The sequence below is a fragment of the Megascapheus bottae genome, chromosome 2 (assembly GCF_031878675.1).
Source record: "Megascapheus bottae isolate mThoBot1 chromosome 2, mThoBot2.hap1, whole genome shotgun sequence".
NCBI classification, from domain to species: domain Eukaryota; kingdom Metazoa; phylum Chordata; class Mammalia; order Rodentia; family Geomyidae; genus Megascapheus; species Megascapheus bottae.
The window spans coordinates 67363513-67867333 of record NC_143510.1 but is presented as its reverse complement, the minus strand read 5'-3'; the positions used below and the strand labels follow the sequence as shown (position 1 = coordinate 67867333).

The following is a 503821-nucleotide window of genomic DNA, read 5'->3' as shown; positions in this document are numbered from 1 at the left end:
TTTCTAAGTCTCCAGTCTCTGCTCTTGTATATTCCTGTGGCAAGTGGTGCTGGGAAGGTCGTCCATCCTGGTGACCTGCAGAGGAAAACTGAGTGTAGAGGGTCCTGGATTTAAAGTTTGGACCCAAGTCAGGAGGTGGAACTGCTGGGAAATGTGCAGGCAGGCTCAACCATCAGCGCCAGCTCCCGGTGACCCTCCATTGTCCTGGGCAAAGCCTAGGGCTGTTACAGTTGGCAGAGAACACCAGAAGCTTGGAAGACTTCCTCAACCTTCCAGGTCACTCAATGCCATCACCTCCTAACTGAATCTCCCAGTCTCTATTCTCACCTACGACCTATTTTCCACCCTGCCCTGAACAACACAGATGCTCTCTGGAACATGGTATTCTCCCACGTTCATCCATCAACTGTCTCATGGGCTTCCATCGGTTACTCTAGTAATAGCAAAACTCCTTGGCAAGAATCGTTACCTCCTTCTGTCTCTAGCCTCGTCTCAATCCACTGCTGGCTGCAGACAAAGCTCAGGAGAACTCAAATTACTGACAAATGTAACACATTTTCCCTGGCCAGCCCTAGATGTGTTCTACCTTCCTCTTCTGTGCCTCTTGCTTCTACTTACCTTTTGTATTCGGTGTAAAAGTCACTTCTTTTGATGATCCTCTCTGAGCTGCTTCTCTAGATGTCACCCCAAAAGTGTAGAATGACACTTCCTTCTAGCATGGCACTCCTTACATGGAATTGTAAGTACCTTCGTTCTATTGAGATACAGTTCAGCTACCATAAAAGAGCCTTTTAAAACATACAGCTTTGTAGCTTTCAGTGTTATCCGAAAGGTTGAACAAACACCACTGTATGGTATGATGACATGTTCATTAACGTCCCCCACAGGCTCAGGCATTGAGTACTTAAACCCTAGCTGATGATGCTGTTTGAATGTTAGGACCTGAGGGCCTATGTGGAGGAAGAAGGTCTCCGTGAGTGTACCTTGGAAGATTCTATCTGGTTTCCTATCCCTTTCAAAATGTGTCCTGCCTTTGTGAAATTGTTTTCTGAGGTGTTTTTGTGACACCTATGCAAATGTAACTAACAGTTACTCCCCTCTCCCCCCCAAAATCACATATCCTCTGACAGACATTCTTCATGATCATTTTCCACACTTCCTCGACAAAGACCAGTCTCCTTTCTAACTCTATGAATTTACCTTGTCTGAGAACTTTATAAATATATAGAATCAAACTGTCCTTTAAAATATATCTTTAACTTCTGCTTTTTTGTGGTTAATTGGAGATAAGAGTCTCATGAACTTTCCTGCTAGGCTGGCTTTGAACTGTGATCCTCAGATCTCAGCCTCCTGAGTCATTAGGATTACAGATGTGAGCCAGGGGCACTACTTAGGAGTACAGCCCCTCCCCCTTTCCTCTTCCTGCCTGAAACCAGTGATTTCCTGACTGTGAGTCAGCAGAGGACCCAGGCTCTGACCTCCTTTGAGGTCACACCTCCTCCCCGCCCTCTTCCTATAGAACCTTTCTCCCTGTCTTAAGTTGCTCTCTGCACACTTCCTCTGCTGCAGGCTGGCAGGTTTGATTTCTTCTAATAAATTCTACTCCACCGGAACTACAGGGAGGTCTCCTTTCTCTGAACCTCACAACGTCTTTGTTTGCATATACCACGTTTTTTTAAGTCTATGCATCAGATTGACTTTTGAGTTGTGTTCACTTTGTAATTTTTATGAATGAGGAACTGCCAGACTCTTTTCCACAGCAATTCTATTTTCTTCCTTCCTTCCTTCCTTCCTTCCTTCCTTCCTTCCTTCCTTCCTTCCTTCCTTCCTTCCTTCCTTTCTTCCTTTCTCCCTCCCTCCCTCCCTCTCTCCCTCCCTCCCTCTCTGTCTCTGTGTCTGTCTCTCTCTGTCTCTGTATCTTTCTACCAGTCCCAGGGCTTGAACTCAGGGGCCTGGGCACTGTCCTTGGGCTTTCTCAAAATTAGAGCTCTTCCACTTAGAGTCACAGCACCACTTGCGGCTTTTTCTGTGTATATGGTTTGGAGGAATCAAACCCAAGGCTTCATGCATGCTAGGCAAGCACTCTACCACTAGGCCATGCTCCCAGCCCCAATTGTATCATTTTCTATTCCTGCCAACAATGTATCAGGGGGTCTAATTGCTTCAACTCTTACTAACTCCCTCTTTTTTCTCCCTCCCCCTCCTTCCCTCCCTTCCTACTTTCCTTCCCTCCTTCCTTCCTTCTTTCCTCTTTTTGTGATGATAATCACTCTAGTGGGTACAGCATTAAAATTTCCTTTTTGCTGTTTGTTTCCTTTTAGACTCTAGACTCTGTAAAGATAAGGGCTATGCTAGATGTTAATCATTATTATCCTCTGGTAGCCACACGTTGTGCAGGTGTAAATAGCAGCAAGATATAGTAAATAGCTGCAGAATGGGAATTTCAGGAGGCCTGAAACTTACCCAGATACTTTGCTTCTATAACTCCTGGAGCAATAGGCACTTGGATGGGAAAGGATACGCTGGCTTCCTATCCACAGCACCATTCACGAGAGTGCCATGGAGAGTAGATGGTGCCATGGCTTTTACAGTCTTACCTGAGAAGTTTCCTGCATGGAGATCAGCACGACTTCTCATTTAACTAGCTCAGAATGGGAAGAACATGCTCAACTCTGCTGGCATTTTAATTGGTGATTCTGGAGAGTCTTTCTATTCCAAACACATTTTCTGAGAGCATGTGAACATTGCCTAATGAGAAAGCCATTCATCCCAATGAAAGTGGAAAAGGAAGAAGAAAAAAAGGCAAAACAAAACTTCCTTTACTGGAAACAGATGGGCCCCTCAATTATACATTCAGAATAATACAGATGGAAGCCAAGTTATCATGTACCGAAACAACTCTATTTAGCCAAGTTATAAGTAGGCTCTCATCTCCTGTGTTTACCCTGAGTTCCCTAGTTCTCTGCTTTTGCTTGTGCCAGTGTGTCAGATCTTGGATTTGTAAAGGTGATCAGAAAGAGAAGAGGTGCTTGGTCTCTTGTTTTCAGAGTCAGAGTCCTCTAAACAAGAGCCTGTCTAGACAAAGCCATGAAGATGCTTTGCTGACATTGCTCCTGAGAGGAATAAGGGCCAGGGTGGTGGCTGCAAACTCTTGGCTCTGCCTCCACCCTCTGTCATCATTCTACCTTGTCAGGTTGTGTCAGGTCAGGAGAAATCTTCCACCATGCTTTTTTTTTTTTTAAATTCACTGTGCAACCTGCTATACTATGCTTTCATCCATGTTTGTTTTTCTGTACTTTTTTTTTCTCTCTAGTCCTGCTGTGAAGCACAGTAGCATTCCTCAACCCTGGGAGTTTTCTGTTGAACTTCATCCTTTAAATGTAGCACTAGTTTTCTGCTTTATTTTCCTCCATGATAACACAGATTTACTGAGTTACAAGCCCTACTTGAATGATTTCCCAAGAAACTTTTTTTTCCTATGATTCTTCCCCCTCCAGCAATACACTGTAAGTTGATGACCCATTCAGGGGAGAAAATAGGTAAAGGAAAGAGGGACCTTTGGGAAAGCATTAGGAATAGTCCTGGCCTCAAATAATCAGTGTTAAATGTTATTATGTAGCAGTAAAAATATAAAAAACAGAGAAAAAAATAACATAGCTATCTTTGTTCAAATATGGCCCACTTGAACACTGGATGGTATTTCCACCTGGTAGGGAAATTCCAGAAATCTTTCAGCTTACAAATATTTCCCTCACCTTATCTGCCTTCGCGGAGTAACTGAGTATAAGCTTGAGCTTGGTATCTGTTGTTTGAAGACAGACATGGCAGGGGCAGAAAAATCCCCACCGTGAAAAGTCTGTCAGTCATTCACGTGTTTTCTTCACTATTTCCTAACTAGGGTTTCAGATAGGTCTTCAGGCAGTGGGCTAGTTTGCACAACTTCTGGAAATGCTGTTCCCACAGATGCCAGATGCTGATCTGCCCCTGTGCAGAGAGGAACAAGATCTATGCCAGGGAGCCCTAAATTGAACTTATAGGAACAGAATTTCTGCCCTCAAAGCCCCAGGCTTCTAGTAAATTCTTTTAGTGGACCAAATGAACTGGCCCAGTTTCTATTCCTTTTGTCTTCAGACAAGAAAAATATATGCCTCTTGCTCCCCATCTTCTTAACATGACAGCTTTTGCCAAGCAGGTCAAAGCCTACTGTGATCAGGTACTTATAACTTGAATACGGAAACAAAACAGAATCTTATACAGACTGTCTGTGCTGTATCCTTTGCCTCTTCAAGATTGCTTTGAAGCTTAAGGATAGCATTTGAGAGACTTGCTGAAGTTCAGGCAGAAATGTGGGTTTAAGCTCCAGACTGTGAATTAAAGCTGGATTTACCAGGAACTTTGACCTGGAGAATCAGACACACGATATGTGTCTGGGTGGGTCCACCCTGAGTTTGTTTATTGACGCTGAGAATTGAAGGAAGAGTTTAGAAATATCCTGTCACGGGATATGCGGCTGGTCCTGCCTGAGCACTGAAGTCAGAGATCAGCAAACAGTGCCGACAGTGCCCTCTAGTGGTTTGTCTGTGGCCTCAAATAAATGACGTGCAGGTACTGGGCGTTTCTCCAATCTATTCAAAACTAATCCCCAGATTGTGCTTGGGGAAGAGAAAGGGAGCAGGAGGATGGGAAGAAAAACAGGAGAGGAGGGGGGAGGGAGGTGGAGAAGAAGAAGGAGGAGGGAGAAGATTCTTAGTATGTAGCTCATTCGGGACTTAAGCTGTCCCTTCTGGACAGAACTAGTGAGGTTCAGTGAAAATGATCTCCCCTTAATGTTTGCAGCAAGTTATTCCAGCTACAAAATCTTCATTCAGGATTTGCCCTAAGGCCCAGCACTGTTTTGCCTCCTTAACTTTGATCAGCCTTCCTTCCCCTACCCTCGTTCCATTCCTGGTGAGTCACCTGTCTGAGTGGCCAAACCTGCAGAAGACTGTCTAATACACCAAGATCCTTCTCCCGTGTTTTCTACCCTTCTCTGAGTTTCCTGCAGGCCTCTCTTGTGCCCTTTGTACTTCACTTCCAGCTGGCTTCCCACAGAAGAGCATGTGGCCCAGATCCTCTGGTGCCCAAATAGCCCTCAGGCAAAGACAAGAATGCTGAGAATGTCCTGTACTGTTTTACAGACCCTTCAAAGAGACCATTTTCTTTTTAGCCTAGAAGTGGAAAGGGTGGGTGGTCTTGAAAAACACCTGCAGACACAATTACCTAAGGCTACAATGTTTGTGTCTGTCCTTGGGGTTTTCCCAGGTCCCACATGTCTGGGATCTCAGAGGAGAAGACTATGGGTTGTACAGCAAACTATAGCTGTGTGCAAGTAATTTGGTTCTGTCTGTGATAGGAGTTCTTTATTGTGACATTCTAGTTGTCATGCATTCTATAGTTATTTTAATCTATCTTTCAGTGTGAGAATATTGGTTACAAAGTCCTTGTACTCATTTTCTGATTTGGCAATGGCTTTTCCAGTGGTTTCCGATGCCCTGAAGTCATGACATGCCTCTGGCTATGTCATGTCGGTCTGTCCTTTCTTGATGCAGCCATGTCTAGTAAGCTTTCCCTAAACTCAAAGGATATCTAGAGGCTGCTATCACTGTCTTGTTTTCTAAAAGGCATTTGGAGTTGCAGTAAAACAGGTATTTGAATGTTTCCTGTGATTGTCTGTACCTTTTAGCAAGTGCAGAGCCATCCTTTGAACAAGTTTGTCAAGCATTGCTAGTATATCTGTGAGGGCAAACAAAAATATAATTACAAGGAGAAAGACCCTATTAGAATAAATAAGACATATGAGCCAGGGATGCTAAGAATGCCATGCAGTATAGAAGAGAACCTTTGTATGTAGTAATAGCCAGAAGAACACATATACATAATGTGTTTTGAAAATAAAAGATGTTGATTCTACCTAAAACGACACAGGTAGATATGTGTGATAACATATTTTAAGGGGTGATATGGTGAACTGGACTGCAGTGTGTGCTTCTTTCTTGGATGTACCCTAACTCCCTGCAACAAGGCTAAGTTTTCCACAGATTCTGCCAAGGATGTGGACCTTTGATTTAAGTAAATCTACTCACGTTTCCTTCTCAGTGTCCTAACGACATCAGAACAGGAGCCGGGTAGTGATGAGTTGGGATCAGTGCCCCAAATAGATATTAGCTAGAGTTAGGTTTGGCTGTGAGGGCCAGAAGGGAAAGTTACAATGCCTAATAAACAAGATGGAGATGATCCAAACTTGTCTGGGGAGCTATTTATGATTATCAGAGATATAGGCCCCTTCTGTCTGATTGCTCTGTTGTCTCCAAAGTATGGCTTTTGTTCAATGGTATGCTTTAAAAAAAAGCTGGAAGAAAAATAAACCCCTCAGTAGTGTTTAGTCCCATTTCTTCCATGGCCAATTTTAAGCTACCATGGTTACAAAACCAGCTTGCAAAATTTTTGACGATTATCAATCTGCTGTCTCAGGGACATAAGGCCATTTCTAATATGCCTCAGCTTCTCTCTCAGGTTCATAATGGTTGCCCAAATTCTAGCCATTAGAACATCATTTGAACCAGTGCAAAGAAAGAAATAGCAAGAGAAGATCAGACTCCTTCCCCTTTTACAGTGTTTCCTAGATATTATAGTCATTCCATTTAAATCTCGCTGGCCAGCACTTAAACTCTTGACCATATAGGTGAGGAATGAATTCTTTATTGCAGATTGCTATTTGCCAACCTAATATGTGGCTGTCTTATTACCTTGAGGAAGAAGGGGAAACTAAATCTGAGGGGAAAATGAGTAGTCCTCAAGTTGGTGAAGAGCCAGAAGTTGAAAGTCAAAGTAGTTTCAAAGCAGGGAGAATTTAAGTGGATTTATAAGGAAGGATCATAAATATGCAGCTTCAGATGATAAAAAAAATAGGGTAGTTGTCTATTATTTAAATTTCAGAGTGACCATTTCTATCCCTTTCATCTCTGAATATTAAACCAAGTGAGGGGAACAGATAATTAGGCCAGGCAGATAGAAATAAAAGTGTCAACTTACTGAGAAAGCTGTTTAGAGATCAACTTTACTCTTGTAGTAACAAGGGTCATAGGAACTTCTACCCCAGAATAAACTTACCAATCCGCTCAAAGACAGAGTTGAAAACTTACAGTATTGCTCAACTTGTTCCTCTTCTTCCCCCTCCCATTCCTGAAGGCCCCTAAAAAGAAGTGAGAAAGGACTGTACTATGCTTCTTTCAAATGCACTAATCAGATAAGTGATCAAGGCTGATTAAAGGTAAAGCAGAGAAGTTAAGATGTGTCCATATTGGAACATGAGAAATAAGTGTCTTTATTAAGACGAAAGACCTTTTAACACCTGCTGAGGTTTAGCTAATTATCTTGCCACTGGGTAAGGTGAAACAATTCCTCTGTGTTCTGACCGGCTGCCTCCACTTACTTAAACGAACACAGATATTTAAAAATAATGCTTCTGACTAAGACAGAAGTGTAATGATGGGGTAGATTGTAGGAGTCAGTTCTCAGATGTTGTAGGAGTTTGTAAGAACGTTAATACGAGAGAGTTGGAAGTGGGAGTTTTCATGGACATGTGGAATTCAGTTTGCTTTTGAGGTCTGGGAAGGAAGTTGATAGGCTGATGTGATGAGATGGGAGATTTCATGGATGACTTGAGAATGTGGGAAGTGGAAAAGGTGTGGCAAGCATGGGAGACCCTATTTGAGGTGCCCGTGGGTGATAATCAGGCAAGACAGAGGAACTGGGACCATGGTGAAGATGACTGAGAAGCCTTGTACCCATAACTTGACCTATGGAATTGCAGTATATAGGTAGAAGAGGAGGAAGTTTGGAGATATCAAAAAGAAAACTATGGTGATTTTTGCAGATTTTCCTGGGAGAAGTATTGCTTTCTGAGTTTTTCAGTTGTGCAGGCCCACAGATTCTACTTTCTGTGCAAGCTGTCAACTGAAGATCCGAACACATCCATTAATAGGGACGTGATCCTCAAACTTTCCAGTGTATTAGAATTACTTTGTAGGACTTGCTAAATTAAAGATGACTGAGCCCTATCTCCACTGTTTCTTCTTTCTTTTCTTTTCTAATTTAATTTTATTGTCAGGGTGATGTACAGAGGGGTTGCAGTTCCATATGTAAGGCAGTGGGTGTATTTCTTCCTCAACATTGCTGTCCCTCCCCCATGTTTTTCTCCCACTTTCCCTTCTCCCCCCCCCATCAAGTTGTAAAGTCCATTTTCAACCTAATGTCTTGTATCATTGGTGCATCGGTTCAGCTTTGTCCTTTGTCTCACCATTTTGTTGTTCCCCTTTCCTTCCCTGATTCAAATAAATATATGCATCATACATCAGGTACAAATCCAGATACAGTGACTACAAGGGATAAGCCATAGGGACTGAAATAACAAAAGTTTCCATTATTTCTGATTAGTAGACCTGGGATAGGACTCAAGAGTCCTCATTTTCAGAAGTTACCAGGTGGTGTCTACACTGCCGCACTCGGGACCATGCTTTGTCACTGGGTTGGTGTGGGTCTGGGATAAATCACGTCTGGTTTGGTTGAGTGCATAAAACGAGAGTGAATTCCTCATCTCATACAATAAGAAATTAGATGAAATGGTCTCTGAGACTGTGCTTCTTTGATTCTAAATTACGCACGTCAGGTTCATTTCTTTTCCCAGGAAACAAATAAGTCAGTGTTTACCGAGGCTGTTTTCATCCTTACGAATCCATTCATTTTTCCAGGGCAGACGTTGCTTCGCACCGCTAAGTTGGCAGTTTGGAACATGCGATCGCACATGCATATTTTCCTCTAAAGGCAAGACTTTCTTTACCATGATGGGCCATGCTTGAGCAAACCAAAGAGAATTTCAAAAGTAGCAAACGAATTCAAAGCTCGCCCATATGACTTTCAAAGGTAAAGGCAGAAGGGATGAGAGGCATTGAACTCTAAAAGCAAGTGTGGTTGCTTCAACCCCATGTCTTTGAAAGAGTATCTATCTCAATATTTTAACCTTAAGAACATGTTTACTCAATTTATACATTTTAAAAAGAATCAGCTAGAGGGATCACCAAAGGGGTCAAGACATAGGACCAGGCAGGGTGATGCAGCCCCAGATTAGATTGTTAACAGCAGCATTGACAGCAAAGCTCTCCATCACGAGCATGCTAGCAAAGGAGTGAAGGTAGGTCTGCGCAGGCCCAGTTGCTGGTAGTCCTATAGAGACCTTTTTCCAAACTTGGGAATTGCCTGGATTTCATTTGGAGTCACCTTTGATCCTTTATCCTCACTGCTATCCCAACCCATTGTACTGTAACTGGCTTGTGTGGTTGGACTATGTTCTATCTATCCTTTTATTCCACCAGTGGTCTTCGCCATATATATCTCTGTTTTAAAGCCGAGCACCAATACTTAGATGCAGAATTGACAATCCCCATGATAACTGTCTAGAGAGGAAATAGAGATGACTTAGGCTCCATACTGCTCCATACAGAAAGTTTTTTGCTTTACCTTGCTATGCTCACGTTGATTCCCATAGCACAAAATGGCCTTTTACCAAGTCTGCTGACAAATTATTATTCATTCTTAAAAATGATGGCCCCATCTGTACATTTTTCCCTGAAAAAAATCCAATCTGTCCTTTAAATATCCTTGTATTTATTTTCATCAATGGAAGATTGTTTACCTATCTATGAACTAGCTGAGAGAAGAGCCTGTTTTAGAAGACTTGAACTGAATTGATAACCACAGTGTAGGTTAAGCAGGCAGTTTCTGGGTTTGCAATTTTACAGGTACTTGGAAAATGCCCTCTTAGTCTCCCCTGCCTCTTCTCTAGAAAACCTAAGGCACTTTAAAGCTCTGATTCCACTCTTCTGCTGTAGGTCTTTGAGAAAGGTCATCCTGGAAGCTCCAGGCAGACATTTATTTTATGCTAAGGAATTCAGATCTCTTTCTTCTCCACTGTTTTGATAGAGAAAGAATGAGAGTTTGAAGAGGGACAGAAACTAGAGGGAGGGCAGAGATAAAGAGTTTATCTTGGGTCATCCAAGATAAACGTTGCTTAGTTTCTAGTTTCACTTGAGTTGAAGCCTCCCAAGGAATTACTTGAATGAAAAACTTTTTGCTTTAGTTATTTTTCAGATAGCATCTCTTAGTTTTGCTTGGGGCAGCTTCAGACTGAGATCTTCCTACCTATAGGCTCCCAAGAGCTAGCTGGACAGATGTGAACCATTAGGCTTGGCCTGGTTGTGGGAATAAAATCTCAATAACATTTGTCTGGGCTAGCCTCTGATTAGCCTGTATTGATCATAACTATTGAAAGCTTCATGATGGATCTTTTTTTCCTAGACAAGGGTCAAAGGAAGCTACTTAGTGAAAAAAAAAATATATATATATATATATATATATTGGCTTTGTAGGAAATGGAGTGCTGCCTGTGTTAGTTTTCATGGAAGAATCTCTGAACATCTAGAAATTGCAAATCATCTCATTGATTGTCTCATTTCTGGGTCTGACCAGAACGAACTTTGTGTGTTGTATTTGTGATGTTTATGCATATTGTGGTGTCTCCTGACAAAGCTGAAAATACCTAAAAAAGAAAATTGCTGAACAATTTACAAGACTGGTGTGGAAATAAGATATGGAATGATGGGAAAAAAGTCAAGAGAATGAGGAAATTGGCTCTCGGTTTGAATTTAATTTTTAAAGAGGATCATATCCTATCTAAATAAGAATAACAATTTCCATCATCCTGATATTTTGTGCATATCTTTATAGATAGCAATCTTGTAAGTAGTTTCCAGATTTTCCTCTTGATCACATACCTGTATGATACTGCCTGTCTTCCTAGATTTTCCACAGAGTGGAGCTGTAACTGCATTAGGATGGAGCAGACAGGTTTCTAAAGATGAAAGATTGAGCAAATGATAGTAGGAATTGACCAGAAGTTTCAGTTTTTCCACTCTCTGGTGAAAGGAAATAACTCATCAAGTCTAATTTGAACATCTCTGGGTGCTGAAAATCAGACTTTTAGATCTTAATCCAGTAGGGATGAAAGATGAATGAACTATAATATCTGGCCCTGACAACTCATTTCTTTACTTTGAGATGCAATCTTATCACACAGAAATTTGAATTATTCCTTTCAAAGAGGTGAGGGGCTGGGAATGTGACAGTGCTAGAGTGCTTGCCTAGTATGCATGAAGCCCTGGGTTTGATTCCTTAGTACCACATAAACAGAGAAAACCCAGAAGTGGCACTGTAGCTCAAGTGTAGAGTGCTAGCCTTGAGCAAAAGCAGCTCAGGGACAGTGTGCAGGCCCTGAGGTCAGGCCCCAGGACTGGCAAAAAAAAAATTAGATGTTTGGTTTGCAGAATTGGTGCCTTTGATGTGTGTTAATTTCCATGGACCACTATGTCCAGTGTTTGGAAAAGAAGGTGCTCTAGGGAGACAGTACTAAGTAAATGTTTGCTACAACATACTCTAGTCTAGGACCAAGTAGAGGATGACTCAAATGGCTTCATGCCCTGAAGGGGAGGTGCCTGATGCTCAAGTGCAACCCCAAAGGGATCAAGTAAGGTGATGTAGGATGACGTCACATCTGAGTTCTGGATGCTAGGAAGGAGATGTTGTTTGTTGAGTTTGATGGGTACAATTGAGTTCTGCATGTGTAATGGGAAGCAGGCCAGAAGCCTAGGATGTGCTGGGCAAAGTTGCACCTGGAGAGGAAGGCAGACGCTGGGTTCGTGGAGGCTTTCTTGGACACCCTGTGGAGGTTGCAGTTTCTCCATGTTGCTGGGAGAAACTGAGGAGCACTGTGTGTAGGAAAGAAACAAGGAGATATGATTTAATTAGAAAAGTTAATGTATCTGCTGTGAAGAAAGACAAATGAGGGCGAGAGTGGTGGAAGGGTGATTTTTTAGTTGGCATAAAATCAGGCTGTAACAGTGAGGGCTGTGAAGGTAAGATAGGATCAGTTTAGAGAAGTGTATTGTCACCAGAGCTCTCAGGACCTATACATGAACTGAATTGGATATTTCATATATTATATATATGTATATAAGTGTATACATATATAATACACATATATACACACATTTGCCAGTCCTAGGCCTTGAACTCAGGTCCTGGGCTGTCCTTGAGCTTTCTCAAGGCTAGCGCTCTACCACTTGAACCATAGCACTGCTTCTGGCATTTTCTATGTTTGTAGAATTGAAACTGGGGCTTCTTGAGTTCTAGGCAAGCACTCTACCACTAGGCCACACTCCAGGCCCTTCATATATTTGATATCTAAGTGTTTTTTGGTTTTTTGTTTCTGTGATTTTGCTGGTCCTGGACTTTGAACTTAGGGCTTTGGTACTATCCCTGACATTTTGCAGTCAGGGCTTGTGCTCTACCACTTGAGCCACAGCTCCACTTCCAGCATTTTCTTGTTAATTGGAGATGAGTGTCAATGACACTCCTATCCAATCTGGATTTGAACTCTCAGCCTCTTGAGTAGCTAGGATGACAGTGGGGGTTATCAGCATCCAGGGCCTTGAGCTTTTTTGCTCAAAGCTAGTGCTGTACTTTTGAGCCACTGATCCATTATTGGCTTTTGGTTGGTTATTTGGAAATAAAAGTCTCAGGACTTTTCAGCCTGACTTTGAAACACTATCCTCAGATTTTAGCCTCTTAAGTAACTAGGATTATAGGCATGAGCCACCAGTGCCTGGCTTGACATCTAAGATTTTTATCTGACCATGAGTAGGTGGTGGTTTGTATTGCTGATTAAGGATACTGGTGTTATTGAGACAAATGGAGATTTTTTTCCCCCAGATTTGTGTATGCGAATCAGTCACTGCTGAAATACAACACTAATGTAATTTGAAATTTTCATTAAGACTTTTATTTATGATACCTTTTAGCACATAGTGGTTTTTCAGGCTTCAGTGGTGGATAATTCATGACTTATACTTTAGCAATATATGATTCCTTTTTCAGTTTTCTTTCTGACAAAAATGGCATTTAAGTAAGTGAGTTGAGATTCTTCTTAATCAGTAGATGCTCACATTAAAATGTTATTGTCAACCAAATGGTTGGCTTAGTTCTTTTCAGGGGCTTATAGAATGCTGAGTGATAAAAATTGGCCATTAGGATAAAAAAGTAAATGTAATTATATCTTCACTTTCTTGGGCTCAACGAGTTCAACAAGTTCCACTGAAGACAGAGTCACAGATGGATATTGGACATACAGACAGACATATATACACATGTATATATTTTACTCCTATGAACATTAATTTTCATTCCTGTGTAATCTAAACTGGCAATCCATACAGGCCAAAGGCCAGTGTGCAGCCTATAAAAATATATGTGTCTACCCTGTCATGTATCAAATGATTGTGAGGGCTTTATAGAGCTCAGGGGCTGGACATGCCCCACCCCTGCATAAAATCTTTTCTTTAGAGTTAAGCAATGGCCACTATGAGGGCTCGGGGTTAAATTCAGTTGAGATGTCATCCCAGAGTTTAAAGAACACTGTCCAATCAACTGCATCTATGACTTAAAGAATATTGATTTTGATTTTGTTTCCTTTCCTCATATTGATATTGACTTGTTTTGTTTTCTTGAAATGTCTTGGAAATAATCTACTGAATTTTCTTCTTCTTCTTCGTCTTCTTCTTGTTCTTTTTTTTTTTTTTTTTGCCAGTCCTGGGCTTGAGCTCAGGGCCTGAGTACTGTCCTTAGACTTTCTCAAGGATAGAGCTCTATCATTTGAGCCTCAGCACCACTTCTGGGTTTTTTTTTGTATGTATGTGGTACTGAGGAATCAAATCCTGGTCTTCATGCATGCTAGGCAAGCACTCTACCACTAGGCCAAACTCCGGGCCCCTCTACTGAATTTTCTCTCTGATGGCTTTTATTTCCTCCTCCTCCTCCTCCTCCTCCTCCTCCTCCTCCTCCTCCTCCTCCTCCTCCTCCTCCTCCTCTTCCTCTCCCTCCTCCTCCCCCTCCTCCTCCTCCACCTTCTTTTCCTCCTGCTCTTTCTCCTCCACCTCCTCTTTCTCCTCCTCCTTCTTCTTGTAGCAAATATGATCACTGTGACTCACGAAACTGATTCTAGGCAGAAAAATCAAAGATAGGTGAAAAGGAGCAGATATAGTTTCCAAAGTCTACTCCATAGCACTTAGAGAACACTAACAGGGCAAATGTATTTTAGTAATATGGCTTGCTGATCACTTTCTGCTGATCACTGTCTTGGCTGCTGTTCACAGCAAATCACAGGCAATGGCAGATGTAGAGCTCCTACCCTCATGGCTATTCCAGTACAGGGCTGAAAGTGGTTTGGAATGCTTTTTTAGAAAACCATACCATTCCTTGCAACTTCAGCAATTTATCTCATTCTACCTATTTCTTAAAATATTTATTTACTTATTTTGATTACTTGTCATAGAAAAGATTCTTTAGGCTAAGTTTCAAAATCTATGAAAGAATCAAATAAGGATGCAGCTTTCAAAGTGCTATGGAGACCACTACATTTCCCCGGTTCCTGTGGTGTCAATAAATGCATCAGGAGAGTTAAATCCAATATAATAACCAGCAGTAGTTTGAAGCACTCATTTGAAATGTCCTGGGGCTGGAATAAATAATGAATCATTATTATGAAGTGCCATGTCCCTGGGGAGTATGATCTTTACATCAGCCAGAGATGGGATGAAAAGCATTTTTAGTCACTGAAGCCATGTATGAATAAAGCATTGGTAATAAATCTAGTCACAATAGGAGACAGAGCCACCTCCTCTTTGATGTCTATTGTATTTTCCATTTCTTATTTACTGTGCTTTGCATTTTCTAAACCCTACTGAGTTTACCTTGTTGGTTGTAATGAGCATTTCCCTCTAAAAACCATTGACCATTGTCCCTCCCACCGAGTTGCTGACAAATTGAAGGACATCTATGGACAATCAGAACTGAAAAATCTGTTAGAATCAAGTAACTGTGAGTTGGGCGTAGTTTTGTCTTGTTCGTATCTACAACACAGCTTCACACTTGTAGGATATCGGGATGTGTGACTAGGTTCTAGGTTTTAGAAAGTATCTGCTCACATGTAAACTCTAGAAAGATCTAGAGAACTTGGACAGTTCACTTGACAACTTGGCAAGAGTTGGGGGGAGGGAAAGTTGGAGAAAAACGTGGGAGCAGGTAAAAATGTTCTTGAGAAGAAATGTACTCAGTACTTTATGTTTTTAAGGTAATCCCCTCTGTACATCACTCTGAAAATAAAATTAAAAGGAAAAAGAATTTTGAAAAGTAAAATGAAGTCAAAGATGAGACTAGACAATTATGACTCTTTTTTTTTTTTTGCCACTCCTGGGGCTTGAACTCAGGGCCTGAGCACTGTCCTTGGGCTCTTCCACTTGAGCCACAGCACTATTTCTGGCTTTTTTCTATGTATGTGTTACTGAGGAATCAAACCTGGCTCTTCGTGCATGCTAGGCAAGCACTCTACCACAAGGCCAAACTCCTGGCCTGAAAATTATGACTTTTAATTCCCCAGAACTTGGCAGAGTCTGAGTGAGTTCTCTTTGGGTCAAGTATATGGAAGAAGAGGGATTTGTTGAGGTTTAAACACCTGTATCTCTTTGAAAAAATTCTGTCTCTAGCCAGCAGCTGGAGGCTCATGTCTGTAACCACTGGAGGCTGCGATCTGAAGATCAAGGTTCAAAGCCAGGTCAAAAAAGTCTCTGTGAGACTCTTATCTCCAATTAACCACCAGAAAACAGGAAGTGGCACTGTGGCTCAAGTGGTAGAGCATTAGCCTTAAGCTAAAGAGCTGAAGGACAGTTCTCAGGCCTAAAATTCAAGCCCCATGACCACCACCACCACCAACAACAAAATCAATCTCTATAATACAGGTTTTTATCTGTTTGTTTATTTTTAAAGATTCCTATAATATATATTATTTCCATTTATAAAAGTATTCGAGGGTAAGTGTATACCTCAGTGGTTAAGCACATGCTTGGCATATGCGGGTTATATCCTCATCAACACAATACATATACACATGTATGGTAAGAGTCATCACAATTATTGTCTTGGAAATGAAGCCTGCCACTTAACTTATTTTTGATTATTTTTCTGTGGGATATATTTCAAGAAAAACACATGGCTAGGTGAATAAATATTTAATAGGCTAGGTTTTAGACTTCACTAGATTCAGGTAAGAATTTATTTTAATTTCTTTTCAACACCTATGTATGGCTTGTTGTACTGGAAAATGACTCACAGGAAAAGGCCTAATTGGCCATTACTGCAATGAAACATTGTTACAAGCAAAGGCTGGAAACAGTGTTTATTTGTCTTGGATGCTAGGCATGGTAGGATTATTGTCTTTCTAGAATTTGTTGGGTGACTGTACCCCTAGGATCACAGATGCAGCCTGAAGGTTTGGGGATATGTAGAGGAATGTCCTCATTTGATTGACAGCACTGGTGTGGCACAAACTACATCATTTAAACCTTTTCATCTACAGTATCTAATAGGTGCCAGAGGTCCAGGTAGAAGACCATTTTGGTTCATATACCCAGGAAATAGTCACAAAAAAACAAGGGAGTTTTCTCTTGTATTTAATGAATGTATTTAGCTTGGAGAAAACTTATGCCTTACTTTACTAAAAGAAATTTAGCCTAGTTAGTTATCCAACTCATAGAGCTACTGTTTATACAAAATGGAACACAAAAATCTGTGTCATTTCCATGGTTTGGAGGGAGAGGAAAATTAATTGGACTGGCACTGGTGCATTTTTTTCTTTCTTTCCCCTCCAAATTCCTTTATCTCTTCTTGTTTTAATATTTCCGTGGCCAAAAGCCTAAGCCAAATGTGGGAAAAGAGAATGCTTACTGCAGTGACAATCAAAGGAAGGCACCCAGACTCTTCGAATGAATGTTTTTTGGTTAAAAGTGCTTCGGTTAGCACTCACTTTTCTCAGAGAAAAGTTCCTACTTTCTCTCTAGTGCCACCAGAGAAGCAAATTGATGTCTAGTTTTGAATTAAGCTTTTTTCTAACATAATTTTTTGAGCATTTCAAAATTAAACAGGGTTGTTTAAAAACAAAAAGTACAAAAATTTACAGTGAGAATCAGTATTCTCCCAGCTCTCCTTCTTCAACACTGGCCCCATGTGTTTTCCTTTTTGTTCTTTTGGTTGGTTGTGGGGTTTGAATTCAGATTCTGCGCAATGCCCTTGAGCTTTTCAGCTCTAGACTGGCACTTTACTGCTTTGCACCAAAGCACCATTTCTGGTTTTCTGATGGTTAATTGGAGATAAGTTTCTCATGGACTTTCCTGCCCAGGCTGGCTTCAAACTGTGATCCTCAGGTGTCAGTCTCTTGAGTAGCTAGGATTATAGACACAAGCCTCCAGCACCTATCTTCTTGCCCCATTTTTAGTCCCTGTATTTTCTGGTGACTAATTCGATCTCTTTCAATTGTATTTTCAGATTCTCCTTCCTCCTTTAAAAATCAGATAGGTGCATTATCTAATGACCTCCCTCCATCACACTTGAGAAATTCTCACTTACATTTTGTCTCTCTTCTTTTCTCCTTCAAGTACAGGGAAGTCATCATTTTCATTTCCTGAATGGGTTATAGTATATGTATATTCATTACTAGTTATAATAAATTTTAATGTTTAGAGTAAAGAAAATGCTTTTTATTCCACAATAAGATGTGCCAAGTAATGGGGGCTACAAAATCAATTCATTTGGCTGTATGAAGAATACATGAATTCTTATTTCTTTTCATAACCCAGTGTAGATTCATCCTGCTGGCTCTGACTAAAATCACTACCTATGACAAGGGTACTGAATGGCTACAATTTAGATCAATCAGGATTTATTCCTGATTGTTCCAAGCTCATAATTCTAAAAACCCATGAATAGAATCTAGGTTCTGCTAACCAGAGAAGGGAGGTGAAAAAAGATGTGGCAATGGGACAGGGACCAGCAATATCCATTATAATTAAACTCTGTAGCTCTAATATATTTATGCCTTTATTTAATCTTCTGACACTGGGAGATATCTCTTGATTCCACAACTTTTCTTGTGAGCAACCTTTTATCTTTCTTACTTTAGAGCACCATCTGCCACCTATCCTCTCATATTTTCCCTCTTGCTGACATTCACAAACTGCCCTATGCATTTTTCCCCTAATGCAAGCTTTGGGCCTAGATTGACCCTAAGAATCGAAAATCAGCGACCGGTATTTGTGTTACTGTCGTTCTCACTTGCTTTCCAAAACCAAGGTCATTTTTTGGTTCCATCCAATGTTTAGGATTTGCTTATTATTGTGCCTGGTACAAAACAAGTGTTCACATGTGTGCTGATGAAACCAATGAATGAATGTGCCTAAAGTTGTTTATAAAGGGACTCTCCTATAATGCAAGTCCAATACACTTGGAAAAGAAGAGGCAGTGATCATAGGAACTGCCTATATTGAGGAACTTAATGTTTCATGCTGGGTTATGACATTTCGTTCTACAGTAGAGCTAGTACAGGTATATAGGTATGGAGCTATTATAGCTCTTTGGGGAAGGAGATCTTAGGCTGTCTATACAAATTGCATACCATAAAGTGACTCCCAATAACTGAAAGACTTTCTTCCATAGATGTGATGGGGCCTGGGTTATTACCTGCTGCCAACACCATTTCTCATTTCTGTCCTGATGTACTTTGATGCAGAGTGGAAAATAATTTCCTTTGCTTAGTTGTGGCATCAGGTTATACACAGAAGGTTGCAGTGGGGATTTACCTCTGCAGGCCACCTTCTGGTGATAAATGACCCATGGGGAAAGACAAATGAAGCCTGGCACTAGGAAAGATGTTCTTGGAGAATAAATAACTGCTTTCCAGGGGTTGTCAGTGAGAATTCCTGGTGAGGAAAAATGGATTGTGTCCCAGGAAATTAAAAAACACATACAAGGGCTGGGAGTGTGGCCTAGTGATAGAGTGCTTGCCTAGCATGCACAAAGAGCCAAGTTTGATTCCTCAGTACCCATACATAGAAAAAAGCCAGAAATGGTGCTGTGGCTCAAGTGGTAGAGTGCTAACCTTGAGAAAGCCCAAGGGCAGTATTCAGGCCCTGAGTTCAAGCCCCAGGACTGGCAAAAAATAAAAATTAAAAAACATCTACAAGAGTAAGGGTATCTTTGAGCAGATGGTGGATGAGGTGGTTCCAAAGAAGATTCAATGCCATGTGGATGGAGAGTTCAAAGGGGAGGTTTGTTTGTTTGTTTGTTTCTATAGGAAATCTTTGTAGCTCTAATTAGAGGCAGAAAACAGATTCAGTTTAGAAAGCAGATCTGAAATACTTCTCTATTTCACTATTCATGTATTTCACATGATTTAGCTTATAAGTGGGCAGAAGCCCTGCTTACAATATTAATTAAAACATGGGCACCGCATGGGCCATTTCCCTGGCTTTGCATCCCAAGTAGTGAGGGGAAAAGGCACTTTTAATGATGCCCTATTAAGGCAACAAAATTGTGCCACACGTAGTCCCTGGTTCCTGGGCTGGCATTGTTAAGAAAATAATTTGCTCTAGTAGAATTCTAGTTCTTTAACAATTAAAGTTATTATTGACTCTCAATAGACCATGGATTCAGATCTCTTTGCATGGATGTAGGAAGAAGGTAGAATATTTTTTTTCTTTTTGTTTGCCTAGAGAAGTGGAAAATGATAATTATTTTTGAATTATTTGATTCAAATAAGGAGTAATTAGAAATTAGTTTATGGAAAAGTGATGAACCACAATCCCTGTATTAACAAATTTGGTGGAGACTGTTACTGAGTACCCATAGAAATAGCTTTGTTCTTTCAGTCTGAAAAAGCCAAGCCGAGTTTAGACTGACCCTTGAGATTTAAGATGTGTTGAATCCGAGAGAGTCTTAGAATGTCTCTAAAACAGACATGGATCAGCCTGGTTTATCAGTTTTCCAGTAAGTGCAAGTTAACTTTAGATTACTAGCTAGAAGCTTTTGACTCTGCGAGTGTGAGTGTGTGTGTGTGTGTGTGTGTGTGTGTGTGTGTGTGTGTGTGTTTGTCTTGGGGCTTGAATTCAGCCTGGTTTTTGTCCCTGAGCTCTTCAGCTCAACCTACAGCCCTAACCCTGAGCCTGGGCGTTGTCCCTGAGCTCTTCAGCTCAGGGTTACCACCCTACCTGTTTCTAGAGGTTAATTGGAGATAAGAGTCTCAGGTCCTTTTGTGCTTGGGTTGGCTTTGAACCTTGATCCTCATATCTCAGCCTCCTGAGTAGCTAGGATTACAGGCATGAGCCACGTGCCTGGCATTCTTGCCTTCTAGAACTCAGGGCTTGAGACTGTCAGCAAGGTGTAGGCTAAAACCAAGTTTGGTAGGGCATAGTGTGGAGAAGTAGGGAAGTATTGAAGACCATAATTCATCCCCATGCCTGGTATATTTTCAATATCTACCTTTTTTCCTTGTGGATTGCTCTTAATACTGGTTTTCTTACTTTTCCCTATTTGTTTTGTTTCCTATGTCCTTCAGTGTTAGGCCTTTCTAATTGATTTCCTTGTGGTATTCATCTGAAATGGCTGCATACCTGGTGACTTTTGCAAGGAAGGGCAGTACTCAGGCATTACATTTGGTAGCAGATACTCTACCACTTGAGCCTCGCTGTCTCCTTTGCTGGCGGTAATTTTCAAGAGAGATTTTTATTTTATGTCTGGCCTGCAGTCTTCCTATTTGTGTTTCTCTTTGTTGCTGAGATAACAGGGGTATACTGCTATGCCAAGCATTGTGCTTGTCCAGTAAATTGGGGTGGGAGATACCTGTCATTGCTCCTTCATTAGTTGAGAGGGAGGCTCCTGAACTTTTATCTTGGGTGTCTATACCCACAATTCCTATTTCTCTATTTACTTCCCAAGTAGGTAGAATTACAGGTTTGAGCTACTGGGTCACAGGTAGGTGATTTCTTAATGATACTTTGAAAGATAGTCATCACTCTCCCATCTCTCTTTTGATGTGTGCCAATTGTCTTAAGTGAAGTGTAACCATGGAAACTAAATTCTACTTTTATAAAGTATATCTCTGTATGCCTTTATTAGTACATTCATTATCTATCTCATTTATCTATTATCTATAGATCATAGTGTGTATAACAAAATGAAAAATTCCTTATGTCATGGAATTTCAAATTTAAAAGAAGTTTTTCTGGTATGGATTTTCTTGTTTATTACTTATTTTGGTGTTGGGGATTGAACCCAGGTGCACACTCATGCTAAACACGTGGTATACACATACTTTAACTGTGAGCTACACCCCATCCAATAATTACCCTTTAGTTGTCTAAATGATCTTTTTTCTTTATTCATTTGATAGCTTGAATTCTCACTACAGATCTTCTTAGCCCAGTAATAGTACAGTACATATATTTTAAAGAGAAATTAGAAAATAAAAGATGTGTATATACCAATCACATAAAATATTTACCAACAGTTTTTCAAGTAGATCTGTGTCCCTTCCTAATTATTTGTTATGATATTTCCTTGTATAGATGCACTACCTCTGTACTTATCTTTCAATAAGTTTACTTTTTTATTTATTTGCTTCCGGGGTTGAACTCAGATCCTGGATGCTGTCTCTGAGCTTTTTCACTCAAGGCTAGTACTCTTCCACTTTGAGACACAGAGCCACTTCCAGAGATAAGAGTCTCACAGACTTTTTTTTGCTGGGGATGACTTTGAACCATGATTCTGAGAGCTCAGCCTCCTGAGCAGCTAGAATTACAGGTCTGAGCCACTATTTTTAAGTTTTAAAAATGGAATAGCAAGCACAAATCCAGCTAGGAGGAAAAGGCAATTGCAGCACTCTTCAACGAAAAATTCCAAGAAAATCGAATGGATCTTCGATCATAAGGTCATAACTTGCCTAAGAGTTTTCAGTAGAGCGGAAATGGGGTGGATCATGAGAGAACAATGACTGAGAAACAGAGTTTATCACAGTTGGGGTGCTTGAGGGCAGTGTAGAGGGACCATGATGTTGATGCCCAGGAGGAACAGTGGAGAACGTTTTTTTGTGTGTGTGTCTTCTGTGCTCACAAGCTCGCTATTGCTCACCTCAAACTTCCAAGTGTGGATCAAACCAAGTGTCACACTGGGATATGAAGAATCCACACATGCTACAGTCAACCACGTGCCTATGGGAATTTAGGCTGGGCTTTATTTGGTCAGGCTCAGCCCTCCTCCGGTTCAGATGATGGCACCATGATGGGAGAATCTCCCTTATGATTGTCTTCTGCATTCAGCTTTATGAATAACGTTGTTCTTGGTGTGGTGTCCAGCTATCATGTCTGTACCTTCTTTTACTGTCTACTGGGCATTCCATGGACTTTTTTGTGTTGAATTTGATTTTCCTAAATCTCATGGTTTTCTCTTTCTTGGCTTATTTCCTTATTTTGCTTCAATAATAGTCATCAGTTTTACTTCATAATAGGTCAGAGGGAGACAGATGTTTTTTGAGATTGTGAATATCTTAGATTCCACATTCCCATTTGCTTGTTCAGCTATAACTGAAGCTATCTTTCAATTGTCTTCCAGGATCCAATGTGGCTATTGAGATGTCTAATAATTATGTATCATGGACAACATTGATTGTGTACTTACTCTAGCCATAGTTCATAATCAGTTATTTACATGCATTTCCATGTTTAATCCTTTTGACAACCTTGTACTCTTATTAAATCTACTTTACAAGTAACAAAAAAGAAACAAGCCTTTGTAACAAAGTAGCCTGAAGTCCCCATAGTAGAGCAGGATAGGCACCTTTTGACTGCTTACAAAATTCTTAACCATGATGCTCAATCTCTCCCTTTGAATTCCTCTAGTCATTCTGCTGGGTGCAGCATACTTAATCTACATATTACTCTTTCTGTATTTTCCATGTACTTGGCCTATATTTCCTATTTTATGGCAAACCTTTAAAAACTCCATATTTTGCTAGAGGTAGGGCTTAGTAGTCTAGCATCTGCCTTTTAAAAGGGTGAGGTTTTTGAATTCCAACCCCCAGTAAGGCTAAAAGCTACATACTTTTACCACTTTAATAATTTTTCAGTCTTCTCAACATGAATCTCAGAGCTAAGTACTAACAAGCACTCAATAAAGTCTGGCAAAGTTATTCATTGCTAGGAGATTCTTTTGCATGCAAAGCTCAGAGCTATCATGTTTGTGATTTATCTCATGTATCAGCCCTACTTTCTCTCTCTCTCCCTCTCTCCCCCCCTCTCTCTCCCCCCCCCCTCTCTCTCTGTCTCTCTCTCTCTCTCTCCCACACACACACACCCTGAAAGCAACACCATGATATTCAAGAGAATTCGGTTTGCAATACTGATATCCCTGACAATTTCCAGAATAGGGCCTGATTTCTTCAGCCTTTTTTAAATCAGGTGAAACTTTCTAAATGAGCCTGGATTCTGTCTGATTACTTTTCCACAGCTAGAACTTTAAAGTCTCCGGCAATCGTGGGAAATTGCAGGGTAATTTGCCATGTTAGCCTCTCAGCCTGTCTTCAATAGATCCTCCAGAGTGCTAGGGTTGGTGCCCTTCCATTCTACCTGGACTTAGAAAGTTCAATTTTATCTCTTCTCAGTCAGTAAATCTGTGTCCAAAAAAAGAGAAAATGATGCTGATGCTATTAGGAAGAGAATACTCAACAATCTGTATCTGCTTGGTTTCTCCATGGAGTTTAGAGCCAGCTGTTTCCCAGCCTTCCTGTGTTCTGAGATGCTGGCAATTGGGATGAAGTGAGATATTCCCCATTCAAAGGGCACAAAGGTGAAGATGTTTATCTGAATCCTAGCATTCTATCCAGCAATTATAATGTTTAACGTAGTTATAGGTTTCACAAAAAAGAGATAAGATTCTCACCATACAATTGCTTTTATTTGTTTAGATTCCATCAGGAATTTATTAAAAGAATTTATTAGGGCATTGTTACAAAATCAAATACAAATGTACTAACTGAAACACATGGAATCAAAGGAGAACTCAAATACTGAAATTCCTTAGAAAAGCAAGGCAAGTTCAACAAAATAAACATCAGGAAGAAGGTACTTGAAAAGGATAGGCTGAGGTCAAGGGAAAAGGGATAAATGAATGATAAGGGGGAGAATGCAGTCAAGAATTCAAGATACATTGTATTTATAAACTGCTTTGGTAAATGGTAACTCCTTTATATAGCTACGATAAGAAGATATTTTTATAAAGGAGTTTCTTTACAACATGACAATTCTGCAGTGTCACTCTGTGTGTGTGTGTGTGGTGTGTATGCGTGCGTGCGTGTGTGTGCCATTACTGGAGCTTGAACTCAAAACCTGGTTGCTGACCCTGAGCTGTTTTTTTTTTAATTTTTTTATTGTAATTAATAAAAGGGTTACCTAATATTTGCCAGATAGAAGGTGCATTAATTCACATACATTGATACCCTTTCACATGTCTTGGTGACCCTGAGCTTTTATGCACAAGGCTAGTGCTCTACCATTTAAGTCACAGCTCCAAGACTGGCTTTTGGTAGTTAATTGGTGATATGAGTCTCACAGACTTTTCTACCTGGGCTAGCTTCAGATTGTGATTCTCGGATCATAGCCTCCTGAGTAGCTAACATGAAGAGCATAAGCCACTAGTGCCCAGTTGCAATGTGATTTTTAAGCAAAATAAAGTAAAGGAAGTTTGTCCTTCAGTGTCTTAAATATCTAGTAGCTCTATGGTCCGAAATAGGAAAATAGCATTTAACAGTGGAGACTAATAGTCCCAAAAGAATTAGTGAGTAATGAAATCAAGTGGAACAGGAGTAATAAGCTATGAGGTTCCCCTTATGCATAAATGATAAACAACTTCTTTGCTTTCTGAGAGACTTGTGCTGGGAGCTGGAGGAAAGCTCATGCTTCACTTTACTAACTGGACTGTCAACTGGGAATAATGTTTTGCTTGATGGTTGATTAGGGGTTAAATGAACTGAAAAAATGGTAATGTTTGCTGCCTTTGCATTTATTGTAACAGTAATTATCTGTGTTTCTTCTTCTGTCAGTTCTAAAGACTAGACTTTTACAACCACCCACTAAAGAAAAACAGATTTTAAGTGACCAAAGGGGCCTTAGGATTTGGAACCACCAGCTCTTTGCAGGCTAAGATTTGGATGTGGAAATGAGTTGATAAGTCTTGAAAGATGCACTTCAATATCTGCCAATTCTAAACAAGGCAATTATGAAAAAAAGTGAAATACATTGTTACCTAGTAGATTAATAACTTATCATAATGTTGCCAGCCCTTTGTGAGTCAAACTGTTCATATATCTATATCTATATCTATATCTATATACATACATATATAAAGTGCCTACTATGAGACAGGTAGAGTTCTGGATATTGGGAAGCTAGCTATGAACAAAATGAAGGAGGGGCCGGGAGTTTGGCCTAGTGATAGAGTATTTGCCTAGCATGCAGGAAGACCCAGGTTCAATTCCTCGGTACCACACACATAGATAAAGCCAGAAGTGGTGCTGTGGTACAAGTAGCAGAGTGCCAGCTTTGAGGAAAAAGCCCAAGGACAGTACTCAGGTCCTGTGTACAAGCCCCAGAACTGGCAAAAATAAATAAATAAAACAGAAGGAGGGCTTAATCCCCATGTTTGTTTCTTTAGGAGAAAGCACACAATGAACTGGTAAATAAGAAGATGTTGAATATGTCTGATTGAGATGTTTTGTAAGGTATAAGAACATAATGGATTGAAGATGATGGAATGGGGAGGCTGATAATTTTATATTTAATACAGGACATAAAGTGAAGGGAGAAGTCTGATGAATAAAGCTCAACAGGTAGAGTAGATTCAAAGACCCAGAGGTAAGAGCATATTTTGTGTGGCCGAGAAACACAAGGTATTAAATATGACTAAAATGGACTAAGCCAATAATAATGTGGTAGATAATAAGTTCAAACCAGAAGGCAGAGGCCAAATGGAAAGGCCTTGTAGTATATGGTGAGGTCTTTGGCTTTTCCTATGGGTGAAATGGAAAAGCCACTGGACATTTTTTTTTCCAGTCTTGGGGCTTGAACTCAGGGTCTGGGCACTGTACCGGAGGCTCTTTTGCTCAAAGCTAGTACTATAGTACTTGAGCCAGAGTGCACAACCTCTGGGCTTTTCAGTTTATGTGGTACTGAGTAATCGAACCCAGGGCTTCAAGCATGTTAGGCACGCACTCTCCCACTCAGCTGCATTCCCAGCCCCCACTGGACAGTTTTAAAATATGGAACAGCATGATCTATGTGCATTAACACAGTGGTGTTGACTGCTGCATTAAAAATAAACACAAGGGGAGACTTTTGAGAGCAAAGAAGTGTGATAACAGGTTGTTGCATTAATTACGGTGAAGGGTAATGGTGGCTTGAACTAGATGCCAGGGGTGGTGTCTCTTTCATCTCCAACTTTTTCTTTTTTAAGGATACTTCGGAGACTGCTAGGACCCCCCTAATCGTGTGTGTGTGTGTGTGTGTGTGTGTGTGTGTGTGTGTGTGTGTATCCTAGGACTTGAACTTATGGCCTATGTGCTTCCCCTGAGATTTTTTAAAATATATTTTTATTGTAATTAATAAAAGGGTTACATGATATTTGCCAGATAGAAGGTGCATTAATTCACATACATTGATACCCTTTCACATGTCTTGGTACCCATTACCCTCCCTGAGATTTTTTTTTTTGCTGAAGGCTAGTCCTCTACTATTTGAGCCATAGCTCCACTTCTACCTTTTTAAAATTGGAGATAAAAAAAATCTTACAAACTTTCCTAGCTGGGTTGTCTTAAAACCATAATCCTTCTATATCAGTTTCTGGAGTAGCTGAGATTATAAGTGTGCGCTACCAATACCTGGATCTTATGGCTTCTCTTTCAGTTGGTAAATCCTACCTCCAAACATTGTCACACACAGGTTCTGAGGCTAATACTTCAATATAGAACCTAGGTGGAAGGAATGCTATCCAACCACGACAGGATATAAGTGACCTCACCTAAGTGCCTCCTGATCCTTAACTGAAGAAGTTGAGAGCAGAATATGGACTGATTAGGAGGAGACAGTAATCATCTTCAGCAAACAGGATGGTTTTTTTTTTTTTTTTTTTTTTTTTTCCCCAAAGCAAGAATGCAGGACTGGGTGCCTCAAGCCACAGTGCTGCCTGGGAATGGATGTGGAGGCAAAAGAAGCCAGTACTCTCTGCCTAGGCCGTGATCCATTTGGCTGTTGCTCATGAGCAGTGATTGTCCTGGTTAGAGGCAGAATAAAGGTTAACGAGTTGTTCAGCCCCTAAATTACTGTCTCCAGCTTGCCTAATTTGAGGCACCTGGGTCCTAGCTAGGAGCAGCCCAGCAGTGTATATTTTTAGGGAAATGGGAAAGAATGATGCAACTGTGACATTGGCAGGAAATATGGGAACTTAGCTTCCAATTCCTTTATAAATCCTCTGACTGACATTGATGCCCGTTTGCTGGAGGATGCATTGCTAACGTACTGGGAAAATGGGTTCATTTTCTCTTGAATTAAAAATATTTTTCACTGGATTTAAGGAAGTGGTAAGATTTCCAGGCATTGTTACTCTCAAGTGAATTACTACTTGTCTAAGGGCTGGTGGTGGATCACTTATGAGCTTGAGCAGGAGTAATAAGCTAAGGCCTTGGGTTGAGTTTCACAGAAGAATAACAGAAGTAAGCACATCTAGAAATACATGGGCATTACTCTCCCTTCCCAAAGTGTCTGGACATCTCCAACCTTCCTAGGCTAGAGTTAAAAATATAATATCTACCATTTACTGAAAGCTTATTTTATACCAAGTTTTAATGTCCATTGTCTTTAAATCCTAAAATGTAGTGACTTGTCCAGGGAAAGACTAAGACAGCTCAGTACTATCTACCCCACAGTGAGATCTGGGGTGACTCTGAACTCGGGGAAGTTGACATTTCTGGATATGGAAGAGCAGGTGTGCTGCAAGTCTAAGTGAGGATGCCATGGTGGAAATAGAGAGTGGGGAAAGAAGGATGAATTTATTTAAAATGTGTAGTGGATCATTGATTTTTCTGGCAATAAGTGAAACAATGAATGGATGCTTGGAACTTAAAAGGTGGTTCATATGTTTAAATTTGTCTTTCTACTAGTACTTTTAGTCACTAGTCCTCCTTTGAGGTCTGGAATATTCCAGAGACTGTGGAATAGATGCCTGCCTGTCTAATTCCTACTTTTCTTTGTTGTTACGAGTGTCTTATTTTCCTTAGATTAACTAGCTTCATGCTCCTTCTCATAGCTTTGGGTCTAGGGATAGGACCTAGATTTTGCAAAGCAGATTATGGCATCATCTGGCCACAGTGACTAGTTTAAAAACCAGAGTGATGTGCAATCCAAGCATGTAAAGCAGGTGTGGGAATTTCCATGATGTCACTTTACAAGAAGTGCTCTTTCCATGCACTAACCTGGGAAGGATATAGACTGGGTAGTGCAAGGGGTCATTGTAGAAGCTTGACAATGAAGTTAATGGTAAGAATAAAAGAGTTTGTGAAGTGGTGTGTGTGTGTGTGTGTGTGTGTGTGTGTGTGTGTGTGTGTGTGTGTGTGTATAGGGAGAGAGAGACTGAGAGAGAGTAAAAGAGAGGGCAGTAGAGAATGAGTGGTGACATTAGGTCCTTGACCAGCCGACCTTGAATGTCATTACTCCATGAACTTCCTGATTAGGTGAGCCAATTGTTTTTCTTTTCCTCTCTCCCTTCCTCTTCCTCTCCTTTTCATCTTAGTCCAGCTTTACTTGGTTTCTTCCTCTTGCAGCTCAAGCAATCTTACTCACCAGGAGTTTTCACACTTCACCATCCCCTCCCTCAGTCCAGAGAAAACAGGAAATTGACTAAGATACAGTGTTGAGTAGGGAAAAAGAAATGAGTCCTGACTTGCTTTGTGGAAAGATGGCTTCAACCTTGCACGTGTCCTGGCAGGGGCAAGTTACATTTTGCACAAGAGAAAGGCTAGGCTGCCAAGACAGTTGCTGTCAAAGAAGGATGAATGTAGGAACTTCGGGGATGTGAATAAGATGGAAGTGTAAATAGGTAAAAAATCAAAATAACTGAAATGTGAGGTTATTTTTATTTTTGTTTTTTTTTGTTTATTTATTTTTGCCAGTCCTGATGCTTGAACTCAGGCCCTGGGCACTGTCCTTGAACACTTTTTGTTCAAGGCTAGTGCTCTGCCACTTGAGCCACAGCACCACTTCCGGCTTTTTTCTGTGTATGTGGTACCAAGAAAGTGAACCCAGGGCTTTGTTGCATGCTAGGTGAGCACTGTACCACGAGGCTATGATCCTGGCCTGAAATGTGAGGTTTTAGCCTGCAGGTAATTTTCTGCCAGCCTCAAAACCTAGATCACACAAACCATCCGAAGGTTTGCATGGTATCTTTATTACTGATCTCTTTTGATGGCTCCACTTGCATAATTATCGCTTTGGAGGCTTTGGATCTTTTTTTGTACATTCCATACTAGGCTATTCTCATTTTTCCCCCCCTTTTTAAAAAAATCTGTTTTATTAACACTTTTGTATTCCAAAGACACTGTCTGGATTTTTGTGCAGCTTAAGTCAGTTGCTAAGCTTTAAAGAATCTGTGCATATGGAAATGAGACATGTTGCGAGGAGAAGAGATGCTATAACCATGGCTTAATGTTCAAACCTGGAAGAGTATACTCTCTGCATGAAGAGAATGAGGATGTGATTTCTGTTAGAAAGAGCTGAAGAGAGAAAGGTATGTATTGCTAGTCAAAGGTGTCCTCATAGGCTGGTCATTTGTTGTTGTTCTTGGCCCTCATTCCCTAATTTCTGTGCTCTGTATTAGACCAAGGGTGAAACCTTAACATCGAAAGACTTGTTTTCCTTGAATCCCTGATCAGTTGGTAGTTTGTGCCTATAGGAGACACTGATTAAGGTAGAATGTTGTAGGGGAGAAGGAATTTTCCTGTTTCTAGTTTCTGTCTGCTTTCTTCTAGCAACAGTTTGCTCATGGATGGCATTCTACCACTTGAGTTATACCTTCATCTAGAATTTTACTGGTTCAGACTTTTCTGCTTGGGCTAGCTTCAAAATCTGATCCTGTGTAGTTAGGATTACAGATGTGAGCCACTCCATGCTAAGGCCTTTCTCTTGAGTGCTCATCATAGGGTATTGTGCTAGCGTGTTTACCTATCAGTCTGAGATGGGGCTGCAGCATAAAGTCAAAATCTAATACAAGCAAGGTACACTCAATGTATATTGAAAAGAATGTAGGGAAGGTGTTTGCATTCTCTTAGCCTTTGTGGTAGGCATAGAATGCAGTGTTCTTGTTAGCTTTTGAAAATAGTTAAAGGGTGAAGCATCACAATTGGCCAGGTGAGTTGATGACAGGCAGGAGGAGGTAGTAAGAACACTCTCCAGGGACAATGGGCAGAAGTGACTAGATATTCTCTGGGCATGGTTTCTCCACAGCCTCTCTATCTTCATTATCGGAGTGACTCAAAGGCTCCCATTTAGCACAGCTTTTGGTTTTTCCTTACGATGCTTGAACTGCCCCCTAAAAGTCGACGCCTTCTTGATTGAACCACCACAGCCAGATAAGAAAAAGAGTTGAAAGGCGGCCACATCAACAGGAAATAAAACATTTTTATTGAATATTGTATAATATGTTAAGTCATTTTTAAACAACAATCAGAAAACTACTGTGGGATTCACTACACAAAGTGAAACAAAATTTAAACTACCTCATCAAAAAAAAAAAAGAAGGTAAAATACAGCTAAAGTAGGTAGCTCGTGGGCCACGAGCCATATGGCAGAAGAAAACACCCCAACATTTCTACAAGACACAGAAAACTCCACATAGAGAAAAACACTCAAGCAGGCAGTAAGAATATGCAAAGGCAGCTAGGATCTTTCTAGGGCGTCAGACTCTAACACTTTATACAGCTTTGTCAGAAAGGTACATGTGGAGTCTCTGAGGATGAATCTTGGTCATAAAACAGGTCCAGTCAACCGACTTGTGAAAGACGATACAGTACCGACTAATTCTACGGTGAAATCCCAGGTTGGCAGTGTTGGAAAAGAATATGATAGTAGTACTTTAATGTAGGACCTAATGTCTGTTCGGTAGCTGGACCCTGCTTATTTGAAAGTGCTGTTTCATTGAGAACAACTTAAAACTGATACCAGTGAGATCAGATGTCAGTTTTATGGTATTTAAGGAATTGTCAAAAGTCAACTTTCTCTCTTTGGTCAGGTTTGATCCTTTAACTTGGAAAGAATCTCTGTTTTCTGTCCAAGATGATACTTAATCTTACATTAGGCATTGTGTGCTTTCTATCATCTGTATCATTTAATAAAGAGAATCTCTCCCTTTAAGAAGGAGATACATTCTTCTTTCATCCTATGTGTTTCATTCAGGTGCCTAAGATGGAACCCAAAGCTGAAAGGGCTTGCCTCTTATTGGATGAAGAGAGGAAGATGACAGACATCCTGGTTTTCTTGAGAAACAGCTAACTCTATATTTAAAGTTTATCATCATCCCTTTAGGAATTTCCTTGAGTTTTGTCATAAATGCTAAAGATCAAATGTCTTAGATTTCTTCCACTTTAGGTTGTGAGGTCAACTCTCACTTTAGGACATCGCTGCTCTTTGTGGCCTGTGAGTTAAAACAGGGCACAGAAGTGAATGGAGGAAATGACAGAAACAGCGTGTCCACCTGGGAAGTGGCTGGCCATCTACCAGAGTGGGGACACAAATGGAAGAGTGCACAGTGCTTGACAAATGCTGTGGGTTGTACTCCATTCTGTATATCTTTCTTGTCCGATGCATAGCTTTCCAGTTCTGAATTGGTCCTTTGTAAATGAGAACTGTGCTACACACACACACACACACACACACACACACACACACACACACACACACATTGGGCAGTGCAGTAGAAGGGAATGGCAGTATTGTTACAATATCACTACGGAATAAGTTGATGCTATCCACTGAGGAAACTACGTGTCTAAGCACACACGGCAGTCACAGTGTCACATTGAGCAGTCCTGTAAGACTTATGGAATGACTAGTAGCTTGATAATAGTGCCATTTACTACATAATAACATTGAAAACATTGAAAAACTTCCTAAATCAAGCATCTAGTGTACATAAAAGGTTGCTTTTTTATCTAGAACTTGTTCTTGGTTTTGTTTCACCTTTGTTTAAAGGACAAATTAAAACATATTTAAGTAAAAAGAGCATATAAAAAAGATCACTAGCTGTCTGTTTTGGCTTAATTGAAGTGCATTCAGAACTATGGCTAATTCTTCTTTTTTATCTTTTGATGGGATGACAATACTGTCTGTTTGCCACAAAGTAACTTTGTGTAATAAGCACAGATTGCTGTGTTAAAAATATTCTGCATTCCTTCTAATCTGATTTTGTATAATAAAATATTTTGTTACAAAGTCTAGTTGTGCAAACCTTCTGGAATCATTATAGGTGTGAAATCTGGATCAGAATTCACGGAATGCACATTTTGTATAAATGTGATAACGGAGAGCTATTGTTTTCTTTTTTTAATATTCAGGCAATATTTCAGAAATGCTGACTTCTCAGCTTCTCTTCCCTCATCCTCTTCTCATACAAAGTCATATATTTCTCTCTCTCCCTTTCTCCTTCCTCTCTCTCTCTCTCTCTCTCTCTCTCTCTCTCTCTCTCTCTCTCTCTCTCTCTCTCACACACACACACACACACACACACACACCACCACCACTACCACCACCACCACCACCAACAACAACAACAGCCATTGCATTGTTACTTTATATGCAGTAGTATGAATTCTTTGACTCCTGTTCAGTCATCCTTCAAGTGTAAAAGTGCAGCCATGATTCTCGCTTTGTAGATAAGTACAGACGGGTGCAAATCTGCTCTGTGGCTATGCTTCCTTGATGTCAGCCTAGATGCTTCTCCGATCATGCTATTTTGCCTGTGAAGGAATTCTACAAATTGGATTCATCCATCAAATATGTGGTACAAGTGTATGTTGGTAGTCAAATGATTCAATAGAAAGCTCAGGTTTAAGTTGTCCTTTAAGATATCTGTAAGTTGAACTGTACTAGTGCCTTACAAGTTGATATTTTTGCTGGAATGCAGTCCATACTCTATTTACCATATAATATATTATCAGCTCTCCTATATCTCAGTCAATTTACATAGTTTAAAATAGAACATCTTATTAAAAACATCTAGATATACACAGATTAGGAAACACAACATACAAATACACAAACTAGAAATAAACCTTTAGCATACTGGTATATACAACGGTGTGATACAATAAATAATTTCAGTCATGCTCTATCTACACATCATATTGCTTAAAAGAAGAGTTGGTTTGGAGGGCAGTGGCAGGATGAAGGGTACAGGGGCTTTCTACACTTAAATTTGTGCAAATTAAATTTGAAGTACCACTGAATTGTATTAGGAATGCATGGCTGGAAAAATGAAAGGACCCATATTACTGAGGTATTTACAGATACTGGCTAAAGAGCACTATGTGGGCAAATGCAGAGGCTTCTTCTTCTCTCTACTTCTTCACCGCCAGCATGGCATCCACTTCCTCCTCTACCTGTAAAGTATGCCACTGGGCAATAGGTCGCCTGGGGTTAGCTAGCATGTCTGACCAGTGTCGCAGCTCTGCGCCGGTACTGTTGTAGCCCACAAAGACTTTGCCGATGGCATCGTTCTTGCCAATCTTGTCATAGTCCAAAACAGTTACCACCACTTGCACTTTCTGAAAGAGGACATAACATGAATATGAATTATGTTGCTTTAGATAAAGCCCCATGGCAGGCTTCTTTGGGATCTAAGGAGCTCAAATAAGAAACAAGAACCCCTAACTATCATGAGGAGGCTGAAAAGGACTTGTGTACAAAAGCTGGAGGTCCGATCCTTATTTTTTCTGCTACTACATTTTTATTAGCAGCACCATCTTTGTCATGGCCACTAACAATTTCAACACCAATGTTATTACACAGTGAGCATTTCTCTACTTTCTGTATGATGATCGTTATTTCTTATTCATCTTGCTAGTATATGCCTAAAGATGCTGGAAGCTGAGAGGCCTTACACCCCCTGTCTTAGATTGTGTGAGGAACGAGTGTGTTGTTTTCTGGAGTCTGCACATCACCATTCATGCTGCCTGGGGCAAAATCTGTGGCCTCCAAATCTACAGTTTCATTTGTCTCATCAGTGAAAGTTACACCATTGCTCAAGGTCTTTTTTATTTTATTGTAAAAATTCCCAAAGAATCCATGTGCTATTATAACTTCAAGATACAATCACCAACAGTTTACCTAAAACTAAAATGGGATTTCAGCTAATGATATGATGGTTTTGAGTATAAAATGTAACAATATAGTGAATGTCTTTAAAAAGTAGTCACTAAGAGCTGGGCACAGTGACTCAAACATATAATCCTAGCTAACCAGGAGGCTGAGATCTGAGGACCACAGTTCAAAGCCAGCCTGGGCACTGAAGTCTGTGAGACTTTTATCTCCAATTAACCACCAGAAAACTGGAATTGGTGTGTGGCTCAAGGGGTGGGGCGGTAGTCTTGACTTGAAGAGCTCAGGGACAACACCCAAGCCCCATAACCGACAAACAAACAAAAATAGTCACTAAGGATTTTTTTCCTCTCAAGTTCACATTTTCTCAATGAACATTTATTAACTACACCATGTATCCAGCATTGATATCAATTACATCTAACCTTTCACAAGATTTACCTCAATGACTTCAGCAGATTGTGTCATGTAATAATGTACTGTTTTTGATTGACTTGATCGACAAAAGTTGAATTCAAACCATTAAAAATACAAATCTAATGGAATTCTTTTCTGTCGTTACTTATCTCCTAATAAGGATTCAAGATGTTGCATATTTCATATCAACCTTAATATTTTTTCTTACTTTATTTTCTGTGCTAGAGATATGATAAAAATTGTGCTGACAGCATGGGAGGATGAGCACAGAAAATTTGTTTTTGCTTGGTTTTTAACTCCATAGATAAACTTTGTGAATTAATGTTGTTCCATTGATTTTCTTTTTCTTCCCCTTATTTCTGCTCCATAGAAGGCCAGAAGTTTTTTTTCCCTAATGAATCCGTATATTTTGTGCTTATGACATCCCTCTTTATCTAGCCCAGTCTTCAGATGAGCATGGGAATAAAAATGACAGCTCTAATGAAGGTCTTGGCACTGGTAATTTGTGAGGATTCAGTGTATAATTTATGTGACCTGAAGGAATAAAATTGAGAGGACAGATTTATATCTGACATTACCTGGATTTGCTCAAAAGGAACTTCAAAGCTGAATGACTCATTGTAGTAGGGGTTCAGAGTGTTCTTCTTAATTGTTGTCTTTTTCTTCTTCAGCCTCTTGCCATTTTGCATCAGATGAATCTTCACATAAGGATCTGAAAAACAGAAACCAAAATCTTTAGGAGCTCAAAGACACATAGTTTAGACTGATTTAGCTTATAAAGGACAGGCATAGTGAGCATGGGTAGGCCTGCCTGTAATCTCAGAATTTAGGTCAAAGCAGGCAGGAGGATTGCAAGTTCCAGGCCAGCCTGAGCTATATAATCAGTCCCTGTCTCAAAAACCAAAGCATAAATAAATGATTGAGACAAAATGAAGAGTGTAGATAAGGATTAAACCTTTCATGAAGTAAATAATTGTATAGCTATATAACAGGCATCAAGTGTTTTTTTTAAACGTGAGCATTTTTTAAAGGAAAGACTTGAAGTAACCCATACAGTATGCTTTTTTTTGGTAATGGAAAACGAATATTTTAGATTCATTTTAGAGCTGAGAGCAGTGGTGTGTTGGTAAACCAGGTCTTTGGGAAAATATCTCAACATGCAGCATGTGCAGATTTCTGTGGTCTAAGTGTGCTTGCCATGACTGATTTCAAGCCACAAACAATTTAATAACCAGCTTGTAAAGTCCTTGAAAATCCAACAATTGGCTTTTGTGAGTTGGCAGGGGGTTTGTCCATACCATGTGCATATACACGCACACTTACACACACACACACACACACACACACCACAGAGAGAAGACAAAGAGCCATTTATGTGTTCATTTTTTCATTTACTCAGCTAATATTGGTTGAGAACCCAAGATGTGACTGGAACTGGAAGATATGAGGAGAGTAGCTGTGAACACAGGGACTATTTTTGTCTTTGTAAATGGACATGAAAATTTTCATGGGGGAGTGGACAATATATAAGCTTATAAAGAAATGAAGTACACATGAAAGTGGAGGTCAACAAGTGTGCTGTGAAAAAGAGCAGAGTAGCGATCTGATGGAGAAGAGCAGGGGTACTCCAGTGGGCAAAAGGCAGGGAGGAAGCTGTTAAACTGCTCAGGGGAGGCTGCTCTAAGGAGGGAATGTGTCAGCTGAGAGGGGAGGGTGGAAAGGAGGTATGTGTATGTGTGTGCTCATGTGATAGACAAATGATGGGGAGTGGACAGACACAGAGAAAGACAGAGATAGACCTGTGCACACAGAGAGACAGAGGAAGGCAGAAACAGATGGAGAAAGAGACGTTTATATACACACATACAAACACAGACAGAGAAGCAGACACACACAGAGAGAGAGAGAGAGAGAGAGAGAGAGAGAGAGAGAGAGAGAGAGAGAGAGAGAGAGAGAGAGAGAGAGAGAGAGAGAGAAGAGAGGGAGAGAAACAGGAGACATGGGAAGACAGAGACAGGTCTGTACATACAGAGACAGAAAGGAGAACAGATAAATACAGAGACAGACAGACAGACAGAAACAGATGGGAGGAGAGATATAGAGAAATGCAGAAAAAATCAATATAGATCTAGACACACCGCCACCCCCCCCAAATGAGCTTCTGTCAAGTGTTCAAGGGGACAAAAAAGGCCTGTGTATACAGGGAAAAGGGGTAAAAAAAGAGCCTCAGCATATCCCTTGAAGCCTCACTTAGACAAAGGTAAAGTAAGAACCCAGTCACTGGGGAGGGGGGGTAGCTTGTATTACTAAGGGATGAATGGCATGTCTCTGGGCCCTAGGAACCCATGTGTAGGTCTGAAGAGGAAACCTCTCCATTGTTCTTAAGCATTTTCCCATTTCCCATGGAATGCATGGTCATTGTAGAATTACATCAGTAGGCTGTGATTAACAAAAAGACACAAAACCATCCAACGTAAGGAATGTAAACCTTTAAGATACTTATTCTTCTCTTAGTACACGAATACGGGAGAAATAGTAAAGATAATATAATGCCCACATAGTTTTAGAAAACTGCAGATAAAAAAGTTGTTTTGGCCTCCTTCTCCCTCAGAAGATCATAACTCTTCAAGGACAGAAATGTCATATTTACTGTCAGAATTCATTACAGTAGTGGTTGGCACATATTAACATTTTGGAAGGCACTGGGATTGAACTCAGGACTTCGCACATGCTAAGGATATATAGCCACCATACCCAGCTGTCGGGAGCAAGAGTGGAAACAAACTGTACTTTGATTTGCATCAGATAATTGCTTGATTGTCTCATTGTTTTTTGGCCTTCTCCTGTTCAATTGATCTGAGATTTACCATATGAATGTAACCCTCAACAGCTCCCTGATTAACGATCTGGATGTAACACCTGGGAGGGCCCTGGTCTCCGGAGGGGATAAAAACTTTGTGTGAAGAATAAACGAGGGGCAGTTTTTGCTTGGGCTGCAGACCTCCTGGACCCGATGTGTTTGTCTCTCTTCTAATTTTTCCAGTCCCTGCCCCTTATTTCAGGAACCCCAATTTGCTGCCGGGAGGCCCCGGCATCTGGCGCCTGAACAGGGACCCTGAAAATCTGGGACGAAGGTGAAGGACCCCTCCCTGTGGTAAGTAACACATCGTAGGACTATTAAGAGAGTATAGTCAGGAGTAATAATTATGGGTCAAGCTAATAGCCATGAGTTATTTCTACCGATCTTAACAGGCCTATTTGAAGCCCACGGAACGTGGGTGGAAGAGGGGGTGCTTCAGAGCTTCCTACAGTTTCTCGAGGAAGCATGCCCGAGGTCTGTAGAGGAGGCATTCCAAAAAGCCTGGCAGCGGATAGGAAAAAGAATTAAAGATTATTATGAGGTATATGGCCCCGAAAAGACCCCAATAGAGGCTACTACTGTATGGAATTTAGTAAGTAAATACATAGATCCTCTACATGAAGATGCTGAATTTAATCTTGAATTAAGGGAACTTTATGAGTTAAAGGACCCTTCTGAAGAACCTGAGGCTGAGCCATATGCCGCAGCCCAAGAGAGTCTAAGTGAGATCTTGAAAAGGGAACAACAACCAGTAGATATTGAGTATCAGAATTCAGGTTTGAATACCAAGGAGGAAAGTTATGATGAGTCAATGGAGGGCCGAATGGCTACGATGGAGAAGAAGTTAGAAGAAATCCTACATTTTCTATCGAAAATGGGGACAGAGCAGAGAGCCCCCTCAGAAGTAGGAAAGAAATATGACCCTCAGGCCACTATGGTGTCTGATTCTAAACCTTACCCCTCACACCCACCGCCTCCGGCTGCAGCCTTACGGCCTCAATCCCTTTCTCAACCTTTAGGCAAGCCTAAAGGCCCTAGCAACAAGTCCCTTTTAACAGGCACTACAACCAGGCACAGTGCATCGCAATTAAACCTGACTCAGGCTGCTAGAGAGAGGGAAGGTATTTCAGGGCCTCGATGCTTCCCTAGTTCAGTTGATCATGATGAACAAGTACACCATCAGCCTGTTCCTGTTAAACTATTACAGGATTTAAAAAATGCCTGCTCCCAATATGGGCCAACTGCCCCTTTTACTCAAGTAATATTGGAGGCCGCGTGTGCTGGTATTGCATGCCCAAATGACTGGAAGCGGCTTGCCAGAGCATGCCTTAGTGCAGGAGAGTACTTATTATGGGAGACAGAGTTCACTGCACAGTGTCGGGCTAAAATTGAAACAAATAGGTCTAAGAACCTGCCTTACACTGTTGATCAGTTGATAGGAGAGGGAACCTATAAAAACACCGAAGATCAATTGGGTTATGCAAAGGAGGCCTATTTACAAATAAATGCTGCGGCGAGAGAGGCTTGGAAAAAGTTACGCAATTCCAATCGTACAAAAAATCTAGTAGAAGTTAAACAGGGACCGAATGAACCTTATCTAGAATTTTTGTCTCGATTAATGGAGACTGCAGACTGCCTAGTACAAGATGAGAATGCAAGGGAGAATATAGTTAGACACATAGCCTATGAAAATGCCAACGCCGCCTGTCAGGCGGCTATCAGACCCCATAGGAATAAGGGAGGAATCACGGACTTTATTTCACTGTGTGCTGATATTGGACCCTCCCATGTACAAGGCCTTACTTTAGCCGCCGCTCCTCAAGGAAAGACTGTTACTGAGTCTCTAAAATATAGAGGTCAGCGGCATTCTCGGGATGCTAGACCCCCAGGGCGTTGCTTTTCTTGTGGACAAATAGGACATTGGATGACGCAATGCCCACGCCAGGCCAGGCAAAAGAGAGAAAAATCACCTGGCACATGTCCACGCTGTGGTAAAGGGAAGCACTGGGCTAAAGATTGCAGGTCAAGAACAGATCGCAATGGCCGCCCGCTTTCGGGAAACTGGAGGAGGGGCCAGCCCCTGGCCCCGCAAAACCATGGGGCAGTCCCTCCCTCTTCTCGGCCACAAGTGCATCTTCTAACAACCCCCCAAGATCAGTCTCCGGCCTCCTCCGTGCCACCCCAGGAAGTGCAGGATTGGACCTCTGTTCCTCCACCTGCTCAGTATTGACCCCAGAGATGGGGACACAAGCTCTCCCCACGGGGGTCTTCGGCCCCCTTCCCCCGGGAGTGGCTGGATTGCTGTTAGGGCGAAGTAGCTCAGCCCTTAAAGGGATACAGATTACACCTGGCAAAATTGACCAGGATTTTACTGGAGAAATCAAAGTTATGGCCTCTGCCCCGAAACACGTGGTATCGATCCCAGCCGGTCAAAAATTAGCACAATTAATACTTGTGCCTTTACCTCCCGGGGAGACTGCTAATCCCCCATGTGGACAGAGAGGATTTAGATCTTCTGATATCTATTGGGTACAAAGCATAAAACAAGAGAGGCCTGAGATGACTATATTTATACAAGAAAAGCCCTTTAAAGGAATATTAGACACTGGAGCAGATGTGTCTGTGATATCTAAAAAACATTGGCCAGCCCAATGGCCCCTGACAACCTCTATGACTTCCCTACAGGGGGTTGGGCAAGCAACTGACCCACAGCAGAGCAGTGCGATCCTTGTTTGGAGAGATGAGGAAGGGCACTCTGGTCATTTTCAGCCATTTGTCTTGGATCATCTGCCAATTAATTTATGGGGTCGTGATATCATGGAAAAAATGGGAGTGTATATGTTTAGTCCTAGTGCTGCGGTCACTAAGCAGTTACTTGATCAAGGCCTCCTCCCCTTTAGGGGACTAGGCCGAGCAGCACAGGGGGAGCTAGAGCCACTCCAACCCCAGTCTCACCCTACGAGACAAGGATTGGGGTATCCCTTGACGGGAGCTGTCGTTTGCCCTCCCCCTCATGCTGATCCCATAAATTGGCTCTCTGAACGACCGGTATGGGTTGAACAGTGGCCTCTTTCACTAGAAAAGATCATTGCAGTACAGCAGCTGGTACAGGAGCAGCTGGATTTGGGGCATGTGGCCCCTTCTAACTCTCCATGGAATTCTCCAATTTTTGTTATAAAGAAAAAGTCAGGTAAATGGAGGCTGTTACAGGATTTGAGAAAAATAAATGCCACAATGGAACTGATGGGGGCCCTACAGCCTGGCTTGCCTTCACCCATGGCAATCCCAAAGGATACTTATAAGATTATTATAGATTTGAAGGATTGTTTCTATACTATACCCCTGGCGCCTCAAGACTGTAAGCGCTTTGCCTTCAGTGTCCCCTCTGTTAATTTTAAAGAACCCATGAAGCGATATCACTGGCTTGTGCTCCCACAGGGCATGGCAAATAGCCCAACTTTATGTCAAAGTTTTGTGGCTAGAGCCATTTCTTCCACTCGTGAAAAATTTTCTTCTGTTTATATTGTTCATTATATGGATGACATCTTGTTGGCTTGTTCTGACCCTATCGTCGTACGACAAGCCTTTGGACAACTAAAGCAGGATCTGAGCCTCTTTGGCCTTGTAATAGCAGCTGAAAAGGTTCAGGAACACCCGCCTTTTACATATCTAGGCCATATATTAGGCCCACACTATTTTAAAAGCCAAAAAATACAATTAAAAACTTCACACTTAAGAACTCTTCATGATTTTCAGCAATTCTTAGGAGATATAAATTGGCTTCGGCCTTATCTAAAGCTCTCCACAGGAGAGTTAAAACCCCTCTTTGATCTCTTAAAAGGAGATACCAACCCTACATCCTTGCGCGAATTAAATCCTGACGCCAGGAGGGCCATCCAAATTGTAGAAAAGGCAATTTCCCAGCAACAAATGACCTATTGTGACTATTCTAAACCCTGGGGAGTTTACATTTTAGCTACTTCTCACTCCCCAACTGCTGTATTGTGGCAGGATGGCCCACTTTTATGGCTTTATCTACCATCAACACCCGGCAAAGTGCTGACCCCCTACTACGAATTGGTAGCTAATCTGATACACATGTGCCGAGTGGATTCCCGTAAATATTTAGGTCAGGAACCTCATTTTATCTGTGTCCCATATAATTTACAACAACAAGATTGGCTATTCGCCCATTGCGATCCTTGGGCCATTGCTTGGGCCAATTATACGGGAAAAATTTTGCATCACTACCCGTCTAACAAACTTCTCCAATTTGCTGCGTGTCATACGTTTCTATTTCCTTCCATAGTACAGGCCTCGCCTTTATCTTCTGCCGCTTTGGTATTTACAGATGGATCCTCAAATGGAACGGCTGCTTTGACCATTAATGGGAAAACTCAATCTTGGGTTACAGGTTTTTCCTCCGCCCAAGAGGTGGAGTTAGAGGCTGTTTTACAGGCACTCGTCCTGTTACAAGACGAGCCCTTTAACTTATACTCAGACAGTCAATATGTAATTCGTGCTCTTCAAGTCATAGAAACTGTTCCCTTTATTGGAACTACTAACTCCAATATTCAGACCCAATTTCGCCAAATACAAACTTTGCTTTGTTCTCGCAACCACCCCTGTTTTTTTGGCTTTGTTCGAGCTCACACTAATCTTCCTGGCCCTTTAAGTGAAGGCAATGCGGTCACTGACTCTGCCACCAGAGTTTACTTAACTCAGGTTGAACTTGCTAAGCAGTCACATGCCATCCACCATCAAAACAGTCGAGCCTTGCGCCAACAGTTCAAATTATCTAGGGAAACAGCAAGGCAAATAGTTAAGACTTGCTCCAACTGTGTCCCTTTTTCACCAGCCCCCCATTTAGGTATAAATCCACGAGGACTGCTTTCTAATCACATTTGGCAGATGGATGTCACGCATGTTCCATCATTTGGCCGATTAAAATATGTTCATGTTACTGTAGATACTTATTCTAATTTTATCTTGGCCACCCCCCTTGCTGGGGAAGCCACTAAACATTGTATTTCTCACTGCATTCGATGCTTTGCTGTGATGGGGATTCCCTCGCAAATAAAAACAGATAATGGCCCTGGCTATGCAAGCCGAGCATTTCAATCCTTCTGCCGTTCCTATAATATCACTCGTATTACAGGCATTCCTTACAATCCTCAAGGTCAAGGCATCGTGGAGAGAGCTAATGGATTATTAAAACACCAAATTGCTAAAATACAGAAAGGGGAGTCGTATCCCGCTACCCCTGTGAATATACTTAATCATGCTTTATTTGTTTTAAATTTTTTGAATTTGGATTCAAATAATTTATCTGCTGCTCAGCGATTCTGGGAAAAAAGAGAGCAGCGTCCTTTTGCCTTAGTGAAGTGGAAGGATCCCCTAACTGGTGCTTGGCATGGACCCGATCCTGTTCTAACCTGGGGTCGAGGGCATGTATGTGTTTTTTCACAAGGAGAAAATGACGCCCGCTGGCTGCCTGAACGCTGCGTTCGGATCGTGGAGAGTGACAGTGGCCATCCAAGCAGCGACTCACTGGGCCTACACCCCCAACCCTCCAGTGGTGCATCCTGCGACGTGGAAAGGACCTGAGTTATTCGTGCATGTCTATTGGGACTGCTACTGATCCACTTGTTCCACACATTCATATGAGCTGTGTTTCTCCTCCTTTTACTATTATGTAGGGACCTTTTAACATATTCATTGACTCTACACAATTTAATATGTGACATTATTTTGTCTTTACCATCCCTCTTCTTAATAACCTCTTTTGTAAAAGATGCCCAGGTGAAAAGCAAAGGCCTCCAGAGGTAAGTAGAAGTCGGCCGACCCCCTGTATGTCTGTGTTTTGTTTTATTTTTTCTTATTCCATTTTATTTTATTTTATTTAAAAAAAAAAAAAAAAAAAAAAAAAAAAGGGTGCACTGTGGGCCTAAAATAGAGGCCTGGGTGGTCAAGGGACGCCTTGACCCCCCTTCCCCTTCTGAGTTTCTTGTCAATATCAAGGCATACCAGAGAGTCCCACCTGCAAGACATGTCTAAATCTAAAATTAGCTGTTAAGTGTATCTGATTGAGTCCAATTTTCTTGTTATATGTCAATGTCTGATTATTTAAAAGTCTCCGCTTCTCTGTCTTGTTCATGTTACATATTTTTCTTTGTCCAGTTTTTGTCTTTAAAATTGGTACCATTTCTAAGTGTGGGTCCTTATGGTTTTTCTGTGCGTACTCAAGCACACATCCTTGTTATTTATTTGAACATTTCTGGGCCTAGCATGGCCGCTCCCCCATGTCTGCAGTTGTAACAAGCCCTGGAAAAATAAATTCCAGCTAAGCTGCCTTGCAAAAAGTTTTGTTTCGAACCTGGTTCTCACCTGTAAGAGTAAAATTGGCAAAACTCTCTTGACACAAACTTCCGGAAATTGAACGGCCGATATTAATTTTGCGCGCTTTATGATCTTTGAGTATGAATGTGTGTGAATGAGTGAGTGAACATGTTCAAGGTTAAATTGTCAGCATGCTGAAAAAAAAAAAAAAAAAAAAAAAAAGGATAAATTTATACTTAAACACAAAGACAATTGGGTAAATCTAAGCTTAAAACTTCAAGAAAAATATTAGGTTTGGATGTTTTACAATGTCTCAAAGAATTATTGTGTTGTCTTAAAGAAAAACTGGTAAATATTTTTCTAGATCCTGAAATCTGCATTTTATTGCAGGGCATACAGCTGTTTACATTGTAAACATTGTATCCTGTTCAGCTCAGAGGTGTTAGGGAATTTGGGATTTATTACTTTAAGTTAAAGTTTGGAAACATGTATTAGAGATTTAAATGTAAAATTGTTCATTAACGTCAGAAACTTTGCCTGTCCTTTCTTGCAAACTGACACTAGAAATCTGATGGTAAAATGTGGATAATGTGATTAGTATTTTAAAGGAATGTTAAAAAAAAAAAAAAAAAAAAAAAAAGGAAGAAAACTAAGTCCAGACTTGGACTTTTGGTGCACTGATGTCTATAGTTCTTGCATTAGGGAAAAACTGTTATTTGAGTTTAAACTGTCGTTGGAGTTTTAGACAGTAATCTAAACTGCATAAGAGCCCCTTTTTTCTAAAAGGCAAGAGGAGTGCCTTGGGCCCTAGGGGGCCTGAGGGCAGGAGCTCTTTGTGCCCTTAAAGGTTTTTCAATTGCATATAAAGGCTAAGGTGTTAATTGTTTAAGCCAGTATCAGTAAAAGTTATTAAGAACATTGGAAATGGGTTTCTAAACAATATTTGAAAGTGAAGTTGTCTTATATGTTTAAAGAAAGAGAGAAAAGGAAAATCAGGACTACCAAAGTAATTGCTTAATTGCTATTTCAGCTTGCTCTTGTAACTTCCAGCTAGCCCATTGGAGAAGAACAGCAATCCTTATTCAGATGTAACTTTGGCCTTTTCCAGGTTCTAGGTAAGCTCATGCTTAGAGACTATTTCTGTGTCTACCACCTTGTTGCTCTATTGGAGATACATGGCCGTTCGTAGGACTCACTGATCTGAAAACTGCAGTTTTGAGCCAACCCCGGGCAAAGCAAAGTCCCTGTGAGATTGTGGTGTCTAATCTGGCAGCAGAGTGCTATTAAGGCAGAGTTGCTTTGGAGCTTGAAGCCGCAGAGTGCTAGCTCTGAGCTGAACAGCTGGGGGACAGCACTCAAGCACCAAGCTCAGGACTCACAGTGGCAGGGTGCTAGCCTTGAGCTGGAGAGCTGAGGGACAGTGCCCAAGCCCTGAGTTCAAGTCCAGCAACTAAGCAAGTGAATTGCCAATGGGACATTTATCCCTGTGTGGGGAAACTCTACTGGGACACGACGCAGAAAGCCTCTGCTTGGATGGCAGAGATGGTGTCAGATCTTAGTCACTTGTGCTTGGCCGATCAAATTAATCAGAGCCGGGAGGTCATAGAATAGTTTGTAAGCATGCCTTACTAATGCCCGTGCCTTTCATAACTACACTATTGTAGCCAAAGATGGTTTGTGCAGTTGTTAAATGTCAAATATGATCTCTAGTTTGGAGTAAATTATTATTCCTGATATCTAATCCTTGCAATCCCTAATAAACAGGCTAGGCTTTTTAAGGTCCCTGGTCAAGCACAGAGACAACGCCCCTGAGTCAGCTTGAAGAAGTCACAGAAGCCGAATCTCCGCCCATCTATCCCCTTTAGATGAAGGGACCAGTCATTTTTGGAAAGTGAGACAGGATAATGAGATATTAGAGATAGTGAAAAGAATAGAAATTGCACTTGTGTTTCTTTTAAAATAAAGGCGGGGGATATGTCGGGAGCAAGAGTGGAAACAAACTGTACTTTGATTTGCATCAGATAATTGCTTGATTGTCTCATTGTTTTTTGGCCTTCTCCTGTTCAATTGATCTGAGATTTACCATATGAATGTAACCCTCAACAGCTCCCTGATTAACGATCTGGATGTAACACCTGGGAGGGCCCTGGTCTCCGGAGGGGATAAAAACTTTGTGTGAAGAATAAACGAGGGGCAGTTTTTGCTTGGGCTGCAGACCTCCTGGACCCGATGTGTTTGTCTCTCTTCTAATTTTTCCAGTCCCTGCCCCTTATTTCAGGAACCCCAATTTGCTGCCGGGAGGCCCCGGCACCCAGCTCCATATGAACTTTTTTGTTGAATAACTAAGTGGAATTTATTTAGTGCCTCATAATCAGGTCTTCTAAATCCCAGCCCAGTCTTCCTCCCTCAGTGTACACATTATTTAGATATATGTGCTTTGAAGATTTTTAAATTTCAGTGCCTTATCCCAAGTCTTCAAGTGCTTTTCTATTTTCTCAGTTCTTCATTTTCATCTGTTCTCTGACAGATTCCATTTCCCAAGCATCTTCTACTTTGTCCGTTGTGCTGAACTCTGGTCTCTTTGTAGAAGGCTCAAATTCCTTGACTTGCTCATTTTCTGAGATCATACTTCACTTTTGTCTTTCTAACCACTGCCTGAGTTGTCAAAATGGAAGTCTACCCAGCCCACCATGAGTCATACCTGTGTGGGGAGAACCACAGAGATTGTTTTAAACTAAAGATCATCTCTCCTGCCTTCGTTTTCAAATTTGTTCTTGTAGGGATGGTTGGTCAAAGCTAGTCCTTGTGGTAACTTAGAAGTCCTGATAAAATAGATTGTGATGAGACTGCTATTGTTTTACTCTTAGGTTTCTGGAAACATGTGACTATCTCAGCAAAATATCTAAACTCTAAAACTGGCCCACTATTCTCAGGCATCTGTGTCTCTGTGGCTTCTGGGTTCCTTCTGTTCCCCATAGCAAACCCTCATGGAAAGCTCTCTCCTCCAAATACTGACAACCTTCCTTAAAAACCATTTAGATAATTCCTGCTATCGTCAGAACAGACATGAGGTTTGTGATGCTTCACTTTCTTTATGTATTTAATCTTAAAAAATATAGTAGTCTAGTGTTTGAACTTTGGTAGATAGAAAGATCTCTCTGTTTTCCTGATGTCTTGATTGTGTCACCTTGCAGAAAAATCATAAAGTGGGATCGGAAAGAAGATTCTGCACTCTCAATAAAACAATGAATGGGCCTTCTTGGCTCATTTGGTTTTGTTATCCACGTGTCACACTGCTATCCTTCACCCACCATTTGTTAGGCTTTGTGCTTGAAATCAGGTTAGCTGGACTTCCCATTCTCTCATAATAGCTATTCTAACTTGGAGGTTTTTCAGAACACTGTAATGAGATCACTTTCAAACTTACATGTTGACAAGCCTTTTAACATTCCAGATTGGGATTTTTGCTCCTGTTATTCATAATCATGGTAGGCAGAAGAATAGCTCTTCCAAGGATGTCACATTTAATCCTTAGAACCTGCGAGTATTTAATATGGCAAAAGGGCTGTGCAAATGTGATTAAGGGTAAGGACTTTGAGATGGGATTATCCCAGAGTATTCACTTCCTAGTCACATTAGTTCTTGAAAATAGAACCTTTCCTGTCTACAGCCCAAAAGAGACATGACATTGCCCTCTTTGAGGGGTGAGGAAGGAGCCATGAGCCAAGGGGTTATGGAGGGCTTTTAAAAGACCAAGAAAAAAGAAAAAAGGCTTACCTAAAGTCTCTGATGGACATCTTGGTCTGATCCCAATGACAAATGTGTCAGATTTTTTTTGAAAAACCATTTAAAAGTTAGCTTCTTGTTTGACAAATAGAATTATAGATATCAGACTGGGAGTTTGGCCCAGTGGTAGAGTGCTTGCCTAGCACACACAATGTCCTGGTTTAATTCCTTGCTAACACATACACAGAGAAAGCCAGAGTGGTGCTGTGGCTCAAGTAGTAGAGCGCTAGCCTTGAGAAAGCCCAAGAACAGTGCTCAGGTCCTAAGTTCAAGCCCCAGGACTGGCAAAAAAAAAAGATGAAAGAAAAAAGAAGAAAACGTAGACATCTATCGTGAACAGTATAAGAATCTGTGTATGGACATGGAGTGGTTACAGTCAAGCTAAAGAGTAGAGACAGCATAATATGCTAATTCTTTTGTGGTAGAAGCACTTAGTGTCTATTAACAATTTTCAAAGGTACAAGACTTTGTTATTTAAACTATAGCTACTGGGTTTTACAATAGAGCGTTGGAATGTATTCTTTCTATCTAATTGAATGTGTCAGATTTTTCTCACCTATAGAGCTATGAGATAATAAGTATGTGTTGTTTTATCACTAAATTTGTGATAATTTGTCACAGCAGCAACAGAAAACTAATAAAACTCTCAAGTTTGAAGAGAGGATTCTAGTGTTTAATAATGTATAAGGAGGAGTCAAGTTTTAATTGATGTAGAACGTGATTGTGTTTGGTAAAAAAAATCCATACTCTTTCGACTCTTGTGAAAATGATTATTTTGATCTTGAAGATAAAACCCATCAAAGTTTGTCCTTTTAATAATAAAGAACAGACCACGCCATTGGAAGATAATAATAATATATTCATTTTGGGCAAACCATGAGAAAATTAGTAAAAGCAGATAAAATGCAATAAAATAAATCATCTGAAGCTGATTTATATAATATTTGAGACATAATATCCCCGTATATTCCTGTACTGCTTTATATGTTATATATGTGTAGATGCAGATGTGATATAGGTTTTCGATATTTTATATGTAAATACACTGAAATATTTTTAGTCCTACAACAATCCCAGGGAGGAAACTGAGTCTAAGAGACTGATTGCCCATCCCCCTCCCCCCCGCCACCGAAGAACTCAATTTCAGATTTCTTGTCACCAAACCTTAACCTTCTGTGGTCTGTTGAGGAGAAAGTCAATGTAGTGTTTACAAGTACAGATGTTATCTCACACTAACTTGTACCTTTGTTCTACTCACATCTGTATGGTCTTGAACAAGTTATTTAACCTCTTTGTACCATGGCTCCTTTCATTAGAAAACTACAGGAATGATACCAACTAGTTCAAAGAACAGTGATGATCAAATTGTGTTAGAGCCTGGGGGATGTGTGAAAGCATGCGTGCCTCGTATTATTGATTAATGTGGTAGTTTGGTGCAAGTGAGAGCATTCTAGGCAGTGCTTGTGGACCAGCCTTGCCTGCAGCTCACTTGACTGACCTGGTGCTCACTCTTAGCAAGTGGGAAAATGCTCCTCTTCTATAGAAGTCAGAGAAGTTCTCCTCATGCCAATTCATTTCCACAATATAGGTACATGCACCCTGAGCAATGGGTTTGTTCATGAAGAATGTAATTATATATGTGGTTGAAAATAAGGGAGAAACTTCCTTTTATCACTGACTTGTGAAGTTGCCTTCTAGGGTGAGATGAGAAATTAACTCAATATCTGATGCAGTTTTCTTGAAGTCAGTAGATTAAATTGTACATAGCTGAAACGCAAATCTCAGGGTTACGTATACAATCTTATTATCCAGTCTCTTGAACAATTGGAATCAAAGGTATGATTTGTTGTGTCTTCCTTTCAGATTCTGGAGCTAGCTGATGTTGACAGGTGGCCATATTATGTTTGAAATATCAACTTTCCTTACGTTGCTAAAAATTTGAGCTTTGATGTTTGTTTCTGTAAGGAATGACTTATTGTCTGGCTGTGGTCATATCTCTAGTCCTCCATTTCCTGAACTTTCTTATTGTATGAATTTTTTTTTGTCAGTTGTGGGCCTTGAACTCTGGGCCTGGGTATTGTCCCTGAGCTCATCACCTCAAGGCTTTTGCCCTACCCATTGAGCCATAGTGGCACTTCCAGTATGAAAATTTTATAATTTAGATTTTTCTTTTTAATTTTTTTATCCTCCTTCCCTTCCTTCCTTGCTCCTTCCCTTCCTTCCTTGCTCCTTCCCTTCCTTCCTTGCTCCTTCTCTTCCTTTCTTCTTTCCTTTCTCTCTCCTTTCCTTTCTCCTTCCCTACCTCTCTCTTTTCCTTCCTTCCTCCCTCCCTCCCTCCTCTCTCCCTTTCTTCCTTCCCTTCCTTCCCTTCCCCTTCCTTCCTTCCTTCCTTCCTTCCTTCCTTCCTTCCTTCCTTCCTTCCTTCCTCCCTCCCTCCCTCCCTCCCTCCCTCCCTCCCTCCTTCCTTCCTTCCTTCCTCCTTCCCTCCCTCCCTCCCTCCCTCCCTCCCTCCCTCCCTCCCTCCCTCCCTCCCTCCCTCCTTCCTTCTTTCCTTCCTTCCTTCCTTCCTTCCTTCCTTCCTTCCTTCCCTCCTTTCTTCCTTCCTCCTTCTCTCCCTTCCTGCCCCTTTCTCCTTCTTTCTTTCCTTTCTTACTTTTCAGGAGTTCTTACAGAGTGAGAGTCAGGTTTTCATTGTGTTAAATCTATACTACAGTATAGTTTGCCAAATCATTTATTGTACTTGACCATTAACGGGTGGTGGAGGATTGGAACATTGACTCTGTTATATAAGAAGGCAACAGAGGGTCTCAGAATGGTGATTAGATGAATATTTTTGGTCTCATTAGCTATTTTCTGAAGATGAAAAAGCAGTTAGTTATACTGCAGTCAGTTGAGAAACCCCTTCTGAATACAGATCCTGAGGTGAACAGACTATAGTCTAGTGGTATTATTTTTATTCATTGTATCTATATTCTTCATTGTGAAGGATTTCTCACATATATCTCTCATATTAATGTAGAAGTTTACATTCTGAAGGGCTTAACAACCGATTTCTATTTGATTGATCCAGTTTTGCTTCTTCCATCTTTAGCTCTTGGAATGAATGCTTATGTCCCTCCAGATACTGCATGTCATTCTTCCACTTGATAGAGTATATCACCCCCACCTAATCTTCCTAGATACACTAAGTTTGTCTTTCTCTTTTGGCCAGGGAGCAAGAAGACTGATGACAATTGTTTATTTCCTGTTGTTCTAATTTCTGTATTCCCCTACAACTCCACTGTGTTGGACAAAGGCTTGGCTGGTTTGATGAATTTGTCTTTGGAGGGAAATGGAAGCAGGGAGTTGGTATTGAGGATCAAAAGATACCCCAGAATTTTTGTCTTTTCCTCTTTTCCAGATAATTCTTGGATAACTCTTCCTTGTAACTTTTCTTTCTTTCTTTCTTTCTTTTTTGAACATGAGATCATAGGTCCTTAGTTTCTCCCTTTCTCTGACTGAAGACCCTCAAGGACATTTTTATTTTGTGAGTTTATTATATTTGATATTCTAAAATACATTCAATAAGACTTTTGTCTTTGTTCTACTTTTCTCAGATATTCTATTAACCAACCTTGGGCTTTGCTAAAGTTTCTGATTGCAGGATCAAGCAGTGGAATATCTCTTTACCAACACTAATGTCACTGGCAACAGTGTCAACAGGATCTAGCTTCCCAAAAGCAAATAGAGGGGAGGGAAACTGTAGACTCAGTACAAAATTTACTGAGTGGTTATTCTCAATTATAGGGATTCAATGGGAAACTCTGAGAGAACTACAAAGAAGTTAATGTGTTGGAATGCAACCTACAACCTCCCCAATTCTTCTCTGATCATTCACACACAAACTCCTGAGGTCATTCTCTCTCCTGTAAGCCTGGATTTGTAGGATTCCAGCTTCTGGGAATTAGAAAATCTGGGACTACCTTCGATTCCTTCTCTACCCCCCCATAAATATCAGACTGCCATTTTTTTCCCCCTCGTGTGTATGTTTTTAAATTTGCTTGTGTTGGTTACCATTTTCTTCCTTTCTCAAGATCATAAATCCAATCTCTCCCTCGTAATTCTCACCTCATTTTCAAAACACAGTTGGTATATGTGTCAAGAGTTATTTGATCATACCACCATCTTCATTAAACCTCTTTAGCAACTTCATATCCAAACTCCACTATTGTACTCACAGTCCCAGCCTTTTTTTTCCCTCTCCAAACCAGACAATGTACTTATGGTAGATTCTCTATTTTTCACAGAGAATTTTAAATGTGGTGTCTTGAACTGACTGTTCTTTATTCTGAAATACCCATTCTTTCCCTCCCCCCACCCATCTTAAGTTTGGCTTAAAAAGTCACCTCTTCCCTAAAGATTTTCCTAATGATGTTTTCCCAATCAGAACTTTCAGACAAATCTTTCTTTGCCCTGCAGCATTTTCTTTTGTACTATCTTGTTTTTCTGGTGTTGGAAGACTTCTGTGGTACTTGAAATAACAAAAACAACATTCCTATGGGGAAATATGTTTTTGAATTCAGAAGTAGGAGCTTCAAGATCAACTTTGGGACGGCTATTTACGTGTAAAATGGGAACTTCCTCCATTACTATTCTATACTATAATACCCTAGAACATTGTCACCCCCTTCTTCCCTTAGGCAATTCTAATGTCAAATTATGCTAAGTTCATAGAGATATAATTGCCAAACAGCTGCCTGTAAGCAATGATCCTTTTGTGTGAGATATAAAGGAGCCGCTAAAGGCTTTTTGTGTTTACAATGAGAACTAGAAAGCAGCAGTTTAATGCAGAATAAAGCGAGATGCCTGCCGTTTTCATTTTGACAATTTTGCATAATATTACTGTCTTCTTTCTTAACTACCATGGGGACTGTGGGCTCTGGTGACCATCGCCTTTCCATTTCATCCAAAGACTTCCCCTTGATCACAGAGACTCACAAATAAGTTGTTTTGTTCAATCCCTCAGGAGCCAATTCCCAGCTTCTGAGTAACTTCAGGTACTCCTTTATCCTTCTTCCTTGGATAATGATTCACTGAACGTCAGCTTACAGCAATGGATAGAGCTGAAGTGATAATTATATCATTTAGGGCTCTGAATTTCAGGTGACTGACAACCCATTTTTAGACAGTGTTAATTAGGAGATGTACATATTGGCTTACAAGATGGAAGTTTGTGATTGTGCCTGTGTGGCAGAGTTTATAGATGCCCATCAAATCTGTTTTCTCCTTTTTATTATTTTGTTTAACAATAGAACCTTTCCAGTTTTACTTGGGGTCCATTTTATCTAGCTAGATATTTCTCTCTCTCTCTCTCTCTCTCTCTCTCTCTCTCTCTCTCTCTCTCTCTCTCTGTGTCTCTCTCTCTCTCTCTGTCTCTCTCTGTCTCTCTGTCTCTGTCTCTCTCTCTCTCTGTCTCTGTCTCTCTCTCTCTCTCTCTCTCTCTCTTTCTCTCTCTCTCTCTCTCTCTCTCTCTCTCTCTCTCTCTCTCTCTCTCTCTCTCTCTCTCTCTCTCTCTCTCTCTCTCTCTGTCTCTCTCTCCTTTGGTCGGTTGTGGGGCTTGAACTCTGGGCCTTCGCACTGTCCCTGAGCTCTTCAGCTCAAGGCTACCACCCTACCCCTTGAGCCACAGCACCACTTCTGGTTTTCTAGTGGTTAATTGGAGAGAAGAATCTCATGGTCTTTAGTGCCCAGAGTGGCTTTGAACCATGATCCTCAGATTTTTTAACCTCCTGATTAGCTAGGATTACAGGCCACTGTGCCCAGCCAAGCTAGATATTTTTCTCTTAGATTGTCTATGACTCCTTATGAACTGTTCTTTTAGATGTGAGAGCAAATATTGTGGGTGACCTTCACAGCATGTCCTTCAAATGGTGATCTCAACAAGCAAGAGGATCTGGAAACAGCTGGAGACATTTTTATTGTGATAACATGGAGAAGGGGGATGGTATAGAAATCTAGGGATAGAGATCAAGGAATCTTCTAAAATATCCTGCAGTGTATAAAATAGACTTCAACAACAACAAAAAATACTGAAGAAGTCTGAGGTGTCAATAGAACTGAGATCCATAAGCCCTCTCCTAAAATAAGGACTTGCTGTTTACTCTTCCTTTCTGTTCTCCTTGTAATGGAAATATGGATGTGATGGTAGAGTGTCGGAACACCTTTTATGGGAAGATAATAACCTAGAGGATGGCAAAATACTGTAGGACAAGCCCTAGATGATCTCATAGCCTTAAACTTCCACCATCTTAGCTATTCCTATATTTGAATGCTTGAAGAGGATAAAGAATGAAATTCTTTCTGAGTTCCCTTTTATAGGTCACTTTATTATAGCAGTTCAGAATCTAATACAAATTCCATAATCATTACTCAATCTCAGGTTTGCCTGTGTTTTTGCTTTCTTTTCTATGGAATAGAATCTAAGTTTCCCTCAGATTATATGTGGAATGTTTAGATTTCAAACAATAGTACCAGCTCAGCTCACATCATCTCACAGTACTTTCCAAGAATAATCATACAGAATTCCCAGAGCAAGTCCCAAGTTTACTTTGATTGTACTAACATAGCTAGATTCTTGTTCTGTATGAATCCCTGTGTTAAAGAAAACAGGATGAACTTGGTTGGCTTACACCTGAGTTATATATAAATAGTCAAAATAATTAGGAGAGGCAAAATGATTTACTTGTGAAGCTAGAAGTAGTATCAACTCTATTCAAAGGCTCTCGCCTGTAATCCTAGCTACTCAGGAGGCTGAGATCCGAGTATAGCTTCAAAGCCAATCCATGGGTACTCAAGTCTAGGAGACTCTTATCTCCAATTAACCACCAGAAAACTGGATGTGGGAAGTGGAAAGTGGTGCTGTGGCTCAAGTGGTAGAGTGCTAGTACTGAACTGAAGAGCTCAGGGACAGTGCCCAGGCCCAGAATTTAAGCCCCACAGACTAGAAAAAAAAAATAAAAAGATGGGAGGATGGAAGATGGGAACAACCAATTGAAGGGTTACAGAGTTTTCAAATAGGATTCCATCTCTGCCTAAACTTGGAAATTGCCGAGACACTTCTCTCCCACATTCTATCAAATTCTTAGCAATGAACGGTCAAGTACTTGTATAAAGTACTCAAGTGAAGAGACAGGAGAATTAAAACATGATGCATTCAGAATTCAGAATTTCTTTGCCACACAGTTTTTCTTTTTTAACATCTGCACTTACCAAGAAAGCCTTATTTCATCAGTCAGCCATACATTTAACGGTGTACAGCAATTAAATAGTAATCAGATTCACAGAGCAAACAATTTCCATGCCAATCATTCTTGGTTTCATCATATTTACTTGAGAGAATCTTTATAAATAATTTACAAGTACTTAAAGAAACTACATTAAAGAGTTTGTGTTTTATAGTGAAAATATTTGTACAGATTAAATATCCCCTGACATTCTATAGCAAGGTTGAGGCATTAAAAATATATGCTGAGAAAATTTTCTACATGAGAGCACAACTTAAAGTGAATCTACATTAGTTAAGTGCACTGTTTGTTAGAAGAAAAAAGCATAACATAAGTGACTACCCCAGAGAAAAATCAACCTCATTTTAATGAGACAGATCATAAAACAGCAACGGCTGACTTAGTTCATTAATGGTGGCAGAATTCTTTGAAGAGACAAAAACCCATAAAGGCAAAATGCTATTATGAATTAAACGGAGGACATTTTTCATGGTGGTGGTAGAACCCACTGCATTCCAGCCATCGTTTCTCACACTGTCTAATGCTTTTTATGTGACTGCAGGCTTCTTAACTAGGAATGTGGAAATGCATACACAGAAGCTGGAGAATGAGGAGCTAGCAAGGAGAACTTCCACAGATGAGCATGTTTCCACTCCTTGGAGAGAAAAGAGTATATTAGGCTTTCATACTCTGATTTTTTTTCCCCCTTTGGGTTTTCAGGAGAAATGCTTCATCTATAATTCAAGTTTATTTTAGAAAAATCCTTCAGGAAGAGCAAATACATGAAAGTAGAAACTTGATATTTTCAGGATGACTACAGAAATCTCAGTAGAACAAGCAAGTATAAACTGTTTGTATGAGCTGAATAACAAAAACAAAAGCAAAAAAAGGTCAAATGATCTATATAAAGCAAACAAAATTACAAACAGCAACTTTTGTCTGATTCTTTTCCTTCCCCTAGGGATTAGGGCTTACTCTTTTTCTTATACTAGAGGAAAGATTATTGATATGATATTTCTTTTGGAAAAAAATTAAACACTTTCTATATGATTAAATAACATGGGTAACATGGTTATCTAGAAACATTGCTAGGATGCTTAAACATGTGTAAGATGAAAAATGGATTCTACCTATTTCTATTAAGACAGTTTTCAGGCAATTCAACCTAAGTAGAAAATAAATACAATTGAGATTAGAGTTACTTTCATGTCCATTTCATGTCTTTAAGTGACGGTACTGAGCCTGTGTCAGACCTGGAAGAGAATGATCAATGCACATTTTGTTTTCCTATTTTAAAAAAAGAGATGCTTTGTTTTTACAGTCTATAACATTGTGAGTAACTAATAGATTCTGCAGTATGAATAATGTTTGGCCTGTTGTTAAAAAAGACCCAAAATATTTTATGACATGGTTGGATTGTTATTAATGTTGATTTTCCTTATCCTTTTAGAGAGATGCTTCATTTCATTCATTGAGGGCCAAATATGGTTCACTTTCATAAGGATGCATAACTGGGAAATCAGCTAGCACACCACATGTCAAGAAGATAAGTCACTTTGCAGGAAAAACCAACTTCCACTTTAGTAATCTAGTTTCCTTACAATATTAGAAAAGCATAAAAATAAACTATGGCTTCAATATTATGCTGCATATAGGAAAATGACAGGGAGTAACATAATTTTGTAGTGATTTTACCGCATCTTATGGAGCAAATTTGTAATCAATGGCCACACATCGGTATTTCAAAGCTCAATCAAAACTACAATAATGCTGCCCTGTACTTAGATTTCTTATGAACTGAGACTATATAAAATGTTTCAATTCTTGAGAAGGGAGGGTAGGGATGTTAGTAAATTTCTTAAAATAGAATGTTTGCTTCTCATGATGGTTTAATTCTTTGCGAGTCTCACAATTGTACAATAAATGGGCAAAGAGATAGCCTGGAGAAGCAAATGGTAGGCTAGTGTCAAACTGCATTCAGACATCTTTCATTGCTTGTTAAGTGGTTCTTGAGGCTTTCAATTAACTTTGAGGTGAAGAATTCAGTTACTCTGTCATTCACTCACTCACTCACTCCTCTCTCTTATGTACTAGATATTTATATTTTTTCTCCCTTTCCCTCTTGCTCCCTCTTCCTCTCCTTCCCCCTTTCCCTCCTTCCTTCCTTCTTTCTTTCCTCCTTCCTTCCTTCCTTCCTTCCTTCCTTCCTTCCTTCCTTCCTTCCTTCCTTCCTTCCTTCCTTCCTTCCTTCCTTCCTTCCATTCGTCTGTCACAGTACGTGAACTCTGGGCCTGGGTGCTGTCCCTGAGTTCTTCAGCTCAAGGCTAGTGCTATACCACTTGAACTGTTTTCTGGTGTCTAATTGGAGATAAGAGTCTCATGGACTTCTTTTTAAACCAGTCCTTGGGCTTGAATTCAGGGCCTGAGCACTGTTCTTAGACTTTCTCAAGGCTAGAGCTCTACCACTTAAGCCACAGCACCACTTCAAGCTTTTTTCTATGTATGTGGTACCGAGGAACCAAACCCAGGTCTTGTGTAAACACCATTAGGCCAAATTCCCTGTCATCTCATGAACTTTTGTGCCCTGGCTGGCTTTGAACTTCAATTCTCAGATCTCAGCCTCCCGAGTAGCTAGGATTACAGATTTGAGCCACTGGCACTCAGCTTCTATCCTGATTTTTCATGGTTTATGCAGAGCTTGGTGCCTGGTGGGCATCAAGAAAATATTTGTTGCTAAACAACTGCACAAAGCAGTGAATTATGCATACGTATGAAGGAACTCTTAGGGACTCAAGTAAAGGAGGACAAATGGGGAACTAGAGAATTCAGTTCATTCTCAAAGGACTTATAATTTTGTTGGGAAGGGAAGACATGTATTTCTTTCTTTTGTGCTGGTACTGGGGCTAGAACTAAATGTTTCATGCTCTCCCTTGGATTTTTGGTTCAAAGCTGGTACCACTCAAGCCACACTCTTTTTACTTCTAGCTTTTTTGTTGGTTAGTTGGCAATAAGAATCTTATGCACGCCAGGAGTTTGGCCTAGTGGTTAAAGTGCTTGCCTAGCATGCATGAAGACCCGGGTTCGATTCCTTGGTACCACATACATAGAAAAAAGCCGGAAGTGGTGCTGAGGCTCAAGTGGTAGAGCTCTAGCCTTGAGAAAGTCCAAGGACAGTGCTCAGGCCCTGAGCTCAAGCCCAGGACTGGCAAAAAAAAAAAAAAAAGAATCTTATGCACTTAAATGAACTGGCAGACTCGGAACCTCAAATCCTCAGATCTTAGCCTTCTAAGTAGTTAAAATTACAAGTGTGAGCTAACAGAGTCCTTGTTTTCCATCTTTTTACCTGTAATGGAAAGTCTGATCACCTTAATGTCATTTTCATAAGTAAGAAATCTAAGATGGTTTCATGGAAATAGAATTTTATGTGATATGCAGATTTTTGGGTATTAAACAAAGGATGAGACTTGACTGTAACATTCACCCAGATCAAAACTAGACATGTGAGCTCTATATGTTATATAGATAAAAGTTATAAATTAAAGGCAAAAATGGTTAGAAAATATGCTTTTTTTCATCTTTTTATTTTAAAATAGTTTTAATGATGAGGAAGATCAGCTCTCCATTGAGAATTCCAAATGCATTGGAGCTTGCAGTGGAAGCTAGTATCTGGATGGAGTTTGGTCCTGGCCCTGCCACTGCCTGTTTCTCATCTCATAGTGTGATCTCTTCACAGACACATGTAGGAACACCCCAGCCTGCATGTCCACACTCCAGTATCTTCTTCTGAGTGATTCTGCAAACATGGGGTATACATCTCTCTGGGACCTCATATCCCTATCTCATGCCTCTACCTCATACCTCTTTAATTAATTAAGCTCAGATCTATTTTTACTTCTTCATATAATTTTTTTGACTGCTCATTGTAAAGAAGCTTGTTCTTTATCAAACTCATAAAAACTTACTTCATTTTTATAGTTCTATGATTTATAAATATCATTGTCCCACTGAACTAAGCCCAAGTAAAACTCAAAAGGATAGGGACCAGTTTTATTTTAACTTTCTCCCTATTATATCCTTGGATTTATCTGAGAACTCAGGTAGGTCACCAGTAGGAACTTTTTTTATTAAAGAATTGATTAACATTGATGTTTACATCATATTTCAAATGACGTGTTTAACAATAGGGACTTCTTGAATGAATGTGTTTTGTTTTTGCTTTAGTTTCTCTGTATGTTTGAACGGAGGCTCTAAACATTATGGGGACTCCCTGGGAACTGTCCCTAAAAAATCTCAGAGGCAGAATTTGTTCACTAGACATGGAAAAGCTGGTGAAAATAGCTCATTTATCCAACAGTCCATTCCCGGAGCTGCTAATTAGATATACTCTAATAATTACTGCTGCAGAGTGAATAGAAGTTGACAAAAAATTATCAGCTGGAATAACTGTAAGGAGCTAATATCTTTCACTAAAAACCTTTAGAAATTTTTTTGCCATAAGCACAAATATGATGTTATGTGATTGTGACTATCCACTGTTCACCTGCTCTCTTGTTTTCTAGATAGCTTCCCAGATTGATCATGCGTCTCCAGGCTAGCAATGTTACATGATCACCATTGCTAGCATTGCAAGACGGAAAAGTCATTAATAATGTGCCCTGAATGGCTACTACTTAAGGATATGAGTTTCCTTAAAGAAAGGGGAAGAAAGCTGTGGAATTTTTTTTTTTTCTGGAGAAAAGCAATCCTGCTTCATTCTTCAGAAGACTGTGTCCTATTTGAAAAGCAAATTTATCTAATGAAAGGCTGTGAAATGTGTTTTTCTCCTTGAATAACTGCCTGTGGTGTGGATGAGGTTAGAACACTGTGTGCACATTCTTCCCATTTTAGCTGCAGGGTGGGAAGGGTTGCTAAGGCTAAAGGCTGAGCACTGTCACCCCTGGGAGTGAAGACTAGACAAAGGGAATATTCTAATGCAGGCTCACATTTTGCCTTGAAAATGTGAGTACAGAGGGAATGAATTTAGTGCAATGGTTGGGCAGAAGCACAGCTCTGACTGAATCTTGTTTCAGATGATGATTAGATTCCAAGTCTTGTTTCAAAAGGGTTAATACTTACCAAGGAGTGCTGGGTGTGAATATACTTTCAATGACTCCTAACTTGTTACTTAATCTGAAGGCCACTGCAGTTAAAAAAACCTTTATTGCATAAATGAACAAGAAGGCAGGCATAAATGTTCTCAGAGAAACTACCTTTTATGGACTCTGAAGTACATGGAAAAGCTCTCTGTGTTTTTAAGGCCTCTTTTGGAAATAATATAAATGGGGCAAAGGTGTATGAAATAAGCAGTCTTCATGTACTTTGGATAAAACTACTCCTATTCAACTCTGATAGAAGGTGCGAAGTCAACATTTTATAGAAGCAACTTGACCCACTTTGGATAACACTTGGCTTAGATGATATTGTTATTTGTTGCTTCTTTGAACATAATAAGGGCTTGATTTTGTCAGTGGAATTTTGGTAAGTACATATTAAAGTAGTAACAAAGATTTTTAAAACAAAATAAAAATGCAGTAGTCAAAGCATGGGTCCCTATAAAAGACCAAGGCAACAATGAATGGAAAAGAATTAGAAATTCAAAAGGCCATCTCTACAAAATCACATAAACATCTTGCACAGAAAAATACCAAACTGAAGAGAGGTCAGAGTGTTGTGTTTGTGACACAGTGTTGAGGAAATCAAAACAGTAACTGAGTAGTCCTTGTTTGTTTCCATCCATAGCTAATCAGTTTGTAGGAGTCAGACTTCACCAACCACCTGTCAATCACCTTAGAATATCCTCAGAAATAAGAGTCTGGTACTTCTCGGTGTTCTCACAGAGAACACTGGCCCGGAGGAAACAAAGAAAACAAGGAAGCAAACAGAAGGTTGCCTGATGCTTGTTGCCTATCTACTGTGGGAAGGGGGCAGAAAATCACTGTCTGCAATGAGATGATGAAATTGTGAAGAATGCTCAGGGACAGACATTGCTTCACTGTGGAGCATGTCATATAAGACACAGTTTAATCCCACTCCGAATGTCACATGAAGGCATTTCCCTGAAAAACACAGAAGGAATAGCACTACTACTACAGGGGAAGAACCCAGAGAGAAGAGTCGGAGAAAGATTTCCATCGGCTGTGACTGGCCCACGTGATTTGATCGGAGGGCATAAACCAATTCTCTTAAAACTTGTGCCTCTACAGAAGTAAATACTTGTGTATTTACTCCCAGACCAGGGCTTCACAGGCAGCATCAACAAACAGGGAGGCAGCTAGAGAAGAAACTGTGCATCACAGACTGTGAACAACAACAACAAATCAAAGTTTGAGCAACAGACTATGCAAACAGAAGAAATGTTAACACTGCTGAGAAATCAACACAACTGTAGCCACCCACGCCAAATGTGAGGAAGATGAAAGACACCTCGATGCTGATGCTTGTTTTTCTGCTCCCTTCTTTTCTCCTGCAAGGCTTAAAGTTTGCTACAATTTCACAGAAAACTTTGCAAAGCTTATCTTAGAATAAGTTGTATGCACTCACACACACACACACACACGCATTCACACTACAGTATATCTATAGTATTTCATCTGTTGACACATATTCAGGGCAAGAGTATGATTCATTTGTAATGTTCTTTCTGTGGTTTTATTTGCTTTTATGGTGACGCAGAAATCCCCCTAAATGGGACATCATAACATTGAAAATCATTTCCACAGAAACCAGCTTTTAAGGCAACCGGCTGAGTATTACATTTCTGAAGGGAAAATTACATTAACTGCATGGTAGTGACCTAAGAAGCTACAAGCTCACGTCATTTGAGTGTCCTTATGAATATAGCACTTATCAAATATTCTCTTCATCATGTGAGTTAAGTGTTATTTACTTGGAGGGATATTTGTAGGTAATGGTCTGTCTCTTTACCGTATGATATAAAAGGCACAAGTGCTTCGAGGTTATGTGCTTCATTGCTTAGATTAAGCAAATGTCTTGTGGTCTCAATGGCACGGATAGTGCTTAAGTGTTTCATGGAATTTCTTTACTCTGTCTTTTTGCTCTGAACCAAAACAAAATGCCAACAGTAAGCAACTCTAGCTCCCTCCTTACAATATATCAGCAACCATGTAGGGAAGAGCACAGCCTAATAAAGTGCACAACAGCTCAAACTATGCAATCCCTCCCCTGTGACTAGCCAAGAGAAGAAAAAGTTCCTGCAGTGTCACAGTTCTTACTGTGTTACTGATGATTTGAACAGATATTAAGATCTCACTGTTGCCATCTGGAGAGATGCTTATTACATGACATTCTTATTCTCCCCCCTTTTGTCTGAAGGGTATTGGATTGGCTATTAGGCAGAAGTAGATCACTTTTTTTTCTGATATCATATGTACCAAGAAAGATCTGTATTACACATAAACTTATTAGAAAGGAGGTTTTTGTTTTATTTTTGGTCTAACTTATTCATGCAGCAGATTCCATTGTGCCTGGAGTAGAATAGTGCTTTGTAAAGGAAGGTCAAGAAACAAAACAACTTGTTAAACTGAACAACTACCACCCCCACCACAACTTCTAAAAGCTCTCCCTTGGGCTGGGAGTTTGGCCTAGTGGGAGAGTGCTTGCCTAGTATGCATGAAGACCTGGGTTCAATTCCTCGGTACCACAAACATAGAAAAAAGCCTTGAGGGAATCCATGGACAGTGCTCAGGCCCTGAATGCAAGCCTAGAACTGGCAAGAAAAAAATAAAAATAAAAAATAAATAAAAGAGCTCCCTTTTTGGAGGTATGAGTTCTGACTGAAAGGAGAGGTTAAATTTTAATTTGAAACCTTTAACAAAGGCTGGGAAGTGGTTCAGAGCTTGTCTAATATTTAGGAGACTCACAGTTTGATTCTTCAGCAATGGACAAGAAACAAAAACAAAGAAGGAAAACCCAACAACATAACCATCAAGTAAATCTCAGAGGAGAGAAGTGACCTAGCAGTTCCATCTTCCATAGAGGCCATGCTTCAGCAAAGCTTGTCCTTTCATTTCTACTACCTCCTCCATTTCCTTAGCAAACATCATGGTAGAGTGAATGATATCCAATGCTATATTCTCAATCCATACTATAGGGGGAAATAACCTAGAGTCAAGGGAGATGGAAGTCCAGAGAATAAAGTCCACAGAACTAAGAAGTCACTGGAACAGAGAAGGTTTAGACAGGACTGTGCAAGTATGAGCAAGAGTGGGTAAACAGTAGCACCTACCCAAATATACTAACCAGTGCTCCCCAATAGACATGAACAAAATCCACCCTTAAAAGAAATAGTGTGCAAAATATTGCTTAACCCTCCACTTTCCAAGAGATTACCATTCAAAGACAAAACCAAATTCCTCAGAAGTGCTTTGCACTGTGGAATCAAGCTAATGAGAAAATAAATTCAAAACAGCAACAACAACAACATGACGTCAGGACAGAACAACATCAAGGCTAGCGGAAACAATCCACTATGACAGAAAGAATTGATAAAGTTGATGTCGCCAGGAATAAAGCAAGCATGGCTACAAATACAATGACCTAAAAGAGGAGCCTGAAGTACCAGGGGAGTGAAGGAACTAGAAGATAATAGATTGGAGTTCAAAAGCACTTAGCATCCCCATGTTCCAGAAATTGACGTTCTGGAAGAGGATCTAATAATAATGTCATGCAAGGAGATTTCACTGAAGAAGGAAAAATAATCACATCCCCAGACTAAAGGAGCAGACCATACTTTAGGAAATATGGATAATAGAAAGCCCAACAGAAGATATCTCTGAGTGAAACTATTTCTCAGCATTTAATAAGAAAAAAAAAGAAGTTACATCTGAGGAAGCAAACATTAGCCTGGCTTCCATTGTCTCCACAGCACCCTGTGTGCAAACAAACTGGGTACCAAACATATCAGGGCAGATATTCCACTATGGAAGGATTTCAGCCAAAGATGACATATAATTGGCTCTCATGAATTTCTGGTGACAATGGTTAAGACTAATGTTTGAAGCAGTCTTAGAATCTCTATCATGGCATTTTCCAAAATGTATCCTGTGAAAGCTAACACTGTGAAATATTCTTAGGAAAGGGAAAATGTGGTCAAACAGCTTAGAAACACAGACTCTCTGAATCCTGCCTTGGACGTTTATAAGATGTATCAGCATAGAAAAGACTCTAAGATATTAAGGAATAAACCTAGTATTTTCCATTGAAATAAACTTTGTTCTGTAGAACACTTACTCATATTTTGTTGACAAAATTTTATGGATCCCATTTGGGGGATGTAGGAAAGATTTTTAACAATGCAAAGCAATAATCTAAAAGCAATCTAAATTTTTTTCACATGCCCCCACATGAAGCCAACAGTGAATATTATTTATTCACTCATTTTCTCTAAAGTAGTAACATCTGGTTTAAGGGAAGGAAGACTACTTTTGGCTGAGAGACTGTTAGGACAGGATGGAAAGTATTAGGAATAAATTACCCAGTCTGGAATGGAAGTATACACCTGTAACACCAGCTATGTGGAGGCAGATTTGAGGATTGCAGTCACAGCCACCCAGGGAAAAGTGTGAGATGCCATCTGAGAAGTATCTAAAGCTAACTGAGTTGGGGAATGTGGCGCAAGTGATAGAGAACTTGCCTAGAAGAAGTGTTGTACACACACCACCACCACCACCACCACCACCCCAAACTAAGTAGCCATTTGCAATTTTTAAGCATATCTACTTGTCTAAAGGAATCCATTTTTCAAGGCTGCCTTGCTACCTGGTCATGTCAGAACTTCGGCTTAGTGCAAAACGAGAGAAATTTTAGAAGCACATCAGAAACAGAGCTCTGTTTTTCTTCCTTAGGGAACCAGGAACAATGTAGCTAAGAAAGCAAAGGAGTAAATGCCATGGATTCCAGGAGCAAAACAAAGCCACCCCTACTTTGCATTACCTCCCTCTGCCTCAGTGCTTCTATTTCCATAGCATAGTTTATGGCGATGTGAGATGCCTTCTAATTAGACTCCAGACCACTGCTTCCAAAAGGAGAAGACTTGGCTGTCTGCTCACATTATGTCTCTTTTATGCTACTCTGAACTGGAAAAGGAATTTTAATTCAAGACTGACTTGTCTTTTTTCCCCTCCCTTCTGGTAAGAAGATAGTGTGTGTGTGTGTGTGTGTGTGTGTGTGTGTGTGTGTGTGTGTGTGTGTGTGTGTGTGCATGGAATGTGGGATGGAGCAGCAGGCAAAATCTTGCAGATAGTGTTACATTTATCTGTCCTGAGAGCACACTGCCAGGGAGGTGAACACAGTGTGTGACTCACACAGGGGTCATAAGATTTGAAGGGGCCTTGAAGTCCAGGACTCAGGAGCTGGGCTTGCAGCCTGACCAACAGCAATTGTCAGGGTATGCTGCCCTCTTCAGGAATTTTTGAGGAAAACCACTGCCAATGAAAACTGGCTAAACCACTTAAACAAACAAATGAACGCTAACAAATGTCAGCCTGGCAGTGGTTGGGGCAGTAGAAATGCTTTCTTGCTTCTGGGGAAATGATCTGGTTATGCCTGGAAATGCTGACGATGGCATCTGACAATACCACTGGTGTGGAAATATCCTCCCCGGACTTGCTCAAGGCCTTAGACAAGCACAGGCATGTCCTTCATTGCATTCTCCGGGGCAGCAAGAAACAGGAAACAAGTGAATTATCCATCCTCCGAGCAGCTGGAGTTAGCTACCACCACAAGACACTAAAGAGCAGGGAGAAGTAAAGCAGAGAGATCGTCAACAGTCTCCAGAACTGACTATGGAGAAGCACTTTATAGCTTCATGCATGAGGCTGTTTAATACTGAATGTGAAAACTCCTACACTATATACAGTACTGTATAGTTTGTACTTAAGAAGAAAATCCAGGCACATATGTGATAAAAACAGGCATGGGAGTGAGTGAAAAACAGAATGTGAAAACAAGCCTGATGAGTTATGTGTTTCTGCATTCTATTTTTCCAGTGTCATAGATTGGTGAATATTCATTGTACTATTTGCTATACTTATTGTTGTATGCAAGCATAAATTCTTTTTTTTTTGTGGGTCATGGGGCTTGAACTTGGCTTGGGTGCTGTTCCTGAGCTCTTCAGCTCAAGGCTACCCACCCTACCCTTGAGCCAAGCCCCATTTCCCATTTTCTAGGGGTTAATTGGAGATAAGAGTCTCAAGTCCTTTTGTACCTGGGCTGGCTTTGAACCTTGATCCTCAGATCTCAGCCTCATGAGTAGCTAGGATTACAGGTGTGCGCCACCACACACCTGGCTTGCGGGCAGCTGCTGTGAATTCCTCACTATAACAGTGGCTCATGGGAAAGGTACAGGGAGAGACCAGAACACCAGACAGATTATTAAGACTTAGCAAAAGGCAATTAAGGTAATTTGAAATTCTCTCTCAGATAAATTTAGCAACCTCATTACTGCTCCTCACCTTCCCTCTCCACTTACCCACTTCTCAGCATAAACTGCGTGAGGGTGATTTGTGTGCAAATAGAAAATTTTTAATCATTGTTAGTAGCACAGGGCTTTGGATTAGATTCTCAATATCCAAACAACCACTGCAACAAGTCATTCCTGCACGCTGCATCAGAGAAAAGACAAAGCTTTTTATTGGCTCTGTTTGGCCTAAAATGGATTAGCCTCAAAGCCCAGTGGTAAGTGAAGAGGGGACTTGAAGCATCCAGAAAAGGTGAGCCCTCCGTCAGTGGTTGTCTGCACTGGCTTCATAGAACCTGGGGCATTGGAAAACTGCAGACACCATGTTCTTATCCCAAGAATCTGAGTGGGTTCCCCCTGAGAAAAACTATGCCAGAAATGTCATCTCTGAAGTCCCGATTGTCATCAAGATTGGGACAGTCACTTCCGGCTTTTCTTGTCATGTTTGTGACATTGCTCTGAGGAGGAATGCACGGGCTTCAAGGACAAATTACAAAAGCAAGGTCAGCTAAATGAAAGTGCTTATTATTCCACTGATTTGGGCTGAGATGTTTTTGTCAGAGATGGTTTTGATGACTGATGATTGATACCTGTTTTACAATTTAGATTTGGATAAAAATATATCGCTGGTAGCTACCAGAGGAAATTTGAAGAACACAAAATCTGCATATGTACTTACACATTTGGATTTTGTTAGAATTTTGCTGTTTATTACTTGCAAGGGTTTTAAATGTTTTTTTTAAATTGACCAGTAAATAAGCTATATTTTTTGTATTCATTGTTGGTTAATCATATATAGGAGCATATTGCACCTGTTTTACCTCCTCTCCTAATCAATAACCTAGGTAATACAATTGGTTGGTTATTAGACTTTTCTTTAAGAGCAGAATGTTTTCTCCAAGTTTGCTGTTTGAAACCTTAATCTGCTGATTATTTTTTACTCATTTTTTTGGCAAAAATATTGAGTGTAAACTTTTTCTTTGCTAGATTTCAGTCGGTACCATAAGTTAGGAGAAACATAGTACAATATTAGTTTCATTTAAAAAAAAGATTTTGGCAAAAATCTGAAACTACCAATGACACTTTTTTGGAAAATAAAGTGATAATCTATTATTTTCCTATAAAATGATGACTATAAGCCAAATCTCTGTGAGAAGTTTTCTTATACATTAAAAATGAAGAAGAGGCCGGGAGATGGCCTAGTGGTTAAAGTGCTTGCCTAGCATGCCTGAAGACCTGGGTTTGATTCCTCAGTACCACATACAAAGAAAAAAGCCGGAAGTGGTGCTAAGGCTCAAGTGGTAGAGCTCTAGCCTTGCGAAAACCCAAGGACAATGCTTAGGCCCTGAGCTCAAGCCCAGGACTGGCAAAAAAAATGAAGAAGAATTGCATATTTCTAAGAAGCATTTGAACATGAGATAAAGATGAAGATAAGAAAGGAACTCAACTTCTTGTTTGTTTGCTCTCCAGACTTGTTGCCAGTCTCAACTCAAGGGATTTTTGGGCAAAGTTCCACACTAACTTTTGTCTCACCAGACCTAACTGGTCATGTGGCACACTGTTCCATATTTAATTTGCTTGACCTAGCTCTCTGTTTGGTTCTTTTTTTCTTTCTTTTTTTTTTTTATTGTTGGGTAATGTATAGAGGGGTTACAGTTACATTCGTTAGGTAATAAGTGCCTTACATCTCACACATTGATACCCCTTTCATGTTTTTGTCCCCATTTACCTCCGTCTACCCCTCCCAATCATCTAGTTTATCCCCTTCCCTTTCCTATTTCAAATAAACGAATAAATGTATATGCAATATATCAAGTAACAAAATTAGATACAGTAACAATATGCGGTTAACCATAAGAGCAAAAAAAAAAAAAAGAGAAGAGAAATAACACAGTACTTTAAGAACAACAATCACACAAGACTGTTTGGTTCTTTCAGCCTGCCTTCTTGACCATAGCAACTCAAAGTTGGCCTTCTCACCTCCTTCTCTTATTAGTTTGCTTTCTCCTTCTTTAGTTAGAGTTGTGGGTAGATTTGGAATGGGAATAGTCCTGAAAATGAACACCAAGATGCTTCTCCATGGAGATGGGACTATGCCATATTATAGTTCAGCTGCATGATCAATGCAAATAAATGGCTTTGAGCTATGGGAACTTGAGAGAAAGCTGAACTTGTGCCTAGGCTGGGGATCTCAGTTGCAAATGAAGATGTGGACCAGCAGACATGTGCTCCAAACTGATGCACTTCTTATAAGGAAGTACTAACGCTTGTCTCTTCCACTGAATTGTAAATCAGAGCCATGGTTTAGGAGAGCAATTTGGCACCACTGAAAAGGCATATTCCCTTCTACTTAGTAATTCTGTTTATAGGAGTTTATGCACTACATTTCTACACATGTGTCTAAAAGCATGTATCAAGAGATACAAAACAGTAGTAGTTATGAAGACAAGCTCCCATATTCCATCCATATGTCTACCATTGAGGAATGATGAAAACATTATAGACAGATATGTGTGCATTTATATATGTTATATATAAATGTCTAAGTGATGAAATCATGAGATTGTTTGATGGGACTTTTGTGACCTTTACTCTTCAATACCCTCTTGTTGTTGATATAGACAATTGCTATTCTCATCAGGACAATTGCTAATCTCTACAGAGATTTCAGACCGCTTATCCAACAAGAATTCCCTTAAGCCTCTGATGGCAATATCATAGTGTTAGCACCATGGCTTATCTTCATGAAAGAAGTAAAGTAGCATCATAATTATTTATAAATGGTATCAATGATGTATAAATTTGTATGGAATTTCAGAATGGATGTGCAGGAAACCCTTCAGCAGTGGTTATCTCTGGATGGAAGGTAAGTACGGAATGGAGAAAAAAACTTTATACTTTTCTATTTGTACTTTGTCAGGTACACATTATTTTGATAATTAAAAATAAATCTTACATAAATAAGTGAATAAAATGGAAAAATATAAAAAGATGATTATCTAAGTCCTTTAGTGGCAGATACCCTAATCAAACCCTAGGAAATAAATATATTGCCCCCTGGTAGGTCATGACAGTAATTAAGTATCTATTTAGACATGTATCTCACAGTCACTTAGTTCTAAGAATCCCAAAGGCTAGGGAATTTTCTCTTTATTTGTAATGTAAAACAATCCATTCCTTCAGAACTGGTACCTTTCTGTCCTATGTTTATACTTATTTCTGCAATTGCTTTTTATCTCCTTCAAATTCCACTACTCATATCAGCATTCCTTTTGTTACCCTGATCATAGGTTGATAGGAATAAGGGGTTTACTTCCAGCTGTGCAGAACTTTTTTGTGTGTGTGTATGTAGCTCAGGGGAGAAGATGATATTGTAAGCAAAAGTGCAAGCAGTAGTTGCAATTGTGTGGGGAGATTATCCAAGCATTTGACAAAGTCCTAATTTCTGATAGCAGGACATATGAAAATACATTCATTTCCAGCCTGCCAATGTGCGTGTATGCATGCGAGTATACATATACACACATACACATACTCACATACACTTTCTTTTGCTGCCACACTCATTCTCTAGCTTTACCAAATCACTTGTCTTGTCTTGCTGGTATGCACCATGCATTCTTATGCTACAATAATTTGTTCCAACTGTGCTTCAAAATGCAATTAGCCCATGTTCATTGTCTCCTTCCTTTGCATTTTGATTTAATGATGCTTTAGTCTAAATAGCTTCTCCCATAGAGGGAGAAAAAATAAACTCCAACAGGACAACTGGAGGAGGGGTAAGTCCTAGCGATGTTTTACAATCCTGTGAGATTACAGTGTACTATGTCCTTGCCAGTAAATTTTCACTGCGGTATGCTCCAAAATGAGTCACTGTAAAAGGCCCAACCTAAATTACAAACAAAAGTACACATGATATGAAGAATTATTTGACCTACAGAGAAACTGTGGTGGTTCAATATGTAATTTTTGTTTCTTTGCAGATAGGAGATGATGTTTATTTTATTCCTCCTAGACTCATTTGAACAGGAGCATTTAGTCCCGCCTGCAATTACCTGAAGCTTTGTCCTTAAAGTCTAATTGGGAATTATTCTGAAGTACTCCAACTGTCTCTTAGATTACCTCTTGATTTACTGCCTAGCTTTTGGGCATGAAGAAGGAATTAAAAAGCTCCAAAGAATTAAACAGCTCAAGAGTAATTTATACGGTGTAGAAGCAAGAAAATACATCATCCTGTTTACAGATTGCATGGACCTATATACTTGAAATTCTCCACTTAGCAAACATTAGGAAATAATACAAACAGCTGTTTGATTGGCATGTTGTGATCTGGCTACTTTAATATGCATCACCTAAGCTTCAAATATAGTAGAACATGACCTAGCATTAGATATTTAAAAAACAGAATTGTTTTTCAGTTGTCATACATTTAGGTAAGAAATATCTTATTTGGTATGAAAGTAGTCAAGCAGACAAATCTGGTAGTCTACTCACTGCTTGAATTAAATTTGAGTCTCTTGGAACATTTTCACTTGCTACTCTGCTGAGATATTTGACAAGTCAAATCAAGGGAATAATTGTGCTGAGAGAAAACCCAGAAATCAGGCACAAGGCACAATCTACATAGTTCAACTCAATACTACATGAGATAAGATATGCTGACTTCTTCTGGAGGTCTTCCTTGAAGTAGCCAGGTGGCATCTTCATTGGCTCAACTTGAGATGTGTGGATAACCTCTCCTTTTACATTGCCACTCATAAATTAGCATAAATGAGACTCATTTGTTTCTATCTGAAGTGAGTATTTCCAAGTGTGATCCCACAAGTCCATTTGTCTTCTGTCACATCCTTTGCTCAATAATAAAGAAGGCTAAATAAAGGTCGGAAAGAAATGCTTAGCTTCCTTAATATTGAAAGATATAATCATAAAAATGAGATCGATGTCTTGGTCTATCAGACTGGCAGGACAGAATATTAACAGATATAGCCTGGTATACACAATATCACCTGAAATCTTAGCTAGCAGAAGGCTTGCGACTGGGAGGACTGCAGTTCAAGGCCAGCCTGGGAGGAAAGTTTGTGACATCCAGTCTAAACCATTAAAAAAAAGCTGGATATAGTGATGTGCATCAGTCATCTTGGCTACATGGGAAGAGTGGACGAGGGGATAATGGTTCAGGCTGGTCTAGGAAAACAGTGGGACCCTATTCAAGAAACCACAAAAGCAAACTATGCTGAAGGATGACTGGGATCACTGGGGTGTATGGGTATTCTCTGAAGGGCTTTAGGAACTTCTGGTTCAGGGCACGGGTTCACCTTTTGCTCTTTCATGTGGATATCCTGACGTGCATATCTATGGCATTAAAGCTAGATGCTAAGGACGGTATAAAAGCTAAGTAGCAGCCAATGTGGCTGGTGATCAATGGAGACCCAGCTTTGGCTAACTTACTATCCCATTACTTCATGTTTCCAGAGAATATACTTGTTTTCCAATGATATTGCTGCTATGTTGGGCTTTTCACTGATTTTCAGACAATCATGAAATTAGCAGGTAAAAAACTGATGAATGGTTTCTGCTCCTTTTGTTAAAGGCTTCTTAAAATTAATTACTCCCTCTCCCACCAAATACAGTATTTGGAGAATCACATAAATTATTATGGTGAGCTTTCTCCCGCTTTCTTGCTGTCTTGCCAGTACTGGGGCCACAGCACCACTTCTGGCTTTTTTTATGTATGTGGTACCAAGGAAACAAACCCAGGCCTTCGTGCATGCTAGGCAAACACTTTACCACTAGGCCAAACTCCAGGCCCCAAAGCCAAATTTCTAAATGATCTACTATTTGTGTTTTTTGGATGTAGCATCAGATAATCTAGTTATACTCAACCTTGAATGTTCCCATAATCAATTTAGAAGTCATAAGTGCCAGATGTAAGTTTGTATGTTTCTGTGTGTGTGTGTGTGTGTGTGTGTGTGTGTGTGTGTGTGTGTGTGTGTGTGTGTGTGTGTGTGGTGCTGAGGATAAAATCCAGAGCTGTATACATGCTAGGTAAGTACTCTACCTCTGAGTTTCATGGCCAGTTTTGTAATTCTTAATCACATAAAGACATAAATAATGATGAAAATAGTGCCATTTATGAACAAATGCAAATATAGCTTAATGTAGAAAGGTCCTTAGTAGATACATTCAGGGAAAAGGAGTCCATTATTAATTGGGCTTCATTGTGATATATCTTCATCAGGGATGCTTTGTTTAAAGGATTTTTACCCAGTGAACTGATTTATGACCTTGAGAGGAAGATTGTATTGATCACAAAATAGTACACAGATTTTTTTTTTAGCATTGGCTCATATTGCTACAAAATTAAGACAAACAGTGTAATTTGTACTCTGTGAATAGACAGCATGATCTATTATTCTCTTCTAGAGGTATACAATTTAGTTGCTCAGATTTCATGATTATGTGGTTAATTTGCAGTGCAGGGTGAAAGAGGGCTTCAAAGATTTAAACCTGGATGATGATGAGAAATTTCTTTTGTTACAAATCCTTCTGTAAAACCACTCAGGCACTTCCAAATGCCTTCTCCCCCTCTCCTCCCACCCCTTCAATGGCCATAAAAGTACAGGCAATAAAAGAACACACTTATCAGTTCCTCTCATCCCAACATTAGACATTATTCCAGGCAAAAGTGGCCAGACCAGAGAAAGAAAAAGATGCTTTTAATAGACATATCCTCTTTCTTAGTTTTGTTTTAAAGAAAAAAAATTATCAATGCAAATATTCATGTTTTCATCTCTGTAGGATTCTTTCCTCTCTGCATTCCACAAGCCAGAGGAACGTGCTGGAACTCAAACAAAACCCTCTTCTGCTACCATATTAGGAATCAAAATGCGTAGCAGAAACCTATTGCCAAGTCTAGATAATCAACAGGGAATGTCTATGCCTTCAAGCCAAATGAGTGCAGAAAAATGATCAAGGCAGCAAAATAAATAATAAAACTGAGGACTGGCTTTAGATTGTGGTCTGTTATATATTTTACTCTAAATAAGGATGTTCTAGAAAATTCTAAAGCTTTTGGACATTCAGGTGTAAGAACCTAGTTAGGTCTAATTTTACAATGAATAAAATTCACTCTGGATGGTAATTAGAGTAAAGGGAAATAATCTATCTTTCCCTTATTAAGCACATCAGAATTTTTTTCTTGTTGGTTGCATACCTCATGTACTTTCTACTCTGACATCAAATTGATTTCTGCAATAACTCAATTTCAGATCCTCCAACAACTTTCTTTTTTTCCATATATATATATATATATTTTTTTTTTGCCAGTCCTGGGCTTGAGCTCAGGGTCTGAGCACTGTCCTTGGACTTTCTCAAGGCTAGAGCTCTACCACTTGAGCCTCAGCACCACTTCCAGCTTTTTTCTATGTATGTGGTACCGAGGAATCGAACCTGGGTCTTCATGCATGCTACGCAAGCACTTTAACCACTAGGCCAAACTCCTGGCCCTTCCATATATTTTTATTGTAATTAATAGAAGGGTTACATTACATTCACCAGATAGAGGGTGCATTACTTCACATACATTGATACCCTTTCTCATGTCTTGGTCCCCATTTCCCTCCTCTCACCCCCACCCCTCATCTTGTTTTCCCCTCTTCCCTATCCGATTTCAAATAACCAAATATGCATATTCCAATATATCAGATAACAAAGTGAAATACTGTAACAATAGGAGGGTCTGTACATACATATCAGTTACCAGGAAACTTTCTGGTTATATTGTTTTTTTGCTTCAAGCAAAATTGGTTAAGATTAATTATATTTCCCTTTTCCATGCAAGACTTTTGATCTGTCACTTACTTGGCTAAGAAACACAATTTAATTAATACATGAGCCAACTGAATAGACATTTCCAACCACAGTGTAGTGGTTCTGAAATAATAGCAAGGTGCAGGGTGGGGACTATATGGGGAAGGATGAGCAATTATCTAGTGGATTAAACAGACCACTGTGGAACCAACTGCCTGCCTTATTAAGAGAGCAATGATTACATCTGAGATTGTACTGCTGTAATGATGAGAAGTTTGACCTTCCAGCCACATTTTGTAAATTCTAAAGGACAGAGAGGTAAGAAATAAGATCAGAGAACAAGAGGTATCATAAATCAAGACAATATTTGACAGGGGCCTGGGTGTATAAATGCAGACTCGGGATGAAGCAAAGAACTCGAAGCTATAGCAAAAGTGATTTTGTGTGTCATAACTCTCTGGGGAATTATAATTATCCGAGAAATAATGGTCAAACTGCTTGTGGATGTATAACTTGTACACTAACTGAAAGTAATGAGTGATATAGCTAGTTTGGAGAAGCAGTGACATAGTCCATTGTGGGATGATCTAAAAAACATGCCTTCTTGATAGCATGTCATAATTTACAGAATTACTTTTACTGGTTGTGCTCTTTTTGGGGTCCTTGGCCAAGTCTGAAGAACGATTCTTTATCCTCTTAATCCACTTTGAAGGCATGGACTAAATCACCTTAGTAAAACACTTGCCCAACATCTCAATAAGGATATTGTTCTGAATTGCAAATCTTTGCTCTCTCCAAAAAACCCATTAGTGTTGATCCCAGTAGCATCTGTTTATTTTCTGGAGGGCTCTTCCTTTTCTTTGCTGTGATACTTAGCAATGCTCCCTACCTTGCTCATTTGGTTGGTCAGTCTTCAATTGGTGCAACTTATGGTTGTTCTTGTTGAGAAACACAGCAAGGATTGGTGCCTCTGGCAATTTTTTTTTTTAAATTGCAACATTGGCTTTGGGTAAGGCAAAGGTTTGGTCCAGAATTTGACACCAACCGATGGGCAATGCCTTCTGTCAGTACTCGGAAAGGGGTGCTTGGCTGCTACTGCCACCTTCTGTTCAGAATGCCTCAACCAGCTCTCCTTCTGTATGTGTGCTTTAAATTCCAGTGTTATAGGCCAGGAGAGAAATAAATCCATATGGGAAATATATTCTGTACTTCAGAGGCTCCGGATTCAACCTGCCCTGAAAGTAATGTGTATGGGTGATGGTTAGTGCTAGAAGGCAATCTGAACAGAATTAATAGACTGGAAAGTATTTGCAAGAGGAAGGACCTGAGAAGACACCACAATAAACTAGAGACATGATGAGACATGCAGGAACAGAAGACCGTAGGATTTTTCTTCTTGGAGTACAGGAAATGGAGGTAAAACATTGACACTGAAAACACCAATCTTCTCCTTGGCACTTGCAAGGACGATAGCGAATCCAATCCTATTTGAATTCTACTGTTTTAGGAATCAGACACTATGGATCTGCCCCACCTTATGTGAAATCTTAGCAGCGCACAGAGACTGGGTCTTCTCAGAGGTTAGCATTTCCAGTTCTGAGAATGTGACAGATGGAGCCATCACAAAATATGGCAAAAGGAGTAACTATTCCAGCATTCACACTGTTCTTGGCTCTTGAAGCTTCTCAGCATTCTGGGCTATGCATGCTGAGGTCCTGAGGGGGTGACAATGCCACCACATGGTGTATAGTGTCATGGCAAGTGACAGAATTCTATCTGCCCAGGTATATTTATTGGATGACATCATTTCTTCTCAAAACCATTAGGAATTACTCTTATGACCTTACTTTCTTTTCAAGATAGCTCGTGATACTAAATTAGTTTCACTCAAATATTATTAATGGGAGAAGTATAAAGAATATAATTAGTCACGAGTAACAAATCACCCTCAGGGGGAATTCAAGTGATAAATCTGGAGAAAAGAATGAGTCATGGAGGAGTGAATAAAAAAAATACAAATTACCTGACTATTTGTCAGGACTGTGCTAAGCACATCATATGTCATTTCATGTTGATGATAGCCCAACAAAGGAGATATTGTCATCCCTCTTTAATAGATGAAGACACTGAGGTTTAGGATGAGTAATTAATATGTCCAGAATCCTAGTGAAGGATGGTGATAATGTCAGAATTTGAATCAAGGTCTTCATGACTTCCAAAGTAATGCGATTAGCCTCTGCATAAAATGATAATGGCCGTAGTAATAAAAATAGCAGACTTCCATGAGGCCCATATGGGCCAGGCATTTTTCAAGAACTTTGATATGTTTGCTCTCTTTCAGACCACAGTTCTAAGAGGAAGTTAAATAATTTACAGAAGGGTATGGGGGGTTTAATCAATTAGCCACAGTGTAGAAAATGGAAGAAGTGGGATTCAAACCTGGATTCTATCGCTGAAGCCTGTGCTCATTCACAGAAATGATCAGAGGCCAGACTTAGCAATAGTTAACTGGTTAGTGATGATTTCTAATACTACTTTTCTGCTACTTTTATCATGTAGACAAGGCCTGAAGAAAGTAGCTTGAAAGTAATGGTAGTATCAGAAATGTTCTAGATTTATCTCACTTCAAACTCATGTGGCCCAAGTCCAGCCATATTTCTGCTGACACTAAACTGACTAGGAGGTTGAGTTAGGTAACATAATCTTTGGAAATTTCAGAGAGTGTATGGGATAAGGGAGGAGGAATCAGACTAGATGAGATAACATTGAAAAAAATTATTGTGTTCTGTGGGTAGATATGTGCTTGTGTCAGGACTACTACATTTTTATTCCAATTTTACTTCTTAGAATTATTTTTAAGGGTCAAGAGCCTTATATAATGTCACCAGTAAGAGCTAGGGGGCAAAATCTAACTTCAAAGACAAGCTTTGTGTTGAAGCATCCCTAACATATAACTATAGACATCCCAGTATAGATAGACATAACATCAAATTCATGTTTAGGTAGCATCTATTTAGAGTGCTTTTGTGTCTGTGAAAAGCATTCCAAAGTACTCCATTCTAAGAGAACCTTAATCCTAGACCTTAATGTTCTTATGCCAGAATGATATTCATGGTCCTGTAGACTTCGTCCTTTCCTCTTTCAGTGTTACCAAATTGTTCCAAACCATTACTCTATGCCATATAATACTGAAGAGCCTGTTGTGCTGGTCTTGATTCTTTGTCTCATTTAGCTTTTCAGATAAGAGTGGCTCTGTGACTCTCCAGCTAAGAAGATATAAGGGAGGTCTAAGTACAATTTCTGGGAAATGTCTTGCTGTTCTGATTAAGAAGGAAGACTATGGGAACAGCCACTGTTTCCAACTGAATCATGAGGTACAGACATGGACGTGATGAGCCTGAAGAGCAAGGGAAAGGAAAGGCTTAGGTTCCCCGGGGCATCGTAAGCAAACCAATGTCTTCACTCAGACTTCTTGATCTGTAAAACAATAATCTCCAAGTTGCTAGAGTTGCTGTTTAGAATCGCATTTTTCTGTTACTTGCTACTCAGTGCATTCTCAACTAAAATGTATGCATCTTATCCCGAACTGTTAGGCTTTGAAGGCAGGAGTCTGTGAATAACTGTAGTTAGGAAATCACTTGTCAAACTTCTGCATGGTGGCTGAGATATAGCAAGAGATCATAACATTTTTAATAAATCCACTCCTTATTCTCCACTGATGGGCCCATATTAGAAGGTTATATGTTTCTAGTTAAATTGACATTTAAATGATGGATCTGATTATGAAGGTGCCTGCTGTAAAACCAAGGGTCTTAGGGAACATGTATGCCTGTCTATTTGGAATTTTAGGAGTGAAAAAATTCTTCTGTTAATGAATAGTTCAGGTTCTGTGAATTTCTCTTCCTTAAAAAGTTGCCAGGATTGCAAAGTAGCTGGTGGGAGACTGAAAATGTCATTTGATCAGGAAGAAAAGAAAATTCAGCTCAAATACCTCCAATTCCTTAGCAAACCAATGACAAACATTCCCTTTATTTAATGATGATAGAGCACTGGCTTCCAGAAATGTGGCTGCTCTTGTTCATGTGGCAACAAACATCAACTTCTCAATTGATGGCCTGCTGGTATAATTGCTCAGTAAGAATGCTTTCTATTCCATCTGGACACAGTTAAATAATGCAACTGGCAAGTACTTCTGAAGCTTCATTCACATAGGGCCTGCCCAAATATATTAATCTCACAGTTGTCATCCTGTGATGGAATATCACAAAGAAGGAACATTTAGATTCAAGTCCAGTTGTAAGAGCTTGTTGACAATCTTTTCCCTTGCTAACTAATAGAGAAAAAATCGCGATGATAATAATCTCTTATCCTAAAGACTTTGGAAATTCGTGACACATAACCCCCATACATACATCATTACCAGTGTTAGTTCCAGTTGCATACCATTAATCTAGGATCTTCAGGGCTCAGGACTGGGGAAGGACAAGTAACACCAGGCATTTGAACAGAAGCTGTATCTGTAGTGGGATATAACTGGTCACTAGATAACATATATGCCTTAAACGAAGCTGACTTTTCTAGATAACTGGTCATATGTTTCCTGTTTACAGATCCGACCATCAACCAAGACTAGAACATGAGTCATGAGGGAATGGATATATTTTTATTCCTCATGCTCCAGTGCAGAGTCTCTCAGGACAATGGGGGTTGATGGGATCTTCCTTGGCCAATGAATATATATGGAAAGATTGATGTTTGGGACACAGGAGAAATCTGATGCTTGCTCACAAATGGCAACTCAATAATTCTGGGTCTAGTGTTTAATTTTCAAAAGAGTTGAATGAATTTTCCTAAGTTCAACCACTGTCATAGAGTCTGGCATTCATGAGAATTTCATAAGGTAATTAAGGCTTCCAACCAGACAGACAGCAATTAGGCTGCTTTATTACGTACCCATGGTTTGTCTTTCACCTTGTGAAATCTGTGTTCAGAGGCTAAATACCTTTGCAGTATTGTTATGATACTTGGACCTAAGGCTTAATTTCCAGTTTTACAAGAGTAAAAGACCCAAGGCCCATTTAGAAAACATGGTTCTGCATAATATGTTTAATGATAACATGCTTTAAGCAATATTCTCACCTATGTTGCTAGAAAATTTCCAGGGTGGCATTGTTCTTTCAATGAAAAAACTTTGCCATTTACGCTCAAAATTTTCCTTCCTAGAATCACCAATACTCGTGGAATACAAAGAACTTGCATCCCACCTACAGATTCATTACATCTGGCATGGTCTGAGAAATTGTATTTCTACCATTTCTTAGGTTCTTAGGTTGGTCTCATGCAATCAGTTCAAGGATTTAGGAGAAGAAAGACCAACTACTTTAAGGCAAGGGAACAATTTCCTGTTTATCCCGGAAGATTGCCCAGGTATTGAAAATCTACTTCTCTCAGTCTATAACTTGCCAAATCTATTTTGCAAATTGTAGAGTAGCTAGCTAGTTGCAAAGTTGCGTGATTTAGTTCTTAAAGATCCATCTTCTCTCCCCCAACTTTCTTTCTGTACACTATTGGTTCTTTTTCTCTAGAGTACCCTGACTGATACAAAATTTTATTCCCATTCATGTTCTGATTGTTTTCTTGTAAATATTTTCCAGGAAGTAAAAGCACTCAGAATACCCAACTTACATATCATCTAATGAGTTCATTGTTATTTATTCAGTTGTATAGGCTATTTATACTGAATGGGGGTCTTCTTCTTGAGGAAGATGACCTGATGAACTCTTCATCATGAAGACCATGCTTTGATTTATGTTCTTTTCTTTTCTTTCTTTTTTTAAATAGGCTTGTTTGTGGCCAAATTGTATTACAAGTAAATAGCTGTTGATGCACTTTAACTGGATGAGCTAATTCAGGCCCTTAATATGCTAGGAAATCATGTGAAATTTCCTCGGAGTATTTTGCTTGCAGAATGCTTTACAAATATGTCAGTATAGATGGATATGGTATCTTATTATCTTCATTTTGATTTTCCCTAAGCCCTGTTTTCACACAAGAGGATTTAATGAGCTTTCACAGAGATCTCTACATCAAAACAGCTCTTGGGGAGTCAGAGGTTTTATTGAGCTGTTCTCTTTTTATCTTTTGTTACAGATTTTCCCCTCTCTGGCACTGATGTGATTGAACTTAGGGGGATTTTTTTTTTTCTTAAAGATTTCCAGCACAGAGGAAACACCTGTTAGTGCTTCTTAGGCCATCTTGTGTTTGACTAGTTTGAAGAACAAAACCCCAACATTTCAGAATCAATTGACCCTAGATACATTCTGTGAAAAATAACTTGATCGAATTTGAAACTTAGATCTTTTTTTTTTTTCCTCCCCAAAGTGAAGGCCTTGCATTAGAGACTGGAAAATTGAACATGTATGTATGGCAGCACCTACTGGCCAAGCTTGGTATGGCAGCTGTATAGTGGCCTGTACTGAGGGCAAGAGAGGCACTGTCATGCCCAGGAGTATGTGTGTAGGCTGATGGAAACTTGTTCTGGGAGTCTGAAAGGAAGTGGAGGATCAACTCCACCGTCAAAATGTTCTAGCAAGAGCTGCAAACAATGCTACTGTTTTAGGAAACCCCAGAGTTAAGACTGCCTCCTCAATGGGTGGTTTCATTTTTTCCAAGAAGTTCGTTATTATTGTTTTAACGATTCTCATGGTAATCTCCTATTCTAATAAGTGAATTGAAGTAAAATATGTATACACATCTTCCTAGCCACTAAAAGTCCTCAGAAATATAAGAATAGGCAAACCTATATCACCAAGGCGGGTAGATTACAAACTTTGTGAATGCTAAGTGAATGCATTATGGGATTATTATGGTACAATTTTTTGCTATTTGATATATGTGAAAGCTGATTCCCAAATTCTAGTTAGTGTCCCATTTAACTCCATCGTCAATATTTCTTTGGTTCTTACTTAACATAGTCATTTTTCAAAGCATTTTAGACTATCATAATAATGAAAAGATTATCTAGGCAGCCTTGTATCTCTACAAAGGATCACATTAACATGAAATTTAGGATTATTATTGAGCATTGGTCTCTTGGAGATGGGTGGAAATGAAAAGTACAGTGGCCAGGTCATTATGCTTAATGCTCTATAGATATCTCATCAAAACCATCCAGTGTGGGAAGTATGTGATATCTTTGAGCTTTATTGATTAAATTTTGGCTAGCCTCAGTAATTTCATCTGGTAGGTCTCTCTACCTCCTTTTGTATTTACTTTCTACACAAATGGATAACTTAGGTATAGAAGATTAGGAGAGTGGAGATTAGCATTTGATGGAGAGACAGTGACAAATATATTCCTGGAGGAAGGAAATGGCGATCTTAGTGTAAGAGAAAAGTTCTAGCCATCCTGGCTATAAAGAGAGAGTAACCTTTTTGCTTTCACTCAAGTTTTTTTTTTTTTGTTAGTCTAGAAGCATTTCACATACAGGCTGTTAAAGATCTGTGAAAACTTATCTTAAATGGCATTATTCTTGTGGATGACACTGGCTTGTTTAACAACTTTCATTTCTCAAGCAAAGTAGAGGATGGCTAAGCATTCTCTTTTTCTGGTAGTTCCCTTAATCAGCAACCTCATCTGGGGATTTGTGTGACATGCATATGCTTGGGTACCAACCCAGACCTCTAGGGGTGGGACTGTCTCCATTTTAGCAAGACCACCAAATGATTCTGATGCTTCACAAACTTTTCATGCTACCCCTTCACTGTGCAATAGCTTTGACATGAACATTTTAATTTATTTTCTCACTTATCTAGGGAAAGTTAACTTGAAAAACAAATTAAATGTATTTGATGAACTGTTCTTGATAAGATACAGTCTGCTTTCTTTCTTTACTTATAATGGAATATGAGATAAATTTAATAATGTACACTATTCCTTGTGTAAATAAGCCCAATGGAGTTTTATTGTTCCTTTTAGGCAATATATTTGAACACACTGACATAGAAAATGGAATATAAAGTCTAAGGATTAGGAACAAAACATCTGAGTTTTTAATTTCTCTGTTCTCATAATACTATTTTCTTGGAGACTGTCTGTTGAAGACAATGGTTGGAAATTTAAAAGGCCAGAAAAATTCAAATGAGCATACAACTTGTTCCCATGCTATAGAACCATCAGTATTAAAGAATAACAATATCAAAAATCCTTTCAAAACTTGAAAAGAGCAAAAGAAAGATAAATATTCTTTTTCATCTCTGCCCTATCCAGTCTTCCAAGAAAGGAAATGTCATTGAAATAACAGAATTCTCAAACTGCAGGACTTCAAAGGAGACGAAACGGAGCAACACTGAATGTGTGCTGACGTCAGCACTGACTAATGAAGCAGGAAGAAATTCAGAGAAGACATTTTGAGACTGCATAATTTACTTTAAGCTGGGCCCTGGATATTTATATGGTCATGTTCAGTTGGACAGAGATTTAAATGAGAAGTTTACAGAGGAATCCCTGCAAGAGCTGTGACAAAGATATATTCTAAAGGACTGATGTTGAAGAAAATGAAGATTTTGCTCTGTAATGTAAAATTTTCTTTCTTCTATCTATATTTCCCTGTTTATAAAACATGCATATATATATACACACATACATATATTATTTATTTAAGAGCCAGTTGCCAGTGGCTCATGCATGTTATGCTAGCTACTAAGGGGACTAAGATCTGAGGATCTCAGTTAAAAGCTGGCGCAGGCAGAAATCTCTATGAGACTCCTATCTTCAGCCTGAAAATGTGTGAAAATAGAGCTTTGGCTCAAATGGTAGAGCTCTAGCCTTCAACAAAAAACTAAAGAAGAGTTTGATGATCCCCAAGTTTAAGTCCCAGTACTGGCACGCACACACACACACACACACACACACACACACACACACACACACACACACACGCACACCATAGTAATTTAAATGAATTTTCCCTGAAATCATTCTTCATGGTCACATTCTGCCCGCAATCTCTTCTCCTCTTCTTTCTCCTCCCTTCCCCTTCCTTCCTCTCCCCTCCTTTCCCCTCCCTTCCCCTCATCTCTGCTCTTCACCTCCCCATACCTTTTGTTCCATTTATCTCTACCCTATCCCTTCCCTTCCTTCCTCCTTTCTTCCTGAGTCAGGGTCTCATTCTATAGCTCAGTTTGGCCTCAAAGATCATTCTTCTGGTTGCAGTCTCCCAAGTGTAAGAATTACAGGTGTATAGAGTTCACCTGGATGCTTGCAAATGTCATCATGGTTATCAATTTGTATAGGTTAACATTAATTTAATAATACTTTAAATTGATTTTATTCTTGACTTTTAAAAATGATTATTGAAAACAATAATCATAGCTATAGTAACTAATTTAAGATACACAATATTATTGAGACTCTTGTAACCATGATATGTCTGTGGTCTATGCTCAGTGGTAAAGCACTTGCTTGGCATGAGTGAATTCCTAGACTGGATATCAGCATCATGCCCCAAAGGCCAATGCCTGTTTTGTAAATCTGAAGAGTAAGGGACCCTGAGTTTATTAAGGATTAACTTAGAAAATTTATATTTCATACACTGAAAAATATCTTTTAACCAAGTCACAAAAGCTATTTGAGTCATAATTTCCCCCACTGAGGAAAATCTAATTGGAGAAATTTGGATACTTCATTGACTGTTCTATGACATTGTAAAATTAATGTTATATTATTTTTGGTACATGTATCAGCTACATTGACTTTGTCTTCCTAATATTCTTTTTTTTTTTTGCCAGTCCTGGGCTTGAGCTCAGGGCCTGAGCACTGTCCTTGGACTTTCTCAAGGCTAGAGCTCTACCACTTGAGCCTCAGCACCATTTCCAGCTTTTTTCTATGTATGTGATACCGAGGAATCAAACCCGGGTCTTCATGCATGCTAGGCAAGCACTCTACCACTAGGCCAAACTCCTAGCCCATTTCCTAATATTCTTTATACATGTTTATTTTCCATTTTCTTATGCTCTTTGAGTAGTGTTTACTACACATAGGTAGGAAGGCAAAGTCTACAATAGGTGCCGAGGTATTTCACTAATGTACATCTGAGTCATTCCAAGAAATTTCTGAATTGCAACATGGCTGATTCACCTGGCTTCTGAAACTATTCTTCCTGACTACCTTTTTTTCTTTGTTCTTCCTCTCATATATTTGACATATCCTTTATTTGATGTGTCATGTATCAGTTATTTAAAAATCACATTAACAATAATAATAAAATTAATAAAGCTATGCTTGGTGTATGAAGGTTTATTTAATTCAGAGTGACATTTAGTGAAGTAACTGTAAGTGGACAAGTGTGTTTAATAGCAAAAAAAAATTCTTGTGTAGATGGTCACTAGTAAAATTAAAGTTATGGTTCTACATTTCAGCAACTGAAAAATTAATACAAATAAAACCATCCCACCTAGAGTCTGGAAATATTACAGTGGAATCCTATTCTGATGAATTCATTTTAGGTATTATGTATTTTTGATATGAGCTGCAACAAGTTTCAGTTGACATAAAGAGGAACAATTGTAAACAAAAAACATAGATTCCTATTCTGATAGTGACTGTATGATTTTTGCAGTGTATCAACCTTAGGATGAGATATGAGAATAAATGGCAGGTCTTATACCATCAATGTGTGATTGGTATTGATGTTTATGAATTGGACTGGGTTTATATCTAGATATGGAGTCAGCCTGTACTCCGTTGCATACACTATCCGAGCAATCTATCTTCATTAGTGTTTATCAATTGCCTGCACAGGTTGAACTCCTGCACTGGGCTTCTGCCTGTATTTTTTTTCTAGCTATATTTATACACTCTACAATTTTTTCCTTCCAGTCAAGGCAGTATTTTCATTTTAAAAACTGCTTCAAGGGTATCTCAAATCATGTTCATAGCTGTTGGTCCCTTGCAACTTACATTAATAGCCAGTTACAGAGCTTCGCATGTACCACCTGGTAAACTCTTATCTCCCAGCTATCTGAGCTACATGAACAGTTTATGAATTTGCCTGACTTTTAAATAAAACATATGACCAGGTGCTAAAGCATTAGAACAGATTGCTGCCAAACAAATGGTAGTGTATGATCTCTTCAATGCCTTCACTGTTATATAAGGCTTGTAGGTTAGTTAGAAACAAGGTGCACGCGGACATGGCAGCTGTTTCTGGTGTTTTCTCTCACCAAATGAAGTAGTACAGCAATGTCAGGGTTTGTCAGGGAAGCATATCAATGGATTTATTCAGTATTCATTTCTCCCCAAAGGCAGAAGAGAGAGAGAGAGAGAGAGAGAGAGAGAGAGAGAGAGAGAGAGAGAGAGAGAGAGAGAGAGAGAGAGAGAGGAAGAAGGAGGAGGAGGAGGGAGGGGTGGGGAGGGGAATGGGGAAGTCTAAAGACAAGCTTTCAAAATTGCCTGCTTAGAATAGATGCACTGCCTTTTTTCTTTTTGAATTTTAAACTTAATGGGGTAAGCTTAATCTGGACTAAGTCACTAAAATCATTAACTTCCTTCATGTACACAAGACAAAACACGCATCTTTTAAAAGTTTAACATCACCTTACATTGGTTGGTTTCCTTAACTTAATTTCCTGTACCCCTTTTCTTTTGTCCTACCTGATGTAAATTGTATTCCACATGTCCAATCCATCTATTTTTTTTCCCACCAGTCCTGGGGCTTGAACTCAGGACCTGGGCACTGTTCTTGGACACTGTTTTGCTCAAGGCTAACACTCTGCCAGTTGAACCACAGTGCCACTTCCAGCTTTTTTTTTTTTCTGAGCATGTGGTACCGAGGAATTGAACCCAGGGCTATCATGCATGCTAGGCGAGTACTCCATCACTAGGCCACACTTCCAGCCCTCCATCATCCCATGAGCTTGGAATTATTTCTTTGTTGTTTGGACTAGATACTGAAAGAAACGTCCTTATTTAGATAGGGAAGTTTTAAAAGTACCACACATGGCTTTCAAAAGACTGAAAGGTGACAGTTATTGAGCTGTTCTCATAAAAGAATATTTTAAGCTGTAGGTGTCTACTGTACCTACCATTTTCTTTAATGAGCACTTATTTTGCAGGGCTCTGTGCTGCTCATGTGATGTGAGGGTTGTACATTATTTAGTTAGACTATAAAATATCTAAAAAGAGCTTTCAACCATGGATCAATATTTTCTTTTTTCTTTTTTTTTGCCAGTCCTGGGCTTGAGCTCAGGGCCTGAGCACTGTTCTTGGACTTTCTCAAGGCTAGAGCTCTACCACTTGAGCCTCAGCACCACTTCTGGCTTTTTTTCTATGTATGTGGTACCGAGGAATCGAACCCGGGTCTTCATGCATGCTAGGCAAGCACTTTAACCACTAGGCCAAACTCCCGGCCCGGACCAATATTTTCTTTTCTTTTTTTTTTTAATTTTTTATTGTAATTAGTAAAAGGGTTACATGATATTTGCCAGATAGAAGGTGCGTTAATTCACATACATTGATACCCTTTCACATGTCTTGGTACCCGTTTCCCTCCCCCCCCCACACCCCCCACCCGTCTTGGTTTTCCCCCCTTCCCTATCAAATTTCAAATATCCAAATACAAATAAATTCAATATATTAGATAACAAAGTGAGATACTATACCAATATGAGATAACAAGGGACAGCAAAGGAGATGAGAGACAGCATAGTACATTAAGGACAACAATCATTCATTACCAGACCAATATTTTCTATATAATGTGCAGAATTGCTGTAGTGATTGCTCATTTTTAATTGTGACACCTAGAATTCTGCCCATTGTCTCCTAAACCTCAAATCTGGGTTTGTCCTCCTGGATTGTTTTAAAATTCCTTGGTTTCTGATCACAACAAATCAGCCACCTTGAATAAAAATAAATCCATTTCCTTCTTTCTATGGCTTTTCATAAGTGGTATAATCATGTGTAATTCTTACTGTCTTCTCAAAACTGTTGAGGGATCAACTAGAGATTCTATTTCAATGAACACAAAAGATAAATTCTCCTTTGCTTTGCTCTTGGCAAAATCTTTTCTCCATTCAGAGAATAATGAAAACAGGTCATGTTAGCTCTCAGTCATCTTTTGAATACAGGTTTTTGAGTTAAAGACATTTTGAGTGGTGCCATTCTTTATTAAAATTTTTTTCCATTGCTAGGAAGCTTTTCAAATATTTTAAACATTGTGATACTGACATCTAAAATGTATACATTTTGGAAAAGAGAAAGAAGTTATGAAAGCTTCTGCTATTGTTTGTTTTAAAAAAAGGAAACTGCACTGTTGGTCTTTGTGATTTTTCTTAAGCTAGTGTTTCTCATGACTCTCCAGGACATTGCATCAGAATCAATAGGCATTTTATATCATTTGATATCACAAAAATTTTCCAGACCTACTGAGCATTTAATGTTATTTAGCATATATTTTACTGTCTAAAAATGTAGTAGCGGAACTCATAGGCACAGGCAAAAGATTCCTGAACAGAATCCCAGGGTCACAACAGATTGGAGAGAGACTCGATAAATGGGACTACCTAAAAATAAAAGAAGTTTCTGTACAGATAAAAGCATAGTCGCAAAGGTAGAGAGACAACCAACCAACTGGGAAAAGATATTCACCAATAATACATCCAACAAATGCTTAATATCCAGTATCTACAGGGAACTCAAGAAATTAATCCCCCCAAACCCAACAAACCATTCACTAAATGAGCAAAGGAACTAAAGAGAGACTTATCAGAAGAAGAGATTAAAATGGCAGTAAAGCATATGAGAAAATGTTCATCATCCATGGTCATAAAGGAAATGCAAATCAAAACAACCCTAAGATACCACCTTACCCCAACAAGACTGGCCAAGATTTTGAACTCAGACAATGACAGTTGCTGGCAGGGTTGTGGAGAAAGAGGAACCCTACTGCACTGCTGGTGGGATTATAATCTAGTTCAGTCACTCTGGAAAACAGTGTGGAGGTTCCTTAAAGAACTGGAAATTGACATCTCCTACGATCCCGCCATACCACTTCTGGGCATCTATCCTGAGCATCATAACCCAAGATATGATAAGGACACCTGCTCAGCTATGTTTATCTCTGTGCTATTCACAATAACCAGGCGATGGAAACAATACAGATGCCCTACTGCAGATGAATGGATACAGAAAATGTGGTATATACACAATGGAATTCTACATAGCCAACAGACAAGATAAAATAATGGCATTTGCAGGGAAGTGGATGAGTCTAGAGTGAATGATGTTGAATGAGACAAGTCAAGGCCAAAAGAACAAAAGGCACATGGTATCCTTAATATGTGGCTATTAGATCCACACAGTACAAGAGCGAGTACTCAATAGTTGCATTACCCAACGCTCGCTACAGACATGGTATTGGAAATATAAACATAACTACAGACATAAAAACCTATGACTCTGGGGCTGGGAGTTTGGCCCAGTAGTTAAAGTGCTTGCCTAGCATGCACGAAGGCTTGGGTTCGATTCCTTGGTACCACATACATAGAAAAAAACTGGAAGTGGTGCTGAGGCTCAAGTGGTAGAGCTCTAATCTTGAGAAAATCCAAGGACAGTGCTCAGGCCCTGAGCTCAAGTCCAGGACTGGCAAAACAAAACAAAACAAAAACCTATGACTCTATAGATATAATGTTTTATTTCATAAATTAATATGTATCTATGATACACAAACCCTTAGCCTAATTTTGATTATGTTCTAAAAACTAAATGCCAGTGATTGTATATAGAGATTCCCTTCTTGAACACTTGTTTCTTATACATGTCATTTGAAATACGATGTAAAAATCAGTGTTAATAAATTCTTTACTAAAAAATTAGTAGCATGCATTGGTTGTACAGGGGCATTTAATTGTAATATTTCCACATGTGCTTACATTTGTCTCTGTTAGAATCACTCCTCCCATCACACTTCATCATATTCTCCTCTCCATTTGGGAATTTAATTATAGACAATTTCTAAAAGGAGCAAGGAAAGTGTAATTGTTATTCTAACAGAATGTATGTAATAAAGCCAGAATTTTGTAGGCTGACCTGAAACCACTATGTTTCCTAGCCTAGCCTTGAACTCATGATCATGTTGCTTCTGCTTCCCAAGTACTGTGTTTATAAGTTTGCAGCACCATTCTCCCTCAGAATTTAGTATGTCTCAAATGCTTTCAGAAAGAACATAAAGACTAAGAAAATAGTTATTATGGTTGGTGAGTATTCAAACTGTATCTGCACATCTGGCATTTAAGTCATCTTCTTTTTTGTTTTTTCCCTGCGCTCTTCAGCTCAATACTATCACCCTACCTCTGAGCCACAGCCTCACTTTTAAGTCATCTCTTGTTTGAAAAGTTATTTCATGAGATTTTTGATTAGTTCTCCTTTACAGTGTCTCTATTTGATAGGTCAGCATTAGTGCAAAAAATAGAATCATTGATTTACATAGGAAAATGATCTTATATGTTAAAAATATAATTTTCCATTGATAGTTTGATGCCAGAACAAGTGACTTGCCCCTGGCTATGGTTCTAATTTTGGTAGAGGTTAGAACTCTTTAGTTTCCTTTCTATTAAACTTACCTAACATACAGGAGCAGGAAGCCAGATCAGCTTGATTGTATTACTATCAAATTTCCAGTCTCTTGGAGACTGCTCTGTTTCCTAGCACTATTGTTTCTTCAAGCAAAATGTGAAAAATGATTCTTCTTATGAAGGATGCCAGTTAGATACAATATACAGACATTATAAGGTGGGTAAGAGAGGGCAGCTATAGCAGATGCGTTGAAAATGGAAGCAAATTAAGATCAATGTGGATAAAGACAGGTTGGATGTTACTCATGATCATGGTTTGCAAGGATGTCTGTGGCTCTGGTCTCAGACTCCTTTCCTTTATCACCTTCAGCACTAGGCGAGGCACATATTTTTATGAGAGAGATACTCAGGACAACTTCATTAAATGCTTGGGTAGATTATTACTAATGTCTTCAACACACCTGACATTAATGCTTGGAAAGAAAACAAGAAGGATGAGTAGAGTACAGTTAGAGAGATTGCAGGAGTGGGGTCGGGAGCCTGACCTAGTGGTAGAGTGCTTGGCTCACGTGCATGAAGACTCACTTTCAATTCCTCAGTACCACATACATAGAAAAAGCTGAAAGTGGTGCTGTGGTTCAAGTGGTAGAGCTCTAGTCTTGAGAAAACCCAAGGACAGTGCTCAGGCCCTGAGTTCAAGCCCAGGACTGGCAAAAAATAGATTGCATGAGTGTGAGGACCAAGGGGCAGTGATGGGAAAACGTGGCAGCTGTGATAATGCTGCAGGGAACCACTGACCATGGATTCGCCAGGCACAGGCAGGCCAGGCTGCAGGTATGGAGGAGGCCTGAAAACCATGAACTTCAAGAATAGTTATTGAGCAATTTTGTAAATCACTATTGTGTCACAGAGATTGAAGATCTAAATAAATACCAGAGAACACCATCAGTTCTTTTTCCCCCATAATAGCATCATACCATGGAAGATAAAAGAGCCAGGTGCTGGTGGTGTATGCCTGATAAGAATAGCTAGAGGTTGATGTCAGGAAGCTTGTGTTCCCAAGTCAGCTCAGAGAGAAAAGTCTGCAAGACTCTATCTCTGACTCGCTAGCCAAAAGCTGGCTGGAGTGATGGCTCAAGGGATAGAGTATCATTTGTAAAGACCAAAGTGAGCCCGAGTCTAAATCCCAGTTCAAAAAAAAACACAAAGAAAATAATTGAATATAAGGAAAGCTCTTGAAACCACTATTTGTAGAAAAGCATGGCTACTTCTAAAGAAGTCTTTTATCTATGATCTTTGTTGGAATTATCTACATGGATTTTGTTTGTCAAGAATTAAATGATGTTTTCTCCTGAGGTAATGTAGTTGGGAATGATTTTTATCCAATAGCGGGGTAATGGTTCATTCAACTATTAATAGATAACTCAGGGCCCGGAATTCGGCAATGTCAATTTGATATTGTACAGAGCATCTTCAGAGCTCACAGAGACTCTATCTTGGAGCAGACTGGAAGCTGTAACAAAGTTTGCTTTTTCACTGTGGGATTTGTCTAGCTTGCTCATGATAAAAGAATAGTATCCTAGCCTGACAAAAGCAGTATTTGGGAACTTAGAAATTTTCTTCTCTGTTTGCTTTTAAGATACCCATAACACATTTTATACTTGGCTTTATTTTCCTTATTTAGGATGCTCACATATAATGTATTTTCATGAAACAAACAAAAACAAAAATCCCAGGTAATTGAATTTATAGCCAGAGGTGATTCATGCTTCCCTAATTGGCCATTTTGGCTTAGTATATCAATTCATTCGAAAATTCTTAGCAGCTGGCATATATAAAACTGGTTGATTTTATAATTTTGCCCTGACACCATTTGAATTGGAAATGCTAGTGCTCTGTCACCAGTAATTTTGTTATCGTAACTGTAATTTTAATGTAGGTGACATTTTTTGGGGGGTGATGAGGATAAAGATTTATTATACTTTTAAAGCTAATCAGACTTCAAAAATCAATGAATATACATAAACCTTGATTGAGCATCCATAAATAGAAAATTATATAAACAATTCTGAGAATTCATTTTTAATAACTGGATCATATAGTCCTTATTTTTATGGAGTGAAGGGAAAACTTTTTGCTTCTGATGGTAGCTTATTCCACCCAATTGTGCTCCCTCTATCATCCCAGATTATCAATTTATCTTAAATTGCTTGGTGGGAATCATCATCACTAGAAAAATATAAACAGTAAAACAATAATTCAAAGATTGGAACATTAAATACTTACATGTAAACAGATCAGGCACATAATATGTATGCTATTCGGGAAAAAGTCAATTAGACCTATCATAAGTGTTGGTATTTTCTCACGTCGGCCAACACTACAGAATTAACTTCTATTCGTGTTTGTTGATACACTTATCTTCAACACTTGAAATGATGGCACTATAAATGAAAATCATTGCATTTATAGATATATGTCATTCTCGATCTCCCAGGATAGGTGTTAGTAATGTTTTTCAAGAGTATTCTTTTATCTCAGTGGTAAATCTTGTTTTCAACCCCATCAGTTAGGAAACACAAAGGTGTTAAAATTTGTGTCTGTGAGTGTGTATGTATTTCAAATACTTTTGTATATTTTATTTTTATTATAGAGGTGACATGCAGAGGGGTTACAGTTCATCTGGTAAAGAGTATAATTCTTTTTGAACCATGTCTTTCCTTCCCTGGCTTTCTCCCATTTTTTTCCCTCCCACCCCCACCTAGAAGTTCATTTTCTAAAGATTGTCTAGTGAATACTACTGTTAGATTTGTCCACTATTTGTTCTACCTTTTCTGTGCCTCTGTTACCCATCCACAGACAAGCAAACTAACAAACAAGATACATTTGAAATTTCTGAATTAAGTTAAATCTTGAGTACTCTTTACATCTAGTTCAGATAGAGGCCACTATGTTTATATGTCACTGTAGATTTTTTCTACTTATACTGTTTATTTAGTGTCATATAGTCAAGAGTTGGAGAATTAAAACATGGATTTTCCACATCTAAGAATTCTTTATAGCATACAAATGTAATTCTATCAAAGTTGGGATATAAACTGGTTATATAAAACCGAAACTTTCTATCAGCAATTGCAATGAACATAGGTTAGTGTAAATAATACTTAGAGCTGCTGGATGTTTTCAAAGGTAGAAACTTCCTTTCAGTTGCTGTTTATTGTACAGTATACATATGTTAGTTAGTGTCATATAAAATATGGTGCAATGGAGAATTTCCTCTAACTGCTAAACTTCAGTTTCCTTTACTTATAAAAAATCTTCCTGAATAAAATGATCACTTCACAGTCCATACTCAGTTTTGAATTTTCTAGAGGAGAGGAAACTCCCTAAAGTAAGAATGAGAACACACATGTTATGCTATAAGTCCCCAGTTGCCCCAGAAAATTTCCACCTAATGGTTACCATCAAGGGCAGATTATATGCTTGGGGTCCCCAATTCAGTATTTATAGAATCCAAGAAATCTCATTAATACACCAAGATAATACAATGAGAGATTTGCATCATTTTGAAAGGCACAGGTACTTTGTATGAGTGAGAACAAGGAAGTACAAAGTAAAATACCTTCAATATCTTCTCTCTGTTTTTTTTTAATATTGGTAATATACCTGGGTAATCCAGGGATTCATTTCTTCATAAGATGAAAGAATTTGAAGGTTCTGGCAATAACAAACAAATCTAATTAAATGCTGATTATTCTCCCATGTCTTTTGTATAACATTTTAAATTCTGAAAAGGTAAACATATCTATCTATCTATCTATCTATCTATCTATCTATCTATCTATCATCTATCTGCTAGTTGTAAAGAAACTCATTAAAAAAATAAGCCTAGCTCTTGAGTAGTCATCTTTATCACATGATTTTATTATATCATGTTAAGATGAAAGTAACTACAGTTAGGGAAGGAATGAAAGCATGCATTGGTCCTACAAAGCATTGCAAGGGCCTCCATTACCCCATCAAGAAAAAAATGTTTCAACAGTGATGTGTACTTATATAAGCATCCCTTACAGCACCCACAGGAGACACAGCAAGTATCTTATACTACTATCTGGGCACCTAAACACCTACATGCACTACTTAAGAGGAAATGGTACATTCAATTACTAGTGAAGAAATGCCTGCATTTTTATGTCTTCGGTGTTTGCTTACTAGGTTCATTATAATAGTTACATATGAATTATATATTTCATCAAATACCAAGAATCCCTACTTAGCCTTTGGAGTGCATGTAACTTGCCATTATTTTAAAGTTCTACTGAGAAGCAGGACTAAAAGGTTAGCATGAACACCATCTCCCTTGGGTTTATTTTACTTCTTTCCCATTCTGAACATTTCCATTTCTAATACTTTCCCTGTACTTTAGATATTTCTTGCTAACCAGCAAGTAACATGGGAGTGGGGGGAAACAATTTTTTTTTATTCTGAAAAATTGAATGAAGTTGTGGGGTCAAAGCAAAGAAGCACATTGTGTTCTTTTCTTCTAGCTTTTGTCCATAATTTACTGAGGTCAGTAAATCCCTTAGATATTATCCAGGTGAAAATAATCCCTCGAGGAATCTGAATATCTTAAAGAAACTAGCCCTTTCTTTTACACTCAGAATGAATTTGGGAACATTACAGATAACGGCTCTTATATTCAAAAACTGCCACTGACTTCCACCTGAGACATCACCATTTAGTCACTTTGCTGAACGAACAGACTCCCACGACTGAGAGTCATGGTGCCATTTTCATATTCAGGATTGCTTTTTACCAGAGATGGGTGCCTTGACAACTGATTGAAAAACACGTTGAGGAAAGTGGTCTTAATAAGCACACCTCATGACCTTCCTCCCCCGTGGTCTCATCAGCAGGCAAGGAAATAGGTTCATCATCCTCCATTCTCACGTGAAAACCTATCTGTCAGAGAAGTAATTACCTAGCCAGATGTACACCCCTCTGAGGCCAGTCCAAAAATCATTATAATATTCTGTAATTAGTGTTTATTATTTTATCTGTTCATGCCAGTAAAAGTACAAAAAAAAGTGCCCCTCAGCTGGACAATCCTATCATAACAAGATGTAGAAAGTATTCATGTAAAAGCTTTCCATTGTGTGCATTTCCTTTGCCATGGCAACTTAAAATCAGCTTGCTTCCAAGCAATTTGTAGCTCAGCCACGCTCCCTAAACCTTCACACAACAGACCTGGCATTTCATCCTGGAGTATCTAAATCTTTAGCCTGACAACAGGTGTAGGTATAATCTTGACAAAGACCTGCATGATAAGCTCCTCATTTTTTTTTCTAGTGGGAACAGTGAGAAGTAGTACATTCTGGGATTGTTCTTGGCAGATTGTATTCTAACAGAAATTCAGAATCCGAATCCTTCTACCCCCTGCCAGGTGGTGGGCTAAGATGGGGAGGAACTGTACGAGAGATAGTTCCTGCATTTCAGTGAAGGGCTGTCAATTGGACTGTGGTTTTGTGACTCCTTGCTTTGTAGCCCTGGCTTTTTTGTTTTAAATGTTTTTTTAGGGCTATCTGATAGAGATGATCTGATTCAATAGGAAATCAGGACAGTCTCAGCTACAGTTGTACAAAATTTAGGTTTATTTCTGAATAAAGGATAAATTCTTTTGGGATGAGCCAAAGAAATGCAGATATAAACTTTAGAAAACTGAAATTTTATGCTTTTTTAGACTCTTATTTTTTTATTATTACTATAAAGGTGATATACAGAGGGGGTACAGTTACATATGTCCTGTAAAGAGTAGGTTTGTTTTAGGACAATGTCACCCCTTCTCTCATTCTTTCTGAGTTTTTTTCCCTCCCATCACTGCTCACAAGTTGTACAGTTTGTTTTCAACATTATGTCTAGTGAGCACCGTGGCTGCATTTGTTTACTTTGTGTCCCTCCATTTCTGTGCCTGAAATTTTATGTTTTAAAGTAGGAATAAGAGATTTAGAAGAACACTGTTAGAGCTCACACAAGGTTGGTGATCATCATCCAGAAATTCAAAACAAAAAAACACCTATCAAGTGATAGGAAAAAGTATGGTGAAATAGATAAGAGCATGGACTTTAGATTCTTTCATTAGGTCTTGAAATCAGCTATCTTTTGGTGCAATCTGTTGATGATGACAATATTACATAGAACAATGGCAGGAATTAAATGAGGAATTAAAGGATCCTCAAGCATTTAGCCCAGGGTCTTCATACAAAAAAGGTAGCTTTTAGGTAGATAGGGATAAAAGGGGTGGACAAAATATGTAGCTGAAATCATGTGAGACAGCATGTCATCCCAGTTCTCATAGAGCCTCAGATTCCTCCCCAAATGCTTCTTTTCCTATAATGCTGTGAGTTTCTGTTCAAATACTTCTTCCCATAATTCCCTCAGTGCCTGCTTAGCCAATGAAAAGAGTCAGGGCAACACAAGCACAATCCATAAAGCAATCACTGCAAAGCTCATGGAAGGGGATATAAGAGGAAGTTTATATTACAATCACCACCCTTCCAAGAGGACTACATTGGACTCCTCTCTGAGTCCCTTCTGCTAACACAGAATCTCACTACTTTCAGTGCTTTCCTTTTTGCTTTGAAAAAAAAAAAACTGCTCTGTCTGCCTTAACCATTTTTCTACCTTTTGATTTTTTTTTTAATGGGCAGAGATAAAGAATCTGTGCCTTTGGTGGCATCATGGTTAGATCACAGAGTGTCCCAAGTGAGGGGCTGCTGTAAGCTTGGCATTTTGCCACATGCGACACTGGTGTAACTGTATCACAGTTTGAACCAACCTAGAAAACCTTCAATGGTTCCAGGAAGGAAGAGGAGGCATGTGTAGGCATTTCGGAGATAATAGGATTGAGGAAGCCTTTTCAAATTCCTCTTGTGAATCTATAAGTACATAGTCTTCCATTCCTCCTCAACAAGCCGTCTTCACTTTCAGGAAGGAACTTCTTGATACCAGGCATGGCAGAAGCACGATAGAAATTTAGTGATTGATTAGTCAAATAAAGTATAAATACGAATAAATGTGCTCAAAGAACACACTGCATTTTGCATCTTTGCCAAAGCATCTCTTTCAAATATGAGTCCTATCCATCTTTCAGAATATGTGGTAATTATTGCCTACTGATAATGTTGTTTGAAAAGACCTAAATGATAGGTTATGGTGTTATTTTCTCTCTTAGTGGGGGGGGGCAGGAAGTTGGGGCATGGTGCACCCACATATGTCGAAGGACTGTTTAATCTGAAGCCAAGCTTACAGTGAAAAGTTCTGGTGAATTTTAATAGCAAATGGAATCTTTTAAGATAAATTCTACAAGAAGCTTTCAAGAGATGTCAAATTATTTCTGTAAAGGGAGTATTAGATTCCAAGTTGGAAAATGGGAGCCAACTACAGTTACAAGGAATGGATTAGATCATTGACTCAACCATATGTCAAGCTTTGTGAAGTTCTAAGGCCAGTTTTCTCACTTTCTCAAGGTAAATAGTACCTAACTCTGGTGTGTTGTGAAAATTACTATATGATACCGCATGAAAAGTAGTAATTCTCAGACATAAAAGTAAACCTCATAAAAACTATTGTTATTTTTATTGGTATATTTCCTTTTGGATAATTTTATTATTCTTTTAGCGAACATTTATCAAAGTTAGTTCTATTAGATGATGTACACACACACACACACACACACACACACACACACACACACACACACACACCCCTACGGTTACTATTTTAAGAGGTAAATGACATAAACGAGAGGTTTGTATGCAATCACAGCTTCCCAGAGATTTGCTACTGAACTTGGAAATAAAAAATCAAACCAACTCCAAAAGCTGAGACTAGCTAGCACTTTTCCATAAAGCATGAGGAAAACTTGTGTGGATTTAGTGCATTTTTGTAGAGTATAGATAGTTCTTTGAAATTTTGAGATCATCAACAAGGCCCATAGGTATTTTCAGAGACTGCTCAAAGGACTGTTTGTACCTTTGCTAACTTTCAAAAAAAGTCCAGTTTTCCACATCTTTTGAAACTTTACTCAGAAATATTTTCAATTGTAGTTTTTGTTTTTCAAAAGTGAGTTTCATTTTGTGGTAGTCTTGCTAACCTAATTAAGCAATCAAGTGATTTGTCATTTCAAGCATATCCCATTGTCTTTCTTGCATTTTGATTAACACTTAAAATTCTCTGCTGATATGCTTTATTGGGTCTGAGGACCATTTATAAAAACCATAATATCAGGACTGAAAATGAGGATGAAAGTTGTCAGAAACATGACAGTTACAATGAAATTAAATGCATTTCTCATCTCCGGGGACAAACCAACATGGAATGCTTTAGAGAATAATAGATTCCCAGTTCTCTTTCTTATTTCAAAAGAAACTAATTCCTTGACTTAAGCCCAGTTTTCCAATACTAACTTCTTTTGGTATTGACTCAGCAAGTTAACTATTGTGGGTTCCATAAATTTTGTAGGCTTTGTTCGCAAGAAATTGATATCAGAACTTCTCCAAAGCTGGCTGTAAACTCAGCTATGGACCATTTTTAGTTCTAATGATTGGTGTTTCCCAACAGAGAGTCCTCAGTTGGGTGTGTGGATGGGCACTCAACATGTTCTTTGACATACTATTACTGATTCAGATCCCAATATTTATATGTTTGTTCTTGACACAAGTTATTGACTTCACACTAATGACTCACCAAAGGCGTTCACCCAGCTGGGGTCTGGCTTTGTTTTGCATCATAACCAATAAGGCTGGTAAATTGTGCTTTTGATCTTCACAATTGGTTCTTGGATTGGAATAGTGAGCAAATCACTGCCTAAATAGGATCCAAACTTGACTTACATATTACTTGATTCTTTAAAGAAGATTATTTTCTTTGCAAATCTGTTTCTGTCAATTTAAGTTAATATGCAATCTATTTTGTGTGGTAGTAAGAAGATCAAAAAGGATGTTTGCAACTGACTCTTTTCTTTGAATTTTTTTCCATATATTTTTTATTGTAATTAATAGAAGGGTTACATTATATTCACCTAATAGAAGGTGCATTACTTCACATACATTGATACCCTTTCTCATGTCTTGGTCCCTATTTTCCTCCTCCCATCCCCGCCCCTCATCTTGTTTCCCGCCCCCCCGTCCCTATCCTATTTCAAATAACTAAATACACATATGTACAATGTATTAGATAACTTCTCTGACATTTTGATTCAAAATGTACACTTCATAGATCATATAACAAAGTAGTGGGGATTTTCTTGGATATTGCTGAAGGATTTTAGATTTGTCTTAGTGAAGAGTATGTGTGTTAGGACTAGACTAGAAATATTTCATAAAAAAACAAGGGTTGGATGGATTCTAGTTTCTAGGGGATGAGAATTCAAATTTGGTCATCTGAGACACAAGAACTCTAGGGAAAGCATATGGTATAAAGACAGAATGCAAATCTAGGATGAGAAAGGCACACAGGAGGATGAAGGGGAATTCCATGTTTCTGGCCTGTGCTTTACAGAGCTAAGAGCTTTAAGAATTAGATAATATTAAGAATAAATGAGAAATATATCTTAACCAATAGCTTTCAAATTTAAACATTTGCTGTCAGATTTTTCTATTGAGCACTTATTATCTAAGGAACTTTATGTTTTCTATTTTTCTTTGTAATATTATTCTCATGATGGAAGTTTTTTTGTTTTATTTTGTTTTATGCACTGCTATGCTATTAGCTTCTAAATCTGCCCAGTGTACATAATAAGTAGCCAATCAATATTTTTTTAAATTAATGAGTGGCAACAGCTATTTAAGAAGAAAAGGCAATGAATACTATGTTATATTGACTGTTTATTGACTAATTCAATAGCTATTTTGTGTGTTATAAGCCTATTAAACCTTTAAAATTTTGTATATTTTGTATACATTTTATAGGACCACTAAGTTATCCTTGCCTTTTGGGCAAAATATTATTAGAGTACAGCATATATATATGTATATACCTACATATATGTATATATAGATCTTAAAATCTGTAAGCTTCCATGAATGTAATCCTGTGTGGACAAAGTTTTCTTCGAGATAAAATACATCGTTTGCAGATACATGTTTGGATGATCTGTTGTCTCACATTATCTATCTCCCATTTAATTTTCTTCAAGGTTGGAGTGGGACAAACTTTGTGTTCAATGAAACTACAGGAACTCCTTAAAAAACAAGGTTTTCCCAAATAACAGGGTGGAAAATGCTGTTATAGAATCCTTTACTGTAGAGCTTACTAACATCATGGGACCTTGAGATGTCTCTTTGTCTAACTTCTTTTCTTAGGGATTCCTCTGCCCTTCTCAACATGTGTCTTGCAACTATGCATGTATTCATACTGCTTCTGGGCCATTTGCTGTGACTTCCATAATTTCTCCATTCCATTTTTTCCCCCAGAAAGAATCCCTGACACGCACCCTTGGGGTTTAGTCCCCTTCCTTTATGCTCCTGTAAAGTATTCTTAGTCATCAAGTCATGGCCAGGGACTCATATCTATCTGATGAATGTCTATGTAGGTCATGAGCTAAGAAGGTTTTTGGATTTTTCTAAGGATGGCAGGAGGAGGGTGGTGGCTCCCAAAGACTGATATTTGGTGAGATGAAATTCACCTACCAGTGTCCATGTGTGAAATGTGAGATTCCACGCTGGTGCCCTGAGGGCAGTTCTCCAGGTCTGGTGACAGCCATCTTGCTTCTTACCCAATTTCTCCTCACAGTAAACCATCCCACCATTTTTAGTCCTTTCATGAGAGTGAGAGTTCTGAAACTAATATATTTTAATGCCTGTGTCTTAGTTCTCAAAATATGACATTGTTTCTGAGATTTATGAAGAGCTTACCACTGGTTAGACTGTGTTCCATTTATACAGAAAAATTAGTCATCACCTTGATAGATGCTCTGTTCTTACATTAATGACTAATTAATTTGAAAGGGAAAAGTGAAACAAGGTGGTACAATATGTGTCTCTGACAGAGACACTCATATTTCTCTCACAGTGGTTTTAGCTTCCAAATTGGAAACATTTAAATATGTATTATATCCAGTATGGAGTTATATGGTGTCTATCTGGTGCTAAAAGGAAATGTTATACTTTCTATTGTTTTTTAAAAGAAGGAAGAGTTGAAGTACCAGTTTGGACCTGTTCTCATGCAGTACGCAAGGCTTCCTCAAGAGGGCGGAGGACCATCACGCAGGGGTGAGTTGCCAGGAGGCCAAGTTTTTGATTTGGGCCTTTTTGCTTTGAACATCACTCTATGTGAGTCCAGTTGAATTGAATTATGTATTATAATCTTCACTAGTTAAATATTTAATTTTAATCAAACTGATCTTGCAATAGGAGCATGTTGCTTAAAATGATTCTTGAAAAGCAACTGAACTGAAGAAAACATAATTGTACAACTACAAGGGCAAGAGAAAAGAACAAGGTAACCCTTCATTCACTTGACAATAAAATACAAGTAGCTATGACATACAAAGACTCAGCTTAATTTTAATTATGTTCTAAAATCTATGTGCCAGTGATTATATATAGAGATTCCCTTCTTGAATACTTGATTGTTAAACATGCCATTTGAAACATGATGTAAAAGTCAATGTTAATAAAATCTTAAAAAAAGAACAAGGTAAGGGCAGAAAGGCAGAATGGTGATACACACTTGTAATCCCAACGTTGGGAAGTCTGAAACATAAGGATTTGGAGAAACGGTTCTCAAAAAAAGCCAAAATGAATAGCTAAAAATGAGAGCACAATTGATACCTCTTTCTTCTTTGATGGACTTTTGTAAATGGTGCAAAACAGTAATATAGGGTTTTTCTTTATTCTGTTTCTAATTTTTAAAATTTACAATGCCCCCTTTATATGCCTACATAGGGAGAATGTACTCTCAAAGAAAAAGAAAAATGATTTTTGTTTTTTGGAGCAAAGGAAGATGACTTTGCAAAAAAGGATATAAATTCAACAAATAGCCTACAAATCCTGTCAGAGCCCACATCTTTTGATCATTTCTTCTTTTATATCCTGTTAATTTTTCCCCAATAATATTCTGATCATTTATGTTCTTTTGTACTTGTTATTATATATATTGTAGGTTTCTATTTTGAGGCTCTAAATGAGAGGTACAATGACTTTTCTTCCTTTCTTCCTCCTCTTCATCTTTTCACTCCTCCCTTCCCTTCTTCTTCCCCCTCTCTATTTTTCCTTCCTTCCTTCCTTCCTTCCTTCCTTCCTTCCTTCCTTCCTTCCTTCCTTCCTTCCTTCCTTCTTTCCTCCTTCCATTCTGCCCTTCTCTCTCCCTCTTTTTTTTCTTTTGGAAAGAAAAGACTCCTACACAGGATCTTCTGTGTAGCCTAGGCTTGCGGGGAGACTCTCATTGTTCCCCCGACTTCTGCTTCAGTACTGGGGTTACAGGTGGGTGCAATCACACTCTGGCTATGTCTGTCTTGCTGACAGCATCCCAAGGTCCTAATGGAGAGCTTGGATTGGATGGACTGTGTAAGACATACTGATTTAGAAACTTCAGATAATGGGACAAGTGAAGGGGTAAGAAGGGTTACTGAGGATCTGCCACCTTTCCTTCTGGATCACAAAAAGCTTGGACTAAGAAGGTGAGTTAGCCATGGAACTGAAGATTTAGGTCTCTTTTGAAGAGGATTCCTTCTGTATAAATAACAGTGTCATTCCACCTTATTTTATACACTGTTTTTTTCTGAAGAAATATTGTCAACCTTGTAAAGTTTGTTTTGCCTTGCCCAGTTATTCCTCAGTGATTTCAAGTGTCAATATCATATGACTTGGACTGTAAAAACTCAGAATAGCACGTTAAAAGCTGCTTCTCTTTCTGGGGTTGCATAACAGGCAAGAGCATCAGCAATTAGAATAATACAACATCATGGCTGAGCTGTACTGGTCATCTGTCACTTAATAGACTTCTGGAGTCCAGATACTTTTACTTTAGGATAAGGTCTTTCACTATATTTATTTATTTGTGGTGCTGGGGATTGAACCAGGGATAATGTCTTAGTATATTTCATTTAGCTTATCTTGAATTTTATTGATTCTAATTCAATTCACTTTACTTCACTTCATATTATAGGTTCAAGACTGGGTGTAAAATGAACTGCTTACAATCAAATTAAATTTCCTATGGGGGCTACAGGTGCTAGGTATTACTGTCAGATTATGGTTGTGTCAGAGTGAATTAAGCAGAATCTCTGCAATGCAGATCAGGATATACAGATCCTCAATGGGTGAAGACAATGGTCAGATTTGACTCCAGCAGGCCACGGGAATGGAGAGAATGGAGGAACAGTGAGTGTGCCTGGCACCCCTAATAATTGCAGGCTTCAGTCTCCTGAGTGGGACCTCGTATCACATATAGTACAATTTCTACAGTCAGTAACCAGAGGGAAGCATGTGGATAGGACCAAGGCAAAGGAGAACAAAGATGAAACTCTTATCTTGGGAAGTTTCCTGAAGAAGTAAGTAGTTGAACCTTATCTCTCCCCTACTTTCTGTTCAAATGAAAAAGGAGGAGCAAAAAAAAATTAAGAAAGAAAGAGAGAAACAGAGAAGATAATATGAAACCTTTTAGTGCCTCCCTCTGAGGCCTGGTTTCAGAAATGATGATTAGAAGTCAATTAGAACTGCCCAGTCTGCATGTGATTTTTCTACGGGACAGTCACAGCTTGCTGTGGCATGCCTGCTCTTTCTTCTTTCTGAATCATGTAAACTTGTGAACACTCACCCTCTCTTTTTAAATTTTTCTTTGTCATTGAAAAGAACAACACAAGATTCTTCTGGATGACGTTTTCTGGAAGAAACAAGAACCATTCTGAAAACAAATGGGTAAAGAGCAGAGTATTTCTTTGCTCATCTGGGTATTTGCTGTTCATCTACAATGTGGTGGAGATTTGCAAGTGGTGGCATTTGCAGGCACAGTTGGAGACTGTTACTTTGTCAAAATAATCTATAGAGAGTATTAATTGTGAGTCAACTGATTATTATTTTGCAGCTCAAAAAGCATTCATTATCTTCGAGAGTGCAGGCTTCTGGATTTAGGGATTTGGGCCAGTGGAAATGACAGGGCTCGCTGTCTAGACAGAGGAGTACACTGGGTAAGCAAGAAGGCTTGGGAATAAGACACCTGGCTTGAGGATCTGGGGTCTGCCATGTCTCCACTCTGTGTACCAAAGCAAGCCAACCTTACTTTTCTCATTTGGATGTAGTAATAGTGATAGCTGCTTTATAGAATTATGATCATAAATAAAATAAATGAATAATTTTCATGAAATAAATCCAAATTAATACTTAGTGCTAGAAGCACTGGCTAGATTTTAGCTACTTTATTTTTTTCATATATTTTTATTGTAATTAACAGAAGGGTTATATTATATTTACCAGACAGAAGGTGCATTACTTCTCATGCCCTTTCTCGTGTCATGGTCCCCATTTCCCTCCCCCGACCCCGCAGCTCATGCTGCTTTCCCCTCTTCCCTATCCAATTTCAAATAACCAATCAAGCATATATATAATATGTCAGATAACAAGGTGAAATACTGTAAAAATATGAGATAACCAAGGGACAGCAAAAGCGATGAGAGATAACTTAGTACATTAAGGACAACAATCACTCATTATATGGCTTTTGTTTCTATATCCTGGAGGTCCTTTCATTTAGCGTCATTATATATGGCCTTAGGTATCTAGATTTTGTTCTATTGTAAATCTCTGCTAGGAGAACCCAAGGTTTCTACTGATTATGACAAATGAGAGAAACCATTGAGCCTATGTTCCTTTGAGTCTGGCTTACTTCACTTAATATGAATTTTTCTAAGACTTTCCATTTCCTTACAAATGGGATGATGTCGTTCTTTCTGATAGCAGCATAGAATTCCATTGTGTATAAATACCACCTCTTGTTGATCCACTCCTCAACTGAGGGACATCTGGGTTGGTTCCATATCTTTGCTATGGTAAATAGTGCTGCAATGAACATCGTTGTGCTAGTGGATTTAGTATGTCCTTATTTCTGGACGAATGGGTAAATGCCAAGTAGTGGAATTGCTGGGTCACAGGGGAGTTCTATGTTTAGTCTTTTGAGGAACTGCCATACTGTTTTCCATAGTGGTTGAACGAGTTTTCACTCCCATCAACAGTGCAGTAGTGATCCCTCCTGGCCACATCCCCTCCAGCATCCGTTGTTATTAGATTTCTTGATCTTGGCCATTCTAACTGGAGTGAGGTGGAATCTTAGGGTTGTTTGCTACTTTATTTTTTTTGCCAGTCCTAGGGCTTGAACTCAGGGCCTGAGCACTTTCTCAAAGCTAGAGTTCTACCACTATAGCCATAGCATCATTTCCAGCTTTGTCTATGTATGTGGTACAAAGGAATCAAACCCTGGTCTTTGTGCATGCTAGGCAAGTGCCCTACACTAGGCCAAACTCCTGGCCCACTACTTTTCTTTTCTTTTTAATCAGTACTTGTACCCTTTCACTTACTTTACTATATTATTTGCACCAGTCCTGGGGCTTAGACTCAGAGCATGGGCACTGTCCCTGAGCTTTTGTGCTCAAGGCTGGCACTCTAGTACCTCAGCCGAGCCATAGCTCCTCTTCTGAATTTTTGTTGGTTAATTCGAGATAAGAGCCTAACACACTTTCTTACCCAGACCCCAGCTTCCTGAGTAGCTAGGATTACCAGTGTGAGCCACCAGGGCTTGGCTTCTTTTATTCTTTTTAAAAAGGAAAAGCATCATTCCTGGTGGGGATAATTTTTTTCCCCCTAGACACATTCTTTCATGTGTTCACCTCAGCTTTAGGCCAAGTGTGATCTTTTAGAGCTTTAATACTCAGGTAGAATGAACGTGTACTAGGAGGCAGCGACATTTTACAGGTTGCCTCACTAACCCATTATAGTTGGGTAGGCTTGGACCTTAACTCAGATTTTCTCATGAGTTCACTTCTCTTTGACCTTTGCTTAGCAACGAAAATGGAAAGACCAAGTGTGAGCTCCATGACTTTCACCCACTGATTCCGGTTCAGATCCTTGTAGTTCTTCCACATAATGGACTAGACTAAGTTCAGGTCTCTTATATTTCCAGGCAGTGGTCATGTTTGCCAAGAATCTTTTACCACGTAAATATCTGCAATTCCAGGAACTGTTCCTTCACTGAAGATTGTCTACCCTTGGCATGACCCCTATTTCGTGGCATTGGCTGCAGAAGTTAACATACCTCTTTCTAAATGTGTTTGCAGAAATGAGTGCAATATTCCAGACAACTCAGTATAGGGTGCAGGAGTTCATCTTTTGTTTTTTTTTTTTTGCCAGTCCTGGGCTTGAGCTCAGGGCCTGAGCACTGTCCTTGGATTTTTCTCAAGGCTAGAGCTCTACCTCTTGAGCCTCAGCACCACTTCTGGCTTTTTCTAAGTATGTAGTACCGAGGAATCGAACCCGGGTCTTCGTGCATGCTAGGCAAGCCCTCTACTCCTGGGGCCAAACTCCTGGCCCCAGGAGTTCATCTTGGAAATGAATTATCATAGTCATTAATAAGATTTCTCTGTTGTTTTACAGTTCCTATTAAATCATTTTGATATTGAAATGAAAGGTTAAAGAGGCAGTGTCAAAAATTATAGAGATTGGAGGTGTGGCCTAGTGGTAGAGTGCTTGACTAGCATGCATGAAGCCCTGGGTTCGATTCCTTGATACAAGATACACAGAAAAAGCTGGAAGTGGTGCTGTGGCTCAAGTGGTAGAATGCTAGCCTTGAGAAAACTCAAAGACAATGCCCAGGTCCTGAGTTCATGTCCCAGGACTGGCAAAAATATTACCTATATCAAGAGCAAACAGAAAGCAAAGGAAACATTATTTCCCTCCTCTTTAAATCACTCCACATGAAAATATTCTGCTTTTGATATCCTGCTTGCAAGAAAATATTAAGTTCTAGAAGCTTCAAGATCTAGCATTAAGCATGGATGGACTGACTTAGATTAAAACAATCCAAACAAAAAGATTTTAATCTATATGTTTTAGTATGGGCGGGGAAGTTTTAAAAGACATCTCTCTCTCTTTCTCTCTCTGCAATTTGGCTTGGGGTTAGTTCTTAGTCTTAACTGTGGTAAACTTATAATATTTTAATTCCATTATAATGAAATCTACTGTATGACTATAAAGACATCTTCATTAGAGAGACAAAGCATCCTTGCTATCCTTGTATTTGTGAGATTTTCCTTTGAGGCTAAGGCTGAAATGTTCCTCATAATTTTCTGTTTACATTTGCCTTAGCATGCCACTTTCTTCCCATGAGTTTGAAATATAGTCTTTGTGTTTATAGCTGCTCAGAAAATGTTTTCATAGCAATTGGTTTAACCCTGGGTCAGACTGTATAGTTGTTCAAGAGAGGCACAGTTCAACATTACTGACATGGGCAAATTTAGCAATTAACTAAATAATAAATCAAAGAGGCAAAGGGGAATCATCTAGTTTTAGGACTAATATACAGTAATTTTTCATAGTTCTTAGCTAATATTTTAACCAAGTTGCAGTTTCTAAAGATGCATTGAACAATTAATTTAAGGCAAAGCTTAGAACAGATACAAAATCCAACAAGAGTTTCCTCCATTTGAATTGGTAGGGTCAGCAAAGCCTGAAGGCAAGTTTTCATAGAAAATGAAATTGCAGACAAAGAAAAACAAGCCAAAAAGAGTCAAAAGGTCTCACAAGAATGCGAGTGTATAGGGATGCTCTGTGTGTGTGTGTGTGTGTGTGTGTGTGTGTGTGTGTGTGTGTGTGTATGGTGATTTTGTTTATAGGGTTTACTTGGAAATTTGTAGAGATCAATAAAGTTGCGATCTTGACCACTCACTGAAGCAACAACAATGCACAAGGACTGCTAATTCATATTGTATCCAGTTAGCTATTTATTAGCTGGGGCATAAGTATTAAGTAAGACAATAGGGAGTTATTCTAGGACCAGGTTATGCAACTTTGGGTCAAATTAACATAGCCTCTAGCAGGTTCTATCTTACAGCGGTTCATTTTAGAGTGGAGAGTGGGTCTAGCAACCAGGTATAGACTTGATAATCAGGATCACAGAGTCTTTCTTCTTCCTTATTTGTTGGCTTAATTAGCTATGCTTGTCTGAGACCTGTTATTATAAGAAAAGCATTGGAAGAATTCTGATATTTTAAATAATTATTAGCTTAAAACTGAAGGTAGAAATTAATGAGTCTGCTCTCAATCCACGGATTCAATAAACCGCACCTTGAAACTTGAAAATTGTATCTGTACTGAATATTTACAACTTTTTCTTGTCAATATTCCCTCAACAACAGAAAATTACAACTAATTGTATAGAATTTACATTGTATTAGGTATTATAAATTACTTGGAGATTATGTAAGGTATACAGGAGCTTACATCCAAATACTAGACAATGCCATAAAAGGGAACTGGGTATCCTTTACATTTTGAAGGAAGGGAGAGATAGAACTAACTACCCATGAAAGAAATGAGGAGCAAGTGTAGTTAGGAAATTTCTCATTGCTCTCATTTTTTCTTTTTGTAAAATAAAGCAGACATTGTAACAGGAAATAAATAACAGGAGGTGGTAGGAAAATCCACTGGTTTAGTTTAAATGGAATTGCCAAACAATGACAGTGCAATCTTTAAAAACATAAGTAGTCATGTGACAGTGTGTAGGATGTAAGCATAAGCAAGGAGGTGGCTGGAATGAAAGCAGCCACCAATCTGGAAAGAAAAGCTAATATCAGAAGCTCTTAGTAGTTATCCAATGAATCAAAGAAAGATATTTCAAAAAGCAATTTCTGAGGAATTAGCTAATTAAAAATTGAGCTAATATTTCTTTTTTCAATCTTTATTAATGAGTAATTTTAATAAACATGTAATTATGTATTAAATGACAAATATATATTACCTCTCTGATCCAATTAAGATCGAGAAATTTCTTTCACTCCCAGAACTGCCCCAGAGCCTTTTTTGCAGGAAGTCCCTCCTACCTTGCAGCTCCAGGCAATCAGTGAGCTTTCTGTTTGTTATATATTCATCTTCATTGCCTCAGAACTTCCTATTGACAGGGTCACACATTAAAGATGGTGATTTTTGTGCTTGGCAAGTTTATGTTGGTAATTATGCCAACACTGTATCCCTTTTTATTACCAATCAGTATTTCTTTTTTGGGGTGGGGGTTTGGATGTGGGGTGCCTGGGTACTGTTGCTGAGCAATTCAACTCAAGGCTAGTGCTCTACCACTTGAGCCACAGCACTACTTCCTGTTTTCTGGGGTTAATTCAAGATAGGAGTCTCATGGAATTTCACACCAGGGCTGGTTTTGAACTGTAATCCTCAGATCTCAGCCTCCCGAGTAGCTAGGATTACAGGAGTGAGCCACTGATGGCAGGCTATGCTATTCCATTTTTCATGGATACACGATTCATTTATCCATTCAGTAAATTTGTTTTTAATATTTGCCTATTGTGAGGAAGACTGCTATAAACTGCAGAAGAAACCAGAATATACATACATGCCCACTTGTAGATTCCAAAGGAATCAGGTTATGGTGAGAAAAAAGAATTGATCAAGAATTGTCTTTTATTTGACATAACCAATATTTATGTAATACCCACTTCACCTGATATTGTTTGATTTGTTTACTCAGTGATGAAAGTGTGTTTAATATCCCAATTTTATGGATGAGCAGATTGAGGTTAAGGGCATGAGGTCAGGTTTTCCAATGCCAGTTGCTGTTTCCTTCTTGCTGCTCCCTGCTGTCCCTCAGGAGAGGGTCTGTTTATGGCTGAGTTACAACTCCACTGGAAGCCAAAGAGGCAAGGACAAATGCTGGCATTTTCTGATAGGTATTTATTATTAGGCTTTACTCTGTAATAACTGTTAAATCATGCCTTAGGCATGCCTCTTGGCAAGGTCAGAGCATATATAAAACATTCTATAAAGTTAAATTCCTGTTGGGAGGCTTTTAAGGTGTTTATATTTTAATGAAGTTATTAAAATGAAAGTTCAGACTTGCATAATTCATAAGCATTCCCTGCCTCTTGTAAAACCTCCACCACTAAACTAGCTTTGAATTTTTTTATTTCTGTGAAATTATTATAGAAAACATGAACACATATTTCAGTGAATAAAACTCTGGCAAAATCTAATTACTATAACTGGGTTTATAGTTATAGGAAACAGGCAGGTAATCTTTTTTCTATTTTCATTTCCAGTGCTTTCTCCATATTAAAGACAATGGTAGAAAATTCAAGATACTTTCTATGCAAACATATTGAATTGATAACCCTGAATAAATGCCACTTACAAGTGTGTAAATGGTTTGGTAAAAGCTGGACACTTCTCTGAAAAAATGCCAGGTTTCGCTTTTGTAAAGGTGTATATTTTTACTTTTACTTTCAGTGCCTGTCATCAGTGTCTTCAAGTTGCTTTCCTAACAATGCTACAGCATGAGTGTTCTTAATGGATTGATATTTTTGCAAACATCATCTATGAAAGTCTGGAAATCTACAAGTTAATGACCTAATTTACTTTTCTTTTCTTCTCTCTCTCTCTCTGTTTTTTTTTTTTTTTGGTGTACTGCAATCAATTTAGGTTGTCTTTTTAAGCAACACATTTTTAGGTTTTGAACTTAGGGTAATTGCATCTTACTTTAAAATCCCTTCTTATTTATGCATGATGAGGCTATATAAATGTAACACGTTACTTCTCAGCAACAGGAGCAGAAGCAGCAGAAAGAAAATTCTAGGAACATTAAAAGTAGAGACTTTCCCCATTAACTTTCTCTTTTTTATTGTTATGTTTTAACTCTTGTAATTGTAGGGGTATTAACATCATCTGGTTATGTTGTCTGCTACTTGTCTTTTACCTTTATTTATGAGTTTTGATATTTGGGAAGAGTAGACATTTATCTATATTATACAGAGTCCATTATTATTCATGTTTTATTTGAAGGTCTTGGTGAAATTAAATAGCTTTTTTCTTAGAGTTATAATTATAAGGGAATTCTTAAATATATGCTAATACATCCAAAAAGATATGTACTCAACGGATATAATCTACATAGATCTATCTACATTGGCCTGAAAGATTTCTATTATATATTGCAGTAAGTGAAAGAAACACAAAATGTATGGTATCATCCCATTAAAAAAATATGTGTATGTGTGTGTGTGTGTGTGTGTGTGTGTGTGTGTGTGTGTGTAATTAATGTGGGTGGAAAGACAATCTGAAATTGTTCCTTTGAATCAACTTGTTTGGAGGAATAGGAAGGGATTACAGGGGTCATTTTGAGTATTTAATTTCTTACTTTGCATATAGAAATAAGTGATAGGAATTATGTACATTATTTTAACTTTATTTCCTGAGTCTTTATCTAATAACTGAAAATTCTCCTGAAATATTGGAACAGTGCTTTTTGTGAAAACACACTTCTTTACTCAGTACACAATAGTCCATAATATGAACAAATGAAAGTTTATCCCTAGGTAAATATCTGATCTTACAGTTCCATATAAATTAATTTCAATGAACTATCACTGAATGAACATTTGACTCTTCATTAATTTCACTGTCACATTAATATCAGAAGTTTGAAATCTATGAATTTATTCCAGCAATTAATTCTGTTGTTTTACTGTTGGGTAAGGGAAATCTCAGTGTTTCAGAAGATAAGAAATGTGCTAATTTAATATTTTTAAGTTAAAAAGTCTATTCCCTAAGCAAACACTGAAAGTCATTTGTCTGTGGAAGAGAAATAATAAGAAACCTCCAAATTTCTCAAGAATCACTAGGAATAATGTACAAGGACGAAGCCATTAGTAATTTAAAAAGGCAGGCAGTTTAGGTGCTATGGAGTTTTGATCTCCTTTTACAAGGAGTTAGTCTATGAAGCACTGGACAAGTAAGATTCTGAATTATTGCCTTATTGGTTCATGCTGGGAAAAGATGTGATCAGGGGATCATTTTGTCTTTAATTCTTGGAAAATGTTTTTATGACTATCATTGAGGTATAACTATAGCAATATGTGCATTTCAGTGTCACTCTCTTCTTTTATATTTTAAAGATAGTCTGTTCCTTTTTTTTTCTTTTAAATACAAAGAAGGATGGGTATGGAGGAGGAGACTGAAGGAAGGCATGGTGTAAGACCTGAAAATCATAGCTAAAGTAAGCAATCAGTTTGAAGACTTGCATTTTCTGAGTTTCTTTCTTGGCTGCTGTTTTAATGAGAGTACTGCTATTGGATGCCAAAGGAATTTCATGAAGAGAAAAGTTAAGTTGGGAGTTGAAGACAAAACAAGGTAGATTGTAAAATGTTAATATCCCTGGCTAGGAATTCAGGTAGAGAGATTATGTTGATACCTGTTTGGAATGAAGAGGATCTGTGAGAATGCAGACAGAAGCATACACATAGCTGGTCTCACAATAGCTGGTATTGTGCACAGCTATGGGTAAAGGGAAGGAGTGCTCACTTAGAATGGAGATGTGATTAAAGGGATTAAGGGTAGCTACAAAGTGGGTCCTCCCAGAAGTGGAGATGACTATACAAAGTACACGTTTAAAAGAGGTCTTCTTTTGATCTCTATTTCTTTAAGTATTTGAGACTACAAACTGTGCATATTTTTGACACCTGTTTTAGAATTTACTATCGAAATCTCATAGCCTCATAAAGGCAAAAGAAGCACAGACTTTGGCTATCTATTTTAATATTTTTATTAGGAACAAAGCTCTTCAATCCAATTACCCAATAGAAATTCTGACTCTCCCTATTTCTTTTTTTGTGTACTGAATTATTAAGTCATGGGTGAAAATGCAGCCATGCTCAATTACATAGTGAGATGTCTTGTGGAGTGGATCTGAGAGATTTGGTTTGCAAAGGCATGTTGTGTATGTTGTCCTATAAGACACCACAGAAGTTTAGAGATGTCTTATTTTAAATGTGTAACATGGAATCACATTCAGACATTGATTTTTGATTTTTGTCATCTGGCACAGCTTCTGGAACATCACTCTTTTTTTTAACCACCCAACTATAAAGTAGCAAGGAAAGCTGACAAAGAAATATTGAGTAAGAAGGTACTTTTGAGATCATCCCCAATGACTTCCTCTTTTATCCTCTTCTGAACAGCAAGGTCATTTCCTAATTCTAGTTTGTAGCATGTGCTGACCAGATGGGTATTACTCTAGCTCCGCTGCCCTCTTCTAGTGATATTACAGATTCATGATCTGTCCTTGATCAAATGTAGTAGCAGATAAAGTCTTTTAGCTAAAAGATACTCAGATTCCTTAGACTTAGACTCTTTTATCATTCCAGTAACATCATTTGGCTTTCACTTCTGATACAGCTGTAATATCACTGACTTGAATCTCATTCTCTTTTATTTTGTATGTGTGTGGTAGCAAAGGAACAGTCAGTAAAGCACTTCAACTTCTACATAAGGTAAAAATGTAGGGAACTTTTTCAACCGGGAAATAATCTTTTCAGTGTATGGTCTTCAACCTTCAACCTCATTATTCCTATTTTTGTTATCTAGCCAAATGTCATTAAGTGATCACCCAACTAATTTATATTATTGATGTTCATGATAGAATTTTAGTTTGGACCAGAGGGCTATTTGAATCAGGTAAATTTTTAGACATTCAATGGAAGCACATAATTAGCTACTTGCTCTTCAGGTTGATCCTGGTGAGAATGGATAAAGATTTAGAAGTCATATTTTATTCATGAAGTCTGAAGGTACACTAGTTGATTTTACATCTAAGTTCTGCCAAATACAAATTCTGTGACCTTGGACAAGTTGTTTGGCTGTCCAAGATACAGTTGCATTGAAATAGTCTCTACCTCATAGGACTGTATGGAGAATTAAACCTGTTAGCATATATAGAGCATTAAGCACAGAATAGGCCTCTCAATGTGCTGAGCACACATCTCCTGTCTTGTTACTTGTACATCTGAGGACTGATTTTCAAATCTAGTCCCAGATACTATATCTGTGCTTCCCACTCTTCTTTCTTGAACATTATTTAGTCCCTCAGGCATAGCAATTCTGTCTGTTCTGTAATGCTAATAACAATGCAATCTCAGCTTATAGTATCTTGGATATATGCTTTTTTTAAAAAAATAACTTTGTAGAATTATCTAGTTTCAAAACCTTCCATTTTATTTTTAGATCCATCCGTTCACAGCTTAGATATTCAGATTATTAAGCATTTTGAAGTAGTGCAGAATTAATTTTATATTGTAATAGTCAAGCCTAAAATTATGAGGAAGCTTCTGATATCACTGCCAACTTCTTATACATATTCCTCTCCCATTAGCTCCATAAGATGCCAGTTTCTTTGCATATTATTGCTTGACCCTGATATCATGGCCAATTAATTTGCATATCCCTATCTAATTGGCTCAAATAAGCTTTAGCCATTTTATTTATTGGCCCCAGTCCCAGACTAGTGGCTTTTGGTTCAAATTGACTGAATTTGGAGTTGTTTTTTCTGTTTTGCTCTCAGCATCAATATTAGGATGCATATGGGTGCTAGTCAAGTCTGTTAGGAAAGGACTTCAGATAATGTGAAGGAGATGCCTGTTTTTATCTTCTTTTTCAGTGGAAGAGACTAAGGAAAAAAAGACAATGATTTACACAAGGGAGCAAGTATTTTTCAGAGATGAGGACACTAGACTTTTAAGAGAATTGCAACCTTTTACTTTAGAAAATTCCTCTAGTAAGGCAAAGGATACACTTACTTTGTTTGTATCACAACAAATTCTAGATTTAAATATGATTGACCTGGGCCTCAGTTAAAATCATGACATAGTATAAATCCATAAACAATGAAAAGGAAAACATCTTATAGGAGAGAGAGAGAAAGAGAGAGGGGGGGCAGGGACGGCGGGGGGAGGAGATTTTAGATCCTTTCAGAAAAATAAACCTTTTTTGCACATTCTGTGGTTTGAACTCAGGGCCTTGACACTGTCCCTGAACTTCTTTTGCTCAAGGTTAGTGCTTTGCTACTTGAGCCACAGAGAATCTTCCAGGCTTTTCTGAGTGGTTTATTGGAAATAAGAGTCTCATAGACTTTTCTGTTGGACTGGCTTCAAATTGTGATTCTCAGATCTTAGCCTCATGAGTAACTAGAATTACAGGGATGAGCCACCAGCACCCGCTAGAAAAATATCTTTAATAAATTAAGGCTGAGTAATTCTAATCTCCTATCTTGGAAGTGGAGACGTGGGGAAAATTGAATGGCGCTTTGAAAAGTGTTTTGTATTGTGAATTAAAGGACCTCAACTTGAGTCCTATAAATGACTTGGACTTTGCAAAGGTGCAAAGTTGAGAATAAAATTTGTCTAGTTGTTCAAAATGATGAGGTATACAATCTCACACCTTTGAGAAATCTCTACTTTTTCACTGCCTTCATTTCTTGTTTGTGTGCTTTTTTTGGTTCTCTTTCATCATTTACACACAAAGGAAACACATATTTTATCATTTATTTATCACAGTTATTTCTGATACACAAATGTGCAAAGGGCCACGAATATAAGAGTTGTTGCTTATTAGGTAGATGATTTGCTTTCCTCTAACTACTAGGCAGAAAATATCTCCTATCTTTCCACAGTACTGCTGTCCATAAAGAGTGATATTTATGTATTTTCTGGTTTCTCACAAGTAATTTGGACTTGGAGATTTAAGAATGTAAGAGCAAGAATCTACTGTACATATGTGAATAGGTCAAGTGAGCTCTTCATTGCAAAGTCTGAAGGGTTGAAATTTTAATCATTTGCTATATGGTATATGATACAGATAAAGTCCTTATGAAGTACACTTTAGATTAGCACAGTAGGAAGAAAATAATTCAGTCTGGCAGACAGTAGTAAGAAAAAAAATCACTTTTAAAATTAAAGTTTTAGTCTTCATCCTTTTGTTGTTGTTGTTGTTGTTGTTTTGTTCTTGTTGTAGGCTAGAACTCAGTGTCTGTGTACTGTCCCTGAGCTCTTTTGCTCAAGGCTAATGCTCTACCACTTTGATTTACTTCCGGTGGTTAATTGGACATAAGAGTCTCCTGGACTCTTATGATCCTCAGATCTCAGGCTCCCAAGTAGCTAGGAATATAGGCATGAGCCACCACTGCCCAGATTCCTTAGTTTGTCTTAATTTAATATTGGGTCAAGGCAAAACTTGAGCCTAATGATCAACAGAGCCTAATGAATTTTTGTTCCCATTGAATTAAGCAATTGGCTAAACCATCAAATTGGTTGTTTTTAAATTTTGCATGTTTATCCACCAAAGAGTTGATAGAGTTACTAGAAGTAATTATGTAATAATATTTACTGGGTGCTTTTTTATTCTAAACTCTGCTCTCATTTCTCACCATGAATCCCTTAACAATGACCAATTATTATTTCTGCTTTATAGATAAAGTAGAACTTTGATTGCAAGAGCTAAATAACTTGTCCAATGTCAAATTTCTGGTAGTGTCAGAGTGGAGTGAAAATCCTGGTAAAAGAGTGTACCTTGGTTCCAATTAGCTATCCATTTCCAGCAAAGCAGTCCTGGCATTTGAATCATTGAGAACGATCTTATATAATTCTGGCCTCTTCCTACATAGGTCAACTTACTTTGAGACACATCACCCAAGTGCTTAGAGTTATTTTAGTGGTAAGTAGGTTAAACAAATTTAAAATGCCAAACTTGTTTTTTCAGGCCATAGCTTCTTTGTAAATAATTCATTATTCAGTCAGCACTTCTGTTCAGTGCTACCAGTCAGTGCTAGCATTGTGAGAGACATAAATTCGAGACACAGTCTAGTGAGAGGGACGTGTGATGTTAGAGGGTGTAAACAAACTGTGGGTGGCATTTAAAAATGACAAAGATTTGTTCTGATGGTATGGGATTAGAAAGGGTGGCAGACTTCTACTACCTAAAACACTCTCTCTCCTCATATAGCCTCATAGCTCACTTCCTCATCTTTCCCATGTTGGTGCCTGTGATGTCACCTAGTCATGAGGACTACCTTGACAATCTTGTTAAAAATGACTTCCTAGTCTTCCTTATCCTACTTCCCTGCAGAGACATGATCTCTGATTATATAATATACTGTTGTTTGGAAAACCTGTCTTCTGGCCCAGCATGGTGGCTTATGCCTATAATCCTAGCTACTCAGGAGGCTGAGATCTGAGAATCAACCCAACACAAAAGGACCCGAGACTCCAATTAACCTCTAGAAAATAGGAAGTGGGGCTGAGGCTCAAGAGGTAGGGTGGTAGCCTTGAGCTGAAGAGCTCAAGGACAGTGCCCAGGCTGAGCTCTAGCCCCATTACCACCCCCCAAAACAAAACAAAACAAAACCAAAAAAACCTCTGCCATCCATATTAAAAAATATACACATTTCAGGATCTTGTGGCTACTTTGTTCATTAATGTCAAACTAGTACTTGGCACAATTCTTAATTCAACTGAGGGCCACAGTACAAGAAAATGTCAAAAGAACGGAGGAGTAGTGCTTCAGCTGGGCTGAACAATGGGTAGAATTTAACTAAACATTGTTGGAAGAAAATTCTACATGAAAGAAATTACCTACCAAAACCTAGCAAAATGCTCAACCAGGGTATGGCTCAGGTGAATAAGTTTGCTGGTGAGAGTGAGATCACGAGGCCTTCAGTTCAAGCCTCATTCCACTCCCACCACAGCCTCCACCAACCCAAATGGCAGCAGGCTCTTTTGAATAGTGAGGCAGTCTTTTGGTTAAAATGACATATGACATGACCTAACTTGAGGGTATCTACATTATGTGATTGGAATGATTTTGATCTAATGTCACAAGAAGCAGTAACCCTTTACAAGTAAGGCTAATACATTATTGAAGAAGAAAAACCAACCCAGGTAATTCAAGTGTGGGGGTGGACTTAAGGTGTTTGGGTTCTGTAGCTACTGAGAAATTTTCTACTTTTCCTTAGAAAAGGAACATAAAATTATAAGTTGTAATTAATGACTGCCTGGCCTCTGGCTATGTCCCTTTTGTGTCACAATGCTGAGTTAGTACCAGAAGTAGTGTGGGTCATCTGGGCTGTATTTCCTTTGGTAGCATGGCTAGCAGTTAGCTCATTGGGGGTGACTGTCAGGCACTCAAATATATACTGCCAGATCAAGACTGATAGTAAACAGTAGCAGCTGAAGTATCTGTTGATGAGCATGTGAACCCATGGCTGAGAATCTTGAACAAGTGAGAGCTGCTCTGGAACTCTGAAGAACTTTACTGAATGAACTAGAAGGAAGATGAAGGGAGTCCCGGATGGAAGTGATGAAGGCATGGCTAGCATGAGGTTAGAAACATAACAGATGAGAAAAGTTAGAAATGGACCACTAATTGCACATGACCACTGAACCAAAACCTTGCTTTTTGGCAAAGATATACTTTACTCAATATATTTGTTCATGCCTGGATTGTATAGAACATTTCAGTCAAAAGTTCTCCTTTCTCAAGCCTAGTTACAAGACACAGGTTTATTAGAGGATTCGCTCTCATCTAGAGTGATATATATATATATGAAATTTAAAGGTTAGAATCATAATTAATATGGGAGAATACCTGCTTAGCTAGAAGAAGATTGGAGTATAACACCTAGTACCAAGAAAATAAAATCAAATCCCTGAAATGCCTAATAAATATTAGATAAAATATACATTAAAATATCATATAATATATGCATTTTGATTTAAAAACCCTCAAAACTATAAATCTATCACACTGTCTTTCAGAAAAGAAGCAACATTTTCATCTTTGAATGGCATAGAAATGATGATACTTTGCCTGTGTAGAAGGAAAATGGATTTTGGCTCCTGTGCCAATTTCAATAAACTGAGAGTGGTTTCCTGGGGTGGTATGTTGAATGAATTCTGAAACTGCTTCCAGGCTTTGTAGGAAGAGAGAACTATTATCTATTAACGAGTGGAGAGCTGCAGTGTGTGAGTTCTGCATTTGGGATCCATGATAAAACAGCATTAAAAAATCAATAATCAGCATGGACTTACCAGATAAGCCACCCACATCCATCTTCTTCAGGTTCTTTGCCTCCAGAATCACCACAGTTAGTTTACCAGCAGTGGGAACATAGCGAAGGGAGAAGCAGATGTCACCGAGTTTCTCTTGCTAGGGAAAAAATAACCAATAAAAGGTATTAGTCATTTAAAAAATAAACTTGAATATGGTTTGTCCATAGGCATGTAAATTTATCATGAGGACAGCTGTGATGATTAGACCCAGGATTAAAAAAAAATCCATTGGCATCCATACAATACTCTTTTATTTGGATATCCAAAGTGATACCAGGTTTCCTTTTTTCTTTTAGTAAAGATAATCTACTTCTGTTTCAAAAAAGACCATTTATACCATAACATCCAACAGAATATACCTGTAATTCAGTGGCCCTGGAAATGAGACCAAGATGACTTTCTTTAACATTCTGAACTGAATAGCACTACAAAACTCTCAGGAAACTCTCCTAACTTTATTGAAGAACTTTGAAAAAGGTTGAACAGTTTTTTTTATTAGAATCAGCCTATTTATGTTTTTGCCTTTTTCCATTTCAAATTGGATCATGTCTAGTATTCTATATTTAGGGTTTGGCAAAAAGACTTTTTCTTTCCATGAACTCTATTTATTCACAAAAATTAAGAATTCCTATGGACTGAATTGCACCAAAAGACATGTTTTTGCATTCTATTTTTATTCACTTCAAACAAAATGTTAACTTTTTTCTTCTTTGTCCTGAAACTCATAAAAAATGGAAGCATCAGGCTAGAAAATGGAAATACGTAATAACACAATGCCAAGATCCTTATATTGTTTCAATGGTGCTACAGTTTAGGACCAAAGGTCATTCATCAATTCTGTGGGCAAGTATTTTTGAACAACTGCTCCAGAGTAGAAAATAACAATGGTACATAGAATTTCCCCCCAAAAGACTTTTTTCAACCCTCCCAGCTTACATGGGATTCTATAGATTACTTATTGTTCTCTAGTGCAACTAGTTAAAAATCATGCTATTGTTCAACACTATATGAAAGAGAGACAGATAGACAGAGATACAGAGAGAGACAGAGACAGAGACAGAGAAGAGAGACAGATAGGGAGGGAGAGAGGGAGGGAGGGAGGAAGTGAGAGGGAGAGAGGAGGGAAAAGGAGAAGGAGAATGAAGAAATTGAAAGGGAATTAGCCACCTGTCAAGTCAAAGAGTTCATTTCTTCCTGGTATGAATCCTGATTATAATGAATACAACATGGCAGGCTTCTGCAGATAGATGGATAGCACAAAAGTCAGTTAAGAAGTCCATATGCTATGGACTTATTTTGCTGTACTCTTATTATGACTATGTTTTCCCTTGTCTGTAACTTGACCTATGTTTGATATAAGTCCAATCTGCTGTGAAGAAATAATTACCTAGAGGAAATTTAACAATACGAGGAAATATAGCTCATTTTTTGGGGGGGCAATACTTACTGTATTTGTCTTTCTAAAACCAAGGCAAGGATATAATATGCAGGTGAGGTGTATTGAGAGAATGAGTAAGGCCTCTGAGGAATAACTATATGTGTTTATAGCCCCAGTTCTGAATCTGCATAGCACTACCACATGCCTCTGTTATGGGACTGTGACTTTTGACTTAAGGTGTACATGTCTTAATTTTCTTACATGATTGTACCCTCCTTGAAGGCAGAGTCCTCTCCTGGATATCCTTTTTGAGTGTTTCAAATAAAAGAGATGAAATAGAGTTACTTGTTATGTTCCAAGTTTCCTTAGCGGACCTATTCACCTCTACCAGTTAATTTACATATCAGGAGAGTTATTGGAATATATTACTCCTCATACCCGCTGATAATACAGATAGTCATCAGTATCATGGAAATGAATGCAAAATGTGGACAAATTCATCTGAACCTTATGAGAGAAGAGAAATGTAAATGAACAAAATTGCTGTTTAAAATGCTTATCGGGGGCGGGCTTTTTGTGGAGGAGTCTGTCTATTTTCCATGATCTCTTGCTCGGGAAGTTTGCTGTGCAGTGTGGCTATTCTGTCAAGCAGATCATGCACTCTCTCAATGACTCATGATCTGACTCCTCGAGAAACTTAAGACCATCTCAACTTTGTCTTTTCTTTTTTAAACAAATGATGAGGGTAATGGGGACCAAGACATGTGAAAAGGTATCAATGTATGTGAATTAATGCACCTTCTATCTGGCAAATATCACGTAACCCTTTTATTAATTACAATAAAAAATACCAAAAAAACCCACATGATGTCATAGCATTTTGAACTGTTAATATCTGGTAAAAGGTACATGCTTTCCTTAATGTTTTAAATCATAAGCTTTAATAATTTTCTAGAACTAGTAGTTTAATCCATGAAGATTTCAACCCTAATTAGTTGCAAATTTGATCACAGTGTAGTTTGCATGGACTCTAAGTCCTGTGGGAGTCAAGAAGATCCTGAATCAATGCCTGGAGAGGTCTTGAACCACTTGCCAGAAGGACATTCATGAATGATTCACCATGTCAAAGTCATGCTGTGAACATGCATACTATTCTGCCATACTCAAAACAAGGCAGTGGTAAACTGGTGCTGTTAACTCTTTTTTTTATTTGTTTGTTGTTAACTCTTAATCTTAGATTTAGGGAAATCATGAATTCCTGGGGAAACATTTTCTTGGTAAAGACTTCATGGAACTTCTATGATTAGGTAGAGCACCTCTTTGTGCTGTAGTGCTGTTCTAACACAGGAAGGTTTTATGGTAGCTTGTCATCCATATAGATGGATGACTGCTCAACACCAAGTCCTCTTCCTCCTGTCACTCTGCTGACACTAAAATGTCTAAAATCCCCTGACACTGTTTTCCTTTGTTCATTCAACCTATAAGGTCCAAGCTTTATTTTTTATTTTTTTGCAAAAGTGTCTAGTAGATTTCCTCTTTCCCTTTTTTCGTCATCAGTATGGCCTCCACTTTAACCAACTTATCAGCCTCTACCTTCAGTACAGCCTCTAACTCCATATCATATTTGCCATGGTTACCTTCACCACTGTGTGCTGTGAACCCAGCACCGCCATCACCCACTGCATCTGCCACCACCACCTCCCTTCTTACTACTAGCACCGTGGTGTGGAGATCAAGCCCTCCTAACTTCAGTCATATTGTTTTTTGATACAGTTGGATGAAAGACCTCTTTAGATTTAGTCTCTTCAAGGTCCAATGCAGGCTGCATACTAATGTCAAGGTAATGTTTGAAAAGTTCCCCCCTCTCCCGCTTCCTGACTTTTAAAGGAGCTCTGTACTATTCCTTGGCTTTAATAGCCCTAAAGTTTTGCTTCTGATTGAATGCTTCTGCAGCCTTCACAATGGATTTTGAACTGGTCTATGGCTCCAATTTTCTCAGTATTACCAGGAAGTCCATCAGTCTTAGTGAAAGCATGAATAGTGGTAATGGTCAGTTGTCAGCATACTTGCCTTACAGTTCTGTAGCTTGTAACATGTTCCTGGTATTTGCTCTGGTTACTTTCCATTCCCTCCCTCACATCCTTTTCAAAATGAGAGACTTCTCATGGGACTGTCATACTCAAAGCCTTACAATCCCTTCCCATTCCCCTGGGAATGGGTATTCCATACACTGAAAGATTTTACATGTTCTAACACCTTCATCTCCTAAAAATACTCTGATCTTTTGCATTGGCTGTTCATCCTGTCTGCAATATGTGGTTTTTCCAACTGCATTGTTAAGTCATATCTTTAATTTACTAAGCTTTGCCCTCATATGTTACATCTTCAGAGAGCTAGTCTATGGACAATTATCTAAACAAGTCTAAATACTCGTGGGTGGAGGGAAAGTCAGAGAAAAACATGGGAAAGGGAATCAATGTTCAAGAAGTAATGTACCCACTACCTGATGAATGTAGCTATAACCCCTCTATACATCACCTCAACAATAAAAATATGAGAAAAATGGCCCCCACACTCATACCACCTCTTCTCTTTTTCTACTTTAAATGTTTTCTTTTCTTTTTTTTTTGCCATTCCTGGGCTTGAGCTCAGGACCTGAGCACTGTCCTTGGACTTTTTCAAGGCTAGAGCTCTACCATTTGAGCCTCAGCACCATTTCTGGCTTTTTTTTTTAAAGGTATGTGGTACTGAGGAATTGAACCCAGGTCTTATGTGCATGCTAGGCAAGCACTTTACCACTAGGCCAAACTCCCAGCCCTACTTTAAATGTTTTCATAATGGCTAGCATAAGTTACCACTTGACATTCTATTGTGTGTCTTGTAGGTTTTGCTAGCTAGAAGAATTATAGAATATTGACTGGCATGGAGTGAGTAGGTCTCCATACGGGCCCATTGATTAGATAGGTGCAGTTTCTCTACAAATGAATTAAGAGAAGTTGTTCTCTTTAGTAGCAAGCTCTCTGGTGAAGGAGATTCTGAGAGGAAAGTGCAAGGGGAGGTTTTTCTGTGTGTGAGGAACTAGGGCTATGATACACTCTAGCTAGTTCCGCAGAGATGTTTTGAAGTGGGACAACAGGGATTTGACTTTGTATTCCAGAATGACCTAAGCACTGGTTGTGGATTCCACCCATAATTGGGTCTTGGCTTGAAGCTGAGGGTGCCAAGAAGAGTTAACCCATGTATGTGCTGATATGGCCAGGATCATAAATGCATTGGTTATAATGGTGCAATGCGGGGTTTCATCACAGCCATCACTAGGGCACTACTGTGGCTCTGTGAGCCATATTCCTTTCCACGCTTAGATTTTTCTCAGCTGAGAAATCTAGTTGCAATGCTTTACTTCCCTCTGCCCAGTGACATTACTCTTCCTAATCAAGTTCTAATCCAAATTCCGTAGTTCCAGTGAAGCATCTGCTTAAATAGAAATTTCTGCTGGAAATTTCTTTATACAGTTTCTTTATATAGTTTTATTTCTTTATATAATTTGGTGCCAACACATCCTTTAGTCCTGTTTCCTTTGCATATATGGAATTCAATTCACGTTAAAGAGCAGGAGTCTGTACTTTGTACTGCTTCCCTATGCTTAGCTCTGGAAACATAATAAGGGCTTCTAATAATTATGGACTGACTATATTGAAGTGAAAACTTCAGCAGTATAAACAGCATCAACACTAGTGTTCTATCAACAGCATCTCCAATTGAAACAAGTCAATTAAAGGGTTTATCTGGGGTTTCTACTTTGTGCCTAGTACTATGACCACTGCCAGATTAGTGCTGTTATAAAGCTAGAAAGAAAAAAAAAGCATTTCTGGAGGTGTAATTTTTATAAGATAATTTTTGGGATCCTGTCGAGTTGCAGCCGACAGATGAGTGCTTTTGCTGGTGTGATTATCTCATGAAGGGGCCTTATTACTATTAGGGATTTCAGCTTTATGTATAATTTATTTTAGTCAATTGCCTTGATCACTAGGTAGAAACTGCCAGTTAGTGTTAGAAAGTTCCAGCTGTGAGATTCAGGGAAATTAACCTGCTCTTTTAGAATACAGAGCTGACAATCCTGAGGTACTTTTGTTCTGAGCAGCTTGATAGATTCACTGTTTTTTTTTAAAGCAGCCACTGAATAGAATAGACATAAATGAATGATTTTATGGACAACTATAGAAATACCTTTAGTTTTTGAAACATAGATATGAGAACAAAGGTCATGTCCAATGGATTAAGAAAAGCTAGTTTAAAATGAATATTTATTTGGTGGTTTCTATGGTACCATCTATAATTTTCTGAGAAAAAAGGGTTCACTTTGTGGCCTTTGCAAATGGGGCTAGGTTTCTACATTTGTTGGAGACAAGTTTGCCTTTGAATGAGGTACCTGAATTGACTTGATGCTGTGAAATTTCAAAAGGACATAGTCTCTTTATGGTAAGTATAGAAGAAGATTTTGCTGTGTGTTAAATTGCCAATAGCATTTCTACTGAGATTTGCCCCCACCCTGCCCGCCCTTGGGAATCTATTTAGAGGTGACAAACACATGGAGGTTTAGTAATGTTTCAAAATGGAAATTCAGAAATATTTTCAAATTCTCCACTCAAAAAATATTAAAATGTTCTTGTAAAAAGGACAATATCATGCTTTTCATTTTAATGAAGGAGAATGAGTGGCTTTGAACACATCCTTTGGGTGGTAGTATTTTCAACTTCATGTTATCGCTGCAATTGTTCTCGTACTCCTGAGTACCTGCCAAATCGGTATTTACAACAAATGGACCATATGGTCACAGTGGGAAATGTTGCTAGGAACTCTATCCAGTTTCAAAAGACCAAGCCTTGCCTACTGCACAAACACCTGCTAAATTGTTCAGGTAAATGAATATATTACATCCTTCAACATTTATTCTGTGAAATAGTATAGAATTCATTAGCTTCATATATTGGAATTATTCATTTATTACTAAAAATGATTATTATTGTGTTCCACCATGGATTTTCAAGCTCTAGTTTAAGCTCTATAAATTCCCTTAGGTTCTGAAAATGCACAAATGTGCTATCATAAAATGTGTTAATGGTATCATACAGGAAGTAGAAATACTATGGGGGAAGAACTCTGGAACATTCTGGAATCTAGTACCAGAAATTAGGAGAAAGGAAATTTAATTGGAGATCTACTGTCATCTCATTTTGTATAGTTCTGGTAAAACAGTGTAGTTTACCAACTTTGTGGGTATATCTACTTATAGTGTATGCATATCTCAAAGTGACATGCATATTGTATACCATAAATATAGTTACTTACATGTAATGTTTGTTAATTATAGTGTAATAAAACTGGGAAAATGAACTTAAACAATTTAAAAACAATAACGTTGGAAGTAGGGCTGTGGCTTAAGGGGTAGGGCAGTAGCCTTGAGCTGAAGAGCTCAGGGATAGTGCCCAGGCCAGAGTTTAAGCCACATGACCAACAAAAAATAAACAAACAAGCCCATAAATCAAAACAAAAACATTTTTTAATGGTGTAGCATACTGGGGTATTTGAAAGTCTACCACTCATTTCCTCTAATTAAAGCTTTAGATGTTTGAAAGTTCTTTTATCATTTATTTTGGTGATTCTAGGGTTTGAACTCAGGAACTTGTCTAGAAAATACTCTGTATTTGGAGCTTCCTCCCCCAAACCAATTTTTGCTTTAGCTACTTTATCAGATACTTTTTCATGCTTCTGTCTCACTGGCTTTTGACTGCCATTCTCTGACCTTTGTCTTCCAGGTGGCTGGGATCACAGGTGAGCATCACCACACCTGGATTTGCTCTTTGACAGTGGATCTCACAAACTCCTCATTCCTGCCAGTACTAGCTTTGAATCTCAAATCTTCTGTCTCTGCTGGATTTACAGACAAAGACCACCATACCTGGCTTTCTAGGAGTGTTTTTTTCTTTTTCTTTTTTTAAAATATGAAGTATGGTTTTGTTCCCCAGTGAGTGATATAACATCTATAAAGGTACATGGTATTAATTCTAGTTGCCAGGTTCATAGATTATGGGAGATTTATCTGAGTGAATATGGGTAAAAATGGTGAGGATGATGGGTTTGCTTTTACAGCCTAGGGGGCTGTTTTCTATTAAAATGGTGAGGAGAAAGCCAGGTAGATGGCCAGTTGCCTGAGGATGTAAGAAACAGAAAGAAAGTAATGAAGAACCATGGAAGGTGGCCAATAAAAATCTTTTATCAAGTTTCATTGACCCTTTGCTATTCTTTTTCTGTCAACCACATGTCCTTGGTTTTCTAAGCCAAATTCAATTTGAATTCAATTCTAAATATTTTATTTTCTTGTTCTTACCTGACTTTAATGCTTCAGGGATAAAGCAGTGTCTTCTAGAAAGTGTTATGGATTATTGAAACCACTGTTATCTTTTATTTATATGTAAACATAAATGCATTTGAAATCTGAGAACATGGATTTGTAAGTAACACTGTTGATTTAACTATGAAGCTATAAAGGATGGATTTCAAAGAAGTATACCAGAAAATGAGCCATTGATCCTAGAGTGTTTGTGAAAAAAACAATGCCAGATAATCCTTGGGAGGTTTCATTTGGCACATTCACTCTGAGAAATATCACCTGTAGTGGCAGAAGTATGCATCAGAATGACTTATGTAAAGGCTTGCTCGACAGAGTAACATTGAGCTTTTATTAAACATGACAGGAATATGTATTTTATTTTTACTGCTTTAGAGCTATGTTATACTACATTTGCACCATGTGAACACGAGAGCTAGTGTGGGGAAACAGGATTTTAGTTTTGGGATGGTGATCATCAAGAGGATACGATATGAGAAATGGCAACTACCACACAATTCTGTGAGGCTATCCCACTTTCCTTGTCATGGCAGAGTAGTTATGGAGCCAGCAAAGACTCAGCAGATTGGAGTTCTGTCACTAAGCAGCTATTGGGGGCATACTGGGTAAGTGCTTCTTCCACCATTCAAACAGACACGCAATAGCTGTGCTGTCTCTTTATAAGAATTACAGGAGGTTTATCTGTGCACCAAGGGGATCCTAAAACTATGGACAAGAGAACTAAAAAAGATGAACAAAAAAGAATATAATATCTGGGAGAAAGATTTGCCCTTGGGCTTGGGAATAGCCATGAGGACTTATGGAGGTCAGAGAAGGCCAAATCTGTCTTTTCCTTTTCTGGCTTCAGTTGTCTATGGAGGTCCCTCTGTATCAAACAGGAGCCTGATCATTATAGAGAAGACAGGGGTGGGAGGATGGGAGAGAAAAGATAAAGAGCGGGGAAAATGGAAGCCGGGCAATAAAAGGAAATAAAGAAAGGAACAGAGGAGAGAGATGAGGCTTGGGAAAAAGTAATGGGCAAAAGGTGCTGGTTTGTCTGTTTTATCTTGCATTGAAAATACAGAAGAAAAGAGGATATAAGAAAGAAAAATTAAAACCCAGTAAATCAGGGATTCCGGGGAAGCAGAGAGAAGCATTTTTGAGTTTTTCCATGTGGATTTACTTGATGAGGGATCAGGGACATTGGCTGGTGAGGGCCTATGGGTACAGGGCTCAATCACTGCTTTAACTGGGAAGCACCCAGGAGACGTATTTGCAGTCATTCAAATACACAGAAAGGAGTTTGCTGTGAGCTTTGGTTGACAGAGAAAATGGATACATTTTGACATTGTACTTGGGGAAAGAAATCAAAGGGTGCTGTGGTTATTTCCCTAAGTAGTGAAAGCCAAAAAAATGGTTAGCTTTTTTAGGTATTAAAAATGGATACAGGTCATACAGACTTGCCATTTCATTAAAATTAGTCCAAAACTATGATATATTGAACACTGGTAGCAGCAGAGATATTTGGTAGGAGATTAGGGGGATGTAAGATTGAAAAGAATAGAAAGGTGTTGAGATGCACAGTGATTGCTTCTAGTTGCTTTTCATCCAGGACAGAGACAGGACAAACTGTGGCTGTCATGCTCTTTATAGATATGGCCACACATAACATAAACACAAAACATCTGCACAGGGGTTAGCAAGAAAGGAAGGCTTCTAATAAATGGTTGCCTTTGGGTACTGTTGAGTGGGGAGATAGATGAAGGAAACTATTGTCTGAGAAGAGGAAAATATTAGTAATGTTCTACAGTGTTTATGCTTCTTCCTAAATGTATTTGAAGGTACAGCAAGACTTTAGGTCCCTTCTTGAATACTTGTTCATTAAACACGACACTTGAAATATGATGTAAAAATCAGTTGATAAAATCTTTAAAAATAAAAAAAAAAGAATTTAGGTCCATTGTTTGAGTGTTGGTGGATAAGCCTGTAATCTCATCTAGTCGGAATGAGATCTAAGGATTGGGGTCAACATTAGCCTGGGAAGAAAGGTCTATGAGACTCATATCCCATTAAGCACCCAAAAGCTGAAAGTGGAGCTATAACTCAAGGGGTAGAGCATTAGCCTTGACTGGAAAAGCCAAAGGACAATCTGTGTATGTATGTATACATGTGCGCGAGCGCGCGCGAGCATGCGCGCGCGCACACACACACACACAAAGATAAATTAGAAAGAGTAGGAGTTAAGATGAAAAAAAACCTAGAAAGGTAGTGATTACAGAAGAAAACTACCACCCTTAAAGGCCAGTGTTTGTAGTTTACAGAGGAATGAGGAAAGAATTGGGAATAAAGAAAAGCCCATCGGAAAACGCAAGAAAAGACATACAAGAAACATAGAACAAGGCCAAAAAAGAACTAGACAGAAGGAATGGGTTTTTCTGCCATAAAACCAAAGTTCCTGAGAAAGGAAGGAAGGAGAATCTGAGACAAGAGGAAGGGTTAGATCACAGTATAGAAAGGAATAATCTAAAATGACTTGGAGATCTAAATCCAGCAGAGAAAATAATACAGCTAGTAGTAAGATTATGTAATATAGTAGAAAAAACCCTAGAGGCATGATACAATTTTATAATAAAGTACTTCACAATAGCACGAAGTAGACTAACCCTCCTGGGAGTGGCTTGGGGCTTCCTTATGTTCATTAATTTAAAAAGGGGGGGCAGGTTGGAAGGGGAACCCTGTGGATCAGGTGTGCGAGTATAAATATGTAGCCAGAGAGGAAAAAGGACCAGCTTTATGAATGTACTCTTTATGAGCAAGCAGAATTAGGACAGTAGACATGGGAGGATCCAGGTTAAATAATCATCCTTCCGACAGACTCTGTACTGTGGAAAATACAAAGGGAGAGAGTGATAAAAATATCATCAAAGCCGTAGCAAAGGATATGTACACTGATACAACAGGAATTATTACATGAAAGGTAATCTATATGGAGTTTGCAGGAAGTAGGACAAGAACTACCATGCCCAAGTTCTTGCTATACTGTGTTCTATTGCGCATTCTAAACCTTGGAACCTTCTGCCTCCTCTGCCTGATACAGCATCTTCCTTTTGTGTTCTGTCTGGACTTCTACATCTCAACTGTTCTTTGTCTAATGACTATTGTCCCTCTGAACACACCCAGCAGAGTTTGTTCCTTTTCTATGTGTGTTTCTAGAATGTCTTCCAAACTCTGCGTACAGCTCCTGTCATACAGTACTGAAATCCTTTTTACCTATCTGTTCCTTTCCTCTAATAAACTCTTTGTTTTAGTCAGTTTTGCTTAATATCACCTAGATGGCAAAAAGTCAATACTGACCTTTATATAGCCTGACGGAGACTGTGTTTTTTTTTTTCCTATTTTGGAATTGAGAAGGTAGGGGGAAGAAGGCAAGTATTTTTACGCTGTAGTGAAAAGGAAGTCTGGAGTTGGTTGATCAGGAATATAAAAAGCTCAGTTATATTCCGTAGTTGGATAGAAATGTAGAGCTGTTTGAGCACAATAACTATGAACAAATTTTCTTCAGAGTAAGGTTATATAAGTTTCTTATTAGAGCAAAGAAAAAAAATAATGAAAATAGGATTTTGGGGATTATACTTTCTAGGAGAGTAAAAATGCCAAGGACAATAAAACTGTAACTAGATTTATATATAATAATGAAATTGCTTTTATAATAATAGATCATAAGGATATAATGAAATCAAAGTATAAAAAAGCTTGGAAACAGTAAGCTTATTGTTTCAATGAAAGATGTTAGTATTTCCTTTCTGATTTAATTTAATGTCAATAGAATAACTTTTTTGGTAGCACTGGGGTTTGAATTCAGGGCCTTATGATCCACTGGCTGGTGATTCTTCTTACTCTGGGTAGTCTGGAGATGGACTCTTACAGATTTTTCTGCCTGGACTTGATTTGAACAAGACTTTGTCTCAACCTTCTGAGCAGCTAGGATTACAGGCCACTGTTGCTTAACTAGTATCCATTTTTAAGAAAGAGATCCTTCTAGTTTTTTCTTCATTATTGTGGTTTAGGCATTGAGCTGGATCATGTAAAGATGTAAATAATGCATCTTGTTTTGGGTCTAGGTTTGGCTGGATGTGGTAGAGAGGCAACAGAACTCTACTTGATGAGATAAAGAGATGAGGGAGAATAGACAAATGCCTCAATAGGGTGTGTGTGTGTGTGTGTGTGTGTGTGTGTGTGTGTGTGTGTTGGCCTGAATGTCTGTGTCTCTACTAAATTCCATCATTGAAGTACCAGCTTCCCAAGGAAATGGCTTTCTGTGTTGAGTTCTTTGGATATGATTAGATCATAAGTTATTCCTCATGAATAGAAGTAGTGAGTGCCTTGATCAATGAAGTCAGAGGAGGCACTATCTCATTTACGAAGACACAGAAAACCATTTCTGAGTGAGGAAGCAGATTCTCATCAGATATGCAGTTTGGCAGTACTTGATCCTGTACTTTCCAAACTTTAGAACTAAGAGAAATCGATTTCAGTTATTTGGAAGTCCGTCAGTTTATGGCAGTTGGTTTTGGTAGCCTGACGAGACAAGTCAAGATAGAAAACCTAATTCGACAATGCCCCATTTCAGTCACGTCTGAGAGGATTACAGTTCTCAACAAGGAATACTATGGGGATTTAAAGAATTTCTCATTCAAGACAAAGAAGAAAAGCATAATCCATTGTTGGCCACAGCCTGGCTGCATCTCCTTGATGATTTCAGTGTGGTCACTGTTGGAAAATAATGCAGTTCCAGAAGCAGCAGAACTAATATTCTTCTTAGGCACAGTCCATTTAGTTTAGTTTTTCATTATAGATGTTAGTATATGGAATAGTAATTATAGGCATACAGATTAGGAATATATATTCACATTTTCATGTTGGCTATAGATACCTCTTTCGTAGAAACAGGTTAAAGAGAACCATTTCCAAGTTGGTAAGTGAATACTTTGTCCAGCAATATCCATACTAATTTCATGTTACTTAAAATCTGCATGCTATTTCTCTTTCAGAGTGTTTGACTTTTATTCCTTCAGTGGTGATCTGTTCTCATTCACTTCTTCTTAAAGGTTATGCAACTAATTAGTGTATTTCCCATGTAGGCCTTAAAATCATTGCATATTGTAGCAGAGTTACACAGAAAGTCAAGATCATCTCAGAGTATATTTGGGATTCAATTTGCCCCGATCTCACAAATTGTTCATTTTTGCAGGAACAATTCAGCTTCCATCTGCTTTGCCTAGGGGAAAGTTCACTGGTGTTCATTGTTAAGAAAATGGGAACATCATTAGGGAATTCAATGGCTCTTTGCATAAAAACATGATGTCACTCAATCACATGGCGCAAAAAAATATAGTCAATTTGCGAATGAGAATGGTATGAGTTTGAATGACAGCCTTTCTCTTGAGACAAAGAAAGTATATAGGTATGTCTTATTTGTCTCTTTTTGTGCAAGATTCACACTGACAGCCAGAGGGACCCTGCTGGGACATCAGGGATTCTTTAGTTACATAAAGCATATCACAGATCTTTTTTTTTTTATGGGAAGTGACTATGGAAGATTTTTGTTTTAAATAGCATATGTCTTATGTAATTGTAACTTATTTTAAACTATGGTAATTTTTGTCTCTATTTGTAATGGCATTCAAATTTCGAACTTTTGAGCACCACATTCTGATGAAGGGAAATTAGTAAGTTCCTGGAAAATGCAAATGCAAATGCTAACTCATAAACTTTGCTCAGTATCATCAAATGAGTGTAGTCATGTTAGTAAGAATTTATCTCTTACCTATGGCTTATCTCTGATTTTATTACATTATACCTTTCTCAGTGAAGTACATTACTATTGCAATAATATAGAACTGTTGGGTATGATTATGTCTGACCCCCAAGAAAATAATAGTGATATATCTTATCTGTTGGAGATGATAGTTTGCTATTTTATGTCAAGGAATCTTAACAGGATTGGAGCATGTGAATAACAATCCACATTTTTGTGAGAAAGACTTTTAAATTGCTTTATTAGTGGACTTCTCATTTCTTTTTGTCCTCCAAATTGGCGATATCGGTACTTGTTTTTCAAAGTATACTTTTCCCTAAATTCTATCAACAGAAACTTGGCTCTGTTTAAAGAAATAAACTTCAGAATAACTAAAAAATTAAAAAATGTAAACAATCCCATTAAATAATTAAACTATTTAAAACATAGGCTATAGAGATGTGAGTACTTAATATTTGGTATTTCTTTTTGTGAAATGCATGTTTGTATTGTGTAATTTGTGGATAAGATGATATCTTTGTGCCAAGGAGTGAGAGAGAGAGAGAGAGAGAGAGAGAGAGAGAGAGAGAGAGAGAGAGGCTATTTTTTCCACGTGTAAAATCCCCTTCACTATAAGGCATGAAGCATACTGCATGAAAGCAATATTGTGTACTAAACATCCAAAGAATAAAATAATTCAGGATAGGAACATACTGTAAGCTTAAAGTAATGCTTATTTCTATTGCTTTACTATACAATTTTAGGCAAATAAATGAAGGAAAAAGAGCTAAAGATGACATAGCTTTAAATTATTGCTTAAGTTTCAGATAGCCTTAAGAAGTCTTTCAAGTAAGAGAAAGAATATAAGAAGTCTAAGAACATTTTGAATTTGAGAAAAGCCTTTAGGCAGTTAGAGTCCTTGAATATCTGGGAACGTGTGGTTAAAGGAGGTGAGTCATAGATACATATGTTGTCTGCTGTAAGAAGTTAAGACAAAAAAAAGTCAGGCAGGTGTAAGTTTCTGGGGGAAAATAAACAAAGAACACGTGTAATATGAGAAAAGGTAAAGGCTTAGAACTGAGCCAATGAATTTGCTTCTTAGGTTGAGTGGGAGACAGTCAGATGGGAAAGCATTTTTATAAAAGAAGTTCCTACTATAAATGAATAATTCTCTCTAAAGGCTTCAGAGGTAAACCAGGGCAACTTTCCATGGTTCTACTGAGGGAAAGCGCCCTAGATTAAGCTCCCTAGGTTAAAGCTTCTAGATTAATATGTAAAGTAGATAGAGAAAAAAAAAATGGACAGGAATCTGCTAAGTCTTAATTCCTAAAGCAGAGTAAATTCTCAACAATTAGATTACATTAGTATTATGGTTAAGACTGCAGTTGATGGATTAAGAGAGGGAGGGGACTAGATGCAGTCATAACATTCAATATATATCCAGTAACATTAGGAAAATTGAGAGGGGGTTCAGTTGGGAAGGATGGGAAGATTAATGAAAGAGTTGACATCAATCAGGTGGTATTCTTCAATGAATGTGCTGAATGTACCGTGATGTAAAAATAATTCCTAAATATCATGCATCTAAGTATATATAATGGAATCTGGTACACAGTAAGTACTCAAGAAATGTGAATCACTGTTAACCACAGGTTATCACATATGCAATAGCATATTAAATTACATTAATTTATCTTAGTTACCATTATGTGAATCAATGAACAGACCAACTCTGCATACTATGATGTAACTTTCTAAGGTATCATGGTCATTAGAACTCAGCCCTTTCATCTTTTAAGCACTAAATCCTATGTCCATTCTTTTGTTTTTCTTCTTTCTTGCCAGTCCTGGGCTTAAACTCAGGGACAGAAGTTTATACTGGATCATTACTGAGTAGAACTTAACACTGCCAGAATGACCTATCACATAATAGGTCAAACTCCCAGCCCTCTATGTCCATTCTTGGAAGTGAAAAATTTCTACAATTTCTATTTTCTTTCATACTGGATCATTACTGAATAGGACTTAATGCTGTCAGAACGCATAGAAAAGCTATCACACGATAGTATTTCCCTGGTGTAAGTTTTCACAGCCAGGCTCTTCAGCTCTAATAGTATGCATCATCTGTTGAGCAATTTGTAATTGCTTTCATGTCTTGCTGGATGCACAGGATTCAGCAGGGTACAATTCCTAAATGACCATCTCAAGGTCTTCCATAGAAATCTGCAGACTGTTGATGGAAAAGGGTTTCTCACAAGAGCAGAAATATGTTCAAATACAAAAGCTCCAGTTTTGAGGTTGCCTGAGTTATACTGATTTACTAAAAGGAGATGTATTACATTGCGTGGAATCACAGGGATCATAAAATGTATTCCTCTCACTCTCAGGGATTTGGGGAAGTCGAAGGAACATAGGCTCAGTGGTTTCCCTCTTTTGTCATAATCAGTAGAAACCTTGGGCTCTTCTAGCAGAGATTTACAATAGAGCAAAACCTAGATACATAAGGCCATATAGAATGATGTTAAATGAAAGGACCTCTAGGATATAGAAACAAAAGCCATATAATGAGTGATTGTTGTCCTTAATGTACTATGTTATCTCTCATCTCTTTTGCTGTCCCTTGGTTATCTCATATTGTTACAGTATTTCACCTGGTTATCTGATACTTCATATATATGCGTATTTGGTTATTTGAAGTCAAATAGGGAAGGGAGGAACACAAGATGAGGGGTGGGGGTGGGGGGAGGGAAATGGGGACCAAGGCATGAGAAAGGGTATCAATGTTTGTGAAGTAATGCACCTTCTATCTGGTGAATATAACGTAACCCTTCTATTAATTACAATGAAAATATATGAAAAAAGAAACCTGCTTTGCCACTTCCATGTTGTGTGGCCTTAGAGAGAATTGTTTCTTCACCCTCAGTATTCTGCTGCAGAAAATGTGTGATCAACTGGGTATAATGAGGAGTAAATGAGAGGAGATATGTAGGGTGCTTAGAACAATTCTCAGAATATGGTAAATGTGCATGATGCTAATTGCTTATTATTATTCTAAGCACACTAGAATTTTCATTCACTTGCTAATCAGATAAAATTAACATACAGTAACTAAAAATTAATGTTCTACCTTTGTACATCCCTAAGTACAATGTCTGGCATATAACAGACATATTTCTATTACATTACTTGATGGGCAGATAATATCCTCTATTTATATAAACATATCAACTTAAGTCATCCTTCTTGCTACATAAAGGTAGCCAGGGAGATAGCCAGGGGCTGGGGTTTGAGGAGAAATCCATGTGGAAATGTGTGTCTTCCCACACTTGGTCCTATCCAATTTCCCTTTGTCTGGAGGGATGTATTTACCAGGCCTCCAGAGTAGCCCTGAGACAAAGTCCATTGAATTCTGCACTTGGATAAAACTCAGTTTGGATTTCCTCCCTCACTTGACCTGAGTGTCCCAGAGTTTGGATCATCAGCGTAAAGAGCAGGTGTTGTTAAATGCCATGAATTGAAATGGAAATTACAAAGAACATGAAGGAACTTGAAAATATACCAAGTGAGACTGCAAGGATGAAAGGCTTGTTCTTCAGGGCATTTTATTATTTCTTTTAGAGACTTTTAAAAAAGAAGAATTTGGCTGAGAAATGTTGAAAAAAAATCCTAGACTAGTAAGGAGAAAAGGAGACTCAGAAAAAGGAAGCAATGCTAGGAGATTGAGGATGTGATACTATGTAGGAGAATATTAAATAGTGCATATAAGGCATTTCGATCAAACAAGTTGTGGTGTTGAAGAACCAGTGGCGATAAGACCTGAAATGATTAAATGGAAGTGATTATATGAAAATGAACTTTGTTACAATCAACAAAGCCAAGGCAGAACTTGTCCCTTAAGATTAGAATATGTTTTTGTAATTTTGCATATTGCAGTTTGCTCATTTCCCTATCAACGAAACTAAGATGCAAATCAATTGCAATAGTCTTCTCTCCACTCATTTTACCTGATCAGTAACAAAATTCTATCAATTTTTAGTTAAGGGATTTTTTTCCGTCAGGGTCAGGGTCAGGGTTTGAATGTGTATGTGATCATCTTGCTTAGACAGGTGCTCTAGTGCTCGAGCCACTCCTTCAGCCCGCTTTTCTTTAGTTACTATTATTTCAGGATAGCATCTCACACATTTTTTTATGCTTGAACTTTGGCTTCTAACTACGATTACAGATGTGCCACCATGCCCAGCCCCAAATTCTAGTGTTAATTTTTAAAAATTAAGTTCTAATTTTATTTTTTGCAAGTCTTGAGGCTTGAACTTGGAGCCTGTGTGTCCCTGAATCTTTATGCTCAAGGCCAGTACTCTACCACTTCAGGCAAAGCTTGTGTGTGTGTGTGTGTGTGTGTGTGTGTGTGTGTGTGTGTGTGTGTTGGTTGAGGGGCTTGAACTTTGCACCTGGGTGCTGTACCTGAGATCTTCAGTTCAAGGCTACCTCCCTACTACTTGAGCCACAGCACTACTTCTGATTTTCTGGTGGTTAATTGGAGATAAGAGTCTCATGGACTTTTGTGCCCCGGCTGGCTTTGAATCGTGATCCTCAGATCTCAGCTTATTGAGTAGGATTACAGGTGTGAGCCACCAGCTGCTGGCTTTGAACTTCTTGGTCTGGCTTTGAACTTCTCTTCTCAAATCTCAGTTTCCTGTGTAGCTAGGATTAGAGGCCTAAGCCACTGCTGCTCAGCTCTAATTCTTATTTTTAGCTACACCATCGTATAGTTTCACAATTGGAAACAATCTCATAATGGAACTATATTTTGCCCACTGACAAAGGATTAGCTTTTGGTCGAACTTATAATGCACAGGAAGCTTTAATTTCCTTCCTGTCTCCTTACTAATGTAAAATACTTTTTTCAAGACCTCAAAATACTTTTTTTCAAGACCCTTGTTTCTGTGGCATTCCCTCCCACACGCACCAGATCCCAGTCACATTTGTGCTTCTCCAAAGGTGATTCTCGAACTCACTCCAAATGTCACCCTGCCTGTTTCCCTTGGAAGTCTTGATTCCCAATCTGTTTTAATCAGCCTGTGGAACCTATTGCAAATTTACATTCCCACCATGACTTGTGAACTTCCAGTTCCAGCCAGTGCCATCTTTTCTGCACTGGCTGTGAACTGCTTGAGTAAAGAACCAGTATCCCATTTCCTCTTCATATCACCAGGCCCCGGCCTGGCATGATCTACGCATGGCTGATGTTGAATGCAATCATCCCTGAATGAAAATTCTTCCACAGAGGAGCCCCTTCTTCTATTGTTGCCTTTTTGACTGAGAGAGTTAATAGTGGAGGGTAAAGAATGTTAGTGTTTAACCCTAGGTAGTGTAGGGCATGGGGATTTTGCTGGTTATGTGTCACCTAGAGCTCAGGCTTTCAAGTGTGTTTGATGAGGACTGGAATTCAGACTCTGGCTTGAAAGCCATATATATGACTGAAGGAATGCCTTCCCATTTTCTTTATGACATGAGATTGATGACACTTTCCTAACATGCAGGAAGGTTGTGGATATGAATTAGGTCCATCTTAGCAAAGCAGTTCTTCTTTATTAACATGGAGGCACGTCTACATACTTATCCAAAAATTAGGTGGTATATCACTAGTCCTATTTCTGAACAATTTAAAAAAATAGTGCTGGTTAGTATCAAGCTTAGAATAAGAAGAGTGTCAAAACCTCCTCAGACTGTTATGTAGGTCTTGTGTAAAAGCACCACCTTGAAATGGCAATCTCCATTTTCCTCATAATTTGATGTCTGGCAATCACAGCTGGAATATTTAGCTCTCATTAGGAAAAAAAGGGAAGACATGATAACAGCTGTTTGAGTCAGCTAATTCCCAAGTTTCAATCTATTTTCGTTTGGGACTCTGTGAGTATGCGTGTGTGTGTGTGTGTGTGTGTGTGTGTGTGTGTGTGTGTGTGTGTGTGTGTGTATGTGTCTGTGTTGCTGGAGTTAACATTCAGGTTGTATAAATGGCAGGTAAAAGCTCTCACACTGAGCTATATCCTTAGCTCTTGGTTTTGTTAGTAGCTTGGGTTGTGCTGTGAAAGCACAGGCTAACCTTGAATTCTTGATTCTTCTGCCTCTTGCTTGCTTGTTTTGTTTCCAGACATCATGGTTATCTGTGTTATGGGTAGGAAATGTGTGGAAGGAAATCTGAAGTTTTTACAATAACTGAAACCATTAGGTCTCTAGAATGTCACTTTTCACTCGTCAATCTGAAAGTTATTACTAATTAATCAGCTTCCCAGTGCAGCCCAAGAAAACCAAACCTGAGGACTCAAAGATGCGTAAAATAAAGATAAGCAGGACAATAGATTTTCATTTCCAAACATGGAGTCAGGGTGCCAAATGGCTCTCATTTCTCTAAGGATGAAAATCTAGATTCTTCCTTGGGAAGGCAAAGCAATCCACAAGCAAATCCCTTCAAGTTTACTGTAAAAAATACCCTGCACCTCTTTGCATGTGCTCACTAATGCTTGCAGCTAGCTTCTTGGCTGTGATGACCACATCTTATTCTGCATTGCCACTTGGCTTCTTCCAGCCTCTGCCTGATCACATTTCAAAATGTCATTCACATGTATGCAGGCGAATGCACAAAACAAAATTAATTTAACTCACAACGGCATGTTAATATTATTACTTTTGACACCATGGAAAACTTATTAACTTGTCACAGGCTGCTCAGAATACACAACCCAACTACAACACAGAAAGGAAAGGGATATAATGGAAATGGTTTTTTGGATCACTAGATAGTGTAAAACGTCAGAGAAGCTGAATCTAAAAAAAACAATTATGCTAAAATTAACTGCCAATGTGTGAATGGCAAGAAAAATACATTCCATTCTGTGAGACTACCCTGTAAGAAAATATTTAATGGCACATGATTTCAGGTTTATATATTTTTTTTCCTCTATCATTAAATATCATGTTTTTACTTTAAAGGATAGGAGGAAATTTAAGTAGCACAAGCTATCAGTTATTGTCTAATATACAACAGCCCAAGAGCCTAAAGAAGAGGAAAAAAGAGAAAAGAAGGATAATATTCATTGCATGTCATATCTTTTTTTCATCCTTACAATAGCCAGTGAAGAAGTTTTTTATTCAGTGCCTTATACATAAAGCAGTCATGGGGAAATTAGCTGACAAGTTCAAGTTTGCACAGCTCAGAAATGGCAGAGGTAATTTGAACCTAGGTCTGTCTGACTATAAAGATGCTTTTTGTTCCATGAGTTTTGCTCTGTAATTACACTAAATTCAAATGTAAGTGAAGGAAAAAGAACCACAGAGGCCTTCAATGAAAGGCTCAGTCTTTCTGTGTTCTGTAAACTGTTAGGCTTCATGGACATGATTTTACAGAGCTTTTGAAATTATTCAAGTCTGTCATTTATAGAAAGACTTGAATTCAACATCTAAATAAGGCTTGGGAAGCTATGAAGAAATACATTTTATATATTTTTTGTATACACTTACATATGTAATAACATTTTTTGTTCACTGTCCAATGGTTTATGGCTCTCCATCCACTGAGACTAAGATTGTATACTTCATTTCAGCCACAGTAGGGCTGATAGGTATTTCCTAGGACTCTCCTAGAAAGGCGTAACGTGAAGCTGTGAGTTGAAAGGTAACATGGTATGTAGGGGGAGGCCTTGCTCTGAGTTTCTAGGAAGTCAGCCAGGAAGTTAACTCTCTTTCATTGTCAGAGGCAGGCCAAAGGTCCTGTAGAAATGAAATGGATGCTTTGGCTTCACCACAGCTCCCATTCCCTTGGCTGGGTGTCTTCACTTCAGTGGCACTTTGATAGTACAAAGGTTAGTAGATTTGACTGTAATACAGCAAACTTGCCAACCACCAAAGTTTCTTTTGATGGTTAGTGGTAGGTCAGCATTAAATATGCAAGCTTTTTTTTTTTAAATCTATGCTTCAAGAACGTATTTTAGATCAATAGGATCCTGTGCTATATCTCAATGTTGTTGAAAGCTCTTAACCATATATTTTCTTCTCATTAACCCAGGCTACCAATCTGCATTTGGCGCATTCCATGAAAGGGCATTGGAAATGCATCACAGAAAGCTTCCTTCATCAATCATGATTTTATTTCAGCCACACAGATATCCTAGGTTGTTCTCAATTTCTGTTCCCCCAGAAAAGAACAACGCTGCTTATTTCAGTCTCCATAGATGAATCAGAGGGGAGAATTAGGTCTTATTTTTAAACTGCTAATTTAGTTTGACCTGATTTTCCAATTTCTTGAAGGCATATAATAAATAATTTCTAAAATAATCTATTGAATAATCTGTGGTCAAAGTAATTTGGACAAGAGGAAAGAAAACTGGCTAGATGATTTTGAATTAAGATGGAAACTACTCCATGTGTGCACATAGCCATGGAAGGAAAGAAGAAAATGGAGAGGCTCATGTGGATCTATTCCTCTTTTATTATATCTCATATAGAAATCAAAATGTGCTGCCAGGTGCAGTGGCTCATGCCTGTAATCCTAGATACTCAGGAGGCTGAGGTCTGAGGATCAAGGTTCAAAATCAGCCTGGGCATAAAAGGACCTAAGACTCTTTTTTTAAGTATATTTTTAATTGTAATTAATAAAAGGGTTACATTATATTCGCCAGATAGAAGGTGCATTAATTCACATACTTTGATACCCTTTCTCATGTCTTGGTCCCCATTTCCCTCCCCCCTCCCTCACCCAGACCTAAGACTCTTATCTCCAATTAACCTCTAGAAAACTCGAAGTGGGGCTTGGCTTAAGGGTAGGGTGGTAGCCTTGAGCTGAAGAGCTCAGGGACAGCACGCACGCAGAGTTCAAGCCCACTGATCCACAACAAACAAACAAAAAAGAAATCAGAATGAATTGGAAAGAAATATAACAAAGTAAATGTGTGCACAGATTTGTTTATAGACACGTTAAAAATGAGACTCCAAATACCATAATCTTGACTTTTCGAAGGTAACTATTTTCATTGAACCTCAAATACTATTTATAGAGATGCAAAGACTTAAAAAAATCCAGTATACAAGTATATAATCCATATAATAATATATAGGTAATTTTATATTCTGCTGTATTATTCTTTTTTGCCCTTAACATTCTAAAGTATTTTTTCCATATAATTAAACCTAATGGCTACACTGAGCCCACTTTAAGGTATAAAATATTAGCACCCATGACATGAGTATTATAGTAGTTTAGAAATACCCAGCCAGAGGCTCAGTGTTTGTATTTTCATTTAATGTGAAATTTCACATCTCTTGACTGAATATTATGGTTGGTAATACTTCTGTTTTGTGCTTAAATATGTAGAGACAGGGTCTCCATAGGAACCCTAAGCTAGCCTGGAACTCATTCTGTATCCCTGGCCTTGAAATAATTATCTTTCTGCCTCAAATTCCCAAGTGCTGAGGTTATAGACATATACCACTACGCCCAGCAAGTGTTTTCTTTTTAACTTGCTAGCTTTTATTCAAGTAGTACCTGGTAGGAAAGTGAACATGATATGCTTTTGATTATATTCATCTATCTGTCCTCTGAGAATTTGTTGCCTGTGGGCACTTGCCCAACGAAGGTAGCCAGAGGCTGATCTATGTAAACCCACGCTGCTAAATTACCTCCCCAAATCTATCTCTGTAGTCCACAGCTTTGGGAATCAGTTTCCTCAATTTTTCACTGTCAAAAATGGATTACTTTAGAAGACACTAAAACCCAAGTCCTGTTGTCATTGTTTGTCAAAGTAATTGGAGAGGGTATGTCCTACTGTGATAGGTCTTATGAAAATTCAGGGAGAGATTAGAATTGGAGGGGGGAGATGGGGAGGAGAGGAAGTGCAAGCAGGCCTTGATTTAGATTGATGCTAGCACTCCTTCTCTCGTATGGCTCTGCTTTTTAAACAACTTCTTTGATGAATCATAGGGCTGCTAGATCCATGAGAGATCACCTTGTTTATTCCTTTACCTTGCAGAGGAACGACAAATCCATGGCCCAGTTCTTATTTTTAAAAACTCTCCACAGAGCTAGGCCTTTTCAGACTTATATTTCATTACTTAACACTTCTAGGAGGATCTTGGGTTTCATACTTTTTATTGAAGAATTTATTAACATTGAATTTTACATCATATTTCAAATGATGTGTTTAACAAACAAGTATTCAAGAAGGGAATCTCTATATACAATCACTGGCATTTAGGTTTTAGAACATAATTAAAATTAGGCTGAGGGTTTGTATGTCATAGATGCATATTAATCTATGTGATAAAACATTATGTCTATAGAGTCATATATATTTATGTCGATGTAGTTGTGTTTATATTTCCAATACCATGTCCATTTTTCCTTCCCATATTTGAAAGCTTTTCTTTCTATTTGAACTAAATATCTTGAAAAAGTCATTCCAGACTAACTTAAATGGATGTTTGAACTCTCATTAATTAAACTATCACTCTGTGTGTGTGTGTGTGTGTGTGTGTGTGTGTGTGTGTGTGTGTGTGTGTGTGTGTCTGTGTGTGTATTCTGGATCTTGAACTCAGGAACTAGGTGCTGTCCCTTAGCTTTTTCTTCCCAAGGCTCTGGCATTCTACCACCCAAGCCACAGCTCCACTCCTGGCTTTCTGGCATTTAAGCATCCACTGACTTTTCTTCCTGAGAGGACTATGAATTATGATCCTCAGATCTAAACTTACTGAACAGTTAGGATTACAGGTGTGAGTCATCTAGCACAGCTTCCTGTCATTCTTCAAATGATCACGATTTGAAGGACAAATATAAGTGAGGAAAGGTTGGAATGTTTGAGAATGAACAATAGTCCAAACAGATGCAGGCTTTTGAGAAAGAAACCTCTGAATTTTTTTTTTTTGATAGAGGACAAGGCATACAAGATGACGTTAATAGCAGAATGCATCTGTGCACAGATGAATCCTTCAGTCTCAGAATATGTTTGAATAACTAATGTCTTAAATTGAAATCTTTGGGAGATTTTAGCTCACCATTTACAAAATCTTTGTTGAGAGATGCCAGAGCTTACATTTAGGGAGAGCCATTTGTGTTCTTCGTTCTGAAATCAAGCCATATGTTGTTTTTCTGGAAAGGCACCAGGCTGAGGCATTTTCTTAGGGAACACTGGGAGTGTAGTGTACATGGGAGGGCAGAGGGAAACAGCAGGTCACCCATCAGGGACGGGGGAGAAAGGAGCAAGTACATGCTCCCTCTCCTGCTTCCAGCCTCTGCTCCCAGCCTTTCGCCAGGGCACTCTAACTAATGGCTAGGCAAGTGGCTCTGGGCTTCACTTAGAGGAGATCACACAATAGCTCAGGCGTTATCTGCCTGTGGAAATTACACATGATGAACCATTTTCTGCTTCCAGTTACTTATGTTCTAGCCCAGGGCACCGAATTTGTTATGTGCTGAACAGGAGGACCTGAAAGGAGGTTTGATCCTTCTAATTGGGGACTAGATTTTTCCATGAATGTGTCCCCTGGTGACTTGTATAACACATCCTGGGTAAATGCTGATTTCAGACTCCAAGCAAGCATGCCAAACAGCAGCTTGCCTCAATCTGCCTAGTTAAAATTCTGCTCTTTCCTGTTCCTATGCTGTCTTTGGGTTTGGGTTTGCTGTACATGGAGTTGCAGTCACTGGGAGAGAAAATTTCCTTTCCTATCATAACAAGAGAGGAAGAACCAGAATTCATACTTCATATAGTCATTTAAGGGGAAAGGAAGGTGTCTTGACTACTTCTTTGGGAAAGCAACAGTCTAATCATCGAAAAAAAAAAGAGGGGGAGGGCTGGAGTGTGGCCTAGTGATAGAATACTTGCCTAGCTGCATGAAGCCCTAGGTTTGTTTCCTTGGTACCACATACACAGGAAAAGCCAGAAGTGGTGCTGTTGCTCAAGTGGTAGAGTGCTAGCCTTGAGAAAACTCAAAGACAGTGTCCAGGCCCTGAGTTCAAGCCCTAAGGACTGGCAAAAAAAACAAAACAAAACAAAAAAAAACAAAAAAGAAAAAATAAGAAAAGAAAGAAAAAGAAAAAAAGATCACCATATTCCCTTGTGACATCTCTTTTTATTTTCTTTAATTTTATTGGGGTTGGGACTTCAACTATGGACCTCTCATTTGCTAAGCAATTGCTGTAAAATTCACATCCCACCCTTTTGCAACTTTGGTAATACAGAGGATTGAACTCAGAATTTCACACTTGTTAGGCAAGCACTTCACTACTGAGTCACACCACTGCTCTCTTTTTGAACTTTTTATTTTAAGCCAAGGTCTTGCTTTATTGCCCGAGAATGTATGTAAATTATAATCTTCCTCTTAGTTGTCTTTTCCTCCTGTAGCTGAGGGTGACAGGCATGTACTACCATACCTAGCTTCTTCAACTGAGATAGTGTTCTATGGGCTTGTTTCCCTCCCTCAGTCTCCCATTGTAGCTAGGATAAGTGTGTACCACTGTACCTATATATAGGACGAGAAGGTATGTATGCCTCAACTCACTTGAATGTATGATCCCTAGAATCTCAGCCTCACAAGGAGCTAGCATTAAAAGTGGACAGTAGTGTGTCCAGCATGCTCTGGTTATTTCTGAGATAGTTTTTTTTTTTTACCTTTAGCCCCAAATCAGCCTAGATGCCTTATTTGTATTTTTCACTGGGGTTTTTATGTTTTAGCTGGGGTGACAGGTATGCCCCATTACATCAGATATTGGTTGAGATGGAATCTTGTGAACTTTTTGCCCATGCTTACCATGAACCACAATTCTCTCTATTTCTACTTCCCAAGTAGCTAGGATTACAAGTGTGAGCGGCCATGCTCAGACTTGCTATGTTTCTTTCATGAGTTAATTCCCCACACTTATAAAAAAAAATGAGTTTCCTACACATATAAAAAAAATCCTAGACTTCCCAAACTAGGAATTTGAAGTTCCTGCCCTAAAGAAACTTAAAAAAAATAGATCAAGTAGTAATTAAAGTGGATTCTGGAAGTAGGAAAATCTTAATTCTGTTTTCTGGATATATGAGATCAAGCAAGTTTGTTACCTTGTGAATTAGTTTTCTCATTTTCAAATTTACCTTAATATCTATAACCATTCATGAGATTTTTAATGACTTCAGATTTAAATTAAATTTGTGTTTCTTGACAATCAATTACAGTGACAAAATTAGGAATTTTTTCTTTATGTTTTCAAGTCCGATCATAGGGCTTAAACTCAAGGCCTGGGCACTCTCCCTGAGCTGATTTTGCTCAAGGCTAACATCTGAATCACAACTCCATTTCTAGCTTTTGGGTTGGCTTTGAATCATGATTCTATGATCATCCTCTTGAGTAGCTAGACTTAGAGGCATGAGCTACCAGAAGCCAGCTAAAATTAGGAACTTATGAAGAGGGAATACAGGCTTTTATTAGGAAAGATGGATGGGCTTGGGGGACTTGTGGTATTAGGGAGAAGCCAGGTCCCTAGAGATTATCTGACCGAGAAGGTGCTGATGCAGGAAGCTAAAATCACAGCTAAGCATGCCAAACAACAGTCTTTGCTTAATGAAGGTTAACTACAATAAAACTGTCAGGTGATATAGAAAGTATTTTAAAATAAAGCTAAATTGGATTTAAAATTGGTCAAAATAATTCCTGTAACAGGGATAAAAAAATTCTAGGTAGTAATGCTACAATTGATTCTTCCAAATATTAAACTTTTGGGTTTGAAGACAGGATAAGCTGGAGACACATATGACATGCATTTAGTAATCATATAGCTTTGTGGAATACATGGTTTCTCTCTCCCTCTTTTTTTGAAGGGGTGGATTTTAAAGGACAAATCTAAGAGCGTGGCTAGTTGCACATTCAAAGTGTAATACTTAAAGGGAAACTATTGATTTTTGGCAGCTTGATTGCTCTTTAGAAATTCTTTTCATAATGACAAAAGTTGACAATTCTGCAGAGCTTGCCTCTGCTAGCTAGTGCTACTAAGGAACTTTCTATATAGCATTGTGAAATACTGGCTTAGAGAACTCTTCATGAAAGTATTTTGCTAGTCAAAGAAATGATTCCTATGTTCAAGTATACTCAGTAAACTCTATCTGGAGAATGTGGCTCTGGTTCATTGACCTACGATGTTTCAGGAATAATTGAAAAGTTGGATGTCCTACACTCTTGATTATTATACTGTGTATAAAGAACTGTGATGAAAGTGATGGATAGAAACAATTTGTTTCCCTTTCCAGGAACTCACCATACAATAGAATGGGATAAACTCAGGGATGGAGAAGACTGGGATCTTTCACATAGCTCTCTACTGTGGAAAGAGTCATTCAGAAAGCCTGGGTAGGGCTGAGACTTGGGAGTAGGGAGTGAGTGGGTGCAGAGCCAGGCTGTTGCCCTTTGCCTGGTATGCCTTTGTGTGGTGTTGGCCTTGGAATTGGGAAAATGGGGATAAAGAAAACTCTAGGGTGTTTCTAGTGGGCTTGTAGACATACTAAGACATTATCACCAGCACTAGCCTTTGTAGCTGCTTTCTCAGATAAGAGGTGAGTGAACATGATGGATAAAGGTCTTTTAGATGCTTTCATGTGATTCAGAACAAAATCTGTTTCTCAGCCTCATGCTATGGGCAACATGGCTGCATGCAATCCAACTTCTTTGTTTTTCAGCTGTGTGTGTGTGTGTGTGTGTGTGTGTGTGTGTGTGTGTGTGTGTGTGTGTGAGAGAGAGAGAGAGAGAGAGAGAGAGAGAGAGAGAGAGAGAGAGAGAGAGAGAGAGAGAGAGAGAGTGAGTGTTGGGGGCATAATCATGTTTCCTGCCTTCCTGTAGTACTATGAGGATCAAAGATGCTCAGTACATGTGAGTTTAAAATATGCTTTCAGATTAGTTTGCACTGTATCCGTTTTTTTTTTTTTCAGGTGACGGAGCTTTGAAAATGCTGTTTACAAAAAGGAAACAAAATGAGCCACTTTGTTATGAAAACAGATGGAAACTAAAACTTAGTCAAAATTAGGTAATCCTGCTGTGACCCTCCATGTTATTTCAGATGGCCTCCATATAAACAAAGCATCAGGATGATGTGCTTGAATATCTTGACCTTGAAGAAGAATATATCTCTCTTTTCCTCAGATTGTAAATTAAGCCCTGATGCTGATTTCACACAAGGCTTTGCATGCTTGATTTTGCAGGCATTTCAAAGGCTCCTTTCTGCACTCCCCATTTTGTGACCCAGGCATTGCTTAAAAACATAGAAACCTCCAGCCCTTCACTTATTTTGTATTCTAATCTCGCTCTATTTTTATTTTTCGACACTGAGATACAATTAGGAAGAGACTATTTCTGACACTCTGCTGGCTCCTGAGAGACACCATTTGTCTCCTTTCCTTAAACACTAGCAGAAAGTGAAAATTCCAGGAAGCACCTTGTCAGAATACTGATTCGTTCATGTAGAAATCACACCTGAAACTAAAGAGCAGTCAGCTAACTGCCTGTATTCCAGGCTGCTTGCAGTTTAGCAAGTGGGAAATGCTCAGTGCTCTGTTGTGTTTTCTAAGCCAGTTTTACAGCCTCTGAAGCCCAGTAGTTAGATGCCCTAGGGAGCATCCCACTGTATTATCTGTTTCACTGTCTTTGTCCACTGCCTTTCCTTCTATCTTAGAAGGAAAATAATGCACATTATTAGAACAGAGCAGAGAGTGGGTAAGGGTGGCAGGCTAAGAATGACTGAGTGCCAGATCTCCTCTCTCTCCTCTCTGTCTTTCTCTCTCTCTCTCACCGCCCCCCTCTCTCTCAGCTTGAACTCTAGCCCTAGGAAATGTCTCTGAGCTCAAGGTTACTGCCCTACCCCTTGAGCCTCAGCCCCACTTCCCATTTTCTAGTGATTAATTGGGGAAAAGAATCTCACAGACTCAAGTGCCTGGGCTGGCTTTGGACCAAGATCCTCAGCCTCCTGAGTAGCTAGGATTATAGGCTTGAGCCACTGCTCCTGGCTCCAGATTTCTTTTATATGCGAGTTCCTCTATTATCTCTACCAGAAAGCTCAGGATTGGTCCAGGTAACTCCCAGGTAATCTGGTGGGCAGATGGTGGGAAGGTGTGGTTTTAAAACACTGCCCACTCTCACTGGTCCTAAAGTGAGAGCAAAAATACTCCCAACACTTTCAAATGGCACTGGGAATAATAAACATTTTTTTTCCAGTAAAATAAAGTGAATATTGCTTAAGTGAATATTTAATACTCTTTCTCCACTTAGGAATTGATATGACATTAGACTTAAAAATAATTTTCAAATACATATTCTTTTTAAAAAAATTTGTATCTACTCTACACTTGATCCCAACAGCTACCTTAGTGTGATGTGCAAAGGCTTCTTCCTCCCCTCTAAAGACAGGAAAACAGGTATACAAGTCATCTTTTTAATGCTATAGCACTATGTGGCTTTTCAGACAGTGAGGATATGTAACAATACAGTACCATGATTATGTTAGGGGATTTGGCCATGATCAAGGACCAGGGTGAAGATGAGCTTAACTGGCAGGCCAATGAGAAAGAGAGGAAAACCTGATTGAATGCTATAAGGTAGATATCACAATTCATTCCTGCATAGAATATTAAGAGGCACTATAGTCATTTCAGTTTATATAGAGGCTACTTCCAAACTAACAATTATAATAGAAATTAAAAACTGTCCAATTATGTGATATGTGTATATATATATATATTTTTTTTTTTTTCTTCCTGAGGCTTGAACTCAGGGCCTGATGTTATCTGTGAGTTTGTTTGTTTTTTTCTCAAGGCTAGTGCTCTACCACTTGAACTACAGATCCATTTCCAGTTTTGTTTGTTTGTTTGTTTTTCCTTGTTAGTTGGAGGTAAGAGTGTTCTCAGTTTTCCTGCCTCAGCTGGCTTCAAACCACAATCATCAGATCTGATCCTTTGGAGTAGCTAAAATTACACAAGTGCCCTACTTAAAACATTTTTTTAAAATCATAATAATCCTAAACTAGAAACAATTGTGTCTTACCAATAAGGAAATGGCAAGACAGGATTTGACATATGCATGTAATAGAAGAACTACTCAGCAATAATATGAAGTGAAATACTACCTTATCTAAGTACAAGGAAGATTTAAAGACATCATACATACTAAAACCTAGATACAAAATAGTATAGTTCCAGTTATAGTTCCAGAACAGAGAAACTAATCTGTGGTGTTAAAAATCAAACAAAGCTGGGTGCCAACGGCTCACACCTGTAATCCTAGCTACTCAGGAGGCTGAGATCTGAGGATCAAGTTTCAAAGCCAGCCCAGGCACAAAAGGACTTGAGACTCTTATATCCAATTAAACCACTAGAAAACTGGAAGTGGCACTGTGGCTCAAGTGGTAGAGCACTAGTCATGAGCTGAAGAGCTCAAGGACAGCTCCCAGGTCCTGAGTTCAAGCCCCAAGACTGACCTGCCTCCCCCAATCAAAACAAAGGTTTTCTCTGTGGGTGAGACTTCTAGATCACAGAGTGAATTTATTTTTTCCTGCTTACTGTATATTTTTATTGTAATTAATAGAAGGGTTACATTATATTCACCAGATAGAAGGTGCATTACTTCACAAACATTGATACCCTTTCTCATGTCTTGGTCCCCATTTCCCTCCCCCCACCTCCACCCCTCATCTTGTTTTTCCCCCTTCCCTAACCTATTTCAAATAACCAGATAAGCATATATAAAATATATCAGATAACAAGGTGAAATACTGTAACAATATGAGATAACCAAGGGATAGCAAAAGAGATGAGAGATAACATAGTACATTAAGCACAACAATCACTCATTATATGGCTTTTGTTTCTATATCTTGGAGGTCCTTTCATTTAGTGTCATGTATCTAGGTTTCGTTGTATTGTAAATCTCTGCTAGGAGAGCCCAAGGTTTCTACTGATTATGACAAATGAGGGAAACCATTGAGCCTATGTTCCTTTGAGTCTGGCTTACTTCACTTAATATGATTTTTTTCTAAGTCTTTCCATTTCCTTACAAACGGGGTGATGTCATTCTTTCTGACAGCAGCATAGAATTCCATTGTGTATAAATACCACATCTTGTTGATCCACTTATCAACTGAGGGGCATCTGGGTTGGTTCCATATCTTTGCTATGGTCAGAGTGAATTACTTAACTTTGTCAACAAATAAAATACAGTTTTTTTAAGGAGTTTGATCTAGTGGTAGATTGCTTGCTTAGCATGCACAAAGACCTGGGTTTGATTCCTTGATACCATATACATAGAAAAGCCGGAAGTGGTAGGGCAGTTGTCTTGAGGAAAAGCCTAAGGACAGTGCTCAGGCCCTGAGTTCAGTCTCCAGGACTGGCAAAAAAAAAAAAATAGTTTTGTAAGGTAACTGTGTAATCATGTAAGATTAGCAATGTGTAAAAGTGCTAATTTCTGCACCTTTGTTGACATTTGTTATTCTCTGTGTCTCTTTCAGGCAGAGTCTCACTGTATAACTCAGGATAGCTTCAAAGTCATGATCTTCTGCCTCAGTCTCTCAAGGACTATGATTACAAGTGTGCCCTAATACAGTTGGCTTGTCTTTAAAAAAATTTCATTTGAACTTGAAATGTTGACCTTGTAAAGCTTATGAGCTTATTGATTCACAGTAAATGGGGCCTCAATGTGTTAGTGTCACCCTCCACTCACACCTCCTGAGATCTGAGCCCAGTCATCTGCTTTCATGATAATGGTTAATGTTGCTACTGAACCCTTCACTTTGTCTCAGTCTTACCACAAAAGGAAGGATACAAGCTAGTGGTCCGATTAACCCCCAAAACAAAAATATATAGGGAGAGTATATCCTTTGCCAAATATTATTCTAATTTCTTTACTTTATATGACTTTCTTATTTAGAGACTTACACAGCTTATGAAGATTTGAGATAATTTCATTTTACAGAAGAATTTAAGCACCAAATACAAGAGCTTTCCAATCATTTGTGGAGTCCATAGATCTAAATAGGTTGAGTTCTGGAACAAAACGTTGATCTCCCCTACAATTCTGTCTTTTTATTAGTTTATAATTGAACATGCTTAATTGGGTCTATTTATTCATGAATGGATTCCAAGAAATTAGTAAAATTCCTGCCCTACAAAAATAGCTCAATAAATATAGGCTGAATAAGTAAAAAAATCACAAAATTATTCATTTGCAGCTTTTCAAGTTAGTTTACAGTATTTCTTATTCATAAGTGAAAAGTTTTAGTCACATCTAAGACAACTAAGTGCAAGTGTGTGTGTGTGTGTGTGTGTGTGTGTGTGTGTGTGTATGTGTTCTTTCTCCTAATTTAGCTATTTAAACTCTTGTTTGTCCTCCTTTTCCTCCTCACTGACATTTTCTCTAATTTTGGAGTAACAGATTAAAGATTTTACAATACAAACATTTGGCCTGGTCTAACACAGAAGGTAAAAATACTTCATTTTCAGATTCATGAAAAAGATAATATAAGAAAGGGTTCCAAAACTTGTGATGTGTTCATGAGAGAGAATAACATTTCAAAAAGGCTGAAATGTGCGGAAGAGAGAATAAGATATTCCCCTGCATTGCTTCCCACTCAAAAAAATCTCTCTTGAAAATCAGACGTAGACAAGATCATGCTGTCTTTATTATTTCACTTGTTCTCTTTTCCTTTTCTGTTTGTTCCTTCTCAACTCCCACTCCTCACTTTCTGCTCTGTCATCCTACAGACATGCAATCTATGCTTCTAAATCACTTAGTTCTGATTTGTTTGAAATTCAACTGAAAGTTCTCTCTTTGCTTAAAAAATAATAAGAAAAAAACACCTACACTGGTTTCTATTTAAAAAATTAATTTCCTCGGCACTACATGTATCAGAATTTATGAAAAATTTATAAAATTCAATGAGAATCTTTCCCCATAGTAACCTTTTTGGGAGACTATGGAACAATGAAAATGTTCAGAACATTTTGGTCAAAGCAAACAAGCATCAAAAGAACACCCATCTCCTCTCTTTCTCACAGGAATTAAAATTATTTTACTCAGTTCAGTCCTCAACTCAACATCTCTGTACCATTGTAGATAGTTTATGGCAATTTTAGTAGAATTTACTCGACAAAGACAAAGATGTCACATTGTGGAGCAGGACAGACAAAAGGAGAGGCTGTAAACTAAGAAAGGTTCAGAAATTGGGGCTAGAATTCAAAGGTATTATGGACTACAGTGTATAAGCAGTGCACTTGAATAGCTGGATATCCTTCAAGGCTGATAGAATTGAATGATGCATGTTCGTAAAAGGAAATTTTTATTTCATTTTAATTTGCCTAGCCAATTTATTTTAAAACATTCCTTGTACATTCCAAGCTCAGTGTTACGGTCTGAGATTAGGAAGGTTAAAAAAAACCAGATAATTTTCTTGTATTCCTTGAGCACTGGTCAACTAAGTGGCAAAACAAATTTTGGAGTCAGACAGACTTGATCTAAATCTTACTCTGATGGTTATTTTCTGGGTAGCACTAGACCAATAGGGAAAAGGTAGATTTGAAGAGTAACCCCATCACAGCTTCGCTCAAAGATTTTCGAGCACGGAATACTCAAGGATGATGTATGAAAAGCAGTTGAAGTGTTTGGCTTAGAAATAAGCTTGGCTTTTATGCTCAAATTCTAGTCTTTGGGAGGAAAACAGGTTCTAAAGCCTTATTTAATTTCTGAAGTCAAGGTTTACTAATGTGTTATTAAAGGGAAAATTGCCATTACATTTATTCCATTAATTCCTCAAGACATCCATTTTAGACTTTCACTTGGGCCTGTTGTTAATAATGTCACTTGCTTTGGATAATCTCTTCCCTTTGACTGTGGAAACATTCTTTTGTGTTTACTCAGATTCTTCTAAGTATTAAAGATTAAGCTCATTTTTCTCCAGATTTTTTATGGAGCCATCCTATCTACAATTTTTATCACACACACACACACACATACACTATATATATATATATATATATATATATATATATATCTCCTGGATTAAAAGTGAGTGTCACCATGCCTGCATTCTGCATAGCTTCTTTAGTTATTATGTTGGGTTAAGAAAATTTACCACCGTTAACCATCATTTTCCATGTGTGTTAATCTTTTATGTGTTATGTACTATGTTGTTTTACAGGATAATTTCACAGATTTTCAACAAATGATTTGAGTGAATAGAAGGAAATTCATGTTCTATTTAATAATTTTTTAATGGAAAGAAAATTCCCCTCTGCCTTCATGAAAGCCTTTATATTCATGCATGAATAGTAACATATTCACGTTGATGATTATCTTTCATTTCTAAGGCTTTGTATCTTATATAGGAATTCATGCTGCTTATTTATGAATTAGTACCTTTGTGAACAAAAATAGTTATTTTCTGTGATTTTGCTGCCTGGTATATAATTGCAATGCATTCCAATCGTATTTTAAAGGGATATTATATACAGACCTTTGGACTTGACCAAATGTCAAACATCAAGCCAAAACCGAGGAAAAACCTAAGGTTAAGGATATTGCATTGAAATGAAGCTTCAAGATACACTTAGCAGTTGAAAGCATGAGAGATAATGGAAAGGAATGGAGAGAGTATAGGCTTTAGAACTCTGAATTTTACTAATAGCATTGCTTGTGACTTCCTCTGATTTAGTATGGGAACAGTATATATGGTTGAGCCTAGGTCGATCTTCCTTTCTAGCTGGTTTGTCAGAGAAAGAATATGGAAAAAATCAAATGAAGGTCTTTTTTGAACGTACTATGGTTGTGGTGAATGTCTTCATTGTACTGAATGTGATAGGCGGTGAGTGACAAAGACAGGTCTTATTGGTATCAAGTTGAGACAGTTGACCTTGTATAGATATTTCCAAACAAAGCAGTGATTTGCTGAGGGAAAGATTTCCTGAGACACATTGCTATCTAACTGCAAACCATACATAGAGCTAGGTATAGGTGGCTCACATCTGTAAGCCCAGCAATTCAGGAGGCTGAGACCTGAAGATTGTGGTTTAAAGCCAGCCTGAACAGAAATATTCATGAGAACCTCCTCTCCAATTAACTACCAAGAAAGCTGGAAGTGAGGCTATGAACCTGCGGCTAAAGTGGTAGAGGTCTAGCTTTGGTTACAAAAACTCAGGGATAGTGCCCAGGCCCTGAGTCCAAGTCCCAGAATACACACACACACACACACACACACACACACACACACACACACACACACACACACACAAATGCACACACGCACACACGCGCACACACACACACACACACAGAGAAAGAGAGAGAGAGAGAGAGAGAGAGAGAGAGAGAGAGAGAGAGAGAGAGAGAGAGAGAGAGAGAGAGAGACAATACATAGGAACAACATCAGTTCTTTCATACTCCTTGGCCACAAAAGTACCATAGGGAATAATAACTTTGACCCATTCCACAAAGTGTTCAGTAATTGACTAGTAGAAGCCAAAAACTTGTGTCCCATTTGATTGAATATGTGTTCTCCAAATGCTTTTCTGTGAAGTAAATGTTTTTCTAATTAAGCTTAAAAATGTGAAATTTTCTTGCAAAATTGATTTTCCATTAAGACACTAAAGTAGTTTCTCTTCCCTTCTGCTTGGGTACTAATTAAATTATGTCCCAACTTGTTTTAATTCAGCAATCAATTTTTTTCTTTCTTTCTTTCTTTCTTTCTTTTTTTCTATTTGAATCTCATTAAAAAATCACTCTTCAATGAATTCAGCACAAACCAGAGGTGATAGACTTATTTTTAAATGGAGGTAAAACAGTACTGGTCAAGACAAGGAGTTTGTAGCCATCAGGGCAGAGTCTCCGTATTTGCAAAAAAGGGCCCAGTGATTTTCTGATAACACTTATTTCATATATATGTATATATATATATATATATATATATATATATATATTTAGAGATACCCATACTGCAAAGCACAAGGGGATGGGACAATTAAAAAGGAACAAAACATAAAATAGTGAACTCTTTTGTTGATGTGATACAAGACCACACCATCTGATGTAGATGGACTGAGACTTTCTAAAATAGTCATAAATTCATAAGAAGAGAAAAAATAGAGTCATAGATCCTGATGTAATGTTTAAAGTAACTATGGGAACATATTAAATGAATGAATGATTCTAACACATGACAGTTGGCTTCAGATATAACCTATGAGTGATGTGAATAATTACTATCTGAATGATTCAAGGAAAAGAAAATCTCTACAAGTTATCATGCCCAGCTAAGGCTTTTGCTATTGGAAACCTTTCTGTAAATGAAAGAATGGTACCTACTGATTTCACAGGATGGTGTTGAGGTCATATACTAAGAGGACAATTGGATGAAATGAACAGTTTCATATGTAACCACCTCCTGAAAACTCAGAGGATATATATATTTCTGTTTTGAAGCAACAAAAGAAAGAATGTGGAGCCACGTCAAGGTCAAATTCCATCCACCATCTGTTAGAAGGTAGGGAGGTGGCAAGAGGGAACAGTCAATTGTGTAACATCAAACAAGGAGACAAAAAAATGGCAAGCTGGGCACATTGACTCACACCTGTCATCCTAACAATTTAGGAGGCTGTGATCTGAGGATCAAGGTTCACAGCCAGCCTGGGTACAAAAGGACCTGAGATTCCTATCTCCAATTAGCCTCTAGAAAATGGGAAGTGGGGCTGGGCTCAAGGGTAAGGCAGTTGCCTTGAGCTGAGGAGCTCAGGGACAGCGCCCCGGCTGAGTTCAAGCTCCATGACCCACAAAAAATGGCAAGAGGACCTAAACCATAAGGTGATTGGAACTGAGTTAAGCTAAGGAACACGATCCAGACAAATGGAAAGTTCACAGTGCTAATTTAACAGTGGGACCTGTGTTTGTGTTTCTTCCTGGTACTGTTTCTCTGATCTACAACTTGCCTTTTTGACATATGTACATATGAGAGCCAACCCAGGCTCTTGTGTGGGTAGTTATTTTATTTTATTTTTTTAAAAAAAACAACCCTCAAAACCACAGAAAACAAAAAAAAGAATTGGAGCTCTTTTAATTTTGACTACTTGCTACATACCAGACTTTATGCTAGGTATTTTACATTCTATTGCATTTAATCTATAGGTGAAGCACTGAAAAATGTTAGATCATTTGCTATATTAAGAACTGAATTTGAGAGAGCTTGAGTCATCAAGTAGCCTCCTGATAGTCTCAGTATTAGAAAACAGATCAGTGAAGAGAGTAACTCGGACATATTTGATGCTACAGTATTGCAGATCATTTTCTAGAAACAAATTCAATTAGCCATAAGCAAGATCATGAGAGTCAAAAGGGGACACAAGACTGAAACTACATGAAGTCAAAATGCTTATTGTTTTTACTTCAAAAAAAGGGTCACATTTCTAGGAATATAATAATATTCTGTAAATATTTTTATGTTGAATATTCTTGAATAATTCTGGTAACAAAAATTTTAGGGAGAGACGAAATGGTTATTATAGGCCAAAAAACATTAAATGAGACTCCATCTCAATCAATGTCACTGCACAGTATTCACATGTGCAATCCTCATATACTCAGGAAGTATAAATAAGTAGATCAGAGACCAAGGTTGATTTCTAGCAAAAATAAGAAGTAACTATAGCAAAAATACAAAACCTTAGCTTCAAAATCTACAGAAAAAGACTGTTATTATGATCCTATTTGGATAAGCTATAGAAAGATAGATACATATAATTCCAGGAAAGTAGAGCTTAACTTAAGACATTTTATACCACCTAACTATGATAGTAGAGAGAAAAACCAAAAAACCATTTTCAATATGGCAACCAGGAATCTTGGAAAACTTTCACTGTGTTAGAGGTATGAAGCTTGTAGCTGTAGATAGCTGATGGAAGGCACATGTCATCCATAGTCTTGAATTTCTGTGTTAGCCTAGCCTCTCTGATCTGTATAGCCCAGACATGACCACATCTTATTAAAATTCAGCGATAGATGGTTTCTAAGAGACTGAAGCTATTTGCAGCCCCTTAGACAATTCTAGTCATACATCAGTAGCTGAAACAAGGGATTGGAACAGAGTTGATTTAGGAATGTGGAAAGGCAAAAGTTTGGCTTTTCTGTATTGGCCTGCTGTGTTCACTAAGAAAAATAACCACTGTCAGGAGAACAGAGCTTCATCAAATAGACGTCATTACTACTGAGCAAAAAATGCACCAAGAATATTTAACTGTCCTTTTTAAATCACACAAAATACTAGGCTAAACTATTAAAACCGGGAAAACACAATAAGAAGAGGATTATTAAAAGGCAAGGAATGTAAAAAACATATTTGTGAGTTATAGCTGAAGTTTTAACCATTATGCAGAATAATCTTGGAAAAAGTGCCACTTTATTTCATTGTAATAGGTGTTGAACCCATGAAGAAAACAAAACCAAAATGGTTGTGAAAAACACAAAGAAATGAGATGTCTTTTCATTGTCTTTTTAATGGTGTGTGTGTGTGTGTGTGTGTGTGTGTATGTGAGTGTGTGTGTGTGTGTGTATGTGAGTGTGTGTGTGTGTGTGTGTGTGTGTGTCCAGTGTCCAGAGATGTCATTTATGGAATTAAAAACTCTCTCTTTCAATAACTCCTTGAATATTTTCCCATGAGATTATACAATTTCTCTGACCCTGTTTGGCTTGCTGTCAAAGCCCATGGCCCCTGTCACAGTCAGTAAAGTGAACAATGATCAACAACTGGCAAACACAGTTTGTTCTAGCAGTAACGTTGATGATTGTCTTACCTCTTCCTTCTCAGCACTTTGCAGGTCACGCCATTCCTCAGTTACGTGACCAAAATCCACTGTGTTCATGGGAACTTTGAATTCCCCAATGATGTCATGCTTGGAGAAACGATCAAAATCATACACGGCCATCACCAGAGTTTTGCCACCCAACTCCGAGTATGGGACCTACAGAAAAAAGAAAGGAAGATAAGATGTCTGGTCACCAAAACAAACACACAAAGAAAAAAAAACTACTTAAAACTGGCTGTTACATATTTTGGTTTTAGAAAGAGAACTTTCTTTCTTGGGGAGAAAATGAGAACTTGTCATGGTCACATGGTTTTATTGCGAAGTACTATAAGCTGTATTGTTGAGAACAGATCTTACTATTAATTATGCTGTAAATACTTCAGGATTCATAAACTAATAAACAAACCAGTTACATTTGACTGTATGAATTTCTTTTGCAGAATATTTTGTTATCATTGCCTTAACCTATATTATCAGGGTATGTCTCACCCATAGTTTTTTGAAATAATGTTTCAAAGGTTCTGTTAACTCTTTCAAAGCCACCTAGACCCCCAAAGTGTAATGCAACACAACTTATTAAGAGATATAGAGGAATATGAGAGTACTTAAATGAAATTCACAAGGTGCCTTGCCTACTCTTGGCAATGATTTCCTGATTGACAGGGACTGACTAGAAAAATGGATGTTTTGAATATCAGAGACTCATTATAACGTGGATCTCGCAGCTTATGCGTAGGTATGACACTTTAGCAGGAGTAGTGGCAAAAGGCGAAAAACTGGTGAATTCTCCAGCTGTTCAGATGTACCTGGGACATGCAATAGGTTGGAAAGTTTATTAGTGAAATTTTTAATATTCAGGGGAAAACTGTGTAATCCAAGTAAGCTATACCTCCGTAACTGGGTAGAAATCCCTAATTAAGAAATTGTTTAGATATGTATTAAAAGTTTGATCTGCTGGGCACTATTGGCTCATGCCTGTTATCCTAGCTACTCAGGAGGCTGAGTAGGATTGCTTTTCAAAGCCAGCCTAGACAGGAAATTCCTGAGACTTTTATCTTCAGTTAATCATAGAATAAGATTGACGTGGCTAGGTTGATCAAGAAGTAGAGTGCTAGCCTTTAGCAAAAGGAGCTCGGGGACAGGGCTTAGGCCCAGAGTTCAAGCCCCAGGATTTAGGGGTGGGGAGGGAAGTCTGATCAGTTTTCATACGCTTACTATTTTATTAGTGTAAATAGCCATCTTATACTTGAGTAGACATTTCCCAATTAAGTCAGTCCATTAAGAATGGAAGAACTGGAGCTGGGAGTTTGGCCAAGTAATAGAGTGCTTGCCTAGCATGCACGAAGACCTGGGTTCACTTCCTTGGTACCACATACATAGAAAAAGCTGAAAGTGGTGCTGTGGCTCAAGTGGTAGGGTACTAGCCTTGAAGCAGTGCTCAAGTCCTGAGTTTATGCCCCAGGACTGGCAAAAAATATAGGAAAGAAAGAAAGAAATCAAGAAAGAAAGAAAAGAGGAAGGAAGGAAGGATTACCTGATCTTATATACATTAAAAATGTTTACTCATATACATTAAAAATGTTTACTTTCCAAAGCGTTTATTTTTTTGTCATTTATTCATCATGTCTGTAATCTTAGTAAAAATAATGTAATTAAAAACTAGGCATATTTTTTTCCATTTTAAGGGGAATCTAGAATAAACCCAGAAGAGCTGAAATTCAAGGGAAGAAACAAATTTTATGCCAGTGATCAATGTTTCATTATAATTATAAAGTCTCTCTAAATGTTTTGATGATTGTAGTAACATCACAATAATCAAGAACCTGTGTCTGGAGTTAGAGAGACTTGAACCTAGATATGATAACTTTCTAGTTGGAGGACAAGCGAGCTAATTGTGACAGCTGACAGTTTCCTTGTTCATCAATTATGATAATCATAGTATTTATTTCCTGGAGCCTTTTAGACCTGCATCAATATAAAATACTTAGCACCTAGTAGGTACATAAGAAATATTTGTTATTGATTAATATTTCTTTTAGTTTGTTTGATAGAATAAAAGGATGAATTTGGTTTGGGGTATATTGAGCTCCTGTTATAAAGATTTTACTCAGTTTAACAGTCAATGATCTTTACATTGTCTCACATTTTCTTTCTACTATCTAGAAAAATCGACGTATTTCTTAAACATTTCTAATATACTGTACTTTGATTTATTTATGGCTTGTTCAAATATGAATGGAATAAAATAGAACTTATAAAAAATTTATAGCCAGTTACAAAATCTGAGGAATTGATATTTCTTTGTGCCATAGAAATTACTAGTAAAATTACTAGCAATATATTTTAAAAAATCATCTATAAGTAACTCAAAAGACCCATAGTGAGATTTCAAATAAGTATGAATCTGCTTACTAAATTCTAGTTAGAGACTACATCTAAATAAAAATTAACATATCAGATGCTGTTGATTATTGTTTGGAATGTTTTCGAAGTTTGTTTGCTCCATGTTTTCTGGGATATGGATTACAAAAACCGAGAATCTCCAGAATGATATTACTGCAACTTTAAATTACCTGGACACAGAAACATTATAGGCTTTTATTTTTGTCCCCATATTTTTATTATTATCATTATCAATTAGTTGTACAAGGGGTTTCATTTTTGACATATCCATATACCTGTCTATAATGGACCTTGATCAGTCTCATTCCTTTGATTATTCTCTCTAATCTTTTCCTTTTCTTTCCCAACCCAATTTGAACAAGCCTCATTGTTCTATTTTATCCATATACAAAAAGTATTTTGACTGTGTTCACCTCTCCTCGTCCACTTTAACAACCCATTCTGAAAAGACTTTGGTCCTGAAAAACTCAGATATTTCAGAATAAGTTAGGAAGATATTGCTTTATCACAAAACTGAAATGCAGGTTCAGAGATACAAGATTGGTCCCCAGCTTCATCAATTTTTATCTCCCTTGAGTGTGGCTGCTGGTGTGAGTCACATGCTATCACTCAGCATGGCTGATGGACAGAGTGATTTTGAATGTGCCTGCTGGCATGTTTCATTTTTCAGAAGTGCATTGTTCTAAGCAATGCATTTGAAAAATAATTTCCCATATTCCATCAAAAGAATGGTTTTTATGAATGCCTTCAAGCTGAGAGCTACAAAGATCCCTGAGGCCTATAGGGCATGTTTTTCTGACAAGTTATGAAATGGTCAAAATGTCTCTCGTTTATTGTTTGTCAACTGATGTGTCTTGACAAGATAAAGAACATCAGGGAAGATCCTACAGTAAAGGAAAAATGCTAGACAATGTGCACAATCTTTTTGTTGATAACAGAGGAAAAGATTTAGTGTGTTCAAATATTGCTTTTTACATACCCAGGATTTTTGCAACATGACTAGGGCCCATGGTACACCATGCAAGTACTGCAACATAGCTTACTTGGTTCAATAACTGGAACCAGCTTGATCTACTTTTCACAAAGTTTGAAATTCAGGAAAATAATTTATTCCTTAGGCTTTATTTTTGGCAAAAATAGGGATGGTGGATATTTGATTCTATTGGCACATTTGAAGCAGACTTATTTTGAAGATGTGTCTGTGACATTGTGAATATGAAAAAAAATCAATATTCCCTTCTGAAAAGATTGAGCTGAATCTGACCTTGACCCCATTTCAGTGCAATATAGAATCCTCACTAGACAGAGGACAAAGATTTTGAAGAGTCTGAATACAGTCATTGTATATCCCAGAATAACTATTCAATCCATGTGTGTCTATATGTCAGGATGAAACCAGTCTTATTATAAAAAAATCTAAAACAATAAAAGAAAGGTTGTAAGTAAACACAAGAAAAATATACCTTGAAAGTAAATTGTTCATTGAAGACAGGATTCAGGGTTTTCCGGTGGACCTTTGTCTCAAATTTCTTCTTTTTGTCAGGCAGCAGAAACACCTTCACATAGGGGTCAGAAGTGCCCCCCATGTCGAGGGCAGGCAGTTCAGCAGCCTGGATGATCCCCACGAGAAGCTGAAATGTGTGACAGAAAAGAACCACACACGTTGGTTGTTGTTGGACATCTGGGGAAAGATTGATTTGTTCACAGGGCTGCCTATTGTAATATCTCCCCTGTTCCTCTTTGGCTTTTAACAAACTTTCATTCTTTTACAAACCTGAACAAGGAAGGCAAATGAGATGAACTCTCTAGACTTCAGAGACCCAATTATGACAGATGCAAGCTCTGGGAAGCCTAGTTTTAAGCACAAAAGAGGCTTTAAAAGGTTGCTGATTACAGTTAAATATGGAATTCATACTTGCAAAAGGGTTGCAATCAAATAACTTTCCAGTTGCTAAAAGCTCTTGTGCATTGTTTTTCTTTCCAGGGCATGATTTCTGAGTGGAAATAAATCGTTAAACAATCACGAGTCTGTAATTACAAAGTAGGATTTATTTTTCTTCAGTAAAGTCTGAGAATAGCTAAATACAAATTTCTTACAAATTGGCTACCACTTTGTGATAAAAAGAAAATAAGCTCTCTAAGGTTTATCTTACTTGACCTTACTTGTATGCTGGCTACTTTTTCCTTTAAATTACAATAGCATTATTATTGTCTAGTACATTTTGCATTTAGATATAGGACATGGGGTTAAAGGAATATAATTTGAGCTTCCTAAAGAGGAAAGGGAGATTATAGATGTGTTTTGCAATGCTAGGTAATCAAGTATCTGATTTTTTTCTAAATACATCAGAAACTCAACTTAAAAAAAATAACGGGGGGGCTGGGAGTTTGGCCTAGTGGTAGAGTGCTTGCCTAGCATGCATGAAAACCTGGGTTCAATTCCTCGGTACCATATACATAGAAAATAGTCATAAGTGGTGCTGTGGCTCAAGTGGTAGAGCTCTAGCCTTGAGAAAATCCAGGGACAGTGCTCAGACCCTGAGCCCAAGCTCAGGCCTGGCAAAAAATAATTGGATAGATGCTTCATTTATTCAAGTCTGTTTTCTGACTTGCACAAACCTAAATCTCATTAAGAATATTAGATTATAACACTGTTAATATTTTTACAAAGGAAAGAAAAGGAGCGACTGGACAAGTTTAGATAGCCTGTAAATAGAGCTTTCATGTCAATAGACTGGTTTAAACCTTTATAGGAAAAAAGAGGTAGACCTACTATGTGGAGTATTTACTAGTTAGTAAATGCAGGCACTCCAAAAGTTTTCAATTCATAGTGTAAACTTAATCTGAGTAACTACTCAAATTATCACAGGAGTTTTTTTAGCTAACAGAGAAGAAAAATTACATGTAATTTCTGTAAAACCGACCCATCATATCTGTAAGTACATTTTGGACCATATTCTCAAGGAGTATTTTGTGTCCATTTAAAGGCTTATGTACCTATTGTGTAATGTCATCTTTCAACTATAGAATGTTAGTACACAAAACAGAGACAGATGGTCCAAGAATAACTACTGGAGGAAATGGTGTATAAAGACAGTCAAGCTAATAGCTGTCTCATGGTTTGCTAAATTTGTATTTAACAGTTATTTTTATGTGACAAGTTAAATAAGTCTGATCCTACTTCTTCATTCTCATTAAAAATTAATTTTATTTTGGATGGAGAAAATATCAAGAATATAGTAAAACTCTAAAAATAGCTCATTTTTTATTTTAGATATTTTGGGGAGTTACTTCTAAGCTCCCTTGACTTCAGCACAAAAGAAAAATATTATCTTTCTAATAAGCATGAAAATTTCTCAATTAGAGTATTTTAGAGGTTGTCTTTTAGCTTTGCTTAACAAGTATCTTCAATGTTTCTCAGACTTCATCTTTCCTAACTTACAGGAATCATTTTATATTTTAAATTAGTTAAGAATGTTACATTTATATATTGTTTTCTATTTCTGTAGGGCCTTCTAAATCCTGAAAAGAAAATGCCACTTTATAGATTTAATATTTGTTGAAAACAGTAATAAATGTTCTCTCATTACTTCTAACAAAGACAATCATTGCTATAAGTTATATTCTTAAAAACTTGTATGCTGAAAAAAATGATACTAATAGAACTCAATGCTCACTTAAAAGTCTTACAATTATGATTAACCAGGAGATAGCACTAGATTTTTTGCTAGTAAATAGGAATGGAAAATAAAATGGGAAAATACTGGTTATATAAAAGGACATTAAAGCCATGGAAAACATGGTATATGCCAAGGTAGCTTAAGATGACCCATGTCATATACATAAATAATATCTAAGTAATAGAATATTTTGCTCCTAACCAACTCCTGTATTTTGTAGAAGTGATAGAATGGATACAAAATGCCTTTTTCCATTAATTGTAAATGTTATCTTTGTAAACATACCAATAAGCCCATATGCAGTGTTCTAGAATTCAGGGTTCTAGAAGTAATTAGCTAGAGCTATAATGCAGCTGAACTAATTATTTTCTAAATATGATAGAATACATCCATACATACCCTTCTTAGGTAACCATTTGAAACCTTGGAAGTTGAGACATGATTCCAATTATTGATCCCTATATGTAGTACATAGTTTCTGCAACTGTAGATAGCACTTTCCTTGGACCTTAATCCGCAAAGCTGAGCATTTGGTTTCATTTGCCATTATCTGCTGATCAAACTGGCTATCAGTAGCACATATTTTAGTAGTAGTCATTGTACTTAAAGTTACTTATTCTTCCTCAAGCAAGGGGATGAGTGAAGCCAAATGAACTAGAAAGACTGGAACTTGTCTAGTTGGGCTATTGTCTTATAGATTCCTAACAACCCTGTCGTTTGCACTAATTCTTATCTAGCACTTTCACTTCTTCCATAATTTAGAAGTTAAAGGACATCTCCAGCAATATCTTAGGTCCTAGCAGGTCTTTATAGAGAGATTTTAACAATTACCTTTGAACCCTCGTGGTAATATTGTCAGTAAGATGTAGGTAACATTATCATTCATCAAATGTAACTGAGAAATTGATGTAGGAATATCATTTTCATCATTGTTTGTTCCTGGTCATTTTGAAGCAGGGTTCAAGGATATTAGAAAGGAAATATTTCTACTTTTCTAGAATGTTTGTCACATTACTACTGGGGACGTCACTTGGCAGCATGATATTGTTAACAGGTGTTTTTGGTTTTATAGTTTAGGAACCACTGGCAATATTTCATCTTTCTTCTTCCTTTTCTGGGGGGGGGGTTTGAACACTGGGCCTGGGCGCTGTCCCTGAGCTCTTCAGCTCAAGGCTACCACACTACCCCTTGAGCCATAAGAGTCTCATGGACTTTAGTGCCCAGGCTGGCTTTGAGCCTCAATCCTCAGATATTGGCTTCCTGAGTAGCTAGGATTACATGCGCAAGCCACCAGTGCGCTGTAAATCATTACTGATTCTTTATCACATAGTTTCATTAATTTTCCAAAACTTTTTCTCGAGTGTAATCCAATTCAAAGGGCACTGGCCCTGTTTGGATTCTAAGCTATATTTCTAATGTGCATCCCTGTTTGTCAATGTTCTCGGTTAAGTCAATGAAATCCATGGAAGGTGATGCCAGCTCAGGCTGAGGGAACCATGTGGGCAAAGCCTGGCAGGAAACCCTCAGGAACAGAGTGATTACTTCAGGTTAATTCGTATTCTGCCTGCCTACTCTAAGTGCCAGAGTAGATGTAATCTGTTGAATACTGTGAATTCTAATTATCAGAAGTTAAATTAGCAAGTAGGGAACTGCCTGTACTTAGAAATTATTTCATCAATAGCTTAGATAATTGCATTTTCCCCTCACAGCAAATGAAATATTTTAAGAAGTATCTTGCTTCAATTTCTACTTGATAATGTCAGAAAATGTAATGGAATTAGAAGACATTTTCCCTTATACCTGGTTATTCTGGAAGTCGTAATCCAGGGAATATTGAAGCTTTCCCAGTTTCTCCTCTTCTTTGGGTTCCTCTTTTTCTTCCCCGTCAGTCAATCCAGTCTCAGCATCATCATCCTTAAGGGCCTGTGATTAGGGAAAGGGATCAATATGAATTTCAAGGACTTTTCTTCAGAATCCAAGTGACACTGGCCCTGTAATTATACCTCTAGGCTATGAGAAGCAAGCACTAAAATGCTGGGAATATGTTGGTCTGACACACATTTACGTTTGCTTCTTATGTTTTTTTAAAAATTCCACTGGTGCAAGGAAATTTTCCCCCCAATCAGCAGGCAACATGGAAGCAATGGAAGAAGCCCCTCAGAGTATGGCAAGCAAAACTGTAAAATTGTGCAAAGAAAATGGGAAGTCAGTACTATATCTGGCTCTGAGAAGAATGGATTGATTTCTTGCTAGTGGGACACACATGCTATCAACCAGGCCAGGTTTCACATTCTTGTTGTTTAAAGAAGTCTTCAGCATCAGGTAAACCATCATTACTACATGCAGTGCAGTTATATGAATGAGCTGTGTAGCCTCTTGGTGCCTTATTTCCTCAAATGAAGGTGGTTGCATAAGGGATCCTCAAGGACTCTTAATTCCCTATATTTCACATATGCATGTGTGATGATTAAGGAAAAAGAAGAAAAATCCATGCCCCTAGCAAATGCATGTTGAGAGAAAGTTTGCTCCAATTCCAGCAGTCATTTATCATTGATGCTGATAACAGCTCCACAGAAAGCTAGGCTGAACTAAATTGATTTGAGTCTCTACTTGACATTACAAGATAAAAAGAATCATAACTGCAATTTTGTAAACAATTCAAGTTGGTATTAAATATTAGAGAACAAATACCATGCTGTTGAACTAGCAAAACTTAGTCTTGCCAATTAGTTGCTTTTTTAATATCTAGAAGTTACATATAATATAGATTAACAGACTAGAAAGCTCAACTCATAGAATATATCCAAAATGCTCCTCTCTTTTAAAAATCAAAATATATAACTTATTTTTCTATTGTGTAAAATTTTCTATAACTATCAATTATAAAGTTTATTAAGATCAAAGGTTATATTCTAGGAATGTAGCTATTGTTGCCTTAAAGAAGTTATAATAATTCATTAGAAATATTTATTTAAAATAAAAATCATGAAATATTGTTTTTGATCACTAGAAATGTTGAAACATTAAAATTCTTTGTATTAGCTATTTGCATTTTTCCCTGGTTAACTGATATACTCAGGAATCAATTCATACTTGCCTTTCTATTGTGTTGTTTGATGTGTTTTTATTGCTTTGTGAAGGCTCTTTGTATCTTCTGCTGTTGAGACCAGTGAGATACAAATATGAATATACAGTGAATCTGGTCTCCTGCATTTTGATTGTCAAATTTTCAGTGCTGTGCGTGCATGCGCGTGTGTGTGTGTGTGTGTGTGTGTGTGTGTGTGTGTGTGTGTGCTGGTTTTACTGCAATCTTTGATAGAAATTGAGTTAAAGCATATACCTGGTTTAATGGCTCTATATCTTTGGCAAAATTTAGAATCTCAACTACTGTCAGCTCTCAGACTGATTCTAAGAATTCTTACAGGATGCAAATGCGAGACGTGCAATCAAGCATTAGACAGGCATGGGAATGACCAGATGATGGTCCTGCCACTTTTGTACCTCCATCCTCTGTACCACATGGTCTTTTGTCTGCCTGTTTCTTTATTCTGAGAAAAGATCCTCTCCTTTCTAAAATTCTACTTACACAGAGACACTCAGTGGCACTAAAAACGACATCCTAGTCTTTCAATTTTACAATATTTTTTTTTTCCAGTTAGCTCCACCCAGCTCACTCCACTGTTATCCTATAATACTTGCGTGCATCTTAGGTGAGTGGAGCTCCTTCTCAGGTGAGAAGAACATAGAAACGGGGCTGAGCTGTGGTTACAGAGGCTTCCTTTAGTGCTGCTTGAAATTTCTCAGAGGATGAGAATTTCGAAAAATTGAAAACGACTACCACTATTACGGGCATCTGTGTAAAACCCTTTACAAAGTTAGTTAGGTCCCCACTATCTAATTTAGGAAATTTACTTTTATACATGGATGTTTCCTTGAAAATAAAAAAATGTTAATTTACTGGTAGCTAAAGATGAGAAATAACATCATTATTTAAAAATTTGCATTAATATTTGAAGTTGAGAGACAAAGGTGTCACTGAAGGGAACATGAGCTAGTGTTGTGATGCGAAAAGTCTACTGAGTTTAATTAGAAGACTTTAGGCTATGGAATCCCATCGATTTTTTAAAAACCTTGGCTAAGTATAAGACAATAACTCTGTCAGAGAGGGTGTGCTAAGAAAATTTACTTAGGTAGTTTGCCCTCTTGGAAGATTTTAACCTTAAAATAATAGCAAATTATTTAATGAATACTTCTGTCTGAAAAATCTACCTGAGACAATACAGTTATACAATAAACAATTATACATTAAAATACTTTTTCAGAACTCTTAGAAATAATCATGTATCATGTTTCACCCTAGTGCAGCTCGAAACAGATGACATATTAAATCTTTGTGCTTTTTATCCATGATAGATTTACAAGACCATCTCTGCAATTATTCTGCATAAAAGAGGCTGAAATTTATTATTATTTTTTAGTGCTACTGCTCATCCCAAAGCAAAGAAATGGATTATCGTAACAAATGCAAGGCTTAAACAAGATATTTTCTGTCCCATCACATAATTCAGATCTTTTAAATCAGTAGCTATTACAGCATCATAAGAGCAATTTTTTTCCTTATAGAAACATATTTAGAAGAAAAGCCTTGTAAAGTCAGCAATTTTAGCACTAGGTGTAGCCTTTTCATGGTTGCAAAAGCTTTGATGTAAACATCAGGCTTTCTTTTGAGTTTCTAGAGTTTGGGACCCATACGTCCAGTTTCACATTGAAAAGGTGTTTAGAAGGAGCACTTGTTCCTTCCCAGTCACACTATCTGGATTGGGATTTCATGAGACACACTGAAAAGGCGGTACAAAGGGACTTGCCTGTGTGTGTCTATCAGGGTGAGAGTTGAGCTTTCTAATGCTGGTACAACAGAAGTGATAAACACTTGCACTGTTATAAATTAGAATCTTACATCATACAGAACAAATTCCAGAAATAAAAATAAAAATTTCTGTGAATGTTTTAAAAATGGAAACATTTTATGGCTCCCTTCTCCCCACCACAAATCAGTTTAGTTCAGCCTCTTGATGTGTGTCAGAATGGTGTGCCCTCAGCTGTGGAGCCCCAGCTGCCAGGCCAATGAATGTATGTCAGCCTTGACTTAGGGATGTTTAGTAGGAGAGGAAACCTACCGCAAGGGACAGTCCAGAACAGTCATGAGACATAACACAGATAAGGAGGACATAGAAGGAAGAAATAAAAATTAAAGTATCCACACACATTAGTGAAAACCATGGAGAAACAACTTTCCAATCTAGCATTTCACAAGTTGTGAAGTTTCAAGGTATAAAACATAAAACCTTTCGATCTCAACCCTATGTAACACACATATCTAGCTGTAGTTAGTTTTGCAATCAATGCTGAAGGTTCCAGGGTTTTTTCTTAGTTATAAAAGCTTACTAAATAGGCACACAACCATGAGTACTGAAATTTGAATTTCTGTGAGTTTGGCATGGATTGAAATTAAATTTGCCCACCTCCACTCCATGCTTACTTCAATATCATGTTTGAAATATTTCAGAAATACAACTTTTAACAATGATTTTAATTTGCCTTCATGTTGTTCAGAACTCACCATTAATTACTCTTTCAGGCTTTAATGGTAGCATAAAGTACTATGATAGAACTGTTTATCATTTGGGCTTATTTTCATTTATTTCAATTATATTTCATTCTGTAGATCAAATTGCCATATACACTAGAAAAAAGACCTATTTATATGATATACTTAAAACCATAGAAAGTACTTTTTTTGGGTGGTTGGAATTCTAAGTATTTTACTATAACAAGGTTCCTATAAGTTATCATCTTAGTGTTTCCCTGTTGGTTTATTTTCTTCCCTTCTCCAGATGAATAGGTGACTGATGAAAGACATTAATCACCATCAATAGTCATTTATCCATGGTATAACAGAGGCAATATATACTTGCACTATGTTATAAATTAGAATCTTACATGATACAGAACAAATTCCAGAAATAAAAATAAAAATTTCTTATTCTACAAGGAAACACTACAGGTCTCAATTAACATTTTCTAGAGCATACAATTGTTAATTCCAGGACATAGCAAAATCACATTTGAATTCCACAGCAAATCATGAAAATGATAGTATTGTATATTCAAATTTATTGTGTTTAAAGTTACTGCTAAAATGGCATGCATATTTTTCAGTCCATGAAGGAGATCATTTCCACACTTGATCTCCCAATAAAATGTCTAATGAAATCTGTATCAAATCCTTCTTGTTATGGAAACTGTTGAAATGAAGCAAAGGCATGAATCAAAATTTCAGTTTCTACTTAAAAAATTTACCAAGGAGAAAGATCCTGATTAGCTATCTGTAGCTGAATGCATATGCATGCCTTTGATAAGTGATCCAAAACTGTTAGAGGTAATGAATTCTTTCTACTATAAACTCAGCCAAAGCTCTGTCGAGTCTAAAGATGAGTACTACATCCATTTTCTACCTCTGAAACCAAGCAAAAGGGAAGGGATAGGAAATGATTCTCTATGAAATGGTTGCAATTCGATTCGAAAGGGTCTTTGAGAAAAAAACTTTAACGCTGTAACTGGAAAGAGTTTAGTGTTCTGAATTTGTAGGTGACTAGGAAACTTCAAATATACCTAAAATGTCTCTTTCAAACTTGATTCACTTGTGCTTAAGGAGATCCATGTATTTTTTGAGCTTAATTACAACTAATACCAATAGGAAAAACTGATAAAATTATATATGTTCGTATTTGGGAATAAATAGAAGTTTTGAGCCATCTGAGAGGAAACAATGACAGCTATAAGTGTAGTTTCTATGAAAAATCTCTCATTTACACTTTAATACGAATTACATGTTCCTTAGAAATATTCAGTGTAAGGGTTATTTCAAATGTAAAGGACATTTCATAATTAGCATTAATAATGCTAATCCTGTGGCTTGAACTCAGGGCCAGAGCACTGTCCTTGGGCTTTCTCAATGCTAGAGCTCTACCACCGGAGCCACAGCTTCCAGCTTCCTCTTTGTATATGGTACCAAGAAATCGAACCTGGGTCTTTGTGCATGCTAGGCAAGCACTCTACCATTAGGCCAAACTCCTGGAGTTAAGTCATTATTCTTTACAACTGGTTACTGACCTGGAACAAAATGAAGCCATGCCACTCCATTGTTCACCATGGTAATAGAGCAGCTATAAAGCTGAGTTATTTAACAATAGCTACAGATAGTGAAAAAGTTAAAAACACGCACTTTTCAAAGTGCAACATGGTCAGGTTTTCTTTATTCTGCTTTTGTGATCATAAACACTGCTAGCCTGGTTGAAGAGATGAAATCAAAATCATCAGCATCATTGTTATGGTGGACCCAGGATGCTGTTTGGATAGTGGTGAATGGTGGCCTCCCACATACATGTCAAAGACACAGGAAAATCCCATTACTCCTTGGGATGTTGCCCAAGTCACTGAAAACATTAGCAGGGATCTCTTCCTCAATGACACAGAACCACAAGTTGTTTATTTCTATAAGTTCCTGGCACAGAAGGAGACTGCAACATAACTCATGAGTTAATGAGGGCTGTGTATTTTACCTGGTCTTTCATGGTCTTCCCTAAGTCTTTCACATCTTTCATGTTAATGGCATTCTTTCCTCCCTTTTCCTTCCCCTTCTTCTTGTTTTTCTTTTTGAACAAACACTTCTTGCAGATACAAAAGCAGCAGGTCAGGACTAAAAGGACCGCAACTATGGCTATGGCTATTAAGGCCCATGGTGGCACTGGAAGAGAAGAAAACACAAAAAACATCAGTAATAAATCCTAAATGCATAAAGATATCATTAGTAACACCTTAGATGCACAAAGAGGTTCTCATGCTTCAGTATATGGCCTCATTTGTGGTTTATCCGTTTTGTTTCCCTGCCTGAAGAGTTCTTTCTAGTCTTCTCACATAGACTTTCCTTTTATGTCACACATTTATATTTCCTAATATGCCAAACTAGATTTTTGTTACTGTATCCTTTCATTATTTTTCAGAGCACAGCTCTAGGATTTGATCTCGGATTTTTTTTTTCAATTCTGGCTTTCAATACTTAATGGCTGTATCATCTTGGGCAAGTCTACTAACCTATCACATACTTGAGTTTCCTCATCTGGAAAGCAGAGATAACAATGACAGATTCCTCAGAGAGGGATAAGGTGCAATGGTTAGCTCAGTGAAAGGTTAATAAAGGTTAACTTCTAATCTTCATCTATCAAATACTAGACATCATGTTCTGCATTATGGCACAGTAAGAGGAATAGACATTGATCATATACACAGAAAAACGCATGTAAGACCAGGCTTCTAGTGAAGTCTAGAAGTAGGTATTCTGAAAGTCAGTCATTGTGTGATGTAACAGAGTTGAGATAGGTTATTTGCTCAGTAGCTCTTAAACCTGGATGAGTTCAAGCTTGACATAGATGCTGTATGACTCTGGTGAGATCATTTAGCTATTCTGATATTCATCCTCTAGGAAGTAAAAATTATACAGTGTCTATTTATGTGGTTAATATATCGAGATGCTTAACATGGCATCTCACATGTAGCAAGAGCTTAATAACTGTTAGTTCTTATTTCTTCATATCCATGGAACAGGACTCAGCTATTGTGGGTAATGTTTATGGTACAGAAGCCACCATAAAACATACCTACTGGACAAATATATAAAAAGAGCCAGCCTGTGGTGGCTTAGGACTGTAGTCCTAGCTACTCAGCAGACTGAGATTTGAGAATCATGCTTTGAAACCATCTAGGGTAGAAGTGTCCATTAGCCTCTTACCTCCAACAAACTATTCAGAAGAAGCTGGAAGTGGTGCTGTGGCTCAGGTGGTGGAGTGCCAACCTTGAGCCAATGAAACTCAGGGACAGCAGCACCTCAGGCCTTGAGTTCAAGCTACTAGACAGGAATTTTAAAAAAAAAGTATAAAAGAAAGCCAAGCATGGTGGCTCACACTTGTAATCCTAGCTACTCAGGAGGCTGAGATCTGAGGATTGAGGTTTGAAGCCAGTCTGGGCACTAAAGTCTGTGAGACTCTCATCTCCAATTAACTGCCTGAAAACTGGAAGTAGGACTGTGATTCAAGGGGTAGGGTAGTAGCCTCGAGCTGAAGAGCTCAGGGACAACATCCAGGCCCCAGAGTTCAAGTTCCAAGACCGCCAAAGAGAAAAAAGAAGCAAAGAAAAGAAAAAAAAAGAAAATATGAAAACACAGAAAAATTCAGGGAAAATAGTTGAAAGAACAAGAGAAAGGGATGATTTTTTAAGAATACGAGAAGAGAAATCAAATTTATAAGCCCTTCTTAGGTTAATAAAATGTGTAAAATAAATATACTTAAATAAGCATTCAGTTTTCATTACAGTGGTCAATTTGGTAGAAGTTAATAACATTTCTTATTTGGTCTCCCTTGCACAATTTGCTTATCAAAACACAATTTCATGGAAACATTTAGGATTTAAATTTGACTAGAAAGGCATTACTCCTGATTCAAATCCTAGCTATTGAGATTAATCAAAAGTAAGTAGATTTGTCTGTTGTAATAAAAAGACGTTGGATGCTGAAATGATAAAGAAAACTTCAAGTTTCTCCAAGGCATAGAAACATCATTACTACCAATGATTGTTGAACACAAGTCAGGAATACTCTGATAAAGTAAAAGCACTTAAAATTAACCTCTCTTCAAGCCGGAGAAAACCCACTCTTGCTTTCCAGCTGGATTTTGCTTTGCAATGAAGAATATTCACTTGGCAAATGAAGCTGGCTAGTTGGTATTATACATAAGGATGTATGACATTGTAACTTTTTTCATCCACAGCAATACTTGTGGGGATATCACAGTTTCCAAGTTTCACTCAAGGGCAGTGTATTCTACTACTTGAGCCAAAAGACTCTTCTGGTTTTTTCCCCTGCTTTGGGTGGTTAATTAAGAGTCTCATGGACTTTTCTGCCCAGGCTGATTTTGAACTGTGATCCTCAGCTCTCAGGCTCTTTAGGAGCTAGGATTGCAGGTATGAGCTGTGGGTGCTTAGCATGTTTTCTTCATATCATTAAGCACCGGCTTGTTAAAAAGTTTAAATTAATGTAAGCCCATGTAACCAATGACAGTATTCATACGATTTCACTTAAAGCTTCTACCTCTTGCTCTAGTTGAAATACTGCCACGCGTGGGAGGTGACCATATGTTCATTGCAGGAAACATAGCATTAATAATGACCTTTCATTTGTGAATCTAGTGAATTATTTTCCCAGTTTGACTTTTCTGATAGACTCTCAAAGAGCTACATGAACGTCTCTTAAATTACATAAGATGAAATGGAAATGATTTGACAAGTTCACATACATAAGAGGAAAGAGAGGGAAAAAGCAAAGGTCCATGATTTAATCAAGAGACCTTAAAAAGATAGGCACATGGAATTATAGGAAGGAATTTGGAAAAGTGCAACTAGAAAGTAATCTCAAACCAAACACTGAAAATAATTTATTTCATGACCTTTATTTCTTAAAGAACTGCTGTAATTGAGATTTGCTGTTGGTTACTTCTCTGCATATCTTAACTTTGAATATGCTATATTGATTATAACTAACATTATTTTCCCTTTCAAGTTACTAGTACTTTTATAGAATTTTTGAAAAATGTTTAATGTAATTAAAATTATTAAAAAATTGATTTTAACTAAAATTAATTAAAATGATTTAATCCACCCATGTAAAAACTTGATCAGTCAACATAAAGTGAAGAAAGAGCTATTTAAAATAAATTTGGATTGAAAACTCATACTAAAGAAATTCATTTTGGGGGGAAGTCCTGGACTTAAACTCAGGGCTTGAGCACTGTCCTTGCGCTTTCTCAAGGCTAGAGCTCTACCCCTTTAGCCATAGTGCCGCCTCTGGCTTTTTCTGTATATGTAGTACTGAGGAATACAACATGCGTATTTGTGCATGCTAGGCAAGCATTCTACCATTAGGCCAAATTCCCAACCTCTAAAATAATTCATTTTACTGTATGGAGTAATCATATTTGAAATCCAACAGGTTTACAAAGAAGTAGCATCTGTTATAAATAAATAACACTATATATTTGAATTCGTTTATTTTTAACGTTCGTCAAGATTTTGGTTCATTATCACTTCAATTTTATGGATAAAATCCTAAAGACAGTAGCATGTGAATATGATTTTAGATAGTGAGGTAAAAAATGTGTTTATTGAAGATAAACTTATTGAAGGAAAAACTTCTGATGCTAGTTTCGAGGCCTCTTTAGCAGAACATTTTATATATAAAAAAAGTTCAGCTGGGTGCAGTGGCTCATGTCTATAATTCTAGCTACTCAGGAGACTGAGATCTGAGGATCAATGTTCAAAGCCAGCCCGGGAACAAAAGGACCTGAGACTCTTATCTTCAATTAACCTCCAGAAAATGGGAAGTGGGGTTTGGCTCAAAGGTAGAGTGGTAGCCTTGAGCTGAAAGGCTCAGGGACAGTGCCCAGGCTGAGTTCAAACCCCATGAGACACACACACACACACACACACACACACACACACACACACACACACACACACACACACACAGTTCAGTGAATCAAATGAAATGCTGCCAACAGTAATTTATTTCATCAAAATATTGCTACTGGCAGAAAGTTACTGTTACTTCAACCCAGGCATCATTAAATAGAAGTTTAAAAAAACTTCAGCATTTATCTTGAAAGCTTTCAGTAGAAAGCAACTCACTCCAATAAAAGTGGTACAAAGAAATACTATTTTCATTTTTCTAGGTCATGAATCAGTCTCACATTGATTATTATTTTTACAAAAATGTAAATTAATGCATGGGAAAAAGAAGAGTTGGTTCAACTGCCTCTGAGTTTTAAATGCATATCTCCTGGCAGTGAGAATGGAAGCTCAAAGATCTTTATGTCCTATTTCCTGTTATCTTAAATAACAAAAGACAATCCTCAAAGATGATTAAGGATCTGGAAATGGGAGAGTACTCAGGATTATCTGAGTAGTTCTAAAATAATCACTAAGTTTCTTACTAGAGAAAGAAAAAGACAGAAGTCTTGGAATCAAAGGAAAAGATTTTGAAGATTTTGTGATCCTTGTTTTGATGAAAAAGAGGATCCTAAGTGAAGGAATGCAGGCAGCCTGTAGAAGCCAAGAATGGGGAGGAGGTGAGATCTCCCCTGTGGCTTCAAGAAGAAATCAGCTTTGATTTTATCTCAGTGAAACCCACTGGTATTTCTGATTTCCAGAATTGGAAAAGTTTGTGTGATTTTAAACAGCAAAAAGAATGTAAGAGACACTCAAAAACTTGTCATCTATACTTCATAAAGATGTTTGGCTAACTTAGGCTCAATGGTTTCCCTCATTCGTCATAATCAGTAGAAACCTTGGGCTCTACTAGCAGAGATTTGCAATAGAGCAAAATCTTGATACATAAGGACATATAATGTGAAGCTAATTGAAAGGACCTCCAGGATAGTGAAACAAAAGCCATATAATGAATGATTGTTGTCCTTAATGTACTATGTTGTCTCTCATCTCCTTTGCTGTCCCTTGGTTATATCATATTGGTATAGTATCTCACTTTGTTATCTGATATATTGAACTTATTTGTATTTGGATATTTGAAATTTGATAGGGAAGGGGGGAAAACCAAGACGGGTGGGGGGTTTGGGGGGGGAGGGAAATGGGTACCAAGACATGTGAAAGGGTATCAATGTATGTGAATTAATGCACCTTCTATCTGGCAAATATCATGTAACCCTTTTACTAATTACAATAAAAAAATAAAATTTTAATAAAAAAAAAGATGTTTGGCTATCCAACTGGTTACGCTCATGCCCTCTTGTAACCTAAACTATTCTGAATTCAGAGATTGAAAGGGTTTCAATTTAAGGGTAGGCCAGGACCCCCCACCCCCCAAAAATGATAAGACAATTTCTGGAAAATAGCTGGAGGCACAGAGTCTCAGGGTGTGTGGCTCAGGTGGTCTGTTTTCTCAAAGAGAACCCTTTAAATAACCATGTCTGAGTGAAGACCCGGATTACATAATCCTTTGTAAAACTTGCTTTGTATTGTTTCTTTATTCTTTCTGCTTCTTTGTCTTTATATTTCCTCTCTATTTTCCTATTGATAAGTTTGGCATGGGGTTGTTATCCTTGGTGGTTCTTTGCAGCTTGTCATTCTCACATTGCTGAGGATATGCCTTCCCAGACCTTAAACTTTCTGTCCCCTCTCTTGGACTCAGTTCTATATCCCACTGTGCATTGAGTTCCTTATACAAGGTCTTTACTTTCTTCTGACACCAGTTCTGCAAACCAAGTAATTGGCTTCTGCCAGTATTTCTTGGACACTGAGATAGGTAAACATTTTCCTTCTCCAATCCATTCTTCAAGAAGAATGTGTCTTACATTTATTTTATGTCTACTTTTAATGTATAGGCCTGTTATTATTGGCCATATAATTGCTTTTTATATTAGTCATTCATTGTCATCAAAGCTTTCTAGAAAATAATTTCAGCAAAATTTCAAATTCTTCTGACACTTGGCTTATTCTACTTAGACATCTTTATTTCTCATGGCTTAGTTATGCGCAGTTTCATTTCAATAACTTGTTGGATTCATGATTCCCTACCTAATTCTACCCTTATATTTTTCTAAATGATGGTTTTGAAGTATTATTCTCTTTTATCTGCAGTTATTTCCAAAGGCTTACCACAGTCTAAGCACTGACAGATTTTACATGAAAAATTACATATATTAAAATAATTCTGCCCTTCTCACTGAGTGGAAATACCACCACATGTTATATTCACTGGATAGTTTTCATTGCACTTATATTAAAAAAAGGTGCATTATTTTAGACTTAAATAAATGTGCATAAGGTTTTATATTTCAAGCTTGATTTCTAATGCATTGCTTTGCATTAACTATCAGTTGCATTTTTAATCATCTAATAAAAAACTTTAATTCACATCTCTTTCACAGGATGGAAACTAGAAGCTTTAACACTGACATTGTGCTAGATGGTTTTGTAAAGAACCTCAACCCAGCATATGTAATACTGTTGCTAAGCTCACTACAAAAATTCAATAGTATCTTCAAGCATTTCCTATTCTTTGGTCAAATCCACACCTCTCTGTGGTACCAGTATATCTGTAATGAATTTTATGAGTATTCTGTCATTTCTACATTCTTATATTTACATAAGTTCTTTGCCAACTTCTAGTTTTACCCTAAGTAATATGTCATTTTTTCTAATTCATTATAATGATTCTGCAAGATGTGCAATACAAAATGGAAAATAATCATTTTGTGATTAACTACTGGGAAAATGGATCTGTTTTTCAAAGCCCTGCTTTTGAAGCTGTTTATGAATAATTTTAAAAAACACACAAGGATAATCACTTTTTAAAAATTTGCAAAAAACCAAACCAAACAAGCCTTCTATTTTAAAGTGCTTTCTAAATTACAGAATGCAAAAGGGGAGGGGGAAGAAATAGTAAATATAAGGATTAATGTACTTATGAATCACAACTGGAAACAGAATAGGAGCACAGAATATATGGGAATTTGAAATGTATATAAAGTCATGTAGAATATATAAATTCATAATAAGTCAGAATGAGGAATTTTTCACTATGGGTTTAAAATGATGCAACATCTATTTTAAGCTCTTGGAGTTAGACGAGCTTACCTCTCCTCATTCTTCAGAATGGGAGTATGAAACTTCTTTTCATACTACCCCCTTTAAAATACGATAAAAGCAGTACATCTTCATGGGGAGATACATACATTTGTGTACATTTGTGTGTGGATATGTATGTGTATGTGTGTAAATTTTCATGTAATGGCTAGTGCATAGTACCTAATCAAGGTTAGGGTTCCTTTGATCTTGGGGATCTAAGACCAAATGGCTCTGAATTAAAACCTCATTTCCCCTTAGTATCATCACGACTCTGCCAAGGAAGAGTGTGGTGCCTTCCTTCAACCTGTCATTTCAGTTTACATTTCGTGAAGGGATGTGGCAGAGAAACAGAAACTCCCCGAAAAATGGCGAGAAGAAACAAGAATCAATACAGAATTAACATTCAGTGGAAAGCGGTTATATGCATTTGGAAGGCTGATGTAGGAGACTAGTTTGGGTGTAGAGAGAGAGACCAGTGGAGTAGAAGAATTGTGTAGATGATCAAATTGTGGGGAAACACCATAAAAATGATTTAGAGTTTATGAGGGCTGTGTGGAGGAGGTGAGTTTAGGAGTGAACTCTGAAACCTTGCTTGCTGTGGTGAAAATAGGATTTTGGCATTCCACATTCCTTTCTTCCCCGCTTGTCTTGTTTGTTATGCTTTCCTCCCTGTCTGCCTTATATCTGTTATCTTTTCTCCATGTATTTTCTTTGATGTTTATTTCCTCTTATTGTCATTTATTAACTAGAGAAGTAATATACCCATTACTTGATGAATGTAACTGTAACCTCTCTATACAGTTTCCCGACAATAAAATACAAAAAAATAAAATTAAAAAAATACAATAAAACACAAAAAATAAAATTAAAATACAATAAAATAAAAAAGAGCTCTCAGACAAGATCGGGCGCGTTCAGGGTGGTATGGCCGTAGTACCTCACTTTGTTATCTGATATATTGAATTTATTTGTATTTGGTTATTTGAAATTTGATAGGGAAGGGGGGAAAACCAAGACAGGGGGGGCGGTGGGCGGAGGGTAAAGGGTACCAAGACATGTGAAAGGGTATCAATGTATGTGAATTAATGCACCTTCTATATGGCAAATATCATATAACCCTGTTATTAATTACAATAAAATAAAAAAGAGCTCTCAGTGGATTACAGATTTGAAATTTTTATTAGTGTTTTTTTTAAATCATAGTAAATACAAACCTGTTTTTTTGTAGGACACTTACGTTACCTTCTCCAAATAGCTTTCAGAATTGTGTGTTCACTTATTTTGTTTGTTTTTTTGAGACAATGTCTCTCTATAAAGCCTAGGCTGGCCTTGAACTCATGATCCTCCTGCCTCAACTTCCCTATGACTGAAATTGCAAGCATGCACTACACACCTGGCTCTGGACTACTCTCTTAAGAACACAATTTACATTATCCTCACAGATAGTTCTATTTCAGTTTTTCATTTGTGTGTCTGAGAAGAAGAAAATAGAAAGGGATTCTTATGCTGCAGAAGTAACTCAAGCCATTGATGGCTGAAGTTACCTGTGGCTTTTCAGGGCAGCTAGATTGTGGTAATTATACCCAAAGGAGACACTCCATCAAGCTCACTGGTAAGTCTATTTTATCTACTCACGTTTGCTGTATTAGAAGAATAGTAAAAAGGTTCACATAAAGAGTTTATGTAGTCTACATGGCTAGATTTGGCTAACATTCAGGAAACTGAACAATATTTCAGAGCATATTCTAACTTCAGTAGATTTTCTTGCCATATTTGGATTCTGCATAATCACAGTGATCTTATTCTCCATGTTTAGAATTACTCTGAAAAAAAATTAAGATTAAATTTCTCAGTTCAATGGGAAATCTTGCTCCCCTTTGTCCTTAAACTGTAAAAAGCAAAAAGTACCACAAAATTTCAACAAACTATATATTACTTAAATATGCACAAAGCTACAGACTATTCCTTTATATAACATATACATATATACATATATGTGCACACACATATGTAGGTATATGTATCTATATATGTATACATAGAGAGGTAGGCATGTAGGTAGGTATTTTACCAGAATTTACCTCCCATAATCTGATTTCAATATTAATGGTTCTGTTGAACAAACACATACCCTCGACTTAAATTCTATTAAAAGTTACTGACAGTTCTCACTGAATGCAGTGATTACTCCTGATAAAAATATTTGACTGAAGGCTATTTTATCCACACATGTAATAATCAAATAATTTCATAAAATGTCTGTAATAATAATGGTCTGCTTTAGACGATAAGGCAAAGTCATCATACGTTCACAGTACTGGAAGGTCTGAATTTGTCCTGGAAAATGAGGTTGGGTTTTCAGGCAGAGATAAGGCCCAGTACAACTTCCAGAGGATTTAGATAAAGATTCCAGTCACCAAGCGCTTGCTAGCTGATGGCTCTAGGGAGATATGTTTTCGTAAACAGGAAGGGATCCAGGTAAGTTGGCAGCAAAGGCGATTCAGTACCTAATCAGGTCTGAAGCCTTTGGAAGTTTGTCACAGGTTTCAATCATTCTGTGGACAGCACAATTTCGTGGGTAAAGGGAAATCCATTTATCCTGTGAAATTTGTAGCCTGGTTCCCTTGAGTTCTGGTTTTGAAGTTCAAAACTGAAAAACAAGTTATGACTCAGTTGTTTTCTCTAGAAACTTTCTTCCCAATTTTTACAGTAGAAATCCTGAAAATAAGCAGCTCTTGGCTTTATAGTTTGTTTTATTTTGCTGCTTTGAACTGGTTAAACACTTTTAATCTGTTTACTATCTCTGGGAAGGATGCCCAAAGGGGAACAAAAATACAGTCTAAGAATTGAATATGACTCTGGTTGCTAACACAGACAATTCAATAGTTAAGAATCTTTTTGCTTCTTTTCTAAGCAATTTAATATTAAGATTAAATTCAGTTATGATAAAGATATATTCTTGTCCATTTTACAATTTAAGGCCATGATTACAGGTAATAAATAAATGAAACTTGCCATCTATGCATATTATCTATATTTTGGAAAGATTCTTCCTTGTTACATATATTCTGTTCTACAAATAAATGGACACATTTTAAAAATTCCCTAGTACTTGGAGAGATTTTATTGTTCTGACAGGAGAATTGTATGGCTGCTGTGCCTGAGTAGAGAACAGGATGTTTGTGTCTTTTTAGTCATGAAAGGAAGAGTCAGGCTCATTAATTTCATTACTATGTGAAGTGACAGGTAGACAACAGTGAAAACAAAGCTCCTTGTTTGTCTAGCTATCCACGGGACATTTCCCCTTGATTTTTCAATGGAACCTTACACTAGAATGTTCCTTTCACACTGTTGTTTTCTGTTTCTCTCAACAGGTCTCTTTCCAAGGCAATTTTAGCTGTCCATTTCTCAACCAGAAGCATCATTTCTTCTTTGTGTTTTCTGACTCTCAGTTTTGAAGGTTCATCTTTCATCTTTATTCATCCACATTTCCCTTGGTTTATTTCTTAGCCTTTTTTTGTTAGTTTGACTTTTTTTTTTGCCAGTCCTGGGGATTAAACTCAGGGCCTATGTACTGTCCCTGAGCTTCTTTTGCTCAAGGAGAGCACTCGGAGAGCACTCTATCACTTGAGCCAAAGCACCACTTCTAGCCTTTCTAAGAATCGAATCCTGGGCTTCATGTGTGCTAGGCAAGCACTCTACCACTAAGCTACATTCCCAGCCCTTGGCCTTTGTTTTAGAAAGAGCTTACTATCAGTTAATCTTGTATGTAGTGCCATTTGTCCATATGTGTACATATATATAGAAATAGATATTTATATATATATATCATATATATGTATATATATATGTATATGATTTCTCCCTGCTTAGTCTTTACTTACAAGCACTCTTCTTGTGAGTCCATTATTCCTGTTTGTTTATATATGTTGTCTCTACTAAGAATGGAGCTGCTACCTTTTTGTGTGGTCCAAATCAGACATTGCCACTTTAGAATAACATTCATATTGTACCAAGGGAAGTAAATAATGATCATTATTGTGAAGTATTTTCAACAGTTAAGTTAAATAACATCTCCTGAGGTAAATGTTTTAACACAATAATAGGATGTTAGTTGCAAAGTTGTTCACTTTGTCTGTTATCAAAACAGCAGATTTGCTTGACCACTCACCCAATTCTGTAGTATGGATGTACCCACAACAACATGCATATAGATGCTGCTTTTTTCCCTCTTCAAAATTAGTCAGGTGCTTTCAGTTACTGAGGAACCTACCTTAAATTCAGCGCTTAACCAATAATTATTCACTAGACTTTTTAATTAAAAAAAGATTAAAGAACTAACTTTTGACTTAAATTGCACATTTTCATTCAATAACTTATAAAACTGCTTGGGCTTATCATTTCAATTAGTCTATATTATCTTCATTCATAAATGGCAAATTTGAGGTACAGTGAATGAGTTTTCAAGGGTCCTCGGGGAGAATAAACCACGGCTCAGTTGCAGGTTTACATCATTGAGCTGTGAAGGTCTTCGTGTTAGTCTAATCCCCAGCAGAATTTCTGCTTCAAATCAATAATGGTGAAATTTAGAAAACACGTAGTATCTCCCTGTTTGCTTCTTTATTATTTACATTGCTTCAATGGAGATGACTTACTTATTCCCAGAGCATTTTCACGTTACTCTTTGCTTCCAGTTTGCTACCACACAAGGTGAGGTGCTCATAATTTATTTTGTAATGTTGACTTGAATTGGAATATTATCTGAACATTAAAACAGTAAAATACCAAGAAGAATTTCTTTAAGAATTAAAAGCTGTGAAGGTTAATGTTAGAAATAGCTACTTCATTTTTAATGCATTTTCAGTACTTCATTTAACTAAAAATGGTCAAGAATGTGGTCACTATGCAAACAATATAATGTTTATATTCTTTATTTTATTTTTTATTGTTGGGGTAATGTATAGAGGGGTTACAGTTACATTTCCCAGGTAGAAGGTGCATTACTTCTCACACATTGCTACCCCTTCTCATGTTTTTGTCCCCATTTCACTTCTCCCACCCCTCCCAATCATGTTGTTTTTTCCCTTCCTTTCCCTATTTTAAATAAACAAATAAGCGTATATACAATATACCAGGTAACAACATCAGATGCAATAACAATATGAGATTATTCAAAGGGTAACAAAGAAGAGAAAAAAAATATTACATTAAGAATAGCAATCACTCAAGATAAAGCTCTTGTTTCCATATCCTAGAGATTCTTTCATTTACTCTCATCCTATGTGGCCTTATATATCTAGATTTTGCACTATTGTAATCCTCTGCTAGGAGAGTTCTTGATGTGTACTGCTTGAAAGGAAGATAATTATCACACTATTTCTCTCTGTCTTCTAAAAATTCTTTGAAAAACTCCATATTAATTCATTTAATCAAGTTCCCTTCAAGCAATGTAAAAGTCTGGATTTTATTCATCATAATGCCTTCCAATGAAAAAACATAAAATGGGGAATTCAGTGAGCTGATATGGGTAAATCGTTTGGCTAAAGGTGATAATTCTTTTCTCTAAAAAAATGTGTTTAATTTCAAATTAAGTAGTGTTGAGCAGAAAGGAGGAAATTAGCAGAGTAGTGCGAAGAACTTTAGAAAATTCATGAGGAAAAAAAACAGAAAAAAGTGGAAGGTGTTAGTTCCTACAAAAAAAAGCTAGCCACTCATTTAGAAGGTGAAGCTCACTGTATTGCAAGTGCTAATAGACTGCATGAGATAGTTTCTTTAAGTCTACATCTTCAAGTCTTATCACATGCTGGAGACAAATGGAAGCTAACTTCAGAATGCACTCCTAGCTACTCAGGGGGCTGAGATCTGAGGCTCACAGTTTGAAGCCATCTGGGCAGGAAAGTACATGAGACTTATCTCCAATTAACCACAAAACCTGGAAGTAGAGCTGTGATCTCAAGTGGTAAAGCACTAGCCTGGAACACAATATCTCAGCCACAGACCCCAGGCCTTGAGGTCAAGCTCCAGGAACAGCGCACATGCATGCACATGCACACATGCATAAGCACACGCACGTACACACACACACACACACACACACACACACACACACACACACACACATGCTTTCCTTGAACATTGTAAGTGTATATTATTAGCCTATGTTAGTTCCCTCCATTAGCCTTTATTCCAAACCTAATTCCTGGTTCTCTCTGAAGCATATAGGCTACCTCATGTCTTCTATTTATTCTTATTTTTATTGAACTCCCGTATGCATGTTTGATAAGTAAGGGAGACAACAGAGAGAAGAATATAATACAGAGAGCTATCTGGTACTATTTTGTTCTTGAGTACTTTTTCAGATTGTCTATGAATAGTTCAGCTTGTGAAGTGGGAAAGGAAGGGCTAAGTAGATTTGAGACTGTGGAGCTCCTTTCCAGGCAAATAGCTTTTAAGATATTTCAACTTGGACAGTGCTTAGAAGGTGTCAGAGAAAGGAGTTGGTGCTCCTATGTTCTTACATTGTGAGAAGGCTAGCTGTTTGTTTTAAAGGATGGTTTGGTTTGAGGGAGAGCTCAGTTTCACTCTGAAGAAGACAAACATGAAAATTATTAGGATGAACTTAAAGTTGTATGCTCTTACATACAGGCCCAGTAATGTGTGGAATTGGACATGTGGCACGATTGTATAATAATTGTTGGAAGACGAGATCTTGGCTCTGTTTCTTACCTTAGTCCCTACCAAGCAACACTGGAGAGATTTACAACAGCAGATGCTAACACCTACTGCTGGAAAAATATGAGAGAGGTTGGAGATAGAGAGGATAAAAAGTTAAGATTTCTATTTCTTCAGAAAAGTGATGATAAATACTACTTATTTTGAGATGTTTTGTAATTTTCTGGGCAAAGTTCCAATTATGCTATAAAATAAAAGGCTCTGTGGAAGAAAAAAAATGAAGCATAAAAAATTTGTTACCCACCACTGTTTAGAATTAGAATCAATATAAGATAGTGCAAAATAAGTTCCTGAAATGGCTGGAAAATAATGATTGAGTATCTCTATACTATTTAGTTATGAAGTGACACACAAGACTTAAATTTCTAGATCAGAGAAGATTTGAATAATTGGCCTCCCACAGAAGCTATTTTGGCCTTGTGTCAGTATAATTTGATTTTGGATTAAATGAATGTTTATGTGTGAACTTTAATAAGTGTGAAATTTAATAAGGAAAACAATATAAATCATGAAAATCAATTATCAGGTAAAATATTAGTTCAGTTCTTTAGGATATACTTGAAAGTATCAAAAATTTGAAGTCCAAGAATTCTGCAAATTCTGAGAACTCAGAGAATATTTTCTTCTTTGAGCTTTATTTATTCATGCAAAAAGTAGAATGATGAAACAAAAATAAGAACTGTGAGAATGACATGAAATGAAAAATGACCACTTGAACCACATAGAGAATTAAATAAACATTCACTCTCTAGTTTGAAATGGCGAAAATATGTTTTAAATTCTGTTCTAAAAAGGTATTCCTTGCTAATAGTCAAAATGGCCAGATCCAAACAATAAAATTACACAAACTCTGTGTGCTCCCAGTACAGATTTGGTTCTGTTTGCCTCTCCAAAACTTAAAGGAAAGGTGACGTAGACTATGATTTCCCTAACTTGGAAAATAGATAATTTGTAGTTAATCAAGAACGATGTGAAAGCATTTAAAACTTTGACAGTGGAATCTACTAGACTGGGAAGAAAATTTAGAATCTGTTCTCTCTTTTTCAAGGGAGAATGAGAGAACATAAACATAATATAGCAGAAAAGTTTAAAAGCTAGGAAAAAGAAATTGCTTAGCTTTAAGAACTGATTTCTCTCAGAGACTTTTAGAATGAGTATATTAGGCACCAATTAAATATTGTAAGCAATGTAAGTAGTTAATAAGTAGTCCTATTTTGTCTTGACATCAGTTAACACTGTCCAACTGGGTTTTGAGCCCATTGCTCTTAAGTATATACCTGATATTTCTGATCTACAAATCTGCATGCTCGTATGCCCTTTAATCCCTTAATGTCCTTTATCCCTATACCCTTGAAGGTCAATTAGAGGTTAACAGGCAATGATGGAATGCATTAGGGACTTTGTAGAATGGCTGAAGTTCCAACAGTGAGGAGATAGATGCCTGGTTATACCCAGCAGTCCACTGGGCAAGCAGAGTTTGAGGGGATTCATTAGATGATGTTCATGCATTTCTTCTTTGATCTCATCATGTGGCCAGATATTTTAACAAAATAAACTAATATAATCAGATCACACTTTTCCCATTTAACAGAATGACTAAAAATTCTACTCTGCTTTGAAAAAGTTTTCTTGGGGAAACATGATTTTAAATACATAGATGGATCGATTCTGAGCTTCAAGTTTTGAATGGATTTTGATCTTTGGATAAGGAATGTGGAGTGGGAAAAATATTATGAGGTTTATGAGGTACAAGTTACCTGAGAAAGATCACAGAAAGGTGATGCCTCAGTGCTCTGAATTAGCCAATACCCAAGGCATAGTTTCAGTTCAGAGTGGAAATATAGAAGACCACGAGGAAAACTGGTCTATGGCTCATGTTAACAGGCCCAGAGTTACTGAAGCTTGGGAAATAGAGAAGGTTTGAAAAATACTTATAGTCATATTGTACCCATAAATGTGAATTTCTTGGAAAATATTAGATCATCATTGAACTTTTATGGTATACGCATGCTTTGTTTTTCAGCTCTAATATCTGACTCTGATGACATTTTGGTATTGTGTGTGTGTGTGTGTGTGTGTGTGTGTGTGTGTGTGTGTGTGTGTGTATGTAAAATTAGCCACCAATAATAATATCTTCTCTAACAGAATTCTGTAATGCTATGATATGCTATCATTGCCGTAATTCTTCTCTTACCATTGTCTTATTTTATAAGCTCAATGTAATCTGTAAAACTAAAGATGTCAGACAATGTCCAATTCAGAATATACAATGAATAGGAGATTAATTTGAATGTCAGTTACTATGCTTGTAACATGACAAACAGAAAATCGCTTTCAAATGTAGGTTTCTGAATTACATTTTCTGCCGGGAACTACAAATATTCTGTTTGCATGAATCTCACACATTCATACAAAGGAAGTGTTCTCCTTTAACCAGAAAGATGTAAACTGATTTAATGACTTCAGAGGAGAAGTTGGCAAGGAAGTCCAGGTTCAAATGAATCAAAGTGATAGATGTTGACCATTCACTTAGCTTTATGAGACAAAAGCTTTCATGTTCCTCTGGTTATAGTTTCCCATTTTAAATCACTAAAGCCATGTTTTACTTCTCCAACCAATTTCCATCTCAATTTCCCATAATTCTACCTTCACAAGTCATTCCATTTCATTTTGCTCTTCTCTTGGTGTTTAGACCTTGATGCCAAGAGCTGCCTTCACAGCGCAACTAATTTTCTACTTAGTCTTGTTATGAATTTTTCATGTGACATTATAGACTTTTAAATTTCTTTCGCTGTTTTTTTTTTAAATTAGTTTTGGCAGTACTAGGATTTGAAGTAAAGGCCTCATGCTTGCTAGGCAGTACTCTACTACTTGAGCTAAGAAAGCTCTCAACTATTTTCTTCTTCAGTAACTTTCATGGTAAAGATTTCAGATTTCTCCTCCTTTGACTTACAGATTCCTCATAGCTTGGATTAAAGGTGTGTATCCCGAGAGTTAGCTTATTGCTTTTACCTGATATTGGCCTCAAACTCCTAATTTCCTAATCCTACTGACCTTCTCCTTGAGTAACAGTGGCTGGGTTTCTAAGCACAACCCTGTAATAATAAAACTCGAGTTAAAGCTGAGCGGGGTGTCGCAGGCCTCACGATAAGTTCTAGGAAGGCCCATTTAGGAGGACAAAAAGTTCAAAGCAATTCTGGGCCGCACAGGAAGAGTTTATCTCAAATTAAAAAAAATTACGATAAGTATAAAGGAAAACTATATGATATCTATTTACCTACAGTTAGCTGGAAAACACAGGGTATCTATGAACCCACTTAAAGATTATGAGTACTAGGGGTAAAGGCCAGATGAGTGTCACCACCTGAGTCGTATGCCTTTCTGTGTTCCCCTGAGATGAGCTGTGCACAGAACTTACTGTTATTCACTTTAAGACAAACACATGGGCAAAGTTTTAGATAGGATTCCAAAGGCACTGGAAATAAAAGTAAAATAGACAAATGGCATTCTATAAAGAAGTAGCAGGTTCTGCACAGCAAAGGAACGAATAGCCAGGAATAAGAGAAAACCTACAGTATGTAAAATCTGCTTATTTGACAAGATATTCCTATCCAGGATATATACAGAACACCAAAAGGCAAACATTCCAAGCCCCAACTAATTCCAGTTAAAGATAGGCTAAAGTTCAAAATTAACACTTTTTGAAAGAAGACATACAGTCAAGTGTAAGAAAACATACTCCATCCCACTAACCACCTAGGAAATGAATTTAAACCGTCTGAGTGATCATCTCAGTTAAAAGTGTCTGTCATCAAAAAGACAAAGTCAACAAAATTCTGCTTAGGGTGCTTAGAAACAGCAATTTTTCTATACCATTCGTGGAAATATCGATTATTGCACTCACAGAAAATCGCAGATTCCTTAGAAAAATTCTAACTAAAAATAGAATTAGCATGTGATTTGGCAATTCCACTACTGGTTATGAATCTGATGATGATGAAATAATTGCACCAAATATACACATTTACTTCTATGTCTATTGCAGCAGTATGCATGAAAGTAAAATATGGCCTCAACTTGCATCTCTAATGGTGGTTGGACTTGCAGTTGGGTAATATTGTCATAAAATAATGAAATTCTGTGGTTTGCTGCAACATGGATGAAACTGAAAGTTATTCTCTTAAAAGACATAAACTGGACCCAGAAAGACAAATGTCCTATGTTCTCTCAATTATGAAAAATAAATTCATGTGTAGAAGGTAGAATGGACTGGTGGTCCATTCTACTACAGATTGGGAAGTGTTGAGGGAAAAGGAATGGAAAATAAGCTGAATAAGGCATAAATAAAGAAGCGAAGAACTAGTTCTGGATTTTGCCTATTATGAAAGGGTAATTACTGTTGAAGGAATCTATGATAAATTTCAAAATGACAAGAAGAGCATAAAATTCCCAATATTTAAACTGATTGAGCCATAGACATGGATTTTGTTGTGATTTGATGATTGTATATTGTGTATATGCACTAAATAACTATAATGTTTCTCCATGTAAAGATGCACAAAATTATGTCTTAATAAAAACAAGAAATGGAACATTAGTATTAGCTTTCATTTTCTTCTTTTGATCCATTATGTATAAGCAAAGAATTTTCACCTCTAAAGGTGATAGAAGGGAGAGGGACAAAATCCACACATTTCTAAAAACACAAGTGGTTAGTATGAAATTCATTTAACTCTCTCCCTTTCTCCTTTTCTTCCTCCCTCCCTCCCTCACTTAACAATGATTTTACAGTAGAATAATGATGACTAATTTTTGGTTTTGGCTTGTTCTGCAAAAATGCAAAAACTATAACATGGCAAGATGATAAATAGATCTTGATAGTCTTAAGCAGGCAACAAACAAACCACTTAACCTGTGTATGACTGCTAATCATGAAAAGCAAGGTTTGAGTGCTCAAAATTGCTAATGTACTGAATTAGAAGAATATGAAAGGACCATATTTCTACATGTCAATTAGTGTCACATCTGCAAGTTTGGACGTGAATTACTCCCTTATTACAACATGCAATCTACCTTCCCTTCAATTTCATAATACTGAATTTTAATACCTGCTGCTACTTACTTGTTAAGGTAAAATTTGACAAGTTTGACTTTAGTTCTCTAAATTTTCAAGATCATTTATCATGGCTAGGACCAAGAGCACACAGAGATCCTCTTAGCAGGTTGCTAGAAGCAATTTGTCAAAAACACAACCTTAATTGCAAATAGGGCAAAAGTTTATATGTAGCAGGCTTTGATCTGACATTTTCTAAAGTTAATTTAAAAGTAAACTAAGGAATACCCAGAGAAAAGTTAAGTATTTATATACTTGTGAATTAATTTTGTAATATTACTACCCAGTTAGAAAACTGAGCCATGAGAGTAGTAAAGCAAAGAAAGAGCAGAAGAATAATCCCACGAAACATTGACAATCATGGAGAGCAGAAGAGGGATGCCATGGCAACCTGAGGAGAGTCAGCAGACAGGAGGCATGGCACAGAAAGGCACCTAAGCTGTTCCAGGGGCAGGGTCACAGGGAACTCAGGGAAAGATTATATAGTTAGGACATTTTTGGAATGTTAGTTGTAATAACATTATGTATCGCTCAATTAAAAATAGTTTGTTATACACCAAAACTATTTTAAAGACCTTGGAATAAATTTCTTTAAAAAATAAGTTTCCATCCTTGAATTTAATCATAATATTCAGTAGAATTTGTAATTTTGGCTTATATAACTCACATGGTTTGGCAGAATATATCCATTTAAAAAGTAATAGTCTGAGTATTTAAAATTCATTCTATAGAAAGCACAATAGCAAATAATTAAAAAATATTTTTGGGCTGGGAGTTTGGCCTAGTGGTAGAGTGCTTGCCTAGCATGCACCAAGACCCGGCGGGTTCGATTCCTCGGTACCACATAAGTAGAAAAAAAAAGCTGGAAGTGGTGCTGTGGCTCAAGTGGTAGAGCTCTAGCCTTGACAAAGTCCAAGGACAGTGCTCAGGCCTTGAGCTCAAGCCCAGGACTGGCAAAAAAATATTTCTTGATAAATATTAAAGTCAATTCGTAGCTACAAAATTTTGTAGGATGGCAAAGCCTCAGATTTCTTTCTGCATTCCTATTTTCAACATTGAATGAGCTGAGCTTGTATTGTCATATTTAGAAGCAATTAAATACACTTGACATTGTGCATATTAATAAGAAAAATATATTGCACAAGGCAGAACTAATTGTTTTGTTTGTTTGCTTGTTTCTCTCCCTGTCTACCTGATGGCCTTCTAGAAACTCATGGTCGTGATCAACTTTCAACTGGAATTATGTTCCAGTGCAAATTGATCCACTCTTAGTGCCCTGAAGCAAAGGAAGTCACTATACTAATTTGTATTCTAGGTATGTATGCTTAACTCAAGAACCCTTTAAAACTGTGGTAGTAAAAATCTAAGTAATTAATGATTATAAGCTCTCCCTTTGCAAATATTTCACAGTATATTCAGTTATTACATATTTATAAGAAATTTCCTTTTTTCCCCCAGAAATTTGCCTTATCCACTGTAATATATAGAAAGCAAAGAGATTTACCAGTATATTCCAGGCTTCTCTCAGTAGATGTAAAAAGCTTTACTGAGACAAAGTGCATATACCAAAGAAGAACCTCTTTTTTTTATAGAAGGCCCCTTTCAAATTGTCTTCTGAAAATGTTGCTCTTACAAAATATGCTTTTAGCCACTCAAACAGCCACTCTACATTACTGCCTGCCGAAGGAATGATAAATTTGTTCAGTTATCACCGAAGGGACTCTAAGACTTGAGCACACAAGTCCCTTCTCCAGATCTCAGGGTGAATTATGATCAAACTAAATCAGTTTCAGAATTCCTTTACTTTTGTTTAATCTGGGCTTGGGCATTCAGACCAAGTAATGCCTATGGCAGGTAATAAAAATATGCAGTGACTTTCTGGAAACTATTTTCTTCCCTAATAAAAGAAATGGGAGAATTCCGTTCCTGTTGGTGATCCATTCTTGATTGGATAGCTTTCTATTCTTGACTGGGTTGCTATGCATGTGTCAATAAGATGATATTGTATTCAATGTACATCGTAGTCAATGTACATTATGTAAAAATGAACTATGTAACTTGAGGGTAAGAACAGGAGGGAGAAAATGAAGAAGCACGATACTCATAATCCAACTTATGAAATTATAACCCCTTTGTTCAACTACTTAGTAATAACCAGAAAAGTGATTTTTGTTCTTGTTTTTGCTTGTTAGTAATTTAATGTACAAAATAGTCTTAGAGTTATCCTCTTTTTTAAATGAAAGGTGTCTCATTTTAGAGGTTTAATTATAACCATGGTTTTAACTTAGGAAGTTTAACAGCACAATTTACTTTTTTTTTTTGAGGGGAGAAGGTAGCCCTGGAATTTGAACTTAAGAACTTGGATGTCCTTGGCAGGTTCTCTATCACTGAGCCCATTTTTCTCTTTCAAATAGAGGCTTATGCATTTTCTAGGGCTGGCTTCAAACCTTGATTCTCCTATGTGATTAAAGGTGCAACCCACGGGTTTGATACAAATCTATATTCCTAACTACCATGACAGAAGTATCTAATAATGCTGTTTTTAATGACCCATAATAGAGCTATCTAAAATTACCTACAATTATATGTATATATGTATGAATCTATCTATCTATCTATCTATCTATCTATCTATCTATCTAGTGAAGAAAAATGGAACATTTGAAAACACTATGACAGTATCATGAGAAAAAATAAGATACAAGTTCATTGCAACATACTTATCAGTTATTATCCACTTAGTTGAAGACAGTGTATTAGACAAGTTAGAATCCCTTTTCCCAAACAGAGGCAGAATTTGCCCTAGCCCACAGAGGAGTAAAGGATATTTTATAAATGGCTCAGCCTGAGGCCTCAATTACAAATATCTCTGGCTGTACTCACTTGGGGGTGAGACAAGATTGAGCACACTATTCACTATGGAAGGAAAGAAGTAGGTATTGGTAGCCCAGAGCTATTTACTTTATGAGTACTCAAATTCCATACATAGACAAACCTCAGGCATCCCTTCCAGACAATGACTTCTATTATCCAAGCAAGTACCTGTGAGTACAGCCAGCACTCTTTAACAGAAGACTATTTTCCTGTCTATGCTTTTTGAGTAAATGAGGCAGCATATAGACTTGGTGATTTTGGAAGCTTATTGGATTCACATTTTTCTTGTCCCAGTGGGTTCCATTTGATTTCTGGGAGGGCGTTTGCATTCAACTCACATGAATTTGGATTTTTCTAGCTGTAAGTAAAAATTTATTTTCTGCAGGTTAGTAACTTTTGTTTTGTGAAAGCACTCCATTTCCTCTTTGGGAAACCACGGGTTGCTTGTTCCTAATAAACGTAATTTGAATAGTATTGATTTTTTCTTTCCTGTTTAAAAGATGGCTTTAAAGTCCTGGTTCGGTGAATCAGGACATTCAGTCTCTTCACCCTCTGAAAACCTCACCGGAGTCACTATTATATAGTACTTTTAACTTGGGACTATTGTAACAAATGTCTTGACTCCTGACTGCCTACATAGTACAGTAGAGAAGTACAGAGGTTTTCTTCTCATTTTTTGCTAGTCTCTTTTTACACTGAGCATGGTGGGAGGCGGGCACATGGTAAACACACAGTGTTTATTTGCTAAGTGGACGGGAAAAAGAAAGTAGTTAATGTTGAGACAGTAGGCTGAATGCATCTAGCCGTAAGCTACTAGGCAGCCACCATAATGTGGAAGACCCCTACCTGTGGGAGAAACCCAAAGTTGGGGGAAAAATAAGTTCTGATGCCATTATATGAGCCTTAGAATTCAGCTATGTAGACATTCAGGTAGGTGGGTACTTGTGTATTGTAAAAACCAGAATTTCCACTAAGCATTTACTCAAGATAAAATTGGTTTGACAACAGAATATGAAGTCACAGATGAATCATTTTTTTGTACTTGAACTCTTTTAGCTTTGAACTGTTAAAACAGAACGAACGAAATCATATCATCCTAAAGTCCTTGGCTTGAAGGTTTCATTCACAAATATTTTATTATTAAAGTATATAATCTATACTTCAACAGAGATATACATGAATTTTATATTATAATTAATTTCACATTTAACATATTTAAGATGTCCATTCTTTCTAAAGGCTTACATTTGATGGTAATTTAACTTCATGGACTGACCTAAGGAAGCCTTTGACAGGAAGATGAAGAATACATTTACTATTGGGATTTTCTGTTAATTAATAAGAGATTTTAAGAACAAGAGCTAAGAGCTATATCATATTGGAAGTTACATTATGATAGAAGGCAGACACATCCAACATTGATTCATTCTTTCTTGGAATGAATTCTAGGAATTTTCAGTTCTTGCCCTTCTCTTAAATCCATAAAGTGGTAGCTTTTGGGCACTCACAAATAGATTTTTAATCCTGATAACTATAGATGATTTGTTTAACTTCGGGCAAGTGCATTCCTCTAAAATGGAATTAATGGGAAAAATCCATTTTATGGCATCATTTGAGAATCAAGTAAGATGATTCAAGAAATGTATTTAAAAGATACTAAATTAATAGTAATTATCATTATTATTTCATTCTCTAGATTTCAACCTGTTTCTTTTTGAGGGTTTTAATGAGTTCCAGGCTTCTAAATTTGCCTTTTAATTTACAGATACTTATCTGTTATGTAGGCCTCAAGACCTTGACCTTTTACATCTAGCTTAATTTTAGAATTCAGCTCTATAAATTTCTGCTGGGTTGAAGAGTCTTAAACCTAGTTTCTCCTGAGTTACATACTTAAATTTCCCTTGCCGATCTAATCTATCATGTGGAGTAAATTTAACTGCATGCTTGGGCTCCTGTTGTTGCCTGCCATATTACCTGCCCGAATTTCTCTAAATTATCAGACTCTAGCTTCTACTTTCATCCTTAAGGTATTTCCTATTTACCTCTGGTTAAAATGTCTTGTTACTATTTATGTAGAAAATAAATCATAATGGTCTTTGTCCTAATAGAGAATTGGGCTACTAGTCTGTTTTTTATTTACTTATATTATGGATAAAATCTTTCATATTCTTTTGAAGAGATTATACCCTTTCAGGTCATCAGACAAAAGTCTTGGAAACAGGGAGGGAAGAGGGAGACATTTGTACAGTATTTACACTGCAGTAAATACCTTGAAACCTTAACAGTTACGTTTGGGGAAGAGGCAATGCTTGTGAAATGGAAGACAGGGAAAACACACAGAATAATAAAGTCTATTCCGTAAAGGAATATTCTACCTTAAAATAGAGAGAGCTGGTGAGTACAATGACATTTATGATTATCCGTTAGGCCAGTTGTGCAAAGGGATTTCAAGAATTGAAAGAATTGTTTGCTTGTGAGTATAATTATCTTAACCAGCATCATTCTGTCTGTCATTCTTTCTCAATCCCATATCATGATTTTTGAATGGGTCAATATTCCTGAGATTTTTCTATACAGTCTTCTCTTTGGCTTCACCCTATCATGGAATGAAGTTATTAATCATTTGTGGAGTTATTAACTATGATTTCCTATCTTCAGTATGCCCTGGTTCACTTCATTTTTTTTTTTTTTGCCAGTCATGGGGACTGAACTCAGGGCCTGAGCACTGTCCTTGGGTTTTCTCAAGGCTAGAGCTCTACCACTTGAGCCACAGCACCATTTCCAGCTTTTTTCTATGTATGTGGTACAAGAATCAAACCTAGGCAAGCACTTTTACCACTAGGCCAAATTCCTGGCCCTCACTTCGACTTTTGTGTTTGTTTTCAGTAGTATTTGAAACCTTATGCGTTCCAAATCAATCCTAACTTAGAGTTATCTCAACTAAACTCCTAGTATTTGTTAAACATATCATCAGCTTCTCACCTTTTTAGTTTTAATTGGGATTAACTTAATTCTTTTTCTGTGTTATGTATATTCATATATAACATATGTTAGTAACATATAACACATACATATAACATATATTGTATATATGTTAATATATTTGGCATTACTGGAGTTTGAATTGGAGTTTGGCCTTGTGCTTGCTAAGCAGGTGGTCTGCCACTTGAGCTAGTTCCCCGGTATCTCTCTGCATTAGTTATTTTTCGGATGGGTAGGGTCTCATATTTTGGCTTAGGCTCAGCCCCAGGGTATGACCCTTCTACTTACCACTCAACTCACATAATCAATTTGCCATTAAATCTTGTCTTTTGGATGCAAAATTAAGGCTCTTTATGAAAGACTTACTTTGTGTTTCTACAGAGATGTCATTGATTTGCATCAATCTTTTGTGACCAATTCACCTGGTCCAGTGTGGACTCCTCAGGGTTGGATTAAAATGAACTATGATATTAACTAGATAGAGTCGTCTTAGTTCTGCCTCACTGAGCTTTAAAAATTGGATTGAAGCACTGTGACTATCTTTTCCTTTTTTTAAATAATAAGAACTTCATTTTCTGCAAACCTAATTCAGATGAACTTTCTCAGGAGGAATATTTTTACCCTCGAAGATAGCATGTCTTACTTTTCCACTAGGTTCTTCTATATTGTGTATATTCTTAAGTTTTTACTATCACTTCCTGTGCTATTAAACTCTTGCTCTGGGAAGTATTCTTGAACTTGGTAAGCCTTTTGAGTGTCTATTCCTGTGTGCAATGAGCATCGATCATGTTGTAATTCCCCCTCATCCCTTTTCCGTTGGTGTATATTCTAGAAAATTGTTTAATACACAGTAAGCTCTCATTACAGGTTGAATGATCTACTGCCAATGTGTAGGTCATGACAAAATGTTCTATCACACGTAAAACGAATGCAGTTGCAGGCAGGATGTTAATATCCGTAGTGTCTTTAATAATCACTGTTAATTACTTCCTTCCATAAGAGTTATGAATTTCTGATTTCACCTGTGTTACTTTACATTATACTCCAACTATTCCAGCAGTAGTACATTAGTTCTAGGCCAAGAATGTTTAACACAGTATTATAAAGTCTAATTATGGGAAAAGTGGTTTCTGTTTCATAAGTTATACCTATTAGATGGCTTGTAACTTTTGGCATTAGTGAATCAGGTGCTGATAAATAGGCAAAATGAAAGTGAATTTTCCATATAGTTGTACAAAGATACCTTCTCACCCTTGACTTTTGAACACCTTCTTAAAGTCTTAAAACGTACCCCACGAAAACCATACATGGCAGATCAGAGGAGAGCAACTAGTCACTAAACTCAATTATCTCCCCTTTTCCTGACCTTTGCTGACACTTGGAACTAGAGATATATTTGAAGACTTCAGATACAAATAGAATCCTTCCTTCTTTAAAACTCTGATACTTTGAGTCCCTAGTAACTGTACATATATAAATGGACATACACACACACACACACACACACACACACACACACACACATACACATATGCCAGTCCTGAGGCTTGGACTCAGGGCTGAGCACTGTACTCCTTTAATTTAGTTCTGTCACTTTATCCTTCACCTCACCCACCCCCAAAATACCCAGTGATCCTTACGTAGAATCCTTATGTTTCAGCTATGAAGTTAGATAATTGTAATAAAAAACTCTTAGTTTTGTTGTCTCAATCTTTTAGGCACATATAGTAGCTGGCATAAGAGATACATGACTCTGATGCCACACTGAACTGACAAAAAATTGCCACAAAGACTACCAGTCTCTGGGTGTGTTCCCCAAATTCGCACTTTGGGCTTAATCATTTTAAGAATAGAGGCCTCTGGGAAGTGATTTAGTGATGGGATCAAGCCTAACAGAAGAGGAATGCCTTCAGATGGCAGTTACCATTTTAGCTTTTCAGCTCCCTGTCTTGACAGGACACCATGTAAGATATACAATCTTGGATGCAAAGACTGAGCCTAGATCAGTTGGTGCCTTAAATATGGACTTTCCAATTTCCACAATGGTAAGGGATAAGCAAAAGTTTTTAAAAACAAATTATCCCATCTGTTTTTTGTTGTTATAGCAACAGAAAGGGAATAAGACAGAGGTAATAATTTAAAAAAATGTCTGGACAAAAAGGGAATCGCCTCATGAAAGTGTTATCTTGAAGAAGGTGGAGAATTTATACAAGCAAAATTTATGGGAGAAAGCAGGATGTGAATAAAAGAAGGGGTAAAACTAGATATTAAATTGCGAAGGGAAACATTAACTTCTACCTAAACCTCCTTCCCTTTCGGAGTTGATTACAATCTGTCTTTTGATCTTTGAGAACCTATCTTCCATTGAGTATTTTGTAGATTTTCCATAGTTTACTTTTTCAACTTATGAGTCAAATCTAAGTAAAAATCTTCTTTAACTCCCTACTTCTTTTTTTAACTAGTATTAAAATACTTTTTATGCTTTGATATTAAATACATATTCTAATCACTGTGCCAGAACTGAGTTCCTACAAGAACACCGATCTTTCTCCATGTCTGAATCATGTTACTTTCAGGCAATATTTGTGCATCTGCTAGTGAGGTTTTCTGAAGAAAAGGTCCTATTCTTCAACATTCTTCCTTTTCATGAAATCTTCGCAAACTACTCTGGCAAACCCTTCCAGAACTAATGGAATCTGGCATCATATTTGTATGATATTTCTCCTATAGCTATTGTACCACTTAGTCAATAAAAATGTTGAATTTACTTGGACAATTATAGAAATTGGCCAATGGATTTTCTCTCCTATTATTTCTCAAGAAATTTGCTTTAATCTTACTGAGGATTGAAACAACTGCAAAAGATCCTTTTCTATGTTATTTTTCATAATTCTCTTTTTTCCTCATAACATTACTTCTCCTAAAATTCTACAAGAAACATAATATTCAGCCTAGGAAGTCAAATCAAGGTTAAACGTTATTTACTTTTATTTGAGTTTTCAAGTAAAGTACAAAGTGATTTTTTTTTGTTTTTTAGAATGACTTCTAAGGAGTAAGACAATCTCACAGTCATTTCTTTGGCAAGAAAACTAATCTCTCATACCAGGTCTTGCAGTTATAATAGCTGTCATTCCTCCTGTGGAAACAATTTCCAAGAATTGCATTTACTTGCTCTAACTGCCACCTACTTCATCAAAGTTTTGGAATAACTTTTAAAGTGCTCCTTCCATTCTTGACACAGAAGAAAAGAAGCTAAAGGGATAAATCAGTTTGGAAGAGAAGCTATTCAAGAGTGAAACTGGTGATGCTCAGTGCCACTGTCTCAAGGATCGTATTGAAATGTGTGGAGCTTCCTGGGAAAGGTTAATACAGTAGGGATCCTTTAGCTTTATGATCCAATATCACTGGTTTCTGCACAAGTAGAGAGAAAATGAAAGTTTATACAAAAGAGAAAAAGATGCAAAAGAACTATGAAGGTAATTGTGTGGAAAGTTCTTGAGGACAAGGTTACCAGAGAGAAAAATGCTTTCGCTAGTCATAAAGATAACTGCAATATGCTTAAAGCTAATGGCAGGATTGAAGGCAACCAATACAGGTATGAATAAAATATAAATACTAGCATTAAGGAACCTTAATTTTATAACAAGAGACCCAGAACCTGAAAATGAGCAGTATGCACTGTTTCACTACAGTACTTTAAAAGTGTCTGAAACAGAATTCAATTGAACTGATTAATTGAACACATCTGCAAATCTGACCTATGAGTATTTTGTGAAGTGTATAAAATAATCACTTTCACTTTACTGTACAGTAATATATTATTCTACTCTTTCATCATAAAATGTATGATATAGTCCAAGCATTTTTTTTTTTGCCATTCCTGGGCTTGGGCTCAGGGCATGAGCACTGTCCTTGGGTTTGCCCAAGGCTAGAGATCTACCACTTGAGTCACAGAACCACTTCTGGCTTTTTTCTATGTGGGACCTAGGAATTGAACCCGGATCTTCATGCCTGCTAGGCAAGCAATCTACAACTAGGACAAATTCCCAGCCCTGTATATATACTTTTACTACCCACATATTTCAGTTTGACTTGACATGTAGAATCCAGCCTAGAATTCTAGATTCATTATTTCTAAAGGATCCAGACAATTGTCATGCCATTGGGTATTGTATCTGTTTTCTAGGTCTGTTGTAAGAAATTACCACAAGTGGCTTATAAGCACAAAAACATAGTCTCTAGAAGGTTTGGAGACTAGAAATCTAAAATCAAGGCAATGTTGGGACTGCATTTTTTCTCTAAAGGTTGGAAGGGAGAATCAGTTCTGTGTTTTTCTCTTAGCCTCTGATGTTAGTTCGTTGGCTCATCCATGCAGCCTCCGATCTCGGTCCCATCACAACATGTCCCTCTCCAGGTTTGTCTTGGTCTCTCTGTCTCTACCCTTAAAGACACTGGATATTGGATTAAAAGTCCAGTGTAATTAAATCTCAAACTTAATTTGATCTTGAATCTACTTAATTAGATCTTCAAACACCCTATATTTCAAAGCTTACTCCCACACAGTTCTAAGACTTGTTTGCATCTTTCTCAGGACACAATTCAAACTGCACCACTACTTAACTAAGGAAAAAAAAAGAAAAAAGGAAAATTTGCCTAACTTCCAAGGCAGATGGTTTACATTTTCTTTTAAATATTATTTATTTGCTATGTAGTCAGACTCTGTTTCCAGAAACGATGAAATTTTGTGTTTTGAGAAACATTTATAAGTTGTCAAAAAAGCTGCTAAAATCCACATTAAGAAAATGATTTTTTTCTAACATATTTTTGTCTAGTTTTTCTTTTTTTCACAGTCAGTAGTTAGAATGTCCTTATAAATATGAGGATCATACAGTTTATATACGCTGTGGGAGATCAAGATAAATTGCAGTTATGTTTTATTACTTTTTTAGGTCTGTGTTCAGGACTGGAATTAACTACCTGATGCTTTTATTCATTGACTAGCTGTGCCTCCAACCTCTGAAAAGTTTTTCCCTTTTGGTGCAGATGACTTATTAAAAATTTTAATTATTATTATCTTTAAGTAGATGAACAAAGAAGTTGCCATTTAACAAAGCAGTTTATGAATACAGTATATCTTGATCAATGCCATCCCAGTTGAATATTTTCTTTTAACAAGTCATTTTCTTGTGAGATTTTCAAGTAAGGCTTCATTATTCCTCTCAGCATTTCTATTTCATAGGCAACTTCTTTATAATAGACAGTGAGTATCAAGAGCATATGAAAATCTGATCATTTTTAAATACTATAAAACTATAAAACATAAATTCTAATAAGCAAACTAATTCTAAACTCACTAGCGCCTAATTCCAATTCCTGTCTTTGAGATAAATCTAAGGATGTATTCATTATTTAAAGTACAAATCTGGAAGTGGAACAATGTCTTCAACCTGAGATCTATGATATTTTCTTAGTCTTAGAAACAGATCTTCGGGAATGTATGAATGTGAGCTAATTACCAGTACCGAATATAACCTTTGAAGGCGTTGCTAGATTGGGGAGTAATTAATAGTTAATTGACATGGCTTCCAGGCTCTTTTCAACATTTTCTGGACTTCAAAGTATCTTTACTGGAACATCTAACCTCCACAACCATGCTGCTGCTGGTACCAGGAACACCACCAAACAGAAAAGGACAAAATGATACTTTCCAGTTTAAACCCTGTTCATTTTGTAAAAAGTTAAAAGTACATTGTGCAAATTGACATTAATTAGAGCAAAGGAAGTCTATCACCTTTTCTTAAGTAAAATTCTTTTGATCTCTCTCACTTGTTCTCTCTCTCCCCCTCCCCCGCCCCCTCTCTCTCCATATATCTGTGTTAGGCACAATTCTAAGACAGCTTCCAAGATGCCATTTTTCCTTGGGAACTTACATAACATCCTCCCATTGTGTACTGGAAAGATCAGGAACGACAGTGGGCACCCTATGTGGCAAAGGGGAAGGAGATTTCCTGTATGGTGGCTTTGGGGTGGCTTGAGGTGAGAATGGCACAGTCGTGCTGGCCTTGGAGAAGCTAACTGTCACATTGTTGTGAACTGACTATAGAATACACTCCATTAGGATATGAAGGCTCAGTCCTGCAATTGCAAGGGACTGAATTTAGACAGGAGTCTGAAAGAATCTAGAAAAACTGATTTGTTCTTCTGAAGTCCAGTTGATACTTGATTACCTGGTGAGACACCTAGTAGATATTCCAGTTAAATTATGATGCCTAGATTCTTAACTGTGAATAATTAAATGTGTTTTGTGTTAATTTACTGCATTTATAGTATGGAACATGTTTCCATGTACTAAATTTAGGGCATAATTCATATAGCTACAACAATAGAAAACAAATACAACTCTCTCCACATACATACTTGTTTCCATAGGTTCATAACAGCAAAACAGCCTTTTAAGTTCAATAGTTTTTTTAGCGTTTACTCTGTAGGAGCAACATAAGAATTAATGTCCAGCTTTGCCTGCAAAGATTTAAGGATAATCAGAAAGAATTAAGACAAATAGCTAGATCTTAGAATGACTTTGGCAAGAGCCCTAAGAATAAGATTGATAGAGAATCAAGTACATGCAGTCTCTGATCAGGGAAGAAGAAAACAAGTATGTTGATATGTGGCAGCAATGCTTAGTAGTCAAAGCGATTTAGAAACCTGAATGTCTTAGAGGCAGTTTCTTCCATTTACATTAACATAAATTGTCATCGTCATTTATGGCATGCGTTCACAAGCAATGAGTGATTAGTGGTGGTTCCTGAGGGGTGGCTCTGTGGTAGCATTCAGGAGCATCCAGGAAGATGAGCTTTATGTATGTCAATGGTGATCTCCTTTCCTTCTGTCTCCTACTTAACCAGTTATCAGCTGTTCAGTGTATGGCTTCTGATTCTGTTCATCCCCTCATGTGGGAGTGTGGCTGGGCAATAGTTTCAACTGACTTACTTTGCATCCTGGCAGTTGACTTCTGACTCCAGCTTTTAATGAAGTAAAATTGGCAGGGTCACTAAAGAGTTCTAAATACTTTTTTCTGGCACAATCTCTGACTATCTGTTAGCAGCATTTTCCATGCTTGATTGCTTATATCACTAATTATTTGTTCTCATGGCCACAGAAGTACAAAAAAAATGTTGGATCACATTCTGTTCGTGAAAGCACAGAGGCTTATAGTTTGTAGAATAAAACATGCCCTGTTCAGTAAAGCATAAAAAATTAGGTGCTCCTTTATTTTTTCTCTGTCAACTGTATCGCTTAATGTATTTCTTCAATCCAATCACCCCAATAGCTTCAGTGTTCACTAGAATGTTCTGTATGGCACTCACATTCTTCCTCATGGAATGACTTCATATCAGTTAAAGTCTTTCCTGCTCAAGCCACAATGCACAGGGCATCTCTTTCCAAACTTCTTCTCATCCCCATTTCATTTGGTTTTCTTTCCTTTAGCTCTCTTTATTTGTTACCTTTCTTAAGCATATACTTGAGTTGTTCTATATTAAAATTTAACTTGTTTTATATATTTGAGCACTTTACCTCTTATGAAATTGATATCCTAAATCTATATTAACTGGGGTTGTTATAAGTAATAAGTAGTTAGATGATAATAGATTATGTAAATGAGGGCCCTGGGATAGTGTTGGCAGTGCTGACAATATCTGTTGCTTTTCCCCTGGTAGCCTGCATGTAATGCAAAGGTGGAATGCACGGTGTATTTTTTTCATGCAATATTAAAAAAATAAAAATGACATTGACTACTGTTTCTTGGAAACTCAACTTCTGGGGGAGCCCACTGTGCTTTGCCTTTACCCAGGGCTCTTACAGCTTTTCATTAGTCTCACAATTGATCCATAAGTTTGTGATATAAGATATTATTATTAAAACCCATTTCATCCTCTTTTGTGTTCTTACAATGACAGATATCCATCAATAAACCCAAACTCACATATTTGACTCCTAAATCTATTTGTCATTCCCCATTCTCTCCTGTGCTTCCCATGTTTGATACAAAATAATCCTGCAATGGTTAGTTACTTCACTTCTCTGGAATTACTTTCCACTTACTCTTTCCCTCACACCTTTAGACTAGGCTGCAATACCTGTCAGCAGCGCATTAACAGAGTCTGTCACATCTGTCCTTTCCTTTCCCTAGCAATTTAGGCTTTCATTATCTCTTCCAAGTGTTCCTTCAACGGACTTGTTCCTGCCTACCCCTCTCTCTAGATTCTCCCCTTGCAATCTTCTCAACCCACACACTGCTGCCAGACTCCTGTTCCCCAAACAGGCTATAATTATGTTACTTCTGTGTTTATCTTGAATGGTTCTGGCTCCTCTTTAGCTGTTAAATAAGTCTAAACTCCCAAGCTTGATATTGATGGTCCTTCCTTAGCTAATTCTCAATTAGCTTTTGCTGACCTTTCTACACATCTCTTAATTTTCAGCATGCATCACAGTTTTAATTGCTATTGTTTCCATGCAGATTCTACTTCTCTTATCACATCCTAAGTATCATGGATTCTGTTTTTTTAGCACCCAGTACCAAGACAGCCAGCCATGCCACTCATACTAACTGAATACTTTGAAAGGCACATAGCAAGCAGTCTAAAGTAGGAATGAATAGGTTAAACTTTAAAGTTATCTTCCAAGAATTTAAAGTCTAATAAGGAAGGAATGAGCACAATACTCGGTAAAGATAATTATATAAATGGTATGGTTTCTGTAGAGACATAGAAGAGCTAGTATTTTATGATAAGGAATCTTGGATATACAGAGATGGGGCAATGTCATTTCAGTTATGAACACACCCTGGACTAAGAAAAGAAAATAGGAAATCAAAGCCTGTGTAACAGTGACTCAGATTAGGCACATAAAAGAATACACAAAAACAGGTAAGAAAGTTAGGCTGAAATAAACTATGGAGAGGCTTGAGTACCAAATAAAGGAGTTGAAAATTTAGCTAACAATTATTATTATAGTTAATCATTATTTCATCAGTCCTGGGGCTTGATTCCTGAGCAGTGTCTCTGAGCTTCTTTTGCTCAAGGCTAGTACTCTATTACTTGAGCTACAGCACAACTTCTGGGTTTTTCTGTTTATGTGGTACTGAGGGATTGAACCCAGGGCTTTATGAGTGCTAGGCAAGCACCTTACCACTAAGCCATATTCCCAGACCATAATAGGGAATCATTAAAGGTTTCTGAAGAGACTTGTATTCGAAGTTGGGATCCATAAGGACTTTTAGATGATAGATTGCTCATGAGTGGAAATGGTTGTAGGTGAATGTGTTAGGAGAAGACTAGTAATTATAATATAGACAAAACTGAACAGGAAAGGTAGCATTAGAGAAATTCAGAGTAGAGAGAGAAGAGAGAATGGCGAATGGCACAATATGATTCATTAACTTGTTGACAAGACAGGAATGTAAGTTTAAGGTCAGTCTTCTGTCTTTTGTCAAGACCAAACTGTTGTCTTGCAAAGAAAAAAACCCCAAAACCCTAACTAAACAACTAAAAAGAATAAAGAGAAAATAATAAAGGAAAAAAGGAAATAAAAAAAAGGGAATAAGGAAAGAAGAAAAAGAAGTAAGGAACAGAAGGATGGAAGGCAAGGAAGAGAGTTTTACTAAGGGTACATGGCACAGACTGCCTGCACAAATAGATTGGGGCTAGCTGAATGGTCAAGTCAAGTAATCCACACAGAAACAAACTGCCTCAGTCTCTCCTGTGGAACAGCAGCAGAATGGACTGGGAAGCTGCTGATCTGATTTCCTGTAATTGAAGCACGAGTGGAATCATCATGCAGCATTCAACTTTTAGAAAGGTTATTAAACTCAAACCCTTGTGGCAGTAGCTGGCTTTCAATCAGCAGCAGTGGTGTTATAGCTTAAGACTACTTAATGCAAAATAGCAAAACAGATTCACCACTGATGAGGACTTGGAAGACAGCCAGTTAAATCACATTAGAGCCACATTAGCAGATCCCGAAAAGAAAGGTGGATGGATAAAAGCAATGCTGGAAAGGTGAGGTGACAGGGAACAGTTCCAATCAGCATGGGCAGGAGATGGCAAGCAAGGCCGTGTGAAAGTGCCACTTCAAATGACGTCCACCTCTCTGGTGTTATCTGCAGCAACAGTAGCTGAAAGACTCAAATGCTGTGTTTTGTGTGCCTGATAGGGTGAGGCAGAGAAACCCATGTCAGGAACAGCTAAAGCAAAACGACACAAGCATCCATTACTGGAAAAGCCATGGTTAACAGCATACCTGGCTGTCTCTTGAATTGTCTTATTGGAAGCACAGGAAACCAAGCTGTATTATAAAGCAGTTGTATAAAATGAGTTTATTGTGCTTCCTGGGTATTCCAATATATTCTTATTATTCTTATTCTTGTTATTGTTATTATTATTTAAAGACTAACAATAGTAGTGTGTCTCAAATGTCCACTTAAATAAAAATGCCAGGTTGGTGGCTGCCTGCATCTAGATTCTGAATCAGATGGGACTGCCACCAGGCTCAAGAGAATAAAGCAAATAAAGTATGTGATGAGGTAGCACAGGCAACAAAGGCAAGAAAACAGAATAGAAAGTAACAGCTCTGCAGGCTGAGGAAAGGGAAAAATAAAAGAAGAGGAGGAAAGGAAAAGGTGAGCTATAAAGGTTCAGGTGGTCAAGGGCAAAGCAAAGTACTTCTGGGCAGTTGTTTGTCTTTGCTCCAGCTTAAGATCAATTGTCTTCCTGATTACCATGTTTCTCTCAGCCTGTTCCAGTAAGCTTCTTCAGAAGTAATCTTCTGGGTAACTCAATATAATCATTAGGCTCTTTTGAGCTAAAGGAGAATCATAATTCTGTCTATAGCAAGCTAGATTTGTGCTGGAACTGGAGATGCAGAAATTAAGAAAAGACAGCTTTTGGATTCATGTACATTGTCTAACATGAAGAAACCAAAACAGAACTGATAAACAAAGTACAAAGTAAAACATTAGAACCATATGCATATGATCTTGAGGGGCAGTTGCTGACTAATAATAGATTAGGAGTTGGAAGCAAGGGATAGGAACAGGAGTGGAGTTCAGAAATACAATCTAGGAATCTGAGGCAGAGAGGATGGCAGGAAGACCTGGAAGCATGAAACAGCATGAGTAACGAAGTCTAATTCTTTTTTTTTTTTTTTTTTTTTTTTTGTCAGTCGTGGGCCTTGAGCTCTGGGCCTGGATGCTGTCCTTGAGCTCTTCAGCTCTACCACATTGAGCTACAGTGCCACTTCCGATTTTCTACTGGTTAATTGTAGATAAGAGTCTCACAGACATTTTGCCCAGGCTGGCTTTGAACCATGATCTTCAGATTTCAGTCTCTTGAGTAGCTAGGATTATAGGTGTGAGCCTTGGTGCTGCACATGAAAGTCTATAACTCTTAAGGTCTGTCCTGCTGGAGCAGGCTGTGAGCCTGTGTCTGTGGTGGAGGGAGGGCAGATGTAGACAAAGTTGGAGAATATGCAAATGCTACATCTTATCATCGCATAAAACGTCTGTAGATATTTTGGAAGATGTTCTAATTTAGAAGTCCTTCTAGCTGAGCACTTTTGAGAATATAATGCTGTAGAAGCCCGGATCCCATTAAGTTGGTATGTTCGGACTTAATCCCTTAGCCTGCCATATACAATGAGCCACATATGAACATGCCATGTAAGTAGGCAGTGGAAACTTGAATATAGATCATATTGTATTACACATACTGTTCTATCTGTCTGTCTGTCTACCTATCGTCTATCAATAATTCAATGCTCACACGTGGTCAGCAAAAAGTAATTTCATAATAATTATTTTACATGGAGATTGAATGGTTTGCCCAAGGCCACATATTAGTATTGATAGAGCTTGGATTCTGAACCCAGCCAGCCAACTGCCTTGCTCTCGCTATAAACCACCTTACGTTACACACTCACCTTCCCCTCACCTAGGCATTTCTTGGGGCAGACAGTCTCTGAGTGATTAGCATAGCATTCTAGACTAAGGACTACTGAATTTTCTGCCCCCAAAGTGTATCGAAGTTTATAGAAAGTAATGATTATGACAAATGTGTTTAATCCACTGTGATAGTTCATGCGTTTTAAGGAACTGGTCTAACTCTTTATGAAAAAGTTATTTTAATGGAGTTTTACTTTCAAGACATTAAATAATATGACTAATTAAGATCTGGTCTCTCTTTTTAGTTTCTGGACAGGTATATACTATTTTTAGATAATGGTATGTGCCACATATATTAGTCATACTTATCAACCAAGTATATTTCTTATTTTTGTAATCTATCATTGTCTCTTCCTTCACTCCCTCCGTTCCTGCCCCTCCTTCCCTCTTTCCTCCCTCCTATCCTCCTTCCACCCTCCTTTATTCCTCCCTTCTCCCTTTATCCTTTCTTATCTTCTTCCCTTCCTTCCTTGACCCCTCCTTCCTCCTCTTTCTCTTCTTTTTTCTTTCTTTTTTCTCTTCTCTCTCTCTCTCTCTTTTTCCCCTATTTTCTGTTATTTAAAATCTTGTACATGTGAAAACAATTTGAGGAAGAAGAAAGTTAAGAGAATTCCAATGGCTTCAAATTTCTTAGGGCAGGGGTTTCAATGGAAGTGTGGCTTGGTGAGAAGATCTTTAAAGGGACTCCTGTCTTCTTAATATTGACTTAAAAGTCACCTGAGTTCACTGAATGGAGGAGGCATGTGGACACAGAAGATAATGGAATTTAAATTCCTTTAACATAGCTCATTATTCCATTTTACTACATGGAAGTCAAAACAAATAAAAACAGTCAAATGACCAAATAATGGTCGATGGCATGATTTCCCTCTAGTGACTGCTCCTATGTTCCTTATCCAGTTTAATAGGAGCTGGTACAAAGCTGACAGGTCAGCAATACAAATTCACACAGTCATTAGAATGAGGAGAAAATGGCAGCTTCTTGGTTTCTCATTGAATAGTTTTCTCTCTGGATTTGCTTGGTAGTCAGGTTTTGCTTAGGAACAATGTAGACTGTGGCTTTGCATGTAATTGTTACATGGAGCTATTTCAAAGGTTACCTGTGAATTTGTAAAATATTCCAGCAAAGTAATCTCTGAGCTATTTTGTATATAGGCCTCAGGTATTTATGCATGTCTCTTATTTTCCTCCATTATGTCTCCTTAATAACCTTGAGAAGCTAATAGAGGGTTGCTAAATAAGGTTTGGAAATTTAGTTGCAATCTTAATTTACTTGGTAGCTTTACGTTCTTATGGTTTCTCCATAATACTCACGCTTGGAAGGTTTATGATGTTCCCCACACTAGTTCATTTTAAAGGAGTGAATTTCTTTGGGGGGATTTTTCTGCTTAATGAGATTCCTGGAGGAAACTGCAAAGGACATTTAGGAACAACTTTCTTGAAATTCAACATGAGTAGCAAGTACTTTTATTAAGTTTTATAATTCACTCCTAAGACATTGATAGGGTTTTATTGCATACTTGTGTACACTGCAGTATTTGATAGCAAATATTTTATTTTTATTTATTTATTTATTCATTTTTTGCCATTCCTGGGCTTTAGCTCAGGGCCTGAGCACTGTCCTTGGACTTTCTCAAGGCTAGAGCTCTACCACTTGAGCCTCAGCACCACTTCCGGCTTTTTTCTATGTATGTGGTACTGAGGAATCGAACCTGGGTCTTCATGCATGCTAGGCAAGCACTTTAACCACTAGGCCAAAGTCCTGGCCCGCAAATATTTTATATATTCATTTTTTTCCCAAGATGTCAATAATAAAATATCTAGATATGTTATTTTTTAAAGGTTAATCATGTGCGCTAGCCATAAAATAAAAGAAAGAGGGCTATTTTATAATACAATAATTTGTATTTCAGCACAAAAGTTCTTAGGAATGACAGGACTGGAAAGCACATAAAAGAATCAAAATGCAACTTCTGAAACAGATGCTTGCATTCAGAGACAAATTTAAGACCTTTTTTTAAACATCAGAAGAAAATCAAAGATGTGAGATTAGGGAGTCATTTTAAGTAAAAGTGTATATATGAGGGACATACAAAAATATTGTGTATTCATATGTAAAACAGTAGTTCTGTCTTCAAATAATTATAAACTTTTCTTTCTTTAAGTTTGTTTAGGATGTCCAACAATTCTTTCCTCTGGGAAATGTTCTCAAGTATTGGATAATAGATTCCTGTTGCGCCAAACCTTATATATGTCTGTTTTAATATTCTAAAAACAGCCCAACAAATATCCACTGTATCTAGTAGGGGGCAGTGTGCATTGCCAACTCTGTTAAGGAATTGTAAGGTAAGCCAAACAGACATCCTACCACAAAATTAAAAAAACGTAATGGTAATTATTAACATTTGACATGTGCGTGCGTGCGCGCGCACGTGCACACACACACACAGTGCTCCCATGTAAACATATATTTTCTACACTCTGAATCAAGATTACATGAAAATGAATAAATAAGCATAATGATGCATGACAATATGTTGGAAATGATCTGGGGGAGAGGAAAATGGGAAAGAAAGGAGGGAGGAGGCAACAATGTTCTACAAGAAATGTACTCATTGCCTACTTGTCTAATTGTCACCTCTCTATACATCAACCTGACAATACAATTAAATTAAAAAAGGAAAAACTAAATAAGATGGTAAGATAAACTTCAGTGAAATGTGTGCATTGAGTGGAAGCATGAATTACATCCCTTACCTTTCATTGTCTGCCCCAAATAGTTTTCCTCAGCCTTGTACTGATGGAATCACTCAATACCGCAAATACTTGTCAGATTAAAATTTGTTTTTATAGATAATTACAATTAGTAGAGGTTAACAATGATTAATTTAATTTACCAGTTCCCTAACATATAAAAATGTGGTCAGCAGATGCCAGCTGAATTGAACTCCTATAAAAAGAGGTACATTTATATAGTGCACCAACATTAATACATGGGTAGTAATAGTTATGAACATGAAATCTAACTGAGAAAGGGAGCGCAATAGAAGAAATGCAGAAACAAAATTAGATAATGCAATGAGAAGCTGAATTGTATAAAGTGGTATGTTTAGGTATTTAATCATTTTAAACAGAGATCAAAAGATGAATGCCAGTGATCATGGTCTCTGGAGAGACACACAGAACAGAGTAGCTTCTAGTATTGGTTAGGGAAAGCTGGTAGAAGTGATTTGTGTAACATTCCTTTAAGACTTAATCATAATACTGGGCATATTCTCTGACCACATCTTGCATCTAGAATCTGTATCACATGTAATTTATCAGGCAAATTAAGTTTATTTTTTTATCTGCCAAATGGGGATAATAATTACTGGTATCTAGTAGTTTTTTACAGTGGAGGTATATATATATATATATATATATATATATATATATATATATATATAACATATACAAGCATGCTAAGTGCTCAACAGACAATATATTCTTTCACATGCTATTGGTCATTGTAATTTCTTTTTTATATTTAGGTACAAATTCTTTTTATTGTAAAGGTGATGTCCAGAGGAGTTATAGTTACATAAGTATCATCATTGTAATTTCTAAGTATTCTCTTCATGTGTTTTTTGCAATTTATTGATATTAATGTTATATTCATGACATTGAAATGTCATAACCCTACCTTCCTTTTTCAACCAAACAAGTGGTAATGAAAATCTTCAACTGTGTTTATCATGTTGATAAATATTTGCTTGATTTATAGCTAAGAAACCACATAACTGCTAGCTATTTGCTGATATTTGCTTGTTTTTCTTAAAAAATAATTTCAGTAAAAAATGAAGGATATAGAATGTCAATTTGAGAGCTGAGATAAAGTCAAGGGAAGAAAGCTTTAGCGCATGAGGGAAGAACACTCACATTTCTTTAGCACTTACGATGGGTTTGATTCTGCCAAGAACTTTCTGATACATGAACTATGAGCACACGTGTCTGCTACAGAAAAGGAGGGGATAAGAAAGGGATAAAGGAGGGAAGAAGATGCAATGAAGGGAGACTGTTAGAGAATATTCATCTTCTCCACAGCAAGTACCACTGGGACTGGTTTGAAGAATGCAATGCATATGTCTTTGGCTCTAAAGTTTCTGGAATCTTCTCAGTTTAAGCGACTGACCTGAGCATAGTGACATGGCACCTTGAGTTTAACTACAGCTATGGTGTAAAGAACGCTTACTCTGTCAGATAGGTAGTAAGCCTTGTATGTCCATTTGGTGCTTTGATTTAATAATCCTATAATGAGAGAATTATTTAATCACTCATTTTAAAGGGAAAGAAATTGATTCAGGAAATGACTTAATTGATGTGCCCCAAATAACAGCTATTATGAAGTAGTGTTGGGGTCTGAGTTCAAACAGTTTGTCTCTAGAGTTTATGTTTTAAATTCCAGTATCAAACTCTGTACCTGAAAACCTTTCTGTATAACTTTTCCAATCATTCATAGCACTTTTGCTCTTCCAGTGGACTGAGTCAGGGTTTGGTTGTTTGGCTTTCTACTGTGCTTAAGGAAAGCCACACTCTACTTTAAGAAGGTTATGAATATCAAAATCTTCATCGCAGCTATTTGGATGACATGAGTTCATGCTTTACAAACCAGCCATGGCTCTAGTTTTATTCAAATCAAAGTTGCAAAATAAGAAACGTTCTGAAAAACCCTGCCTGCTTCATTTAGATAACAACGTGCTGCTTGCATGGGAAGATGACAATGCTCAGGCGTTGCCGTTTCCTTTTCCTTTCTTTAAAATTTTAATCCCTGTGATGTTGTGGATGATATCATCAGGCAATTTGGTTTGAGTATGTTCCAAGGCTGGACTGTGCAGATTTCCTCCCGAATGATATACACATTTCTTGCCATTGGGATACCTCTCTTCTTACAAGTGGGAATTTCAAGTGACAGACTAAAGCTGTTTGCTATCAATTTTGCAAAAAACACGCATCTGCTAGATAGCCAAGATTTAGTTCAGAGGCTGAAATCAATTAATATTCTAATTTGTTACCTGTCATCAGTGTCATACTGTATTATGCCAAGTCAAAAGTGGCAACCTTCCTATAACATATGCTCCTAAAATAACTTGGTTTTACATTTTAGTTTTTGCTAAGTGTTTCTTCCTGTGGGGAAAACAAATCCCATTAGAAATTTCAATTACACAGACAGTAAATACCGTGATAGACTAAAAGTGTGAAATGTGTACAGTTACATATCTTCATAAAACTGCATGGTTATATTTATGATATAATTTGTTCCTATACTCATTTATTATACCAGTTTTATGACTTTCACTGTTACTTTTTTCTATCAAAGTGAGGACTATCAATGTAATAGGTAGTACCAGGTCCTCTAGGACCCTTGTAATTTTAGATTTCTGCAGAAAAACAAACCATGAAGCAGAAAACTGATTATCTGGTCTGATTCCTGTACTTGATAAAGTAGTATAGGAATGGAGCAATGACTTGGCCACAGGAAACTAGAAAAAGTTTCATATGCAATTTTTTCCTAGCTGTTTGCTTTCCTATTGATGAACAGCAAGGGAATAAAGCAATAACTGACAGAGTGAGAAAGATTAAAAGAGATAAGAGTGGTAAAGATCGAAATGTTTTACTTTTTCAAATACGAATCACAGAGCTAATGATGCTTTCCTTTAGTGTTTGAAATTTAAAAGTTATGCTATAATAGTCTAATTTGTCAACAACTGAAGGCTTCAAAGTTGTTTTTGCTTTTGTTTTTATTTTGGCTGGTTCTGGGGCTTGAACTTAGCGTCTGGACTTTGTCCTTAAGCCTTTCTGTGCTCAAGGCTAGTGCTTTATCACTTAAGCCACAGTGCTACTTTGGCCTTTTTTGAGTAGTTTATTGGAGTTTATTGGAATCTCACAGACTTTCCTGCTTAATTTGAATCACAATTCTCAGATCTCAGCTTCCTCAGTAGCTAGGATTACAGGCATGCAGCACCAGCATCCAGCTAGACTTCCAAGTTTAAGAACAGTAGTTTACAATATACATTAACTAAACTTTCATACAATCATCTACTCATCAATTACTTATTGAATACCTTCTATGTACCAGACAGGTTCCAATAAGGATGGAACTGGCATAAAACACATCTACACTAGTACTCAATAGAAATCACATTATATTGGAGGCAAATAAAGCAATTTAAAGCCAAATAATCATACATATGGTATTGCAGATGGTACTCTGTAATATAATGAGAACTAAAGTATGGGTTGGGCACATAAAATGCTGGTAAAGAGGGGCTGAGAGTAAAGGAGTGGGATTTTAATTAGCCTGGCTGTCTTTGATAATCACCTAAAGGAGATGAGCGATGAGTTACACTCATAGTGATGAACATTTTTAGTCCTTGTCATTTGCCCTGTACAAATGACAGGGAAGGAGATAGCATTAAAAACAAGGCAGGATATGCATTTGATTTAGTTTTACTCATCGCCTTTTCATTTCACACTTCTTTTACCAAAACATTTTGATAAAATTGTTTTATAGACAGAGTGTATACTCATACACGAGGTGCTTGGTTTCTGCATGGTTGTTGTAATCTCCAAGCTATACTAAAAGTATTCAGGATTTATTATCAATCCATTTGATCAGCAATAGAACCAAGAAGTTGACTGAGATCTTGTGTTTCTTAGCCTAAGGCTTGATATATTGGACCACCTCCATTTCTTGTCTTTTATGGGTATTCATGCTGAGAATGGGAATTACTGACAACTGTGCTACGAGGACATCTCCGATGAATCTGATAATGGTAGACAGACAAATGAACAAATTTCTAACCACAGAGGCCTATGAAGTTGACTCCACATGTTCTTCATTTTAGATTCCCATTGTCATTATAGAATCATTCTCTTGTAGATTTTGTCAGTCTTTCATCTGGATTACTGAACCATCCTAATTCAATTTCTGCCCTTTCCCCCTACTAAATACCATTCAATTTGGTAGCAAGAATGATCTTTAAAATATTCAAGTAGATTAGGGGACATCTCTGTTCAAAAAAACTCCAAAGGTATTTTATTTCACTGGGTAAAAAAGTCCATGTTTAGAGCAACTCATTCATTAGACCCCATATGACAGGGCTTGTACTACATACAAATTCACCCTCTCTCATGACCCATCCTGTTCATCATGTTCATACCGCACTGGAGTTCTTGTTGTTCTAGAAGTTCCCCACTCCCCCACCTTAGGGCCTCGATCTTATTTGCCAGACTTTGCAAGAGAACTCCATTCACATTGTCTAGCTTCTAATGAAGAAAATCAGTGCTGGCATTGCATCTGTGCCATAGGATTTGCCAGTCTGTGAAGATGGAGATAAGAACCACCCTCAGGCACACAAGTTACAGATTCACTACCACAAGAATAGAGAATAACAAGGGAACCAGTTTCATGACAGCTACATTATATCACACACTTAGAAAAAAGGTCATACTTGTGATAAACCCCAAAGTACGATATTATATCCACAGGAAGAGTTGTGAATATTTCTTCTATGACTAGCAGGGAAGGATGTTCACTCTTGGCCAGTTTTATTCAATATAGTACCAGGGTCCAAGCTATAGTAATTTGACAGGTAAGAGAACTAAAAGGTATCTAGATTGAAAATGATGATAAATTATTATTTCTTTATACATTATATGATCACATCCACAGTCCCAAAGACTTCACTAATAAAACTTTTGTCCCTAACAAGCAAACTGATGAAATACTATTTGGCTATTAAAAACATGGAAAGACTTACAGGACACTGCCTTAAGCAAATAAACCAAGCACAGAAAGAAAATCCCTACACTATCTCACTTACATGTGAAATCCACAATTGTCAATCTCTTAGAAACAAGGGCCATGGAACTATTGATTCGTAAGATTAAGTTATAGTTAGACAAAAACAAGTTCTTTTCATTGTTGCATGATGTTAGATGAGAGTAATTGATTTCTTCAGAAAACTAGAAGTAAGGATTTAAAATGTTTTTACCAGAAATAAATGACAAATAGTTTAGGGGCTAGATATGTTCAACCTGGAGTTAAATATCACATAATGTATACATATGTCAACGTATTACCTGGCAGCTCCATTTACACGCATAGTTTTTATTTTAGGTGATGGTGAAAAAAGAAACTTGCTTTAATAAGCAAATAACGATGATCTCATAGAAAAGAATGTAAATTAGTGGTTACCTGCAGCTAGGACGTGGAGAGGTTATGTTCATAGGATATACAATTTCAGCTAGGAAGCAGAACCTAAGAGATCTATTGTACAACATGGTGGTACAGTTAATAATGTATTAGTGACTACATGTAGTCAAGAACATTATTATAGTAATGATAGTATTATAGTGATTCGTATGATAGTAGTGTATTGTAATCTTGAAAAAATGCTAAGGAGTGAATGGAAGATGTTTTCAGCATAAACATAAATAACTCTGTAAGGTGAAGTTTAGGATATTTAGTTACATTTAGTCATCATGCATTGTCTATACATATATACATACGTTTGTATATATATAAATGTATATATTTAAAAATACCATGTTGCATGCTTAAGACACTTTTCCCTGTCAATGTGAAAAATAAAAATGAAGAAAGTTAAAAGCCAATGGTTAGACTTCATTCACAAATAAATGTAAGTACAGTTTCTGTTTTGCTTTTCTTGATGACAACAGAAAATTTAAAAGTTGGGCCAAAGATTAAAAATAAAAAATATAAAAATAAAAGAAACCTGCAATAATGGGAAAGCAAACATGACCAGTAGTTTAGGAATAACCTTATGGTGGAAGAGTTTCATGCATCCAAATAAGAACACATGTACAATTCAACCTATAGGTACCCATGTTCCTGAGAGACGCAAATGTATACCTATAGTAAACACAAAATAGAGATATTTTATGAATTGCATTGCCATTTATAAAATATATTTAAAGACTGTAATAAGACTATTCCAACAATTGGCATTGATCCAAATGTATCATAGTCACAAACTGACATGTCAAATTGAAACTCCTTTGTACAACTACTTAAATATAATTTAAACCAATCAAAAGCAGGTTATTCAAATACTGAGATCATTCCATTTTATTAGTGGAATACTGTCATAAAGATAAACTGTTAAAGAGTTGTTTTTCCAGTGGATAAGGTAATTTTCGGCACTATATATTTCTTCACTCAAGTCAGAATAGAGAATACTCACGTGGAATTTTATGCAGCTCATTCATAAACTTCTCCTTCAGCTTAGAAAAAGCATCCTCTTTCCCTTCCCCAGGACTGGCTGGCTCGGTGGCATTATTCTGAAGAACAGTTGCAACAGTGGTGACTGGTGGGGCAGCCAGGGCTTCATGGTGACTTTCGCTTACCATCTTGGGTTCAGGTGAATCTGTGAGGGGAGGGAAACAGGGAACAATTCAAAATGGCTCATCTGACCCCATATCAAAGCTATTGCAGAGATGAGAAAACATCAGAGGTTACAACTGCTTGCTGGGTAAATAGTCTGTCCATTAGCATATTACTTTATGTTGGGTTCATGAAATATTTATGGACCACAGTGAGTGGAGAATACTTTCCCAGAAGGTAAGACCAGCTGTTGTTACTGAATAGCATATTCTTCTAACAATGCTATGTAAACTCTCACGTCTATTAGTTATTTATCCAGGCCAAGTTTTCTGTATAGATTTAACTTCTATGCCGTAGCTTACTGAAATATGTAGGGAACAATAGCAGACAAAATATATGCTCTGTACATAAGCACCTTTACTTTGTAAAAGAAAAAATAAACAGAGAAGATACTTATATTAGGAACTGTTGATAAATGATAAACTCACATGAAACATGTCTGTGGCTTTTTAAGTGGTCATAAATAATATTATAACTCTGATAGTCTATTATGAACATCATTCACAAAATGGTTCTTGAATTTCATTTATTGATGATATCTTTTTTGTCCTAGTCTTTATTTTTTTTGTTGACATTTACTGTAGACAATACTCGGATCAATAATTCACTTGTTTTGTCAGGTGATTGTTTTTTTAAGGTCACAGTAAATGTGATTGAATATATATATATATATAAGATAAAATAAAACTTGGCTGTACAATTACTTTTTCTATCATAATATCATTGACTTATTTTATTAAATTAATTTTATTAAATTATTTTAAGCATTTATCTCCAAACTGAAAAAGTACAGTAAATTCTAAGGTAGTTAATAGAAACATCTTTGCTTTGTGTTGAAGACATTCACTCTGGTCTCCTTTCCTGGATAAATGGACTTTGACTTCTTTAATTATTCACTTTCTGAAATGTGAAGGACAGACGACCATCCCCCTCCTAGATTTTTCTTAGTCTAGAACATGTGAAAGTGTTATGTAAATAGAAGCAAGGTATTCTGGATGAGTAGCAATACATTCATATGTACAGTCTACAATGATCTTTGACTTTATAATTTTGTCATGTGACTTAAGTATTCAGGCTGTTCTGATGAGAATTGCAGACACGATTCTGGGCAACAATAGAGAAATACAGGCAGCTCTGGACAGCGATAACTTCACAATCACTGGGAAACTTTGATGGACTTGCAAAGGAATGAAGATAGTCAGCAAACACAATAAGGATTTTTATAAAATGCTAACTTATTGTTAATTAATTACACATGATTATATATTTAGTGAAAGTAGAATAAGATTCTATTCATGGATCATTAAAATCTGAGTCAAAAAGTGAAACTTTTGGGTTTTCTGGAAGATCATGGTTGATTACATAAATAATTCATTATTGATTATATAAGTAATTAGTAATTGATTATATAAGTAATTAGTTCTCTCTTTTAACCCTTCAACTTTACATAAAATTTGCCATATCCATGTTTCTGTCTGCTAGTTAAATCTAAGGACACTATTTAAGTATAATTAAACAATTCACTACAGGGCAAGTATTTATGATTTTGACTCTATTTATTGTTTAGTAAATAAAAACCACAGTAACAGGAAACAGATTGCCTAAGTTTAGGTATAGTTACTGAGCTCATTACAGTAGAACTATAACATCTTGAGTTATATTACAAATATTACTGGGCCAGGCCAAGAGTTTTGCCTAGTGATAGAATGCTTGCCTACCATGCAAGAAGACCCAGGATCAATTTCTTGGTACCACATAGAAAAAGCCAGAAGTGGGGCTATGACCCAAGAGGTAGCGCTCTAGCCTTGAGAAAGTCCAAGGACAGTGCTCAGGCCCTGAATTCAAACCCCAGGACTGGCAAAAATATATTACTGGTGGCTCAAGCCTGTAATTCTAGCTACCCAGGAGGCTGAGATATGAGAATCGCAGTTCAAAGAGTCTGTGAGACTCTTATCTCAATTAACCACCAGAAAAAAACTAGGAGGTGGTGCTATGTCTCAAGAGATCCGGTGGTAGCCTTGAGCTCAAGAGCTCAGAGACAGAGCCCAAGCTGAATTCAAGTCCCATGACCAAAAAAAAAAATTTACTGGACAAAAAAAATAAGTTCCTAAAGTTCGTCTCATATGGCATGAACAGTCATTTCCAGAGAAAGAAATGAAAACCTCCCTCCTTGGTACCAAAAAAATTTCATGGAAGTTTAATTATCCTATCAAAAGCTAAAAATGGAAATAAGAATGAAGTAATGCATGTTTTATAAATTCTGGCAGTATATAGATAATGAAAGTGAGAGTATTACTATTCTAAGATTTCTAATAAAGAGTTTGTCTAATATATAATTGACTATAACATTTACAATTATTTATAACATTAGTAGTTTCAGAGATTGCCTAACATACAGATCCCTAATTATCATAGTCTATTATTAAAATTATAGATAAGTATCTCCAAATGTTAAAACATATGTGAGTAGTAGGTAAGAATGCACCTTATGAGAAATTATATATAGCCCAAGTCTTATAAAGAAAACTTTTGCATAAAAGAAAGTGGAGAGACATTTAGGAAATGTTTAACATTAGGTAGAATATTCATTTCTGCCATATGTTTATGCTCTAAACAGATTAAAAATTTAGATTACTTTAAAGTACAAAAAGGGAGAAAATAGACTTCCAAAACTCTTTTGCTAGTAACAAAGCAAAAATCTCTCAAAACAGGTTAATTTCCTAATGTCAGATTAAAGACAGACTTTGAAACATAACCAAGAAACAAATTCTCAAGCATAAATATTATGTATTTTAGCACATATATACACATAGCACCTGTAAAAATACAATATAGAAACCATACTATGATATCATAAAAGTTAATACTTTTGTGGTATCAATTGAGAATATTCAGGATTTTTGTTGCTAAGACAACTTGTCTCTGTCTCCTTATATTTATTCTTCTTAGTGGACTTTAATTATGTCCATCTCCAAATCTACAACTTGATATAGATTTCTCAGATTGTACAGTGAGATATTCTATAATACTGTACAAATATGATTATTTCTAGAGAAAGTACTATTTCTCCAGCTATTAACTATTGTACTTTTGTCATAATAGCATGTAAAATTAAAGAGCAAACAGGAGGTCAAAAATATTAGAAAATATTACTACAAAAAGGTATTCTAATACATAAAAGTTCCACATCGAATCTTGGAGTACTTAACAAAACATCTGGAAGACATTGTGGAATGTGTTAGGGCAGAATGTAGTAATGCCTTCTCTAGGTCAGGGCTCATTCCATGACTAGGTGCTATATGAATGCTCAGCTCAGGTCTCAGGTTAGTTAATCTCAGAAGGCTGCTGCACCATTAGCTAAAGTTCATTGCAACTGCATTTAAAAGTCAGGAAGCACCTGCCTTCGCCTAAAATGTCTTCCTTCAATCCTTCACATAGAAAGATTCCCTAGTAAACTAGCTTGGATTCAGAGAGGGTTCTATCATAACCACTCTGAAAAGAATTCTGGGAGAACATGAACCACTCTCAACACTTTGTTGTAAATCCTTCCTATGCCCAAATATCCCATAGGCAGTGTAAAAAAAGTCTATGAGCATATCCAAATCTCCGTTTTCAGATGTTTGAATGTCAGGCTCAAGGAGAACCTTCTCCGAGGTTCAAGCAGATACATTCTCCTGAGAGGAGTAACAAGGAAGCAAAAGCCTCCTCTGTGGTTCTCTTATGACACAGGAGGTCTGACTTTGGGAGGCAATTGCAATAAAGGGGCTACAGATGAAAAGTCTTTTTTTTTCTTTTGAGCACGGCAGGAAGTTTAACTTAAAATTCACTAGAATCTTGCCTCTCTCTTTAAAATCTATTCAAGACAGATTCTGGTAGCTCCATATTTTATCCTTTATTATCTCAAGAAAATCTTATCAGAGACAGGTACAATGAGAAATTTGCTTAAGAGTATGTGTTGTAGAAAGTGTTTATTATAATTCCTTTTATAAATTGGATGGAAGTTAAAGTTTAAGTTTAACCTATGGCTTTTTTCATATATTTTAATTGTAATTAATAGAAAGGTTAAATTATATTCACCAGATAGAAGGTACATTACTTCACATACATTGATACCCTTTCTCATGTCTTGGTCCCCAAATCCCTCCCCTTACCCTCACCCCTCATTTTGTTTTCCCCCTTCCCTATCCCATATCCCATTTGGTATATATACCAAATAAGTATATATACAATATATCAGATAAAAAGGTAAAATACTGTAACAGTATGAGATAACCATGGGACAGCAAAAGAGATGAGAGATCACTCAAATTGGCTTATGGTTGTTTTTTGTTTTTTGGGTTTTTTTTTGCCAGTCCTGGGCTTGAGCTCAGGGCCTGATCACCGTCCTTGGACTTTCTCAAGGCTAGAGCTCTACCACTTGAGCCTCAGCATCACCTCTGGTTTTTTTTGTATGTATGTGGTACCAAGGAATCAAACCCGGGTCTTTGTGCGTGCTAGGCAAGCACTTTAACCACTAGGCCAAACTCCCAGCCCTGGCTTATGGTTTTTTAAAGCATGATTCTTCAGTAGTTTTACAAAGGAGTTGCCATTTAGCAAACCAATTCATGAATACAATGCATCTTCATGTATGTCACCCTTTCAGCATTCTCACTCATCCCTCCCCTACTCATTTCTTTCCACACTCTTCTTAACTTTAGCATCACTCTGAGAACAGGATCAACACTCTTCCTCCACTGAATGCTGATAATCACGCTACCAGCACTGATGAGTTGCGGACATTATTCCATCCCCCTTTTTTTCTGGAACCGGGTTCTGTCTCTTAGGTTTTTTAGTCAAGGTTGGTTTTACCCCTTGAGCTACAGCTCTACTTTTTTTTGTGCTTTTGGTGCTTCATTGGAAATAAATGTCTTATGGGCTTTCCATCCCAGGCTGGCTTTAAACTATGATCCTCCTGAGTAGCTAAAGCAGCTCAGCCTAACATGTACACATTCCTACGCTTAAGGCATCTTGGGAAAAAATAGGTAGGAAGAAATACTGCACAAATGAGCTACATTCCCTAGGACTCTTCTGGAGCATCATCCTTCCTTCCCAGTTCCCACATCATATGGTAACCACTGTGTTGTGCTATGCCTGCAGTGGCTCAGCTTCCTGTGACTTCATTCTTCTGGAATGTCAGTACAAGGGGTTTTGCTTGTCTATGTATTTCTTGTAATCATGAAAGCATAATGAAAAATGAAACCAGTAGAATTTACTCAATTTCCATAAAGAAAATTTAGTCCACTCACAGAGATATGCCTTTCTCATCTTGCAAATAGAGGCAATTCTTGGTCTTCCTACTGTTACCTGCCTGATTGTCTAGAAAGACACTATGCTGATGCTATACCCACCAATCTCCAAGTCAACCCTTCCAAGTCAGAGAAGAAACAAAGTAGGGGAATTTAGCAGAAATCCATATCAACGTGGCTTAGCCCATTTCATGCTATCATTTTAGCTCCTTTTCTTACTCTTTTCCCTTCTTAGCACTTGTACATTGCAATTCCATAGAGCCTATAAAAAGCCTCATGATTTTCCAGTTAATGATCCTGGATGTAAGTCCAGGGTTATCTCCATGTGTGAAACTTGGAGCTAATAAACAGTTAAATACCTCTGAGGAATTTCATCTTGCTTTGCCAGATCCAATGGACCTTAAAGATGCTAGCCAGTTTCATACGGAATCTTGAAACATCTCCTTGGCAGCAGCTGCTACTTTCTGTAAAGTCAATGAATCTGAGAATATACTTAGATGCTTCCCATGGAGACAGAAAACAACCTTCATCAAGAAACTGACCAAAAATTTTCTTTTTTATATATTTTTATTGTAATTAATAGAAGCGTTACATTATATTCACCAGATAGAAGGTGCATTACTTCACAAACATTGATACTCTTTATCATGGTTTGTCCCCTATTTCCCTCCCTCATCCCCTCCCCTCATCTTGTTTTCCCCCCTTCCCTATCCGATTTCAAAGAACCACATACGCATATATACAATATATCAGATAACACTGTGAAATACTGTAACAATATGAGATAACCAAGGGACAATAAAAGAGATGAGAGATAACATAGTACATTATGAACAACAATCACTCATTATATGGCTTTTGTTTCTATATCCTGGAGGTCCTTTCATTTAGCATCATCCTATATGGCCTGATGTGTCTAGGTTTTCTCTATTGTAAATCTCTGCTAGGAGAGCCCAAGGTTTCTACTGATTATGACAAATGAGGAAAGCTATTGAGCCTATGTTCCTTTGAGTCTGGCTTACTTCATTTAATATGATTTTTTCTAAGTCTTTCCATTTCCTTACAAATGGGGTGATGTTATTCTTTCTGACAGCAGCATAGAATTCCATTCTGTATAAATACCACATCTTGTTGATCTACTCATCAACGGAGGGGTATCTGGGTGGGTTCCATATCTTTGCTATGGTAAATAGTGCTGCAATGAACATCGTTGTGCTAGTGGATTTGGTATGCCCTTGTTTCTGGACGATTGGGTAAATGCCAAGTAGTGGAATTGCTGGGTCATAGGGGAGCTCTATGTTTAGTCTTTTGAGGAACTGCCATACTGCTTTCCATAGTGGCTGAACGAGTTTAGACTCCCACCAACAGTGATCCCTCCTGGCCACATCTCCTTGAGCATCTGTTGTTATTAGATTTCTTGATCCTGGTCATTCTAACTGGGGTGAGGTGGAATCTTAGAGTTGTTTTGATTTGCATTTCTTTTATGACCAGAGATGTTGAGCATTTCTTCATGTGTCTACAGGCCATTCTTATTTCTTCTTCAGAGAAGACTCTCTTTAAGTCTTTGGCACATCTTTCAATGGGTTGGTTGTTTCTTTGGAGATTAGTTTTGGAGTGATTTTTTGATCTGTTGATATATTTTAGATATGAGGCCTTTGTCCGTTGTATGGTTAGTGAAGATCTTCTCCCACTCCATAGGCTTTCTAGTTAATTTTCTAGCTATGTCCTCTGTTCTACAGAAGCTCTACAGTTTAATGCAGTCCCACTTATCCAGCCTTTCTCAGATTTTTTGTTTCTTGGTCCTTATTAAGAAAGTTTGACTTGTGCCAAGGAGACCTAGTGTATCTCCTATTCCTTCTTGTAAAGTTTTCAATGTGTCTGCTTTTACCTCGAGGTCTTTGATCCATCTGGAGTTAATCCTGGTGCAGAGTGACAAAGTAGGATTCAACTTTAGTTTTCTGCAGATGCTTAACCAGTTCTGCCAGCAGCACTTGTAAGAGGTTGTCTTTCTTCCAAAGATTAGGTGGCCATATGTCTGTGGTTTAATATCTGGTTCTTCAGTTCTATTCCATTGATCTTCAGGCCTGTTCTTGTGCCAGTACCAAGCTGTTTTGGTCACTAAAGCTCTGTAATAGAGTCTAAAGTTTGGTATTGAAATTCCTCCTGCTCTGTTCTTTCTGCTAAGAATTGTTTTTGCTATATGGGGTCTTTTATTATTCCATATGAAATTTTGGATTGCCTCTTCTATTTCTTTAAAGAATGATATTGGGATATTGATGGGTATTGTGTTGAATTTGTAGATAGCCCTTGGCAAGATTGCCATTTTCACGATGTTAATTCTTCCAGTCCAGGAGCATGGGAGGTTTTTCCATTTCCTCAGTTCTACTTTAATTTCCTTTCTCAGGGTTTTAAAGTTTTCATCAAAATGACCAAAATATTTCTATCTCTCAGCTTCATCTTTCATCTCTTCTAAGTCCAATTCATGCTGTTATGGAACCAAAAGGTGGTGGTGTACAGAAGTTCATGGGAGAAGTTGGACATATTTCTCATCTTCAAAGTGATCAATTTAGAACCTTGTTTTGGAAATCATCATTTGGTATGACTCACACTAATAAATTCACAAGGGGCATTTTAATGTATAAAGCGGAATGCCCACCGTTTTTCAGATATTGAATGTAACACTTTCAGACCTGCTCATTCTCTTCTGGTAGACAAGTCTACATGATGATAAAGGCTAGGCTAATCTTCATGGAGTCAAGAGTACAATGTGTGATTTGTGGCTAGCTCTTCAATAGAGAGATGGACCAGACAAGATATTATTATTAACCTTACCTTAATGCAATTTCTATTAACCTTTACGTAACTGTCATGCGTTTATTCAGTTGTTTAATTTCACAATAAAATTATGAATTAGCTGCTTTCTAACAAAGAGAAAACACTGGATCAGAACACAAGTGAAATGTACATATTTCTTTCAGCCAAAGAAAAACAAGTGTCAGAAAGGAGAGCCATCTCAAGTTGGTCTGCCAGCTGCCAGTGTGCTCAGTAAGACACTTACTTCCACATACTTGTACAAGGTCCCTGCATTTGAGGATCTTCATTGCTTTTTTCATTACTCTAATTTCTGCATTTCCTAGTGAGTTATTCTTCCTTGAAAATTGGTGTTCTGTTCAATTTTAAGCTTTCTATAGAAATTATATTTTATAATTCTTTTTACTCGTAGCATTGAAAAATTGTCTAATTTCAAGTTGCCTTCCTAAAACTCTCATATATTTCAATTTGCTTTTATAATTTCACTGTAGCTATTATAGTGGTACCTTGCTAACCACTCCTCCCCTCCCCATCCCTTTCCTGTCTCCCTTGCTTTCTCTTTTATTATAACCCAACATTTTGTCTGAACATTTTATTTAATTTTTTTCTCCTCCTTGATTTTGTCTTTGACTGCAAAAACCCCTGAGTATTTTCTATAGGAAAAACCTCTGGTAAACAAGTACAATTTTATTAAGTCCTATATCTTTTATTCTATATCTCTCCTATGACTATACAGGGTCCCTTTTAGTTGATTAAAATTAACACTCATATTTTATTCATGCTATCAGCATATTTGTAGCATAATAAAAATGCTTCTTGATCTATAATATAAAGTCAGTTATGAATTTGTAACTGAATGCCCTCATTCAGAATTGTTTCCTTCCTGTACCAGTTAGATATAGTGGCCCATCTACTTTGACTTTTACAAGTGAAACTCATTATATATGAATGATGTGTGTGGGGGAGTATCTGCACATTTTTCTACTAAACACATACACATATGCCACTTAAGTGTGTGCCGTAGTTTACAGTCATTGGAGAAAGAGCTTCGAAGTTGTAGACATCATCAATCTTGAATAATCCAGTAGAAAATGCTACATAGCTCGTCTTTATCTGTTGCTTTCAGAGAGGAAGAGTTGATTTCTACCCAAGAATATTTAAGATTGGGATAACATGGCATCTTGAGAATAAAAGTCATCTTACTTAACTTTCAGAGTTAAGTGCTTGTCACACTGAGTACTTTGATAAAGTTTTAGTTTTCTATTAAATGACACATGATCAAATTGTTGGTAAATAAGTATGAGAAATTTGCCTAGAGAAATGAGCAAACTACCTAGAAAAGTACTTTACATTGATGAAATTATAGTGTTTATAATTGCTAAATATGAAATAAAAAGCAATTCAGCTCCGTATATCACTCATCAGTAAACCAGCATGCCTGTGCATGATGCAGATGAAAGTATTTACAGCTCATTCCTCCAACTAGAAACTTCATTTCTTGTAAATTCATGCTTTGACACTCTTGAATGTAAGCTGTAGCCCACATATCACTCTGATTATTGAACCACTCATACGGAAACTAAGTCCAACTATTGCTCTAATGAAAGTAATTTTAAAAACCACAGCTGCCTGGGTGCTGGTGGCTTACATCTGTAATCCTATTCAGGAGGCTGAGATTTGAGGTTCAATGTTTAAAGCCAGGCTGGGCAGAAAAACTCATAAGACTCTGTTCTCTACAACATTAATATTTCTTTTGGCATATGCAAAATCATCTGCATATAATTTTGTAATGAAGAATAAATTAATGCCTATTTCCTTTGCAAAAACAACATCAAAACACAACAAAAAGACAACCAAAATAGAGACAGAGCTGTGGCTTATATGGTGGAGCACTAGCTTTGAACATTAAATTTTAGGTACAGCACCCTGGCCATAATTCAAGCTCCAGGGTCAGCACCAAAAGCAAACAACAAGAAAAAGCTATTTCATTGTGTTGTTGTTTAGTTCTTTTCTTCAGAGTGATACTTCGATGTGAGCTTTCCCGCAGTCTTTCACCTCTCTTAACTCACTTGTTAAGTATACCTACCTAATGGGAAAAGATGAACTTGAACCTTATCTCCTCATGCACTTGGATGAATGGTGGGCACAATGAAAGAACGTTTAATTTGAATCCCCCAAAAGTAGCACTTTACCTTAACCTTTCAGATCTTTTAACTTAAAGGAAACAAATCACAAAACTATGAATTCATGCCACACTTTTCTAGCAGCGCAGTGAGCAAACTGCTGAGCTTCACCATCTTTTGTTAGATCCCTGTGTGTCCTCTCCATACAGTCTCCCATATTTATCTCTATCAGGAAAATACCACATACCACACTGGATTTTAAACACTGATGAATCATGGCAGAAAGGCTATACATTTAAATTTCAAAGAAGCTATGTGAAAGTCAAAGCAGCTGTTATCATGGTGGATACAATGTCAACATTTATTCTCTTTTTTTTCTTGGTGGGTCATGGGGCTTGAACTCTTGGCCTGGGTGCTATCCCTGAGCTCTTAGCTCAAGGCTACCACCCTACCCTTGATCTAAACCCTACTTCCCATTTTCTAGAGGTTAATTGGAGATAAGAGTCTCAGGTCCTTTTGTGCCCCAGCTGGCTTTGAACCTTGATCCTCAGATTTCAGCCTCCTGAGTAGCTATGATTACAGGTATGAGTCACCACATCCAGCTATTCTCATTTATTAAGGGGACAAGATTACATGACTTTGGAACATACTTATTTCATTCCAACTTTGTGCCAAGTTCTGCAGCCTTGGAGAGTTTTCTCATCCACCCATAATTGAGTAATACCAATTATTCCCTGACACATAGAATTATTTTGTGAGTATTAAATGCAGTATATATTTCAATTACTTACAGTAATGTACAGCTATCTGGGGTTTGTGTTAGATATTTTTATCGATTCATACAATATTTCTAACTGGAAGACTGCAGAATTTCCCATCACACTATTTACCACCATCTCAACTGTGTGTGGATCGATTTTAAAGCTTTGCCTCACTGTGGGACAAAACAATGACAGTTTGAACACAGTTTGATAAAAGAGGGCTTTGAGCTGCTACCTTAGATTTTCTCTCAAGTGCCTGCAGCTCAGAAACAGCAAGAGTTTAGATCTGAGTTTCAGCAGAACAGGGGAGAATAGAAATTCCAATTTATCTGTTCCTTCTAAAGAAGTTTTAAGAGTCAATTGGCTTGATCCAACAAAGCTGTATTTCTTCCATAACCACCAAAGCATCTAATTTCATCTTACTATACAAAAGATAAAGAGAAGTAGCTTTTACTATTGTACGTAAAAAGCATATTTCTGAAAATGATGCCAATTTGACTTACAGAAAATATTTTATTTCTATGTTTTGTGGCTAACTTTCCTATTAAAGGTTAGCTGGCTATGTTGGCTCACATTGTAATCCCAGCTATTCAAGAGCACAGGAAGAAGATCATGAATTGAAGTCCAGCCTAAGCAGTGTTTTGATTATAATTTTTTGCCAGTCCTGGGGCTCAAACTCAGGACCTGAGCACTGTCCTTGGGCTTTCTAAAGGCTAATGCTCTACCACTTGAGCCACAGCACCACTTCTGGCCTTTTTCTATGTATATGGTACCAAGGAATTGAACCCTGGTCATCATGCATGCTAAACAAACACAAGGCCAAACTCCCAGTCCCCAGCCCAAGCAGTGCTAAAGGAAACTTTATCTCTAAAACAAAATACAAACAAATGGACTAAGGGTATAGGCCAACTGGTAGAGTGTTTATAAGGATAGGCTCTGGATTCATTCCCTCATCCCACAATAGCAAAAAAGATGACAGACAGGAAAAGAAGGAAGGACAGTAAAGGAGAAAGGAAGGCAGAATGAAAGGAAGCAAGGAAGGAAAGAAAAAGAAGGAAGAGAGGAGAGGAAAGATCCTCATGTTTTAGAGATCTGAAAAAAAATAACAGAATGTATTGTGAAAGCCTGTATTCTCGTGAATTTCTAGACTGCTGCTTAATTATAAACCTCATAGGTTTTTGTAAGCCTCATCAATGGGTAGCCAGCATCACTCAATATTGTTGTTAGTATCCATCTTCTATGTACATCACTTAGGAAACATATAGGAACGCTTTCATAAGAGAATTTGCTATTTCTGACTGTCTCTTCAAGTGTGCCTAGGGAACCCACACACTAGGTTGCATTTTTTAATGATAATTTCATGATTACAAGATATACAGAGATAACCAGGAAGTATCGGTACTTGCACAACTCCATTTGCTGACATTCCAAAAGAGTAAAAAATAAGCCACAGGAAACCAAGTCACTCCAGGCATGGCATGACACAGACGTCACCATGTGAGGTGGAGACTGGACTGGAGTACTTTTATCGTGACTCTTGGTACCCCCATGTAAACTGGTACCAGTTGTTCAGCTGTGAAGAGGCAATTCTCGATTAATAAATTACTCTGTTTAATTTGTCTCCTAGTAAACCAACTTAGGTAATTTGTTAGAATACTAAGACATAGCTATGGGGAAAAACTGGCTCCTGTCTCTGGAGTACATTTTTCCCAAGTAATTTTGTGTTCATTTTCTTAGATCTAATATTTTCATCTATTATTACCTTATGCTTTTGATGTTTTAGAAGCAACTCAGAATTCCTAATTTGGTCAAGCACTTTCATGTGGTCCAGAGTTTTATGTCTTTTTACCTTTCCTTATCTTTTCTATCTTTTTGATAGCTTTTGAGAAGAAGCATAAATTATTACTTGTAGTTAATACACTAGAAGGAATAGAAGCCCTGCTTACAATTCTAATAAAAATATTTCATGCTCTCCTTACTTGAACATGAAGAAGTAACCTTTTTATATTGGAAAGAGGAAAATTCAGGACTGGAGTACATTATCATTGCATTTCTAGAATTATTGTGTATTATGATTTTTTTCCTCAGATACTATTATCTGCCAGCCTGTGAGCAGCCTGGGTTAGGATACGGTATTATTTCTATGTGTGTCTGCAAATTCTCTGCAGAATGTCTCAGTTTTTACTCTGATACAGTGAAAATAGTAATTATGATGCACATTTACATGTTCAGAAAGCAATGTTGTATTATTCTGTAATGGAGCAACACATAAACTTAGGTGAATATAGGTCATGATTGGCCATGATTCTTCATTTTAATTTGATGTCATGAGTAGGTTCTGGATACAAGTTAGATCCAATCAAGTTCAATTTTGGAGAGAACTGAGAAGATATTTCAACAGACAATGTAGCCTTGCTTCAGAACCCAAGTGGAACTAATAGCCTGAGGCCCATACCCTAGATTTCTAGCTACTCAGGAGATTGAGAGCTAAGAATCACAGTCCAATGCCTGCCTGTTCAGGAAAGTCTATGACACTGTCTTGTCTCCAACCAACCACCAGAAAGTTGGAGTAGAGCTACAGCTTAAGCAGTAGAATGCCAACCTTCAATAAACTACCACCACCACCATCACCATAAAAAACAACACCAATACCACACCCTGATTTCAAGCCAAAACATGGGCACAAGAAAAACAACAACACAAAGCCCAAGTGCCTAAAGAGCTCACACGATATTTGGCACACATCTCTGCAGCATCTTTCTTTTTCTTTTTCTTTTAATCTCAAAAGTGCTGCAGTCAGAAAAAGGAGGCAGCTGGGAGACAGAAAACTGATATAGAGCATTCAATGTTGAAAGAAGGGAAAAGCATAGCTGAAAAAAAATCATGCTGGTATTCATTACAAGCAAAGAATCCAGCATTTTCCAAGGGTGTTTGAGAGAAAAGTTTCTGTAGAAATCTGCTGATGAAGATGCATCTGTGGAAAAGCCCATCGCAGTGTGTGAATACAGATGTGGTTGGGGAGATGGCTTATGGGATGGAAGAGGCAAGAATGGTGTGGCCCTGCAGTGTATCAAAGAACTTAAGACTTCTCTCCTGGTCAGGCTGGTTAAAGCTTTGAGCCCCTTTCCAAGGTTAAGAGCCGAGAAGGCAATATTGGACAATGAACTGATCTCAGAATACCACTGGGATAGATTTAAAAATTCCTGTAGGCTTCCATTTCTCCTAGTGGCTTGTCGACATGATGTCTGGCCATTTTCCCTGTTACATATATAATTTAGTCCTGAGTCTTCTGCTATTATCAGCCAAATTGAAAGAAAATGACTCAAGTCCTTAAATTTAAGCAGTTTCCTTATGAATAGGAAGAAAGGAAAGACTCTATCAATTTCCACATGATCATGCTGTCATCTTTCACACTTATATCTTGTTTCTCGAAGCTTTTATCTACACTTCTAATCCCCTGACATCTCTAACCATAGACATTTATGCTTCAAAATAAGACAGAACACTCATAAAATTAATGTTTGACTTGATTTAGGCATGAAATTCTAATACCATCCACAGAGAGCTCATGCTGCCTCAAAATAATTTTTATGTAATTCTACAAATAAAGAAACCATTTATATCAATAAAATACTTGTTTTCTGTGTATCACATAAAATCAATTTATATTCAACTAGTTGGCTACCAACAAATCCAAGCCTTTGAGAGAGCTTAGGAACAAAGATACCATGGAGATTAACTGTGAAACATTTTGCTCTATAATGAACAATAACTCATTAATTAGAATGTTAAAAAATAAAACAAAGCTATCTTGACAGGCTCACGTGGGTAGCTGTGGGTTAGTTCTGAATTAAGGATTTTCTACCACTTTTAAAATTGATGGATTTCCTCCAACCCTTGGTCCTAATTTACTTATTCATTAACTAAAGGCTTTAGAAAAATTAATTAGAATGAAAGTTGATATGAGTGCTAAAATTCTAATGACACGGAGCTAAGAATATCCATTTGTTTTCCATTCTAATTAATGCCTGAACTATAAAGTATAATTTTACAGCAAATTTCTACAAGGTTTTTTTTTATTAGGAGGTTAGGAAAACTTACATGAGGTGCCCCATTTTGGTCTAGAATAGAGGTGATATTTAAAAATTAACTTTTTGGTACTATTACTTAGGTTTTTTTTTTTCCTCTGAGTGACAGTGAGCTTATATTTGCCTTCCATGTTTCTTAGAAGTCTTATCATCTAAGATAAGGGAGATTTTTGGAAAGAAACTTCTTTCTTATCGAAAGTATAGCATAACCTTTAAAAATATTAACTTTCTCAGAGGGATTAAATTTGAGTAACTCTAGGTCATTTTTACCCCAGAATGTATTGGAGCTTTAAGTATTACACATGCTTCATGGTTGTAACCTATTTATTCTTTTTACTGATCAGGGACTTAGAATCTGGGTGAGGCCCTTTCTAAGTAAGAAGAGGCTAATATTTAAATTCAAAGCTTCATGAACACATTACCCTATACCCTCCTGTGCCTTGCTATAAGACAAACAGAATTTATGTTAAAACTCTTCAGTATTGGGCTGGGAGTTTGGCCTAGTGGTAGAGTGCTTGCCTAGCATGCATGAAGACCTGGGTTTAATTCCTCAGTACCACATACATAGAAAAAAGCCAGAAGTGCTGAGGCTCAAGTGGTAGATCTCTAGCCTTGAGAAAGTCCAAGAACAGTGCTCAGGCCCTGAGCTCAAGTCCAGGACTGGCAAACAAAAACAAAAAACACTTCAGTACTTTCCTTTTGTTTCCACTATCTTAAATGAAGTGTTTCAGACATTTTTTTTTTTTATTCCTTTCTGCTTCTGCACTCTCTGGACCAGAAATCTCTCCAGGTCTTCTCAGGCTCAGACTCAAATCTGTGTGAGACATAACTTTGAGTTCACTTATGGCCATGCCATTAGCCTGAGGTGCCCTAAATTTCTGCTCTACCCTGAGCTTCCGACTCTGTGACAAAGCCTGTGAAATTATGTAACCCAAAGATGACTCATGCTTTCTTGATACGGGTTTATGAATCTCATAAATCTTAGAATGTTCTCACATATTGTATTTACTCCATACAAAGATCAATTAAATAGAAATCTCAAAGAAGACAACAGGATACATTGTAGATTTGGTACTACAAATTTCCAATCTAACAGCTAAAGAAGGAAAAGCAGAGAACTGAATCCCTGAGAGTTATCACATTGAATTTTCAACAATGCTTCAGCCAATCACATCAAAGATTAAAAGCTGTAGCTTTCCAAATCTATGCACACAACTTGGCTAGTTTTGACAATCTATGGATTAATTGCTGTCAAATCGTAATTGTTATGCCATTAACACCATTTATCTGTGGAAGGGTGACAGTCTCTAGACACTGGAATCTAAAATTTGAATCTAAATGTATTTCTTTAGGCTTCTCCATGGATTTTTGATGTTCTTATTATTTCTTGGGATACCCTCAAATAAACTGTAAACCCTGGAACTAATTGCTCCTTTAATGAATCGACTCTGTTACCTCCTGTTGTGTGTAGATGCATGCTACCTAGCTGCATGTAACAACAGGAGGGAACTATAAATCAATAGTTGAATGAATCAATCTGAAGTGTCATACCCTCCCTTGGAGAGGAAAACCGCCTGCCAAAGGTAGAAGGGACACATTTTTCCTTTATTGTAGTCAGTAAAGGAAAAGGCACACAGGTTAGATTGAAGTCCCTTGAATTATTAGCATGACTTGAAATTATGTTCTAAAGTAAAGTTGGTAAAGTTCAAGAGGAGTATCTAGGTAATATTGTGTCAAGATCTCATGATGTTCTGTCCTCATCCCTTCCACTATTTGTTGTTTCTCAGTAGGCCTTAATCATAGGCATGCAGGGATGTTTGTTTCCAAGTGTATTCTCTTCACTAATGCATAAAATATACAAATCGATAATCAATTTTAGTTGTCTGAATACATATAATTTATAGTGCTCAAACACAAGCAAGGCAGACAATTTAGAATTGGTCTAGGTGGGGAGCTACTTGTTTATAAGCCAAACAATGATAAGGTAATAACAGTGAAACATACAGTTTTAGCCAATTTACGTTATAAAATTTTATTAAAAGGGTAAAATAAGGTACTTGATATATATGGATATATCTATATCTATATCTATATCTATATCTGAACTTCATCCTCACATCCCCAGCCCCAGTTTTTCTGTAATGTATTCCCTTCCCTTCTCCTCCCTTCCCCTCCCTCCCCTCCCCTCCCTTCCCCTCCCTCCCCTCCCCTCCCTTCCCCTCCCTCCCCTCCCCTCCCTTCCCCTCCCCTTCCTCCTCCTCCTCCTCTTCCTCCTCCTCCTCCTCCTTCTCCTTCTTCTTCATCTCCTCTCTCTCTCTCTCTCTCTCTCTCTCTCTCTCTCTCTCTCTCTCTCTCTCTTCTTCTTTCTTTTAGGGTTTGAGGTATGTGACTGTACAAGGAATAACTTAATCCAAGTATTTGCTTGTCTGAATATAATATTTAACCCAAGAAAATACTGTGTTTCTTCTTAAAATAAATAGCTAAATAAATGTACTCATTGTTTTCACATTGGTGGAGTGAAAAAAAAACAAGCTAACGTTTTTGGAATCTGAAACTAGATTAATAAATAGAGGGAACATGGGGGTTAAGAAAAGATTGAAAATGGCAGAAACCATTTTCTCATTCTTTCTGCAAATACAGGGAGGCTACCAGAAAACTCACATTGGGTGTCTACATCCATCATAACAGAGAATAGGTAAAATGAAGGACCACAGGACGTGAATAGATTTCAGGCCCATAACAAATGAAAAAGATAGTAATAAATATGCAAAGATGGACTGAGTTAACAATAGGGATTTTCTTATTTTTGTCTTAATTGGGACTCCAAGGTTAACAGACTCTAGGATATTAAAGTTTGTCAAAAATAGTTTATAGAAACGCCAATTGCAAATATTGTTTTAATCCAAACTTTATTTGGTATATATCTGTGAGAAATTATATATTATAATTTTAGTTTGTATGACACTGACGGCTTTTATGAATTCTTATTTCCCCTAGTCTCTCTTTAATAAAATGAATATTCATTTCTAAAAAAAAGAAATGCCAATTGTTATCTTTCTGACTGGCATTAAATCACTTTGGGAGGATTCTATTGACAATATGACCTCGGCATTTATGGCCTTCATAGTAGCTGACAATTGGTCTTGGCACCTTTGTAAATCAGAACCACTCTATGGAAAAGAAGTGGTCATATTGACTACTGCATAATTAAGAATAAAACAGAGGGATTAACAGATGTAGTTAGTTGAAAAATGCACAATCCCTTGAGGATCTTTAAATGTCATGTCCTTCACCACTAATTACCTTTTAAGAGTAGGTATTTGTGTGTGTGTGTCTACATATTGATATGTATATAAATAGGGGCTCTCAATGTGGAGACTTGGCCCAGTTGTTTCAAATCAGTGAAATATGTTAAAAATAAAAATTCTTTGTCAACCTTCTACGTGAAGAACTTTACAGATTGAAAGTAAATCCTTGCAGGTAATTTGAATGTTGGTAATCTTTGATAATCACTGTTACATAACTAAACTGAGATAACACACTCCACACCCAATCAAGAAAAAACAAAAGAGCAACAACAATCCTACTATATATAATATATATATATATATATATATGATATAACTTCTAACTCAGGGCCATTCTTTTTTCATATATTTTTTATTGTAATTAATAGAAGGGTTACATTATATTCACCAGATAGAAGGTACATTACTTCACAAATATTGATACCCTTTCTCATGTCATGGTCCCCATTGCCCCCCCTCTCCCCGCTCATCCTGATTTCCCCCCCTTCCCTATCTGATTTCAAATAACCAATTAAGCATATATAAAATATATCAGATAACAAGGTGAAATATTGTAACAATATGAGATAACCAAGGGACAGCAAAAGAGATGAGAGATAACATAGTACATTAGGGACAACAATCACTCATTATATGGCTTTTGTTTCTATACCCTGGAGGTCCTTACATGGCTTAAGTATCTAGATTTTGTTCAATTGTAAATCTCTGCTAGGAGAGCCCAAGGTTTCTACTGATTATGACAAATGAGGAAAACTATTGAGCCTATGTTCCTTTGAGTCTGGCTTACTTCATTTAATTTGATTTTTTTCTAAGTCTTTCCATTTCCTTACAAATGGGTGATGTTATTCTTTCTGACAGCAGCATAGAATTCCATTGTGTACAAATGCCACATCTTGTTGATCACTCATCAATGGAGGAGCATCTGGGTTGGTTCCATATCTTTGCTATGGTAAATAGTGCTGCAATGAACATCGTTGTGCTAGTGGATTTGGTATGCCCTTGTTTCTGGACGATTGGGTAAATGCCAAGTAGTGGAACTGCTGGGTCATAGGGGGGCTCTATTTTTAGTCTTTTGAGGAACTGCCATACTGCTTTCCATAGTGGCTGAACGAGTTTAGACTCCCACCAACAGTGTAGCAGTGATTCCTCCTGGCCACATCCCCTTGAGCATCTGTTGTTATTAGATTCCTTGATCCTGGTCATTCTAACTGGAGTGAGGTGGAATCTTAGAGTTGTTTTGATTTGCATTTCTTTTATGACCAGAGATGTGGAGCATTTCTTCATGTGTCTACAGGCCATTCTTATTTCTTCTTCAGAGAAGACTCTCTTTAAGTCTTAAGGCCATTATTTTACTTATATTGCAAACTAAAAATGGAAATCTCTGTATTATTCTAGGTTGACTTTGAAATAGAAAAATAAATCAGCCTTCAGATTTATTTTCAAAACTTAGACTGTAATGTTTCCTTTGATGTTCCCTCTCTGCATAAGATACCGCTTTCTGAATAAATTTAAATACATTTCAGTGCTTACCAGAGACTTAAAACTTACAGCTTAACCAAAAGTTAGGTTCCTACAAAGAGAAGCCTATGAATTTTATAGCCAATTATTTTTTCCCTTAAAGTACAGGTTTCAGACTAACCAGGAGGTCTGCAAACTCCAGTAGATGTATGGAAGTTATTTATCAGATTACATTGTAAGTTAAAAGTACCCAGTAAATAAGGAAAAATAAGATAGAAACAAATGAATTTGTAAAACAGTAAAACACTGAATTTGATAGAATTTATAGAATAGAGGTATCTTCACTTGTTTTTCAGGTAGTAATAATAGGGAAAATGAAATTATAAAAACAATAAGAGACAGAAAATGGAAAGAATATTATTTAATATCTTTCTATCTATCTTTCTATCTATTCATCTAGGATCTTGTTGTATAGACCACACTGATCTTTGAATCCTGCTACTTTACCCCCCTGATTGGAAGGGATTCTGTGCATGAATTATTATACCTAGAGATAGTAAATTCTTGATACAAAATAACCTGATACAATTTCCTTATTAAATAATTTGCCATAATGATATCAGCCCAATTGTCTCCAGGCCTGAAACTTTCTAGTAACTGTCTGGCCTTAGTTACTTCTTTATTATCCTAACCTTCCTAATGCTTCCAGTTCTAAGTCCATTGCTTTCTTCTTCTCTGAGTCAAAATTCATTTATTTTACTCAAATAGTCCTTGGGTAGAGTACAAACACACACACACACACACACACACACACACACACACACACACGTATACTTGTGAAAACAAGTCTTACACCAGAACTTGTGATACATTCCTTGAAGCAATAGCACCTTCTCCCATTTAAGTCTAGCACAACTCTGGGTACAAAAAGAATATCTGAAAGATAATGCCTGTACTTCATTACCGATATCTCCTTCCAGAAGCTTGTTGGAAAGTTACAGGAATTTCTTCAGGCAATTCAAAAAATGTTTGGGGCTAGTACTGATTGAGTGGGATGGAATGCATGATGTATAGTTATTGAAGAAAATCATCTGTTTTTACAGAAACCATATTGAGAGACAAGAATATCAACTGGGAAAAGATGGAGGAAAAATGATTATTTAGTTTCTATTTGAAAAGTTAAAGGGTCTTAAAACCTGTTTTAAGTTATTACAAATGTATTAAACAATTAGCAATCAGCAAAACATAAATAATAATTCTTAATATTTATATATCAGTTGACATTTATCAAGTTTTAATTATATGCTAAATATTAAGTCCTTTATTTCTAAATTTCATTTAACCCTTGTACGAACACAGTGTAAAAAATGTATATATTTTTGTTTTATGTGTAAAAATACTACTTGAATAAATAAGCAGTGATACAAAATAGAAGTAATAGAGGTGGCATATAATATAAATTTTTCACTCAGAGGAGTTTTTCAGTAAGTTACTTGTTCTTCTCCAATCTAGAATCTCTACCTTCTGTCTACGTGACAGATACATAATTAAATGCATAACTAGACCCTAGTGAGAGCCAGTCTAGCCATCTTTCTTGAACCATTTTGACAGGTCATATCTGATTTTTCATTAGTCTCTTTGCAAACTTGCCAATGAACTTGGAGGAGGGTAATTAGTACACGTATTATTAGGACATACAAACTCATAACAAAAGTTCCAGATCACATTCTATTATTCTTCTAGTTCTAGTTTTATAAAAACACAACTATGAACTGTGAATTTGGTTCAAGTGGGTTCAAGTGGGTTCAAGTGGTGGAGCACCTGCTTAGCAAGCACAGATAGGGTTCTATTTTAACAAATAGTAACTACAACTGCAATAAAATTTTAGATGAAGTTTTTTGAGAAACTCAAATTTTAGTTACATTTATCCTGGTATTCACCTAAATTCAGGTAGAACACCATGTAAAAAACTACATTAAAGACCACACATTCACATACATCTTCACTTCAAATGTAAGAAGCCAGCGCTTTCACCTCATTGCTTTCCACAGCCTGTGAAAATTGCAATTTTTGAAATTGACCCATTTTAATTCTCATGCTATCATCAGAGTACAACACTTCCCAACACTGATAGAAAAATCAGAGTTGTATTCTCCACACCAATGCTTTTATTTTTTTTTCAGAGAAATGACTTTTGACTACTTTAAACCATAGTCTCTACATTTCAAAAGCAATTTATACTTGCTCATTTACAATCATTATTTGCTAATATCCTGGGTTGATGGACTTAAGAGGCCTAGCTTTTCATTAGTTTCATTTGCAAGGCTACTTTTTTAAAAATACATTATTGGATCATTTTACTTCCAGTGGACCCCTTTGTCCAAAAAAAAAATGTATGTCCCAGAGCCATTCTTTTTATAGGGTAATTGATCACATGGCTCTGTCTACAAAGATGCGATTATAACCTCTAATTATGAGAGCTGGTGCTTACAAAAGCAAAAAGGTTGATATTCCTTGTGCTAATTATGAACAGAAAGTTCTACCTCTCACTTCCCAATAAGATAATTAAATATGATCTTGAAGCAGGGCAAATCAGGAATTTAAATACTTAGATAACACATATATTTTAAGACAGTAATTTACACTGAATATATGCATCTCAATTCTTTGCTACAGTTCTCAAGTGCATTATTATTGTTTTACTTTTGTAGCTGTTATTGCTCAATTTCCATTAGTCACAGAAGCTCTCCATTTAGATCATTGTTCTCTTATTGTTAAAACCTGTCTGAATGAAAACAACGAATGCCCTGATGATAGGTAGATATGGATATATAGGGTATAGGTAGGCTTTCCTAACATTGATGTCTTATTTACCCCTTGGCCTATTCTAATCTTGGGAAAGAGTGATAAAAACACACTTACTTCCTCCATTAGGAGGCACCAGAGATAAAGAAAGCCAACAGAAGCAAAAGCAATCTAAGTCCTAGGCAAAGGGCTCACAATCCAAATTACACCCTTTCTTTGGCCTTAAAAAATCAATTTGGCATGGCCACTTTCACAAAAGAAGAAATTGCTTCTAAATCATAGATCTGAATTCTAAAATCCAATAAAAAAATCTTGCACTGGGCTGCTCCAGACACATTTTTTTTTATAACTTTTGAATCCACTTTTTCATGAGGCTTGAAATAGAAAAAATATCTTTCATTTGTAAAATGCCTCCATTAAAAAAATCCATTGTCTTATATTGGGCATTTCAATGTATAACATGCTATATCATCTTACAAAAATCTCTGGATTAATAAGATGAATGGAAAGGAAAAGGTTTTTTTTTTTAAAGCTATACTGTATATTAAATTGATGCCAATATTGAATCAATTTTGTTGGAATAAAAATGGAGTGAACTGTTCTGTGTTTGTACCTATGTGTACTTATGTTCTAAAGTCACATCTTTTCCAACTGTGTTAATATGTGAATGAAACAAATGTGAGAATAATAAAATTGGGTCTTTTTCTTTAGAAAAACAAAATTAGGGAAAAGAGTAAGGAGAAGGAGAAAAATAAGCAAAAGATTGGCCAGCATATATTATAATAACTTGAACGGGGTCATTTTGGGGGATATGTTTAGAAGAATCAAAATTAGTATCTAGAATAAATATTTGCCAACTATTCATTAACAAAGATTAATACCCAGAATACATGGAAAAAGAAAAACAAACTCAAGCAAGTCACCAGCTACAGTTACATAAGCTAATTACAATGGGCAAATAAATGATCTCAGCAGACATTTCTCAGAATAAAACACACAAAATAAGTATATGAAAAATATTCTCAAAATTGTTAATCATCAAGGAAGTGCAGAAAAAAATTGCAAGGAGATATCATTTTACTCCAATTAAAATGGCTACCATGAAAACAAAGTAAAAAGTAAACAACAACAATGGCAAAATCCAAACACTGGCAAGGATTAGAGAATGGAAGATTGTCAAATGTTATTAGTTGGGAATGAAAGTTAGTATAGATACTTTAGGAAAACCATGGAGCCTCTACAAAAGATTAGAACTGGATCTACTGTGCAATCAAGCAGTACTAATATGAGGGATACAACCACGCTAAAGGAAGTGAGTATGTTAAAGAGGCAATCCTATGATTATTGTAGACCTGGTTACATAAGCCAAGATATGGAATCAACCTACATGTTGGACAGAGAAATAGATAAAATATATAGTATATATGAATAGTGGAATATTAGGAATATAATATATATAATACAAAAGGAATTAAATCATGACACTTATGGAAACTGGGAAGGAATATGTGTGTATGTGTGTTAAAAATAAAAAGGTTATCCCCAAATAAGTTAGATATTCACATCTATCAGAAAGATTTTCAGTGCTCTTGTACACATTTTCTCTTCCTCCCTCCCTCCCTCCCTCCCTCCCTCCCTCCCTCCCTCCCTCCCTCCCTCCCTCTCTCTCTCTCTCTCTCTCTCTCTCTCTCTCTCTCTCTCTCTCTCTCTCTCTCTCTCCTCTCTCTTTCTTTCCTTCTTTCCTTCTTTCTGCCAGTTTTGGGGCTTGAATTCAGTACCCAGGTACTGTCCTTGAGCTTTCTCTAGCCCTCTACCACTTGAGCCACAGCACCAACTCTGTCTTTTTCTGTGTATGTGTTACCGAGGAATCGAACCCAGGGCTACATGCATGCTAGGCAAGCACCCTACCACTAGGCCTCATTCTTGGCCCCACATTTTCTTTTTCTTCCCTACCAAATATAACTTCTTTGAAGAAAATTATTTTTTTCTGCTTCTCAGGAAAAGAAAAAAAAACAATCTACTAGAATGGCAAGAAATCTATTTCTGGGGCTCCCAGTAATCTTTTATGAGGCCTCATCTGCTGTCTCCATTAGAAACTAAAAATAATGTGAGGTGATACATGAATATGCAATGAAATATTAAAGATGCTCGCTCAACTTTGTGGGAAGTTCTTTTTTGCTGGTACAGTTAGGAAGTTTCCAAAGCCAACATGAATTTATGAAATGCAGTAGGAAGTGAAGCCCAGGTGTCTGTCAGTGGCTGAGATGTGAAGTTTCAAATTTAAAGGAGAAGGCAGAGGCACTAAGAACATTGCGTGGACTCTACCTACAGCATGATGATGGGAGAATTATTCCAATAGTCCCCGAGCAGCTGCTGTTTATGACCTCTCTATTATTCCCACTGTTATGCTCAATGACTTTTAAGAAGCTATTTTGGGTACAGTTCTTGGGCTCCATCCAATATATACAGATATTTTATTCTTCACTGGTATACTTTCATGTGAATGGGTTTAGAAAGTTATGTAAAACAAGCCAGATGGCAGCTGCTTGGGGTTTCAGATACCTTGTGCTGTAAGGGGGGGGGGTACAGAAAAAATAAGGCAAGTGTAACTACAATAATGTTAATCTTGCATCTACTTAGTAAAACACTCTGGAAGTCATCTATGTAGAAAGCAAATGTTAAATAAAAATTTTAAACATACTGGATTAGATGATCTTTGAAAGAAGATAACAGTAATAATATTTACATTCATTGTCTCCAGGAATTGGCTTGTATCATGAGAACTAGAGTGCCCGTTAATTTTAACATGGCTATTTTCGTCATTTGCTTGGACCGAAACAACATCAAATTGACATTCACTAATTATTCATTTGCAAAAAAAAAATGAGTCACGGTCCTTAATTGTCTACTCCTTTAGAAGATGACCAATTATAATCTCAGGAGGAGGGAGGAGGAAGCAGACCCGCGGTGACCGACTGTGTAGAAAACCGGGGACCAAGAAAGCCCAAATCCAAGTTGAGTTCTGATAGGTAATTTTACTTTTGAGGAATCAGAGACTTGCAGAGTAACTTGCTGTTACTATTTAAGATGGGTATCACAAATAAAATGATTTCCTCTAAAAAAGAAAACTTCCAAATATTTAGTTATTTATTTTTTTAGACCTGACATTGGTGATGAGGTACACAGATGCACAGAGGACAATCAGTTCCTACCTTCTGATTCTACGCTTGAGGAAATAACACACGAAGCAATGAAGGACTAAGAACCCACGTCTCCTGTACTCTACTATACTGAATGAATGAAATGTTTTGGGTTTTTTTTGTCAGTCATGGGGCTTGAACTCTGGGTCTGAACCCTGTCCCAGAGCTCTTCAGCTCAAGACTACCACCCTATCCCTTGAGCCACAGCCCCACTTCCTATTTTCTGATGGTTAATTGGAGATAAAAGTCTCATATCCTTTAGTGCCTGGGCTGGCACTATGAAATATTTTTTGAGTAATAGCTCATGTGCAATAGAATAGAAATAAAGTTCAATTTCATTTTTATTATCATGCGTGGAAAGTGGAATCAGCAAAAGAAAAACTTGAATGTTAGACCGGACTAACAACACTGTATACTATCTTGTTTACAAAACAAGTAAAATGCTGAGGAGGTTGGAAAATTAACACATTAAAGAAGACAAGAAGAAAATAAGAGGACATGAATATGAGAAGAGCCATGTGTATAAAAAATCTGTGGTTACAGAGAGAAGGAGATGGGTGGAAGGAGCTTATTGAACAAAGATGATATAAAATGCTGTAACAGCTAAATAAAGTCTTGTGAGGATCAAAATTGTGTAAGATAAAACATATTCCTTGCTTATGTACATACAGTTTCATTGTCTGACAGGTCGAATACTTTTTAAACTAAGACCATCTCTCAGATTTTCTAATGAATGTCAACAGAACATAGCACTTAATAACTAACCAGCAACAGTATGTACACTTAATCTGGCTCTGAAAGTATCTATTAAGTAACAGATTACAGGGTTGATGGAGCTAGCATGCTTTTTTTCCCTTTTATTTATGTATTTATTATCCTTGCTATACTTTTTCTATTGAGTGACACATAAGTATACCTAGTTACAATGTACAGTACGAAAATTCAATACAAATACAAAATGTGCAATGATCACATAGAGGTAACTAGTATCTCCTTATGGACTCAGTATCTGTGTCTGGAGTCTGAACGCCTTTCTTCTAGCTCTTCACAAAAAATAATAAATTGAAGACTACAGTTACCCATTCTACTGTAAAACACAAAATGTGATTCAGAAACTAAGGACAGAGTGGAAGGCCTGGACCACAGACTTGGCCTACGCTTCTTTCTGCCTGAGTGCAGAGTATTGCATTTGATGTTTCTTAACCAGGTCCAGCTGGCCCAGACTTGCAGATAAATCAGTGAAGTATTCAATAAAATTCTTTTTTTTAAAATTTTTTTTTATTGTAACAGTTCTTCTGTATGTCAGTGTCTGGTGCCTTGCAAATAGCCTGGTACCATGCTTTGCTATAAATCATTACGTTTTTTCTTTTTTCTCTAATAAAGGTGTCAGCTTCCCTATTCTGTCCTCAGTAACTTAGTGTTGACCACTTATTACCTAGGTTCTTTAAAGAAACTGGACACTAAAGCAGATTGTGCCATAAAATAAAACCACGGAGTCATTCCTATTTACATTCAACCTTAAAAATGTTAGTATGATGTAGAGACCTTACATATGCAACAGGATTTCCTAAAAATAGCCTGGGTGAATTAAAATGCTAGTAGCTAAGTGAAGGGCAAATAAAAAGGTAATTACATTTAATATTCCTTGTGCATCTATTATTTGTCATGCAAATAAATGACTCCAAAAGAATTGGACATTTATTTCTTAGAAGCACCGGCAAGTCAAAATAATGTCTAGGCTCCACTCCTGAGGATCTGTATGACCAAGATGGCAGACCAAGAGAGACTGCTCTACTACCTTCTTTGTGGCAGGTTACACTTCTGTTAGCTAGCCAGTATATGTTTGTGTGAGGAGTGATAGAAAAATTCTTGAAGAAAATGCTTAATCTTGATCAGTTTAAAGAAACATATTCTCTTTCAAATTAGCCTATCTACATAATGAGAATTGTGTAAGCTAAGAGGAAATATAGGATCCATTGTTATATTTCCACTGTTCTACTCCTACATCTCCATGTACTTCTTTTACTTGAAAAAGGAGCTAATCAGATGTTTAAAACCAATTTGACCAATTTAAAATCTTGAATACTGGACACCATGCGTTATTAAGTTTAGGTGATTGACAGCTGTGACTTCGAAGACAATTTTGAGATGACTGGGGTGCTGACATCTAGGACAAAAGCCTTTGTGGTAGATAACTACATGAACCTCACCTGTGATAATCTCTCTGAGTGGTAGATGACACATGTCAGCTCAACTCATTAATGACTGAATTCAGCCTTTGAAAGCTTACATAGTTTACCTAATGTTACAAAAGTAAATCTCATTTGCTGTTCTGTTATTGTCATGTAATTCAGTTATGTATGGTCAGAGAGTCTCACAACTACAACAATGATATTACATTTTAAATTTCTTTTTAGTATTTTAATGAAAGAGAAACATGAATCAAATGTTGACTAAAACCAAGGTCCTTTTTCTTTTTGTACCATACAGAATAAAATAGTAATAATGGTTCACATGACTGATTTCCCCCAGAAAAATACTAATCCATGTGAGGGAAATGATGAGTATTTCCTCACCCTGGGACATTTGTTGCTTGTGGTATTTCTGGAAGCAACTAAAAAGCAAAACAACAACAACACATGGTGGAGACTGGATGTGGTCATGCTGTGAGCTACTGAGGGCACAAACATACTGGAAAGGAATTGTAATTTGTGGATTGTGCTTGTACTCCTTGTTATGAGATTTTAAAGTAAAGTTGTTTCCAATAATTATGCCCAGCAGGCATGGAACTTACTACCTTACTGCTTGCTCAGACACTTCAGTAAGCATTGATTGACCCTTGAGAACACCCCAGAAAACAGAGTACAGACCTCACCTGAGTAGCTTACTTATGGAACAACAACAAAAAAAAAAATTCAGAAGAAAGATTTTGAAAAGAGACGGTCAGAATTACAAGACTGTGAGAGAAGCATAGTTTGCATTTTCTTCTAAGAGCTAATTCAAAAATGAAGCCACATGTGGGTGTTTTTGAGCAAGACTTTTCTGCATGACCACTGTGGAACACTGCTAAGGACCAGCAGCACAATTTGTCTTGAGTTTTGGCAACTAAAAATGGCTACATTCCTTTCCAGGGTCCCTTAGGGGTGAGTATCACTCATTCTTGGTTGAGTATCAGTTGCTAGCATAGATCAGGTCCTCTTTCTATCTGTCCAATGTAATTAGTTCACTAAAGGTTGGTATACCCTGCTCAGCAGAAAGACGCAAATAAAAGCCACACATATTCTTACATCTTACCCAGTTTCTTTCAATAAAATGAAATTTCCATGCTTCATAGGGCAAAGGTTTTATCTGATTAGAATCTCTAATGCCCAGAAAGCACTCATAATTGGTGCACAATAAATGCGTACTGATGTGGACAATGGGTATATGATTAAATATCTCCTAAATTCTTCATGGAAAATAACCCAATAACAACATAAAGCCAGGTGCCAGTGGCTCATGCCTACAGGCCTAGCTACTCTGGAGGCTGGTATCGGTGAAGTATAGTTTGAAGCCAGCCCAGGCATATAAGTCCATGGGACTGTGATCTTCAATGAACCACCATAAAGGTCAGAAGTAAAGGTGTGGTACAAGCAATAGCGTGTTAACCTTCAGTACAAAATTTCAGGAACAGTGCCCGGCCCAGAATCCTAGTTCCAAGAATTATGAAACAAGCAAAAATACCATAATACCTTTGTTTTTCATTCTGAATTGTCACAACAAAGAAAAGATTTCATCAGAAAATAATACATCTCAAATGAAGCTGAATGACTATTATGTGAAATAAAAATTTCCTTTGAAGTTTTAGGCTTTTAAAATGGAGAACAGAAGTGATTCCAAACAGAAGTAACAGGATATTATTAACTTCATAGCTGAGGCAGTTTATTTATTCATTTTATTTTATGTTGGGATAATGTATAGAGTGGTTACAGTTACGTTTGTCAGGTAGTAGTTGCCTTACTTCTTGCACATTGATACCCTTTCTCATGTTTTGGTATCTGTTTCTCTCCCCTCACTCTCCTTGTTTTCCTCCTTCCCTTCTAATGTCAAATAAACAAATAAACATATATACAATATACCAGGTGACAAAGTCAGATACAGTTTATGAATAGTCATATGATACAATTTGCTTTGAGTTACTCAGTTCCAAGAAAACATGTTTTCACAGAAATGCTAAAGAATTAACATTTATATTTCAAGTATAATTGAAGTCTCTGCTTTTGGTCAGGTAAGCAATATTGCTCTAATAATTTCTGATATGTACTGTTCCAAGAAATAAAGTTTTAGAATTCTATGACATGGGATTTGAACCTACCTGCATTTGAAGTTTTCTCTCTTACAACTTGTACATTATAACTGGAACCTCCAAAACCTGTCATGCCATTTCACAATACAAGAGATACAGAGTCAAACATGGCTTTCTAACTTATCTATCCAGAGAACTATTCAAATAGTTCTTGTGAGAACATTTCAAGAAAGATCTTAATTTAAAGAGTTTGGTCACACAACTCTTCAAGAGAGAATAGAAACATACAGAATGACAATGCTGGTAATAAAATATCCTGACATTTAAGGAGAAAAAAGAAGCATAGAAAAACCAACCTAGTCTACCAAATATTGCAGAGTTTAAGGAGGATGGAGAGCAGGAACAGACTGCTGGAATTGAAGTGTAGAGGTTACCTAAAACTTGTAAGAGACCGTTGTAAAAAGTAGAAGGCGGATTACAAGGGTTGGACACATGAATAGAGCTGTGATTTTTAAAAGAGTTCCTTTCAAAATCTTGCACTTCAAAGGACAAGGACAAAAGTAATAGTTCAAAATCATCACCAAGAAGTGGTGTTGATGTGAGAGATTGACAAAAAGAAGTCACCCACTAAAAATTATAAAGGAAAAGACTATTTAAAGTACAGGAAATCATTTATGAACACAGTTAAGAGGAAGAGTTTGGAGAGTGGAATGAGAGCTGTGTGATTCTGAAGAAAGGAGAACAGAGAGTGGAAATAAAGATGTGAGGAGGAAAGGAAGATAGAACCGGCTGACTTGACACATGAAGTTATGCCCAGAGATTCGTTTTCACTTTATATTTTTATTGAATATTTTGAACTTGTCTTCTAGATCTGCAATTTTAAGTAGGAAAGTTTCAAAATACTTAACGTGTTCAGGCTTTGGAAATTTTATAATCCTGCTCTGTTTCCACAGTAGCATATATTACCAAATTTAAATTTGAGTTTGGAAGTTCAATACACAGAAGAGAAAAAAATAGATACAGAATCAGCTCAATTCATCCACTGAGGGCATCTGAGATGATTCTGTATTACCTTAATGTTAAACAAAAAATGGATGTGTGAAATTATCATGTCACATTATTAAGTAATAGGAGGTATTATTATATTTTTGTAACTTCTTTAGAAGTTACCCTCAAGAGGTAATAAGAATTGTAGGATTAGAAAAATCATCTTTCAAAGCAGCCAAAGAATGTTTCAAAAAGAAGACTGGAAGAGCTGAAGATCTGAGAAGAAATAATTTGTGGACAGATTATGAATTACAAAGGTTGAAATATACATTTAGGATAATTGCAAAAACTTAAACTTAAACATTATATTGGATTGCACTGATAAGCAATTTTGGTGTTTGTGATACTGGAATTGATATTATAGATGAAAGAGTTCTTAGGAGAACTCTGATGTAGATGTAATGGACCTACAATCTATTTCCATGTCATTTAGCCAAAAGGGTAAACAAACAGCAAAAGTGGCAAAAAAAGGTATCATTGTCATAAGGAAAGGTATTACATGTGCTCTTATAGCACTTAAATTATTCTGTCGAAGTTTTCCCAAATGTAAAGTTACATTAAATGTATTAATAACAAAAATAAAATGACAAAAGTATAGATTGTAGAGTGTCTACCAAGCATTAATTTAATGTTGGTAGATTTATATTGATAGGATAAATAGTGTGAAACAATTAAATGGGAAACATTTCCAGCATCTCCAAACATTTCCAAGTGAAATTAATTTAAATACTGCATTGGTTTAAAATTGTTAATTGATCTTGCTACCCTGCAGTAATGCTGCAGCAATATCAATGTATATTTTCCCTAGCATCCTTTTAAGTGTGTTAATGCCTGAAGTCTGAGGGTAAACCCAAGATCTTTATGGGTTCTGCATGGATCAAATGTTCAGTGATTCCACTTATAAACGATAGTAAAGTTGATGAAGCTATCTCTACTCTTATTTTTGCCTCCTAAAAATAATTCAAGTAGCTAACTCATAGAGCTAATTTGTCATGCATGGAAATTCAAATAACAATTTTTTGGGGGAATGGAGAATTTCATTACCAAATGTTTGAGTGCCACAAATACAATGTCTCTGAAATTACTTTTAATTTGTTGTTAAAGAGACCTGCAATAAACTTTCAAGCTGGGCTTTTGTAAGAATTTTAAGCAAGCTCCCTGCTAAAGGCAATTTATCTTACTCTGACAAGATCCAAATAAAAATCTCCCACTTGAGTTTGTCCATATGACCTTACTGACAAACTAAGACTAAATGTAAGTCAAGCTAAAAGTATTTATCATGTTACTACAGTACAGATGAACATACTATTAAAGCTAAAACCCAGAGCATCAATAAAATCACAGCAGCAAATATCCATTACTTTACTCTGATCAACCAGGCCTATGCCGCAGATGTTATTTCCATTGTGTTTCTATTAGAGCTAAAATTGAATACAGTGTAAGCCCCATTATTTCATGGTTCCTTATTGCATTAATTTCGATAGAAGACAGGCTAAATCATGTTTCTCAGAGCATAACATATATGGAAAACAAGCTGGATATAACTCCATTAGGTTAGATGTGAAGAGCAAATCAAATCCTTCTTATGTGCATTTTGAAGAGAAAATAGAGCACCTTCATGAAAGCTTGTAGAAACTTTGATGAATATTCACCATGAGTATATTCTTAAAGAGCAATGGAAAGCACCTATAATGAAGCCACTGGATGGCATGACTACAGAATGTGCTGGCATGTCCTTTGGTCTGCAAAATTCCCATATTCTTTATCAGTGGCAACTCCAAAAAGAGGATACCCATTCCTGCTCCTAGATACAAAGCATACTTTTTCATCATCCCACCATGAAGGACTAAATATAATTAAACAGGGTACTGTATGGTATTGTGATTAGCTATCAGTATTCTAACACCAATGCTTGAACTCAAAGTCTGGGAGATATCCCTTAGAGTTTACTTATTTACTTTAATTATTCATCTAGTTCAAGGATGATGTTCTACCACTTGGGGTATAGCTCCACTTCTAGCATTTTGTTAGTTAGTTGGAGATAAAGAGTTCAAAAATTTTTTGCTTGGATGGTTTTGAACTCTATCCTTACAGTATCTCAGCTTCCTGTGTAGCTAGGATTACAGGCATGAGCCACCAGTGGCTGGCTACTATTTCCTTCTTTTTTTTGCTTTTTTTTTGCCAGTCCTGGGCTTGATCTCAGGGCCTGAGCACTGTCCTTGGACTTTCTCAAGGCTAGAGCTCTACCACTTGAGCTTCAGCACCACTTCTTGCTTTTTTTTCTACGTATGTGGTGCCGAGGAATCGAACTTGGGTCTTCGTGCATGCTAGGCAAGCACTCTACCACTAGGCCAAACTCCCGGCCCTATTATTTCCTTCTTAATGATTGCTATTGATCTTTCCTTGTCCCTTTCTCCACTATCTAGGTTGGTCATTTTTCCCAGGTCAACTACATTCTGATCACTGTACGTTATTTGCCGCTTGCATTTTATGGCACATTGTAATAAATACTCAAGTCTTCCTTTGAAAATCCTTCTAGCTTTTACTGATTGAAACATGAGTTCCCCCTCTTAACATATTTCCTGATAAAGCCAGGAGAATAGCTTTACATATCACACAAAATGCTACTTCAGATGTGCAATCACCAACTATAACGGAAACCAGTTGCTTTTTCTGACTTTATGCTGTTTATTTCTTTATCACAGTTACCCACCTTCTTCTACAAGTTTATACTATATTCTAGCAATAGCCTTAAAGCTTCAGTACTGTTGATAACCTTTTACCATTTATTTGGCCCTTTTTCAGCTATTGCTTTCATTCTCATGGTTTTCATAATTTAGGTTTCAGCTCTGGGCTTTGCTCTACTTTCCCTATCATATATTCTGAAATTTCCCTCACCATAGCCTTCTGTCTTCTATATTTCCCTATTAATCTACTTACTGTTTTTCTCTTTCTCTCTTCATTGTGGTTATCAGATACTGAACCTGATACTAAACATTTATTGGATCTTGCCTCCATAGAACCCAGCTCCACTTCAATATACATGAAGAGTGTGTTTTCTTTATAATAATAAATATCTTATGATGTCTTGCCTCTTAAATATTAAGTTAATTAATAATTCACACCAATGTCAACTGGTCCTCCTTGATGCTTTGGAATGTTCTAGTTATTTCTTCAGGATTTTCTACCAGGCTCTATGATAGCCTTAATGGTCTGTCTTCACTCTTTTATATTGTATTCCTCTTTTAAGCTCTTAGATACTTTCGGAATTGTGTCCTGATCATTCTAACCATCTGGGATCTTTCTGTTTTGGAACAGAGTACATGTTGTCTATTTCTGTATTGAAATACTTATTTTCACTCCTCAACAAATTGGAGGGGGAATTTCTACTGCAATCCATAAAAGGAAAAAAAAGGATGCTACTTCCATCTTTTTGACTGCTTTTTCCCATCCATGATCTGCAATGGAAGAATGTCAGACCTGATGTATTTGGAAGAAAGAATGAATATACTTGCTCCAGGGTATTTGGGGTTCTTACTCTCCAGCCGCCTACTGGAAGAGAGGCTGCATTCTGCTTTATTGGGCATGCAGTGAAATTACAAGGGGTATGCTCTGTTCTGGCAGGCAACATTATAGGTTTGTACTATAAACTCAATTGAAAGAACCACATTGGGGCTACATTTAAGCCCATAAGATCATTGATATTCTCCAAATAACTGTTATTTTGATTTGCAACAGTGTCTTTACTTAGCCTATTTCTCAACTGGCTCTGATCTGTAGAGTCAAAAGATAAGAGATACTATTGACCCTTCCTCTGAAATCTCAAGAGTTTGAGTATCTTTTTGTTGTTGTTGATTGTAGGGCTTAAACTCAGGCCCTGGGCTTTGTCCCTGAGTTCTTTTACTCTAAGCTAGTGCTATACCACTTTGAAACACATCTCCACTTACCAGTTTTGAGTGATTGATTTGTACTATAATTTTCTTGGAGGACTTTTCTGGCTGGGCTACCTTTGACCAGTGATCCTCAGAACTTGGCCTCCTGAGTAGGTAGGATTATAGGTGCGAGCCTGTAATCACCAGCATAACAAATTTGTGCATCTTTCACGCCACATCCATTTGTTTCATGCAACCCTTTCTTACTTGATGGAAAGAATTTGTTTTGAAGGTATGTTTCTTACTTATCTGAATTACATGTAGTAGCATGGTGACACAAACTCACTGAAATGAATTATGCCAAGGTGAGAAAGGCCTCTAGAATTTCAAATTCTCAAATAATCACAGAATATTCAGGAGAAAATGCTTCTACCCTAGGCTTAATAGCAAATGTTCTCCTCTTGGAAAAAATAATAAAAAAGCAAGTTTCAGAATAATCAAAATTGATTACAAATTGAGAGCGTTAACTCACTAGAAAAGTGACAAATCTAAACAGTCTGAATATTGTTCAGCTCATAAATTTAATGCAGAGCATTATAACTACCTTCATATTAGACTGTCCCTTTATTACTAACCTATTCTCTAGCAAAATGTTCTCAGATTTTTCTTTTTAGCAAGGCAATAACATGAAAAGTAGTAAGAGCCAAAAGCCAACCAAAAGATCTAATCTTTTCCTATTACCAAGCCTACTTTTAAATAGATATTAAAATTACCTTAACATCATCTCCCAAACATTGTTACTGTATTTTCACCAACAATTTGTTCCTTATCTTGTTACTAAAAACTCGAATAATAATTTTATTCATCTTGCTAATTCAAAACTTTAAGCATTAAGAAGCACCAATATGTCTAAAGTTAGTTTATGCAGTATATACATTTTATATTTGAAAGAAAATTCAAATATAGGAAGTTTACACATTTAGTGCAAAGCAATTACTTATAAGTGATAGTTACTGCATTCTCATAAATTGCTACTGTGCTCTCAATGTGAAAACATTTGCATCTCTATTTAGAAATTAAGTTACTTGGATAACTCGTTCTGAAGTGTTCAATTTCTACATTGCTTTTACTATTATTCTAGAACTCAGGAAAAGAAGTACAAATTTGCATGATTGTAATAATAAAAAGCACAATTCTTTTTTTCATATATTTTTATTGTAATTATTAGAAGGGTTACATTATATTCACCAGATAGAAGGTGAAAAGCACAATTCTTTAAAAAAAGTATGATCTCTTCATTTAAACAGTCCAACCATAATTATTGCTTACTACATTGTATAAACTTTTCATTGAAACAATGGAGGGAACTCCTGTCTCTGTCTTCTAGATGAGGAAACTGAGGTTACAGAGATTAAGTACTTCTCACCTCTAGGAAGGAGTATAAAAACGTCCAGAGTTTTGCTGTAATCACTTACCTATCCATGTCCTTTGGAAAAATCATGAAATGATTCTGCCCTATTAAGCCTTTACTGAGTAAATCATTGAATTATAGTGGGAATATGTGAAAAAGATTGAATGGGAACTCGTTCAAATGACCTATTTTATATACAATAACGTGATTAATATGAAAGTCAAATGATTCCTACTATATTATGATTATTTAGTAGCAGCAAGAATCATCTTCCTTAAAAATTGTTCTGTTCATATGTCTTCCCAAAGTACATGTCACAAATCCCAAGATGCCCTTTCAAATCTAGCAGCAGCTAAATTTGGTCACAGAGGTCAAAACTTTACAGCTTTAGCAAGTGAATTTGTACCTTCATGGATCCTCTCTTCTTCCAGAAAAGGTTTGAAAGTTCTGTTTGCCTTACAAATTCCTATAACTGCTTTCAAAATTATTCTGCTCACAGGCCCGTGTGCAAGTAAGATTGCATCTATTTCTATCTTTTCCCGAAGTGAGTTCTTATATTCTCTTTTAATTTTTAAGACATTTTTCATACCATCTCACTTTAGACTTCTGGAAGTGAGGGGTGTATAGTTATATTTTTATAGGAATCCTCTGGTGCTTGGAAGGATATTGGATGTTCATTATTCAATTTGATAAATGCAGTCAATGCTTTGAAAAAGTTTAAGGAGGTGGACAAAAGGGTTTCTACTAAACATGCAAGATTATGACTACAATGTATCTGGATCGATGTTATGTCTTCAATTTTCTTCCCAAACCCTTCCCATCCCCTCAATTTTCCTACTTCTATTTTCATATTATGATGCCATTTACCCACCTTTCCTCTGTCTCTCTCCGTTTGTCTGCAACTTCCCCTCCCCAAGTGAATGCTGCTATAATGATTTTTCTTGGGTGTAATCTTGAAGCTAATAAAAAGAGAGGAAGAATTCTTTTTACAGGCATTGGCATCAAGGAGTTAATATCTGAGAAGTTCTAAAGGCATTTTTAAGAAAGACATTTACAAATGGAGAAAATCACAGACTTCCTGCTGTCCCTTGATTCATCCATAATTTCATTGGGACTCTCATTTAAAAGCATCTACATTGTTGAAAACCTATTTAATTTCCCATTCACAAAAGCATTCAACTAGTGATTGCTGCAAACAGGGAAAATTGCTGCTCAAGTATTCAAGTTGCCTTGAAAAGCATATTGAACACTTTGAAGATGAGGGAACTGATGGCCCCAAAGGATATGGGAAAGCTATTAAGACACTTGGCTATTGAGTATTATTGCTGGGACTTTCTTAAATTAGAAAGTGTTATCTGCTAATTAAAGCAAACCTATAGATAATTAGCTTTTCATTTTGTTTTGTCTAACACACATTTAGTACACAATACTTGGTTATGACTCAAGATCACATGTGTGATATTCTCAAGCAATATAACTATACCCACACTCAAATGTTTCTGAGGACTACGTGCCAGTTTAGAATACTTCTTCCAAAATGTTTTTTAAGATATTATTTTTCATCTATAATTCATACTGTTCCTTATGTTCCATGTAACTTTATTAGAAAAAATTAAACATGTAAATATAAAATTAAAATAAAAGATAGCTAGCTGGGAGTACTGGATCATGCCTGTAACCTTAGATTCTTCAGAGGCTGAGGTCTGAGAATTTTTCAAACCTGGTACAGGCAACAAATATCAGTAACACTCTTTATCACCAATTACCACCAAAAAAGCAGAAAGGGAAAGTGTGGTTTAAATGGTTGAGTGACAGACTTCAGTGATTAAGCAAAGCTGAGTTCAAGCCCCATACAAACCAGCAAACATGCATGCCTCAGCCCTTGTATTTCACTATCATGGACCAGTTTCATTACAGTTCTCAATTTGTTTGAAGTGATTTACAAAACAGAACTGAGATAGAAACTATGGACCACATATCACATGCTAAATAACAAATGAGATCCAGAAGATTGAAATGATTTCTGAAGAACAGAGTGAACAAATCTCAGCCCTTTAAAATTTCAAGTCCAAGGGTCTTTCTACTGTGAAAATCTATCTCGAGAGCCTTCCTGTGGACTCCAGCTATCATTGTATAGCACGGAATGTCTTTAGATTCATCTCCTCATTTGATCACCACAGGAACCAGAGAGACAGGCATTCTGATGTTTGTTTTGATGTCAATGCATTTCCAAAAATAAAAGAAGAACACATCACACAGGGGTTAGGGCTACTTTTGATATCACTGAACCATTACTGGGGCATCACATCACAAAACAAACTAAATAAAATTTTGGTTTAAAGAAATGACCTAGATAGCTTTTAGACTATCACCTGTGTAGTTTCTATAGTGTATCCCTCAGTAGAGAACTTTGTCTTCTCAACCTAGACTCTCTTAAAATTGTCAATTGAATTTTATTCTGTACATTTTACTAAATGTTTATGGTCATCACTGATGTATTCTATTGAAATTACTATGAATGTATTGCCTAGAATTGATTAAAAATTAATAAGCAGCAGAACTTGTTATAGACAGTGCTGGCTGTTTCAAAGTTCAACATTTATTTGAATGAAAATTGAGATTTCCAAAAAGAGGCTAAATGACTCCTAGATTTTGGAAGATATACAGAGGTAAAAATTATTGCCTATGGGCACTGTTTCAAATTTTGTGTAATCATATTTTAGAACTTCAAATTGTGAATTTGAAGCAACATCTATTTTAATGACTTATTTGCAAATCAATACTAGTGAGTTTTAAATACATAGAAATATTTTGTGGAAAAAAGGAGGCAATCAAAATGAGAAAAGGTAATAATTGCCTTTTAATTTATGCAGTCTAGAAAGTTTTATAGTGTTATTCTTGAAAATAAAATATACAGTAATGCTTATTGTATTGTATGTGATTACTATAAAGTTTATAAATATGACTTAGATCCCATCTAATATATACTCACAATATATATTCATACAGGACTAAATTGTGTTATATGGAAAACAACAGACTAATATTCACTTATTGAGATATGGGAGTCAGATCTTGAAATAGCAAGTGCTTGATGATAAAAGCTCTTGAGTTATTATAAGGATAAATAATTGTTTCAAATTGCCTCCTTCCACTGCAATCAAGATAAATTTCTTAGGCATCGACTAGAAAGATAAAATTTCAGTAAAATACATTCTAACAGAAGACTCTTGCTCGCATACTATCAAGAAAATCAGTACCTATATCTTCCTTTAGGACAGTGGAAATGTTGGAATAATTTTAGGGGACAAAATTCTTCCCAACACTGCTGTAAATCTAAAGTGAGGTGGTGCCCAGCCCAAAAAGCAGTTTGTATTTGCACTTCAAGTATGTAATATATCTGGTAATTTAAATACCAAGTAAGTCATATAATTAACCAACTTTTTGTCTAACCGTTCACTTACAACCTTCAGTCATAACTGACATAGAAAAACACAGAAAATTATTTCTAAAGATTAAGGAGCAAAGGAAAATTATACTTTGAAACTCCAATAGTTCATCTATCCTTGAGCTAAAAAATGGTGATGAGAAAAAATATTTAAAATATTTTTGTCTCCTTCACATAAGGGGAAGACATCCCTCTCTCTACCTCTTATCAACATTTGTGTCTAACTCCTTTACAAAGACGAATGATACCCCAAAGGTCACTTCTCTAGATATTTACCATTTTCTTTCTATCAAAGATTTAAAATAAATGGTAAATTTCCCTCAGCAGAAACTTTAGTATATATCGAGGACGTGTCTATATAATCATTTCTTTTTGTATATTTATCATTTGTTACTTATTAAATGTAAATGCAAATAATTCTTGACCTATTTGAAAAATATATTGAACTCTAACCTATTCTCTTTTCAAGGAAACAACATTTCCATCAATGTTATTACTTTAGTTCGTTTCTTAGAAGAAACAATTATTCTGACACAAGATCCCAAAGGAAAATGGAGCTCAACAGAGACTGCAGCCATTGAGAAAAAAAATTACTATGATTTCTTTTGTGTGTTTTTCTAGGTGTGTTCTAAGGTAGATAAAGACATGGTTATTCCCTTTATTCTCATCAATTTGTGACATATAAATCTTCTGAGGATGAGTAACTGGTGAGAGTGCTTATCTATCCATACATATGTTTTATTTAGTGAGACACCTATATAACCTCTTACAATGTTTTCTGTTTCTGTTTTTGGAAAAAAAACAAATAGAAAAAGGATGGAGAGAGGCTAGTTTCGATGGGTAGAGGCTAGTTTATACCTGTTTAACTAACAGGTATAAAAAAGACACATTTAAACTCTCCAACAATACTTCATAGAAGTATTCTTCTCATGTTGGTTCATGGAATAACAATTCACATCCATGTTCCTTCCTTATTTTATTTAGAAAGGCATAATTGATTTCATGTTGTTGTTAACTATGCTTTGTCTATTTTGTGCTAGTTGTCTAAGTTTTGTTTCTAATAACAAAGAAGCGGTGAAATTAGGAGGGACTGGGAATGTGTACAAATATGACTGCCATCATCATCTGCACAACAGAAGAAAAATGGCAGACAATGATGCCATCATGGCCCAGTTCATTTCTCATTCAACACTTGCTAATAATCTGAATAAAGAGAGGAATGTGTGCAGTGAGCACTAAAAATGCATTTCCAAATCTTTCAAAGACTGAAGAATATTTTAAAAATACTCCCTTTGATTTACAAAGACTTAAAATGGCTTAGTAGTAGAAAAATCTAAGTTATTGTTATTTATTTATTTATTGCCAGTCCTGGGCTTGAACTCAAAGCCTGAGCACTATCCTCGGGCTTTCCTCAAGGCTAGAGCTCTACCACTTGAGCAACAGCACCACTTCCTGCTTTTTCTATGTATGTGGTTCCAAAGAATCGAACCCAGGTGTTCCTGCATGCTAAGCAAGAACTCTACAACTAGGCTAAACTCCTGGCCCAATTATTTCATTGATACTGGAGTTTGAACTTAGAGCATTAATACTTGCTAGGCAAGCTCAGCAACAAATCACCTATGAACTCATCCCTACACTTTATATTTTACTTTAGGAGGATTTGCTATGTATTTTCCAAATACACCATCACACACAGAACACCAAGTTTTTTCTTCAGTAATTGTGAGTTGCCTCAGTCCAATTGGTAATTTACTTGTCAAATATCAAAGGAAGGACCAGCTGACCTACCTTGGAAAGAGAACAATAGCTAAAGCTATGTTTTTCAGTGTAGATAGGCTTGTGGGAAATTTGACCCTGATTATTACTGACTGGGTCAGGCTATGCAAGGTCTTTGTGTTTTTGCTCCTTGGCTGACCGAACATCATAGGTCTCTCTCTAAATCTTATTGCTAAGGAAGATAGGAGACAACTTAAGTATAAAGTACTTGGCATAGTACTTGGCGCACAGTATACTCTTATGAAATATAAGCCATCTTCATTATTGACACCATAGTTTTCACAATTCCCACAAAGAAAATCATGTGAAATAAAGGCCTCCATAAGTCACATGAATTGAGTTTAGTGGGTTAGTTCATTTAAGCAGAGGAATAGGAATAGAATACTCTTTAATTTATGAGCAAAGGTATATTTATAGTTATCAACAAGGACTTTTATAATCGAGATGAATATTGAAAAGGCCATAAAGGTTAGAGCTCTGGAAAATGGCAAAAGTGAAGTACTAAAATCACTTAAGTCAGAGCATAAATTGAATGTAGCAAATTGAGTGTGGCATATGTACGTACCCAGAGAACTAGTGCAGGCAAATGCAAATAGCCACGAGCATATTTGTACACAATAGAAGTAGAGCTTAATGGCTTATGTAATAGTCTGATGATGAGTTCATTCTTGTTTGGACTTTTTAAAACTGCTCATCGGCGGAGAAAAAGTGATCTGGAACATTCTCTGTGTTTGTGTGAATGGCAGACATTTATGCTTGGAGCATAAAGAGATAGACTAAAATTTAGCTTAGTATCTAGACTAAAAAAACAATTAGGAGCTGGGCACTGGTGTACCACATTTGCAACCCCAGCCATTAGGAGGCTGAAATATAGGGATTACAGTTCAATGGCATCCTACATAGGAAGATTGGTAGCTCAGATTTACCAACAAAGCCAGAATTGGAGCTGTGGCACAAGTGGTAGAATACAAAATTTGAGAGAAAAGCTTAGGGACAGTGCCCAGGTCCTGAGCTCAAGTCCCGGTACTGGCACAGAAAACAAAAACAAGTAACCAAACACACAAAAAAGGAAGTAAATAAGATAAAATGAGTACAATGTAATAGGAAAACATAAAACCACACATTTAACCTTAGGACAAATAACTGCAAGTCTACAAAATAGTAACCATGTAAGATATTTTTTGGCAGCAAATGTGGAAAAAGATAAAAATGTGAAAAAAGATTGTTTCATAATCAGACATTAACAAATGTCAACAAAATTATAGAAATGCCAAAAAGGAAAGGATAAGGTAAGACTAGGGTGTTGAGTATAAAGACAATAGCAGCCCCATTGAATTCTGGACATAATAGTGAAATTACATAGCTGTGCTTCCCTTCAGTGGTCATCAGAACATTGACTTTATTTAAATGAGAGTGCAGCTTTGCAAATCAAGCAATATAAACACCAGAAAAAAACAAAGAAAAAGAAATATGCAAGACCTAAGGCAGAAATATTGCTACTGAAGATTTCAGGGTGGACAAATTTTATGGCATAAACTGTTTTATTTATTGGCAGTTTTTCTTTAGCCTCTGATGGTGTTTAAAATGGGAGTTAAGCCTGAATAATGGGAGGTTTCACTTAACCTTGTATCTTTCCACCTTCCCTTACAAAAGACAGAGATTGGAAATCAGGACTTTGAGTGGTTGTTACACTTTGGGATGGGGGCTTATTCTCCTTTCTGCCATACTCCTTAAGAGTCCCTATCATTCTCTACCTTGAATAGAAGTTATCTTTGTATTAATTATTGCCTTGTTGGATTCTAATGGTTGAGATGTAACTTTTTCCTCCATTGTATAATCAGAAGTGCAAAAAGACACTCTATGAAGGCCACATGTTTGAGGTAAGAAAACCTATGCGCGCACACACACACACACACACACACAAACACATGTATGTTGATGTTTTGTATAGGCTTAGAATACACTGTGAAATCCACAAAAACATTCAAGCAAGAAACTTAAGTTCAAATCCTCAGATAGTAACTTGCTAGCTATTTGACCTAAAGACAATGCAAAATCTACCTCATTAATAAAACAGAGATTTGAATATCAAATTTTCTTGGTATATTGTCAGAACTTCCAACAGAGCACACTGCCAAGAATTGGAAAGTCTTACTCTTCTTTCAATTGAAATACTGAACACTTGTCTTAGTCACCTGTGAAGAACACACTCAAGAGCCACAAAGGATGCCTAAAACCATGGATTATATAGAATCCTAGAGCTACTATCCCTTATCTTATAATACATACCAATGATAAAGTATAACCTATAAATTAGGCATTAGTAAGAGATGATCAACAGTCTCTTATAGAAGAGTTACAAAATTTACTATGATAAAACTGAAGTGGTTGCAATATTTTTTTCAAAATACAATATTGCATCTCACCCCCTTTATCTTCATGTGATGATATGAGAGAATACAACACCTAATGACAGATGAAGAGTGGCTGATGATGTAGCATCTGGTCACTATTAAGCACCTACTAGAACTCAAGCACAGCAGTACCACAACAGCTGATCAGATAATTGAGAAGTTTCTGTTACTAATGGGTGGGATATATATACTTTTGTGGATATCCTGGACAGAGGAATGACAGAGAGAGAAAGAGAGAGAAAGAGAGAGAGAGAAAGAGAGAGAGAGAGAGAGAGAGAGAGAGAGAGAGAGAGAGAGAGAGGGAGAGAGGGAGAGAGGGAGGGAGAGCTGGTTTCATTTTGCCTCTGAGAACAACATACCATTTAAACCTCGAGAATTGTTTCCTTCTGGAATTTTTCATATAATATTTCTGAAGCACAGCTGACTGCAGCAATTTGTTTATGCTATTTGATTCATACAACCTGATTCTTTGTTTAAATAAAAGTCTACTCTATCGGTATTCTTTGGGTAATAACTACAGACTCAATATAATCCTGCAGATTCTTTCCAACTCTCCAACCCTTTCAGATGTCAGTGGAACTTCCAGTGGCTTTGTTCTACGCAGCAGATGTTAATACAACTTAGGTGCATTCATACTTATATGCATGTATATAAGTTTTAACTGAAAGATCATGGGTGACAGCCAACTGCTCTGCTCTTCAAATTCTCTCCAGATTTATTGGAACCATCTGTCTCTCCCACACCTAATAAAAATCAATAATCAAGACCTAGAAGTGTTCATCACTATACATATTGAACCCATCTTTGTCCCCTGATTCTTGATGTTTTCCATGGATTCAAGTCAACATCACTGCTTAGACAGATGTTTCCTTGGGGATGTTTTGTTTTGATCATCTCCCATGGTTTTGTTGACCATCTCATCTCTTGGATGCTTCCTGAAACAACATATTAAGCTGTGCCCTCTCTTAAGCAGAAGCCCAACTGCTTGCTGGATATCCTTACATAAAGTCTGATATTTACTTCAGCCACCTTATGTTCAAAGTCAAGCTCTTGATGTGATAGGAGCATATACTCTTCTTTTGGTGATATTGTTCTTAAAAGACATTATCTTGAAAGTCTGCTTAGACTACTTGGGGCTTTTTCATTTACCATTTGCAGTCAGTAGTGTGACTAAGTCAAACAATTTGATTTCCTAATTATCTTTATCTCTCACTGACTACCTTAGTATCTACATTGTATATATTTCACTTGATAGCCATTTTTTTCAATTAATGTTCGTGCTGATTTGTTTAGTGACTAGGTATAGTGATGAAACCTATCTTTACCTGAGGTAATGTTTTCTGATAAATTGTAATTCAATACGTATAAGTTGACAAATAGAACCACTGTTCTTTGTATTTCTAAAATCATATACCTTATAATTGAAGATATAGAATGATGAAAAATCCTTATTTTTAACTTTCCCATCATTTACAGGTGCTTGCATAATTGCTAATCACATGTAATTTCTTCATTTTAATTGTTTATTATTTGGACAAACCCCAACGTATTGTACTATTCCTTACTATTTACTCCCTTTTATTTATTTTTCCATCTCTAGTGACTTTTCTGAATCAAATAAAAATCTAAGCCCCCTAGAGTATGAAAAGCCCTTTGCTATCTAGTCCTAATGTAATTCCTCTTTTTGAAATTCCTCCTATGAACTGCCACTTTTTATTTTTTTACAAATGTTACTAAGGGTTTCTGAACAAACTATTATGCCTTAGCACATTCTTTGTGTTTTGCTATTAAAGACGGTTGACTAAATTCAGCTTATCTTTTAAGAGTTCAGTTCTAAGGTTGTCTCTCAGAAGTATTTCCTGGATTCCCCTGAGTGACTCTTCCTTTTAGGTGTTTTTATAGCATGGTAGATGAAAACGTGGACATCAAAGGTCCTTAGTGAGTCCTAGCTCCAGGGCTTAACTAGCATAATAAGTTAAAATGTCACTTAATCATTATGTGCCTTATTTTCCCAATCAGTAAAAGGCAGATAACAATGACATAAAATTATTGGGAGAATTATGAATTAATATATTTAAATCATATAGAGAGTTCTAGATACAGAATTGGATGAGTGTTTATCTTTCCAATGAAAATACACAAGTTTCTTTCTTCATGAGAACATACCTTTTTTTCTCTTTGTATCTTCAACACTCATTCTAGGTCCTGATACATGTCTGACAAATTATGTATATATATATATAATATATGGCATGAATATTGTCATTAAACCAATATTGAATAGAAGCAAATCATTTTTGTATGTGATCAAGCAGTTAACTTTTTTTCTTAGCTCTGTATATAGAAAGAGACATTTCAGCTGTCATTTATAGTGGGGGATATTTTTTTGTCACCTTCTAGTGCAAAAAGGACATCCTAAAATAGTGATGGAACTGAGGGTGATTCTTTGTAGCTATTTTGATTTTCTCACCTCATGTCAGTCTGTCTTTTGCAGTTCTTAATTGCCTAAGGAGCATAACCTGGCATCACAGCTTCAGCCAGCTGCATCAATGCAAGTGGTGAATGATAGTCATACATGTAGAATACTGTGCTTTAAATGGTCACTGCTAAAATGTCCCCCCGTAACAGGCTGCAAGCAGTACATATTGCCTTATGGAAGTGACTTGTTGACATTGAAATGGACAAGATCTTAAGCATTGTGGGGATAGAGGTGGCTGAAACCTATGGTCAGGTTAGCAGTCTTATCCATGGCTCAGTTATGGGCAGATCAGTGAGAAAATCAATGTCTTCCTCTTTTCTGTACCTTACTCTGACACTGCCAGCATTACCTCCTGTTCCTTTTTTTCTTCCTTCTCATCAGTGTGTGTCTCTGTCTCAGCTTAGCTAATCCTGAAGGTACAAATTGGGTACATTCTCCATCCTGTGTTGCTGAGGATCACGAGTCTGACAGTATTTGCTTATTGCTCTTGCAAGCATTTTTGCCAAATGGGACAAGGAATGTGTGAATTTACTGAGGACATCTAAGCATAACTTTAGGTTGTATTGAATTTGATAATTTTTTATTAACATATTTTAATATGTTGCTCCATTAGACAGATTATTTGGAGACGGAGTACAGCATTGAATAATTTGTATAATGTATTCAGCAATGGTTAGGTAAACTTTCAGTTATGCGACTATTAGAATATTTTTCATTCTGTTAGTTTAAAAGTACTCAAACTTTACTGGGTACTGGTGGCTCATGACTGCAATCCTAGCTACTAAGGGTCTAAGACTGTACTTTGAAACAAGCCCTCGCAGGAAAATATGATATTCTTATTCCCCTAAAAACAACAAGCTAGATATAGAACTGTGGCTCAAGGGTTGGTAAGTCTTGAGCAAAAAAGTGAATGGACAGAACCCAAGCCCTGAGTTCAAGCATCAATACAGGCACAAAGACAATACACACACACACACACACACACACACACACACACACACACACACACAGAACTGAAGCTCTATCTATGTTGTAAAGACAGAGTACTGAAAAAGGAGTGGAAGCCAATAGAAGAATTCCATTTGGTTTTTATCCTTCTGAAATGGAGTCACCATTATACAATTCTTCTATTTTAATGTACATTTTAAAAGCAAAACTAAGTATTTTTAGTGGTTCAAAAGCATACATTAATGGAGTCATTACCCTAATAAGGCTGTCTTTTCTGATGAAATAGATTAAGAAAAGTTCATTTTCAATATACTAGCCAGAAAATATAGGACACTATTCAATTATTCACAGATTTTTAAACAAAATACACACAATTGATTTAATATCTAGATCAAAAAGAAAAGTTAACTTCATTTCAAAAGAATAAAATGCCATTAGAAATGTTCAAGAATGTTTAGATTATTGATGTGGTTGGGTCAATGATTGCAACATTGTATGGCTCTATGGGATTCTCCAAGTTCTTATTCACACAGACATTTAAAATATGTTTCAATCTATAGAATTTAGCAAATCCATTGATGTAGCAATCTGCAAAATCTGTGAAAAAGATAATATTTAATGACAATGATTTACAGGTACATCTTTTATCTAAAACTGATATGTACCCATGCTGAATTTATTTCTGATTGTTTAATGTCTAATTGAATCTATGGACAGAGAGTGTAGAAGAAAAATAACATCACCATAATGAGTCATCTTTAGTAGAGACCTTTGACCTTTCAAATTTTCCAAGAACTTGTGACCACCTTTCATGCCAGAAAAGTGATCACCTGTAAAATTTAAGGAACTCAAAGCATTGAAAATAACTGTAAGATACTACAGCAAAGAAAGATTTACTTCTACTAAATCAATTTGATTCAATTTTCCCCTTTGGCAGGGTAATTTATATCTAAAATAAATGATTATTTCTTTGCTTACATTTATCTTTTCTAGTCATAATTTATGTGTTCCTATTACTCACCAATTGAGTATTTAATCATACGCAGTCTAAAAGAGATTGTGGTAGGGTAGTCTATAAACTATTAAAATTCTGACTCCATTTTTCTTTTAGAGAGTAAAACAGAGCAGATTTTTGTCTTCCTATGTTTAACGTATCTTCTCCTTCCCTATCATTTTGGTGAAAGTTTGAGAAAAGCATAGATTCATAGTCAGATTGGAAACCAGGTGAAGTGGCACTTATGAATTATAGGAAACATACTCTTATTCAGTTTAAAGGTTTTCAACTTCCAGGTAACACTGAAAAGAAAACCCACTATGAAAATAAGTAAAAATATCCAGATCCTGCTTATTTCTGAGTCCTCAATCTTTTGAACTCTGTCCTCACTCTCAGAAGCAAATTCCTGTCATGTGATGGATTCATCTGTTAGTCCTTACAGTCTAGGTAGAATAATTCAACATTTAGATTATCTGAGGTATATTGTGCAATTCATTACATAACCACACCTAATACACAATTCACATTTTGTGTGATTTTTTTTCGCAGAAAGTAGAGATAAATAGTTAATAATTCTCTTGATACTTGCTCTCTTTTATATATTTTTATTGTAATTAATAGAAGGGTTACAGTGTATTCACCAGATAGAAGGTGTATTACTTCACAAATATTGATACCCTTTCTCATGTCTTTCTCCCCATTTCCCTCTCCTGACCCCCTCCCCTCATCTTGTTTTCCCCCCTTCCCTATCCTATTTCAAATAACCAAATAAACACATATACAATATTGATATTTGCTCTTTAAAGCCACTTTTAACTTGGGAAGATGGTCAATGTTATTGAGACCGTAGGGATTCTGACTTTCTTTCTGTCATGCCAATAGAAGAGCTGTGTAACTCTATTTCAACGCTTTCTGCTACCAACTTCCTACATTCTAAACCATGATCAGAATCCCACATAGCTCTCTTTCTGGTCGAGTTCTATAATGTATCTCCATCATTCACTGGAATGAACTTCTTGATCCATTACACATCTTACACCGGTATCACAGTATTTTTTCCTCAGTTATTTATCCTATTGTTCAAGTTTCCAAAAATGTATTTTGCTTACATTCTCTTCTCTGTTATCTAACACAATTGACCTCCTACTCTTTCTTAGAAAATGTCTTCTCTAATTGCTCCTGGTTCATCAAACTGTACCTGCCTAGATTTGTGTTTAGTTTCAGTTGTCTACAAAACTCCTTTCTTTGGGTACTAAAGAAATCTTTTTTAAGATTTTGGACCTTTGTACATTTTTGATTGTCTTTTGTGCATGTCCTGACATTCAACTTTATTAACAATTCCTAATTCCTCTCTCTCTGGAGTTTCCTATCATTTTCTCCCTTCTCTCTGCAGAACCTGGCTCCTTTAGTACAAAAGATAATATTCTTTCTCCTAACTTTCTGCTCTCACCCCAGAGTGTAATCTCAGATTTCCATTTAATCAGTACACACACCAATTCAAATGATTCTATATCCAAAGGAAGTTGCAAGTCACAATATCTTTCCTACTCTCATAATCTTAGCTTCAGCTCAGTACCTTTGGTCTATATTACAGACCACATGCACTTACCTCACTTACTACCTTAAGAATATAAATGTAACCCCTCTATACAGCACTCATAATGAAGTAAAAAAAGTACAGTAATGGAAGTGACTATGGGTCTCATTCATCTACTCACCCTATCATCCTTGAGATGCCCAATTTCTTGGCTGGCATATCTCTTCAGTAGCTTTCTTAAGATGTGGGTCCTTTCTCTACATTCAATTCCTGGGGTAACTTAGTGAAGCCAGTAGGGTTTGAGGTACAGTTATTACTATTTGCTTTAGATACTGGCAAACCAGTTCCCTTTCCTATCTCAGGAATCTCCCTTTATCTTCTTGTCCTCAAAAGCACATGCTCCTTTTTCTCTTTTTTATTCTGGCTTTGACTATGTCTTCAATGTGTCTACAATCATCAAAAGAGCCACGGACTTCTTCCATATTTTTAAATTTTTTCCTTGGAAAGAAAGTTTCCTTTAGCAAGGAATGTATTACTTGAATCGGAAGGTGAGAGTGAGTGTTAAGATTCTGCATCACTAGTGCTTTTCAGATTTGCTGTATGCTCGAGTATTCCAGATGATTGGCAGTTGTTTTGAGTAGCTTTACATTCATCTTTTCCCCAAATTTTGCTTGTGCCCAATCTCATCTCTTGTGCCCTTCCTCACAGTGTTGAGCTACAACTTCCTTTATGACTTTTTATTTAAAACTGAGTCTAAAATATATCATCATTATTAAATATAAATGTCTATTGTACAAATGCATTTCTTCTATTTTCAAATGACTCTTTCTACTCTTTTATCAACAACTCTTCAGTTTATATTTGGTTCCTTTCTTCCGGCCTTGGTTACCACCCTACTTTTACATGTTTGATAATATTAAATTTCACATATAAGAGAATATCCAGCATATATATTTCTATGCTTAGAGTCCTTCTCTTTAGTATAATGTCTTCTTCTAGATTCATCAATATTGTCAAAAATGACAACAAATATCCTTTCTTTTAAAGTATGTATAGTATTCCCTTCTGTGTTGGTGTATCACACACTTATATAAATGCGCACACATATATGCATATATGTACATACATTCTCTTGGTTAATTTATCAATTGCTCTCTGTAGCTAATAATATACATTTTTATTGTCTGATCTATGATAAATAATAGGTATTTTATATCATTTGATAAAGATCATAGACTATGAAGTTACTATGCTAAATATAAGAAAAGCTACCAGACCTAATACAGTTTATAAATGTAATGAGAGATTTGGAAAAAGGTATTAGGATATGAAGTATACTAAATGGAAAGCTGAGTTGGCTAAGGTAATGTATTGCTAGATGATATAAATTTATGCAGCAGTGATGTCTAAACATCTTCCTTATAATCTTTCATCATTCTCGTGGCAAATTTGTGATTGAAATTTTGACAGGAGGCATGTGCTGGCGGCTCACACCTGTAATCCTAGCACTCAGGAGGAGGCTGAGATCTGAGGATGGCAGTTCAAAGAGAGCTCAGGCAGGAAGCCTGTGAGATTTATCTCCAATTAATCACTGAAAAAGACAGAAGTGGTGATGTGGCTCAAGTGGTATGGCACTATTCTTGAGCAAACAGGAGCTGAAGGACAGTAGCCAAGCCCAAAGTTGGTGCTCAAAGACAGGCAAAAACAAAACAAAGCAAACTTTCAAAAGAATAAAAAAAAACCCAAAACCATATTTGAGGCATTTCATTTTGAAATCTTGTACTCACATTTAAGTAATATTTTCAAATTGTAATGAAATAAATATTTCAAAGTTATAAAAAAACAAGGTTCCTCCATAATAATAGCATTTTGAGGAAGAAGGAGTTTCTAATTCAAAAGGTCAAATAGAAAATGCTCATGAAAACAATGTCACCAAATAAGATACACTAAGAAAATAAACCTACCTTTTGTTACAGGCATCCTAAATCAGATTGAAACAGTCCTCTCAGAAGAATAAATCTGTTTTTACTGAAATATAATGTTCCTATACTTATTTACCTATAAATCTTTTTTTTTTTGCCAGTCCTGGGCTCAGGGCTTAGATTTTCTCAAGGTTAGAGCTTTTCCACTTGAGCCTCAGCACCACTTCTGGCATTTTTTTCTATGTATGTGGGACCAAGGAATTGAACCCGGGTCTGCGTGCATGCTAGGCAAGCACTCTGCCACTAGGCCCAACTCCCGGTCCCCCAAAATCTTCTTTTGAACATTATGATATTCATCTTTCTTCCAATGATATTAACCCAAAATTATTTTATGTACAAGAGCTAATTTAAATGGATTAACAAGTAGATAACTTAAAAAAAAACCCTTCAGATTTAACAAAGTAGCTTAGCAAACCTTATGAAATGACTAATTACCAGTATTTATAAAGAGAGCCAGTGGGTAATTTCAAATATTAATGTTTTAGGATCAAATTACAGGCGTTTTAAATAGTGATTGAGCAAGTCTATGATCATTATTGTTGCAAAGCTGTAGGAATTAATTTAAGTTTCTACAAATACAGATCGAACACTGCATGTTTTTGGGAACTAGAGTGCATCCTTTATAATAGCCAAAGATCTGTTTCCAACAGCAGCTGGAAATGGCCCAGTTTTGTTCTAAGAAATGCATCACTATTCATAGAGTGATTCTTGGATCTATAGGACTGTCAGCAATATGCAACCAGGAACATTAGACTGATCTTTGTTTTTGTGAAATTGTGTTATTAGTTACTGTGAAACCTATGCCGACTAACTGATGTTTAGGGACAAGTAAAGGATGATTCAGGAAGGACTTTCTCCAAAAATATCAATTTCAAAATCAGATAGCATTTGAAAAGTGGAATTAATTTTGCATAATTTTATGGGGAAAAGAAGATCATCACTGAGAAATGCTTTCATTGTCTGTACCAAATTGATTCTTTGTAGCTCATGGATTGCAGGCTTTCAAAAGGTTTTAACAGGAGACTGGAAAGAGTTTGCTGCCCACTCATGATGAGGCTTCAGAGAAAGGTTCTTCAGAACGGATCAAAGGCTGTAATTTCTATGCCATTTCTGTCCAATTTTCTTTTCTCCTAATGTTTTCATTTTTTTGAAATGGCTATGATTGCAATCCAATTTTGCCCACACAAGCGCTGCATGCCTAAATGAACCATTTATCACAAACTTTTTTGTCTTTTTGATGTTTGAGATTTTTTTATTTGCTTATAAATCTTTTTTTCCCTCATTAATGTTTACCACGCAGGCTGCATTACAATTACCTACAGTAATTACTACCTGTTGTGGCCTATGTTATTCTATTCTCTAGATGTGGCATCAAAAGTTGCTATTTCAAACCAATTATATGGTAGTGCTGGAACTCAAGGCTACTTTACTCAATAAGAATCTCCTGATGCATCCTCAAAAATGGTTATATTTCATCTCCATTCTGACATATACATCTTAAAACTTCAAAGGTCCCAGGACCGATATTTCAAAATTTCTTCCTATGAATTATGCCAAAGCTTATATGAACTCATTTGTTCTAACTTGTGAAGCTTTGTGTCATTGATATGTTCTTGAATCATTGAGATGAATTTGTTTAAATTAATTATTGGTTATAGGAATTTTAATTCCATATTTTAATAAATGCAGTTAGTCAGCCAACTTCTGAATTTAAGATTTGTGAACAGGGCTTAGGATCACAAATTGTACTTACAAGTTTTTAAACCTATGTTATAATCATTTCAATGAGCACTACAATAAATCCCTTTACAAATCAAAAGTACATTTACCAAATCATTGTAGGTCTAGTAAAAACCTATTGTCTTGAAATTTTCATGGAATGTTTTTTGAATTCTAAAAATCTATAGAGTGGGCAAGCCAAAAATGATTTGTATACTACACTGGAAGGTGGGCACAAAATCAGTTTAACTCTTGTATTCATTCATTATAATATATGTATGTTATCAGTAGAACAAAGACTGGGACTTCATGTATGCTAGGCAAGCACTATACCACTAGGCCAAACTCCTGGCCCCACTGCAATGATTTTTAACTGAAATGAGTTATTCAGAAATTCATTAACTTACCTTTGATATTAAAGTGAGAGTTTGATTTTCTCTTAATGCCATACTTATATTCTTCCATTCTGAGGTAAAATTTAACTCTTTCTAGCAGCTTCAATTTCCCTACTGTGTACTTCTATATTAGAAGAACAGAGTTCACTGACAAGAAATAATCAGTGGGAAATCCAATAGATGCTGTCCAACCAATAGATTTGTTAAGGCTAATATGAGAAGTACCACTAGTGAACTAAAAGTAAATTTATCTTTATATTTGTAAGAGACTCACAGTCTTTACTAAAAGTAATCTTTACTTTAAAAAAGTAATCCTTACTTAAAAGTAAAAATGTACATGAACTAAGGAATTACTTGCGTAAGTGAGTGAATGATTTATTTATTGCTTTATTAATTCAATGTATAATAAGTATTTATCATACACATGTAAATGGTATAATTTAAATACCAAGGCTATGCTAGGCATATCAAACTGAGTAGAGGCCCATTATATATATACATATATACACACATAACATATATGTGTGTATATGTGTGTGATATGTGTATGTATATATGTACATACACACATGCACACACATATATAAAGTGAATACAGGGATTTATTTACATATTTACTCCATAAAGACAGGCTTTTTTTTGTCAGTTGTGGGGCTTGAACTCTGGGCCTGGGTACTGTCCCTGAGCTCTTCAGCTCAAGGTTACGGACCTATCCCTTGAGCCATAGCACCATTTCTGGTTTTCTAGTGGTAAATTGGAGATAAAAGTTTCACAGACTTTAGTGCCTGGGCTGGCTTTGAACTGTAATACTCAGATCTCGGCCTCCTGAGTAGGCATGAGCCACGGCACACAGATATTAAATGAATAAATAATTGCATATTTTTCTTCCTAATGGATCGCATGGATGAGAAGAATTAAGGTATGATATCCTTGTAAAATAATTTATGACATTATTCATTAAGTAAGCTTATTTGAAAGTCTAAAATGTTCATGCCTAGAAGTAGATATGGGAAGTTTACTAAAGAAGTATGAAGCTGACATTGTAATTCAATGGTAGGGCACATGTAAAAATGGACAGGTCAATTAAATCTATCATAAGAAAGAGTTGTGTGGGGAGAGTAATAGTAAAGAATTAAACACTTCAAAAGAATCATTTTTGAAACAAAAGCCATATAACAAATGATTGTTGTCCTTAATGTACTATGGTATCCCTCATCTCCTTTGCTGTCCCTTGGGTATCTCATATTGTTACAGTATCTCACTTTGTTATCTGATATATTGAATTTATTTGTATTTGGTTATCTGAAACTTGATAGGGAAGGGGGGAAAACCAGTACGGGGAGTGGGTGGTGGGTGGGGGAGGGTAATGGGTACCAAGACACGTGAAAGGATATCAATGTATGTGAATAAATGCACCTTCTATCTGGCAAATATCATGTAACCCTTTTATTAATTACAATAAAAAATATATATATAAAAACTAAAGCACTGGAAAAAAAAGAATCATTTTTGGGGCTGGGAGTTTGGCCTAGTGGTAAGAGTGCTTGTCTAGCATGCACGAACACCTGGGTTCAATTCTTCGATAGCACACACATAGCAAAAAGCCGAAAGTGGTGCTGTGGCTCAAGTAGTAGAGCTCTAGCCTTGAGAAAAAAATCCCAAGGACATGCTCAGGCCCTAAGTTCAAGCCCCAGGACAGGCAAAAAATAAATAAAAAGAATCACTTTTATATTATATCTCCATCTGATACAATTAGACTGTAGATAATTATAATTTCCATAGGTTCACTGCTTGTAATTTTGTGCCTAATTTTTATAGAGCCAACTTTTAGTTGAGTTTAATTGAATCTCACTTGTTCATTGTCTTACAGGCATTTTCAATTTAGAAAGTTACTCTAGATATCTTTGTATTTTCTTCTCACAAGTTCATTTGCAAGTATCAAGAAAGTTATTTTATTTCAACTTTCTATGTGGGAAGAAAACTCAATTAGAATGTTTATTGAGCCACAACTATATGAAAAACAGACTGCAATGTAATCTTACACAGAAAGAAGATACAGAAGAAATATTTTCTACTATAAAGGAACTTCGCTTTAATGATATGACATTTGTGTCCTGGAAGTTTTATTTTGTGTATAAGGAAAAAACTATGCAAAATAAAGTATTAGAAGTAGATGCCAACACAAAGAATAGAGATGCTAAACTGTTTTTTTAAGGCAATCTAGTGAAGAGTAGTATAAATCCTGACACCAATAAACAGGAGAGACTGCAAAATTATTGCAAATATAAATTATTCCCAGTATGTTGATAATGGAGAAAAGTAAAATAAGCATGAGAAAATTTTAAGAATTACTAAGTCTAAATATCCAGTATATAGAAGGCTGAAAGGAAAATTTATAAAGCTAAGTATATTAGGAACATAAAAATAAATGAGAATGGAAAGGGTATCAATGTATGTGAATTAATGCACCTTCTATATGGCAAATATCATGTAACCCTTTTATTAATTACAATAAAAATATAAAAAAAATAAAAAGACAAAATTTGGCCTGTCAGAACCCCCCCCCCCACCTGGGGTTCCTATCTTTATCTATATTTCTGCTTTCTTGGGGCTTGAACTCAAGGCTTGGGTGCTGTCCCTGAGCTGCTTTTGACTCAAGGCTAGTACTCTACCACTTGAGCCCAGAGCCACTTCCAGGTCTTTCTGTTTTTTTATTTTTTATTTTTTATTGGAGATAAGAATCTTATAGACTTTCCTGTCTTGCAGCCCAGGCTGGCTTTGAACCACTGTCTACAAATCTCAGCCTTCTGAGTAGCTAGGATTGTATGAGGAGCCAACAGCACCCAGGTAGGTAAGGTCTTTGATAGATTTACATGACTGATTTTGAATAAGATGGATGGAACTGTACCATTTGGGGCATTAGAAATAATGAGAATGGAAAAATCCTAAAAGGTCAAATAAGCAAAATTAATTATTTCCCTGTTAGATTTCTTTTTTCATATCTGATTTTTGTCTTCATAATTTCTCTATATTGCACACTGAATGTCTCGAATTATCACAAATTCTTCTCTTTCCTTACCACTCATATATCTATGTATATTTATCTGCATAACTATGTACATATGTATATACATATTCATCTACTGATATATGTATGAGCCTATATAAATCTCCATATATTTGCTATTTCACAGACAGACTCCTTCAAACAAATTTTGGGGAGAAAAGCCACCTGAATTAGAATTAATTTTGGATTCCAAACTAAAACCTCCATGAATGGCAGTGACACAGAAATAAATTTAAAAACAAATCATAGAAAAACCGATCACGGGCTGGGAATTTGGCCTAGAGGTTAAAGTGCTTGCCTAGCATGCATGAAGACCCGGGTTCGATTCCTCGGTACCACATACATAGAAAAAAGCCAGAAGTGGTGCTGAGGCTCAAGTGGTAGAGCTCTAGCCTTGAGAAAGTCCAAGGACAGTGCTCAGGCCCTGAGCTCAAGCCCAGGACTGGCAAAAAAAAAAAAAAAAAAGAAAGAAAAACCGATCACAATTAGGGTTTATTTAGTCCAATTGTTTCCTTAGCCAGTTCTATGGATAGTTTAATGCCTATTTTTAGAGTTACTTCATTCAGAGTATTGCATTACACACCACTATATGCATTATCTAGCCAATCTTTACTGACATTCCACCTCTATGCAGTAAAGTCATGTTTTTACTTCCTATATCTGGAAATGGAAGCTTAGAAAATGATTGATAACAAGGTTCTATGATGCTTGTAGCATACGTAGAGCCTAGGGTAAGGTCTGTCTCGGATACCCTTGATTACCGAAAGTATCAAGCCCTATAAATGAAGAAGGTCTCTGATGCAATACAGGATTTAGAACGTGCCTTAGGGCAAAGCTGAACAGCATGAAGAAATTGTTTGGATTCAGTGAAGTAGATGTGTCCAAGGCTATTTCTCTTCTGAAAGAGTAAAACAAAATTGTTGCTAATTTAAAACAAAAGCTTTTCCTACAAGCTAACTTTTTTGGAAATCAGATTCTCATAAGCAAAAGGAGTCAGGGTATGAAGAGGGTTAAGAGGTGTCTGGGTCTTGCTGATTGGGAGTTATCAGCAACCCACTGAGTGAAGGGACACCATCCAAGCACTGCTTTCTGGATTATCACTAGAACAAGTGATTGTGCTACTGGATGCCTAGGGGATAGGTATGCTCAGAAAGTTCCTCAGAGGAAATCAGAAGTTTCTTTCTTCTAGCCCATTGAAGGTTATGGAGACTGCTAATCCACGTTTTCCTGACTGGTGAGGAAAAAAAAAAAACAGAAGAGTCTTGCTGGAGGAATCTCATAGGATTGAAGTCTCCATCCCTTCACCAATTTTAATGCATATCCTAAAAAATCAAGAATATTGAGAGAAGGAGTGCAGTGGACAGGGATGGGTGAGAATGTCAAGATGCAATGTGGTCTTCAACACCCTTGTAGAACTTCTTAAAGATACTAAGGCTGAAATCAACTATACATGCACATTGCACACATACATACATACATACATACATACATACATACATACATACATAGTTGTCATTTTGTTTGGTAACTTGCCAAAATATTAAATAGCTACATTAAAGGATGGCTTACTTTATTGATAGAAATTAAAAAGTAATTTGATCTATAGTGAAATAAATGAGCTAATTCTGGAGGAAATGATAAGTCAGGGAGGTGATGACGGATGGGCCATTAACAGAAACCTGTGGTCAAGGGTAACGTGCTTTATCTTCCCCCAGACCTCTTCTCAACTCCCCATTTACAGTACTTTAAGAAAGTCACATGTGCAAATCTTCAAACCCAGTTGGGGTCCCTTTCTCTTAATTTGTTTTATGGATATATTAACAATCTTTACAGAAAGATCTGTGCCCTGAACCTAGCATATTCTTTGAACCATGTTCTCGTACCCAAGATATGTACAATATCATCTTACTAATTCTTTTAAAAGGGGAAGTCATTGAGCATTTCTATCCCCAAATAGACTGAACCAAATTATTTTCAGGCCCATCAGAAGAATGTGATTTTTTTTTATTGGAAACCCAGCAAAGCTTGTTTTAAAGAGATTGAAGATGGCTACTTGCTCTGATTTATGTTTTCAAAATAATACTCAAAATAAAATGACTGAGTGGTAAGAGGACAACTTAAACCTACAGCCGTGCTAATGTTCTCTTTGAATTTTTGTAAAGAATCTTATTACAGCAGCCCTATCAGGGCTCAGTGCCCACCACTGCTGTGACTCAGGGTTTATAAAAAAAATAATGAGTGAGCTCAGAATTGTAAGGTTTTTTTTTTCTTAAATGCCCCAGAATGACAAAACTTCAGTGGAACAAAGGTGAGGAGATAAACTAATGACAACTACCACCAGTGGGAAAATTCACATATGCTTGCCTAAAAGAGGGCTTACTAAGTTGTAACACAGACATATATACTGTGGCAAAAAAACCCCAAATCCAACTAATAGTCTGTAGTTTTAAAGACATTTTAATTAGATTAATTTGGGGGTTAGATGTTATGCATGTGTAAGCTACGCTAAGTGGTGACATTGTTCCTATGGTAACAATCGCTCATAGTAACATGAAAAGATCTTAACAGGATTTGCTCTTAAGAATTCATTTTTGGAGTATCATCAGCAGAAAATCTGCAATACTTTACGTACCTAATTATCCATTTTTTTTGAAGGCAAGATTTCCTCAAAATCATGGTTGGGTAAGTTTTATAAGAAGACAATATAGGATTAGAAGTTGTGTTCTTATGTCTGCTTCTCATTTGACCAAAGACAACTCAGATCTAATCTCCTGCCCTGATATGAATGAGTCATAAGAGAATAGTTCTACTCTTCTCATTTCAGTTTTCTTTAAGCAAAAATGACAGTGCCTTAAGCATTCAGCAGCTGGGACAAACCTATTTTTTTTTTTATTTCAGAATGTTGGATCCTGGGCTTATACTCAGTCTATTCAGCAATAAGTGTCAGGAATCTGAAAAAAAATATTTTTTAAGTGATTAAAAGCAGTGACAATCATTGTTTACTGCAGCTAAAAAGACGAATGAAAGTTCCTACAAAATTGTAGTTGATTACAGTCTCTTATTTCTTCATATTTTAGTAATGCTTGCATTCAATTGATTAACATTTTTCCAGCTCAAGCATTTTTGCCAAATGGAAAAATTCTATTATTGTAAAGGACTATTTTCTGGCGTGTAGGATTAGTAAGAAGTCATATTGTTAATAAGGATTTATATATATTGCTAAGTATCTCATGATTGGTCTACATAGGAGTTTGCTTTTTCTTTACAAATTTTATTTCCCCCAGCCGGCTTATATTCAGCTCTATTTTCAGTCATTTTTAGAAAATGCACCTATTAAGTCTCTCCCGAAGGTAAATAATGTAAAAATTTAACTGTAACAATAAAAAGCCATAGCTTAACTTCTCAATACCATCTTGACAGTAACTTTAGAGCATTAGTAGAGAACCGTGAGATGCTTACCTGGCACCAGGGACCTCTGTCTTGGATGTCTGCACAGGAGTGCTATAATGTGAGTCTCCAGGTGCAAACGCTGGCTTGCACTGTCGGCACCTTAATCATTCAGCAATGATCCTGACATTTCCTAAGGAGCGTTCCTGAGACAGCAAGCCGGGCACAGCCACACAATACTACAGCACATTGCCCGGAACCCCATTTCTTTGCTGGCACTCAGCAATTCTGTTCATGCCTCACACAAGGCAGCCACTCGAGCACATTCAAGGGCATTCCCGAAGAAACAAAATGCTAATTCTGCATCTCAAACTGCTGCTAGCTAGACTGGGTCCTGACGCACTTTAAGAGCACCCTGAAGAAAGCAAGCCAAGTCACTGACATACACTCCTTAACCTCATGAATTCTGCATCTTAATGCACTGCGTTCTTAGGGCCCTAGGATGCTTCTTAGAAAATATGGGTTCTATAAGCCACGAAGAAGACACATCAGAGCATTAGCAGAAATAGATACCATATCCACACCCAAGTTGCTTATGTCAGTTAGAATACTTATGATTAGCATATTGTATTTGTTTTTCTTTCTAAAATAGATAATATCAGGTCCTCTATATCCACATAATCTTTGCTAATTTAGCTACTTTTACTCTTTCTTCCAGTTTTTCAATGATATCTCCTTTTGTCCTTTATAATGTCAGAGCAGCTTCAGTTAGTTTTATTTGTTTGGGAATATAAAAATGCAACATAATCTCACTATATAATATATTCCTTATGTTCTCCAAATTCCCTGGATAACCACAGTGTAATCAATAGAAGAAAGCAAAGTAGACTGTTTTAGTTAAACTACCTACTCTTGAATATTTATTATCACATATAATATTGTATGCACTTACAAAGCTATAAACTTCACAAATAGAAGAGATACAAATTATGCTCACATTTCCCAAGGGAGCTTATTTTTATAGAAATAAGGAATTCACATAGTGTCAACATATAGTAACATGTAAAAATCCCTTAGATCCAACTTAGAAATAAGATGAGACAAAGACTTAATGGAGGGTCCAATATATAGAATCTGATTAGATAAAGCTGGGAGGAAGGGGAGATGAAGATGAGCAAACATCATATGGAAGGGTGAAATAAATATTTGTTTCTGAATAAAAACAAGAAAGCACTTTGATATCTGCGAGGAAACAGATGGCATACATGCTTATTTCTGCAGATAAAAATAGTGACTGTTTTAACCAAACTTAATATACAAAGGCACAGGAAAAAATGTTGGTCTACATTTTTCTTGGTAAACACTTTACTTTCTGACACTCTACAGCTGACTGCCAGTTCATTCCGAGGTAGACAGATAGAGCTCAAGTTGGAGCAGTGATTAGAGTCTAGGTGATGATGTAATTTTTTTATTTTCTTTTTCTGAGACTGTCAGAGAAACCATAACAGTGGTGCTGGTAACAGATTAATATATAGACTTCACCCCCAAAGAGGAATGGAACTTCAGATTGTGAGGGTTACATTGCAAACAAGATGTGAAGAGGGAAGACATGGAACTTTTATTTCTCTGGGTATATCTTAATTCACTTAATATATTTTTTTCCAAGTCTTTCCATTCCATTATAAATAGTACATGCTTCTTTCTGGTGGATAAGTAGAGTTACATTAGATATATCTAACACATTTTCTTGATCCATTCATCCACTGAGGTACATCCTGTCTTGCCAATGGTAAATAATGCTGCAATGAACATGGTTGTACTGGTAGCCTTACTGTAGCCTTGTTTGTGTTCTATTGGAAAAATATCTAGGAGTGGAATTGCTGGGTCACAGGGTAGTTCTATGTTTAGATTTTTGAGGAACCACCACATTGCTTTTCAGAGTGGTTAAACAAGCTTATACACTGGGTGTCACACGAGCAGTGGTACACAAGATGACACTCAAGGTTTAGGTTGGGAAGGGTGGGGATTAACATTAATCACAGAGTATTTTATGCATAAAATGCTTTGTTGAAAGCAACTCCTTCCTTCTAAGGATACTAAAATATTTTTTCATATATTTTTATTGTAACTATTAGAAGGGTTACATTATATTAACCAGATAGAAGGTGCATTAACTCATATACATTGATACCCTTTCTCATGTCTTGGTCCCCATTTCCCTCCCCCCACTCCCACCCCTCATTTTGTTTTCCCTCTTCCCTATCCAATTTCAAATATTTTTTGAAAAAGTAAAGAAAGATAATATTTAATCACTGGTCCTCAGATTAGCAAATGTAAGTGTCAACTAGAAACTTGAATTACCAGCAATTTCTGGGGCCTACCTTCAAAGATAATACTATCAAATGCTTCCAGGCTTGAAGCTATTTTTTATAGACACTGGAATTACAAGGCACACATATGGTAAATAACAATTAGCCTCTGCTTCCTCTCTCAGATGAGAATGTACACCTTCTGGCATAAAGTTTGTAGAACTGATAGAACATGAAAAATATGTGCACATTGCCTTAAAAGGAGTATACAGATTATTTACCTGAGCTGTCTTGGGATATATTGGGTGACTGTTTTGAAAGATTATGGCATAGCACAAACCTATGTTTTTCAACTTGCAGGGCCTTCTCTAGATGAGGGATCTCCAGCAGCTGTGTGCCCCTCAGGAAACCCAGGGTGAAGAGGAAAGCCATATGTTGCCTATCTGCTCCTTCTGCAGGAAGCCACCATGCTTCCATTAACTTTGGCACATTCACTAAATAAATAAGGGATTTCCTGTCGGTTCATATCTTCTTTATGTGTCAATCCATCATCCACCTGAAATGGGACATGTATGGCAGGGCCAATGGAGGCAATTTTGTTTGTGAAATGTGGTACTTCAGAAATACTGACATCTACTTATTGTGTTCCATGGGTTGGACACTGTTCACTGTGTTGACTAGTGGTGGCACATTTCTTTCCCCTGGATAATCTGAGGAGGACACTGCATTCTGTTTAAAGAAGAGAAACAACAGAAACCAAGTAGCGCCAAACACTAATCTGATCTGTGATTTGTGGTTAGTAGAGGCCATTTCCATATTTTATGCTAGGTACAACATGTACACAAAGTACCACGAACATGTGCATTATGGCCTATAGATGTAAGTGTTTACATAATTCTGACTCCTCAGTCTAGCTTTTGAAGTCTGATCGAAAAGAAAAGAATTTATGGAGTACTCTATCATATTCATAAGTTTAAGAGGAGCCACAAGTTCATTTTGTACCTTCCAAAGTAGTCATTACAGAAACATGAATATCTATGAAATGTCTTCATCCAGAGAAATCATCATAGATGAGGAAATTGAAGCTGAGTACGGAAAGAAGCAATGCTAATCCGTGTCATTTGAACTGTACCAAGTTTCAGAACACCCTCATCACTAGACCTTTGCAACTCTATAGGCCCCCTATAACTATTATCTCAAGTTCAGCTTTTCTTCCTATCCTCAGTTTATACTTTAAACCTTTGGACTTAGAGCAGGAGGAAGAATGAGTCTATGTGCCACCTTAACTGAGAGGCTGAGAACTAAGCATATAGACAAATTGAATAATGTTTCTGATCAGTGGTGGAAAAATCTATGAAATGTGCTTGGGTAAACCTAGTAAAAGCAGTGCTTGGCTGAGCTGTAGTAAGTCAAATTAATTCCTTAAAAAATGAAGGAACATCTAGTCATATTGATAGTGCCTTTATTAAAAAGTCAGAGGTTTTGTGTATTATGGAATTTTAGATGGCTACTGATATTTAAAGGGTATAACACCTATGAATTTTTCTATTACCTTAAAATTTTTGCCTTATTTTATGCTCGCTGTACCCCTAGATGAAAGACTAGAAAAATGTACCAGACTGAAGAATATACAAAAATTCAAAAGAAGGAACTCATACTTGTTGAGAGCCTATTTGCAAGTGTATCAGACATTGTTGATATGTACAAAACTTATTTGTGTATTTCTATTTACTACTGTGGATGAATCATATTTTACAGATGAATATTTTACAGTAGGTTAAGTAATTCTTCCAAAGCTGTAGAACAAGAAGAGGAAGAAAATGGGTGTGAGAATGATTTGTTCATAAATATCAAGTAGACTGCTGGTTACTGTGAGTTATAGTGTTGCTGCATTTGGGAAACGTAAGTGAAATAGATTCCACAGCTTTATTGAACAGTAGTAAGGTTCATAACTGTCTAATAGATAGTAAAAATATAAATTTGATGCCTAGAACGTTCATGTCTAGTGATATCTTTCTTAAATAGTATGTGAAATTCTATTGCTTTCAGTTGTTTTCTTAAGTTCATAATACGGATTACTGGTTTTTGCTTTGAGCACTTCTTTTAGTGTAACTCAATTTTTATTTTTTCTGAGCCATGGGATAAGTTAAATATTTAAGTGTCAGAAAGTATCAGGGGTAAAGTATTTATCAATCAGTACGAGTGAAAGCTGTTTGGGTTAGATGCAAGACCACGGAAATCAATATTAATTATTTATGTGGCTGTCCTTGTCATGGTGAAATAAATATCTGTGAATGACGTGATGCTTAAATCAGTATGTGCCAGGGCCTGATAAAGGACATTAATATCTATGATCATATTTTTATGCATGATTGCTTGCTAGAGTGGATTAAATATCTGCTAACAACATGGCTGTAAAGAGATTTGTGCTGGGAAATATTGAGACAGAGAGAAAGAGAGGTGTCCATGGTTAATACAAAAGCAGTATCACACATGAAAAAAATCAATGCTGGATGTGGTCACCAATGATAACAAAGGATCATTATTAAAGTAAAAATATAAGGAAACAATTATAGAGTTATAGCTAAATTGAAGTTTCACTTGCCTAAAATTGAAGACTGTGAATTAACTGTTTATGAAATACAACCCAAAAAGTCTTTGGTGTATTTTTTCTGCTTTCTTTAACTTTCAGCATTTATAAAGCTATCTGGGTGGCAAAAGGGTATTAGGGTAAACTAACAATAGTTTTAGGAGACATGCATATTTGGTCTTGTAGGCAAGTTTTTTCACTGATAATTTATGATTGAGTAGAATTCTTTAATTTCTCTTGGCCCACATGGCTGATGTTTAATTGCATATAATGGTAAGTATTTTATGGGATGGTTATATTAATGAAATAATTGGTTTATGTATTATTTCCAAGTATAATGCTTGGATTTTATCAGTTTAGGAAATAAGATATCTTAAACCTGTTTACTGTTGATGTTTGTGGAAGCAAAGAAATTATATTTTGGAACAAATACCTAACAAATGGCTACTTACAACTAACTAACATGAAATGATGGAAAAAGCTTATAATTTTGCTAGGTAAGTAATAGTTTCAGAATTAAAACTCAAGAGGAAAATCAATTTTAATATGTAGAGGCAGGAAATATTTAAAATTGATCGGCTGCCACTGTAATGAAAAATATATGAAAGATGATTTTTTCTAAGTATGAGAGATTTATGTTTGTATAAAACTTCATTTAATAGATTTTTATTTTAGTTTAATGAAAGCAATAAATTATTGCTGCAAAATATTTAATAAAAATGCCTTGGTGAACAGTTTAGAAATGAACTACAGTAGTGCAGAATCTATTGTTATCAGCAGTTAAAATGTTACTTGCACAACAATGTTCATTGCAGCACTATTTACCATAGCAAAGATATGGAACCAACCCAAATGCCCCTCAGTAGATGAATGGATCAAGAATATATAATGGAATTCTATGCTGACATCAGAAAGAATGACATCGCCCCATCTGGAACAAAATGGAAAGACTTGGGAAAAATCATATTAAGTGAAGTAAGCCAGACCCAAAAGAACATAGGCTCAATGTTTTCCCCCATTTGTAATACTTAGTACACATCTAGGATTCTCCTAGCAGAGGATTACAATAGTGCAAAACCTATATTCATAAGGTCATACAGGATGAGACTAAAAGAAAGGATCTCTAGAACATAGAAAAAAGAGCTGTACTTTGTGTGATTGTTGTTTTTAATGTACAATGTTATTTTTCTTCTCTTTTTACCCTTGGGTTAATCTCATACTGTTACTGTATGTGACTTTGTCGTTTGGTATATTGTATATACATTTTTTTTATTTGAAATAGGAAAGGGAAGGGTGGAAAAAAAGATGATTGGGGTGGGGGGAGGGAAATGGGGAAAAACATGAGAAGGGTATCAATTTGTGAGAAGTGATTCACCTACTCTCTGGTGAATATAACTGCAACCACTCTATACATTGCAATAAAAAATGTAAAAATGTTCATATTGTAGCATTATATTTAGCTAGAAAGTACAGAAACATGATTAATGCAAAGATTTAAAAGTCTAGGTCTCTTTGAGGTTGGATATTGCTATTTTTATTTTTAATGCCAGTATTAGGTTTGAACTCAGGGCCTTGCACTCTTGCTTGGTTGTTTCACACAAGACTGGCAGTCTACCATTTGAACCACAGTTACTAATCTTTATGCGTTGCCCACTTCTTTGTAAAAACAAGATGATATTAGAATATTTCTGTGAAGCTGAGCCAAGCTCATATATTTAAAAGCAGTTTCTGGCTGTTACCAAGAGCTTATTAGACAGCAGCTGAGAGGATGTGTACTCTTCTAAAAAGGATGGCATATTTATTTTTATTAGAATGAGAAATTGTTATTTTCTGTCAGAGTTCAATAGAAGAATTCACTATGTATTCTAAACACAGATTTTTTTTTAGTTCAAGCTAAACCCTACCTATCTCCTTCCTTTGAGATACTTATGAAAACTTTTAGACAATGTTAGGACTAATTATCCTTTAGGGCTTAGATATAATAACATGAATCAGGATAAAAGCTTGTCCCTTTAATTTTCCAACTTCAGATAGCAAGAGATTTTAATTACTTATTTTAATTTCTTTTGCTAGGATACTATTTGTTCAGTAACTCAACCACCTGAAGAGGCAATGGAATTTCTCATTTCTTTCCATTTATGCCAAGGTTATGAGGCATCTTAGCATCCTAAAATGAAGACATGTAATTGGATAGGCTGGTGTTCGTAGGTATATTTTTTCTATAAATGGAAGGATGCTCATATCACCAACTGAAACTTTACACCCAGCACTTAGCCTCTTTTCTTTTCTTATCACAGCAGTAAATGTTGAATGATGAGTTACGAATGTCCAAATTTACTTTCAACATAGCTTGCAATTTCTCCATAGACTTTTTACTTCAGTGCATGGCTATTTTGAGAAGTATTTCAATAATGAATAAGTGAACCAAATCTATAATGGGAACAAGGTAATTAAATAATATTTCATAAGTGTCCTATGGTATCCCAAATCCTAGCTGGTTCCCTTTTTATGTTCCCAGATTTACAGGAGTAAAACTAACAAGTAATTGTGAATTTTCAAGGTGTTTACTACTTGCTTTGATGCATATGTGCATTGTGAAATAGCTACCATGATCAAGCTACTTAACCTAGCTGTCAGTTCACATAACTACGCTTAGTTTTTATGTTGAAAACATTCAAGATCTACTCTCATGTATCCAGCCTTTCTCTGACCATCTAGTATGATGCTAAATGAAAGAACCTCTAGGATATAAAAACAAAAGCCATATAATGAGTGATTGTTGTCCTTAATGTACTATGTTATCTCTCATCTCTTTTGCTGTCCTTTGGTTATCTCATATTGTTACAGTATCTCACTTTGTTTTCTGATATATTGGGTATATTTGTATTTGGTTATTTGAAGTTGGATAGGGAAGGTGGAAAATAAGATGAGGGTGGGGGTGGGGGGAGGGAAATGGGGACCAAGACATGAGAAAGGGTATAAATGTATGTGAATCAATGCACCTTCTATCTGGCAAATATAATGTAACCCTTCTATTAATTACAATAAAATATATGAAAAAAAAGATCTACTCTCAGCACATTTTAAGTGTACAATAGAATATTAAGAACTTCACATACCATTCTGTACATTAGATTCTCATATCTTGGTCATATTATAAGGAACATTTTTGTTTTTTCACCAATACCTCCCCATTTCTTTACCTCCCCAGTACCTGTTCACCATGATTCCACTGTCTGTAATATACTGAAAAGTTCTCATAGCACATAGTTCAGTGCTAAGTATGTAGTCTACACTCATTGGCTCCTATTGTTGATAAATTAGTATTTGAGAAAACCTTAAAACAGTGCCATATCTATAAAGAACACATTTAGAAAACCTTAGATGGAAGGGATGAATGAAATATATGACACATGTATATTAAGCTTGCCTTATGCAATTAAAGCATGCACATGTAAGATTAGGAAGAATTCTAATACTAGTAATGTCTTTGAAAGTTCAGTTTCTTACTTTCTAGAAGTCACAATCAAATCTCACTATGTACCAATCATCAGATTGTACTAAGATGTAAAATCCTCATCGTTAACCTGACATTTTCATTTAGCTTCTGCTGAATACCCAAGTCAATTCTTCCAACATTCAGACAAATGCTCCTCAGCATTTACCTTGTCATTTTGATGATGCTATACATTCCACAATCAAATAGAAATTGTCAGTCTTCCTTTCCTTGCGTGGCAATTCAAAAATGCTTTTGTAGGTCTGAATTACTCAGATTGATTGAGGAAAATGATTTATTATTGTTTTATTCATGTTTCCAGATTTCTCAGGCAAGGGAAGCTATAATTATTCAGTTAGTATATACGGAATGTTGTTTTAAAACTTTCACTCTGAAAGTGGAGGTGGATTTGGGTCTGACACTATAATACAAGAGGAGCAGTGAATGAAATTTGAGATAATTTACTGAGTCACAATGAAATCAGAAAGTGGATTTTTATTGGGAAGAGTGCTAAAAAATTGCCAGCAAGACTGGCATTTCTAGATTCAAGAAATATAGATAATCTCAGATTTATGAATCTTTTAATATATAAGAGTAACTGATTACCAAATACATAATTCTAGTGGGGCTTCTCTCCTGAATCCTCACTGGCTTATTGGTGATTTATATCAACTATCCTGCTGTTTGTTCAAATTCTAATTTTAAAGAATTGTGCCAAGATATGGAAATAAGTTTTTCTTTGTGGTTGTTGTCTTTAATATAATATGTGAAGATATTTTTTCTTTCATTTTCCCCCTATAGTTTATCCCCTATTGTCACGGTATTTGATTTTGGTACTCTGTGTGTTGTATACACATTTATCTGAATTAGGGAAAGGAAGGGGAACAATAAAGTGGTGAGACAAAGGACAAAGGGAGAACCAATTCAACAGCAATATTTACAAGATAATATGTTGGAGGGAAGGGAAAGTGGGAGAAAAACCAGGGAGGGGTAATGTTTGACCACAAATGTACTCACTATCTTATGTATTTAACTGTAACTACTCTGTATATCACCTTGACAATAAAATTAAATTTAAAAAAGAAATAAATTTATCTTATTTGTCATAAGAATTATGCTCATAAATTTTCCTCCCAAATTTGCTACCATATCAGACTTTTACTATTTTATGATAATTAAGAAGTGAGTGTAGTTAAAAAGTGAGTGTAGTTACTTTGAACAAGCCATTGAGTTCAGTATTTCTATATGAATAGCGTTATATATATATCCAAATAATTTTCTATGATACTTGGTCCCACCCAAGTTTAGACCTTTCATCTCATTCTTGCTAGTAGCATAGACCACATAATGAAACCATAATTAACAATTTCTAATAGGAATAAGTTATTCAGATCAACCATACTCCAAATTATAGCAGTATTTTAATACAAGAATTAAAGGGAACAAAATAAGAAAAAAATATTATCTATGTACCTGTAGTACACACCTGTAATCCTAGCTATTCAGGAAGTTGAGATCTGAGGATCCTTCTGTGAAGCTATCTTATGAAACTCTTATCGTCAATTAATCCTCAAAAAGCCAGTAGTTGAGCTGTAGCTTAAGTGGGAGAATGCTAGCTTTGAGCACAGAAGTTCAGGGCCAGTGCCCAGATCCTGAGTTCTAACCCCAAGATTGGCACCAAAAATAAAGTTATTATAACTCTAGATATCTATACATATATTCTAACTGGTGTGTCACATTTCTGCTATATAAATTTGGTATTTCAAAGTGTTTTGTTGCTTTTTTTACTCTCCAGATTAAAAACAGTCCAAGGAATTATTTTACACTACTGGGTTTATTTTAGAAATTGAACTGTATGGCATTTGCAGCTTGTAAGGTCAATGAATACATAAGTCAAGTTACTGTAAGTCTTGTATGTGTGTTAGCATTTAGCCTATTACATTTGAATGTACATGCTCTTTCGCTACAGTTTATAGGCTAGTAACATTCAGATGAAAACTACTCAAGCATTTTGTATCTCCCCAATTTTGTTTGTAGAATGACACTATTGACTAGAACATACTTTGAATAAAAGGAAGGACTGAGAAGGAAGAATGGAAGGAAGGAAGGTCAGAGCTTTGGGACAAAATGAAAGAATATCCAGATAATTAAGGACTGAAAGATCCTAGAGAGTATATCCACTCCATAGATGTGAAAATTGAGGACCAGAGAGAAGATCAACAATTAAGTTTCCGAGATCTGCACAAGGTTGTAGTGTATGTACTTCATGGCAGCTGTGTACCACAGGCCATCCAAGGACTATGGTCTAGTGCCCTTTCTCAAACTCAACTGTATTGTTTATCATTTTTTGCAATGATTACTTGGTTTGTCTTTGACCTATAAATGCATTTTAAGTATAGTGAAGGATCTGGGATTTTGCACTGTAGGTCAACTAACAAATGAGCCTGCTATAAATTCCTGCATGCTAGTAGAATACCTGAGACTCCTGGGGCAAAAGCCAGAATTTATCTTTCATGACATACAAGCACATGAGCTTTGTATTTGTTCAAGACTATCTTGACACCTGAAGTCCTGTGTTAATACAGCATTGGCCACAACTGGAAAATCATAAGCTTAGAAAGACTGTTTTTTTTGTAATGAAATGCAAACAAATCAACCTAGCCTTTGTCACAGATCTCTAGCTTGCTAACTGCATGATATACACACATTCTTATGAAAACATAATCTGGAATCAAGGTAATTGGTTCCTGGATTCTCATTCAACCTAGGAAGGTACTGAGAAGTGATTTTTGGAAAGTTAAGACTATGAAAAAGAGTTTATTGCCCCTGGGAAGAATGTTCTAGTGAACATGAACAGGAGATGGGGAAGAGGCTCTTTTCTTTCCTTTGTTTTCCCTTTGGTTTATCCCATGTTGTTACCATATTTGATTTTGGTACCCTATGTCCTGTATATATGTTTATCTGATTTGGGGAACAGAAGAGGAACAACAAATGGTGAAACAAAGGACAAAGAGTGAACCAGTGCAGTGATGCTCACAAGACAATATGTTGGAAATGAACTATATAAATTGGAGGAAGTTGGGGGGCAAGAAAAGTGGGAGAAAAACAAAGGAGGGGGCAACAATGTTCTATAGCAAGTGTACACATTACTTTACCTATGTAACTGTAACCCCTCTGTATATCACCTTGACAATAGTTACATTTAAATTTTTTAAATTAAAAAAGAAATTACACAGATGTAACAAATGCTACTTGTCTATTTCTAGTAGAAAGTAAGCCCAGATTAATTACTGAGCTTTCATTATGTTGATTTAAATAAGAAACTTTAGGGTCACATGTACATTGTACAAGGCTATAAATACAGTGCTTAGAGATGTCATTGGTAGAACTACAACAGTGTTCTGGTGGGCGATGACAGGAAAGCACCAAAACAGAGCAGCGTAAAATTGTATTTAAATAGTGTGAGAGCCAATTCAAAAGTTAAAAGACAATTGTAATGGATTCGGTCAAAGATTCTTAGTGATGTGGTGAAAGAGTTGCTGCTTCTGTATTTCTCTCTTGAGTTTTTCTTTATATCTGCTCAGTCAGTAATCCATGCCACTTATCATATTGCAGATCTGAAAATAATTCTTACCTACACCATTTGAGGTGTTCAAGTAGACACCTTGCATGAGTTCATTTGACACTGAATATCAAATAGGCTCCTTTACAGGACTTGTATAAGTGAAAATTCTGTCATCTTATTAAAACATTTTCAATAGTATGTGTGTACAGAAATTACTCATATATTTTATGTAATATAGATGGTGTAATAAAGATGTTTATTTTTTTAGAAGATTTTTAGTTTTACTCCTCTGATATTTAATCAGGGCTTTATCCCTGTAGATAACAGTCATTAATATTCATCCATTTAATAATCACTGACTGGTCATTAAAATATCAGTCATAACCATCCTCTAAGCCATACAGCCATGAACATCCTTGGTTTAATGGTGCATACAATCTAATGAAGCGTGAGAATGATACTAAACAAACAGATGTTACATGATGACTTTGCTGTTAAAAAAAAAGAGAGAGAGAGAGAGAGTGCTGATGAGGAGGGGAGGGAGGCAGGCAGGAAAGGTCCTTTGAGTAAGGAAGGCTTTGTGCACACAGGAAGGAACTCAGAAACTGTGTCCTAGGAAGAGTACTATCCCTGCTTAGAAGCATGACCTATCTATTAACAAAGCACTTACTGCCATTGGTACAGTTGGAAGAACTTTTTAGTTTTGCATGAATAGTGAAGTCAATAGTTACTTTCCTTTCCCTGTAAATGTTGCATCGCCATGTTGATAGATTACATCTCATCAGAACGCACCTGAGCCAAGTATTCATATGGCAAGGCAAAAGTTTGTGTTTAAAAAAAAAATCACACAGGGGCGGTGAATCAAGAAAAATCTTTGAACATATCTATCACCTCATCTCTTAATTATTTTCTCCTCTCCCACCTTTTTTGGCCTGGCATAAGTTCCTTTTATTTATTTATTTATTTAGCCTTTGACTTCATTTAAAATGAAGCCTGTCCTTTACTTTTATTCAGATTATTCCATTGCTATGTTTATATCTTCTCAAACCATCATGGAGAACTATAACACACAAAGAAAGACAGAGAGGGCGGGGGGGGGGAGATAGCACGAATCTGTGTAATTATCGACTAGGAAATAACTTTTAAAAGCATCCCTGTTTATTTGTTTCAGATTTATCAGGAATCACTAATTTGAGCTCATAATGTTCTAACACCAAAAAATGGAAAATTAAACCTTTAGACACCTGCTGGTAATTAAGGAAATGTAAAATGCTTCTGTTTTATTTTAACCAGAGGGAGAGAAAATATAGTAAAATTAAATGCACAAAACTAGTGTTTTCATGCAGTAAAATTACTAAATTGTAGGTAAGGAAAATGTTGTTATTACAATAATGAACTTCTGTGAATAAGAATGTAGACATGAGGAAGGAATTCAATTTCTATTCAGTTTCTATGAACCTGTTTCCTATCTAGAGTGAAAATGATGTTAGTATCTATAGGACCAAATAAATTGAACAGTAGGTGTACGTTTTTTAAATATAGTTACCTATTAGATTTTCTCTAGAATTTCCTTCCTAGCATTCTGCAGTGGTAGCTAAACAACCCAGAAATCAATTCTACAAGAACTCACACTTGTTTAATATTCTCTAATACTATACTAAACACAAACAAATGCAAGAACTGTAAACTTAGATAGAGGCCTATAATAGAATGTGGTGGGGGGGTAGAGGCTAAAGGACTGACCTATAAATGAGGATGGCAAGGATGAGATTCACACTATGACATGTTTTTATTTAGATGAAAGCTGTAGGTAGATTTTTTTTTAGCAATGCCCTGGTTTCTGTCTTGGCTGGTGCTCCAGCCTGCTAGATACCTGAGTAGGAAGCAAAACATTGAAAAGATATTGTAATTTTCCTATCATAGCTGGATTACATACATATGTTCTGTGAGTAGCTATAGGATTTGTCTCTGTAAGAAAAGGACCATTACTCTCTTGAAAAATCAGGGTCTCCTCTCATAATTCTTCAGTGTCTATGAAACTAGTTTTTCAAATGATGGATATTAATAAAATGATGGATATTAATAATGGCCTTACTCAGGGGGTAATATCATTTGTTAAAAACAGCAAAGCAAGTCAGATTAATAGTTTTGCACCTTGAAAGTTTAGGCAATATGGGGAAGAAAAATGCCAACATTTTCAATAAATTGAGATTTTTATTATTTACTAAATGGAAGCAAAGCATCATGTTAATAATCATCATGCTTCAAATATCTCTCCTCAGACCTCCCGAGATTCAATTTAAAATGCAACAAAATGAATAAACTCATATATGTGGGACAAGAAAAAATTTGCTTTACTAATCACATTAGATATATTCAATTAAAAAGTCTCCTCTACTAACCAGTTATGTGATGTAAAGGACTCAAAGTGGACATGTTAGAGCTACATCATCATTAAAACCTTGTCTGGAAACATGGTAGAATGCGTTCACTTCAAAAAGTGCTAAAAGCAATAACAAGAGGAGAACATTTCCACTAAGACATATGATGAAATCCAGCTGTTCGGAGTTCTCCTTTACCAGCTAAAGGAAACGCTTATAATCTTTATGGATATTCAGCTATCACGTGAGTATTAAGAACTTGAATTACATTTTATGTTGCATATTATTTATATTTTGGCAGGTCCCTGATACCTTAGCAAATATAAAGCTTGATTTCTTCATATAAGGTTTATTAACAACACAACTTGGGCTTTGGAATTTTTGTGTTGAGCATACCTCTTTTCTTGTTTGCGTTCAAATAGCACTTCAAATGTTTTAGTAAGGAAGATGAGCAGACTTACTGTTGGTTTGTAGATACTAGACTAGCCTTCTACCTAGCTGTGAGGGATTGACACAGCAACAGGGGTCAACACAGGGAGGGAGAATGATGGTGTGATGAAAACATCCTGAGTTGCAATAGAATGAAAGGGCAAAATTGCATGCTTCACTACCAAGGCTCTGCTTTTGGAATCAGCAAGAAAGTGGCCATGGATACTTTTTGAGATGCATTTGATGTCACTGAGAACTTTCCCTGCATTGGATTCAAGATTGGATGCGGCAAAAATCCAATAGACAATAAAAACTTTCACTTTGACTGAAGACTGTCTTAATATAAGAACTGATAACTGTTTACTTGTGTGGATAAAAACCAGTTATATACAGGAATGTCTGGGAAGGAAGAGGCTTTCAGTGTGGATCTTCAGAGCTAAACTCAATTGCCACATCTGGGAGTCATGAAAGAAAAAGAATGGTATAAATGAAGGAAATTGGATGCCTTACAACTGGGATATGATTTTACCAGAAGAGAAGAAAAGAGGAAAAGAGGAACAGAGGTTAATAATAATTTCAAAGAAAAGCAGCAGATCCTAACCATAAAGCATAAACACATACACATGCACATATGTATATATATATTTACACATGTATAATTTATAGATGTGCATGTATACATATGCACACACAATTCATTATTTGCAGTTCATATGTATAGAGAAAGAAATGAGAAAACGTCTTAGAAGATATGGTACAGAAGTGTATGGCATGCAGGTTCTGTTTCATCTCCATTCCTATTTTTTAATAACTTACTGACTACAAGTAGGAAATGCTGTTAACTAGAAATTCAAGACATCCTAAAGAAACATAGACTCCATGGTTTCCCTCATTTGTAATAATTAGTATATGTCTATGATAGTCCTAGAAGAGGATCACAATAGTGCAAATCGCTATGTAAATAGCTATATAAAATGATGCTAATCAAAATGAAGTTCAAGACATGGAAACAAGAGATTTTTCTTTGTTATTGTTATTTTTAATTTGTTATGTTAAGTTGCTTCTTTCCCCCCCCCCCCATCCCTTGTTGTCCCTGTATTTGATTTTGGTATCTTATGTCTTGTATATACGTTTATCTGAATTAGGGAAGGGCAGAGGAACGACAAAATGGTGAGACAAAGGACAGAGGGTTAACCAATGCAACAGCGATACTCACAAGACAACATATTAGAAATGAACTTTACAACTTGGGGAGGTAGGAGGAGAAAGTGGGTGAAAAACAATAGAGGGGGATATAAATGTTTGACAAGAAATGTACTCAGTACCTGACGTAACTGTAATCCCTCTCTATATCACCTTGACAATAAAATAAAATTAAAAAATTCTGAACAGCTAAAAACAAGTGAAATTCACAACATGCAAACCCATGAAACTGTGTGAAGTAGTGCTTCCTTTTAAAATCTGCAGTTCATACATTACAATTATGTATAAAGAAATAACTTCTGAATTGACTGGGCTCACACATCTCATAAGAACATTCTGACTTCAGTAATGGTTTTTCTTCCTCAAGCACAGGTCCATTTGCTTGTGTAGAGACAGTTCCCATAAGCAATGGAATAGATAGGGAGTTGGGGAGTACAATTCTTGCTTCTGGGAGGGCTTCTGGGTGCAAACGTTAAGCTTGATTGGCTGGCCCAGTCTTTTGTATCCTGTCGTTCCACAGCAAGTCTTTAAGAGGCAGCTGGGATCTTCAGTACATCTGGCTATATTTGGGATTAAGAAAAGAAGAAGGGAGATGATATTTTTCCCATCTGTGCCCTGGAGGATGCCTAATTAGCTTCTGTCCTTTCTCAAGGGGAGAATAAAGCTATTTAAGTAATTTAGCTTAGGAAAAAAAAACAACAACTTATGAATTAATTTAGGAAGCAAAGAAATCTTGCACAATGATTTCAAGTGTTTCTCTTTGTTTCTCTAAATCCAGGGTTTTAAAGTTTATTTGCAAGCATGTTTCTGTTCACTAGGCTCTCACATCAACAATGTCAAGCTGACTCTACAGAGACTTCGTTAATAACTTCCTATACATCAACCCTATATGAAATCTCTACAGATTGGGTCAGAAAAAAAGGATAATCACGGAATCAGTGTGAAGAGGAATCAGGCTGGAAAAGTAACGTGTAAAGACTGCCTAGTCTGAAAATGATATGATAGCTAACAAAAAGTTATGTCTGAAGAAAAACACAATCATATTATAAGAAATAAACACAAGATGTTGATGTTTCTGGAGGGCAAAGCTTGGAACCAAAGGTTGAAGAAATTTGAGGTTTCTAGAACACATAGAGCAGATCAAAGAATGCTTTTTATAGATAGTTTGACATGTTTTCTACACAGTGGTTGCAGTTTTAGAAAAAAGAGAATGGCATATGCATAGACATTTATATAGACCTTTCTAAAAAGCAGTATAGGCATTGAAGGGATTAAGATTAAAAGCAGAAGAACCCCGTAAGAAATTAGAGAAGAGATCACAAATGAAATATACTAAATAGACAATAGTGTGGGTGGAATGCAACAGACCACATCTTGTAGTTGCACTTGGCTAACAGTGAGGAAGTAAAATGTGGAAGAGGATATTAGGGTAGAAGAAAAAAAGAAATGACTTGCCTCGTCCTACTTCAGTTTAATGGAAGCTAACATTAATGGAAGAATATAGAACACAGAGTAGAAAATAAAATGGGGAATTCAAAGGTGGATGTCTGAAGTTGAAGTATCTAGGGAAAAGGAAATGAAGATATTTAATAGGTTTTTGGATATGGATTTGGGGGTTAAGAGAAAAGTAACAATGGAAATTAATGGACTACAAGCAAGCAAAGTACAAAAGCAGTGATGAAAACCAAGTAAAGAAATTAGATTGGGCTGGGAGTTTGGCCTAGTGGCAGAGTGCCTGCCTAGCATTCACGAAGACCCAGCTTTGGTTCCTTGGTACCATATACATAGATAAAAGCTGGACGTGGTGCTGAGGCTCAAGTGTAGAGCTCTAGCCTTGAGAAAATCCAAGGACAGTGCTCAGGTCAAGCCCAAGACTGGCAAAAAAAATCACTCTGAGTTAATGTAACAGAAAAACAGTGCTCATTGTTTCAAGACATGTTCTCACTGCCTTATGTTAACTGTAACTCCATCTCAATATAAACTTTATAATAAAATATAAATTTAAAAACCAAAAAGACATTTTGAATACTTGTTTGTTAAACACATCATTTGAAATATGATGTAAAAACCAATGTTAGTAAATTCTTTAATGAAAAAAACAAAAAGACAGAAGCCTGTGAAGTACAGCACTGAAAAAGCTTGGAAAGCATGCTTAGTTTGGGCCTTAATATTTCTGAAGCTTAGATAACAATGACTTTACCTGTGTTGTGGAACTTGGGAGAGATAACCCATGTTCCAGGTTGGGCTCTACATTTTCATTCATTAATTATTCCTTTTCCTTCCCTCATAAATTTTCATATTCTTGCTGTCTTATTTGCATCGGTTAAAAACCGTAAATTTACTGAGGCTTCTCAGGAAGTTGAGACCCAGAGAATTACAGCTCAAAGCCAGCCTGGTCAGAAAAGTCTGAGACTCCATTTCTAAGGAACCACCAAAAAGCCTTGAAGAGTGGCTCAAGTGAAGAGTAAGCCATGATTAAGAAAGCTGAGCAAGAGTTTAAGTTCCAGAATTGGCACACACATATACATGCAAAAAAATGTAAACTTGGGCTGGGCATTTGGCCTGGTGGTAAGAGTACTTGTCTAATTTACCCAAATGTCCAGAAACAAGTACATACTAAAGCCACTAGCACAATGATATTCATTGCAGCATTATTTACCATAGCTAAGATATGGAACCAACCCAGATGCCCCTCAGTAGATTACTGGATCAACAAGATGTGGTTCTTATCCAAAATGGAATTCTATGCTGCTGTCAGAAAGAATGACATTGCCCCATTTGGATGGAAATGGGAAGATTTGAGAAAGATCATATTAACTGAAGTAAGCCAGACCCAAAAGAACATAGGATCGATGCTTTCCCTCATTTGTAATAATTAGTACACATCTGGGACTCTCTTAGCAGAGAATTATAATAGCACAAAACCTAGGTACATAAGGTCATATAGGATGAGACTAAATGAAAGAAAAGTCTTAAGATATGGAAACAAGAGCTCTATCTTGTGTGATTGTTGTTCTTAATGTACTATGTTATTTCTCTTCTCTTTTGTTGCCCTTGGGTTAATCTCATATTTTACTGTATCTGACTTTATTACCTGGTATGTTTATATATGTTTGTTTCTTTGAAATAGGAAAGGGAAAGGGGAAAACAACATGATTGGGAGGGGGGGTGGTAATGCACCTACTACCTGACAAATGTAACTTTAACTCCGCTATACATTATCCCGACAATGAATATAAAAAACAACAAAAAAATAGTGCTTGCCTAGCTGCAGAAAGCCTGGGTTTGATTCCTTGGTACCACATACCTATAAAAATCTAGAAGTGGTACTGTGGCTCAAGTGGCAAAGCTCTAGTCTTAAGCAAAAGTGTCCAAGGAAAGTGCCCTAGGCCCTGAGTTCAAGCTTCAGAACTGGAAAAAATGGTAAACTTGACAACCATCATTTTAAACAGGAACAGAGAGCATACCATTAATCTATACTTAATACAGCATAAAATTATATGTAGAATTCAATGAAAAGGCTTGTGTATTTGTGATACATGGAAAACTTTTGAATGAGAAGTTGGAAATTTATTTGACCTTATGATCATATACAATTTAGATTTTGATAAATGAAACCAGTAGACTGTTACACGTGCATTTATAGAAATTTTTGCCTCGCATCTAAGTAACAGGCCTAGCTGGAAACTGCCAATGACTAACCAATAGTTCACAAATACAATGTTAAATTAAAAAATGAATTTATTCTAATGTACCACTTGTAAGCATAAAACAAAAGGACAAATGTTAATGTGATTAAAAAATAAAGGGTTTTGTTGAATACTGGGCTAGATTTTCTCTATAAAGATAAGGCTGTTTGGTGGCATCAGGAAAAATGAAAGAGAGAAGAGCCCAGGAAGCAAAGATGGAGGGAAGATTCTCTACTGACCATGCTAAAGACTTTCTAGCCATGGTGTCTCCCCAACACCAATTTACTTGGTCTTTACATCTCTGTTGATGGTGGTCCTTTGTGACAAATTTCTGCTAAACATTTATGTTTAGCCTACCAACTCTGAAAGAAGATTGAAGCAATTGCTTTAAGCATTATTGTCTTTAAAGCCAATACCAGCCTTTATAATAGTCACCACTAAGTAATGTCATAATTATAGCCAATTAGTATATGCAATGATTGGCTTGAAAAATCTTCTGTGAACCCATATCTTTTCCCTTATATTTCCTTTAGTCTAGATTAGAGCCAGATGTGTGCTACAGACAGGTGAGATCTCTGCAGCTTTTTTTTTTTAGAATAGGCCTTGTGCAGAAGCCAAGGTCTGCCTGGCCCAAAGCTGCTGCTGCAGACAGAGAATGGAGCGAGTCTATGCTCACATGTGGAAGCTTTTTGCTGGATACAAGTTTCCTCTCCAAGAGTGATGGTGTGGAACTGCAGTCAGCAGTCATTCACTGTGGAGTTGGTTGCTCCTTCTGAAATTGAAATAAATTAGCTGAGGGAACGTGCAGAACAGCAGTTGGTGAATTTAACACGGAGCACCGTGGGCCCACATGGATAATGCCTGCATTATATTAAGGCGGAGAAATGCAAAGGGAAAAGCCACTTAAGAATATTGTATTTCTCAATACGTATCAAGGCACCAAAATGTAAACAGACCTTTTAGATGGTAATTGTAGTGAAACTGAGTGAAGAGGGAATTGAATTAACCTATGAATGATTTTTATTGGGACCTCCATCTCTTACTAATTTGTCTTTAATATTGTGGGTAGATTAATCTCTCCAATAACAGGACATTCATGAAGCAACTTCTGAGCTCTGGTTTATCCTTAGTTCAGAAAGAAAAGGTTTGAAAGCCTTCTGTCTCATTTATCTTTATCATCCACCAATCTCTATACCACTGCTTCACCATTTGAAGGGCTCTTTCTGGATTTCAGAGGAGTCCACATAAATTCTGGACTACTCAGTGCACTGGAAGGGTAGAAGAATAATTTTCCCACCCGATCTTGTGGAAGTGGAATTTAGATTCCAGTTCATTCTTGAGCTATAAAGGTGAATGAGATCACGTTTTAATAAACAGAAATTATGCATAAAGTGACTGTAGCATTTGTTGGGATTCCAAACAGGCCATGAGAAATGGTTTGCTGGTTAGAGAACAGTATGGGAAGAGCCGCTATTCTAAAATAGTAGAAGGCAAAGGTAAAGTTTTAAGGGTTAGAGTGTTGACTTTTGACACAGAAATCCTTGATTTAAATCATTATTTAGGGTTTCAGTGTGGAGCATGCCCTATTAATAACTGAGAATTTCCTATTTATAAACGGAGACACAAAGAAATGGGTCTTTTTTCCTATTGATTTCTGTGTGAATCCAGCCAGTCCTAGTGATCATGCAATCTCATTGCTGCCATTGGGCCTCCATTCTTGGGCACATCTTGTGGGCATACTACTACTAACAACAACAATAATCATGACTATAAATATGGACTGAGGGTCCATTTGTTTCACTGTTTTCATAACTTATCTCAAAGTTATTATAACCCATTAGGAAGAAAAGAGTATTGCCATTGCAATGGAAGAAGACTTGATATTCAGTGAGGGTAAATGATACTTTTAAGGTCACCAAACTTATCAGCAATAGAATCAGGTGTCAAACATAGACACAATTTCAATCTCCACAGGTTTTTTCCTCACTCCAAACCATTCTATAGACACAAGGATTATATACTCTACTATGGACAAGTGTTAGGGACAGATGGGGTCGATTTAACATTCAGCCCTCTTACCTGTGACTCTCTGCAACTACCTGATCAAACAGCAGAAGGACATTCTTCTAACAGGCATGGCACTATCGCTCCACTATAGATTATATTACAGATACTAGGGAACACAGGAAAAACTTATGTTCTGGATGACTATACACCTGAAGGGAGCCTAGTGTGTGACAACACAATAATATAAGACTGGGTTACATTTATATAATACAAGATTGTGTTAAAATTTCATACATGAGTGATTGCAATTTTTATCAGTAACATTAGAGCCAACTACACTTTCTTTATGATATTCATACAGCTAGGCCACTCATGTTATTTAAACCCTTGCTTCTTCATTTTTGTAAGGTGGTTAAAGCTTTTTTAGTTAGTATTCTTTTGTAGATGAAAATAAAAATAACAAAACATAGAAATGAAAGGTGAATTTTCAAAAGTTCAAGAAATCAATGGGATGAAAAAGTTATTCATTTGTTGCTCACAGATCATTCATATGTGTTGAAGTGATAGGATATGAGGTTTTAAGAATTTAACTGAGTGTCAATATGAGGAAACCATTTAAGAAGAGTGTTGCATGGGATAAACTATTTGTCATAATGTGAGTGTACTTGAACCCTGTAGCTAACAAGAATAATTGCTGTATCGTCTCTTTAGTTATTTTCCTAGAGTCCTTTGCAACTCAGTCCTGCCCAGAGGCAAGGAAAATAGGCTAGATGTGCTTTTGAAACTCTCTTCAGAATTATAATTTTATGATATTGTAATAAATTTCAAGATGACCATGGGGACTGTGTTGTTCTACACAGCATTTTACTGCTACTATGAATTTACAGTAATTGGAGATAATTTACTATTTTATGAGGCATAACAGAATAATTGCTCCATTTTCAACTTTAAAAAGGAAAGAGTGAGAGCAGTCTTGTCAGGATGATTGCATCTAGTAACTGTTCCTCTTTTTAAAATGTAGAACTATTATTATACTATGTTCTAGCTTGTCTTATTTTAAAGAAATTCCAATCCTCATTTTTACTATAAATTTGCTAATTTGATGCTTCTGAGCTTGTAAGAAAAATGCTGAAAATTTCACCTACAGAGATCCTTAAATTTTGCCTGTATATGGCATACATTTTTATTTCATAATGTAATGGAGTTTTCTTCTCATATTAATGCTTTGAAAAGAGGTAAACAGATCCATAGAAGCTGGGCTTATTGTGCCCTACCACAGACTGTATTTTATGAACATTTTTCAAAGAGTTCTATTCTGTTTCAATAACAACATATTTCCGGCCCTAAGCTATAGTTGCAATCACAACCCAGACTTGAATACTATACAAAGGAACTTCTCCTGGACTGTGGATAATCTCCACAGGAAAAGCACGGCAGTATCAGTTGTGATTTACCTGATCTGCTCTTTATAGCTCTAGACTTACATAATAAGGACAGAGGTGGGAGCACAGTGAAGCATCAGCCCCCTTATCTCCCATTGTCTACTGCTATGTGACCAAGAAGCAGAAAAGTCAATCTTCTATAAGGTTTTTGGCACCATCTCTCTCCTGCTTAACCTGCAGCTACCAGGGTTTGGATATGTTTCTAAGCTTTCCTGAGAAGTGAAATCCAATAGAAGAAAACATTTTCTTTTGGAGGGAAATCTTGGACTTAGGTTTCCTCCAAAGTCTTGTTAGAAATGCCTCCTTACCAAAATCATCTTCGCATACAACAGATTTTATTTTATTCATAAGCTCTCTAATCCACCAAAGTTAAAACAGTACAAGGAGGTTTTCTTTTTTTTCCCCAATAAAGCAGCCTTTTGCCTCTTTCTTACATTGCCTATTGTAGAGAAGCAGTGGGCTTGTTCACTATGCTTCCTGCACATACCATCATTCTGTCATGAAGCTAGAAGATATAATGACTGACTGAATGAGTACAGGTGGGGGGACAAAACAATAGAGATAATGTTCCTTTTTGAGGCAGAAGTGAATAGGATTATGGAAATTCTGCAAATTCCGGTGTGACTTTTGAGCACCCACTGGGTAGGCTCAGACCAGAATTCTATGTTTGTTTGTTTTATATATTACTGGGGATTAAACTGCAAGGTTCATGCTTACTAAGCAAGTGTTTTATTATTGGATCTATGCTGCTAGTTCTCTAGAACAATTTTTTATGAACCAATGTTAGGACTAAGCAGAAGTTTTAATGGAACTTCATATTTCCTTGGGATATAAGGCTGTCTTCCTTGTGCTCTGGGATTATTTCCTAAAGTCAGTATGGAATATTAAAATATATTAGAGAAAGATAAATGAATTACAAGGACCATAGAAGTTGGGGAAATTCGATCAAATACAGTTCATTCGGTACTATTTTTTATGTAGAACACATATTTTAAAACATACACATGCAGTATATATATAAGCTATATGTAAATATTCCAAATTTAATTGGCAATAGGCTTCTAGATATATTATCTTGTGGAATTTATAATGTAGGCTATTATTTGATAGCTGATAGAAGACACTTGTAAAGCTGTATCTTAGTATATAATCCTGCAAAACTATTTCTCTGTAGTATCTAAGTGCCAGGCTCCTTGTCCAGATCCTCGGTTCAAACTTCCTATTTTATTGTATAAAATCAACTGAAATTGTCAAAATTGATCTTGATAGGTTTCAGGGATTCAGTTTATACCTAGTATTGGCACCATTTAATGGACGCATGCAATATTTTTATTAACATATAGAATATATAAACTCTCTAAGATTTATACCTTATGGAGGCAACTATCAACTTCTGAGCAATGCATTTTGATATTAAAAGGTATCATCTAGGATTGAAATCCAGCAGCAGCTACGAGGGACAAGTTCATTATCTCTTTATCCACTTCTGGTGGTGTTTGTGATGAGTCTAGAGAAAAACCTCTTATTTGTCTAATTTGTTTGCTTTTCCTTTGTCTGCACTTTGCCAGTTTAGATGTCACCTGTAATAACTATGAAAAATTGCTTCATGTTCTTCTCCTTGTATTTTCAATCTGCCATAGAAGTTCTCCACAACTACCAAAGGGACCTTAGCTCTAAGAAATAACAAATCTAATTTAACTGCTTTGAGTTGCAATCTCTCACCTTAATAGGCATTTTGTTTAGTATGAAAACTCATCAGTAGGGAATTTCTTAGATGGTTTCATCGATTTTAGGGAAATAAACTAAAGGAATGAGTGTTTTTTTAGATCAACAGAATATTTTAAAGTCATAAAGTAGTGTAATTAAACAATACTACTTTATCCTCCTTATCTTTGAAAACTTGATGAGAATCTGTGCTCTGAATTTCTTGCAGCATCTGGCATTCACCTGATGGCAGGTCCATCTTTACAAATTCCAGCCCTAATAATACCAATCTTCAGCTTATTCTTCCCAAGGGTTTTCCGCTGCTTATCAAATGATAAATGAACTCCCATAGCTAAGCATTTGGGATTTTTCTCTACTTCATGTATTTTTCCCTATTATCACTTTAATTAAACTGGCTCTTTCCAAAACACTCCCCAGGCAGAATCGTGCACTGCAGTTTTTGTTTAATGTCTCATTATTTTCCCCTATCCACCACCTTGATCCTTGTGTTTCCAAAGTCAACAGTCCTTTTTCAAGTTTCTTCTTTGATTCTGTCATTTAGTATGTTTTTAAACTTCCTAGATGATGTAGGGGGAGATAAGAACCCTTCTTTTTATGTCCTCGTATACTTAGTATTCTCTATCAAAGTTGGCTCATTCAGTTATTTCTTTAATAAAAATTTGTGTGATAAACTGTTAGCTCTCTTATAGTCTGTCTTCCTTGTTTGGGGTTAAAGTTATTTTCTTTCCTCTGATCCTTGCAACTAAACTTTAAATTTTCTCAAGGGCAAAGATTGTATCTATTATTTACTACCACTCTGCTCTGCAATAAATAGTTAACTTGAAATGCAAAGTTAAAACAGTTCTGTGGAATGCAGCCATTTCAGCGCAGTAAAATTTTATTAGAGCATGAAATGTGGTGAATTTGTGCTTGCTAGAAGAAGAATTCTTCATCTCACTTCTGCGGGAGACAATACTGGGCAAAGAGATCCAAGGCACATTTGAGTCTGGGTTCTTTTTGCTGAAGCATTTGTGACCTTGGATAAATTACTTCATACTTTTGTGTCTTGGGTTTCTTATTATTTAAAAATGAGAACATTACACTTAGCACAGGGGCATGTCATGAAAAATAAATGAAGCAATGAAGATGAAAATGTGTTACAAACTGAGATGCCTTAAATATATTTTTAATTAACATACTTTTTTGAGTATTAAATGTGTTACAGCTATTGTAAAAGTATAGTTTTCATATCTTACTATGTTATTATTAGTAGATTTTACAACTGATGAACATGAATTAAAAATTCTAGCCCTACTTAGAAACATTGATAGTTTAGAAAAACACCAATATGCTAATAGAAAATTAGAATACAATGTTATGTATTTAATACTTGGAAGGAAGAAGAATACACATGAATAAGAAGGTAAAGGGCACTTAAACAAGAAATGTGGAACCAGGATGGCTTTCTGAGGGGGTAACAGGTGAAGAAAACCTGCCAAAAAATGTATCCCCTAAGTGGATCAAAGGCAGAAAGGATTTGTGAGAAAGAAAACGAATATTTGAAGAAGTTTGTAAGGAATGAGAATTAATGGTAAAATATTCTTGACTTGGGAATTGTACTACACAAATAGCCAAAAAAATGTATCCCTTCCACATGGTACTAGAGGCTCACACCTGTAATCTTCTCTACTCAGCCAACTGAGAACTGAGGACTAAAATTTGAAGCCAGACATGGCAGGAAGGTTCATAAGAATCCTATCTCCAGAAATGGCACTGTAGTAAAAAGAGAGCACTGGCCTTAAGTGAAAGGAGCTTAGGGACAGTGTCCAGGCCTAGAATTCAATGCCCAGTATCAGAGAAAACATAAACCAAAATCTTTATTTTTGGCACATTCCTGCAAACATTTTCCCACTTTTGGTGTACCTGATTTAATTTTTGTTGGAATATAACTTTTGGTCATAGTGGCACATAACAGGGATGCTATATTTTTATATTTTAAGTAAGGATAATTTTGATCAGAAAAATTCATTCCTTTCAGTATTATAGCTTATAAAGTACATATTTATCAAAAATTCCTTTGTGAGGATGAGAGATAAACTTTTGAATGAAAGTATAAATATGGACATTTGTGAACTTGCAATAAAAGTTTGTTTCATATATCTCATTATTTAAAGTGGTTCTCTACTCCTTAAAAAAAATAAGGTTTAACCCATATAGTTTCTTTATTTTAGAAAGAAATAGGTCTCCAAAATTTCTCTTGGTCAGTATTTATTTTTGTTGATCACAATGAAAACCCAAGAATAAATACTGGTGGTAAGCTCACTTTTTTTTTGGGGGGGGTAGGGCCATGGGGCTGGAACTCAGCCTGGGCGTTGTTGCTGAGCTCTTCAGCGCAAGGCTACCACCCTACCCATGAACCCGTTTTCTAGAAGTTAACTGCAGGTAAGAGTCTCAGATCCTTTTGTGTCTGGGCTGGCTTTGAACCTTGATCCTCGGATCTCAGCTTCTTGAGTAGCTAGGATTCAGGAGTGAGCCACTGCGCCCAGCTGGTAAGCTTACTTTTTAAGTGTTAAATTGGGGAGACTTAGCACTATGTCTATTTCTTTTTTTTTTTTTTTTGCCAGTCCTGGGCCTTGAACTCAGGTCGTGGGCACTATCCTTGGGCTTTCTCAAGGATAGAGCTCTACCACTTGAGCCATAGCACCATTCCTGGCTTTTTGCTATGTATGTGGTACTGAGGAATCGAACCCGGGTCTTCGTGCATGCTAGGCAAGCACTCTGCCACTAGGCCAAACTCCCGGCCCGTCTATTTCTTTTGTAGGATTAAATACTCATGCCAAGTTATTTCCTAATCTCTACTCAGGAATTTAAAAAAAGAAGTTTTAAAATTTTAGTCACCTCTGTGAACTGTTTCTCTTGAAATTGAGTGAGATGCAGGAGAGGATAAAATATAATTCAACCTAAGTTTATGTTATGAATATATTTGCTCATAAATTGCTCATTAAATTTCAGTCACAGATGGGTTAATATCATTTATCTCATACCTTCATCAGTGGTTCTTCTTAGTAGTAATACTTGCTATACATACATTCTTATTCGACTTCTTCTTTTTTTTTTTTCTTATTCGGATCGACTCTGTGGATGTAGCTTATTATCAAAGAGGATGATAACAGGTTAATCCATAATATTACATTCTTGAGAAATAACAGGTAGAGATAACTTAAATTTTGGACCCTGTAAAGAATCGCTTTTAAAGAGGTCAGGGGCTGGGAGTTTGGCCTAGTGGCAGAGTGCGTGCCTAACATGCAAGACAGGGTTTTTGATTCATTGGTACCAGGTGCATAGAAAAGCTGGAAGTGGTAGAGCACTAGCTTTGAGGAAAGCTCAGGGACAGTGCCCTGGGACTGACAAAAAAAAAAAAGAGTTCCACAGTATTTTCAAAGAGGTAGTGAAAAACTAAGTATAAAATATAAGATGCTTTTAGAGGTGAACCTTTATCTGCATATCTAATTTCTAGTTTTAAATAATACATTGAATTTATAGAAATTGTTATTTGAGGTGTGAATACCTTGTGCATGTGTGATACGATCTGCATTTTGCTATGTTTCTGAGTATTATTATTTTTCATGTATAGCTGAGTTGAAAGAATTTTGGCTCAAGTGTGTAGCTCAACTGGTATGAGTAACAGCTGAACAATCATGAGGTCTTAAGTTCAAATCCTACTGACAGAGTGTTGGGGCGAATCTACAAATAGTAAAATGGCAAGTAAAAGTTCACTCTTGTATTATGTTGTGGACCAGTCCGCAATCACCTGTCAGATACAGTGACTCATGCCTGTAATCCTAGCTATTTAGGGAGTTGGGATTGGAGGGTTTGGAATTTGAGGTGAGCCTAGGTACAAGTGGTCACAAACTCAAGGTCAGCCTAGCCATAAGGTTCACGAAGTCCCCTTTTCAACAGATTACTGGATATGTGCTCTGTTCTTGTTTTTCTAGCTATGCTAGGAAAACTAGCACTGGCAAATCACATACTAGGCAGGAAGTGAGATCTATCTGGAAATAATCAGCCATAAAAGGGCTAGAGATGAGGCTCAGCAGCGAAAGTACCTGCCTTGCAGCCATGAAGCTTTGAGTTCAAACCTCAGTACTGCCAAGAATACAACATGCAATCATCAAAACCAGTAATAAATAATCACTTTGCTTTTCATATAGCTCCAATAAACTATGTAACATATTACTTGGAGAGTAAAATAATAAATTGGGACATTCTCTGATCCTGGAATTCTTGAGGAAAAAGTAAAACTTCATCCTACTTTATCATTCTTTGTTTTAATCCTTCTGATCATAGGGTTAATTTTTAAGTTTTTTTTTGTTTGTTTGTTTGTTTTGGTGTGAGTCATGGGGCTTGACCTCTGGAACTCTTTAGTTCAAGTCTACCTTCCTTCTTCTTGAGCCACAGCGTCACTTCCTCTTTCTAGTGGTTAACTGGAGATGAGTCTCACGTTCTTTAGTGCCCAGGCTGGCTGTGAACTGCGATCCTCAAATCTCAGCCTCCTGAGTATCTAGGATTACAGCCATGAGTCACCATGTCTGGCTTTTGAACATTAATTTTTGATCATTTAGTTAAGTGTAATAATAGGAAAAAGATTTTGTGAAAACACCTCATTTAGTAATACATTTCTGATACCTAATTTTGTCACTAAGCTATTCTGTCAGAGCAGATTTTTTTCTTTTATTTTTTTTAAAAAAAAATCTTATTAACAAGACCTATTTCCTAGGCAGCTATTCTGGGTTTGAATATTTCACAGCTTCCTCAGAAAGTTATTCTGAGTTTAACAAGTAGAGATTTCAAAACAAGGCTTTCTAAATTAACAGGAATATAAAGGACAATGATAAAGAATTCCAGAATTTTTAAATAATTTTCTTTCTCAATATAAAGTATTATCAACAAATGGTTTTACATAAGGTCATAGAGGATGAGCCTAAGTGAGAGGATCTCTAAGATATGGAAACAAGAGCTTTATCTTGTGTGATTGTTGTTCTTAATGTACTATGTTATTTCTCTTCTTTTTTCTTGCCCTTTGATTGATCTCATATTGCTACTGTATCTGACTTTGTTACCTGATATACTGTATGTATGTTTATTTGTTTATTTGAAATAGGAAAAGGAAGGGGGGTAAACAAGATGATCGAGAAGGGGTGGGGCAGGGAAATGGAGAAAAAACATGAGAAGGGGTATCAATGTGTAAGAAGTAATGCACTTAGTATCTGGCGAATGTATTGTAACCCCTCTATATATTACCCCAACAATAAAACATAAAATAAAATAAATAAAGGCTTTTCACCAAAAGCATTGTCAATGACTTTTAAGTAATTTGTCTGGAACTTGGTAAGCAGTAGGTATGAGTTAATGTGTTTAAAATCATTGTTTAAGATATCATTTATATCCAGCAAATGGAAAGTAGAATCTATTCTACATTTCCTGTGAGCTCATGGCTCACTCTTCCGGATCACTTGCACAGACTCTTTCTGGGCTCGTTAGGGAAACATATCTACACCCATGGTGTACGTCCATGGTGTAGTGCTGTTTCTATTTTCTCCCTTGTCAGTCTCACCAATATTTGGAGCTTCAGTGACAAATTAAATGCTAGATACATCAACTTGCATTTCCCATTAGTATATTTTCTTTCATTTTAGTTTTCTACCCAATGAATGCTGGATATTTATTGAAATCTCAAACCACTATATCTATAACCAGCTTATTTTCTTTTGACACTCAGCATTTAACTCATTCTTGTAGGTTATCCACATAACTCGTGGTTTTTCTTATGTAGAATTTAGAGTCTTCATCATTTTAATGAAAGTTATAGGAGCATATTATTACCAAACAATAATGAGGAGAAGAAAAAAATGTAAGAAAACCGTCAATGACAAGAGAGACACTGAAGAATCTATGAGTAAAACTCTTGTGAACAGGTCATCTTTCAGATAGGAGAAATGAAACAAATAATATTTGGTTATATCTTTCTGCTTACTTCTGTATTTATTTATTGATTGTAGTGAATTATCCATTATCCATACACATCTAATCATTTAAACTGTTTTTCTTTTTCTTGTCCTGGGCTTGAGCTGAGGGCCTGTACTCAAGAGTAATGCTCTACCACTGGTGCCACAGAAAGACTTCCAGCTTTTTCTGAGTGGTTTATTGTAAACGAGAGTCTCACTGTTTTCTCTCAGCCTCCAGAGCAACTAGGAGTATAGGTGTGAATCACCGATGCCAGACTCATTTAAACTATTTATGTGCAAGTTGTGGCATTAACTATAACAAATGATTGTGCGATCATCTCAATCATCTCTTTCAAAATCTTTTTCATGTTTCTTCACTGCTGACCCTGTCCCTCCTTCTCTGCTTTCTGTCTGTGAATTTTAGTATTCTACAAACTTCATGAATGTGGAATCATTCAATAGTTGTTGTTTTATGCTTGACTCATTTCCCTTAACATTATATTCCCAGGATTCCTATTCCGTAGCATGTGTCAGAATTATCTTTCTTTCCAAGCCTGAAAATATGCCATTGTACATTGTACACCACATTTTGTTAACAAATTATCCATCACTATGTTTAGGGTTTTTGGCAATAATGCTACTATAAATGTTGATCTATAAAGTCTGGTTCATTTTCTTAATTCTAACATTAATGTATAAGCTCTAGGTGTACTAACAAAGCCCACATACTGACAAAGAAAATATGTTATTCCTTCATGTTGATAATCAGATCTTATTATGCTCTCTAACATTCTTAGGGTTTCCAGTGCAGTAGTGAAATATTGCATATTTCTACTGTTTTTAGTATATTTTCATTTCTTTCTTTTTTTCCCATTTTTTTAAGATACAGAGGGTTGAACCAAAGAACCTACACCTGCTAAACGAGTATACTACCACTGAGCCGTCTCTTATCCTGGCATGTTTATTTCCAGTGAACAAAATGGTGTGTGCTTTCTCTTCCTACAGCAACTAAACTATGAAATATATATCATTACAACTCACTTTTAAAATAAAACCTACAAGGATTATATGGGGGTATGTTTGTATAGTTCTGCATGTAGCTTAGTATTAGCAAAAGTGTATTATAATTAAAAATCTAATCAATTCATGTTTTTATGAAGCAGTTCAACTATGACTATTAAAATAATTGTGAAAACTAAATCAGTTCTGTTTTACTAAATTGCAGAATGATTTGTGATTCTTGTAATAAGCAGAGGAGATTTAGAAAATATGGCAAATGTTTGGACAATCACTGCATCCTAACAGTAGATAATGTTCTAGTTTATACCTTCTCAGTATTATTTCCACATGTATTTTCACAAATTTTTCTATTTTGTTTTGTAAACATATCTCTTTGTCTCTCTTTCCTAATAGTTTGTTATAAGCATTTTTCTATTACTCCAACTTTCTAAGGAGATCAGTTTTTAACAAAAAAAGTTAGGATATGATACACTTGTGTTTAAGATAGAGGCTTGGGAGCCACGTGGCATAAATTTAAATTAGGCCCTGTACATGCTAACTTAGAACTCTGACGAATTTGTTCAACAACTCTGTGCATTTTTCCCTCATCTTAAAATGAAGAGAAAATAATACTGTATACTGTTGCTTTACACAACTAATTTTAAAGGTACATTACAGCAAATAAGCAATCTACATGCTCACTTGGCTTTTTTACATAAAATGTTTTAAAATAATATTGTATGAATAATATTGTACCCTAAAAATTATATCCTATAATAGACATTGTCTTTAACAAAATTCATTGTCAAGGCGATGTACAGAGGGGCTAGAATTATATATGTAAGGTAATGAGTACATTTCTTGTTGAATATTGTTATCTGTCCTTTATTTTTCTCCCACTTTTCCTTCCCCTAGCACCTTCCCCCCAAGTTGTAAAGTTCATTTCTACCACTTTACCTTGCAAGTGTCATTACTGTATTGTCTTATAGTCATCCATGTTTTACCTTCAAGTTGGAAAGTTAAATAGAATTGTTCAATCAGGTCCATAAAGTTAGACAAAAGTTGGCCAATGTTTATAGCAACATATTGATTACTAGAATTTAACTTTTGACATTGAGGAGGAGAATTGGAATGTTGAGTTGGAACGAAGCCCTTGATGTTTTGAATTGGAAAACTGGAATAAGACCCCAGAGCTTCAGTATTAGGCTCTGAAAATATGAACTAGATGCATCTCTAATTGCAGTCAATAAACATGTCACTGACATATTCAGGGAACATGCCTATGCCTGTAAATCAACCAGTCCACAATTAATATTTTATTTCAAATTGTAGCAGTGTTGAATTGTTAACACAGATATAGAATCTAAAGTTTCATATTCTTCTAAAGATAAGTATTTATACTTTCTTTTGTACTAAGAATAGGTTAAAACTCCTACTTTGTGTTTATAAAAAGTCTATATTAGCCATAAAAGAAGTTGTGGTTCTGCCAATAATACTGGTATTTAAGTAATTTCTCCTTCTCTTATATCAGGAGTATTTCTATCAAACCAGATGCATTACAAATATATTACTTTATTACCTTTTTATTCATCTCTAAAGGATAACAGTAAACATGCAGGTGTTTATTTCAAATTGTTTTACTGGAAAAATTCCAGTTACAATAAATAAATAATGGTTAAAGGAAAAGAATATTAGTTTGCTAAAGTTCTCTTTGGGAAAAATGGATTTTATGAAATTAATATGTTTTTCAGTTGGTGAGAAGGATTAAGTGATATCATGGATGAATATTTTTTTCTCGGAATATGAGTATAGCTTAAGTGTTAGAATGTTTGCCTGTCATATACAAGGCTCTGGTCATCTAGAGAATGACAATTTTCATGACCCTCAACAGAGCTTAGGGATCTCTGATGGTTTCATCAGAAACTGAATAGTGGCATATGTTTTGCAAACGTATACTCTTGGCTATGACTAGTTATAAATAGAAAGGTAAGCCCTTATGTTTCTAGTTTGGCTTACTGCTATCAAAATTTGAACAGGTTATACCAATTGAAAGTGATTTCTATGTTCACATCCTTAAAAACTCTTGTAATGGGACAATTTCCCTACAATGAAAAAGAAATTGTGCTTCCAAGTAGAAAAGCCAAAATTTGTACTTTCTTCAAATCACAGTACTCCCTGGAAGCAAGAAGGAACTATGGTAAATAAACTCTTTTTGAAACAACATGTCTCAGAAAAATATTGATGTGTTTTAGACTATTTTCTCACCTTGCCGGGTGTTTGCCCACACAAGATAAGTTATAGAGATTATTTTCACCCTAATGTTCCACAGTTGTTATTGTACGAATTGTTTGGGGAGAACTCATTGCCGTACAGATATTTCAATATGGATGTGTTTTTTCCCCTCAGTATTGAGAGAATTAGGTGACAGATAAACCATTTTCCACAGGAAGGAGAAGCTACATGTCCAAATATTCTTCAACTAGATCATGGTTTGGCATGCACAATTTAAAGTTTAGCAAATTAAATGTAAGAGAAACAGATAGGCTGAATGGGTATAAACTCTGGTATAAAGAGCAAATTAAGGTAGTATCTGGATAATTAGAACTGGTTCTAGGTTATAAAAAGAAAACAGATATCTGGTCCAAAGCGATCCTTCAGGATCCCTATTTGGGTACAAGCCTTTAAATACTTCACTTAATTAAAAATTATTTTCAGAAACAAAAGAGTGCATACTGATGCCAAGTACATTACTACATAGCATTACTAAAAAGAATAAAATATGGGGGAATTTATCCCTGTGTGTGAGGGGGGAGGGAGAGAAAGAGGGATGTGTTGCTTAGATGCTAAGATATTTACTTCATACCAAGTGGTCTTAAAATTTTAACTGTTGGCTACCAACTCATCAATGAGATTAAACTATTCATTCTAGCCTAAAACACTATTTACTTTCATTTTTATTGCAGTTTCCTGTTTCATGGAATCCTTCTGACTCAGATAGTGTCCCCTGATACATTTATTGTTGCATGTTACTAACTTATATTCTCATTTCTAGAACTATGGTTGTTAGGATACATTTACAGGTAACTTAATCACAGAGAAGTAGCAATCTCCTGCTAAATATCTGTTGTGTTATCTCACTCAAGAAAACCTTTACCAGTGTGAGTTATAAACGACAGTCAGTTCCAAATTTGAAAAGTAAGAGGATTAACAGCTTCATACCCAAAGGTTTTTATGAGGTTTTTTTTTTCATTAGTGAGAGAAGGGATTAGTGGGCAAAGGCAGAAATATGCTATATAAATACTGAACACACACACACACACACACACACACACACACACACACACACAGCTTTAATGTCCTATTCCAATTATTTTAACTTGGATCCTTTCGGTTAACAAAAAAATACAAACTATCTTCATGTTACTGACAGTTCATATTTTATGCCTATTTATTTACATAGACAATTCTTTTTTCCAGAGGCTGACATTAAACTTACAGACTGAGTTACCATTTTTTCCCTTCCTGTTGCCTTATATGCCAAGTACAAGTGACTACCACTGAGCTTCATGCACCAGGTTCACTGCTTGTTCATTCAGATCTTCGCTGTACTGGACTAAGAATTCACTTAGGACAGAGACTCATCTTTGGATTCCAAATCTCAGGCACATAGCATATGCTAAAAATATGCTTACCAATATGGATAACCCAGTAAATTATGTCTCTTAACACTAACAAATATAATATATAAACCTAAATGTGCATCAAATTGTATATCCAGGAAGGGAAAGTTTTGTTAGATCTCTTTGGATGGAATGAAAACAAACGTCCTATTCAGATTAATTACCACAAGCTTGCAATTTCCCTAGGGATTTGTGATAATTATCCTTCTGTCATTTGATAACTCTCCCATAAACCAGACACTGAAGTTCCATTTGAAATGAAAGTCAGAAAACTAGCAGGAATGTTACAAATTTTGGAGATGGATGAACTGCTCTGCAAACATAATTCCCACAACTTAATTCAAAGCAAACACATAACCTAGAAGTATAAAGCTAGCGGAGACCTATATTGTGTACTAACACAGCTGGAATGGTTGCTTTCTGTTGACAACGTTTCAGTTGCTTATTTGTTTCTGGTTGTAACTTCAGTTTTTATAGTTTGTTTCAATCCTATTAGGCTACTTCAAGCTTGTCAAAATATAAAGTTAAAATGAGTATTACTATGGTGATTGGAGAGAACATAAGATTAATTTGATGTAGAAAGAAAGAACTTTAGAAATAAATGTGAAATGCCTAGAGGCCTACCAAGAATACCCAGCCACATGTGTGTCTTTCGGCTTGAATTTGCTGCCTACAGCTTGCTAGCCTTGGGAGAAAATCCCATGTCAGATGTCACTGGAAGCTGCTCAGTCAGGCACATAGAAGGCACATTGCACCAATGCTATTTGACAACCCTAGCAATGATTTTTTCTGCTCCAGTAGCCAATTTTTGCAAAGTCAGGGCAAACCAACATACAAGTAGTTCATAAAAAACAAAGCTGTCAGAAGGCAGTGACTATGATGCTGCATTTAATGAACATTTCACATGCCTGTGTTGTCATGAATGATGTAACCACCAAAATATCCAGCAAGGCAAATACTAAACTGCTAGGATAAAGAAAACTTCTAACAAAATACCATGAAACAATACTCATTCCAGGCTTCACAAAACATTGTGTTCTAAGATTTACTACTTCATTACTCATTAGCTGTTAATATGAACTAATGGAATTTTATACTTCTAATAGAAGTATAGACTAGACAGAGAAGAAATGTAAAAATGTACACACACACACACACACACACACACACACACACTTATACCTGCATCACTTGGCAGTTTATTCATATATGCAATTTCACATTGATTGTAGGTTGCTTTTTTTATTATTTTGATGTTCTAGTCATTTCCCTAAGTGCTTCATTTATATTATTTTAATATTAACAATAACCCTGTAAGGTATATGGAACTAATTTTAGAGTATTTAAATAATTTAGTCAATGTAATCTAGGACTCAACCCTAATGATTCTATTCTAGGCCAGTGTTTATTTAATTAACAAATTTAACCTTAGAGACAACCTCATTGTTTTTCCCCAAAAATTTCTTTGATTATCTCTAAAGTATGCCCAGGACATGAAATTTACATATGTGACTTTTGCTTAAAATTTCAATAGAATAAAAGAATGTAGGCTTAAAAACAGGTTTGAAAACTTACACTCCTGGTTTTTGTTCCAGAGTATAATAAATAATATACATAATTAGAGAAATGTATGTAATTATACATTTTACACATGTGCTATATATGCATTGTACATTATATAAATATATAAAATACCTAGGATTATAAATACACATGATATAAAATAATTATAAAATATAAATGTATATGTGTTATGAATATATAAGATATAGTTATATTTTATGTTAATTTTAATGTAAATTTTATATTATTCTTATTTTTTTTATCTGTCATAAGGCTTGAACTCTGGGCCTGGATGCTGTTCTTAAGTGTTTCAGCTCAAGGCAAGTGCTCTACCAAGTTGAACCACAGCACCACTTCCAGTTTTCTGGAGGAGATAAGAGTTGCATGGACTTTGGTGCCCAGCCTGGCTTTGAACCATGATCCTCAGATGTCAGCCTCCTGGGTAGCTAGGATTATAGGAGTGAGCTACTGACACCAGGCACATTATTTGAACATAAGTATTTTAAAATATTTTTGACACAAGTACATTGGACCTAATATGTTTTATAATATATTTCATAAATATGATATGTTTTATTTTATAAAAATATACATTAATAATAATTCACATATAAATTATGTCAATGAAATATATGGAAGAATTAACTTTATGTAACACATGTGTGTTTACTGAATAAATAATAACAATACCAAATTCTGCTATGCACTGGAAACAGTTAAAAATATGTCAGGGTTGTATAACTGTTTTAATTTACTTTAATTGCATTTTATATTATCACTAAAATAGACTGATCCCAAAGTTATATATTCTATGCTGGCCAACTGTGTAGGCTGTCTTTGAACATTCAAAAGCAATAATAATCTTCAGATAGACAACTTGGTGTGAAGTTATGGTTCTCAGCCCTTTTGAAGCTGCTATTTCCTGTGTGAACTAAATTTGAATATCACTGTAAGAGAGAGGCCTCAGTGATCAGATGGGTCTTTAATCTGAACCTGTAGGCTTGGAGATTTAGAAAAACACCTATCTCCTCTTAGCCCAGGTTTCTTTACACAGTAAAACAGATTGCATGATTGTAGAATTACATGTAAGCTATATAAAGTGCCTAGAGCCTACTGGATGTTCAATTAATGCTCACTATGAAGTTCTAATACCATCTGATTTATCTTCCTAATAGCTTTATGATAATTATCTATTAGTCTGGCAATTGTAATAATATTTAGATGAGTGAATAGACTGCATGTCCCTTGACACTTATTGAATTTTTATTCCTAGCTCAGTGCCAATTGGTTGATGTTTGCTTTATTAATGTATTTTGCTTCACAACAGTACTATGAAGTGTAATCCATTATTATCTCCTCTTTATAGAAGAATTAATTGACTCTTCAAGATCAAATAACTCTTTTCAAAGAGTCATGACTGGTCAATAGCGACGACTAGATTATTCAAAACTTGTATGATACAGTCACCTTGAATTTCAGACTGTACCTCAGATAGGGTGCACTCAAGCTGCTTCGTTGTTCAACAATGCATGGGTTTGTATTGTTATGGTATGTGACTATTTACATAATCTCTCATTTGTTTTTTTTATTTCATTGAGTGAAAAGTTAATGTTAGAAAGGCTTTCCACATTCAAGAAATACTATACTCACTACTGTACGAATGTCACTGTACCCACTCTATACATCACTAGGATAATAAAAATAAGCTCATTAAAAAAGAATTTTGAACTGATATTCAAAAGTATAATAAAGTATTCAAAAATAAAAAAGAATAAGCAATTGCTGACACACAGATATATTCTATAAATCAAATGTCCCTCTGTTAAGCCTCTTCCCATCTTTATCTGCATCTTCCTTGTCAATGATCACTTTCCTGAAGTTTCTGTGTAATTATGCATCATATTTTAATCTGATAAAATATGGATATCCATATAAATACTATGTATGATGTTTTCTAGGGTTATTGCTCTTATACGCCTATGTTACCTTTTGTATTTAGTACTTTTTAACAATATAAAATCATTTAAAACTCTTTTTATGGCAACTTGTTATTTAAACATCACGAGGGTTACTGACCTTTATTTGGGGCAGTATAAGTAAGTATAGCTCATTTGTTTTAATTGTGGTTTGTTATCACACATTAAGATACCTATTTTCTCTCCTGAATAATAATGAGGTCGGTTGCTATGCTCCACTCACACAAACGGAGCTGAGCTGGGCAACTTAGTACATTGACCTGTAGAGAAATCTGAGAGTTTCATCTGGGAATTGGAGGAATAAAACCAGTGAGTTGTATCTCACCAGCATGTGCAGATTTGTCAGGCAATTCAGAGTTCTTTCCTTTGTAGTGATAAAATTTTGTACCTCATTCAGTAATTTACAGAAGTATTACCTTTCTAAAACTTAATTTATCATCATCTTATAAATCAATCATTCTTTACTTACTATTATTTCAGAAGTTTCTTGTGTTAATATTTGTTATGCATTACTGGCATTCTAATTGCTTTCTCAACCAAAAGCTTGCTCTTGTGCTCTTTATTCCTTTAGATTTTGGGGAAAAAGTCTTAGTATTGGTTTTCCTCATTTACCTTGTTTTCATTTTTATTTTCATATAAAGTCTTTAAAAAAATCTAATGCAGTTGCATAACCTATTTTTTTTTTACCAGTCCTAGGTTTTGGGCTCAGGGTCTGGACACTGTCCTTCGACTTTCTCAAGGATAGAGCTCTACCACTTGAGCCTCAGCACCACTTCTGGCTTTTTTTTTCTGTATATGTGGTACCTAGGAATTGAACACAGGTCTTCGTGCATGCTAGGCAAGCACTCTACCACTAGGCCAAACTCCCAGCCACATCATAACCTATTTTTAAAGTATTACTGGGTTAAAAAGTCTTTCATGCAGAAGCAGTACAGTACTCGGGAAGGTGGTCAACTGGCAAAGACCACCTGAGCCTTGCTAATTCATCCTTCAGCAAGGATTGTACCAGAAATATATCACGTTTACTGAGGCCTCTCTGGGGCTACTTCCCAACTGTTCATTCTATTCACAATAGATTTGCCTTCAATCAGCTTTTGCCATAAAGCAACAAATTGGTTGTGGATATTCTTCAAACTCATGTCCACTATTAATATTACAAAACTCCATGCCCAACCTATGTTAACAAGGTATTGACAGTGAAATAAACAAACTGGATCAACATCAGTTCACCTGAATGTTTGCTGTTAATTTACATGTGCCAATCTTCTACATCATTTTGTTTGAATATATTGGTTATAAAAACTATCATTCTTACCATCTTTGGGGGGAATGTTAGATTTTATTGAAGAAAATGTGTAACTTTATGCTCATTTACCAGAATCAATGAAGATTTGTCTCAGATTGGGATTTAAGCAAGCTTCACTCAGTATGGCGAGTAGTTTCCCTTACGGTTCACAACAGAGATTTCTCTAACTGTCCTTGGGCCTAATTGCCACTTAATAATTATTAAATCATTTGTGCTGTGGTGCCAAATCATTTAGATAAAAAATGAAATGCTCCATTCATCATTTTGAGATTGGTGGTTGTCAAATATCCAGATGTCCTGAGGTAATGCAGATGTTTGGTATAATTTAGAAAGAAATGTCTCTTACATAATTGTTCCCTTTTTTGCCCAAATATATTGAATGGATATAAATGGAAAAATGTTTATATACTAAATCCTCAGGTTATTTTTTCCTATAGAACTCCAGCAACTTAAATTTAAACACATTAGACTTTGCAGTGTAAATCAGCAGTAGACTGCTTTTCTAGTACGTATAAATCCTTGAGTTCAATCTTTACCATCCTAAAAAAATTAATTAAGTGAATATCAGTCAAATTCTTGATCTCACTGAAAAGATTTATGTTTTGAAGATGTGAGGTTTTGCTTTTGTAATAAAGGTTCACCTGTGAGGAATTAAAGGTATTATAGCTCAAATTTGAAGTTCTTTTTATCCATAACAAGTAAGAATCACCTGAAAATATTGATTTGATTTTGAGGATAGTCTCTTTGAATCAGTCATTAAAAAACAGATGGCCTATTTTTCATGTTAATGCATCTGTTCAATGTTAATGGCAGTCACTACAACTTGAAGACCCAAAGTCTATTTTATAAAGTTCAGTGTTTTATTATACCATGCTAACTTAAAAATCACTATTTGTAATTATTATGTTCTTTCAAAAGAATAACATACAATATTTATATTTCATAGTTTCTCTTGAAGAAAAAAACTGATAGAAAATTTCTGTGATCAGTTTTAGAAAGCTATTCGACATCTCAAACAGTCAGTTCTGATCTTGTAGTTTCTATGCTAGACTTATTTTTATAATGAAAAATTAAATAAATTCAATTCCTTCTATATTTTGACATTTCTGTTGTGCATTCTTAACATCAGGAAGGTTAACTGTGCTGGGATTTATGAATTATACTCTAATCTTCTTTAGGCACAGAATCTGTACATAGGGCACATATATTCTTTTGATATTAATCTGTGTTAATTTTTTTTGTTGAGCTGGCTTTGAACCTCAATCCTCAGATCTCAGCCTCCTGAGTAGCTAGGATTACAGGCATGAGCCACCATACCTGGCTTCCTGTTAATTTTAAAGTGAATTAACATTTGCCCCTTAATACAGCTGAGTATATTTATTATTTATCCTTGACTATAATTGATTCACCATGAAGATGTACCAAGGTGGCTTACATACTCATTAGCAGGCAGTAACAAACAATATACACAAAAGCTACCAGCACAACTATGCTTACTGCAGCACTGTTTATAATAGCCAACATATGGAATTATCCCAGTTAATGAAAGTAAAGAAAATATAGTATATATACAAAATAGAATTTTAATCCTTCATCAGAAAGAACAATATTGTAGCATTTGTAAGGAAATGAAAAGAATTGGAAAAAATATATTAAATGAAGTAAGCCAGAAAAGAAGAAAAATAGGTTGTAATGTTTCCCTCAATTATAGTAACTATAATTCACCTATAAGTCTACAAATAAACACACTGGATGGTTAAAAAAAGACAACATCAAGATATGATAAATTATACAGATTACTAGACATTCACACAGTGAGACTGGAGGATATTCTTAGAAGAGGTTCACAAAGGATCAAAAGCTATGTGCACAAGATGATATAAAATAATATTTACTAAAATCAACCTCATGAAATGAAAACAAGACTTCTGTTGTAGTTGTTATTCTTGCTGTTTTTGTTTCCTGTAAATCTTATCTTGTTTGTAAGTTTATATATTTGAGGATTAAGGAGCCACAGAAATGGAGGGACAAAAGATAAATAAACACAGCAGTGGTACTCACTAGACACTATGATGAAAATGACATATATAACTTGTAGGTGGGAAAGGAAGGAAAAACCTAGAGACCAAGGGCAAGGATGACACTGTTCAAAAAATAGGCTCAATGCCTGAAATATGTAACTGTAATCCATCTTTACATCACCTTTACAGGAACAATAATATATATATGATATATACATATATACAAGATCTCATATCTACTATGTATGTCAATGTATGTAAATTCAAAAAAATAGAATTTTATAAGATCATCACAATCTCAAACACACACACACACACACACACACACACACACACACACGAGCAAAAGCCAGACCGGGGTTCTAACCTTAAAAGAGAATTCATTAGCGTTAGTAAAAATAATGGGAATTATAAAAAGCATTTTTCAAAAGTATGAGTATAATTAGAATAGATCCAAGCATTTAATTATCACATCTGCTTCAATTTCTCCAGGGCTGTATAATTAAATGACGTTTCAAATTATTCTTTTATTAAGCTCCTACTACTTGTCAAGCAGTGAATTAAGCATGTTCTATATATTGCTTATTTTTAAAGCTCTTGTAATGAACTCTACCGAGGAAGATACATGACTATTTAGAGCATTGAGAATTGAGGGCTAGAGAGAGTGAGATCCTACCGTAAAATAAAGGTGAGTAGAGAAGCCATGTTTAAATTCTAGACATTTAAATCAATATCTTCTTGCCATAGCATTACTATGGTCATTCAATGATACTAGGAGGCAAAAGTAGAATTTGATAATGACCATTTACCTTTAGTTTTACAGTTCTATTATAGCTTATGGAAATCTTAGACTCAGAGAACATGCCATTTATTGATAGCATCCATTGTGAAATTTAAAAAAATCCAAATAAGAATCAATTATATTTCAACAGATTGGTTTAATTTTTGAACATCCTAGAACGTTACTTGCCTCCACTAGGGTAAAGAAAGATTATAATAACTAAAAGTTACATTTTCTAAAATGGCACAGTATTGCTTTTAAGGTGATCCTAGCAATATTTTCTGTTCTTAAATAAAGAACATTGTATAACTACTTAAACATAATAATTTTTGAGGGGTCAGTCATGGGACTTGAATTCTAGGCCTGGGTGTTGCCCTTAAGCTAAAGAGCTAACACTCTATCATGTGAGCCACAGCACCATATGTGGTTTTCTGGTGATTAATTGGAGATAAGAGACTTTCGTGACCCGGCTGGCTTTGAACCATGATCTTAAGATCTCAGCATCCTAACTAGCTAGGATTACAGCTGTGATCCACTAGCACCTTTTTTAAATGAAGAGATACATTTAAATGAAGATATCTTTCTTAAATGAAGAAAAGAAAAAAAACCTGCTCTTAAATGAATGTATATGCTCATGTTAATCTGTTTAAAAAAATAGGGACTTTCAGTAAAGAATGTACCTATAATGAGAAAATAAATCTTTTCACAATCTTTCATAAAACTGATATAACTTATTGTTCAAACATATTATTTTTAATTTTTAAAGATCCTTCTAATGCTTTTTGAAAAATAAATATAACTACAGAAATAGAAAGTCTGATAGAGAAAAAATCATCTTTACCAACCTTTTTAAATGTTTCTGTTTCATGCCACAAAACCATCTTTACCAACCTTTTTAAATGTTTCTGTTTCATGCCACAGACTAAAGTCATCTGCCAACTGTGATATATAATTGCATTACAGACTCACCAGTGTAAGTGACCTTGGAGATCAAGTCCAATCCCTTTATTTTGTCAAGGAGGAAACTAAACTTCAAAAGTAGAGTCATACAATGGATAGTCAAAATGTTAGTCAAAATGTTAGTATTACAACATAAATGTTAAAGCATCAGAAGTACTTTCCCAAAGTAAAAAAGGATAATTTTGAGCTTTAGCTTGAGACCTAGTCAAACATGACTTTATTTATTTTCAATAGAAAAAAATATTTTTTTGGCAACTATATATTAGGATTTGGAGAAGACACTTGCTGGGCAGATAAAGTTTAATGTCTGCCAAGGGTAGACTGAAAAGCCTATTTGGAATAATACACACAAAAAAGAAGTTCTGGCGAGTATAAGGGGAAACTCAAAAGAGATGTAATAGATGTAGAAAGCAGTCTAAAGACCAAAGAGAGAAACTCTGTGAAAGTAAAAAGGCTTGAAAAAAGCCTTGATGACTATAGTCAGGAAGTAAGAGAACAGATGAACTGAGAAAAACCCAGGTTACCACTACTGGAAGAGGATGAAAAACAGAAGATATAATTTTCTAGTTCCTACGAGTATAAAGTTTGTCCATCTAATGCCAGAGTCAGAAGCATAAGGAATGTGTTGTCAACAACATCGAAAGTTTCACTGGAGATCTTTGATATGCTGATTAGTTATGATATAGGAGCTTGAGATCCATAAAGAGAAGTATATAGTAAGTTTTGTTTCATTCCCACTTCTTGAAAAATAAGAATCCATATTCTACTATTTTCACAATTCGAAATAGAAGTAGACCTTACTTAGTTCTAAATGTCCTAGCCTTATCAAATGCAATGAGAGCAGACAGAGCAGAAAGATCTGGAATCACATTCTGAATTGGGCTTGAGGGGATTTCCAGAACAGACACCTCTATTGATGCTGAGAGAAAGTTTTGTGTATCATTCAAGACAAGTTCTATTTCCAAAAGTATGCCAATAGCTGGGAACCAATCTGGTGAGAAGTTAGAAAGAGAATCTATCCTAAAATGTCACAGTTCATGAATGAATATCACTGAGGGATGAAGAATAATTCATGTAACGACATTCTTTGCAGAAAATACTTTCCTCAGAAAAAATGATCTCAGCAACCAGACCAAGGATAAGAGAACAAATGAGAGTTTAGAACAATTAATGAGAAGGGGAAAGTAGAGTTCTAGACTGCTAGAAGGTAGTAGTAAAATCAGGCAGCCCAGCCACTAAGTCAGAGATTCAGGCAGGACAATAATGGCAGAAGCTAAACAAACGCTGTACAAATGCCACTTGGGTCTGGAGTTATTTAAGTCCTTGGTTTAAAATCGAGGGAAGTGTTGAATTCACATGTTTGGGCAATGCAGACCACAGCTGTGTGGAGACAGGGCTGGGAAACTTGGGAATATCCAGTGTGACAGAGTGTTAAATGGAGGGCAATTTTCCAAACAAAGCATGAGATTAACGAATTTGGGCATTAGAGTCCTGATATGGATGTTATTTTGAACGTTAAGCCATCGCTAGAAAATCCACAGGATTTGATTATAGGTTTCATTAAAGAAGAATACTCCCTGTGTCTTGGTCTCTGCTGCAAAATACAAAATGTGTGAAACTCTAGCATATGTATGGAATATGCATTCATTATTTTTTATAGATGGAAGTTAATGACTGGAATGAAAGCAGTGCATTTTAGCTAAATAAGCAAGTGATCAAAATTGACAACACAAGTGTAAATAAGGCCCAGATTAATTAAGCTGCTCATTATTTTTTCATGCAGCACACATTATTTTGTGTTTAGTCTATAAGTAACCCATACATGAATATGTATAAAATCATATGCAAAGACACAGAGACAGAGAGACAGAAAGCAGGGTTGAGGAGGGGAGGATGGACAGTACAGATGAGCAAACAAATAGAGCTAAAGGTCATGTTTTGAGTAATGCTAAAAAGAATTACCTCTGGATGACAACACATTCTGAAAAAGCAAACAAAATTTTGTCATTTTTCTGTGCACCCTCTGCTTTAACTTCCTGATGACATTCTGCTTCCCAAGAAACCCACTATTTTCCTGAAAAAGTGTTCCATGATTTTCATATATGCACTATAAGTATATCATATGGAGAGAGATATAGCTAGATATAGATAGAACATATATCAATATCGATACACATATAATATACATATAAATATGTTATATATAAAATTTATTTTAAAATATAACATGCATATAAATATATATTACAAAAGAACATATATTCTGTCTGTCTGTCTATATATCTCCTGACCTCCTAAGAGTAGAATCACAAATACAGACGAAGACTGCTATGCCAAGAAGGTAGCAAGAAGGGTAAAGATAAACTCAGGCTTCCATGGACAAAATATGCTTGAGGCTACCAGAAGGAAAATAGGTACAGGTCTCTCCTGGACCATTGTATAAGAAGGTCTGTTTCTTTCGTTTTACTTACTTAGCATTGACTTGCTACCATTTGGAAATTCTCTCCACTTTCCTTCTCTCTTCAACTGTGAACTTGTGAAAGACAAGGCTCATACCATTTACAATATTTAGATTTTGAGTTTGGGGAAAGAACTAGGTTTGAGACATTTATTCTTAAGTATGCAGAGCTTGAAGCTTTTTCTACCACCAGCAGCTGTTATATATGTCAAATTTTGCCTATTGAAACATGACCATTTTAAATATATTTTTCTAGTTGCATTTTCTAGAATGAAATAAAACTTGAAAAATGAAGAAAAGAAATCTTAAAAACGTGTTAGTGATGTAAGTAGGAATTTAAAATAGAAGTGCCATCTCAAATTCAAATATAGCCACAAAAAAGATTCACAGTAACAATTTCACATATCTAAAAGAAAACAAAAATACCCTTAGAGGTTACAAAATAAGTGAATGCAATGCCAATAATTAACTAGACCAAAAAAAATAAGGGCTGAAATCTAATCAAATTTTTATTTTCTTTGTCCTTGAGCAAGTTAGCGTATCATAAATATCTCACTGTAAAACATAAAAAGAGCAAATTATTTCTCAGAAATGTTCTTAGAATCTTTGGAGATACGGCCATAAAATTCTAAAGATGAAAGCATTAAAAGATTTGCCAAATACTATTCATGCATTGATGTGTGCCTACATTTGACAGGACTAAGGTACCTGGTCAGTTAGTATTTCATACTGTTTGGCTACTGGTAGGTCTATCATAGTTATATGTAATGGCAGGAATCAGTGATGAAGAACTTTCACAGATGATTTCACTGTAATGGAAATATTATTATTTATCCATGACATCTTAAGTGGCTTTTGAAAAATTTAAGAGTTTGAAAATGGAAGGCTTTTGAAACCTGGAAGGTTCTTATAACCTGGCAAGCATTATGTGCAAGTTTATATTTAAACATCTCCTTTATCGTGTTCTCCTTATTATTTATTCCATCTATTGGACAACAATATATTTAATTCAATTCTACTGAATATTTTCATTTTGTATTTCATGAAAGCAGAGCATGTATTATTAGACAGAAATAAAAGTAAAAATGATTCTTCCAACTTAGGAAAATATTACCAATACAATATAGAGTGATACAAACAAACTAACATCTAATAGTGTATGCAATTTATATGCATCATATATTCATCAATAGATATTGTTGCATATTTCAGTAGTATTTCGTAGCTATTATCTATTTGACAGCAAACTTTTTGTTCCTTTTCAAGTTAAGTTAAATTATAAAGAATTTGTATTATATTATTCATAAATAAAGTATTCTAAGAGGAACAAATCATTTAGCATATCAACTTTTGAACTCTTGTGGAAAATAAGAATGTATTTAAACCAATATAGGAAGAGGAGATCATTTACAGCAAATACTCTTCTAACAATAATTTGCGTCATCCTTATAATCTTATTTTATAGTATATATGTAATATATTTTGAAACCTAATAAAGTTGAAGAAATAGTGCATAAAAGATGTTATTAATTAACTTCCTACTTAATTGCTCTAAGGTATTTGTACATTGTATTTTACTGGTGCAAAGCCTGTAAGAGAAATGTTCCCAGGTTCTTGGTTTTCCAGTTTTCAATGTCTGGTCTAGATGGACATCTGTCACATCTGCTCTTTCTTATTTAAAACTCCATTAATTCATTATAACAACTTACCAATAGAATGATTATGGCTGTCTCTCATTTATTGAAATCAACAGTCTTGGTTTTACTACGGTCTTCAGACTAAACATACAGGAAAGGTATTGAAATGATCCATATTTATTTATTCTCTTTGACATGAAGGACATTGGCAAACTATCCAAATATCAGATGTTGCTAATATTTATGAATTGAGTTTAAAACTTTGATTTGCTAGATCATAAAAGAACTGGAGGAAGAAATGAGTAGAAGTTAAAGAAACAACATGTTTTCCCCCTTGGCTGTCTTCCTAGAGCCCGACTGGAGAGAACTGATCTTCACAGACCTTAAGGGCCTTAAGGTCTTAAATATTCTCCATGCAGACATGTACACAAAACTGCTTCTCTAATTAGACATTTTTGGTTACTTTTCAGAAAATATTTTAAATTATTTAATCTTAATGAAATTAATTTCACAATCCAAGAAGTGATAAATATTTCAAAAGGTTATTTCATTATCCTAGATATTACTAGACTAACTAAAATGATGGGTGTGCAATTTTCTAACAGAGAAGCATTGGTACACACTAAAGTGATTTTATTTAATACCAATGTACTGATTAGTACAGATGTTTAGGATAAAGTAAGAGAACAACCAGTTGCCTGTGCATGAGTGACATATTCTAACAGAGGTCTTTATTGCCCTAGGAGACATTTATCAATGGGATATTGTATGGAGAGTTAAAAAATATTAACAGGCAGAAAATATTTCGGGAGCACAACTAGCACTCTTAAAAGTTTAGCAGAAATTATCCACTTTGCATATGTGAACAGTTTATCCCAAGAGTATTTTTGTTCACCTCTATCACCAAGGGATCAGGCCCAATTATAATTAATTCTTTAGTAATGAGATGGATACTCTTTTTATTTATGCAGACCCGATACTAGATTACAGCACAGTATAAAATATGCTTCTGAGTAATTATGTCCTAATTAATTATTTTAAGGCAGATTTTGAATGTTTGATTTATTAATTGGGCTCTCCAAAATTCAAAGCAGAGAAGAGAGCTGTCCAGCCAATCAGAGACTAAAACGGAGGTGAAAGTTACTTCATTGCACTGTTTTGCCTGGGTGGGTTTGAGAAGTATGTTTGGGCTTCATAAAATAACAAAAGGTCGTTTCCAGTCTGATTTTTTTTTTTGGATCTTCAACCCAAATTAGTAAAACTGGAATCAAAAGCATGGTAGAAACCCTAAAGCTGTTTCCTGCTGCGTTCCTTCAGGCTTGCTACATGACTGGGTACCTCTGGAAATATACTGTAGGGATAATCATGCCCAAACGATCATGTTCAATTCTCAAACATAGAAGCTCAGTTTTAGATCCTGCTTGGTCTGTGGATTCTTAATCTCAAGCTACAGGGGATGAGAGTAGAGGATGCATGCTAGGATAAAAATGGAGAAACTCCAGTGAAATTTAAAGTCCAGTACCTCATGTCTGCCCTCAATTCTCTGTCTTTCTACACTAAGCATCAAAGTACATTGGTGCTGTTGTTTTATTCATAAGATCTCCTTATATGGGCTGTATTTGCTTTTCTATGAGGGAGTTGTATTAGCTTCATCCCAGATAGTCGAATGGTGTGTGTTATAAATCCCCTGCATCACAAAGGCCTCCTTGGCCTCATTTGCCATCAGGTCTTACTACCTGTTTCCAAGTTCATATAAAACTGTTTGGATACCTGTGGTTTTCATGTGATCTTAGATTTATAAGCAAATTTCTCTGAGGAATTCCAAGCAAATCATTTTAAATGCTATTTTAAAAACTCAGAGAAAGCTCTTAATATGTCTGTATATTGAAATGTAATTTCTAATGTGGGTGATATTTAAATTAAAGTGCATGTCACAGATTCTGATTGCGCAGTCCCAAAACTCCATTTCTGCTCAACACAGAAAGCAGATTACGAAGTAAAGGCTAAGCGTTTACTACTTCCTCATGACTGGATCGGGAATAGGTTTTAGTGATCCATGATTTGGATGGTTGAAAACTAACTTTTTCGTTTGTTTGTTTTGCAGCCATATTTTGCAATGACCCCAAATTACTTTTATTTCCACATAGACAATTATCAATTAAATGTGTGTATATTTTACAGTAAATTGTTTGAGCCTAAATGCAGGATTTTACATTTGCCCCTACTACACATACTTTTTTTCATATATTTTTATTGTAATTAATAGAACGGTTACATGATATTTGCCAGATAGATGGTGCATTAATTCCCATACATTGGTACCCTTTCACATGTCTTGGTCCCCATTTCCCTCACCCCCACCCCCACTCCTCACCTTGTTTTCCCCCATTCCCTATCCAATTTCAAATAACCAAATACAAATATATCTGATATATCAGGTAACAAAGTGAGATACTGTAACAATATGAGATAACCAAGGGACAGCAAAAGAGATGAGAGATAACATAGCACCTTAAGAACAACAATCATTCATTATATGGCTTATGTTTCTATATCCTAGAGATCCTTTCATTTAGCATCCTACTATATGGCCTTTTGTATCAAGGTTTTGCTCTATTGCAAATCTCTGCTAGGAGAGCCCAAGGTTTTTACTGACTATTACAAATGAGGGAAACCATTCAGCCTATGTTCCTTTGAGCCTGGCTTACTTCACTTAATATGATTTATTCTAAGTCTTTCCATTTTCTTACAAATGGGGCAATGTCATTCTTTCTGACTGCAGCATAGAATTCCATTGTGTATAAATACCACATCTTGTTGATTCACTCATCAACTGAGGGACATCTGGGTTGGTTCCATATCTTTGCTATGGTAAATAGTGCTGCAATGTACATCACTGTGCTAGTGGATTTAGTATGCCCTTGTTTCTGGATGATTGGGAAAATGCCAAGTAGTGGAATTGCTGGGTCATAGGGGAGCTCTATGTTTAGTCTTTTGAGGAACTGCCATACTGCTTTCCCTGGTGGTTGAATGAGTTTGCACTCCTACCAACAGTGTAGTAGTGATCCCTCCTGGCCAAATCCCCTCCAGCCTCTGTTGTTATTAGATTTTTTGATCCTGGCCATTCTAACTGGAGTGAGGTGGAATCTTAGAGTTGATTTGATTTGCATTTCTTTTATGACCAGAGATGTTGAGCATTTCTTCATGTGTCTATAGGCCATTTTTGTTTCTTCTTCAGAGAAGACTCTCTTTAAGTGTTTGGCCCATCTCTGACACCAATACTCCTCAAGCTCTTCAACGAAATTGAAAATGAAGGCTCTTTACCAAACTCATTCTATGAAGCCAGTATAACCCTCATCCCCAAACCAGACAGAGATTCATCAAAGAAAGAGAACTATAAACTTATTGCTTTGATGAACATCGATGCAAAACTTCTCAACAAAATACTGGACAACTGTCTACAACAACTCATCAAAAAAAATTATACACTATGATCAAACAGGATTCATCACAAGGAGGCAAAGCTGGTTCAACATACGCAAATCAATTAATATAATTCAACAAATCAACAGGAGCAGGGACAAAAATCACATGATTGTCTCCATAGATGCAGAAAAGGCATTTGACAAGATCCAACGCGCCTTTATGTTAAAAGCTCTGGAGAAACTAGGAATCCATGGAACATTCCTTAATATACTAAAGGCTATGTATGACAAACCCACAGCTAGTATTATACTTAATGGCAAAAAGCTAAAGCCATTCCCTCTAAAATCAGGAATGAGACAAGGATACCCACTCTCTCCACTCCTCTTTAACATAGTATAAGAATTCCTAGCCAGTGCGATAAGGCAAGAAGCAAGCATAAAGGGGATCCAAGTAGGAAAAGAGGAAGTAAAACTTTCCCTCTTTGCAGATGACATGATCCTGTATTTAAAGAATCCTATAGTCTCTACTCCCAAGCTCCTTGAGCTGATTCAAAACTTTGGAAGGGCAGCAGGCTATAAAATTAACCCTGAAAAATCAACTGCTTTAGACATAATGTTTTATTTCATAAATTGATATGTGTCTATGACATATAAACCCTTAGCCTAATTTTGATTAAGTTCTAAATACTAAGTCCCAGAGATTGTAATTAGAGATTCCCTCCTTGAACACTTGTTAAACTTGTCATTTAAAATATGATGTAAACATAAGCCATATAATGAATGATTGTTGTTCTTAAGGTACTATGTTATCTCTCATCACTTTTTCTGTCCCTTGGTTATCTCATATTGTTACACTATCTCACTTTGTTACCTGATATATCAGATATATTTGTATTTGGTTATCTGAAATTGGATAGGGAATGGGGGAAAGCAAGATGAAGGGTTGGGGTGGGGGGGAGGGAAATGGGGACCAAGACATGTGAAAGGGTATCAATGTATGGGAATTAATGCACCATCTATCTGGCAAATGTCATGTAACCCTTCTGTTAATTACAATAAAAATATATGGAAAAATACAATCACAAAGGAAAAAGTAAAAAAAAAAATCAACTGCCTTCCTCTATGCCAACAGTGAGAGGAATGAGGCAACAATCAGGAAAGCAACTCCTTTTGCAATAGCCTCAAAGAAAATAAAGTACCTAGGAATTACCTTAACTAAGAATGTAAAGGACCTTTTTGATGAAAACTTTAAAACCTTGAAAAAAGAAATTAAAGCAGAACTGAGGAAATGGAAAAATCTCCCATGCTCCTGGATTGGAAGAATCAATATCGTGAAAATGACAATCTTGCCAAGGGCTATCTACAAATTCAACGCAATACCCATCAATATCCCAGTGTCATTCTTTAAAGAAATAGAAGAGGCAATCCAAATTTCACATGGAATAATAAAAGACCCCGTATAGCAAAAACACTTCTTAGCAGAAAGAACAGAGCAGGAGGAATTTCAATTCCAAACTTTAGACTCTATTACAGAGCTATAATTATCAAAACAGCTTGGTACTGGCACAAGAACAGGCCTGAAGACCAATGGAATAGAACTGAAGACCCAGATATTAAACCACAGACCTATGGCCACCTAATCTTTGACAAGGGAACCAAAACAATAGAATGGAAGAAAGATAGCCTCTTCAACAGGTGGTGCGGGCAGAAGTGGTTAAGCACATGCAGAAAACTACAGTTGGATCCTTCTTTGTCACCCTGTGCTAGAATTAACTCCAAATGGATGAAAACCCTACACTCTGAAAATTTTACAAGAAAGAACAGGAGATACAGCAGACCTCGTTGGCACAGGTCGAAACTTTCTTAATAAGGACCAAGAATCCCAACAAATCAGAGAAAGGCTGGATAAGTGGGACTGCATTAAACTGCAGAGCTTTTGTATCGAAAACTATCTTTCTCCAACATGAGTAAGTTCTCCTTAAAACTTCAAAGAATGTTTAAACAACCCCAGTGATTTCGAAAAAAGTGTGCTATTTTCCTAAGCTAGAGGCAAATCTCAAAATGGAACAAGCCACCTAGTTTGTCAGAGCCAAAAGATCTAGCCAATATTTGCATATATGATCGAAACATGTACTCTCCTCCACATATTGCATTGAAGAATGTATGTGAAACACTTAACATGAATTTTGTGGGTTTTTAAAGCCCTCTTTTGGTAGTTCTGCAGTTTTAATTGAGGACCTCAGGACTGCTTGGCAGGTGTTGTACTGTGGGGACACTGGTCTAGGCTTTTTTTTGTGCTTTTTATTTTTTAGATAGAGTGTTACTTCGGTCTGGAGTAGTTCCTGTACTGTAGTCCACCTATTTATGACTTCCTGTTGAAACTGGGATGACTGATGTGTGCCACCATGTCGAACTTCTTTTGTTGAGATGGAATCTTACTGTTTTTTTTTTTTTGCCTGGACTGGCCTGGTATTTCAATTGGCCCAATCTTACTCTTCCGCTTAGCTAGGATGACAGGCAAGCTAGGATGACAGGCACATGAGCTACCTAGCTGTCAGTAACCCACATTTCTACCCCTGACAATTCGGTTTCATTTAGGTTTCAAAGTCATATTAATGTAGTCAATCAATCACACTGCAATACTAAACAAGTGATCATTTTGGAAAATGACACTGGAATTCTCAGGAAATGTACTATGTGAAAGAAATCATTTAGACCAACAGCAACTGAAAATCATTCTAACAAATTTACATCTGCCTCATTTTTCCCTTGTTTCCATTTTGGGGAGAGTATCTTTAATGAGATTGAAATTGAATTACGTGCAGAATGAAAACTATTTCGCATATTTCTCATTATGAAATGACTACCTAATTACCATTTTTATAGATTCATATTTGAGTCAGTATAATTGCCAGTATTTACTGTATGGAAATACAATGTTGTTCATGGTTGCTGGGCACTGAATTCACTGTTTCTGATGGTGACCTTATGTCACTTGGTTTGACCTGAGAACACAGAGATGTGATGCTTAAGGTTAGGGCATATAGATTGGAAATTTGAGATTTTCTGGAAGGATGTTGCATATGTGTCTTGCAAAATGAAGTTTTGCAGAAATAATTGAGCTTTGCAGGTCTGATTATACATCTAGTTCACAGCCAGCTGGGGTACGCTTCAAGGTATCTGGGGATTGAAGGAAGAGTATACTATGATATACTACAGACTTGTGTGATTAACTTGTTTCTGGTAAAAGATGTTCCTAATTGACTCAGATTACAGCTTTGTTGTGTGTGTGTTTTTTTTTAGTCCATGTACAAATGTGTATGTATAGTGTGTGAAAATGAATGTATAATGGGGTCTGGCTTACTACATGCATGCATGAGTGTGATATTTTCATAATCCAGTTCAATAAGGTGAACTATCTGTCTAGCCTTATAGTAACTATTTTGTTCCTTTTGTAAAGTTTCCTATTCTTTATCTAGGGCACTAGCTTAGTGCCCTTCCTATTTTGTCTTTTCAATTTGCTACCAATTAAATCATAAAGAAATGAAAATTCAAATGACTTTCCAGAGCATCTTTTGTGCTCATAAATGCACAATAACTAATAAATTTTCTTTTTTATCTTGTACTGTTTTCACTGCCCTGTAGACTTCACCAGAGAATTGGGGACATATGTTGGTCAGATTAGTGAGTAGAAATTTGGAAGTGGTTATGATTGATTTCAAGCTGTGATAATAAATGTCACAAGTCATTGCTGATATTTTATTTTCTTAAGAAATTTTTTATATTCCTATTTAGCTTATTTCCTGCAGTGACTGCTGCTGACTGGTGTTCCTGATATTTACGTGGTAAAGACAGAGAAAGGAAATGAGAATATCAGCTATATTTGAAATGCTCTCTGCCCCTGAAATGAAGCTGGGAAGAAGCAGAACAAATAAGTCCCCTGTGATGTGCATGCTGTCTCATTTCTCAGGAGATGTAGAAAAGACAATCCAGGGCATTCATGCAACCCTTCAAAGCCCCAAAGAGTGATAGAGAAATCAACAACTTTGATAAGACTGGAGAAAGTGAAACTCAGTGCAAAACCTTACAGAGAAGTTAAACATATAGCATCTGCAGGCAGGGGATGAAAGTTAAAGGAAGATGTTAGTCCACAGGTAATTAAATTATCCTAATCAGCCACCAGAGACCCAAACAGACCACCTCCTATTCCCTCATACCTATATTTACTTAAGTTTAAGTTTGGCAATCTTAAGAATATGTCAATGTAAGAAATGTGTAGTTCAGAGGATAAAATCCCACTGTCTGCTTCATAATCAAATAATAGATAAGTCTGTCTAACCTTTGCTACTTAAGCAGTGGGCAAATGTCTCATCTCAATAATGTGGAAGTAGAATTTTTGTAGTAAGAAGAAAAAAAGTAATTTCAACAATAGTGGAAAGATCTAATATTCAACATTTAATATTATATTCAAATTCTTTTCTTCATTCCACTGAACGATCTCTCCCTCAAACGAAGCATTTTCTAAATAAGCACAGTCATTCTTACCTTTAAGTAGGTGGACAAAGGAGTTTCCATTCAACAAAGTAATTTCTGAATAAAATGCATCTTGACCAATGTCACCCCTTTCCACGCCCCTCCAGATCTACCCTTCCCCTCACTCTTCTCAACTTTGTTGGATATGCATTGATTCCTAGATTGCATTATCTCTCCATTCATCTATTCCTCACCCCTTGACTGCCCCCTCCCGCATTTCAACTCTTTCAAGTACTCATTTCCAGGTATTTATTTGGTTGAATTATCATTTAGTCTCTTTAAGGAATTACACTGTTTGTGTAATTCCTCTTAAATCAGTTCTCTTTTTTCAAGGTCATAATTAAGTCATCTCCAGTTGCCTTCTGTCTTGATAAGCTACAAACATCCACTAATCCTTGTGGTAAGGAAGGCATTATTGCATAGGAGCCTAACTCAACAAAAGGTCATATTTAAGCATAAAGAAGCTTATAATCTGTGTCTGAATTTGGTTCTTCAAGATGTTCTCACAAAAAAAGCAAGATAAAATGTAAATAAGGGAGAGTGTCAACTTCACACCATTATTATCATTTCAGATAATTAAAAAAAAACAGTAATGATTACTCTGACCTTGAGCAAGTCTGTTAGATTCCAATAGTCTTTGTTTCCTTCACCTCTTTATAACAAAGTCCATACCTACTTCTAGAATTATCAGAATGACACACGTGAAAATATGTGATCTTGGAAAAATAAGACATTTAATAAATTGTAGCTGTTTTTGTTATGATTATAACAGGCATTGCTAAAATTCCAGAACTTCAGACAAATCTTACAATTGCTTTTGAATTGGTCCAAGTAAACACATGCTTGTAATTCAAGCAATCTTAAATTCCAGGTGTTCAAAAGAAAAGAAGGAAACGTCTATGATTTTGTATTTCCAAGTACTGTCAGCATGAGGGATGTCTAAGAATAAAGCTTAAACCTTTAAAGAATCCAATGTACATTGCAATATCTGAGAAAATGGCATGAGAAGAAAGAAAAAGAATCACAAAGAAAACACAACTCTTTTATGACAACAGCCTAGGACAAGTGGGTGTTTTTCAGCCGGATAATAAGCTCTCTCCATCTCATGGCTCAAGGCTGCTCCAACTTCATGGACAGTGGGGTACTTTCCTCTTCCCTATCAAATTGTACATGCAAGTTATTTATAACAGAACATTGAAAAGTCAATGAAGGCTAACCTGCTAGGCAGCTACTGTCAGAAAATACCTGAATCAATAGGATACTACCAAAAGTGCCTTCCCAAGCAGAATACAAATCTGTCTAAACCCAAAGTATGACATTACAATGAAATTTCCTAACTAGAGTAACTCAAAGCAACATAAAGCTGGGAAGCAGGCTTTCTAGTCTCAACTGACAGGTTAGAAAATAACAAGAAAATTCAGTTATTTTGCAATGTATGACTAAAGATCTCTTCCTTGAGATGTGATGGTTTGGAAAAAGACAGAGAACATATATTTCCATTTTGAATCATTTCTATAATGCAGAAAATAGGAAAAAATCCTGGGTGCTTGCAAGCTCATACCTGACATCTTAGCTAGTTAAAAGGCTGAGTTCTAGTGGACCATAGTTCAAAGCCAGATGTGGCAGAAAAGTCTAAGACATCCTCATTTCAAAGTACCCAGCAAAACACTGGGAAGGAGACATAGCTCCAATAGTAGCGCATTAGTCATGAACAAGAAATCTGAGCACAAGCCTCTGTGAGATCCATTGCCAAGTCCATTTAGAAAAAAAAAGAAAGAAAACAAAAACTAACAAAATATGATTGTTTCTTCTAAACTCATCTCTTCCCACTAGAGAATACTGCTATTCTAAGTATTATACAGAAATTAAATGGGAAAAATTAAAAAGCACACGAACATTAAAAAAAATGCTTGTCAGTACTTAGAGATGCTTTCAGCATCGATCCATACATTAACTGAACTACATCCAACTATAGATAAGTCAGCTGTTTTCCTGGAAGGGAAAAATCTTCAAGGATACAAGTCACAGAAAGTCCAGATCTACACTTTCTAACTACTGGATTCTAAAATGTATCTTTCATTAAATTATAATGTGATTTATCTACTCATTCATTTGATGGTACTAGGGTTCGAACTCAGGGCCTCACTCCTGCTAGGCACTCTACCATTCAGTTAAGCCCCCTACCATTTTTCCATAGCCATTTTTTTTTGCTTGTTGTTGTTGTTGGTTGTGGGGCTTAAGGTTTGAACTCAGGTTCTATTTCGAAGTTCTTTGGCTCAAATCTAGCATTCTATCACTTTGGCCCACTGGGCAACTTCCAGTTTTCTGACAGCGAATAGGAGATAAGAGTCTCATGGACTTCCCTGCTTTGGCTGCTAGTGATCTGCAGATCTCAGCCTCCTGAGTAGCTAGGATTGCAGGTCTGAGCCACTGGTGGTCAGTTCTATAGCCACTTTTAAAACAGGGTCTCACACTTTTGCCTGACACTGGTGTTGGAGTGCAATCTTTGTAACTCAAACTTGTAAAGATGAGGAGACTGGTTTCTTGACTGAGATATGCTTTTGCCAGCTTTATTTATGGTCTTGAAGTACGATTCTTGTGAAAATCTGAAATTATAGATATATGCTACCATATACTTAGCCTTATAATTAATCCTTAAATAGCCTCCATTTCATTATTACATTAATTGCATCAAGATGGAAACAGTTCTGTGAATTTTTCCTTGCCTTGTACTAAGGGCATTATAACTGACAAAGCAATAGTCCAAAAGTCCTGTTCTCAAATCCAAAGTCTGCAAACATATACTAAACTTTATCTTTTATAAATTAGTGATGATGATTACTTCACTGTGTAAGAACTACAGAAAAAATTTATATTAGAAGACATATATATATATATGTATGTCTGTGTGTGACCCATATTCAGTAAATACTATCTATGAAATTGCAAGTAAACACATGAGAAAATAAAATAAGAGGGGAAATGAAGCCTAAACCATTACTAATGTAACAGATGCCAGAAATTGTTAAGGAATTTTAATATTCTGTGATACATACATTAGAAATCAGGTGATAGCATTACAAAATTTGAAGGTGAAAAATCTGCATATATAGAAGGATGGAAGGAGTTACATTGATCAAAATAGTCTGTACTTATAACCTGACTACTGAAGTTGAAATATTTTTGTACACCTATTTAGTAAAATAAAAAATTCAAAAAGAAATTAAACTGCATATATGTTTTGAGTCCACAATTTCAATGAATTGCTATTCATTTTTAGAGAAGTAGCTATTTTAAAATACATAAAATTAAAGGCTAAACGATTTACCTAATATGTAGCTAAAAATACTTAATTAAAAATACTTGATTAGTACTAATCAGGTAAAATCTGGCTAACTCTAGTTTAAGTAGTTAAAATGTGGCATCTTTATTACTTAAAACCTTCAATTAAGTTAGACCCATTTATTTCACTTGGTGATTTTCTGTGCCAAATTAGTTTACAATGATTAATTTTGCTAGTTATACTCTAAACAAGAGAGAGTTCCATAAATGATGAACTCATTACATTTTATTTTTACCTTATCCCTTAAAGTACTGGCAAAAATATTCCATTTAAGACAATGACATAATTTAGAATAATTGAAAAAGATAACTAAAGTGATGTGAACATACACTGGAATATTATTGAGCCTTAAAGCAGAAGGGTATTTTGATGCCTGCTTTCATATGGATAAACTCTGACATTGCAGGAAATGAAATAAGCTCGTGACAAAACAGGTGCTGTATGATGTTAGCTGCAGGAAGTATTTAGAGTCAGATAATTCATAGGGGCAGAAAATGGCTCCAAGGAGTGGAAAAGTGAAGGCTGGGAGTCACTGTTTGGCAGGAGTAGGAAAGGGATAGTGCTGCGTGCTGCATCCTGTGGGAGTCCATTCACTGCCACTGAGCTGTTTACTTAACAGGAGGCAAAATGCAAATTTCATATTGTCTATAATGGAGAGCAGGCAACATGCTCTAAATTATAAATTTGTATAAGCAAAAATCCTAGGCGATGAAATGGAGTGTTTGGGGATACAAATTAACGTAAATGAGGAAAATAGCTAAACTGGTAACTGTGAATAAATGTACTGTCATGGTAGATGTGGACTAAAGTATTGTCCCTTTGGTTCAACCAGTGCTGAGGCCCTACACTGTGCCAAGAAGGCCTAACTTCCAAGGATGCCCACCCATACACTTAGAAAGCCCACCTTTTCACCCAAGACTCATTTCAGGGTAAGCCCATGAAATGGTGGACATAATGTAAAAAAGGTTAGGATCCTACAGACCTGGGAAGACACCTGGCCCTAAATTTATAATATATGTTGCTTTTAGCCCATTAACTTGTCTCTTTCGATGTCAGTCTCAATTTGTAAAAACATGTTGGTGCATTCCCACTACACAGGAATGGAAAGATATTAGAACCGCAGAGCACAAAGTAAGTGCTCAATTAAAAGGACCCATTACTGTGGCCACACATCCAGGATTGAACCCTAGGCTGGAGGATGCCTACCCAGGACAACTCCATGAAACTTCATGTCAGCTTAGAAGAAGCAGTACTTTTCTCTGACCTATGTCATGGGTTTTTATTCAAACTGTACTAATAGTGTATTTGCATCCAAAGTCAGAATAATATGGAAACTTAAAAAATGGAACGCTATTTTCTTCATCACGGTTTTCAGGTACAGAGACTGATAAAGATAACACCAAGAAAATGACTTTTTTTTTCCAGTTCTGGAGTTTGCACTCAGGGCCTGGGCACTGTCCTTGGGCTTTATCAAGGCTGATCTCTAACATGTGAGCTGCAGCAACGCTTCTGGCTTTTTCTGTGCATATGGTACCTAGGAAATCAGTGCCGGCATGCCAGACAGGCACTCTACCACTAAGTCACACTCTCAGCCTCAACATGACTACTTTTTATGTAGAGAAGATGCTTACCTATTTTTTAATAAAAGAGATGATTCTATTTTGTGTATTCAAAGAAATTAATATGTAGATGTCTAATATTAACCTCTACTTTATATTACTTCTTCACAGAAAAAAGGAGCACAGATAATCTCTCATTCCACCTTGGCAGCAAATAGTACAAGGCATGCAGGAACCATAGTAAAAGAAAGAAATGAAGGGCTGCTAAGGATCAGGTTGTAAGAACAAAGAACATTCCATGGGCAGCATGGGTGTCTGCTTAAGAGGCCAGAATCGTCCTCCTTCTCTTCATTCCTGTCCCCAGGTTATTTGTTCCCACAATACTCAATTTTATCACTTGGGAACCTGAGGCTGCTTCAGATCCATGAAATGCCACTTGTGTATTTGGAAAGACAACTGTGGAAAAAGGCAAGGGGGGCAGAGTGGTGCACAATGCAGGGGGCTGTGTGGCCTTTGATCCAGTTACAAAATACACTTTTCAGCAGCTTTTCCCTAACAGCTTCATGTAGCACAGCGTTTTGATGAAAGTTAAAACTAAGTAGGAAATTTGAAGCCCAAATGACTTTACAGAAAAGGCAGCTTGAGAATATCAGAACCACATCAGGACAAAAAGCACAGGAGAAAGAGAAAGAGAGAAGAGAAATAGAGAGACGAGAGACAGAGAGATGAGAGAGAGAGAGAGAGAGAGAGAGAGAGAGAGAGAGAGAGAGAGAGAGAGAGAGAGAGAGAGAGAGAGAGAGAGAGAGGAAGAAGAAGAAGAAGGAGGAGGAGGAGGAGGAGGAGGAGGAGGAGGAGGAGGAGGGAGGGAGGGAGGGAGGGAGGGAGGGAGGGAGGGAGGGAGGGAGGGAGGGAGGGAGACTGACTTGAGAAGCTAGCATTGCTTGGCCTTTAAATTCAGAGCCAGGTCAGAGAAAGTGAAAAAAACATTTTGCTCTCTGGCTGTCTCTCTCACCTATACAGTCCCCATTCCCAAAGCTATAAATATTGCAGCTCAGTGTAAACTGTGGGTTTTCATAGGTTTGTTTGTGTGACCATCCTGAGTAAATATCCATCTTATGAGATGGAAAGAAAACATCTTAAAATGGATTTGTTATATAACACTTTCATACGTTGAGGATTGGCTGTCTCCCACTCTCCTTCTTGGTTATTTCCTCAGTGTGTTTGCTTTTTGTCTATATGATTTCATTTCAGAATACACATCAATAGTTCTTCAATTCTTATTCTAATGAGAAACTGGATATATACTTAATTATAGAACTGTCCAATCCTATTTTCTAGAATTGAATCAATAGTCATGATTCAAATATAAACTCACTGTATTCAATAAATGAATGGTATTACAGATGTTATGACATAACAATATTCAGTGAAATAATTTGGAATCATTAACTAACTTCTATAAAATTAGAAAAATCATATTTTAAGCTTCAAAAAAGGAAAATCCTAGACTTAATCATCCAGTTGGAATATTACTTATCTAATGAAAATATTTTCCCAGGAGATGCTATAATAAATCAGGTTCAAATGCAAGTATCAAATGGAGAATCTAAAGCACTTGGAAGTCTACTGTGGAGAATTTGTTCTTACAACACATTGTAGACTACTAAAAATTCATGTAATATTACTTCTGGGGTTCATAGGAATTACAAGCCAATATATTTTGAACATTTGCTTAGAGGTATTTTTTCCTTAGGTTGAAACATTTTGTACAAATTCATAAACATAGAATTTGCCACAACTTATTTGAAAATGTAGAAGAAAAGAATAGCAGAGCTGAGAAATTCAAAGTACCATAAGAATAAGAGTGGTAGCTTGTTCTGATGGACAATGAAACATGTGTTATATGAGATTATTTTGATGGGACAGTGTGTTCCCCTTTGAGATATTACTCCCATTAGTTTGAGGTTTTTTTTTTGCATTTTAGAGTAGAAAATAAATAGATTGCCAGTAATTTATGGTACGATTTTCTTTTAAGGAAAGAATAACAATAAAATATTTACTAGGAATTATTTTTTGCTGAGATGGGAATGGTTATTGTTGAGGTGGAAATACACTAACATATAGGGCAGAACTTAGAGGAGTATTTTCACTGTTGATATCCCATTATGATATTATAAATGGATTCTGATATTTGTAAAAGAATGACCCAGAGAATAGTGATAGCTAAAATGGTGACTGTGAACACTAAGTTATCTTCTCATACAAGAACATAATTGGCCTTGTTAAGATCATTTGAAAAGAGAAAAAAAACAGCTTTCAGACAGTAGCAGCCACTTAGTCACTGGGCTACTTTATAAAGTGTTCAGCCATCAGTTTCATCATCTGTAAAACATGATCTGATTCAGATAATGAAACAAAATGTAATGCTATGTGTAGTAAAGAATATGGAACAAAAGACCAATAAATATCCCCTATCTTTTTATAGTTATTTTTATTTTATTTTTTAACAATTGTTTTTATTGTAATTAAGGGTTACTTTATATTTGCCAGAGAGACAGTGTATTACTTCATATACATTGATACCCTTTCTCGTGTCTTGGTCCCTATTTCCCTCCCCCCACGCCAGCCCCTCGTCTTATTTTCCTCCCTTCCCTATCCGACTTCAAATAACCAAATAGGTATATATACAATATATCAGATAACCAGGAGAAATACTGTAAGAATATGAGATAACCAAGGGACAGCCAAAGAGATGAGAGATAGCATAGTACATTAAGGACAACAATCACTCATTATATGGCTTTTGTTTCTATAAATATCCCCTTTCTTAATTCTCGCACCACTCCCAGATTTTTCTATGTATTCTCTTCTTAATAGATATAATCTTTCTTAGACTTATCACTTATCAGGATTAAGAATATATTATAAATTCACAAATACATTTAGTATTTTTTCCTCAAGATTGTATTGTCTAAAAAATTGACTGACAAGTTTAGCTTCTTGGGAAACCCACTTGCAAAATGACAGGAGGCTAGGAAAACAGTTGTCAAATTTTCATGAAAAAATATACAACAAAAATGTATGTTTAATGTCCTAATGAAAAATGTCAAATTATAATTAAATTCCACCACAGGGGTCTCTAAGTACTGAATTATATCTCAGACAAGCTTGGTAAGTGGCATAGGTAGATGCTTACTGTTATTCAAGTAAGAAAACAGAGTCAAAATTACAATTTTCTTAGCTATTGCTCATGGTAGATTCTCTGCATGTATGCATGCATTGTAATGTGTAGTTTTTATCTGGTAGTTAGTGGTTTAGTAGTGTGTTTTTATATAACATCCATCCTTATGATCCAGTCCTTTCCTTATGAGAGAGGAAGTTGAGTAGATTTCTATTCTACATTTTCATCTATCTCAATTCCTCCCTTTTTCCCCTTTTCCTTTTTTTATAGTGCTGATATGGAGCTTAAACTCCAGATCTTTCTCTTAGCATTTTCCTGGAAGTTTGGAACCTTACCCTCTCGGCATTTTTCTTGAAGTTTGGTAACTCTACTATTCAGGCCATATCTTCATTTCTGCCTTTGAGGTAGTTAAATCAGAGATTAAATCTCACAGACTTTTCTTTTCAAAGCTTTGGTATGAACAGTTATCTGTAGATCATAGCCTCCTAAGTAGATAAAATTACAGGCAAGAGCCTTGAGGGCCTGACCTCTACTGCTGTCTTCTTTATTTTTATTTCTCTATTATAGATATCATTCTAAGGAATTCTATCAAAATAAATTTTTGATCATGTAGAGAATGAACATTCATCTAAAATTCTATTACAGATTTGACTGGAAAAAGTTTAAATATGGAGAAGTGCTTTCATGAATGCTCAAAAAGTCTCATTTTTGGGTATAAGTACTTTTAGTCAATGTGGAGGATAGAAGTACTCTGGCTAATTAGGCCAGAATACTTCTCATTTCTGCACTCCATATGAGTGCTTGGGTAAATGACTTGACCTATGTGGCCTGTATAAATGAGAATATTAGAGAGGGTAATCTCTAGAAAATGAAAATATTAGATGGGAGAACTAATGTTTCTTCCAGCTCTGTGCTGCCATTATACCATACTACATACACACACACACACACACACACACACACACACACACACACACACACATTTTGATTACAGGAACTTGTTACTTTTAATAAGGAAAGATCTGGCTAAATTAAACTTGTGAGGGACATTTTCAAATAGTATTAATTCTCTAATGAACCACAGAATGCTTTATTCCTTATTTGCTTTCCATCAATTTTTTTCCCATTGAAATGGTAACTTCCTACTCTTGTTTGTTGTCCCAGGAAATCAGGGTTAATAATAGTCATGCTTCTAGTGAGAACTTCAATTCCCAGCAGTATTTTTTTTTAAGATTTAGAAAATCTAAGATAATACAAATAGTTCCCAAGAAGGATGGCTGAGCATGTCAGTGATTTTTAATATACAGCTGAGCATTTCAGTGATTTTTTAATATATCTTCTTGGTTATTATCATTATCCCTCATAATCAAAGTCTATAGAGAGTAGACCTGTGAAGTTTGTTGAAAACACTATTGAGTATTCAGTCTGTGAGAGGAAAATTATTATTTTAAAATGAGATTTCAATGGTCCTTTCGCCTTTCATTCCTTATCTTTCTAAAGCAAAAAACCTTTCTGTGAAATCTAATTGCAATGTGTTTAAAGATTTTTTTTCCCCAGGAACATTTTAATTACCAAATTGTTCTTCAGCGATGGGTTATGGGGCAAAATTATAGGAGTCTGTGTGGCTTTCCTGTGCTAAGAAAACCTTTCATCTATAAAGGTTTAATTCAAGTAGAGATGATAAGAGCCCCTTCACTACTCATGCGCTGCAAATACAGCTATGTGAAGATTCAGACAACAGCTCACTCGACTGACTGCCATGCCTCTCATCTAGGGACTGAATGCTCAGGCAGTATGCCTAATGCTTTGGGCACAAAAACATGCAGTGCAATATTTATCTCTCAACATTGATATTCGCTTCACAATATTCTATAATAATTGAAGAGATTAAATTATATTTTTAAATTATATCACCTGAAAGGGATCACACATTGACTAAGATGCACTGTATTCGTGAATGGACACATTGGATTGAACAGCCTTTATAATGAACACTTCCTTTCTATTTTGTACCTTAAGGAAAGAAAATAATAAAATGAAAATAAATGAAGTTCGATTGACTTGGATCAGTTTTTTTTTTTTGTTTCGCAAGTTATTGCTATTTAGGAGTAAATCAGCATATGATTGATTACTAGCAGATATTTAAAATTGTGAGACGTGACCACAAGCCATATAAATAAGTTTCATTCTTGGAAACTTGCTTTCACTTGATATTTCCTCCAAGACTATCTATCCCAAGTGAACAGATCTCCGTATTTAATTGGGATCTCTCTAAACTACGCCACACTAAATTCCACTTCAATACAATTATGAAAGTTCAAAGAACTTGTTCCAGGCCCCCTGAACAATAAATCAAATAAGTTAGGCTCAAATAAGACCAGACAAACAGACAGTGGCAGCCTTTCAAGTGGAAATTATAAGAAGGCTAAGAAATTAGGAAGGGTGAAATTGATGGTTGTTGTAGAAAGCTTAAAACAGATATTCCCTGGTTCTGCTATCTCAAAAGTTAACCTCTTTCTACTGAGTAATAATGCACAGGTCTGAAATTATGCTTACTAACTGAATTATAGAGCTATAACAAACACTTGAGGACCCAGTCATTTTTTTCCTTTTATTCAGCCCATGGGGCTTGAACTCAGGGCCTGAGAGCTATCCTGAGCTCTTTTCTCAAGGCTAGTGCTCTAGCCCTTTGAGTCATTGCTCACTTCTGTTTTTAGAGTGGATAAGAGTCTCATGGGGGAATTTTCTGCATTGGCTGGCTTTGAATCATGATCCTCAGATCTCAGCCTCCTGAGATTACAGGCGTGAGCTGCTGGTGCCTGGCTAAGAGGGCCTAGTTTTTAAGGGTTGAAAATGTTTATGCTTTGGGCTTAGTGAGTTAGTGAACTTCCTCTGGTTAATAAGAACATAAGCCAAAAAAAACTAGTCAAAAAGAAATTTGTTACTTCAAAATGTATTTTGCAATAACTCTAGACTACAAGTATTAGGAATATATATGTTGTAAAATCTGATTATTGCATCATTCTTGTACCACGATCTCTGTAAACATGTTCATAACTAGCTCTGGACCCTCAATACAGCTTTTCACAGTTTCAGAACTCATTTTTAAATCAAGTAGTAGTTACTGTGTTTATTTTCCTGTAAAAATGAGATCTCCAAAGTGGGGATTTTGTTGACTCTGTGTTCTCACTGGGGCTTAAATTTGAGGCTGTGGACATTTCCATGGCTTTTTCACTAAGTTCCATTTCTGGCTCTTTGCTTGTTAATGGGAAGCAAGAGTCATTGTTTTTCTACTCAGACTGGCTTCAAACTGTGATCCTCAGATCAACTTCCCAAATTACTGAGACTATATATTATAGATTAATAATATAGGTTATAGATTAATAGTAAGCACTAAGAGCACTTTGTGAAAAATGAAGAGCACCTGAGAAATCTTTATACAGGAAAGGAGACAACCTTTAGTCTCAGCTCCTCTCATATTTCAAAATGTAGTTAAATTTCAGGTAAATTTCATTTATAACTATGAGCATGATTACATGTATTTTAGCATTCAAAATTCAGATCTTTTTCATTAAAGACTAGGAAATATTGACATGTAAGTATGCACACATATATACACACATATATATAATATCCATATATATATATATATGTAACCTAGACAAATATTTATTGATTTCTTTACATCTTTCCATGGAATTTTGCTCACTCGTATAGACCAAGATATAGGTTCAGTGTGTTAAGTTACTTACCTTTGTTATTACAGTTTCAACTCTCAGAAAACTGCATTCTCAAGCTCATTTCAAACTGAAGTACAGTGCTCCAAATGAGACAATCTGGTTATCAGCATGGAATTTGCCCTTCTATCTTTACTGCACTACTTTTGTTATTCACATATACAGAATTCTGAATTGTTTGCATAAAGAAATTTTTTATAACTTCACTGATGTTACCAAAGAGGGTGACACTGAAATATATTTAATTTTGTTTAATAAAATCATACTTATAAAAGCGAATATCAGTATTGAACCACAGGTAATTAAAGAAATACACTTAAAGTATGGGGAGATTAGAAGAAAATGGGATTAATGTGAGTGAGCTACAAAGTTAGGACTAGCAGACTGCATTCATTTAAAATAATGTAATTTAATTATTGTAAACAAATCAAGTATATTAATAGTCTGGAAAAATTTTATCCCAGAAGAATAAACTTCATATCACACACTGACAAAGCAAGGACCTCTGACTAAATTTGGCTTATTTTTTTCTTTTCATAGAACTTAAAATGGTATGATACTAGTTCAAAGATAAGGAGTCAGCATAAACATTTCCAGCACCAGAGATGCATTACAAAGATGCATTGGCTTCCTTACCTAAGAGGATTATAGGATAAATGATTTTCAGTATACTTTAGTAAATTGAAATTGAGTTTTATAAGGCTTCACTTGCTTACTATGTTACTTTCTAACCTTAGAAAATAGAAAGGCAAACATTTCTGTAAAAGTCATGGTAAGCTCCAATTTTACAAAAAATCTATTTTCATTATTGTGCCATTAAAATACTTACTGTTCTGCTAGAGAATTCAGGGGTATATTCTTTGTTTTCCTTCAGAATTCCTTTTTATCTGTAAGAAAAAGAATATGTTAATTGACCATACATAAATTTAGAGTCATTTGCACTATTAGATAGTAATAATTTTATTTTTGAGATTTTTCCCTCAAAGTCTTGTAATATAAACATGTAAATAAAAATAGTAGCATATTAGGGACAATATATTACCTTGCTTTAAAATGTGTGTGTGTATGGGTACATATTTTAATGGGCTATAAGATAATGTGCAAATAAATGTGTGTGTAATTTAGAGAGAAAATAATAATACTAATAAAATTTCCTGATCTACGGGTTCAGGAAACAAGGTAGCCTCAGGCTGTGAGGCCAGTTTTGAAGTGAAATATATAGACACAGGAATTGTCTGGTACCATTGCTCATAAGAATTTTCATAAACCATAAGAACATATTATTTATGGAAATAAATGTAAGGACATATTATTTATGGAAAAAATAATAGCATAATTACATGCATTGTGTGTATATATTTGCATCTATATACATATAATATAATTTAGAATTAATTTTAAGTTGACCTGAAGAATAATAAATTATGAACCTGAGGATAATGTACATACTGATTACAAAAACCAAATATAAACACTACATGTTAGTAAAGATTATTGTACTATCACATTATTTTTTTAAAGTACACAATTTTTAAGTATCTGGCACTATATCAAGCATCTATATGATTATTACAAATAAACCTACCACATTTCATACTATTTTAAAATTTTGTATTTTCATGTAGGAAAGGGAAAGGAGGAAAACAAGATGATTAGGAGGGGTGAGAGGGAAGGAAATGGGGACAAAAACATGAGAAGTGGTATTAATGGGTGAGAAGTAATGCACCTACTACCTTACAAATGTAACTGTGACCTCTCTATACATTACCCTGACAATAAAACAAATCATACACATTTAAAAAAAATCTTTAATATATTATACACAGTTAGATATTTTTAGAGCTCAGGTATTGTCTAGGTACTAGGACTATAGTATTCTACTACATAGACCATGTCTGTCTATGCACCCAATTACATAGTATTTATGTTAAACCCATTAAGGTTTAGGAGGCAACAATTATACGTGTCATTACAGCTTAAGTTCAGCTTCAACAGAGACAGTACCTGAAGTAAGTCTTTCCCAGAGTCAGCTTCAAGAATTGCTATAATGTAGTAAAGAAGTCTTGGTTTGAAAATTTAAAAAGAAAATTTTAGCAATGCTAGTCAAGTACCTTTCAATATAAATATGTATCATTTTTAATATCCTCAAAAATTTATGTAGAATACAAATAAAGAAAGAAATCTTTAAAAAAATCCATTAAGGGGATGAATATGTGGCTAAAATGGTGGAGTTCTTACTCAGCCTGAACCAAGTCCTGGCTTTGATCTACAGCACTGGGTAAAAAAAATGAAGGACAATGAAATGATTCCTGGGCCGGGAGTTTGTGGTAGAGTGCTTGCCTAGTATGCATGAAGACCCGGGTCGATTCCTTAGTACCACGTACATAGAAAAAAGGCAGAAATGGTGCTGTGGCTCAAGTGGTAGAGCTCTAGCCTTGAGAAAGCCCAAGGACAGTGCTCAGGCCCTGAGCTGAAGGCCCAGGTCTGGGGGAAAAACAAACAAACAAAACACAAAGAAATCATTCCTAGTAGGAAGGCTAATCTGCTTTAAGAGTTCTCATAGCATCTATTATCAAGACTCTACAAAAATATAATGGCAGCATCTCTACCTTCTGCCTCACATAGGACATTCGTAATCATTGAAAAAAATCTGAAGTGACAGCTCTGTTTCCAAAGCTGTGTCCCCGCATCTGCTCAGTGGTTGATTCCCCTGGGTCCCCTTTTATTTTATTCCTGCGTGAAACTCAACTGTTTTCTAGTAAACACCCATTAATAGACATATGTTAAAATGCACTTACACTTGCCTCACTCTTAAAATGTGATTTTGAGCGACAACTAATTTTCATAAGATGTCTACAGATTTAGCATACTGAATACTTTAAAAAGTTAAACAAAAATAAGATTTTCTGGGCAGGGACATTAAAGTGGCATACTGTTTTTGAGAAGAAGTGAAATATTTTAGGCAAAACAATGGCTTTCTGTTAAAAAAACAGTTTGACATTCTATGCATTGTAAATTATTACTTACAAAGGGCAGGCTTCCCCAAGGGACACAATGGTTTAGTGACTTGTGCTATTTGTCGAGATCTGCTTTCATTTTGGTTTTCTGCTTTCATTTTGGTTTTGCTTGCAAAGGTACCACAAGGATGAATGGTTCAGTAAGCCTATTATATTGCAGAGGACCAACTATTTTATTCTTAATGTATATTCTGAATATATATGGGGGCAGTAGTTTTCTGGATAACTAATTTCTGTCTCTTTCATATATAAATGCTCCCGGCTTACTTGTGTGAGCAGGAAGAGAAAATTAACCATATTTCTTCTCACCTTTCTTCGACTTTCTGTCTTTTTAGCAATGCAATGGGTATCAGAAAATTTTGACTTGGGCTGGGAGTGTGGCCTAGTGGTAGAGTGCTTTCCTAGCATACACGAAGACCCAGGTTCAATTTCTCGGTACCACATACATAGGAAAAGCTAGAAGTGGTGCTATGGCTCAAGAGGTAGAGCTTTAGCCTTTAGGAATGCCCAAGGACAGTGCTCAGGCCCTGAGTCCAACTCCTAGGACTGGCAAAAAAAAAAAAGAAAAAAAGAAAAAAAGAAAATTTTGACTTGGTTTCCTGGTATCAATGCTTAGAGTTTTTATAATTTTCAATGTTACTTTTAAAAGAATAACATGATTGAGTCTGATCAGATAGCTTTGTACATTTTCGCCAAATATTACATGCATTCACAATCAACAAAGCTAGACATTAGAAGCAAGACTTGACAAGAAGAAAGAAGAAAAATACCTGAAACCTACACTCTAAGTAGTTAGAAAATGAGCCACTCCGAAGTTGGTGCCCTAATCCTAATGCCATTTAGAGAATTAAGCCAAATATAACATGATTTAAACATAATAAATACCACAAATACTTTCTGTCTTTTGAGAGTAGAGAACAATGTATATCTATTTTAGTGTTGGAGACATAAATTCACTTTTATAAGTTTTTGGAAAGCGTATTGAGATTATTTTCAATAATTGCATGTAATCAATATTTCAGGTACTCTAGTTAGATAAATTTTAATTGCATCTTCAGTAACATACACTAAGCTAAATTTTTAGTGTTTTAATGAGAAAAAACCCAAATCCCTAAGTTTTAACTTTATGATGATAAAATATTGATAACGCCAATGTTTTTTCTCTTAGAGCCCTCCTTCCTACTGTTTGGCCAAAACTTGTTGCTAGAACACAGTTTTTAGACTGGTATATAACATCTGCATTATGGATATGGCTAATCCTAAAATTGGATATGTTGGTTATGGTTTGACTTAAATCCTTATTCTTGGAACAACAGTCAGCAAGCAGAGATTACTTCAAAAAAGGACATTATCCATGTCATTACTGACTGAAATTAGGCTTCCACACTGAAGAAAAGAATGTTCAACCGTAACTAAATGAAGTGTATAACTTTGGATTCAATGTTGGAAGAAAGATAAAAACACATTGGGCATTGGAAACAGACATCTTGGGATAGGAAGAAAATTTGTTCATGGACCATTAAGGTAGACAATGGCATTATTGTTGTGGCATGTGTCTGACAACTGTTCTATGTAACACAAGGAAAGAAAATTCAAATACAAACTGAAGTATTCACAATAGCGCGAGCCATTCTCCACCTTCATTGCAAATGGTTCAGAAAAGAACATATGAACTGCACATATGTCTAAAATATACATATCCTTTATATACATATATCTCATGTTTGTGCCCTTTCTACCTAAAGCAAGGGTAATAAGGCATTTGAAGTATTTTAATATTTAAAATATATAATACTTTAATTCCTGAAATAGGATTATGATTAAAGTTATGCTTCATGAAGTTACCAGTGCTTTCTAACCATTATTTATTTTTTCAAGTCTTGTAGTCTCACTTGACTTTCTTTCTATTCAGGGCTGGACTTTACCACTTATGCCACACCTTCACTTCTTGATTTCTTTGGATAGTTAACCATAGATAAGAGTCCCATGGACTTTCTCTGATCTTCATATCTTGACCTCCTTAGTAGCTAGGATTACAGGTGTGAGGAATCATCAGGTGATCTAGCCACTCTTAAAGCAATAAAATGTGAATATGTGCACATATCTAATGAGCATTACAGATATGTAAGAGACAGAATAATGCAATACAAAAATATCAACAATCATTATAAAAAGGAAAAATCATACTCTCAATGTAACTTTTTGCTAGAGTTTGAAACATTGAGAAACAAGCAGACCAAAAAAAGATGGTGAAACTGTCTTTTGAAAATTGTAAATGAACATGAGTGATTCTTCTTAGAATTGCTACTGTATTACTTTGATTTGTGGCTATTTTTGTTTTGTTCATTAAGGGTAAGATTCTTGCATGTACAAAAACATGAGAAGGGGTATCAATGTTCTAGAAGTAATGCACCCACTACTTGATGAATAGAACTGTAACCTCTCTATACAGTACCCTGACAATATAATTAAAATTCTTGTTATGTACATATAATTAGAAAGATAAGAATGTTTACTTAAATTACAAGACATTTTTAATAATAGTATATAAATAATTTATCAAGCAATAGGTCTCTGTGTTTCTGATGGGTACTGAAAGCAATGATACATGATGAGGACTATTTTTTTGAAATAAAAGTTTTTAGAGTAATGGGAATTTTCCATTGTTTTCTTCTTTTGGGTCTCACTAGTAACAGACACTTAAGAGTCTTATGTCTGCAAGTCTGTCTTGGTTTGAAAGAAGGAAATGCTTAGCACCAAGGAATAAAAATTATGGGAGGGGTTAAGGATGAAGGAGCTACTTTATGTTTCTGTTGTGACACTTTATTATACAAGTTAACAAATTCTAAAACATTTGTTGTCAGTTAGAGTTACAATAATCATCTACTGGGTTCAACCATGTTTAACATTTTCATTATCCGCTAAATAATTATTTTAGAATGGGGGATGATAATGAGGTAGAATGGCATAAAGTCAGGAGAGCCAGTGTGCACCTTGAAAAGGAGGATGGGAATTAATTAATTGAGAAGCTGGGAAAGTTAATTGGGACTGAGTGGAGATAAGGCCACTATCAAAGCATAAAGAAATAAAACAAAAAAAATAAAAAGAAAGAAAGATGCAATAAGAGTCAATGCACACAACCAAGAAAGAAAATCTCTGAAGAAACATGGGTACACGAGTACAATTGTGCCAGGGCCGGGGGAGGGGTCAGTGTATCCTCCAGTCCACAAGAATGGTGCCTGTCACATAAATAAATGTTTTCTGAATGAGAAGTATTGTGTATTGACAAAAGTATGCTTCAGTTTCATATAATAGACTTCTGCCTTTGCCTCTATCCAGTATTTGACCTTAGGCAAATCACTTCATCTCTTCTGACCTCAATTTCATCAGCTGTGAAATGAGAGCTGGAAAAAGGCAATTCTCCAAGGTGCCTTCCAGCTCTAAATACTTCTGTATATGGTTCTGTTTATTAAAATGGGCAATTGTGAACATGTCTGTATGGGAGGCTATCTTGATATAATATCTCGATGAAGAGAAATGGGAAAAAAGTAGAAAAGACAAAGGAGCAATCCACTGGTTCAAGTAATAATGGGAAATCAGTCGTGTGGGGAGGCTTTAATGTAGCAGAGGAGAATACTTTATAGTTTTAGAGTGCATGAAGTGACTTTTATGTGTGTGACTGATACAGACATGCAAAGGTGAAAATCATATCTACTTTTATTATTATCAGAGTAAGTGTCTGCATTCCCCGTTTATACATTTAGAGACCTCAAGAGAATGGAGATGGACATTGTTCAGAAGAAGCCATAGAAATGCGAGAAATCCATGTAAATGTCCTTTCACTATAAAGATGTGGATTTGCAAATGTCCATCTTAAAGAGAAAAGATTATTTGGGGAACTTTTGTAATTCCATGGAGAGGTGTGAGACTCGAGAAACTGCTGGCATAACTTTGGATTCCAGGCTGGTTTTCACATAGACAATAGTTCCTCACATCTTTTCTTTCATACAACTAGTTAGGCAGTAAACCCCATAGCACACAATTCTATAGCTGTCTACATTCCTATTTCAACTATTCTGATTTTGTCTTTGTAAACAGAGGAATCCATAGTTGTTTTTTACACTGTTTTAAGTTGTATGAAGGGGGCTCAATCAACAAGTCAGTTTATGAGTATATTTTGATAAATGTCACTCCTTTCACAATTCTCCTTTCCTTTCTGCCAAGTCCACTCATTCACTCATAATCTAGATTTATTTATGTGTATGCATATATACTATTTCTCTCATATATACACATTCATATTTTATTTTGACTGCATTTACTTCTTTATAGTAAGCATTTTTTTCAATGTGATATTCACCATAGAATATGTTAACATCGCAATTTCTTTGAAGTCAGAGTTTAGTGGTGAATCATTTTTTAAATAATTTTATTATGATTAATAGAAGGGATACATTATATTCACCAGATAGCAAGTGCATAACTTCACAAACATTGGTACCCTTTCTCATGACATGGTCCCCATTTCCCTCTCACACTCCTCCCACTTATCTTGATTTCCCCCCTTCCCTATCCAATTTCAAATAACCAATTAAGCACATATAAAATATATCAGATAACAAGGTAAAAATTTGTAACAATATGAGATAACCAAGGCATGGCAAAAGAGATGAGAGATAACATAGTACATTAAGGACAACAGTCACTTCATTATATGGCTTATGTTTTCTTGTCCTGGAGGTCCTTACAAGTAGTGTCATACGATTTGGCCTAATGTTTCTAGATTTTGCTCTATTGTAAATCTCTGCTAGGAGAGCCCAAGATTTCTACTGATCATGACAAATGAGGGAGACTATTCGGCCTATGTTCCTTTGAGTCTGGCTTACTTCACTTAATATGATTTATTTTAAGTCTTTCCGTTTTCTTACAAGTGGGGCGATGTCATTCTTTCTGACTGCAGCATAGAATTTCATTGTGTATAAATACCACATCTTGATCCACTCAATCAACTGAGGGACATCTGGGTTGGTTCCATATCTTTGCTATGGTAAATAGTGCTGCAATGAACATCACTGTGCTAGTGGATTTAGTATGCCCTTGTTTCTGAGTGGTTGGGTAAATGCCAAGTAGTGGTACTGCTGGGTCATAGAGGAGTTCTATGTTTAGCCTTTTGAGGCACTGCCACACTGCTTTCCATAGTGGTTGAACGAGTTTGCACTCCCACCAACAGTGTAGTAGTGATCCCTCCTGGCCAAATCCCCTCCAGCTTCTGTTGTTATTAGATTTTTTGATCCTGGCCGTTCTAACTGGAGTGAGGTGGAATCTTAGAGTTGTTTTGATTTGCATTTCTTTTATGACCAGAGATGTTGAGCATTTCTTCATGTGTCTATAGGCCATTTTTGTTTCTTCTTCAGAGAAGACTCTCTGTAAGTCTTTGGCCCATCTTTTAATGAAATGGTTGTTACTTTGGAGATAAGTTTTGGAGTGATTCAATTTTTTGAGCTGTTGATATATTTTTGATACGAGGCCTTTGTCTGTTGTATGGTTAGTGAAGATCTCCCATTCTGCATGCTTCCTAATTAATTTACTAGCTATATCCTTTTCCATACAGAAGCTCTGCAGTTTAATGCAGTCCCACTTATCCAGCCTTTCTCTGATTTGTGTTTCTTGGTCCTTATTGAGAAAGTTGGTGAATCATTTTAATACGGAAACTGATTTTATTATGCTCACTTCCATATCCTTGAAATAGGAGATGATCAGAAAATAATCATATAATAATTCACTATAGCAGACTTTAATGAAGTTTAGGAAATCCCATCTACCACATGTGGATTTTTTAATTTTGCTAACAATTGTAACAGCTAAAATGCCAGCATAATGAAATCATTTAAATACCAACCATATTTAGAATAGTAAACTTGGTTGGAAGAGGTTTTTGTAGGAAGTTTCTCCTTGACTACAAATCATTGCCTTACTGCTAACACACAGGAGATGGGCTCATGTGAAGCCAAGCTTCCATCTCGAAACAGACTAATATCAACAAGTTCTGAAGATACTAGATAGATAATTGCAAGATATCTTTCTTGTCCATAACATTTATGTAACTACCCTTTATCATATACTGACTTGCACTGATAACTCATTTGTCATGGTTTTTGTTTAATTCTCTGGCAATAGCAGCCACCCGAAGAATATATCCAAGGTAACATTGAATTATCAGTATCAAGCACTTTGCTGGATATTTATAAAGTTGTAAATAACATAAACTGTTGAGCAGAACTCTTGAAGGTCCTGGTCAGCTTTCTTTCTGTACAAAGTACCTTCTCTTTGAAAATTTGCTTTACTAATTGGATGGCACTATTGAATCATGTACCTATAGTTACACATATTTAATACTAGGTTGTGTCTGTATTGTTAAGAATGATATATGAGAAATCCAAATTCAACCAGACTTATACATCTGAAAAATTGCATTCCCTTTCTAAATTCAGACCTAAGATTGTTTAATGAACCATCTGTTGCGTAACTGCCTCATCATAGTTATTGATTCAATCCATTCACCACATACATTCCTTCAGAATATTTTACTGATGGAACATGACGGAGTAGCACTTTCTGATGCACTGTTTAAAATGTGAACTACCTGGAAAGTGTTAAGGATTTGGGGGTTTTAAGAAATTTGGAGCTGGAAGCTGGTGGCTCAGATTGCTATCCTCACTACTTGGGAGTGGCAGTTCCAGAGAATCATGTTTCAAGGCCAACCCATGTAGAAAGTTTGTGAGACTCCTTCTCAACACAGGGTTGAGAAGTGCAGTGTGCATCGGTATTATTCTGCACATATGGTAAGTAAAATAAAGTTGAAAGTTACTGTTTTTACTTCTGAAGATGTTACTATGGGGCTTTGGTAAGGACCATTTATTACAGATGTAACTAATTTATGAACACACAATTACCTTGTAAACTTCTCTGTTTATACTTCTCTGATCAACTTTGATTACATATATTTATACTGGGCCATATAGCATGCTAGCACAGGGTGTTAAGTTAAAGAAGGAAAGAAAACAGTTGATTTCAATTCAAACATTTCTCTGGACAGACTCAATGTAATTTTCTAATGCATTAACAAAGCTATGAAATAAATATTACATATATATTACCAGTAACACACAAGGGTGAGATACTGAAACATTTGAAGATACAATTGATTTCTGTGTCAGTAAAAATTACCTAGAGTAAAAATGTAGGCCATACAGTATGACGCTAAATGAAAGGACCTCTAGGATATAGAAACAAAAGCCATATAATGAGTGATTATTGTCCTTAATATACTATAATATATCTCTCATCTCTTTTGCTCTCCCTTGTTATCTCATATTGTTACAGTATCTCATTTTGTTATCTGATATATTGGATATATTTGTATTTGGTTATTTGAAATTGGGATAGGGAAGGGGGGAAAACAAGATGAGGAGTGGGGGTGGGGGGAGGGAAATGGGGACCAAGACATGAGAAAGGGTATCAATGTATGTGAAGTAATGCACCTTCTATCTGGCGAATGTAATGTAACCCTTCAATTAATTATAATAAAAATATATAAAATGTATCATACTGCCATGTAGAACTCCAAGAGACAAATATAGCTCATACTGTTTCCAATGAATATGTACAAATGAAATATCTGTGTGATTGTGATTACCTGAAGGACTCCTCTGGAATAATGCTCTTAGGAAATCTCTTGTATCTGCAAATGCAGGAATCTGTTTCTACATGCGCTTTTTATTTCCTATTTCCATTTAAACTATCCTATTGCTGTAGAGATAAGGTCAGGAGGAAAATATATATCTTTGCAGAAAATGAAAGGCATAAAATCTTTTGCTCAGTTATATATTAATTATGCTTCTCTACTTGTTTATTGAATATACTTCATTTTTCCTGGTATCATGCTTAATGTTTATATTATTATACAGAAAATTTACCTAGCAGAGTATATACCCAAGTGTAGAATGGTTAGAGTGTATGGTAATTCTATTTTTAAGTTTATTTTGTGTAAAAGTCTTGCCAACTGGGATTTCTATGCAGTTTAAAAGGTTCCTGTTCCTCCATCCTGCATCAATATTTGTTAGTCACGATCATTTTAACAAATACTGTTGTTTTGATGTATTCAAAGGAAATAAAAAACAGTATCTCAAAAGACATATCTGTTCTATATGCACTTTTAGTCATAATGAGCAAGATATAGAAATGACCTAATTACTCATTGATGGAAGAGTGGACAAAGAAAATGTGACAGTCAACACACACACACACACACACACACACACAGTGCTATTCAGTCATAAAAATATATGGGAATCTTTCTACCTGTAATACAGTGGAAGAACCCACTGGAGATGTTGCTAAGTACAATAAGTCATACGTACGGAAAGGCAATCTTCCTTGTATTATGAAACTAAAATGTACTTTTATAAACAGAGAATAGAATAGTATTATCCTAGAAGCTAGTGGCAAAAGAAAAGTAATATGTCTGATAAAGGGCAAAACATTTCATCATAAAACCAACAAGCTCTTGGATGTCAGGTATGCTGAATGAGAGAAATAAAGATTGTTATGGCTAGTGATGAAATACTGTGTTCTTGAAAAATGTAAGAGAGTGGGTTTGAATGTTATTACCACCAAACAATGTCTATATAACATGATGAACTAGTTAATTTTTTCTTCTAAAATGCATAACAGTTGGCAATCTGACACAAAGTGCATTTGTGATTCTTCTCTCCAAATTTGTGAGTCCAGAATGATAACCCCAAAGCAAGCAATTAAATGTAGTTTTTGTGATTTTAAACATGGCTAATAGAAACACCAAAGTTCAATATAATTTAAGCACCATTTCCACAGTTCCTAATGCTTCTATAAAGATTAACAAGAAAATATCATTTGATTTTTGGCTTTAAGTATGAGTTTTAAAATTAGCTAAGAAGAAATGGAATTGTGTTGATGAGGCTCATGATTTCACATTCAGGAGAAAATGATGATACTTCTGATAAAACTTCTGGTTTTGTTTTCAAGGGAAAATTATTCTGATTTCAGGCATGAGTTTAATATATGTGTCATGTCAAAATACTTCTAGAGAAAATATGACTGTCAAATTCAAGAAAGCTTCCCTAGGTCCTGAGATAAAAAAATCAAAACCTACATTTCATGTTTATAATAATCAATTTACTCATGTATATACATGTGAATTTTGGTTCATGACTGTATGAATTCTATTCCTCTAAAGAAAAATTTTATATTTGCGTGTATGTATGTGTGTGCAGGGCTTAGGCTCTGATACTTAGCTTCTTTTGCTCAAGGCTGGTGTTCTACCACTTGAATCACTGGCTTGCTAGTGGTTAACTAGAGAGGAGAATCTTATAGACTTTCCTGTTAGGGCTAGCTTTGAACTGTGATCTTCAGGTCTGTCACCAGAATGGCAAGGATTAAAGTGTAAACCAGCAGTGCAAGGCAACATTTCATATTTTTATTTGACTCCAGAAATAAATTACACATTCTGGGTGAGCTATCCAGCACTTAGCTACCATACCCAGAGTCCTAAGCATATTTTAAAGAAAGGTGATTTGTTTTTACAATTAAATGAGTCATAATAAGTGCAGAATAAACCATTATCTTGAAGTTGTCCCAAGACATAACAAAACATATTATCAACAAATAGATTTTCAACAAGACAGTAGATTATTTCAGGGACAAAAAAAGCACTGCTTTTTAGTCTATAGAATCTGGCATATTAAACATAAGTAGTTGTCAAATGAATGACTGAATGAATGTTGAGCATATAATTCAGGAATCTTAGACTAGGATTTTCTCATGAAGGAATTTAGTTACTATTTGTTTATGAAATGAATAAATGCCTCTGAAGTTCTGGAGAACATGACACCTTATACTAATACAAGCAACACTTTGTCATTAGATATAATACAGAAGAAGAAAGAAGAAGAAGAAGAAGAAGAAGAAGAAGAAGAAGAAGAAGAAGAAGAAGAAGAAGAAGAAGAAAGAGGAGGAGGAGGAGGAGGAGAAGAAGAAGAAGGAGAAGGAAAAGGAGAAGAAGGAGAAGGAGAAGGAGAAGGAGAAGGAGGAGAAGGAGAAGGAAGAAGGAGGAGGAGGAGGAGGAGGAGGAGGAGGAGGAGGAGGAGGAGGAGGAGGAGAAGGAGAAGGAGAAAAAGAGGGAGAAGGAAGAAGAAGAAGGAGGAGGAGGAGGAGAAGGTGGAGGAAGGGCAGGAGAAAGGGAGAGAGGGTGAGAGGCAGAGAGATAGAGGGAGAGGGGGAAGAAGGGAAGGATGGAAGGAGGAGAAAGATTGGCAAAGGTGATAAAAAAGAAATAAAAACATGAATAATTGATTAATCTTATTAGAACATGTGATTCTTGTAACTTTTCTGTATATTATACAACATAATAAATAATATGAATTAAATATACATTGTGAAATAGGTAATAAAATCTAGGACCTTATTTAAAAGAACTCCAGGCAGGTTTTTTTGTTGTTGTTGTTGGTTGTTTTTGTTTTTATGGGGATTTTTTTTGTACTTGGTCCTTGAAGAAGCACATGCTATGCCTTCCTTTGAGAAGCTCTGTGAGTACAGTGTTGTCAGGAATCCCCGCTTCCTGCTCCTGTCCATCATGACTGAGGCAATAGTTATTTCCCATTTTCTTTTTTCATGCTATAGTCTAGCGTCATCGATGGGGCCTGAAGGTCTTTCTGTGATACAGACGAGGATCTGCAGAATATTTCTAATGCACTGTTTCTAAGTTTCAAAGACGAAGGAAACTTTTCCCACATAAAGATCTGGACATATATACAACCAAGTAATGAAATTAATTTCCAGCAACCTTCCATATCATTCAAGTAGAAAAGGTGTTGTCAACTTAAAAATTGTAATAAAAATGATTCTAGTCTCTCTCTTCAGACTGGTTGAATTTTATCACAAATCTTTTCCAAATTGGCCTTTTAAGTGTCAAAATGTCCAATTGAAATATCGATGTGCAGTGATAATTCCTAACTCACCACCTCCAAGAAAAGAACAATAATCACAGATTGCTTTCCAGGATGGCATTGCAGTGAGATTTGAGCTAAAGGTTACTTCTAACACAAAAAACTGATGTACACATATGTTCTATCTTGTTCAGAAAGCTAGGTCTTGGGCTATTTTGCTGTATATTGCATTTCCCACTTTTTTTCAACAAAGAAGCTTCATCCAGTACAGTGGTTCTCACTGGTAACAAAATCGTTAACAAAATTCTTTCTCCCTCCTTTCCTCTGTCCTTCCTTTTTCCTTTCCTCCATCCCTCTCTCTCCTCTTTCCTTCCTTCCTTCCTTCTGCCTTCATTTTCTTCACATACTATCAGGGATTGAACCTACACCCTTATCCTTCCTAGGCTAGTACTGTGAGATAGGGTCTCACTAACATTGTCCAAGTTGAACCTGAACTCTTGATACACCTGCTTCCATTATTTTGAGCAGGTAGGGCTACTAGTGTGCATTATTCTAACTGGATCCTTTCATTCCTAAAAAGAAGGAGCCACCAGAGCTTTTGTGTATGCAAGGTATATCTGTAGATATATAACCTATTGGGAACTAAAATCAAGAAATGCAAAAACACTATTAGCTTAGCAGAATGACAATATACTTATAACATATTAATATGTTATTAAAATATTTTCCAATAAAATATTGAAAAATGGGGACGGGAGTTTGGCCTAGTGGTAGAGTGCTTGCCTAGCATGCACGACAACCCAGGTTCGATTCCTCGGTACCACATACGTAGAAAAAAGCCGGAAGTGGTGCTCAAGTGGTAGAGCTCTAGCCTTGAGAAAATCCATGGACAGTGCTCAAGGCCTGAGCTCAAGCCCTGAGCTCAAGCCCAGGACTGGCAAAAAACATATTTAAAAGTGATGATATTTTCCATATTTGAAAAAGGAGGACTCTGATTTTTCAGTCAATATATTGCATATAATTGCCAAAATGTATACTGTACTATTACACAAGCAGATTTTTTTTGGTGGTGCGTCCTAGGCACTGTCTCTGAGCTCTTCAGCTCAAGGCTATCACTCTATCACTTGAGCCACAGCACCACATTCAAACAAATATTTTTAAAGGTATTCTTACAAAATGATTTTTAACTTGAGTTGAGAAAATAGCTTAGTAGTAGAGCACATGGCTGGCACAGAGAGGCCATAGGATTAATCCCCAGCACTGAAGAAAAAATTATTCATAGGCTTTCTAACAAAACCTTGGGGCCTGCAGCAAACTGCAGACTTGCCTCCAAGTACTTTTAACCTATAGGTGAGTTACTTATCCAGCTTGAGGTGAAGTCGGTCATTTAGAAAATGGAGATAGTGCTATGCAAAGAAAATGACACGAAATAGCATATATTAAACTTCTCTCTGTAGTTCAGAACATATCATTTCTTACTCTAAAAATAAGTTTGTTTTCTTTCTTTTCTATGTATAAGCCCTTTGAACTGAATAACTCATTTTTAATACAACTATGTCCCTTCGAAGAATTGGGACTTTTGTAGTATCATACTCTGCTTGTCTTTTTCCTTAGTAGTCAGTGGGAGAATTAAAAACACAAAGTCCAAGACATATGGCAATGAGGGAAAATTATCTATAGAAAGGATATATGTCATATTACATAACAAAATAATATACTTTGCAGAATAACTGATTCTCTCAACTAATTTGCACAATGGTCAATTAAGTACTCTAGTATCCATAGAAATGGCGGGACAAAGAATGAACCAATACAACCATGATACTCACTAGACACGATGTCTGAAGAGGGGTGAAGAGGAGTGGGGGAAGGAGAGCAGGAGGAAAAGAGGGAGGGTTCAAAAATATACTCATTATCTTACTTATAAAACAGTAACCCTTCTGTCTATTACATTTACAATAAAATACAATTAAAAAAATAAGGGGCCAGGAGTTTGGCCTAATGGTAGAGTGCTTGCCCAGCATGCACAAAGACCCAGATTCAATTCCTTGGTACCACATACATAGGGGAAAAAAAAGCCGGAAGTGGTGTTGAGGCTCAAGTGGTAGATCTCTAGCCTTGAGAAAGTCAAAGGACAGTGCTCAGGTTCTGAGCCCACGCCCAGGACTGGCCAAAAAAATAATACAAAGACTAAATTTTGACAATTGAATGTTTTGACAAATATTCAATTTTGGAAAGGTGACATAAAACATAACTGTTTTACATCTATTTTTGCAACAGAATGAAAAATGTTAGTGGCTAAGTAGTTGTTTAGAAATACTTAACTCCATGAAAGATAAAATGAGAAATATTGCTAGGCATACGTGGCTCACCCTAATTATCCTAACTACTCAGGAAGCTGAGAGCTGAAGTTCATGGTGCAAAGCCTGTCTTGGAAGGAAAGACAGTGATGCACATCTCCAACTAACCACCAGAAAACTGGAAGTGGAGCTGTGGCTCAAACTAGTAGAGCACTAGCTTTAAGCAAAGGAGCTCAGAAAAAGCACCCAGGTACTGAGTTCAAGTCCCATGACCAACAACAACAACAAAAAGAAATATAACTTATGGTGATATAATTCCTCAAAAAAAAAGCAAAAGATTGGGCACTGTGGATTTTCCAAACTTCTGGTTCCATTTGTAATTTATGCAGTGCACTAGAGCCTGAGATCATTTTCTAGAGGGGTAGATGATAGCAGTCTGCTTGTTCTTCAGTTCCTAGCTAATTTTCCTATTTGGGAGATGTCTATTTTCACATCAGATTGGATCTTCAACTTTCTGTGAAGTGAGGTGATATCATTAGCTTCTAAATATTATATGATATGATTCTTCTTCTGGAAAGCAATAATTGACAATTAAAAATGAAGTTTTTAGGTTATAAAAACAAGAGGTTTATCTTTGTGACTGCTGTTCTTAATGTACTATGTGAAGTTATCTTTTCTCTTTTTTTCCACTTATGGTTAATCTCATGTGGTTACTGTATTTGACTGTGTTACCTGGTATACAGTATATACACTTATTTGTCTATTTGAAGTAGGGAAGGAAAGGGAAAAACAAGATGACTGGGAGGGAAAGGGATACAAAAACATGAGAAAGGGTATCAAGGTTTGAGAAGTAATGTACCCACTATCTGACAAATGTGACTGTAACACCTTTATATATTATCCCAACAATAAAATACAATAAAAATGAAGTTTTTTTTACAAGTGTTTAAAATTCATAAGTGCATATTATGCAGATGTGTGTGTGTGTGTGTGTGAGAGAGAGAGAGAGACAGACAGACAGACAGACATCATATATGATGTTTTTAATTGAAGATCACTATTTATAGAGGGTGAGGTGGCTTGACAATGACCATATAAAGGAAATAGGGTAGTATTAAGGAAAAGAAATTACCAGAAAAAATAGTTCCAATTTTATGGGGCTCATGATAACATCTCTACCCTTTAGGTCCATTTCTTTTCTCAATAGTCCAAAACCAATTTTATAACTCACTTGTCTCCCAGGTAAATGTGCAGCCTGCTGCAGGGATGAGTTTGTGAAGCTTAACCACACAAAATGGTATATCAAAAGAATGCCTGCATAGATTTACTGGCACACTTTTATAGTTGAAAGGAGCTGTGCTTCAGTTTTGCCCTTTTGTTTCTTTCTGATACAGGCTTATAAAAATCTATTAACAAAGAGATATATCAAGAATACAATATAGAGAGACTGAATTAGGCAGAAATAACTAGGATTTAAAAGTCTGACAAGTATTCATGCAGACTAAATATAAGACAATGTGAGGGATTCTAATTTTATTAAAATATTATGGAAAAGCCATACCCATTCTTCATAAAGCCAGTCATATTGTGTTTTTATTTTACTACCCATTAATTAGCCATCCTTAGCACTGTCCTAGGAATTAAACACCACAGGTTTTCTCAAAGGCTTTCTAAACTCTATTTAAACATTCCAACACTGCATATTCATCAAAGTCTTTTCATTCTGGAATACAGAACGCTGGGTCCCATTGCTATGGATTGAGAACAGCAAGCAATAGAGACAATAGAAATTCAATTTTTGACAGAACTGACAGAATTAGGAAAGGAAAGAAACCATACTTCTCCATGTTCTAGCATGTATATATTATATTTTCCTTGATTGATACTAGCCTCTTGCTAAGATGTTGTATTTTGAAGAAAAAAATAGTAGACTTCATACTAACTTTGTAATACAAGATGTTATTTTCTATTTTTCAGAGAGATAGCAAATTACTGCATTCTTTTATTACCCTGTGAGGGAAATGTTCCAGGTGTCCTATTAATTGAAACAGACAATTTCCTAGGCTAAGAAATCTATCAGGTGGCCTTGTTACAGGAGCATCAGGCTAACCACGGGTACAGATGGAATGAGTCACATTTGCAACATGCTGTTGGTTACATTGATTTAGGGAGATGAGTATTATACCTTGCAAAATAAACTGATGGTTACAGAAAAATGTATTAAAAGTTGCTAATTCGTAATGACAAAGCATACCCAAAGTACTGCATTTCATTTGCATTCATGTTCATAAAAGCTATTAATAAAGAGGTGGTTGGGGTGGGGTGAGAGTGGGCCTTTCAAATAATTTATTATCAATTGGGTATGTCAGATCCTGTATCAACTTGGAATGTGGTATTTATTCTCTTGCCATATAATTTGACATTGCTGTTGTTTCTTAAAATGAGGTTTTATATCATCTCCCTACGTAAGTTTCCTATGGTGTAATACATCACACAATAGCAATTTGTAGAACAGAAGAGAGAGAGAAAATAAAACTATTAGTATATTTTTGTATTACAGGAAACATCCATTTGTTAAATGAATTTTGAAAATGAAAGCATCTTATTATGTGGAACAAGAATGGATTCATATTTTTTTGGGCTTCACTTTACTCCTAGCATCTCTACCCAACAATTCTTTCTTTCTCTGACATGAGAAAGGAACAGAGAAGAAAGTATACTAAGAGTTTCTCTACTTGTCACCTCTTCCTTCTCCAAAGGTCATTTCATTTTGCTTGACAATGTTAAAAGAATTGACACACAGTAATGCCCACACAGAGGAATCGTAGAAAGAATGTCTTTTATGTTGGTTTGCTTATTTGGTACTGGGATTTGAACTCAGGAATTGGATGGTATCCCTTCCCCTTTTCACTTGAGGCTGGTGCTTTACTGCTTGAGCCAAGCTCCACTTTTGGCATTTAGGTGCATTACAGGACAGTATATTCTCATGGACTTTCCTGCCTTGTACCAAGATCTTCAGATCTCAGCCTCCTGGGTTTAGGCTGCAGGGCTGAGCTATTGTACCTGGATAATATTGGTAACTCTACACAGATAGCATCTGTATAAGATAAATACTCCAAAATTAATGCTTCATTCACCTTAAATTTTTCATACTTATTGTGACTGGTTAGATTGCTTTTGATATTCATATCTTCATAGATTTTACAACAAAACTCTGGAAGTTTTGTTGGTAATTAAAATTAGTTGCCATCTGGATAATTTAATTTTCTTTTAAATTTATGTAGTAGTTTTACAGAGGAATTCCCAAATTAAATATTTAAGAAGGCCATTAACAGAATTCTCATGAAGCAAATAATAAGCGTGCATATTTCTATGCCATTACATCATACTGTATGTTCTTTATATTTTTCTTTTCTGACCCATTGCACTGTCAGGTCATATAACTAGCAAGATTGTATTTCCAACTCTAACCTGAAACAGTATAAGAATCCAAGCTGGGCATGGTGGCTCATGCTTGTAAACTGAGCTATTAAGTAGGCTGAGATCTGAGGATGCAATTCAAAGCCAGCTTGGCCACTAAAGCCCATGAGACTCTTATCTCTAATTTATCACTAGGAAATTGGAAGTGGCACTGTTGCTCAAGGGGTAGGGTGGTAGCCTTTAGCTGAAGTTCTAAGGACAGCACTGAAGCCCAGAATTCAAGCACTATGACTGACAAATAAAAATCCAATAATCTACTTTCTGGATGGATAAAGGAGTGAAACATGATATAAAAGAATATAATACAATGGTTTCCCTCATTTGTCATAATCAGTAGAAACCTTGGACTTTCCTAGCAGAGATTTACAATAGAACAAACCTAGATACATAAGTCCATATAGTATGATGCTAAATGAAAGGACCTCCTGGATATAGAAACAAAAGCCATACAATGAGTGATTGTTGTCCTTAATGCACTATGTTATCTCTCATCTCTTTTGCTATCCCTTGGTTATCTCATATTGTTATAGCAGTTTACCTTGTTATCTGATACATTGTATATATGCGTATTTTGTTATTTGAAATAGGATAGAGAAGGGGAGAAAACAAGATGAGGGGTGGAGGGGGGAGCAGGGAAATGGGGACCAAAACATGAGAAAGGGTATCAATGTATGTGAAGTAATGCACCTTCTATGTGGTGACTATAATGTAACCCTTCTATTAATTTCAATAAAAATCATATGAAAAAAGAATATAATATTACAATATAAAGTAAAATAAAATTTAATTGGTATGATCCTACCTTCATTGAGATTTCACAAATAACTATCATTTACTTATTTTACACAAAGAAGTTTAGAAAACATCTTACCTACATTATTTAATTTATTTATAGAAATAATTTGGAGGTATCAGCCTTTCATTTTGAATAAAATCTGGTTGTGATTCAGAAAGATTCTAAATTACTAATACCAGTTTTTATATACCTACTAACTCATGGAGCTCTTATTAACCCAGGCTTATTTCAAATTATTTTAAACAGGTGATTTTACATTTTGGGGTCTGGCTTACTGAAGTTAAATAATGACACCTACAAACAAGAGCTTTTCTTTCAGGAATATTCACCTGCCAAACTCCAGATACAACCCTATTGCAAATGTAAAATCTTTTCCTCTAGGCTCTGCTATAATTTAAGTTTGGCCTACCCGAGAAAGTGAAATTTATTGTCAGTATATCTTTTTTCTTTAGGCACTTGGTTTTCATTCCAAATTGTGTCATATGAAAAGACACAAACTTTAAGTTTTGAAAATACAGCCTTAAAATACAATCATATATTAGAAATTATTTTTGTGTTCTATTGCACAGTAGGGTAATGGTAGTTTGCAACAGTTTATTATGAATTCATAATAACCGGGAAACAAGAGTCTAAAAGCTCTCAACAAAGACTAATGGAGTATGTTTTAGGTAAGAAATGCTGCTCTGATTTGACTATAGAATCCATGTTGTCCATGGGTATTGAGATATTCTGCTGTATTGTATAAATGAGTACTGGTAGAGGTGTCAAATAAAACTTAACAATTTTTAAGTCAATTGCTTTTTAAACATTCTTACTGACTTGCTCATTTTCTGTCTGGATTACCATCCTAGGTTTCTTACTGCACTCTCTGCCACTGCATTCTAATTGTGGACGTGACTCCTTGAGTCCATATATAATTTTGTTTACAGAGATTCGTTACCAAAATCACAATCTAATCAGGTTACTTTTCAGATAAAGACAATCTTCACAGCTGTTTCCTGAGATTTCTCAGTACACCCAAGGCCTCCTTCAACCTCATCTATCTGTATTTCTAGACTCTTCTTCCTTACATGTTCAGATTATGTTGAAGGGCTCTGTTTACAGTGTGTCATAATCTTTTATATTTCCTAACTTTTCAATACCTCAGCTTGTCTATCAATTAGGTGGTAAAAATACTTGAAAACTTATCAGATGGTTATCTTTTTGATAAAAGTTAGCTACATCTTTCAACCTGTTTTAGTTAACATTTGTAAAGTAAAATGATTTCTTTCTCTTTATTCTTTTATTAGAGACTACTATTGTGGTTCTTAGCTTACATGTTAGATTAGTTCAGTAGACTCTAAGTTGTGGAAGACAAATATGACATTACTTCAGAGTCAAAAATGTCTATACTGATGTTGAGCACAGGATAATGGCTACTACAAATGAGTAAAATTCACATATACTTATTCTTGTCTTCCCATCTGAAGTCACATTCTCCTTAAATGTGAAAATCTTTATAGAGTAAAGCATCGAAATGCCATGCTTTCTACTACATATCTTCTTCAGAGGCTTTAAGAAATATTACTAAGCCATTATACTTCTCCAATATTGTCATTAGGGATTTACAAATAGATGAAAAAAATCAGAACTGGTATCTTGAAAGCTAAGTAGGGACATTAAGAGAATTTATGCGAATACAATAAACCCCCTGTCCATATCTAGAAATGTGTGAGTAGAGAGCCCAATGTTGTACCTTTTTAAATATCCAAAATATTGTAACTAATTTAATGACAATGAAATGGACTTATGGTATTGTATTTATTCATCATTTTACTATGTTTTCTAATATAAAGGAACAATTTTTGTAAGTTTGTGCTGAAGTGGGAGTTAGTTGTGAAGCTTTTACAAACTTAATATGAGACCAAGAACAGATATTTAAAACTGGAGCAAATAGAGAGATACATTATAATTACTGTGCCTTCTCAATGACATCATTAGAAACAAAATTCACTCACTTTGCATATCCATGCCAAATTAAGCTATAGAAAGCATTGATGTCCATTTAATGCTCATGTGTTATATAATTAAGTATTTTCCCTTTTAAAGGTATAAATATACCAGAGGATAACATTTCTGACACCAATCATTTAATTTGAATAATTTAATTAATTCTAGTTCTGCAAAGATGACTTCTATGTCGTTTATGTTGCCCTCTATCACCAAGTTATAAATAAACATACAATGGTTTTCACTGGATATATGATTACAATAAACACGCTAATATTGCACAGGGGATAGATGTTTAAATAGGAAATATGTGTCTCCAGTACCAAGGAAATACATGAGATGCAGCCTTAAGCACTGAGGAGCCTTGCCCTTGTTCTTCTTAGCTTTTACTTGGAACAAAATGTGTGACAAGACCAGGTACAGTGGCTCATGCTTGTAATCCTAGCTACTCAGGAAACAGACCTGAGGACTGAGATTCACAGCCAGTCTGGGCACTAAAGTCTGTGAGACTCTTATCCCCAATTAACCACTAGAAAACCAGAAACAGCGCCGTGGCTCAGGGGTAGACTGGTAGCCTTGAGCTGAAGAGCTCAAGGAATGCCCAGACCCAGAGTTCAAGGCCCACAATGGACAGAAAAAGTGACAAATTTATCAAAGACATCTTACTTCACAGAGATGTGATTGTGAATGAATATGAAATATTTGGTGAGTTGGAGAACAGGAAAACCTAGTTTTAAATATTCTTTGCTTTCATACTATGTTTAAGATGCATACATAAAAATAATAGATCTCAGCTGAATTAGTTAAATGGGATTCATGGAAGGAAGTGTGAGCATACGCCTCAATAAATCCCAGTTTCAGGTTAGTGTTTGACAAATGATCTCCCGAGGAGGAAGGTACCATGGTTCACTGCATTTTGTTTTCATCTGAGATCAACTGTAGACTTCTTACATGACCTTGCCAAAGTCACTACATATTTCCTTATCCCAGAATTTTCATTAGTAAAGTATAGATAAGTTCTGATCCACCTAACATCACAAATTAAACATTAGCACAATATATTACATAGGTGTGAATGATGTAGGATATTGTTGACATAAAAGGTGAACATGATTGCATAAAAATCGTACTGTGCCACTCCTAGAAGCCTCTGAGCAAACTGCCTTCCTGAGGAACTGAGCATTTCCAATGAGATACTTAGGATTCATTCAAACAAAGAGATGTCATTCTGTTTTTGGTCTGATATTTGGGCTTAATAAAACTAGAGCAATATAATACAATGTTATTTGAATGAATATATTTAATGCATGGACTTTAATTTTTTGGTCAATTTGGGCTCTGACTCTTTTAGTTCAAACCATTAGCAAAGTAATATGTGGTAAAGATAACAAAAATATTAATCACATAAAACCATGAAACAAGTAACTAATGTGTACAGCTCAGCAAGAAAGAAAGAAAATGAAAAGAAGGTGGATGTTTTTTATTTTAATTTAAAGAAAAAGTGTAAATCACAATGGAGTCAAATTTTTATAGCTCTATGCTTCTTATTAGAACACATTTTTGATTGTGAACTTTTTAGCTCCATTTACTATGAACATTCAAGAATATGTGTTTCAGAAGATAGAAAACATTGGAACAGAGTTAAGGCATGGATTAGAAAATCATTCTGAAAGCTGTCATTTAAAGCTCCCTTTTTCTGAGAAGAAATACAATCATACTAGTTTATAGAATTTAGGTTACCTTTAACAAACAATATTCCATGCTAGCTATGAGAGTTATTACTGATGAAAGTGTTTGAGTTTTATTTTCACTGGAATTGTGAAAAACATTTTGGATTAATAGTTTTAAGATTTTCAGTTACATTATAGTCTATAATGTTCTAAAAATGCTTTTCTCTTCATATAGTAAATTGAAGAATGGATTTGATGTTTGGGGTTTATTTTCTAGAATTGAAATGGATTAGAAATTTATATGTAGATTTCCTAGGTATTGTGAGTGAAAGCAGAAGAAACACAATGGAGCCTGATTAAATTGTTTGTGGATATGATGAGGAAATTAGTTACTGAAAAATCTTACCACTTAGACAAATGAATTCTCCAGCCTTTCATACTTATAACAGAGTTTGCCACAGCCAAGTGTCCATATTGTGATTAACAGTTTACAAACAATAAATTCATCTCAAGGTTTATGGACTGTCAATGGACTAACATCACAAAACTGACTTTGAGTGCTGTAAGCTCTTATTTGCTTTTTCCAACAGGTAACTCTTGAGCTGATATTTGAATGGTGAATTCTAGATAGAAAAACAGAAAAGTAGGCAGAGGGGCAAAAATCTCAGGTAGAAGGGATGATCTTTTCCTTTTCGTATCAGGGGAGGCACATTCAAGAGAGGAAGGAAAGGGGGAGATGCAACTTGAGGTAGGTAGGTAAGAGTCAAATCTGACAGAATACTGGGTGACCTTCGGGATATGACATCCTCATAATGAGTGAGAAGAACTCACACAAGTATAATTATCTGGCTGCAGAACAGTAGAAGTCTGAATACACACACACACACACACACACACACACACACGCACACCAGATAAAAGATAAATTATGTTTTCATTGGCATTAGATATTTTTCTTTAGAAAGCTGTCAGTTCTTGTCTATATATTTCACAAAGACATGGGAGATATTATAATGAAAACAATTCTCAGTTCTCTGTGAAAACAAGAGCAATACAGGGTGACAAGATGACTTTCATCCCCAAAGTGTCAAAATAAGGGAAGTAAGAAAGCCTGAAATTCTTCTTTCACACTTTGAAACCTTGATCAGTACATTTCTATGAGGAAAGAAATATTTATCATTTGTACATTACAGAACTATCTGCTTGGTTCTTTTTGGTAGGAAATATTACACACTAGATGTCGTCCAAAAGTCAGACAACCACCCACGTGACTGGATCCAACCTGCCTCTAAAACTTCTTTAAATAGCTAGTCCATACTTGCTTTTTGTAACAATGTTTTATGACTTAGGAACTCTAAAACATTGTTAAATTTTTTTTGGCCAGTCCTGGGACTTGAACTAAGGGACTGGGCACTGTCCTTGGGCTTTCTCAAGGCTAGAGCTCCACCACTTGAGCCTCAGCACCACTTCGAGCTTTTTTCTATGTGTGTGGTACTGAGGAATCGAACCTGGGTGTTCCGAACCTGGGTGTTTGTGCATGCTAGGCAAGCACTCTACCACTAGGCCAAACTCCTAGCCCCTCTTTGCACAGGAGCAGCAAAGAGTAGTCTTCATGAAGAAAGGCAGTAGGAAACATAATTATAATCAATTTGATACTAATGAAGACAGCATTTGAGAACTTTGTTTAGAATTAATAGAGGACTCCATGGTATGCAACCAAAATGAGGAATGACCGTGGGACGGCTATGTGTCAGATATTCCCTTAGAGATGCCTAGTCTAATCTTAAACTTAGACTGAGGGAAATTTAAAGGAAAATATAGTCAAGTTCTTGTCCAATTTTTATTTTATCATGGGCTGTTCAATTTTGACTCTATTGTTTTTTTACCTCTTTCTCCAGTATACTAGGAGAATATTGAAAGAACAGGGTAAAGAAACATTGACCCACAAAAATAGGTATGACCTAGATTTCATATAGTATTTAAAAGAAACCCATACAGCCTATAGTACAGATCTCTCACAGGAGTATTCCATCCACACACTAGAAAGTATGTAAAAGAAAAAAAACTTGGAAATATGACCAGAGTTCAGTATTGCAAATCCAGAAAAGACAAGGAAAAGTGAGAGCCCGAAAATGCAGAGAATACCTTCTCTGCTTGAAGCTCCGAGTACCTAATGGGGTAAAACATTAAATGGGAATTAGGGTGAAAGCATGAAGAAGAGAGGGAAAATAAGTGGGTAATGAAAACAAACTGATTTTGATGGCAAAACAAAGAGATAAAAGTTAAAAAAGCAGGTTTTTTTAAACGTTAAAACACAAACTATTAAAATTAATATATTAACCTGATTGGCCTCAGACAAATGAGTGATATACTTTATGGTAAGCATTTTGACCAGTGGATTTTTATTTCAGCTCTCCTGATTGACTGCTGGTGACCCGCGGAAGAACTTTTCACCTTCCTCAGTCTTTTATTAGTGAAATGGGGACAATTACACTATTTACTTGAATTACTTACTCTGATTAAACAAAACAAAAGAACTCCAGTGTTTAATCAGAGTGCCAAGGAGTCTGTAAGAACGTAGTACGTGTGTTAGCATTAATAGCTATGATCTACATTGTTGCTTTACTTAACCTGCATGGGTAATGGATCATGTCAACAACTTTCAGAATGCTTTCCCGCTTAGAGAACACAAAGTGAGAACGCCTACTGCTGTAGTTCATCTGAAGAATGCATGCCCTTGTGTTAAAAAAAAAGAGGTAAGTCCAAAACAAAGCTAATAAATCTGTAGAATTTTTTAGATACGTGTTACACATAAATTCAGTAAGACTTAATAATGTAGGAATGTATAACATATCCTTATTCACAAACTTCTATTTTCTCATGGGAACTACTGGAATCTGACAAAGCTTTAAAAATATTATTTTGCACAAAAGCCACAAGAGAAGTTGTTGTGAACATTAATCTAAAGGTATCTGCAAGTGAGAGTTAATGAACGTGAACAAGATGGATATAAAATGTGATGTTCTATACACTGAAGCATGATAAATTACATAGGATTCTAGACATTCACACACTGAGGCCAAAGGAGGGTATGCATGGGAGTGGTAGACAAAGAGTTCGATAGCTACGTGCATATAAACATATAGGATAGTATTTTATGAAATGTACTCCAAGAAAAGAAAACAAGAAATATTTTAGTTACTGCTTTTCCTCTTGTTGTTTTCATCTTTTTTGTCCTGTTTGTTTGTTTGTATTGAGTAGGGTAATCGGAACAAAGGGTAAAGAGATAATGCAATGGTACCCAGTAGATACTATGTGGAAAATGAACCATAGATCTTGTGGGTGGGGATGGGAGGGAAAAACTGGGAGACAGCTAGTGAGGGGAGACATGATTCCAAAAAGTTTTGTGCTCATTACCTGATTCATAAAACTGTAGCACTTCTGTATATCACCTTGACAAAAAATAGCAAACATTAAACTAATAAAATAAAATCAGATGCAAGGTCTACATGGAACAATAACATCCCTGTTAAGCTTGGAATTATAAATGTGTAGAGAGTATGTTAAATTTCTAAGAGTTTTACCAGTGTTTCCATAATAAACAAAATTGTTTTTAGTAGTATTTTCTTTTTTCAGGAGGTACAGGAAAAAATTGACTGTTGTACTGTTATCAGTGGAGACATTGTGGCAATGAAGATATCAGGACACTGGACCACAAAGACATTGACTTTGAAAATAGAGTGAGAATCCAGAGTGAACAATAAGCTGGCATAGGAAATGTTGGAAACATATTACACATTCAAACTGCTGCATGTGCACTTGCATATTATTCTCCAAGAAGTATAAATCCCTTCAAAGCAGGAATACTGGTTTACATATTTATTATTTTATCCCCAACTGCCTCTTAAAGCAGTGCCTGACTTCAGTGAGAATCTCTTATTCAAATGGAAGATGTATGATGGAATTCCTTACATGTGCCTACAATTCCCTCTTTCTCTTCTTTTTTCCCTCACTCTTAATCTCTCCTTCCCTCCCTCATTTTTTTCATCCTTCTCCCCTTTCCTTCCTTTCTATCTCTCTTCTCCTTTCTCTGTGACAGGGAACTTGCACTCTACCACTGACCAGTACTTGAACACACATAATTCATTTTCTTTTATGAGCTTTTGCAAGGAAATCATAGTATTTCTTCACTAAGAAGGTTGCAATCCCAAACTCCAAATGTTCTAGTCATCTTCTGGTTCCTAGTGCTTCTGAGGAGATAAATATTCACAGACATTAACAAAAATGATAGATGTAAATATTATCTTGGCTTTGCTTTATGCTCTCAAATCAACCTTTTCCCCACCTGCTGAATTCAAATGATCTATTAGCTAGGTAATGGTCAAAAATTTCTTAAGGACATCAAGCTCCTTCTTTACAGTTACTGCTTGCTATCTGGTAGATTATATGTATATATATTTGTAGATGGTTCCAGGCAATACTCTTCAGATAACAGTAATGTGATTGCCACCCCTTCCTCTCCAATACAAATTACATCAACGACATTTCCCCTTCTGGGAAAATAACATGAAACAAGCGCCTAACACATGACCTCACAGAGTACATCTGAATAATTTTAAACTTAAGCAGATGTTTATAAACTATGAGGACAGAGAGGTCAACATGGCTGCAGTAATTGAAGAGGCATCCCAGCGGAGGAAGGCTGGAATCGGTCCTGAATTTCAGTTAGATTTAAGTCATTGCTATATTTCTTTCCACAATTTTCCCTCACCCAACTTTAAGGGGAATCTTGACTCTGTTCTGTGCCCAGTTTTTTTTTTATGGCAGGTTGCCACACCTGTCAGCTGCCACGGCCCTTTCCCTGAAAAATGGCCAACAAAATAACTGCGAAGAGTTTCGGGTTGGAAACACTCAACATTTCCACAAGCTGACATGTTAATGACTACTGTGTGAATGCAAATTTATCTCATGCTTTCAACTCATCAAGATGGTGTTGAAAATGTACAAGCCAGGCACATTTTTGTAGAACTGACTAATCAATGGAAAACATTTTAATCACCTAACATTATAGCGGTCTTCAAAGAAAATAGTCATGGTAATGTTTTGTTACAACCTCTGACCTGGCTCGTTCTGGTGGATGTGAGCATTGTGTAGCGTGATCCAGCATGGCCCTCTCTCTAACCCTCCACTACAATGCAATTATTAAGTGAGGATTTGATGAATATTCTTCTTTACATGATAATAATTTTTAGCATAGACATTTTGACACTAAAACAAAGGCACTTGTCTGCACACACACACACACACACACACACACACACACACACACACACACACACACACACACAATTGGGCGAATGTCAAGATGTCATGCCAGAGCCTCTCAGAAGATGGCACCAAACACTCATCTCTATTAACTGCCAAAAGGCAAGAAAGGCCAAACAGCACAGCTTGCATGCATCACTTCCTGACTGGCTTCTCTCACAGAGCCTCTGCTGCCTGGAACACACAAGGAGACCTTTCTTTTTTGGACTTGGTAACTTCCACCACACAGGTGCCAGCTGTTGGCAAACTGCTTCCCTAGCAAACCAGCCAAGTGTTCCCTCAGTGACACAGAATCTTAAGACTTCAATTTCCTTGCCTTATTGAAGGATCTTCTTTCATAGTCATGGGTATATGCCTGAGAAAGGAAACTGTGAAGGTAATAAATGCCATGGTTTTCTCTCCTAGCTGAAATGGAAACCAAGACTTCCAGCCACTAATACTTTGGTCCTTGCTGGAAGAGGACCTTGAATAAGCCACCATCCTAACCAAATCTTAATACTGCCTTGGGATTTGATCTTAAGTTCTACCAGTTGCTGTGAGGCCATCATGGTGGTAAGGAATTTGAAAATGGGTATGGATTGGGGCCTTCATGAACTAGATTTCATTTTGTTCATAGACATTATTCATTTTCAATTTGGAATAGCTTTTAAAAGCTATTTTACTTAAGTGAAAGCTTTTAGGACTTTGATGATTTATTAAATCACATGGCCAATGGCTAATGCTTGTTTGACTGCTTGTGTATTAACTCAGAAATGCTATACCTACTCTTAAGGTTCTAGTGCAATATGTGATACATACAGATCATACTATTACAAGAACTAAACCAACAATGCCCCTTTTCTATGTGTTTCAATGGAGGTCAGATACTTTATTAAGTGTTTTTCATGCACTTTCTGGTTTAATACCAATCGACCCAGTGATATACACTATTATTGCCTCTATTTTCCAATAAAGAGAGTATAGATTCATGAGTTCAAATTATTTTTTCCTGGACTCAGGCCCTTAGTAGATGATTGCAATCCAAATTTGTATGAAACTTAAAGACCATGCTTCTGAGATGAAGTATAACACCTGCCCAGCTTTCTGCGAGGTTCTAGATATCATCTCAGCAAAACAAAACAAAATAACACAATGCTCTTAATCTCCACAGGGCTAGTCTTTCTAACATACATTTGTTTCATGGTATAAATAAAATAGTGTTACAAAAAGTTTGTTAAATAAGCTCCACATTATCACTTTCAAGTCTATAACATTTGTTCATGTACAGCTGGGGCAAGTGGCTTAACAGAGGCATAGAGGCTTGCTATTTGCTAGGACTTAGAGGACTACTCCGAAATGTTGTTCCAAGCACACAATAGGAACTCTTTATGAGATGTCATCTATCAGGGTTTTCAAGTTCAGGCCCAGTGGCTTGTGCAAGTCCCATACATAGTTTAGTTCTAAGCTTTTGTGTGCATTCTTTTTTGAAAGTCTTAAGCTGTATGAAGTATTCCTCCCAAAAAGAGAGCCATTACTTGGCAGAAAGGATTTATGATCTGTTGCTTATAACTGTTAGTGATGTTCTTTCTGCCCTAGATACTTTATCTAATTATGGAAATATTTTCCTGATAATGATGTTGTGAATTGAAATGAGATAGGGTACATAAAAGAAGCTAACCATCAACTTTCACTTTAACAATTATATGACTTTTCACTCCTAATACTCTTAAGCTCCAACTACTAACAAGTATCAATGAAGCATTCTTTTCAAATTTCTTTATAGCTTGTTATATTCCACTGCTGATCTTAGAAGACTGGTACCCACTGATTAAAATACTTTGCAGTAAAAAAAAAAAGAAGCTGAGGTATATTAAGCACAAAATGTTGGTCTAGAGTCATACATCTATATTTAAACTATTCCACCCTGTTTTTATTAAAACTGCTAGATACCAAGAGCAACATAGATTTCTATTATCTTTAGCTCCAAGCCAACAACAAAACAGCTTAAGCAACAGATACTATTGAAATTTTATTCAAATACAACTGCTTATACTAACTAAAAAAGAAGCCAAGCAAACAATAATTTGAGAATAATGGCAAAACTTGTACAGAGCTCAACACTTTTCAGTCTCAACTGATTTTGATCGTGAAATTTTTTTTTATTTTTTTATTTTTTACCAGTCATGGGGCTTGAACTCAGGGTCTGATCACTGTCCTTGGACTTTCTCAAGGCTAGAGCTCTACCACTTGAGCCACAGCACCACTTCCAGCTTTTTTCTGTGTATGTGGTACCGAGGAATCAAACCCGGGTCTTTGTGCATGCTAGGCAAGCACTCTACCACTAGGCCAACTCCAGGCCTTGATCGTGAAATTTTTTTAACCACTTGAGAATTATTTGAATTCATTGCTAATATTATTTTGACATAAACTATGATTGGCTTTGTCTTTATACTTATGATTTTATTTGTTTGCCTCTTTATGTTTTTGTAGTGCAAGAGCTGACACTCAGGGCCTTCCACATACTCGGTAAGTTCTCTACCATTGATGGATATGGTAAGCATCTAATTAAATCAGACAACTTCAATACATAGGTTTTATCCACAATTATTTCTCTGGTGTATATGTATAATTTTAATCATATTGCATGGGAAACTTTCCTTCCTATATTAGAGTATTTGAAACAACAGTATCACTATATACTTGAAAGTGGAGAAAATGGGATTCTTTGGTATCATAGTTACCTGAAAGCAGAAGGTTACACATTTTTTATGATTCATTATCATGGCACTTTTTCCACATAACTGCTGTTTTCTAAGATGCTGGCAAAGTTTCCTTTGAAAGTGGAACAAAAGAAATTAATCCTTTTATAGGAAATGATGATTCAAACTTGCCAGAGGAATAAAAATGGTAGCTCTAGACTGCCTTCAAAGTCCTCATTTTTCTTTGTAGAAAAAGCATTTCTATAAGTTTATGTAAGATGAAATAGGCCTGTCAATATACTCACAAATTGACAAAAGAGCTTATGTTATCAAAAAGTAAATTTCAAGCAGATCATAAACAATTACCTGTCCTTTTGGAGATAAAATAATATAACATTTTCACATAATCTTTACCCTTTTGAAAAATAAGTTTGAGAAAAAACTTATAATGTAATGTGAATTAAAATGTGCCTTTTCTGTAATCAGAAACAAAGAGCATCAATGACACATATCAGGTCTGTTTTGCTAGTGTGTTATTATTCAATTTTTCTAACTTTGCAAGGATGTCTTAAACATGTGCCTGTTCCTATTTACAGAAAGTTAAAAAAAAATCTAACTCTGCCACAGTGGGTTTTTCAATAACCTATGCATCACAATACAAGTTACACTTACCAGGACTAGGTGGTATTTAGCAAAGCAGAAACAAGAGGAAACCCAGTTGTGTTAGAAACTTGAAGACTGTAAAATTACTGAAATGTTTCTTTTGGGGTTCATTTTGGACCAGTTATTATCAAACTACTTAGTCTAAGACATGGCATGTGATAGAAACAGCAGTCTTTAGATTGAAGTCACCATAATTTTAACTGGAAAGAAATAGAACACAGTGTTGGACCTGACTAACCTGGACAAATTCCAAGTGGAGCCATTATAGTCTGCTTTTCTTAAATACCCCCTGTAGTTTCTTTTGGATGCTGCCACCTCATTCAATTCTTTACTCAAATGATTTGGCAGTATTGTTGTTGCCTGTGCTCCATGGTAGTGTTAGGTAAGTGATTTTTGTGCTAGGTATAGTTTGTAATACACTCCTTAGTGAATGTTACTATATAAATCTAAGATCCTATAAGATCCTGGAACTTATTTTATATAAATAAGCTATATAGTGATCTCAATATGAAAGAAATGTTTTTAAGTTTGAAATCATATGTGTAATGAAACCATTTTGCAAAATCAGAGAATAAGAATTTAAAGTACTTGTAAGGGAGATTTTTTTATATAATTTGATATAATTTACTTCACAGGTCCAAGGTTCAGAAACATACAAATTTTGCTTTGCTAGTTTTGTGTTTGTTTTTGTCTGTCATTTTTTTTCCCCTCAGTCTACCACAATTTGTTTCCTCATACAGTTTAACATCAGTGGAAGGTTCCCAGAGGAATGGCTCAGTGAATTTGTGATTCAAGGAATACACAGTCATTAAGGAAAGGTTTAGAGATACTAACCTAGATTCTCAGTAAGAATACACATAGACTACAAAAGAACTAAGCCTCAGGGCAGAAGTTCTTGGCATCTCAATAAACAGCTGTTTGTATGCCTTATGATCTAGATTCCAAAACTGTGACTGGTAAACTAAATTTATATCAGTAGAAAAAGATATTTTTAATGTGAAATTGAGTTGGGGGCAGTGACTTCAGTGCTAGAGCACCTGCCTAGCAAGAACAAGGTCTTGAGTACATGCCCCAAAATCATCAACTTACAACAAAAACAGTAAAAAAAAAAGGGAATGATAAGATATTACTCCAAATACATTTTCTTCATCACCAAAAAAAAATTAAGAAAGAAAAGCCATACAAGGAGTAATTAATTTTATGTTCACAAGTTCACTCATATTTCTCCTGCCAAAGAAATTTTAGCTAAGAACAACTAAGTTGCTCACAAGTCAAAACACTAAGAGGTTCACAATGGTGCTCAGAGAATTTCCCTTTTATAATTTTTCTGTATGAGGAGGAAACAGAGCATATTGATGTGCTTCATTATTCTCCTACCTCTGAAATAAGGACAAGGGGTCCAACTGATGCCATCGTGGCAACATGGTGGATTTTAGGAAATTGGGTTTAACTGGCACCATCTTATCTTCTTGGTGGATGAAGGGGAAGTCCCACCCCCAGGTGATGGGATGCCTGAATTCCTAGAGGCAGGAGCAGGGACTTGGAAATAGGTTACTGGACCTGCTGACCCTGTGCTCTCTCTGTGATGCTGCACCCTCACTACTACGACTCTATTTCGGGCCAGAACAGCTCAGTCACCATTTTGCACCATGCTTCTTGTCTCTAAACTCTCCTTAGAGCATCATGGTGTCCCACTGCAGCTCTTCATTGGTGTTGATCTGGTTTGTTGGGATTGTTTTTCTGCTCTTCTCTGTGTTACCACCCTGTGGCTCAGTTTTCAAACAGTGTTACCAGTATTGGAGGCTGCAAGTCTTCTGGGCACATGTGTCTGCTTGCAGTCACAGATTTTATAATAAAGACTCTCTATTTGACCTCTGTAAATGTGGCTTCTCTGTATCTTGGGAATGAATAACAATGTCTTCTTTCTATTTTTGTGGGTTGAGAGACTCACTATGAGGCCTACTATGGTGTCAAATTGGAGATCCTTGGGTCATAGGCTCTCAAGTTCTGGGATTAGAACTATGTATTACTAATGCCCTGGTTTATTTATTCAAAGAATTATAGTAAAAAAAATAATAAAATTGCTTTAATTTTTAGAAAGGGCTAAAAGGAAACAAAGTTATATTTCTTTTTCCATATATTTTTATTGTAATTAATAGAAGGGTTACATTATATTCACCAAATAGAAGGTGCATTACTTCACAAACATTGATACCCTTTCTCATGTCTTGGTCCCCATTTCCCTCCCCCCACTCCCGCCCCTCATCTTGTTTTCCTCCCTTTCCTATCTGACTTATTGTACAAAGTTATATTTCTATCCACTAAAAAATATGGAAACATTTGCCTGTCCCATGCAGCAAGCATATTTTTCCTTAAAGATTTTTGATGTTTTATCAAGCAGATGACTAAATAGACTCAAAATAGAATCGTAAGGCCTTGAAATTAACAGAAGCAAAACTTCTCAGCTAATCCAAACACTCTGCTGAACTTCTTTTACATTCAAAGGAAGAGCAAAATAAAAAGTATATTTCCATGAAGGAAGTTGAATTAGAAATCATCGGTATGATAAAAAACATCACCTCAGAAAAACCAGATGATACTTCTGTACCTTTCAGGAAGATAGTACTTTAACGTCTGCATTACTTTGACAAAAGCATTATCATCCCCAAAGCAGACTCTACAGTGTGCTTTTCTTTCAGACAACACAGACACTAAGTATAGACCATAAATTGGTGGTACAGAGTACCTTTCAGTACCAAGGTTTCTAAAAGCATTTCACAAAGCAATTAGTCAGATAATGATGGTGTGCTGACTCCCTTTGCCTTTAAATAGTCACTAATAGCACAGCATCGTTCCAGCCAATAGAATGGAGTACAGGGAAAGCCACATACCATGATAAGTCTTCTTCACCTTTAGTCTCTCCTTAAATACCTTCATTTTTTAGCATTGTACTCTTTTTAATTGTAATAAAATAGCTCAGTTAGAATTCACAGTGATGGGAAAGAATAAGACAATCAAGCAGTGATTTCTGAATCTGATTAAAACATAGTATCTATATTTATGTCCTGTATCATTAGTGAATTATGTAATTCCACACTGTACTACAATCACTTTAGCAATGACTTCATTGAAGGAGAGGGGAGAATTTTTTAAATAAATTCATAATTTATAAAGTGTTAATGAAATACTACCACTTCAGTCTACCAAATGAGAGAAATAGGTGAACTTAGGTATTTAATAATTGTTTTTTAGGTACTGAAAAGCATTACTATAACACTTATTGCACTCTAGAAAATAGTCTGGAGTAGGGTGATAACAATATTGGTTCCACCAAAAAATAATAAATAAATATAATAAAAGGATTCTGTGTGCACATATTTTGGCTATCTGAGCATGCATAATGGTTGAAAAGCCATTTCTCAGTTATTCATTTTGAAAAACTTTCTGCTGAAAATGTAGCTAGGATTTTTTTGTTTATTATTAACTTAGGTTTGAGGAATTTAAGAGGAAATTAGGTGTTTGAATATGTGGACAGTTAATCAATATGTGTTGATGAAAAGGTATACCATCACTTCATCTAGCAACAATATTAAATTCATAAAAATATGCTAACAAATTTTTCTGTCAAAAACAGGATTAGTACATTTAACAATCCAGTCTTATTCTTGATAGCTTGAAACACAATGTGTGACTTCATTTAAGACTAAACTTTTATGTATTTACAATGAAGAAATGGAAAATGGCATTCTAAAATATGATTTTTATGCCATTTATGTGCAGAACAGAAATCTTTTTCTTACTTTCTTTTTTTTTTTGGTAAGTTATGGGGCTTGAACTCTGGTCATGGTCCCTGTCCAGAGCTCTTCATTTCAAGGCTATCACCCTAGCCCTGGGCCTGGGCATTGTCCATGAGCTCTTCAGTTCAAGGCTCCTGCCCTACCCCTGAAGCCACAGCCCCACTTCCCATTTTCTAGTGATCTAGTGATTAATTGGAGATAAAAGTTTCAAAGTCTTTTGTGCCCTGGCTGAATTTGAACTTCAAACCTCAGATCTCAGCCTCCTGAGTAACTAGGATTACAGGTGTGAGCCATCACACCCAGATCAGAATAGAAATCATTTGCTTTCCAAGGAGTAGATTTACAATTTTAAATCTTTCCATTGCTTAAAACAAAAACCCAGCATTCTATTGTCTTATTGTCTGATGTGTTTACAGGTCTATCACAGTTCCTTAATGGTGAATTAGATTTTATTGCCCGAGCAGTAAAGTCTGCCTCTATCTTTAATGCACCCCGACAGGATATAAAATAATCACATCTAATCTCAGTAATGCTTGCATTTATGTCTCATTCTAAACATGTTTTACCTACTTCCATGAAAGTCACTTAGATATTTAAAAATGGCATCATCACTCAGTATGAAATACCAAGCTGCATCATCAAAACCCTGGCATCTATTAGTTGCAAGTGCTTATTTAACGTGTGCAGCGGTTAGAACCTGTGCTTTCAAATAATATCTCCTTGAAGTTAATGAATCCTTTGCAGGAGTACTAGGCAGCTTCTACCCTTCATTGATGAGACTTCCTCAACCAGGTACAGTGACTCCTAAGTAATTTCTAACACCATGGCTAAGAGCCATAGGCTGACCCGTCCTTGCACACACCAGTGTGCTCTGCAACACATAAAATGCTGTTTGTACAATTAATTTAATTGTCATTGTTTTTTTTTATCACATGTCTTCTGAGGGACAGAAATTTAATCCAAAACAGACTATTTCTGCCAGCCTGGATGGATTAGAAAAGGAGAGATGATAGAAATCAGGATAGAATTTGTCATTAGAAAGGCTGTCAGAGCAGTTCCTATCATGGTATATCTGGGTTTCATCATTACTCTCTCAATTTTACACACACACACACACACACACACACACACACACACACACACCAGACTAGGTTCAAACCTGGTTTCAAAAAAACATCGTTTTTAAACCATATGCTTCACTAATTGAAAGGACCTCCACGATATTGAAACAAAAGCCATATAACGAATGATTGTTGTCCTTAATGTACTATGTTGTCTTTCATCTCCTTTGCTGTCCCTTGGGTATCTCATATTGTTACAGTATCTCACTTTGTTATCTGATATATTGAATTTATTTGTATTTGGTTATTTGAAATTTGATAGGGAAGGGGGGAAAACCAAGACGGGTGGGGGTGGTGGGAGGGACGATAATGGGTACCAAGACATGTGAAAGGGTATCAATGTATGTGAATTAATGCACCTTCTATCTGGCAAATATCATGTAACCCTTTTATTAATTACAATAAAAAAATTTTTAAAAATGCAAAAAAAACCCAACCATATGATTCAAAAAGAACCCCCCCCCCCCAGTGTTGATACATGAACAGTCTTCCTTCACAGTTGGACAGGTAGCTTAATGTTAGAGAGGTTGCCCATCATGAATGAGATTCTGGGTTTGATGCCCAACTCTAAAAACAAAACAAAACAGAGAAAGAAAAAAAAACCCTCCAAACCAGTATCTCAGTTTACAAATCACAGCATCACCCGTCACTGCATCATTTGCCACTGTTCTATGCAGTGTCACAAATGAAGATTGAACATTACACAGGAACACAACTGAGAGCACACTAATGCTCTGGAATCAGGCTAATGCAAAAAAAAAAAACCTATGAATTTCTAAAATTGCATGTGGGATCAGAGCTTCCTGTATGAATATCTCAGGTTGTTTATAAGTTAATTCATACAACATAGAACTTCAATAACTCACATTCTCTCATATAATTCCAAGCATCAATATCCTAGACCCACAGCGGGGTTTGCTAAGAACTTGACCTTTTAATCTTTCTTCCTCACCTAGCTCTTGATAATCAGTGAGTGTAATAAATGAAACTTTCTGCCCATTCTAAAACTCAAAATAACTTACCAATTTTCATCATACTTTGAATATAATGACAATTTGTTATACTTAATATTTGTGAGTGCTTATTGTGTATCCAGAGCCATCCTGTGTTATGTCTAAGAACTGAAAGTCGAGAACTCTCCTGTGAGGAAGAAAGTTCATTCCATCGTCCAAGTTCTGCACACAATCATATACATAATGCTCAAAATGGTGGAATCATGTCTAGAATTAATTTATTCAAACTAGGAGGCTTCCACTCAAACCCTAAGCTAACTGTACACTGTTTTTCAAATTTGTCTCCACATCACTTTATGATTAGACATCATTGCATGGCTTCATTTCCTTCCAGCAAACAATGCCATTCAGTATCTGCATGTTCAGGTGCTTGGATGGATGACACAATGCAGGGTGCTTCCTTCCCTCAGGGACCTCACAGGCTAGTGGCCTACACATAGTATGCAATCCTTATCTTGGCAAAGGAACTTCAGAGATCAGTTGAACTGAATTCATGTTTAGGGTTAAATCTCCACTGGCCCCACCCTCCACCCATGCCCACAAGGGCTATTCATGAATTTATCTGTGAAATTCTACCTTCGGTGACCTTTTCCAAACTTTAGCTCTTTATGTGAATATCTGCAAAACAGCTCCACACTTGGTCTTGGCAAATGAAATAATATTTCTTCTAATCATATACAATACCAGAAAAATGAGGAAGAGGAATATTTGCATGAGTTCTAAATTACTGTTCCCCTTCTCCTTTCTGGAGGGAGAATTCATTTTATTTTACTGTTCTTCTCCAAGCTCTATCAAAACGTGATCTGGGTCAAAAAATTTTATATAAGTCATGATACAACTTACAACTTGTTTTGAATTTAAACCAACTTGATCCTTCTCTAAGAGTGAACTGAGGGTTCTGATCCTATAAAGTCATTTTAGGTATAACAGACACAGAAAGAGGACAATGACTGGAGATACAGGTGAGTGTAAGGGATTCAACTGAATTAAACTGTTCCTGAAAGCAGAGTCTCCCACAACCTTCCCTTAGACTACTGAGTAAAGGGGATTGCTATTGTCAAAAATCCTCTCCTTTCTTCCACATGGGGCCTTCTTCCCTACAGTCTCTCTCTGATATACTCTTTCTTATTTCTCATTCCAAAACAGGGCAATAAAAGGAAGAAAGGGGGAGGGGTAGATAGTCCTCCAGGAAGAGACAGTTTTGCAGAGGAAAATGGATCCCCTAGGTATACATTCCTCTTTGAAAGTTCACAGAGAAGGGTGAAAAACAACAACAACAACAACAACAAAATCCAGCAACAACAAAACTGCCCAGCCTCAAAATTGTTTACAACAGGATTAACATCATATAAAAAATCAAAATAGTAACATCTTTTAATGTAAAATCATTTACCAATCATAATGGACAATTTGTACAGAATAGAAAGGCATGAGGATTGAGTAAATGTGATACATATTTAGCTATATTTTGTGTCTTCCCTCCCCCCTCTCTCCTCTTACTCTCCCTCTGCCCCACTGACTCCTCTTTCTCTCTCTCATTTGCTCTCTCTCTGTCCCTCTTTCTCTCTTGTTTTAGGACTCTGAAAACAACATAATAGATGCCTAAGAAAATACTTATTCTGGACTATTGCTAAATAGTATGGATTGATCCTTCACCACAAATGGAAAAATCAAGTTACTTTCCTCTGAATTTGGATTTTGAACTGATAGAGAGATGAGGCTGTTGGGCTTCTAGATTTCAATAAACCTGGAGAATTTCTCTGAGAAAACCTTGTCACTGAAATCACTGCAGTGGCTTTGGTTCCCATGCTTTCTGGAGTTCTGTAGACTTCTCTGAGCTTTTGTGACAAAATCACAGAGGTTTATACAAGTTCAACTGAGTTTCACTGAGACCAAGACTATTTTCATTTTGTGAAAAATTCAAAGCATTTCTTTCACTTTCTTTGCAACATTGAATTTCCAAGGCTACTTTCCTGAGTTTGTCATACTTGATCCATTTTCTATGTTTGAGTAAACTGAAATTAAACAGATAAACTTATTGATGGGAGTCAGAGAGAGTCAAATGAGATACAATTGCATCTTTCCATCATGCTGATCATGAGATCATTCCCCACAGGTAGGCATTTGATGTGGTATTTAGAAATCTTACTCTTGATCAGCAAGCACAATCAATATGGCCTTTCTGAACTATGAGGTCTTGCAGAAAATTCTTTCCCATTAGAATCAAAAATAACCACCAAGAGAGGTTTAGAGCCTTTGTCCAGGACTTTATTAGAATTTTGACAAGTCAAAACTGAAATGTAGCACAAAGTTCCATTTCATACTTTCCTTAAAATTAGTATCAATAGAGTGTAGGTTAGGCCACAGGATAGGGTGATTTTGTGAGATTTCTTCATAATACTGTAAAACTAAAATTTGGTAAACATTTGCATGATAAAATGTTCCAAAATGGACATTATTGTTGCAGAGAAGGCCAGTATTTCTACTTTGATATGTAAAGAGAAATATCCATTGAAAACTACAATTAATGCTTACTATAAATGCTTACCCAAATGCACTGAGGCACTGAAACATAAAAGATAAAGCAAAATCAAAATATTTTGACCCTTTTCAAGTAAATGATAAGAAGACAAAATAGGTAAAAATGGTCCCATAATTACATCTGTAGACTTTTTTTTTTTTTGCCAGTCCTGGGCTTGAGTGCAGGGCTTGAACACTGTCCTTGGACCTTCTCAAGGCTAGAGCTCTACCACTTGAGCCTCAGCACCACTTCTGGCTTTTTTCTATGTATGTGGTACCGAGGAATCGAACCCGGGTCTTCATGCATGCTAGGCAAGCACTTTAACCACTAGGCCAAACTCCCGGCCCCATCTGTAAACTTTTCTATGACATTCATGGATACAGACAGACTTGGATTATCGTAACATTTAACGAACACGGACAATAAATTCAACTCAGAAACATCAGGCAATTGTCTGACTTTAAAATACATAATGTGACCTACAGAAAAAAAACATATTGGTTTCCAAAATAAGATAAGTTATTAGGAATGTAAATTAAGACTAACTTGCCAAGCATGGTGGTTTATGCCTGTAATCCTAGGTACTCAGGAGGCTGAGATCTGAGGATTGAGGTTCAAAGCCAGCCCAGGCAAAGGACCTGAGACTCCTATCCCTAATTAACCTCTAGAAAAACAGAAAGTGGGGCTTGGCTCAAGGGTAGGTGCTAGCCTTGAGCTGAAGTGCTCAGGGACAGCTCCCAGGCCGAGTTCAAGCCCCCATGAGCCACAAGAGAACAAAAAAAGACAATTCGGGGTTACTTATTGCTCATATTTTTTTTCTCCCTTTTTTTCTCCCTTCTGTTGAACTTCAGTTGCAATTCCAAGAACTAGATTCAGACAAAGAAGATTGGATAAAAATCCTCCATTAGTCTGCCACAAGCTAATATATTTTGGAAAACCAGCAGTCGGAGATATTTGATAGAAATGAATGTCTTTTCTCCCTTACAATGCTTCATTCTAATACCAATAACAGTAATATTCTATAATAAAATATTGCTCTAATACAGTTTCTTTGCTGCTAGAAACTAAAGCTCTAGGGATTGCTCCTGCTTACATAGCTGCTTCAGGTGATTACATCTTTACACAGATGTTAATTACTCTCAGGAGAAAGCTGCCCAAACCATCAGATGAGTAGAAAAATATTTTAGTGGGTGCCAAAGAGTGACGCAAAGGCTATGATGGATATTGTTTCTCACTCCTGTTAAGATCTGAACTCTGTTCTGGTGAATATAGGGCAGATGGAAAAAAATATGAGGTAGCCTGCAAGTGATTCACATGAGTTTCCAAAAAGTGAAGATAGCCATTACATTTTAGTTGATTCCAAAGTCCTACCTTCAGTGAGGCCAAAGATAGAGTGCTATGCTGGGGGATTTTTGTTAAAATGGTATCAGTAGTTCTCAAACTTCACTGTACATTAATTTCCTCCTAGAAGATATTCAGATTAATAATGCCCAGGCTTCAGTTCTGATCAGTTTACTCAGATCGTGAGATTGAAATCCAGGCATCTATACCTATCTATATCTATATCTATATATCTACATATATATATATTAATTCTCCAAGTGATTTTGGGCTATAGTAAAGATTGACAGTCACTGTCTTGCATATGCTCGCATATGTATTTGGTCTGAACTGGGGAGGATCACAGGGCAATCACAGGCATGAGGGTTAATAGTGAAGAAACGAAATAAAGGCTTAAAAAAAACAAACAGACAAAAAACCCAAATCTTAGAGTACATACATCAGAAGTAATAGTTAAAAGATCTATACCACTGGGCAGGGAATTTGGCCTAGTGGTTAAAGTGCTTGCCTAGCATGCACGAAGACCCGGGTTTGATTCCTTGTACCACCTATATAGAAAAAGCCGGAAGTGGTGCTGAGGCTCAAGTGGTAGCCTTCTAGCCTTGAGAAAGTCCAAGGACAGTGCTCAGGCCCTGAGCTCAAGCCCAGGACTGGCAAAAAAAAAAAGATCTATACCACAGAACAAAGAAAGAAAATCAAGCCAAACAGTACAACCTCATGATGCAACTTCTAATGTCAATGTGAAATGTGAAAGGGCCACATAGAGGAAAATACAGGCCTTTCAGTCAATGTCCTATGAAGGGCAAAGTGCAAAGACATCCACCTGATTCTCTCTAGAAATGGTGGAACAATAATATCTGAACATCCAATATTTTATATTGATTTTAGCTGATGGCACTAGAATGTTAAAAGACTTGCCTGAATGACTAGTGAATGCATTGAAATAAGGAGAGACTTGAAGTAGTAAATGTACACAGTACGTCCTCAATATGAAAGACAATCAGGCAGAAGCAGTTAGAAGGAGACAGAGGGATTTTGTTTTGATTTCTGTTTTCCCCCTTTTATCCCTGTTTTGTATTTCTGTCCTTTTTGTCTAGTATGCAAGTTTATCTGTTTGGGGAGGGTAAGGGAAACAGAAATAGTTATAGACAAAGGGTGAACTAATTCAGCAGTGATTCTCAAAAGAATCGTCATTGAAAGTGGACTATACATGACCTATGTAAGTATATATCACCTTTATAATAAAAATGTTTAAAGACAAGAAATTTGATGGTGGCAAAACCAAACGCAGAAAAGGTTTAAGGAAATCCATGCATTTTAATGCAAGTTAATGAGTTGCAGGCACACATGTCTCTGTGAACAATAGAAATATAGTTTTACTATCAATCATTAAAGAAAATTATAAAGAACCAAATAAACAAAAAATAAGTAATCTAAGTTTTAAGAATAATGGAAAGGGTAAATTCGATCAAAATACATTGCATTTTTACATGGACAAGACAAAAATAACACCCCTTCTAATTGGTCCTAATCAAAAGTCAAATTGTATATTAGATGTAAGATACTACTTTTAAAATCATATTAAGGGGCCTGGAGTTTGGCCTAGTGGTGGAGTGCTTGCCTAGCATTCACGAAGACCCAGATTCGATTCCTCGGTACCACATACATAGAAAAAGCCAGAAGTGGTGCTGAGGCTCAATTGGTAGAACTCTAGCCTTGAGAAAGTCCAAGAACAGTGCTCAGACCCTGAGCTCAAACTCAGGACTGGCAAAAAAAAAATCATATTAAATGAAGTAAGCCAGATTCAAAGGAACATAGGCTCAATGGTTTCTCTCATTTGTCATAATCAGTTGAAACCTTGGGCTCTCTTAGCAAAGCTTTACAATAGAGCTAAAACTTGATACATAAAGCCATATAGGATGATGCCAAATGAAAGGATCTCCAGGATATAGAAACAAAAGCCATATAATGTGTGATTGTTGTCTTAATGTACTATGCTATCTTTAATCTCTTTTGTTATCTCTTGGTTATCTCATATTGTTACAGCAGTTTACCTTGCTATCTGATGTATTGTATACATGTTTATTTGGTTATTTGAAATAGGATAGGGAAGGGGGGAAAACAAGATGAGGTGTGGGCTGGGGGGAGGGAAATGGGGAAATCATAAGAAAGGATATCAATATTTGTGAAGTAATGCACCATCTTTCTGGTGAATATAATGTAATCCAATAATTACAATAAAATATATGAAAAAAGATACTACTTTCTTTCTTAAAACGTAACATCTATATGGAAGTACCATCATGTATGTCAAAAAGACCCAAAGATTGGCAATTTCTTAGGATTCACATATTCATTCTTTATAAACAAACACAGAATGTCTGACTAACCTTAAGAACAGTGGAATGCCTTGTTTTTGTTCAGGTATAAATGTTCTTGATGTATAACTCCTTTGGAAAAACAAAAGTAAAACCACAGTAGAGGAGCTGAATTTCTTTTTTTTTAATTAAAAAATTTATTAACATTGATTTTTACATCATACTTCAAATGATGTATTTAACAAACAAGTATTCAAGAAGGGAATCTCTATATACAATCACTGGCACTAGACTTTAGAACCTAATTAAAATTAAGCTGAGGGTTGTATGTTGTAGATACATATTAATCTATGTAATAAAACATTATGTCTATAGAGTCATAAATTTTTATGTCTATATAATTGTGTTTATATTTTCAATACCGTGTCCATAGCATTGGGAATTGCAAATATTGAGTCCTCACTCTTGTACTGTTTGGATCTAATAGCCAGATATAGGATATCATGTGCCTTTTGTTCCTTTGGTTTTGACTTGTCTCACTCAATATGATTCACTCTAGATTCATCCACTTACAATGGAATTCTACATAGCCAACAGACAAGATAAAATAATGGCATTTTCAGGGAAGTGGAAGAATCTAGAGGAGCTGAGTTTCTGACTGGTCATTCACTGCATTAAAGAAGCAATACGGCACTTCATGACTTAATATCAAAGCCTTCAAACACTCAAGGATAGGTGATTTGAGAAATCAACCTGATTTTTATCAAGAACATGGAAGCTGCTTATTCTCAAGGCCAAACTTCAAAAAAATATAAATATTTGAACAAAACTATCATTACTTGGCAGAATATACTAGGCCCAATATTTGCACACACCTGCTTGCTCTGATAAGGAATATATTTTCCTCCTCATTATGTGGTCTTTCACACACTGGAGTTCAGGATAATTTAAAGCCTGACACTATCACATTCTGTTTCAGCAAACAGAGAAATATAATACAGGGTTTAAATCATGAGAGATAGAGCTACCAGAATGGATGAGCTGTGGGTTGAGGCACAGAGATTTTATTAGCATAAAGTAGCCATCATTATGCTCTCACATAAAATATGTCAGAAAACATGCACAAAAGTGGATGGCAGAAACAAATAGAGAATTCTCTCTGTACTGAGTTTTGAGATAAAACACCTAAGAGTAGCTGTTAGGTAAACCAAAGAAAGATGTACTAACTCATTTGCTTTCTTCCTACAAACATCCAGCCACACAGAATGATAAGTTTCTATCTATCACATAACATGCACAGCTCAGCTACTCTATTTAATGCAACAATATGACAGCCAAGAAGGCTTCAGCAGCCAATCATAGATATTGAAGATAATCATTGCACTCTTTCTTCCCAGCATTCCAAAGTGCTGGCCTGTGGTCTGTAGGTAGCACATATTGATGTGGGGTTTTTTTTTTCATTTGTTTCGCTTTTTTTGCACTGATGGCCTAGCTGTTTGGGCTAATGAATATTTTTTGAGACGTTTGGGAGGAAAAATACTTATAGGACAATTCAAGGTGCACATATATCAGAAGCAAGTTGCACAAAACAATTTGTGAATATTACATTTGATGTAAATTATGTTCTTGGTCTTTTTTTAACCTACTTCATTCAAAATGCGATATTCTGAAGATATATTAAAAGGGAAGGAGTGGGAATAAAATCAAGAGTGCAAATATAGCCTGGTGCTGGTTGCATATACCTGTAATGGTAACTACTCAAGAGGCTGAGATCTACGGATCACAGTTTGAAGCCAGCCCAGGCAGAATATGCCATTAGACCCTTATCTCTAATTCATGACTAGAAAATCAGAAATGGAGCTATGACTCAAAGTGGTGAAGGACTAGCTCAAGGACAGTACTGAGGCCCTGGGTTCAAGCCCCATGACTAACCAAAACTAGTGATGATGATAATAATAATAATAATAATAATAATAAATAAAAAGAGAGTATAAGTAGTTTTCAGATCATTTTGAGTCTAGTTGGGTTTGATTAAAAACATAATTATTCTTAAGTTAAAAAATGCAGTAAAATAATCAAAGCCACATTTATACTGCCCTACAAATTAAACAAAAATCTTTCTATGGCCCCTTCATCTTGTCTTATTTCAGTACTTTACCCTGTCCTAGACCAGTCAAAGGACCATTGTACTTTGCCTTTTGTGCTTCTCTTTAATCAGAATAAGGCAGAGCTGCCATAGGTGTACAGTACTTACACCAGGATTTGTGGGATACAGAAGCTGAATGGTTGCTAGCATTCATAGTGCATGTAGCTGTTACATTTTCCTTACTTATTGTAGTTTCAGAATCAAAAGAAGATAAATCCTTATGTCAGCCATTGTTATCAATATCAAGGAGACATGCGTAAAAGGATATGTGAACAAAATGAAATTTGAGATGTCAATAGGAGGCAGACTGTTGTGGGAACGTGCCAGATAATTAAATTTCAGAAAGAAGCTAAATTTTGGACTTCTCACAATACAGTAAGATATGGCAGACATAGATAAGGATTTGTACTTCAAAACACATGCAGATATTGACTCATATTGTCTTTTTTTATAATAGAACAAAGTGACTGAATAGAAGGACAATGTAAACCAGATAGTCATGATTTAAATGCCAATGCACAGCTTGCATTATAGTTTTAAAAATCATTAAAAAGCAGTACTAGGAGAACTGGATTAAAAAATATGTATCACATTGCTTGTTTACCTCCTTTCCCTCTCAAGATTATGACACTTTTGAAGATAGGTGCTTTTATGTGTTTCTGGAAGAGAGCGTGGCATGCTGGAGACACTCAGCAAATGAGTGAGCGGTGAGTGCCCATTGACCCCCACCTCAGGGTAACAGTCACAAGCCTTGTAACACATTCGTGTGCACAAACACCTACACCATGATGCTATAGCCATGGTATCCAAACTGCAAAGCTTACTGAAAGATTTCTAGGCTCTTCTATTGCTTCTGTTGGCTTATTCATGTTTCTCTAACAGTTTTCTCTGTCCTCTCTTTGGTTAATACAATCTCTCTATCCCTTACTGATTTATGAATTTTCCAGCGCAATTCTTAGGCCCCATACCTAAAGTTCCCTTAGAATATACCTCAAAGACATGCCATACATGTATATCTTGTCTATTTCCTCATGGAAAAGCAAGCTCCTATGTTCAAGAAGCAATGTAACCACTACCTGATGAATGTAACTGTATTATCCTGACAATAAAATACAATTAGAAAAACAAAGAAAGCAAGATCCTAAATGTCAGGGATATACCTATTGTATTCCCTCTGTCCAGGTAACATGCCTAACACATTGTAGAGGTTCAACTACTATTTATTAATGAAAGGCCCAAAAACGATGATGAATTTTGTTCTCTTGGCAACAGAAGTGCCCAGAAGATTAAATTTTGGTAGCCATCACCAGTGGCTCTTGCTATAATCCTAGCAACTCAGAAGTCTGAGACCAGAGGACAAAGCCAAGGCAGAAAAGTATGTGAGACTCTAAGTTCAATTAACCAGTAAAAATGTTAGAATGAAAATGTGGTTCAAATGAGGGAAGGGGAAAATGACTAAATTTTGACTGATGTCAGGAATACTGTACAATAGACTATCCAGTGTAGGCACCCTTGATTTCCTAGCATGAGAGCTTATGGCTATTCTTTGTTGAAGATTTCTGTATCTATGTATAGTTTGTAATATCTTTATTTATTTATTTTTTTGCCAGTCCTAGGCTTGAGCTCAGGGCCTAAGCACTGTCCTTGGACTTTCTCAAGGCTAGAGCTCTACCACTTGAGCCTCAGCACCACTTCCAGCTTTTTTGTATGTATGTGGTACCAAGGAATCGAACCCGGGTCTTCATGCATGCTAGGCAAGCACTTTAACCACTAGGCCAAACTCCCGGCCTCAATGATTGTTAAAAGTTACCAGTGATTTCATTTTGGCCAAGTAGAGGCTGATATTTTAGAAGCAGTTACGTGTGTGTGTGTGTGTGTGTGTGTGTGTGTGTGTGTGTGTGTGTGTACATATATATAATGTATGGTTTTTATTAAATGGCACTTTCATATGCCAAATGCTGGGGGATTCAGGAAAGTTCTAATTCCCAATAAAGAAAGGTAGAACCGAGGGTCACAAGTAACCCTGTGTTTCTTAAAAGGTTTCTGTGTATTAGCTGAGATAAGATATAAGTAAATGGTATAAGAAGAGGCAACAAAAATCATTGAATTAGAGTCTCATTAACTAGCTTGAGACTTTAAGATTGCTTTGATTTTATCATTTCCTGGAAAAAAAATCTAAAAAGCTTGACATAGCCTTAGGCAGTAGTTTATTCTCGAATCTTATTGTTCAGAGCATATTTTGCACCAGAAAAGAAAAATACATTTTTTGAAAGCTGATTATTTTAAGAAGGACACAGGCTCATTAATAAAATGTCCATAGTGCTCTCATCATGGTAATTATGATATAGGAGTGCCTTGCTTTATGTGAAAGGATTTTTTAGTACATAAATTATATCTTAAGACAGTTCCAGGTATGTGATATTAAATGCTTGAGACAATGACAACATTTCTGAAATCAAAGGCGACTAGAGTGAGGGACAATATTTGTGAGAGTGTAAACTTCAACAGAGAAGACTTTTTTGAAAAAAATTATTATCTTATTGTCATGCTTCTGAAAATCTGAATATTTCTCAGTATGGCATTGTGACTATTTTAATAAGAACTATCAGAAACATTGAGGCAGTTTTCCCCTCAATTTCTGAGACTGACAATGCCGACTGATTTCTTTTTTTTTGGAAAGAAAAAAGATATGTATCTATTCCTTCATGCATATATGGAAAAACCACTCACCAGAGTACAGAATCCAATTACAGAGAAACATCCAAACAGATATACATTCTGCTTCACGGCCTAAATTTTGGCATCCATAGCAAATAAATGAATGATTTATACTCTTTGAGCTAAAAAAGACCCTGTACTTTCAAGACACAAATTGAAAGATTTTTTTAATGTGAAAGAATAATGTTTCCACTGGCAGGAGAAATTTGAATTTCATGATATAGAAATAAGGATTGCTCTTCCATAACTTTTGCTGAAATTTATAGACATAATTCTTAATAAGTATACTTAACTTTGAGTGTCTGAACAACAAATAAAAAGAAGCAACTTTGAGTCAGCATGCATTATCTAAAATATTTCAAAATTGTCATGATTATGAAAAAATGATCATTATTTCACCTAAAAATAAACTAAAATATAATTCATGTAAAAGCAGGATTGGTTTTAAAACTGCTACTGTTCTAAAGTATCAACAAATTAAATAAATTAAATAAATCAACAAATATCAACAAATCAACAAATATATCAACAAAAATCAACAAATATATCAACAAATATCAACAAAAATCAACAAATATATCAACAAATTAAATAAATACAAATTAAATGGAACATTAAACATAATTGAAAGAAATGAACAACTGTTTGGTAATAATATAATTATATAAATATAAATATAGATTCCAGTTATTCACATATATTTCTAACACTAGAGATGTTAGACTTTTGGTTTTAGTGATCTTGCTTTGCTAAAGGAAACTGCTTGAATATGACCCTGTGTTCCTAGTGAAGCAGAGAGAAGGTAAGTTTTTTGTTCTAAATAATGTAAGAAAAATAAGGAAACATATTTTAAAGTTGCATATAATTTTTCCTATTTCTTGTCTTTCTTTTAAACTTGTCTTCTTTCAGAATGATATTACGAAAAAGAACAAAGGCAGGGTGCCAGTGGCTCACACCTGTAATACTAGCTACTCAGAAGGCTGAGAGCTGAGGGTCAAAGCTCAAAGGCAGTCTGTACAGGAAAGTCCGTTAATTATCCAATAAATTATCACAGCCAAAATGCTGTAAGTGGGGCTGTGGCTCAAGTGGTACAGCTCTAACCTTAAGCAAAAGAAGCTCAAGGACAGGGCTGTGAGTTTGGCCGAGTGGTAGAGTGCTTGCCTAGCAGGCACGAAGACCCAGGTTCAATTCCTTGGTACCACATACTTGGAAAAAGCAGAAGTGGTGCTGAGGCTCAAGTGGTAGAGTTGTAGCCTTGAGAAAAATCCAAGGACAGTGCTCAGGCCCTGAGCTTAAGCCCAGGACTGGCGAAAAAAAAAAAAAAATAGCTCAAGGACAGTGACTAGGCCCTGAATTCAAGCTCCAGGACCAACACACAAACACACACAGACATTCACACACACACTGGTGTGAATCTTTTGAACTGAATTGTGTTTATTTTAGTAGGTTATACTGAAGGATCTCATACAACCCAATGCATTACACTCTGAAGTCTACCAGTGGATCAACCCTCCACTAATTTTAAAATGGAAAGTCCTACTAAACATGAATCACTACAGTGTCATCTACCAGCAACAACACATCCATTAAGCAGAAGGAGGGCTATGAGAAGTGGTCAACAGAATGACTATTCTGTTGGGAAGAGAGTTTTGGCATGCCATCAGAGATTTCTCCTTTGTACTGTACTTGATTGCTGTACTCCGCTGCCATCACCACAAACAGCAGCTTAGAAAGAAAATACTTGAGGGGATTAAATTATGGCAAAATCATGACCCTTGGAACTGCTGAGGAGTTGACAAAAACATATGCAAATGAATGATAATCAACATTACATAAGCTAATTAATTAAAACAAAAAACTTTGCTTTTACTAAATTATAATAGAAAGCATTTAATTTATTCAGAAAATATTTCACTTAAGTGAAATAAGTATCAGCCTAAGTAAATGAAAAATCATTTCTATTATTAACTTAGAGTGGTTCTGTTCTAATTAAATGTGCCTTTTATGTAATCAGTTCATTTAGACATCATGATGATTTTAAGTGACAATTACTTTAAGGAAAGCTATCAAGAATTAAAGGTCCAATTCCTATAGTCCTTTCTAGTGGCTACTTAATCTTTTAATGAATGCTTACATTCTGAAAAGTTGCTAGGTATTATTTTCTTAAAATAATACCTGTTTATTTCCAGTACCCTCAGTTTTATAACTTTCTCTCCAATCACCAGAATGAATTCTCAATAGTCTATTGCTATTTTTACACTGATCAGAAACATTCAATCCTTATTGAATTTATAATGGTAGCCCAATTAATCCACATCCAAGATTCCTTTGCTAGACAGGCAAGCACATTTATTCTGATGTAGCAGAATAAGACACATAGTCCCTGTAAAATGTAATTAAGAAAAAAATCCTCATGATTACTAAGATGCCTTGGCTCCAGAGTGTTTGATTCCATAATGGTAACATAATGGCCAGAGTGGCAGTACTCAAGCGTAGACATATAGATTAGGTTTTATGGGTAATTCATTTTCTCTATTACAAAATTTCATTCATTTTTTGTCTTTTCCATGTAACACCTTAAAAGAGCTGTAACATGTAGATCAGATGATTCTTGTGCATAGTTGTATGGAAGAACAATCAATAAGGCCCAAATGAAGAAGAGATCATTGACTGGAACATACACAAAGGGGCGAAAAAGAAAAATATGAGTGGTGTTATGGGACAAGGAATATTTTAGTGAGTCTTTGTTCCTTATTCATAGTCTGTATTGTTAATAGAGTAAAATATCTGTGAAACATAGGACCTACATAAGTGGAACGGGAGAGCAACAGGCCCTAGAAATACATTTATTGTTGAATCAAGCAACATGATCTCAGGCTGTATTGTGGACAAGATTCATTAGACCAGGAAAGACAAACAGGAAGATTGGACTCCTAAGTATAGGGCATATTATTTAGAAATTTTGTGGGAGGTTAGCAGCAGTTATACAATTTTACACATTGCTTCAAAGGGGTAAATAAAAGAAAAAAATTAAGAAATTCATACAAGTTTGGGAAGTGACATTATTGCCTTCTTATTAATCCCCGCCTTAGTTCTACACTAGCTTTTGTAACATGCTAAGGAAAGATTTATACAACTCATCACATGCCTTGGCCACAGTGTTTGAAAACTTGGCTGTGAATGTCATCGATGCTGTCTTTTCTTTGCCTTATGTTTCTTGAGAATGGGGAAAAAGTGAGATGCTTTAGCCTTAAAAACTGTACTTGACAACTTTCTCTAATGGACATTGCAACTTATTTTTCTTGTAGTGGAAGTATTTATAGTTAAGAGGAATTTGGGGAATTTATAGGTTAACCTAAAGTGCTTCAGCCTAAACAGTAATAAAGGTTGTTTCAGACTTTGATTTATGGAAAATAAGAGTTCACAAAATCAACAGGATGTTTTCCAAATATTTATTTGCTTCTTACGCAACAGATTACCCTCTGTTTGGATCAAATCAAGAGATGCTATATTATTATTTGAATTTAGAATTCCTTCTTTTCTTTGAATGGAGAACTTTTGTCATGAAGAAACAGGTTTTTTTTTTGTTTGATTATTTGTTTCCCACTTCTAACAATAGTTACTTAGGTAAATGGATGTGAGAGGAGCTCCAAGTAGAACTACCAAGACCTACTTGAAGTCTAACCTCTAGAGCTACAAGACAACTCTTTCTATCAATGAGCCTTATATCTCTGGGTGTTTTATACACCTTCCTCTTCAGCCCCAGGCACAAATGCCGTATGCTTTCTCCAGTTATTCAAATTTAATAACCAGAAATGAAGAGAAGCAATAAAATTTAAAATATGAAAATTAGAACAAATAAAAATACTCCTTGGGTCCTAATGTACACTGTGATAAAAGAGTAATAATTTGCATAGTGCCTAATACAGAGTATTAGATATTCGATGGGTACTTGGTATTTTATTACACAATGATGTGGGAAAGAGCAGCAGATATGTAAACTTGCTTTCCCTGAACAATTTATAATAAAGCCTTGCATGGTATGCTGAACAACTCACAAGGTGACACATTGGAGAAAGCCACATTCTCACTGGATTCATTCATTTTCATTGTGTCTATTAACCAATTTCTTCTTCGTTGTCTTTCTCTATGGATGTATCACTGTTATAATTATTTACTCATTTCAGAGGAATTAAACAGGCTCCTTTTGAGTTATAAACATAACCATTAACAAACACCCTTTCTACTAGATATGCATTTCAGTTTGTTACAACTTGGCTACCTTTCTTCTTGATACCATTCTCCTCTCATCCTCTAGTTCTACATGAAGTTCTCACCATTCCCTTTCCCATTTGCTTAGGAGTTTACTGCCCACAGAATAATCTTACTTCCACTGTGTTTTAGAAAATTTTCTATTTCTTTTTTAATTTCTCATTTACTTGTCATCAAATTTGCTTTCTTGTAGCATTGATAGTCAAAGAAATTTAATAATTTATAAGCATTTGTCCAATTGTCATAATTTTTGAAATCATTTACTATTGTTTTCTACTATTATTTACTTCAAATGTCTAGAATTATACATCATATTATTTGACTATAATTGGTCAATGTAAAACATTGAATCTAGACATCAAATCTTGTTTATAATATTGCTTTGGTGCTCTGGGTCCTAAATATTTTCCTTGTAAATGAAAGTTTTAAGATATAACATAATTAGAACATGTTAGAAATTAGGAAGTTGTTCCAAATAAAATGTTTAAAATTATGTGAAAACCAGGGATGATCTTTGAGTTATAGAAGGGTTTTTAAATTATTTCAGAGTGATTCAATTTGGAAAAATGTTCAGGGTATATTTATTTACAAATTAACTTAATCAGCAAATTTAAATGTTTTTCCCTATTAGACCTTTGCCTCAATGGACTCCACCATATGGGAAGCAAAAGTAATTTTATGGATCAAATATTCTCTGTAGTTTTCCTACTAAAACTAATGATGCTTCATATTCTATTACAGGACTTGAGATAATCACAACATTCTGCCTTTTTGTGGTTCATAGGACAGTGCTTTGTCCCCAAACTCTCATTTAAGTGTAAACTTACTTTAGGGTTTGACATATTAAGTGGACAATGCTAAACTTTATGGCATTTAAAATAAAGTGTGAGAAAAATTGTGTTACTAAATTTAGATAATTTAGACATGTATAGTTACAAAAGAACAGGGACCATTAGCCCTGAAGAATTAATGGGGTTATGTCAATAAAATATTCTTCAGAAATAAGACAACCATAGGAGTTAACTCTTTTGGAACTGCAGCAAAATGGCAAGTCAATTTTCTTAAAAAGAAATGAGGCTTCTGGTGTGAAATGTTATAAAGAAAATTTACTCTTTAAAACCTTTAGAAAACTAGAGATTTAGGCTAAATGGTTTCCCTCATCTGTAATAATTAGTACACATCTAGGACTCTCCTAGCAGAGGTTTACAATAGCTCAAAACCTAGGTACATAAGGCCATATAGGATGAGACTAAATGAAAGGAACTCTAGGTTATGGAAACCAGAGGTTTATCTTGTGTGATTGTTGTTCCTAATATACTATGTTCTTTCTCTTCTCTTTTTCTGTCCTTTGGTTAGTCTCATATAGTTACTATATCTGACTTTGTTACTTGGCATATTGTATATATGTTTATTTGAAATAGGAAAGGGAAGGGGGAAATAAGATGATTGGGAGGGGATGGGAGGAGAGAAATGGGGATAAAAACATGGAAGGGGTGTCAATGTGTGAGAAGTAATGCACCTACTACCTGAAGAATGCAACTATAACTCCTCTAGACACTACACTGACAATAAAAAAGAAAAAAAGAAAAGAAAAGGAAAAAAACTAAAGATTTTAATATAGTACTAATGCTAATTGTAGAAATTATGTATTGATATGCTTTTATTATCATAAAGATAATTGATTATTTATCAACACCCAGAAGCTTTAAAATCAATAGGTATGTATATCTCTGATCACCTCAGTTAATACTAAACTTTAAATGTTAAATTTAAAATATTTAAGGTACACTTCAAAGGGGAAAATAAAGTCTCAACTGTTTTCTACCCTTCCAGGAAACTATACATTTCAGAAAAAAATGAAGATAAAGCTTATTTTTCAATTGACATTAATGTAATGGCCTTACACCATTTTCTCATTGTCTGATATCTTATTGTATCAGAGAAAATGCATCTTAAACTTTAAAGTACATTGGAATCCCCTTATGTGTGGAGTTCTTCCGAAAGATTCTCATGCAAATCTACCAGAACTCAAAAACCTGTTTATTTTTTATTTTATTTTATTTTATTTTTTTCCAGTCCTGGAGCTTGAATGCAGGGCCTGGACACTGTCCTTGGGCACTTTTTGCTCAAGGTAAGTACTCTGCCTTGAACCACAGCACCATTTCTGCCTTTTTCTGTGTAAGAAACATGTATCTTTATAGATTAATTTCAAGTCATGTTGCCAGGTATTTCTCAAAATATTTGTAGACTTGATGGAGAAAAGGGAATCAAATTAGAAATCTTTTCAGGCCTGTATTAAAATAATCACACTGCACCTATCTTTCACTATGAAATTGCTGAAATGTCCCTTGTTACTAGTATTGGGAGGACTATTTCTATTAAAATTAGAGAAGTTTAAGCATTTTTAATTGTCAGTTTAATATTATTTTATGTAAAATTATAATTGTTTTGGGGGAAAACATATGTCAACCTTGGTGCATGCTACAGTATCTTACCATAGGAAAAGATAGGAGATTTTTTAGTATGGAAATAATTTGGTCCTAAAAATTGAAAAGTTGTGATAAAGCACAAGCCTATTCAGTAAATTTAACAAGTGGGTAAATGTGTGGATATACAGTTAATTTACACATATACATGTGTAGAAAGAGAGACAGAAAACAGTGAATATATATAACAGTGTAATAGACTTCCTTCAAGGAAAAAAAAAGAGGTATAAGTATCACAAAAGTTTTCTTGGAGAGAAAATTTCACATTAGAGCACGATTTCTTCTGGATGCATTGAGAGTAATGTGAAAGCCAACACTTTACAGATTCAAAGCTCAGGAACATGAGACTACAAATAAAAATCAGTGAGATAATGGAATCAACTCCAACTTATTTGAAAGAATAGTGTTTAAGTCTCGCAAAAGTGTAAAAGTGTGTTAGAAATGACTTAGACCTAAGGAGTCATTTGATTGGTTAATGAAGGGTCTAAGAACGATAATTGAATTTGATGGAATTCATTAGTTCAGACATTCAAGCAGATACATTACAACCACAATTATGTACTCAAGCATATGTAATAGTGTTAATGTGATATACACATGCCATTGTTGAATTAGGCTATAGAAAAAAAAAATGAGATGCCCTATGGCACAAAGTAACATTGGTTAAAGACAAATCCTGTGTTGTATGTGTGCCCCTCATCCAGTACTCTTGCTGAAGTATTATCTGAATGGCAGACCACAAAAGCACAGAGGCAGATGCCACAGCATATTCTTTTAGAATGCAAGGCTGCTCAAGATCATCTACAGATAATGAACCATGACAACGTTGGATTTGATGAAGCACAAAATGAAAGTGGGACCAAACAAGAAAATGTTATCCATGTAGTAAGGGCCACAGGCATTATACTAGTCCTTCAGACTCATTGAGACTAGTGTTCTTTTCAGAATATGACAAATATTCATTTTCCTATCATACAAAAACTTTTGTAAAGAGTTATTTCTCAGATCCTTTGGACAAATGCTCACCTCCAACTTATCATATTATATGGATGAGGAAGGGAGTAGATCATTCACAGAACTTAAAGAAACATTTCTGGGTTTTCTGAATACCTTAATCAGACAGTTCCAGTGAAATCTTCAGGTAAATGAACAGCTTCCAATCTGAGTCCAGGTGTTGGGAGTGGGAACTCTTTCTGTTTTGTTTTGTTTTATTTTTTTCTCCTGATTTCCCTTGGGAGAGAAGGAAGGACAGAAACAATCCATGAGAATGCTGGCTTACAATTCTGCACGTGCCTTTGCTATTGACTGACTATAGACTTCTGCTTATGCAGCCCATTCATTATTCACATCCTGTTTCAGCTCCCTCAATTCCTATTTATGCTGGGTGCTCTCAGCTAAGAACCAATAGGTATGAATTATGCTGACATTAACATCAACAAAGAAAAGCCTAGAATAATACGTCTCCAAAAGGGTCACTTTTTTTTTCATATTTCTTCTGACATCTCCTGTTGAATAGCATTGGTCTCTGAAGGAGATAGAGCATTTGCCACCACAGAAGACACCCAGTGGAATTGCCAACAGCAGGGAATTATCACTAAGCAATTCACAATTTGTTTTGCTAACAAGACTCCATGTAAGGATACTGGAGTGCTATCTTTCCTTGGCAATGTTCCCCTACCTTTTCAGAATTATTGAAAAGCTAACTCAGTCTATTTTGATTTGTGAATCTCTTTGTAAGCAACAGCAGCTGCAGCAACAGTAATAAAAAGGAAAGACATTGCTATTTACCTAGGAAGAATATTGAAACACTGCTCATACAAAAGCATCCAAATTGTATGGAGAGGTGCTCTATTAAATATTTTAGTTGTTCCTTCCTTTCTTTATGCTTTGTTTCTTTTTTCTCTCTTCTTTCTTTTCCATGATTTTTTTCTTTTTTGCCCTTCCTTTATTCTTCCCTTGATTTCTTCAGTTCCTTTAAATATACATATTGTCACATTGATTTATTCTGCAATATAAATCTAAAACAATATGACCCATGTTTTCTCCATGTCAAACCTCCCTGTTTTAAAATTGTAGATTTAAAATAGTGATTTTAGAATATAAAATATCCAAAAAAGTAGTACAATATCATTTAGCTGAATTCGGCTGATTCCATGAGGTATAATTTTGTGAGAAGACCTTGCACAAATCATCACATTGTACAACAAAAACAAATGTCAGTTGTCATTTGTGAATGAAAATAAGTTAATTTTTCTAAAAAAAAAGATTGAAGCTGTGATTCAGATCAGACAGTTCTAATCTCTTCACAGTTCAATTCTCGATTCTCTAGAGGGAGTTAGCATGGCAGCACCCTCATGAGAATTCCAATTTTCCTACCTCAAGGTACATGAATACACAACAAAACATTCATTATATTTGGAATAGAATTGTATCATTTCTCTTCAGGTATGAAGCAGTTGTGTTTGCCAGTTAATGAATCAGGATCACTTGGATTTAAAATTTGGCATTTTCCTGGGATAAGGAAAACAGTCCTCTTTGAAGGAATTGATGTTACAACAGTTTCATTGGGTGTCTCCTGAGCAAGTCCTGCCTGACTGAAACAGAGTCAAGCAATGGTTTTGTCTAGCTTAGATCATTTCTAAGTTCTTGTTAAGAGTTTGTGATGATAGTTTAGACTAGTGGTAGAGTGCTTGCCTAGCATTCATAAAGTCCTGGGTTGGATTCCTTGGTATCACATACACAGAAAAAGGCAGAAGAGGGCACTATGGCTCAAATAGTAAAGCACGTGTATTGAAAAAGCTCAAGGACAGTACCCAGGTCCTAAGTTCAAGCTCTAGGACTGGCAGCAAAAAAAAAAAAAAAAACAACATTTGCCATATACTCTATAAAATATATCTATTTGGGTAAGAGGGACACATGTTCAAGGATAATTATGAGATAAAATGATGCCTTCCATCTACAAAAAATGAATACAGCAGGTGTGGTGGTAATATACTGTTATAAATTTTAAAATATTGAAAGAGGTAACATTGATGAAGATGAAAATGTGTTCATAAACTGCTTTGGTAAGTGGCAACTCCTTTATACAACTACCTAATGACAATAAAAGGTTAAAAAACTAAAATAAAATAATTGTGACTGCAGATTTAAGACTTTTCCTTCCTCCAGGAGAATTCTAATTGTTCACAGGAAACATCACTGACACTGTGATTACCATATGTGAGCGGGGGAGAGAAGATAAATTCTGAGTTTACACAATTGTGGTTTTTCACATTTTCATGCTCTTTCAATAATTCTAAGTAGAAAGTGGCTTCTCATACCAGAAAAAAATATTCAAAAACAGTTTCCCATGTCTACAGGTCTCCAAAATTATGTGATTCATCAGAAAGAATGGCCCATGAGTATCAGATACTTCATGTTACAGAAAATATGAGTAACCAATGCACAACCATTCTGAAAGCCAAGTAGCAAAGATTAAAAACCATCTGTTACTGGCACAATGGGCCTACAAGCCAGCAGTAGACTTCCAGCACATTCTATAGCAGGGAACAGTGTGTAACACAGATTTTAAAAACAGATGAAACTCGGATGGTTTACACAGTCTCACAGTTTAAAGAATATCCCTTGCTCTGACTGCAACCACTTTACCATAGGCTGTGTAAAACTACATTTGTACACTCTAAAAATATTTTTGATGCAAAGTCATTCTTTGGCTCACAGTTTTCGAAAGGCCTGCTCTGTGCCAAGAAATGTGCAAGAGCTGAATGTTGGGGACTCACACCTATAATCCTAGCTGAAGAGGCTGAGATCTGAGGATCATAGTCCGAAGCCAGCCCAGGTAGGAAGATCCATGAGACTTTTATCTGCAAATAACCCCCAGAAAACTGAAAGTGGAACTGTGACTCAATGTGGTGAAAAGGCTCAAGGACAGCACGCAGGCCCTGAGATCAAGCCCTAAACAGACAAGGAAAAAGAAATGTACAACGTACTGAAGAGAACACTGGTGGAGAAAAGACTGCACCTCTCCCTTCCCAGTTCTCAGAATTGATGTCCCTTAGAACCTAATAATTGTGCACATGATTCAGTTACAATTTGCTTCAATATTAAAAAAAACAACTTAAATGATCTAGAGGAATGTGATTAAGACATGGGTTTTTCAAAACAAAAAAAACTGCCTAAATTATTTACTCCTGATGCTCCTAATTTTGACAGGTATTCATATTTTTCCATAGTGCAAATTTTAGAAGGTTAATTTGAACATTATTTTAACATGGAAAATTAACTTTATAGTAGTCAATGTAGGTTAAAAGATTCAGTGAACCTTGGCAAAGAAGATATAAATGATTAGTTTATGATACATTACCTCAGGTTTTTGACCTCAGATATAAGTAAATCACAGATGATATGTGAATAAATTACCCACCACATGGATATTAAAGTAATAATGACACTTGAATACTCTTTTTATTAAAACACCATATAGGATATTTGCATTTGATAGATAAATTTTGCCTGTAATAGGCAAAGGCAAAAGAAAATGGAGAAAGTATCAAGACTTGTTTGTTGCTTAAAGCATCCAATTCTTTTTTCTAAAAAAAAGAATTTAGATGAGTATATAGGATAGTTTACACAATGTTTGCCAAGCATGCATAGGGGTTTAGGTTCAATAAGAATAAAATATAACATATACAGCAACTACATTAGAATATACCTGCTTTCGTCCAAATGTTGTACTTTCTTATATAAACAGTAAAAAAAAATTACTTTCTCTTAGTTGAGATTCTCCTACATGTCCTCCTATGCATACTTCTGCTATAGAAACCCTACAACTGCTGATGTAAAGTGTCACACATTGCCCATATATTTTCTTGTTATGTGTTGCTTCACTCATCATTGGTCCAACCCAGTTTCCCATTCAGCATCTGATTAAATGGCACACATATTATTGATTCTTCCCTTGAAATGTCCATAATTCTCTTTTCCTTCTAGTGTATCAATTTACTAACCAATTCAAAGTTCTTATCATGCTATTGTCTATATGTACTTCAGCTTAGTAACTGATGTCATGTCCTTAATATCCCACAATTCAATGTCAGCTCTGCATTGCTTTGCCCTCTAGCTTTGCTCTCACTGTGCTAACAGAACCCTTCATATCACTATTAGAGGTTCACTTTATCCTTCCAAGTAAGGAAGTTGATTGTGTGTGTATTTTTGCCATCAAATTATTAGCTCCCCAAGGGCACAAATCAAATCTCAGTCTCTGTCATATCAGCCACAGTGTCACCTTGCTCATACAATGCATTCTATAAATATTTGTTAAATTGAACATAAGATGTATGAGTGAAAACAAGTCAGAAAATAGGTTATCCTTGCAGTGGGCTGTCTACTCTGATGGAAGAAGATAACGCAATATTGTCATATTTGGTTGTGCACACTCAAATATTAGCTAATACTTTATTATGTTATGACTTAGCTTTGAGAGAAGACTTGTTTAGTGGCACATTAGAAAACCTGAAAAGAGTTTTCAAACACATCTTGAGGTCATATGTAATTCAGAAATCAACCATGATTTCACTTTAGTTTGAATGTTAGTTTTGTATTGTTTTATATGTTTAAGAATAACAAAGAAAAATATGAGCTTTCTGTAACATCATATCAAAAAAGGAAAGTGTGGTACCATTTGCCTTAAATCTCAGCTAATGAAGTCTAACATAGAAAGATGCTGAATGGAGGCTCACCTGGGTATCATTGTGAGACCTGCCCAGCTGACAAATAATTAAAAAAATACAATGTGGAATTAATTTACCTACTTGAGTTTTTTTTTTTTTTTGCCAGTCCTGGGCTTGAGCTCAGGGCCTGAGCACTGTCCTTGGACTTTCTCAAGGCTAGAGCTCTACCACTTGAGCCTCAGCACCACTTCTGGCTTTTTTTCTATGTATGTGGTACCAAGGAATCGAACCCAGGTCTTCATGCATGCTAGGCAAGCACGTTAACCACTAGGCCAAACTCCTGGCCCCTACCTACTTGAGTTTAAATCACATTTTTGGCTCAGAATAAGACTCCATAAATGAGCACATTGGTGATGAGTTCCCTAGTCAGTATAGATATATTGTGACTTATTTGACATAAGAGATATGACAGAAATATTTGACATATATCTGGAGAAGAACTAGGAGGGTGGAGTAGGAAGAAAATACTTTCTATTATAGATTTCAAGGCCAAATAAATCATCAACATGAAGAAGGAGAATGCGTGTGGATTCTCAGATAAAGCTCGAGGAACTGAGTCACATCTTAAACAAGTATGAGTTTAGGTTCTAGGCTTCATGGCATCTTTGATAAGAGATGATAATGTGATGGTTCAAGGACCTAGAGAAAACCATTTGGTCAAGAATCAGCTCTAGGTTTATTAGGTATGCAATCATTCAAAAGCACATGAGCATTATTAAACCTTTTACTTTTCACCTGTTAAAAATGTAACTTCCTGTAGAGCAGAAAAATGGTTGGGTACTGTAAAATGGCTCATATCTATCATCCTTAGCTACTCAGTAGGTTGAGATCTGAGGATCATAATTCAATGGCAGCCTGAGCAGGAAAGTACATGGGACTTTTAACTACAATAAAACAAGAAAAAGCTGGATATGAAGCTGTGACTCAAGTGATATGGAGTACTAGCCTTGATAGAAAAGGCCAAGTGAAAGTTCGAGGCCCTGAGTTCAAGCCTCAGCAGTAGTGTGTGAACATGTGTGAGTGTGTGTGTGCATATACACATATACACATACACAAAAGGAGTAGCTGAAGTAATACTTTAGGCATCATGTAATTATTTTATAGAAGTTAGGCTATATTGATACTAGATATAGATTTAAAAGAAAATATGTATTTGATTTGGGATTAAATATCTTTGAAAGGAAGTATGCTAAGCATACATAAAAATCTGTGTTGCAGCTAAACATAGAGGATTCTACACTCTATTCTTTAAGAGAGCAAGAATGTAGATGATTTACTCAGTATCCCCTCATATTGTCTACCTAATCATTGTAGATAAAATGGCAACTAGCATACCATGAACTTAAAGAGAATGTCACCTAGACAAGCATGGTGGTGTATGCCCATAAGGGTGACACATTCAGTAGGCTGGGACAGGAGGGCTTCAAGTGTGAAACCAGCCTGGGCTAAATAATGAGATACTACCAGGAAGAAGCAAGAAAGGAGGGAGGGGAAGGAGAAAGGGAGCGAGGGAGGGAGGGAGGGAGGGAAATTGAAAGAAGAAAAAAGGAGGGAGGGAAGGAAGGAAGAAGGCAGAAAGGGAGGGAGGAAGGAAGGAGTTTCTTATAAAGTTGCTTTTTGTTTATTTGCTTGGGTCACAGTTTCTTACTGTAAAGCAATGATGTAGAAGAGCACTTCTTTGAAATATTTTTTATAACCCAACCAATTCTATCATGGAGGCGTGGAAATAAAATCCTGGTAATTCATGAATGTGTTATCAGGAGGATCACACTTCCAAAGCAATGGGGCAAGAATTTACCAAGAACACATCTCAGTATCTAAGCTGAAGTGGCAGTGCACAGCTGTGATCACTGCTACATAGTAAGTATATGTAGGAGGATGACAGGCCTAAGCTAGCCTGGGCAAAAAGCACAAGACAGTGAAAAATGACTACAACTAAAAAGAGTTAGAAGCATGATTCAAATTGTGGAGTACTTGTCTAGCAAGCTCGGGTCTTGAGTCCAGCCTATGTACTGCTATATACTTCTTAACTCTCTAAGAATCAGACAGGAAATACAGTTTACAAAGATAATGCAGAACTGCCAGGCACAGTGGCTCTCTCCTAGCTACTCAGGAGGCTGAGATCTGAGGAGCAAGGTTCAAAGCCAGCTCGGGCACAAAAGGGTCTGAGTCTCTTATCTCCAATCAACTCCTAGAAAATGGAAAGTGGGGCTCAGGTAGGGTGCTAGCCTTGAGCTAAGGAGCTCAGGGATAGTGCCCAGGCCAGAGTTCAAGCCCCATGACCCACCAAAAAAAAAAAAAAAAAAAACCACGCAGAACAAAATAAACAGGAAGTTGACAGTAAAACAATAAAAACTGTAAGTTATTCAAGATTACAAATGGTGTTTTTCAGCTTTAGAAATAAGTTTAAGAATAAGGTCTCATTGTCAGACTGGATCTCATTTTTATTTAGCATGTGTACATAAATTACATCTCTTTCCTAAATCGTATATATTTATTTCCTCACCATAGTAGTTAATAAGATAATTGCCATTACTTCTACCAGTATTATAGACTTGTGTAGAGTTCTACAATTCTTCACACTCATCTCATCACAGTAAACTTGTGAACATGTTGCCTGACCCAGCGGCTGAATCTTTCCTTGTATGCTATGGGGAGTGGAAAAAGATATCAACACACAGCTCTAGGGATGCAAATGTGTTTTCTCTCACAGGAATTCTTTTGTCATGTAGTTCCTTATTCTAAATAACCAAAACAACAGTAAAAAGGGGACTAAAACACTTAGACACACTTGTATTTTTTTTAAATGTATCCCTATCCATGGTCATAAAGGAAATGCAAATAAAAACAACCTTAAGATACCACCTTACCCCAACAAGAATGGCCAAGACTTTGAACTCAGACAATGACAGTTGCTGGCGGGGTTGTGGAGAAAAAGGAACCCTACTATACTGCTGGTGGGATTGTAAACTACTTCAGCCATTCTGGAAAGCCCTGTGGAGGTTTCTTAAAGAACTGAAAATTGACCTTCCTTACAATCCTGTCATATCACTTCTGGGCATCTACCTTGAACATCATAACCCAAGATATGATAAGGACACCTGCTCAGCTATGTTTATCTCTGCACTACTCACAATAGCCAGGCTTTGGAAACAATCCAGATGTCCTAGTGCAGATGAATGGATACAGAAAATGTGGTATATATATATGTATATATGTATATGTATATATGTATATATATACATCCATACAATGGAAACCTACACAGCCAACAGACAAGATAAAATAATGGCATTTGCAGGGAAGTGGATGAATCTAGAGCAAACCTAGAGCGAATCATGTTGAATGAGACAAGTCAAGACCAAAGGAACAAAAGGTGCATGGTATCCTTAATATGTGGCTATTAGATCCAAACAGTACAAGAGCGAGGACTCAATATTTGCATACCCAATGTTATGGACATGGTATTGGAAATATAAATATAACTACATAGACATAAAAAACCTATGACTTTATAGACATAATGTTTTACTTAATAAATTAATATATATCTGTGATATATAAACCCTTAGCCTAATTTTGATTATGTTCTAAAAACTAAGTGTCAATGATTGTATATATGATGGAAAAATCAATGTTAATCAATTCTTTAATAAAAAAAATTATCACTATATGCTCTGGAGGGTTATAGTCTCATAACCTTATTAGAGTATGCATGTTTGATTATTTTGTTTTGAGGTAGTGGTGGTCAAGTTAGGGCTTCAAGCTCTTCTGTGTCAGCCATGCTCACAGTCCTTTTGCTTTAGAATTTTTGCTGTTGTTACTACTTTTTTCCAGATAGTATTTTTTTTTTAATTTTCAGTCTGGCCCTAGGTTACAGTCCTTCTAGTTATACTTCTTATGTAGCTGGGACTATTCATTTTATGCTATATAAGGCATACTTGCTATTCTAAATGTCACCTAGTCTTTGGACTTAATATCAAAATCTTTCAAAATTCTAAAGGGTATATGTTATTCAGTCCCACAAAATCAAAATACTAACCCTAAAACTGAAAATATTAACAATGTTTAATTAAAATAAAACTTTTTGTTCATGGACAGAAACCTAAACCCAGAATCTGATATATTTGAGGCAAGTTTTAAATTAAATTTAGATCTTAATATAAAAATAATTCAAAAAATGGGGAACTATTTGATGAGCACATTTCAAATGATCTTTTATTATAATTTGGTAGAATATCTCACATTTTATTACTCGCATGTCTACTCATTCATATTCAAAAGCACTTCCTTTGAGACAGCCACCATGTTGAGATCTAAATTAAAATTAAAAAAAAAAAAAAAACAATTGGTCCAGGCCTGAAGGGAAGGGTGTCTCAGGGAGACAGTTCAGCAGGTACAAAGATTGTGCACTGAGTGAATATGTGGCCAGTACAGATGAAGCTCAATATCAGTGCAAATGGGGAGTCATGAGTCTAAGAAGGAAAGAGGACTCATATCCCCAGCTCTGATTATCAGAGCTTCCAAAAGCTCTTTATCCTCCAACTGTCAGTGAATGTGCAGTGTTGTCCCTATTTGGGTTGTGGTAAATAGTGCTGCAATGAACAAGGGAAATGCAAATATCTTTCTGAGATCTTAGTTTTTATCTTTCAATAAATACCTAGAAGTGTCATTGTCAGATAACATGATCATTATCTTTGTAATTTTTCTAAGAAAATTTGCTATTGATTTTGGCAGCAGCTTCTCACCTTTCCATTCTCTTCAAGAGGGTGTATGGGTCACAGCTTCCCATATTCTCACCAGCACTTATCTTTTACCTTCTTGGAAAAAGGGACACATACTGGGCTGGGATACTGTGTGAGTTGATTGTGATTTATATTGACCTGATGTTGAGATCTTCCGGGTCAAGTGCATGTCTTCTTTGGGGAAGTGTCTATTCAAGTCTGTATATCCCTTTAATCAGCTATTAAAGATTTTGCAATTAGTTGTAGGAATTCCTTACCTCTATAGTTTATATCATTTCCATATATTTTCACCAATTCTGAATGTGACCTTTTCTTATCTCCTTTGCTACACTGACATGGTTACGCTTGGTATAGTGCCGTTTGTCTACCTTTGTATTGTTGCTTCCACATTTGATTTAATACCTATGAATCCACCACTAAGAACAATGTCACAATATTACTCCTGTGTTCTTTTTAGAGTATAGATTGATACTATCCATATCAGCACTATCTTACCTTTGAAATAAGAAAATAGAAATCAAGTCTCCATTTCCTTACAAATGGGGCAATGTCGTTCTTTCTGACATCAGAATAGAATTCCATTGTGTACATGTGAAAGGGTATCAATGTATGGGAATCAATGCACCATCTATCTGGCAAATATCATGTAACCCTTCTATTAATTACAATAAAAATATATGAAAAAAATAATTCCATTGTGTATAAATACTACATCTTGTTGATCCACTCATCAACTGAGGGGCATCTAGGTTGGTTCCATATCTTTGCTATGGTAAATAGTGCTGCAATAAACATTGTTGTGCTAGTGGGTTTAGTATGTCTAATATCTCTATCTTCATATATTTTAGTCCTATAAAATTAAGAGATTATGAGCCAATGGCTTATTCCTATAATCCTGGCAACTCAGGAGGCTGAGAAATGAGGATCATGGTTTAAGCCAGCCCAGTCAAGAAAGTTTATGAGAACCGTAACTACTAGGAAAAATCAAAATAGGCAGATGCGGAGTTGTAGCTCAAGTGACAGAATGCTAATCTTGAGCAGAAAAGCTCAGAGATGACATCCAGGCCATGAGTTCAAAACCCAGGAACAACACTGTGTGTGTGTGCTTGTGTATATGTTGTGTGCATGTGTGTTACATTACCACATTTTGTTTCTGGTTCTGAGTAATAGGAACTAAGTAGATTCCATGATAAAGTTGTTAATTTATATATTAGTATATACTACACTTATATATAATGTCTAGTTAGAAAAAAGTGACATTTTGAGCTAAAATAAGGATGTAGTTATTCAATAATTTCAGCTCAATTACACAGCTCATATCTCTGAGGACTATCATTTTGTATGGTACGAAATACTCTTCCTTCTACATAGTTTTCAAATTGCCATTAGTAACGCTTAAGGGCTGCTAGTTACTAAGCACCTTCTTATGTGATCCAGGGTCCTGTAGAAGACTCGATTACCAAGGTAACATTCTAAGTGTCTACAAAGACAAAGCAGTATGACCAAATTCCACAAAGGTAAGAATGTCTTCACAGAGATTTTAGTTCCCTAGTACACCAAAGGTACAGGTGTAAGTCACTGATGCCCAGCTAAGATATAGTTTTTAAAAAAATTATAATCAATGGTGAGATACATATTGGGTAATGAAATGAAATTCCAGTTGTGCGCCCTAGCACTCTCTCCCTCTCTCTCTCTCTCTCTCTCTCTCTCTCTCTCTCTCTCTCTCTCTCTCTCTCTCTCTCTCTCTCTCTCTCTCACACACACACACACACACACACACACACAAATATCTAGACCTACACACATGGGCAAAAAGAAATTTTATAGTATAGTTCAAATATAAACCATTTAGTTTTGTAGGTGAACACATGGCAGTTTATTCTTTACAATTTTAGGGTATTTATCTTTGAAAAATTTCAAAGATGTTGTTGTAGTTTACACCTTTAATATGCTATGTGTAACTCAGCTGATATAAGTGAGAACCCTTTTTATGCACACCAGAGCATCCTATGACCCCCTCTGAATGCTACACCAGTAGTGTAGTACTTTATGTTGGGCCTTTTACCTGATGATCATCTTCAATGGACTATGATGTCCCAGAGGCAGGAAGTACACCAGCCTATTCTGTTCCTCAACATTCGCCTCAACAAATGCTTACATTAGCTGCTAAGGACTTTACTCATCTTATGTCTTTAAAGATGAAGATAACTAAGGTGGGAAAATATGAGTCCAAAGGGGTTCTACTTACCAAGTTTTATAAATGATACACACACACACACACACACACACACACACACACCACACACACACACTTTTTCAGGAATGGAGTCTTGACTTTGCAGGTCATCATATCATCATATTACTAAACTATGTTATATATTTAAATTGTGACAAAAAGACAAAAATTCATGCCATTACTTAAAACACTTAATTAGAAAAACTAAGGCTATCTAAAAGATTTATCAAATACTAGACTAAAACCTGGTTAAAATATAACATAATTAAAATCCTCTTTTGTGTTTTCCATTTCTTTTCTTTCATGACAGGATGAACACCCACTAAAGCTTAGGAAAACACAAGTTTCCATTTTATTACATTTGTTGGTTAATATATTGACCATTAGCCTAGAATAAATGCATGATTTTTCAAATTTGCAAAGGAAATTACTCTGAATGCCTATGAAAGTTTGAAAGTGTTCTGAAGCACAGTTGCTATAAATGTGGCTTTGTATTATTTTCCAAAATCACCAGTTGTGTTTGTGTTTGAATACCGCAGTTCAAACGCTTTAGAATACATTCTTCAGAATGAGAGGTGCTTCATGTGGCTTCTCTGAAGATAAAGAAAATTCAAATGCACTTATAGTTCCCAGGGCCAGGAAGGCATTTTCAATTGTTATCTCACTTTGCGATAGGATAGCTCACTAGCTGATTCAGCAAGCCTGGCTACTGTGTTTCTATTCATCTGAAAAGGGTAGACAGGAGAGCCATTTTGTGATGGCCCACAAGTCACTAAGAAGCCCTTGTTGCATCTGTTTTACTGTAAGATAAAATAGAATCTGTATGTTTGGTTGATTGCTTCTTTTTAGGTGCATCTTGATAAAGCTAATAATGAGCATGTTGGGTTTATGAACTTCTGTCTTTTATGTTCTTTCCAGTGGAATTACACCCTCATTTACATTTTTTTCTTCTTATGCCAGTACAGGAGTTTGAAGCCAGAGCAATGAGGAATTGGGATGCTTGCTTGCTTTTCCCATGATGAGATGACACCTAAAATAAAGATGTTGTCTTAGAAGAGGTATTTATCTGCCTTGGTCTTGGCCTTCTAGATAATTGTCCATATCTGTAAGCAATACATTTCTAAATTACTCAGTCTGAAATATTTTAATATAGCCATTTAAGTGGACTAAAAAATCAACTAAACCTGCAGAGATCCAAGTAGTTTGAATCTACTAAAAAACTATTGTGGGTTGTTTGAAGGTTAGCTAGCAGCATTTCTTATCTCTATTCAGATCTGCTGATTTTCTAGATACCTCCTCAATATGACATGCTGTCTAACAGCTAGGAAAGTGACACAGACCTCCCAGTTTATTGTTAAACACTTGAAAAGTTATTTTTCCCTTGTAAGTGCTTCAAACTCTCTTAGAAATTCTGTTTCACTGTCATATCAGAATAAGACAGCCATTAGTGATGAGAAAGGATGGAAAAAAAAACCCTTAAAAATGTGAAATTGGAAGATGGAAAAGAAATCTCAAAAGGCACATGAACTGAATGCCTGCATTCACACACTTTGCTCATCTTCAAGGTTCAGATAAAGATTTTAATTAGCTCCCTTGAAAACTGCTGTTAACACTAAAATAAAAATTCCATCATCACCTCCTGTTCACATAAGTCTCAGGATGATCCTGGGCCCTGAAATAGAACTGAAATTCCTGATAAGCATTGTAATGAAAGGGTGGAGAAATGTGACACAAGCAATATTGCATTAGTTTAAGCACATTTTAGCAAGCAGATTTTAAATATTAAATAGCTATCTTTTAAGTAAATAAGTAAGTGATATTATTTTTCCTCATGTACATATAGTTCACCAAATTCCTTATGAAAAATATGCATTCCCAGTTATTTATAATAACTAACCTGAAATTTTAAAAATTGCTGGGGAGTAACTGTCACATAACCACTCTTATGAATCAGATGCTTGAACATTGAGATCCTACTAGCATCTTTCTTCACTCTGACGTACCACAATAAGATGTAGACAATGGATCATACAAGATCATTTTTTTAAAATGTCTGTCATTCATCATCTGTCAATCATTTTGATAATTTAACTACCTATCAAATCTTAAAATATAACATGTTAAGAAAAATAAACGGGAAAGATTATTTAACAAATGAATACTCATCGGAAAATGCAATAATGAAAGATAACTGTGCTATGCAGTGACCTGATTTTCATGGTTAAGGTGACGTCTGGATACACCATGTGAATCCTTACACAGAACTGCACCAGCGAGAAAACGACATGTGTCAGCCCTGTGGGTGGAGGTGACATGCAATTTAAAATGTCTAATTACACGTTTCACCTTCACTAAATATCGTGAATGATGACACGATCTAATTGCTGATTAATAACGTTGTTTTTCTAAGGCCACACATGAAATAGCTAGAGGAAATGCCTCTCAATTTCTCCACAGTCTATCAACTGTCTTTGTTCGACATGTAAATGTGAACACTTTGCCTACAAATCATTGACCCTAAGATATAGCTAATTAAGTATTAGTTGGCACAGAAATATTATTAAGGATTGTTTTTGACATTTGGGTAGGTTTGAAAATCAGCTAGGATTCCTAAGAAAACCAGTTTAATGCATCAATAACCTACTGTCTTCTCCCTTTTCATCTCCCTCAGACATATTTGTCAACTCTCTTTAAACTGAGCAAGGCTTTAGGATTTGATTAGGATGGTATTATGCACGCATTGTGGGCCATTCTATAAATGCATTGTTTGTAATTGGAATGTGCCATGCTTGGTGCTGGTAGAAAAAAGATGGACCAACTTCCTCTAAAGTATATACAGAATCTGTAACAAATGATGTGCCAGATGGCATAGGAGCACAGGAGTAGTTCCTGTATGCCTAGGGAGGGATAGTTATTTTGAGGTAGACTCAGACTAGATAAAGACATATATTCTTTGAATCTCTTCTCTGTGCCATTACTCCCATTCTCATACTTCATTTTTTAAATTTTTTTTAGCAAACACATGATTCCCAGCTAAACAATTTTTCTGTTAGATACCTCCATTACTGTGTCAATTCCCATAGCCAATATTTATTTTGTCCCTACTAGTGCTGTTAATGGCTGCAGATGGAGTGAGAAAAACTTCTGCTTGCAGGGGTGAAGGGGTCATGTACACTACATGGTCAGCTATAATTCCTGACTGTTAAAATTAGAATAAAAATTCTATCCTTATTGCTTTGTTCCCCTTGTTTAAAAGCTTAGGTTCTGCTGGGCACATATGCTACTCAGGAGTTTGAGATCTGAAGATTTTGATTTAAAGCCAGTGTGGGCAAATAAGTTCCTTGAGACTTCTTATCTCCACTTGACCTAAAATCTAAAGTGGTGCTGTGGCTCAAGTGGTAGAGCACTAGTCTCGAATACAAAGAGGCTCAGAGATGGTGCCCAGGCCCTGAGTTCAAGCCCTACAACCAACACAAAACAATAAAATAAAAATTTACTTTTCCTTTGTTTAACCCAATTTCTGAATTGCTTTGTTTCAAATATCTTAGAAAATGACAAAAGTAAAACCCTACAACAAAATACAACAAAATGTTAAAAACCTATCAGGACATAGAATGTTATCTTAGCAATGTACCTAACAATCTATACTTACAAAATACCATGAAGACTAGTCTTTTTGTCATAAAGGAGAATGGGTTAGTGGTCCTGAACACCTTTTTAGGGTCATAACCATGTCAGGAGTCCAGCATCTATGTAATTTTCATTAAGCCATTGATATAGTTTGCCCTGTAGAACACAAAGAAGACATCAGGGTTTTAGGACTAGAGTGATTTAATCATGCTGAAGCCTGGAAAAACTGTAATCTAGGAATAGTCTGGTACTATCAATAAATTAATAGCAACAAGAGTACTCTTTGGTATAGCTCCTATACAATATTTGCTTGAACAGCAGCTGAATCATGGCATCCTGACAACCTATGCTGAATTTGAAACAAATTGGAGCTATAATTGATAGTACAATAGAACCCAAGACAGAGGCACATGCCATCCAGGCTCTTTAAATATTCTATAAATAATAGCTCAGAGAGGCACAACTGACAATGAGCAGAGGCTGGATGATGAATCACCAAGTAGTTTAAGTAAAATCCTGCCTGATTAAATGCTTTGTTTTGAAACCACCTGCAGCAGTGTCTGCAGGAGTAGGACAGATCAAATTGTTCTCAGTTTTGTTTTGTATTTCTTTATTTGTGTTTTTTGACAAAGCAGACAGAACTCACAAATGATATTTTATTATTTTATGGAAGTGATGCCAAACGGAAGCACTTGAGTATTGTGTAATCCTCATTCTTTCCATTTTGGCCCAGGCTTTAGGATCAGGCAATGTTAGAGACAGAGGTAATGAAAATGAGCAAGCTCCCCGTGCCTTGTACGCTCATAATTTCATTTTCATCTTTGTGGCCTGCAGGATTCATTTTTCTCTCCTTCACTTCAGGAGTCGTTCTTGTTTATCCCACCAACCAGTTACCAGATGCTCTATCCACTAAGCTAATTAGTGGAGTCTCCTTTTGAAAGCTGGAGCTTGCTGAGTGTGGTCATTAGAACAGACAGAAATGCAGATGCGAGAGACATCCTCAGTGACACACAGGCTCCACTGAAGCCCTTCAACAGCCAAATTTCTGGTGGTTGCCTGTGCCTTAAAGTTAGACAACAGCAACCTCTGTCCATTTACATTCAGCTAAGTAAGAAATTCTGATTGATCATCTTTTAACAAGATGTTAAAAGAAATGGGTAGGAGATCTTTTATACTGGTACCAAACAATATAAATTATAAGGTTTATTTCAATTTTAATAATTTATATGATGATAAACTAACCTCACATATTAAATGATACACTATAAGATAAATCTTTCTTTCCATGGAATAGCTCAATTACTTGGAAACATTTTTATATTATTACATCCCATATTATTGTTCTCTAAATAATAGTTTTATCTAAAATATAAATAACTGGGCTGGGAATGTCACTTAGTAATAGAGTGCTTGCCTAGCATGCATGAAGCCCTGGGTTCAATTTCTCAGTACCACATAAACAAAAATAGCCAGACATGGCACTGTGGCTCAAGTGATAAGAGAGCTAGACTTGAGCAAAAAGAAGCTCAAGGACAGTGCCTAGGCCTTGAATTCAAGCCTCAGGACTGGCAAAAAATAAAATCTAAATAAGACTATTTCCTATGGATTTTATATTAGGACATCTCTAGGTTCTTATTTTACCTGATGTTTTATTTTGAATCAATTCCTTGTTCACTTATCTTTTATATTAGTAGCTACTCTATGAATATATCAGCTTATAGTGGATATATTTTGATACCTACAGTGAAATTTAAATATTGTAAATGACTGTTTTGTAAGTATCGTTAAAATAGTAACATAAGTAAGATTTCTGGTCCATTAAAGATTAACATTAAAATAATTAAGAGATAAAACTTTTGAAAATAAATATTGTTAGTTTTTGTGCCAGTAGTGGGTCTTGAACTCAGGTTCTTGGTACTGTAAATTAGCATTTTGGTCAAGAATAGCACTCTATTACAGCTCCATTTCCTTTTTTATTTTTTCTGGTTAATTGGAGATAGGGGGTCAGACTGTCTTGCTAGAACTAGCTGTGAATTGCCATCCTCAGATCTTAGCCTCCTAAGCAGCTCAGAGTACAGGTGTGAGCAACCAGTGCCTTGCTTGAAGGATTTCTATAAAAAATTGGAAAAGAGTCATCTGACACAAAAGTCTGCATGCAACTATTATTCTTAGGAATGACATCTGTCCATTTATATAGAGGATTAACTCATTGCTTATCTATACCAACTGCTGCTAACGTAATAAAACAATGCATTCTATAAAAATATATCTTAATGGGTGCTGACACTATGCATACAAAATCAGAATATATAGATCCTGGCTCACTGCTCCTAGGTGATACTTTTGGTGATCACTGTAATGGCGACTCCACTGTTGTCTGAACATCCTGTGAAGGATGTCTGGTGAAAAACTAAAGAGCAAATTTTTCATGCATTCAAAACAATAAAATTACAGCAGGGTTTTATAATTATATGACACAATTTGGGTCAAGCTGTCTGATTAAAACGGCATAATTCAATCAAAGAAATGAATGTGAAATTCACACTTTATCTGGGCACAGCATTGCATCACTGAAACACAACCAGTTTTGAGCATCAGCTTTGCCATAACCATCTGTGTGTCTTTCAATGAACTTTCTTAGCACTTGTGAAACAGTGTCTTCTGCTGCAAAATAATGTTTGTAATCTCCACAAATGTCATTGTGATTACGAAGATGATAAATGACAATAGATTCCATTGAAATTAATTAATCCCTTCCCATCATTGAGGTCTGTCAGGATCTACATAAATGTAAATTCTATTGGAAGTATGTGTACTATATCACTGTCTAGCTGTTTACTTATCTGTATTGTATATTTCCTTATGACATTCCACTAAAATTAAACTTCAGGAAGGCATTACCATATTTGAATGAATTATGATGCATCTATTGAGTGAAGCACTCAATGGATGGTTAAAATACTAGGTGGATGGCTAAGCATGGATGCAGTATATTTATGCTTTATATGATTAAGTGGAAAAAAGCAATCTAAGGCAGACCATTAGAGAAATGTTATTAATAGAAAAGTACATAGTCATAGGCTACCAAAGTTCTGTAAATATTCATACACAATAAATGACATTATTTAATGGGGATGGTTTTAAGGAGCCTTTTTCTCTGTTTTTGGTGAAAGAGGGAAGAATTGTGATTTAGCAGAAAAATGCTAAAATATTTGTAATTTGAGGGAGTTATGACATTGCTATATACAAATACTGATTGTTGTATACATTTACCTGTATCATTCACGTTTGCAGGGTGATGGAACCCAGGGTCTTACACATGCTAAGCAGGCACTCTACCATGGTGCTAGGTATCCAGTGCCTACCTACTCTGTCTATTAACTGAAAGTCCATTTTATATCACAAAGGACTTCTTTTAGATGTCATTGTTGTTGGTTACAGGGGCGAGGCTTGGCGGCTGTCCCTGAGCTCAAGGGTGGTTCTTTACCACTTGGAGCCACAGTGTGACTTCTAGTTTTCTGGTGTGTAACTGGAGATGATTCTCACAGACTTGCTTTCTTGCCTGGGCTGGCTTTAAGCATGCATCCTCAGATCTCAGCCTCTTGAATAGCCAGGATGACAGGCTTGAGACACCAGTGCCAGACACAAAGGATTTTATAGTTAGAATAATTCAATGTAATTTAGATTTTCCATTTTCACAATTCCCTTACTCATCCTTTCAGGCTAATGAGGAGCTTCCTTGCTATTTTCTATGGTTTCTCTGTCTTTTTCTCATTCTTCTTTCTCAGTGAATGCAACAAACTAAAAAGAGATTTGACAGTTTATTGTATTTCCTCAATTAGAAACAAATTTTCCTACCTGGCCAAATAGGAAAAATATAGCCTACTCTGATGTTAAATTTATGATATCTCTATTTCTGATAAATATCAGAAATATTATGCCCAAAGCACAAGTTAAAATTACAATTGTCTCAGTAACAAAAACATGAAAAGGGGTATCAATGTTTGTGAAGTAATGCACCTTCTATCTGGAATATAATGTAACTCTTCTATTATTTACAATAATATTATTTACAATGTCCTTATAAGGATCATAAATGTAGTATTATAAACACAACAGCTTTCCTGTAAGTGTTCCGAAGCAATTCTATATTTTCAAAATTATTAGCTATAGTAAGATTACTACATACTATCTCATTTTTTTTATTTCTGTAGTTACAGAAATGACCTCCCTTATTATTCTGTGGGCTCCACCATGTCTTTCCCTTAACTATATTTGTGAGTTTGAAGAGGTCCTGGGGAGTCCATTACTATCCACTGGGATAAAGACAAACACTATATTCCATGAGATTGGAAAAAATAAAGAAAAAGCGATGACCTACTCGAGGAACACATATTTGAATATGAAGGGACACATTTCACACTGCAAAGATCACCGTTTTAACTCATTCTTTCTGAAAGAAATTGCATTTGAGGTACCAGAACAGTGATAACTTGCATTTGGTACCAGTGCATATTTGGATAGTACCACTTGTGAACACTGTGTAAGTACTCACCTCACTTTTGGCTCAGAGCACATGAAGCAAACACTATTTCAAATGCTAACATAATCAGTCTAATATAGATCTCATATATTTGTGATGAGATGAAAGAAAAATGAATCTTTGACCTGATTAGAATCGAAAGAAATTGTCAAACATCACTTGTCATGCATTAGGTTGATAAAATTCATATAAGCCTGTATAACCATAAATATAATATATGCAAATTTATCCTGGGAAGTCTAAATTAATAAACAGAATTAATTATATTATATAGGAATGATATAACTGAACAGCAACTGATGTATACTATATTTGTAGAAGGTACACCATTAATAATAATATATTTTCATTAAAGTATGGATTATGAACTATGCTAAACACAGCAAGCATCATTATATGTTGCAGTATATTATAAAATTTTAAAATCTGTAATTAACCTATCCTAAGTGTTCCGTAAAAGCCAGCTGTTAATTTTTGAATGAAATAATACATTTTCCAAATTGTATTTTGATTAGGAATAAAGATAGCAAAATGACTAAATAGAAAAATTAGATATGCCCTTAGTTGCAGAAAATATCATTCCATGACTAATTTCTTCATTTTGAAAACCTTTAACATAGTAACTTATAATAATATTGATTTTAAAAATTAACAGAGTACTCTTTTTCAAGACCATTTAAAATTATTTGCAGGATATTCTATCTGTTCTCTGTGTGTCCTTTTTCTATATTATTAAGTTTATTTTCTTACATGTAATATGTCTTTTATCCTTTAAGTTTCTGAAAACAATTAACTGGAGCCTAGTGTTGTAATCCTAGCTACTGGGAAGGCTGAGATCTGAGGATCGCGGTTCAAAACCAGCCCCAGCACTAAAGACCTTGAGATTCTTATCTCCAATTAACCACTAGGAAACCAGAAGAGGGGCTGTGGCTCAAGGAGTAGGATAGTAGCCTTGAGTTGAAGAGCTCAGGGACAGCACCCAGGCCCAGGAGTAGGACAGTAATCTTGAGCTGAAGTGCTCAAGGACAGTGCCCAGACCCAGGGTTCAAGCCCCAGGATGGATAAATAATAATAATAATAATAATAATAATAATAATAATAAAAACTGGGAAATTTGTAATTGGTATTTTGTAATACTATTGCATTAAAGACTTAATTAGATTAAAAGAAAGCTTTATATTAACGTATCTTTCATTTGTGCAGAGAGAATTTGGGATGAAATTAAATTCCCCAAATAAATAGATACAAACATTCCCTAGAGTGAGAGGACTCAAACCAAAAAAGGCTTACACAGCAAAAGACAGGTAACAGAATGGAGAAGATTTTTTGCTCACTATATACCAGACAGTGGTCTCCTATCCTGACTATACAGAGAGCCTAAGAAAATAAACCCTCAAAAATATAAGAAAAACTCAATAAATAAGCAAATGGGCTAAACAGAGACTTCTCAGAATAATTAAAAATGGCCCACAGATCCAGGAAGTAATGTTCAGTGTCTCAGTCCAAAAAGAAAATGCAAATTGAAATAACTCATTCCAGTTTGAATGGTCATCATCAAGAATACAAGGGGTATGCTAGAAGGGATGGGTGAAAAGGTTGAAAGGGCTGACATTGATTAGGACTCATTGTATTCATAAACTACTTTGCTAAATGGCAACTCCTTTGTACAGCTACTTAAAGATCATTACAATAATACATTGGAAAATCAACCAAAATTACAAACAATCATGTAGATGTTGGTGTGGATGTGTGAAAAGGTGTGAAAGTGTGAAAAGAAACCCATTGTTGGTAGAAATATAAACTTGCTCAATATCCTTGGAAAACTATATGAAGATTCCTAAAGTGACTCACACCTGCAATCCCAGTGAGGTCTGAGAATCATAGATCTGATCTCCATAAAATTCTTGCTATTTGCCAGAAAAGTGGAATTCTCAGTAGAATAGAAAGCAAGCAAGCAAGTAGGATTAAAAAAAGAATTAAAAATAATTTTTAAAACCTAAAGTAATTTTCCATTACAATATATTTGTAAGTTATTAAGAGTCAATGTTATTTTAACAATTTTTTTTTGCCAGTCCTGGGCTTGAGCTCAGGGCCTGAGCACTGTCCTTGGACTTTCTCAAGGCTAGAGCTCTACCACTTGAGCCTCAGTCCACTTCTGGCTTTTTTCTATGTATGTGGTACCGAGGAATCGAACCCAGGTCTTCGTGCATGCTAGGCAAGCACTCAACCACTAGGCCAAACTCCTGGCCTATTTTTAACAATTTTAGGAAAACTTTTTTTAAAATATGGAGATGTGAATTATCCTTTATATTAAAAGTTGGACTTATAATAAATACACTTTTTGTTGCATTCTGATCAAACCTAACACTGTCATTATCTTCCTAGTACTGGGATAATTTAGCTAAAATTATACCTTCATTTACCATCAAGCTTAATAAGTGTATATCAACACCAAGGAATTTAGTACTTTATTCAGTTGCAGTTATGGGGTCCTAAAAAAAAATCACTGGGCTTCATGGTTTTAGGAACAGGTCTAGGTCTTCTAAAGATATACTTTTATCTATTAAGTACACATGGAATAAAAACTTCTCCAGGGCAAAATATTCATCTTCCCTTTTTGCTATTCTACCTGCAGTTGGAGATACTTACCAGATCCCCAGAAAATGCTTATGAAATAAATGTATATTTCTTCATTGTAAGGGATGGTCTTCAGATGTTTTCATTTCAAATTCGAAACATTTTTCAAAATTGTGTTTGATTGTCAGGGTGATATATTGAGGGGTTACAGTTACATTTGCCAGATACTGGTACATTACTTCCTTTACCATGCTTTTCTCCCACTTTCTTTCACCCTCCCCTCTCCCAATCATCTTGTTTTTCACCTTCCCTTCCCTATTTCAAATAAGCAAATAAATATATATACAATATACCAGGCAACAAAGTCAGATACAGTAACAGCATGAGAAAACAATAAGGGGGAAAAGGGAAAAGAAATAAATTCACATAGTATATGAAGAACAATAAACATAAAGATAAACATCTTGTTTCCATATCCTGGAGTTCATTTCACTTAGCCTCATCCCACATGGAATTTTAGCTTTTGAGCTATTGTGATTCTCTTCTAGGAGAATCCTAGACATATATTAATGATTTCAAATGAGGGAAACGATGGGGTCTATGATTAAAACATATTCTTAAAAGAACATTTAATTGAAATAAAACATTGTTGATGTCAGATTTCTTAATATGTAACTACTAGGATGTTTTTGTATTATGAAATATTACCACCTAATTTAGCCTAAAATTTTCATACGTAGAATTGATTTTTTTAACTTTTTGTTTGTTTGTTTTTCAAAAGATGGATAACAAGCCAGATGTTCAAAAGGCTGACATTTGAGGATTGCAATTCAAAGCCAGAGCAGGCAATACTGGTTAATTAACAAAAACCAGTAATGGATCACTGGCTCAAGTAAAACTAAAGATATCAGATATAAGACATTTACTAAAAAAACAATCACATACATTGAACTGGACTTATTTTTACTGGACTTAAATTTTCTAATCTAAGGTTAAGGTATTTAATAAAAAGGAAAACTTCAGAGTGTCAGTGGCTCATGCCTGTAATTCCCACTAATCAGGAAGTGGAGATGTGAGGATTTCAGTTCAAAGTCACCAGAGCAGAAAAGTCTTTGAGACTCTTATGACTATCAATTAACCATCCAAAAGATATGGCTCAAATGATAGACTGCTAACCTTGAGCACAAAATGCTCAAGGACAGTGCCTATGCCCTGAATACCAGCACAGGGACCTGCACATACACAAACACAAAAATTAAAACTGAGATTCACAGCCTATCGCCATGCACAAGCATTAACTCAAAATGAATCCAAGACCTCAATTTCAGATCTGAAACCCTGAAACTGCTACATGATAGAGTAGGAGAGACACTGGAACTCATAGGCACAGCAAAAACTTCCTGAACAGAGTCCCAGAATCACAACAGATTGGAGAGAGACTCAAGAAAAGAGGCTACCTAAAGATAAAAAGTTTCTGCACAGACAAGGGCACAGCTACTGAAGTAGAAAGACCACAAACCAAGTGGGAAAAGATATTTACCAATAATACATCAGACAAATGATTAATATCTAATATCTACAGGGAACTCAAGAAATCTCCCAAAACACAACAAACCAATCACCAAATGGACAAGAGAAATATCAAAAAAGAGGTTAAAATGGCAAAAAAAAACCCATATAAGAAAATGCTCATCCATGGTCACAAAGGAAATGCAAATAAAAACAACCCTAAGATATCACCTAACCCCAATTAGAATGGCCAATATTCTGAACTCAGACAATGACAAATGCTGGCAGGGTTGTAGAGAAAGAGGAACCCTACTGCACTGCTGGTGGGAATGTAAACTAGTACAGCCACTCTGGAAGACAGTTGGGAGGTTTCTTAAAGAATTGAAAATAGACCTTCCCTATGATCCCGCCATATCACTCCTGGGCATCTATCCTGAGAATCATAACCCAAGATATGATAAGAACACCTGCTCAGTCATGTTCATCTCTGCACTATTCACAATAGCCAAGGAATGGAAACAACCCAGATGCCCTACTACAGATGAATGAATACAAAAAATTGTGATATATATATGTATATATATATATATCAATGGAATTTTACATAGCCAACAGACAAGCAAAAATAATGGCATTTGCGGGGAAGTGGATGAAGCTAGAGCTAATCATGTTGAGTGAGATAAAGTCAAGACCAAAGGAACAAAGGCACATGGTCTCCTTGATATGTAGATGCTCAATCCAAACAGTGCAAGAGCTGTGACTCAATATTTGGTTACCCAATGTTTATAGACATGGTCTTGGAGATATAAACATAACCACATAGACATAAAAATCTATGGTGGGATATATACTCTGTAGACATAGTATTTTCTTATATAGATTAATATGTACCTATGACATAAAAATCCTCTACTTAATTTTTTTATTTAAAGAATTTGTTAACATTGATTTTTACATCACATTTCAAATGACGTGTTTAACAAACAAGTATTCAAGAAGGGAATCTGTACAATCACTGGCACTTAGATTTTAGAACATAATTAAAATTAGGCTGAGGGTTTGTATGTTATAGATACATATCAATCTATGTAATAAAACATGTCTGTAGAGTCATAAGTTTTATGTTTATGTATGTATGGATACAAAATATGGCATATATATATACAATGGAATTCTACATACTCAATTTTAATTATGTTCTAAAATCTGTGTGTCAGTAATTGCATATAGAGACTCCCTTCTTGAATACTTTTTAAACATGGCATTTGAAACGTGATGTAAAAATCAGTGTTAATGAAATCTTTAAAAATTAAATAAATAGAAAATTTAAAAAATTAAAAACTAGAGAGGATGAGCTCAGTTTCACGTAGGGCAAGAGAGACATAATGTATACAGGAGGTCTGTATGAAGCAGATGGGTATCTGGAAAAGGGCAAAATTAGTGTGTCTTACTACATTTATGGTCTCTGTACAAGCAGAAGTGATTTCCCATGAATGTCATTAGATTCATTTCTAAGTAGCTCTGTCAAAACCCATATTATAAGTGAAGCACAGTGCTAATTTGACTAGATTAGCTGTTGATTCAATCAGTGCCACATAAGTACAGCAAATCTCATTTCCTGAACAAAAGCGAGAGGTTTGGCTTGGTAACATTTACCTAAACACCTCATTAGTTAACCTGAAATTGCACACTCCTACATATATGTTTATGTGTGTATTTGCATGTATACATACATATGTAGGTATTTGTATATATGGAGAGAGAGACAAAAGTCTACGGACATACTACCCCGAACACGCCTGATCTCATCTGATCTCGGGAGCTAAGTAGGGTCGGGCCTGGTTAGTACTTGGATGGGAGAGAGACAAAATGCATTAAGTGATGGGTAGGTATCCAATAAGCATGTTTCTATATGTTTATATCTTACCAATACATACATATAAAAATATGTGAGACCATAAATTTCTAGCTAGTCATGTACATATACCTAGGTAAGAAAAAAATATGTAAGACAAGGTCCTTTCACATGTCCAGAGGAACTAAATTATGAAAAAAATAGTTCATTCAGAAACCCACAGCTAAATTGCTATTCTGTTGAAAGAAAATGTTCAAATCTTTCCAACACCTATCTATGGTCATATATTCTTTTAAACTTGTTTCACTAAAGAGAAAGACACTGAGGAAGACATACTGGTTGTGTTTAGATAGTCATCATTTTCATACATTTCCAGACTTTGATGTATAATAACAAATAGCTCTGAAATTGTTTTATCTTGAATTAGAATACAATTTGTGACTGTAACATCTTCTGCGAAATTATAAGCTTCATATGCTGAATCAAGTCCAAAGACAGAATGAAAATATTTTTTGCTTCCAAATTATTCTAAGATAATCATGAAGTGCATTTGCACAATGGGTATGAATCTGTGATGATGAGGGGATACCCTATCCATGTGTATTTATGTATCTATGAACATTTTTAGCTACAAACCACAGTCTCTCCAAAGTAACATTTAAAGAAAAATCAAATATGATTAGTCATTATAACATCTTTCTGTTTTGAAAGACACATACATATTAATTCCATAATCTATCAGTTGCATTAGCTTTATGTTCAATATAATTTTTTCTTCTCTTCATGATATTATCATGGCATTCTGTGATAATCCAAAGGAGTTTTCAACAGGTACATTATTGCTTTGTTGCTCTATTTGCATTTTGAGCTCCCAAGACAAACAAACAGAACATAAAAGTGTATTTAGAAATATTAGATGGTACATAAATAGCATAAAACCCTAGGGCATCGTTAGTAGCTTGCTACCACTTTTTAAACAGAAACTATTCCATTTTTCACAAGTTATCAAGCATATTTTTATTTTTTATTTAGCTTTTATCTCCAAGACAAATTCAAATTAAAATATAGCTAACACAATAGTCTTTCTGTCACATATGGAAGTGGAAGAGACCCATTTGCCAATATTACTGTTGTTTAAATATTTAAAATAGGAATAAGACCCTCCGTGTATAGATTATATTTAGGATACACTGGAAAACAAATGTGATCCCCTTTCATTTAGTGTTAAAGTTATGAATTCTTTGGGAAAATATATAAATTCAATGTTCTTTATCCATGTATAAATGTTACATCATATATATATATATTTGGATATGTATTGGACATATATTGGATATATATTTGGATTTATTTGGATATATATTTATTTGGAACATCTAATTGCTCTGCAAAATTAGTAATGTTAGGCAAGCAACTCAATGGAAATGTCTAACTCAGTATAAGCTATAAGCAAGAGACATGTGATGGAGCCTTGTAAATGGTGAACAGCAAAGTATGGACATCCTAATAGAGAGTTGAGAAATGCTGTGGTCTTTTCAAAATAATTGTGCTGTTGTAACGTCCAACAACATATTTCTATAACTTGAAAAGCTGTTTCACCAAACTTAGAATGCTAAATATAGGTTGCTGTTTTACTTATTTCCAAAATCCCAAGAATTGAGGCAGAACTATGCGGAATCTACTTAGACATGTGATAAATTAGACCTATCTTATAAATCATGGGGCTCTGTACAAAAGAAGTTAATAAAAATATCCACATCCACCTTGCTGAGTGAATAGTTATTCATTGCTTTATAGAAAGTGATATGGAAAAGTAGAAAACCCTTCCTTATTATTTTATACAATACCTACAGAGCCTCAAGTACCAACATTTTTGTACTAGATAATAAATCATTGTAATTCAGAAGAATGAGGCAGTAAGCCAGGAAACTCTAATTAGAAGCTGTCACAGAACTACTTAATTTTTACTAACAGAGCAAGTACACACTACCTTTCATGTCATTAAGGGGATTCAGCTAAACACAGAGTTAACCATATGACAAAGAAATAAATACTCAAATTGGAGGACATGGTCACATTTCTAGGGACAAGTTATTCAATCCCTGGTCATCTGGATCTTAAAGGAATTTTTCTATGAACGAGGTGGAGAATGATGCATGAAGACAAAGCAAAAGCATGCAGGAAACTTGTGTGGAAAGGTAGATCTAGATAATTGTTGCAGCCATCATAATCTTGCCCAAGGTATGAGAAATACATGGACAAAGGATGTGGAATGCCAGAATCAAATATAGACTAAAGGAAAGCACCCATCTTTGCTGTAATAGTTATAGAGATGAAGAAGAAAGAAAGTGCCAGATTCCAGTGTCCTCAACAATTAGAAGCCAATATCTCTGAATGTATTGCATAGAGTTTTCACAAGACGTGAGTAATGATCCTAGAGGAGCTATGTGAAAAGAGAATGGCATCCTCACTTTCAGCCTTCCTTTCCTCTCCTCTAATGTAAATGCCTAGGTTCTTATTTTTGCTTGTCAGGTAAGCCTATCAGGTTTATTTACTAGTGCAAGAAAGAAGAAGCAATTTGTAAAGAAATGTAGACTGTAGTTTAGGGAAGCCAAAAAAGCAATCATAGAGCCAGGTGGCTATAGAAATAACAATCCATGGGAAATGTTTCCTCTAATACGAATTTTTCATTTTGACCAGTAGCTGAGGATGGCAGTGCAGAGAGAATACGTTGCATTTCCATATGGTGGCTTCATGTTGAATACTGATTACAAGTTCTCTTCGCGGATGGAATGTGTAATGCTTTCCTAAGACTTTCTCTATGAAAATAATCCATTTCTCTCTTCTAAAGTTTGAGAGTCTGTACGGGTATGTGTGTATACGTGATAGACATATATTCCTATGTGTAGAGCCTATTAAGGGACATTGTAAATGATATGAATGTCAGTGCAATTATTGTCACAGAGCATATGATATTCAACATCATCAGCTCAATTTCATCAGGCAGATGCATGTAAGTTTTCAAAGTTGACCTTTTTGAAAGGAAATGTATTATTGGATCTAACACTTCATGCATTTTCAATTATATTGATTTCATTTAAAATTTTTTAAAAATTCTATAGACATCACTCTTTAAACATATATTTGAAGAAATAAAATTTGACTCCAAGCAATCATGCAGAATCTTTTCTTGCAAATCTATTTTGTCCTATAAAATGTTACTTAAGGAAAATGGAACATTAATGAAACTTGGAAATATTTGCCCTACTTTGTTCTTACAATGTCTGATCTCATAAAACAAAAAGGGAGTTTTAAAAATGGATAAAGTAAAACATAGTGATGTAGTAATGGATTGAAATCAGTGAAGAAATTCAACCTTCTTTTTTTTTCCTGATCATCCTCATCTCTTCTGTGGGTAGGACAATAAAGAGTCTTAGTTGCATAAAATTTAGGTACAGATTGCATCCACAAGTATTTGCTGAGCAGTGACTAAGCGTGTTGTATTAGGTTTTGAAGACTAGCATCCAAGAACTTCTCATTTTGGTGAAAAAATTGTTTAAATGGCTTTATATGACAATATTTATCTTTAAGTCTACTAAAGAGAAAAGCAAGCATGAAATTAATACTAATATTAATTGAGCTTGGTAATGTTCATAGAAGGATAAGTACTAGTTCTGAACTTCAAAGGTATAAGATGCATTTGAAAATGACAAAATATTGTCACTGAGAGATCTTAACATCACTGCAAATGCAATAAGCAGGAGTACCATTCTGGCTACCAATCCCCTACACCGCTGATAATGCAGTAATATCCTTTTTCTGAATTTGCATCATTTCAAAATCCATGGTAAGTAGAGAAAGTGAATCCAGGCTCTTCTATAACCAAAATGACCATTTGGAAATGAGTTTAGACTAACACTTCTCTTGGATGCAATGGGCTGGATTAAGTATTTGAAGATCCTTATAGTTTGTGGGATTATTTTGTATCCATCTAATTATCTACAATTCATGAAACTGCTGAGAGATTCTATTCCGAAGCCACAACCAAAAGCTGTACAGCCATACCCTTTCCCCTCTTCTTTCAGTTCTCTTGTGTTTATGGAAAAACTAATGCTCCAGACAAAATTCCAGATAAAGGCATTTTTTTGGTCTTTTGGCTGTGAAAATAAGGAATTTATGTCCTAAATGTAAGATTTAAGTTCAGAAGCTTACTTTTTAAGTTCAAAAGGTGACTTTGATCTTAGGTGTCAAGAAAAAAGAATATAAAAAGCTCCCTTCTCTTTAATAACTCATAGCCCACATTTGCATTTAAATGAAATAACCTGTGAAATGCATTCTTTTACTTTAAACTATAAAATGGTTCATTTTTATGAGCCAGGTTCACTTTATTTTAGCAAAACATCTGATTAAAAGTTTTAATCCATGCTAGGACATATATCGATGCACAGGTGTTAATGCTTTCCAGATGTGCAAAGTAGCTCCATGTCTATGTTGTTAGGTAACTCTGTGATGGCTATTCTCTGAAGAAGCAGGTGTTTACACATAAGGCATTCATTCTACAAATCCTTAGAGGAACAAAGAATAGCATTAGCCAAATATACTATTCATGTCTAACAATTCTTAAGCAGAGCATCTCTGATTTCTGGCAATTTCTAATCTGCTAATCGGTTATGTCCTCATTAGAGTCTACAAAAGGAGCCGATATGTGAGCTACACAAAGATAGCAGCTGTTCCCAGAATGCTATGCTACAGCGCTATACTTACTGGATGGCTTAGATTTATGCCTCTGCCCAAACTATCAACTTATTTTGCCTTTTTTTTATAATTCGTGTTATGAGTAAATAATGAGTCATAGGACTTCATAACATTTACTTTATTGATGTATTATTCTTTTCTATTAAATTAGTGTGCTTGGTTTGCATGTGCGCTGAGAGGGTATGCTGTCATATACAGTTTAGGACCCCATTTTTTTTCACCAGTGCAATTAAATGTTGATCATATTTCAGACCAAAGAAGCCACAAAATAAAAGAAGCACTGAACTAGCGACAGAACACTCCAGAAGTGAATCTGGTGAACTGCTACTAATACTCATTTATAGGGAGGCTTCTTATCAGTTGAGCCACATTTCCCAATTTCGATTTCTCTATTCATTTATCCTATTAAACCCAGAGGGAAGGGTAAATCTTCAGACCTGGCTTTCTGAATATTGGCACGATTAGGCATTACTCCCTAATGGCTGTTTGAAATTACATGTTCTTTCTGTGTCCTGTAGTTTTAGACAAAAGCTGTGCAGAATGAGAATGAGAGGGGCACAAAAGAAGTTAAAGGTTGGAAGGGACCATGAGGCACCTATAAAAATTCAGCTACTATAGGAATGGTGAAATGAAAAATATAGGAAGCAGAAAGGGAATGCAAGAATAAAATTATGTTTAGACTGGACTATAATTCTCTTAAAATATGACTGCTAGCTCCAAATCTTTGCATGGATTAGTCTCACCTTCACATTCTGCTATAGGTCAATATCACATTAGTAGCATAAAATTATGACTCCTGAAACTCTCGTCACACATACTCTTTCCCAAGTGACTGAAAAATCAAATCTAATTTCTCTAAGTGGTATCTATATTTTAGATAATTAGGAATTATTTAGTTATCTCTTCTTACTGGTATTTTTGACTACTTCTATTTTAAATAATTTTCAGCTATACAGTTTTCCATACAGATATTATAAGTCTCGGGTTAAAGATTCCAAAGGAAAGAACTATCACCTTAGTAAGATGACACATAAATATGTTTTGTTCTTTAATTCCAATTTAAAGGTAAGAGGCGGCTAATATAAGACTTCGACTGTTCTATGCATGTAGTTGTTTACCATGACTCATCTTTGGTGAATTAACTTATCTTTGCAATATAACTACATCCTTTTTTTATTCATCATAATGGGTTTGTTGTATGAAAGTACTAAAAATATTACCAATAATTGTGTTTCAATGATAATCTTCTGTACAATCTCCATAATTCATGTTTTTATTGTTGTTACTAGGACAAATATCTAATTTCTACCCAAATTAATAGAATTTAAAGGCCACAAGGGCAACTTCTGAAGAAATACACAGTCATTAACACAGCGAACTACAAAAGCATTATCCTTATATTTCTTTCCTCTTCCTTTTGGAGCCCAAATGAGTCATATTCAGAAAGTCTACAGTGAAAAAATTATGGAAAAGATAAGAAGTTTAAATTCCATCAGAAGTTATTGAACAAGGACTATGTTCCCCCAAAATTGTCTCTACTTCATCAAGGCTTCATTCTAATTCTAAGCCCTTGATATCCCTCCTCTTGGAGGATTTACTAGAGAAAACCTGGGATTGTAAAATCTTTTCTCTTTGATATGTAAATCTTTTTTAAACCTTTTTGTTACTTTAACAACCTAGAGATGCCATTTTTCTAGGACCAGAGCACCATCCTTTTGAAATGTAATCCTCAAGGATTATATTCAGGTTCCTGGGAAGGTAGAAGCTTGACTTTAGCCTTTCCTTGTTTCCATTTGTATACTACTTCCTGTCTTTCTTTCTTTCTTTCTTTCTTTCTTTCTTTCTTTCTTTCTTTCTTTCTTTCTTTTCTTTCTTTATTTCTTTATTTCTTTATTTCTTCCTTCCTTCCTTTTCTTTCTTTCCTTCTTTCTTTCTTTTTTCTTTCTTTCTTTCTTCCTTCCTTCCTTCCTTCCTTCCTTCCTTCCTTCCTTCCTTCCTTCCTTCCTTCCTTCTTTTGTTCTTCTTTCTTCCTTCCTTCCTTCTTTCTTTTCTTTCTTTCTTTCTTTCTTTCTTTCTTTCTTTCTTTCTTTCTTTCTTCTTTCTGGTTCTTTTTGGTAAGATTAATCAATAAACACATGAGCTTAACATTTTCAACCCTGCTATTAAGAATACCATTCTCTTGTGTTGCGGTGCAACACATCAAGTTCTTTTCTTTCTCACCTATGGCAATAGTCTTTAATCAACTAATAATGTCTCTTTTGCTTGGTTATACAAATTTCTCAAGCTGGATTTAAATTCAGGGAATACTATTTTCCACATACCTAATGAATAATGTATTTTTTATTTGGTAAGCATGAAAGTTAGTTTCTCATTAAGAAAAAATTATACTTAAATACATCACCTAATGCCAGTAAATAACTGATTTGAACAACAACAAAAAAGTGAGCATATCTACAGAGCTAATCTGAGAATTTTGCTAAGTTACTTAAAAGATGTGATATGTGTGTATATATATGCATACACATAATGCTTTAATAAACCTGATCTAATTACACAACTTCTGATTCTTTAGGGCTCACAAAAATCACAATGTGTTACAGGGAAATTGATGATTTTTATCACTAGTGATTACAATAATCATACACTAAGCACTGTTTGTTTCTAAGGTGATGTTATCCATAAACCTTTTCAATACTGAATTTGCTCTTTTTTAAAATATTTTTATTGTAATTAATAAAAGGGTTACATGATATTTGCCAGATAGAAGGTGCATTAATTCACATACATTGATACCCTTTCACATGTCTTGGTCCCCATTACCCTCCCCCCAGCTCCCCATCTTGTTTTCCCCCCTTCCCTATCCAATTTCAAATAACCAAATACAAATATATCTAGTATATCAGATAAAAAAGTGAGATAATGTAATAATATGAGATAACCAAGGGACAGCAAAAGAGCTGAGAGATAACATAGTACATTAAGGACAACAATCATTCATTATATGGCTTTTGTTTCTATATCCTAGAGGTCCTTTCAATTAGTGTCATACTATATGGCCTTTTGTATCAAGGTTTTGCTCTATTGCAAATCTCTGAAAGGTTTCTACTAATTATGACAAATGAGGGAAACCATTGAGACTAAGTTCCTTTGAGTCTGGCTTACTTCACTTAATATGATTTTTTTTCTAAGTCTTTCCATTTCCTAACAAATGGGGCAATGCCATTCTTTCTGACAGCAGCATAGAATTCCATTGTGTACAAATACCACATCTTGTTGATCCACTCATCAACTGAGGGACATCTAGTTTGGTTCCATATCTTTGCTATGGTAAAAAGTGCTGCAATGAACATTGTTGTGCTAGTGGATTTAGTATGTCCTTGTTTCTGGATGATTGGGTAAATGCCAAGTAGTGGAATTGCTGGGTCATAGGGGAGCTCTATGTTTAGCCTTTTGAGGCACTGCCATACTGCTTTCTATAGTGGTTGAATGAGTTTGCACTCCCACCAACAGTGTAGTAGTGATCCCTCCTGGCCACATCCCCTCCAGCATCTGTTGTTATTAGTTTTCCTGATCCTGGTGATTCTAACTGGAGTGAGGTGGAAACTTAGAGTTGTTTTGATTGGCATTTCTTTAAGGCTGGATAAGTGGGACTGCATTAAACTGCAGAGCTTTTGTATAGCAAAGGACATAGTGAATTAATTAGGAAGCCTACAGAGTGGGAGAAGATCTTCACCAACCATACCGCGGACCAAGACCTCATATCTAAAATATATCAACAGCTCAAAAAATTGAATCACTCCAAAACTAATCTCTAAAATAACAACCATCCCATTAAAAATGGGCCAAAGACTTAAAGAGAGTCTTCTCTGAAGAAGAAACAAAACTGGCCTATGGACACATGATGAAATTTCTCTTTTAAATTGAACATTTGTTTGAAGAAAAAATTTCTCTTGAGGAAGTAAGATAAATGCAATAAGTACAATCATTGATGTTGACAACAACTGAAGCACTCACTTAAAGATTTTGTGTCCAAGACTTGGTCTGCTGCTATACCTCCTTTGTTACTTCAATGAAAAATTGATTCTTGAGAATTTTTGGCGGGGATGTGTGTATATATGTGTGCCCATCCTGTTGTTTAAACTGAAGGCCTAGGCACTGCCCCTGAGGTTTTCTGGCTCGAGATTAGAGCTCTACCTCTTGTGCCACAGCTCTACTTCTGGCATCTTTGGTACGTACTTAGAGATGCATCTCATTTCCTGTCCTTGCTGCCTTCAAACTATATAGATCTCAAGTCTAATGAGTAGCTAGAATTACATGCATGAACCATGGGCACCTGGCCTAGAAGTATTTTATTATGCTACCAATGCTTTATGTTTTTACATTAAATGAGCAAGATGGGTTTGAGATACAGACAGTTACAATGGCTTCAAAAAGGTCATACTTTTGCATGACTTTACAACCAACTTATTTGTTGATACACATTCTTTGCTCTAACAATTTGACATTCTAGGATGGAGCACTCTGGGGGGTGTTTAACAGATTTATAATAATTGCTTTCCAATAGCCTTCTATTGGCAAGTGATAACTTTTTAAATCAATATATAAAATCACTAATAACTAATAAAACAGATTTTTTTTCAGATTTATTAACCCAACATGAAATTCCTTCCCAACTTCTGCTGTTGTGCATTTCTTCCCTTTTATAGAGATACCTCACTTCTATTCTGTTCTATAATTTAACGTTTTGCCTCCCTTTGATGAATAACACTAATTTAACCAAAGCAATAAAATCCAGGTTTCACCAACATGAACCATTCCTATATCATAGCTGCAGGGATTAACATTTCTTGAGTCATAGCTGGATTTCAAAAATTTCTTAATTGAATGAATAATTCAGTGAGTCAATGAGATCTACAGCTAGTCTTTTAGCGTCTTAGCAGTGTCATCTTTGGATTTTAGAGCCACTTCTATTAGATATGCAATAAGTGTCACATAAGGAACAGAATTCTCCAGAACCAACATGAAAAGCCTACTTCTCTGCATGCTTGCTTTCCTGTTTTCATAATTGTTTGAACCTGATATGTTCTACCCACAGTACTGAAATGGTATAAGTACTCTATGCTTTATCTTTAGTCTTTTCTCACTTCTTACTTTTCATTCATTGGAAATAGGCCCAAGCAAATCTAAACTCAGTCCAGGCATGAGTTCTGTGGAGTACAAGGAAGAATCTGGGCCTTGGATTTTTCATGCCTCCGTGCAGAAGCCATGATCTATTTGAATCTTTAAATTCAAGATTACATCAACATCACAGAAGGCTGCGCACTGCTTCTCACATTTACATTGCTTAAAAAATGGGTGTTATGAAGATCTTCTCCCACTCTGTAGGCTTCCTACTTAATTTACTAGCTATGTCCTTTGCCATACAGAAGCTCGGCGGTTTAATGCAGTCCCACTTATCCAGCCTTTCTCTAATTTGTTGTGATTCTTGGTCCTTATTAAGAAAGTTTCAACCTGTGCCAAGAAGGCCTAGTGTATCTCCTATTCCTTCTTGTAAAGTTTTCAGTGTGTCAGCTCTTACTTCGAGGTCTTTGATCCATTTGGAGTTAATTCTAGTGCAGGGTGACAAAGAAGGATATCAACAGCTCAAAAAATTGAATCACTCCAGAACTAATCTCCAAAGTAACAACCATCCCATTAAAAAATGGGCCAAAGACTTAAAGAGAGTCTTCTCTGAAGAAGAAACAAAAATGGCCTATAGACACATGAAGAAATGCTCAACATCCCTGGTCATAAAGAAATGCCAATCAAAATAACTCTAAGATTCCACCTCACTCCAGTTAGAATGGCCAGGATCAGAAAAACTAATAACAACAGATGCTGGAGGGGATGTGGCCAGGAGGGATCACTACTACATTGTTGGTGGGAGTGCAAACTCATTCAACCACTATAGAAAGCAGTATGGCAGTGCCTCAAAAGGCTAAACATAGAGCTCCCCTATGACCCAGCAATTCCACTACTTGGCATTTACCCAATCATCCAGAAACAAGGACATACTAAATCCACTAGCACAACAATGTTCATTGCAGCACTTTTTACCATAGCAAAGATATGGAACCAAACTAGATGTCCCTCAGTTGATGAGTGGATCAACAAGATGTGGTATTTGTACACAATGGAATTCTATGCTGCTGTCAGAAAGAATGGCATTGCCCCATTTGTTAGGAAATAGAAAGACTTAGAAAAGATCATATTAAGTGAAGTAAGCCAGACTCAAAGGAACTTAGTCTCAATGGTTTCCCTCATTTGTCATAATCAGTAGAAACCTTGGGCTCTCCTTTCAGAGATTTGCAATAGAGCAAAACCTTGATACAAAAGGCCATATAGTATGACACTAATTGAAAGGACCTCTAGGATATAGAAACAAAAGCCATATAATGAATGATTGTTGTCCTTAATGTACTATGTTATCTCTCAGCTCTTTTGCTGTCCCTTGGTTATCTCATATTATTACATTATCTCACTTTTTTATCTGATATACTAGATATATTTGTATTTGGTTATTTGAAATTGGATAGGGAAGGGGGAAAACAAGATGGGGGGCTAGGGGGAGGGTAATGGGGACCAAGACATGTGAAAGGGTATCAATGTATGTGAATTAATGCACCTTCTATCTGGCAAATATCATGTAACCCTTTTATTAATTACAATAAAAAAATTTAAAAAAAGAAAATACTTTAAAAACATTGGTGTTATATGTCACATTCCTCAGAAAGAGTCTTGGATTATTTTGCAGCAACTTTCAGTTATCTTTTTCTAAAACAGCTCGCATTTAATCCATGTACATATTTTTTCATATATATTTATTGTAATTAATAGAAGGATTACATTATATTTGCCAGATAGAAGGTGCATTACTTCACATACAGTGATACCCTTTCTCATATCTTGGTCCCCATTTCCCTCCCCCCCATCTTGTTTTCCCCTCTTCCCTATCCAATTTCAAATACCCAAATACAAACCACGTACATATTTTTTATTCCACTTCTTGATTTTTTCCATTTGTTTACTTGTTTATTTATTTACTTGCATCTGTCCCAGGCTTGACATCAGGAATCAGACACTGTACCTTAGCTTATGTGATCAAGGACATAGCACTACAATTTTACAGCTTCATTTCTGGCTTTTTGGTGGTTAATTGAAAATAAGAATCTCAGGTACTGGGGCCAGGAGTTTGGCCTAGTGGTTAAAGTGCTTGCCTAGCATGCATGAAGACCCGGGTTCGATTCCTCGGTACCACATACATAGAAAAAAGCCAGAAGTGGTGCTGAGGCCCAAGTGGTAGAACTCTAGCCTTGAGAAAGTCCAAGGACAGTGCTCAGGCCCTGAGTTCAAGCCCAGGACTGGCAAAAAAAAAAAAAAAAAAAAAAAAAAGAATCTCGGTACTTTTCTACCAAGGTTTGTTCTGAACTGCAATCCTCAGATCTCAGATTTCTATTTAGCTGGAATCATAGGCATAAGCCCCAAACACCATGTTTTGGGTCTTTTTATTATTTTCTTTTCTTTCTTTTTTATTTTTGTGTGTAGTCGTAGGGCTTGAACTCTGGGCCTGAGCATTGTCCTTGAGCTTTTCAGCTCAAGGCTGCCACCCTATCCCTTGACCTATAGTGCTACTTCTCATTTTCTAGTGATTAATTGGAGATAAGCATCTCACAGACATTAGTGCTTGGTCTACCTTTGAACCGAGATCTTCAGATCTCAGCTTCTTTAGTAGCTAGGATTACAGGCATGAACCATTGTGGTTGGCCTTTTAATCTTTTTAAACCGTAATTTTCTCTAGATTTATGCTTTGCATAAACAAGCAAGGAAAATGCTATTCAATGCTACTGCAATGCTAGAGAAAGTCTCACACTTTGTGACCCCACTCCACTGAAATGAAGAAATGTTAACTTCTTAAGAAATTAGATCAAGGAGCAAATTCATTTTTCTTTGTTAATTGGTTTTGCAAAAAAAGAAAAAGAAAAGGTAGATTCTCACTGTCTGACAAGCTTTTCCATTTCAGACATAATATAAAAGCAGTGAATGTTTTTGTTATCAATATTTAGATTTCAGTTTGTCAAAACAGAACATAGTTTACTATCTTTCACTATTTATATCCAAAAATATTGCAGACTTAATTTGAGAATTTACCTTAATATTTGTTTATTTTGTCATCTTTATATAAAACTTAAATAGAAAAAAAGAAAGTAAAATATGCATCTGCCAACTCTCAAGACTTTGAATACTTTGGATATATCTTTTATAATTGTGCTTCTATTTGAAAAAGTATTTGATGTTGATTTCCAATTAACCACTGAAAAAGCTGAAAGTGGAGCTGTGGCTCAAATGGTAGAGTACTAGAGCAAAATATCTCAAGAATAGTGCCCACGCCCTGAGTTTAAGCCCTAGGACTGATATAAAAATTATTCTTATTACACATTAAAAATTACTGCAGTATATTTTGATTGAGCACAAAGTATTAGTATAGCTTTCTAGTATAATGTGGAATGGGAAGTTAATATATATATATACACTATCTCATATACTTACATTTTTGTGATGAGAACAGAAGAAATTTATTCTTAGTGATGTTTAAATGTACATACACATCTATCTATCTGTCTATTATCTATCTATCTATCTATCTATCTATCATCTATCTATCTATCTATTATGTATGTTCACTATGTTGTGCAAAAAGAAACTTTTTTTTGTTGGTCATGGGTCTTGAACTCAGCCTGGGAGCTGTCCCTGAGTTCTATAGCTCAAGGCTACTGCCCTACGCTTGAGCCACATAGTCACTTCCCATTTTCTAGTTATTAATTGGAGATAAGAGTTTCACATTCTTTAGTCTCCTGAGTAGCTGAGATTACAAGTGTGAGCCACCATGCTCTGCTACCTTTTGTTTTTAATGTCTTATTTCTCCCAACCCCTGAAGACCACAATACAGCTCTTTTCTTCAAAATTCAATTATTTTAAATTGTACAAATGAATGAAAACTGCAACATTTAATTATTATTTGTTTACCTGTTTTTGTTAAGTGTGATTTTTTTCAATTTCATTCATGTTACAAATAGCAGATTCATTCCCTTTTAAAGGCTGAATTATTTCATATGTTTTATATACCCATACTACATATATATGAATACTACATATACATACATGTAACTTAAACACATAGGTAGTATATACTTATATACTTTATATGCACACACACTCATACACATTCACTACATTCTCCTAAATTCATTCATCTCCTGATGACATAATTCCTACTGGTCTAACTGAGGCACAGGAAGTGGAAAGAAAGCACTTGTACAGGCCCCTGTTTGCCTCTTTCGGGAAAACATGTAGCTACAGTTTATTCTCAATCAATAAAAGATAAACAATATTCAGATTAATTCCTGAAGACATTATAGATTGGGAGGAAGGGCAAAATTTAGTTTCATAACAACTTCTCCAACAAGAAAGACATTATAAACCAATCTGTCACTGGGAATAAAAAAAGAAAAAACACCTTACAGCACAGCAGGGCCAGTGACTATCCAGGCACTGACAGACCACTGATGGTTACATAGGCTTGCATATGATAATATGAAGAGTGCCATCTTTGTCAAGCAATGTCAAATTTGGGGGACTCATGTTGAGAGTGGCTGGTACTAAAGATTCATGCACAGACAGCACAAGTGAGCCGGGAAGACAGACTACTTTCAGCAGCTCTATGTTGTCCCCTGACTGCTTAGCTCTTCACCTCATTAGATCAGGGAAGTCATCTGCAGGGCACACTCACCTTGCACTCAAAGGCCTTGTCTCTTCTCCAGAGGCAGCATCAAATAAATTGACCAAGCTCTATTCAAAGACAGTATTTGCCAGCATGGGCCAAGAACAACTGAATGCTGGTAGGGCAGCTACAGAATTTTTTTGGATTCTCAAAGTTGTTCAAATGCTAGGAGGAAAATAAATGTCTACATCATGCCCACATACTTGTTCACTTAATTCTAAGTAACTAATTTGAATTCTTAAGGTGTGGGTTGAAAAACCAGAGTTCCGTGGGAAGAAGAAAGCTCTCTGAATATTTAACTGCCTGCCACAAAGCCTGGAGCATTCTCCATCTAGTTCAGTGATATTACCACTTCATGGACATCCATTCAGTCTCAGGTATTGACATACATTAGTTGTTTTGAGATAATATTTATTCAGCCTCATTTACCAAGAGAGAAAAATGAGGATCAGAAAAGAAATGTTACTTGCAGAGGATGGATGCAGCTATGGAAGTGGCATCTGGGTTTCCAATCATCTTATTTTAATGCTAGAATTACCTGTGGTCCACAGTAGCCTGAAGCCATGGAACCATTAGTAATATCAAACAAGTTAAGTGTCACTGATATCACTGAATTTTCTTAACCATTTTAGTCTTTAAGTACACAGTAAGTTTTAGGAAATATTTCAATCTGTCCTTTATCAAAATACAAGAGTAGGCGATCAAATGAGCATTGTGATGCTTGTTAGTCTTAGTATTAGTTCTTGAAGGCTGGATTCTATGTTCTTTCTAAAAATTTTGCTCACAGATGGTTCTCTACTTGATTCATGCCTCCAATTTGGCTTTGGGCTGGTTAATTGGAGATAAGAGCCTGGACAATTTCTCTGCCTGAGCTATCTTCAACCTAGGATTCATGGATTTCAGTATCCTGAGTAGCTAGAATTATTGAAATGAGCTACCAGTGTCTGGATTCCTCAACTCTGTCTAAGTCTGTTAGTCATCCACTGTTTCTTTTCCTAAATGTTAACTGTTATTTACTACATTCAATTTCCTTAACTTCTCTTCTCCTTTATTTCCTGTTTCATATATATACATATATATATTCCAAAGTATTTCTATTATACTCTCCTTCAACTTCTACATTCAATTATTTAAGATTATCTTTTTAAAAATAACTTATTTGAATTGAGAAAATGCATTTTATTGGATACACTGACGTTTTGAACTCTGTATACATAGTGGAATGACTTAGTCACTTTAATTTTCAGATCTTCCACCTTTAGAATATTATTTAGTGATGTAATGAGAATGTGTATGGAATATGTAACACAGTACCATTAACTTTAAGTACATTTTCATAGAGGCTTTAAATATATATATATACATATATGAACATGACCTTTCCTTCTCACCTCTGACTTCTGTATGTTTTCCCTTGCATCAGATTATTTTATTGTTTTGTTTTTTCCTCCCTTTTTTCTCTTTTATTCTGTTTTCTTTATATAAATAAATCCAACCGGCCAGGCATGCCTATAATCAATCCTAACTACTCTGGAGGTTGAGATCTAGAGGATTGAAATTTGAAACAAATCCAGGCACAAAAGTCTATCCAAATTAATAATCAGAAATCTGGGCTGAACACATGGGTTAAGTGGTAGATAGCCTGCCATGAGAAAATCAATCAAGTGCGAGGTCCTCCCTACAAACTCCAATACTCACTTAATTTCTCCTCTCTCTCTCTCTCTCTCTCTCTCTCTCTCTCTCTCTCTCTCTCTCTCTCTCTCTCTCTCTCTCTCTCTCTCTCTCTCTCTCTCTCTCTCTCTCTCTCTCTCTCTCTCTCTGATCTCCTAGAAGAGTCTATGAGCTAGGATCCAATATAAAATTGTACATGTATAACAATCACATGTACCTTGCTATTTTCAATTTACAGTTCTCATATGCTGCATGAGCATGAGAAATAACATGGGACGGTCTTGGGATCTTATTATCTTTGCTGAGGTTGCAGTAATGGTAAGTAACTCCTTTCTCCAAAATACTGGACTATAAAAAATATACAGTTTTGAACTTTTTTTCCAATAAATTAAAGCATAAACTTGTCTAAAAATAGTTTCTCTCTATGTCTAAACACATTTTGATTGGTAGATATATTAAATTATTGAATGGACATAGTAAATTATTTAATGGAGCTCAGAGAAAATAAGACTAGGAGAACACACAAAGTACTTTTAAATTGTTTGCTCCTTTAAAAATACTTGGATATAGGGAAATTGTTTATGTTTAAAGGTAAAATATTACATCTTATCCAATTAGAGCATTTATTTTATTTAGGCTAGTATTATTTATTTCAAGTGAAACTACATACTTGTAAATCCCAGCTGATGAGTTAAAGACATGCACTTAAAAACAAGGTTTGCATTTATCTTCTGGAAGAAGAGGAATTGCAACTAGAATTATCCTGTTGGAAGAATAGATTGCTATTCATGTGGTGAGATGGAAGATATGACAGTTTCTTTCTTATGGTAGCTTCAAAATGAGAAGATTGAAATGCAAGATTTGTAGTAATGAGGACCTTAAATTACCTACTAAATATTCAAAGTATACAAAATGTTTCCTCTTGTCGTGCTAATAATTTTATCTAGTGAAGGTACAAGATGTTACTCAGATATTTCCCTCTCTTGATTCAATTCAGCAAACCAACAGTGGGAACAATATTAACAAATACATAAACATGCTACAGGCTGAACACAGTGGCTCACACCTGCAAGTACAACCACGCTTGGAAGTGAAGATAAAGAAGATCACAGCTTGGGTTAAAAAAATGAGATTCACTCATCTCAAAAACAAACAAAAAAAGCAAAAAAAATTGGCATAATGGGACACACCTGTCATCCAAATTCTCCAAGAGGCTTATAGGTAAGAGGATTTCAGTTCAGAGAAATAACTAAAGCAAATAGGATAGGTGGCATGGTGTAAGTGATGGAGCAACTGCCTTGCCAGCATGAGACCTTGAGTTGCAAATTCTAGTGCAGCTAAAACAAACAAATAAAAAATATTATAGTCATTTAGAACTGTAATTTACAAAGGTTCAGGGAATCAAAAATCTAGGGACTCAATGGCCTGATCGTATGATTACAGATTATAGAATGTTATAATGCTCCTGATGGAGAGAAGAAAATGAAAATATTATTAATAATTATGCCCCACAGTCATCCTCTAGTAAAATATAGAGCTGTTTACTGTCTTGCATCCAACTTCTTATACAAACAACCTTATGTGAATATTGGAAATAGTCTTACACCATTAAGACTGGATATCTGAAGAAGATCAAGGAAAAGTTGGGGCGTGTTATGTGGTGGGAATCTGTATGCTTCTGGCAGATGGGGGCTGAAATCACACTTTCTTATTCATAGTAAAGACAGAGGTGGGCAGTAAGAGGTAGCCTGAGAAATCAACAAGCAAGAAATTTTAAGGAGATTGGTGATGTATAGAGGAAATGACAGGCTGTAGAAGCTCTAAATGTTCCATGAAGATTTATTTTGATCCTGTGGGGTTTCCTGGAGGAGAGCTGTTTAATCTATCTTATTTCTGAAAGACTTCAGAAATGTGAAAAGGGGTACTAACCAGTCAATAAGCATCCATGTATTTCCATACGTTGGTTTAAGAAAACTCTCTGCCAAAGTAGATGTGTGTGTGTGTGTGTGCATGTGTGTGAGTGTGTGCATGTGTGTGTGTGTGTGTGTGTGTGTGTGTGTGTGTGTGTGTGTACACCAGTACTGATTTCTTTAACTCAAGGGTCTGGACACTGTCCCTTACCTTTTTTGGTTGAGGCTAGGACTCTACCACTTGAGGCATACCATCACTTAGTTTTTTGGTAGTTAATTGTAGATAAGAATCTCATAGACTTTCCTGCTTTGGCTACCTTTGAACTATGATCCTTAGATATCAAATTCTTGAGTAGCTAGGATTATAGTCATGGGCCACCAGCAACAGAGTATTTTTGGCAAGTTGAAATATGAAATGTATTAAACATGCATTATACCTCATGTATTAGGTGTAGAAAACTTTTAAATTTAACTCTAAATTCACATTGCTATTAAGGTATGGGGGAATAAGTTTCTAAACACTATCAAGAATGTAGAAAGAATATCTGAAAGTAAGTGTCTTTTATATGTATTGTCATGTTGGTGATATCTTTGCTTGTACAGGTTTAATCTTTATATATCCTCTCTAGTTGACATAAATGTTTAAGATTCATTGTCAAAGTTTGTAACTTAAGAGTTCTCTATGAAGATGTCTTTCCTTAGTTTTTTATTGTTTAGTTATAAGATCATAGTAAAATTAAATGCAATTTAAATTTTTATATAGAATCCTGAAATCTTTGTGTGTGACAATAAAAAGAAGTAGAAGGATACAATCACTTTTGGTTTTTTTTGCCAGTCCTGGGCTTGAGCTCAGGGCCTGAGCACTGTCCTTGGACTTTCTCAAGGCTAGAGCTCTACCACTTGAGCCTCAGCACCACTTCTGGTTTTTTTCTATGTATGTGGTACCAAGGAATCGAACCCGGGTCTTCGTGCATGCTAGGCAAGCACTTTAACCACTAGGCCAAACTCCCGGCCCTCTTGGGCTCTACTAGCAGAGATCTGCAATAGAGCAAAACCTTGATACATAAGGCCATATAGTATGAAGCTAATTGAAAAGACCTCCAGGATATTGAAACAAAAGCCATATAATGAATGATTGTTGTCCTTAATGTACTATGTTATCTCTCATCTTTTTTGCTGTCCCTTGGTTATCTCATATTGTTACAGTAGCTCACTTTGTTATCTGATATATTGGATTTATTTGTATTTGGTTATTTGAAATTGGATAGGGAAGGGGGGAAAACCAAGATGGGGAGGGGGTGAAGGGAGGGTAATGGGGACCAAGACATGTGAAAGGGTATCAATATATCAATATATGTGAATTAATGCACCTTCTATCTGGCAAATATCATGTAACCCTTTTATTAATTACAATAAAAAATATAAAAAAGTAGAAGGGTACTTTATCAAGAAAAATATACTTCAGGCAATGGAAGACATTCTTCAAATTTTATCCATAAATTTTATTGTATACGCTTAAGCTGGTAAAGATAAATGATCTGTGATTCATTTACTGGATATCGGTAGTTATTAGGCCCAAATGTTTTTAAGAGAAAAAATATAATACTATTAAATAGGCACAGAGACAAAACTTTTCTTTCAGTAATGTGTTAAGGTTAAACTGATTCTGATTATGTAATGCTTACTTTTGTGTTTCCCTTTGCAAAGTGTAGCTTAATCTAAAACCTTATCTTCCAGAATTAGTTAAGCATGTAATCCACTCATTTCTTCAGACATGCCTGAGGACGCTAACAATTATAACCTTCATAGGGAATTATAGCTATTTTCTCCACATTTAAAATACCACTGAAATGAATTATGACCCTGATATGTTTTCAATACTATTGCGACAATGATAGCAATAAGCACAGACTACTTTTAAGAAATAAAACAGACCATCGATTCTTAACTGGAAAACCAAACAAAATCCTTTGTGAACCTATGCAAGAAGACTGCTAATACACTATTACTAATAGGAGTTAAAATATAAACATTTGAGAAGAGTTTGATTCACCTGTTTGCACTATGATTTTGTTTCACAGGTGATAAGACATGAAATATTAAGCAAGTCTGTAATTGAACTCAGATGAAGTGCTATTATTCGATGAATAGCTAGACTAGACATTTTGAAACCTAATTTGTACCAGATAGTGTGTCAAATATGGCCATTTAAAATCTATTTACTTTCCAAAACAAGAATAATAAAGTATTTCCTGGATTGACATATTTGTACAATTTTTACTTTCAGAAAATTTTATAGTTTCACATATTTAAAAAATCAATAGCCAGGCACGGTGGTTCACACCTGTAATCCTAGCTACTCAGGAGCCTGAGAGCTGAGGATCCCGGTTCAAAGCCAACCTGGGCACTACAGAGCCTGTTTTCTAGTGCCATAATTAAAGATCATTCTAGGAGTTAGAGAGACATATCTAAAATATCAAGCTTGAAATCCATGCTTTGTACAAATCCAGGACTATTTGAACACCAACATCAATAATGATGGAAAGTATTATAGCACTAAAATAAATAATGATAGAAAGTACATTAATGACTACATTTCTTATTGCTGTTTTATTTTGGAAGTCTTGGGGCTTGAACTCAAGGCTTGGGCATTGTTCCTTAGCTTCTTTTGCTCAGGCTAGGGCTCTACCACTTCACAGTACAACTTCTGGCTTTTTCTGTATATGTGGTATGGAGGAATTGAACCCAGGGCTTCATTCATGCTAAGCAAACACACTACCACTAAGCGACATCCCCAGCCCTATTGGCTACATTTGAATCAATAAATAAGAAGAGAGAAAAGAAAACAGCTTCTTACTCAGGTACTCAGACACTCAATGTTGTAAATAAACCATGGAAGCAGAAAATATTTAGTAATCATCCTAAGCATAATTCACACAAGAATCAAATAACTGTTCAGACTAACTGGTCAAGATGAGCAGCAATAAGATATTTAGTTATCTAAATATATTCCTATAACATTCTTTGGGGAAAGAACACAAAAAATAACTACATTTGAATAACGGGCATCCCTTAACTAAGAAACAGAATTCTGGTCAACATCATTTTAACTATGGGGTAAAATAACCAGGATTAACACCAAAGAGTGGGCCGTACAGACATCATCATTTGTTTTGGTACTGTTGCCAGCATCTAGAACAAATCTAATCATGTCGACACATGGGACAAACCTCAACTAAAAGATGGTCAACAAAATAACTGTCCTACCATATCTGAAAAGTATCTGTGTTATTCAACACAAATCAAGAATAAAGAACTATTTCAGAATAAAAGAGTTTAAAGAGACAGGAGAATTTGAGTGCAAGGCATAACATGATATTTTCTTTGAATAGGAAAGACATTATTAGGACAGCTGATGAAACCTGAACAAGATCTGTAGATTAGATAATAGTATTATGACTAGTCTGTTAATTTCCTGATTTATATAAGATATGTCCTCATTTTCAAGGAAATACACACCTCCTAAATATGTAGTAGAGAAAGGAGGAATCATGTCTACAATGTACTCCAAAATCATTCAGAAAAGTAATGAAACACACACACACACACACACACACACACACACACACACACACACACACACACAAAGAAAGCAACCTTCAGTGCTTCTGAATGATATATGCACAGGATTTTTTAAAATACAATTCTCATCTCTTTTTATGTCTGAAATTTTGTCAAATAAGAAAGCCAAAGTGTAGGTATGTTTCAAGTGGCAGAATGCCAACCTTGAATGAAAACGCTAAAGGATAGCACCTTGACCCTGAGTTCAAGTCCACAGTTCAAGTGTGCTGCATGCATACACATACACACACACACACACACACACACACACACACACAAATAATCATAATGATAGTAAATTTCATTATACTTTTACTATAATATTAGGAATATGCTTCTTTAAGTATCTTGTTTGATTTTAAAACATAAGCATCCACTCATCGCTCTCTGCTACATATTTTAGGATGCTCTAATTGTTATGCCAATGTTAAACATAATCTCCATTAAGTATTTCCATCTCATGGATTAGATATCTGACCACAGGCCACTTGCAACTGTCATAAAGCCTATAAAGCCTAGGAATAAATCACTTGAAAGCAATCACATTTGCCTAGAAGTCTTACTCTTTTTTCATATATTTTTTATTGTAATTAATAGAAGTGTTACATAATATTCACCAGATAGAAGATGCATTACTTCACATACATTGATACCCTTTCTCATGTTTTGGTCCCCATTTCCCTCCCCCCCCCCACCTCTACCCCTCATCTTTTTCCCCCCTTTCCTATCCAATTTCAAATAACCAAATAAGCATATATACAATATATCACATAACAAAGTGAGATACTGTAACAATAGAAGACTTATTCTTAATCAAACATTTGTATGTTTTCTTTTAATTTAACTTATTTAGCAGTCATTATAGTTCTAAGTATTTTGCAAGTAATACTACAAATGATGGATGTCTAACCTCAAATAAATGATGATCTAGAAGATAATATATACATAAGCAATCAATATGATTAGGACTGAAAATATGGTCAGATTGGACAGATTGCTGAGGGTTGATTCTAAATAATTTATTTATAAACTTCATGACCTTGAACAAATTAGCTAATCTAAGCTTTGATGTCTCAATCATTAAACATTCATTAACAGCATCATGTAATGTGAACTTGAATCAAATAATACAGGTAAAAGTAAAGTTCATTGGAAACATGAAGGAAAAGCAAGGAAATTAATTTCAACACAACGGATCATAGAAAGTTTTGAATTGCCAGTTGAGATTTAATTTGCATACATTAAAGTAATAACAATATTTAAAACTATATTTCCTCCTTCTCTAATGGAAACATTTCAATATGGTTACATGAATTTTTAATAAAAATGCTTATCTTGAAGTCTTTTGGCTCCAAAAGTTTACAAAAATGCATCTGAATTGCCAACCTGAAGAAATTGAAGCACATATATTAAAAATGATATTGCTTCTCAAGTGCTCATTAGAGTATTCTCAATGTGTATAAGTTTTCCCAGAATGCCTTAGCACACATCATGGTTAATAGAGCCATGTATTGTCTGTGATGTACATTAGTCTTTGCACTTTCTGTTCATTAAATGTTGCCTATTAACTAATAAAGTAACTCAGTACCAATCACTAAATGTATAACTTTCTTTGTAATCTTGTAAAACATCTCATAAAAATGAAAAGGATACCCTTATTAAGTGTAATTGTTTCTCTGGGAAGCAATTGTTACTGTAGCACTAAACTACCTATAGACTTCTATGATTTAAATTTAGTTGGCACTTGTTTTTCCAAGTTCATTAAAATAAAAGAGTGCCAGATTCTTCCATAGCACTCAAAATAAATTTAGATACGTTTTTAGATTTAGTAAGTTAGTTCAGTAATTAATTCTGAGTTAGTATTTAAGACTAAATGTCATAAACTTTATGTCATAACTCCCCCGCCCCCCCCCCCCTCTCTCTCTCAGCTACTGTCCTACCCTTGAGCCAAGCCCCACTTCCCATTTTCTAGAGGTTAATTGAAGATAAGAGTCTCAGGTCTTTTTGTGCCTGGGCTGGCTTTGAACCTTGATCCTAAGATTTCAGCCTCCTGAGTAGCTAGAATTTCAGGTGTGAGCCACCTCACCTGGCTCTCTTGAACAAAAAGAAAAAGAAAAAATATTAGTGTTCTGTTGGGGTGGGCACAGTAGCTCAGAGACAAGAGGCTGCAATATATCTGAATTGTGAAGTGTCAAAGGCACTAGTAGAATAGTTTCAAGTAGACTGATCCTTTGATCTGGCTAGATCAGTTATTTATTAGGTTTCCTCTTGTTCCTTTGGTCAAGCTTGGGTCAAGACACCTTGATTCTGACTTCTTTGACAACCTTCTCATACTTCCCTTTTTGCTTCATTTTCCTAGAAGTAGTTTGAATTGTTTGCATAAATTAGAACTTTTGATATTAGGCCCATCATACTTGCATTTTTAATGTTTTTGAAAGCAGATTCATGTTATAAAGTAATTGCTTTATTCCCCATAGAATGTTTGTAGAATGCATATAGTTACAGATGGAAATGAAAAATCCTAAGATATCAGCAACTCAAACATTTAGTGAAAAGTCTCCACGTGTTTTTTGGATCATTATTTTTCATTTCTCCTACTGTATCCAATTCTTGGTTTCAATTTCTCTCTACTTTCAACAAAGAGAGCATTGTATATATTTAAAGAATGACACAGTAATTTGCATAGTCCATTGTAATCTGATTTTCATTAGTAATTTTGATGAATCATATTACTTGTTGCCATTTGGGACTGTTTTCTTTTTGCATGTCTTATACAGAAAATGAGACAAACATGTGCGTTATATAAAATATGACCCTAATTGATCTCTTTATTGTCTTATTTTTTGCCTATTGAACACTGCATGAACTAATGATGGACTGTATTAATTGTTTGCACTGTACAGAAGTTTTCTCCATGTAGGCAACTTAGCCCTTTCTTTACATACCAAGAGTTGAAGCTCCATGATTTGAAAAGGGACCAGAATGCAACAAGCTCATACGCCCACAGGGCAGCTCTCCTGTCTCAGAGTCTGTAGCTTTTAATTCACTCAATCAGTCAACTCTGCCCTGATATGGCTCCCCTGAAAAAAAGCCAATTACACATGCATGCTAGATGGAGTGATGCTGGCAGCCTTACAGATAGGGATGAGCCTTTTGGCAGATAACCTTCCTGGAATGGAGAGGACAGCAAAAGAGGAGCTATTCTCACATCAATGCCTTCCTGGCCTCTTCCCTGGGGGCATCAAGCCACTCAGAGCTTGCATGGCACACCAACTTGTTCCAGACTTCCATTCCAAAGATATTGACTTACTTGTAATAAAATGTGTCATTTGCATCTTTTATGAATACATAGAGTTCATCTTTGCTTTAGTGTTTTTGCAGCTTAAAAACACATGAAAAGCAAATTCTGGCATCATTTTCTAGATACTCTAAGTTAGAGAGGCTGATGTATTTTAAAATCATTAATATTCTTTGTGTATTTCTGAGCTATATTATTTTGTATAGGACATGACAAGAGAAAAAATGTATAAACCTTATCTAAGATATAGAATCTTTTTTATAGGTACATACCTTATAGGAATTTTAATTCTTGAAACAAAAAGAACTGAGGAGCCGGGAGTTTGGCCTAGTGGCAGAGTGCTTGCCTAGCATGCACGAAGACCTGGGTTCAATTCCTCGGTACCACATACATAGAAAAAAGCCGGAAATGGTGCTGAGGCTCAAGTGGTAGAGCTCTAACCTTGAGAAAGTCCAAGGACAGTGCTCAGGCCCTGAGCTCAAGCCCATGACTGGCAAAAAAAAAAAAGAACTGAAAATATCCATTAAATACAAAATAAGAATTCTTAAGCATTAACCAAAAAAAAAAAAAAAGTGTTTGGCCTATCTGACAACTAATGCTTAAGTCCCATCCAAGGATCAAATTCTGATCACCATTACAGCTAGTATGAGCCAAGATTATGATGAAAATCATCTTAAAAGCTAATTTGGTCAGGCAGATATATGGGGGCGTGTGGGAGGATAGCATGAGGTATTAATATGCTCAGGACTAAGACAGGTCGTACTTTATCCTGTGATGTTCAAACTAAATCTGGGGAACTGCTGTCAGCTTTGACTATTTAAACTTATTGGAATACAGGAATCAAAGCCGTGACTCATGGGAACAAAAAAAAAAAACAACACTTATTTGCCCTTGATGTACAAGGGCAAATATAACTATCTCAAAACACTTGAAGGAGTACTCTGTATTGCCACAAGGGCCTGAACTATAGGAGAAATATAAAGAAAACATTTCAACTCAACACAGGACACAACTTTTTAATAATGCACAACATCATCTGTACATGATTTGAAAATGTATATTGAGCAAGAAAAGAAAGGGTTTCAAGTTTATATTTCTAAAACATAAGTGTACGTGTAGAAGCAACAGTAGAGAGAGCTTGTTTGGGCATAAAACTATCTGCTCTGGACTAGGATAAAATATTCTTAGCCACAGGTAAACAAACATAAATATTTTAAATAAACATGCATTTACTCTTTTATGTTTATGGAGATCTATATGTATACATATATACATATCTATAGTGCATGATATATAGTACACAGTATAAGATTGGGACATGCAAGGTAGACATGTTCAGTGCATTGTTAATGGGGAGGAGAGAGATTCTAGGGAAATATATTTCTAGATTAAGGGTCAGAGTGAGAGTATATTCTCTGGTACTCACAAAAGTCTTATTTTTGTTCCAAGTGTAAATAGAAGAAGATATAAAATTTCAGAATAAGTTTAAAATTCTAGACAATGAATGGGAAGGAATCATTTCTCTTTTAAGCTTTGGAAAACCTTTCAGGAAACAGACATTGAATACATCTATAAATACAGTAACAAAATCAGACAAAATGTTTGATTAGTGCACTTTGTTACATCCAGTAAGAGCAAAAATTGTGATTTTGGATGGTGTGTAATAAAGCAACTAAAATAACTTCTACGTCATTGCTACAGTTTTGTGTCCCCATTTTCTTCTAATCCTACTTCCAGCCGTTTATCAGCAAGGCCAGAAACTTTCCCTGTGGCTTGTAATCTTGGCTGTGCATCAACACTGCTCTGCGTGTTTTTAATGTTGCTTCTGGGAACATAAGGCAGAGCCACTAAATCAGCCCCAGAGAAAGAATCTGGAAATTTGAAATAACCAGTACATGCATATGTTCCTGTCCTTTAGGCAGGGCCTCAGTGCTTGAGAAACACTAATCTGCTATTCCAGGAATGCTCAACTCTACATGCATCGCCAACCATAATCAACAAAATCACTTCAGTGTTCCTAATACTTACTTCTGATATCACCTTCCTCCTATAAAAGTTTTAATAGTTCACAAAAGACTTATAATTTATCTTTTTGGAAAAATTACTAATTATCTTTCAAAGTACAGTTTTAAAGTCCCTTCTTCCAGAATACTTACTGCCCACTCTCCTAAGCCAGTTTTGCCATATGTCCTGTATGTTTATGTCCCACTTATAATCTTTGTTTTCATATCATTAAATGCCCATGTACATTGTATACATATCTTACAAAGTAGGTATTCAGTTCCATGGGTTGATGCACAACAAGCTTAAAGTTGTAAAATTAAATTGAAGTTATTGGCATATTTAGACAAGCAATGTCTCTTTGTTGTTGTTTAGTGCTAGGGATTGAAACCTGGGCTTCCATAGATGCTACTGTGCTCTACTTCTGAGCTATTGCCCCCAACCCTAAGAAATATTTGTGATATTTCATCTGAGTTACATATATACCTAACCAGACATCTAAAGTTATAGGGGCCCATAAAGTATGTGGAATCAACCTTTAAGATGTAATTCACAGGCCTATTTAAGCTTATGCAAATGAGGATGCTAAAGCAGAAATGTATATATAACAAGTACATCAATAAAAGAAAACACATTACTGGGTAATTTGTTGCTGCTAAAGTCAGCTTAACTCATTAAACTCTCAGGGGCTAAAGCATGCAAAAAAAAAAAAGCTGGTGAGAAGGTCATAAGTAAAGTATAGCTGCCAGGTACTAAGCAGGAAACAAAAGTTCCCAGTTATTATGGTCTAGATGCCAGACAACCATTGACTCACCTTCAAATTAGCATCACCTCCCTCTTTTTCCCACCTACAAACACAGTTGCTAGAATGTCTTCATTTCAATCCTCATTCCTCCAGTGCAAAATCTGAAGAATATTTTAATGATTAATGAGGAATGATTTCAATTCTAATCATTATTCAAATAACCCTTTGAAAGCATACATGCATTTGCGTGTGTGTGTGTGTATAATTTTTCTGTGTGAGAACAGATAGGTGAACAGGAGTAATTCATTGAAAATTAATGCCAACATTCTAGTTCAAAAAAGTCATGTACATTATCTTACTAGAATAACCTTGTTTGACAGTTAAAAATTACTGTCTATATTTAGAAGCTAAAGCTAAATAAAATTAACTGATCTTACCAGAGCAAATCCAATTCAGTGTCCTTTTCAACATATCTGATTTTCTCAAAGATATTAAAACTTTTATGAGACTCCTAGAGACACAATCAATATTTTGGATAAGAAAAAAAAACAGCAAAAAACTTAAACCTTTCAAATCTTTCCATGTCTGTCACTAGTAATATATAAGCTCAGTTCTTAGCTTCAGAATAAAATCCAATTAATTTCAGCCTCATCATTTTAGGTATCTATCATTGTGATTCAAAAAATAGCACTTTTACTGATCAAATAAGTATTGTAAAGAATTAAAAGTATTCAAGCAAAGCAAAAAATAAGACAAAATGACAATATCTCATAGCAGGAAAATATTTAGAGATTTGTTGAGACCAGACAACATTGTTTTAATTAAGCAATGTTGAAAATGAGTGTAAGAAACTGTTATATTTTTTTTTATTGCTGGGTATGAACTCAGGGTCCGGTTGCTGTCTCTAAGCTCTTTTACTCAAGGCTAGTGCTCTACCACTTTGAGTCATAGTTTCAATTTCTGTTTTTTGAGTGGTTAATTGCAGATCAGAATCTCATACAAACGTTTCTGCCTAGGCTGGCTTCAAATCCTGATCCTCATTTTTCAGTCTTCTAAGAAGCTAGGATTACAGGTATGTGTACCAGGAGAGTAAAATATTTTCCAGTGTTTGAATTTTAAATTATTATGCTAGCTAGACAGAAAATATATTGAGTTTCTGAACTATCAGTAAGTATCTAAGATTACAACAAATAAGAATGTAATCCTGTAATCCTTTTAAAGAAAAATACTATTTTGTTATGCTTTACTGTTCTTTCCAATCATTTGCTTCATTAATATGGCAAGAATGCACTTATCTTACTTTCAAATTACCTAACCATTTTCTTTAAATATTGGTTTTCTCAGTGAATAGAAACAAATACAAAAGAACGTGGTTTAATATATTTTCTGGAATGAAAATCTGTAATAGAAACAAATATATTTATAAAGGATAAGGAAATAAAATTTAGGATTTCTTTGTGAGAAAGTTTGGGAAGATGCTTATATACTTTCTTTTGAAAAAGTTGAAATTTTCTATTTATGTCTTTTAAGAAAAAGCATGTACTAGAAATAAATCAACTTAAAATGGGTCTATTCTACAATTAAACGTTTTTTAAAAATCCATTCTGATGTAAACAGACCTAATTGAACAGATAGGCAATACATTTCAGCCAATGGACATTCTCACTTTCCTTTATTAACCAAGAAGATGCTGTTTACAGAGTTGTTCCTTACTGGGAGAATTTGAGGTCAAGTGATAGCAGGGTAACTCCAAGAAGATTAGGAATTACATCTAGGTTAGAAGACGTACACTTGAATGTCCTAGCACTGCCCAATAAGCCAGGAAAAGTACTTTTACTTATTAAAAATCATTTCCCTTTAAAAGTATTTTACTGCTGAGTCCAAAGTCATTTCATTGATTTTGACACCTCTTATCCATGATTGAATCTTGAGAATACTTCTGTTACAAAATGTATCTCTTTTATATTCACTTTTAAAGATTGAAATCTCAGTAGTTAGTGTAAGCAATGCCTCTTTATTTTTACTTTTAGACCAACACATAGTTTCTACAAGAACTCCCCTTAAATTTTATTCATCTGAATCACGCTCTGTACTACACATCTCAACCTTGCTTTGAAAAGTCAAGTCTCTCCTATACTCCTGAACTCTTACCCATATGCTCTTCATTTGTTCTCTTTTTTGTTGCCTTTCTGCATCAACAATTTTTACGGATTTATCATAATTTTGTGCTTTCTTTTCCCTTTTTAGCAGCTAGGTGTCTTGTAAAGTACTAAACATTAGGTATTAATTTCTGAAACAAAAAAGGGTGGGAGGAAACTGGAGAAAGAAAGAAGGAAAGAAAAGTGAGGAAAGATGCAATAAGAAATCCATTTTCATTGGGTGACACATCAAAAATGACTAACACTCAGCATTCCATCCTCAATATTATCCTTTTTTATATACCTTAGTTATAAATTCAATTTCTCGAAATGCTACAGAGGGAATATAAAAATAGAGAAACTTTCCAGCATGGTGGCTTACCACTATTTAGGAAGCAGAGGTCAGGTTATGATTCAGTGCCAGTTAGACAAAAAGTTAACAAAATCCTATCTCAACAACAAAAAAAGCTACACATGTTAATTCGTGTCTGCAATCCTAGCTAATCAGGAGGTATAGACAGGAAGACTGGATCCACCTTGACCAGGAGAGAAAAAAGATGCTACCTAGAAAAATAACTGGCAAAAGTAACTGTAACCCCTCCATATATTACCCCGACAATAAAATTTTTTTGTTAAAAAAGAGCTGTGAGCAAGATTCAAATGGTAGAGTTTGTTTAACAAATGTAAAACCCTGAGTTCAAACTCCACTAACTCCAAATATATACAGAGGTGTATAGATGTATAAATGTATAAATGTACATGTATATATACACATACATATGCTCACTCATAAAATCACTGAGATTGGAAAGCAGATACAGATATTAACAATTATATTGTTGGACATTAAGGTTCTATTAACATAAATTCTGAACGATAGTGAATAAATCTTCATAGTGATCATGCTTATATAGCATGAGAGGGGCAGAGGGTTTAATTATCATCTGAAAAAAAAGGAAAGGAAAGGAAAAGAAAGGATAGGAAACAAAAAGAATTTATGCCAGGGATCTCTGTATATTCCTGTAATCACAGGAAGCGATAAAGCTTCTAAGGAATTGCATTACCTCCCTTCGTCAAGCAGTCACCAATAGTCACCAATAATCATGAAATTATATTTTCTGCTCATTTCCTCACCCTAAACTAGTTGGTAGGAGATCCCACAGCCCTTTACAATTCAGTCAGTATCCTCTCTCCCCCCTTAAAACACAGGGTTCCCAGAGTTCCTGCCACTTTAATTGTCTTTTTTCTCTCTTATTTGTAACATTTCCTTCTTTGTTATATGTGGACCATTTCTTGTGTATATAGGCCATGGTGGGCCATCTCAAAGTCATCAGTTTCAGGCTCTCCTCAGTTTTAGACTCTCCCTTTTTTATTTTCCATAATCTCCCCACTTCCAAAGTGAGAATTATGTCCTAAACACAAATGATTTCTTCCAAGCCCTGAGCCAAGATATTCAATTTTCTATACGACATCTCTCCTCAGATTTATTTCCAAACAGACTTTCATGTCCAAAATCAAATTTGCGGTCTTCCCACACACTCAATGTGTTTTCTATCTCAGTGAATAACACCCACACCCATCTAGTTGCACAAGCTCCCAAACTCATCTTGACAACAAGCTAATCTATCCACATTCGCCTTCCTGCCCCTTGTGTCTACTCACGACACCGGAGCCTGGTGATAATTTAAAAATGAAATCTGGTCATTTCCTTCCTTGTTCAACACCTTTCAATGGCCTCCCATCACTCTTCAACAAGTTTCCAACACGTCCTGAAGAGCCCTACATGAGCAGATTCTGCCTATACTTTTTTCTTTTTCTTACAGCTGTCTCTCTGCATTCTCTGAACTTCAGCAAATAGTGACTTTTTCAGTGCTTTGTCTCTTCTCTCTCACAATATTGTCTGCATTCTCTCCCATAGCTGATCATATAATTAATTTCCAGTTTGTACTTCGGGTAGCTGACCAGTTACCCCAAATCAGGAAAGCCTGAATCCCCCAACAAGGTCACATTTCCTCCCCACAAGCTTTCAGTACACTTTAATTCAACCTCTTCCATAGCATTTCCAGAGTTACTACTGTATTTCTCCTTTCTTTCTTTCTTTCTTTCTTTCTTTCTTTCTTTCTTTCTTTCTTTCTTTCTTTCTTTCTTTTTTTCTTTCTTTCTTTCTTCCTCCCTCCCTCCCTCCCTCCCTCCCTCCCTCCCTCCCTCTCTCTCTCTCTCTCTCTCTCTCTCTCTCTCTCTCTCTCTCTCTCTCTCTCTCTCTCTCTCTTTCTTTCTTTCAACTTAAACTTAGAGCCTGGGAACAGCTCCTGAGCTTTTTTGTTCAAGGCTAGAACTCTACCACTTAAGCCACAGTGCAGCTTCGAGCTTTTCCTGTTTATGTGGTATTAAGGAAACGCACCTATGGCTTTATTAGGCATTCTAGGCAAGCACTCTACAACTGGGCAACATTCCCTGCCCCTGCTCTATTTCTTATGATCACTGTCTAAACATTCTTTTTCTACTTCTAGGCTGTAATTTTTATGACAGCAATGACTTTGCTTCTTGGTACTTTGCCTCGTATTCAAACTGTCTAGCAGATCAAGGAAATCAATAAATACTATCTGAACAGTTGAATAAATGAATGTTTGCAATTTGAACTGGCTAGATACACACGTATTCAATAATTTAAACTGAGATGAGGAATCAGTAAGAAAGGCAGGAAAAATCTCTAACAATAAAGGATAAGGGAACTGACAAGAGCTAGGTAGAGAGACCAGGATTTAGACTTGTCCCTTTGTTTATTTGATTAGTCATCCTGTCACATTATTTGGCTACACTATAAGAACTTGATTGTCCTTAAGAAGCAAGCATACATGCAATCTAGTAAATAAATATTTGAGAAGACCAACTGAGCCTTAAGATGAGAAAATAACTTCTAAATTAATTCTGATTTAAAGTTGGTGTATGTGAACAGTAGAAGAGGGTATCAAAGAACATTACAGACTCAGGTATTAGTATTAGTGCTATGCAACATTACTAATGAATATTATTTGAAGAAAGAGCACAGTTTTTAAAAACAATCAAATAACCTCTCAATGTGGTATTTGACTTTGAAGACTAACAAATATTTTACCCTAGCAGATCCAGACCATAGTAAAGCAGATTATAAAATTACAAAACAAAATTTATTACAATGAGATAACAATTAGTAAGTGAAGTACTAGTTTGGTGATAAAGATATTGAAGTAATCAGACAAAAATAATATTAGAGTCATTATCTGTATTTTTCAATAATGGAGAAAATAAAAAACAATCTATTTTTCTCCCACTTTGGGGTATCAATGCTCAAGAAGTCATGTACTCACACCCGATGAATATATCTGTAACCCTTCTATATATCACCCCAAAATAAAGTACAATAAAAAAGAAAAAAAATCTGTATCTATAGCTATAGCTATCTATCTATCCATCTATCCATCTACCTATCCATCCCATCTATTTATCTATCTATCCATCCATCTATCTATCTATCCATCTAAACTTATTAAAGTTTACACTGCACAAAAACCTAGATCTAGCTACATGGAGAATATGATAACATATAAGTAGAATATCTTTTTATTATGCTGACCAGGGGATAGAAAAAAAATTATACACATCTGCATGCAAAAACCTTAAACTTGAATTCATTGTTTGTTAATTTTAGTGCTTAATTATAATCTCAAGAGTCAAAAGAAACTATATCTCTTAAAAAATCTGAAGCTCCAAAATAAAATTTGAAACTCAGAAAAGTTATAAACCATCTCTTCTACTTGAACCATAAGGAAACAAATAGATAAAGCAATGTGAATTAGAAGTAACTTACTCTAAAAGAAGTTTTGTAAATGAACGGGTGGTAAGAAGTCATGGAATTCTCTAGTTTCCAAAAGTCAATGAAATATCATATATAAGATAATGACTTGCTTAAACATTTATAATAAGCTCATGCAGTTGTGATGGGACTGTAGAATATACATGGAGGACAGACCAAAAGAGGAATATGATGTCTTTTTCCAGTGCTGTATAAGTAAAATAGACATTTGTAGACACACAATTGTAGCCACAGGGCACAATTTTGGAGACTATTTTTGAGGGAAAAAAAGAATTATAACAGTGTAGACTGGACATATCAAAGATTTAGAGTAACAGAGGACAACTATGACTTAGAGATTAGAGCACAATATTGGCTGTAAGTTCTGATCACAGTGATTGACACAACTTCTGCTTCAAGAAAGCCTAGGGGTTCTACTCAGCTTCGTATTGGTAAGTCATGGAACTATCAGATCAGAGGCTGAGCTTCCCTGATCTGATTTCTCTGAAGCTATGCCATATGTCCTAAAGGTAACATTGTATTTACAAATAATATAACCAGTACTCAAAACTCATCAATCTCCAGATTCCTTTTATGTTGAATGGTAATCTATTAACTAAATAATGGAGTAAGCAAAGAACTCTTGAGTACAGAAATGGCAGATTTTATGAATATTAGTTGAATAAAAAGTAAAATTTTCACAAAATTTTGTAGATTGTAGGCAGGAGGAAATAGAGGATAGTGGAAAAAAATGATTGTTCTCAAATTGAACTGCCAGCAAGTAAAAATTAGTATTGAAGCTCAGAAAATTCTTAACAGATTATTCTCTGTAGTTTCTATCTGGCATTCACACAAACACACACACACACACACACACACACAAATACACAAACAAGAGAATTGTTCACATCTCTGTGTGTGCAATGAAATAAAACAAGACTGAATGTCCAAAGGTTTTTTTTCCTTGCCAAGCCCAACTATTTTGACAGAACCCAAAATCTGTATATCTTTTGTGTAACAACATGGCTGCTGGTTGAACAACTCCAGATACTTGAGACTCCAAGAGAACCTCTTCCAGAATACCTTTTCTTCTATGAAGCAATTAAAAAAATCATTCTATCTGAAGCATAAAGCAGAGGATCAGATCAGGAACCATTTTAATCATTTTGTTTTGGTTAAATCCAAAATCTTATGTGTTTCATGATTTTTTTTTACCCTAGGCCTAGGCAAGCTCACATTTTTATTTGACTTGACAAAATAAAAAGTAGCTTTGTGACAGTAATAACTGGGAGGGAGATTAGAGTATTTGACCTAACCACATATGGCATTTTACATTTGGGCTTCAGACAGCTCATCTTTTGAGACTTCCATCAGTACATAAAAGGAAAGTTTAGCATTTAATTCTCTAATAAGTATGCAACTTCTAGAAAGGATTACTTTGAACACATGAATGTTTCTGCATCATCCTCTATCCTCGATCACTGTGCTTGGCTGACAGAATTCAGTCACTTGTTACTCCATTGCAGGAATGATATCTCAAAGAACTATTATGTATCTTATGGCTGAGTGTATTTTTACATAATGTCATTGATTCATAATGCATATGCAATGGTGACCACATCATCAAGGTACAAAACACATCTATTTTATGGACTGGTTTGGTACATATATTTTGATAGAAAGAATAAATATGCACTTGATTCAAAGGTCTGTTCAGCCACTTACTCAGTAAATTTAGATGTCTAATTTCTATGTTATATTAAAATGAGATCATAACATCCAATTCAAATATTGACTTTATGAGCTTCTATATCTGAAGCAACTACCCCAAAAGCTGATCAAGATAGAGTCTTAAATTTCCCTCTCTATTTACGCTTTGTCAAGGCATGTTTTATTCCATCACCATAAGATGATCTTATCTTTAAAAAAGTTTATTCCAAAATGTTATATTAAGATGTATTATCAAGGTGCTAGAATTTTGCTTTTTCATATGGGTTTATGAAGTCTTCATTATACCATGATAGACTATAAAAATCAATGTCCCAGTAATGGTACATTAAACTGAAATGCCAAAATGATCAACATGATGTAGGAATACTAAACACTGGGCAGAATGAAGATAGAGCCCAAAATATTGCTTCTCCATCACAGTCCTTTTGTTATTTCCTATGCCAGGATTCTCACAGGCTAATTAATGCCTACAACAAAGCAGGCAGGACTAATTCTGTATTTACTTTAATTTCTAAAAGAGCCTAGGACTTCCAGGTTAAGCCACACATTTTCCATACTAATCACTTTATTGGCTGTTTGCTCATAGGCAACTTCTGTGTTTGCTTCTGGTAACATGACCTTTCCACCTTTCCTTTCTTCATGGCAGTTAACTGATCTAAGTAGTTGACTCTTCTGTGGATCTATCTGCCTTCTGCCACTAATATATAAACGCCATGCAGGCAAGCAGGCATGAGCTTCTCTTCTGTTCATTGATAAATCCTGGACACTTAAAACCTTGTAGCACTTGGCTCATACTCCAAAGTATTTGTCCAAGTAAATTCCTACTAATAAGCATAAAGATTTTCTTTTTGCCAGTCCTGGGCTTGAGCTCAGGGCCTGAGCACTGTCCTTGGACATTCTCAAGGCTAGAGCTGTACCACTTGAGCCTCAGCACCACTTCCGGCTTTTTTCTATGTATGTGGTACCGAGGAATCGAACCCAGGTCTTCATGCATGCTAGGCAAGCACTTTAACCACTAGGCCAAACTCCCGGCCCGCATGTAGGTTTTATATTAGAATATTTTTGTATCCATTTGGGCATAAATAAAAAGGCCTAAAAGTAAAGCCACCAGAATTTTATACGCCTAATATTTTATATTTATTATCTTGTCCATTTCATGTTTTTAATGTCTGAAAATAAATCTATTAAAAGAAACAGTATGGATAATTTTATTTTCTAATGCACAGATTTCCTTATTTATCCCATATTTTTATTCACTGTCTTGATTAAGAGTGTGCTAAAAATACTACTGTGATTCCTACAGATTTCTTGAAATAAATGAGAAGTACTCTATTATAAATACCACCACATTTACCTTGCCAGAGGGAAGAAAAAAAAATCTCATCAGTGTTTGAGAAATATGAATAGACACTCTGAAAAAAAAACCTATTTCCATAAGGCTGCATCACATAGAATTAGAATATGTTTCTCAATCTTATGAATTTTAGTTAGGTTTTATATCATCTACATTTTAATGGCAAGGAACTACGCTTAAATTTTTTAATAGGTCACTGCATCTTCTATTTTCCAAGGTCATTTCTCTCAAAAAGAATAATATCCCAATGTTTAGGGATTTGTATTTATGTTATTGAAACTAATTAAAATTAAATTTTAAACACATAGCAAAATTCTAACATACTTGAAAAAACAATTCAATAAAAAGTCACATGGCAATCTCTTTTCAGCAGCCCTTACTGCTAACATTACTGATTTCTAGTTTAAAGAATACAAAGAATTGTAAGTTTAAAATATGGTCAAGGACTTAATTGTTAACAATATTATACTTTAAATTATATGTATAATCATTTAATAATTTAATCAAGGTGTATATAAAATACTTTTTCAATTTTTAAGAATCAAAAGGCATGTATTATATATATATAATGTTAAGCTTGTATTTTTATCAGTTAAGAAAGACTAAAAATTAGTTAAAGCATCTATTGATACAAAGGCAACAATGAAGAAAAGGCCAAATGCACATTAAAGTATACTTCAGTGATACAGCTGCTAGACAGGTGACTATGTGGTAATCTACCCCCAACACCAATCATTTCTTGTCCAAGGAGATCTAGATTGGTCTTGGAATCACCATTTTATTGACGACTATGTGAACAAAATATTTGGACATGTTTTCAAACAGGAAATTATCTCTTCCGATTATCATCCAATTTACACTTGTGTTTCTTCTAACAGTTAGATTGTCCTTCCACACAAATAATAATGGCCTTTAACCACTAAAATGAAAATCAGTAGAAAGTAAAAGGCTTAGTTTTATCAATAGTGAGACAGAAATATTACTTATAGAGGATAATGAAATACAAAAGACCCCAAGAACTGCTGTGGCCAATCCTTTTTTTGTTTGTTTGTTTTTTGTTTTTTATGGCCAGTCCTGGGGCTTGGACTCAGGGCCTGAGCACTGTCCTTGGGCTTTCTCAAGGCTAGCACTCTACCACTTGAGTCACAGCACAATTTCTGTCTTTTTCTGTGTATGTGGTATCGAGGAATCGAACCTAGGTCTTCATACACGCTAGGCAAGCATTCTACCACTAGGCCACACTGTCAGCCCCATCCAATCATTTTTGAACTTCTCAAGGATTTACATATAGTGTTTGGCAGTTACTCATGTTTGGAAAATAAATAAAAGGAAAAATACTAGACCCAAATAAAAATCTCAAACTAAGTAACCAACACTAATCTTAATCAATCAGGGAAGAATACATAGTCTTCTGGAGAAAATTTCTGTAAAGTCTACATTCAATTAAAACACAAGTAATTTCATCATTGTAATGATATTCATGATACATGAAATGGTTCAATTTACAAGACACTGTTCATGACTATTCTTTCTAGAAGCTATGGTTATTATCAAGCCAATTACACAGGGAAACATATACACACAATTTTTAAAATAATCTGAATTTTTGTTTGAGAAGGAAATAATAAAATAAATGGGTTGGGTATTGTTTAAATGAAATATCTCATAAAAAGAACTTAAAATGCCTTCATGAAAGTGGATGAAAAGGAAAATATGTCAAGTGATGTTAATTGGTTTCTAAAGTGTTCTCACAAAGCACATGAAAAATTGCATGCATATTTGACAGTACTTAGTATTTAAGAAACAAGAGTAAATCACCAAAAGAGATCAAAATTCATATAATTTCAAGGACTAGGGAACAATTATTCTTTTTTTTTTTTTTTTTGCCAGTCCTGGGTCTTGAACTCAGGGCCTCAGCACTGGCCTTGGGTTTTCTCAAGGCTAGAACTCTAGCTTTTGAGCCACAGCACTAGGCTTTTTCTATGCCTGTGGTACTGAGGAATCGAACCTGGGTCTTCATGCATGCTAGGCAAACACTCTACCACTAGGTCAAATTCTGGCCACAATTATTCTTTTATACAAAGGTGTTTCCTAAAATGTAAGTAAGATCCTGTCACTGTGCTACTTACAACTTTCCACTGCAGTTTGGAGCTCAGTCCCCTTCTTTCCATTGCCCAGGTGACATATAAGGTTTAACTTGCAGCTATTCTAGCTTCTTCTTTTTTCTTTTAGTGCCACATAGAACATGATTTTTTCCACCTTGTAAACTTTAGCTTTAACTTTCTTTGCCTAGAGATTGGACACAATATCTTGTGAAGAGAGTTGTCTTATTGGTCTCAGCTCAGTGGAGACTCCCCTGAGGCTAATTCGGTGTAAATAGTTCATATTTCCCCAGTCATCCTCTGACCAGTCAGATTTCTTCTCATGCTTGAGTTAAAATGACCTCACATGACTGCTTCTGTTTTATGGTTTGTCGTTTACTCCTGAATGTAAGCGTCACAGAACTAGGTATGCAGAGTGGCTTACTTGATGAATCTATACTTTAAAACAAAAGTGTACCTGGCAACATGACAAAATTACATTTCTACTCATTAAATAATAAAAAAAACAAATGAAGAATAAATCACAATCATTTTCAGTGCGTTTTCCTTCTATCAAAGTAGTTACGTTTCTAGAAACCTAGGAAATAATAGTTGCCAAAAATACCTCAGGTAAAAACCTAGAAGCTAAATTTAATTTTAAAAAGAAATTAATAATGTCTGTGCATGGGCCTTTGTATCATTAGAAAATACTGGTTTTCTTACAAAATAACGTAGCATTAAAATTATTTTGTGCAGGAGTGGATAAAACTCTGTTGTAGTGCAATTTTCTAGCATGCAGAAGGCCCTGAGATTTCCCCTCAGCACCAAAAAATAAATTATATTGGAGTTTTATTGAATAGCTTTCATTAAAAAATATAAGGCATATTAAAGTAAATATATTAGAAGGTAAGTTTTCACAGTGTGTTTTAAAATCTGGGTTCAGAAATCCAATTATCTTATACTTGCATATTTAACAAAGAACTGAATATTTTTAAGAGCTACATTAAATTTGCAAGAAAAAATATTCCAGAACAATAAAAAAATACATCTCTTACTGGTGAAAAATATGTTTTAAACATTTGAGTCGTTTCAACAAGCTTCCACTTCCACTTAAATATACACTGCATATTTGACTTTACTATGCACAAGTATAGTAACTATATTTAACTATATTGAAAACCTGTACAGAGACCTCATCACACAGATGCAGGAAATAAAAACATTTTTTGCTAGGATTTGAAGCTTTCATTTTCGGTTTAATTCCTCTAGTTGATGCACTGTGTTTCTCAGATTCTCATATTTATTCACTGAATTAGTATATTCCAACTTTTAACCTGTATACAGCACTTGGGAGTTCACTGAAGAAGAGGCAAAAATCTTCTATGCTAGTGACACTTAAGAGGAATTTACCAATAATCTCGGTTATTAAGTGAAACAAGTAAAAAAGACTTAACCTTGAATTTTATTTGAAAGTGATCAAGTATAGTGAATAAGAGCTTCTAGAATTAATAGCTATAAGCAACAATATTAAAAGCAGAATTTGCTAAATCAAAGCCATCAATAATGAATTAATGCAGCATCAAACTAGTTTCATCCATATAACAGGTATCCATAAAAGATAGACTAAAGGGGCCGGGAGTTTGGCCTTGTGGTAGAGTGCTTGCCTAGCATGCATGAAGACCCGGGTTCGAATCCTCGGTACTACATATGTAGCAAAAAGCCAGAAGTGGTGCTGTTGCTCAAATGGTAGAGCCCTAGCTTTGAGAAAAATCCAGGGACAGTGCTCAGGCCCTGAACCCAAGCCCAGGACTGGCAAAAAAATAAAAAAATAAATAAAAAATAAAGAGATAAATGAAGGGAAAAATGAATGAAATATTTCAATATCAAAAGTTATATTATTTGATACCTTTATTGTACTTAGGATCAATTCCTGGAATATCTTCTCCATAATAAAATTTGGTGGGCAAGGGAAAGCTGATAATTTGCCAGGGTCCATTTTGAAAGGATGGATGCTAAGAAATAGTGGTACTCTTATTTTAAAGATGTAACCTCCCTCCTTGTGAAATCACTGTGAAAGGTTTTCCTCTTCATTGTAATTTGTGCTTGAATTGGCCTGCAGGATCAAAAATATCTGTGCTTCTGTTCTCCAAAACTCAGGGAACAGCAGAGAGCCAGCTGGCAGGGCCCGCTGGCTGTCTGCCATTCTAGGCTGAGGTTGCAATGCAGTCCTGGGGGAAAAAACAATCATGAATTCTGTTTAACTAGAGCCATAGAATGGCATTTGTTTCTTGATGGACTGTGGGTCTATTACTAAGACAAACTAGATTAAAGCCATTCAAATCCTACTTTCTGTGGTTCCGGGAAGATCAGAGGGCTGAGGAAATTTGGCATAAAGGGATCATGTTGTTTGCTATTCTTTGACACAATGATAAAACTACCAAATAGGAAGTAAATATTCAGGGATCAGACAGCATTTTTTTTTACTATTTCCCCCTCTAACTGAATTGTCATAGCCCAGTATATCCGATGACCAATATATTATTATGGCTAAAAGCATAGACAATAATATTCCAATAATACAGTTATTTATTATGTCAGGAATTTTTTGTACATTTGTATTTATCTCCCCCATTATACTTAAATTTACACAAACCTAATTAGCATTTTGTTTTTAAAAATTATCTTTAAATTATTGTAGAAAAGTTTGTAGAAACAATGAATCTTAATCAGTGTTACCCCTTTTCAACATTCTCACCCATCCCCCCAATCTACCTTATCCTTCACTTTTCTTAATTTTGTTGGCTATACGTAAAATTCTTCCCTGTATTATATCCCTCTTCTACTCTCCATACATCTGCCCCTTTCTACTTGACCACACCCCACAGCCTTCAAACACCCATTTCCTGATATTCATTTTGTTCAACTTTGACTTTGTATTTGAAATCTCAAAACAAGAATATCGTAGACATAGTCTAGTTATTACAAATGAAGGAAACCATTATTTCTTTGGGCTGGCTTGCTTCGCTTAATATAATTTTTTTTCCAGGTCTTTCCATTTCCCTACGAATGGGGCAATGTCATTCTTTCTGATGGAAGCATAGAACCCCATAGAACCATATGAAGCATACCAAAATGAACTCCAACCATTGGAAATGAAAAGTTATTATATCCTGCATGCAGTTATTTCTATTGTTTTTCTTCCGGTTTTAGCTTTCTGTTGGTCTTGTATATAAGCATATCTGCTACATGGGAAGGGAAAAGGACTAACAGAAACACAGGACAAAAGGATGGACTGAAGTAACAATAATGTTCCCCCTTTCTCTCTTTCTGTGTGTGTGTGTGTGTGTGTGTGTGTGTGTGTGTGTAATTCCTGTGAGGACACTACTTATTCACATTGAATGTAACCTCAAAATAGTTCTTTAATCAAATGGAAAGTAACAATTCAGGCTAGTAGGAAAAAAATAATAGCATTCTAACGTTACACTAAATGACAAGGAAAAAGAATAACAATAGGGTTTTATGATATGGAGAGTTGATATCTAGGGGAAAAAAAACACTAATTGATTTATCCACAAAGCCCAGCCCCAGACTATATACCAGACAATGCTCTGAGTGTTTTATGCACCATCTACCTTTGAAGTAAATGCAATTACTTCCACTTTACATTTGAGAAAAATACTCAAGGGTCCAACCACACCTATTCCTTGGCAACCCAATAGCTCTGCTTGCTTCCTGGCTTCTTTCACCCATTTTTCTATTTTCTCTATTATTCTATTTTTATAAAATCTTCAACAGAGGAGTAAGCTTGATTTCTCTCTCTTGTTTGTTTTTTTTTTTTAACTTCAACTGGATACAAAATCTGTGGGGTCCACGTATGGATAAAATCCGTAGAAAGAATTTTGACAATTAGTGTTACTTTTGTATTTTCTACTTTTGTAATTTGAATTAGATCTTATTGAAAAAATATCTTGTTGCACTCGTCACAATTGATAATTTTGGGGTGTTATGGTTACCTGTATATGCTCTTAATAAGATATTTTATAGCATAGAAAAATTATAGATCAAAACCTGTGTACTAATTAGGTACTTGTGGCTCACATCACCTAACTACTCACGAGGTTGATATCTGAGGATTTCAGTTCAAAGCCAGACTGGTGAGAAAGATCCAGAAGTGGAGCTGTGGTACAGAAGTGGAGCATTGAGTACAAAGAGGGTATTGTTCTAGATTTAAAAATATTTAAAAGGAAGTCTCAACAATGGGAAAATGTAAATGTTTCTTTTATCATGGAAACATTTTATTTTTCAAATGAAAATGCTAACTTTTCAGTTGCCAAGCCTGTTGTTTACCACTCACCCAAGTGCTGACTCTGCAGTAATTGCTAAATCAAGTATTATTTCACATTAAGCACTTCACAGAATAACTATTATACCAGAAGAATTTTCTTTTGTTTTATTTAATATGTTAATTATTCAATCTTATAATATAAACATAATAAATTACTTTTATTAGATCTTTTCATCTTTTCTAATTTTGCATTTAATGAAGTTCTGTGACTCAATATAATTTTATCATGCCTCATTTTCATTTTATCATAAATAACTCATCTCTGTACACATGCCCAAAGTATTTTATAAGATGTTTTTAAAAAGACTCCAAAAGAATATATCAGAATTTAGCCCAGCACAGTGCTCATGCCTATAATCCTAGCCTCCTCAGGAGGCTGAGGTCTAAAATCGCAGTTCAAAGGCAGCCCAGGCTGAAAGTTTGAAAGTCTGTAAGACTTTTATCTCCAGTTAACCAGCCACTGTGTAGCTCAAGGGGTAAGACAGTAACCTTGAGCTGAAGAGCTGAAAGACAGGGCCCAGACCCAGAGTTCAAGACCACAAGTGACCAAAAAAAAAAAAAAAAAATCAGCATATCAAAATTTCTAGATTAGTAAAAACTTTGCTAAAAATTTTAACTTTTGTCTTTTATTAAAATTGACATATACATGCTTATATGATTTTAAAAAATAAATATTGAGAAATGACTGAAAAAAGCTAATTAAATACTGCGCAGGTCTTTTTGTGTGTTCAAACTTTTAAGATACGTATAGCAAGTTTAAGCTACACAATATATTTTTATTATCTGAAAGCATCATGATTTGCCAAAGATCTCTTGAAGTTTGTCCTCTTATCTAATTGAAATTTTGTGTTTGGTTCACCATCTCCTCCTCAATCCCACTCCACAGCTTCTATGACCTCCATCCTGCTCTTTGTTCTATCAGTTCAATTTTCATAATTATTCCACATATAAATGGTATCATCAGGCATTTTTCTTTCTGTGTCTGGAATTAAATACCATTAACAATTAGCTAATAATTAACTTTCACTCTTGTGCATTTTTTGCTGGGCATTCAGTATATTGCCTTATTCAATCTAACAAAAAATATAGGAAAAAACAATATGGTTTTGATATCCAGTTGATCAGGAAATTGAAGCTCAGTGAATCAAAAGACTTGATTTGAGTGTGTCAAATGTCTCAGGAATTTATAAGACTTGGGAAAATATCTGGCAGATAATCTGTACGCTGGGTTATTTTACTATGGGTTAACGCTGATTTCAAGAGAGGAATTTTTAAAAGTTACAATCAGAAATGAAGACTAAGATTAACGCTGAAAACAGAAATAAATGAAATGCTACGATAAAACAACAAACACAAAACCAACAAAAAACAGGCCTGCCTAGAGGAGCATTTGGGTGTAGGCCATGAATATGATGGAGAGTTTCAACAAGCAGGGGAGAGTTTTCCATGGCAACCCATGCCTGTAATCACAACACTACGGAGGTAGAAACAGTATTGTTGTGAGTTTGAGGCCAACAGGAATACACACTCACTCAAGGCCAGCAGGAGATGCACAGAAAGGCCTTATGCCATATAAAACAAAATAGTCCAGCACTGGTGGCTCATTCCTGTAATCCTAGCTATTCTAAAAGGCTGAGATCAGAGGATAGCAGTTCAAAATCAGCCTGGCAAAAATAGATTCATAAGACTCTTATCTCCAATTATCCCAAAAAAGTCAGAAGTGGAGCAGCTGCTCAAGTGATAGAAGCTCGGGGACAGAGACCAGGTTCTCAGTTCAAGCCTCATGATTGGCAACAAATGAAACAAACAAGACTAAAACCCAAAACTAAATCAAAACAAAACAAAAATTGCCAAGCAAAAATATATATGAGAGGACTCTAGGATGAGGGACATCATGTTGAATTGATCCACATGTCCCAATATTTTTGAGTTAAAATTAAATAGTAATATGAAAGCAAAATTTTGTGGAAAGAACATAGCATTCTTCAGCAATTGACAAAGAACAATGAAAGGGATGACATTCTTCAAGATGCACTGTACTGACAAACTGGCATGCTGAATTGAAATCCCTGCAGAGCTACTGAAAAATAACAACAATAAAAAGAGCGTTAATTTTTTTCAAGAAATTTCCATGATTCACTTTCCCAGTACCCCAGAAATATTTGTGTTCATGACAGAACCTGAAAGCTGATATCCTGAGAAGAAACTGAGAGGGAAAACTTAATCATCTTTTATATTAGCACTTTTGTTTTGACAGAAGCATTGGTATAAAAATGTGCATACAGCTAATTTGTAGTTCATTTATTTGATGTAGCCTGGTATAGAGTTGTTTTATTATCTACGTCACACGAAGGAAATTCCTGTCAGAACCCCATCTATAAGCTTAAGCAGTAGTTTTTTTTAAGAAAAGTTTGTTTTCTGTAACATATTATTGTTGGCCTAGTTTTTTTGTTCTTGTCAGTTGTGGGGCTCGAACTCAGGGCCTGGGCATTGTGCCTGAGATGGGCATTCTACTACTTAAGTTACAGTGCTGCTTCCAATTTTTGAATGATTATTTGGAGATAACAGACTCAATGAGGACTTTTATGCCAGAGTTGGCTTTGAAGTATGATCCTTAGATCTCAGCCTCTTGAGTAGCTAAGGATCATGGCGTGAGCCACTGGAACTTGGCTTGTTTTTTATTTTTGTTTTTGTTTTTTGTTTTTCTTTTTAACCAGAAAACACAATAAATACAAATTTTATTCCACTATTAGGATTAATGGCATTGTTTTCCTTCTCTGTGTAGCTTGAACTTCACATGATCCAATAACAGGATCAAGGAATTAGACTTCTTCAATATGGGTGCAAGAATGTGGATACACCTGACCTTCAGCTCAGTAGATCATAAAAGGAATGAGAAGACAAGCAGGCAGTCCTTGCCCCAGAGTTTATAAATGTTAAGGCAAAAATTGAACACTCTAGCATAATAGAATAGAAATCCAATACATGTATAGATATGCATATATAGAGAGAAAGAGGGAGGATATAGTGTGTGTGATATTTCTAATTATTTATAGATGTTTTATTAACTGATTCTTAGACATTCTCATATCTCTTGACTGTTTTGCACATAGAAGGATTAATTTAAATAAGTCTTAATACTTAAGCTCCCAAGGCCTGGCTCTGTGGATTTAAGAAGGCACAAGTCTTAGGTGACACAAATCTCAGTCTGAGTTTGGTTTATTTTCGTACCCATTACTTAGCCTTTAAAAAGAGGCTACAGAAGGACTGATTAACCGTATCAACAATGCTGTAAACAGTGTCCAAGCACAATTCAAATGGTCACAGATTTCTGAGGTACTCTGAGTTTCCAGAGCTGCCAAAATTGCTTCATCTATACATTAGTAAATACTAATTAACTGCTACTTCACAGTAGATACTTCATAATTCAGTAACATCTAGATATCCTGTTAAATATTTTGACAATTTTCTTTCCAGTTCTAGTTCCCATTAATCAGAGATACTAAAAACAGTTGAGTTTTTAAACTGTTTTTTTTTAATGTAAAATGTAACATAAAAGACAGCTATGATAAACTGGAAAGCTGAGCACAGATAAAGGCAGTAAACTCACTGCTCGGCCCTACTGTTTACTACTTACCCAATCCAGACAAAATTGGTAAGTTTCTAAGTCAATTCTCTTCTCTACAAAATGAAGATACTGGTATCATTAACAGCATTGTAAGAGTCAATAAGAAAGCACACATGGCATCATTTCCCATACTCTAAATTACAAAATATGTTAGTAGCTATTAATCATGTGTTATTTACATCCTGAAGTCTTAACAAGTAAATACCAAAGAAGAGTGTAACAAGGCAAAACAAAAAAATACATACCTAAAAATAAAAATGATCTGGTTTAGCTCACAACACCATAGTTTAAGGAGAAAAATAAGTAGAATAGGCTTACTGTATAAGAAGACTCAGTGGATTAATTCTAAATAAAACATATATCTAAAGTACAGAAGGATTTATGCTAGATTCTAATGTGTACTTCTTCAGAAAGACTCTAACAGATATTACAGGCCAATAGGTAAGAGGATAGGGTTTGGGGTAGACAATCAAAGGATATGAAAGTAGCAGAGAAAAATGTTGGAATGAGAAGAGCTTACAGGAATATGATGGAGAGAATGAACCTATGCAAAGCCTAGGGTACACACCCCAGGACCATTACCACAGGGAAACACTCTTGTGTTACAAATGTATGCTAATCGTATAGTAAAATAAATGAAATCCAGATAAGCAAGAATGAGAAGATGGTCAAGGAGTTAAGGAATATGTTCTGTGTCAATTAGGGAGTGATAAGTGACTGGGAGAATGAAAACATTTCAATGGATAACTGAAGTTTGCAATAGAATAGAAGGATGCAACAGATCACAAGTTGTCTAGTTTAGGACCACACTATGATATTTAAATAGAAATGTTTTTCCTCTTCTCAGCCATGAATTTCAGTACTTTTTCTTTATATCAGAATAAAACCTCATGAGGAAATGCGCTGAATGTATTTAAGAAAATTGAAATGTATGTCAAATATGAAAATTGAAATGTATGTCAAATACTTGAACCTCAGGTGGCAACAGCTTAATGCTCACTGGTTCAACACCTGAGCTCTGATTCGACCAGTGGTTTGAGTTACCAAATAGCCAATCAGGTGATTGTAACTATGGAATTCCCCTATAAAAGCTGTGTAAAATCCTTGTTCAAGGCCTCTTAGCGTTGCCGGTTACCGGTACACGGAGGTCCAAGCCTAGACTCGTAATAAACGACCCTTGCTTTTCAGCTTTGACTATGGCCTCTGGTGGTCTTTTGGGGGTTCTAGGAATTCGGGTACAACATTTGGTATTTGTACACAATGGAATTCTATGCTGCTGTCAGAAAGAACGACATCACCCCATTTGTTAGGAAATGGAAAGATTTAGAAAAAATCATATTAAGTGAAGTAAGCCAGACTCAAAGGAACTTAGGCTCAATGGTTTCCCTCATTTGTCATAATCAGTGGAAACCTTGGGCTCTCCTAGCAGAGATTTACAATAGAACAAAACCTAGATACATAAGGTCATATGGTATGACACTAAATAAAAGGACCTTCAGGATATAGAAACAAAAGCCATATAATGAGTGATTGTTGTCCTTAATGTACTATGTTATCTCTCATCTCTTTTGCTGTCCCTTGGTTATCTGATATTGTTACAGTATCTCACTTTGTTACCCGATATATCAGATATATTTGTATTTGGTTATTTGAAATTGGTTAGGGAAGGGGGGAAAACAAGATGAGTGGCTGGGGTGGGAGGAGGGAAATGGGGACCAAGACATGTGAAAGGGTATCAATGTATGTGAATTAATGCACCTTCTATCTGTCAAATATCATATAACCCCTCTATTAATTATAATAAAAATATATGAAAAAAAAAGAAAATTGAAATGTATATCAAATATTTAGTAAAAGCTCAGTGTCAATTGCTCTAATTTGTTACTAAAAAACTGTTGATTGTAATTGGTAGCTGAACTCCATTGTCTTAACTACATTTCATGATAAATCATTGCTATTTCAAATCATTTCACAAAATAAATGTGAAGATATCTAAAATATTTTAATCAGAAATTTTAAGTTTAAAGCCAGGCATGGTGGCTCATGCCTATAATCCTAGCTACTCAGGAGGCTGAGATCTGAGGATCAAGGTTCAAAGACACCCTGGGCACAAAAGGACCTGAGACTCTTATCTCTAGTTAACCTCTAGAAAATGGGAATTGGGGCTTGGCTCAAGGCTAGGGCAGTAGCCTTGAGCTGAAGGGCTCAGGGACAGCATCCAGGCTGAGTTCAAGCTCCATGACCCACAAAAAAAGGAAATTTTAAGTTTAGTAATGTACAAATGTAATATTTTATTACTCATTTTTTAAAACCACAAAAATCATTACTATCTCATATTCAGTAAGTGTCACTTCTTTATATCACAAAAATGATAGTTTTCTCTTTCATTTTATTCTCCAACACTAATTAGTACTTATTCCAAGGCTTTGCTTATATTCATTTCCTGTCAGGATAAGTCCCACAGGCATTTCATACATGACTTATTTCTAAATTCTGACCATATCTTGATTCTTCTCTTCTTGATTATACATGAATTCTCTCTTCTTTAATTCTACACATGCACAGTATTTTATAAGAACCTCAATTAGAGGAATGTGAAAAAATATAGGGTTATTCTCTGGGAAAATATCACATACACATATACACACATTTGTATATGATTTTAGAACAAATACTGTGAAACTCTTGAAACAACATGGATGCCAGTATAAGAAATTGGAAATTAGTGCTTAACTAGCATCTATGAACCAAGAAGGAATTCAATACTCACCAACAGATTTAGCGTAGATATTCAAATATATTTGATTGGCTTAACACAATTAACTCAACCAGACACTCTGGGAGAACTAGAGCAGAAAATTGATAGTTTATGGGGTAAAGAGTAGAGGATTTAAAAGAAAAGAAAAAAAAGTTGGTCTTAGGTATTTATCAAACCACAGATGCATATTTGCAGTAAAGATGTATTAGTAAGTATGCATTTCTGAAACAGAAATAGGTAGTAAAGTCGGGTGATGCACAAGCCTCAAAACGCAAGATGCCTTAAAGAACTTTGTGCTCCAAAGTAAAAAATAGAATGACAGTAAGCAGGAAGAAGGAGGAGGGTATAGTGGAATGCAAATCACATCCTTGGTTTCCTGATGGACCATGATTCAGAAAATACCAAAGCGATTAATCTATCCTCAGATAGTACCCTATATTGCCTGAATAAGGAGTCCAGGTGGCGGCTGAGAGTATTGTTCTTTGAGACACTTAAAAAAGTGAACCACTCCACTAAAGTTAGTATAGATCATATCCATTAGGGAAATAATTATCCTTTATGAAGCATTTATAAGTAACAAACCTATACTGGACAGTTTATATGTATTGATGTATAGATTTTATATACCAGCCAGTTGATTAGTTTCATTAAAGCTTAAAAAATGGACATGGGAGCCAAGCACGGTAGATCATGCCTGTCATCATAGCTATTCAGGAGACTGAGATCTGAAGATCAAGGTTCAAAGCCAGCCCAGGAACTAAAGTCTGTGAGATTCTTATCTCCAATGAACCACCAGAAATCTGAAAATGGGGCTTGGCTCAAGAGTAGTATGGTAGGTTTGAACTGAAGAGCTCAAGGACAGCATCCAGGCCCAGGAGTAGAACAGTAGCCTTCAGCTGAAGAGCTCAGAGACAGAGCCCAAACCCAGAGTTCAAGCCATGACCACCCCCCACCACACACACACACACACACACACACACACACACACACACACACACACACACACAATGGAGATGAGTCTAGCAATGTACCTTGCTAGAATGGAGACTACAAGTTGAAATAGAATCAATCTACCCACATCAATGTTATATTTACATGTGTAGTTTCTACAAACAGGTCAATATTGAGTCTTCTCAAATCACAAAATGTAAAACACACTAACAGATTTCTTTTTTTCATATATTTTTATTGTAATTGTAATTAATAGAAGAGTTACATTATATTCACCAGATAGAAGGTGCATTATTTCACAAACATTGATACCCTTTCTCATGTCTTGGTCCCCATTTCCCTCCTCCCACCCCAGCCACTCATCTTGTTTCCCCCCTTCCCTATCCTATTTCAAATAATCAAATAATCAAATCAACAAGGTGAACTACTATAACAATATGAGATAACCAAGGGACAGCAAAAGAGATGAGAGATAACATAGTACATTAAGGACAACAATCACTCATTATATGGCTTTTGTTTCTATATCCTGAAGGTCTTTTTATTTAGTGTCATACCATATGGCCTTATGTATCTAGGTTTTGTTCTATTATAAACCTCTGCTAGGAGAGCCCAAGGTTTCTACTGATTATGACAAATGAGGGAAACCGTTGAGCTTATATAAGTTCCTTTGAGTCTGGCTTACTTCACTTAATATGATTTTTTCTAAATCTTTCCATTTCCTTACAAATGGGGCAATGTTGTTCTTTTTGACAGCAGCATAGAATTCCACAGTGTAAAAATACCACATCTTGTTGATCCAGTCATCAACTAAGGGGCATCTGGGTTGGTTCCATATCTTTAGTAGATTTCTTTTAAGAATAATAGTAATACATAAATAAAGTAAATGTATAAATAAAATATAACATTCAAATAAATATAATATATATGATATATAAAAATATGTATTTGTGTGCAATTTCCAGAGCATTCTAACTACAAATAAAATTCAGTTAGTGTTCAATTTTTCAAAAATTCAAACTTGAAATTAGCTTTGCAAACTTGCAATAATTTTAAATATTCCCAGCTTGCAAATGTTAAGTCTGCTTTCTACAAGTCAAGGAGACCACATTCCAGCGCTACAATTTTCTTCAATGAGCATTTATTACACATTTCTCTTTAAAAAACAAAAAAGGTTAGATATTGAAATGGTTTTTTAGCACTTTGGGAGATGTACTAGCACTAAAGGAACTAACAACCTTTAATTGCAAAACATTGTCCTTCTGATGAAAATATTCCAAGTGTTTCCGCAGCAAGCTTGTGTATTGCAAGGTATGAAGTCATAATGGAAAACAACATAGAACAAGTTGCGGGACTCACTGAACCCTAACATTCCATCCCTAGTCTGTGTATCTTAATAAACATCAATTTTTCATTGCTACATTTTCAGAATTTAACACATTATTACTTTAAAATTATAAAACATATGCATCAGCTGAGAACACTGTTGTTCTCAACTGAGAACCCAAGTAATCAGAGTTATCTAAAAAATATTACCAGTCAGTACTTCTGAAACAAACTATTTTATCTTTAGCTAGATTTATTTTTCAACGCATTTATTTCAGTTATTTCCTGAAAATGTGTTTTCACACCCAGAGGATGTAAGATCACAGACTGTTCCCATTACAAAGAAAAGAAACAAATAAGAGAAAAGAATCTGTGATGCTATGATATTTGACAGAATACATTATCAAAATAATTTGGAAAAATTTAAGTTAAAAATTGGAGCATAGGACCCGGGAGTTTGGTCTAATGGTAGAGTGCTTGCCTATCATGCACAAAGACCAGGTTCAATTCCTTGGTATCACATTCATAGAAAAAAGCTGGAAGTGGTGCTGAGACTCAAGTGGTAGAGCTCTAGCCTTGAGAAAGTCCAAGGCCAGTGCTCACGCCCTCTGCTCAAGTCCAGGACTGAAAAAAAAAAAATGGAACATTTATTTAAAGCAATCCATTTCAAATTTCCTTGAATGAAATGTAATTGCATCAGTTGCTTCATATGTTTCATATGAATTTAAAAATATACTTATTATTTAAAAGCAGTTAAGTAATCAAGACATCCAAACTTAAATTCTACTTAAGGCTTCCTAAAATAGAATAAAAACAGTTTCAATGACAACTTGAGACCCCTTTCCATGTGTCCACTCTAGATTTTCTAAAGTAATTTTGAAAAGCAAAAGGTTCATATTCTTACACTATGGAAAATAATTTTTAAAAATACAAAAAAATTGCAGCTCTAAATTTGAACTAAGGGTCTCTAATAATACATGATTTGTAAGTACAGATGAGAATATTAGAAACAAATTGAGACAGGTCTTTTTCTATGTTGACTAGGCTGATCTTGAATTTATTGTCATTCCTTAGCCTCCTGGGTAGCTGGTATTTGAGATGTTTACCATCTTGCTAGGATAATTGAAAAACATTCTTATGCATGTTTGTGCCAGTTATGGGGCTTGAACTTAGCACCTGGGAACTATACATGCCTTTTTTTTTTTTGCTCAAAACTAGCATTCTACCACTTAAGCTCTACTTCTGGCTTGTTTGGTAGTTTAGTGGAGGTAAGGGTCTTGCAGACTTTCCTACTCAGGCAGGCTTTGAACTGAGATTCTCAGATCTTAGCCTCCTGAGTAGCTAGGATTACATGCATAAACCACTAGTGACTGGTTTGACAAAGATTTTAGAACAACTATCACACCATGTTGTAAGTGAATTGCAGAAACCACCATAGGGTAGACATGGTATGTTGATTGCTGGCAACTATATGCTTAGTGGCTTCCCATAGCATTTAACAAATCATCTAATACATATATACATACTACACATATACATCATGCACCTGTACATAATTACAAGCATCATAAAGAAAAAGCACAGAGTGCTATAGAAAATATACTATAGATAAACTTCACTGGGATCAAACACTGTCTTTTTGACTTAAGTTGATGCCTGAGGGATGGTTCAACATTAACAGGAATGGGAAAAACATTACATTGAAATCTTCTCTTAGTCATCAGAAGGGGTAATAATGTGTGAGAAGTAATGCACCTACTACCTGGCGAATGTAACTGTAACCCCTCTACACATTACCCTGACAATAAAAAATAAAAAAATAAAATCTCTCTTGGGAAAGATGAGCCTGAGAATAAACGTCTCCAAGACAGCTGGTATTCTCTTCTCCTTTTCTATTTTCTTCCTTCTTCTCTCCTTCTCCCACTTTCTCTCTCCTTCTGTTCTTCTGAAGACAAATTACCAAGTTAAAGCTTCTTGGCTTTTTTTACACACTTAGACTTCATGGAGTACTGTTTCCCTAATGGATGAATGACTAATGATGGAAACAAGTTTATCTTAGAATAACAGAACTGCCTTGATTCCTTTGTAAGCTTTACTCTCCCTCAATATTGAATGTTTTAATCTTACTTACTTGTTTTCATTTGACAGGGTTTGATAGGGTCTGTAAAGTGCCAATCACTTCTTAGATGATTAGGAACATACTTTAAACCTAGTGATCTCACAGGCAACAGGAAGCTTGTAACATAAATTGTTCATCTTAAAAGTGATCAATACAGGGCTGGAAATTTTTAAGAGTATTATATAAACTCTGAACTAAGAGAAGGGTCAGAAGCCAGTCAGTGCCTGTAGCTCATGCCCATAATCGTAGGTACTTGGGAGGGTGAGATCTAAAGATCACAGCTCTAAGGCAGCCTGGGCTTTAAAGTGTGAAAGTCCATGAGACTCTTTATCTCCAATTAACCACCAGAAAATCAGAAGTGGTGCTGTGGCTCAAAATGGTGGAGTGCTAGCCTTGAACTGAATAAGTCAGGGACAGTGCCCAGGCCCAGAGTTCAAACCCCTCACCCCCCAAAGAAAGTCAGAAGAAATTTCTATGATCAGACAAATAAACTAAATTACAAGTGATGGGAACTGTATAAATGAGACATGGTTGTAGATAAAACTTATTCATGGAGAAGAGATAGGATGTCTGTGAGGTGAGTAAGAATGGGATGGATCAAAGGTGGCATTTTGATGCTATTTTAATTTGAAGACCTTCTCTTGAAAATGCTAGACATTCCTATTATAAACTTTTATTCAAATTAGTCTTGTGAACATTACTTATTTCTTTTTTCCCCCTTATTTCTCTTTAACAGAAAAATAATGTTATTTCTTGTGTACCTTCTTCTCTTTTATAAGGAAAACTACCTATAACAAAAGAGGATACAATGTATCATGTATGTTAAAACAATGTAAGTTTATAAGCTACAAGCTAAATTTTTAGGTGACAGATCAAACTACTGCTTGATGGAAAGGGGCACAGACAGCACTAGTACCAGAACCATTGTATACTTTTAAAAAAGCAATATAGATTTTCATAACATTATTAGTATGTGAATCTAGCATACATATTATGTTGGCATGGGAAGTCTGCCACATTTCATGCTTCTATTGTATGGTGATAATTCTATTCAGAAATATACAACTATCGCAACTCCTTATCTATTACATTACACTTACCTAAGCTCTTGTAATGGTATCATGAATACACTATAATTCTTTGAAAATTACTAAAGCATTTAAGAAAGTATTTTTAGCACTAGAAGTCCTCCATTGGTAGACCTAACATCTACTTACTTGGTTATGATCAAGATATTTTTAGTAAAATAGATAAAGATTTAAAGAGGGGCTGGGCTCAGTGGCTGACGCCTATAATCCTAGCTATTAAGAAGGCTGAGATCTGAGGGTTGCAGTTAAAGCCAGCCCGGGTACTAAAGACCTTGAAACTCTTATCTTCCATTAATCACTAGGAAAGGAGAAGTAGGGTTGTGGCTCCAGTGGTAAGGCAGTAGCCTTGAGCTAAAGAGCTCAGGGACAGTGCCCAGGCCCAGAGTTCATGATCCACAAAAAAAGAAAAATAAAAATATTTGAAGAGGGAAATGTCAGAATATATAGCCAGTAAGTACTATTTCATGCGAATGTTTGCCCATAATCTTGTGTGTGTCTTCAACTGTGTACTAGAATAAGATATAAAATGTCATTAGTGGTCTCATTCACTAAATATGCCATGAAATGATTCTTTCCCATTGTCTGACAAGGATTAGAGAGTCAAAAATGATTAAATCATTATAAAATCCTGAAAAACTCATACTGATGATTGAATCAAATGTACTAAAATGAAAAGAAACTATACATGTATGGATTTATTCATATATACATACTAGGGCATAAAATACATGTTGAAAAAAAGCCTTGGTTTCACAGATAAGCAATATGTATTATATACATTATTCTGGGGTCAGAAGAAATTAGAAAAGAATATGACAATTTAAAAACATGCCTTTATCAAGCTTACAAAGAGTCTTATGGGAAAGGAGAGAACATTTAAAAGATTGACGCTTTAATTATCAGTTCATTAGTGCTGCAGCAGATCAAGTTGTACTATGGCTTCACAGAAGGTAATATGCCTTTGCAAGATGGTTTACTATCATAGAATGACCTAGGCAAGGTGGGATTATTAACTTCTTGAAACCAGGATATGAAACTAGATAGAGGAAAAATAATTTCCGGTTAATGCTTCAAGACCTGTGTTGTCTAAATGATAATCGACACAAAGTGATTTGTTTTATTATGTTCTCAATGTTTATTTACTTTTGTCTAAAGATTAAATTAGAATTTTGTAGGTTATAATAAAAATATACTCAAAAGGAAATTACATTGAAAAAAGTCATTACTGTGATAAAGAGGCAAGATGTACACTTGAAATTCATAGAAATAATAAAACTGAGGTAAGATCCCACAGTTATCTCCTCTAGAAATGAAGGGAAAAAGAAGAAAGGTTATTAAGACTTCACAAAAGAGTTGCAGAAAGCACCTAAAGAGGATATGACATAAAAGAAAAAGTTCTTCTACAGATGAAAATAGAGAATGAAAATATACACCTATCTATAACCTGGGAATACATTTAAAAGTCAAAGGAAAAAACAGCAGAAATTCCATGCTTGTAACTGAAAAACATAATGCAAGCATATGAGCAGAGACTAAGACAAATACTTGCATAAAAATCAAAGACTGTATATTTAGAGTTTGGTGAGGTTATAAGTAGTTATACTACTTTGCCTATTTTTTCAATAATATTTATAGATTCCTTTCAATTAAAAGGCAGAGTAAAATTTATTAAACCAGTGTGTTCACTAGTAAGTACACAGAGCTAATTCTAGCTCATGTCTGAACTGGTCATTCAAAATGTTCACCCTAATTTCACACAGCTGACTTCTTTTCCTGCAAAGTCTCAATTACTCTATTTTTGATTAACCAAACTCACAAGTGTTACTCTATCTTATTTACTAGCCTATCTTAAAATTTCATATGTTTACTACTACTTGAAACTAATGTGGGTATGTTTGGTTGCTATTATTGTCTTTTCTCCTAGACTGCTTGCTCCCTAACAGCAAAGAGCTTATCTCCTATTTCCTTCTGTATTGCCAGCTTCCCAGTAGTTCTTGTCATATAAATAATATGTACATTATTACACTAATATATGTATATAATATAGATTTATATTATTCCCAAGTATTTTCTCTTCATGATAGAATATAGCAAAATGGAAATCTATGTTATTTTTATAGAAATTGATTCTGTTGGGCCTGTAGCATGCATATATAACATATATTTATACATCATGCATACATATATATGAACACATATGTGCAGCATGTATAAACTATATACATATGTAGTGCTAAACACCATGTATATGCATAGTGTATATATTACATATGTACCATATATATTACATATGCAGTGCTACATATACATACATAGTATATAAATGGACATTACATATATATGTAGTTAAGGCAATTATAAAATAAAATTTGATAAACACCTTGAAATAGCTAACAAAAATTAGCAATCTTATTCATAAATAGGTGGCATATCTTAAGTTTGTTACTCTTAATTCTACTTCAAGAGTTTTAATAGTCTCTTGAAATATGATAGGGAAGGGGGGGAAACAAGATGAGGGGAGGGTATCAATATTTGTGAAGTAATGCACCTTCTATCTGGCGAATATAATGTAACTCTTCTATTAATTACAATAAAAATAAATAAAAATTTTTAAAAGTGTCACACTCTCAAAAAAAAAGAGTTTTAACATCCTCTCAATACCTGCCCACATTAAACAAGAGGAAGTAAAAAAGAATAAGGCAAAGATCCAACCAGTGATAAATGACAAGGAACTCATTCCTTGGCTTCCTGTATTGAGACTTTTCACACAGGTATAATTACAACTATTGCTAAATTATCGGATACTTTCCAACTTGTTGGCAAATGGGCATTCTTCAGGCCATCTTCAGTTCCATTCCTCAGTATGTCTTAAACTAGCATGCCCTCTACTCAGTAACTCTCAAGACTTTCTCTACTTTCATCAGCTAATGGGGTGAGTACCTGAAACAAGTCTCCTGTTTATGGGGTCAATGACTCAGCCTATGAACTGAAATACATTGCTTTTGTCTGCCTCCTTTTTAATCATGATTCCTTCTGTAGCAATGGAACTCTCTAGAACTTAGCTAAGTAAGGTTCTTTATGACTCTCAAACTTAGGAATAATTCAAGGCTCAGATTTAGATAAATACCATATTTCATAGGCCTTGTCATCATGATAGGTTCAAGGCAAGGCCCTAGGTTGCTGTTATAAAACTTACCTTGTAAAATCCTAGAGAACAGAGACATTATCTTTAAGAGAAGGTGTTTTCTTTACTTTTGTATGGGCAGTTCTAGGAATTGAACTCAACACTTCAAGCTTGCAAAGCAAGTATTCTACCGCTTGAACTCTGTCTCAATTCTTTTGTTTTTCAGATAGTCTCATGCTTTCACCCTGCCCCTCCTCAAACTGAGATTCTCCTTGTTCTCAAGGAGATTCTTCTACTTGTTTCTCAAGTAGCTTGATTTACAGGTGTATACATACTATCATGCTAGGTTTAGGATACAAGCTGGTTTAATCTGGGACCCTTCCTAACACTGTAAAGAAAGAGCCTGACTCCAAAAATATAGGGCGGAAAGTAATCCTACTCAAAATGATTCCTTCTTTCTACCTATGACTAAAAGCAGATTATTTCTGAGCTTTTAGGTCACAAAATATCCAAATATGCCAGTTCTGCATTAAGCTATTTGAGTCAGATACTATTTTACAAATGAAATATTTGTTGAAATTATAAAAGTAGGGGTAGACAAAATGGCCAGATCTACAATATATGAATGGCCAACTGGTAAAAATTGCTCTTGGGGAAGTTTATCATTCAAGGTGAATAGATTCTGGGTGTCATCTTTCCATCCTATTAACATAGTGACCTAAACCATGAAGGGGATAAATTAGGCAACGACTCTTCCATCTCTTGTGTTTTCTTTAATAGGTAACTGTTCTTCCCCTCTGCCCATTTTTGCGTTTAATGATAACCCGATTGCATTTAGTTGGATATTACCTTTGCTTGAGTTTGATTCCACAACCTACTCTACACCTGCCCTTTTAAGTTACATAAATACTCCTTTTCCATAATTTTCTCATAAAAAGTGAACACTAATGGCACAGGGTTATTGGTGATAATAAAGGGAGTAAACAATCAAAAGCATACAAAAAATTGGCCTGAAAACAGAAAGAAGCAAGACTAACTTATCTTCATTTAAAAGTCTCTACAAATAACTATCCTATGTCCAAATAATCTGGCATTCTTTCTGCAGGTTTTTTCCAATTAAAACTCCAGATTCCTTGTATTAAATCAACCTCAATTTTTTTGTGGGTCCTGGGGCTTGAACTTGACCCCTTCAGTTCAAGACTAATGACCTACCCTTGAGCCAAGCCCCAGTTCCCATTTTCTAGAGTTTAATTGGAGATAAGAGTCTCAGATCCTTTTGTGTGTCAGCTGGCTTTGAACCTTGATCCCCAGATCTCAGCCTCCTGAGTAGCTAGGATTATAGGCGTGAGCCACCGTCAACTACTATGTTGATTATATTAATTCATATTGCAATGCATATGACTATTAGTCCTTTCTTCCAAATGTATTTGATTCTTAACCTGAAGATTGCTAACTGATAAATTTCATCTTGGAGCTGAATTGTGGTTAGAATTTGGAAATGTTTTTTTGAATACTTTTTAGGTCTTTGGAATAATAATAAAAAAAAAGCATCAATAGACTCCAAAACTTCCCTTAATAGTAGGTGAAGGAACAGTAATTTTGTTGAGTACTCAAAAGGAAACTAATGAGACATGAGGTGTCAGAATTAAGGGTAAAGCTATAGAACCATATTCTAATCATAAAACTATGTAGTTCTTAGAGAAATGAGACAACTGACCTAACAATATAGTGATATAACAGTCTCAGACTTAGTGACTTAAAGATTAGATTGTGTTGCTTGAATATTTGTAAAACAAAAACTTCATTTATTTCAGTCACGAAAAGGAGACTAGTTTATTCTTTGCTTATCAATGATGTGAATAAAGATGGTAGAGGCCAATAATCAGTGAAGATTTTAGAGTTTTGTTTACACTTTTGATAAGCAAGATTAAACTAGTTCGTATATATTGGGGTCCCTGCAAAGCAGTCTTTACATTTATTGAATGATAAGACAATAACTCAGTACTTAGTGTACATATATATACATATGTGTATACATATACATATATAATATATATAATTTCTAAATGTGTTGCTGCAGGCAATTAGCCTAACATGTAAAAAAAGGTAAAATCAAGGTAAAGTACAGTAACTAAATTTTTAGAAAAATATAGTACTGTGTGTCCATAATGTAAGCAATAACTTATTAATATTGAAAGAACAACATAAAAACTAACGAATGACAAACAGTACATGCAAGTTTTTGGACTTTCTAAACATCATTTTTCAGTTTCTTTGCACTCCATTTTAATGTAGAAATAATCATCAAGAAGCATTTACATGCAAACTCTTAAAAACATTCAACTCATGGCAAACTACTTTTTATATAAGCCAATTACATAAAATATGAGATTTCTCTTTTACTTGTCTATGCATATGATAAATATTTGTCTGTGCATATATGCAATGCTAACTTAAATTCTATACAACGAATCAAATTTCTTGCTTGTTGACCAAAAACTGGATCCAGCTGGTAGAGATGACTATGGAGCAAAGATGAATAAGATGATAATTTATGATGAGATGAAAAAAGGAAGAAAGAAAAAGAGAAAAAGAAGAAAGAAAGGGTTAAGAAAGGAAAAAATAAAGGTAAGAAAAAAAGGAGAATGAAATGCAAAAGGAAAGGAAAAGGGAAATGTTAGGAAAGGAAGAAACTATCATAGAACAAAGAAAGTGTCCGTGAATTATTATATTATTCTCACAGCCTGAAAACTGAACAAATCTTTTCTATTCAAACAGTGAGTAGCAAATGTTTCAACACAGAAAAACAGGACTGAAGTCAAGAAGTCAAAAGAAATAAAATAGTTGCTATGAGTTCAATGTATAAATGATGACACCAATTCTTGAAAGCACAGTAGATCTTGTCTTCTCTATTTTTTTCCTGAAGGAGTCATTTCTCTTCTATCATTAATATTTATTTTGTGTTATCTAGAAGTTGCTAAAAAAAAAGGGGGTCCATGAATTCCTTGAAAAAATACACTCACTTGATTTTGGCATAGCAAACATTTAAAATCATAAGCAGGGAGTTTTGAGTTAAGGCTACACTAGTTTTCTTTAAAAAACAATTTCACTTTCTTAAATGATTATACATACTTCCAGGTGATTGCTTGACTTTAAAGTTTAACATTATAATTTAATAAACCCACTAAAATTAGGCACATTCTTGTAATGTCATGTCAGCTCAGTTTTTCCCCGAATATTTTCTGTATACAGCCAGCAGAAACCCCAGTACTTTCAGGCATACAATGGTTTGATCTATTTAAATATAGAACCTGTATCCTTGTATTCTGGTCGCTGGTCAAAATAGGGTAGTGATGTTATTCTATTTATAGCAAAGGTCCTGATGCTCTAGAAATACACTCTAATGCCCAATGGTTCACTTTATTCATTCTTCAAATCTGGTGAAAAATGCTAGGGATTAGGCAGAAAGCCAGCCCGGTAAGCTAGATCTGGCAGACAGTCCAAGTCAGAAACAGATTTCAGTGCTTTGCTACCTTGTCTTTCTCTTGAGAAACTGTGTCAACTTTTCTTTCTAATAACCTCGCTAACTCAGCCCCCGACTGTTCCAAGAGCCCTATCACACCTAATAACCAGCTATCTCACTTGTCTTTGCTTCAGACATCATTAAGTCATTTGTAGAAATAGCATTTCCAGATATGGTTTTCCTTCAAAATAAGCAGATAAGTAGTTTTCACATTTCATAGGTGGTAAATAAGGATCTATCCACTAATTATACTGTGTAGGATATTGGAGAAAAGGGCATAATGAGAGAAAATAACCTCGGTTGTCTCTTTCTCCCTCACACAATTCCAAATAAGCATCTTAGTGCTTTTAGAATGCTCTGTCACTAGTCGCATTTGGGAAGAATTCTCACAATTAGGTCTAAAAATGCTTTATTAAAGTCCTGTCCTGAAAGCAGCCTCATATGTGAGGTTTTGCAACAATACCTAGAGATTGCATAGAATAAATGTGTTCTCAATTATCCCTGACCATGAGAATAAATTATATGTATGTTTAAGGGTTATATCACAAGAGAAAGGTGGATATTTGCAGGCCAATTAGGACTAATTTATATACCATTTATGAATTCTGATGTTAAGTAGAAAATGCTGTATGGACTCATGGTTTAACAACCTCACTTTTGGATTAGATGGTGTCTGAGTAATCAGAAGAAATAACCATGAAAAAAATAACCATTGTATCAATAATTCTAAAACTTACAAATGATTCTACTTCATATACTAAAAGTATTTCTAGAAAAGGGAATTTCCTGGAGCTGAGTATTTTCTGAGTATTTCCTTTGCCTTGATGTTGATGAAGAAATCTCAAAGTAGCAATTAGTAAATCCAGTTATGTGCTTCCTTCCCAGAGAAGGTACAACACTATAACACAAGCTGGCTGGCCCAGAGAGGAAATGAACCACAGGCACAATAGGAGGGTGCACCCAGCAGGGACACGAGGGAACTCCCCACACAGGTTTGAGGTACGGTTTTCCAGCTTTTGCCTCTGTTCCTATATGGCTGAAATGATGACTGTGATCAGGAAGGTGAAGAAGGAATAAAAAAACAGCACTAGCCACTTAAGCATGTTTAAAGAAGGTTTTACATTTAAAATGTTTACCTGTGTTTGAATGTCAGTGTTCAGTTTAATCCCTTAAATGGGTATATGGATTATTTTTTGAATGCAAGTACTCAGTTTATCCCCTTAATTGAGTATAGGGGTTATTTTTAAAAGAGAAAGAAAATATTTGTCTACCACAAGGAACAACGTGCCACTAGTTTTCCTTGTGTAATTCCTGTTGGTAAAAATGATATTTATACAAATTTCAGGTGGTTTAGAATTATTCATTTCGCTTCACTCACAAGTAGAATCATAAGCCCATGGAAACAAGGTGAGTCTAAATTTAAATGCTATGTCTGTATTATTCCTTTAATAGCTCAATCAAAAATGTATATTTGTTAGCCCGGAAGTTTGGCCTAGTAGTGGAGTGCTTGCTAGCATGCACAAAGACCTGGGTTTGACCACATACATAGAAAAATAAGCCAGAGTGGTGCTGTGGCTCAAATGGTAGAGCTCTAGCCTTGAGAAAGCCCAAGGACAGTGCTCAGGCCCTGAGTTCAAGCCCCAGGACTGGCAAAAAAAAAATATGTATATCTGACTAAGGCACTTAGCTAAATATTTTGTGCATAATATTTGAGGTTGCTATGAAGGAGTTACAATCTCATCTGTGTCATAAAATGTCTTACAGAGCTGCTAGGAAGTCCTTTAAATCATATCTTAACCAAATAATGTCACCTGCCTCTTCTACTAGCTTGAAGACCATCTTCTTTGAATATGGAAATTTTTCAGTTCCCTTTTTGTACAAGTAGCTAAGCAATAAAAGGGATTTGAAATTTTCATCCACTTTACAATTTCCAGATATCTATTTTTAACAACATATCTCCTTGAGTATATAATTTTTAAACTAAGCATACAAGGAAGACATTTATAAAAATGACCAGTATAGTTTTTTTAATTCTTCACAATAGCAGAGAAGTTGAACTATAAATGCCTCTCCTTATATTATTAGTAAATTATGAAACAGAGCCAACATCTTTTCCTATTACTAAGGGTATTTAAAGAGATAAAACACATCTAAAGAGAATTAAACTAGTTCTAGACAATTAGAACTTGAGGCTGAAATAAATGAAAAATAATAAAAGAATTAATTACTTAAAATCCCATTTTCAATGAAAATGGCAGAAATTTGTTCGTATGAGCATAAATGTGCTACTTTTACTCTAAATTAGGCATTAATTCCTTCAGAGCTCTCTTGCATATTGTTTTAAAATTAATGAATAGTATCATTTTTAAAAGCAGTTATAGTATGTTTTATTCACTATAGGGCTTTGAAAATTGTATTTAAAACAACAAATAGATTTCATAGTTACTATATATTTCATTGAATGCTGTAAAGGAAAAGTTTTTCAATAAAACAAATTTTATTTTGACATATAGACAAAAATGCAAATTTTTCTTACTTATAATGACATGCATTTGTAATATAATATAAAGTAAGTTTCTTTTCTTTTTCTCTTTGCCAGTCCTAGGGCTTGAACTCAAGGCCTGGACATTGTCCTTGAGCATTGTAAAGGCTAGTGCTCTACTACTTAAGCCACAGCCCCACGTCTGGCTTATTTTGTGTATAAGGTACCTAGGAATTGAACACAGGACTTGGTGCATGCTAAACAAGCACTCTACCACCAGGCTACTTTCCTGGCTCAAATAAGTTATTTTCTTATTGCTAAAAGCTGCATGTAGAGTAACCGTGTCTAAGCACTGATGTGATAGTCAGCAAAAGTGTACCATTGCAAGAACTCATTACCATTTCCTTTGATTTGGAAAAGATTAAGTTTCTTTTCAAGAAAATGCATACATGGGTCGGAGTTTGGCCTAGTGGTAGAGTGCTTGCCTAGCATGCACGAAGACCCTGGTTCGATTCCTTGGTACCACATACTTAGGAAAAGCCAGAAGTGGTGCTGAGGCTCAAGTGGTAGAGTTCTAGCCTTGAGAAAAATCCAAGAACAGTCCTTTGGCCCTGAGTTTAAGCCCAGGACTGGTAAAAAAAAAATGCACACATTTAATAAGAAATTGTAGTCAAATATTATAAAAAATTTCTCATTTCCAAAAGAACGAAATGCAAAGTTGTCAATCCATGTCCCTCTCCCCCTCAAAACAATGATAAACAGTGATAGAAAAGATTTAGAACAAGTACAACTCAATGCAAAGTTGAAAGACATAACTTAGAGATATACATAAAAAGAAAAACTGAAACTATCAACTAGCATGTCCAAATCATGTCAACAAAAGATCTCAACTGTGTTAGATGCATCCAGAGATGTATTTTCTTATTCTTAAGATATTTTTCAAATATCATTTATTTAAAGATCTCCTATTCCTCAAACCACAGACAGTGCCTACTTAACAGCAGCAATTATCTAGACCTATACTGTCTAGACTATATTGTCTATCTATATAGACTATAATTGCAAGAAATATAATTGGCCTTTAACTCATGAAAAGCAACTTTAAATATTCCTATCTTTAGTGCTTGTATGAATGCGCCTTTGTTTCAGAACATGAAAACCTACTGTAAAGTTTTTTATCCCTTTTTAAAAAGTTACATAATCTTAAAATAAATATAAGTGCAAATATATCTATCTACCTTCATATTGAAATCAAAAAGATTTCAAATTGAAATAACTTACATATTTTAGAGTGTTAACCAATTTTAATGAAAAACAATTCAACTAAAAACTTACCTACAGATTACACTTATTACAAAGCAACTATTTTAAAACTTTAAAAACATCAGAGCTGGATCACATAGTCAATAACTATTATCTCACAGCAAAGTGCTTGAATCCTTTGTTAATATAGCATGCTATCAGGAATAGTCATCTGAATCTAAAATGCTACTGCATTACAAAATATAGTTTATAAATTTACACTCCAACTTTCTGGCAATAACCTCAGAAATGCTATATGTAAGATACATGTGTATCTATATCTATATCTATATATGAATCTATCATGTTAAGGCCAAAGATCCAACTTTTATCTACATTTTCTATGTTAAACCAAGGATTTCCATTATATAATAAAGTTGCTTTATTTTTTTCTGTCCCCTAAAATTCACTTCATCATTATCATTAGGAAATTAAATATTTAGTTCCTACTTGGAATTCATGGTAACCTTTCCTGGCTATGAAAAATGCAAGACCTGTATGTGCTGCAAGCTTACAATTGTGTCAAGTGTGAATTTTTAAAATCTGACAGTTCTAAACACTTGTTTTATAAATTTACTCTAAATCGATTTACTATATTGATATAAAAAAAGATGAATTGATTTCCTTTCCATGTGTTATTAGGCTAATGGGTGGTTCAAATTAACTTTTAGATTTCTAACCCACTCTACTCTATATTTTATTTATCAACCTCATAACTCATTTTGCTAATATAATTAATATTAGCTATCATTTTCTAGTTTTATGTTTAGTTAACCTCAAATCTATAAACAAATTTTAGGACATAAATATTATCTTTTTTATTTTCATATTTATTGGTTAGAAATAACTAATAATTTGAAATTCCTCTAATTTAAAAATGAGGTTATTGTTTAGTATTTTGTGAAATTAGTATTTTAGTATTTCCCTTATCTAGTCACAGTCATCAGCTCTGATAAATTGCCTGAAAATATAATCATCCTATTTACTCTGAGACATTTATATAACTTACTAAAACATCATTTTAAGAGTAGAGGAGTGTATGAAATTGTTATTTAAATTATTTTGAAAAAATGCTTATTACCTATAATTTGAAGTCTCTCTTCAATCCACTCATTGTATTTTGGAATTAGCTCTAAATTTTAGTATACACAGCCATCATTTTTCAGATGTATGTGAACAAACTCGTCATAAGCATCTTTTGACCTGTTATTGCTATAATAATATTCTAAATGGTTATAAAAATAAATGTGACAACCCAGATCCTAACTTTCATATGTTCCTAAAATAGTAATAGAAATAAGAAAACAAATTTAATTTGTTCACATAGCAAGCTGTTGGTTTCTGGGTTGTTTTTTTTCATTTTTTGTATCTAAACTTGTTACTCTAGCTGTCCGTACAAAAGAGGTAATTAATTGGTTGTCCTTTTGTCCTTGTAACCAAATGATGCCATTTTTAAAACTTAAGAGTTAGCTTTCAGTAGAGAGTAAAATTTTAAAAGTATTTAAAAATGAGTTCTAAAAGAGGTAAGTGTGTGTGTGTGTGTGTGTGTGTGTGTGTGTGTGTGTGTGTGTACACTGAAGTATTCTGCTTAGATAGGAGAGATAATTGCCTCCAATGGAAAATGGTTTGAAGAAAACAACATTCAATATTAATATCATTAAACAAGATGAGCATTGCTGGTGATGTCTGAAACCTGCTCTCCCAGTTTGTGTACAAATTTACATATTCAAGATACTTTAATATGTACAAAAGTACTTTATGGATTGTACAGAGTAATGTGGAAGATGAAGGAGTGTCAAGAAAGATTTCCTTTTCTTAGCTCATGTGGACAAGTGGAAGAAACATAAATCTTGGTATTTCTCTTGAGAAATCAAAGGAAACGGTTTATCTGGGTAGTAACATCTGCTAGCTCCTCTGTATTTGTGTAGGATCCACTTAGAACATTTTCCTGTTACATCTAAGGAGGCATTTCTCTTTACCTTCTCCCATCTGACAGTAATCACTTAGCTGTGGCTGATAAATAATAGGAAAAGAAAGCTTCTATCAGAGATGATGAAATTAGAGGTTGCTGAAGCAGGGATCAAGGCTCTGTCCAGCATGAATGATTTACTTGACCTATAATACAGGGTGCCAGGGTGCTTATTCCAGTTCCTTTCTCTGAAAGAAACCATGTTCTAAGATTTAGAATTTGACGCTATCTTCTTACCATCACTTTCTAAACTTTGGGTACAAGAAGATGCTTGGGCAATGAAACCTTCAGTGCACATTTTTAAAAGGACTGTTGAGATTGCAAAAGCACCAGTTTAAATATTCTTAGGTCAAATAGAAAATAAGGCAAACCACAAACTTAACAATGAAATGCAAATAGATGGTAGAAAAGCAATCTAAACTCAAAAAAAAAAATTTCACACGAAAGTGGCTTTACCACATAAGTGAAGGTTGTTTTATTTCACCAAGGCTTGCTATTTCTAAAGCAAATGTCATCATGTACACAAAGCTAAGGAGATTCACTTTCTCAGAGTAGAATTCTCAACCTGCCGACAATACTGGTGTCACTTACAAATGTTTTGAAACTTTACATTTTCCTTTTTGTTCCTCCACATGAAGACGTTATGAAAGCACACCAGGGATGTAACAATCTATTTTTATTTTTCCTAAACTCACGAATCCTTCCAGAGTTCAGACAGTCACCCTGATGTGGAATTAGCAGCCCCACAGGACAGATGGAAACAGAAAAGTCAGCTGGGTTGGCACTTAAAAGCAACAGCAATTAAGCAGTGGAAAGTGGGTTGGATGGTCGGTTTATTTTTGTTCCACTTAAGGGATCAAGTGAGGGACTTAGACTCTTGCAAGGAAGAGAGAAAGTCAAACTTGGTGCTTCCTTTCTCTGACAGCAGGAGCTGGGTGGCTGATCTACTCTTCCATTGCATTTCATTCCTTATTCTGCTTCAATGCTTCCTGTATGCTAATTTCCACCAGGGTTGTTGTGTGTTCTGACACCCCCCTGACACCAACGTCCAACAGAAGCAAATCTTTTTTCATCCTCATTACAGCTGTTCCCTATCCTCCTTAGAAGGAGAAAAAGGGAAAAGACCCTCTGACCCACTCCATGATTATTTTTTTGAGGGGAGTGGGGTAGGGGGAAGGAAAGAGAGAGAAAGGGAGGGGAGGGTGAATGGAGAGAGGGGGGAAAGGGAGAGAATGGGGGGGGGTGGATAGAGAACAGAAGAGGAAGCAAGAAGATGTGAAGGGGAGGGATGGAGAGGGGGGATTGCCCGGCTTCAACTCCAGGCTCTGCTGCACTGTTCAAAGTGCTTTTTTCTTTTCTTTTTTTGCCGAGGTCCATGTGCTTTCCACCCTCACAATAGGCCACCGAGAATCCCTCCCCAGGTCTCCCCTTTCCCCAAGCGCAAAGGCGCCTCGGAGGTGGCCGGGCGGCCCGCGCTGCCTTACCTGATGGAAGGCTCAGGAGGCGGTGCAGGGGGTCTGGGTCCCCGCTGCTGCTCTTCTCCGCGTGGACCGTGGACCCGGTGCCTCCAGGCTCACGCGGGCTCTCCTGCCTTGCCTTGGCTCTCAGAGGAGCAGCCTGCAACACAAAAGGGGTGTGTGGGTGTGAGTGCCGGGGAGGCTTTCTAGGGCCACCAGATGGTCCCAACTGGCTGTCCCCACCCTATACACACCCAGGCAGCCCCTCTGCTGAGCAAACCACCCCAGGGGGCGGAAGGGGAGTGGGGGGAGCTTGCCCCGGGGTGCAGTCTCAAGTTGCTGCTGCTAACTGCTGCCTCTGCTTCTGCTGCAGGAGGAGGAGGAGGAGGTGGAGAAGGAGAAGGAGGAGGAGGTGGAAAGACACTGGGGGGCAGGACTCGCTCTAGAGCATCCCTACACTGCAGCTTCTCCAGGAATCCCTCCAGTGAGGAGGCGGCCGCCCATCACCTCCCAGCCCCGGCAGCCTGATTGGTTCCTCCCGGGGTACGCTGTATCAAGGAACCAATCCGAGGGCACTAATAATAGGTGGATCCGCTCAGCCAGCATCGCCCATCCCAGTTGTGGTAGTGTCTCTCTCCATCCCCACGGCAGCAGCGGACGGGGACCTGGGCAGCAGTGTGGGGTCGGGATGGGTGGGGGAGGCGCAGGAACTACAAGGGGAACAGATCCCAAGGAGACACAGTCAAGGGCACAGTACAAACCCACTGTGGGCAGGTTCTGGGGTACCCACGACCTGTTCAGTAAACCATAGGCACCGGATAAGGAGGGAGAATAACACAAAGCTCTCTTCTTCGCTTTTTTTTTTTTCCACTTTCAAGCAAAACCTGTCCTGTATTCTGAGCATGCCCAGATTGCCCCCAATACCCTAGGAGTTTTGATGTATGTGGGGGTTCCCAGCTGAAAAGGTCTCGGAAAAGGCAAGGAAAGAGACAGAGAGACAGGCGAGAGAGAGGCAGAAGTTTGTCTTTGGCCATTTGATCCAGTGGAGTTGAGAAAACAGGGCTGGGTGAGGTCTTGAAAGGATTCTGTCCAAGTGATCCTCTGGGATCCCCCAATAAATATCTGATCTCCGAACTGGAAGCCTGGTTAGGATAATCGAGTCCCGCTCCATGCTGGAGACTCCTCGGGAAGGGTGCGGTGGACCAGGGATGCTGGGAGAGCCGGGTCCCAGCGGTGGGGCGGAAAGCACGGCTCCACCCAGAAGCCAAGACTGCTTCCAGGCAGGCAAGAGGGCGCTGGGAGTTTCCACTGCAGCCACCAATAACTTTGTCGACTTGGGTCAAGTGTAACATCATTAGGGAATGCTTCCCCCCACTCCCCATCTTGTGTATGAAGTAGCCCCCTTCCTCTATCTCTCTCTGAGCTTTGCCAGCCCAGCCAGGATTCAAATGCTTGGGCTTCCTCCCTCCTCCCTCACTTGCCAGCTGAACCTTTCTGCTGGGAAGTAAGAAGCTTTTCCCTTGTGAGAGCGCTGGTGACCTGATTGTCTCTAAGCGCTGGAGCAATTTATAGCTCAGTAAGACAGAGAGATACCAAGCCAGGAGGATCAGGGGTGGGAGCAGGGCAGGAGAGGAGCCCCTGAGCCAGTAGCAGAGGCCAGATTGGAGAAGAGCAAGCTCAAGATCTGATCCACAGGTGAGAGGCTTTCAACATGTTCAGAAGCATCTCTCTTTTCTCACTCACTTGACCTTGTGTAATGGTCTTTGATACTTTTGTTTGGGCTTAGAAATTCTGGCAGTTGGTGTAAAGTTGATCAATAGCTACAAGTGAGAGTTCTCTTAATTTGACTCTATTTTACTGAGAAGGTTATCTTGGTATCTCAGGTAAGAAAATAAATGGGTACCCCCCAATTCCCTGAACTCATCCTCTTTGAACTGGAGTTTTATTAACGCTGGTGTGCAAAAGGTAACTGCAGAAGAATTCAATTAACAGTAACACATTTCTTCGAGGTTCTTAATTAAACATTCCTATTTATGGAATGTTTAAGATTAAGAAACTTATTCTAAATATAGGAGAATGGAAGACAACCTCAATATGTAAATTTCTCCTGCTGCAAGACAAATATCTGTGGGTGGTTCCCCACATATCTGTGTGAGGGCTATATCGACATTATTGAAAATTTAGCATGAATTCACCATTATTGAGTGTTTAGAGGTAGAGTTAGGGAAGAAATATATCCTTAAAATTATAACTTCACATTAGTGCCCATTCCCCACCACCAAATATTCTCCAAATCTTATATTAAAATAGCAACATAGTTAAGAAAGCAGTTAAAAGCTTCTCCATCAAGCAAGAAGAGGAGGAAGAAGGAAGAGGCAAAAGGAACTTACCAACTTAATTCTATTTCACAATAGTATCTTTAAAAAAGAGGATTATAACAATACTCACTTAAGAGAAAATTTTATTCTAAAAATATACTTTATTTCTTTCCTCCAAGCTGATCATTAAAATTTATAGCTTATCTTGCTTACCAATAACAACATACAGAGGAGACAAGTCTACTGATTTTAGAACTAATTATTGAATAGAAAAGGATTATAGGCTTTTAATACTCTTTAATTCCCCAATTCTGTCACCAACATTTTAAGCAATTCCTTTTTACTCAACAATTCCTCTTAGTGACCAGAATCCTACACATCTTGTCAGATTTTTTTTCAATCTCTGTCATTCTTCAAAGTCTGAGGTGGTTAAAAATAAGCAAAGATGTATAGATATTATATTGTGCTTAATTAATAGCTTTATTAATAGTTCCTAAATACTAAGATTCTATGCATTGGCTATGGATATACACTGATTTTTTTTGAGGATTGCACTTTTAACCTATCTATACTTTTTCTTATTTTTACATTTATTTCTAGTTTAAAATTCTTCTTTAAGTAATTGTACAGAGGAACTCAATTCAACATATCAGTTCAGAACTGAAATGTTTATTCTCTCCCCACTTCTCACTTTCTCCTTAATTTCTAGAAATCCAATGAAGGCCTCATTCTTGGTCCTATTGGGTTGGTATAATATCACAGACTCTGTCACAGAAACAGACAATATTATCACCATTTTTTAAAAAAACAATAATAAACTCTTCATTAAGAGAAAGATCAGGTCAATGTCCTTGTTTCTATCCTTTTACTCTTATTAGCCTATTTCTCAAGAAGTATCTTTTGCAATTCATCCTAGTTATACAGTATCCACACCATAACCCTATTTCCAGAATTATTCTATTTTTTTAAATAATTTTCTTCCTCTTTGCTTCAAAGATCCTATTTTGTTCGTTTATTTCTTTCCTTTTTTGCTGTGATGTTTCCTCTCACTCGTTTTCATTGAATTTTTCTATTTACTGTTTTAATGCCTCCTTTGCCATCTATTTTAGGCTACAAATTCAGAATAGAAACTAAATTGGATTGGGACATGGAGGGGGAAAGTGTTTATCTTATGGTAAGAATGGGAATTTGAGATTTTAGAAAATAGGAATTCATTAAGTCCAAACTTCACTAAGTTTTTCTGTGGACTATGGAGTACTTGTAAAGCAGAGGAATTAAGAAAAGTCTGCATGTTACTGAAAAATGATTGTATGTGTTAGGTGATCAAAAGCACTAAATAGCCGTGTGAGGTGACTCATGCCTGTAATCCTAACTACTGAGGAGGCTGAGATCTGAGGGTCAAGGTTCAAGACCTTGAGATTTCATCTCCAATTAACCACTAGAAAAAGGGAAGTGAGTCTGTAGCTCCAGGGGTAGGGTGGTAGCCTTTACCTGAAGAGTTCAAGGGCCCATAGTACAAGCCCCATAACCCACAAAAAAAGAAAGAAAGAAAGAAAGAAAGAAAGAAAGAAAGAAAGAAAGAAAGAAAGAAAGAAAGAAAGAAAGAAAGAAATAGCTAAACATATGCTGGTCAGATGCCAGTGTAATTCTAGTTACTCAGGAGGCTGAGAACTAAGGATTATGGTTCAAAGCTGGCCTGGGCAGGAAAGTCCATAAAACTTTTATCTCCAGTTACTTAACAAAAAGTCACAAGTGGAGCTGTGGCTCAAGTGGTAGAGTGTTGGCCTTGTACATAAAAGCTTAGGGAAAGCAGTGAGGCCAATTTCAAGCCTATGTACAAGTACAAAAAAAAAACCCAAAAAACAAAAAAATTCAAACAACTAAAAATGACCAAACAGTTCATGTAATTTA

General features: G+C 36.2%; 1 protein-coding gene and 1 long non-coding RNA gene across 6 annotated transcripts; both read right to left on the bottom strand.

Annotated features, from left to right (window-relative positions):
• Positions 1–30726: 30726 nt before the first annotated feature.
• On the bottom strand, positions 30727–404946 carry Syt1 (synaptotagmin 1). Of its 4 annotated transcripts, none has more exons than XM_090328295.1 (10): positions 404853–404946; positions 347939–347996; positions 218331–218513; positions 172258–172442; positions 166436–166558; positions 162419–162586; positions 158541–158708; positions 119125–119242; positions 35435–35568; positions 30727–33886 (listed from the first exon to the last, which is right to left on the bottom strand). In XM_090328295.1, exons 3-10 carry the CDS (start codon positions 218494–218496, stop codon positions 33680–33682), a joined length of 1269 nt encoding a protein of 422 aa, XP_090184421.1. In that variant the 5' UTR covers positions 218497–218513; positions 347939–347996; positions 404853–404946; the 3' UTR covers positions 30727–33679. The 4 variants fall into 4 exon arrangements, with proteins under 4 accessions (XP_090184421.1, XP_090184424.1, XP_090184422.1 ...); XM_090328298.1 differs by having other exon boundaries at positions 166436–166549; XM_090328296.1 differs by lacking the exon at positions 404853–404946 and adding an exon at positions 404769–404789.
• Positions 404947–404948: 2 nt separating this feature from the next.
• LOC150067281 (uncharacterized) lies at positions 404949–500046 on the bottom strand. 2 transcript variants are annotated; one of them, XR_016534603.1, is made up of 3 exons: positions 499847–500046; positions 499620–499752; positions 404949–404972 (listed from the first exon to the last, which is right to left on the bottom strand). It is a non-coding gene; the product is annotated as an uncharacterized LOC150067281 (long non-coding RNA). The 2 variants fall into 2 exon arrangements; XR_016534604.1 differs by lacking the exon at positions 404949–404972 and adding an exon at positions 420163–420238.
• Between the last annotated feature and the right edge of the window lie 3775 nt (positions 500047–503821).

Bases quoted from the DNA above. Each gene is read 5' to 3' on its own strand.
- Syt1 (XM_090328295.1), bottom strand. From the start codon at position 218,496: ATGGTAAGCGAAAGTCACCATGAAGCCCTGGCTGCCCCACCAGTCACC. The intron at 166,559-172,257 runs GTAAAATACACA...CCCTAATCACAG, and splicing joins GGAAGACCATGAAAGACCAG to GCCCTTAAGGATGATGATGC. The intron at 119,243-158,540 runs GTAAGACAATCA...TTTTTTCCCTAG, and splicing joins AAAGTGCTGAGAAGGAAGAG to CAAGAGAAACTCGGTGACAT.